We start from the raw sequence: 542,694 nt of genomic DNA, 5'->3' as shown, positions 1-542,694 counted from the left end.
CCTGCTGATGTGTCATGTTTCTTCATCTAAAAGCTGCTGTTCTGTGGTCAGACAGCTGACAACAGCAGCTATTAAAATCAATTATGCTGTTTGTCAAATGTCAGGCAGTCAAGAGAAGTAAGGTAATATTGTTCAGACTTTTGGTACAGCTTCTGCTAACTTCTGTCCAATGCTTTGGTGGGATAATTCTAAAAAGGTGAAGTCAGTGTATTATTATAATGTACCTAAGACCTTTTTGGAACATGACAAACATCTTTTCCAATGACGTGAGCACCACAAAAACAGGAAGTGAGCCATATGTCTGCAACAGTCAGTAGATAGATGAGTCCTCATCTCGCCGTCTGCATGTGCCCACAACACGGAATACGTACTGTATAGTACACAGTCACAGACCGTCTTGGCGAGAGGCAGAAATGTTCATGATCTAAAAAAAGTTTTTAGTCTGTAAAACAATGTGCAGTAGTTGCAGACGTGTCTGAAATGACATGGTCAGTCATTTTACTCACTTTTTTCTCACTGTCTGTCTGTTTGTCTGTTTTTTTTCTTGTTCACTTAGTCAGATAAGGAACAGAAGGCTCTCGGTGACATTTACCCACAATACTGTTCTTCACACCACCACCAACCGGACACCCACTCCTTCAAAGTGAAGAAGGAAGATTGTTTGGACACAGAACACAACCTCCTCAACAACCAGCCACCTGCTGGCTAAAAATGGCCGAATGGTGTTATTTACCAGCACGCAGGATGTGAATGAGAGGCGGCCACAGACAGGAGCAGTTCATCTGGACAACGAGGTGCACCTGCGCCCACTATGATACACAGTCTGTGCTTGGCTGTTAGCTGTGAGGAAGCGGCCACTGCACTACTGGATGACTCCCTAAATTCATATAATTGCTCCACATTTGGGGCTATTTCAGTTCAGGAAATATTATTTTGGCTCTGATAAACAGATTCTGTTATATATATATATATATATATATGTGTGTGTGTGTGTGTGTATATATATATATATATATATATATATATATGTATAATGTAATATATATAACAAACCAATGTAATAATGTAGTATATATAACGGTTTTTACGTAATTTGTGTCCATCTGATGTGCAAACGTGACGCGGCTTCCTGTGATTCCTGTGATCACAACACCACAGATATATGTCAAAGTTAGCTCCGTTGCCAGGAGGGCCACCTGCTGAAGAGCTATTAGAGCCGTGATGTCAGAATTTTCACGCGTAACGGTATTTAAGTTAACACAAACAAAGCATGCAAACAAGCTCTTAAAATGCTCTTTTGCTATTTTAAACTGTTTAATGTAAGCCTGAAAACAAACACACCCTCACAGACATCTGTGAAGATTCTCATCCATAACCTCAGTCACCCATTTATGTGCTTGAAAATGCAGAAAGTAAATATTTACCCATAATATAGTTAAATTGTAAGCACACATAATTATCCACTCCCATGTTCATAAGTGTATTACAAACTAGAAAGATATTTAAAACAGCTGAAAATATAAACAATTAATATGTGGTTAATCAAGAGCTATGGACAATGTAATTAGTCATGGTTAAATATTTTAATCAATTGACAAAAAAAATTTAGCAGCTGGTTCAGCATATGTCAACCTGAGTGTTTATGTAATTACTCCTGCAGCCAGTAGGTGGAGACAAACATGCTGTATTGTTAAATCAATCAATCAATATTTACAGCTCTGCCTGGAAGTTTTTTTGGAGATATTTTACATCTATGGCTCCTTGTGTCAACCAACAGCTTTATATACATATAGATATATATATATACATATATATATATATAGATATGTAGATGTGTGTGTGTGTGTGTATATATATATATATATATATATATATATATATATATATATATATATATATATATATATATATAGATATGTAGATGTGTGTGTGTATATATATATATATATATATATATATATATATATATATATATATATATATATATATGTATATATATATATGTATATGTATATATATTTTTTTTTTATTTAATAATCATGCTGCAGCAGCAGCCCAGCTGGACATATTTCACTTAAGTTTGAATGTTCCTGCAGGCCATGCTGACCAACTTTCTTTTAGCCAGCAAAGCAATTTGTAGTGTGGCACAGCGGGCATTTCCCTCCGTCATCACAACACTGTCCTCTCACTGCAGTGTCTTTAAGACACCACACGCCGTCCCCCTGAAAGGAGACAGCACACACAAAAACCATCAAGTGTACACATAGAAATGCTGGAAAAATCCACACACAGTATGAAGTCAGGCCGATGCTTTGACTTCCTGTCACTCAACATTCTCTTTCTCATAATCCTCAGCATGCCTTAGTGTATGGCAGCTCATCTGCATGCCATTACTGTGGTATTCGACGCTAATGGAGCCATTTCACCAAGCAATAAACTGTGGTGGAACATTAGCACCCAAGATGCAGACTAACAACACACTAAACTGACGGCTGCCGACGTGCTGCACATCACTGCAAACGCCTCTGGGGGGAAAGCAGCGTGAGGCAACGCTACAATCATTCTAAATATTATATTCCACAGTTTCTCTCAGGGAAAAGATGAAAGCATGGAAAGGCAACAGGCCCTGGCTTAATGTACTTTCTCAGTCAATCGTGCTCGGCCCCCCTGTAGTGAATGAACTTTCGTTCAGCAGGAAGATGTGCAAAAATATGAAGGGGAACTGTGTACATACGGCTGTAATATCACACAGAATACAAACCCTGCACAGGTTAGTGCAGCTTCTGATTTTCATCGCATTGTTGCACTTGTTTAGTGAAGAAGTATGAAAGGTCACATGATCCTTATCCTTTCTTCAGCAAATCATATTTAATACTAATAATAATAATAATGCATTGGTCTTATATTGCGCTTTTCTGCTCTGTTGGGCAGGCACTCAAAGCGCTTACATTGAGATGCATTATTCATTCACACCACATTCACACAGTGGCAGTGGTAAGCTACAGATGTAGCCACAGTTCCCCTGGGGGAGACTGACGGAGACATGGCTGCCAAGGTGCGCCTACGGCCTCTCCAACCACCGCCGATTCACTCATACGCATTCATACACCAGTGAGGGCACTAGATACTAGTTGCACACTGTTACACCCAAACAGTCATAGAATGCTGGGTCAGTGGCGTTCAGTTGACACCAGGCATCATTTACATCATCCATTGGATGGTCACATGTATAGCCATACATGGATCGATAAGGCCACCAAACCCAGGAAGCATCAGCGACTTGTTTCCTTCTCAGGGATTCATTGATCCGATTGGTTGAGGTCAACAGTGATGCTCAGAAATGTCATGGAACGCGCTCAATTTACGATGCAATACCACATTTCGTGAGCACAGTGTGTTACATGAAGGTGTCAAAAGTCAAAGGACACACACAGGTTTTCGCAACGTTAACACACCCTGAATGCCCTTGTGGAGAGATTTTCTGAAAACTGAAAATCCGAACATACATGTGATTTTAGGCTCCACCTCGTTCTTCTCAAGCACATAAGTACACAAGTGTTTGTTGATCTGTTTAAAAAGATGCTTCCAACCACCCCCCCCCCCCCCCCCCCCCCCCCCAATGTGTTTATGGCGCGTATGGCCGTGATTGCATGCTTTTAACATGTTGACATTTTAAATTTAATCCATCCTTGTAATTACCACCACCAGGAGCAGAAATAGAGGCAGAGTGATTAAAACAGGGAAATCCAATCAAACATGCTTCTTAAGGCAGTCAGCGTTCACTGATGAGGTGGCGGCTCCTCACATAAAGATGTAATACAGTAACAATTACCCTCTCACATATACTGTCAAACACATGTTCGCTGCACTTATACCCTCTAAACACACACACACATACACATATAAATAGCTGCACAGTCAAACACTCACATGCACTACCACAACAATACTAATTAATCCAGATATCTTTTCCCACACAGAGTATCCTTGGCTTTTATCCTCTCCTCAATTAGAGTGTACTTCCACTATTATGGTGTGTTTGGATTAAGAGGACTTATGGAGGAATGTAAGTGTTTGAAATCCCCCTTTGCCTTTGACTTACTGCATCACTTGCTTGACAGTGTGTGTGTGTGTGTGTGTAGCCTTCCTTATACATGCTAGCACTGCCACAAACTTTCTGTGGCTTCATCCAGCTCATCGTTCCCTCCCCGTGCTGCCCGTCTTTTTGCTTGCTATCTCTGAGCCGAGATAGGTCAAACTGAGAGCAAACGATTCTTTAGATGTGTTCTAAGTGAACTCTGACACGGCCTCTTTTCTCCTTTGGGACAGAGAACAAAGCTTGAGTCTTGAGAATCATCACAAATCTGACATTTTTTCCATTAGCTAAGCAGCCTGAAACTTGTGGTCATCTTTATGTCTTTAGACATATGCTGAATGTGCACAAATATTATATATATATCAGGTAGTAAAAGGAAACAGCTGACATACATAAACACGCATCTATGAATGAAAAATGTATTAATTTGTAGCTCATTTAATTCTTTGATTTTAGATTTGGACTGTAACTGAAAGCAACATGGTTTTAATTGATTGATTTATTCATTATTGTTACTAATGTTGCTATCAATGATCTTACACCTAACTCAGATCATTCATGTGTGTGAGTCACCTGTGCTTGTTGCGTCTCAACGTCCACCCTGAAACTAAAATTAGTGAAAGAAAGAAGACCAGGCTCATTCTGTGTGTGGCCTCCTAATGAGAGGTCTTAATTAGGCGCATGTGAAAACGCATATGTGGGAGTGCCATGAGGCGTAATAGTATCTAATTTAACACTTGTGCACAGATAAAGAAGCCGGAGACTGTAGTAATTAAAGGGACATTTGTACTTTATTTTGAAAAGAGCACTAAGACATTTTTATATTTGACTTTAATATTTCAGGGAAAAAAGAGTTGAAGATAAGTTTAGATCAAAACTGACACATCTTTGCATCTTGACGCACCATCTGTCCAAAAAAAAACTAAGCAGCAGGTCTATGGTATTTAAACTCCAGATGTAGCTGAGGATCCATCGTTCAGCCTCTCCCCAGCAGACCTCTTTATACACCCCTCCTTTCCTTCTGCAGATTTTGGAGCTTCTTTTCTCTCAAGTAGGGATCAAATCAGCCTGTGAGCCGCCTTGATCTGAGCTGCTCTCCTTTAGTTCTCTCTTGTTCTTGCTTGCCTCTCTACCTCTGGTCCAGGAAGTGCAGCATTGCTGTTCGATAACGGGACTCAGATCTGTCAGGATTAGGAGATTATTGGTTTATGGATACAGTAAATTCAACAACATCAAAGGGAAAACATCGATGTCTGTGCTGTGTGAGAGACAAAATGCCACAAACATACAGAGGTTGAAGCTTTCCCCATGATCGCTCATGAGATATGCTAATGGATCCCTCTGCAGAGTGGGAATTTCTCTGTGTAGTCTCACAATCCAGTCTCTCACACACACACACACACATAAACACACTCTCCACTCCAGCCCTTATGTGTGTCTCCGTAGTCACCTCCTGACACCATCATCAAAACATCCAGCCACCCTGAATTATTGATCTAACATGTCCACTTGACAGAGGCAGCAGCTGCAGTTCATCGTCAAATATTACAACAGGAAAAATGTCTCCCATGTCCCTCACTTCCTGTTGTTGTTGTTGTTGTTGTCTATTCCTGTCTGCTCCCTTTCCTCATGTGTGCTGTTCCTCCTTTTTTTTATGAGCAACCGCTGTCATAGTGGTTTGCTAAACTGGATGTGACAGGCAGCACGCCGTGTTCATGCCTCTTATACAAGACATACATTTGCTTCAATAGATTTGTCTCATTTATTTATTTATTTTTTCATTTTTATGTTTCAGAACAGTGAGCAGCTGTGGCTGGAGGCACTGTGCTTTCAGACTGTCGTCCAGTTTTGTGCCATTCTTGTGAGCACAATATCAGATGAAGGAATTGTGGGACCCTCAACTCAACTGATAGAAATTTGGGGGTCAGACCTCACATAATGCATTATTCAAACGAGTAATGGCAGATATTTTAAAGTGTACATGTAACATTTTCGTCTCTCTTCCACAGTGTTTGTGCGCCGCTTAAGGAAGAGACAGATGGAATTTGTGGCCAACGTGGCAAAGAGTGGATGAATACACTGACGGAGGTATACGCTGCAAGAAGACTGGAAGTCAGTGTGTGTGTTCATGTTTACATTTCTGTCCATCAGAGCCGAAGCCACAAATTCCATCTGTCTGTGTTTGGGCGTCGTTCAGTAAACAGGCGGCGCTGTAACAAAGTCACCGGCCTCCGCGGTGATATCTGTCACCTTCTCACATATAGCCTCTTAATGCAAACACCATATTTTTCAAGGAGTGTGTGGACTGACATGGATGCATGCTGCGGCTTGGATGGTGGAGGCTCACATCACCACAAGGTGGTAATTGTGGTTCATTTTTGCTACATTGTGCTTTCCATTGTTTTGTCGCTGATAATATATGCAAATTGCAGCTCTGAAAAAACGTAGGTCTCTCTCTGCTTTTGGTAATCAGCTCCCACCATTACATAAACAAAGAAATTACTTTTGTGTGTGTCATTACAGAGGCTGCTTGACCCAGCTCTGAGTGCCAAAATGCCCCTCACTGTAAAATGTTTGCTGTTAAAATGTTGATTTTATAGTTCCTTCCTGGCGGAGGTGGTAAAAACTGTTTACAGCCTCATTTCTATACATTTGCTTTTTTACTTTAAGTGTATTTTTTTTCAATTTCTTGTATTTTAGTATTGTGACACCCCCAGGCCTCAGATCCACTTTGGGTTTTGCAGTGTGCTGGGACCTGGGAGTGGTCTATCAGGAAGATTGGCTGACACCTGTTCACCTGGTGGTGGCACATTATATTAAAGGTGTCTGAGCTGTCAGACGCTCTCTCTCTCTCCTTTCTTCAGGATTCTGGGTTTTTGTGCGTTTTGTTTTGGTTTTGCTTTGTTTTACCATTATGCAGGTTATGCACACATATAAGTCCACCTACAATTCAAAAAGTAACCTGTAGGCACCCTCTTTCCTCATACCTCAGCTCCTCAATCTGCACGTTGATGATAATCGTCTGCTAGTAAAAGGCTGACCGTGTGCATCAGCCATGCGGGATCGCTGTCTGGCATCAGGACCCTCCAGCTGCCAGTGTCAATCATCCCATCTGTTTCACGCCGCAGCTGATTGTTGTGGTGAAACCGCACCATCCTGTGGTGCAACGAGCATCAGAGCACATCGGTCTGATCAGATCAGAATGCTGTGCAGGCTTAGTCTACACATTAAACTGGATTTAAAGAACAGAGCCTTGATTTTATTGCGATGTAATGGCTTATTGATCTATCTATCTGATATGATATGATGGGTCAGTGACAACTATTCACACTGATAGTGGTATCACCACCCTGTACAATGTCTAGTACAACTTTAAACTAGTACAACAATTGTACAGCCTTGTTGACATTTGTCAGTTTGATATGGCAGCATCATCGTCACTGCAGAGTTTTTTGTCTTTTCTTCCCTTTTTGCTTTAATGGTTCTTGTCTTCATCATCGCCCTCCACCAGCCTACTCTTTCTGATCAGGATGGTCCATGTCATCCATGTCGTTGCCATAAACGTAAGCTTCGTCATCATCTCCAATAATGTTCAATTACGATCATTATCGATATAGTGATAACGATCCACGTGGTGGAGTTTTAGATCTCCTGACCCATCTTTAAACTGTGGCTCCCCTGGTTGTTCTGTGTTTAACCAAGGTACTTCCATGGGTAACCAAGGATCTTCTTGGTTCAACAAAGGTATTTCCATGGGTCACAGAGGTTCTTCAATGGGTAACCCAGGGTGTTCCATATTTAACCAGAATAGTTCCATGTATGGCAGTTGTCCATCACCAAGTACATCGCCTAGTCTATCCATTTTCACAAAACTCTTGAAAACAGACGGATATCCTGACACTGTGATGCACTTGAGCTTGTGAAAGGTGTTAAGATGTTGCCTAGCAACAGAACTTAGCCCTTCAGTGTTGGTGGACTTTTAACCTAAATGCAAAGAATTAAATAAAATAAACACTTACAAATTTAACTCTGATTTTTTTTTTTTAAATTTTCCTAAAAACAAACCAAACAAACAAGCAAAAAACACTTGTGACAGTTTAAGATTCTGGGGCAGATCCGCCCTCAAGTCAGCACCTACCGGTACACTGGACAGTCTCACTATTGTCAGACATGTACATAGAATACGGCCAGCATACAGACTGCGCGCCGTCAGCCAGCGTACCGGCTGCGGGCCCTGAGCGGCTTCTGGACATCTTATTTTATCCTCCAGGCTGCTTTCGATCTCAAGCTGTTCTCCTCTCATTTACAGCAGTAGCCTAATATCAGGATGTGTATCAGCTGCCAAACATACACTTTTACCGCAATCCTTCACATCCATCCATGCTGCACATATATGGATCATTTCATTCAATTTCATGTACCATAAAACTATAATAATAGCTGAAACAATTATGTTGCATTTTTGTTTTCTATGCTGTCAGCCCCGATGGTAAAATGTCACCACTCCATCCTGTGCTTCATGTTTTCATCCTGGCTGCTGATAATATCCTGAAAGAGGCTGATCACACACAAATGTCTGAGGTAGACGCATCCTGTCAGGTCAAACAAAGCTCTCCACTGCTCTCTATAGGTTTATTCATAGAAGTGCATTGCTTTAATTTGTGCTTAAAGCCCAACATGTGTGTACTGTTTTGCTGGAACCTATAAAGTCATATGACAGGACGACATTTAATTGATTAAATGATGATGAGACTTTGTTTTGAGAGATATGCTGTGCAGGTCTTTGTTTAATATCATGTCTGAAAATTAACAACACAAGGAAAATACAGCTTTTAAGCAGGACACAGTGCTATATGTGGCTCTATTATCATGTTTTTAAATCTTTTATCACTTTTGAAGCTGACAGAAACCTCCAAATAATGTCTCTTTTACCCTCATATTTCAGGCAATTGCTTAAAATAAGCCTTTCAATGAGGTAGAGTCACGCTGTTTTTCCTTCTCATGTGTCCCCACACTCTAATCAAAGGCTGCGTTTCTGTTCAAAGCACTGATAAAACCTTCCCGGGAGTGCTAACAGTGTCCAGGTGAGGCAGACCTCAGCTGCTGCCTTCAGGGTCACCTTTGAAGTGTCTCTTGTTTGAAGCGTCTCTTTCTACATCATAACATCTTCTTAGCCTGCAGGAGAATTTAAGAGGCAGCTCCTTTTGATTTATAATTTCATTATTGATTAATCTCCTGATTATTTTCATCATTAAGTGCTTATTTGTAATAGAACTAGAGCTGTGAGATAAATATAGACACGTGTCAAATTTCATGTTGCAAATTATTATTATTATGCATGTTTGTTGTGTTGCTGTGTAGCGTCACTGTCATTAGACTACACCAAAGGTGTATGACACCTTGTATGGCAGTGATGACTGAATAAATCAAAAGTAGAAGTGTTTGCTGTGTAAATAATAATTTGCTCTCTGACAAATTGATGATGATGATTATTATTATAACAATGCACAAGCAGCATGTACGACTGCAGCCTGTGAGGTGGAGCTGATTGAGCTGCTGTAAATAGAAGTGTGTGTATCTAAAATAATTATTGTAGCTTTTGCTGTAAAATTAAGAAAATAATAACAGGAGCCCGACACAAATGTGTGCAGACAGGCGTTTCCATATATATTCTACTTGATAAAACTTAAAACTGCATATTGCTCATTGACAGCAATAATATACTTAATTAGATATGGGAGAGTCGTTGAAAAATGAGTTTTAATTAACACTTAGTAAGTGTCTGCAACAGTCCTTCATCCCTCATTTATTAAAAATCAGGATATTAAAAGAAAGTAGGTTTCCTGATAGACTCGGTCAACACACACACACAGTTTCCTGTGTCATTTCAAAGGTAGATCCAGCTTTGCAGAACAGGACAGAGATGTATTGTCCAGATAATTCGTCATTAGTAGTAGTTACATAATCGTCCTCCTCACAGAGTAAGCACATCAGAGTAGATATATGACAGATACAAACATCAAAGTGGCTAAATTCAAGCCTGAGGTCTCACAGCGTGGTGATGAGTCACGTCTGTCCCCTTCTGAGCATAAGTGTAATGTTTGTGTGTCAGAATTGGCGATGGTGATGGGCTCAGCAGCATCCTGCTCCGGTGTTGTCATTCACGAACGCAGATCCGCTCTGGTCCCCTCAGCTTCCTCTCTAATGGCAGAGAAATGTGGGCTGACTCATCAGAGTTTTACAAAGCCCAGGTGGCAGTATTTTGTTAGGCAAGTACATTGTGGTCTGTGGCTGTCTGTGCCTGTATTACAGTAATAATGCAAAACACTGTTGTGGTGAATGCAGATTTAAATTTTAAGCTTGTGGGAAAATCAAATCTTGCAAAAACATTTGAATATATATATATATATCCTTGTGGATCCTTTGAAACTGCTTTTTCATTCTCATGAAAATATAAGTAAAGAAAGTATATATAAGAAAGTATGTCTGTGTTGGGTGTCCTCCCAGCCACTTGAGGGCGCGCTACGCTTTGAATGTCACAGTTCCTGTCACGTCTTCGTTGGTTTATATCGTCCCCGGAAGTGCAATTTCAAAACACACAGAGACAAGACTCTGTGGTTGTGGTTGTGGCTGGCTTTCGTTACTTTAGTCGCAGGGTTTACGCTGGTAATGAGGTAAAACTTATTGCCTTTTACATTGCGGATTGTCTTGGAGGCTCCAACATGGCGGGGCCGCTGCTGGAGTTTGAGACCGAGATGTTTCTGAATCTCTTCGGCTCTGACGGGTTGCTGGTGGTGGCTGAGGGGATGGGGATAGACCGCATCTTACTGCAGTTCATGCGGGTTTATTCTGAGCAGGGGAGCTTGGTTCTTCTGCTCAACACAACTACACCTGAACAGGTTAGCAGGAGCTAGCTCCAGCTATACTTTGAACGCCTCATAAAGAGCAGTTGCTACGTTGTGCTAGCCGGTTGGCTAATGTTGATATTAATTACGTGACAAAAGTGTGTGCCAGCCCCCCCGTTAGACTATTGTTAGTAATTTCTGTGTCATCCTTCCTTGTCAGGAGTATTTCACAGAGCAGCTACGATTGGAGGGTGTAACCCACCTGCCCAGGACAGTGACCAGCGACGTCCAGAGCACTGAGCGTTACAATGTTTACACCGAGGGGGGAGTGCTGTTTGTCACCAGCAGAATCCTGGTGGTGGACTTCCTCACTGACCGCATCCCTGCTCACCTCATATCAGGTCAGAGGCTGGCTAGTAATGGCTTTTAATAGAGGGAATGTTTACTGTAAATTAAACACAAAAAAGTAATTATGCCCCTGTACTGTCCTCCTTAGGCATCCTGGTGTATCGTGCCCATAAAATAATTGAGTCATGTCAGGAGGCCTTCATCCTCCGTCTGTTCAGGCAGAAGAACAAGACTGGCTTCATCAAGGCCTTCACTGACAAGGCCACATCTTTTTCCTCCGGCTTCTGCCAAGTAGAGCGTGTGATGAGAAACCTATTTGTCAAGAAGCTCCTCCTGTGGCCCAGGTGCCATAACATTTTATTTTATTAGTAAATGCTCATTTTGTTTATCTCTTTGTGCTTATGTCACTGTCTCTTTCGTTTAACAGGTTCCAGGCCTCAGTGAACACAGCACTTGACAGGCACAAGCCAGAGGTGGTGGAGCTCCACGTGTCATTGACACCAGCTATGAGGGCGGTCCAGACATCCATCCTGGACATTATGAGTGCCTGCCTAAAGGAGCTGAAACGCTACAACCCCACTTTAGAAGCTGAGGACCTGTCACTGGAGAATACACTAGGAAATGCTTTTGAAAAGGTGTTCTTGTGCGTTATCAACATGTATGACAGATTGTTTTTCAGGAGACCAAAAAATATATGAAAGTCTTAATTAATAAATTGTAAATAAATGTTGATTACTTCTAGGGGAGTTCTTCCTTCTTAATGTTTTGTTTTCCTTGCTCCTATGTAGACTATCCGTCACTACCTGGACCCCCTGTGGCATCAGCTAGGGGCTAAGACCAAGGCCCTGGTTCAGGACCTGAAGGTGCTGAGAGTTCTTCTGCTCTATCTCACGCAGTATGACTGCGTCACCTTCCTCAATTTGCTCGAGTCACTGCGCTCCAGCCAGAAGATCTTTGGCTCTAATTCAGGTAAATTGGTCTAGTGCCTTATTTGAAGCATTTGGATTCTATTAACCTGTATCACTGCCTGAGTACTGCTGTTGGTTTTAATTGTCAGGTTGGCTGTTTCTGGACTCCAGTACCTCCATGTTTGTGAATGCCAGGAGCAGAGTGTACCGTATTCCCGAGAGCAAAAAGAAACTCAGAGTCGGAGCAGATAAGGAGAAACAAAAGTCTTCCTCTGCCTCAGGTAACTGAACAATAAGAACACGTCAGACACTTTAGAATTTATAGCTATTACATCGTCTGCATGTATGTGTATTTGCGCTGAATTTACTAAAGGCTCAGTTTGGGTGTGGATTTCAGAGGTAAAGCGGGAGCTGGTGCTGGAGAAGAGCCCAAAGTGGGATGCTCTGACAGAGGTGCTGGAGGAGATTGAGAGGGAGAACAAGAGCTCTCAACAAGAACCAGGTTAGAGCTCAGTTCCAATAAACATTATAATATTATAATATATTCCCTCAAATCAACATTTCATTCTATGAATTTACAAATAATTCCCACAGGTCGTGTGCTAATCTGTGCCAGTGATGACCGGACTTGTGCCCAACTGCAGCAGTACATTAAACATGGCTCTGACTGGCTTCTCAATCGACTATATGCCCGCACAATCGGCAAAAGGGACCCAGCTTTAGCTGCTGCCTTTGAGCTGGATCTACATAAAAAGGGAAAAGGCGGTGTCAAAAAAGGCACAAAAGGAAAGGAACCCGCAGTGAAAAAAAACACAAAGACTGCGAAAGGGAAAAGCAGACCGTCCCTCACCCTCACTCAGATGGTGGGTAGAGAGGAGACGGGTGAACCAGGAGGGATGGGCAGCAGCGGAGATGAGGATGAACTAATGGAGGAAGAGGAAGGAGAGGAAGAACAGCTGAAGTTAGATTTGTCATCAGATGCTTATTATGGTGTCCTGAAGGAGCCACTGACAGTCATTCATCCACTGAAAGGCTGCACTGACCCCCACAGCTTGACACGAGTGCTGCATGAAGTGGAGCCCACCTTTGTGGTTCTGTACGATGCTGAACTGAGTTTTGTCCGCCAGCTGGAGATCTACAAAGCTAACAGACCCGGAAAGGCGCTTAGGGTGTATTTCCTCATCTATGGAGGCTCCACAGAAGAGCAGAAGTACCTAACAGCACTGTCTAAGGAAAAGAAGGCTTTTGAACACCTCATCAGGTCAGAGTCCTTTGTGTCTTCTCAAACACAGAAAGGCTATCTGTTGTGTAATTGTAAAGTTAAGTTTGTATTTGACAGTTGATTGTCAATGTATCCTTCTGTAGAGAAAAGGCTACTATGGTCATCCCAGAGGAGAGGGAAGGGCGAGAAGACACCAACCTAGACCTTGCTAGAAACTTAGAGCCTGCCAATGCCACTACCAACACCCGCAAAGCAGGCATGTCCTTATAATTCTGAAAGTCTGTTATTGTTTTCAAGTTCTTTAAAGTTCTCAGTACTTATTTTGTGCTTTTATTTACATTTCCAGGAGGCCAAGAACAGCCTAATGAGCCTTCATCCGTCATTGTGGACATGCGTGAGTTCCGCAGTGAATTACCTTCCTTGCTGCACCGACGTGGGCTGGACATCGAGCCGGTCACTCTTGAAGTGGGTGATTACATTCTGACTCCGGACACATGCGTTGAACGCAAGAGTGTCAGCGATCTGATTGGCTCCTTGCAAAGCGGCCGCCTCTACACCCAGTGCCTTTCCATGACGCGCTACTACAGGAAGCCAGTGCTGCTCATTGAGTTTGACCCAGCTAAACCATTTTCCTTAGTGGCCCGTTCAGAATTCCGCCATGAAATGTCGTCAAATGACATTTCATCAAAACTCACCTTACTTACTTTGCACTTCCCCAGGCTCCGTATACTCTGGTGCCCCTCCCCACACGCTACAGCTGAGCTCTTTCTGGAACTGAAAAAAGGCAGACCTGAACCTGATGCTTCAGCAGCTCAGGCAGTCACAGCTGAGTCAGACACTGTGGCTGAATCAGCAGACCTGTACAACCCTGGACCGTACGACTTCCTGCTCAAAATGCCTGGGGTCAATTCGAAGAACTATAGAGCTCTCATAAGAAATTCCGACAGCCTGGCAGACCTTGCCAAACTCAGCCAAGACAAGCTATCGGAAATACTTGGTAATACTAACAATGCTAAGTTGTTGTATGAGTTTCTGCACAATGTAGCTGATGTCCCTGCTCCTGCACAGAGAGGCAAACACACATGACTGACAGTAAAGCCGGGATGTATGTAAATGATCTGGTATCAGGATTCATTTTGCATTTTAAAGCAGGTTTAAGTGGTGCTAACTAAATTAACCCCTTGTGTTTGTACAAGGTGAATCTTTGTCTTGGTGAACTGTGTATCTTATACATGTGCAGAATGAATTCAAATAATAATGCTTTCTATTAAATTTTGTAGACTATTCTTCAAACATGTGTATACTTGTGTGTGTTTGTTTAAAAAAATAGTTTGGATAAAATAACATTTTCACTATCTGGAATAATAAAATCACATTTTTTATGTGTAACCCCAGTGAGCGCACTGGAGGTAATGCGGGTAAAGTGCCTTGCTTAAGGACACACAACAATGACTAGGGCAGAGCTGGGATCGAACCGCCAACCTTCCGATTATTGGACAACCCTGCTCTACCACTGAGCCACTGCTGCCCAAGGAAAGACATGTTATGGTCTTTCAGGAAATCTGGACGCTGATTATTATGATAAATTAATCTGCAGTTGCACTAGAGGAAGTTATGCAACTCATCATTTATGCAAAACATCACGTGGATCCTCAGGATTTGTTTCCAGTTGTATTGTTGCAGAGCGATATTAGTCCGCTTTATATGTCGTTCAGATCCCTGCTTCACACACACACACACACACACACCGGTCAACAGGGCAGCGGGCACAGACCGTGCGCCGTGCCCTCCGCCACGCCCCCCAACGCTTACTGTCCGGCAGCGTCATTACGTCACCCTGCATCCGAATCTAGACCAGTCGCAGCCATTTTACTCCGCGAAATAAACTTCAATCTCAAAGCTACACGACAAAACTCAATACTTCAGAAAAATTCCGCTGACAGTATGGATATCTCTTTGTGAAGCACAGCACGGGGTGGATTCCGGTTTCAAGTCTTCGCTGTTCGGTAAGATATCACACCCGCTGTGTCTTGTTTTTAGCCTGTGTTAGCCCAGCCGAGCTAACTAGAGAAAATGTGAGGAGGTTGTTGTTGAGGAGGGTTCGTGATATACAGAACAGAAGACGGGGCTTGGCGTGTCTGGGCAGCAAGAAGTGTTCGACTGTTACATATATTGAGGTTTGTTTTTTTTATTCCTACAAACGACTTCACCGGCTTTACCATCTTTTATTGTCGGCACTGTCTGCAACTCACTCACCTGTCAGATTTAAAGTAGCTAGGCAAGGTTAGCTTGTCCCACACCCACCCACCCGCCCGCCTCCACCTTAGTGACAACACTAGCCGCGCTTTAGCAGACACATCACTCAATAATATATCTCGACGTGAAAACATGCGTAATTGTCTTAATGTCATGTGTGTGTGTGCATGGTGTGTTTCTTTCAACCATGAGTCCGGATGCTCTCAGGGCATGACATGCAGTATCACTGTGAGCTGGCAGTCCAATCACTCAAGTAATACTAACCACGCACGCTATGTAATGAGGCTCCTCTCGCTTACACAAACACGATGATGGACCCTCATTGCCTTACAATCCACTGAAGTGAGGAAAGTGAGGCAGTGCTGCAGCAAATCCGAACAGGTCGCGGTCTGTGTGAGTCATGCAGACAGGCAGGATGTGGCCGCTCCATCCAGGCAGTCTGTCACTGAAACGTGTGAATTATTCGTGTTAACCTAAACACCGTGCATATGGTTGGATGGGAAAGCAATCATCCCAAGGTTGTGCTGGTTGTATCCCTGCAGTGCTTTGATTATTTCAACCTCCCAGTGCAGTATTAGTTTGCAGGAAGGCTGACTGCTAGGGTTTCCATGTCCCTCCCTCTCTGTTCTGAATTTAATTAAAGGCATCACCATAAAGGCAGACATATTTACATTTAATAGTGATCAGTGGATTCACATTTGTTTTGCTAATTTTCTTATTTAGGGCTGCCACAACCTTGTTTTGTTTGTGTGTTCGGTCCTTTTGTGCTGTTTTTCTAGAAGATTTTTCTTTTTTAGAAAAGTCCCCCAAAGGCAGCCAGGAAGGAAACTACACCACATGTGTGTCTGTGGGAACAGAGCAGAACACTGAGTCTAGTGAATGAGGCACAGGGATGACATCACTTCTGTCTTATCTCTGGATAAAAGCAGACATTTTAGTTGGACAAGACTTGGTCTAATTAAAGCCCAGAGAAGTGCAGACTTAAAGCTGTAGTTTTGTGGTGTGGTTCTCATGCTGCGTGCGTTTTGAAAGTGAATGCCACTTTTTTTTTTTAACCATGTTTAGCGCAATTAATTGAGAAGTGGTCTTTCTTATTCTGGCTGATTAATAGACCAATACACAATGATTCGTTAAACCTGGCTTAAATGTTGACATAGAATTAAGGATGAACAGATTAGATTTTGGATTTGTCGAAATTGCTGTTGCAACCCTGTAATGAAGCTCTCTATTATGTAGTCTTTCTGTCCTGTCTTTGCAAAAATAATCTCCAAGCGAAGACACCATGTTTGTTATAGAAATATATCTACACTGTGTATTATGCAAAGCAAAGGCAAATAGCTGCAATACAGTAACTCTGGTTCTGCTGGATGTTATTCCTTAAAAAATAGTATTTTATTACTTTTCATTTAAAGTTGTCGCTGGAGTGTTTTGTGCCTTAATAGATACCAGACCTGACTATTAGCTGAGGCTTTCATTTATCTCATGCTGTCAGTTGAGTGAATGTGTATGTGAGTGTTTGTGGATGCTTTATCGCTGGAATTCTTCACTGCCCGGCCTATTTGTAGTAAAGTTGACCCATGACCCCCTTCCTGCCAGCACACACACACACACTTTGTATCTGTTGTCGACACACAGCTCTGCATTTATAACAATTTATATTCCCTGAAATGGTTTGAAGATGAGCGAGCTGAAGTTATGTACTGGTGTATGAGCTTGTGTCTTTCTCATTTAGTCCAATTGCTGTGATGGAAAATCAGAAATATGTTTCCAGTGAATTACAATCTCGCCTACACTGCATCTGCCCAGGTCTTTACAACACTGAGAGAGAAAGAACAGCCCTAAGGGGTCAGGCACGCCCAAATACTCTCATCAGCCTGGAAAAATGTTGAATGTTAAATGTTATTACCTGGCTGAAGTTGTATTACCTTACAAACATAATGCTGAAAGCCAGTGTTTGGTTTCAGTTGATGTTAAAATCCACCCAGTTAATTTTGGCTTTACTGACCTCTTCAATCAGCATTGATAGTGTGGAGAAGTCACACCATCTGTTGGATAATTGGCAGTGATTATGTCCTATAATCAAAACATCTTATTTAGAAAACTACAATGGATGGTGTTTGTATTATCTCTGATCTCAGTCAGAGTGCGTGGGGAACTGAGGATTGCTTTGTCGGTTATCTTGTCGTGATTTTGGGTTGAAGTTTTCACATGCTTATGGCCATTACCCGATGTCTGGTTTCCATTTTTAACTGAGGACTATGGCCTACTGTTGCCTGGTGTCGTGGTGGCTTTGCCTCAGCTAGCACTTTGATGAGTTTTGTGAGTGCACGCCTTTACAACCCCTCTGTTCTACATGTTTTGTCTAATTTAACAACTATCGAGTGACTGATCTCTGCATTTAGTTGTCTCTGTCCTCCTTACTAGCTATACAGATATTGAAACTTAAGGAGCCTCTGTTCCCCCTTTGTCTGTGAGGTGTTGTTGCATACTAGTGTTGTTTTGTTTCAGGCACAATATTCAATGCCAAACTTCAGTGCAGGGCGTTTCTTTTCTGATTGTGTTGATAAGGTTCTATTTATGGGCATGACCTTCGTGTATTTGTTATTCACTCTGTTCCGTGTTGATGATTGACATAAGGGGTGAGCAATGACTGTGGATCGCCTGTGCCTGGTTTCAAAATACCAAACATACCCTGTGGCAGAATAATACAGCCCTCCTGTGACTGGTCATGTGACACTCAGCATCAGTCGGTTGCACAAAACTTTTCATAGACTTTTGTTGTCGAAACCTATGCAGAAAATAAAACTTTATTATAGCAACAGTTCACCCTTTACTGTTGAGCGTTGGTTCTTGAGGTGTGTTTAGTTTTGTGTGTGTGTCACGATCTGCCATTTGATGAAACACATGGTACTTATTGCCCAGTGCCATTAACAGAACAGTTGAGGGCAGAGCAACATGGAGCGCCTGCCATCTGGATCTGCTCTTTGATTCTGCAAGGGCAGAGCCGATGTTTATCCCACAGCGCCTCGTCAGCCATGACAGTTGTTTGTTCCTTCCTCTCTCGTTCACTCCCCCCTTTCTCACACTGACATGTCCCCTTCACTTTCTATCCTAATGTGTGGCCACAGTCAGAATGTAGCTTTGCCTGATGGAATGCTGTCCTTTTTCTCTGCTGTCTAAGGCAATTGCATTTGGTTCTGTGACCAGTGGCAAATATAACAAGGGAAATATAAGATACCTTGCACAAGGCCTATTATCTGCCCTCAATATCAGTAAATTGATACATCAGCATCACCCTAATTGAGATATCTGCCTTGTACACAAAGCACAGGTCTGGAAGAGGCTTGAAAGCAGTTGATTGATTCTTATTCTGCTTGCAGTGTGATGCTACACTACAGAGTTTCCTTTTGTCTCTGTAGATAATCCATTGTAATAGAGACCACTGCAGGTTTTCTTTGTGCTGCCTCAGTGTTCTGACCCTAATGCAGCTTTGAGTGCAGGCTAGTTTCACTCATGCTTCTTGAAGTAGCACTTAACATCTGTTTTATTCTCCACTTATCTTCAAACACACCTAGCAGCTCACCGTCTGATGCAGTCTGCTCTGTGTATGTGTTTATTATTTTTTAATGGGCTTTCATTTTATAAGTCTAGTATCTCATTAGATTCAAGTAGTTGTTCCTTAGTGTGGGTTCTCTTTCCTTTGTTTTACAAAAATCTATTCCCCTGGTAATCTACCTTTACACTGGCGAAGAAGGACAGGCTTTTGCAGTATTTTGTGCACATTTTCTTGCTGCTTAACATGCTTTTACTAATGTGTTTTATTTTAGGTTGTTCAGAGGATAAACCAAGGATCAGGCAGCAGCCAAAATGACTTGATAGCACAAACGTAACACTAATCAACAACGAGAGAATTGCTTCCACATTTACCTAAGCTTAACATTGCTCTACTTGTATTGTACATGAAGGCCATATTGAAATCCAACTGATCGCAAGGGATATGAGGGCCCAATCAATGCTGCTGCTTACTTAATATTTGTTTGTTTCTCTTCTTCCAGGTTTGACCATGGATCAATGGCTTAGCAAGACTCCTAATAGCATCTAGCTCGGATACCTCCTTCCTCCGTCCCTTGCTGTCTTCTGCTACTACAGGTAAGAGTTCAACAATGCTATGCATCACTACAGTTCAGTTCCACTGTCAAACAAGCACAAGATCAGAGTGCACATAGTATGGAGGTTTGGTCTGTCAAACATTCTTTATAGTGCTGGATGTGTGATTTTATTGTAATCAGTGGGAAGCATTTCACAGGGCAAACTCAGCCAACATAGGTTTTAATGTCTTAGATTGAGATCTATTGCTGAAGATCTTTCACAGAAAGCCAACGAGGTTGAACTATTGAACATCAAGGCCTGAATTATGTCCCCTAACATGGTGTTTTAGTGGCACTTAATCATCATTAAGGGGCCAAGAAGTGGTGTTGGATTGGAGGCCAAGTTTTGAAGAGTGGGGGGAATTTTATAGTGGTGACCAGATTTCTCAGATTCAAAGGACGGATATTGATGCTCATTTTAGGACTTAATATACTGCTAATGTTACAAACATAGTACAAATAAAAAAAGCTATTGATAGCTATTGATTAAAGACCTGTTACGTAAGAGAGGAATGGGTTGCATGTCTTGTACTGCTGGGCCATCTAATGCCTTTAACACTTAGGAGCCTATATGTCGTAACGGCAGCCATACCACAAAGTCATTCTCAGCCAAAAGCAACACATCAGGATGGTTGGTAAAGAGTGTTTAACTCCTGGAATGGATACATGTGGGTTCTGCTAGAGCGATAAATAGCTTATATGTTCAGACCAAGCAGACTATTGGGAAGCCATGGATACTAAAGTGTTTGTTTTGCTCCCCGAAATGTTTCCGTTCCCTCTGTTTGAAACCGCCACAGCGACGTCATGCTCCCGATTATGAAGCCTGTCTGAACAGAGAGAACATTCATGCACAAGCTGGCGTTGTTTCTTCTGAGCAGCGGTTTGAAGTGATCATTCAGTATAATAGCCAACATGGCTTGTTTTAATGAATAATTTGGGCTGCGACTGAGCTCTTCCAGATGCCTGAAATAAAATGCCACCCTTAACATTTCAGCAGTTTTGTGAAGTAGCATTACCAACAGGATGATGATGATTATTCTGAATTACTGGTGTTTGGTGATTGGTGCATTCCTCCTGTTGAGAAGTAAAGCAGTCACTCAATTTGTTTTAACTCTTTCTTTCTTTTGCTACACAGGTAGCAGGGAGACATTACATAAAAGGGACCCATACCTCTCTTGGTTGCCTCAGTCCGACTCCTCGATCCCCTCCTGAGGCACGATGGAGCCCCAGGTTTCCCAAGGGCAGCTACGAATAGAGGGGGATTCTGGGATGTCAAATCTCCTGGTGCCCAGTCCCCAGAGTGAGGCGATGACCCACGAGATGGAGGAGCTGTCGCTGCAGCCCACACAGAATCTGCCTCCGCTCAATGAACGCAAGAACGGTGAGGACACGGTCACTGCTCCCAGTCTTTGTTGCATTATCAGTCAGACTTTATTTGTTTACACACTTTGTTACTTAAAAGCTATTCAGATTACTCAACGACTTGCCCAACAAACAAAAATGAGTCAGCACAGATCAGTCACCATCTTGTCATTATTGCAAAACCTTCTGTTGTGTTGTTAAAGGGACTAAGGTACTACTGCAGGAGATGGTGGCTGGCAGGCTCCCAGTTTGGAAAAGCAGACAGGATTACTGGCCACAAAAATCAGTATCAGTTTATGCTAAATTTAGATGATTCCCACCACTCTACCTTGCTGTCAGACAGCCTTTTTCCAACAGAAAAAAAGAAGTTACATTGATTTGTTTTGCCCATTGACAAAAACAGTACATTTACACTGCAGAATATGGACACTTTAGATTTACTGCTGCCTCAATATGTCTGTTATTGTGTGACTTATGTGTGTTAGTGAGGACTGGAATGAATGTGCTTAAACACCAAATCCACATTGTTTTTTTTACAGTGTAACACACCAAGCAATAAAACATCTATACTGTAAAAACTAAGAAGGGAAACGTAGAAAAATTAAACCTTTGTTTTTGTAGGCTGCACGTTAGCTTCCCACCACCGTCATGATGTCACATGTGTCTGACTCTTGACACTGATGGATGGTTACACAATTACCAAGCTTAAAGGGTGGGTTAGACCCACAGATGCCTTTGCCAGCTACTAATCACAGCTTAGGGAGATCAGTTCACTCAGTCCAGTCGCTATGCTATTGATGACAATGTAATTTGTTACAAACAGTCAACACATGGAGTGTGTTAACTCAGAGGTGTTCTAGACGGTTATAAATTGTGCAGGATTCTGTGCATGGTGGCCGCTACTGTCTGCAGGAGAGTGCAGTAAAACGGCGTCAACAGTGGAAAGTTTCTCTGGAATGTCAACAGTAGTAGCACCCACTCATCATCTTGGCTTTTGTCGTTTCCCCTCCAGTGAAATCTCACACCTCATACTTTCCACCCTCAGAGACATCCCTAGTGCTCTGCCAGCCGAGTCCTTTCTCTCACTTTGGTTTTTATCATGCAGGTGTTAATCTGTCTGCTATCATGACAAGTTTGAGTCTTGTGTGGAGATTGTGTTAAGGGAAAGGATGGTGTTTTCTAAAGATGTTGGTGATTTTATAGACAATCAAGCAAACTTAGAGCCACGTTGCTTAATAAAGTCCAGAGTTTCCCTTTGTTAAAAAAAAAGAACAACTGCCTTCTCTGGTACAGGAAATCTATCTCAACCCGGCTGTTGTGTTTGACTTATTTTTGGAACTCAGGCTTTACTCAGACTTTTAGAAAACAGGCCAGAGACTTGGGTGGTTGCACACATTTGGCTGCAACCTAGAAACATGTGTTTATTAGAATGTCATATAACAGGCTGACTCAGTAACTGATATTGTCAGATCATTTATTTCTGTGGTAGAATAATGGTCTTCCTTCCTCCTTCAGATGTATTTAATCAGAATCAGTTGTCATGCTGAGGGATTGATTAAAGAACTGGTCCTGCTCTTATAACATTTATTTCAATATAAAGTTGGAGCTTGGCTTAACTTGTCGGGCAGATGGAAAATTGGCTGCATGACTTACTTAAAATTAGGGAAATTAAAGTTTATAGGTTGTCGTCTGTGGGGGTCTTTCCTCTGTTTGACACCAAATATTTGTTGCACATGAAACAACAAAGAAGTAGCATGTTAATCAGTGAGCCTTAAAAGAGCTGCTGGTTGGAATGTGTTACCTTTGGACCACTGAGAACACTTTGGTTGTGGTTGGGTGGCTTTGCCTCAGAGAGCAATAGACAGTTTCTGTGAAGCTGCTGAACAGTTTTACATTTGCTTTAGCTGGCTTGTCAATAGTATATGACAGTGTCCTGCCTCTTCCTCTCTCAAGCAGATCTTTCCTGTAGTCCATGGATTCTGTACAGGGCCCTCGAAAAAGTATTCATACCTTGAACTTTATCACATTTTGTCACCTTACAATAAAAATCTGAAAAGTGTGGTGTGTCCCCCTGCAATACTTTGTAGAGCTTCTCACTGAAATTACAGCTGCAGGTTTGCACATCTAGAGACTGAAATTTATGCCCATTCTTCTTTGGAAAATAGCTCAAGCTCAGCAAGATTGGATGGGGAGCATCTGTGAACAGCAATTTCTAAGTCTTGCCACAGATGCTCAATGGGATTTAGGTCTGGCATTTGACTGGGGTATTCTAGCATATGAATATTCTGTGATGGAAACCATTCCATTCATTTTTGGGTGATGGATTAAACAGTGCTCCTTGAGATGTTTAAACCTTGGGATATTTTTTTATAACCCTGCTTAAAACTTCTCCACAACTTTATCTCTGACCTGTCTGGTAAGATCCTTGGTCTTCATGATGCTGTTTGTTCTTTATGATGCTGTAGTGTCTCTAACAGACCCCTGAGGCCTTCACAGAACATATGTATTTATACTGAGACTAAATTGCACACATGTGGACTCTATTAACTCATTAGGTGACCTCTGAAGGCAAATGATTGCACTGGATTTCATTTAGGCCTATCAAAGTACAGGGGGCTGAATACAAATGCACGCCAGACTTTTCAGATTGTTATATGCTAAAAATTTTGAAAATCCTGTATCATATAAAAGTTTGTGGTTCATGTGGTATGAATACTTTTTCAAGGCACTGTATATGCAGATATCTGGTTTAAAGTTTACCTTGCTTTGTTTCCTCCCATGTGTGGTTCTGCTTGTGCTGGTCTGTGTGTGTTTATACATAAACTGCTCATTCATGCCATCTACCTCTCCTCTCAAAATGCTGAAGTCACAGGTCAACGTGTGTTTGTCAGTGCTGAGCAGAATTTCCCGGAGGAACTGAGGACAATGCAGCTGACTGGAAGTCTATCTGAATCACCTTAAACAAACATTCCTCTATTGCAGAACTGCAGAACATAGTCACACTGTTTACAAAGCATAGATGGTCCAAATGTTTGATTCCTTTTAGGCATGTAAAATATAAACATTTCTGTAAATGTTTCACCCAGTTTTACTCTGGATTTGCAGTATTCCTATAATAATGTATGGTGCTTTTGTTTGGTCATCTGTTCAGTGCTGTTTGAAGAATTGAATCAGCATTTGTAGTGATAACAAAGGGACAGCGAAGACAGACAAAATATGTGACGTTGACCAGATCAGCCGTTTCCTGTTTGTAATTCTCTGAAAGTTTTTGGTACGTCCTTTCATATGAATGGAGAAGTGTCTGCAAGCATTTAATTTGAGGTATTGTCCTTCTGCTCAATCTGTGACTCACAAAACTTCACTTTTACTTGACTGTCTATTAACAGTTAAGTCCTCTATATCTGGCCATGTTCATGGTGGGATTGCCTACAGTCCGAAACCCATCCCAAAACTGGCTGAGTGAGATGGGGAAGTAAGAGTAGAGAGAGGGAGGGATCTTTAATGCTTTTTTGGATTTTTACTGTATGGCTGATCATATTAAGGTTGAGAGAATGTGACTTAATACAAGTTTATTCACTGAGACTTTTGTGGCCAGGAGTAAAAGACAAAGTCTGTATGGAGGTAGAGACGCTCAGCGACTGCTGCTCTAGGTTCAGAGCAAGGGCAGGTGAGCATTCATCTTCTTCGATGATTTGTCATAAGGATTGCACAATTCATGCTATCTAAAGCTGTTGGTTTCTGAAAGGTGGTGGAATCTCTTTGACCTTTGTTATTATTCCTGTTCACCCACTTTAAAAACATGGGGAAAAAAATAATACATCAAAATTTGTATATTGCTGTTGGATGTCTCTGTTTTCTAAAGGAGCCTTGTTTAACTTAGAGGCAGCAGATGTTCACACAGCAGGTCAGATGAATACAGACATTTTTATAACTTTCTATCCCTCAGCAGTTACTGTCAGGGCTCCTGCAGATGTGTTTGATCAGATTTGATTTGGTCTCCCCTGTAACAGCCTGAAATGCCGGAGCTGGAATACCTGTAATAAAAATGTGGTTGGCTAAAAACATAACCAAACCTTTGATCCACTCATGTGTGCAAAATGCTTAAAAAAACTGTATAAAGAATCAGCCACAGAGGAAGAATTTGTCAGAAGCCTGAGCAGCGCTCTGTGTATCATCATGACGCCACAGTGTAATGTCAGCGTAATGACTAGTGAGGAGGATATGAGTTATACATCAAGCTGGGTGGAGATCTGTATGTGGTCACATCTTGAGTTAGATCTCATTTTACATATACATATATATATATTTAAACCACCTCATCTGTCTCCTTTTCCTTCATGTTTTCTTTTTATTTTTAAATAAACTTCAGTTAAATGATCCTTCTTTATTTTTCTTACAGTGCTTCAGTTAAGGCTTCAACAAAGGCGAACTCGGGAACAGCTGGTGGACCAGGGCATCATGCCACGTGAGTAAAGCCAGTTGTCCATCAGCCACTGAAAAGCGAATGTGTTGTGGGTGGGTAAATGATAACAAAGTGAAATCCTGGATCATTCTGATAATAACTGACATAATAAACATGTTTTCAAAGGGGCGTTGTTTGTGATGCGTCAATTGAAATGTTTTGCATTGCAGCTCTGAAGAGCCCGGCAGCTTTCCATGGGCAGATTCGCAGTTTGGAGAGAGCCAGGGTAAAACACACAGTTTTAAGAATAAATTCATGTATTTCCAGCTATTTTCTTCTCATTTAAAATAGGTCAAATATTATACCAAAAACATTTTGAAGACTTTACAAGTTGATCTCTTCATATATCCTTATTCAGACTGAGAATTTCCTCAAGCACAAGATCCGCAGTCGTCCAGAGAGAGCAGAGCTGGTCAGGATGCACATCCTGCAAGGTACTGTCAATTCTCTAGTTCACAATGCATACATTTTAAGTGTATATAGTGTTTCCTGTGGGCCTTTAAGCAGCTGAATACAAACACTGACTTGAAAGAGGTTACAATTCCCCAGCAGGTGTTCAGTCCTTCGATAAATCTGCCCTCACTGTGAATAATGATTCTATATACTGGAATAATAGCACTCTCTGGGCAAAGACTCGATTCTCCTTGGCTGCAGGGTGTCTCTTCTATTCCTGATAAAGGAGACTTACTATGCAGTGTAAACAGCTTTGAATCTTGTTAGCATAACATTAGCATTCTGGCTCGTAGGTGAGCCTAAAGCAGAGCATATCATAAAAATTACCTGAAGGGTAACATTAGGTGGTGTGAGACTAATTACAGTTGGTCACAAGGAAACAAAGTTGCTTGTGAACATTTTCAGATTTCAGTTAGAGAATGCATTAAAACACAGATGAGGAATGATCATATTTTTTGCCTTGTAAATGACTATGGCATAAGCAGGACAACGGACTTTTAAGGTGTCTATTATAAGGATGAAAATAGCCCAGAACCATGTGACATGGATGGTATACCAACAATACTGAGATGCCTTTGTGTATTTAATCTACCTTGTCCTCCAGAGACTGGAGCAGAACCCTCACTACAAGCCACTCAAATGAAGCTGAAGAGGGCTCGGCTGGCTGACAACCTCAATGAGAAGATCGCCCAGAGGCCAGGCCCCATGGAGCTGGTGGAGAAGAATATCTTGCCTGTGGATTCCAGCCTTAAACAGGCCATCATTGGTTAGGAAAACAGCTGTGATAGAAGAGTTAATATTAGTAGTTTTACTGGATAAATGATAAATGCTGAATGATTGTCTCACAGTGGGCCAGGTGAATTATCCCAAGGTTCTGGATGAAGACAGCGGTGATGCCCTGTCCCCAGAGCAGCCAGCAAGCCAGGAGTCTCAGAGCTCTGTACCCTCACCAGGGGAGAACAAAGTGCCAGAGACGCCCTCTCCAGCCCCTGCACCCATATCAATGCCCAGCACTTTGTTCCAGGTCAGATAGAAGGCTGTGAATTCAAGTTTAACTCACAGTTTTAGTGTTTTGCAGTTCTTAGTGTATTTTTGTTGTGACTCCCCAGCCCCTCCCAACTTTCGATTCCATTAAAATGATCTCCACCAATGAGCACCCTGCCAGCCGGTCAGTTGTCACTCCTGCTCAGCCGGTCACTGCAGCTGTTCCCCCAAAACCAGGCCCAACACTGGTGAAAGTAAGCGCTTTCATACCCCTCTAAATATAAAGTTGCCTCTGTCTTTTTATCTGACTGCTGTTAGACAGAGTGCATGTTAAGAATGTTTTCCATGTGTCCTCCCTACCACAGCAAAGCCAGCAGAAATCTCCTTCAGAGAAGAGTCGCAGCAAGAAAGGCAAGGAGCCAAAGCCAAGGGTGAAAAAGCTCAAGTACCACCAGTATGTTCCCCCGGACCAGAAGCAAGAAGCCAGTGAAGCATGCATGGACTCCTCATATGCACGACTACTGCAGCAGCAGCAGCTGTTTCTGCAGCTGCAGATCCTCAGCCAGCAACAGCAGCACTACAACTACCAGACTATACTACCAGCGCCTCTCAAGTATGTGTACAAAGCATCACAAACAAAAGAAAAACTGTTTGATGGATTTTATTGTGACTGTATCATGTTTTTCCCTCTAAACTGGTTTGGCTTGCTTCCCTGACTCTTTATCTTTAAATGCCTGAAAACAAGCCAAATGTTGTTGTTGTCATTAACCCAGCAGGCCATTAGCTACCTTCCAATAACAAGCCTGTGTCTCTCATCATATGAATAACTAACAGGATGTTGGTTCACAGCTGCTGTTTTGATAAATGTCCTCACAGCAGTGACATGACCACGCTGCCTTTGAACTGTGCTTGTGTGCTGTGGTTTGTTTGACTGGCTTTGTTAGTGAGGGCAAAGGACACAGGATGGATAGTCTGTTCATATTGGGAACAGATTTCCTGTCTCTGTTTCCACTCTTTCACTCCTCCCACTGCAAATATAAGAATACACCTTCTTCATTTTTCTCACACCTCCTCTTCCTCTTTTTCGTATGCTTACGAAACACCGAAGTAGTTTCAGTGGTTTCCTCAAATAGCAATGACCTCAACTCTCTTTGTCGCTTCAGACCAGTGGCCGAAGGTCAGAGCAACAATGCCAACACCCTTCCAACCTCCATCGTGGTGTCTCTGCCCACTGCACCTCCACCTCCCCCTCTGCCCCCAGCTCCAGCCCGGCCTAACAACTCACTGTCCAACCGCAAGCCAGGAGTTCTGCCTGCCAACCTGGAGGAGATGAAGGTATTTGGAAAGTTGGAACATAAAGTGACAGCTGACCTTTTGGCTTTATTTGCCTGCTCAGCAGTAAAATCTGAAGGATATTAAGATACCACACAGCCAGTACTCTTTAGTTTGCCAAATGGCATCCATAAAACATCTTTACTTTTTGACAACTAGCAAGCTATAATGGTGCTCATAGGTGGATATTTTCTTCCATGTTTGCTCTGATACAGTCATATTTATGTTTTTCTAGGTGGCTGAGCTCAAAATGGAGCTTAAGCTGCGTGGCCTCCCCGTTTCAGGAACCAAGACGGATCTCATAGAAAGGCTTAAACCATTCCAGGACAATCCTAGCACCACTGCTCCGACTACCGTTTCTTGTCCTACCACTACCACCCTATCCTCTATCCCCATGGAGGTCACCACAGCAACCACACCTGCTATAGTCCTTCCAGTTCAGCATGTGGCCCCAGAGAGTATAAGCTCCACACCACCAGTGTCACCCATCCCCAGTGATCCCTTCCAGCAAGATGTTGGTATGTCTGAGGCCACACCAGACATGCAAACCGTGAGCTCTAGCTCACTGGGGCCACAGTCCTCTCCCCTCTCATCTTTTCAAGTCCCAGAGGAAAAGGACAGAAGGCTTCATGAGAAGGAGCGGCAGATAGAAGAGCTGATGAGGAAGCTGGAGCAGGAGCAGAAGTTGGTGGAGGAGCTGAAGATGCAGCTAGAGGTGGAGAAGAGAGGACCTAGTCGCTGTTCAACAGACTCTGTCTCTGTATCCTCCAAGCTCACTTCTGTTTCTGCATTGAACCCCATTCCCACGGTCCTCAACTCAAATGTAGTAAAGATGGAAGGTACAGTCCTGACAAACTGCTCATCCACTACTGCAACCATCCCAAACTCAATCCTGGGGTCATCCCCGCTACAAACAGTGGTGAAGTTGGAGGATGTGACTGTTTCTTCTGGCAAGCCGCTGCAGCTCCAAACCCAAACCCAGCTCATCACTCAAATCCAGCCCCAAGCCCACCCCCAAGTCACCACCAGCCCACAGCTCCTCTCGCAATCCCAGAAAAGTCCCAAGCTCCAGGCCCAGCCTCAGTCCCAACCTGCACCCCCCAGTCTGCAGCAGTTCTTCATCAGCCACCCAGGAGGGATGTCCCAGGTTCTAGGTCAGCCTCAGACTTTGCTGACCACCACTGGCCAGGCTGGAACTCAAATCCTGCTTCCAGTGTCCCTACCTAATAATGCTACTGCACTCCAGCTGCCAAGCACCACTGTCAGCCTGCAGGTATGAGCAGATAGAGAGCGTTGAAACTGCATATAAAAATATTTTGAAGTTGCAGAGTTATTGACTTACAAACCCATTTTTTTTCTTCTCATCCTAGCCTGTTCTCCAGGGCACAGTCTCCAATCCTGGCCTGGTCCAGGCTTCAGTTCCTCAGCTGCAGACCACCAAGATGGAGATGTCCCCCAGCCAGCAGCCACTGCTACAGGTTGGTCACATAAGTAGCTGCATTTCAGTGAGAAATTGTTCTCTTTGTGCATTTACGCCACATAGTTTCAGTTCCTCCTTTAAAATGTCTTTGGCAGGGATTATTTTTATAAATAAAGCCGTTTTTGCTGAACTCCCACACTGTTGTCACCAGGTTGTTTGATGTTTGGCTCCATTTTGACAGACTCTGACTATGTGCAATAACACTACTGGCTTGGAGAACCATAGACCAGAGATGAATACCCAGTGTTTCCTGAGAAGCTCCCCAGAAAACAGAGTCTCTCCACAAGCTTCACCCAATCACATCTCCAACGGACCCCTCAACAGGGTATCAGCGAAGAGTTCCTTTTTTTTTTTTTTAAACAACTTTTGGTTGGTAACTCTGCACCTACTTTAATTTTCCCAGTCTTCTTCTCCTCAGCCTGCCTTCATCCTCCAGCCAACCTCCCTGGTTGCTCAGCCTCCCAAGACTAGAGAGCCTCCCCGCTATGAGGAGGCCATCAAACAGAGCCGCAACATGCACATCAACAATGTTTCACAGGTGAGATACACACCAACAGAATGACTGAGCTTCTGTGTGCATCAGAATACAAAGAAGCTGAAAAACATTTGAGCTTATTTTCAGCCTTGAGGAATGTTGTTTCTGGTGAATAAAGCTTGTCCTTGAATCTCTTTTAGGTTTCCACGGCAACCAGTCAGCAAATGGATGACTTGTTTGACATCCTTATAGAAAGTGGAGGTAATTTGGTACACAGTGACAGTAGAACCAACTAAGCTGCTGTGTGGAACAGAGTAATAAATGATCTTTGGGAGCTGAAAAGTTCAATTGTTCCACTTTGGTAGTTGTTCTCATTAGTTGACATGATTCTGATCAATGTTTATTCTTTGTCCCCCTTCTCCAGAAATTACACCATTTATCCAGCAGGACCCTCCAGTTTCTCTCACCAAAACCCTCCCAGTCACGGCAAACATCACCACGCTTCCGGTCAACACTGCTTTTTCCAGGCCGCCTCCACAAATCCAGGTGGCCCCTTCTCCGACTCTGAGCTCTGTCATCAACCCCATACTGCCCAGCCTCTCTTCCCTGGCCACAGACAACCAGCTGGAGGCCTTTCTAGAGGGGACGCTGGCAGAAACACCCCCAGCATCAGATCCACGCACACAAAACCTGATGGAGGAGCTTCAGGCCCAGTTAATGGACCAGCAGCCCTACTCTCCCATGGACACATCAGACCTGTCCTTCTGTGATTCCTCCTCACCCCCTTCTTCACTCAACATGGGTCTGTCTGACCCAGCCCTGGACAATATGGAGTGGCTGGACATCACCATGCCGCCAGGTCCTGCCGGGGCGCTCACCCCATTGGGGATCCCGGCAGACTTCCTAGATACACACGACCTGCAGCTGCACTGGGACTGACAAAGTAAGACGGAGGAGAGGTAGCAGAGCAGCGGAGCTAGGAGGTGGATGGATGAAGAGGTAAAGAGAGAGAGTGATGGCTTTAGAGGCAAGGTTTCACACTTTAAATAAAAAAGCAAAAGGAGGAGAAACTGTGGCTGCTCTGCGCCAAACTACTCTCACCAGTGCATCCATATCATCTGTAATATTATCACTATTATACAGGAAGACACGCTGTACAGGCAGGAGGCAGATTCAAGTGGAACTACATGCAGGGGTTTGCACAGCTTTAGAAGAGGGCCTGAAAATCTCCAGTGTGATAAAGGGATTTTAAACAGAGTAGACTTTTGTGGCGTTCGATGTTATTTTTAGGGATCACTTGCAGAGCCAAGGAGACAGCCAAATGCAGACTGGTGGGGTGGGCAATTTGTAAATACAGTTCAAACCACACTAATTAACGAGCCTGGGTCACACTGATCCCCAGATTATTTCTGCAGGTGTTCACTGACAAAGCCATGTTTGCTGTGTGTGCACAGTAGCTATATGTGTAAAAAAAAAAAAAAAAAAAAAGGTTCCTAAATAATTGTGGAAGTTGTCTAATACAATGACTTTTGTTCCACTGAAGCATACTGTGCCATAAGGTTACAGCATAATAACAGTTACTCAAAATAATAGTCCTGACTAAACATTAAAGGGGCAATCTGTAAAATGATCAGCCGAATGTGAGTAAATCACATCTCAAATGTACGCAACATGACTGAATTGTTGCAAATACCTGCTGAAGTTTGCATGGTAACCTGCTAGCTGTACCCCTTAGTACCACAAGATGGTATAGTGAATCAATGCCTGTGTCTGAAATCACTCCACTACAGAGTGTGTCCAGCCAGATGTGCAGTGGGAATCTGTAAACCCCACTGTATAGCATGGGCTAAAGCTTTTGGTAAGCAACTGTTTGGGAAGGAGATTAATGCAAGCTAGGGTTGACACGCTTCTGCTTCCTCACACACTTCTTGTTACATCTCCTCTTTGGCAACTAGCATCAAGCAATACTGAGGGCTCAGAGGCCTGGTTGGGACCAGCCTGTCCCGGGTGCTGTTTGGATGATTTCATTTTAAAATGTTGTCTTGGTAGATGCTAAAAAAAAAATACCTAGACATGAAAACGGCAATCTATGTAGAGACTGACACTACACCATTAGATTTTATTTACAAATTGCCCCTTTAGAGCTACAGTTAATTCACATAAATGCAGATTTGACTCTCAATATGAAAACCTTTGAGGCTTTCTTATGAGATGTCAGCGCAGCTTCCAGGGCAATGTAATTCCTTTGAGAAGCGTCTGTATCCCTCTGCTCCCTTTTTCATTCGAAGCGTCAGTCAATCAAGCCAAGTTGTAAATAGGAATCCTAAATAGGATGGAGGAGGTCACACCACCATTCACACTAGTCCGATCTACTGGGTAGCGTGGGTGACATGTTTGCTGACGAATCTGATCTGTTGCATCAGATGTGACTGTTTCCTTCTGACTTGTCGAGCTGATCAACCAATGACTCTAAAGAACGAGAGGAGAAGGCTCCTCCATCAATGTGAGAGCTATGCACTAAAGAGGCAGCGAGACCCGACGGCGGCGCCTCACTCACCTCAGAACAAGCAAATGTGAACGCTGCATATCCAAGGTGACCGTATGAAGTGATCACTATGATCATGTTGCCAGTTGTTCCAGAGACATTGCAGTTGTCCAAGTCTTTTATTGTGAATGTACTTTTGAAAATATATAAAAAGGTTGGCAGCTTTTTTTTTCTTCCGATTAGTAAACTGATGTTAAAAAAAAAAAAAAAAAAAAAAAAAGTGGAAAGGGAACAAATATCAGTTTCTGAGACTTGCGGACATCCATTAGAGATGCGCTGCATGTTGTATCAAGGAGTGAAGATGTCTTTGATGAGCTTTATATCTAGCTGTCCTACACTATCCCTGCACTTTGTCTGTGTGTGTCTGTGTCAGAATGGACAATGTACTGCATCACTAGCCAACAAATGTGCTAGTTAAAAACAGCCTGCAGCTGAGGAGTTAGCTTGCTTTACTAGCCTATTATCAAGAGACCAAGCACTGGCTGGTGAAATAGTCTAACCTGCTACCATGGCCTGTAGTTGGGTGTTGGACAGCATGCCACACCCAACTGTATGTGTGTGTGTGTGTGTGTGTGTGAATTTGTCTTCCTGTCTCCTCTTGCATGTACACGTGTGTCTCTGTGTGCATGATTGTTACTAACCTCTGGCTGTTTCAAGCTTCTCAGCTGTCGCCGACGAGAAATCTGTCACATCAAATCCTTCGCTATTACAAACTGTTTTGCTCCTCAGAAAGGCTTCTGACGACTGTTTCTTAATCTGTGATGTTCAGTGTCCCGCAGTGAGAAGCGCACACATACCTGTGAGGCGTGAAGCGCAGAGGGCTGTTTATTATTATTCCACTCGCTGTTTGGTTTTACAATACTGATTTAATGTCAAGTCTGTTTATCCTTTTGGGATTGATACAGTCTAACTGTATGGCACTTTGAAGCGAGACTTTTTCCAGTCATCTTAAAACCACTTTATAACCAGTTTTTATGTCCGTGGGCACCAGAGGGCGCCACCTCTCTTCCATATTGATGCATGTTTCAGTTTAGATGCCTGTATGATGCTGACAGACATAGCATAGAGACGTGATCGGGAGCTCTTTAGCAGAAGAATGACACATGCACAAATCCAGATTGTCTGACCACGCCAAATACTGCACACACCTTCTTCTGGATTTTGTCAGTTGGCATCACTGCTTGGATCACAGTTCTCTTGTATGTGTAGGATAAGAAGTGGAAGCTGATTCACGTATCTTAGAAATGTTAAAACCTCTTTCTTTCCATCCTATGTTGAGATTATGTCGCCAAACAAAAGGCAGTGGAATATGTTTGTTTTTTTCTATTTATCACTTCTATCTTTTTTAGGATTAAACCTAATTGTGGACATTTAATCATGTTTTCGGGCTAAAAGAGGACTTCATGTGGATATTTTTCTGTTTTCATTTTTATATATTTCATATCGTACATGAACTTTTTGGCTACACGAGTATGTGATTATGTGACACCACTCTATGTTCTCACCATTGACCAACTGGCCAAGACAAGGACAGCTTAAAGCAATAATAGCTGCTCTCCTTTTTTTTGATATACGGCACTGTATGTCAAATCCTGCCTTGACTTTATTAATGTAAGAGCCTTTTACTACAGAGTAATACAGTTCAGAAGCACTTCTTCATATCAGAGTGATTCAGTGGTGTGTGTGTGTGTGTATGTTGTGTTGTGGGTGGGGTTTGGAGGCTTCCCCACCTCTCCTGCTTTGTCCTCATTCACCTGTTTTGTCATCGTGACCTTTTTTTTTTCGGGTGGAGGAGGAGCTGTGCGGGACATTTCGTTCAAACACATGTATCTTGGGTGAAGCTGAAGGATTTAGCTCTGTCTCCACCGCTCATGACATGCCTCTTGTTGTTTGTAATGCCATATGTTTTGCACATTGTGTACATATTTATATAGATGTAATGCATATTTTTATACATGTGTAACATCCATGGGCTCTCTATATTTTGTAAATACTCCAAAAAAAGGTGTATATAAGTACTGTATGCTTTTATGTGTCAATAAAATTTGGTGTACTGTGAAACGTGTGCTTCGCCTGCAGACAATGTGAACCAGAAGAATCAAGGAAGCCACAAGATTTGTGTAGTGGCTGGCAGCACGTGGAAAAACAGCTCTTTGTTGGACTTTGTTTGCATAACTGAATTTCCATTTTCCCACAGATCATTGATATTCACAAACATACATAAAGCCACAGGACATACGCTCAGAGAGAATATTAGTATAAGAGAAGCAGCTTTATTACTCCACCTCTTACCTCTCTGAGGGGTGAGGGGTGATTTGAATAGCACTGTTTATTTCTGTATCAGTGGGAGGATGGGTGAGCTGATATCCAGGCAGTGAAACACACTGAGCTGTCACACAAAATATGACAATATTCACAGGAGCGTCCCAAAAATCCTTCCACAGTTTATGTAAAAGTCAAGGTGCAACATCAGGACCAGAACAGTCTTGGATGCTCTTGGATAAAGCCCAAAAAGCTGAGGTTCCCTTTGGTGTTTATATTCCAGTAAAGTTTCCTTACAGTATCTTTCAGAATGGCTGAGAGGTGTGTATGTGTGCCTGACACTTAGGGCAGTGGTGGTGGATGTTCTTCAGGCGCTTTAAGAAAAGCGGGATTAAACAGCAGCCGGCCACACACCTGTTAGGAAATACATGTGATCAGATTGGTAGAGGTATTCTGAATATCTTTAAATTCCCCCAAATATAAAGGGGTTGGTGTTAATAGTTTAGCAGGGCCGTAGCTAAAGAGAGGGTGCCCCAGGCCGGCCCTAGGCACCACCCATGTTTTGTTATGGCACCATAAATTGTTAATGTTAATATTTAATGTTTTTGCTCAGACAGACATACCCTATCATGGAGCACACGCAGCATGCGGTCCAACCTACTTCGCCCACTTTTCTCCTCGTTTCTGTGACGACGACCTCTCCACAGGATGGACACTGGGTGAGTGCTTCTATCCGACCCAGACTCTTCACTATGTCACCAAAAAAAGGAGAGAGAGAGGGAGAAAGCTTGAATGCACTCAGACATGTTTGTGGTGTATAGAGAGCTGGTGGGTTCCACACCTGGAAGGATGGGGCCTGTCGGCGGCTGGGTTTGACCCTCCCTGTGCACCTGCAGAGGAGGCAGCATGTAAACACCTCCATGGGGCGTCTCACATTTGTACAAATCGGAGTGTTCCTGGTGATCTGATTGGGAACATGCATGCATTCAGAGATGTTCTTGTGATAACAGGGAGAAAGGCTGGTGTGTGTGTGTGTGTGTGTGTGGGGCGGACGTGCCTCCGTTTGCTGTGTGGTTGGAGCTCCCTTCTTGTTTCTCCAGCTCCTCCTTTTTAAGCAGCAGCTCCTCCAGCTCTTTCTGAACAGCATCCAGCTCACACAGCTCATCACTGTCCTCACTGGTCTCTGATGAAACTGCACAAATTTACATAATGATCAAGCCTCTTTGTTTACTCTTGCAATTACCGCAGTAGGTAAATTAGGGTCCTCACTGTGAACACTTTGTGTAGACATTCTCGGTTTATTTGACAGAAGTGTCGTACTCACTGCTCTGCCCTGTCTTCTGTATGAAGTTTTGCATTTTGAGCAGGAGGAAGCGCCTGTTTTGGAGCTGCTGTATGCGGAACTCGATGAGCGCCAGTGACTGAGGACATCTCCCCGGCTCAGGCACCTCCTGGTTGGTTTCAGGCTGGACATCTTGCTCCGACTGGTCCTGTTCTGGCTCTGGACCTGGACTCACCTCTGTGTTTAACCCCACAATCGGTAAGTCCCTGACAGCCTGAAGGGTAACCACGTCCTGGTCTGAACTCTCCATACTGGACCCCTGAATCCAGAAGCACACCGAGAGGTGACACATGAACAAAAAAAAAAAAGAGAATCCAATTCAAATGTCCTCTTTTTTTATTTATTTGCCGTCCAGATGAATAAAAAGCTGGCAGATGAAAAACATTTTTGCCGTATTAAAAAATATTCCACTCTTGATAATAAATAAAAAAATAAGGCATCTGTCCAGGTGTGGCTCCCTGACACCGACAGCAGCAGCAGCAGTGCTGGCAGTGGTGTCGGCTCCATTCAAGTAAACAGTGTGCATAAACAAATGCAGTTCCCGGAAGATGGTCAAACATGCAAATGTTGCCTTCCCGGAGTTTCTGTAGGACAATGGTCATCAACTAACACTAATGGAGCTTTTTATGGCAGGGTTATTATTACATTACATTTCTAATACAAATAGGTTTTGCCTTTTCCGTTGGTTGGACAGAATACAGTGTAATAGGAAGCATGTCGACCTCAACAAAACCTGGATCAGTGTCATATTATTTTATTATTCCAATTATTTGGCTTAGGCTGAAAAACGTGCAGTATTTAATATAATTAATCCTAGTGACAACAATATATAGCAGCTTTTTAACACTTCCCTGGAACTTGTGACTTTACTCAAAATATATATTGATGATTCGACATTTATTTAATGCCAGACTCATACAAACAAACAAAATACAAGCAGAGATACATGAGAAGGGCCAACCTGTGTGATTTTAATAAAATTTGTTTAGTATGTTGTTTTCATCACTTTATTAAATGGTCATGGCACACACATGGTGCATTCAAGGACCAATGGGATAATTCTGCCTGTTTTTGCAGTGTGTATGTGACTAAACTCTTTTGCATTTGTTGTCTTTTGATAAAATTTTTAAGTTAAGATTTTATCACAGACAGACAACCATTGAAAATAGAAGTAAACATTCCTAGACTGCCACAAAGTACCACAGCTCACTGTGTGCGTGCAGTTCCGGCTGCTGACCACTAGATGTCAGGCTAATACAATATGGGATCATATTCGAATTGTGGTTCCAAATTCCTAAAGAAACAAATGAAAGGAGCTTCATTGTATCAGTGTGTTATCCCCTGCGTGTGTTGTGAGCTGGATTTAAGTAATTACTTGTGAGTCTTATTATTAATAACCTATTTTGACAGATTTTTGTGTTTAATCACACAGTGTGGGAGTTTTTGTGTGATGTATAGTTATTTTCAAAGTTAAAATTCAAATTGTGAATATTAATGAGTAAAAAAATTAAATAAATATTTTTTTTTATCAAAAAAAAGCACATTTAACAGCATACATATTTTTTAAAATATGCATATGTACTATTTTATCCTAGGTTTTACAAGTATGTTATTTTAATATATATGTATATTATAAATATTTGTTGGCAACAGACATGTAGATATCTATTATGTATACAGTTTTAATATATCTATATTATACAATATAACTAATATGTCACTCTATAGTTAACATGTAGGTAACAGATATATGTGTCATAAATTAGATTTACTGATAACTGACTTGCAGCAAACTGTTGCTGTTTATTGGAAGTTCTGCTTCATTTATCAATATTTCCTCCAGCCTCTGTCTCATACAGTCACACACACTGTACATGATTGCTGCCTAAAAGCTCTGTAGTGGTTAATGGGTTTAGTTTCATGATACCGCTAAGCTTGTGTGTGTGTGTGTGTGTGTGTGTGTGTGTGTGTTTGACTATGCTATGTGTCATACAGAGCTTTTCCTGCTGTGTTTAGCTGAGGTTCAATAGTGCAATATTTAGGAGAGCATTAGACTACAGATTAAGATTAAGATTAAGAATACCTTTATTAGTCCCATAATGGGAAAATTGCGTAATTATAGAGGATTTCATTTAATATTTCAGTGGCCATCAGTCAATGGAAATGCAGTAACTGGGTTTATCTAGCTGTTCTGTCGTCCTTATCTGTCCTCCTCTGTTATGTTGCCCACTCATTTGACCTTGGCGTGACAGGATGGAGAAGCATGAGTAGAGCTGCTGTAGCCCGGCAGATGTAGTGGAAAAGGCTGTGTACACAAATACACCCACAATTGCACACATGAATGGAGGTACACAAGCACACAGCGCTGTTCGATGTTTCATTTCTTTACCCACTAAGAATGATTTATTTCCTCTAAGAAATATAAAAGAAAAAGTGCCAGCTGCCCTCATCCGCTCACAGGGGAGCTTTTCATGCTGCTTTCAAAATTCAAAAAACATCTACCTGAAAAATCACACCCCTGCACTTTGTGAAGTGATGTAAAACAGAATTGCAACCAGGTGCCGATGAATATTCCATCGCCTTATTGCAACAGTGATGAGCATAACTAGACCAACTCAGGCTATTTACATGTCTCTCTGTCAAAAAGGGATATAAAGTCAACTTTCCAGCAGCTTCATATGGCTCATAAATCTCATATCTTTTAAGTAGAAGGTGTAAAAATAATAATAATAATAATAATAATAATAATAATAATAATAATAATAATAATAATAATAATAATAATAATAGCATATTGATTATGGAGCACACAGATCCCTTTAGTCTCTTCAGAGACTTTTGGGAAGACATAGAGATGGTGCCACATACATTTCTGCATGAAACACATCCTCATGAAAGAAAGAAAATAAAAAAACGGCACATGTTTATGCTCATGGTGTCTGGGGTTCAACTCCCCCAGACACCATGAGCTGTTGTGTTTTTACCGGTGGTAAAGTTTCTTTTTTAACTGTGGTTAAACTAGTTAATGTTAGGCATTAAAAACAGGTAAAGTTCATCTTAAAACACACTCATTTATGACATTTTAAAAGGAAAACAGTCATGTTGCTGCTTTCAGCTACTCCCCGGATGAGTCCTCGTCTCCATTAACATAATTTTTAGGGGCTGAAATATCGACCTCATGTCTTTGTGGGTGAAATCTGTCTATTTTCTGAGCACATTGTTTCCAGGTCATTTTTAGACAGTACAGTTTTTGTTTGCCACTTGCTGTTCTAACCCTGTAGCACTCTCACTTCCTCTTTATCTAGCAGCAGTGGGCAGTTTGAAACAGACAATACTCAGTATTCAGCATCCAAAAATAGTCACCTAGAAAAGTAGCAGGTCGCACTCTCAGTCCCGGCTGCTTTCCTGTTTATTTATTGATGGCTCTGTGTTTTCTGAGGCCTGATGAAGCTTGACTGTTGGGGACGTGTGGGAGAAGGAAACTTGATATGTCGATAGCTGTCTGACGGGGCTGTTTGGTGCCGTTTCATGTCATACAAGGATAGCGCTCCTTTACAGAGATTAATGTGACAGGTAAACAACCAGCTCCAACTGAGCGCTTGACGAGTATGTCAGAGCGTGTTGAGGACGGAGCTCGGGCCGTGTGAAAGATATCAGCTGACAGTAGTACGGCTGATTTCCATCCGCCGCAGACCCCCAAAGATAAGATAAAAATAAATAAGGTCACATTCGGAGCCTTCTGAAAAAAAAAATGGATGCAGAGAGATGCCAAACCCTGCGTGTTGTATTGTGATGCAACATTTCCACAGTGTTGTTGTGCAGTTGCCTCATGATACCCCAATGCAGCGACCTAACCCTCCACAGCAGCCCTGCAAAACAGGGTGGCAGTCTTCATCATGTCACAAAGCATCAACCAGCACAGGCGACGCTCTCTGTTTGGAAAAATCTTTCCAAGTTTTAAGTGAATTGACATGACTTCACTGAGTAATCATTTCCTGGGAAAGACTATCCCCATTTACTTGTTGTGGGCGTCAGATGATCGACAGGAAATAGAGCAGAAAGATCATATTGTGAGTACTGATAATGAGATAAACGGATTAAACAGCAGATAGAAGTGCTCATATTTTCTCCCCCCTTTTTTTTTTGATTGTTACAGTTTTGACCATCATATTTTTTTTATATTTATATTTCAGTGTCCACAACATGACCTTTAAGGTGAACACCCCTCCCTGGCTGTCATTGTGAATACGTCTGAGTGACACAATGAAACAGTGAGATTTATTAATCACTTTTAAAGGGCAGTGGAAACCTGTTTCAGCCACCTCTATCCTGTGTTGGCAGACGGCTGCAGAGGCGACTTAACATTTAAGCCGCCATGACGCCACAGCCTCGCCGTAACACACGATATAATACACACATGATGTTTTTTTAACACAGATGATGAATTATGAGCCAGCACAGTTTAGCCACTTGCAGGTGGAGGATAAAAGCCATTCATAATCAGCTTTGGCTGGAGATTCATGACTCCCAGGCATTTTGGTTGAAGTCTTCTTTTTTTTTTAATAAAAAATTTTTACACAGTTCTTTTCATACTGGAGCTCCATTGTTTCCTTAATGTCAATGATATCAGACTTCAAAGACAGGGCTCCTGCATGGGGAAGGGGGGAGGGGATGATGAGGTGAGGTGATCTGTCTGTAAGAAAAAAAAATCCTTTTTGATATACTGCTGCTTTTTTTTTTTCTTTAATTAAAAGACAGGCGAGGAAATAAATAAATAAAACAGTTTAATGTTGTATTCAGGAAGACGAGGCAGGACTTTGATCTCGCTCAGGGGACGAGTTGTAAGCTGGGAGCCTGTGTAGCACAGAAAATTCATTCAGAACTCATTAATATGACTTATTTTCACACACACACACACACAAGGCTGTGGAAACCCTGGGTGCTCACAGGGCCTGCATAGGTTTCGGGGGTTAACACAGAGGGACAGACGAGCCTGAGCTTTGGAACACTCTTGACAGGCTGCTGAGTAAAAACAAAACTTTGATCCACTTGAAAGTAGTCTATCAGAACTAATGCTTGGATTTTAATGCACACAGCGGCCGACGAGCCGCCAACCACAGAGGAGCATTCTGAAGTAATCTGATAAAGCCGAAGAAGAGCTATCAGTGCTCTGTGCTAGTGCACTCTCCTCTGTCGATGAGGAACGTAATCCCATTTTCTGCTGTTTCCCTGTCGTATGATTTTTTTTCCCACCTATCTGATCCTCTTTTAATCGACAAGAGCAGCCTCAAAACCTCCAGGCTGTTAAGAGGGAACGCCATGTTTTATATGACTCTCACGAGGACTGTGAAACACATGCAGCGTTATAGTTTTATAATCAATACGTAAGCAGGAAAAACATAAAACAGACATTTTGAAATATTAAAAGGAGAGGAAAGGAATTAAGTTGTCCTGAAAAAGAAAGAATAAATCAGTTAAATTATACACTGTCACTCTATCCGGCGCTACAGGGCAAGAGTTTGGGTGGAGGATCCAACTTTATTGATTTTAATTCCATTAATACCTTATGACTGGATGCTTGGCAGACTCTTCCAGGCTGTAGTGCTCATACAGGTCTGTTTTTATAGTGGATTTGATTGGGCTTCCTTATCGGCTGGCAGCAGGCAGGAAAAATGGGGACTGGAGACGGGAGGAAAAGATCCACAGTCCTGCATGTTTGAAACAACAAGCTTCAGATCAAACATGATTAGTGTTAGGCTGCCAGCCCAAGCACTGAATGTATGAGGTCATTACTGTGAGGGGGAGAGAGAGGGAGAGAGAGGAAGGGAGGGAGGGGCCCAGCTTTCACTCTACTGGCACCTGATGCATGCACAATCATCCACTTCACATACAGCAATCAACAGCTGCATATGAATGAATGAATGCAATCAGTCGTGCCTTTTACGCATGTGCTCCTTTCCACGGGCTGTCTGTCTGTGCGTAAATGCCCTGCGCGCCATGATGTCCCCGTCATTTTTTACGTTATGTTATTTTTGTCACACACGTGGATCTTGAGTCTCGGTGACAGTCGTGCCCTCTCGCTGCGTCCTCTGTCAGGTCGCGCCGGCGGCTCGGCCAATGTTCCCTCACTTTCTGGTTGCGTGGAAACTAAACGGCTGCACTGAGCGAAGCCTTGAAGCGCAGTGAGCATTTCCAGTGGCGCGTTGTTGTTGTTCTGTTGTGTTGTGTCAGAGCGGCACAAGTTTAACGAGCTGCAAGAAAAGACTTGATGGAAACGAACCAAAATTATCAGTGACCGACTGCGGAGCGCACTGATCTGCTGCGGACGGATATTTATTAATTTATTTGGGCACTCGCTTTGAGACGCATCATGGAAAGGGGAGGAAAAGCGGCAAAGACGTGAGTGTGATGATCAAAACGTATGTTTTCACCGTGTTATACCAACAGCTAGACGTGTTATTATATTTTAAAAAAGAGAGAGAGAGAAGTCGGGACTGACGCTGGAAAGAAGCGCAGGACCCTGCTGACTAAAACAGGATGAAAGACAAACTTAACCACGGTATCAGTTCCCATCAGGCATCGCTGCGTTCATGTTCATGCTTGCATGAGTAAAAATGTGAATTTCATGCACGTTTTGTGATCTTTTAAAGTTTAACGTGGATCTTAAGGATTCAATTGTGGCACTTCATCTGACAGATATACATTAAAAGCCATTTCATCATCAAATGAGAATATAATATTAGTCTTTATACTATTCTGTGGTACATCAAAGTCTGGAGTGTAAATGTGTTTAAAAAAAAAGTTGAAGGAAGTCACAGATGCTTTATGTTTCTTCTGCATGAGACATATTTTTAGGATCATAAATTTCTGTTGCACTAAGAGTTCTGGTCCAAATTATTGCTGGTCATAGTTTGGTGCCAGAGATCCATCAGAGCAGCCCTGACCCAGCAGTGAATTTATGAAGCCAGAGACTGACCGGGGTGCTTTGTAATTTATTGTGCACATTAAAAGCAGAGTAGTTATTAAGCATACAAGAAAATTTGCTGAATAATATCCCAAAAATGTTTCCCCCGTCCTGTTTTTGAGAGGCAGGATATGTCTGCTGCCCCACCCCTGCGTCTCTCCTCTCTTTTCTTTTCTTGCCGTCCTCTGTGACTTACTAACATTTGCCCTTTTCCTCCATATATCACTGGTGTCATGCAGTGTTCCCCGTGCTGTCACTGTAATGTTACCCCTCTGCTTAAATCCTCTTGATATCATTCTTTCTCTGGGCTCATGTGTCCTCAATTTCCCTTCTTGCCCACATGCTTTCTCCTCCTCCTCCTCCTCCAGCCGCCCTTCCTTCCCTTCCACTGCTCTCCCCCATTATCTCCTGACAGAATACCAGGCTGGCATGCAGTGTGATGGGAAAAGTACAGCTTTTACCGGAGCAGAACGTTATCCATGCAAGACCTTTCATTTCCTCGGGTGTTAAGCTGCTTCTGTCATGCTGTTTTTTTTTCTTACACACCCTGCTGACACTGATTGCAGAGAGGAAATCCTCTGAAAGTTGCTTTGCTTGGCCTTGATGGTGATATGCGGATAAATGGCTCAGATCGGAGGGAGAGGGGGTTCATGTGTGCTGTACATCAGACTTCATCTCCCCCAATGGGAGGCAGCACTTAAACCAGCGCTCAGTGAGCATTATTAGCTGTTTCAGTGACAAATCATCTGTCCCCCCCCTCACACACACACACACACACACACACACCACTGGTGCCACTACACACTCTCCTCAACCCCCCGACGTCATGTGATACTTTGAGGTACTTAGAGATCGATTTCATTTTTTAATCTTGGTAAGTGGATCTTGCCCAGTCTCCTGCCATTTTGAAGAAATTAAGAAGTCCGGTTGAATTCTTTTCCTTTCTGTTTTTTTTGTTTCCTCAAACAAGACAGGCCATCTGTTGTCTGTTTTGTTGGCCTTGCTGCTGTTTATAGCGTTAGCATTTACCCCAACAAAAGGATTAGGTGGCCAACGCCGATGCTACACTGACTTAAGGAGTTTTTCCCTAAGAGGATTAGTAATAGGATAGGAGGTAGCCCTGATCAGCTATTAATGAAGTGTGTTAGGGTGGGTGGACCAAAACATAAAGTGAACAAAATATAAAGTGTGATTTACAGGACAGACAGACTTTTTTTACGTCTGTGGACAAGCGACCACACGGAGAGGAGGTTTTAATGATCAAAGCCACAAAAACATCTCGGCTCCATGAAAGTTATGTTTGGTTGAGAACATTTTGCTCCTCGTGGTGTCACATCACTACATTAATGCCAGTCTCTGTGTACGGAAATAGCCCTGCACTGCAGGGATGTCAATTAAAAAGAGGCACAGTGACACTAAAGTATTTTCTTAGCTTGTTTATTGTGCTGGGATGAGGGGAATGTTTGATCCTAGGTCTTTCCTGGAAATACAACAAAGTGTAGTGTCTGGCTGCCAACATGCTGAAATGAGGATACAACAATCATGCTGCGTTCACCCTGCAATTAGACAAGCTACTGTACCCTCCATAAATAACACTACCACCTCTGAAGAACATGGTTAATCACTCTGCGCTTTGTGGAAGAAAATAATTTCACCCTCTAATCTGCTTGTCCTTCAAACAGTCCTGCCTCTGCCTACATGACGTTTTTTGTTGTTTTTATGCCACAGGTTCAACAGTTACTGGGGAGGTTGATGTGGATTTCAGGCCTCAGCCCCTGGTGGTCCTCCCTGGAGCATGCCCGTGCATCACGATGCCACTACTTGCCGACTGGCTGCTGCGCCACTCAGTGGTCATGTGTTTGCTGCTGCACAGTTTGGTGCTGATGACCTGCTGTTTCCATCATGCTGCCACCAGTTGTTCCAAGAGCTGCTACTGCTCAGAGAGCGACACCAGTGGCAAGACGGTGCGCTGCAGCAATATGCAGCTCACGGAGATCCCGCAGGACATCCCAAATGACACACGACGTGTCTACCTGGACTTCAATCTTATCACCTCAGTCCCAACCAACGCTTTTGCAGGTTTACCTCACCTGGTAGAACTAGACCTATCACACAATGATGTAAGCCAGCTTGAAGCAGGTGCGTTCAGAGGCCTGGGCCCCTCTCTGCAGTTTTTAGACCTGTCTTCGAATAAGTTAGTAAACTTTAACGCCGAGGCTTTTGAAGGTCTGCGAGCTCGCGCCAACCTAACAAACAATCCGTGGCACTGTGACTGCAATTTGCAGATGGCCATGCCCCGCGTTGACCTGGAGCCTGTGTCGCTGACAGGCATCGTGTGCCAGACTTCAGATCCTGAGGAAATAGGAGTTCAAGGACTTGCCTTCCTCTTGGCACCAGACATAGACCTATGTGTGGTGATGAAGAGGACTACAGACGTGGCCATGCTGGTTGTCATGTTTGGTTGGTTCACCATGGTCATCTCCTACCTGGTCTACTATGTCAGGGCCAATCAGGAGGACGCCCGCAGACACCTGGAGTATCTCAAGTCGCTGCCTAGCAGACAAGGCAAGTCAGAGGAGTCTTCCACCATTAGTACTGTGGTATAGGGCTGATGGAGCCATGCAGAGGAGCAACCTACACGGCATACATCATCAGTTTCAGTTTTGCCCAGCTGTTGTCACAGAGCCAAGTTGGCCAATAAAACATGTGCCTGCACAAGTAAACCCGGGCAGATGCAACCTAGCCCAGATGAATAATTCATCGCTCAGCCGCCCATTAGGAGTTTCTGTTGGCTGAGCCGATGTTCTGTGTCTGTGCGCTAAGGGAGTAAAAGAAGGGGCATGTTTGGTGTTTTTTTTTTTTTTCTCCAAATATGGGATACAAATGGGATTTATCCAGTGGTGCATGCACCTTGATGCACCTCCATCACAGACAGACAATTGAGGAAGGTGACGTCAAACAGACAACAGGATGTGGGAACATTAGAACTCCATGTACAGAAAGTCCTTACTGTACCCTCCAGTATAACACCAGTAAAATGATGTTTTACATTTAAATGGCTGTTTTTTTTTTTGGCTTGTTTCTCCAACTGAACTGTCTCACAAAAACATGAAAACATTCCTGCAGTATTTTGAGTCCAATCAAATTTGACTGGAGCTCTGCTGAAGTATTAGATCAGTGTATAAATGTTGTACCCACTGATGAGATCACAAGCACGCCAATGAATGTTTGTCAGGACATCTGTACCAGATCATCTCTGATCTATACAACACAAGCTTTGTATAATCACATTAAAAGTGCCTTTAAAGGTATTAAATGTATATATATGTGGTATGACAGCCACAGTTGTTGCCTTAAAGCACAGACGGTTCCATGTTTGATTCTGGCTCAGACCTTCCTGTGTGGGTTTTCTCCAGGTGAACTCGCTTCCTCGTACAAAACCGATGACATGCAGGGTGCGTGACATGGTCTGACTTGTAGACTTGTGACTCAAAAGGTGGTCTCCAGACTGAGACCCTGGTTGTGGATCTTTTGGCTGTAAAGATCATGCAGTCAGACATATCTAACTGTTGCAGCATAGCAGCGTCTCAAGCAACAATTTAATTTAATTGCATTTTAGACAATAAAAAAAAAAGTCTCTAGGGGCTCCACAGAAATTAACAACCTGACAACATGAGATGTGTGTTGTTGTTGTTGAATTTAAGAAAAGATTTAACAAAATCCTGAGTTCACGAAGACACGGATGTCACTGGTTGTAATTACACATAAAAGTCTCTTTTCTTTTAATTACTCTCTTGACATGTTTGTCAGTGTCACCCCGCTGCAACTGAAAACTTTCTGGGAACAAATCAAAACTCTGTGATGGTTTAACCACGGCTTCCTTTTATCTACCCGATAACAAGCAAAGTTTACAAAAGCTGGACATTTAACATTCATCTAATGGAAACACTTTGCAGCTCAGGGACACATAAAACACTAATGAGATGTCAGACATGTCAGGCCATTAACGCTGTACGCCATATCGTGTAATTATTGTCAGAAAAAAAAGAGTGATTTGAGAAGCTCAGAATGTGAGATTACTGCCTGGTGGTTGTCATGATGTAGAGAGGGAGAGAGGGAGAGAGAGAGAGCGAGGGACAGAATCCAAATGAGGAGCTGTTCTTCATATCCTGCAGGAAAATTCCTTCAGCAAACATTCATAACTCTCACCACTGCGCTCAAGAGTAATTAAGGGAACACAGTGAGGACTCCTTCGTGATCACACCTGGTTATCTAGACTGTGCCTCTCTCTCTCTCTCTCTCTCTCTCTCTCTCTCTCTCTCTCGCCTTTAATAAGCGGGCCAAGGTGCCTCTGGGTACCATATTGTCTCATGCAGTCGCTCCTCTGGCTTTTCAAAATAACATTTATGATGCCGTGACCTGCTGGTCTGTTTAAAGAGCTGCCTGGGATGTGAATCTCCTATTTCACCAGAGCATGACGAGGAGGATTAATACGAACTGACCACAAAGTGGTCATTGTCTTTTTGTAGATGGAGAGGAATTGATATCAACATGTTATTTTTATTTTTTTTTAATGGCTGAAAGTTGAGAATCACGTAGTGCTGAATAATGAAATCTGATGTTTAAGATGTAGGAAATGGTTTGTCAACAAGGGCTATCCCTGTGTCAGACACACAAATGCCTCCGGAGCAGAGCAAGACCTATAAATGATTTATGAATGCCATAAAAACACAAGAGCAGAAAGTCTGGGACTGTACCCATCATCTTGTGTGACCCACTTCTTGAGGAGAAATTAACAGAGAATGCCACAAGGGATCATCTGCGCCTCCTGTCTCTGGTACTCGAGTAAAGCACTTTCCAAAAGCACTTGGGCTGCTTGGTGAGGGTCCACAGGGTTCACAGTGGACTCACCTCAACCTCAGCACTTACCAGAACAGTCTGACATATTTGGAGGTCAGTATCTTATTTACTTTCTTGCTTAGAGTTAGTCATCATCATCATCATCATCATCATGGTCATCGGTCATTGTTGTCCAATGAGGAGAGGAGGTACTGCTGCACAGAGAGCAAGTAACAGTGGTCAATAGGATGAAGAGGACTAAGTAAGGTGTGTTTCCAGCCAGCTTCACTTCTCTCAGTGGCCTCCATCAAAATATAAAGCAAATCTTTTGAAAGCTGTAAATACATCAAGTGAATAAACTACACAAGCTTTGTTGAAAGAATGTCAAAAAATGAGGTCATCATGTTGTTCACCATCTGTTTTTCCCCCCTTCTCTTTATAAGAACAGGGACTGTGTTGGTCTCATCTTCAATCCATATTCTGCATTATGGTAAACCTGGAAAGAAGCTGTCAGTGGTAAGTACCATCACATGAGGTCAGTCTTTTCTTCTACTTGTGTCATGTGGTTTTAAAAATGTTGCTTCATCATAATTTGTTTGAAAAATGTGCTTCCAGTCTCACATATTATGCATCAACTATTTTTTTTCCTGCATAAGTCAAAAAACAACCAAAGCAATCAGAAAAAAAACAAAAAACATTTTTTTTTATTTTGGCACTAAACACAATTCCAACTCACATATTAGTCACATATTAGTCCAAAATACTTAAAATTACATTACTATTGCACGGTATGGGAGGAGACAAGAGCGACCCCTTCTTTAAAGGGAGGTACTGCACATTTGTCACACATCGTACCTTTTAGAAAAACACATATCTAGAAATGCTTCTTGTGTAACTGTTTTGTTATCCATCACTTGATTTGACAGAAAACGACTGTTTTCATGTGATGACATGAGTGAGTCTTAAAGAAGCCCAGGTACAGCCTCCTGTGGCGAGCAGGAGGTTCAACAGTACTGAAAAATAGATGGTAAGCCTCTCTCTCTGACATTTCCTGCCTCACACACACACACAGCGCTCTCCTCCCTGCTTTCCACCGATAACAGACTCTCACGGTGGCTTTGAAATCAGCCACTGTTAAAGGAGCCTCGCCACTGGAAGAGATAAACACAAAACTAGTAACAGACTTGTGTGCCAGCAATTCTTTCTGTGAGTGCACACATTCTTTTGTTCACCTGTATGTACGACAGGTGTGTGTGCGTAGCGGGAGTGAGGGCGCCGGTAATGCAACACCTCTGTTCCCCAGTACGCATAAATGTTGCTGAGGTTAATTTAAATTTCAGGCCAGCTCAGCTTGCCCCGCCTGCTACCTTAGACGCGTTACACTGGTGTGAGCATTACAACTGCTGGGTAATGGGACACAAAGTGGGGGATAAGGTGACGCATCCAATCCGACAGAGCGCGGCCCTGTTTGGGATCTGGTTGCAGGTGAAAATGTTTCCAGGCTCTGCGATCACATGGAGTCTCCCAGTGAGGGGCCCCGATCTGGACACCTGTCAATTTTCTCTTTTAGCCAAAAAAGGTAACTGACACCTTAGATGCTGTACCTGAGGAGAGCGACAAGGACATCCTTTGGGTGAGTGTCAACGCTCTGAGATGGTCAGCTTCTTTTTTTTTTTTGTCTTGTCCTCCGGAGAGCAGACCCAGCTTCATTTTGTGTTATACAGCTCCTCACTGTGGTGGAAAGTGTGTCTGTGTGGGGGAAAACAAGAAGATTCTGCTGGCATAAAGCACTTATGACACTAATCTACATGATATAGCAGTGGATGCATGTATGAGAGGGATCCCAGGTCTGCATTTGTTCAAATGGCCAGCAGGGGGAGACTCCAACACAGCAACCTTTGACACACAGGTCACCCAGCAATGCAAAGAACACACACACACACACACATAGAGTCCTTGCTTTATATATATATATATATAAAAAAGAGAACAAAAGGCTTCTAGAGATCTAAGAGATGAAGAGAAAGGTCAAACTTTGTGCTATAGAAACATTTGGCCAATATAAAGCCTCAGTTTGAATACCAGCATGCTGGGGAATCCAAAACAAAAGGAAATCCCGCTGCTCATATCTGTGCACTTGCTGTGATGGAGGATCAATGGTGACACTGTGACACGCTTGTGCGACCCTTCTCTGCTGCTCAGCCAAATGAAGGTCGCCGCATTGTTCTCGTCGCTTCCGACCAGGTCACCGACGAGGCCACAGAGCACGGCCTCAGCACTGAGTGGTGCTCTCCTTTCATGTGCGGGATTGATCGGAGATCAGGCCAGTGTGGATTTCAGGGATCAGATTTGACAGCTTCACTTTGCAGCCTATCAAGCATGGCCACGTGTAACGTAGCTACACAGGCTGATCAAGGGAAACTCATGTCAGAGCAAGAAGCAAGCTGATCTGAGGCAGGGAGGTTGTTACATAACTCGCACTAGAATTGTACTTCATGTTTTAATTCACAGTGGGCCTTCTCACTGCAGACAGTCTGGATTATAGAAGACCTTTTCACACTGAAAAGATGAAGATTTAAGCAATAAAGTAGTGATTACACATGTAATTATGTCGAAAATGCTTATATGGCAAATGAATGAGAAGCAGTTACTCACACATTTAAATGAAAACTTGTCTACATAGCAGCTTATTTGTAGAATAAAGGAAATGACACAGAGCGGTGTGACAGTGATGATAGGAACCCTTTTAAACCGCACTATTTGTTATGCTCATTTATTAAATACTACTAAATGAAAACAACATTTCTCTAAATAAAATTCAGCACCATTTTTCCAAAATGTGAGGATTATATTACATTAAATTGTAACTCCACCAGGGGGCGCCAAGCCCTTTTTTAAAATCTCAACCACACAACACACAGCAAGAAATAGCGGTGCCCTGAAATAGTATTTCAGGGGTCATTTTCATTCAGAAGGTTGAAGCATGTGGACTTGTAGAGTTTGAACTGTTTGGTGGGGAAACATGGTTTATATGTGGTAGAGGACCTCAGTGGGTGAGTCACAAACAATAGATCTGTCTTCATACCTACCGGTGTTGGTCTGACTGACTGTGTCAGGTGTGTCTAACATCTTTGAGACTACAGGAGGGGGACTGGGTGACAGTTCGATGTTCTTTCTGAAAGCTGCATTGTATGTCCACTACTTCTGTTAAGGGAAGGTTTTTCCAGCTTAACATAGATGCTTCCTTGACTCCTCTTTTTGTCCTGTCCTCTCTGTCTAAGATGTAAACAAAGGAGTGTAGTGTCCTTTCTCTTTGAGGTGGAGGTGAACAGCTGAGTCCTGTCCTGTAAAGGTGGCTCTGCTGTTGTTTAGTTTCTCTAATGTACAGATCAGAGCATCCCTCACTGCACTGGACTGCATATACTACATAGCTGTGTTTGTCCGTGGGAGTTTTGTCCTTCAGGTGAACCAGTTTCTGTCTCAGTGTTGTCATGGGTTTAAAATGGACAGGAATGTCATGGTTGTTGAAGATCATGCAGACTTTCTCTGATAGTCCTGGGATGAGTGTGTGTTTGTGTCTCATGCTCCCCCTTTGTCCTTGTCAGTTATTCTGTAAAGCTGCTGCTGTCTTGTCGCTGTGTCCATGCTGTGTTGTCCTGTCGCCCTGTGTCTCTTTACATTACCTGTGCCTTGGGTTGGTTCATTTCAGTTGACCCCTTTGGACTCTTTTTGTTTGCTCTTTGTATTTTTTTGTGTTTATTGGACTTTTAGTGGCTCATTAAAGCTGACCTTCTGTTGAACACCCCGCCTTTAGTGTCTGTGTAGACAGATTTGTTTCCATTCTGCAAATGGAAAAGCCAAAAGCTTTAGACACTCGTGATGCTACAAATACTCAGAAAGGCCACAGACATCACAAGAAAAGTAAAAATCTCTCAAAAGTCCTACATTTCAGAAAACATCAACTTTCAATTTCTTTTTTTGCTCTGACTGTGCAGAGGAAATGTCTGTTTCCTCTACGGAGCTTTTCATATGAATCCGGTAACTTTAAAGTTTTGTGCAACAGGGCAGACTCATACTATGAGTATGAGCTATGTTATTACAACTGACAAAAAACAGTCATGAAGTGATTTCACTTCCTAAAATGAAACTCTGAAACTGTAATATTTTTGAGACTCTGAAACAATTTTTTACACATTTTTCCTTTTCGTTCAGCCTTTGTTTATGTTGTATTACTCTGTCAAGTAATTGTCAAACAGCAAAGCCATCATATATATATATATATATATATATACATATATATGTATATGTGTGTATATATATATATATATATATATATATATATATATATATATATATATGATGGCTTTGCTGTTTGACAATTACTTGACAGAGTAATATATATATATATATATATATATGTATATGTATATGTGTGTATATATATATATATATATATATATATATATATATATATATATATATATATATATATATATATATATATATATATAAAACATATAACCATCGCAGGTTAAACCATTTGGATCCATGTTGCTGAGGTGTTAAAAATGACGTAGCAATTTGTAAATTCCATTAAAATCATTGTGTCATTCACGATGAGGATACTGCAACCTGGCTAATAGGAATTCCCCAAATGGACAGATATATAAATGCCAATACGTGTGCTGTCAATCATGAACCCTCTTCACTTGAGGTCAATACTTTAAACATTCCCCAACAGAGGGCCATGAACATCCTGATTGGTGAGTAAGCACTTCTCCTCTTTGCTGATCCACACAGCTCAGGCTCAGAGAGGAAGACAGAAGTGTCCACCTCTGCACCGCCTGTCAGCTTAGACTGGTACTGGTGTTATATGTGTTGATGAAGTTTACATCTGGTGCTTTTTATACTTCTGTCCAAATGGGAATATCCACTATGTTTAACTGTTGCAGTTACTTAAGGCTTTGGCTTCATGTTACAGCTGGGACTGCTCTGAACTTATGCAGCTATTTAGCCTGAGGGAGGGGGGCATGTCCAGCTCTGCAGCACAGAGAGGAGCTGCTGAGGAAAGAGAGCCAGGCTTTGTTCTGCTTTGTCCTCCCTTACTTAAGCACACACACACACACACACTCATTGTGCTGTGTGAGCTTTTGTTTTTGATGCTTGGATCGACTTTGATTTCTCTCATCTTCCTGCAGTTTTCGCCTTGTCGTGCTACATGGCCACCGTCGCCCGCAGCGCACCTCTGCCGGGGAGGAGCGCACTTGTTGAGGATCCGTCATTTCAGGAGCTTATACAGAGGAGCCGCAGTTTAACAGAGAAGATCCTGCTCTCAATCCCGACCACGCACAGATCCTGTATTCACACTGAGGTGAGAACCCGGCGCACAACAACCCAAAAAAAATATGGGCTATGTGACCTGTTGGCGCATATTTTTTTTGCGCTATGTCTGCAGGGATTTAATGCTGCTGCGTCACTAATGTAGCCGGCGGCAGGCTTTTATTCTGAAAGAATGTCTAAAATGTGAAATAGGGCTGGGATTGGCTGTCGTCGTGCGTCATTCGCCTAGTTGAAAATAGAATAAATCAATTAAAAACACTCACATTGGCTGTTATTGGATCAGTTTAATTAAACCAATGAATTGATAAAATCATTCTGTGGGTACCTGCACTTCCTAATTAATTCTTACAGAGTATATGTAACATTAAATCATAGATTAAACAAAAACAAAGATAGAATAAGTAATTAAATGTGTAATATCATTCTCTTTAACTACCTGGCTTCTATTTATGTGTACTGTCATTACAAAAGGATACACCTACAAAAATGCAGTGTGTTTTTCATACCAAGCTGTCATCTAACCAGAACATCTTTATGCTATTTTAGTCTCTACAACTCAACTCCTCAGAGAATGCAAAGCTTGTAACCATGGCAACCTTCATTGGCATCCCCTCTGCTCCTGTACTCAAAGTTGCGTCAGAAAATGTCACTTTGGTAAGCATCCCTGAACATTAATAACACACACAAACACACACACACACACACGCAGCCATCCTGACACACTCTCTGTTCTTATTTCTCATCAGGAGGACAGCTTGAGTCGGATGTATGAAGGCCTGCAGCTGCACCAGGCCCTGCTCAGCTCTGTGTCTTCAAAACTGGAAAGCAATGATAAGGTGACAGGGCTAATGGCTGACATCAGAGATCTCGCCATTCAGATCAATAAGGTATAGCAGGATGCTCTTTAAAAATAACACACCAGTCCTGACAGTTATTCTGGATTTTTAGCACCTTCATGATATATATATATATATATTTATTAATGTGCTTTGCAGATGCTAAAAATGGCTCAGGCCGAAGCTGCAGTGCAGCCCACCCCGACCCCTGTGGCCTTACATCTGCCAGGAGACTACGAGGTCCAGGTGGCGGCTCATCTGACTCTGGTGCAGCTGCAGTCCTTCAGTCAGGACATGGTCCGCTGCCTCAGGAGTCTGGACCAGGAGGAGACTGAAAGCTGACCAATACTCTTGACATTTTTTTTCTCTGTCATCCAGATTGTGTGCTATGTTTTAGTGTGATATTTATTAATTTGTTAAAAAATTATTTATTTTTTTAGCTATTACTATTTATATATTTATGTAAGCGGTATATGGAATATTTATTTTTGATAAAGCTAGTTTTTGTTGACAGTTGCTAAGACATTTGACCTATATTAACTTTAACCACTCTGCAAGGTTTCAGTTAAACTATTTTTGTGTAAATATTATTGTAAAATACACTGTACATGGTTTTATTTTCTAATCCTATATTAAAACAAACAAAAACTCTTATTTTCCTGAACAGGGATTTGTTCCTTTTTGTCAGTGACACACAAACACATGCTATCTTTTCAGTAATTTTCTAAAATTCCAGTAAAGCCAACAATCCATGTGAGAAATACAACTGAAAGTCAAAAAGAGGCTTTTGGTGTCCACTTTTCTAGAGGAAGTGTTACAAGTGACAGATGACCATCCTCTGTTAGTCAGAAGATGAACCCTCTGCCATGTGGTAGCCCTGCAGGCATGTGATTACACTGACTCAGGGACTGTAATCGTAACTCCTAAAATGTGATGTGATGTGTAACCACACAATAACCATGACTCACTCGGAAATAAGTAGATGACAACATTTAAGGAGGTTTTTTTTTTTATTTGAAACCTTTTCACGCAGAAATGTAGAAAACAATAGAAAAACAGAGACATGGGTACAAACGTATTATTTTGGGATTTTGTTGTAACTTAACCCAGCAACAGTGGAGCGATGTGTCGATGTGGTGCTGAGGTCCATTTAAACGTGGGGGTTTAAAGAGCAGATATGGCTTTGGCAGCTACTCTCCTCCCAAGCGGCAGAGTCAGGTCAGTGATGGCCAGGACAACTCTGGGTTTGGCCAGAGCAGGCAGCTTCACCAGCTCAGAGACCTGCACACACAACAAGACAAATAACTAGCTTTATCTACTGCAGCGTCTGAGCAAATAAGTCATCTGTGTTTTTCCCAGAGGGTGCGTTTGACTTTGACCTAAATTGTTCAGAAACAGAAACAGATGTAAATCCAAACCAGTTTCTTTTCAGTGTTTTATTTTAGTGTTTAGTACTTTCTTCAAACTGCATGTGTGTGACTTTCCCAGAAAGAGTCTCGTGGTTTAAAGGGTTTTAAGAAGTCTCGTGGTAAGCCGCAAGGCAGCTCTGAATCATGACCTTTAGATTCTTTCTCAAACCTAACCTGAGCATATTTCAAAGCAGGACAAATTTAAGGAGGGATCCCAAACCCTTTCTGGTAATGTCTGCTCCTCCACTCCTTTTTTTTTTTTTATCTCCACCTGGCTAGCCTTCTTTCTCAGCTTATAACTCACCATTGTAAAGGGCATGAACTGAAGGATACTCCCACGACTTCCCTGTTCCATGCACTCAACACACTCTTCGATAAAACTCTGAACAAACTGGGTTTGTGGTCCTGCCATCTTGGACCCCAGGATGGAGGAAATGAGGAGGAAAAGGTTGGCTGGGAAGAGTTAAAAAAAAAAAGATGTGCAGTGTCATTGTTGAGTTCTCACAAAAAAATTATATCACAATGATGTCATTTGATTCTCTTTCTTTGCTCAAGAAAAGACATGTCATGACAGTTCAGTTCCATACTTCTTAGTTCACGGTATGTGCCAAGTTGGTTATAGCCTCAATAAAACCTGGACTTTTCATTATTTTAAGACTAATATAAGAAGTTCTTGTTCGTAAAAGTGTGATGACCTTTTTATGTCTCAGTCATGAAGGTGCCTTGTTTGATTTACATCGACACACTCAAATGTACTCTTTGTCCTTTGGCATGGATTCAATAAGTCTCTAAAACTCGACTGGAGGGAAGTAAAACTGATCTTTCACAAGAGATTTGTGTTTTGTCAGCTTGTGTTTCGTCTGTGTTATCTAGCATGGGGGGTACTGAGGTTTCCTCACTTTTACAGCCTTATTCATTCATGCTAGTCATTGTTTCTGTTCAAAAGGATGGTGTGTTTGAATATAAAACAGAGATTGAAGGCTTACCCAGGACTCGGTTGAGAGGGTCCCTCATGTTGACAGTGTGGAGCTGGGAAGCAGACAGGGAACTGCTCATAGAACGGTCTCCTAGGATGTGATATGAAAAAAAAAAAAAAAAAAATCAGAAATCTCATTGAGGAAGTTAACTATGGTATTTCTGACTGGCAGTTAACAAAATGAATTCTTCCCAATTTGTCCAATCAGTTTTAATAATTTAATTCATCGATTCCTCACTAAAGATTTAAAAGACAAACCAATTTAAGCTGTGTGTGTGTGTGCGCACGGGAGACACGCAAAGTGAATTTTTTTTACTTTCAATTTTATTTACACTAAGCACATCAGGGGATTTTTTGATATTAGGTGCAGCTAAAATTGTGAAAATTCCCCAAAGCTGCTTGTTTGAAAGCTCATTACATCCATCGTGTGCAAAGCAGCATGAAAAGCATGGGAACAATACAACACTGCTGTTACTCTCAGTGTTAATCTCAGTCTTGCAAAATGTCACATTAGATTGCAGCGCTCAAGTCAGAACCTGTTGTCGTTCGACAGATAAGTTTATTTATGCCTCGCTGATTTTGGTAAAATGCATACAAGATTTAACATGCTGGCCACAGGTTCTTAGAAAATCTGGGTTAGAAAACTCTCTGGAATTCATATAATCCCCAGCTCAGACTGACAGACAACTGTCTCAAAGGTCACAGGCTTAATATTAAAGTGTGTATAAAAACCCAGACATTAATAGACTGACCTGGACTGGAAAGGGCTACAGGCTCGTCTTCATTCGAGCTGAGCAGCCGCATCAGTTTAGATGGCTGAGTGTCATCCAAGGGAAACAGGCTGTTGTAGTCCTGCAGCCAATATTAAACATATTAAGAGTCTGTCTCATCAACATGCCAGTTTCCTTCAATTAAAACAGCTTTTAATACACAATATATTGGTCTTGTGCAATACCTCTATATCTTCTCTTTGCCTTTTTCGCTGACGAGCTGAGAACAAGCCTTTGTGGTGAGAGGAGTAGGAGCTGAGTGCACACCACACAGACAACCTGAGGCACCATTGGTAGAGTAAAAGTTAACATTGCTAATAACAAAACCACTGTTGCCATAGACATTACATTGTTTATAGCTTCTCTTACTTGGCTAGTGCTTTTCCAGGTGGGTCTGCTAGGCTGTGCCAGTGGGCAGAGTCTGTGAGCAGGTTGGGCAATATGGTACCCAGCAACGTGAGGGTGATCTGCTGAGTGTCCAAGCAGAAGATGCTGTAGAGTAATTCCACCACCCGATTGGCCCACTCCTGTCGAGTCTCCTTCAGTAGTTCCTGAAAAATGACAAATCATGTAATCTACGTGTGATCATACTATTAAGACTTTGTGACCATTACTGATCTGAGGAAATCATTTTTTGATGAGAGATTTTTCCCAGGTACACCTACCTTTACCAAATTGTTAGTGAACCAGAAGACCCCTCCCATGTTGAGAAGACTCTCAAACAGATGCAGGGCTTGGCTGTCCACCCAGCCTTTGCGCAGCACCGCCTGGAACTGTTTGCTGAGGGCTGTATGTATGGGCTCTTTTGGTGGCAGCAGGTTGCGGTAGGGGATTGGCTCCTGGCCTTCCACTGGTGAGCGCAGGGCCGCTCCCGTTTGTTGGAAGACGTCGGCGCACATATGCTCCATGATGGAACTCATAATGGTCACGCTGGTGAGATTGGTGGTGGGAGATGATTGTTAATTCAGGGATAAACGGACTGTGAAATAGATCAGTTAGTAAATCAGTCAGTTAGATTCATAGTCTGGGTGTCATTTTTGTACCGTTCGTTGTAAAACTGCAGCGTGTTCTCCCCATAAAGTGGGGTTACAAGCTGTCGGATCATAGTTTGGGGCTTCTCTCTCTCATCTCTTCCCAGCATCCTGACGTGAGCCACTAGCCATGCCACTGCACAAATTGCCATACTGCATACTTTCCCCTTGATGTTGTCAGTGATCTTCTACTCAAGACAGAAAGAATAGCAGCAAGAAAAAGAGGAAGGATGTGGTTAGAAGGATGCAAAGTAATGACTTCAGAAGGAGGGATTGACTAAAATAGTAATGCTCCACATAGCATGACACAAAAACTTGAATGGAATGGGGAAGAAATGAGAAGTCAGATACATCTAGAGGAGTTTAGGACGTCATATCTGAGGCAAGTTTCCACAGAATACGTCATAGTTGACTAATGAGTTCAATTACAAATGCAGGAAAAAGAACATTCTTTGGAATGCAACTGTTGGGCAGTTACTGTAAAGCCTGAGCCACTGAAACTCAGTGAATATTTTCCTATAACTGAAAGATAAAAGAACATTTGGACAGACCTGTACTGCCTCCACAGAAAGCACACCGTTCTCCCAAGCATTCAAAACTTCCAAAATGGCAGCTGGAGTGCTGAGACAGATTTCATGCCATTTCACCTGACTGTTTCAACAAATAAAGAGCAGAGGGAAAAACAATCAACACTTACAATGTCACCTAAAATCTAAAATGTAGTTCTCTTACACATTTGAATGTGACTTACACTAGTTTCATCTCTGAGGAGTTGTTCAGCAGGGTTACCAGACTCTCCACTTTACCAGGCTCAGGCCTAAAGCAGGGGTGATCTGGGTTTAGAGTCTTGCCCTCTTCAGGCATACAAGTCTGCAGCCATGTTTCAAAGAAGGGCGTTTCCCCTGAAGGACTAGGGTCTGACAGGATGACCTAGAGATAAAAGACACACAGTAGCCATCCACTGTGTAAATTCCTCCAGACATAATTAAGGAAACGATGTAAAGATGCTACACATAATGTTATGTCAGTTATGCACAGCCACATATTGTGGCTATACGCTGAAAGATCAGATTGACTTACTGTCACATTCACAATAATACTATGCACCTGAAAATCTACAAACTTCTTCTTTGACACGCCTGAATTGCAATGAACTAACCTCAGAGCCGTACGTCTGAACCACATGGCAAAGCATGAGGAAGGAGATGTCAAAGAGTAGGGCCCGTATGGATGCAGACTTGGCTAAGAGAGACAGGGGAGACGTCCTCAATGTTAGTGTCAAATTCATTAATAAATAGAGAAAGAAATTCCCACATTGGAACATGTCACTCCTGTGTGTGAACTCACATCCTTCACCACTGATGTGCTTGGGAAACTCATTAAGCCTAGAAAAAAAGAAGAAGAAAAACATCTTGTTCGAATAGGAATTTTTAGACTGTGCAAAAACCATGCTACCACTGCTAGAGGACAATGTGTCCTCTCAAACTGAAAATGTTTTTTAATGTTCACTCACTTAATGAACTTCCTGGCAAAGGATTTGAGCTTCCCTGTTGCTGCTGCTGCAGCCAGGAGAAGATCTAGGCTTTTGCCAGACAACATGTGACCAAGGACCCCTAGAAGGCCCTCAGGGGACTTGGAGTGATCTGCATCAACAGTCTGAAGTAGAAGGAACAAAATATTATGATCATCTGAATGCCAAGTTTTGTTCCGGGCATTTCTTTACACACATATGGTTTATCAGACAAACACTTTTTAAATACATGCCTGTTAATCACCAGCATAATATCTGTAATGTAATATGGTACATGGTGCTCTACCTTAAGTATATTGGTGACAGTGGGCTCAGCTCTGAGGATGAGGCCTGGGTTGGGCTGGATGTTAGCATTTTCTGCTGTCTTTAGCCTCGGGGCGAACTCCCTATCCTCAGTTCTAAATCAAAGGGAGAGAAACAAAGAAGGGCAAAGAAGTGAGAGGGACAGTCTGCATGTGCATTGCTTTGTATCGATTGAGTGCATTAACAGCTCAGACAAAATATAAAATAATGTATAATGAATTGTTTAATTGTTTTCCTGCGACATTATAACCCACCTGTGTTCACTGATACCATACCGTTTTGAAGTGAGACTGGCTGTGTTTGTGTCTGAGAGTAGACCAAGTTTGTTACACTCCTGTAGGAGCATTCCAAGGCAGTCACAACTATGTAAACCAAAAAAAAGAAGCAAAGGGATAATGAGGGCTACATATCATCAAACTGGCTGTGCATGAATTTGTCTGGTCTCATCTACATAATTTTATTGTGAGATTAATATTGTCATCATGAGTTTTTCAAGCACTTACTTGCATCTTTGATCTGCTTTGTCCAACAGTGGTGTGAGCTTAAGCAAATATTCAAATGCAACATTTACATCCTCCATGAAATCCTAGAGAAAAAAAAACATTTATTTTACTACACTTTCAACCATAATTTTCTAAAATAGGAAATGCTCATGAACATGTCATGTCCAAGAAAGCAGTCAGTGAATTGTCTTACCTGTCCTTTGTCACCCTGGGGATATTTCTTAAGACGGAGTAGAACTTGTGGAATCTAAGAAAAAAAAGGAATGTATGTCTTGAATGTCTGAAGACGCCGTATCGCAGTTTAGGACAGCAATGCTACCAGTACTCCCCACAGTCCCATGTATAAGTACTGATGGGGGTACCAACTTAAATATTACTCCTGCAGAACTGGACTGCTTTGTCAATAACACTGCAGACACATTACACAAGAAGAAAACTACAAATCAGAAGAGGCTAGCTCCATGGTATAACTCAAATATCCGATCACTGAAACAGACTACATGAAGGATGGAGAGGAAATGGCAGTCCTCTAAATCAGATGACTCCCAGAGGGCCTGGAGAGACAGTTTGCTGACGTATAAGAAGGCCCTTCGTAAAGCTAGGACAGCCTACTATCATCACTAATAGAAGAAAACAAGAACAACCCGTGCTTTCTCTTTAACGCTGTAGCCAGGCTGACAAACACGAGCCTTGCATTCCTGCAGCTCTTAGTAGTGAAGACTTCATGAGCTTCTTCACCGATAAAATCACCACTATTAAGAGGACTAATCAACCACAATCTCGCTGTGACTGCTGAGGATCTAACCTGATCTAACTCTGGACTGCTTCGTGCCCATCGGTTCCCTGAGCTGACCACCAGCATCAGCAAGTCTAAACCTACTACCTGTCTTTTGGATCCGATCCCATCACGGCTCCTCAAGGATGCTATTCCTCTGATCGGAGACTCTATATTAGGACAAATCAACTTGTCTCTGGAAACAGGATATGTACCACAGGCTTTTAAAACTGCTGTGATCATTCCGATACTTAAAAAACCTTCACTGGACCCGGACATCTTAGGAAACTACAGACCGATCTCCAACCTCACCTTTATTTTCAAAATACTCGAAAGAGCATACTGACCTGCAGTCCGGCCCCTGATCTCTCCTGTGCTCATTGACTTCACTAGCCCCTGCTGCTCATCTTTGCTTTGATTACTATCAAATTACTATTACTACTTATGGACTGACGATATATATAGATATCCATTATAATATAATCACTGTTTCATCTTGCTTGTCATGTTTGCTCTGTACTGCATCATGTTTGCTCCTCTCTCTCTCTCTCTCCTTCATCCTCTCTGTCCTGTCTCCCTCTTCTTCTCCTCCTCTACCCGGCCGACTAGCAGCAGGACTGGTTCCCCCTTAAGTAGACGGGTCCTGCTTAAAGGGAGTTTTTCCTTGCCACAGTGCTCTTAGGGGGGGTTCAGGTTCTGGGTCTCATGCTCTGAGTTTCTGTGAAGCGCTTTAAGACAATTTCTGATTGTAAAATGCGCTATATAAATAAAACTGAATTGAATTGAATGAGGAAGATTTCTGTATTCTGAAATGGTACAAATGTGAGTTTAATTCATTGGCACCTGGGACAAAACTTACAAATCAAACTTAAATACATAAGCATGAGAAAGAGCAAAGTAGCTGACTTCTTTCATTATTTTACAGTCAAAAATACAACCAATACTAACATGACAGACAACAACAAGCAGCTGAAAAGAAGATATAGGGCTAAGTCTGAAATATATCTTACCTTCAGGAAGGTGAAGGCTGTCCATTTAAGCTCTTCTGTGCCCTCTGGTGACTCAATGAGGCCAGTGAAGCAGGCCTTCCATATCTCCAGGACAAAAATAGAAGCAGGGATACGCTACAGGGAACAGGCAGTTTAAGTCATTTTAAACTGCATAAAATGACTGGCAACATAAACTCGTCCATACTGTATGTGACATAAAAGTTGTTAAATAGAATTTAATCTGATTGAGATTTACAGCTTTGGGATTATTACAGTATATATATTCTTCATTGACATTTTTCTAAACCTACAATTAAGCCTGCCATAGGTTAAGCAGATGTACAAAAACCAACCATGTTAAAGGGGGGGTTTCTGACATGGTATAAGAGAGATTTAATGGTCACCTGCATTCTCTTGATCATCATTAACTGCTCCACCAATGGCTGCGTCTCCCCTGTCAAATTCATGGTTCCTTCCAGCATAATGAGGGCGTGGATGGATGGGAAGGAGGCACGTAGTGACGAGTCACAGTACACCGACAGCATCAGAGGAATACTGGAGGAAGTGTCACGAAACAATTAGCACAAGGAAGATGGAATTGTCCTTCAATTCAAGTTCATAAGGTCCGTGTCATAAGAGAAAACTCACCCTTTTACTAGTGACAAGGTCTCCTCTAAGTTAGTCCTTAGTGTCTGATTAGGTACATTGCCAAGAACTTCTGTCACTTTAATTACTCCTTGCTCTACATTGCTCCAGGAACCTGTAGAAAAAGGGCAGCAAAAAAAGGTAAACTTGTGACTATCTTACACCATAATAATAATCCATAATAGACTAAGAAAATATATTCATTTTACATTTCTGTACACAATACCTTGATCTTCCAGCCGGGCAATGTGGACCAGAGCTCTGTTCTTGGTGCTGTTCATCAGACTCTGTAGCCGTTCTTGACAGGCTTTAAGGCTGGCCTCTGTGCTGGCTGATGGACCCAGTTCTCGCAGCTTGTCACAGTACCACGCACAGCCTTGGAGCAGCCACACCACTACTCCCAGCAGAGCACGACACAGCCCAATGCATTCCTCTCCTTTCCCATGACAGCTGAGAGCGTGGGAGGACAGATGTGGTATGATACAGATTTGCAGATACAATTAAGAGTCACTGTATTACAACGTGTAAAAAAAGAGTGCCATGGATAATTTAACACACCTGAGACGATGGCAGAACATGTCCATTATTTCCAACAATGACTTGACACACAGCTCTCGTGAAAAATCATCAAACTACAATAAAAGACACATACCTGTAAAAACACTGCACAGTTTACAGTAAAAACTCTGTTATGAAAGAATACCTTGCTGATAGCTGTGAGCACGCTGGAATAAGATACCATCTAAAGTGAAAGAGAATAACATTCACTACATGGTCATAAGAACAATACTACACAAATTGCTCACTTATATAACACTGTTTTTTCTCTCACCTGAGAACTTATTGCATATTTGAGGTAAGACAAAATAAGTGGATTTGGAGATGGACCAATCATCGCCTGCTCCATCAGGGCCTCTGTAATATGCAAATAACATAGTAACAACAGAATTTATAACAATAAAATAGCTGATGTAAATAATAAAGACGTATCATGAACCTGCAAGGTTAAGGTAGTCCCATGATGCTCCTTTTGGAAAGTTTTTCTTGATGTTGATGGCCCACTGATAGTCACTCCATCTTTCCTTCCATGCCTGCAGAATGGCTTGCTTCAGATTCACCACCTTCATCCTGGTGGGAACGCACATACAGAAAATATCAGCAAAACTATGTAAGGATAACTATATTTAAGACCACTAAGTCTAATTCAGTTTAAAATGTCATTCACTTGCTTATTTTAGCATGTTAGCCGTTAGCTAGCGATGTCATTTATTAGCTAATAGGCTAAAATAAACATCTCGCCGGGTGCAAAAAACACACCATAACCTCGGTAAACAACACCAAATACAAGCAGACACACATATTGTTATCAAATATGACGCCTACCTGACTTTCTGTGAGTTTCAAAGCATTAAAAGGTTTGTTTATAGATCCACAGCTTCACAATGCAAGGGGCGTCATTTTTGTTGTGAAATACGTGCGCGTTGATTGGTTCGTCTCCTGGCCTGTGTGTATTCTTCCTGCTGATTGGATAAAGAGGCTTCATTCGTTCTTCCACATCGTAATGCCGACACAGTGGCACAAGATGGCGCTCTGTACAAAATCAACATTCAAAGCTTGACTCGTTTTGTGAATTCAGGAATGAAGGTAAGTTAAAAACTGTCACTGAACTAAACATTATGATAAATCAAATCAGAAAGGTACTAATACAACGAATAGTTGTCGCCAAGCATTTTGTATTACGAGTTTTGTGCCTCCGCACTTTTGTTTGTTGCTTGGAAAGTTTGCGTAGGTATGTTTGTGTGTCCGAAACTTGTATTTGTATGTATTTTTAGTTTATTTTTATATTGCGTTTTTTTAACTACCTTTCTGTTTCGTTGGAGTTTTTATCCCAGTTATCTTGTCCATGTCAGTGAAACGCTTTAGCTTATGTAACCACCTCATTCAGCTGTGTGATTCACTGCCTCACTGCAGGTTCTTTATGTGTCAGTCTTGTCCTTTTTAGCAGGCTTTGTGTAGTAAGTCACACTTTATAAAAAAGAAAAGCAAAAAAAGTATGTATTTGTTTGCCAAATACTAATATCCTTGCCATATAAGAGACAGGAACAGAATTCAGGGAGTAAAAGGAGCCAATTGCAACACAGAATCTTAGAGTGCATCGTTTATTTGAAAGTTAAAAACTTATTCGTGCAGTAGAAATTCTACACAGGCATAATCTGCTAACTTTTTCTAACTGCTTTCTTTTTACTTCTGCACTCAGTTCTTCTTCATGTTAAAGGCGATACTGTTCTCCATATCAAAACGGCCCACCATCAAGTGAAAATCCTGGATTGAGTCTGCGACAACAAAGACCCTCATTCTGTTTGACACTGGAGACGGTGTCCCGGCTGGAGCGATGTCTGTGTCCTGGGACAGAGCGATGCCAGCCAACAAAAGATGATCCATGCGTCCCGGCATAGTCTAGGTAGGGTAACATTGTGAGATGTGTGTGTGTGTAGGAGTATTTGGGGAGAGGGATCCTGTCCCTTTTTGCCTTCCACTGAGGACTGCATTAGCGAAGGGTGCTGACAGATTTGAGTCTACCCCTGGGGGAGACCAGAGAGACTGTAGTCGCAGCTCTGTGTCTGTTCTCATGACTTCACTGCTGGGGCAGACCCGCTTTTGCTGACTCCTATGTTTCTTTTGTGTGACAGCGTGATTTAAATTTGATGCTACTTACGTATCCCAACATAGTGACGTAGCGCATGGAATTCATACAGTAGTGTGTTAAAGAAGTAGCACTTGTAGTAGTAGATGTTTTTTTTTGGTGCCTTTGTCTTTCTCTCTCTACTTCCCCTAAGATGGACTGAGGGCCTTTGGGCACACACAGATAATTACTAAGACTTGAGAGCCAGGAAATGAAAGTGGCCCCTTCATATCCCCTTAGGTTGTCCAATCATGGTGCTTCATGAATCAGGACAGACTAGAGGCATCTACTGTAACCAAGAGAAGATAAGGTGTCAACTTGTTCAATGCAGCTTATAGCTCTCTTCTCAGGTTAGAGCACCATATCGCTAATATTGCTGTAGCAGCTTAATACTGAAATAATAAATATAAGCAAAGCAAGAGACATTTGATTATTCTTCTTATCATTTACACATGTTTTCCTATTGTGATGCATCAATATTTTTCTTTTAAAGATGCAGAGAGTAGGCTATGACTTGACTGTGAGTGACAGGATGATGCAGCATCAAGCAAGTGTTCTTTGAAATCAAAAAATTCTGTGCATTCGCAGCCTTTTGATGTGTACTCTGGCATTGCTGACAGATAATGGATAACAACAGTGGGCTTTTCTACACAAAACGACAAGCGTGGGTAGAAGTACAGGGCTGTTGTGTCTCAACACATTACAAAACTTCTCTTGGATGAAGTCCTATCACACTTCACATCTTAAATGGATCAGTTTGTACTTTTTGTCAACTCAGCGACACTTTTATTTAGTTTTATTTTTACTTTCTTACTCAACCCCATGTGTTGGCATGCATACTGTTGTGAAGTGTCTGTTTATAAAAAGCCTGCACCTCTTTTAATTTTATACAGTGATATAATTTAGGATTCTAAAGACAACAGTCAGCGTTTGTGCTCGGTACAACTAGACATTAAGTGATTGGACTCAAGTCCATCTCCGAGCTTATATATGAATCTTCATGTTCTTTTCCATGTTCTTCACAGGAATAGTTACAGTAACACAGACACTGCTGAGTATCTTTAATTGAGCGATACTATGCCAGGAACTAACTGACAGTAGCGGTGAAAGTGCTGGCAACAGAGCCACATGTGGTTTGACACTGAAGAGCTTTATATAGCCCCTTCAACACAGTTTCCTCTCATTTTACTGTCATCAACAGTTCAGGCCGCAGGGAGTTTGATCCTGCATTAATTATAACTAGTCTATATGGGCTCGCTGGCTGGCAGAGAGCCTGGACACTTCCTTGCATGCCTTGATATCCTTTAATTGGCTCTAGTAGGTGTATTTTTATTTTTGTATATCATGTGAGCAAATGTGTGAGTCCAGACCACAGCTGGCTTAATCAACTGTTCCCTTGGAGTCACAGAAGGGGCATTCCCAGGAGATCGTGGTTGTCTACTTTGCTGTTGCATAATTTAGACACAATTTCACGATGACGTAAAATCTATCTATCTATCTATCTATCTATCTATCTATCTATCTATCTATCTATCTATCTATCTATCTATCTATCTATCTATCTATCTATCTATCTATCTATCTATCTATCTATCTATCTATCAGTTGTGTCTGGTTTGCGTGCCAGCTGCATGCTGTTTTTTTCTTTTTTCAGCTAGCAGGTTACGTGGCAACAGCCTCCACATGGTAATTAATAGGTTTTATTTGCAGAGAGCCATGAGTGTGAAGAGAGAGGCTGGTGCACCAGTGGCATCATAGCTATGGGATCCAGAAAACTGCTATCAATCCACTTTCTCCCTGAGGGGTAGTGTTGTAAAAAGGTCATTTTCAGGCATTTCTGCTTCACATCTAAGCAGAGTGCACCTGTAGAAGCTTTGAAACTTGGAAACCTGACCTGAAAGTGAAACTGTGACTAACAGGATTCCTAAAACATGAGATTGTGCTTTTACTTAGAGGTAACTGAAGTCTTGCTGTACCAATAGGCTGCACCCGCCCAATCTGTATGCCGTGCGTTTGGGATTACAACGCCACCACCTCACTTGGAGGGCAGTTTATCCTGACATGCACTTAATTATCCAGGACCTCTTGATGTCTAAGCCTTCTATGACAGTACACTAGTTTGACATCCCAGCCATCATAAGACAGCTCATTTTCAGAGACACAACCCATAATAAACTGGAAAAAAAATCTATAATGCTTCCATGCTTTAGGCACTCATTAGCACTGTCCACCACTAATCCTGAAAGCTTCACATATACTCTGTGTGTGATACCAACCTACACAAAGCTTTACATACATAGCCCAGTCTTTGTTACATAATCTAACTTGGCAACAGCTTCCAGCATAGCCTCTGTGATCCCGGTGGCAGTTAGTACTGAGACCCAACGACTGAGCTCAGCACAAGCAGTGGCCAGCATGGTAATCCTACATCTGTCACTGTGGGTGACTTAATAACCCCAACCTGAATTATTTAGAAAGAACTGATGGTCACAGATCTTTTGCAAAGAATTCAGAATTATGCATTACCAGTACAAAAAGGGGCTCAGTGGTGCTAGGCTAGCATACCTGGAAATGTAAAACAGCCTTTTGACAACAGATATGTCGAAATCACCAATTACATTAATGATAGTTCGCCAATGTAAGTTTGACAAATTTGTAAGAGTGTTTGAATTTACCAGTCATTAATCCTGTTTTGCACATTGTAAAATAGGCATGATTTGACACTGAATTTTAATGATCTCTTGTGTTGTCCCTCAATTGATACAACAAAGTCAGCTGCAGGCCACAAGCCCAGTTGGGCCAAAAGGCCCCTGGTACCGCTGGTTGTTTGTGTGTCACAGTGATTAATTGATTAGCCTTCTTGAATAATTGGCCTGAGACCAGGAAATCATCTGATGTGAGGACTTGAAGCTTGATCTCTCATCTTCAACCACCCCTCATGGTGATGTATTACCACAGCTACCACTTTGTCCATTGATTAGCCATACTTGTGGAAATCGTGGGTTTTTCTTACATTTCAATACAGACTGGTGGACCACTCTCGACAAAAAGACATAAAACATTTGTTTTCATTGTTTTTTTTTTAATTGAATAATTTATACGACTTTGAATTAAAATGAAAAGCCCAGTAGACATTTTGCTGGACATAGGAAGACTTCTACAGAGGTCAGAGGTTTTTCCAATCATCCCTTTAAGAGAAATACCTGTTTAATCATGATCTTCTGTGCAGAAAGGATACATTAGAAATTAAATAATCAAAAACTAGGACATTTTTCCCTCTCAGTAGTGATTTTATTATAGTACTCTAAAAACAAATAAATATTGATTGCTGTATTCTATCAAAAAGAACTTTGTATAAAAATAAGCAGGTTTGTTCAGCCTGGCTGCTCCCTATTATAATGTTTATAACATCATTAAGCTTTTTACACCATAAACCTTTCATATTTAGCTAAATCTTTTGTGTCTGCTTCTCTTTAAGGGCTCAGGTGGGCAACATAAAAGCTAAAACAATCTCTGAAAAATAATATTCAGTATAAATGATTGAAAGATGCTTTTCAGTGATGCAACATAGGAGCTGTTGACTCTTCACCTTTTTTTTTAAACCACTGAAATTTGTGAGTAGGTGCAGAGGCTTCACACATCAGTGTACACAACCTTCCCAGAAGGTAATGAGCATAATAAATGTTTAGGGTTGGGTAAAGAATGTGTCACTTATCAGCTCAAAAATCTATTTGGATTTTACTACATACTACAGTTTTCTAAAAAAAAAAAAAGGATAAAAAATAAAAATAAAAAGGGACATATAGCCCACTATCATAGACTTAAACATATTACTAGATTTAAATGAGAATTAGGGAAAAATTAGTCATTGTGACCAAGATCACAACCATTTTACTGGTTCTTTGCTTTGATTTCACCATATTTTTTTTATTCGTGATGGTTGTTGATGGTTTCACAGGAATATGACAGCCACATTTCCAGTGAGGTATTAGGTAAACTGTGACGTAAACATGTTGAGCTTCAAATAATAAATTCTGACTAAGTCATCTAGAATAAGGGGTCATTTTTTAATGCCTATTATCCATGCCAAGAAAAGAAAGAAAATGTCATGCATGCATACTGAATCTTAAACTATACTATAGTAATCACAATTGAATCTGTAATTACAAAGTAAATGTTGCTGGATTTGGTTTTATCTGCTGTTTTAGCATGGACCTACTTTAATAAATGGAATATTTTGTTACTAAAAAAAATGTTTTCCAACTGGTTTTAGTAGATTATCTTGGGAACAATCACTTTAAAACTCAAATCTGAGCTACACTTCATTACTTTGGTATTAAATCTGAGAAATTATATGCATACAAGTACAATAAAACAAAACAAAAGTATGGTCTTACTCCTTGCGCTGACCAACCTTTAACCTATCCGAGAATAACATAAACAGCTATGTTCAGTGTATTACAAGGGAATCATTAAGAATATGATTATTAACATTGATTCAACAGGTGTGCTTTAGTGTTTTATTGCTTCCGTTCAGAGCCTACCGTACTCCAGTGTCATTGTATTAGCATATTGCAAACACGTGTATAGCTGTCTACAGTGTGTGATGTCTGTAGTTCAAGAATCAAGTAATAAAAAGAAGGGGGAGCTATTTTTTCTCGTTGTTTACTGTTGCTTGTCGTTATTATTAAATTAATCAATAGATTGAAACAGACATATAAAAGGCAGTAAATGTACCCATTGCTGATGTGAATTTAATACAAAAGTTTAGGGCAAGTTGTTGTATGTTTGTGAATACATTTGGACTTTTCTTAGCTTATTTCATAACACAAAACGTTGTTGCCATGTGGTGCGTGCTTGTTTACTATTTGAGGGCTGGACACATCACCCAGATCTTGAATTCAACATGACAACAAGATGGGCAAACAGGAAATTACTTTCTTGTGTAGATTTTAAGTATTATAACTATTTGGTAAATGTAACTGTCCTTTTTAATTTAATATTAAATAACTCTGTCTTTACATGCATTAATTTAAACTCACATAGAGCTCAATAGGATGTCGGTCCCCTCATACAGTTAATATGCATAGATTTTTTTAAAGAGAACAAAAACATATTAAGTGTGATCAATTTTTGTCAGCTTGTCTGAATTTTCCTATAGAATGGAATTGGGGGAAGAACATGTTAATGACAGTTAACATACACTTGTTTTAGTTTTACTTGGTTAATTATGAGTTGCTAATGTAAAGGTACACTTTAAAGTGCATTTCAACATGGGTTTGCAGCTTCTTGTTTATTAATTCGATTAAATCCGAAATTGCATTCTGTAGTCTTTAGTTGTGTCCGTTGTGCACCACTTGTGCTTTTAGTAGTTTCATGGTTTTGGTGGCTAGTAAGAGGCATTGAGTGATTATAAATAGAGTGTACATACAGTTTCATATCTGTTCCAACATTTTTCAAGTTCTTTATAGCGCAGTTAAATTTGCCTACTCCCTGTCTAATGAATTTAGACCATGGGAATTGACGAAATACTAACATGAAGTTGTTGAATTACGATGTTCTCAGTGGCTCGTGGCCATGGCTCATTGCATTTCAATGCTGCAGTGCACAAATTTTTCAATTTGTCCCTGAACACAGGTCCAGCAGTTTACAGCAATGCGAGCAGAGAAAAGCCTTGTAATACTTATTTTTTTGTGGCCAAGAACAAGTTGAAATAGCAACCTCTAATTTTTAGAGTTGTTGTTGGAAACTGATACTGCACACAAAACATAACTTATCTAAGAAATGTATTTACACCTTAGATTTGATTATAAAGTTCTGTCAAAGTAGTTTTTGATCATTCAACACTCTAAACTCAAAATGACCATGTGAAAAAAGATTCAAGTTTCCATGAAGGAAGAAGGTCTTTCTCTAGCCTTTTCCTTGATTGTAGACATTCCTTACCGCAATATTTTAAGCTCTGTACTTTTCTCCATTTCGTCCACTTAAGTCCTTTTTAACGTTGTCCTATTTCCTTCCCACTCTTTCACAGTAGTCAGCTTTTCTTATGGCACTTTGCATTGTTCTGCATGTTTACCCTTGGATAAAGTTGAAGTTGACCCTAGGGTCAAAGGTTAGAGGTCATATTTCTGACTCTCTACGATATGACCTTTGATCCAATGCCCTGGTGGCCTGTAAGCGTTCAAATTCATGTCGGCTGTTCCGGTCTGGACTGAGGTTTGCCAGTGCCCTGCTCCCACCACCAACATCGTCCTCCTCCTCCTCATCGCGATTTAGGAAGGCCAGTTCATTTTCATAGCAGAAGGAATTAGAGCTGGGGACTAGAAATTTGTTCTCCACCATGTCCTTGGCACTGCAGCGGGGCGTGGACGGCACCTCATAGGTTTTGTGAAAGTGAGAGTAATCCACCTTGTACAGGTTCTTCTCCTCAAACAAGACCGGCTCAAAGCGGTGACCCCAAAGGATCTCAGAGGCCAAGTAGGAGCTGCGAGCCTGCGTGGTCATGGCAGTTGCTTCAACCATGCCCTCCAAGATGACGACAATCTCAAAGTCTGCTGTCTCCAGGTCCTGCTTGCTGATCCCAAAAAGAGGGCTCTCCTCATCTATCTCATGAAGAATGGTAATGGGTGACACCAAGAAAATCCTGTCCAAACCTTTGTCAAAGCCCACATTAATGTCTATCTGGTCTAGAGGAATATATTCCCCCTCATCAGTTATCCGAGGTTTGATGAGCTGTGCTCTGACATGGGCCTCTACAATGTGGCTCTTGCGAAGATTCCCTACCCTCCACATGAGGCACAGCTTTCCATCACGCATGGCTATGATGGCATTGTGGCTGAACAACAGTGTTTGGGCTCTCTTCTTGGGCCTCGCCATCTTGGCCATGATGGCGCCAATCATAAAGCAGTCAATGATGCAGCCCACGATGGACTGGAAGACCACCATGAAGACAGCCACTGGGCACTCTTCGGTAACACAGCGATAGCCATAACCTATGGTAGACTGTGTTTCAATGGAGAATAAAAAGGCAGCCACAAATCCGTTGACCTGTAGGACACATGGAGTGAAGTTATCATCTCCAGCTGGGTTATCCAGATCTCCATGCAGCAGCGCAATGACCCAAAAGGCTAAGCCAAAAGCCAGCCAAGAGATAACAAACACAAGAGTGAAGACTAACAGCATCCATCGCCAGCGAATATCGACACATGTGGTGAAGATGTCGGCCATGTAGCGCTGTGACTTATCGTCCATATTGGCAAACTGCACATTGCACTGGCCATTCTTTTTGACAAAGCGGTTGCGGCACTTGCGGCGTGTGTGGATCTTGCCATTACCAAAGCCGTTCATACCATGCATGGTAGTGAGGCGGAGGCCCTCTTCCTCGGATGACACAATGCTGTAGCGATTGATTCTTCCTACACTCATGCTCCTGATGGTGCCTCCTGCAGCTGCAGGGTTAGATCTGAAGGGCAGGCCTGGAGTCCCAATGTGTGATCAAGGCCCCTCACAGCTTGATCACTGGCTAAGCTGCGTTTTAGTGAGTCATAGAAAGGAAACTGGGTGGGAGCCTTGTGCATTAATCCAGACCCTGTAGAGAGAGTCAAAAGAGGAGAGCGTGTGTGAGTGCCTTCCTCTGACATAATGGTCAGATCACAATATACATGTGTATTAAACATCCCTGAAGAACTATCCAGAAAAGCTTGTACATATAAATTGTAAATTAATGTTCAATCACAGTTCCCTGTTCTATACAGTAAAAGGTTTGCACTCTTTTCCTCTGCTTTACACTCCCTTCTTCTTGCCATCTTGCTCTCTTTAAACATCACAACTCAAAATCCAGTTGCCCCTCATTGAAGGGTCGTCTTTTGATGTCGGCTTTAAGTGCTCATCCTTTGTGTCACATGGCATTTCCTATGCTTTTCCCTTTAAAGCTAGGGGGGGGGGCAAATTAAATCATCCCCTACCAGATGTTTGTCATTATTTGTTTATATTAGTTTATGGTTTATTTCAAACTATCATGTGAGTCAGTGCCTGTATCTGGTTTGTCATTTTAGGCCTGTCATACTTACGCCTACCAGTGATAGAGAAGGCTATCATATGTTAATTTGCAGCACGTCTTGGTTGTATTTATAGTCTATCAGCAGTATGCCAAACAGTCATCACACATACAGCAGACAAGCTGCACTCTGTTCTTTTGTGGCCTAAGTTTGTCATCGTCCTTTCTGTACAATGCTTTTGTAAGGCACAAAGAGGGTGTGTGTTTTTCAAAGTCCTTTGGGTGCTGTGTTTGTGCCACTTATTCCATGGACATGCAATTCCAGATGCTACATGCAGACATGGAGAGAGAAGGGCTTTATTTATTTGACCCCATTGTGTACAATTTGCAGTGTTATTAATCATGTTGCAGTAGATGCAGTAAAATTACCCCTCTCCCATGCTTCGTACAAGGAGGTAGTAGATATCTCCCTAGTGCATTGCCCTGTATTACTTATTTATTGTAATTACACACTGGAACTCTAGGCTACAACGATATTACAAGATTAGCTACAATACACTTGACAATCTAAGGCACAAACTGATAATCCACGTGTCAAAATATCAGTATGGAATGAAAAGAATCTGGATTATGTCAGAACAACTGTGAAATCATTGTCTTAGCCAGGCAGCAGATAACCTGGCCACTGCACTGGATGTTGAGCCTCAGGGTCAAGGAGTTTTACCCACGGGAGCTGGACTGAGGCCCCTCTGGGTGCAGACAGCTTTTATCGCCTGGCCACATCCAGTGTGTGTCTGCCTGCCTGATTTGGGCCCTGAAGACTTGACAGTTCACTCATGTGCGCTCCAAAATCCCAGGTGTCCTGCCCGTCTGCCACACACTCACGTTAAATCTCACCCATCTCACATTCTTTCAGGTGGAAGTTCTTCTGATCCGAGCCCAGATTACCTCATGCACAGTCTTAAAACGGCCCTCTAGGGTTGAACACATATCTGTATCAGGGAAGCTAAATGTGCTATTTTTATCGTTCCAGCAGCCCTTTTTTGCCTTTTGACAATATGACACTGCAGTCCCAAAAGGGCACATCTGCCAATGCTAAAAATAGTACCTCTCCTCTCAAATATGTAAATCTGTAAAACAAACAGCTTTGTCTTAGCCTTTCTAGTAGACAATTTGACTACACAGACAGCCCCCTAAATGTAGTGATAGATAATCTTGACTATTATGACACAGTAGCCACACTGACTGTGTTAGGTAATGAAGATAAATCTTACATTTCATGTTATGCATATTGGCTTTGACACTACATGCATGACTTGCGCAGCCCTCCAAGTCCCTCAGTCTCCATATCATCGTTGTGCAGTGTCAGGTGTCCAGTGAATTGGTTGAATGAAAGTAAAAACCCTCCCTGCATCCTAGGAGTCATTAGATAAGTACCTCAGAATCTCAAACCATACAGAGAGCCTTTTTAGTGGCTTCAGAGGAAGCTCTTTAAATCAGATTGACCTCCTGGGAGGTTGTGCATGTAAGGTCTTATAGTGCTTAAAGATTAAGCTTAATCTTTGTGACTTATATTATGATAATAGAATAATTCACTGTCTAAAAGACTTGACAACTGAACAGACTTTACAGAAAGTTCTTTATTCATATAAGTTGGCAGCAATTCATAATTCTTTTTGTTTACTGCTGCTGTTAAATGTGTGAAAATGTTGGAAGTGATAACACGTTCCAGGGCAGACACTTTATTGCAGATCTGTTGTTCTAGGAGCAGTGTGACATGACAGCTGAGAACATTTTTCTTTAATAGTGTGTTTTTTTGTGTTCTTAGTTAATCCACTTTTAGTGTAGAATACATAATAACTACAGAACATACATCTTTGAGTCTCTTAAATGATTTGTTGAATAACCTTCTTGACCTAGCTGTGTGTGTGTGTGTGTCTGTGTTATTGGGGGGTTGAGAGGAGCAGCTAGGGGAGATGATAAGCTTGCAGCTGATTAGGATGAATAGAATGAATAATTGGATGTGCAAAACAATGGAAGGGATTGGGAGGAACAATGAAGTGGAGTGAGAGTGGGTACTTCATCTCAAGACAAGCATACAGGAAAACTGAGCTACTGAGGAACTCCGATCCTGACCCACCTCCCAAGGCCATTGTGACGGAAGAGCTGAGGCTCAGGTGTCATTGTGTTTTCCTATAGCTCATCATCTCATCTCAAGTGACCTAAAAGTATTTTCCTATAGAATTTAATACCACTCAGACACGTGGAAATGTTGTTTGATTGCTAGCACAGTACTACACAAACGTGCATCTTTGTTGTTTTCAGTTATAATGTAATAACTTGTGACTGAGCATTGGATGCAGACAGTAATAGTATAAGTAATCCTTCCGGCTAAGTTGTCATCTCAGGCTATTGTTGAAAGAAGTGCTAATATATAGCTGATAAAACTTTAGAGAGCATGAAGAAGTGAGTCACCTTCTCATGCTGTTATAACAGCTGTTGGAATAAAATGGTTTTTTTTTTTTCTTCAGCTGCACCTGTAGTTATTTCACTGTTCAAACACCTGGTCCCCCCATTGATTGATCATTCCCACATGTGAGCTTTTTTGATCTTCATTTTGTTTAATTAGTTGTGCCCTGTCACAAAGGCTGAAGCACACCACATTAAACATGTAACATCCAATTTTAAGTGACACCTGTTGGTTGGAGCACACAAGCTAAGATAATACTGTAATACAGTGCTATTATTTGTCCATAAACTGTAGTCTACGTTTGTCCTTTTGTTCACTTTTAGATAATAAACATGAATCAAACTAAGCTGAGATGAAAAGCAAAATGACATCATTGAACTGTCAGGCAACATTGCATAATTCTCATTCTGTTCATCTGCTGTGTCTTTTGTACCTGCACATTAATATAGACAACGCACCACCTGAAGTGGCATCCATTAGTACCTGCTCCCGTCTGTTTTCTACTGACTGATAAATGTTGGTTACACAGATTTGCCAATTGCACTGTTGTCCACGCATTTCACTAATTGCTCTAATTGATTTTTTAAATGCCTCTTTAAGTGACATTAAAATTGCATATTTGTCTAACCCACAGCTATAAAACAAAGCTTCTGATACGAGACAACAAACCATGCTTTATATTTTAGATTGTCAGCACATATTGTGTTAAGTGAGTGAGTGCTGTTATCGTGCAGCAGAATGCTGTCTTTACATCACTGCTTTTGTTTGCCTTAAAGAACAGCATGTGATATGAATTCAGGTGGTTGGCACGTTGTAGATGAAAATTTCTTTTGTTTGAATGGATCCGTTTCGGTTTTTTTTTTTCTAACCCTTTTATGACTGAAATGATTGTCAATAGCATGGCTGTGATATCAACAAGGAGAAGGCCTTCTTGCTCTGCCAGAAATCTGTCACAAACATTAACCAAATGTTTCTTAGTGGTCACTCAAAATGTTGTATTTGACGATATTCTACAGAAAAAAGCTTCAGTGGAGCTAGCAGAGTGGATTTGAAATGACATAATCAGGCTGCTAGAATTACAGCTTCTGTTTTAGATCAGGTTAATAGTGGACAGATCTCAGCATTTCTTTTTATGTTTTTACAGCAATATGTGACATTTGCGTGGGCATACACATGAATTAAAATCATCAAACTTTAGTGTTGTCTATTTCAAACTGGCATTCATGTTATGTTTACCTATTGTAAAAAATGACTTGTAAATTCATATTACTAGAGGTCTGACTATCAATAGTTGTGCTTTGTGGAGAATGCTGTCACAGCAGTGACAGATCCTGACAAAATATCAATGTGACAATCAGGCTGCAAGTAAAAGTTTTCTGTCCTTGTCTTACCGTTGTGTCTACCTGTCCTATAAGCAGGATGCAGATCTAAAAGGTGGTGTCTTCTCTCCCAGTGTCCCTGTTAACCAAACTGAGGCATTCTCTTCATCTGCCAGTACAGCTGCTCCTTCTTTTACTCTAATAGTGGATAAAACCACTCCATCTTCTTCAGCACAGGGCACAGACCCCTTTTGAATTTCTTCATCCTTGCTGGTTTTCTCGCTCTCTTGTTTTTTATCAGGAGGTCTTTGCAAAGCACAGATGAAATGTAGTTCTGACCAGGCTGAATCACAACGAGAACAATCCAAATGAAAATTCAGTTTTTTGTATCTCCATCTTCTGAGGCAGTTTCTTTAGCTGGTCTTCTGCTAATGCTTTAATATACATTAAGTCTGTCCCTTACGTAAAACTGTTTAATTCTCCCTCACTGCTTATTAACTGAACAGCTCTCTCTATCAATCTTTTGCAATCTGATCTAGTTGGACTGCTGCTCGCTCTCTCTCTCTCTCTCTCTCTCTGTCTCTCTCTCTCTCTCTCTCACTCACTCACTCTCACTCTCTCTCCTCTCACAAACACAGACTCTCACACAGTCTAACCTAACTCCCTCTGACTGTTTCTTGCTCTCTCTCTCTCTCTCTCTGTCTCTCCCTCTCCCTCCCTCCCTCCCTCCCTCCTTCCTGTGCTGTCACAGAAGCTGCCATTTGCAGCCTTGCTCTCTCTCTTTTCTCCTCCCCTCCTCTCTTTCTCTTGTTATCTCCCTCCCTCCCACATCATGGCACTACCAGTTGACAGCAACTTGATGCACAGTTATCATTCAGAAAACACAATCCACCATTACATTCAATCAAATGTAACATTATGAAGAATAAAAAGCTTTTGCATTGACTTTCCCCACAAAGACGAGAATTTACTGCTTCATCCAGCCATATGTTATGATTTAATTCCATTTATCCTACCTTATTAAACATCCTGTATTAGAGAGGTGGAAATGTACCAGTTTTTTTCAGCATTGTGTGGTGAAGTTGACTATGGCCATATTAAGACAATTAAGGGATTGCACAGAAACACATAACTTTCTCTTCTGCATAGTAAATCACTGTTAAGCCGACACACCAGATGGTTTGTTACAAAGGACCATCAGGGAAGTCACTCTTGGAATCTTTCTGGAAATTGGAAAAAAAAAGAATACAGGGCTAACTTCAATCAATCTGATTGCCTCTTGCTGTAGACCGTCCTGATGAGAAAGGACAGGAACCTTAGTCTGTTAACCTTTTTGCTAACTTAAAATTATTTTAAAATATTAATAATTTTTTTAATGACAGTAAACATCATTCATTATTTTTGTATTTTTTAAAAAGCTTATTTGATGACAATATTTTAATATTAAATGCATTAGTATCTTGTCAAAATACGTGCATGTGTATTGATTGCTGTCTAATGGTAGACAGCCATGCTATGACTGGGGCAAATATGTGTCTGTCTGCCCTGTGAAAACCAGTTGCTGTCATGAAAGCCTATATAGGTTCAAAATATCTTGCTGCTGGGTGCTGCCTATTAGTGCAGAGTGATGCCTTTCACACTTGTCACCAACAAATAATCAAGCCCATTTGACCTGAGGATGAATGTGTGTTTGTTGACAATATGTCAGTCTCACCATGCCAGGACTTCCTTGTCAGAGAGAATTATTAGAGTGACGGCAGTCACCATTAGTCAGATATATGAACTCCTCCAGAAAAAGGGTAACTCTTCTTGTCTTGATGTGTCACTATGTCTGCAGCATTCTTCAGTGTCCCTGGTTTTCCCTTTTTGAGACTGTGCTGTAGTTGTTCTCTCAGTCATCACCACTGTTGAGTGCTTCACCGTTACCCTTGACAGCTTCAAAGTGTGACATTATCCGCAGAGCTGAGTGCCTGCTCCCCTTTTCTCACATCTTTTCAGGGAGCCAGTCATCAGTCAAATGCTAAAAGAGATGACAATTAGTAAGGGAGGGGGTTGAAAGAGTGAGAAGTTTCTAAATACAGCCATACTGGCTCAGCCCCAGCTTTATCACTAATGATTCATCAGTGCAGGAACCCTCTCACTCTCTGTGTATGTGTGTGTCTCTGTCTCTCTCTCTCTCTCTCTCTCTCTCACTTTTTCTTCTTTTTCTCTCTCTGCTCCTGCTCTTTCTCCCTCACAGCCTCTGATTTCAGACTTCTGAGGGTGATTTGCAATAGCCTGTGTGTGATCATCACCAGGCTATTGTGTTTGGCCGAGCACGTCAACTAATGGAGCTCAAAGCGTCCTTTCAGGGCGTCTCTGAGTCTGTGTCGGCAACAGGTACTGTACTGGTCCCTGCATATTGTAAGTCTTCATCGTTGTAGCCCTGCAAGCTAGGAGAACAGTAGATCACAAGGTTCACACATCTAGACTGTAAATCTCATTATGTAACTGCACCATAATCACAGGTGGTTGCTCGCATATCCTTTGCATGTCTGTCTAAATGAGAGGGTTTTGACTCCCAGGAAGATGGCTAAGTGGGATTCACTGCCGCTTCCATGGCTACAGGTATAACATGTTTTCACTATTCTCAGACCAGTAAGAACAGGTAGGAATAAAGCAAAATGACACACGTGTAGAAAGTTGCTGCACCCTAATAATTATTAACCTAATAATAATTTGGCTATTTTGTAAGCACTGTAAGTAAAAACTCAAAAACTGATACAGTAGATGATGCCATAGCTCTAGTGTAGTTAATATGGAGCCATCTTTTCACTCCTGCCAGGTGTATGGAGCTAGGTGTAATTTGCATTAATCAAAAGAGGACCTAAGAATAAACTTTTCACAATCTTTCTGGTGATAGTGATTGTGGCATTTAATTTTTTTACAATGACACTCGCCTAAGGCCGACTCTGCACAGGAGCTCTGTTGACTTATTGCTGCTGACAGCTCAATCTCTCTCTATCATAGTCAAGAAATATCATCTAAAAGGTTTTGACAAACTAAGGGGAATACATATGAAATACTTGCCTTGTTTAATTTGATGAAAACCAGTATTTTATTCAATAAAAAGTAATTCAAGGAGCTTTTAAAAGTGATCGATTGGTTCTGACTTTCACTTAATTTCAGTTTTTTTTATTTGAGACAAATTTATATTTGATAGATGAAAACTTGCCCTCTGTTATTTTTATATTTTAAAAGCACGATTACATACATCCTGCACCTCTTTACCTTTCATCTTAACAAGTCATTATTCCCACAGTAATGCATCTATATATTGTGTGGAAGCCTGAAAGAGCTCTGAACTCTCCCCCCCCCCTTCCTCTTTGCTCAGCTTGTCACTAAGCACCCCATTTACATGATTCTCTGAGACTCCTGTCTTGATGCAGCTATTTCAGGCCTTTGAAACCATTTCTGTTCATTTCATTTATGCAACTTCATTTCTTGTCAGCAGGGATTAGGAATGTGATAGTACTGTAACTCACACTGGCTGGAATAGTTGTGAGAAGGCCCAGCTGGCTGTTGTTTAGCACAGCAGTGGTGAAGTGTGTATGGCTATTGGAGGGTTGACGCACATATTTCACATGTGGGAATGAGACAAAATTAAAAATGGACTTACTTTTTCTCTTAGTTAAAACTTTATTGACTTCTCACTCTGCTTATTGTCACCTGGAATCAAACCGCTCTCTCTCATTATGTAATCCCTCCTCATGTTTCTTAGCTAAACCCTCAGGGGTTATTATGCGGGGCTTGTCATTTTTTTTGCTGAAAAAGTACAAATGTATACCAGAAATAAGCATCACAGTAGTGAATTCCACAACACCTACACTAATGCAGTCACAGGAGCCATGGCATGCATGTAAGGACAGACTGTTAATGCTTTTATGTAATGATTCCTACAGCTGCACTTAACATCCCTCTCTCTCTTTCTACGCCTTAGTCTAGGGGACCGGTGCTACTTTAAGTCCAGGAAATAGACAACCACTAAGGCTTGATCTGATGGATGTTTCAAATACCATTAATGATGTTATCCTTGCTCTGTGGATTCATAGTCTACACTGGACCTGGTCTCCAGTATGGTTTGACTACAGAATAACAGGCAAGCTTGTGATTTGCAAGGTGTGCTTATTAATGTAGTATAACAGGACACTACCTGAACAGATTAATGGATGATTTTGAGCTGCACACAATTGTTGCAGCCTTCATTTCTTCTACTTTTATAATTTGTATTAAGTCTTGTAATAATAGCTGTGCACTGGCTTTTAGCTTTATGTTGCTTTAAGCTTTTAGAGGGTGGGTGTTGGACAAGATCAAATGTATTGCAGGATGACTGCACAAAGACAGTTACTGACTTCAAACTTTCTGTATAATCCCTCAAAGAGCTGAACTTTAGATGCCTGAAACTGTGTACCGTAACTTGTCTTCTCCTACCTAATGCCATGCATTGTCTTCAATAGTTTTCTTCACTTCTCTTTTACATTTTACACAAGTTTCAGGCAAGTGAGTAAAAGAAGTATGGCAGTCGGGTAGAAATTTTTTTTTTTTTTATAGGGACTGACATAGTTTTCTTACCCTCTTGCCTGAAACTTGTGTCCACACGTTTCACAAGCGTTTCATTATCTAATGTGATGTGCGCTGAGATGCTGGGGGTGGCAGTTGAGCGTCTATGGTTTACTGTGTCCTCACCTTGACAGCGCGCTGAGAAAAGCTCCTGTCTGCCTTTCCACTGATACCCTGGGGGTGAGAAATTAATCGGCTCAGGATCCAGTGTCCTCACAGCCACCCCTCCCTCTCTGTTGACCCTGGACTCTGCCTCTGCTCAGATGGGAGACCATCCCATGTAGTGATCAAATGCACCCCCCTCCTTTAGTGCAATTATGAGGTTAGTTTTCCCATGTGTTCATCTTGAACAGCAATATTGTGTATTTATCCTACAGCTGTAAACGGAAGTAAATGCTAAAATTAAGCATTTTTCACTGCCACAACTACCTGTGTAGTGGACAACTCGTCAATGATAACTTAAACAGGACATATAGTGTTTTATATTCCTCTGAGTTTTTAAATTCCTCGCTTTTGTTGCAAATTAGCTCATGTAAATGGCAGAACGAGGACAGGTAGTGTAGTTAGGAGTCAGCAGACACTGTGACTTCATCAAGAGCGAATGTGTGTCCCTTCATTTTTCCTTTCCTCTAACCTTGATGGTGGGACTGCAGTGTGATTGGACAGTTCCCGTAGATGCCTTGGAGTCAGTCCCAAGTAAGGGAATGGCCACAGAATTGTGCTTGTGTGACTTTAGACAAAAACCAAGCAAAACCAGGCCAGAAACCAGATCACATGTTGCCATGTGGTACACTCACTGAGATGGCATTGTAATACTGCTCTCATTGTTCATGCTCCTGAGGGTAACTACAGCCTGTTTGTGTTGTTTGTGTTGACTCTTATGATACAGATTATTCAATGCATTTGTTTTTGGATTTAACTCTGTGGGTGGGTGTACATCTGTTCAGACTTGTCTGCTTCTCCTGAGCTTCCTTTATGATTGCATGTACGTGTACACAGGAGAGTGTGTGCACACACAGCTATTTGTAGCAGGTCTGGTTCCCTGGGAACCCATCCTCCATCTGTCGATTCCACACAGCCGAGCCCAGCAAAGCCCTAATTTTACCCTAAATTTACCAGCAGCTGACCCTTTTTTACTCAGTGGTATCAGAGACCCCATTATCACCAATAGCGTCGCTTTAATACATACGCATTCTGAAAGACCTATCTTTACCCTCTGTATTCTGTCTCACACACTTAGACTCACTTTCACACCTACACATGCTCATCTATAATGTCACTAGAATAGACACAAGAAACAGCAGATTTATGCAAAATGGCAAAGCACTTTCAGACATCAGTGGATTACTTATTTGCGATGCAACGCTAGGGGTTTAGCAAATATTCTGATAATATGTTGAGATGTTGAAAAATGGGCCTGTGGCCTTAGAAATGAATTAACCAGTGGGGCATATGGTGGTTTTGGGCAGGCATATGGTGAGATGCCACTTGCCCCTTTAGCTCAGGGCCATTTTGTGGAATGCAACAAGATGCCATTCATAACGCTGGGCTAGCAATATTTACACATTAGAGGACATACCAGGATCACATACTGTATTTTTATTAACTACCATAACTGGGGTTTTAACTGTCACTGAGTACAGTTCAACCTTTTCACAATTTAGATGTATGTGTCTTTTATTAAAATATAGATCGCAGCGAGGGTGTGGTAGTGTTGGTTGTCCCCAACTCCAGAGCTTTAGGGTTAGGGAGCGCTAGGCCACACCAGTGTCGTTGCGTCAGCTTTATTCTCCACTGAGGCTTTACACTAATTCACTGCATCCGATCCCGCAGCAAGGCGGGATCAATGCCCATGCTCACCGGCCCCAAAGGCCAAACATTTCTCCCATTGTTCCCTGGAGAGAGGCCGGATTTAAAGGGATGGCTGTGTGAGGGGATGATGTTCAGCAATTTTTTTTGGACTGCTACTGTTTACATGAGAGTCCCCCAGAACTTTGTCAGTTGTCAGAGGCAATTGGATGGAAAAGGACTATTATGTGTATTTGTATATGTGTGTTGTTGGTGTCACTGACCCAACATAAGATGGTGGGATTCACTTTGGCTCGGTGTGAGATTAAGCTTGTGGAGTTGTCGTCCCTCTTTAACAGCTCTCGATGTGGGCGTGTGGATGAGAAGTGAGAAATAGACTGAGGCTGTGTGAAATTATTAAAGTCAGTCCTCATTTTAGTAGTGGGAATCACAAATTGCTGGGAGAGTTGATAGAAACTCATATATAGGTATATAGATCTAATCTGCATCTTGAACAACAGTACAGTACACAGTACAGCTATGTGTATTAAAAAGTTCCTGTTAGGAATATTGATCATCATTGACCCAAACACCACAAACTTATTATATTCAGTGCAGTTTAAGAGCAAATAATATTTATTATAAAAGACAAGTGAAAAGTCACAATAGCTTTTTTTTTGTTATGGGAACCAGGACGTTGGCAAAATAGAGTCAGTCCTGTAGTACTCTAACAAGCTCATTCACAAAAACATGTGTCATTTGGAAACTGAAATGGTCATTTAATTTTTCCGGAACATTAAGAAGATCATATCTGGAGAAAAAAAATAACCCTTAAGGCATTTCTCTGCATCCATTGAGGTTTCGTGCCTTTTGAGCCTGTTGTTTTCATCACATAACATTTAGCTATTGTGCATCTAATCTTCTGGCATTAAAGCCCGAAGCTGTGTACTCATAATATTATCCAACTCAGGAGACACTGGGATGGGGTGCTCTCATTACAGCAATGAGTGAGCCCTTATGTCACCATTAGGTTCAGACACATAGCACCATGAAAAAAGAGGTGCAAACTGGCCATCACCAGTCTTCTCTGTTACACTGATGGGGAGAGGCTCTTATTAACCTGACAATACACATGTCAGTAAGATTAGGCACAGAGAACACCCCCTGAGGTTTTTGTTTCACCTGTAACTCCATCTCACCCTTTTTTTTTTCTAAACTATAGTTCGGTAATTGTTGTTTTTGTGAATTACTGAGCTGAGGTCAGTCCCTTCGTGCTGCAGAATTTGTCAGTGTACAGTCTTTCTTTCATAAAAGGAATGTTTTCACAATTGCCTCACAATTGCCCCTTATTGTCATTCTCTTTATAGACACAACATGCCTGGTCAGTGTCTGTACCTGATCTACGAGCAGCTTTTAGTCCTAACCTTAGCCTTGACAAATTTAACTGGGTGAGTCTCACTTTGTGTTAGGGTGCTAGTGTGCTGCGGCACAAGTGTCTTACTGCTGTAGAATTATTCACCGTGTTGCATCAGAGCTCAACAAAGCAATAACAGTAGAGGACAGGAAGATCCCAAGTGGTGATGCTTCATGCTCTCATTTTGGAGGACTTACTTTATTTTTGGCTCATTCGCCACACACAAGAGCTCAAGTGGCTGTGCCAACAGCACTGTACATTAACCTTGATGACCTGGCCATTAATGCATGACGGATCGAGCTTGATTTGCTAAGAAGTGTGTGTCATGTTTGTATATTGAAGGAATCAGACATGTTTAGTTATTTTTCACTCACCAGAGACCACTGTTAGAATCATAATACAGTATATACAGTACATTATACATGCTTGAATGTGTTATCTGGTGTTTTGTAACTTTTGCACAAGAATTTCACTTTTCATGCTGAGGCTCAAACATGTCAGGCAGGACTTATCTCAGCAGCCAGGAAATTGAGCGTTTAATCTTTCAGCAACTGGAAACGATCCTCTAATTACTGTAATTGGCTGGTGAGGAAGCGGGTGTGGTGGCATGGAAGAGCCACGGTGGCACCCTGATCACCGGCTCTGACTGTCCTCTGAGCGTCATCAGCTCATCTGCTTTATCACCTATGACCACTCTATCCTCTATGATTGTGTTTCACCAGACCTGCTCTTCACAACCACCCCACCGTGACAACCCCACAGGGAGGGTTCTGTATTTCCACAGGGTAGACGACTTGCAATTTTTACAGTTAACTTACAGCTTTAAAGTTAGTTATTTTGTTAACTGATTATTGATTTTTTTTTCTGTATGTTGTGGTATTTGGAAGCCATCAAATTTCAACCCACTAATCAATAATTTAATCAAGGTAGTCTTCCTGTGAAGTCACATGTATGCTGGTCAATATAAGACTTCACAGGCTCCATGTGCCGACTCTCTCCATGAAGAAAGCAAAATGAAAGCCAAACTGCAGGCAAAAAGTGTCTTCAAACAACATGCCGCTTAAGTCCCTTTGAACCAAAGAGTCCAGTTTCTGAAGTAACTGAGGTTGAGAGGCGACAGCGTATAGTGCTGTCAACCTGGCTTAATGTCAGGGCCTGTACAGTGAGTCTTCAAGGCTGGGTACCAGCAGAGCAGTGACACTCCCAGGACATGCAACCTTTTCCCAACGGTCACCCTGGACTTCTCTAGGCCTCTCAAGAGTAGACTTTTACCTCTAATGGTTTTATGCAATCTCCTAAAGCTGCCATATTATTGTTGTCAAAGTCACTGATCTATTCTCCATTTATCAACCCTGCCTGCCTCATCTTCAGTTATTGTTTTTCTACATTTCCTAGAGTGTCTCAGAAACCTCTGGTGACTGGTTGTGAACTCAGCTGTGGTTTTACATGTGTCCAGCAGGCACAGAGAGCAATTAAATGTACCGAAGTGAGAGATTTTTCACTTGATAAAAGCTGAGGGTAGCACCCACTTGCTGAACACAAAATGCCTTTTTGGTGTTTTGCATCATGGTGTCTTGAGGCTTCTGTTAGTTTTGTAACAGTGATGGATTTCCCTCTGTAGGTCGAAAACGGCTTTTCCAGTCAGCTTGTCTTGCTTATTCATCCTGAGACTGACCTTTTGTGTCAGTGTCTGGATGAAATGGAGTGTGTTCACTAGTGCAATGTCAGGGTGTTTCTGTTTGGCCAGTTAAAAAATAAATCAGATGGATACAGATCAAATACATTTTCCTAAAGTCCTCACTTATCTACATGAATATGGGCAACACTAAACACCTTGTCACTGTGAGCATGTTAGCATGCTGGTGTTGACATTAACACCAAACACACTGTGCCTCAGAATAGCGTCAGTGTTTCACACACTTTCTGAGATATGCTTGCTTTTAAACTGTGTGCTGCGTTCACGAGATTGTGTGAGATCGTCCCGAATAGATGGAAACAAAATCAAGAGACTGCAGCTGTCGGTGTTTGACATCGCCAGGGATTTGTAAGTTCACGATAGTCTGAGGTCTCTGATGTGCCCTCTAGTGGTACCCTTGAGTAACATACAGAACATCGACAAACATCAAGCACCTAATCCTTGTTGTTTCAGACGTAAATATTGCTACTTGCTGATCATTGATAATGTCTAAATGTCACTTTTGAAGTGGGGCACCCATCTGTCAGAGAATTCAAAATAAAGCTCTATTCATCCTGTAAAGCTGTTTGCTCCCATAATAATCTGAGGCACTTTTTTTTGTCTGTCTGGGTCCTCTGTATTCCTCCTGGCCTTTTCTTCAGGGAGCATCTAATCAGCTCCTGTGTAATTGGAGCTGTGTTAAGATGATCTGCAGGAGTGGGACATTGACTCTCTCACACACACACACACACACACACACACACACAATGTGAACTGTCGTGCTCTTGCAAGAGCAATTATTATTTCACCATTGGTACTTTTGGTTACAATAGAGAACAGCATGTCCACAGGGAGATGAGAACTCTAATAAGATGCTGTACATTTTCTCACTTTTTCACCTTATAACCTTTAAGAGAATACATAATTATCCAGACTTTTTGGTCTTTTCATCTGTCCGATGTAAAAGGTTTATTGGTGGATGTGTGTGTTCCCTTCTGTCAGGCCTTTCTTCTGCACAGCAGCGATATAATTAAATTCATGTCACCTTAGTTTGTTTCTTTCTTTGTTTATGTCAGCATACTGATCAGGAGTGAGTTTATAAGAAATGAATTGATGATCTATTGGAGCCAGCCGATTGCATTATTGTACATAATGGTTTTGATTTCAGGCCCTGGTTGTTCCTGTTTGAGTTAAACAGCTTGTCACTGCCACCTGCTCCTGGTTGAATGAAGTCTTTAAGAAGCTTTTACATTTGTTTAGCAGCTGTCAGTGATCTCCAAGCTGTGTGTCCAGCGGGCAGACAGATACATTTTTTTTCCCACTTATTTTTTTTTTCCAAAATGGGGTGTCACTTTGGGTTTGTTCTTGTGTTTTCCCTTGAGGTATTACATAGTGCTGTGGGCTTTTATAGACCTCAGCACTGCTGAGCGTGCGGCTATTCAGCAAAGTAACTGCTGCCCTGTCAAAGAAGTGAGAGTCCCCAAGTACAACAGGACTTTTTTTTTCTTTTTGCAGGGTCATTGTGGTGTTTCTTTAGCCACTGTTGAATCAAAACAGCTGCACCTCTGAATCACAGTTCATTCTTGTGTTTATGACCCATTAATGGCTTGAACTGTGTGTCCCATGAAACACCATAGCAGACAATCCCTTTCAGGAGCTCAGGTACATTCCCAGAGATCTGCCTTTTTTTTTTCTTTTTGATTGACATTGCCAACATTTGCCATCTGCTCCTTTGACGCCTGTTGTCTTTTTATGGATGCCGGTTACCTCAGCCAGTGGCTAAAAACAGTTTCTAGCAGACATCTCATCAGAATACGTGCAAAGCTGTGTACTGCTGCTATAACACTGCAGTTATAAAAATGGCACTTCAACCTGAATCTGACTGCTGATCTAAACGATATGTAAAAACAGATTTAATATCGCTACATCTGCTGTGAGCTGGCATCCTTACCATGGTTCACACATAAACACAACTTTCAGTCATTTAAGAAAAATAAGACTTTTTTGGGAATGAGTGAAAAGTCCATTATTTCCGTATATAGATCTGTGATTAGGCTCACCACTTCTGAGCAGGATTAGTGTTCTTGTACTCTAGCTTCTGTCCATTTCTTTCCAATCAAGCTATCTAATCTTATTACTTCACTAATTAAGTGCCGCCTGTGGTATTTTTAGCATCTAGGTCAGCCTGGTGTCCCTATGACCTGTATGGACTGGCTGGATGTGTGCAGCTAGACACTAACTTGAGGTGATCTGTGACGTTTTGGTGTAAATAAATGGCAATTTTCCCTCGTTCTGTCACTGATTGATACATTTGACTGATTGATTGATTTCCCTCATTTATCAAACACATTAACCTTTACAAAATTACACAGAAAGTGTAGTGTTTTGCCACAATAATTAACAAATAGTCATTGCGTGAACACTTGAAGATTATGTATTATAAAGAAACAGTAAAACAAATGACATGTATTAAAATTTGAATTTTATAAATTGACCTTTAAAAAAAATGCAATATTTATTTGTTATGGACAATATTTCACTGCCATTCAAATACAGCAGTGACCTTGAAGGGGACACGTCTTTCCAAACGGCTAAGAGGCACTCTTAAAGAGCGATGTGAAGTGACAGGAAGGATCACCACTGACCTGCCCACACAGGAAAACATCCAGTCCAAAAACTTTCCTCTGAGAAACTGTAGCAGTCACAATAAAATGAGAAAGGGACTACTTTATATTTTGTCTGCAATAGGTGCGTGTGCATTTATGGCTCTCCCAAAACAAATGTCTTATAAGGAGGTTTTGTGATGTGCTCCAGTTCATCCTGGTGGTTGGTGGCAGGAGAATTTGTGACAAATTGCATATATATAATCAAATGACATGAAATAATAAGCAGACGTTCCTGCTTTTATATGTAGGTATGCAGTATACAGTTTTAATTTAATGACGGAATCATTCAATCTAAACTACATGGTGTTTTAGCTTCTTCTTTAGTTCTGAATGTTAACCTACACATGACAACAAATACTCTGCGAAGATGAATCTGATTTTGATTTAAATGCCGAGCTGTGAATTATTAGTCTTCCTACTCATGGTGAGTGTTTTCTCAACCACGCTCTCTTTGTCTGCTCTCTCAGTACTGTGCAATCACACTCAAAATGAATCATCTGCCACTCTGAGTGCATTGTTTCTGACCAGGTTACCTGCTCCACCGGCACTGGTGCTATGCCAGCATAAACTCTGGCTGAACCTCATCACTGCCACCATCATTCTCTGAGTTTGCACCCTTTAACCACCTCTCTGTTTAAAACACATCAATGCACAGATGACAAACAACAAATGAGAATCCTATTTCTTTCTGAATAGACAGACAAAAAAGCAACAGACTGAAAAGCTTTTGTCTATGTAACACCTAATATGATAAAGCTGGTAAAAAAATGGAAGTGAATAGGCTTCTGTCAAGGAGAATGACTAACGCTTCCTCCACACTTGGATACAGTTAAAAGTATTTGTTAACAAGGTAATAAAAGTCTATAAGTGTCAGTTGATGAATATGTGTTTTCAGCTCAAATCGAGCTTTAACCATCCGCCCAACCCCCTGACATCTTCACACTAACTTCACTCTATAGAAATACTAATGCGACAGATGATTTACCAACAGCTATGAGATACATTCTAAATTTAGAAAACCACATCAGTGCCTTGTCTCTCGTAACAAGGCATATGTAAAGGATGTGCAGAAGATCGCACGTTAAGACCTGTGATTATTAATTTTCACTTCCAGAAGCTCCTTGACACCTTTGGAGAAGGACGCATGGCTGGTTAGGAGGAGCACTGAGCATGGCTGACATTCATTTATTTTTTTCTATGTTTACGGGAATGCATGCATGCACATGGTACGTGCTGTATCAGACAGAACCAGCTATTTAAAAAAAAAAAAAAAAGTATTCTCTAAAGGAGATTCCGGCTCTGGTTACCACACTGACCATGCAAGCCACCTGAAACCTAGCACCTACAGGCAGCTACAAACAGTCAGCTTCATTTGTCACTTTCACCGCACAGCTCTACACACAGATCCATGTTACACACTTGATTGCATATATATCCTCACCCTGAAGGTGTGAAGCCCAAGATGACTTGTCAATAAGGACTGCAAACAGATGCTGTTCATTATTTTTTGCAGTAGCACATTTTTCTTGCAGTGCAGATAAAGCGTAAGATTCAAAAATCAAGTGTGCATTAAACATGCATAATAAGGTGGCCTATCGTATTGCACGATGAATTTCCCACCCAGTTTTTTTTCCACTAGCCACAATGAGGAAGGTTGTGTTTCCTCTCATGGGTGCCTTGCATCCCTGCAGCTTGGTGTCTGGCTGGCTAACCTTTTTCCATTTTTGCCTGATGAGGCTGGTGCTGGCTGCACATTTCAGTGAAGCCGTCTCCTCACTTTCACTGCACACCGTGCATACAGACACTCTGGCTGTCTGCCCTGGCTGCCTCCTCCTTCTCCTCATCCCCCCTTGGTTGCTTTGTGTCTGACCACCCCATCTAGTCCAAACCCACACCCTGACCCCTCCTCCATCAGGGCTCTATCCAGCAAAGATGTAAACTAAGCTAGCACAACACCAACACACCCTCCTCCATTATTCATCTGCCCCCTTTAATGAGTTTTCCATCCACCTTCATGCATCCACCACAATTAAAAGCAACAGTTATTGTGTTTGATCACTTCAGTTGAATTTCATCAAAGTATTATGCATCTGTTCTGCGTTGAGTGCTTTCCTGTGTGTGTAAAGTAGCATGAATGATATAATGGACTACAGAATGCAACATTAGGATTCCGTTTTTCTGCAGACATGCCCTAAAAACAACAGCAGGCAGAACACAATATGTAGCACTGAGACTGATTTATCTTCTCAAAAAATAATATTCTGTGAGGACTTTGCTTATGTTAAAAAAACCGAACTGCGCCTTACAATGGTGCCTGCAGAAGTGTGATATTTCCAGGATAGAATGATCACGTTTTTTCAGAAATTAACTTGAGAATTAATTCCTCCTGTGGGGCTCTCTTCCTTTTACACTAAAGCATTGTCTAGGCTTTCACTGTCGTGTCAGGCCGAAAGATCGCGTGTCAATCACACAGATAATATGTTTGTTTACATACCATGATCATGAAAAGGAGGCCAGCTAAATATTTGATGGCTTCTTCAAGTTACTCAGGAACAGTCACCCTGTGACCCAACACTAGAGTTGGACCTGAGCAAGTCCAGTCATTGTTAAACACCTCTACAGAGCAACGTCTGACATTTGTGGGCACATGACTGAGACTGGCAAATAATATAAAGCACTCTTAGGCTTGTGCTTGCTCTGCTCTCTGTATTGAGGCAACAATGACTCTCAGCAACTAGTGGTCCTCAGTGCAACCCATTCAGTCATACACTAGCTGTTCTACCACAGTGTTGAATTCACATCACATTTGTTGGGTGTCTAATTCATCATAAAGCTACCCCTTGACCTCACCTTGACTCCCTGGTGCACTTACATACCCTTCACACAGTTTCTGTGCAGCGACCCAGTAGACAGAGCTTAGCCAAGCATGCATCAGCACTTGTCTGGCCTCTCCATACTGCGTGCATTCAGGAATACTCGCTACACTACTCGAGTCAACCCACACACACCTCAGTCCTCCTCCTGTGATCACAGAGTAGCTGCTGTATGAGCTGAGACAATGTGAAACGTATAGTCCAAACAAAAGCTAAGAGAAAGACAAAGAGTGAGTGGGACGGGAGTGAGCGGGAGAGCTAGAGATGAGACAAATGTCTGAGGCAACATGAAAGGGCAATTAAGCGCTTAGTCATGAAAGAACATCTCCTCCTTTTATTGCCTATGCTGTGTCACTCCAAATATATCAGCTAATAGAAAAATCATTGTCAGATACATTTAGTTTTCATTGATAATTGGCCTTTATACTTCCTGTCTCCACTGAAACAATTCACCTCAGGAGCGGGAGCTCTGGGAGCTTTGTACACATTTGCCCTCACGCAGGAACAGTCTCTTAAATTTCTCTTATATTTTGTCATCCAACGTCCAAATCTGCTCTTACCCAGGTCTGCTGAATGTCGCTTGTTCGTAAATGGGATGCATGTGGCCGATTGTTTGTAATTAGCATATGTGACTAATCACCTTAAAAGGGTGTTGTGCTGTGGGCCAACTTTGGGTGCACAATTTCAGAGATGCCGCCAAAAAGAGGCAGTAAGAAAAAGAACTTAAAGGTAGGGCAGGAGACTTTATTCTGATGCACTTTTTGTTAAATTAGTGTAACTTCTCTTTACAATCCGATAGCAACCAATTAGTTTGGCAGTTTCAAATTAAAGCGAAGAATATTAATCATCTGTGGAAGCTATAAAACGCTAAAACATCAGCCAATCCTCCGGGTGGACCCTGCACGGAGTATTGGCTGGTTGTCGCTCTCTTCCTGCTCTGCGCGCACCAGAGAGGTACGTGCATGATGGCCGAAGTCACAGACCGCAGCTCGTCTTCAGGTAATGTGCGTCCATGTGATTGGGAGGCGTGACTTCGGGGTGAGCTCCGAGAGAAAGGGGCGTGTGTTTACTTTCGAAATCTGGCTGACTCTCACTGAGTTTTCAAAATCTCCTACCCTACCTTTAAGCATGTTTCAACCACAAATTTAATAATTAATTATAGACGTTCCTCCAAAACATAAAATAATCTGAATTAGATTGTATGTATGTGTTTCTGTGTTCCTAAAATTTAAAACGTGTTTCTGTGCATTGAACAAATACATCCTGAGCTGCAACATTTCCTTAACATCTTGTTAAAGTAGCGGTAGTAGTAGTAAAAATTTGTTTCTATATGGTTTCTTGCATAAGGCCCATTTGTTGGGGAATAAAGGATTACATGTACTTAAATGTTAATCAGCCTCGGTTTTGGACGGCGTTAGCTAGCAGCTAATAACTAGTTCACTCATTCAAGTGACGCTAACAGTGTGCCGGCATCATCAGGAGCATTATAGTGCACAACACGACACCTTCACCCTTCATCCTAATCCTCAGACTCTGTACCTCATCAGTCCGGCTCTTATAAACTTCATTAGTGCCTGATGATGACCTGTCATTACAGCAGAACATTTATTTACCTTATCTTGTGTTTTGATTGCATTGTAAAGTGAAAACAAGCACAATATTTATTTAATGATGGTTCAAGCGTTGTCAGGACAGACGATAATGTGATCTGTATCAAAGCATTAAAGGCAGGTTGACCAGGTAAGACGAGCAGATGGATTTCCCCATTTACAAGCATCTAATTACCTTATCGTGGCTCCTTAAGTACAACATTAGATGTGGAACTCCTGCATTATTCTTCACCCTATCTGTTTTCGTTTTTTTCCTTCTCCCACTGTTTCTTGCACCACATTTCCCCCAGGGTCTCTCTGAAACGCCTAAATAATGCACAGCGAGTGAAGGGGCTATATGATGGATCACCCTCCTCTTTCTAGAGCTGTTGTATTCTTTTCACCCTGAAGCTTATTTATCATTTCCATAATGACACTACTCTCAGGTGAATCTCTAAATATCTATATTTACACCAGACAACCTTTAAAAAGAAGCACATTTTTTTCTATGATCCAGTTTTTACTATGTAGCATCACAGGTAAAATGGGTCATACAACTGCTTTGTGACTTTTATTGTGGAAATTTGCTGACAGAGAAGTTTAGACAGCAACTCTTTCTGTAGATATTCATATCTGTCTTTCACAATTACTATAATTATCTAACATTCTAATGGAAAAATATATTGAACTGTAAATTCTCCTTTTTATCCCTTAGCAGGATTGTTTATCAATCGTTTTCAAAAACCTTTTGTCCCTTTAAAAGGAGGGAATAAATGCCCCTGAAGTTCTCACAATTATGAATAATGCCTGAAACAAACTGTAAAATGAAACTTTAATGATCCCTGTGGGGAAATTAGCTGTCTGTAGCAGTAAAGAACAACATAAAAACACAACTAATAATGAAGATTAAATACACAATTTAGGATATATAAAGAAATCCTAGTTACAGCTAAAGAAACGTCAGTGCCATTTAGCAGGAATTTGTGTATATACTAAGGTATTGTCCAATTAGAACTGTGACATTTTTCATGAATGAATCAATAAAGATCAATAGGGTTAATGCATCTCATACTCTGGGAACCATGAGCAGCATTTAATCAATCCAATTGTTTCATTCTGGATCAAATATAATACTACCTATTGTTGCCATCCCCAAAAGTGTTCAATTACTATGGTTAAAAATATTAAATTGAGAAGATGCTATAATGTTAAATGGAACCTACAACCTACTGTTTTCAAGATCCAGAGCTGTTATAATCAGCTAAAACGGAAAGAGTTCGGTTTTGTCATACCATATTTGATTAATCAATTAACATAATCACAGCAGCCACTCAGGGATAATTCATTTCTCGAGCTGTCTTGTTCGTAGCTTGTTCATGAAATAACACACTGTGTGTACTAGTGTCTGTTCACACATACATGTACCAACCATTGTTTCAATGAATGAACCGTCATCCCAGCAAGAATGATTCAGAGCAGAAGAGGAGTCATTGTTAAACATGAATGCTATATATGAATGCATAGTGAGTGTTACTATTAATGCTCTCCCATCAGTGGTCAATTACACTGAGGACAGTCATTTATCACTGCAGTAATATAGTCCCCTGAGAGAGTGGGAGGGAGGGAGGGAGAAAGAACAGAGAGAGCAGCAGCAAGACTTCTTTTTAAACAAATGGTGAATGAATGGTAGGAATAGATATTTATGTTAGAAGTTGCATTGGTGATAAGATTTGTGTCATATGTCACACCTGCACAGCAACAACTGTGCTTTGCTTACACGGCGCTGATTCAGTCATAATTCTGGGGACAGAACTCACTGAACTACACGAGACTTCTATCCTGAATCTGGTCTGACCCCTGGTGGATTAAGAAGTGTTACAGAGATTGCTCAAGGATTTGAATCTTTGTGTGCCTGGTGTCTGTCCTGTACTTCACTTTATTTAATGAATCTAATCTAATTGAAATATTTAAAGTCCTGATTAAATTCACCTTTTATCGTATTGTGGAGTCTATTCACTACCTGTCTTCGCACAGCTTTCTTGGTCTACTTCGTGTAGACAACCTTGTTCACCTAATTCTGATGTTGTTACAGTCTCACCTTCCCACCATCTCCTCGTCTGACCTCTCGTCATTCAGGAGATTACTTTACAGTCGTCTCCCTTGAGGATTCCTTTACAAACCTTATTTTCTGTGTGCGTCACTTACTAGGTCCTGTAGCAGCCTTGTAGATCTGTGTCTGAAATTTATATCCAACCTTTATCTGTGTCCCTGACAGTGTGAGGACAGACTACAGCTTCTATGTAGGACGTGTTATTTCCATGTTTAAACCAAGGCCGTTCAATTCAACCAGGAATCACTTCTAAAGACCCCACAGTCCACACGCCTGTGGTGCTCCTGTGTCAGCTACTGGTCCTCACAAGCTCATGCAGGCATCTCTTGTTCATTAGGCTCCATCACGTGGCGGCATACACGCTACTATGGCGCTGGAGGACAAAGAAAGTGACCTCAAAAAGTCCTACAAGACAAGAGGCGTTCTTGTCAAGGTGACTCCTCTGTTCAGTGTGTGAAATTAAAATGATCTGATAAAGTGTTAAACCTCAATGATACAAAGCACTGTACTGTATCACAAGAGAACAACACTGCACTGTAAATGCCCCACTGAGATTATCAGAGGTCATGTTTGCTGATCCACATTTTTGATTTTCCACTTGCTGCTGGAAAGTGGAGCAGAACATAAAATGTACTTTAGTCCCCACAGAATACAACAGCTACAGAGGGCTTTTCAAGTACTTTTGGGTTGTAGCCAACTCACTGAAATGGACCGCATGCAACCTGTTTAGATTTTGTACTGTAGCTGGTCCAAAAAATTAACATGATCTCTTGGAAAAATAAAAGCTGTATATTTATGTAGCACCTTTTTCTACCTTAAGATTAAGTTTCTTGCCCAGGGACACATAACAGCATAGAGCCAGGGTGGGATTGAACAACCAACTTTGTGGTTGGTGGACAATTGCTCTAACCACCCTTTGAAAAAAATAATTTAAATAATATTTTTTATTTTAAAGTTTTAAAGTTATTTATTTTTGTTATATCTTGTACGTTCGAGTCCATATTTGGAATACAAGTGCCACTACGTGCAATCCATGAACCCACACATGAGTGAGACAGTGTCCTCTGGTGAAAAATAGATATTCTATTTTAAAAGAAAGCTTAATATATTTAAATAGTGGGGTACATTATCCGTGTTAGATGTTCTGTGCTGGAAAACACACTTAGCTTTCAGTCAGTTTTAAAACAGGTCATATTGAATACAGTGAATCACTGACCCCACCTGCAGGTCACTGTAACCATTATCAGCTTTTGAATGATTTCTTAATAGAACTGAAAGCAATTCAAAACCGAGCTGTTCTGTTACCACATTATTATTATTATTAATATAATAGAAAACTGAGGGAAGCAAAGGAAATATAAAAACTATAAACTACAGTACATTATGTGTCTATTGGTCTGAACAAAATGATGATAACCAATTTATATTGTAAACGTTCTTTAAATGCCCATTTAAAAACTTAAAATACTTCAGAATTAAAAAACAATGACGTTCAAATTAAATTTTCTTAATTACTACTGATTAAAAATAAACAAAATATAGTGGATAGATAATAACAGACATAGACATTTTGTTGCACTCTGTCTGCTGTTCTCTCCTTTTTAACATCCTACCACCATATTTGCATATGCAAATGCATAAATTTTCTGTGCAACCCATATCTCAAAATAAAAAAACAAGTAAAAGTAAAGCAGGTGGATGGTTGCCTCCTATCCTGCACCTCCTAAATGCACCACATGTCCTTTGTTTGACAGTTAAAATAGGACATTTAGATTCAGCATGAAGCACATTTACCCCAGTTTTGAATTCTAGGACAAACTGCCATCTGCTGATATGATCTCTACCACCAGAACAGCCAGTCTTTGTGGTGACATTGTTCTTTTGCTGTATAAAGCAACAGCTGCTCGATGTATGTATTATAACACAAACGCTGATATTGTAAAAGCCTAGCTACTTCAGTGTAGAGTTCAAAGGAAGCACACACTCATACACTGAAATAGTTCACATTTTTGGCACCGTGTGTAAAACCGCTGTCAATACCACTTCTCACCTTTTTGTACAAACTAATTTACATCCATTTTCTAAAGCACTTATTCCTGTATATGGCCATGCTGCCAATCTGTTGCAGTGCTAACAATATATAAAGTCCCCAATTAACTGAATATGCACATCTCTGGAAGGTGGCGTGAAGCCCCAGCTGACTGTCAGGTTTGAACCAGGAAGCTTTTTGCTGAGGCAGCAATGCTAGCCACTGCACCACCATGCCTTAACCAAGTCACAATAAAAATAGAAACACCAGAGAGGATGGTTGACGTTTACTTAAATGTAAAAAAAAACATAAAGTCCTAGAATAACAACACTTATTTCATTTTCCATAAATGTGTCATCACAGAGCACACATAAAAATAAATATAATATAATATATATCTTATATTGAATCCCTCTACAGTAGCAACCTTCCTGAGATAAACAGATTGTAGCACTCTTCACCTACAGTTACAACACAAGTTTATGTTAAAAAAAATACAATGAAAAGTGGCTTTTCTCTGGATGATGAGTGCATCTGTGAGTGCTTGCAACAACTCAACCAACACGATCAGCATGTGACTGCACTCTAGTTTCCTGTCCTTGGTAACTTGAACCTTTGACAAGGATCAAGGATATCAAGCGTCAGGTCTCGTCATGTGACTGTAAATATATTGGCTTGGCCTGCTTCCTCAGGCGCTGCTGTGTTCGCAGCTTCCTCCCCTTTTGAGTTGCGAGCCCCAGCGGTGGCAGGTAGGTCTAGAGGAGTGTTTAGAGAACAGAAAGTGGTTGTTTGAATACAGGGTCTCAATAACCCACACAGGCAGAAAGAATACTATATCTATTCTGCTAAATATATAAATATTACTTACAGCTCGTGGATATGGGTTCCTGTAATGTAGACCTGTAAAAAAAGCAATTGCCACTGTCAACTAATGTAACAAGTCAGATAAGCAAACCAGCTCTCTGATCTTATATGTATGATTACAGCTGGCTCGTGTTTCTCTTAACTGATGTATATACAGCTCTTCCTGGTGGTTCTGCTTTATCTGCACATTTAAAACTTTTACTTGCTTGGTCACCCAAAACACCTCAAAAAAAATCACTGATACATTGAAAAAACATTAAAAAGCACAGAAGAGTAAATGTTAATCTGTTATAACAGGCTCTGATCTGTACAGGATAATACTTAGTACAGTTACACAAGCAAACTGTGCAGCATCTCTCCACTCTTACCTATTTCTATCCTTGCCTCACATTCTTCTATACATCTCTTTATTGATTCTTGATCTGTGAGCTATGAAAAAAAACACAAAAAACAAAGCATTAGTCTTTCAACTTGTAAAAAAAACAGTTTACACTTCTGCAAGCAGAATATTGTTCTTTAGACCTGCTGGTTCTGTCTGAACAGTGTACGGGCCTCTTGAAGTATGTATTTTCTCTCAGTCTCCGTGTCGCTTGCAGCCCCACTCTGTGCCTGCCAGGCTCGGGCGATGCGAAGCACACGCATGTACAGTGACAACACTGCACTGCGAGTTGAGGTCGTCATCAGGACTTAGAATCTGTGAAAACAGCAGGCAACTTTACAGTTAAGAAAGCATACAGACATTGCACAACCCACCAATATATCATCAAACTGTTTTATAGTTACAGACTCAGTTAGTACAGTGCTCTGACACCATTCAGCTCAAAGTCACAGTACTTAACATAAATGTTGATCAGAGAATAGCATCAATCAATCAATCAATCTCTATTATTTGCTGTACTTTTTGCGTTTTAATAGCGCAATTAAAAATATATTTAATTACATTACCAAATGGGACGTTTAAGGGTCCTAATTTTTGTAAACGCTAGATGCCAGTGTAACCTGACTGTACACCACACTGTTACATGACTGACTCTAAGGGTTTACTAACTGTGTGTTCAGACATGTATTGGCATCAAATAATGTCGTAACAATAATACCATTCGCGTTACTGTCAGTGATTTTCCTTTCCCCAAATGAATACTTCAGCACCAGTTGTAAACATGAAGCTAGCTATCTTTGAATCCACTAAATTGGCTCTTGGTGGATAAAATAGAGTATTTAAACCAACAGCGAGATGAATGGCATTCACATTTACACATTTGCACGTACGTTATATCTTATCAAAATATAAATAACATTACTAAACTTGACCTACCGGGTTATGTCTCCAATAGAGGCTAGTTTCCCAGTAGCTTGGTAGGACAGCAGAAACACAGTCGTCGCCTGATGATGACGTTACCTAGGAAGAAATGAATAAACATAATAATGCATAGATAACTGTTATTAGTGCATAAAGATGGCATTTAACTTACTTATTTTAAGTGGTATAAACATTGCTACAGTTATCTGTTTAAATATCAAATATAAATATATATTTTATATGACTTACCGCAAGGTTTGATGTATTAATATGTTTCTCTCAAAACTGTGCTTCAGTAGTAGTTTTTAAAGTAGGACATCTGTGTGGTTTAGAAGCCTACTTTCTTAAAATTAAAGGGTGTATGTTATCGCTGCCGTCGCTGAGATGAAGATCAGCTGTTGGCTGCTTGTAGGCAGAGAGGAAGTGATGCAGGAAAATGTCCATAATGTAGCTACACTCAATGACTAAAAGGGGGAAGCACAAAGAAATTGGCTGCTTTAGTCCGAGATGGTCTTTAAACTCTCTCTAAAGGGTGGACCAATTAATTATAGAACTGACTCTGTTTTCTAGCATTTTGTCTATATTTTCTACAACCGGGATTGTTTTCGACACTGATGTGGAAGTTTTTTTGTCAGCTGCCAGCTAGTTAGCTAGCAATCTGAGTTAACGCGACGAGTTTGCCTCAGTTCGTTTCTGATCGTATATGGTATTTTTTTGCCAACTTGTTTAACAACTTCATTTTTTACTGGCATTCCTGACGTGATGTACATCCACATTACACACAATGGACTTTTTCAAAAAGGTAAGTTTCTTGAAGAGGATACCAGTTGTATTTCTCGTTGTCTTAATCGAAAAAGACCTAGCATAGCCGATAGCTAACTTTTAGTTAACCGAGCTGATGCTAGCTAGCTATGGCGACGTCGCCAGGGCCAGGCAGTTCGGATATAGCTGTTAAATAGCCCGGTGATGTGCTGTGGATAAACAACAGCTTAACAACAAGCCCCGGCATAAGTAAGTGTAGTATTGTTTGAATTGGCAGGTGTACGTAGCTATTTGGACTCTGTTTACGTGTTATTTGGGAGTGTTGCTGTGAAGCTCTCTTGATCCTGTTTGTGTTCGGGACTTCTCAACAAACATAACTTGGTAATTAATATATTATCCTACCGTTCGTTCAGTGTGGTCATCAAACAATAGCGAGCTAATCTTGATGTTCGTGTTGTATTTTAGTGTCGGGCAGTTTTATGTCTAATCTGGTTAAAGTCAAGACAGAATAGTTACTCATTGTTTGCTAAGCTATCCTGGTAGCTTGTTATAGATATAATTTAATTTCTTTAGTTTAAATCTATCGAGTGTTAGTGAGTGTTAATGATCCTCTTCAGACCTGAGAGATATGCCTGTACATGTCCGGTGCAGCGACCAGTGCAGTCTGTTTGCTCCATTTCTGAATAATTGTTATTAGAATGAGACCATGAGTCATGGCTCTACTAGTGATCACAGCACAAACTAAAAGCAGGTTTCTGAAGTATTTCATAGCAGAGTTCAGAGTAAATTCATTTAAGATATGTGAGGTGTTGCACACTGCACACACACACAAGACATGAAGTATCAGAGCCAGGCATGTGAAACATTTGACTGAAGTCCATGCTGTTTAAAGTATTCCCAATACCTTATTCTTTGTGTAATGTAGAAATTGAATAATAAAGCAATAAGGCATCCTGCTTAGCAATGCTCAAATTACATATTTGTAGCATGTTGACAGAAATAGTCCTGCAGGTTTGGGACTGATGAGCTATCGCTTTCTGCTTATGATGACAAGATAATGTGTCTTTTCAGCATTGCAGATGTCAAGGTCACTATGATGGAGCAGAAGAGAAAGACAATGCCATCTGAAGGACTGTCTGTAAGTAACATCTGAGTCAGCTGTTTTATTATCAGACACAATCATCTCATCCTTTTCGGATGTGTTGATGTGGACAGCAGAATGATTCATTTCATTACACATATTGTAGGAGCCATATATCGTGTCAGTGTAGTAGTGAGTCGTTTGTCGTTTTGTAAGGCTGGTTGTTACAGTGATGGGGAATATTTGCGTCACATGAGTGTAGGTGATGACAACTGGGATCTATAAACCGGGCACTCACTCACCAGCACGGGTGTTAGTTAGGAGGAGAGAAGGAAGCTGGGTAGCCACAGTTTTTGGTGACCACAACGCAACTCAGTATCATAACGCAACGTAACGCAGCATATCGCAACATAACGCAACATACCATAGCGTACACCTTTTGCACATTCATCACCGGTTTATTCTTTTGGTTTTCCTTCTCCGCAATGCAGTGTTTTGTTTCATGATCTACCATATAAAATCTCATCAAGAGGAAGACCGCCTCAGCGTCTTTTTATCACACAATACAGCGTGTCAGACCAATAGGTCGGCTCCAACTTTCTTTTCATCTGGCGACTATTGGAGGTTTGAGGAAGTCACCACACATATATATGTGTAGTCCTGCTATCATGAATAATTGAATTTGTAGTAGAGCGATGATAATATTCTATATGTTTGCTGCTGTTGATTCTTTTATTTAGATATATTGTAGTTCCTATCAGTTGTGATCTGCTGCTATGCTTTTGTCATATTAAAGTGTTGTTAATGTTTTGAATAGATCATAAGCTAAAAAAATAATAATCCATGCTAGCTGAAACTCTGACACCAAAGAAAACTTGATGCATCCATATTAAGGGTTAAACCAGCAGTTATCTGTGTGTGGTGACATTTATCTTGGAGTACTGTGTAAGCGTTGTATGAATGCATATAGACTGTTGTTTTCTTTACTTTTCAGGGTTGTTAAATCTTCCAATCAAACACGTGGATTTAGCCAGTATTGGCACAGGTACTGCTTCCTTGAACTTTATTTTGATTTCTCTATGCATATTTTGACTTTTTTTTATTATAAGCAGGACTGATTCAGTCATTGTTGTTCGTTTCAGGCCTGAGGGTATGTTGAGACGTCTCGCCAGACCAGAGCAGAGGCGTCTAGGTGGTTCGGACGGGGACTGACGGCGAGGAGGAAAGACAGACGAGGGACCAGGGTGGAGGAAGACATGGGCCAGTGTGTCACCAAGTGTAAGAATCCAACGTCCTCACTCGGCAGCAAGAGTGGAGACAACGGTTCCAAGTCCCACAAGAAAGGTAGTGCTGGTGGTGGAGGGGGCCATAAAGAAGAGCCTAGTGCCCCATGTAGCAAAGTCACCAGTGAGCTGTCAAATGGCACCAAACCCCCAGAGGTTACAGTTGAGACACCCGTCATTGCTGCAGTGATGGGGGAGCCACGCAAAGATGAGTGCTTGGATAGAGATGGGCTCTCGATGCTTCGCATTGAGGAACTGTTTTGCTGCTACAAGGACGAACTGGAGGATGCCATCTTGGAGGAAGGCATGGAGCGGTTTTGTAATGATCTGTGTGTGGACCCGGCAGAGTTTCGCGTGCTTGTTCTTGCCTGGAAGTTTCAAGCAGCCACTATGTGCAAGTTTACAAGGTAAGATGACGTTTATGAGAATGGAGTGTGCTATTTTGGCTGCTGCACTGTAATATATACAGACACAGTACATAAGGACAAATCTTTAGCACAAATGGTTAAGACCTAGTCCAACTCGTGCTTTTATTCAGGGTGTAGCAACCACAAATACTCACTTAGACAAGCACAGACTACCTAGATTCAGATGTAAAAACATGCACTGTGTTTGATGATAGCAGTGAAGATGCACATCACTGTAATATCAACATCCCTAGTCCGATTTCCTTGTTGAGTTTTCCTGCTGCTCCAGTGACCTTCCCTCACCTTCCTGCTGCTGTTAGTTTTTCACACAAAATTCCACTTTAGCCCAAAAATAGTTTGGCTTTAATGACTCATGTCATTGCAAACTTCTCTTAAAAAGAAAGACTGATGACCCATCTCCACCTGACCAAAAGCACATCCAGTGATTCCTGCTCAGCGACTGAGAACAACACCAAGGCCTCTGCGCCAAATAAGGGAATTTTAGCACAGCAGTATTTGATTTAAATTCAAGAGAAAGGGTAAACATGATGTCCGCACCTTCCTGCTGCCATGTACATGTAGTTACCATTTGTCTTCATGAAGACGCTCATTTACACATAGCTTTTAATGTCGCCTTAGCCTTCACACCTAAATGATCATCTTCCCCAGTCAGTTTTCCCTAAAGGTGTGAAATGCAAACTCGGGCCACACAGGAAGTGGATCCTGCTCAGCACTCTCACTCTACAGTTGCTGTCAGAGATGAATAGGACTGCCTGCTGGCTGGGTCACTTGTCCCGCCTCTCCATCTCTGATCTGTAACTCAGCACTTTTCTATCCAGAGGCGTTGGACAATACCACACTCTGGTAACCAACGTGTTTCATTGTCAACTGATGCTTACTGAAGCGCTTTATATTACATATGACTTTAAATGGGTATGGGTCAAAACACAAACACTAAACTGTTTTGAAAATGGCACTGTTTCGAGTGTAAAGACAAAAATATGTGTCCATGTGCAGCATATAATGTATTTCTGTATTATTTGTGGTGTTATATGCACACAGCTGGTTGCTTCCATCAGTTGGTTTCATAGGATTTTTATTGTACCTTTTTTTTTTTTGTGCAAGTTTAGCTTTAGCCTAGGTCTGGTTTGTCTTTATTATTTCAATGAGAGGTCTTTTGTTCTGGTCCTTGTCTTGACTATAATTGTCCAATCCCATTTTGATATCTACTTCTGTTCTGTTTTTTGTGTCACCAGGAAGGAGTTTGTTGAGGGCTGCAAGGCCATCCAGGCAGACAGCCTTGAGGGTATCTGTTCACGTTTCCCCTTCATGCTGGTGGAGGCTCAGAGTGAGGAGAACTTCAAGGACCTATACCGCTTCACCTTCCAGTTCGGCCTTGATGCTGACGAGGGCCAGCGCTCCCTGCAGCGCGACATCGCCATCGCCCTGTGGCGTCTTGTTTTCACGCAGGACACACCCACAATCCTGGAGCACTGGCTGGACTTCCTGGCAGAGAACCCCTCAGGTATTCGGGGTATATCTAGGGACACATGGAACATGTTTCTGAACTTCACCCAGACTATCGGGCCTGACCTCAGCAACTACAGCGAGGATGAGGCCTGGCCCAGCCTCTTTGACACCTTTGTAGAGTGGGAATTGGAGCACAGGAAAAAAGAGGAGGAACAGGCACTGAAGGCAAAGGAGGAAGAGGGGAGGTGTACTGAGACAGAGTGTTCTCCCACTACAGATAGACTAGAAACAGAGGGAAGCCGCGGCTCACAGACGTGGGGGGGGCACTGACCAGGAAACAGAAGTATTTGCAAGAGAGGGAAGGATATGACCTATAAGTGAACTGTACATCTGTGAATCATTGGATGAACATTAGTATTACATTACAGCTGTTCATTTTGCTTTCTGTTTCTGTTGGGGTGGGATTTCGGCTTTGCAACCTTTTATTTTGGTTTTTGAAAGGGCTCTAAAAACTGTTATGTTTTAAGCACTTCTATTTAAGTTATTGTTTTACTTTTTCTCCTCCCATATGTTTTTAGTAATTGGACATGTGGTCCATTTTAATGTACACCTACCTATAATCCAGCAGAGTTAACTCACAGAAAACACAACAACAGAAAGCCATAACCTATTCCCACAATTGTCCTAGAGACAGTTTGGACCTGGTAACACTGCAGATATGTTTTAATAAAGAAGGGAAACCGGTCGACACAAATTATCTCACAATCAAACTAGAGGTTCACCACAAAGGTCAGGGTCAGAGAAATTATCTTGATTGGGCTAATGTAGTTATATTGTATGTTTTTATCTTGCAGTGCTGTGAGGATGACTTGGTTGCACTTCTTATTGCCTTCACAACTGTCCAGCTGCAATTCTTTGCTGAACAGCATTGGATTACGATTCTGTCACAAGGGCATTTGATTTATTTTTTTTTTTTTTAAAACAAGACAAAAGATGATTACATTTCTACACTTGCTTTATCAGAGTTTAAATATCCATTTTTAAAATCCACACGAACAGACCCACCCTCTCTTCTGTGTTGAGTGTTTTTTTTTTGCGTGTTACTAGTGCAGTGAGCAGCTTAGCTTGTTTGAGCAGCTGCTGTGCTCCCTTTTGACATTAAGCATCTACCGTTTTGACGTCCACCTGTTTCCAAGAAGCAGTTTGCAACATGAAAGATGTTGGGTCTTCTAAGATGCCTCATTGATCCAATTTTTAGGAAATCTGTGTTGCAACAAAACACCTAAAGCTAGGTCTTGGTCATTTCTGGACACATGATATCTAAGCCTGCATTACTTTCATGACCACACTGGGCACCACTAGATCCTACATTTGTTTACCTTCAGGAATTTAGATCTTCACATCCTCGAACTGCTATACAAGTGTGGGTACTTCACACATAATGTTGACTGCTGCTGGTGATGGTTGTATAATGAATTGCACAAAAAAAAAAACCCAATGGCATGCTAAGTTGCTATACTTGGAACCCTTTGCAGAGAGATTGATGTCAACTCCAGTTTCATTTGAAAAATTTTTTCCACATTGTAGATTGATCTGAAGTATAGCTTAGGGTGTTGAGTGAGTGTTAATTAGACATGCTGGTTAAAATTAAGAGTCTGTGATTGGGGTTCAGCGCAAGACGGTGGCCATCTGTTTGGTTTACATCTACAATGGTTTTATTTCAGACCCCCCCCCCCCCCTTTGTCCTTTTTATATAAAATGTATTGATTTATAATAAATAAAAACAGTGTTGAATTTTTGACCATGAAAATTTGTGCGTATTTTTTTTTAATTTCCTTGATGTCTCACAAACATTAAGCGGGCAGAGTGCAGCAGTATCTTAGGGATGGAGGATGGTGTGGGTGCACCAGGCAGAGAGCAGAGACTGGGGGCGGGGCGTCCACAGCTGCTGCTCTCTGATTGGTGGACGGCTATCCTGGTTACCAACCAACCAACCAACACAACACATAGGCACATGAGAAAACAGAAAAGGGTATATTATCTCAGCTAATGACTAACATAGTGCTTTTTTTATACGGACGAACATTTTTCTGGCGTTTACCACCATCAGCGTAAGGTGCGTACGTGACTGTGTATGTAAATATGAGCTTTTGTGTTAACTAGTTACATGCTAACTCGCTAGCCTACCACTTTGTTGTTAGCCGAACTGATGCTAGCGCTAGCCCGTGTCCTAACGCTGTCTCTGCCTCTTATCACAGTTTATGCAACTAACATTTAATCCACAGCTGTGGGAGAAATGGCAAAATACCTTAGTTTGAATGCAATGTTTTGTCAACGAAGCCTAGCACGTTAGCTTGTTAATGCCATACAAATTAGTGACAAAAGCTGCCACGCGTCAGCTCCCTACGCGAACACTTTTAAAATTGATTTTTGCCCAGTAAAATAAATTTGACAACGTTAATGAACACGCAGATATATTATGTGTTTGCTCTTCTGAACCGTTCAGCGGGTGTGGCGTAGACATTTTAAACAAACCGCATCCATGTCATGGGTAACCTTGGGTTTTTTTTCCATCTGTGTCCCTCTGCAGTGATGAACACACACGGCACAGATTTCAAAGATACGTCAAAATGGTGATCGCCTCCTTTTTTAAATGCAATATTGGGATAAGGTGAAGAGCATCATCTGCCATGGACAACGAAGTAAGGCTTCATACCAGTGTCCATCTACTGTGAAGTTAACATCACCTGTCATTTCACTTTGCACGCACAATCAGAAAACCTCTTTAGTTTTCAGGGCATTAATAATACCTTTATTTCACAGCCTTGTCTGAGGTGTTACTGTCTGTTTTACTGTTTTTTTCCAATCTTCCATATTTCTTTACCTCTCTTCTTCTCCTCCCCCTGACACTGGCAGATGCTGCTGTATTCTAGTTGACTTGTAAAACCTGAGTAAGGGCTTTGTGATTTCTTTGCTCGTCCTGCATGATGATGATTTGTGAAAAAAATAGAATGGCATGAGCTGTAGGTGGCTGTGTTGTGAAGGCTGCTGATGATGTCTACTATATTTATGTTTAATTTGCTTAATTTAGGCAGGCAGGCAGACATCTTGTGTGTAAGAGGGTTATTTTCCTGCAAAGTATAAACATAGTTTCAGGACAGTATATATTTTTTTTGCAAATTTGCAGCTCTTGGTTCATCACAGTTCCAAAACATTTTGAGTGACATGTATTATCACTGCTAATTGCAAGGACTAAGCTTTATGTATTATTCAGAGACACATTATTGCAGATGATAGCTCTAGTTCCAGTTTCTTTGCAAGCACTCTTGTGTTTACCCCTGACTGAGCGCACACAGGAGAACCAACTAAAAACACACCTGAATTTAAAAGGACTCCCACTTCATCTGGAATTTTAGACCCAGCTTGCCCTTAGAGATTAAAAATTGTGGTGAATCTTAAACCACCATCAACAGATTGACTAATTTAATATTACAATTCTTTTTGTTTTATTTATTGCCAGTTTTTAATGATGCCTCAATACACACTTTACACACTGACTGAACGCTTTATATCAGAGAGCGATAGAACAGGTGTTTGTGGCAGCCAGAACCCTACAAAAGTTATGAAGCTAAAACATTGCATGCTCTGTATTAAAGCTGCAATTTCAGAAAGACTGTGGTGTGATTGTGAATACCTGTGCAAGAATGAGGTGTTTTATAATTGTTTTCCTTTTAACTGGCTGATGTAGCATTTCCTGACTCGTCACTGTGTGTGCGTTTTATTATGTGTGTGTTCTTGAAGGAGAGGAAGGCGTGCCAAGGAGAGAAGCTTGCCTCTGCTGTAGATGACACTCTGGATGAATATTTAATCAGCCTCCAGCACAAAAACAGGTGAAGTGTGAGCACAGGCTGCTGGGGAGAGACAGATTACATTTCACATAGGAGACACACAACTCCTGCATGACTTTCAGTGCTGCCTAATAGGAGCACTGATTGGTTTAGTTCCTTGTACATTGTACTGCTTGTAATTTTTTTCATTACACTTCTAGTGGTAGTTGACGGATGTTTTTTTTTTCTTCAGGATCGCAAAGCGCCTTAGAGTCAAAGATCCCAGAGAGATTGAGTTGGAACGGCTTGAGCAGGGTTTTTCAATTTATCTTAACGGAGCCAATGCCGAAGCCAGTAGGAAGCAGCCTAGGAAGGGCCCCAAACACAAGCCTGTCGCAGGTATGCTGCTGCTGGACCCCTTTATAAGACCTTGTTTTGCCTTTATTTTGCCTATTCAGTCACATTTAGTCTTGAATCACCCTCTGCTTGTTGGTTCTGTCATCCCTACACCATATGGAACACCAGCTAATAGTCACCACTCCTCAGCTTGTAGTTTGCATGACATGATGCCATGCCCAGTCCCAGTGAATAAATGATAGTGACAGTTGTAGCTGGCAGGCAGTTTTGTGCTCTTCCTCTGTGTGCTGTGGACCATCTGCGTATCAGACAGTGTGTTCCTTCTCCTCTGAGGCAGTAGTCTGCTGCACACTGCTCATGTTCGTTTCTGTGCTGTGACTCATCGGCAGATGTCTGTAGAAGCGCCCACCAGCTAACTGAAGATAGAACTAAACTGGAGCAGACCCACAAGGAAAGGAGCCAAACTGCCCCGGGAAAGGTCCAGAGGAAAGAATGGGTGCAGGTAGAAACCTCTGATTTGTTTGTCTAATATAGTCATAGATCTAGCATCACTGAATTGATTTTCCTATGAAAGTACACATATTAACATTTTCTTCTTTTGTAATGTGACAGAAATCTTTTGAAATGTGTACAGAGGATGGACCAAGTCACACTTCCCCAGAAAAGCGCTACTCTGATGATTTTGAGCCCTATGAAAGTGTAGACATGGAGGTAGAGTGAAGCCATAACAATTCCTACTAAGCTTGTGTGTGGGTGTTTTTTTATATTTTGGGGAGGGGCCATGTGTCAGATGCAGCTGTCTGTACTACTAAGCATCCCTCTATTTCTGCCATTTCTTCATCCAATCACCATGTTCCCCAAAGAGCTCCAGTCCGCGCTCACCTCGTAGTCCCTGCTGCCCGAGAGACAGTTGCAAGGTGTCGTGCAAGTCTGAGAGTCAGGGGAGCCAGACAAACCAGGAGCACAACGCGAAGGTTCTTCTCAACCTTGAAGAAGTGAAGGTAAACAAATTTGTCATCCTGCCATGGTTACATTAGATTTGTATGAATTAGTTTTGTGCTCCTATGTGTTTATTTATGAGAATTCTCAGTGGTAGTCACAGAAATCAAAGGGAATGCTGTCCTTCCAGCAGACTTGTGTGTATGTGTGTGCCTTTGAATGCTCAGGATAATGTCTGTGTGCATGCATGCATACATAAATGCTGACCTTTGTAAACTAAGGTTTTGCGTCGGAGCCTGGAGGTTAGCATGCGACGCAGCAGCCGCGGCTCAGCAGGGGAGGAGTCAGATGAAGAGTGGGTAGAGGAGCAGATTGAGAGGGAGGAGAGTACTGAGAGTCTGGATGAACTGGGGTTACCTCTCTCCTCCTCCAAGTCCTCATCCAGCTCTCGACCCAGCAGCTCCCATAGTCCCTTCGATTCAGCAAACCTCATTGTCTTGGACTTTGGACCCTCACAAGGTAGGCTTGTATGTACATTTCATATTGATTTTTAGGGTCAAGACTGGTTCCATCTCCTCATCCGCGTCATCAGCAGTGACACAAGAAGTACATTAGCTATTACCATATGATAGCCCTGATGTCATGTTTGCCCACAACTGGAATGCAAATATAGAGATGCTTTTATTTCTGGTCAGAAAGGATTTACTTCACTATTTCAGGTCGCAAGATTGAACATTCTCTGTCTGCAAAGAGGAAAGAAAATGTGGACACATTCATACCCACCAAACCAATGTTGGTGAGGAGCAAAACATTGGATAGGCCGCCCTCAAACAACAGCTGGGATGGTCAGAGTAAGTTGAATGCTATAATTTGAAAACCTTCACACAGGTCAAATAAATGTCTGATGCACTTAAAAAATGTCCATCTCTTTCTTTAAGGGCCAAGGAGTCGGGTGGAAAGGTCCCTGTCATCAGCCAGAAAGACCTCTGTTGAGGAGGCAGACTCGGAGGCCATTGTGGGCAGGGTGCGCCAGGCCATACAAAGAGAAAATGACCTTGTGCAGGGTACCGAGCTCTTCAGTCGCAACATGGTAAGCTGTACCCTACTATGTCTCACATCTTTACTTAAAACATTTATTCAGTGTGAGCAGCTGTTTTTTATCTGAGGCTTTAATTTCATTTGCAGGGTAGCAGGGCACACCAGATGATGAATGGCTTAGTCCACCACAACACCCATGTCAAGGATGAGAACAATGTCTCTGTGGCCATGCACAGAATCACGCAAATGGGCCCCAGGTATACAGATATAAAATTACATTCATATTTGTTGAATGGTGCCTGTGGTAATCCTATACATGCTCCAGTGTTACAACACACATAATTGTCTTTGAACCTAGCATTAGAATCGTATAGTGTGTGCACTGTGACCTTGAAGAATTATTTATTGGTGTAGCTACCATGGCACTCAGCCATCGCTCATCACTAATACACTATGAAGGCCAGGGACAATAGACAAAGGAGATGAGCACAGAATCCTCTGTTATTCCCTGTGTTCAGGCAACAACAGAAACTGCTGAAAGCCTTAGAGCATCTTGAAGATGGACCCAGCTACAATATTCCCAGTGTCAAAACAGACTACAGCAAGCAGCCGGTGAGTCCCAGAGCACAGAATGCATAATCCAGATATCACTGGGTGTGACACCTGTAAATGTTTTGTGTTGCAGAGAAGGCAGTCCTCACCAGAGGTCACTCAGGCATTGTATGTTACCATGGAAATCCTGTCAAACTGGGGGAACGCTTTGCAAGCTGGCCTGACTGAACTGCAGTTCTTCTGCCTCAAAAATAAGAAGTTGTATGTGTCGCCTCACGACATAGACATCAGGAACGTTGACTACCCCGGCAATCTGGGGATACTTGTCAATGGAAAGGTGAAGGTGAGTTGCTGCTATATTTGCATCTTATTTAAAGGATAATATTTTTTGTACCATGATCTTTTTGGATGGAATGCTGGTGCAGGGGTTTTGCCTCTTATCCACTGACAGATGGCCTGCTTAGGATAAAGTGGGTAAAGAGAATTGATGGATGCATGAAAAAAATCATTTATCTTCCTCCATATTTGGACATTTGCATAAAAAAGCACAGTAAATCACTTTTTGCGTGACACATTGTGATTCATAGCAGAAAAAGAAAAGGTGTACCTTATAACATCTGTACTAGAAGGTTATGAAAGTAAACTAACATATGTGTCACTCATTATGTTTCATACAGGCTTCACACGGAGCTCTGCATTTGTTGTTGATTTTTTTTCCCCCTATTCTCTTTGACTGACAGACGACAAAAGAGCGCCACATGTGGACATGTCTGTTCCACCCACCCATCCAGCTTTACTTCATCATCAGAAACACAGAGCGCTCCCCAGATTTTGGAATATCTTCTATCAAAATCTGGAACTACAACCGAAGCCTTAGTGTATGTGATATATTTTTTTTTGCATTTCTGTTTTTAGGAATTGTAAAATAATCCTGAGTGCATTCAGTCCTTTGATTCATCCCTGTGTCAGATTCAGCAGATAGATCTGAGAGGGTGTTGTCAGTACAATCAGGGGTGCCTGTATTGACATGGTTACGTCAGGGGTGAGGTTCTCTTTAAGCAGTGGCTGGCTGAGCTGCCAGTCAGTCTGTCCAAATGTGGAACAGTGAGAGATTAGCCCCAGAGGATTACTGTAACGTGGGCGTCTGCCTCTCTGTGTCACTGCTGTTCATGGAGGGGTACAAAGACCCCATCGTATCTTTGTCTTCTTGACTACGGTCAATGTCTGTGTTTGATTCTGACTATGGGCTTGAAACTGTGAGGTAAGGAGCTGTTAGTAAGAAGTTGGTGTAGTTAGTTCTTACCGCTCAGAGGATTGAGCAGACTTTGGCTTGTTGTCTGTGATAGCACTAATTACTGCTAGCTTGGATAGCTTTTGTAAGAAACAGCTATTCTTAGAGGCTTTTCTAGAATAAAAATATCAGTATTCTAAACAATATGAGTACATGTTCTAACACTTAATGTTTGGGTTCACATTTTTTGTGTAAGTCTCTTTTATTAAGGCATTTTTTACATTAATTTGTTTAATTCTTGGCGATTTTCTTTCAGGACCTTGACATAGGTGCACGCCATATAAAGCTGTATCTTAACAGCACACTGGTGTTTGAAGGTGAGCTGGAGAAGGGCTGTGGCAACCACGTCTTCGACTACAGCACCACAATTGATCTCCGGGATTTCCAAGTGCCAGATTCCGTGTTTTCCAGCCCTGTGTCTTCAGGACACAATCTGCGGGGTGCCAGCCCCCATCGCTATGAGGACAGGAAGGGAGGAGACAGCATCAGCAGCAGCCAGCGATACCAGACATCAAATGCACTCTCAGACACAGCAGGCCAGACTGTGATAGACATGCAGGAGAAATCGCATATACCACTACCACCCATCACCCATTCAGCAGGTGTCTCATCTTCCAGTCACCGCTCCTCCACACAAAGAAACTCTTTTGACTTGTCTGCCTCAGAAACGCCCCACTCTCTCAGGCAGCAGGTGGAGCAGCCAGCACCTCTGGAGCAGACTGTCACCACCCAGCCATCGTCCTCACGGGTTGCTCCCCAATGGTTGCAGCCCTTAAGCAGAGGCGCCCCAGAGGGCTCAGAGACCAACAGGGAGAGGCCCCTATGGCTTGTTCCTCAGCACTCTGCAGAGCCCAAACCAACATCAGCCTCATCCACTTCTATGCTCCCAGAGCTGCCATGTAACCCAGGCCGGGTGTGTAGAGGGGTGGAGAGAGCTACGAATGGGGTTCAGTGGAAGGGTGATTCGTTGGATCTGAGCTGCGACCTGCTGGAGGAGCTGGGAGAGCAAAAGCCGGATAAACTCATCAGCGGACGCAGGAGCTCGTTCAGAAACAACATAGTCACTCCCAGGCAGACGGAGGAACTACAGATCAGAGCTACAGCACTGACAAACACCGGTAGGCTCATCAGTAATTCTTGAGGCCTTGCATTTCTGTCTCTGTATAGTAAATCATGTGGTTCATGATAAGTCATGAGAGAAGGCAAATTATCTGTGAGGAGGGAAATTATCAAAACTACAAACAGGGCCGTTTGGAGAATAACACTGAAATCTATCTTTTATTTTGTTTGTTTTGAAACAGTCATCACATGTGCATGTTTGTTTAACGCTGTATGTTTGGTGATAAATATGAAGGTAATGTACAGTTTTATTATATTATCTTATATCATTCGTTTGTTAGTACTAACAAAAAAAAAACATTTTTGTGTATCCTCCAGAGGAGCCGATGTCTTTGGTGACCACTAGCAGGAGGCAGTGCAGCTCCCGGGCCCAGCTTCACAGCCAGCAGGACAACACCCTCATGGAGTCCTGGGACTCTCTCACCAAGTTTAACCAATGCCAGCGTGGGCGCATCTCCAACATGGGTTTTGAAGGTGACGTCTTTGATGAGTTCCTTCAGCGCCAGGGCCGAGGTCCTCCCACACTCCCAGTCACCCCTTCCACAGCACCCAGGAGCCCACTACCCTCCTTGGCCACTCAGGGGCCATTGTGTGAAGGCCCTGATGATGATCCATCCATGGAGCGTGAGGATGAGTTTGAGATCCCTGTGCTGCCACAAGGTCAAAGGCTGGTAATCAACATTCTGTCCACCTGGGGTGATCGCCACTATGTGGGTCTCAATGGCCTGGAGGTGTTCAGCTCTAGCGGAGAGCCTCTTCGACCTGCTCATATCCATGCTGACCCCCCAGACATCAACATTCTGCCAGCATATGGCAAAGATCCACGTGTGATCACCAACTTAATCGATGGCATCAATCGCACTCAGGATGACATGCATCTCTGGCTGGCCCCCTTCACTCCAGGTCGTACACACACCATCTTCTTGGACTTTGGGGCTTCCTACCAGGTGGCCATGATCCGTGTATGGAACTACAACAAATCACGCATCCACTCATTCCGAGGAGTTAAAGAGGTGGAAATGCTTCTGGATGGAAGATGCATCTTCAGGGGGGAGATCGCCAAAGCCTCTGGGACTCTGTCTGGAGGTATGTAACCAGGGTAACGTTACTACTTTACATCCTTCATTCTGTGTAACTTTAAATTAACTTTCCACTTTTTTTCTTCACATCAGGCCTGGACCAGTTTGGGGACACTATCCTGTTCACCACTGATGATGAGATCCTGGAGGCCATGTCTCGTTATGATGAAACCTTCCTTAGTGAAGGTGATGGTGCTGAGAGCTTAGTGTCTGAGGAGGAGCTTCAGAGACCACGCACTGCTGACGGAGAGGGAGAGGAGAGACCTTTCACACAAGCTGGTTTCAGAGAGGAAGACCTCATCGTAAGTGGGTCAAAAAATAACGATAGAAAAATAAAAACAAATGTATTTTCCTTTTAACTTAAAGTGTATCCTGTTAAATAAATGACTATGTGGACCAAGATACAAATTATTTAATCAACCTCATATCACAGTTAAAAGCCTTTAAATGTAGGCATCTTATAGGAACTGTGACAAATCTGACAGTATGCTGTATGCTTTATATCTTTTTCAGTTAAAACTTCAACTCAACCCCCCAGTGAGTCAGTTGGAGAACAATTTGGAACAAGTTCCTGGGATGTACACTGGAAAGTGTGAGTTGATTATTCATATCATGTCATCATGTCTTCCTCTTTTGCTTAGTACTTAGGATACTACAATAGCTGTCCTCCTTTATCTCAGGCCTTAGACTGGACCTGGTGTTGACTTGGGGTGACTCCCATTACATGGGCCTGACGGGGCTCGAGGTGGTGGGGAAGGATGGAGAGAGCTTACCTGTAGACCTTAGTATGATGGCCGCCTCGCCCAGGGACCTCAATGACCTACCAGAGTACGGGCATGACCTACGCACGCTTGACAAGTACGTTTCACACTACATGAAACATCTAAATCCAGCCTAAGGTTAAATGATGTTTGGCACTATTCTCATCATCTGCTTTTATCATCTAGACTTATTGATGGCAACAACATTACAATTGAAGACCAGCACATGTGGCTGATTCCTTTCTCCTATGGAGAGTCCCACATCTTGAACATTACCTTCAACAAGCCGCAGACCATCGCTGGTCTCCGTATCTGGAACTACAACAAGTCCCCTGAAGACTCATACAGAGGGGTGAGACGCTTAACTGTTGAGATTCAGATATCGGTGTTAATGGTTGTTACAAGACGATGACCAGAACCTTCTGCACACACATCAGACTGTGTAAAATAAAGCATGTAAATCTGTTTGTTCAGGTGAAAATGATGCACGTGTTCTTGGACGATGTTGCCATCTCTCCATCGGAGGGATTCCTGATCAGGAAAGGAACTGGCAACTGTCACTTTGACTTCGCCCAGGAGATCCTCTTTGTTGACTTCCTCCAGACGCCCACTGATAACAAGAGTAATGAAGACTTCCACAGGTGGAGTACAAAAAAAAAAACATGATTGTTTTATTTAAAACTATTTCAAATGTTCATTTTGTTAATATATATTCTGTTTCTGATTCAGGAGAAGTACAAAGAAACAAGAACAGGCCAGCATGGACTATGAAGCTCCCATCATGCCTTGTGGATGTATCCTTTTATAAACTGGCCTAATGAGCTCATCAGCTGCCTGTGTTGCTCTTGTCTGCACTGCCGGTTCAAAAATACTTTTTTAATAGTTGCACAAGATCAGATTTGAGTTGAGGGAACATAAATGATCAGCATCAGGGACATGTTTTTTAAACACAAAAGCAAAACAACCAGACCGGAGGAGCAGTTTTTGTTTCATAATTTAAAATGCATACGCAGCAGTGTTTTCACTGACGTCCTTGTCATGCCCCATTTAACTTTCCGGTAAAATATGAAACAATTGCAGGTCAGGCAGGTGAAGTACAGCACAAACTTTTCTTTGCAGATGATTTATGACTGGACTCTGAAAGTCTGCTCTGTTCTGAACCAGGCAAAACTACATCCAGGAAAGAACAGGGTTGGTCTTTCTGTCCCGATGTGATATGAGATGCTCCATATTCCTTAACCTTCACCTGTCAGTCATCTTTCAGCTGCAGCTGTTAACAACCTGGGGAGACCCATACTACATCGGTCTGAACGGGCTTGAGTTTTACAACCAGAACCACGAGAAGATCAGCCTCAGTGACAACAGCATCCTTTCTGTATTTTCTTCATGTGTCATGAGCTTTTATCTTTTTTCTATTTTTATTTGGTCAGTTTTTTTATGATATGTCAGTGCCAATATAAATACTAACATTGCGGTGGAAAGTAGCTATCATTAATATCAATCAGTTGGCAGCAGTCCTGAACATCATGCCCACCAGACATTGCAGCTTTTCCAGACAGTGTGAATGTACTGGATAATGTGAGTGGTGATGTGAGGACTCCAGATAAATTAATAGACGGAGTCAACAGTACCTACGATGGAAGACACATGTGGTTAGCCCCTGTGCTCCCTGGACTGGTGAGGAAATGTGCGAGCGATCACACAGCACGTGGACTCGAATCACAGCTGTACTGAGAGTGTTCACTTGTTCCCGTGTAGGTGAACCACGTGTACGTCATCTTTGATCAGCCGGTGACGGTGTCCATGATCAAGCTGTGGAACTACTCAAAGACACCTCAGAGAGGAGTGAAAGAGTTCGGGGTGAGCCTCTCTGTCCTGCTGTAAGTTTGGCAGTCACTCTTAGATCCCAGGCTTATATGTTTCTGTGTGTTTGCATACAGCTGCTGGTGGATGACCTCCTGGTGTATAACGGCATCTTGGATTGCGTAAACCACGTGGCACGAGGCATTCTGCCCACATGTGATCCGGTGGTACCCTACCACACTATCCTGTTCACCGACAATGTCTACATTGCGCACCGTGAGAGGAATACTGTCATCAGGTAACCTAGTGTTTGGAGATGTGATTGGTTAAATCTTCCTCGCGGCTTGTGTTAACAGGAGCTGACATGTGAATTACTGTATTAGGTTACACCTAATATCCCCGATTGTTTTGAACAGAGCTTTACTTTTTTCCCCACTTCAGCCCTCGTGGCAGCAGACACCACAAACAGTGAGTAACAGAGCCCTGAAAGCCCTGTGTCAGCACCTCCCTGTGGTCAGTCCCTGTATTGAAGGTTCCTCCAGTGCCCTCAAATAGTCCCCGAGCCACCCCACACCCTCCTTTTACCACATGCTTGACTTGTGATGCCTCTTCCTGACCTTTCTAGCTCCATTGTTCAACTTTACAGCCCGGACCTAAAGGCTTCAAGCTTTATCAGCCCTCCATCTCATGTCTTGTTACCCTCCTCCAGTTTCCCCATAAGTGGAGCAAATGTGCTTAAATCTGCTTTCTTGCTGTGTTACAGTAATTATGTTGAGGATCAGGATGTGAAGATGACCAATGAGAATCAGATCGTTCATCACAACAAGAAGAAGCCGACAGCAGATCCAGGTGATACAGAGAAACAGCTGGCCCCGTGTGAATGATCATTACCGTTATTACTACTTTTTGGTGCTGAAAACGTATCCTCTCTCTCACTGTAGCTCTTCGACCAAAAACCTGCATGACTGATGGTGGGAAACATGGAAAGAGGAGGTACTGACCGACAAGCAGGCAGACTTGGTTTCACTGAAAGCAGATCTGGAAGGGGGAGGACCTGGCTGACTTTACCTTAAGTCTCAAAACAGCCACCCAGCCATGATTTTCTTCAGAGGCTCACACTGAAGAGGACAGTACACGGGGTTTGCACACAAGCACACACAATTTCCACTTTATGGTTGGATTTACTCCCCTTTCTTTTTTTTTGCTGTGAAAACACACCCACAGATACACTGTACCTGAACATGTAGTGTACATGTAGTCCCCTCCACAGTGCCAGGAAATAAACCTGTGAGGCTGCAGTTATCAGCCATTTTATTGTGCCTAGTACAAAAACACCATATCTGTGGCTGCTATTTGTGACTTTTGTGCTGCATATTCTAATGCTGCTTGTGGCATGTAAATATCCCTCCCCAAAAAAAACCCAAAAAGCTCCAAGGCCATATGGATACACTATTACATCAGGACAGGAGCCTGGAGGATCAGCTCTTGGCCTAATGAGTTTACACTCCCCTCTGTGCACCAACTAATCATAATGCTATGCAGCCACTTATTTATATCGTAAATATTTATATCTGTTTGCAACTAGTGTCTCAAAGTCTGATCTTCTAGTGAGGTTTTCACCTTTTGGAAGATTTTTATCAATGACTTATTGTACAATTTTAATAAACTATGAACTGAAGCTGTACAAAGATTTACTAAGATCGATTTGGCATCACAAAAATTAGCTCAGTGTAATTTTTTCTGCTTAGCATCAGGTAGAAAAACAAAGCTTGTTTGCAATCCAAGTGACCTTCACTGAAGTTGCTACGTAGAGTTTTGGGAGGCAAACACTACTTGAGCAGATAACAGGTTGAAAAAAAAAAGTTTAGATTTTTTCAGTAGAGCAACTTCTTATATGCAAATACTATAACCTTACCTCAAAGTGAGAAAAGCAGTATTTAAACAAAGGATGTACGTGGTTGTACCTTATCATACTAGGTGTCGTGCTTTTCTGTTATTTGATATTTAACGTACTAACTTGTTGCATGGGAAAGCCTCCTCACATTAGCTGTTGTAATCTTAAAAAGCTTTTTAATTTGGAGGTTTTTTTTTTAATATGCTTCATTGAGCCCAAGTGTAAACCTTTTCACTACTCCTCACAGCTGGGAGTAACTGTATATGAAATGCAGTTTTATGTATTTAATTTGAATATGTCCCAACAGCAGCAACAGTCTCTGCTCTGTGGAGAGCGGCGGCTGTGGTTGTGTATATGTGACGTTTTAGTGTTTTTGAAATATTTAATTATTTTTCTAATCTTGATTAAATATGTATATTTGATGTAGGTTTTATTTGAAAGAATAAAAAAACTGAAAAAAAATACTATCTTTAATCAGTGTTCTTAATAAGACAATAAATATAACCTATTTATATTTTTTGTGTGGGAATGAACAGCAAAACAAAAAAAAACAAAGGGGGACAAGTGATTTCCATAAATATATCCTGAGATATTTTAATGCAGAATCTGCTTTACATTTCATGGTGTTTGTAAGGAATGACCATTCAGTTTCAGTGTGCAGTAAGCACATTAGCACATTAGCAGTTAGAAAGTGGCGACAGAGCCCCCGTCGTGCCCACTTATACAAACATTTAGCTGGAAAGACTGCGTTTCTGCAGACCGACGAAGATTGCAGTCTCAGATCTTTCCTGGAAAGGTCCCGTCTTCCCTCTGGTCATCCCATTTCTGGACCTAAAAGGGTTCAAAGGCAGACATGAATATTTATTCTTTTAAAATTCATTTGTCCAAATTTGGTGTTGATTCCTTAAAATACCACTGGAAATAACACTGCGAGTTCAACTTAAGGCCCTTTTTTGGGAGGGTAAACAGTAATGACTGATGATGTTCAACGTTCAGTGTCTGTGGCTATAAAAAAACTCTTCAGTCCCATGTTTTGATTTTCCAGACTGAGAGGAGACACAGGAATGTGAGGAACGATAAAGTTGTTTGACCCCTGCTAAAAACACTCAGCCCACTGAAGGGCAGAGGAACCCTTAGACAATGCTTAAGTTGAAATACTGTAAGCAAAGTATATAGTTACCCAGGACATGGGGCAGAGGGATTTGTAGACCCTCCTGTACCACTCACAGGGGGTGGTGTCTACGCCTTTAGCATCCAGAGCTTTCTGGCAGCGATGATAGTCTAATAATAGACATAAACAACAATGACAATGAATATCAAAAATAGCCTTTAAAAAAAAAATCTCAAACCAGATCCACACCCACACAGATCAGGCCTTGTATTAAAATGACAACACATTAGGTGTTTGTCTTTCATCAGGGACGACTTGGTGTGACCTTGACATGCTGGTCTTACCTAGGTAGTTGGACCAGCAGTTCCTGGTCTGGTTCTGGTTGGGGAATCTGGCATCAAAGGGAGCTGTGCGATATTTCTCCAGTTTCTCTTTAATGTCCTCAGCCATTTTAACCTCTGTCAAGAGAGCATTATTATCAGCAGCTGGCCTTTGGACACTCACGGCAAACACGCACACCTCCACACATAGATGACAGTAAGCTCTGCAGTGAAAGGATTGACTTTTGGATGCTGCTGCCTCAGCAGAGGATTATTTTGGGGAGATGTTTTTTTAAGGGGTGCTGGATGTCGTCTATAGAAATGTGGCGTTTCCCCTTAAATAAATTGTCTACACACACACAATTTATAAGACTAAACATGCATTCGACTTCAAATCAAGCGAATACTAATCGATATTTTACCCAAAAATGCGATAATGTATCGATTATGACCAGGCCATTCCAACCGCTTCCTCCTGACACAGCTTCGGTTTCTCTTTCTTTTTCATACAAACAGGTGTATTTTCCTTTAATGTTCATTGATTAATGTCGAAAACTAAATCTATAAGCAACGAGTAACGAGTATTCTCTTTTTTTTTGCCCAGACGCCGCAGCGCAGCCCACGTTGTTCATATTCATAAAGATATATTTCCATACACAGCCTGTAAAAAGCGCATGTGTCAGAGCTGAGGGTGCGGAGAAATGTTTAAAGAAATGAAAACATGCAGGTGAAACGTTACCTTTGTCGCAGTTTCTGGCTGGAGCGCAAAGTGACTTTTATACCGGACGGTGAAAGTGTGTGTGTGTGTGTGTCTGTGTGTGTGTGTGTGTGCCCTTCCTCTGATAAGCGATGCGCGCCTCACGCGTGCGCTCCGGTTTTGATACTGCAGCCGTGCAGTTCTATCCTATGGGTATGGCGGACTCAGGTCACATTGAGAGGAGAGGATCGGCTCTTTTAAAAAACGGGTCCCAGCTCAGACCACCTATACACACAGGTCTGCTGTGAGAGAGAGAGAGAGAGGAGCGAGGAGTGGACGTGGAGCCCCGCAGCTGCTGCATTTTGCTGCTTTATTTCACAGTTTTTTGCGCACTCAGTCAAAAGCGGAAGTTTGATGTCCTTCTGCCTGACTGTTAATCATTCATAGATGTTTGGGCTCTAGGTGAAAAAGCCTGTGTTTGGATATTCAGGCGTGCAGCCGGTGACAGTAACATGACCTACTGCTGATGCTCCAGGAAGCCGCTGTCTAGGAATTAGCCCCCCGCTGCCAGGACACATTGCGCGGGGAAGCAGAAGAGCGCCACCCTTATTAGTATTAATGCGGTGCATTATTTGCGTTCCTTTCACCAGATTAAAGAGGTGTTTTAATTCGATTTGTGTTGCGGTGACTTCATACCCTTCAGTATGCACTTTGTAGCCTCATGTGTTAAGGTTGCAGGCAGTACACCCATCTATTCTCCTCATCGTTGGCAGAAAGCAGCGGGCTGCTTGTGCCCCTTCCTGCCTCCTCGCGTCTCCTCCAGCCTCCCCTCCGCGCCTCTATCCCCCCCTTCCTTCCTTCCTTCCATGCACACAGGTTTAGAGAGAAATGATCCCGTTATTTCCGTAAAAGGAGCCACTTTCCATTCCCTGGATTCAGCTCAGGAGGGCAGGAGCCTGCGAGCAGATGTGCGTCATGGTGAATATATGACGTGGTGTAATTATTTCTGGAGTTTAACTGCACGGCACAGCCCCACTGATCGCCTACGTGACTGACTTACAGACATTCATGGACAGTTATAGGCGGCACCATGCGGCAACCTCTGTGCCTGAAGTCAATGTCGAGCTGCAATGCGGCCTCTGGCCGGCAGAGGCCGCCATTTGACTCCCATTCAAAAAGCATCAAATTCTCTCATGAAATAATAATAATAATAATAATAATAATAATAATAATAATAATAATAATAAATCTTCCACTGTTTATTATGGTGTCCCTTCAATGCCCCAGTGATCCATCTGAAAATAATTTGATAATTATCAATAAATATCCAAAGATTATTTAAGTGGTGTGGTTGGATTGACAGGTCTGACACCTCTGCACTGCATGCTGGTAGTTTAGTTGTAATCGTCATTATTTTATACATAGGCGTAGCTACCATTATATCATATTTTCTCCACCTACCGCTGTCTCGATTGCTCGTGAAAAAAAATCCGTTCGACTTGATTCATAAGAGAATAACCTCACCGCTGAAATCAACTCTTAAGTTTTTCTGGTTACCACAGCTACAATACCGTTACCATAGTAACGGACCTAACAAAGCCAGTGGCTTTCATCGAGCGAGCGTAAAACACCGTAAAGAGAACCGTCAGTGCTGGTCGAAGCTGGAGGAGGTGACGTCAGTGTCATCCCACAAAGTCCAGCTCATGCTAAAGCCTTACTGTTTTGTCACATGGCCACAGGTGACGTTAGGTTGATGTTAAATCAACTTAGAAAAGTTGGATATCTTATCTTATCAGCAAGGATAAAATAAATGTAACGGACCGTCAGGACACAGTGGTGCACTGTATTAACACTGATGTAGCAGATAAGGCAGTGCATCATTATAAACACATCCACAAAGTTTGTTGTGAATTAAGCAGTTTTATAAGCATAATATATATATAACCCTACCCCCCCCCCCCCCCCCCCCCCCACACACACACACACACACACACACACACACACACACACACACATTTTAATGCTTCCTACGCCACTGCAGACCCTTAGTGGATAATGTCACCATATTACTTACTTATTCCCTTAGACCTAATTAGTCTTATCCCTTCTGAGCACATCTTTAACAACAGACACACACACACTTTCACTCCGCCTACGCCCTGTCATACAACAATGCCCTTCGCTCCATCGAGACAGGGTCTAGTCGACTTGGTGAAAAGGGCAAGTTCCCTGTTCCAGCTGTGTCTCGCTACTTAGAACAGGAAGACACACTTCTCGGAATCTGTCTCAGCAAACAGGCTTTTATAAGTTGGGCCCTTTGGGTCAATATGAGGTCACACTTTATTACTGTTCCATCAGACATGACACACACTTAACATTTAAGATACAAAATTAAGCTAAAAATATAATTCTAAACAATAACAAAACTATCTAATTTTAGTGAACTTTTTCATATTCAAGCTTGTGATGATTATTCATTTTTTAGTGGTGTGGTTGTTTTTACAGTCAGTGGGGGGCATCGTCTACCCTTACTGCACATGGCATGGCTGCTGCATTGAGGGCTGGCCTACACTAGAGGGCAGTAGAGTGTACGATTGACTATTAATTGATTTTTGTATCGATTTAAAATGAGCAAATGCCATCGAGTCATAGACTTACTTTGACACATTTTAGACTTTAAAAAGTCAGTCACTTTTAGTGTATGATTGTATCATATAAAGACTAAAATTAAACATTTTAAATTGAGTTTAGTGTTGCACAGAATAATTCACCTTCATTTGTGAGAGCTGCACTGACTACAAACATTTTGTATTCCAAGGTTGGAGGATATTTGAAGCTGACCCAGAGCCATTATTTTTTAAATATTTATTCAATTCAAATTCAAACATTTCATGATAAATCAGAAAGAAAAGTTGCTTCACTACAGGCCTGGTCCACAGGTTTAATATATTAAAGTCTACCAAAAATAAGAACTTCATTTCCCCTCATGTTCCTACTATAAATCACTGAGAAAAAAACAGCATACCCACAGCAATAACACAGACTTAAAGTTGAGACCCAGCACTGAGGGAAGGTTTAGTCGGTGTGCAGTAAAGAACATCACAAGTTACAGCATCTTGGATTAATAGACACCTTTTGATTGTCGACTAAAAAAAATCTTCTTAAAATGTCATCACTTCTGTACACCTTTAGGTTGGAGAGGTGTTTACAGTTAAAGCAAATTTACCTAAAACTACGCTAGCTTCATCACCGTATTCCTTTAAGGCCACTGCAGGTACGACTAAACACCATGTGGTAGCACGTCTGCTACCTTTAAAGCGTAGCAAGGTTGCATAGATCTGAACAGCTCTAATCCAGCCTTGCCTGTTTAAAGAGCGTTGCATTGATAAATGAAAGTGCTACAGACAATACAGCAAGGTAGAACTAGTGCATCAGCAGGAGAACAGAAATCTGTGCGAGGTGACTGTCAGTGGACAGCAGCTCTTTGGACACTTTGATAGTATGAAGATAGAAAATTCCCACTTTCATGAAAGAACCAAGGTAACTTCTTTGGTGGTCAGCAGTTAGAAAGTCGTAGTGTATATGCTTTAGGTCAGCAGGGGACAAACTTTGCAGCTGGTCCTTTCTCTAACTGCTGAAGCGGAGTCGGTTGAAGGCCTCTTTGATGTCCTCACTGGTATCCGAACTCCCGCCGGTATCAACGCGGAGCACTTTGCTGTCGGGAACGTCCTGCTTCAGCTTCTGCTTGCGAAGAACCACGGTGCCTTCAGCTCCCTCTTTTACAGGACCTGTCAGCAGGATGTAGGCAGCATGGCGTCCTCGCTCCATCAGTGTGGCTAATGTAACCCAAAAAACAACAACAGTGTCTTATTGTGCTGTAGTTAATCACACTATGTCAAGTAAAAAGAAGAATAAAACACACCTCTGAATGTTACGATGTGGTCTGTGATGTTGGCGGACTCGAGGAGGACTTTAGAATAAAGAGGATGCAGCATGTAGGAGCGGCTCTCGGTCATGAATGGCACCTGAAAGAAAACATCTGAGCGGTCAGAAAACAAGCTGTAAATCTCTTGAGTAGTGCAGTTTCTCATGAAGGCAGTGCACTCACAGATGAGTTGGCCTCTGAGGGCATCAGGCCCCAAAACATGAAGATTGAGAAGGAGTTTGCGGTTAGTATTGAGGCGGGTCTGGGCGAGTTAGGACTGGCAAAGAGGTTCACCTCCCACAACACACCACCAGACTTCCCATCCAGAATTACTATCTGCACACAAGTGGCACAGTTTATGAGGAAAAGTAGATCCGTGAAAGTACATATTAAATTCAACTCACCCTCTTTGTGTAGTTCCCAATGTTTTCCTCAACCACAACATCAAGCAAATTATCTTTGTTAAAGTGGCCAAAGGAGGGTGTGCTGAAAGAAGAACACAAAGATTTGATTATACACAAAACCTGACAATCACACAACTACCATGACTGAAATATACATAAAGGGTACCTGAGGACTGAGCTGCTATTAAATCTCCACAGAGCCTGCATCGTGTCTCTATGCACTAATACCACCTCCTTCTCAGCCACTATCAGCAGATTGGACGAATGATCTGCTGCCTCTGGTCTGACCACATGACTCACTCCTTCAGACCTACAGTGCAGAAAAAATATAAAGGCTCAGTTGTTTTGTTGAAGTGATAATCAAGCGGTTAATATGAACTTCTTCTTACTCATAGATGGGTACAAGGCCCGATGTGTGGCTGGCTTTTTCCTCCCAGTGCTTGTCCTTCTGGAGGCCTGCTTCCATCCCTGCTTTAGCTTTGCCAACAATCCTCCAAAGTGCCAGGCCATACAAGCCAGTGTCTGTGAATGAATGCACACTTACACACCACTGCCACTGTGTACACAATTACAGTCATAACAGAGTACAAACCTTTTTGTAGTAGTACATAGTAAGAACCTTGCGCAGTGCGGTGGAGGAGATGATGGGCTGTCAGTGTGGAATCGAGAACTACTGTAGAACCAATCTGAACACCAGTCTTCCCTGAGAGCAATACCAGCTGAGTCTGCAGATGTGATATTTAAATTCGAAAATGTGAACTCCAAGCACTGAGAATGATGTGATTTAATGATTTGCTGCTATGTGTGTTTACCTGTGTGTGATCAGAAGCCACCAGAGCCACATCACTGACTTTGTCGCCATCCACATCGAGGACACTAAGAACAGGCACAGAGCTGTGCAGACCAGTGGGCTGAGGCTGCTGCCAAACTACTTTACCTGACAACAAACACACCATGTGGGAACAGTGCATCTGAGATTAGATAATGTCCTTAATATTGTAGCTGTCACAATAAATCTGACTTTGTGAGACATGTAATGCATAGTACATAGTACAGAGACTTCCAAGAGTCACTAACCAGTGAGCCTGTCAACAGCTGTGAGTCGGTCAGAGTGGGACAGCAAACAGTCCCAGTTTCTGCCTGTATCTTTTTCCAGACCACACTGAGCCCAGTGGAACTCAGCCTCCAGAGCACATTCCCAAAGAGTCTCTCCACGTGTGCCATCCACTGCTACCATGAATAAACATGGTGAAGACAGACCTAAAAACACACAGAATTTTATCTGAATTATGCTATTAAACAGAATAAAGAGGCAAACTCCTGTTTTTGCACTTCATACCTGTGTCAGCGCATGATTTGTTCTGAGTGCCTTCTGTGCTTTTGACGATAAATAGGACATCCATCACCTTGTCACTGCTTGCATGCTCAATAGCTAAGAAGTTATAGGTTGCTGTGGTGAGGACAAAACAGCAGTTAGCCACACATTTAAGACACTAGCAAGAAGTAAAAAAAAAGGACAGTGATACACACACCTGCCTCAGGGACAGTCTTCTTCCAGGTAACATGGTACTGTGGTCTGACAGGACAGGGGATGATGAAGGAGAAGGCGAACACTATCGTAAGGCAGAGGAACAATGACAGGAAGAAGACTGCTGTTCGCCAGTGGGTCATTTTGGCAAAACCCAGGCCTTCCTTACAACTCTTCTTCTTCTTTAGCTCAGTTGCTGTTCCTGTGTCAGCACCATCCTCCCCCCTCTTCAGAGGATCAGCCTCAGCAGCACGTTCTGTAGACTCCATTGTGGCATCAATGCATCACTGGCTCACAGATCTACTTGACAGGAGGAAATAGAAATTTTAGTCCCATATATCTGTGTCAGTGTTAAATGCTAACCTGACAGAGAGCTAGCTGGCATTCACAGATATATGAGATGAAAAATACTGGAGGCAGCAGTGTCTGACAGTCCAGCTATTTCTGCTGCATCACCCTTTGTCGATCTGTGTCTATTCAGACGTGCCAGCACTGACTCCAGAGATTTCTCAGCACAAAAGCAGAAAGCCCAGGACAGCACACCCTGTGGTTTGTTCTATTCCCAGGGGCGTATTACTCTGGTATGAAACGGACAGAAGATTTGTTTTGTAAACATAGTTAGCTTGACTACAACGAGCATATACGTTTTTGATAATTTCAGGCTGTAATGTTGGTTCGGTAACATTACGCGAACAGTTACCACCGACTAGCTAAATGTATTACCCACGGCTAAGAGATTGACTAAGAAAAGTTTGGTTAGAACAGTTTGCTAACTTGTTGCACAAAGGTCCACCACGCGAAACAAGACTGCAAGTGGCACAAATAGACAAGCATATCTTACTTTTGAGTTTAACATAACAGTTGGCACAGATTGGAGAAAAGTAAGTAAAGACTTACTTTAAAGTCTGCCGTGTCGTCTGCCTTGCGGTCACTGGTATGGCTAACCTATGGTTGCAGGCCTGACAACAAAGCTGCCTGTCAACTGCGTAAACAAACCCCAGACAGCGTGACTGAGATTTTCTCACCCTGAATTTTTTCTTACAGGTAGCCCTAAAACGAAAATGTGTGGATAAATAATGGCACAATCCACAACCACGGCATTAAAACGTTTTATACATATTGTCTAACCTAAACTGAAGAGTCATTTGTATTTAAGGCAACCAGCAGAAGACTGCAGGTTGTGGAACTGCTGCCTGAAAGTCCCAGTTCAGGGCATATATATCACCATTCTTATTGGTCGATGCACTTGCACTGGAACGTTACAATTGGCTAATTTCGGACATATGTCCCGCCCCTTGTTCAAATGACATCTGTCGTCATTTCCTCAACATCGAGCGGAAACTGAGTTCACGAAAAGGGAGAAAAGCTGCGAGGGGAGATGCTTGGATGAATACATATTCAAAAAAATAACAAATAAAATAAGGAACTGTTTTCAGTTGCTTAATTTTTATATAGTGTGATCGACGAAAGACTCCCAGTAATGTCTGCCCAAGCTCAAATGAGAGCTTTGCTCGACCAGCTAATGGGAACAGCGAGGGATGGTGAGTTGCCGTAGTATGCTAGCAGAGCTAGCTAGATAGCCAAGATGGAGCCACTGCTGAGGCTGGCTTGTGTTGGCGTGTGATGGACAGACCTGCATGAATGGATGTACTGCAGAGGGCTGTTTAAAACACGATAACATTAGATTTTAACAGCCTTTTATGGATTCATGCCAAGATTTAATGTTTGTATCCACGGTGGCTAGTTTTTTTAAGTAAAGTTTTGTTTCGTACTTTACACGTTATCTAACGTTTTTAGCTAGTGGCTAAAATAGCTAACGCCAGCTAAATATTTACGGAGCCATAAGGCGCCATGGTACCGTGTGATAAACCATTGATCAACTCATTTGTGAATCCATGGATAACTTTGACGCTACCGCGTTAGTGTATAAAGTTGATAGACTTTCTGCGGTCACGGGGGCTTGAAATAGCACAAAGCATACCAATAGCCGAATCAACATTATAATGCATTATTGGGGTCGTCAAGTGAGATATCGAAAAATGCTGGTAATCTAATTAAAATCCCAAAGGCAAGATGAAAAAAGCATATTTAAAGAGTCAATGGTAGCTGTAATTTTTCATGATGGCCCCAATAGTCACTTTTAAAACTACTTATTGTTATAACAGATCTAATGCATGAGCAGAGTGTTGATTAACACTGTGTGTACTTAATTTTTTACCAGGTACCATTACACAATCATATGTAGTAGCTTTGTTTCGTGTAATTTTTCCTTAGTGGGTATTAATTTGAGCAAGCTGTTTTAGTTTTAGTCCTTGATATTGGTGGACCACTAGTTGTCTGAATTAATGTGTTGTAGCCATCTGGATACAAGCATTAATTGGTAAATTGGCTGTCAAGTCTGATTGGCATGGGCCAGAAAATGGCAGTCATTAACTGCCCTGCCTATTGATAAATCAGTTTCATTCTTACAGTAGTCTGAAAAGCCTGCAGCCACGTGGATCATCTTTTTATCAAGTTGATAATTTGGTTTGTAGAGTAAGAGTGGTTTTGTGTTGTGAGTTTGTGAGTGTATGTGTGATGAGATTGATATCAAATTCTTCCCATACATTTGTTGCATACAAACTGAACAATTGTGGCCCCTTTATTTTATTCATTAAGGTTCAGTGTATCTTTGCCAGCCTACAACAATCTGCAAAGGAGTTGCAGAAAAGCCTCATGTTCATCGAGCCGTGAGTCACACATAATTTTTAAAGCTGTTATGATGAATATCCAAACAATTTGTTTGCCTTCCGGAAGTTATTGTAGCCATTTTTAATCACATAAATGGGTAAATCTTCAGTGGCACCATAAGTACAAATTGGAGTAATATTATACAGCTTGAGCTAAGGTGTCTGGTCGCGTTATATCCAGACGAGCAGTTTTCCATTACACGTCTGTTTTCAGAAGGCAATTTTTAGCACTCCACACAAAACCTTTGCACACATTGACAATCTGACTTTGACTATGACTCCCAACTTCTTACTACAGGTATGGGCAAGAAAACTGTTCCCATTTATACTTTTCTACAGCGGGTTTAAAATTCTGCAGCTGAGGTCTTGAAGATGCAGAAGGGTACAGTATGTGGTGCAGATCGCAGTGTGTATAAACAACATTTTCCTTGGATTTTTTTGTTTTTAATTTTTCAGTATTTTATATTTGTAAAAGGCTTGGCTGGAATATTTGTATGAAATATTCATGTTTCTATTTATAGACTATTACTAGCTGTGTTTCCTGCACAGTAAGTTTGAGTGTAATGAAAAAGTACCAAACTAAAGAAGATCCTTTGACACTAGTTAAGGCAAAAACTTGTGTGCTCCACATTTGTGTATTGAGGCTTTAGCAGTTTCATATTTTTGTTATGGTTATGGCTTGGTTATGGTAAGAATACCAGGAAGTACCGCATGTACAGAGTCATGTTAAACTACAGTCCAGTAGAGCCACTAAAATGTAAATATGGCACACTAGTTAAACAGATTGTTATAGTCAAGCTTTGACAGTCAGCAGTTGTAGCAATTGGGTTTCACTCATTTAGATGGGTACAAATATCTGAATGAAATTATGGTGATACATATTTGAATTGATGTAGTGCAATCAGTAGTGTATGTTAAAGCACTGGATACCTCGCCCCTGCTGTAGTATGTGAGGTCTTTCTCATTGTTCTTCTGTTTGGACTTTTTCAGGCGATGAGACACGGCAGAGGGTCAAGTTCACTGACGAGCGAGTCTGCAAAAGTCATCTTCTCAACTGCTGTCCACATGACATCCTGTCTGGAACTGTAAGTAGGCCACAGTCAAGGACACCTGAAAATGATTGCAGTGTCCTCGAAAACATTTAATCCTCATTTCTTCCTGTGAACTATGTGAAATGAAAAGAATCTGAATGTGTTGAAGTACAGTTAAATTATACAATATGATTTAATTATTTGTCTTTATAACAGCGTATGGACCTGGGGGAGTGCACAAAGATCCATGACCTAGCACTTCGGGCAGATTATGAAATTGCCTCCAAGGAGAGAGATCTTTTCTTTGAGCTAGATGTAAGTGGTGTCCTTCTTCTATAAATGATAACAGATAAACAAGGCATGTTGCATTTGTTATTCGCATTCTCGTGACAGTCACAGCATTTCTAAAAACATTCAAATGAGATCTTTCTTCTTCTTTCCTTTTTTTTTAAACTCCTTTAGGCGGTGGATCACCTGGAGTCGTTCATCGTTGACTGTGACCGAAGGACTGAACTGGCCAAAAAGCGCCTGGCTGAGACCCAAGAAGAAATCAGCGCTGAGGTGGCAGCAAAGGTGAGTTACCAAAGATGTACAGATGTTCTGAACCCCAAATGTTTAACTTTTTATACAGTTTTCAGTCTTCCCTATCTATGATATATATCTCTACTCTAAACTGGTGGTGTGGTTGCTTTGTAGGCAGAGAAGGTGCATGAGCTGAATGAGGAAATTGGAAAGCTCCTGGCCAAGGCTGAACAACTTGGAGCTGAGGGCAATGTGGACGAGGCTCAGAAGGTCTTGCAGGAAGTGGAGAAAGTCCGCACTAGGAAGAAGGATGCAGAGGTGAGGAAGGAGTGTTTTGGTAGTTTGGTGGTGGTGCTTTTTGTAGTTCAGTTCCTCAGTGTCTCTTTGTCTACTTTCTCAGGAAGAATACAGAAACTCCATGCCGGCCTCAAGCTTCCAGCAACAAAAGCTTCGAGTATGTGAAGTGTGCTCTGCTTACCTTGGGCTGCATGACAATGATCGTCGTTTGGCCGACCATTTTGGCGGAAAACTTCACCTGGGTTTCATCCAGATCAGAGAGAAACTGGACCAACTAAAGGTTTGTACCAGACTTTCACATATGTATTGTAATCCTGTAAAAACACCAACAAACTCTTTAGACATGGAGCATTCACTGTTTATTGCCCCCCGGGGGACAAATAAAGTTGTTTGATTTGATTATAAGATTTGTTTTGCTTCAAACTGAGCAGTGTCTTTTATTACGATCAGAAAACTGTGGTTGACAAGCAAGAGAAGAGGAACCAAGAGCGCCTAAAGAGACGAGAAGAGAGGGAGAAAGAGGAACGAATGAAAAGGAGGTGAGTAAAGTCCCATAAAGTTGTGTTCTCTGTCATGTGTACATGTTACTCTTTAACCTTATGTTTGTCATCAATGTATTTTATAGGACCAGATCAAGGAGCAGAGAGCATCGAAGGTAAGGAAATGTCCTCTTATGTCTAATGTAGATTTTCTTTTTCGTGTTAACATTTTTCATGTTGAGTGTCATCTGTTATTTCTGCCAGGTCTCGTTCTCGCGATCGTGATCGCAGGAGGAGACGCTCACGCTCCACGTCTCGAGACAGGCGCCGTACTCGCTCACGCTCCAGGGACAGGAAGAGACGGCATCGCACCCGATCCCGTTCACGCAGCCGCGGACACCGTCACAGCCACGAGCAGAGCTCCAGACACAAGTAAATACACACTTCACATTCTCATGTTGCCACTGTTGGTGAAAAATGTGTTGGATGTAATAAATTATAGACATGGGACAAAATCTCTTTATTGTTATGTCTTTGTAGCTGCGTATTTATTGGTAAGCTTTTGTCACCCAGGTCATCCAGGGACCGAGAGCGCTCATCAAGAGACCGGTCAAGAGAGAGAGACAGGAGGGACGGAATGAATGGCAGGTCAGACTCCCGCAGGGCAGACGACAGGGACATGGGAGACCTCTGAGTTCCAACTCCATCCACCACGACACACAGCCTCCTCTTGTCTCCGTCACCATGTATAATTACCTAATGTTGAACACAGTCCTTGCCTTGACCCCTCTGTTCTCCCGCCTGCCTCCTTTCTTTGCTTTAATTCAGCCAGCCTAGAGGTAACCCAACTGAAGTATTGTATGGAATCACTTTTCAAGCATCCAGATACTTCAGGGTTGCTTTTGAATAACGGGTGGTGGTTATTGAGTAGTGGAGTGTACCATAATACCCACATCTGTAATTTTGACGGCTGTCTGTCTTATGTCTTCTGAAAGCTACCCTACAATGAGTCTGATAGAAAAGGCAAATTGGTCTGCTGGACTGGAGCATACATTGTAACTGGTCCATATTGTTTTATTAACTTTTGATAAATTGTAAATGTGTATTGGGCCTACTGATTGTTATGGTCTGAAATTTATTGTCCTATAATGTAGTTTAATTTCCAGTCTCCCTCTGATTTATTTTCTAATGGTAAAGTCCTCGAATGTCAGTCCACATGTTTGTCTCCACTACTTATTTCTCTTTTGAAATTCAGACATACAGGTTTTAAAGTTGTTAGCATTAGTTTCTGACTTGCATCTCAGTGTTCGTTTCGTTACTCATTTTATGCTTCCAGTAGTGAAGGGAATTGATTTGATTGGTCAGTATCAGTAAATGCTTGTTTTAAGTTGTATTGTTGGCAAGTCTCTTTTTTTATAGTTTACTTCCATCTTGATTTCTTATTTAACAAAATGAAGATAAATGATATTTTCAGAATTATTGTTGGCATGTGAAGCAGTAGGTTCAGAAAAGCTGCAACGACCCTTCAAGTGCAGTCATACATTAAAAGTTTGGCCCACCTTGGACAGATTCTTTTGTGACTAGACTTATAAATAAATGCAAACATTTTAATGGATGCACTGCTTTATACCTGATGTGTGATGTCATATGTTTTGCTGGAAATCTTTCTTTAAAGTCTCACAACAAAATTCACTGTTTGAATTTTTTATTTCCTGCTTGGTCTTTCTGTTAAATCACGTGTCACAAAGATAAATACATTCATGTTAGTCCAACTACAAGCCAGACAGGAGTCAGAAGAACGTAGCATACATATCATCGTTAAATTAGTTAATTAGCTCAGATCTGCTTGCATCTAAAAATGTCTTTTAAACATGGAGTTAGTATGATGCTCATGTGTTTCTTAAAGTCAAGGAAGGATCCTTTCTTGGCGGGAAGTCCCATAACATTTGCAGGTATTGGAATTAAAATGGAAATGGCCATAAGCCAATAACAGTGATATGGGTGATTATATTGTTTATTACTTGCAATATCCCCAGTAAACAGATTGTAAATGGTGTAATTACAGTGGCAAGTGATAAAAGGGACAAGTATGTCTGCAGTGTGGTGGTTTTTATGATGCTGCCATGGCATCTGCATTGGTACTACCATTTATTTACTATAGCCTCGATGTTCTCTGAAATAGGGTAAAAAAATTATATGTACATATTTGATATGTTGATCAATATTAGCACAAAGGATAATTAAAAAGATTCACTCTGGTGCAGCTGTACGTTCTCAGCTGCCACTTCATCAAATCCTGCTGAGGGAGTATTGCCTTCTTTTAACGTCCATCCAGACAATTCTCAAGGATGATTGGTGCGTATCCCATGTGCTGTCAGAGGACCCTTAATCCTCTGCACACACACACAAACATATCACCATCGAAGATGGAACCTTTTCAATGATCAGCCATTACAATTTCTCCAACTTGGATTTCTTCCTCTGATGGATCCAACGTGAAAGGAACCAAGAACACACCCTTGACTTTGAGAAACGGCAGATGTTTGATGGTGACGTGATCGCTGCGTGTTGCCTCTGGTAAATATGAATTCAGTCCTTCCACTAAATCTCTGCATGATGACAAAGATGCTGCTGCTCACAATGTGCTGCTCTCCAGTTTCAGATCCACCTTCATTTTCTGTTTCTCCATGACCGCCTCCAGCTCTGTGGCCCTTCTCGCGTCCTGTAGAAACAGATCGGGATGGATGGTAAGCAAGCTTCGGCATTTCACACACACACATGAACTGAGTAAAAGTTTGCTGTAATTGTGTTTGTTACCTCTAGCAATGCTTTCTGCACAGTGAGCTGACTGTACACTCTGGCTCCCTCATCTGGAATCACAGCACGCAGCTCCTCTTTGTTGAGGGAGAAGAGCTGTGCCCCTGTCAGAACACCCAAACACGACACCGTCCTGTGGAGCACAAAGTACAATAAAACATAAAACATCACTGCTGCAGCTGCACTCATCCACCGGCTGATCTGGTGTGAAGTCACTCACGGTTCGCTGAAGCCCTTCCCTCGGAGCCACTCGGCCACCTCCTCTGGGGGAGAGTGATAGTCCAAAGGGACAGAGGTGCCGGAGGAACGTGGGATGACCAGAGGTTTGTTCAGATTGGCCTTTCCGTTGGTCAGCCTCTGTAGCAGCTCATCATTCACCAACATGACTGAGAAGACACAAGATTTTAAGGTTTGAAACACCAATAAGCAGGGCCGGTCAAAGCCTTTATGGGGCCACTACTATGGGGCTACTCGTTTGTATTAATCAATGTTATTTTTTAAAATATAAAATATATATGTTATCATGGATTTTTGGTGCTCTCTTTGGGGGCCCCAAGCGACCGCATATTTTGCATATGTCTTGGGCTGGCCCTGCCAATAAGTAACTAAAGGACGCTGAAAACCAGTCAGAGTTGAAAGTGCAAAATCTGGTACCTTTGTCTGTGTCCTCAGCAGCTGGCACATGTTGGCTGTATGGCGGTAAGCTACGTGGGCGCTGGGGGGAGTTGGATGGGGCGGCTTGGGGCAGAGCAGGAGGACTGGGAGGCACTGCATGGAAAGTCTTGGCGAGAGGAGGTGGAGCTGGAGCCTGGAGGAAGAGTGAAATCAACACTCAGTAATGTGCAGGTGAGCGCATACTTCTTTGAATTAGTGTGCAAGCCGGTGTGTGTAGTGTCACTTACACTTGGAGGTTTGTTGGTGACAGGGCTGTCTATATGAGCCACCGGTTCCAAGATGTTGAAAGGCACAAAGCCGATCTGGTTGAACCGATTGCGACACTTCCACCAGCGCTTAGATGACTCGACCACCTGAGAGTAAGTTTACTGTATCAACACTATTCACATGATGTCAAACCAAGGGCTCTGCTTACACACACGCTTACACAGCTGCCTACTTTTAGACATACAGATAATAAAAATGCACAAAGACGCCTGTGAATGCAGTGACTTTATTACCTCCAGTGTCTCCCCCTGCTGCACCGACAGCTCACTGCTGTTCCTGGCTATGAAGTCGTAACTGCAGCTGTAGAGTCTCTCCGGCTCTGGCAGGGGTGCATCTCTGCCATGAAAGAGACAGGGGACAGTGTTCCCATGTAAGTTGAGGCAAAAGAGATCAGCTGATTGATTTGCATATTAAAGATGACCTACGTTTCATTTCTGTTGCGGGTGTTTAGAGGGCTGGGATGCTGAGGGGGCTGCTGCTGCTGCTGTAGATACATACACATTTAAATGAGTTGTAGACAAGGATCATATTGAAAGGACATCCACTACACAGACTTTTCAGCACATGACTGATCTCTGCATCCCCACTCTTTATTGTACTTAATGCTTATTATGTGAAAACTCCATGTAGTACTTTTACACGTTCACATGTTGAGCAGTGTGACACAGTGTTTCAGGTTTTAACACATATCCTACTGGTATTCCATACCTCCTGTTTTACTCGGAGAGCTTCATGTTTGTGCTGTGACTCGACCGGATCCTCCCAAACCTGCCCGTCCGCCCTCAAGGCTTCTGGCTTCCAGCCGTCTAAGAACACAGGGGTGTATGGAGCTACAGGTCCTCTGAGCTGAGAGCTGAGTGAGTAGAAACAGTTAGAGCCATTGTCTTTGTTGCACTTACTGAAGTTTATATATAGATGTTTTTAAGCTAATACTGATGGTAGAAAGGCTTCATTTAGTCTCAATAAATTCGATAACTGGCATAGATACATCATAGGATGGATAGATTGTTAGTTATCTCAGGAGCAAACAAGCTAAATTCATTGGTGATGATAATTATTGTGCTGACCGAGGGAGCGTCCAGTTAGGACCCAGAGACGTCCACAGCTGCCTCTCCTCCTCATTCAGGTTTTCTTGCAGCAGGGAAATGGCAGCGTTGGTCATGGCAGGGCTGGACACTGAGGCTCCCAGAGCTGGTCCCCCGGTCGTTTTCACCATCTGCGCACACACACAGACATCAACAGAGGTCAAAGTTAATGCTCCCAGATTAAAAGCCACTGAAGCACAGACACACATAAAGGCCTAATGAACACATGTACACACAGAGATATGAGGCTCTGCGTTTCCACTCAGGTGTGCCTGTATACACAAATCAAAACACACCCCTTTAAGTCTTTCTTTTGATGAGGACTGATTCATGGAGGCGCAGGATATGTCAAACTGAGACACACCTGGAATTCCTGATGCTTCACATTTTATTTGACACGCATGCATTCGTTATTTTGGCTTCAATGAAAGTGGAGCTCTGAGGAGACGACAACGTGGCCTTTCTAGCAGCTCGAATCTAAACCAAATGTTTGCGACCCAGAGCTGGTGCCTGCATACAAATACTGCCAAACCAGATCAAACAAATGCTGCATTTATCGAGTGCTTGGAGTTTCTGTGAGGCTGCGATACAGGGAACTGCCCTCTGTAAACACTGAGAGTACCCAACAACACTGCTGAACTACACTGCTGACTTTCCATTATTATGACATGAAACAGGCTTAATGTTTTTTCTTATGCGTGTCCAATAATCTCTCAGAGATGACCTGTTTACCCTCAGGTTACAAAAGATTAACATCTCCAGAGCAAATATTATTCTACGAATACACAATATTTATTTAAAGATGTTTGTCACAGTTTATTCTCACACATAACAGTATACTCCTGGGAATCATTTTTTTTTGTAAACAGCACATCAGAATAGGCTGATTTCCCACCTATGTTCCACCATTTTCTTTGCTACCATCATGGTTTTCCCACTCAAACACGGCACCATAGGGTGAGAAAACGTGCCAAAAACTGCAGTTCCTTAAATGTTTACAACAATAACAACAGTAGGTGTAACTCACCATATCCAGAGGCTTGAAGACGTGGTGAACGAGCTCCTCTGACGAAGGATTAGAGATGGTTGATTTTAGATGGGCCTGACAAAATAAGCAGAGGAGCTGAATATGCAGCACTGTGCCAAACAAATAGGAATAAATGCAGCTTCCCCGAATACACACCAAGAGGCTGAAGCAGTATTTGAACTTCTGAAACATATCGATAAACTCTTCCTCTGGTGGCGGACGGGCCTTTTCAGTGAGTAAATCCTCTGTTCACGCACAAAATGTGACAGTTATGATGAGATGAAGCTGTGTTGCTGCATATTAAAGGGATTTTTTATTAAATCTTTGTTTTTTTTACCTTCAGCACTCTGTTTTTTGCTTTTTTTGCTCTTTTTCTTCTTCCTCTGGTTCAGGACCGTTGCAGCCTCCGCAGCCTGCTGCAGCTTGGCCATGAAGTGTTCCATGTCGTCAAAACAGTGATTGAGGATACCCTGTGGAAGAACAGAACCAAAGTTGTTCAGATGATGAGAGGTGGGTGAAAAAAAAAAAGATGCAAAGGATGATGAGGAGACGCACCACTTCTCTCTCTGCTCGTAGGAAGGAGACATCTGGCCCGCCGCTCACGCCGTTTGCTGTAGTGAGAAGGTGCAGAGGTTTCAGTGCTTCCATTTTCATTCATGATCCATTTACATTTGGGGTTGGATTCCCGAGCCCCTCTTAGTCCTGAATCCCACCCCTCCCCTTTCACAAACACACAAAGCCATCTCTGTGCTCCCCTTAATACCTATCACAGAGTCTCACTTCTCTCCTTTCCTTCTTCTTAACTTCTCATCTATCAACATAACTGCCTGACAAACAGAAGCTTTTTTTCTTCTTACCTCTGGGTCCGGGGTAAGGTGGAGGATTGGTTGGTGGGGGATTTGGAGCATGTGGAATGGGGGGGCTCGGTATTTCATAGGGGTCAAGCATCTTTCCGTTGCTCTGAGGAACTCTGAAGGACAAGAGGAGGGTGTTAGCGTTTATTAAATTGCACCACAGGTTCAAAAGTCACAGCATTCTTGATGGCGTGGCCGCTCACTCAGCACCGCCACGGGAAGGCAACGCCCTTCAGTGTCAGATTAAGACGTCAAACATTTGCAAACATTCTTCGTCTGAAGGGATTGAAAGTAATATCCCCGACCAGTCGTACTTCTGAAATTCAAGCCTGCTGTGTTCCACTTTAACAACCTGACTGTGCCCTCACGGTTTCACCACACACAGCTACCCAAATCTGCAAACAACAAAGCAGCTGTAAAACTGCTGCATGTTTCACAGCTCCTGCATACAAGTCACTCAAATGAGTTGGCATCACAACAACACAAAACTCCACCATCATCATACCTTTCTTATCGCGTGCGTACGCCCTTCACGCGTCCTTTTAAAGAGAGAAATTTATCAAAGTAATCCCTTTAGCCTGCACACCGCCACCGTCATCCCTCCTCTGCTCTCTCTCACTGCTGTCTGTCACAATGGCCCTGTTATCTCTGTCACACCTTCTTAAGTTATGTAGAAACCAGTAAAACGAGTCTCTGTCTTGCTCTCTCAGCTGTTTACACTGTCCTCCCTGTCTCACCCATGCAGACAGGTGGATTGTGGCACAAGGCGGCTTTTAACTCAGTGGAAAATGAGACGTAAAAGGCAGAAAATCCATTTGTTTAGAGGGAGATTTGTCACTTAACATCTATGTTTGTATCTGTCTGTAATTATGTGGCTGTCCATTGCCTCCAACCATGTAAAAACCAATATGAACAACAACAAAAAACTTACATTATGGCTCAGATTTTTCTCTTCACAAGTTTTTCGCAGGTTTTTTTCACTGTACCTGAGAGCATCAGGGGGCTTCTTGCTGCTGCTGCTGTTGCTGCTGCTGCTGGAGGAACGCGAAACTGCTCGTCTGATGTCGTCACGGATTCGCTCCGCCTGTAAGGAAGTGAGAATCTGAACGTGGCATCACTTGTAAAACCTGAACTAGTCTAGTGACTGTTCAGACTGACTCACAGGGAAGCATGCTCGGGTCTCAGCCTGCTGCTCACCTTCACAGTTTCACAGTTAAAGAAGTGAATGTCTGGTTTCTTCAGGTCTGAAGCAAGACAGACCAAGAGGAGCAGTGATGGGAAATGTTTCTCTGTGTTGATGGCATCGCAGCGGAAGATGTGTTTGAAAGCGTACCTCTCCAGCTGGTCCTGCATGAGAAGACAAAGGTTTAAGATAAATGCAAATGAGAACAAAAATCTAAACTACAAACCCCCACCCCCACCCTCCCATGATGCTTCTGTCCTCACTTGGCTCTGTGTGTCTCTGAGAAGAATGGCCTCTGCTCCAACATCCAGGAGCATCTGCTGACTCCACAGCTTTTTATTCTGAGCCAGATGCGAGAGACGCGCCTGGGCCTCTTCTACATTCTGCACGTCTCCATCCTGGAGTGAGAAGGTCAGAAGGTGCTGCAGGAAGAAGACATGAGTGAGTTTAAATACCTTCAAAGAGTTCATTGAATGTACAGAGTGTAGTAGCTGCAGACCCACGTTAACAAGATGTGTGATGTTTGTCATCCTCAGTCCTATGTGTCAGCTGCTCCGGTGGTGAGAAGATGGTGGAAGTTGAGAGCGGCTACACCCGGAAATAGGGATTTAGTATCACAATTACTCGAATACCACCTTTAATCAAAGTTACATGTAATTCTAAAGATCTATCATGTTCTTAAAAGTATGTATTATTTCACAAATTGTTCATCTGATGTGTTTTAAGGTCTGATTATAATTCAAACCTGGAAGTACCTGGAAAAATCAACATCCTCCATATAATTTGCCCTTCCCCTATTTCCCTATTGCCAGCCTCTCATGTCTCTGTTTCAGTGTCACGCTGTGTGAGTGAATGAGCTGCCCAACCAGTTTATCCACAGTACGGTGGCGTATCACACTGCTTAATCGCCGTGACCGTCACTGCACAGGAATCACTTGTATCAAACACAGTGCACATAAAACAATCACATGTGTGTGTGTTTCATCAGAGCCAGAGTGGACATTCAACTTATTACCTAGTATAGCTGTGTAAGTGAAAGATACGTTCATGGATCAACCACCAAAGTTAGCAGCCAACAGGAAGTTGTTTAATGAACACATGTTTTGATGCCTGTAAATCCACATTTTGGTTCTAAATTCTAAATTAGTGGTGTTCTAGCTTAAAGATAATACACTTGCTGAGACAGTATTTTCAGTCCACCCGTCTAAATGATGAGTCTTACATGTTACTGACATCTACAGAGATGAATGAATCAACTTACCGAGGTAGCTTCCAGTGCTGTGTTCCTGATTTTAACAGCTGTGTGTGTTTGATGGTAAACCTGTCCTCACTCTCAGTGTAACTGGTATCACACACTCCTCTCTTTGGTATTGAAAGCTGTGAGGTGTGCCAGTCCCGCCCCGTCTAACGACCCAACCTTTCAGATAAAAAATATTTATTCTCTCTCCCACACACTCTCCTTCTCATCTGAGCACTAATCAGTAACATGAAAAAAGGACTGTTTTCTAGAAACAGCTGTCTTCCTCTCTGTGAGAGAGTTTACCTGAATTTAGAGTCAGGCACATGCAGTCTGATTCCATACTTTTTTAAAATCAACTAAATATCTTTACACAGTGTGCACACATTGTGGTCTGTGGGTTCAGGTGGGTTTTCCACAGACATTGGAGCGTGTCATATTTCACAACACTTTCCAATGGGTGGTGGACTTGTTTCCATTATCCTCCAATGGGGGAAATGTATGGGCGGAGTCAGGGTGGAGCGCACTCTCACATCAGGTCAGCGCGCTTGACTTTTAGTATAAGGACACTTGGAAAAACCCTTTTTTAAGATCCTCTGTGATTTGATACCCAAAGGTATTTATCGTTATCGTTTTATCGAATTTCTAGTTTCTTCTTTCTTTGCAGTATTTTTTTTATTAGGGAGTGAGAGTGGAGTTTGCTTTATTTACTTTCAAAGCAGGCATACGTGGCAGAGGGAGAGCGCGGATCTGTGTGACCATGTCACTGCTAGGTCAGTGGGCTTTGACAGAATCCCTGATCAAAATACATGTCTTTAAAGAATTTTAAACACTATTGCCTTTAAAACATTCAAAGACCAAAAATAACTTTGTTTAGAATCTCATTTTGTTGCATCAGCTCAGATTTTTTTTATGTTATATTAGGATCAAATGAGGGGAAAATACTTTTTTAAAACTGTAATACAGATTTAAATATGGTCGGATGTTATTTTAACCTCACACCACATGTTTCACATAATTAAATTACGGGTTTTGATGCGTCCAGGGTTTATCCAGGGACATGAGAGCCGTTTAGAATCAATCATTTCAGCCACTTGGATAATAAATGGTTAAAGACTTATTATTACGCGTTAGTATCGTTAGTATTACCCACATATTCAGGTGTTAAAATGAGGAGCGTAATCAAATGTCGATTTAAAATTTAAATGTATAACATTTAACACCTATAACAAACATTGATTAAGTCACCAGTGGAATCATTTATCTTTTAATTTCACTAACAGTCCAATAGTTAAAATAAAAAGAGTTTAACAACACAAGCAGCACGCATACTGTCAGTCTTTATGTGCCGTCTTGCCCATTTCTGCTAAAACTTGGTGTAGTATTGAGTGTAGTATTTTCCGTGCGCCCCTGAACGCAGCACGTACAGTTCTTGTCTTGCATCATCAGGAAGAAACAAGCCCCGAAGAAGAAAAGACAACTAAAAACCGCGAAAACGTGCGGCTTGATACATCAGAGGAATATTTAACGCGCGTATTCTTTTGTTAAAGTTGATCTTTATAGTTCAGTATTAGAATAAAATGATATAGTGTGAGACTTTTATTTTGACAGGAGGCTGAAGAATGAGCTAGCTCGCCGTATTGTTCGCAGCGTCGTCGTGACATTTGAGAAGGAGGCGACACGTGTTCCTCTGTGTGTGTGTAGAGGAAGGATAAAAGATTGTCCTGTTTTCTATCTGTGCCTCTCAGGGAGTTCTTCTATTAACCACCTCTCCGTTCACTACATCTTCAGGTTAGTTTGGTTTATTCACACTGCTTGAATACACGGACAAGACGTTCGAGGATGCGCATGATGTAGCTCAATGTTTACACCATTAAGGTGATGATGTATATATCAGTTATGTGTAAATAATATGTTTTATATGAGGAGATGTGTGTATCGGACCTTCCTCTAATCAGGGATTATTTACTAGGGTAACAAGGTGAATACACTCTTAGTGTAATTCACCACCAGCTGTCAGTGTCTGGCCACTGCTTGTAGCTTCCACTAACTAAAGCATGGTCCCTCTGCAACAAGTCATGCACTTATTGAAATGTATTTTCATCATGAAGCTCAAATATTAGCAGCATCTCCTGTTATCATGACATATGTCAATAAATCACCCTTTTATAGTGAATGTAAGTGGAATTAACTTCTTTTTAAATGCACAAAAAGTTCTTTACAAGTTCAAACTTTAACTTGACCTGAAAAATACTGTAAATCAATTGCATTATCTGTTGTTTAAGCACCATTTCTCTTTGATCTTAGATGGAGAAGCAGCCTTTGCCAGCTGATGATGAAAGGACAGGGATGAGAGAGTCAGGGGCTGATGGTCATGCCGGTGAGGAGGGCCAGCAGGGCTCGTCTGAGCCCACCGCTCGAGCCGGGTGGAACAGTAAAATAGAGTATTTTCTGGCTCAGGTGGGATTCAGCGTCGGCCTGGGAAATGTGTGGAGGTTTCCATATTTGTGCCACCAGAACGGAGGAGGTGAGTATCAGTTTTATCTGTGTTGGATGGATCCTGTGGATCCTGAGGTTTACTGTTTTTACATGGATGGAGGAGTTGGTGTCATCATCATCACATGACAGACATATGAGGACAAACGACACACTTGTTAGTGTTGTGCTTTAACAGCATGTCAATGCATCATCACAGTGACTGTATTTATGAAACGGCATCAGATTAAGTAGTAATATGCTGTCAGTCTAATTGAGTGTTGATCGCCTCTCCTCAGGAGCCTTTCTTCTCCTCTATGTGCTGCTGATGGTGGTTGTGGGAATTCCTCTGTTCTTTCTGGAGCTGGCTGCCGGTCAAGCCATCCGACAGGGCAGCATCGGAGTGTGGAAGTACATCTCTCCCAGGCTCGTAGGCATCGGATACTCCAGCTGTGTGGTAAGATAACAACTTTGAAACAGTGAACCCTCCTTCTAATGACAAACATAAATGTTTATGTGGTGCAGTTAGTTGTGCAGTGTATCACTTTGCCTTATATGTTGTGGTTACAACAAGGTCTTGAGTATCAGTTGCAGCTGTAGACCTGGTCTGTTATTCTGTGAAATAATCTTGTCCTCGAATGTGTCCAGGTTTGTTTTTTTGTGGCGCTCTACTACAATGTGATCCTTGCATGGAGTTTGTTCTATCTTGGGCACTCCTTCCAGCAGCCCTTACCATGGGAGCAGTGTCCAAAACAGGGGAATGTGACAGGTAAGCACCCGGCCCTCCATGCTACTATTCTACTCCATATTCTATACCAGACTGGTGGTTTATCTTATCTTCTTTTTTACAACAGTAAAAGAATGTGAGAAGAGCTCGCCCACTTCATACTTCTGGTACCGCAAAGCTTTGGATATCACAGACTCCATTGATGATACAGGCTCTTTCAACGTTTACATCGTCTGCTGTCTGCTGGCAGCCTGGACTGTGGTGTGCCTGGGGATGTTCAAGGGTATCAAGACTTCTGTGAAGGTACTTTTACAATGTGATTCACAGCATTTACGACCTTGAATGTTACTGTATGATCCAGAACTTTTAGCACCTGCTAATTTATTGCAGCACCTCACTCCTTACATTGATGTATTTAGCCTGGATTCCAAATAGATACATGTATGTTCTCGCCTGTCACAGGCTGTCTGACCTCCCTCTTCACCTTTACACCCTCTCTTTTGACACTGGCCAGTTGTCCATTCCCTTCTCCATGCTGCAGTTTTTAGGTGACAGAACTTTCCTCATGCAGGCTCAGCACTTTGCGTTTCAGTGAGTGAAGTGCTGAATCCATACATCAGTTAAAGTCACATCCTTTTTTAAACATAGCCATGCTAGGTACCATGAAGGGTGCTTTAATGAGACTGCAATGACGACTCATAAAAAAAGAAGCCCTGACTTCTCGACTGAACTACATTCAGTTCCCCTTTGTGTTACTTTCTCTGCTGGGTCAAATCCTAATCATGAGTTAGTCTGAGAGCTCAGGGTCACTCTGAGCGAAGGAATCTGAAGAATGTGTGGCTTTGGTGACGACTCACTGCACAACCACGCTGTGTGATTTTTACATTTTCACTCAGTCCTTGTGGTTTGTTTTCTTACACATTCTCAGTCGGCTAGTCCAGAAAATTACAGTATAATGAGCTGTGAGAGCTCATGAGTTTTTTTATACATTTCTGTGTGAATTTATGAGACAAGCTGCAGTAAACGCATCATGGTCGGAAATAGATTTACTGCACTTTGTGGTGACAGCTCAGAGGAAGTTGAAACACACATGCTGATTACATCAAATTCCCCACTGTAGCACCTGTTTTTGATCATATGGGCCATGTTGTCTTCATTTTGTAGCATCAGACAGCTGTAGGTCTGTTTGCACTTTCTGTTCATGGTAATAACTAATATGATTATCCGTATTCAGTTGTAGCTGTGTGTACCTTACACCACACTCACTTCCTTTGTTTCACATATGCTGTGTTTTATTTGTACATTTACCTATTGCATAATATTATTTTTTAGCTGGATATTTTCAATTTGTGTCCTCTGTGTTCAGTTAATCATTTGTTGCCATTTCCTAGGTGATGTATTTCTCCTCCATCTTCCCTTACGTGGTGCTGTTTTGCTTTCTTGTCCGAGGACTCCTGCTGGATGGAGCCTTTGAAGGAATCGCCTACATGTTCTACCCCAAGGTATTCACGCATGAAATGTCTGATATTAAGTGTAGCGGAAAACGGGCAGATGTGAATGTTCCCATGACACATGCCTGTTTTTCTCACTGTTTATTCACAGTTGGAAATCTGGGCGGATGTGCAGGTGTGGAGACAGGCGGCCACGCAGGTGTTCTTCGCCCTGGGTCTGGGCTTCGGCTCCATTATCGCGTACTCCTCTTACAATCCCAAGAACAACAACTGCCACCGCGACGCCTACACTGTCTCCTTCATAAACTTCCTCACATCTGTGCTGGCCACTCTGGTGGTGTTTGCTGTGCTCGGTTTCCGAGCTAAAGGAAAAGTGATGGAATGTGTTACCAGGTAAAAGGACAACTCTGGGCTGACGTGGCTGCAGACATTCTGCCTTGAGTTATGATTTATGCTTCTTTTTTTTTTTGCTTTGTTTTTTAGAAATGTGGTGGCACTATCACATCAGTTCCACAGCGGTGCTGTGAATCCAGACTTGATGCCAACCTTCAACTACTCTGATCCCAGTTCTGTGCCTCTAGAGGACTACAGGACCTGGTTTAAACAGCATGGCGGGAACATCTCTGGACGTCTGACAGACTGTAATCTGGAACAAGAGATGCAGAAGGTAAAGTCTGGGTTTCTTTGACTAAATTAAGTTTGTATGAAATCGATGGCTGACAGTTGTGCTCCTGTTCAGGGTGTTGAAGGCACAGGTCTAGCGTTCATTGCCTTCACTGAGGCCATGTCACTCCTACCTGGCAGCCCCTTCTGGTCTGCCCTCTTCTTCCTCATGCTGCTCAACCTGGGGCTCAGCACCATGTTCGGCACGATGGAGGGCATCCTCGCCCCCCTCACCGACTCCTTCAAAACTCTGGCCAACAACAAGACCAAATTTACAAGTAAACACCTGTTTCACCCTCCACTCTCTGACTCTGTATGCTCTGTGTTTATCCTCACACATTTGTCCTTTTGTTGCAGTTTTCAGCTGCATCATCGGCTTTGTGATCGGCCTGCTCTTCACACAGCGCTGTGGGAACTACTTTGTGACGATGTTTGACGATTACTCCGCCACTGTTCCCCTCATTATTGTGGTGGTTTTTGAGACCTTCAGTGTATCCTGGCTATATGGAGCTGATAGGTGAGATTGTTGTAATGCAGTTATTTAGTTTTACTTACAAAAATGCAGAAAGTTGAACACATATTTTTTTCTTTTAAGATTCCTTGATGACATCGAGGCCATGCTGGGCTGGCGTCCCACTGTCATCTACAAGTACCTGTGGAAATACATTTGCCTGTTTGCCATGCTGGGGCTGCTGGGAGCCACCACTATACGCATGTTCATCAAACGCCCCACTTATGTGGCATGGGACCAGGAAATGGTATGCAGACACTGAAAATACTGACAGCCATGTGAGATGAGTGTTTGGGAATGCTTTTGTGATTACTTTCTTTCTCTTTTTCAGGCCTCTGAGGTGGTGCGTGAGTACCCTGGCTGGGCTCTGGCTGTTTTGGCCTTATTGATCATATTTGCAATGATGCCCGTCCCACTGGGCTTGATCCGCGCCGTGCTGCTGGACAGGAATAAGCCGAAATCCAGAGACACCAATATTGGTCAGTACAGCATCGTTAACACTGACGAAACTCCTATGACTCCTATGACTGACATCTCAGAACTGGACGAGAGGAACGGGACAGTTGCTTCTGTTTACTAAAAAATGGACTTGTTACACATCTGGACATTAGAATCTAAGTTATCTGAGGCAAGCAAAGAACGAGGACCACAAAGCTGAATAAATGAAATGGGACTAAAAGACGCTTAAACATTTTAATGGGCTATTTTCTAAAGCAACAGTTTCACTGTTTTTAGTGAACATGTTGGATAAAAGTGTCCATATTTTAATATTTAAAAACATTTTTCACTTTTTTTTACTTCAATCAGAATGTACCGAGGATGTTTTTTATTGTTAGTGTTTTTACACACTTTTATGTGTGTAGGAAAGTTATTTATTGTGTACGTGAGCTGATGTTGTAAAATTGAGCAAAACCAGTGTTTCTCAGACTTCAGTACAGCCATAGACTTTGTGTCATGTTCCTCCATTTCATTTTAGGATCAACATTTAACATTCATACCTTTTTATTTGTCCTTTTTTTTTTAAACACTTGTCTGAGAGATGACCTCAACAGTTCTAACAGTGACTGCTCAGTGTTTCACCACTTGTGGTGTGGAGGACTGCTAAAACGTCTCCGTGATTTTATTGTTCTGTGATATCTCTTATCAGTCATTTTTACAGTGCATTAAGTGTAAATGTGTCACACTAGTAGAGACACTTTGGTCACACAGTATGTCAAAACCATGTACAGGTATAAGGTGTCTTCTCTGCACAGACACTCTTCATGTTTACAACTTCAAAAACACCCAAGCTGTGTGAGCCAACAGCTGATAGACACTTATTTTCATAAAAAGGCAGTCCGTTAAAAGGAAAAACACACCAACATATTGAATCTGTGTGACAGACCGCATGATAAAACCACTGATGGAATGTAAATATGTGAGCAGTTCATGTAAAAACTCTGAGAACAAATTGCTGTTTTGTGTGTATGTTTTTAGTAAAGCTTGAATGGAAAGAAGTTTTGTGTTTGTTAAAGAGAATCTTGCTTCTTGGTGAGAACAAAGCTGTATGTTTTTACTTTGGAAACATTGAAGCCTTTGGCTGTTGCATCACTTTCTCTCAGTTGCTGGCTGGCTGTTATCCCCTTTCATTGCCTGCTGTGTGCTGCGTCCCACCTGCACCACTATCTGCCTGGGAAAGTCGAAGCACGTCAGAACTGTGTAGCTGCAGCAGTAATAAGGAAAAACACGTGTGAAAATGTGGTTTTCTTATAATCTGCTTTTGTCGTATTGTGTCTGTCCAAGTCTGACAACTGGTGTGCAGGTGGTTTCAAATGTGAACCTCAAGGCCGTGAAGACGTGTGCACAGGCAGCTGACCTTTTGTAGCGCTTCACTTTCAGAGCGCTGCTGTGATTGTGAGATACGGTGAACGGTCGCTGTGTTTCTTTGTTGTTCTTTGGTATCTGTCAGTCCTTGAACAGTCTGAGGTTGGTAGACACTTGGTACACACTGTGCTGTTACTGAATCACTTCTGAAACTGCTGTTTGTTTCTGTCTGATTTATTGTTAGGTGACTTCTTTGGTTTCTGACATTTCAACACATTTGATGATATTCCATCTACAACAATTTCATTTTTTAACAGCTGTGCAAAAACAGTAAAATAAATAAATAGAGCAGCATATTGTTGTTAAATTCAGAGTGTCTTTGTCTTGATTACCAGAGCATTTCTTAACCACTCTCTAGCTGTGTGTGTGTGGAGGAGTATTCACAGGTGTCCCCATAGGAAAAATAAGGTGTCTGGGGAGTTCAGTTGTCTTGGATGCAGTTTCCCTTCAGTCAACCAGAGAGGCAAAGGGAACAGGACCAACACCCGACACAGAGAACACCGACGTCCTCGCTTCAACCTCAGGTAACCGTTCAACATTTACAGCTTTGTAGTGTTTGTGTATAATAGTCTGTTAAATTGTTTCAATGGTCTTTTTAGAGTGGCAGCGTGCTGTATGTTTTTACTAAGGAAAACAACAGCAGAGGCTTTTTAGCACATTCAAAAATAAGTCAAATATACATTAGTGCATGATTTCAGTTTTCACTGTTTGTGATGTTAGTGTACCAGCGGATGACCCACATGGCAGGCCTGGCAGTTTTGAGCCTGCTGCTCGTGTTTCCTCTGAGCAGCTCCCAGAGCACCCTACAGTCTGAGCAGGAGGTCAGCGGCCATCAGGCCCTACCGGCACCTCCTCCTCCTGCGCAACGGATACAGGACATTCTCAGAAAAGATGAAAACACTCTTTTAAATGCTAAGATGACATGTAAGTCTATGTAAATAACCACCGTTTAATAGAAGGAGCTAACATTTACTTCCAGCCTCTGGTATTTGTGCCCATACAGATGCCCAGGTAGACAAAGATAACGCCAAAGTAGGTCTGTTCATCGCTGCAGCCATGGGGACCTTCGCTCTGATGGCTGCTGTGTACTGTATCTACAACAAGTTCTACACCAAACAACAGTACCTGCACACCCAGCTCAACGAGGACTCAGGTAATTGTTATTGAACCATTTTCAGGCTCACACTGGGGGAAACAGTCGTTTAGAGCACCTGAAGGAATTGTAACATCTGTTTTTTTTTTTTGTCCTCGTCTCCTCTCATGGGTATCATATCATATAATATCAGACTGGCTAAACATGAGAAGTGATGAGTCATGTTTATTTTGGTACTAAAGAACCTCCTGCTCTTGTGGTGCAGCTTTAAAAGGAAACTCTTTTCTCCATCAGTAGCAAAGAAGGCATTATCTTTGTATTGTGCCAAGATTACTTGAGCGCCCCTGGTGGCCATGTGGTGAAGTGCAGGCTGCCATCTCCATTGAGACCAAGGAAACTCAGAAAATGGAGTTGTTGTTTTTTTTATATTAACAAATCGTGGTGTTTTTCTTAATTAAACCCTGTAAAGACAGAAAATAATGGTTAAGTAAAGTTTTGATAGTAAGGAAAAAAAGTGATATGATGAGAAAGAAAGTGAGCATGTTCCTACGTCTCTGCAGATTTAACCTCAGACGCTATGGATCCTCCCTCTGTGTTTTTCCACGCCTCTGTCGGCTCCAGTGCTCGGGACATGCAGAAGGCTGGCTATGGATCTCTCTCAGACACCCCGTCCATCATTTCCGTCCCGCCCTGTCTGTCCCCTCCTCCCTCTGCCATGCCCTTCCCTCCCCGCTACCTCTCTTCACAGTCTCTGAGAACAATATCGGCAAAAGATTTGGAGAAGAGCTACATCTGATTCTGAATGATAGTGTAGTGTGTAGTGAGTGTAGTGTAGGTGACAGGTGATTGAATGTGCATGTTATCAGACTCACTTTTTGTCCCACCCACTGTGCAAAATAGATAAAACAAGTCCCCAGATTAATTGTTTCTGTCCCTTACTGGAGAGATTCAGAAATTAATAATAATTTAAAAAAACTTCTCTGCACTGAAACCTCTCATTGAACAACCACATCTAATCTAAACTCTGTGCATCACAATCTGTGCTGTAGGTTTGTCAGCTAAAGTAGAAAATAAACAATCCAGTAATAAAAACAAATGTCTGATTTCTGATTTTGAATGATTAGCATGTCCAACACATAAAGCTGAGGCTCATCCTTTCTGGAGTTCAAAATGATGACCTGAACCTAACATGGACCTTTAAAACAAATCCCAGGTCTCATACCTGGGTTAACAGAAGAAACTAGACCAATTTCTGATTAATTTTCAAAATAAAAGCCTCGAATTAAAATCTGGAGATTAGTCAGAGAATCCATACATGGACCAAGAAACAAGTCAAAGGAGTCAAACAGGACAGGTCAAAAAGAAGTTCATGTAAGAAAGGTGACCTATGTCAGATTTTCAAAATAAAAGCACCCAATGAAAGACGTGATATGATACACAGATTTACAGATGATCTAATCTGTAGTGACATTTGTGATTTTCTCCTTGTAATTTTTTAAATATTTTTCAAATATTTAACTGTTTTCTACGTTTAAACATTTAAATGAATTAACTTCTAAATGTTTAAGCCCACTATTTCAGCTTTAAACACAGCACAAGGCTTTTATTCATTTTGAGTTTAGTTTAACATTTTTCAAACACATGTTCTTGGGGAAATGCAGATTTAATTATTTTATATTATTCTTTTATTTTTTAATAATTCAAATTTGTTTTTTTTTTTAGTATATAAACGTGCAGTTTAAGTGAATTTCTGCTGCTGGAAGCGTCGCTGCGTCCTGAGAGCTGTCTGCCCACCCCCTCCCACAGATACCTGAACTATACTAATATGCTTCGATCGGACAGTGTTTACTCTCCATTCAAGGCTCGTATGGTCCAAGAATAGCCTGTGCCTGAACAGTAGATGCTTAAAACGCCGGTTTGCGGGGAAAGGAAGTGACATGCTATACCTTCCACTCACTACACACACTTGGAGAGATTAGCGCGCAGGCGGCAGTAATCTGTGTTCAGGACCACGGCCAGAGGCACCGTTCGGCCATGAATCCTGTCGAAAGTTGTCCACAGCGCGCTGGAGACCTTATCGGACACCCAAGGGTGTGAAGAAGTTTGCGTGGGCATTAAGGACTCAGACAAAAGTGGCACAGAAGATGTTTGTTCGGTTAATTTTACATAAAGGCAGCTGAAGTACAGTAAATCTCTGGACAATCTGTGTCGCTGACTGTAGATTCCGCTGCGCAGGAACCTGCAGGTCAAAGGGTCCGATGACCGAGTAAAAATCATTTTTTTATGTGAGAGAGAGAGAAGCGCACGGAGCAAAAGGAGAGGACTTTGCGCTCAGACGGGAGCGCGCAAAGACTGCACATTGGTCCGGTCCTGGAGTCGTGAGGATGGAGATCCGGCCGGACAGGTTTAAGGCCGTAGCAGCCAAGACTCTCGGGAAAATATACGGGTATGTAAAAACAAAAAAATCCATGTAATAAGAAAACATGTGCAGGCTGATCTTTAATGTTCAAAAGAAAGTTTGTCTTTTGTGGTTAATCTGGGCACCTGGAGGCAAATCTGATGCTGCTGTAACATAATCTAAGGGAAGATCAGGATAGTCCAGGGGCCTGGATCACCCCGCACATCTGTCTCTACAGAATGACCACACTTTGGGTGGCATATAATGGCCTCTAATCAAAGGATGAAAGCATTTTCTCTGAGGGTACAGAAATCTAAAATTAATCTCCAAAGTCTCCTTCACTGCACGCAGTGTTAAGTAAATGATCCTCCTTTGCTCCAGAGGAAAAGAATTAAGTTTCATTTATGCCCAAACTGTTCTATCGGTGTAAGATGAAGCGCTGGGTCGATACATGGATCCATTTCTTTCAGGCTGTTTTGCAGTGTTGTCACATTTGTCAAGTTCCAGGAACCTTGTCACACTTATGTGCTGTTTTATGGGAACATTTTGGGCCGTTTAAGTTCCTGCTTTATTAGACCATATTGGTTATTTTGTAAAATAAAAAAATAAATAAAAAAAATACATAATAAAAAAAGGACCATTGCAGGATTAGCTATATAAAATAGCCTAATAGCAGAAACATGTGTTGATGGATTAAGGAAATTCGGGGCGTTCCCCACGCCCGGAGCTTTTTCAGTCCTATTGGCAGGAAGTTACAAAAGTGCGTGACACACCTAAGAAACGGCGTGTGAGGTATAATCAGGAGCCTGTCCAGTGATCTGAAAGCAAGAAGGTATTGATGGACTCCCCTTTCTTTCTCCTGGGATTTGATGCAGCGTCTAAACACTTAAATCCTCTCCAGAAATAGCTTCTCCTCGTCCAAGCTGTCGGCCCACGTAAATCCCTGCAGGCCGTACACCTTGGCCACTTCTCTCTCTCTCTCTCTCTCTCTCTCTCTCTCTCTCTCTCTCGCTCTCTCTCCCCTCTCCCCTAAGTAGTCCGATAGTCATCATCATGTCCCTTACCACCCCCTCCAACCCCACCTCCTCCCCAGGGCCTCTAACAGCCAGGATTAGGCCACTCGACCTGCGACATGAGAGTGCACAGCGGCCTGGATAAGCTTTCATTTCCGCCAGGCGCACGTGCACTCAGGTGCTCCCTATTGTGATGTACCTGCGCGCCAGGGCCCTGTAACCTGGTCCTGGTCTCGGCACGCAAAGTGCTAAGCGTTGGCAGAGGAGAAAGACAAGAGGGCATTGCTGTGTGTTTTATTGTGAAAGGACACTTCTAGTGCAGCAATGTATGATGACAGCCAGGGATTATATCATATGGGATTAAATGTAAATTATTACAGCATTTTAGTGCATATTTTTGTCCAAACTTTGTGCTTGTGAGAAGATATTTTAGACCCTTTTCATGTCATGGAGCTTCACTCTTCACCAGTCCTCTTATACAATAATGCTGTTCACTCACCAAGCTGCTGAACCACCCTGACATTTGTCCTTCATGTCTGAATTAAGAGATTAACCTGGAGAGAGAGAGAGAGAGAGAACTGGGTAAACTCAAAGGTGTTAATGTGACTTCAGCCTTTTGAGACATCACAAGATTCATACATGCTTGTTTCCATTCCAGTTAAATTGCCCCGCAGTAATGCTTCACCCAGACCTTTCCTCGAGGTGCCCAGAGAGCCACTGAAAGAGAAGGTCAGGTAGATTGTGAGGATTACAACGGATTTTCCTTGTCTCAGTGTCAGTCATGAAAAGTCACAGCCACAGATATGACAGAAAATATGTGAGAAAGAAAGAAAGAAAGAAAGAAAGAAAGAAAGAAAGAAAGAAAGAAAGAAAGAAAGAAATCTCCATGTGGACATTTCCTGGAAATAAATTGGTGTTGGAAGAAGAAGGGAAATGTTGTGAATTGTGTGTGAGAGTCTGTGTGAGTCAGGGGAGCTGTCAGTAAAGAAGGCAGGGTTAAAGATGAAGAGACAGCAGGACGAATGAAGACAGAGTGAGAGAGACCCGCCCAGACTAAAATAGTCCAAGAGAGGAAGAGATATCAATAATTTAACAGTCAGAATCATTAATACTTCATCAGTGTTGAATACGGTTTGGACCCCTGCTTACAGTAACCAACAGAGCATGTTGTATTATAAGAGTATTATATAAATGATTCCATCAGTATTGAAGAAAAAAAGAAAAGAAAACGGCAACATTTTCTCTGAATTATCTAATAGCATGGTGCCCAGAAGACATTTAAGGCTTATGATACAACAAATAATTCCACAAATATGTATGTTAATGTGGAATGCAATCTGTGGCGAGTACTCTGAAACTGCAGCTGTGAAGGTGTTGGTTTGAGATTCAATGTAATCATTTTCACCAATGTATAAAGCTTAAATTATACTTTTGCTTTGAGCGTGACTGGTCCCCTTGCTGGCATTGTGTTTCCTTCTGCATGACCTCACGGAAACAGCAGCCAGGGCTGAATTGTCAAGGGGAATAAAATGGTGTTTATGTAGCTGGGGCCCTCCTGTGAATGTGTGAGGAGGTGAGAGTTGTTACCATGGCAGCAAGGAAAATGGCAGAGAAGCTTGGTGCAGATGGAAAAAATAGGTGTAATGTTTTTTTTTTTTGCTCAATTTTTTTGAGATTATCCTATAATGGTTCCCATAATTATCCTATGTGGTTTTGAAGCTCAGCATGATGGTCATGGACAGACTGTAGCTACTGGTTAATCCAAATATGGGCAAAGTTTTTGACACGTCTATATTGGCTTCATTCACAGCCCTGAATGCTGAGCTTGGCACAATAATACCAACATATAGAAACTGCTCTTGTGTGTGAAATTGTGGATATTTCATTCATACAGTTGTAAAAATTGTGTGTATTTTGTCAGTTTTTATACAGGGTTTACTAGGGGTGTAAGAATAAATCGATTCTCTGAAATATCCCGATATTTTATTTGGAGATACTGGTATCGATTTAAGTTGTGGTCAAATCGATTTTTTATTAATTATGAGCAAACATTAATGTCAACATCTTACTTTTGTGGTGCACACTGTCTCTTTCAGCATAAAAACAACTTGAATGTGAGATACAGTTATATTGTGCAATGTTCTTATGATTATAATAATTATAATTAAACATCTTGTTCTTGTAGAGATGTAAGATGTATTACTAGTATTCAGGTGAGGCTTTTCCAAACAAGCTTTTCATACAATCTCAATATATACCGTCTTTGTTACAGTATCAGGATATATCGTATATCGTATTGTATCGTGATATGTATCGTATCGCCAGATTCTTGCCAATACACATCCCTAGGGTCTACATATATTGTGACTCTTCAGTGACTATTCACATGCCTCGCTAATAGAACACCATGGTGATTCTGTCGTTTTACACTGAAATGTCTTTCATGCCATCTCCCTCTGTTCTTCAGACCAAGCTGTTAAATAAAACAGTCCAAGCCCTAATCACACTCTATGCAAGGTAAAAACCATGAGGACAATGTGTTGTGTGCACCTCACATTCACCAGACAGAGACCACTGTGTAATGACACACACGTGTGGAAGCCTCAGTGTGTGTAACGATGTGACCTGCCTGGCTTCAGTCTGATCTGAGAACTCAGCATCGCATGTGTCATGTTTAATAAATAGCTGCTGCTTTTAGATGCATATTTGATGCTTGTTAGACTGGAGGCTGGCAGAGGTCATGATTTCTCAGCCAGAAAAGAGCCTCATCCATGTGTGCAAGTACACTTTCATCCTGTCATTGCTGGGTTTTGTCAGGAGACATAAAAAAAGTTGAGATGTTAAGACCTTGAGAAGACATAATAAGTCAATGCTTTCCCAGGAAGTTGCACAGACAACTGCACTGACTGTCTCTTGTTACGATGCTGGAGATACTGACAGCTGAAAAATGTCTGAACATCTAGATGTGTGCATCTTTTATCAAGCCGAGCTGTCATCCTTCACACATGGATCTGTTTGCAATGTGGCAGCAAGAGTTTGGAAAACCTCAGATACGCTGAGAGACTGATTCCTCTCAAAGAAAGAGTTTAGAAGCTGAACACAGACTCAAAATAAGACTCAGGGGCCTGTTTCAGTGTGTACTGTAAAGATTGTGTATGTGGCAAGCTACAGTGTTGAGGATGGGGACAGCATCAAACTGAACAATGACAATGACCTTTTTCAAAATGCCCAGTCTGCTCTGATTGATTAGTAAGGCCTAGGCAGACCCTGAGAACTACAAGAAAAAGAGGAACATATAAGTGCTTCACTGGGTGCATGTGTTACCTTTTGCATTTCCCTTCATTGCAGTGCTCTTGAGAAGAAACAGGAAAATGGCGAGACCATTGAGCTGTCGGCGGAGGGCCGGCCTGAGTTGGCAGAAGAGAAGGAGATGCCTGTGGTGGACTGCACGTGTTTCGGCCTGCCCAGGCGCTACATCATTGCTATCCTCTCCGGTATTGGCTTCTGCATCTCCTTCGGGATCCGATGTAACTTGGGCGTGGCCATCGTCAGCATGGTCAACAGCCACACCATCTACAGAGACAACAAGGAGGTCATAGTGGTAAGTGGCGGCAGAAGGAGGGGGAGATCTGTTTCACTCATGTACTGCATCCCTATAATGTCAAGTCAAAGTTTAAAGATAAGTCTTGACTGGACACATATGGCAGTAGATGTGTGGACATCTCTGACATAACATGTACTTTCTATTTTCACCAGCTGTCCTAATGAGCCCTGACAGTGAATCAGAGCTCTATAAAGGAACAATTTTCAAGTTTGCAGTGTATAATGTTACATATAAATAGTGGTAAAGATTGAAGAATGTGATGGAATACTGCTGGCTGCTCAGTAGGTGTCAGTGCTGGACCATATATATATTTATATGTATCTTCATATGCATGTCTGTCCTGACAGAAAGCACAGTTTGACTGGGATCCAGAAACAGTGGGAATGATCCATGGTTCATTCTTCTGGGGATACATAGTAACCCAAATCCCTGGAGGCTTCATCTGCCAAAAGTTTGCAGCAAACAGGTGTGTCAGTGCTCCATATCCTCTGTATTATAACCAAAGAATAATGTCATCTGTTCTCATGCAGCATGATTCTTTGTCTTTCAGAGTGTTTGGCTTCGCTGTAGTGGCCACATCTTGCCTGAACATGCTCATCCCATCAGCAGCGCGCCTACATTTCGGCTGTGTTATCATTGTCAGGGTGTTTCAAGGACTAGTGGAGGTGCGTTACGCTCTTCTCATACAAAAAAAGAAGAAGTGGCAATGAGCTAAATTTCTGTTCATGTGCTGTGTTGTTATGATGTAACTTAAACTCACCATCTCACAGGGTGTTTCATATCCGGCCTGTCACGGCATTTGGGCAAAATGGGCACCGCCTCTTGAGAGAAGTCGTTTGGCAACAACAGCCTTTTGTGGTGAGTCTGTAGATGTATCTGTATGATAGGTGTAAAAATAATTTATAGTTGCCACATTAGACCCAGTGTTTTCCTTTCTTTTTCAGGATCTTATGCTGGTGCTGTGATTGCCATGCCCTTAGCAGGAATCTTAGTCCAGTACTCAGGATGGTCATCAGTGTTCTATGTCTATGGTAAGACACCTTTGACCTTTAGTTGTGCAAACCTCCTCCTTAGACGTAGATTAATATTAAGATTATGAAAACCTTCCCACAATGGGGAAATTACATTAACAGCTGATATAAAATGTAATTGTTTCCTTGATAAAACTAATAAACTGGGAGGAAAGAGTTTGTAACGACTGCAAACAGTAGCACAGTAAGACAGTAGAAGCTGACGCAAGCTAAAACAGCACAGGCAGGAAAACCACTACGTTTGTACCATCATGTTGCAGCTAACCAGTAAAGCTCCACAGTGACCTCTGACCTCCAAAAGGAATTATTTAACCCTCAATTTAAAAACATAATATAACTATTTATGTTTCCTCCAGGAACCTTTGGTGTCATGTGGTACTGCTTCTGGATTCTGGTGTCATATGAGAGTCCAGCGGCTCACCCCACCATCACTGAAGAGGAGAGAAAATACATTGAGGAAAGCATTGGCGCGTCTGCTCAGCAATCGGTGACGGTGAGTACAAGCAGCTGATGTCAGGAGTCAAACAGTCATACACAGATCTAAGCAAAGGGCCTAGAGATGGTAAACAGCTACAATCTGAGTCAGAAACGCATATAAAAGTAGGCCACTTCTCTCGGTTCCAGCCTCCTGCAGTCTTCTGGCTGCTAAAGCTTGTTTATTGGTAGTGTAGACAAGTATGCATACATATTCAAAGCACATTTTTTGCCTTACAGAAATTCAACACGCCATGGAGAGCCTTCTTTACATCCATGCCGGTGTATGCCATCATTGTGGCTAATTTCTGCAGAAGCTGGACTTTCTACTTGCTCCTCATCAGCCAGCCTGCGTACTTTGAGGAAGTGTTTGGTTTTGAGATCAGCAAGGTAACAGAAAGCAAAATGTAACTACGGAGCACATGCAATGTGCTGAAAAAAATTTTTTAAATGTTATTTTTCCTCTTGCTGATCTAGGTGGGCATAGTGTCTGCGCTCCCTCATCTGGTTATGACCATCATTGTGCCCATCGGTGGCCAGATTGCCGACTACCTGCGCTCTAACCAAATCATGACCACCACTAATGTCCGAAAACTTATGAACTGTGGAGGTATGAAAAAAGCAAACGGAAGGCCAGAGATGCAGAACTGAAACCCATGCATGCATATAGAGTATTCAGATAACAGTGGAGCTATTGGTTAATTATAATGTGTTACAGTGAGAAAAAAACTGATGCATCAAAACAAAATGATGATGACTCACTGTGAAGCAGAAGCTGCTATTTTTGAGACTAATTTTGAAACTAATGTAAAATGGGGAAGGATGCAGTGCATGTCTCTAAGAAGCTGACCTCAGTTGCCTAAAAAGCTCCAAGACAAACCGCTCAGTTGAATAAGTATCCTGCTTTGAAATATAATATAATAAAGTCCTCTGTGCTCTTGTGCTTCAGGGTTTGGGATGGAGGCCACACTGCTGCTGGTGGTGGGCTTCTCACACACAAAAGGTGTTGCCATCACATTCCTGGTCCTGGCTGTGGGTTTCTCTGGTTTTGCCATTTCAGGTGAAATACAGTTTGTTTCTTAGAACATGATGAAAGTTTAGTGGACGTGTACTTATTTATTTATTTTTTTCAAGGTTTCAATGTCAACCACCTTGACATTGCACCACGATATGCTAGTATCCTGATGGGTATCTCTAACGGTGTGGGCACTCTGTCTGGTATGGTTTGCCCGCTCATAGTTGGTTCCATGACAAAACATAAGGTGAGAGCTGAATATCTGCGATGCATGTTCTCATTACATACTGTTTGATGCATCTTAAATTAGCCGATCTAATAATCTAAGGAGTGCCACTTCCTCACAGAGGCGTCTTTTTATTTTAACCATTTCTCTTAGTCATAAGCAGATCAGATATGTACCGAAACTGTTTTAGTCTGCAGGCCTTCCTCTGCTTCTGCAAGCGAACTCACCCTCCCCCCAGCTCCTTCTTTTCTTCCCTTCTGTGGTGTTTGTAATTTGTTGCTGTTTGCTGCCTCTTCACCCAAGGCGCTCAATGTATGAATGTGGAGATGTTTTTTAACTTTATACTTTCTTTGACAGACACGAGAGGAGTGGCAGGGTGTCTTTCTCATTGCATCACTTGTTCATTATGGAGGTGTTATATTCTATGGTGTGTATTATCTCTTCTCTCCGTCGTAACAATGTTCAATTCTGCAGAATAGCTGTCAGCTCTGTTATCGGTGGAATGGGTCTAACTGTCTCTCTGCCACAGGCCTCTTTGCATCTGGAGAAAAACAACCTTGGGCCGAGCCAGAGCAGCTGAGCGACGAGAAATGTGGAATCCTGGATGAAGACGAGCTCGCAAATGAGACGGAAGAGCTGTATCGCACAAGTGGTGGAGGAGGCTACGGGGCCATGAACCAGGGCTCAGATCCCAACGGAGGAGGAGGCATGGGAGGAGGAGGAGGAGGCTGGGTCTCAGACTGGGAGACAACAGAAGAGTATGTCCAGCCAGCTGGAACCAATAATTATCTTTATGGAGCAGAGGAAGGCCGAGAGTTTACATAAACACGGCTGATCATCTGCACACAGTGAGGAGTGTGGAAGTTTCACCTGAAAAACACTTAAAAGAGCAAAATGAAGAGACCATTTTCAGCAAGTCTGACTGTGTTATCATAACTGAACTGATTTCCAAGAGACTGCATTAGTACATGTAAAAAGTGTGTTGTGCGTGACTGCAGTTGTGTACTTTGTGTGACAGACAACCTAAGTAAGAGTGTTCTAGGAAACATCAGCCTTGATGGAAGTGGGTTGTTCTTTAGGCCTGGCTGATGTGTATACTGTATGTAGATATTTCTGTGTTAACTGACATTACTTGGATTTCATTTGGATGCCTCTCCTTTATATTTAAATGATTCAAGATGACATTTTGTTTTCTTTTTTGACTTTAATTGGTTTTCACAGAAATTTAGAGAGTAGAAACCTGCAGAATTTAAATCAAGAAGCTCAATCAGATCAGAGCTTTTTCCTTACTGAAAACACTGATTATTTTTGTCCTTTATCCGCACATGTTCAACAGACCAGCATGCAGGATTAGTAGATAATATAATATAGGTATACAATATTTATATAATCACCTGTAACTAGACATATGGGGATGTGGGTCCTCTTCCCTGCGACGTTGCTCCACCATGAGGCCCAGAGTAGTCTAAGGCCCTGTGGCACTTTTACACTGAAGCTACCACCATACATTCTTATACGAATATGTAACATTTGTCATTTTTATGTTGCTAAATCTTCCACACTGGTCCTTTAAAAAAAAAAAAGTGCCAATACAACAAAATATTTTGTTCTGTAGTATTGGTTTACTGAGAAAAGCAGCTGAACCCCTGCAAATATCACTGCTTTATGTAAAATGATCTAATATCAACATTAATAGATGCAATTATTATTTCCTCATGTAAAATACAGTTTAATGTACCAGGCCTCTGATCTGTCCGCCTACCAGCACTCTTGGAATTTAAAATGCCTCATATAGCAATAGAATATTTAGTTTAAAAAAAGATTATTCAGTCCCTTTTAATTCAGTTTAGAGCCACTTTCTTTTCACATCTGAAGTTCATTCTGTATGCTTTATATCTAATCTAAAGATTCTTAATGGTTATTTAATTATGCAACAGGTGTCTTCAGGGTTTTATTGATTTCCTTTATTGTTTCATTAACAATTCAATAAAGATTCATTATAATAAGAGGCTGAAATGGGCAATTAAACAAAGGTATTCCCTGTATATTAGGTTAATTTTTGTTTTATACATTGTAATGTATGTCTCTAGTCTAAATATAAAGGTTCAACATGTGTTAGGCTCATTGGATGGTTTCACTGAGTGGAGTTCACTGATAGACTCAATATTAAATATTAGTATTTTTACAGTTTTTGTCATTTTTTTATTATTTTATTGTTTTATTTGTTCTGGATTCTAAACTGAAACTGCAAAAAAACAAGTTCTCCTCTGCTGTATGCAGACACTAACAATGTAGGTCTTTAAGCCTTCTGACATAGGGGGTTTCATGTTACTCCTAATGCTGTGCTCCTCTCCAGACAGCATATTGATCACCAAGCTAAAGTATACAGAGCATGGAAATGAAGGGGGAAAAAAATAGATTGTGATGACACCGGGACGGGAGGATCACCTTGCACAGCCAGTAGATGGACAGAGGATCGGGGATTCACCCTCACTGTGGGATTATCCTGCATCCATCTGCCAGCAAGAGGAAGAGAGGGAGGGGAATGAAGAGGAGCAGGGGAAACATATATCACTTATATCTAATAATACCCTAACATGATTTAGGCTATTTGTGACTTTTTATGTACAGAAGACACAACAAGAAAAAAACAGGAAGAATTGTCAAAGGATTAAATACTGAAATTTGATTTTCCATGGCAATAAAAACATGTAGGTCTATTATGTACTATGCAACCTTAAAATAAAAGAAATATCTTGTTCAAATATGAAAAAGTGTAGAAAGTGGCTGATATAGTTATATCTCTGATATTAAATTATTTTATTAATTAGCAAAGCTGTCTAACTTACAACTGTTTTAAAAAGATGGACTCCTTGACTCCTTAATGGACTAATACAGTAAGAATTCGTTGTTAAACTGTGTTGTATTTTCATCTCACGCTAATCAGCCTCCTATTTACTTCCTGGTTTTCAGCCAATGGAAACCAGCAACTGTTAATTACATTGTTAGACTGTACCAAGTGTCACAGGAAAGAGAGGGGTGTACGCAGAGGGCTGTAACTTTAGTTTAGCCCTTATTAGCTATTATCTTTGTTCATTACACGTTTTATTCGACATGTATTAACTAGTATATCGTTGCGCTTTGTACATAATAAAATATTAACCTTTCGCTGCTAAGTGTTTGGTTCACTGTGTGAGGCATCACTCACCTATCTCTGAATGTGAGTTTGTTCGGGCCTAAAAACATGGCCGCAGTTGCAAATCCTGGGCGGGAGAAATGTGAGGTGTCAGGGGAAGAGCTCAGGTTGTGATTTTGCTCCCGATAAAAAAAAATCTAAGAAACCTGCCATCACCAGTGGATTATACCGCTGGATCATTAATATGTGTGAGGATTCACCACCACTGAGGAATGTGTGCCATTCTGCTACATATAACTTTTAGTTTGGAAGAAGAAGGAGGAGCAGAAGGTCTGAAAGTCACCTGACCTCTGGGCTGAGGTCTGTACCTTTTTAAAATATCTTAAAATACATTTTTATTATACATTAAGCTAACAACAGCTTCATATTTCTATGTGGATAATCTCCAAACTTTCATTTGGCTGTGACTTCAGCATTACTTAACAGTGTGCAGACGCATTTGGACTGAAACAAACAAATAGAGAACTAAACTTTAATCAAAATGCATTTATTGTGTGTACAGTTAAACATAATTACACAAAATGTTGCCAAGGCAAATACTTTTTAGCACACAAAGGTCAAAAAATACATTTGTTTTCTACTATATATATGTATTTAAAAAAAAAAAAGCAAATTGCATTGTAAGACAGTTGGAGCGATTGTATAAAATGCATATTTTGTTATTAAAAGTATGACGGCTGCAGGTAAACACATGAATGTAGCTTAAAACAAGTGTAAAAGCCTGTTAGTATATAGCTGCTGCTTCTTTTGCCTGGTCTATAAAAATGTATGAATGATATATTTAATGAAAATTACAGCTGTTGCTTTAAAATATTCCTTCCTTCCTCATGAGGCATCCATAAGTAACTCTTTTAATATTTTTTACTAATGTTTCTATCACTCTGACACACCTTTTCACTCTATGTCCAAGAATCCAGCTAAGGTGCTTGTACACACTTGCCTGATCACATAATTTGAGCGAGACCTTGCCGGCTGCTAGTTTGTAGAAAATGTCTTGTTCCTCATAAGGTAACAGGTACTGAGACCCACAGTATCCCTGCCTTTGCTTCAAAGTTCCACTATTTCAGATTCCTTCTCATCATCTTTCTTCCCTCCTGCTTTCTGTTCTCCCTTGGCTCCTAAAGTGTGGTACACCCCCTCTTTCATTCCCTCTTTCCTCAGTGCTTCATATCCTCCCTCTCCGCCTCCTCCTGCTGCTCCCTCCATCCCCAAACTGTGGTACACCCCCTCTTTCATTCCCTCTTTCTTCAGTGCTTCATATCCTCCCTCTCCTCCTCCTCCTCCTGCTGCTCCCTCCATCCCCAAACTGTGGTACACCCCCTCTTTCATTCCCTCTTTCTTCAGTGCTTCATAGCCTCCCTCTCCTCCTCCTGCTGCCCCCTCCATCCCCAAAGTGTGGTACACCTCCCCTTTCATTCCCTCTTTCTTCAGTGCTTCATATTCTCCACTCTTCTTCTGAAGTTCATCGTATTCGCCCTCTCTCCTGTTCATCTGCAGCGGCTCATATTTGTCATCACCTTTGCCTCGTGAATGCATCTGCACATCCTCGTAAATGGGCACTAATGGAAAAGAGGATACTTAGCAGCAGCCTTTAGAAATCAGTGCAGAAACAAGTAGTACTCACCAGTGGCGTTCCTCCTCTTATGCTTAACATACAGGAATGTTGCTCCGGCAGCCAGAATAACCAGTAGGATGAAAAAAATCACAGAGCTCACAAGAAGTGGGAATGAAGAGGGCTGATCTGAAATGAAATAATAAATACTTACAATACTTTTGTCCTTCCTTGCAAAGAGTACCTGAAACGGATAGATTGCTACAGAAATATGTATCAAGGTGAGTAAGCTATCTACTAAAATAGTGATGTGTAATTTGTGGCAATATCTCAACGTGAGCAGGTAAAGTTGGTCAATGATCGCTCTCTGGAAGTGTAGGACTGTGACTGCAGACACCAGATGTAAAACGCATAATGTTCCCGACGTTATATGCAAAAGTCTGGAATTATACTTTTAACAGCATTTTTTTAGTATAAAGAGTTTGGAAGACAACAGTAAAATATAGACTCACAAAACATGGCGTTGCTGAGGAGGGTCCTCATGTTTCTTGACACTAATCTGCATCCATATAAACCAGTTTCACTTGGCTTTGTGTTGAGAGGCAGAAATTTCCATGATTCGCCAACTTTCTTGTAAAAGCGATAGGACATACCACCAGTACATTTTTTACAAGAGCATGACATGTCTTCAGAGAGGATTGCAGCTTCAGGTTGTGCTGTAATAGGACAAGAAAGACTTTTAAAGATGGAAAGGGGGGGAAACAGCTGTGAGATGTGCATACCTTGGACGGGCACGTCTTGGGGATCGGACTTCCTGTCGTATGGTGGTCCACTGCTTTTGTCCACAAACATGAATGTGGCTTGACATGAATATATTCCTCGCACAGACGTTGTCACATTATGGATTTCGTGGGTAGGTTCATCACCCTGTTTAAGGATTGTGGTTTCTTTGTAGAATATAGTATGTTTTATTACTTTGGCGCCCCAGACAAGACATCTCAGAGTCAGACTCTCTCCAGCTACGGCAGGCATGGGATACATTTCCAGTGATAGAGGCTTCTCTGGAAATACATAGGTGCTTATAGGTGACATATTCCAGGCTGGGAAAAGCTATTAGAAAAACATTAATGTGAGTCCTACCTGAGGTCCTGACAACGACTTGGTTGCTTCTGCTTTCGTAATTGGTACACCAGAAAATGGTCTCATGGGTGGTCAGTTTTCTGGATTGAAATTCCAGATACACAGGATTGTCCTTCAACCTAAGCTTAATCCAGTTCCTCTTCACTCCCTCATAGACAGAGCAATTCCACCCATCCAGACCATTCTCATGTTCGATCTTCAAGATGATTATACCTCCTTTTTGCATCACCGGTTGGCCTGTCTCCATGGTCAATGAGGCACTGGGAACAAAGTCTGAAAAAACAAAAAATTATATCAGAAATATGCAGTGAATTTTATATATTTGCACTCTAAGACTTACGTTTATGTGGTGAATTTACCTTCAACTTTGAGAACATAATCACCACTTCTCTGCTCATTACTTTTGCAGTAATAATTCCCGGAATCCGTGGGGGAAGCGGCTGCAATCTTTATGGTTTTGCTTGTCTCTGTTTGCCTGGTGTCGTTGAGGTACCATGTCACTTGGCCTCCATCAGTAATGTTGTCACAGTTCAAATACAATAAGTCCCCAGTGAAGATCTGTGGCAGTGGAGGAGACAACAAGACTAAAGAATGATAGAGAGACAGAAAAGAGGACATTCGTTACAGTATTTGTGAAGACGCTTTGACACAAAAAAAAAAATGCACTGTATACAAAGCGAGCATACAGGACTGACATGCTTTCAGTCCAGTGAATACTGATTACCTTGTGGCTGACAGCCTGCCAGGACTGCAAATGCTGTAATGAAAAATTTACATTAAATCCTGTAGTGCATTTATTAATTATATTGTATGTTGTGTATAAACAAATATGCACATCCAAAATGTCCCAAATTATGATTATTATTATTATAGAAAAATTACATTACTACATATTTTCTCTTGTAGTAATAATAATAATTGAAGTAAAAGTGAAAGTAGCAATTATACTGTTATAATATTGGATAAAAACATTCTATAATGTTATATAAAACTAATTAACAAAGATCAGTCTATGACCTGAGGTAAATAAGTTGTAAGGCTCGTTTGGAGACGAAGAGACTAAATTGTAATTTGTGCTGTAGTTTGCACTGCCTTAAAAAAAACGTGTAGTGTAGGTAGCATGTTGTATTATAATATATTATTCTGTTAAAAATATTAAGATATTAAGATGTTAATGTTAATCCCTGACAAAAAATGAGTACAGAATAGTACAGTACAGAAAAATAAATAAAAAACCCTAATGCTACAATATGTGTGAAGATTATAAAAGCTTAAGACAAAAAAATATTTCTCAAAAGTGTGACAGAAGTTATCATAATAACAAAAAAAAAAAAGAACGGCTTACAACCTGCAACCATTCTACTTAAATATGTCCCTCTTACCTGCCAGGAGCAGCAGATGCTTTTCACCCCTCATCACTCACAGTGACACAGACACAAGACAAAAACACACTGAAGGTGGCATTAATGACTGACCAGAGAGTTACAGCTTACTGTTCACTTATTCTCATGTTGAGGAAGTGAGGAAGGGGTGGGGAGTGGGGGAAGTGGGGCGCTTCAGGCTTATACTTCCCTTAGAGAGGAGAGAGAGGAGTTTTTTTTGTGTATATCAAAAAAATAAATAACAAAAATATATTAAAAATATATATTAAAAAATGATTTGCTTATCTGCTGCAGGCCTGCTGCAGCTGTGTTTAGTCAAACAGGACAGGAGCATGACAGGATACTGACTATTGGTCACACCATTAATTACAAAACATTTGATGTATGCAAACTCCCTGCTGCACAAGGACCACTGCTGTGGGCTGCAGAGAGCAAGGGCCTCTGGTAGCCTTGTTGGCTCATTAAAACATGCCACACTTTGTATGCCACACACATTTTGTGTGATTAGACTACAGTGTTTACTGTAACATGGGGAGAAATTATTAGTGATTCAGAGAATTTTTTTTTAGTTTATATGTTGCAATTGTTGCTTAAAGTATGCGCAACTGGCGTGTGTCTGGTTAACATGTAGAAAACAAATTCTGAGAAATTAAAGAAGTAACTAGGACAGCTGCTCACCAGATCAGTTACAAACCCTTTTAAAGATCGAAACCAGAAACCAGAAAAAAAGCTGTTGGTCAAAGCAATGACTCAGTTTATTTTTGTAAAGTGTTAAAACCACTTTTTATCAGATGCTGTGAAGCTGTTTGGTCTCTCATACGAATACTTACTCAGCATTTTTTTGTGGACAGGTTGTTTAAGGGTACTGTTAGTTTTAGTTGTTAAGTGACACAGCTGAATTCTAAAGAAAAAAGGATTCAAGATAAGGGTTCTGGTTTCCAACTTCTGCTTTTTGGCAGTGAGTAAAAAGCCATTAAACTATACGCTGACAAAACAAAATTTCAGGGGTGGGGGGGGATTTTTAGGTTGTTGCTTTTTGTCACAATGAAACCAGCATGCTTGTGAAACTACTTTCTAGTCTATCACAAACGGGGACGGCTTCAATTGCTTGAAATGGCCACCAGGGCCCAGCAGTGCATCACTTTTCTTTGAGTAAATAACACATGAGTGAAGCCTAACAGCAGGTTTGCGCTTGTGTTTCACTCATTTGCAGCAAAAAAAGATAATAAGATATTATAATTTTGGTAACTGTATTTAGGGCTGTGAATTTAAAATTATTATGTGACTGCAGAACACTTCTCAAAGCGCAAACATAATGTTATACTTCACTAATACCTTCTGCTTAAAATTCATAAATCAATACTTTATCTCTCTCTCACTCTGCCTCCTCTCTCTTTTTTTCTCCCTTTGTTTTTCTTCTGAATCTGGCTCAACTTCACCTAAAGCAAAGGAGCTGCACAAATAAATATAAACCTGGCAATCATTGTTTCACTACTGTACTCTCCATCTGCCCATGACCCACTTTTCTCTCCTTTGGTTTGGCATGAGAGGGGTTAACACAGAAAGCAGGAAGAAAGCTAGTTTCTCAGAAAAAAAAGGATATTGGGTAGCAAAGCTGGTAGAAGCACCAAGGAAGGATAAAAGTGTGGTGAATATACAGCGTGGAGTGATGCACCATTAAATGAGAGCACCTACTAGTGCTCTTATCATGGGTTACAATGCAGATGTCACGTCGTCCTTAAGAGGCTGGATAGGGATTCATCTACATCTCCTCTTAGCGGAGTGTGCTGTTGGTCGCATTAGTGTATTTCGGGTATGCTGTACTTCCTCCATTCTTCTCATTGATGGCCTTTAAAAGCAACCATAAAGCAAACATAAGGACGGTTCTCTCACTCAAACACTCCAACTCCATAAATGAGATATTATATAAACCTACAATGTCACACGTTGTCCCTGTCAGAGCTCTAAATGTATCACTTCCTGTGTGTCCATGTGAGTCTGCAGCCACTTTAAAAACTTTGTAGTCTTTTCTCCTCGCTGGATAGTTGTAAAGTTCTGTTCTGTTATTGTGCTTTTTGTTTTGAAGTTTTACCTTCTCCTCTGTGCACAGCCTCCTCACAGCAGTGCGTATCAGTACCTGATGATAGATCCCATTCAGCTTGGGGAAAGGTCAAGGGTCAGAATAATCCTTTATCCAAAAGATATTCTTCACCTATAGTGTGATGATGGGACAATGAATGGGACAATGAATGGGACAATAACACTGATGCTACATTCAGACAACTGGTTTTATTTTAATATATCAGGTTTTATTATGATATATAAGGAAAAATATAATATATTATTGCAATTTAGTTTTGAAGTAAATGTCTCCATGGGTGTCGCCACTGTTGTGTGAAGTCTAGACTAGACTTTGTGTGAAGTTTAGCTGTACTTTTTTTAATCTTCTGTTTTTTATAAAAAAAAATTTTTGGGAAAATTTTATATTATGAGACTTACTAGTATGCAGCTGTAGTCCTGGCTGTGTGGTCATTCAACATGGTCTAAAACCCTTTATCCTATTACATTTCTGTAATGCATCCAAAACAATCTTCACATAGTGGAAATAATAAGTTAGGTAGTTGTTGCACTACTTTAAAATGTAACATTTCTATAATAAAATAACGTTTAAGTTGGGTAAGGGCCAAAAACACAGGCCCTTACACTGTTTTTCATGCCTTACCTAAACACGTTACAATCTCAAGTCAAATCTAGCCACAATTAAAAGCATAATTTATCACATGTGAAAATCAAACTCAACACTGAGTGAAAACAAAACCGCTCGCAGTGTCAAGGGAGTTAAACCTCAGACTCCTGAGCAAAAGTCCACCGTATTAGATACCAGTTCCCCATCCCCCACCTCCTTACTCGGACACGTGACCATTAAAAACCATTACCATTAAAATAATTTGGTCAGGTAAAGGGAAGGTTTGACTGTTTCTCAACAATAAATGGATTTGACAAGGCAACCAACACTACACTAAACTATAGCTAGCTGGGTGTCATTGAATCATTTGTCGATTGTACACTAATTAGAATTGCATAAAAGTGTTTGGTTAATGCTAAAAAAGAAAGGCAAGGACACAGTGAAGCCTGTTTTTTTAATTATATGATTTATGATGTAACACATCTAGCATAATAGCTCCACTGTACTGCTGATAAAGAGGTCCCAGCACACTCAATTCATACGATGAATTTATCAATGGAAAGAGCCCAGACTGATTTATGTTGTCTTTTATGATTACCTCTCAGCATCAAGGAGGCAAGGTGAACTGTAAAGTGACCAAGTCCAGCCTGACTGTATGTTAGGGGACAGATAAGAGTGTGTAACATATCATAGGACGTGGGTAAGTGCATGTGATTGATGGAGTGGTGACGATGTCGAGGTTGAAATGTGGTGGAACAGTGGCAGAGAGAGAGAGAGAGAGAGAGAGTAATGAAGAAAATTGGGGATAATTGAATAGAAGAGCACTTGGGTGCACAAAAAAAGCAGAGAGGGACTGACAGATAGATGGTGAAGAGTCAGTGCGCACAGAGAGAAAGGCGAACGAAGGAGAGGGATCAATCTAGCAGCCAAGTAAGAGAGAGAGAGAGAGAGAGAGAGAGAGAGAGAGAGAGAGAGAGAGAGAGAGAGAGAGTGCCACGCTGCATGAATGTGCGTGCAATTGAGAGCGAGGAGACGAGAGCAGCTATACCAGGGCATAGAGTAGGTGAAAGTGTGTGTGAATGAAAAAGAGAAAGAGAGGCTGCACAATAGAGAGGCTGGCTCACATCGATGCATGTTTAAATCCTAGAAGGCATGAAAATGTGATTTTAAAAGAGAAATCACTTTTTTCTTATGTTTCTTCATCTACATTTTGTCAAATGGATGTTTGGCTCTTTTTTTAAACCCGGTCCCTTTTTTACTCTCTGTGTGGTTTTATCAAGGAGGTCACTGCGGATACAGCAAGAAGACACAACAAGCCTGAACTGCACACTTCCAGGTAATTACTTTTTTTTTTTTCTTTGAAGTGATACGTAAATAAGTTGAAGAAATGTGCTGTGTAAAGTGTTGTAATGAAAACCTTGTGTGAGTGAAGTGAACGTAAAAGAAGGAAGAATTTAGCAGCAAGGTGAAAGTGACAGCAAAAAAGAAGTGGGTGCTCTTGAAATTGTGGCAGAAAAGGGGAGTGGAGGAGGGGGGTAGGGGGGAGCACATGTCCTCTGAGGTCTCGTTCGCATGTTTTATGTAGGTGGGGAGGAAGAGCAAAGTGGGACAGAAGGAAAATGACAAATAACACAAAGCTCTCAAAGAAAACTCTGTAGTATTTGTGCATATGACTGCACAGCAGCTTTACAACTAGTTCTATTAGATGCAGCATCTGCAGTGAAGGATGAGAAAATAGTTCAATCTCTCCATAATAGTCTGACTATAATATTATGCATTTTGCACTTGCATGCTAGAAAAGTAAATTTTCCCTAAGTGGGCCTTTCACATTGAATCCAACTTTTCAGCCATAATGGAACCCCTTGTGACTAGTTAAGACTCGTTACGAACTATAATTGCTGGATATTTTACACATAACTGGTAGGTTATGACCAGAATTTAACATAAATGGAGCTTAGAGAAGAAAAAAAGTATGTGCTTATGTAAAAGCTACATTTATGTAATCCTATATTGGTACCGCCCAGACACTTACAGGATTGAACTGAGTTCAGAGAGAAAAGGTGTTAAAATGGAAAGGTGAACAGATTCAAATAGGAGCTCATCAACACCCACATTTCACACACTTCTTTAGCTGCGACTTGTCAAACTCATTGCTCTCATCACAGCATTTATGGTGTGAGCTGGTACAAAGGTGGAAACCCTCTAAGGACCCCAGAGGAATGACTCTCATGCAGCCACACATACACCAGTTTGTTCCAGGCCTGCTTGGGAAAAAAAAAAAAACGGTGGTGTTTTAGTATTAGCTAAAGCACCAGTGGTGTGTTCCAGCTCTGTGCACTTTCATCCCTGAGATACAACATAATTGACTGTGCACAGCCTCCTAAGACCTGCCCCTCACAACATAATGCACAACAAGCAATACCGGCTTTTAAAAGCATATTTTTCTGTTGGCGAATTGCACCCAGAGGAATTCATTTGGAAAAGAAAGAAAACAAACAAACTGGGCAATTTAGAGCAGACCAGGCACAGTAAGATTAATGGCCTCCTCAAAATACAGAACAATTGATCATAATGGAACAAAGAAAGCTGACATTATCAATGTCAGAATGGGACTGAGTGATTATACGAGTGGGTAATGCCAAACGAGATTATGAAACAATTGAGCAGAAGATGAAAGTAGCCAGACAGCTTCATGTGTCAGTGGAGATGTGTATCTCTCTTTGATTGAGAACCACTGCCTACTTATTTTCCACCGCGTCCTGTCTCATGCTGTTCTCTCCTGCCCGGTCCTGTTCTGTCCTCTGCCATCACTGCAGGAGGAGCTGGAGTCGATAAACAGGCTGGTCAGTGTAGCAGATGTGACAGTGCTATATGGTTCAGTAATCCTCCAGGGTTTGGCATGGAGGACAAAAGACAGACATGTGGAAGGAATATTTCCAGTGATAGCTCACTGCTGTGGAGGAATACAGCTACGCTCTATTAGCTGCAAGCCTCTACTGTATCCACGAAGCAGGAATGTAAAACCCACAAACAATGCTTTCTTAAATCAGTCCCAGGGGGGAATTAAACTAGGGTGCAGCTGCTATGAAAAACAAATATATAAGCCACACACTTGAATGCATTCACACACATACATTAGCTTGGATGGACACTGCAAAAGCTGTGCAGAAAAGTGTCTCACATGTACGTATATCATCACATAAACTTAAACAAAAATCATTATCTGAAATGATTTTTAATGAACTCCTAATTATTATTTGTGGAACTGATAAGAGTCTGATTGTTGTGCTCATTAGGAAGTAACACCAGAGAAGAGCTGTTTCTCCTGACTCTGCAGGCTTTTCATTATTACATACAGGGAGATTTCCCCCAGGGAAAAGATCTGGAGGATTGCCGTAAGCCATGAAAATACAAGCCAGCAAACTGCAACACCTTATGAAGAATATTTCAACAACAACTTCAAATTAATGACTGAAACATTCTGTCTGAGTTTTCTTGCACAGATGGCTCCGAAAGTGACAGCTGGATTTCAGAGGGACTTTTTCAATGTAATTGGCAGTTGTTAAAGCAGAATACACCTTTAAATGATGTAAATCTGCCTTGCAACATAAAAACAGCTAATAAGTCATGTTTCAGCATTTTTTTCACCGGTTCCTGACGTGGTCTAGTTCCTGTTTCATGCCCTTTATCTGTTTTATAATTACAAATTAGACTTATTGGGATTTTGATCATGCTTCCTATCTCATCTAAAAGGATTATTCCCTTCTGACTAAGTGGTAGTGGGTTTAAGGTTTTTTTCTGTATCAGGGTCACCTGTGTGGGTGGTCAAAGGCTTGTTAATCGCAACAAAAAATGTATACCTTATGATAAATGTTGAGCTGAAGAAGCCCTTTTAATGACAGGGGAAACATCTTCAGAAAACTCAAAGCAAGTCCAGTTTCCATGACCAGAATCTTCAGGCCTTTCTGCTCCGTAGAACCAATTACACTCCATTACACGGACGATGGGTGAACTGTAACGAGGCCTGACAGGCATCGACATGGTCCACACTCTGTCAGCCATGTCTAACAACATTTATTAGCATCTTGTTGACTTTTGTCTCTCAGTGTTTCCGTTGTGTCACCGGATGGGCAAGGTAAGTGTAACTGTCACTAGTGGACAGTCTGTTTGTGGCTGTTTAAAATCCACCCTAAAGCCTTAAACTTGCAATCATCTGCCTATGTCATGAGTAGTTTTGTCTGTGGCCTGCTTTCATTGTATTTGAGGCCTGAGGTGTTTTGGCAGGAGCTCTGGGACAAGTGTATAAAAGGAAAAGGATGCCCTTGAAAAAAGTTATGATTCTATAGATGGGTTTGTTTTTTATTAAAAATGTTTTGACCTTCTCTCTTCATCTGTGCTTCCCCTTCCTTCTTCTCTTGCTGTTGTAAAATAGAAGGAAACGTGCTCCAAAGCTGCCTTTGAAGTCTCTTTTTTATGTTGTGTATAGTGAGGAAAAAGGAAGTTTGTTTTATATTGAATTAACTAGTTTATATCGGAGAACAGGAGCCTCCGTTCTAAAATTCAACTTTGTCCTTTATGTCATGATCTGACGTCGTATGAGGAATATGACTTTGTTTCTGCTATTTGGTTATATTTAGGCACAAACATTACTTGGTTAAGTTTAGAAAAAGGCTTTAAACTTTAGATTTTACAGTGTTCAAAAGATATAAAGAAGCATTTGTAACAAGCCTTTCTGCCTTTTTTTTGCTCCTGTGTTCAAAGTCCTGCAGATTTTATATTCACGTGACCCCAGGAGAGCCGATAACATCTCAGTCGATTCATTGTGATATAGTTCAGGTCTCAGAGGTATTGGACATACGCTAGGACTCTGTGCACAGTTTGGATTCATTGCTGCATGGAACTGAGATGTGCTCTCATTTAATTCATTGCTGGAGGAAACCAATAACAACAAATTGATGTCTCATCCACATGTATTAGCTCATTAACAGCCAATATGAGAAAGAAATGTCCATTAAATGTGCCTCATAATTAAGAATACGATTGCAGATTGAAGTAACTTTTGTTGTGCAGAGATCCTCCATCTTCCTTTCATCTAAAGACGGGTCAAAATATATTTCTGCTAATAGATTTTATAGTCTATTTGCAGCCTTGAACTATAATAAAGGCTCTACTAAATTTAGATTCTCATCAGTGTAACGCACAAAAATAAGGTCATGGGCCAGAAAAAGTAAAAACTGAGAGACCCTGATTGAGGGATTTCTGTTGTGTGTTGCGACAAAGGAGCTTTATCTACCGATTCAAACAATGCTATAGGAAGGGGGAAGTCTCAGAAATAGTGCAGGGGATGTTCACTCCTAAATCTGTGCTGCATTGAGGTCTCCCGGCCCATCCAGCCAAGTTTAGCCCATGCGAGGCCCTCTGTGTACGCTCCACCTGACCCAATTATATCCAGTCTGAGGGGAAAGATAGCCCACTTTGATCTACATGAGACCGCCAGCCAAGCTCAGACTGACTGGTCTGGAAGCTAATGCTGCATTCTGCTTGACGTTGTTTCCAGGACAGATGTGTGAGAGTGCTGCTTAAAGACTCTTTGTGTGTGTGTGAGTTGGTTTCATGCTCATGTGGAACATCAGGCGAGTAATGTGACACCTATGAAGCACAACGTGGCCCCCTTTTTCCTAATAGAGCCGGTGCTCAGTGGGGTGGTGTTGGGATGGATCGAGCTGGAACGCTGATCAAAGAAGCCGGATATTAATTGTGAACTGGAGCTGGGGGTAATTATTTTAATCATCCACTTAATTACTGATTAGCAGGGTTATCAGTTTTTGTTTGATTACCATCAAATTGATTAAAAGGCATCTGTTTGTGTTGGATAGGAGGATTTCTTCCTCCCCACTGGGGGGTAATGTAGAATCTGGGGATGCATAGAGAGTAAATCTACTGCTAGTATTGTTATCGGACTGTAAAATTAATCAAGGATGCTATGATTGTCAATTAAGCACTTGCATTTCACACGATTTCATCAAGCACAGATTTAATTACCGCCTGAAAATGGCAACCTGCATCAGTAAACCATACAAACACTGATATTTTCCATTTTCCATTATCCTTTAATGTTAACTTGCTGTATTCAGGAGGGTACCCCTTATCAGACCACAGCTAAGCCCTCACCCGTACGTCAGAGCACCACCCCCAGACCTACACCATTCATATAAAACTACAGTAAGTGCCCTCTTCTCCCCTATGCTAGTGACGCATTCCATCCATCCTCTGTTAGAGTGGATGCGTTTTAACAGTTCCCCATCACCAGCAGTATGAAAGAGGCTGAAGGGTGGAGACCCAGTCAAAGAGAGGGATATAGAGGACAGAACTTGGCCGCTCCACTTTCACAGGACGTAAAAGTGGGACAATCTGTTCCTTGGATGATCTCCAATTCTACTTTCCGGGGACCGATACACTGAAAATATATCTATACACACGCTCTGTCCTACATAGGCAGTGAGTGACTGAGAGAGAGAGAGAGAGAGAGAGAGAGAGATTGACAAGAAAGAAACAACATGAGTGAACTGACTGCCCCTCAGGTTGTTACAGTGTTAAAACCCTGCAGCACACAGGCCACACCAACTAACACAGCAAACTGTACAGTGTACAATGTTCTTATATAGGCACAACACACCCTGTGCGCATTAATGTGTATTGTACATAAGGTTGACTTATCAGAAGAGAGGACAAAGCTATAATTAATAAGAGTGAGAGCTTTTCGTGACCTTTGTGCAGACCCCTTTTCCATCCATTTTAGTTTTCCAGGTGTTCAAGGAAGGCATCCATCTCTGTCCTCATTATCATGATTAATCAGTTCCTGATTCCTCATCTGAGTTTCACTTCATTTCCGTTCTTTCTGTATGGACCTACAGCTGAGTGTTAAAATACTCTACTCTCTTCTTAGACATCTAATAATCAGAGATGAAGCTGCCATGGTGGCTTTCCCACCGGCAGACCAACTCACCAGCTTCTGAAATCTTTTTTTCCTCCTTCTGTTGAAATTTCTTTAAGCAATTGTGTGTTGAACTGTACTAGTAACACAGTCAGCCTTGAAAATAAACACGCAAAATTGAAGCGTTTTTGGTTACTGTAAATATTTCTACTGCTTGTAATGAGATCCCTTACGAGGGTAGAAGACAAAAAGCGGCATTAAAACCTTTATTCTGCCCAGCAATCTAAAATAGGGAACATTTCCTGGTGATGTTAAAAGCAGTCCGGGTACAGGATGCCCTGACTTCAAGAAAAAAAGAGAAAAATACAGAAAAAAATATCAAATAATTCTTGAGCACAGCGAGTGTGAGGGGCTGCACAAAGATGAGACTCAGAGGATGACAGTGACGATGAGTTTTCTGTGGAAAGTCTGTTCTGTCAGGAGGCTGAAATTTCCTTATTCCACCACTCTTCTCCCAGGAGGAAGAAAAGTCAGGACTAGTTGAGAGATGATGGCTAGAACAGGGACAGCAGAGCCAACAGCTGGCAAAGGGAGCTAACTCTGAGCTATTGTTGTTGCAGTGCGTAGGAGTTGAGTGATGTGATGGGGAAGGCAAAGACGAGCCAAGTTCGACATCTACAGTGGCTAAGCAGAGAGTTTCAGGTGGTCTGACAGGAATTACTTCTAATATTGGTACATTTTACCGCCCTTCACTTTTACCCGCACGCTACCGTTTAATGTGACTTTCACTCTCACCCCTTTTTTCCCACCTCTCTCTCTCTCTCTTTTCTCCCAATCTGATTACTCTGCTTTATGCAAACTACAACTCTCCCTGTCTTTCTCTCTTGTGAATTCCCCTTTCGCTTTTACATCCCAATTAGCTGGCTCCTGCCTTCTCCCCAGCCTGTCCTTCTAGTTCCTTATCTTGCCTGGTGCAGACTCGATGTTGTTCAATATTTGATGAGACTTTGTTCATAAATCTGCCTCCTCTATTCCCTCCTCGTGTATTTGAATGATAGTGTTAATCTCCAAGCTTGTGCTCTTAGATTTGATTAGAGAACCCTAAAAAATGTGATCTATTTTTAACGTGTAAATGATGTTAAGGTTAAAACAGTGGCCAGAGCTGGGCCGCTAAATGCATTCTGAACATAGATTCTAGGCCATTGATAATGAACAGCTGAGCTCTCTTACAGCTATTGAATAGGGCTTAACAGATATTGCCAGTAGTAGAAAACTTTATTGGAAAAAGTTTTATATAGTTAGCCAGCCTCACATTTTCTACAAACTTTTATTGTTTTTAATATTTATTCACAAATGAGCCTTGCTGTAAGAGTTTTTCTAAAAAAAAAAACATCAGCTTTCTCCTCTTGTCTTTCACTCTCTGAAAGTCTTGGAGAAATCCTCTCCATCAAGAAATGCCCGACTAGCAGACTTCCTCCTGCCCAGTGAGACATGAAGAGAGCAGGCTCTAATCATTTTGCAGACAGGGCATCCACCTGTCACTCCAAGCAGCATTATGCATACCTTAAAGCCTGAAAACCTGCAGTTTCTTTGTACCATGTTCGTTTCTGATGTAAAGTTGGGCGTTTTAACACAGTGGTCTGTGAGGATTGGCTCAGATATTAAGCCAGGTTTATGTGATTTTTGGGCCACAGTGGCCGCCAAATTGTTTCATCTGTGAGTCCAAGTGAATGTTTGTTAAAGTGTTTTGTATGGGATCACAATGTTTCTGTTGGTTGTCTGACAAGCTTCTTCATTTCTACATTATTATTTATGTCAATTGCAGGCTACTGTAAGCTGTGCCACACACCTGTTGATGTCCTTGGTCCTCGATAGAGGTTGATAAGTCAAAAGTCGTAGATCACTTAATGCCCTAACCCTTCATCAGCACCATGTTTTCTACATATTAATAAGCAGCTGAAGTATCTGCATGTTGGTCAACTACGATTGAATGACTTTAGATTTGTGTCTTAATTTGTGTCTCCATGAGTTCCACCTGTCCATCTGATACCCATTAATTTCAGACTCATATGACACTCAGAGCACTAATCTTTCAATGAGACAGTGGGAGATCCCCTGCGTCATTCACCATCATTGAGGCGGCTGTTGGCAATGGTCCAGATCTGCATGATGGCAAAGCCCCTGTAGCCAGACTTCACCAGAGAAAAACCAGGACAAAGCATATGGAGGCACCAGTATGCCAAATCTGAAGCACAATGAAACACTTTTAAAGCAAAAATCCACCCCGAGATACTTGTTTTAAGAAGAGACCGTCTTCTGGGTCTGTTTTATGGTTTGATTGCCAGATCTTTATGATAAAAAGAAAGGCAGACAAAGCTTCTCAAAGAGTCCTCAATGCCTTTTTTTTTATCTTTTTCTGCTCTATAGAGGTACACAGGTACACACAGACGGAGGTTTCTTCCTCTTAAAAGGGAGTTTTTCCTCTTGTCTCGCCATAGTCTTCTTTTATTTTTTACAAGGGGGCATAACTGTGAAGTTTCTCAGCTAGAATAACTACTGTACTTTTTTGCAGCACAACTGAAGCTCAGTTGAATTTTGGCTTACTCCTAAAACTGTGTCAACAACTGCAAATGTAGTCTGTATACTCAGATGTGGCTTCCCAGAAACTGATTCACAGAGTTATCTGCATATGTTTACTATGTAAAGCCTCCTAAGTCTGTTTAGGTGTTGAGAGAACCAGCTCCCTGCAGCGAGACCCCGTGGTCTGTTTATTTTGCAGTTCTCACACTGACTGGTAAACCTTCCAAGTTGTCTGAGGGCAGGATGCTGTGCAAAAAATCCACCACCTCGTTTGTGCACATACACTGATGTGGAGTATAGTGACTGTTATATGTGCACAAAATGCTATATTTGGTTGTTATGAGGTATTGAAGGGACAAAATCTGATGTAAACACAATAAGGTCAATCATCTGTATGAACAGTGAACACTGTGCAAGTATCTATGGGTGGACTTTTCCTTTAAGAAGCTCACATTTAGCTGTGTTAGCCCTGGGCTGTGCCTCAAACTGTAGGTCTATGCCATTATCACAAAGTAGCAATGATCTTGACCTCATGTGATGCTAAATTGCATGTCCAACTCACTTTCTCCTGCAAAGAACCTGTGATGCAAATTCACAGGGTTTATATTTAGCCTGTCTTTCATCAGCCTGCTATTCCCCGATGCATTCCCAGTGGCTAAATGGAAAATGTGGACCAGCTCTGTGCTAATTCACACATGTGGACTTATTAGCATTGCCAGTGGCTAGTTTTTCTATTATTGCACGTGTCTTTTGCATACTTGAATTACACACATATTAAGTTGACTCTCTCAATGATATAAGAGTTAGGTGACTAAAGTTTACTCCCTTCTCTGCCTGTTTCCCACAGCATGTTTCTAAGGATGAAGCCAGTCTCATGGGATAGCCATGTTTTGTCTCCATGACAGCTATATCACTCAGCCCTCTCTGCAGTGACCCCTGCACAGCAAAGGATGCTGGGAAATAATGAGCACTTTTATCCCAGTCAGGATGACAAAGATGGGGAGGATGAGGAGGAGGAAGAGGAGCAGGGAAGAGAAAACAGAAAAGAGGAAGGTGGACGTGACACGGAGAATGGAGGACTAGAGGCTCTGGAGGAGAAGGATATGACGGGAGGTCGACAATCCTGGGAGGGGAAAGGCGGAGAGGTGATGAAACCAGCAGCCATTGTGGTCGGTAGACAGAGAGTAGACCGGCCAATGAGGCCGGGCAACCTGGGCTACCGGGGTGTCCCGTACATGTCCAACCAAGCTCTGTTACATCATCAGGCTGCCAATAAGCAGCAGCAGCAGCACTTAATCGCAGCAAAGAGACGAGCTCTCATGGAGCGCAGCATGACCACAGTGGCTCCAATGGAGGAAAACTTCCCAACAATGATGGTGTTCCGCATTGGAATTCCTGACATCAAACAAACAGTAGGTGCATCAAATGTACTGATCAAGCAGTATGTGTGACAGTCATGAGCAACCCTGGGACATTCTTATGCTTAATTTAACTTAAACTGATAAAAACAGTCACGCTCAATCAGAACTGTTTAAAAGTGGAGTTATGTATGGAAAAAAAAAGTCTCCCTCACAAACAGGGCACTGACTGGAGGTCTTTCCAAATGAGGAAGTAGTTCAAGCCATGTCTCTCTGGTATTGCTGCCTCAGAGAGAGACGGCTTTAATTCGACAAACAGAATTTAAAATATTTACAGGCAGTCCTGCCTGTCCTGACGTGACAAAATTAGGGTTATTTGCATATACTATTAAAACGACCTTGATGTGGTTCAGCTCTGCTTTATTCCCTGTCCTTTTAAGCATGCATTGAGTAAATCCAGCTGTACCGGATCTCATTCAAAATGAAACATATTCTAAGTCACTTGGTGCAGTGGTGACTCAACGTCTGTTTTAAATTAGTCACTGAGAAGAACTCAGTGCTTTATGCATTAAATTTTTTATATTGACCAAATAGTGTGCACAACTGCATAAGCACATCTCAAAACATTTTCATTCCAGTTATCCTCCAGGCCCAGGGACGAGTCCCAAAAGGAGGCAGAAAGATATTACAGAGCTTGACTTGTGTTGAGCATCCTCCAAGGGGAGATGTATTCAGTGAACAGTGTAAGCATGTGCCTTGGGTCAGGTATGGTCATAATTAGTTTCCAAAACTGAGGGTAGTATCATTTCACACATGCAGCAGCTCTCAGCGTCACTGTGGCAGCAGGTGAGAATTGGCCGGCCCACACACACACCATATCCAGGTGAGAATGGGGGCCCCGCTGTAATCCCTCCCCCGTCTTTCGTTTCTCCATTTTCAACTCCCAGAACATGCCGACTGTTCTACATGTCAGCTAATCTGCCCTCAATATAACGGTAATTGCTAATTATCTAATAGGTTTTTAATGAGTTTGGGGAGAGCGGAGGAAGTGAGTGACTCTGGAATGGAAGGAATATATGGAAGGCATTTGTTTTGTTCTGAGATCTCTATCATGTTTAAACACAGCAACCCCAAACCTTGCAGCTGAAACATTATTAAAGAGAGGGAGTGAATATTAGGTTCTAGCAGCTGAATGTGAATAAAAAGGGAATGAAATAAATATGTATTCTCATAAAACATTATACTGTTGGTTGAGGATTTAAATAATTCTCCAGCGTGAGGACAAATATTGCCAGAAAGAGCTCATCATTTAGGTTTATACAATCAATATTTTTCTGAGAAGTGCCAGTGTAATATACAGTGTACATTACATTAGACTTCCCTCCCAGGGTTTAGCTGCTACTCTTTCCCGCATACACTGGAGAAATATATACACTACTGCACAACTACACTAACACAAGACTGCACTGACACATACACTTTACAACGTGCGCATAAACACACACACACACACAAACACATACGCTCATCCACATCATGTGGTTTACCTACCAGGGACCACCAAGACATTGCTACGGCAACGGGTTCCTGCCTCCACTAATGAACCGGTTGCCATGCCAATAGGGTTGGCTACACTATCACACAGTGCAACCTGGGGGGTGCTGGAGGGGGGGCAGAGGGGACATGAAATTGTGCTGAGCTGTACAATTTTACAGTTCTCTGGAATGCAACAATAGTATGCATGCATACATTTCATTCAGACCTCTCAGTGGGGTTGTTCACGCCCCGCTCTCCTCTAGCTTCAGTAAGAAAAAGACAAAAATGATTGTTCCTATGGAAATGGAATAATATTAGGAAATGGACATTGCACAAATCACAGTGAAATCTATTTAGGCGTAACCACTCATACACACACACACACACACAATACAACTGAGGTAAGTGGCTAAGGAGATTTTCTCTCCAAAGTAGTTTCCTTTGTTCAGGATTGTGGCACATATTTGACTCTTTCCACACAGAAATAACAAAAGGCAAAAATGCATAGGTATACGATGTATACATATGAATGCAGGGAGAAACTAATACAGTGTTACAGTAAATGTGAGCTTGATCTATTTAACCTGATGCCACAGAATAAAAGGAGAGCATATGTCATCTTATTTCCATGGATGTGGCAGGTGATTAATTATTTAAAGGCAATGCATTCATATTCTGCACACAGCCTATTCTCATGCATTCACCAACTGATGTGAAAACCTGCCAGGCTACATTATTGATCCATAATTATAGGCTGGAGTTTGCAGGACTACAATATTGGAAAAGAACACTAAATTTAAGTGCTTTTCACTTAAAACAACTTTTTCAGAGTTGAGAAGGTCAGGGGATTTATTATAATGGGTAATATCACAAAGATAATGATGAAAGTGAGCACTGCATTTTAAACGCAACCATTACAAGCAGAGGTCTTGCTTTCAAAGTGTAGTACATGAGTATTATTAGCAATGTATATGTAAATTATCATCAATATTATACTCATTATGCAGACAGTCAGTTATTTATACATCTGTGTTAATTTTATTCGTTCATTATCATATACAGCAGCTTTTTAATGTTGCAGTGGAGTGTGTAGTTTAAGCCTAAAATATTAGTAGGCTGCTGTATGTCATGTTTTGCAGCAGAAGTTCTTTGTAAAACTTTAGCCTAACAAATTTTATTTCTGCCTCCAGTTCTGCACCTCTCACCTTCCTGTCCTGTGCTGTCTGTCTGTCAGAGATGTCTCCAATTTGACCAGGACTGTACCGTGTGGAACGCCAAGCAGCAGATCATCTGCTCCCTCAGCGAGTCCCTGTGGGACGCCTACAACTACGGCCTCTTCCAGCCGGCTGGAGACGGCCGGGACGCCAAGTTCCTGGAGGAGGAGAGGCTCCTGCATCACTACGCACAGTCCTTTGAGAAAGGGGTGCCTTACCTGGAGGTATGCTGAGCCCATAACAGGGGTCTTGTAGTATATATGTCTGAAGCACCAACACTCCAGCAAAGTCTCAGCAGATAGGCTTGATGGTAAAAAAAAAAACTACTTCCAAATCTTAATGTACATTTTATAGTGACATTGTGTCGTACTTTATTACTCACTTAAGAAACTCGAAATTTCGTTTTCTTTAGTACTATTCACATGACCAATACTCGAATGAAATCTTTACAAATATGGATGGATTTAATTGAGTTCTGCACCTTATGTAACCTGCAAATCACATTATATGTCTCCACTCTCTGGTAAGTGGCCTGTGAGCTCAATCTCATAAGTTTTCATGCGGTAACACAATTATCTCAGGGCGCCCTCTGGTGGTTCAGCTGTTGCAAAGCAGATCCTGCACTCAAGAGTTTGGCTTCAAATCAGGGTGTTTACAGGAACACAATGCAGTACTGTGTAAATGTTTCAGGCTTAATTTTAAACTATTAGACACCAAATCAAATGAATTGAAATTTATAAGCATCTAAATATTTGAAATGCCTTAAACTTTTGCCTAATGACAAGTTTTCTGCATGTTCACTAGTACATTTTGCTTCTGGATAGTTTTGGTTCTGTTGAGCACATTGTACTTATTTATATGAAGTGTGTTTTGCTTGATTTATCCTGGCTGCCATTTCTTTTGCTAGAAAAGAAAAGCTGCTTCAGCTCGGCTGTCAGCTACTAGATAGGATCTTTAGACTCCTCACCTCCTCACTTCTCAGCTGGTATAATTGGTTTGCCATCACAATATTATACTGATATGAAGATTACACATCCAGTCAGGCTCACAGGGCTTCCCATTCAAATAGGAAGACTAAGGTGTGTGGGGACTTCCTGGTGTTTTGGCCTAATTGTTATAACATTATACGAATGGACTATGGGACACATTAAAGCTGTAGCCCATACATAATTCACATTACAACATTGACAGTAAAAAGTATGCTCTATTAAACTTTTATTTTAAAATTCTTGTCAGTTCCCATGAGGCATACGACCTTGTAAAGTCCAGATAGGTGCTGTACAAAAAGCCTTGAATATATTTTTTCAATTCAGCCTCAAATCTGACCAAGCCAACAATTAAAGCAAATCTTAAGGAAATAAATATTTTGAGTGGCCAAGCAGATTTCTGGAAACAGTGAGAGAAGAGAGCTACAGATTTACAGCACAGATAGTAATCTTTTTATTTCCCCTATGTAGGCTGTCACTGATAGACTGAACAGTGAGATGATTCACATTTTCTCACACGCACATCTTTTTCTGGTCTTCAGTTTAGGTACAAAACCAGAGTGTATAAACAGACCAATCTGGATGAAAAGGCCCTCGCTAAACTCAGCACAAAGGTATTTTTTCCCTCTGTCTGACGCTGTTCATTGCTGTACGGTATTTGGTTCCCCTCACTGACGTGCTTTTTTCATCCATCTTCTGATGCACTCAGGCCAGTCTGAAGAAGTTTCTGGATTACGTTCAGACTGGAGCAATAGATAAAATGGCAAAAGTCCTTGACAAAGGCCTTGATCCAAATTTTCATGACCCTGACAGTGGAGGTAAGTTTTTCACCACATTGGATTCTGATTTTGAATAATAATATAAAAACGCTGTGGGTAACTTTGACCTTTTTACCTGCCATGCCTTCCTGCCACCACCCACTCCCTGCTCTTTGGGTCAGAGACCCCGCTCTCTGTGGCCATGCAGTCTGGCCTGACAGTGGAGGGCATCCGGGTGCTGGTTCAGAGCGGCACTCACTTGGACTTCAGGAGCAGAGATGGCTTAACAGCAGTGCACAAAGCTGTGAGGGCTCACAATCATGCTGGGCTGTTGGTAAGGACTTAAAGTCACCCACATGCTGGCTGTGGACAAAATAAATGGAAGCATTAAAAGCAAAGTATAAGCACTTTACAGTAACATAGTTTAATTATATGTATTAGCTTTGCCATAAATGATAGCTTTCCTTTGCCCCCTGTGTCGACTTCCTAGACTATTTTGTCCCTTGGAGCATCTCCAGACTACAAAGACCGCTGTGGCCTGACCCCGCTGTACCACACTGTGCTGACAGGGGGTGACACTTCCTGCTGTGAGACCTTGCTCTACTACAGGGCAAAGCTGGGGACCAGGGATGAGAATGGCTGGGATGAGACCCATCAGGTACTTTCATATCAGACACAAGCCCACAGCATTTGATTCCCATGTGGTTTCCGCTCATATTTTTATGTGTCTGGTTTTTGTCTAGTATAAAGCAATGCACCAACATTTTCCTGTGTTTTCTCCATGGTTGCTGTCATGTACCATCACCCTCAGTCTGTCTCTCAGCATTTTCTCACACCTCTCTGCCTTCCTTACTCGTCTCCATTCTCTCTCCTTCCTCCCCTCCTTCTCTCTTTCCATAGCACAGGGATGAAGAGGAGTTTGGAATGGAAGAAATACATAAGGTACCCTTCATCCCACCATCTCATCATCTATTCCAGCCTTTCAGAGGCAAAGGCAATGACAGTCATATAATGTAATGTAATGTAAAGTGACCATGTTGTTTCCTTAAAGCAGTAATAATCTGAGTCATCCTTGGATGAGTCCAGTTCAGAAAGAGCACTGGATATTCTCTTTCTCTTACTGTAGATACGGGTGCATTGCCTGCATAATGTCTCTGTGACATTCTTGTTAATTTGCGTTTGTGCTGCGAGCCGGTTGTCATGGTATTTTATTTTGGTTTTGCCGTGCTCTGTGTTTTCTTTCTTTACTTTGTGCGTATCTTGTGATATTTTAGTCCCTGCAGAAAAATATGAGGAAACCTCTGAGGCTGCTGAAGGCTCATTTCTGTTGTTTTGTGGGGTTTTGTTTTCTTTCTTTTCTACCATTTTGCATTGAAATTGGCTCCAATTGTGCACATAATGTGAATGTAAGACAAACTGTTTCCCTTTCCTGCCCTTTCTCTCTTTTTCTGCTTAATTCTTTTGCATTATGCTATCAGTAAGAACCCATCCTCTTTAGTTCAGCTCATCTCCTTCCATATTTAATAATACTGACAATTTGTGGATATTTCTATTATACTCTTGACATTCTAAGGCTTGCCAGAACGGCTTTGCACAGCACTTGGAGCATCTGCTGTTTTATGGCGCAGACACCACTTCTCAAAATGCCTCAGGGAACACTGCACTTCATATTTCTGCCCTGTACAACAAGGCAAGTATGGAGGAGTTGACTTATATTTAGCTATTATTACTGTAATAATTACCGCCATGTTCCCCAAAGGTGTTAATCAATCAGTTCGCTTTCTCTCAATGATTAGGAGAGCTGTGTCCGAGTTCTTCTGTACAGGGGAGCAAATAGGGAGGCAAAAAACAAGCATGGTCAGACCCCTTTTCAGGTAAAAAAGTTTTTTATTTGTTCTTTGATTTGATTGAAACTGAATGTCACACCTGAAAGGAGCTAACAAAGTAATATATCATATACCATGTTTGTTTGCAGCTAGCAGTAATGTCTGGTCACTTTGAAGTTGGGGAAATCATCAAAAACCACAAAGATTCTGACATAGGTAAGCTTTCCTGTAAACCTTCTGAGGTACCCCAATCAGTTCCCAGCACCAGTCTGCCTTGTATTTCCTTAAATATACACTATATTTACTCCAGTTCCCTTCTTTTCTTTTTTTTTTACACAAACAATCAACCTATTTTTCTTTCCTTTTCATCCTGTCACTCTTCACCAACAACCTCACCATCAGTTCCCTTTTTGGAATCGCCAAAGTTTGTTCCCAAGCGAAGGGAGAGTGCCTACACGCTGCCTCTCCCTTCCCTTCATTCCCACCCACTACTGCGCGCTAACAGTGATAACACCATGACCCAGTCTGACCCTCTGGCCCTGCCCAACAAAGCTGCAACCAATCCCAACCCAGGACAGGTACTGAGGACCATCGACTGCAGATCTTTGTGATATTTGTTGCAGTCTCTGTCTTTCATGTATAAAATATAACAGGATAAGCTTTGATGCTCTGTCTGCAGGGCCAGCGTAGGGCCTCCATAGGCATGAGAAGCTCCAGCAGCCCCAGGACTCGTACTCGCTCTCCCTCCAGAGGGAGGGGAGGCCAAAGTGACACAGAGGAGAGGCACCGGCAGCCACGAGGCAGACAAGGGTAAAGAGCCCATTGAGGGAAGAATTACTGTATACACTGGAGAAGGGGACAAGGTTCTGTGGCAGGGACTTACTCATCTCCAGTTACCATGCAAAGAAATTACTATTTTGGTCTCGGTTGCATGCTGTGTACTATATTTAATTCCAAAGAATGTCGCATGCTGGCTAATTAGCACTGCATGCAAAGTGTAACTAGATTCAATTAGTTCTGTGGTACTGTGTAAATTAACTATAGGTAAGATAGCATTCTAACATGCAGCTAAATTGGCATTTACCTCCGTGTGCCTTACGATCTAACACACTTCTAATTAACATTAATGTCTATTTTATTTTCTGGTATCTCTGTACTTTCCATGTTCTTGACATACAAAATGCTAGATGCTGTTTGTAAATACAAGATTTCAGTCTTCTTACTGTTGCTATGACTGATTAGTATGACTCACATACCGACTGCCTCTGATGTAGCCTGACAATCTGTATGTTGTCTCACTTGTTTTCCACAGTGAGCAACTTATCTCAGGGGCTTTATAAAAGATTCACTCTCTCTCTCTCTCCCTTTGTAGTGCAACCTCAGCAGGCAGTGGTGGAGGTCAGATGAAGCGTATGTACAGTGCAGTGCCAGGGCGGGTGTATGTGGCCACTCGTGGCCATTCTGCCAGTGGAGACAGAGAGCTGTCACTTAACAAAGGAGACAAAGTTAAAGGTGAGAAGAGATGGTTTTTTTTTTTACCACCAAAAATGCTGTGGTCTGTCACTGTCGTTTAATTGTGCTGTCTTTCAGATTGTGAAATAATGAGGTGTAATGTTGATGCAGCTGCAACACAGTTTTAGGCAAAAGAATGTAAGCTTTAACTTCAACAGTCAGGAAGAGTCGCACATGTGGGAAAACAGAACTGTAAACAGAAGAAATGAGAAGCATCAGCAGACACACAGTTTACCACAAAGCAGTACATGTTCCCAGCTATTCTCAGTGGATTGTTGTGATAAAAAAGGTAGCTAGAGGTAAACAAGAAAGTATGTGAAAGCCACCCAGCTAAACTTTTCCCATCTGTCTGTGTCTGTGTCTGTCAGTGTTGAGTGTAGGAGAGGGGGGATACTGGGAGGGAACAGTGAAAGGACGCACTGGCTGGTTTCCCTCAGACTGTGTGCAAGAGGTGGCAGCACCCAGCAAAGACAATCGATCAGGTGAGAAGACTAAAGCAAGTGGGGATTTTACTGCAACACACTCTAAAACGAAGTGAGAATGACCTCATATTGTGAAGTTAACAATGTCCAAAAGGTGGTGGGTTAATAGCACATACATGGATAGGAGAAGGGTCATGCTGGAAAATGGGTTGCATGTTTCCTCAGGCTGGAATTATCCTTTAAATCACTCCAGCACGTCACACTCATGTTCACCAGCAGGTCTATCTGCGGCGGCACTGTATTCACATACCAAGCAAACCACATAATGCTGTGGACACAACACTTCTAGAAAAAGAATGATAGGGTGTCATGACGGGAGCTGGACCTTTAATGTGGACATATGTTACGTTACGTTAACATATGTTGTTGTATGTGCCCTGCAGAGACACGCAGTGAGAAGGCAAAGAGGAAGCTTTTTCGTAACGTCACAGTCGGTGCCTATGACGGCACAGATGGTCCCAGGTAAGACAGGTTAAGACTTTGCTCATTTCGTGTGTGAGTTGAGTGATACTTGCTGTCCTTCAAATTGTCTTCTCATGTCTGGAAAAAGTTGCTGCTTTGAACTTTTTCAACTTCTCTCTTAGTGCATGCTGTGTACAAAATACATTGATTAATTTACTGAATCGGATTGGCTGCAGCCTCTGATGCAGTTAGTCACATTAGAATGATCTCTGTGTGAAAAGAGGGCAGTGATCTGAGCACTGTTTAGGATGTTAACGTGCAGTGTGTGTGTGGGTGTGTGTGTTTCAGCTACAGTGTCCTTTATTCTGTCTGTTTTTTTCTGCTGATACTGAACAGCAATTGCTTTTCATTGCTGTGCTGTGTGAACATGTCAGCGTTAAAAGAACAAAGAGCAGCCATGTCATTTCCAGCTCTGCCCCTTTTGACATCCACCAGACAAATGTCTGTTTAATAGTTCTGTCCTCGTGCCCCCTCTCCTCTCTTGTTGTTAGTGTATGCTGAACACAATAAGGCTGTAATGGAAGGGAGTTCCTCCTGCTTTTCTGTGGCCCAGGCCTGGGCAGCTGTGGTTGGTTGTGTGTTATGAAGCAGTTTAGAATTAGTGTGCATGTGAATGTGAAAATGCTTGTGTACATACATCACTCTGCTGATGAGTCATGAGGAGGCAGAAGCGCTGGTTAAGTCCCCGGGCTACTGAGAAGGACTTGCCAGTTGCCATCCTTGGGGTTTTATAGCCTCTTACGCATTATAGCTGACATTGCCCTTGTTCTGAGCAGCTTTTACTGCCATCCACTTTAATGCAGCTGTGTTCCACATAGCTGGTGTTATATTATCTGTGCTAAGTTGGTTAAGTGTAATCTCAGTGCTGTGGTGAAGTGATGCTCATTTAAGAGCAAGCTGATCCAGAGCGTGTTCCGTCACTGCAGCTAGGCATTTAGGAGAATGTCAATTACTATTTCACAGAGAGATGGGGAGTGTTTATCCTGTGCTGCGATGACAACCCTGTTTTTAGAGGAGTGGAGAGAAAAGTTGGCAAATATGCATGTGTGTGAGTAAATCCAGGGTGGGAATCAGCTGTTAGCATATCTGTGATATAGCAGTCAGTGGATGTGCAAATAAAAGCACTGTCTCTCCCATCCCCCGCATCTCCACCCTGCAAATACAGCCCTGCGTCTCCCCCTCTTTTGCCACCAAACCCTCTTCCTGTCATCCACCAGCACTCACACACACACCATTCTCTCCCTGTTGAGATAATCGCTGGTATTCTCTTCACATCCCTGTTTTTCTTTCACATTGTCTTTCCCTTGTCTAAAGTGTGTGGGGTTGCAGACCATCACACTCTTTCTCTCTCTCTCTCTCTCTCTCCTCCTCACTCTCCTCCACTCTCGCGGCTCTCTCCGGCTGAGCTCTCGCTGGAAGATCAGGAGGAGGAGGAGGGAGGAGGAGGTGGTGGTGGTGGTGGTGGTGGAGGAGAGCACGCGCGAAAAAGAGGAGGGGGGGACATGGCAATGGGGGGATGCGGAGAGAGAGATTTCTCTCTCTCCCTCTCTTCTTCGTGGCCGTCACTGGGCCCCAGAAACAGGAGCGTGTGGTTCATTTACAGGTAGCGGCTGTTTCCTCATTCATTGGCTGGCTATGGATGTGAGGAGAGGACAATGGAGAGAGGGGAGAGGTAGATGATGCTATTGAGAGGCCGTGCCTTTTCAAAGACAGACTAATAAGCTATGTATTCTATGTGTGTGTGTGTGTGCGTGTCTTTGAGTGTGTGTGTGTCTTAAATCTGTATTTTTCCTTTGCATGTACATATCTGTGGGACAGAAGTGGCTATTGAATGGAGACTCTGCAGCATGTTTATTTCTGTGTCTTTCTCCCGTGTGTTTTTGAATGCCGTGTGTGTGTCAGTGCATGAAAGAGAGCACATATTGATGCGTTTCAGTCAGACAGTGTGGGTGTATTTCATTCTTTTGAGTCATGATTTAGTGGATATTTTTGAATCACCAGTGCACTTCCCATATATATGTCTATATATTTAGATATATATATATATTTCTGTTCCTTTAAAATGCTATTGTCACAACCCATTTTTTTCATGTATGTGTGTACAGAAGGATGAAAGTAAATGAAGTCAGTTCTTTCCTTTGAGATGCCGGTCCTTTCTGTGCATGTTTGTGTGTCTGCATGTGTTTGTCTTGCTGTGCATGCGACTGTACAATACACACTGAATAATATATATGTGTGTGTTCACATATAAGTGTGTATGTCATAACACTGGCAGTGGGAGTGTCTCTCCTGTACTATATATATATATATATATATTTATATATGAGCTGTTCATCCATCTACAACGTCTCCATCCTCAGTCACTGACATCAGTCAAGTGCTTCACTTGTGCTGTGTGGGTAATGTCCCCACTGTCCCCTGTCTATCTGCATATACATTCAGCAGGTGAATAGTTAAAAAGCAGCCTTTTTCCTCTGTGATTGTGAATAGAAGAGAGGATGACTCAGGAGGGTACATAATAACTCTAGTAGGCTTACAGCCTCATTGCAGCCAGTTCAGAGAGAGTGTGTCCTACCAGCCAACAGCAATTAACCAGGGATGTTTGCGCTTTTTATGGTTCTTCTTGGCTGCTCCATGGTGGGCACTGTAGTGACAGACAAGTGGAATAGCTCTATGTTAAAGAAATCCGGTATGTTACTGTAACTTAGGAGCACCCTGAGGACCAACTGTGACCATGCCCCACCGCCATGTACAAGGGGATGGATGAAGAGCCCGATGGATCTGTCCACCCACTCTGTGTTACTTTGATCCTCAGAGAGGGAAAGCATGATGGAGGACAGGGTGAGAGAAAAAGGAATGAGGTGTGAGGAGCAGATGGCTGGAAGGCGGCTGTGCGTTGGCGAAACAGTAACATTGATGGAGAACACACAAGGGATGGACCTCAGTAGGGGAAGCGATCGTCTGTTCAGTGCTAAAGTTACGGCTTGATGTCGAAGTCTGGATCTTCAGGCCTGCGGGCTGACGCTCATGACTCTGATGTACCTCTGAGAGTCCACGGCCATGCACTCTGCCACACTGAACACACAAGAACTTGCTGTGTCTGTATAAGAAAGTGTGGAATATAATATTGCTCTGTTATTATTTCAATACCAGTGGGTGTTTCAGATGACATTGAAGCAGATTGTTAGAGTGAAGGTTTTCTTTCCCCAGACATAAAAAAAACATTCCAACAATTTACTTTTCCTTTTTTTAGTTTATGAGGGCCTGGCTGCAGAGTTTCGATCTAGGCGGCCAATCAAAAAGTTGTGTTTAGGTTTAGGTGGTAGTTTATGTTGGACTTAGAGTCACTGTTTAGGTTTTCGGTCTGCTGATTCGAGCAATGCCAGATTTAATTCAGGTCCACATACATTCACAGTTTCTCATAAAGGTTCTGGTATGAATGCACTCATTACATCCAAACGTCACATTTAAAAGAGGACCAAGAAAAAAATACTATCTTTCATCAAGACTAGATGACTGCATCATATTGGCATATCGAGCTCTCACAATAAATAAGGACCATTCTTCAACCAGGCTACTCGTCCTGTTCATTCACAGTTCAGCCCTTCCAGGAAATCAGATCTTTTAATTCGATTTCGGTTGGACTGTCGTTTTGAGTTAACATGAGGAGCGCAAACTAACACAGAAGTGAGCTGCCTGTGAAACAAATATCTGGAATTCCTCTTAAATCATACATCTCTGCACGGGCCCCAGGCTCTCTAAGAGTCAGGCTGAATTGACATTGTTATAAAGTCAAGTCCAGAAATGAGTCATGAGATATGGCTGCATGGAGTCCATTTAACTAGTCCAACATTAGAGAAAAGGTTGTAAGGCAGCTCAGCCAAAAGTCCCAGACACCGTAATAGAATAATGAAGGAGCTCACTGAGACACAACTCCAACTGTCTCATAATAAGATTGCATCACCAACGTCTGTGATGACTGTTTCTGTCCTCTCAGGATGTTGTCTTTGAGCAGGAGGAGCTGTTTGTGGGGAGGGGGGATTAGAGGCCTGTCCAACTTGTACATAATTTGAAGTGTCATGTATGACCAGTAGTGGTGCGCAGGAGTCTGTGCAGCAGTATCCTTTCAAACGCTGCCAGAGGCACTGAAAGCTAATGCAGCGATTTAGGTGCATTTGGAAGTTTCCATTATCAGGATATGTGCACATTTTTCTAATGTGCTGTTGGCCCCCCGGCCCCAGTGCTTGTCAGCTCAGGCTGGATTAGTCCGTAGTATGGAATGTCATCTCATATACAGTTCCTCCCATTGTGACACTAACTGTATCCCTGCCATCAACCCCTTTGTGCTCCACTGCTTTTTGTGTGACATTCTCAAGCCAACCAAGCCAATCTTTTGCTGCAGTGTGAATTCATAATGTGATGCAGTATAGCTGTTTTCCACGCTGAGAAAATGCATTATTTGCATGACAATAAGACTTGTTTTTGTCGCTGTATAAGTCATATCGTTCTCTTTTTCTCCAATTCTCTACATCCCCATTCCCCCCTCTTCACTGCTCCCCCTGTATTCTCTCTAAGTGACTACATCATTAAGGAGAAGACAGTGCTCCTACAGAAGAAAGACAATGAGGGCTTTGGGTTTGTGCTTAGGGGAGCTAAAGGTGAGCTACTTCTCCAAAGTTCACTACAACCTTTTTTTTTTTTTCATTTGTTCATTATCAAATCTACAGTTACGTAATCTTGGTCCACTCACAGTCATTTCCCTTTTATCCGATCCCCTGCAGCTCAGACTCCCATAGAGGAGTTCACTCCAACGCCAGCCTTTCCCGCGCTGCAGTACCTGGAGTCTGTTGATGAGGGGGGCGTGGCGTGGAGAGCCGGCCTGAGGATGGGGGATTTCCTCATCGAGGTACAATACATAATATACACAAGGAAGTGACTCTTTTTTTTACCTCACAGCAAACAAAATTCGGACTTTAATTCACTCATTGTTTGGTTTGGTCCTGGCATCAGAACTATTTAGTTGGGTTTAGAAAATATTAAAGGACTAAAGTTTTGTTTTTTAAGTCGAGGTAGACTGAAATGGATAGAAATGAGCACCACAATACAAATTTAAACAATAGGTGCAAACAACACCAAATGTAAATAATGGTCCTATGTTCTTTTGTGCTCTAGACCAACGCAGCAATTATACATTTTGATGTGAGAATGGATTGCCATTTTGTGCCTTTTAAAGGTTCTGCCTCAGTTCTGAATAAGGGGATTGTCAAACCTCTGTAGAAGCTGACACATACTCTTAATTGGTATTCAACCTTATATGAGTCACTTATGTAGCTGCCTAAGTTTTATAACTATGACTGACTTCAGTGCTGGTGCACATATCCAACACCCAACAAAATAATGGAAGATTAAAGAATAATCTCTACAAAACCAAAAAAAACTGATGAAAGCAGATTTAAAGTGTCTCTTTGATGTTCTTCAGTCCTTGAAATAAACACATAGCCCCATTCTGTATCTTTGTGTCTGTCAGGTCAACGGCCAAAATGTGGTGAAGGTTGGTCATCGGCAGGTGGTCAACATGATCCGACAGGGCGGCAACAGTCTCATGGTGAAAGTCGTCATGGTGGCTCGAAACCCTGAGCTGGAGGACACCGCTCGGAAGAGAGGTAGGACTCACATTTTCCTTCTATGTCATCTCCACTTTATGTTTCCTATGTTTACGATGTGACGATAAAGCTGATTACATGTTTACTTCAGACTAAAAGCCTGTTGTAATGTGGTTGCTATTGGCATGTTTATATAAGAATCCTAAACATTAAATCTGTATTTGGCTGGCTTTCCTTGGCAGCTCCGCAGCAGACTAAAAGACTCACTCCTCCTGCTATTGCCCTGCGCTCCAAGTCAATGACATCAGAGCTGGAAGACATGGGTAAGATGATAGAGGGGACTAGAGTACTGAAAATATTCAACTGGAGTCTCAAACAGCCTTTTTGTTGGGGGGGAGGTTCACATTAAAAAGGCTCCTTTTTGGTGTGTTTGCAGCTGCAGAAGCGTAGTAAAGCACCATGGTACTATCAGCATTAAATATTAAATTGATACAGAAGGCCAAGAAAATTATCCAGTAAGGTGCAATAACTTGATGGGGAAGGTGTTTTGATACATTTTCCTTTTTGATTTTACCTGTGATGAAGAAAAGTGATAATTAAACAGTGAGGCTGACACATGCAGAAGTTGTTAAATGATAAATATTATCACTGACCGTGTGCTCTGCTCCCCCTCCCCCTCCTCTGAATGTGCTGCATATAGTGGACAAAGGTGGGACAATCATGGATATGTGTGCTCTCATGATCATTTCTGTCCCTCATCACCATCCCTCCCATCACACCAGCATTCACACCATCACATGTGTCTGAGTATGTATTCCATCCTCTCATCTGCTTTTTTCACATGACTACATTGCACTTCCAGTCACACTTTAATTTCTGTTCTCCAAAATTATGCATGCAACAGCTGCCTCTCCATGGAAAAAGAAACCAGGTGAATATCAGCCTTTATCATCACCCCCATCAGCCCCTGAGCTTTTAATTAAAAGTCAGCCTGTTTGATGCTCTCTTTTTTTCTCCTCCTCCAGAATACGAGTCCTCTCAGGGTCCTGATAAGAAGAGGACAGTCTATCAGATGGCGTTAAGTAAGAAATCACTCCTACTGTATGTTGTGAAACAGAAGATGGTTTCTTCATATCACATCCTTTTGTTTCAGATAAACTGGATGAGATCTTGGCTGCTGCTCAACATACTATTACATCAGATAACCAGGGCCAGAGAGGTCATGGAGGCAAGAGGGACCGGAGCAAGAGCATTGTTCCTAACGTCTCCAGTGAGGTACTGTAGGGAATTGGTGGGAAACGACCTGGGTTTTGGTTGTCACAGCAAAAACAGATACAGACAAATACAACAGAGCTTTTCCACTGCTTTAGGATGTAGCACACATTTAGTCATGGAAGTGACTAATGCTAGAAAAAATGTTGCCTCTCTATAAAGCAACTTGGTCCTGCTCTACGTGTTCCTCTGCCCTCACTGCACTTTAGAGAGAATGATTGACAATGGACCACCCACACTATAACATTTGTATAAGCGTGAGTCAGGTTGTGTCCATTCATCTATGCTCTGTTGGCTGATACACTTATACTCACACTGCCTGCATTATACTGTATATCTACACTGTATCAGCTAAACAGTCAACATAGTTTTATTTGAATTACATCATTTAGTCCCTTTTTTACTCCTTCATTCATCTTAAATCCCTTTTTCCCTCTTTTTGAAAATGTGCTTGGACACACGAAGCAACCCTATGAGCAGCAGTCGGCAGTAAACATGGTGCAGTCTGCACCAGGTTTTGGCTACAACCAAGCTCATTTTCAACCGGGCCATGGTCCTCAGCATGCAGTCATGATGCGTCAGAAATCTATCGGTAACAACAACTGTTATAGAAAGATTGCTGCCAGCTCATTGATTCTTTTTTTAAGTTAATTTGTGTTCTTGTGCTCAGGTGTTACAGAGGAGGAAAGGCAGTACCTTCACCCACCTGCTATGAAGCTATCTCGCAGTCTGTCAGTGCCTGGACCAGAAGAAATCCCCCCACCTCCCAACACATCTGCTCCCGAGCCGCCTTTATCTGCAGGCCCTCATCCTGTGAGAGGGCCTGCTATGCCCATACCCCCTGTGTCTCAAGCCCACTACCAGTTCCACTCCCAGCCAGGGCATCCTGCTCAAGTTGGATGGGAGAGAGGAGGACCTGGTGGGATGAACCAGCAGGTCATGGTTCCCACCCTCCGGAGACAATCGGAAGGGGTGTGCATTAGGGAGCCGGATGTATCCAGGAGAGGTGGTGGCAAGATGGGAGGATTAAGGAGAGGCTACAGCAGTGCTACACCACCAACCAGTGCTAAGCCTAAGGCCCAACAGCCACAGCAACATCACCCACACATGGCCAACCGGGAGCAAGCTGGAGGTGTTGGCAGGGGGGCAGCAAGGAGAGGAGGTCGGGGAGCTTTGATGAAGCAGTCAAAAGTGGAAGACGGTCTGAGACAGCATCGAGGAAAAGGGGGTGCAACCAAAGAGAAAAGCTCCATCCCCATCCCCACCATCATTGTCAAAGCACCCTCCACCAGCAGCAGTGGTCGAAGCAGCCAGGGTAGCAGCATGGAGGCTGAGCCGTCCCAGGATGTGGAAGAAAACACCTCTGGAGACGCAACCCCTGACAGCCCCAATGCCAGCCTACCCTCTCCACTCACACCCTTGCCACCTCAGCCCCTTACGCCCACTTCCTTGCCTTCATCAACTGTTGCCCCTTCAGTTTCTTCACAGCAAAACCTGGAAAACTTGGATTACACCTCAACATTTGGTACTGCATATGGAGGAGGCGGAGGAGGAGGAGCACGCAGGGAAAGAGAGCGTTTCAGAGATATGAGAAGAAAGAGTGCTTCATTCTTCCTCTCATCAGAGGAGGATATTCAAGGGGAGGCAGGAGGTGGAGCAGGAGAAGGAGGAGGATCAGTTGGGACACGCATTCAGCCTTTGCAGAGCTCACAAATGGAAGTGCCCACACCTCGACTTCGGCCTTCCAAGTCTATAGATGAAGGCATGTTTTCTGGAGACAACAGTTTTAACTATTCCAGCAGCATGCCCCCAGCATTTGGCCTGCCTGAGTACTCTTCCCCTGTCCTTGGCCAGGATGGCCAGCCTAAGTCAGCTCCCTCAATGTATGGAACCCAACCTGCTACTACCTTCATACACCCTCTTACAGGGAAGGTTCTGGACCCTTCGTCCCCACTTGGCCTGGCCCTTGCTGCAAGAGAGCGGGCACTAAAGGACGACCGCAGGACTCGCCGTGAGGAGAGACATTTTGGTCGGCAGCTGTCCACAGTCGGAGCTTTCCCTACACCTGTTCAGACCCCAACACCGTCCCTTTTTGCAACCCCAACACAATCAGCCTACACTTCCCCTGTGTCCCTCCACCTCACCTCCCCCACAACCACCACCTCACCTGCGTCTTTGAGCCGTCCACAGTCACCAAGGATATTACGTTTGGGAGGAGGAGGTGGAGAGAGGATGGAGAGGGAAAAGGAGGGGGGGCCCAGGGAGGGTCTTAGAGTGCGCTTCTCTGAGGACAGAACCAGCCAGTTTACGACCCAGTATTACCCACAGAGTCCCAGGGAGAGAGAAAAGGACACATATGACAGCAGACCCGCTGCACCCATACAGCCTCCTCCCCCACCAGCTCAACCTGCACCCCGCAGACCTTCCTTTCTGCAGATGGAAAGCACTCCCAACACCAGCTATATTCCTCAGTACACTGTCCCCTCAGCCCCAGCTCAGGCACATGAGGCTATGGAAGAAGCAAGAGCTGGGGCAGGTGGAGGCGGAAGTCTAGGAATGATGGTTCTACCTCCGCCAGCTCCCTCAATAGACGCAGATGATGAATTTGTCTTTGCCGATCCCTTGCCTCCTCCGTTACAGTTTGCTAATGGTAAAAATGGGAGAGGCCAGGAGTTTCCTTATCAACAGCAGAATCAACGCTCTGATTCTGTTGCTCCACCTCCTCCACCGCCTCTTCCATCAACCAAGTCCTCTAATGCTCCTCAACCCTCTTCGCAGGGTGGTGACTCTGCTGCCTCCAGCCTTACTTCTTATGACAGCGAGGTGGCCAACCTCACACAGTCAGCGCTCTCTCCATCATATCCGTCCCCACAGATATTTACCCCTTCATCCACCACCACCAACACCAACACCTCTGCTGCTGCTCTGCCTGGCGCATCGCTACACAGACCCCAACCTATGTCCCATTCTCACCCTTACTATAGCTCTAATGACCCTTCACTAGGTGTTCATACACCAGCCCAGGACAGAGGCACAGCCGCCCTCACCACCACTATGACTTATGCTACCACTACAATGACCGCAACTGCTGCCGCCGTCACCACCACAACTTCTCCAGCATCCTCTGACTATAGCATAACGATGGCTGGGCCGAAGACCGGACTCAGCTCAGGGGGGAGAGCTGCTGACCACACACATCCCACCACTATTATGCCTAAGAGTGGAGACTGGCAAGATGCTGTGGTGGACTCTGGAATTGAGGAGCTGGACAGTCATAGCAGCAGTGACCATCATTTAGAAATGCTGGGACTGAGTGGGTTGAGAGGAGAGAGAGAGAAAGGTGGTGAACATCAGGATCCTTGCACAACCTACTCAGGTGGGCAAACATTTGAAGTGCACAGTGCCAAACTGGCAAACCCTGTGTTTCCAAAGATGACTCATTACAAGGAAGGAGGAGGGAGGGGCCTGTCTGTAGCACTACGTAGGCAGAACAGCACCAACCCTGCTCCTTTGCAGTTACACAGACACAGCAACCTAGAAGACGCCAGTTTAGATGGATCTCTTTTAGACGAAAGGAAGCACAAACACAGTCGATCCAAAATGGAGGATGGTTTTAGCTCCACTCTGGCTGCTTGCTTAGAGAGACCCATGGACACTCGGTCAGTAGGCTGGGCTGAAATTGGTGAGCATGAGCAACTCCAGAGAGGTGGAATCATTTTGGATGGCCGCAGACTTCACTCGCCTCTTTCAGGTGTGAAAGCCAGCATCATCAATGAACTAAGTTCCAAGCTGCAACAAATGAGTAGTATGAAGAGCATGGATGACTGGAGCCACACTCCAAGGTCCCCCACCATGCACAGGTAGGCTTTCATGAGCACCAGTCCATAAAAAACAAGTTTATGGTATTCATGTACATTTCGCATTTCTTTGTGTGCTTTTCAGGTATTCTGCAGATTTCACTGATGCATTTCACAGCCCCCCCACTGGCCGCTCCACCTCACCACTGCCCACTTCATCCCCACAGCATCGTCAGATCCTGACTCCCAACCTCTCTGCCTCCCCTTCTGTGTCACCCACCCCTCAAGTCCCAGTTCAGCGCAACTGGACACGTTCCCCTTCCCCACAGATGCCCTCCTCCCCGGTCCATTCTCATCCTCCCCATTCTCCAACCTACTGCCCATACCCAACATCACCTAAGCATAGGTCTAAGTTCCGCAGGCAGACGTTTGACTTTCAGTGCAGTCCCACTAAGGAGAAGAGGTCCTCAGTCTCTCGGCGCCGGGCTCCAAGCCCTCTTATCTATAACACAGAACAGCCAAACCCCACCCCTCCCAGACCCTCCTCTCTTCCTATCCTTCCCAGCACACCTGTCTACAACAATCCCTTTGAGTTTCCTTGTCCCCTCACTCCTCCCTCTCCTGGCCTCCCTCTTGGGGACGCTTACAGGGCTTCAACTCCTCCTTTGTTTTCTCCATCTGGTGTGCCAAGTCCAAACCCAATGCTCGTCTCCCGCTCTCTTTCCCCCACTCATTTTCTCTCTGGCGCCTCTTCACCCATGCATTTACCACCTAGCCCTTCCTGTCTCAACTATCCCCACCTCACTGCTCCCCCACCAGCCAAACCATTCGCCATCAAACCCCTGCCCTACTGGACCAAGTACGACGTGGCCGACTGGCTGACTTATCTAAACTTGGGTGAACACAGAGAGCGTTTTATAGACAATGAGATTGATGGCTCGCATCTGCCTTCGCTCACCAAGGACGACTTCTTGGACCTGGGAGTGACACGTGTGGGACATCGAATGAACATCGAGAGGGCGCTGAAGAAACTCACTGACAGGTGAGGGAGGACTAATAGACTGCGGAACACATAGAGGCAACGGGGTCAAAAGGTCAAAAAGGAAGCACTGGATGCTGAAGGAAAGTGTCTCATTACTTCCTTCCTCTTCTCCCCATCCCCTTTTTTCCCTTAGTAGATGCATATAATTTGATAAGTTCCCATCTTCTCTCCATCAGTTTATCTTTATTAACCCGTGTTTTATCAACCCTATTTAGTTTGCTTCGTCTTTATTTAATTTACACCCATTCTTATTTTTTGATTTGGCCTCCTTTCTCCCCAGGCGGCTCTCCTCTCCTTTGCATGTCAGTACTTCTCCCCAAGACACAGACTGAGTGATTCAATGGTGAAAGAAAGGGAGAGAGAAACTAATTGATGAACAATAACAAGAAGATTTGCAAGAGAAGAACAGTGGACATCAACAGGTTGTGTTGAGTATATGAGACTACGTTGTCTTGCAGATTTGCTTTACGTTTATAGAGAACACTGTAATGAATTTTGTGGATGGTGGAAGATTTCTAAAGATGGCGCTCTTTAAGTGAAAATATACTTTAAAACTTTGATGGACAGGCATTTAATTAACACACCATTTTGTGCTGTAAAAGACACACACACATACACTTGCACACACACATGTGACAGATGGATCCTCACTCCATCTGCTGCTGCAACAGCAACAAGAAACATCATGTCTCGAGAGTTTGAAGAAAAGTTGCTGCTTAAAGGCTAAGGCCCAATTAAATGTTATTGATTGTGGCCAAGCCAGACACACGCGGAACACATCCTAACATCAGTTTTGTAGCTTTAAGCAGGAAAGAGTATCACATGGCTGTGAATATTGGAGCCAAAGTCAGAACATGAGAGCAAGAGTTTTGTTTGTAAATGATGATGAAAGAAATGATAGACAACAATAGTATTGTTTTTATATTTGCCATATTCCCTCAAAGGATGCCCCAGTAAGCTTTGTATGTATGTACTTTGCGAGCGCTAAATATATCTTACATGTTAAACGGGATTCACTATTAGTAGAGCCATTTGTTTTGTACTAAGTGCAATCATTCATCACAGACTGGTCAGGGTATTTGTAAATGTTGAAGTCAAGTTGTGAATAATGAGGACATACAAGTATTGAGAAATATTGTTGTGAAATGAACATTTTTTTTAATTATTTTTCTGACTTTTTGCAGAAAGGAGGGGAGATATTGGAATAAGGGTTAGCATGTCAAAACAGTTCATCATTTATTAGACTTTATTGATGTTTATGGACATAGCCCAGGTCAAGGGATGGATCCATCCTCTTCGATGCCATAATGTTGAGCGCGCTCTTCTCACACAGCAGGTGCAGTGATCAAAAAGGGCTTTTTACTGCTTCTCTGTCTGCCTGACTTCCTCAGCCTTCAGCCTCTGTGAGTGTCTGATTTTGTGAGTGTGTGCGAGTGTGTGTGTGTGTTTGTCGGCCTGTGTTGGTAGCCAGATGCTTCACCTGACCTACACCGTTCTCTTTCTACGGCCTTTTCCAAAACATATTTATAATGCACAGTTTATCTCTCCCCCACCCCTCCCCCTTTGACAATCCCAATGTTTCCCTCCTCCATGAGAAGAAAGTTTTTTTCCTTGATAAACTGCTGTATGTGTTACATAGAGATGGCCGCGAAGGTCCTGGATTTTTATTACATGCCCATCTCCTGCAGTCAATCAAACTGTAAGGCAAAACATCATTTATAGCTCTGTATGTAATGATGATGACGACAATGATAACATCAAAATATAGTATAATAAAGATTATAATATTAAGTATGTAAACATTTTTAAGAATCTCCGTCTTCCAAATAGTGTGGGCAAATTCTTTGAGGCTTTTGTTTGTTTGTTTGTTTCCCTTTTGGGTTTTCTCTAAATGCTTTCTATACTGCTCGCCCTGTGGTGACCCCAGTGAAGCTGACACTTTACTTACTGCATACTTTCTCCACGTGAGTTTAAAATTATGACTCTGTATTCTCCTGCTGAGTGGCCTCAAAGCTGAGAAGTAGAAAGGACTGAGCAGTAGTGTAGAAAGCATTTCATACTATGATTTAAAAGAGTATTTTAGGTCTAGTGAAATGCATAATGAATATGACTACATACAATATGAGCATAAGTTTTCAGAGATTAAAAGGTATATATATATATATATATAAAGAAAGAAAGAAATATATATATATAAATTTTGTTTTAAATAAAATACAGTATATACTGAACATGATAGAGGTACAACTAAGGTGTTGAAATAAATGCTAAAATACACATGCTGCTGTCGTGGTTCTCTTTTCTCCTTGGATTCTGACATACTCACATAATGAGCCAATTTAAAGTCCTTCATTTGAATTGAGTCATTTGGCAGCAGCTCTTCGTCACCGCCTCGCGGTGGTTGAAAACAACATTGTTTTCAGGTCCAGGATTGTTTTCTCATGAGGCTCGGTGAGGTAATAAGACAGCAGTGTTGAGCTTACGGGTGTGTAGAGGATAAAAACTAAAAAAGCGCCTGTAAGTCATGAACAGTGATAAAGACCTGGGAAGAGGAAACTAAGAATGATGGCTTCTGTCGGACAACAGTGCAGTGGCCCTCATAATACAGCTAAAAGTCTATTGATGGTCGATGTCCTCTCCTGCTATCAAGTGAAAATGGCCGCCATCTCTAGATGCATTGCATGTCACCCTTACTGTGAGGAGACTACAGATGCCTGTATGGAGGAATGTTTTTTGTATTATTTAAATTTATCTGACCTTTGAGGGGACTTTTTTATCAGAACTCATGGGTGTAGTGTCAACAGGCTTTTGGGGCTTAAAAGGACGCACCATCTTTTGCACTGCTGGTTTGAGTGGAGGCTGTTTCAAGTGAAGAACATGTGTGGCAGTGATTCAGAAAGCTACTGTTAGTCTTTAAATATTAAAATGTCATTTTCCAGTGCTGTGAACACCACTAATGCACTTCCATGTGCTTTCATTGTTCTGGTGGGTTGGCAGCAGACATTTTAAACACACACATTTCTAAACCTAGGTGCAGAGTAATGAAACTATCTGCATGACCAGATACAGCCACTAAGCGAGAAAATGATTGCTCCTGCAATTTGGATAAAATGTCACCGGGACGTATTTGTAACATAATATTTAACTCTTGCTGTGAGATTGCCAGAAGGGAGTCATTAAATAATGCCACAGCAAAATGTCAGGGAGGCCCAATTAAAGCAACAATCAGTCCTAGCGAAAAGATGGCAGACATCTTTTTTTTTCATTAAAATTACATGAAAATTAACATAAATGTCTTCTGATTGTGAACAACCGCTCTGTTATTAAATTCTATGTCAGCAAAAAGCTTAAATTCTGGTTATGGTTAACATTGTGGCGCTCAATCTCCTTTAGGGAATGGTAGAGACCAAAATAGAGATTACAAATATAATAGTAGAGTTGTAATTTTGTTCTACAGCTGTCAATACTGTGTTTAGTGTGTGTCTTCCAAGTGTTCAGTGAGAGCAGTAAATAGACTGTAACCCTGGATGGCACTGGCATTCTCCTTTAACTGCTGGCTTGTATCCAGAAGAGTACAGCACAGGATAAGTAAACAGTGTGTGTGTGTGTGTAGTGGGTGGGGTGTGTGTAGAGTGGCTTGGGGGGTGTGTGTAGAGTGGCTTGGGGGGTGTGGGGGTGGGGTCAACATGCTGCATACTGTACTGTCTTTCTAGGCCTGACCACCAGAGAGGACAGGAGGTCACAGAGGAGCACAGGTCTAATGTGGCAGTTAACAAGACCCCACCCGGGCTGTACTGTCACACACGCACACTAATAAGCTCACATGAAGGTGTGCAACACTGACATGATTCTGTGACAGTCAAAATGAAAGTTCAGCATCTCATTAGCACCATATTGAGAGAGACAGAGGGAGGGACGGAGCAGGGAGAGAGAAAGGAGGGGGATTCTTCCAGCTGTTTTTCTAATAACAGAGTGAGGAGAAAGTGAGAGGGGGATAGTCATAGAGAGCTAGAAGAGCTAACCAGAGAGTTAAACCAGCAAATGAGGATGGGGTTAAAGTAAAGGAAGAGAAAGAAAAAAAGAGGAAGAAGAGTTCATCCTGGTATGACGGCAAACTAGAATTACAGCTGACGTGGGAGGAGAGCACGAAAGGTAAGTTTCCTCCTCCTTTTTTTTGCCCTGAAGCCAATTAGCATCAGAGTATGATTACCATGCAAATGCTCTGATTTGTTTAATATTTTCCCTCTCCTGGATTGTGTCTCACACCCACTTTGAGATGTGTGTGTGTGTGTAACTTTAAATGCCAAGGGAAAATTGGGTCAGTGAGGGAGGAGAGGGAGAGACGCATGTGTTAGACTAGGAGAGGCACACTGGGAGAGGGGAGACAGACATGGAGACAAATCCTCAGCAGCCCTTGAACTACAGTAACAAGTGGTCACTTGAGTAATCATTGGTGATTCAGAGAGAAATGTAAGTGCGGGTTGCTTCCAGGCATGACTGCTCTGCTGCCACTTTTGTTTTTTGTTTTTTGCTTGAGAATGAAGCTCTAAGAGTTAAAACACCCTATGAATGTGTGAAAAAATGAAAGGCTGAGCTGCTTCAATGTAATCGTGCTAGCTTGTTTTTGTTTTTAACCAAAAAAGTAACTATAATAACTTCAGCCTGTTAAAGCTGGTTAGCTGAGACAAACATCCACGTCCTACATGAGTCTGACTCTCGGTCATGCTCAGTCTTGTGATGAGGTGTGGTTACTCACTGTCATATTACTAAGCCAGCGATGTGTCAACAAGTTACCCAGACAGAAATAGGCCTGAATGCAACCGTGCTTTTGCATGTGTGTGCATGCATCTGCCTCATGCTGTGCAACACTTTATTCTATTGCAATCTTATATTTGCAGCCAGATTAGCAATCTGAGAATATGGTCTTGATCTCTGGACTGAATGAACAGAAGGAGTCGGAGTGGGGAGACGGTTGGTTCTGATAGGCCTAGTATTAGTCAGAGCAAAGGGAAAGATGACCTTTCCCTGCTGTTTATTTTGGGAAGGCAACAGGAAGAATGCTAGAGCAGCTGTTCTATTCCTGCTGTCAGATCCCACCCCTGTGAATTCCAGTCTGCCACTGGAGCGACACTCCCCTTACTCATGCAGAAGAGTTGGGGGGGGGAATGAGGGGATATGTGTGTATTGTACAGTGTAAATAACACCTCATCTAAGTTGTGATGTCTGTATGCTCAGCGACACACGCAGTGCAAGGTTTCAACCGCCAATTACTTGCTGTCAGACACGTCTGCCGTACAGGAGGGACGGAACTGTTTATGAGAAAGTCTCTGTCTTCACATTACACGCTGTAGACGTCCAACCCTTTGCATGGTAATGAATGTCATTTGCCTGCCAAACAGAAACACTGTCTTATGCTTGTTGTGTATCATAACCAGTTTAGCAACTATAACACAAGCACATCTCTTTTGCTTTCTGAGACAGACCCAATGATGGCAAGTCTTCCCAAAGAGCCACCGGAGGATCCCAGGAAACAGAGCTTCTGGATGGTGAGGATTCTATTTATAATCAACACCCACTATTAATCCATCACATCAGCTGCATGTGCGTGTGTGGTTTTTTTTTTTTTTTTTTTTTTTGCATATCATCACCATCTTTCCTCCTCTCAGCCAGGGAATTATGTACGTACAGTGCACCGAACTGAACAGTCCTTCCAGGCCTGTAATGACATTGTGGCCTGCTTCGTGGAGAGAGCCAAGGTAGAGAAGCAGTACGCCCAGCAGCTCAGCCAGTGGAGCAGCAAGTGGAAGTCTATAGTTGATTCACGTGAGTGTGAGAAGCTGAAAAATGAGGAACAACCCTGAGCTCACAGACCGTTTTCAACATTTCAGCACTCATCAAGTTCTTGATTTTTAATAAATGATAGCATCTGTGTTTGTTTGAAATTTCCAATGGACAAATGGAGGTCATTACTTCTTTATTGGTTTCATGACTCACCCCCTCGCTCTGTGTTATTTCATTCCTCTGTCTCTGTTTTTTTCTCCCCCCCCCACTGCATCCCCAGGGCCACTTTATGGCTCCCTTATGAAGGCGTGGCAGTGTTTCTTCACCTCCACAGAACGCTTGTCTGCCCTCCATTCCTCCATCTCCCAGTCGCTCATTACAGAGGAAGGGGAGCGGGTTAAGACCTGGCAGAAGGAGATCTTTCCAAAGAAACTCTTCTGTGGGTTCAGGGAGAGCCACGAAAACAAGACAAGTTTTTCACGTGCTCAGAAGCCATGGTCCAAAAAGCTAGTGAAGGTCCAGTCAACTTACTCACCTTACACCATGTTTCTTGTCTAGTTAAACAAAACTAAACAGCCTGTTTACTGGACATACATGAAAGTGGTTTCAATCTCCTCCACTAACGCTCTGCAAACATGTGGACAAGCTTTTTCCAACAACATTTTTTGTATGTTTGTTCTGCACAGCTGGAGAAGGTCCGAGCTTCGTTCCATAAGTCCTGTCAAACGGAGCAAGCAGCTCTGGACAAGGAGAAGCAAGCAAACGAAAACACCGAGATGAGTCCAGAGAAAAAGCAAAAGATCGCAGAGGTCAGAGAGAAGGCCACAGAGGAGAAGGAAAAGGTTAGGAGACACGTCTGAGGGATGCATCACCAGTTAAACATGCCACATTGCAACAAAGTTTGGTTGGGCTTCTACATGTGGTGATATTTATTCAGTTGAGGAAACTATGGGCTCTAAACATGAGTCCCAGCATCAAGTTTCTGTTCCAAGTCTTTCCCTTGTATGGGGATGTGTTATTGTTAGCCTGCTCTGTGTTTATGGAGCCCAGCATGGGAACAGCGGAGAGCGCCGGATGATTTATACATATTAGATTGTGCATTAAAGAAACACAGCGGAGGTTCTTTCGGGGGAGAGGATACACAACCTTTCATCATGAAATGGTTTCTCTGCAGGCTAGAGATCGGTATGAGAAAATGCTGGAGGATGTGTCTTCCTACACGCCACGCTACATGGAGGAGATGGAAGCCATCTTTGAGCAGTCGCAGGAGGAGGAGAGGAAGAGGATCAGCTTTCTGAAGCAAGCCTTCCTCTCCATCCACAGACACCTGGATGTCACCAACAACGAGAGGTGAGCCATCACCTCGGGCGCCACTGTGTACAAAGTCCAAATTACTGGGTTAACACGAGCCATGTGTTGTGTATTGTTGCATCAGTGTGAAGGCGGTTTACAGTGAACTTCACAACACTCTGATGTCAATCAATGATCAAGATGACCTCAAATGGTGGAAACACAATCACGGTCCCGGCATGCCAACTGATTGGCCAAAGATCGAGGTATGATGTTCCTTAAAAAGACACTTAAAAGCATTTGTGAATATTTATTCACGTATTTCCTCGTTCCTTTAGGAGTGGGTCCCTCCAGTAAAGAAGCTAAAGAGAAAGAAGAGAGACAAAAAAGGACAGGAAAGCCGGCCGTAAGTACAGTGTTGTGTTGTTGTTATGTAATGATATGTTAAATAAATATATAAAGGGACAAAACTAAGGGAGAAGTGAACAATAAGTGTCTATGCTGTTTTTGCATGTCTCCTCTTAGTGTGATGATCGGAGGTGTGAAGGTGCGAGCTCTGTACGACTACGCAGGAGAGGAGGGTGACGAGCTGTCCTTTAAAGCAGGTGACATAGAAAGTGTGAAGTGGTGACGTCACTTTGTTCTCAGCGTTAAAGCGAGATTTTCATATGACATTACAACCGACAGAAAACATCAACAGAAGGAGTGCCAAGGGAGGACAGAAATACAGCCAGTGCCTCTGAAGTGATGACAAACTAGACATAAGCAGAATATGGTCGCTTTAATGTCGGCTACACTGTGACTGTTGTTTTCAGGCGAGGTGTTCCTGAAGGTTGAAGAGGAGGACGACCAAGGCTGGTGTCGAGGAGTGCTGAGCGGAGGGAAGGAGGGCTTCTACCCGGCCAACTATGCAGAAGTTGTGGAGTGATGTCACACTGTCTGTTATGACCTGAACTCATTCCTCACAAAGAGTTCAGCGAGTTCTGAGGATAACAGTTATTAACATTGAGCGTCACACTGATTCTGAGCGTCAGACATGACCTGTTCGCCGCCATTTTTTGAAACATGTTGAGGCCTTAATATTCTAACCTACTTGTTCTGAGTACTCCTGCAATATGAATTAACTTATCAAAGACTAGAATGTACTGTTTGTGCTGAACGTGGATGTGTGTGTTTGCATGCAGGTGTGTGTGTGTGTGTTAGGACGAAACAAGGAGGAGATATTTATTTACAGCCATCATGTCTGAGTCATTAGGTCACTGATAATATTAGGCGACGTTTACCCAAGCACAGGTTTACAATGGTGTGTGCACGCAAGGTTAATGTTTACTTTAATGAAAATAATGGATTTTCAAAATAAAAGTACAATTTTTTTTGCTCTAATCCATCGTGTTGCCACATTTAAAACTCAATTAATAACATATGCAGATATTTATTCCAAGCACTGTTGTTTTGTTTGTATTGATTATTGATCACATCATCACCAACATGATTGCTGTGGACCAAAAAATTACAAAAAAAAATGTCATAAATCTGAGTTATAGATCTGAAACCTGCATGTTAATATGTACCGTATATATAATTTAATGTAAAATAAAATGTAAACTAATAGAACATATTCAAACAAATAATCTTTAAAGGCACATACATACATCATGTATTATGTATTTCAGTTGCCTGAAGACTTTTACTTTGAAGTGCTATCATCTCTATCAATCGATCAGGCGACCTTTGACATTTTACAGCCCCCATTCACCTGTTAGGCTCTGTTTCATCCACCCTTTGTATTTACATTCATGAAATGTTTAACCAGAGTTGGGCAATCTGTGACAAATATCTGACTGTAACCACCTGACCTCACACACACACACACACACACACTGGTATGACAGAGAGTACTTGAAGAAAGGAACCAGTTATTCAAGATGTCTCATACACAACTAGTGAGTGACAGGACGCACAGGCGCTGTTTGTAGCATCGAGGAGGATTGCGCGGTTATTCTGCGCCTTCAGAGGACTGTACATATGTGAGTACTGTGTATTTAAATTGTGCGTCTGTTTTCATGTTAGCTGCAGTATGTTGATTAAGTTTCCTTTACTAACAAACTAGTGTTGTGATCTGTTAAAGTGTTGCGTCTCTGTTGCTGGCAGGAAGACTCACAATGGAATTTGCTTGTGGGTTTGTTTATGTTCCGCCATCATCAAGTCAGAAGGACGCCCAGCGACCCAAAGCCAACAACATTAAACGCTCAGGTGTGATTTCACCCTCATCAACAACATCAAAAGTCATATGATGTGTTTTTTTTCCCCCCGATTCCACTAAAATAATAATATTAATTCAGCTGTTAATAAGAACGAGAGTTCTTAGCACTGTGATGTCTCTGATGAGTCACTGGTTAGAAAATAATCCATGAAAGCTGTTACTTTCTGCTGCGTCTCTCACCTCCTGACATTCTCCACGCTTAGGAAATTATGGAAAATATAGGAAACCATGAAAGTGACAATTAATTTGGAAGATTTAAACCACAAAAGAAAAGCCACCTAAATGCTTTAAACAACAAAGGACTGGAGATGTATGTAGGTGGATGCTTCCCATTCATCAAAGCTTTCTGGGTGACTGATTGGTTAAGTACCATTATGTATTATGCAATCAGTGACACACACGACAACCTCTCCTGTCTATCTTAGAGGAATACTTACATTCACATGTTTCTCTGTAAAACACATCTGCCACCTGAGTCACAGCAGAAAGGTCACGCTGCACCAGTTGTTTTTATTGCTGAAAACCGGTTTCTAGTTAAAAGCCTCTGTGTTTACTTTATTTTTATTTTTATTTCCCTGCTTTTTAGCTCTCCTTCCTCCCATTAACTGGATCCGACCTCGCACCCCTCCTCCTCCTCCTCCTCCAACAAACTCTGCACAAACCATTCAAACAATATCTCCTCCAAAGATCATTGAGGAGTTGGAAAAGAGCAGGGAGGTGAAGAAGGTAACAAAGCTCATCCCCCTCTATGAAAATGCAGAGTTTCACAATAAAGCTTCTTCCAGAACTCTAACTCTACCGACAATGCCCCCTCGAAAGACAGGTACAGTTAATAATTAACATTATATATGTCAATGACATTGTATATGAACTATGACTCACTGTATATCCCTTATACTGCCGTCTCTGGCCCGATAATGATAAAAACATATTCATATTTGATGCATCTTGCACCCTTGGACGTGTGTTTGGCATCCAGTTGAATGTTTTCTTATGATCCCATGTACCTCAGCATTTGAAAAAATGACTTCCCCTGTCTTTACCCAGCTCTTCTCCCACCACACATAAGATCTGCAGGCGCTGGCCAGTCCTCTTCTCACAAACAGCCCCTCCCTTTACCAGACACCAACAGTGAGAACTTCACCTATGACCTGCCCAAAGATGAACCAGATTTAAACCAACATCCCTGGGACCCAAACTACTCTTACAGTACACCAGAAGGCACCGGAGGGGAGGTGAAGCTGCCCACTGTTACTGGTGCTGTGCCAGCTCAGGGTAAAAGACTTATCTTTTATGATTTGACACACCTGTTTGTGTTAATAAAATCAAGTAGTTGCTCACAGATCCTTATGCACTCATCGTTATCCACAGCTCCACCCCTCCCTCCAAGGCCTGAGTTCATGAAATTAATCCCAGAGTACATTGTGGTCTTACCCCAATCCCACTCATCTCCGTCATCCTCTGAGAAAGCTTCCTCAGTTCCAACACCAGCCCCGTCTCCTGCTACTGAAGGTAATTATGACCGTTAATCACCAATAAAACTGTTTCTAGTTAATGTTCATGTTCTTTTCCCACACTCAGCAGATAAGGACCATCTCCCAGGGAACCCTAATGTGGTTCTTGTCAGTTTAGGAAAATTACTCTCAGAGGAAGGAGGTCAGAAACTTTTCTTTCTTATGATTACCATAAATGTCTGTTGACTGATGATCCATGTGGTCATTATGACGTCATCTGTTTCTTTGCAGTGCAACACGTGCATGGAGAACCCACCTGCTGCTCCCAGTGTGGCTCTGTGCTGGACACCTGCTATGACAATGTGGTAATTACATCATTAATGACGAATGTAAACTAACCACTAATGATACAGCATGCTTAATAAAGTCCTGGAGACAGTCCCACATGATGAAACAAATGGTGACTGGATTGTTTGGATTGATGCTGACTTGTTTGTTCTGCAGGTTAAAGTGTGTTACTTCTGTCAGTCTGGGGATTTGAAGGAGTCAGCCAGTTTACTGGAGCCTCCCCTCAGCGGTTACCAGGATGGCCTCTTTTGGCTCAATCCTGAAGAAAAGCCCCTGTGTGATGCTGATGCGTTGCTGCTCTTCTGCATCGACATCTCAGGCTCTATGAGCATCACATCCATGGTGCGTGGAACACACACGGACACCCTTAGTGTCAAGAGGCCTTGTTGTTGTATCATCAATACAAACTGCAGTTTCTCTTTTGTTTCAAGGTGTCAGAGGGGGAGTATTTTATCCACAGATCTCGTCTCCAGGTAATTTTTTTTTTATGTTGCAATTGTGTGCAGAGGATAATAGTAACATGGAACATCGCAGCAACGACCGATGCTATCAAGGAGCGGCTGGTGATAACAGTTACTGTATTCAAACCAGTTTGTCCAGGAAGCTGTGCTACAGTGTGTCCAGAGACTGAGTGAGCAGCAGCCTCACACACGAGTGGGCCTCATCACGTTCAACCATCAGGTACATCACACGATTGCAGAGATGCACACCCCACACCCCTCTCTTTTTTTAAATCCTTCTCACTTGATTGTAATCATCATCACCAGGTGACCATGCATGGATATGACAGTTTCACATCACGGCTTCTGAGTGGTGCTGAGCTGATTGAAAGCAACTACCTGAAAGAGGTTGCAGCAGGTTTGGCCCGCCCACCTCCACTTTCACAGACCAAGGAGCACTTACAGAGACAAGTTATGGGGTAAGAAAAAAACAGCAATTAGTGTCTGCTCAATTATTTTAATAAAAGAGACACAGGTATGCACACATGCATTATTATATGTTTATGTACGCTGTTGTTTTTGTTGGAAGTTTATCTGCGAGTGGAACCACAGCTCTCGGTCCGGCTGCTCTCCTTGCAATCGCAATGGCTTCCAGACAGCCAGGCTCAGAGGTATTCAAAACATAATAAATATGCAAATGCTTTGTATAGTTACCACTTATATTTTAGTTCTTCCTAAACAATCCTGATTTGCTATCCCTGCTGATCTTTAAGGTGATTATCTGTACAGATGGGAAGGCCAACACAGAGCTGGGGAATTTAGAAGTGGAGGATAACGATGCTCGGACCCTCCTCTCATCCACCATTTTCTACCAGGAGCTGGGGGAGTATGCTGCTCATCAGGGGTCAGTACTTACCTCCAAATCAGATTCAACAAGTAGTGTAGGAGTATATATATTAAATTGATATGCAGACAGTAATTTAACTCACAGACACAGAGGTTTAAATATTTGAAGCACCATTCATGAAAGGTGGAGGACTGTGATGTGCTGTGATGGAGGTCACTCTGAAATCTCCCTCTTTAATTAGTGTGACAGTGTCTGTGCTGTCCATAGAAGGAACAGACTGCAGGCTGGAGGAGCTGGGACGACTCGCTGATCGCACTGGAGGGAAAGTAAGAACCAGTGTGACACTATTTATTGGAGTCAGATATTTTTTTAACCAGTTCCCCCCTCAGATTTTTTCATTCCTCATATTTGTCCTCTTTGTTTCTAGGTGGTAATATCCAGTCCCAAAAGACTACACCCAGAGTTTGAGCAGATTATTGAAAACAGGACCATAGCTACACACTGTGCTGTAACACTATTGCTGCCCAAATCACTGTAAGTTCTGTTCTGCACATTTGCTTCATCTCTTGGCACATATAAAGGACTCAGCACTGACTCATGTTCGTTGCTGCAGGCAAATGAGGGGAGAGAGGGAGGCCGGACACAAAGGGACCCGAGAGGTGGGGAACGTAAACCCAGACACAGAGATCACCTTCCAGTTTGGACCTAACGAGCAAGACACAGAAGGTGAGGAAAAGACTCTGGCTCATTTATCTTCCCAGCTTCAGTTTGTAGTTGTAGCCCACAACATTTCTTTCGAAATATCACAAGTGGCAAATGCTGCCAGCGTCTTGAGAACATTGCAAGATGTGGCGATTTCTGTTGTTGCCCAACCAAGAAGAACCTTACGTCTTGATTTGAGATCACTGCAAGAGAAGCAACATTGTGAAGTGAGTCATCACATCTGAAAACAGCATCTAACAAAGGAAATGTAACAAAAAGGACCCTGTAAAAAAGCTGCTAGTCCATGTTTTTCCACTTTCATATTCTTGGACAGGAATGTGTCCATCTGGATATGTCACACTACAACTGAACCTGCCAAGAAGTATTATTGGTCTGCAAGTTAGAAAATGAAAGGGGGAGAAAATACAAGGTTTTGTACTGATGTCCATTCAGTGTTGATGGTAATTAAAGCTGTAAATTCTCCCAGTGAATGCTAGTGAATGATGCAAAGCCTACACATTGGGCAGCAGTGGTTCAGTGGTAAAGCAGGGTTGTCCAATAACCGGAAGGTTGGTGGTTCGATCCCAACTCCTCCCTAGTCATTGTTATGTGGAGGTAATGTGGGGTAATGTGGGTAAAGTGCCTTGCCCAAGGACAAGGCACTTTACCCACATTACCTCCAGTGCACTCACTGGTGTGTGGCGCTCTGGGGAGCTTAAGCAATTATTAAAGTATTTCAAAATAATAATAAATATATATATATATATATATATATACCAGGACCTTGAAATGCTCCAAAAACCATGTGTCCTCTGTTTACATACAGTTAAAAAAAAAAGAAATATGAGAGTGATTTTCTTTCTGTTGTATTTTCAGTGTCAGCACCGGTTCCTGGCAGCCGTGTGTCTATCCAGCTGCAGATCAGATACAGGCACAGGAACGGGCAATTGATGCTCAGAGTGTTAACCGCAGATCGAGATGTAACTGACGACAGGTGATACTGATGTCTCTGTAATCACAGCCCCTCATTTACTCTTCAGTTGTCCTCATGTACACCACCGCTGCTCTGAGCTATTTGCATCCCTATGGACGCCTCATCAGCTTAAACAAGTCATTATCTTCAATCAACAAAGCACTCTCACCCTCAGGACAGCCATTGATTAGAAGTATTATTTCATGCCATCTCATTGAAGCTTTAGGCAGAGTGGCTTTGAAAAGCAGACTGGTTGCTGTGATACTGGAGCTTTGGTGCAGAAATGATAGCACCATATAAAGAAGTTTTTTTTATTCACAGCAAACCGATCACTCAACCCAGTCTGCCTGCTTCATATACTGAATGAAGGTCATGCATTTAATTGTCGGAGCAGATACAAAGCAGCCCCTGTGCTGTAATATAATGGCAAGGCTGAAGCTGTAAATGTTGAGAAGCACTCCTATGACAGCGGTCTGACCCTTCTTCTCAGCTCGGCGGCCCTGTCCTCTCTGTCGCTGGCCATAATTCAGCTCAACTCGTCACAGGCAAGCGCTGCTCTGGCTGTCAGAGGACGCTTCCTCGAAGCCAGCAGGGAAGGAGAGCAGCAGAGGATGCTGATTGAGAGAGCAATGTGAGTATGGACAGCGGAATAATACGCTGTGCTACGGCCTTGGATGATGCTTATGGAATAAAGATGGATGGAGTCCACCAGAGGTCATATTAGCTGCAGTTGTGGGGCACTCTTGGTTAATTAGCAATGCAATGTAAGTGGAATTAATGAGCTGTAACCACTTTACTGTTGTTCTGTTTGCAGAGAGCATGATTGCAGTGTGGAAGATCAACAGACATACCAGGAATGGGTTAAAACCATGGAGCCAATATACAACAACATTCATAACTTCACACGGGTGAGTTTTGTCTGTGTTTTTATTGGATGTGTTGCCTTGTGTTAAATCCCCCCGCACTTATAATATTTTTTTTTCCAGAGAAAATCTGTTATTTCAGACTCACAGGTAATCCATTTTAAAATATATTGCTTTTTGCTAAACTCTGCTGCACATTTGGCTGAGCTTCTTTCTTTAATTGTCCTCCTCCCACCAGTCTCTGACTGACGCCGGTGCAGCACTGCTCTACACCATGAAGCACAGCAACAGGAAGTCCATCTCACTGAAGAACACACATCAACCTTAGTCCCTTTTTATCCTGTTATTGGAAGTTAATTAAGTCACAAAGGCTAAATTTCCCCGTGTAAATAATGTAATATAGGACGTCCCACTGAACTTACTCCTCACTGTTTGTGTTATTTTTAGTGGAACATAAAAACTGCTGTATACAGTGACACTGACAGTATACAGTAAATATGGGTGTATATTTCACATTGTTTGTGTGGCAGAGTTTGTGTTCGTGCACTAACCAAAACACACAAGAAAAACCTGATTCAGGAACACCATCATGCAGCTAACACCCAGTGCTTCTGGTGTCAGCAAAATACAGCTCAAAGAATAAGTATCATTACAAAACAAAGGCTCATGTAAAAGGCTTGGAAGCATAAAATAATAATAATAATACATATTTAATGCACAATAACACAATAATAAGTATATGTTTAAAGGTTTCAAAGGTAGTGAACAATGGAGTAGATGCAAAACAAAATAGAAAATACAATAATTATGCCAGAGACAGAGCACAAAGCATAAATAGACATGCGCTTCTCTGGGGCAGCCCTCACAACACACACATGTAACTCTGAGCAGATGTTTGTGGAGCATTCATATGGACCACTATTCAGGGCTGGCAGGTTCCAACAAAGCAGAACATACACAAACCAGCCTTCGATCAGAATGCGCAGAAAAACGCTGAGCAGGTAGAAGCCCACGGCGCCTCTGTCTTTGTGGAGATCAATGCTCACTCTGCCCATGTAGTCGCTGGCTGCAGCCTGATCCTGCAGCTCCACATCTGGGTTCGCCTTGGCGCTCCTTTTCTGAGCCGCTGACCGGAGGTAGGAGGTGAACAGCTCCATGAGGAGGACGGAGACGATAGCCAGGACAAAGATGAAGTTCCAGGCCGCCAACATGGGCTTATGGAAGTGTCTGTTAAAACAGTCTCTGGTGCAGAGGCTGTCTCTGGTGCCGTTGCAGAAGAAGTCGGCATCCAGTTTGGTGAAGGGCAGCTCAGCAAGGAAGAGGATCACAAGGCGGATGCAGAGGAAGCCAAACCACAGGGAGCGGCACTTGTAGGTGGTGGTGGCATCCACTGCTGTCCTCAGAATGGGGATCAGGCCTGTTACTAAGGCTGCCATCGTCACTTTAGGGAACAGAACAGTGGGGGAGCTGCAAAGGAAGAATGCTATTACACATTAGAAATCTGGATCATATAATGACAAAATTATAAAAATCAACTGTATCGACTGTATGTCACATACTATTCTATTTAAGGTAAAATTGCCATTAACTGAGTCAAGTGATAGGAGAGCTTACCTTTAAGGGCTGCAGTACACTAATGGAACAATCACTCTCACTTTGGACTTAGTCTTTTATAGGTTTAAGAACTGGCACCGTCATCAGCATATGTGTTACAGTTTCTCACCAAATGATGTGCTGACATCCAACTCCACCCCACCACCAACACCAACACCAACACCAACAAGTACAAAACATGATTACTTTATTTCTACACATATTACATTTATTGGTATAAAAACCCTTAAATATTTTACTTACATTTTTTAACATGACCTTTTTTTTAATAATAAATGAGAATTAGAAGAGAAGAGGAGTTAAAAACAAGTTACACGTTTCCACAAAATGCAAAGAACACAACAATTTTAAGACCAGCTGTAGTTCAAAACATATAATAAACACATTTACCTTGAGTTAATTTTATTGATGATTCTACAGTAATCACTTAATACTGTATGATTGTAACACCAGATAAAACTATTCATTAAGTACTTTTGGTACAGCATCTTGTTTAAAACATACACATCATATGTACTGTTTTTATGGAAATACAACACCGACGGCTAACAATTTACCAGGACACTTATTTTGAAAAATAACACTTTCAGACCCATTATCTAAAAAAGATTTAAGGCCATTGGCTACATACAGTTTATGTGAAAATTTGAAACTGTAAATATACTCATAGTCCCTCTTCTTTGACTAAGTACTCTGGAAGAGTCTGGAAGGCAGTCACAGGTACAGTCACTGGAACTGTCAGAGCTATGGCGCTGGGCTCAACAGTGGAGGGAGAAACCTCACTGGGGGGTGGAGGCGAGGGGAGTGGGTCTGTGTGAATAATGTTCATGTCACTGAGCACTGGGGCAGCAGGGGCAACATCTGCATGAGTCCGTAAGTGCTTGCGAAGGTAGGCGGCAAACAGAAAAGCTTTTCCACAGTGGGGGCAGCTGTGTGGTTTGCTGGTGGAGTGGATCTTCTGGTGTTTACGCAGTCCAGATTTGTTAAGGAAGCCTTTGCCGCAGCTGTTGCAGACGTATGGTCTGGGCTTAGGATGTTGCTTTTCATGCTCCTGCAGGTCGGGCAGCTGTGCAAACTCTGCATGGCAGGTTTTGCAGATGTGTGAAGCCAGTGATACAATTTTTGTAACAGAAGAAGTAGTAGAGTCAATGGAGTGAAGATTTTCATGGGCCTGAACTTCATCCCAGGTACCAAACGTAGCATCACAGTGAGTACAGGAGAACTGAGGGAGTGTGGTGTTCGAGGTAAAGCCTGAGGCTGACCCAGCCTCTGTCTCTGTCTCTTGCTGCTGCTGCTGCTGCTGTTGTTGCTGCTGCTGCTGCTCAGCCTGCTCAGCCAAGTGAGTTCTTTCATGTTTTCGCAGGCTTGAGGACACCACAAATGACTTTAAACACTCCTCACATTTGAAAGGCCTCTCTCCAGAGTGCACACGCCGGTGCTTGTTGAGGCTGGAGCGCTCAGCAAATGACTTATCACACTCCGTACATGAGAAGGGCCTGAGTCCTGTGTGGACAAGCATGTGGCGCCGCAAATCCCAGGATGCTACAAAGGCTTTGTCACAGCTCTGGCATTTGTAAGGTCGCTCTCCAGAGTGGACACGTTCGTGCACAGCCAGATCGGCCGGTTGCCGGAACCTCTTGGAACACTTATCGCAGGGATAAGGCTTGAAACCCAGGTGGGCTCGCTGGTGGCGCCGGAAACTGGAAGGGTCTGAAAACATTTTGCCACACTGTGGACAAAGGAACGGCTTCTCACCAGAGTGAGTGCGGAGATGAGACTGGTAAGAGGACAGCTGAGTGAAGCCTTTACCGCACTGCTCACATTGATAAGGTTTATTCTGTGAGTGGATGCGTTGATGGCAAGCCAGGGAGGAAGAGCGGGAGAAGGCTTTGCCACAGTCTGAGCACAGGAACGGCTTTTCGCCAGTGTGGGAGCGCTCATGGTTCTTCAGGTCTTTTAACTCTGTGTAAGTTTTTCCACACTCATCGCAGACATATGGCCGATGGCCCTGGTGATTTCGTCTGTGTTTACGGAACACTGAAGGATCAGCAAAACTCTTACCACACTCAGCACAGAAGTATGGCTTTTCTCCAGTGTGAGAGCGCATATGCACCTTCAGTTTGGACAGGGTGGGGTAGCTCTTAGAGCACTGACGGCAGGAGTAAGGACGCTCTCCACTGTGCTGTGTCATATGGATCCTCAAGCAAATAGCTTGCATGAAGGCCTTCCCACACTCTGTGCATACAAAAGGTTTCTCCCCGGTGTGTGAGCGGCTGTGGTTGCGTAGCTCGGTGGGTGTCTTGTAAGCCTTGTGACAGTTGGGACACTGAAAGGGGCGCTGAGCAGAGTGGGTGCGCTCATGCTTTGAGAGTTGAGCCTTGCTGGAGAATGTTTTAGCACACTCAGAACATGTGTGTTGCTGCTGATGCTCCTTTACATGTGTCGAGAGCTTGTGGCTCCGCAGAGCTGAGAGACTCTTGAAAGCCTTTGTGCATTCAGAGCAGTTAAAGAGGGGTTTGGCTTTTGGAGGCCTGCCTCTGCCGCGCTTTTTCGCAGGCTGATCACTCACTACCTCTTCTTCTTGTTGGTTCTCTTCATCCTGCTCAGGAGGGGTGTATTGCTCTGCAAGAGGTGGGCTGCCAGGCTGAGGAGAGGCCATCTTTATGCCTGAAAAGATAGAATATTAAAGAACACATCTGTAATAACTATGTAAATGCAGAAATCAAAATAACATGAGATACAGCTGTGCCACATACATGAGTCCTATGACAGTCATTACTGTGGAAAGCAGTGACATTAGCTGATGATGCCCCCCCAAAACAAATCACTTTAGACCAGTCACATAACAGAAATATGTGGGTGTGCATTTAATCACAAAATGGCTGGCATTAGGACCTCAGGGACAATAAGCTAACCGCTTTGATGCCAGGGGAAGTTAGCGATGCAATGTCAGAGATCACGATGCCTGAATGACTGACATGTGCCCTCAGCGGAAACTACGCTAATAGATTACTAAATCAGCGTGATCGTCTGTCGAACGACTGGACACGACATGTACGTATACCTTTTCGCTAGCTTGCTTGCTAATCATTTTTAACGAACTCAAAATGGCTGGCTTTAGGACCGGCTGCAGCGATCCAGTCGACAGTGCCATCATCATCTTGACTGTAAATATGCTGCATGTATTTTTTGCTATTGTTGGCTGCCTTTGCATCCTGTGTGCATAAGAAAAACAAAGGTCGTTCTTACCGGAATCAGGACATTAATAATTAGTCGAAAATGTCTCAGTACACGACTGCATTTACTGTGAGACACGGGGATTGCTGTTGACTGGCTGCGGGACGGGGGGGACGGCTCTAGGACCATGATGACGACAGCCTCTCGGCGAGCCAACTGTGCAACAATTTAAAGCGTTTAACGTCAAATATGTCAAAGTAAGACACACAGCGATGTGTGATAAACTCGTTTTGTTAAACATGGCACCCACGATTAGGTTTGTTGTCATAATGTCATATGTAAAAGCGGTGATAGTTTACGATGCTTATAACTCGGTAGTAGAGCTAGCTACAGCAGCTAGCTAAAAAGCTAAAGCAGCTAACTTGAATAACTTTTCGCGAATGGTGGAAAACAGCTGCAAAGTGGTAACATGAACGCCGTAGTTCATAGGTTTTATTTGCCTCCAGTGCTCCGTGATTACTTTGGCGCTTAATTCGTTGAGTATAAGTGAACCTCTAGTATACTCAGTTATTTTTTAGAGGGAAGTATTTCTCTGCTGCACATTTCCTGTTTCCTAGCAACAAGCGCAATGTGGAAATGGGGATGGACGAAATAAGACAATTGGTAGAAAGGGGTTTGCCCTTTATATAAAAAGAACATTTATTAAAATAATGAATGAAGATATACGCTTGGGGCTTGCGTTTAAGCAGTACTGTTGCAGGTATTTAATTTTACGCATTTAACTACGCTGTGATTCTGCTTTCCAAACGACTTCCTAGCTATTTGGTGCAATGTTTGTTTAGCTAGCTATGATGTTGCTAGCATGTAGCTCGCTACGGTCAGCTTACTTTTTACTCTTAAAATAAATCTTTAACTTGTTTTCTCTTCCTAAAAACCTAACCAGGACAACCACGTACATCCCGCGTTTGTATAGAATGACTATATAAGTATTCACAGTGGCAGTGTAGTATAGAGAATGTCGATACTCCCGGTTTATTGACATAGCTAGTTGAGTTAGCCGGCTGCTGCAGAGATGTAGCATACATATCACAGGAGATGTTTACTGATTTTAGTCGGCTACATTCAACCCAGTGAGCCTGTCCTTAATGCGGGTTGTAAGAATACGCATTTAAATGTACATATCATGACAAAGTATTCCAGAATTGTGCCCGCTGTGATAGAAAGCAGGTTAAGTAAAACATTAGGTTTCTTTTAGTACTGCCAGAAGTGTTTTTTTCTACAGGGTAAGCTGGAGATCGTTACAATATACTTTATTAATCCCTTTGGGAAGGTCCCTCAGGGAAATTGTTGTGGCATCGTTTGCATTCTTTCAAATATAAGATAGATGACTCACTGCACAAAACCACTGATTGTTTTATTCCTTAAAAGCATTCCTTACAGTTAACCGACATTCATCTCTTTTTGTCTTCAACAGCTCAATCTGCCTGCTTTGTACATAAACAAGCAAAGCTCCTAATCGTGTGGAACCACATCTCAACATCTTTCCTACCCTGGACATGCCCTGGACCTGGACCATTTTATTTTAATTGGACAAGAAAGACACCTAATGCATTTCTCGATTGCATTTTTACTCACTTTGTGTCCGGTGCACCTTATTCAATGATTATTTTGTGATGGCAGTGCAGGATCCAGGCAGGACAACAGGTTTTCCTTGTAAACAATGTGGGATGGTGTGCTCCAATATGCCCAGTCTGCTGGAGCACATGGATAATCATCATCAACAAGAGGAGGACCGCAAGTTTAAATGTGATGAATGTGGACGAGGTTACAGGCACGCTGGAAGCCTGGCGAACCACAAAAAGACTCACGAAGTGGGTTCTTTTCAATGTAATATATGTGGTAAAGAAAACTCTAACGCCTTGGCCTTGAAGAGCCACCTCAGAAGCCACACTTCACTAAAAAAGTACTCCTGTGCCGAATGTGGAAAAGCTTTTCGTCTTGCAACACAGCTGGCTACACATGAGAAGGTCCATCTTTCTAGGCGAGCAAAGGAGCAAACATATAGGAAGGTAGACACACATGAAGACAGACGTGCAATTGAAAATGACCACCCACACCATCTGAGTGAGCACCCAGCCAGTGCAGTCAATTCTGCAGAAAATAGCCCAACGGATGACAAGGAAGAGGTTATGTTTAATGCACAATCAGAAACCTCGGATGATGCAGTAAATCGACCATTCAGGTGTGATTTATGTGACAAATCATACATACACCTTCGAAGCTTGACCAATCATAAAAAGACTCACCAAGTGGGGATGTTTGAGTGCACTGTGTGTTTCAAACTATTTAATAACATGGCTGCCCTCTACAGCCACCAGAGAACACACAAAGCAAGAGGGGAATCAGACCTCACCCCACGCAGTGGGTCATACACAGACGTGCCCACGGACCAGTTTTCACCTCAGAGCCAAGATGCTCCATCAAATTTTTGTCATCTGTGTCAGGTACTTTTCCCCAACAATGAGGAGTTCCAGGAACACATCCAAATGCACAACTCTTCATCGCTGTCATTTGGGCCTCAAGATACATTGTCAGAGAACCATAATGTATCATATGACAACAGTATTGCTTCACCAGAGTCTAGTTTTTATGTATCACCTGTAAACAATGTTCCCTCAGTATCATCAATAGATAGTCATGGAGGATTTGATGAGCCACAGGAGAAGATCAGAAGAAATGGCCATGTGTACTCAGACTGCTCCAACAATCAAACCCCTTCTTCCAATACCACAGCTCAGGGAGAACCCCCAATCGTTGATACAGATGCTCTCAATTCTGCCCTAAATCCTATACAAAATACTGGCACTGAAACTGAGGAGCCTTCTGCTATAGATTCTGATGAACGTCCCTTCAAGTGTCAACTCTGCGGTAAAAGCTACCGTCATTCTGGGAGCCTCATCAACCACAAAAGATCACATCAGGTCGGGATATACCAGTGCTCCATCTGTAGGAAAAATTATCCTCACCTGGCTGCCCTCAAAAGTCATCTTCGTCTCCACAAAGGTCAGTCGTCATCTTTTAACTTCAGCGCTGAAGAAGACTGGCTGTCCTCAGAGCCTCTGACTCTGGAAAACCAGCAGGGATGCTTCTCCTCTGCTCACGATGAGGAAGACAGCGCTCATCCTATGCTTGGTATGGATCAGGAGAATGGATCTGACCACAGTAACGGTGCCATGTACAGTGAACAGTTTAATCAGGACTTTTCCCAGGATATGACTGTGCATCTACCTCACAATGAACACCTGATGCAGAGGCACATGTGTGCAGACTGTGGTGAGACATTTGCAGATATTGCAGGGATCAAGTCTCACAGTTGCCCACTGCTACAGCAGCAGCATGACAATACTAGTGGAGACTACGATGACAGTTTAAACTTCCAGGCCAGCAATGGTCACTGTGCAGAAAGTAATGCCGAGTTTGATGATCTGAATGGTAGCCACGACCAAAGTTACTTTGAAGAGAATTTTCACGAAAGTGTGAGCAGTGATCAGCTGAATGATGGAGAAGGAGATGATGATGGAGATGATAACGCAGACGAGGAAGATGACGATGGAGACCTTTATCAGTGCTCTATATGTGGCAACAGCTACACCAGCATGAGGGCTCTCAGGAGCCACCTCCGAGGGCACACACAGTCCCATGGCACCCCGAGCTCAGGGCCTTCTTCCATGTCGTCCCATGAAGAAGTGAAAGACGAAGAGCTAGGAGAGATGATGATCTGTAGTACATGTGGAGAAAGTTTTGCCAACCAGCAGGACTTGATTGCTCATCAACTTATACACAATGAGGACCAGGAGGAAACGGTTAACAATTTGCATGTGAATAACAATGTTTCAGAAAGCAGAGAAGAAGCACAGAATATCATCTGCGGCAGCTGTGGCATCTTCTGTTCAGGCTACCATCACCTCCAGAACCATGGCTGCACAGCTGTGAATAAAGACGAGTTGATGCACAGTAAAGAGGAAACGCAAGTAAATGATGTTGCCCAACAGGAAGATACAAGCCTCGTCAGAGAAGGTTTTGATGCACAGGATCGTCAATACAAGTGCGAACAGTGTGGGCGCTCATACAGACACGCAGGCTCTCTCCTTAACCACAAAAAGTCCCACAAAACAGGGGTATTCAGATGTCTCGTATGCCAGAAACGATTCTACAACCTGTTGGCCCTTAAAAACCATCAGAGGTCCCACTTTGATATTAAAAGGTCAGTTCCAGCATGAATGAGCAATAGTGATATGCAAATTGTTGCCTTACATGTCACAGATGTGTTTTGTTGTCATTCCTTTTTCCCTCTGTGTAGGCTGTTCCCTGTTTAGCAAGCACAGCTTTAACTACATGTTCTGTCTCTTTCCCCAGACATACTTGCCATGAGTGTGGGAAAGCCTTCAAAATTCAAAAGCAGCTGTTAAGCCACCTGAGAAGGCACAAAGAGAACCAAGCAAAAATCCTGGAGCTCAACAACCAGATCCAGGCCCTCATGCAGATGAATGGATCCAGGCTGGACAACGGAATGCAGCCGCTAACTTCAAATGCCACTCAGGCTTTCACCTTTTCTCAGCGCTGCAAACAGCTGCCTGAAGGAAAGGCAGAGAAGAAAAAGACAGAGGCCTCGGTTAAATTGGAGGACACAGGCGACCAGCGACCTTTTGCCTGTGACCAGTGTGGGCGTACATATCGGCATGCGGGAAGTTTGGTCAACCACAGAAACTCTCATAAAACAGGTGAATATTACTGTTCTGTTTGCAACAACACTTACTCAAATCAGCTGGCAATGAAGAACCACATGCGCACACACTTTGCATATAAGAAGCATGCCTGCCAAAACTGTGGAAAAGGCTTTAGAGGAAAGAAGCAGCTATTAGCTCATGTCTGTGCAGGCTTCAGAAAGGATGGGGCTGGAAGCAGGAGGGGGTTCAAGCCAAGAGCCTTTAAGTGTAAGGAGTGTAAGCAGGCATTTTTCTCTGCTGACCAACTGGCAGCCCATACCTGTGACAGCCCCACAGACGCCCACTCTGACACATCTCTACAGAAGGAGGAGCGGCCGTTCACCTGCAACATATGTAATCGCAGCTACCGGCATGCAGGCTCACTTCTGAACCACAAAAACACCCACAAGACGGGACACTTCAGCTGCACATTCTGTTCTAAGCCCTTCACTAACCCCATGGCTTTACGCAATCACACTCGCATCCACACGCAGAAGAAAAAGTATGTGTGTCTCACTTGTGGAAAGGCCTTTCGCCTTGCCAGCATCCTGCACAACCACCAGAGGGTCCACAATCGGGCGTTGAGTCACTTCAGCTGTCATGTGTGTGGGAAGCGCTTCCAGGGCAGGTCTGGCTTGAAGAGGCACCGCTGCCGCAGAGGTCAGGAGGACAGCACACGATCGGGAGTGCAGCAGGTGGAGAGGGCGGACAAGTGCTTTACGTGAGTAACTTCTTATTGTGAAGAGGGTGCAGCTTTAATTTTATTAGTAGTCTTAATAGTATTAGTCTTTGTCCTCTTTATTTTCTATGTTTAACAATTTCTTTTCATCAACTTGACTTCAGCTTAACCACTAATAACATCTTTATTATGCCGTCCGCTAAGGAGTGCTGGCTAGATTTTACTTCATTATGTACACTTAGTTCTAGTGTCATATTATGCTGAATGTGACTATATCCCTTCTGTAGGTGTGATCTGTGTGGGCGCTCCTACCGCCATGCTGGTTCCCTCCTCAACCATAAAAAGACACACTCTGAAAATCTCCACCACTGTACTTTGTGTCTCCAGACATTCCCCGATCCTCTCACCCTCCAGATACACTCCCAGATGAGGCGTCACTGTTGCCCCGAGTGCGGCAAGACCTTCTGTCTGGTGGCACACCTGCAGAGCCACATGGAGGTGCACTCAAAGGAACGGGCTATAGTCTGCAGCATCTGCCAGCAGAGCTTTCCCAATGCAGCCAGCTACCAGGAGCACCATGACATGCATCACATGGCTCAGGGCCCTTATCAACAAAATGTAGATGAACCGATCGATAACAACCTCTGCTGGGACTCAGGAATAAATCAACCCATGGGCACAGGTGGGATGCACAACCAAGATCCACCACCTTTGTCCCATATTCCAGGAAGTATCAGTGATTCTCAGAAGAGCAATGACGCTTCTGGCAGTGAGGAGAAGAGCCACGTCTGCGAGCACTGTGGCCGTACTTACCGCCATGCCGGTTCGCTCCTCAACCACAAAAACAGCCACAAGACAGGCTCCTTCTTCTGCTCGATCTGTCAGAAAGAGTTCACCAACCTGATGGCTCTGAAGAACCACAAACGCATTCATACAGAGCCCAAGCGCTACCAGTGCCTGGAGTGCGGAAAGGCGTTTCGTGTGTCCACGCAGCTCATATGTCACCGGAGGATACACACCAAAGAGAAGCCCTTTGCCTGCCTGCTGTGCGACAAGAGCTTTTCCAGCAAGTCCAACCTGCGGCACCATCAGAAGATGCACCAGAACAACCAAACCTATGACTCCTCTTTTAGCATGGATGCTAACACATTTATGGACCTGGACATGGGTTCTTTCCTTTAAAGCAGTACTCCAGAACATACAAGAGAAGAGGATGGCAGCTCCTCTGATTTTTCAGTTATTAATCCCTCTATCTAATAATTGTAAAACAGTATTTTATCCTCCGTCATGACAGAGAAGAGATGCACATCTCATTACTGACTTCCAGTCTTACCTCTGCAACAGACAGGCGATCACTGAAGGATCCACCTTTTAAAAAAGACCTGAATGTTTTTCACTAAACACACAGGATCCAACACACAGAGTGATCCCTCCATGACATCCAACCAACCAAAGCGAACAGAAAAGCGCAGCCCAGGTCCATGTACATTAACACATTTTTGTAAAGCAGTACTGTTCTAACTGTGTATAATTGTGTTCAGTGCCTCAGTAAGATCCTTAGGAATCAAAATATACAAACTATATTTAACTCTGAATCCTTTTGTTTGCTTTGCCGTCAGTGTTTAAAAGACTGCTCCCCTTCCTTTGGGATTTCACATGCTGTAGGCCAAGCCTGTTATTTTTATGTCAAAATACCTCTGGGTGTGTCTGAAGGTCAGTGGCAAAGTGATTTACTGAATTCACATTATCAAGTAAATAGTTGTAATGCTAATAATATTCAAGTTCACATTGAGTGACAGTGTATGCTAAAGTGGATGTATTTATTAATTTATTTCCCTGCATATTTTATTAGAATAACCTTTTATGAATGTTGTTAAGGCTGTCTTCTAAAACTCATGTAGCCTTTAAGGAACTTCTCATCAGTAACTCATTTAGGTTCTCAGTTAAGAACAGGCAGGAATGAATGAGCCAAGGATGGTGTACTATAGGCAACACTCAGGGGAAACCTTCAAAAGGAAAATACCTGACGTGTAAAACTTTGTAGATAATCAGAACACTTCTTTTTTTTTTCCACTTGTGCCATTTTGAGACTAGTTTAGCTCGTGTAAGGGTCACTCCCAACATTTAGTTGCAGCTCCACTTGCTGTGCATGTCGAAACCTTCGAGATGCACCAGTTACGCTGAAGTGCCAGTGCCTAAAATGTAAGTGGGATTGTAGCAATTTAATGTGAACAAACCTCATTTCACTGAACCTCTTATACTGTAAACAGCAATGTTGATTTAATATTGTCATTTTAATCTTTGTCCCTGTGCATTATCTTAGTCCCAAATCATATAAATGAAAGCGGTTATTTTTTTTCCATGTCTCTTTATATAAATTAAAAAACATATGGGTGGTCAGAATGCCTCCTTTCCTAGTAAGCACAAGTATTAGGATAGATTTAACGAAGCTTTATTTACATAAACCAACCGGTTACATCTTCACAGTACCTGTTAATGAACCACTAAGTGTTCCATAAAAAAAAATGTGCAATTACCCATTTTTTTGTTGTTATTTATTGTTTTTCCAGCTTATCTCATGTGCCTGTTGATGCTTCAGTGCTTTCTTTTCACAAATTAGAAGTCACACTGCCTTTTTAAAGAATTTTTTTTTTCACGCCTTATGCATCACATTTCACATACAGATATGTTTGGCACTGGTCAGAAGTAAGAAATACCTCGAAAGCTCTGCCTACCTAACAACTGCTACTAAACGCCTCATGCAACTTAACTATAGAGAAGACACTGTAGTGATATAGACAATATAAAGCATTTAGGGTTGTTGTTTTTTCTCGGTAGGTTACGGAAGCAGTTTCTGCAACATGGTGGTTCTCTCTGCAGTTTGTTGTTTTCAGATTTATATTTGCACATGTGTAGAAGACATTTGTAGCCTAAGGAGGATGATGGTGGGGGGGAGGGGTCTAGAATAATTGAATCAGCTGCTGGGAAATTCACCTCGGCTAGTTTTGCGGGTTGTAATATTTTAAGCAATATTGCTTTCAGTGCATGGAGCGCATCTCATTTGTTTTGTATTGATTACACTGGCATCACCTTCAGTATACTGACATTTATAATGGCATCCAACCTTGCAGTGCGCCACTTTTTGTTGTTTTATGTAAAAATCTGGATTAACTGTAACAATTTAATGACCTCACTGTAACATATTTTCGTATGCCATGGTAGCCTGTAAAGTTTAAAACACATGCACATTTGAGTGACTTATTTTTGTACAATGTTCCCATCTGTTGTGGCACTTAAGGTTGTCATTCCTGTGTGTCATTGCTCACCTTTTATTACAGCACGTGTTTGATCTCAGAGCTCTGTAAATATTAGGGCTGGACAGTCGGTCGAATCTCTGTACATTTTGGCAGCAAGGAGAAAACTGCTAGATTAGCTGTTGTGTAATTAAAAAAAAACATACCACACATTCTGATTTATTGGATTTTCAGTGCTCAAAACTATCTGCTTAGTATTTAATTCATATTTATATAACTATTTTGTCACTCTGAAGCGTAGATTTTTACCTCTTTGTTAGATCTTAGTCTAGAATACAAGAATTATTTAAAAATAGTTTAAAATCATTAAAAGACTTGGAAAATACGGTGTGTTTTCTCATTTGTTTTTGAGATGCAAAAACACTTGAATTATTTAAGAACGTTGTCAGTTTTATTGTGAAAATACATTTGGTACACAAAGCAGTTACTAATGAGATTGCATAAAGTAAAAGAAGCCAGTGCATGTACAGTATTTACAACAGTAACTACAAGCCAATAGGAGGGGGGGGGGGGGAGGCAGAAAGTTAGTTATTGCTCAGTAACATCAACGGCTGGCCTGGTGGAAGTTTTAACAAAGAAATCTTCACTGGAGTCCCTTTTTAAAAAAAAAAAAAAAAAAAAAACATGTGCTTGTCCCTCAGTTGATGCATTACAACACTGCAAGATACTTAAAAATAAATAATATAAACATATAAAAAAAAAAAAAAAGTATCCATGTGTTAAATGATTCCCTAACTTTGAAATCGGTTTACTCATAAGCAGACAGATCTGAAGCATGACCTGAAACATTGTCAGTGACATCAAAACAATCCTCAGGCACTGTGTGTGATGGTCGGATAACAAAACAAAAAAATACATATATATATCTATAAAAAAGTGTCCAATAGAGTCCGACTGACAGCCAACATTACAGACGTGTTAGTATATTTGATGATATGCACCGATATGAAACGTCTGTCTGTGTAAACAGTGTGTGTAGCATGATGATGCTCTCACACATGAGGATGCATCACTGAAGAAGGAGAGCGCTGACCTCTTGTTTTTCCTTTTACAATACAGCTGCTGTATTTGTATGCTAGGTTAGTGAGGTAGCTGGCCACCTTCAGCTAGTCATGTGTGTCTGTACATATGTGAGAATTTTTTTCCTCTGTAATTGGCTTATGAAGCTCCACTATCAGTCTGGCTCTACTGTCCACTGTGTTTCTTGCTGTTTTCACTGACAACACAATTACAAACATCTTTCGTGTGTGTGTGTGTTGCAGATCTGCAGATATTTTTCAGGTCAGGGTTTGCACTGTGTTGTGAAGCTCCACCTTAAACACTGTAGGTAATTTCCCCTCACTACAGTACATTCCTCGCAGCATTCCCACATGTTAGCAGTTTGGGATTGCATGTCTAGTGTTTCAGGCATCCTGTCCTCCCCGAGTGCTGGGACAGTGATGTGAATTCAGGGGGTGTAAAAGACAAAACTCCATCTAAAATTCTGCTAAATCCTAAGTAACAATAGTAACAGACTAAATAATATTGTTATGACCTGCAATGAAACGTCTGCATTGGTCTCTGGAGACCCAGTAACAGTGCATGAGTACAGTTTGCTCCCTTAATCAACAGCTTTCATCACTGGATCAGGCTACTATTAGAACAGGTACACGGGAGGTACTGGCAGGGACAAAGGCATAGGTACATTTCATTAAAAGTAGCTACATTCAAATGGCCTTAATGTGCTGAACAATGTGTCTCACTCACATGTGATTTATCTGAGAGAAGCTGTTGTGGTAACTGACAAACAGAGACCCCGTCTAACCACACAGGGGACCAAACTGCAGCCCAGCTGGCAGCCATGGCTGTGTTACATTCACTGGAGCCCTGCTGCTAAACAGCACAACACAATGCAGGAGCACAGACTGTAAGTCTTATCCCAGTCACACATCTGCAGAGCTCGTCCAGATCTTAATTAATTAAGTGTAATATTTAAAAAAAAAAAAAAAACAAGGCACATCAGTTCTAAAGGTGATAGTATAATGCTGTTACTAATCCTACAGGATGTCCTGTGGTCACTGGTGGGCGAGCATCAGAGCATCTCTTCACCGAACAGTCTAATAACTTAATAAATGGTCCGATTTCAGGCCGAGGTGTACCCTGCAGTTAAGAGTTTCCTCCCCGCCCGGCTGCTAACCAGTCGCTCCGTGGTTCTGTCACATCCAGAGGAAGACGAGGCTGTGGAGGCCACGACAGTGATTTAGATCTCTTTATGTCAAATATATGAACATATTTTCAGTCACATGTTTTGTTAGAACAAAGTGAGAATGATACTTACTGAACTGTTTAAGCTTGATAAAGTGGCCCTGCAGTTTCTTCAATGGGTTCTGCAAATAATAATAATAATAATAATCATAGTAAATATTTTCAAGAGCATGACAACAAGACCTCAGCAGCATGCAGCTACATTAAATTCAGTCATCAATAATTTAAGTTTGTTTACACCTGTGAATGCCTCAGCCCTCCCACAGTTTACTGCTGACTGAGGTGGCTTGATTTACTGTGTTTTATTTATGTTGTTAAATAAAATGTACAAATACTCAGGTTTACAGAGATGCTAAGAATTTTTAGAGAAGCCATTAATAAGGTATCTGTGGTATAACCTTGAATGCAGCACACAAATCGGGTTCCTGTCATCTTACCACGTAGAGGCCGTTTGTGAGATTTGCGTCGATGCACCATGACCCCGATAATCAACGCAGCACCCACCAGCACGACAGCCAGCACTGAGAAGCTTGTGATGGCTGCCAGCTTCCACACGTCGGACGTCTCGTTCACAGATTTACCTGTCACAAAATACGAGAAAAAAATCATTTAAAGGGACATTTTTTCAAAAACGTGTGATAACATATGTTCCATAGATGGTCTCATAAAGTTGTTTATCCAACTTATATTAAAGGTAGGGTAGGAGATTTTGAAAACTCAGTGAGAGTCAGCCAGATTTCGAAAGTAAACACACGCCCCCTTTCTCTCGGAGCTCACCCCGAAGCCACGCCTCCCAACCAGTCTGTGACTTCGGCCATCATGCACGTACCTCTCTGGTGCGCGCAGAGCAGGAAGAGAGTGACAACCAGCCAATACTCTGTGCAGGGTCCACCCGGAGGATTGGCTGATGTTTTTAGCTTTTTATAGCTTCCACAGATGATTAATATTCTTCGTTTTAATTTGAAACTGCTGAACTAAATGGTTGCTATCGGATTGTAAAGAGAAGTTACACTAATTTAACAAAAAGTGCATCAGAATGAAATCTCCTACCCTACCTTTAAGTTTGAAAACAGCATGAAAGAGTTTACACATGTTTATAGGTTTAAAAACAAAGCAAGCAGCTCAGGGCAGACATGAGGGTTCATATCACATATTTTTATACAGATTATATTGTTAGCAGAATAGAGGGGATTAAGATTATGTCAGTCATGTTTCTGCATATATAATGCTGGCGAACTTTCCGTGTTGTTGTTCCATTCTGGGGACTAACTAGAAGTAAGACGTGGCTCTTACACGTGTTGCATGATGGGGTCTTGGGGTACTGCTTGCACGATGCACAGGGCACACAAACGTCCAAGTCTGAGTTCCAAAACTCTGAGCTGCCACACTGACCTGCACACAGAGAACAGATTGACAACCTTTAAAATACAATGTGGTGGAAAATAAACACAAAAGCAGGAAGTAAAACAAGCATGGACATGATAAGGATTTTCAAAATAAAACTCTTAACAAAACAAGAACAGGCAAATGAGGAGTATTTTGGATGTATAGAATCAGAACACAGTGGAATTTCCTGAAAAGAGAGCAGGTGACCTACAGGAGAAATGAACAGTAACTCTTTCTTCTCATAAAACGAAACTGGGAAATTCCTCAGGGTGAGACGGCGGTGTGACGGTGAGTTAGTCAGCCGGGGTGCATGAACGGGCAGGCTGTGCGTGTAGAGCAGGATGTGTTTTAAGTGCTTCGCGTGAACTGCGCTACTGGGGTGCACACATGTGCGACTTCCAGAGAACAAACTAATGACGACACTGGTGGTTTGTCCTAAGACAAACAGTGTCTACCTCCGGCTAAACAACTAAAGCAAGAGTGAGTAACAAAAGTTAACACCCACAAGTGAAGTATGTGTATGTGTATGTGTGTGTGTGTTTCTGCAGGTTTAACTTTACAGGAATAAAGAACATACATCCTACAAAACAATATATCAACACAAAGATGAAATAGAGCAGACAAACAGATCATGTAGGGAGGAAACAGTTGAGAGAAGCCTGACTGAGAGATAAAGTGATGACAATCGTTCTTCCTCCTCAGAGTCTATTTGCATGGACTGAGCCCAAACCGACTCATCTTTCATGTTCAAACCAGCGACATTACTCATCACTGAGAGCAATATAGCAAAAAAGTATCAGAGGTCAGTTTGACGTAAAGCAAAGTATTTAAATGAATATGTGAGAAACTGTGGCTACTTGAGAACAACAACACGGAGCGGAGCAGCTGATGACTTCAAAAAGGGGCACAGAGAAATGAAAGCTGAGATACAGGAAACCTTCCTGTTGCCTTTTGTATCTGATTGTGTGTGTGTGCGTGTGTGAGGCTGGGCTACAGTGACATACAGTGGTGGTTAGGATATTCAGTACTGCAGTGTAAAAGCTCTCAGCTCTCTATTCCACAGATCTTTCAGGTGATGTCAGAAAGAAATAGCAGGCGAGTTATCCAAAATAAGGTTTACGGCCCTTTGGTGGGTCACAAAATAAATCTGATCTCATTTACAAGGAAAAAGAAAGTATATTACAACAGTAATACATTTCCTGCATAATCAGCCTCAAATTGATCCCCTGATTAATCAAGTGAGCATTTATTGGTTATTTAGTGTCGATTAATCTGATGTTAAAGGGACTGTTAAGGATTGTCATCCTGAGTCGTCCGTCATTGGCCATCAGTCATTCCAAATGAAATCATCCACGGATGTCGGATGACCCCCTCAGATATTAAATAAATCACTGATGTACATATATATCAATATTATAGAGAAATCCAGAGTTTCAGGTCTGTAAGTGTAACTATTTTAAACATACAGCCTTTTTATTTTAGTTTTTTTTTTAGTTTTTGGTCTATTTGCTTGTTTAAAGTTTGCTGCATAGGGCTAACTTTTCAATCAGAAAATGTAATCAAATTGTAAACATGGTCAAATATGGCTTTGAAAACAGTACATTTTTGTAAAACTTGTAAAAGACGACTTATGAAAATTGTACCTGTGGCATTTCTTGTCAAGATATAAATATACTGACCACTATAACTACCAAATATCAACTCTCCGTCTTGCATATTTACAGACCAGTGATGCAGAGAAGCTGGACTATTTTTTTTTTTTGCGTTTATTGGTTTTCGGCCATTTTTAGGCATTTAGGTTTCTCCATAATATTGACAGATGTACATCAATGATTTTGTTTTTAATATCTGAGGGGGTCATCCAGCCGATGTGCCTGAAGCCTGAACTGTGTATATATATATATATATATATATATATATATATATATATATATTAAAAAAGTCAAAATTTTTGACTTCCATAGGAAATTTGTTGTGTTGTACCCACATTTCTGTCCATCTGTCCATTTTTTTTTTTACCAGAGGTCATTTTGAGTTGATGAACCATCACAGTGATTTTGGAAGTAAGGGTTAAACTAGGGTTAGGGCTGCATCAAACATTGAACCACAACTCTGCGACCTTCCTAACCCTAACCCCTAACCTTAACCCTAACCCTTCTGAGCCAATTGTCCAATTACTTTTGGTCCCCTAAAAGAGGCAGCCACGTATTAAAGAGCTGTAATTCCTAAACTGTTGCTCCAATTTGGATGTGAATACTCACAAACTACAGCTGAGAGTCTGCACTTTAAGCCCATATTGATTATATAATTGTATCCTAGATATGTTTTTGTAAACATAAGGTCCCTGCTCCATCTGTCTATCAGGTTTGGGAGTCCTTGGCCTGAAAAACATTGAAGACCCCTGTTTGCTAACGGTTGCTAACAACAAAGATAATACACTGGAACCTGTGATAAATGAAACACAGCATTAAAGTCCATTGATCTTTTATTGATGCTACAATTGAACCACACATAGGAAATATTTTAGGTTTCCCTGATTTTTCACATTCTTTCACATCCCACAGACATCCAGAACAGATTGAATGCGATCTCCTCAGGTCATTATTAAACCAGCTGCAGCCAAAAGCCACCTGCTCAGAAAGTCATGTTTGAGGCATTCTGACCCTCAACTCTCTGGTTATATTACAGCCACATGTTTTCAGGCCCTTTAGAGACTCTCTCTCTCTCTCTCTCTCTCTCTCCTTCCTCCACAGCCAGCCTGCCTGCAGAGCTGCGCTGACTCATTTTATAGCCGTGGTCATAGTAACAATGTGTCACAGTCCTTGATGAGTTCAGCTCTGCGTCACCCAGCTGGACTCCAGCAGCTCTGGGGTTCAAAAAGTGACGGGAAGGAGGAACTGAACCTTGACTGTGGGTTGACCTCTTTTCTTTGTTGCCTTGACAAGAACCTGAAACTGCTGATGTGACTGATAATACAACTGTGCTTCTTCACTGAATGTTTGATTATTCCAAAGGTTGTGTGTGTGTGTGTGTGCTGTAAAATGTGAGAAAGCCATTTTTCAGCTCTTGACAAGAAGACCTTGGCATGTCTAAGAGTCTGCTCTGACTAAAGGGTGTTTTTGGGTGTGGGGGTGCTCTGTTTTGTCATGAACTGGAAAGGGGGTGGGTGGATCAACAGCTGATGTCCAGATGTGTTTCACGCAGATACGATCTACATCAAACATGTTTTGAGTTAAGTTCGTTCAAATACATTTAATGCCTGAGGAAATGGCTTTAACCCACTTCATTATTCAAGACTTTATGTTCCGAGTCTGGTGCTCTGCAGTAGGATTAAGTCCAAACTTCAGAGGGGCTGTGAAAACAAACTCAACAGTTCTCTTTTTTGTTGTTGCTTTTTTTTTTTTTTCTTGTGAAACTCTAAAAAAATGTGTCTTTGTGCAAAATGGACACAGGCTGTGCACCCTCACCATGTGGCCTGTCCCTTCTCTCCAAGGGGCACGGACGGATGGAGTGAAATAAGGCGATCGGAATGCGGAACCGGTGAGAAATGCAGCTGGTAAAGGAAGCGGCTTTGTAAGTAAACCCACTATCTAACTCTATAATAGGGGGGAGTCCAGACCACCAGAGTCTCATCCATGTTCACACAAAAAACAACCGAACACACATAAGAAGTCATTTCATTAAATAAAAAAAAACAACAACAACACGTGAAGGTGTTTATAAAATAAAAGTTCTTAGACTTACTTTTCTGTGCGCTCACGCCGTGGAGACTGGTCACAGCCGCTATAATAAGTCCGCAGAGCGCGCAAAGAGCGTGTGAAGCCATCATGTCTGCGGGTGGAAAGCTGCTCGCTGTCGGCTACACAATTCCCGAAAGTTCATCTGATTAACAATCCGTGCTGGTTTTCAGCATGGAAAAGCGAGCATCAGTGTGAGTCATCCGGAGGAGTCTGCGCCTTGTTTTAATAGCGCACACACCCACGCTAACAGTTCAACTCCTATGAGTCATTTCCTATGTACTGTAGTGCTCGGATTCTCTGCGCGCACTCCCCGACTCACAGGAAACCCCACCACCACCACCACCACCACCACCACAGAGAGTGCAGCTTTATTTGTTTCACTTCTAGTGAAAGTGACAAATATGCCACCTTAGACTCTGTGGATACATACATTTCATTTTTTTATGGACACACCCTGCTGTTTTTGTGTGTGTGTGTGTGTGTGTGTGTTAGCAGAGAGCCTGTGTAGTCTGGACTTAATAGTGTTCTCATTGTTATTACCACGCCTGTCGACGTCATCCCTGCTCCCTGCCAAAAAACACAACTCTCTCTCTCGCATGAGTGTGGGTCCCTCATACTCAGAACCAGAGGAACAGCAGATGAGGCAAAAACAGATGACTTTCACTACAACTACAGATTTTACCTTTGGGAAAATCTGCTTAAACTAAAGTGTGACATAACCTTTATCTTTGTCTGCTTCAATGCACAGGCACACAAAATGTGATTTTTTTTTGTAAACTGACATTTGAATATAGTGAGCGTCCCTAACGCAGGGTGGTGTTATTAATGTCTGCAGCTGGGTGTAGCCTGCTGCTGCAGCACAAATATGCAATAACAAAGCCAGTGGACGCATGCCTGGAGAACTATCAGGCTGGCCCCTGTCACAGCATTGTCTCATAGTGTAGTTCATACAACATCTGTACACACACACAAAGTGGAATCTACTCATTTATTTCTGTCAGGTTAGGCACATTCATGAGCACAGACACTGCCCAGTTTTTACTGCCTATCAAATTATTCCTGCAACATTACAGCCAGTCCTTGAGGAAGTTTCGACTAACAGTTCCCAAATGCCCGATAAACTCTTTTTTTCTTCACATATCCTCTCCTCTTCTGCACAGCCTGGAACTTTTTATGTGTGCGTTACATGGTGTGAACTGCCTTTCCCACAAGAGCTAACGTCAAACAGACGCTCACCAACCTCCCAGTAAATACTTCACGTCATCGGATCAGAGAGAAAAAGGGGTTTCATTGGCTCAATTAGGTCAGAAGCATGTTGTTACACAGATGTTTTTGTACTCGACTGTCACGGCTAACCTTTAGGAAAGCAGTCTAAGAGGACCTGGAGCAGCACAGCACAGCACACTAAGGACACCCATATGAGCTGACTTTCCACTGGAGTGATTTCATCAGTAATGAGGCACTATATGCTGCAGATGTTGTGTCAAACTCTCCAACAGAAACCATGGCAACCGGATGAACACACACACAGAGGACCTTGCCCAAGGTGATCCAAACATTCCTGTATGTGCTGACTGGGTGCCAAACTAGCTGATGTCTCTCAGGCATTGTTAATTCTATAGCCTAACCAAAGACGTAAGACAAATCTGTGTGTTGTACTTTACATATTAGAAACATATTTACCATAAACATTCTGCAAAGGATGGCTTCTTTTAATTTTGACGTTGAAGTTTAAGCTTCAGTGATTTTATGGGATTTCTAAAAGCAACAGGACAAAAAAAAAACAGTTCAAAGAAACACTCCAGGATGATCAACCACATCTCACTGCACTTCTAAGCTGTTCAAAGCAAATCTTTAAAAGTTGGCCCGGTTTGTTAGAAAAGACACGAACACTGACACAAACAGGAAAGAAAGGAAAACGGTGCAACGTGTAAGAACGTCACTGTGTGCACAAACATCTGTGTTTATTAACTACAGCACAACACACTCAGTCACTATCTGTTTGGTCACCAAATAGTAATGATGTGATAAAACAAGTCTTTTCCAAAGAGATTAAAACGGGGACACACACTCCCCAAAGTGTCTGCCTCTTTGAAATCATCTTCAGATATTTCCATCCTTTGGTTCCTTCTACCGTTTTTCTCTCATTTTGCTCCTCTGCTTCTATTGTTACTTAGGTGATGTAGATGCGGTGGAAGTCGTTGGCTCCGAAGGCGCAGTTGCACTTGGGGCACTTCCTCTGCCGGGTGTCGTAACGCATCTTCAGGCATTCGTAGCAGAAAACGTGAAAACACTTGGTGAGCACCGTCTCCTTGTCTCGTGTGTTGCAGCAGGGGCAACGCAGTTTGGCCTGGAGACAGACAAACACACAAACATATTGATTACACCTCACACTTACTAACTCTATAAGTTATAGTAACACAGCTAAATCTTGAAAGTGTAGCAAGATGTTTCATGTCTCCAATGCACAAAATAGCCATAATATCCTTGAGGTTCAGCTCACTTTATGGCCCATGCTTACAAATAAAAAAACTGCCGCTGCCAGCCAAGCGTGCAAATTAGATGTAGCATTACGACATATCATGTTTCCTGCTGCAGACTTTTGTAGTTCCCTTGTCACTAACAAGTTAATTAAAGTCGCAAATCTCTGCACATAACAGTGTTGTTGCTTTCCTCACCTTGTACTGATTGATTTCCTCCTGCAGGATCTCATCTGCATCAGAGTACATCTCCACCTTCTTCTGCTTCTCCAGCTTCCGTCTCAGCCTGGACAGATCCTCCTAGAAGGCATGAGAACAGAACTGTCAGAGCTCCGGCTTCAAAAATGCAATCATCCTGTCAGTAACCTTTAGGGGTTTATCGAGTGCTATTCCTTGCACTGCGCTCCAACCATACCTGTGCTCGCTTCAGGTTGCTGCTCTCCCTCTCCCGGGCGGTGCGGTTCTCAGCCACAGAGACCTGGATCTCCTTCAGCTTGGCCTGCGTATGCTCCAGCTGCACCTTCAGGTCCTCTGCCAGCTGTGCAGCCTCCACCGCCTGCAGCCAGGAAGGAAGCAGACACACTCAATAAAATAGCACTAGATTCCTGTGCTGTAATGGTCTGGCTAAAACAGCATCTTGAGTCCATTCTTTAAAAGTTGTCTATATTTTTTATTCTACAAATTATATGCATTTGACATCTCTGATTGATGCAGCATATTTCTCTGCATAGCAGATGCTTTTAGAGTCTTTCCTAGCTGCAAGCTACATAGAATTAAGCAGCATTTTCACAGTAAGTGTCTGCAAGTGTTTTGTAAGGTCAACGTAATCTTTGCCCTTTGGCATCCAAAATCTGGTCAGTTCACAGAGTCCAAGTGGAGCTTGTGCCAAATTAAAAAAAATCCTCAGGACATTCCTGAGATATTGTGTTTAGGAAGGGGACACACATGAGGTCACTGTGACCTGTGACCAGCAAATTATAATCAGTTCATCCTTGAGTCCAAGTGGATGATTGTGCCAAATTTGAAGAAATTCCCTTAAGGCCTGAGGTATTGTATTCACGAGAACAGGACACAAAACGTGAACACAGCTGTTTGTGCACTCCTACACACGTATGCAGTACCTGACCGATGCTGCAACCTTTCACTTTCATATGCACATCTACACACCAACATGACAGTAAGTACCAGTACATGGTTTTTTTTTCTGACTGCAATGTTCCAGGTTTAGATTTTAAACCATGGACATGTGGCTTGGCACTGAAATCCTCAGTGATCAGCAAGTATGAAGTGTGAGAGCCGACAGTATGATGGATGACATTCCTCACCTTCCTCTTGTTGAGTTCTAGTGCCTGTGTTCTGACAGCCAGTTCCTTTTCCAGAGTTGCTAACGTGCTCTGCAGGACTCCCTCTTTTTCTTCTAGCTTTTGTACGACTAGCAGCTGGGCATCCACCTGGAAGAAGCAGGAATGGTCACCAGCTATTGCTTCACTGCTTCATTGCTGACACAATGAAAGCCATCAGTTCTGCAGTTTCAGGTTAAGAACTGACACCTCACCTGTGTTTTGAAGGTAAGAACTTGGTCGGCCAGTTCCTCTTTCTCCTCTTTCAGCAGCTTGTAGATCTGGTTTGATTTGATCCGCTCACTCATCAGCTTGAAATTGGCATCATCCTTTTCCCGTAGCTGCTGCAGCAGCCTGCTGTTCTGCTCCTGCATGTCTTCAAAGGCCTGGCCAGTTACGTCCATCTCACTCAACAGGGCTTCCTCCTCCTCCAAACACATATGTCAGAGATTAAAAACAAAGAAAAGCCAGTGACGGCCAGATACAGGATTCTGGACTCCAGTGCATAAAACAAGTGGGGCCTTATTTCAACAGCCTGTTCAGCCACTCAAATAAGTACGTGTTTGGGGGTGGGAAGCTTCAGACGTTTTAGTTCCCTGATGGTTTAAACTCTGTGGTAACAACTTACCCAATGTAAAAAAAATATTTGTATTTGTAACAAGAACATTTATTTCCCCCATTTACAACAAATGATGCCATTATTAACACTAAAAAAAATTATATTCTTACATCTCTGGGCAATACCATAAATCATGCATATAATGCATACTGTCCCATTCTCTTTATAATGAGTCAAGAATTGCTCTGATGAATTCTGAGTCAAACTAAGAAGACCACCGCCGACATAAATGAGCAACGGACCTGCAGAAAACACACCTGGCTTGTTTCCTGCACTGCAAACATGGTTAAAAGTTCTCTGTATTTGTGCGTTTTGCTTCAAGCAGCCCATTTACGAACCAACCGGGCCTTATAAACACAAGTCCGATGAACACACAAGTAGCTTGTTTATGGGAGTTCTGTGGAACGCTGTGGAACCGAGGGGAAGAAATTAAATACATCTGACTAAATGGAGTTGCTGTGCTTAAACTTTATACCAGATATAAAGGCATAAAAAACGAATTCATTATCAGACCAGCTGATGTTTTACCCTCTATTAATTATGTTCTGCACGACCTCCCAAGCATGAGGAGCTACAGAGTATCCGATAAAACATCTGTTGCAACCCAAACTGAAAGCTCATCTCAGGGTGGCAGATAACACCCAGGCGGACAACAGAATAAATATTATGGTGACAAGAAGAGGCCATTACAATATCCAATGGTGGGTGTGTCCATAATCTATGCAACTTCAGTTTTACAGTTCCAGTGACATTACTTCACTTACATTTGACCCAGGAGAGATAATGTTTTAATTTTCTATCCCAGGAGTGTCTAATATTTTTTTTAATAATAACATTCCATAAACGCCTCAACACTTATGTTTGGAAGACTCAGCCGTGCGGGTGAGCTCAGATCAGAGTGCTATGCATGCTTAGGATTTATCAGGTTGGCTCACACTACAGGAATTCTCATCCCGTGACTTATGTTTCAGCCATAAATCGTCAGCATCATCTTTTTTAGTTTCGCTCATAGCAGGTCAGACAAGAGTGTGAAATCACTAAACTAACCGTACTGCACAGTACAGAGGAAAGTAGCTGCTAGGCTAAAAAGTGACACACATGATTTTAGGATCTTTATATCTATATATCCGTTTCTGATTTTCCAGTATTAATAAAAGCAGACATAATCTAGAAACTTAAAATAAACAATCCAAATAGGCATAAATGACAAAAAGAGACCCAAATTAGTGCTCAAAACATTACCCAATATATATATATATAATACATATTCAGCTGATCAGACTCGCTTAGTGTCAGCTTTCCAGTTCCCTTTTTTACTCATCTAAGATTAGAAGAACTTCTTTCTCAGGCAAATGTGAAATTCATTGCACTAGTTTCATTCTTACCACAGCTGATTGTGAAATAATATCTGGTGCAGTCCCACAGGCCTTACAATGACATTTAGACTGATGTCAAGAGGTATATTCGCATCTCATTATATATATGGAGTCAAAAGAGCTTTGAATTTGATCTGCTACTTTATCTTTAGCAGTTTGCCAACACTTGTAATAACTACATGTGTGTAGGACATATACTTAAGGTGTTTTATGTTTGTACACTGTTGGACAAACATCACTCCTGTATGAGATAATAATGATGCACTCATCCTCCTGTCCTATACCTGCTCTCCTCATATGTTACAGTACACTACACGTCCATACCTGTTTCGTGGCAGCTAGTTTCTTCTGCAGATGCTCAATGGTTTCTTCTGCCACCCTTATCTTCCTCAGAGCATCTTCATCAGCCAGCTTCTTGCTCTCCTTCCTCTCCCTCTCCTCGAGCTCTCGCACTCGCATCCTCAGCTCTTCCACCTGGGCAGTTTGAAAAAGTGATTGATGATTTAATTTCTGTTACAGTCAGCCACAAACAAAGAGGATTTATTACATGCAAAAAAACGGGACAAACCTCAGCTTTAGATTTGCGCTCAGCTGCCATAAGCTGCACTTTGTCTCTTTGCTCCTTCGGTGCAGATTTGTACATGTCCAGCAGAAGCTTCATCTCTTTCTGGGACTCCTGAGCTTTCCTGACAGGACACAGAGATCACATTAAATCAAACACATTATTTTACATATACATCAATTGACTTGAGTCAAGCATGTAAATAAAAATAAAGTGTTACTTGAGTTCTACTCTGAGCATCTTCAGGGTGTCCGAGTCCTTCCTCTTCAGCTCGTCACTGCGCTGCTTCTCTCTTTCCCGCTCCCTCTCTCGTTCACGTTCAGCCTCCCTTTCCCTCTCTCTCTCGCGGGCTCGCTGTCTCTCCTGTTCTTTCCTCCTTTCTTCCTCTTCTTCCTGGTCTTCATCATCCTCTTTCTTCACATCCATGCTATCACTTGTCTCCTCAAGAATCAGAACCCCCGCATCACCACTTTGACAACGCAGCTGTCAACAAGCGAAACCAAAAAGTAAAGATTTTTTATATCAAGCATCATTTACTTTAAAGAGACCTTCCATTTAATTACCACAAGCGTTTTGTACCTTGTTGATCTCCATCTGTGTTTCTCGCAACTTCCTTTTGTATCGCTGCACGTCACCTTTCAACTGTAAGTTGTGGTTTTGAAGACTGCTGATTAAATGCCGCATCTCCCTGTTGATTGGTCCTGAGTGAGCCGAGAACAGATGAAAACACACATACGTGGTTTTGTTTTCTGTCATTCAACATTATGAAACTGCATGGTGAAGCTTTAAATGATGAACTCAATGACAGGGTGCAGGGAAATGACATCATGACACAAAGTGAAGCACACTAAGAGATAATAGAAAGCAACACTGCTGATCAGTATGAATGTCAACCCCAGATTATAATAAACAATACAGTGTTCTTTCATTGGCAGCTTTAAACTTTTACACTGTTACATTCCGAAGTCTTTGAGGACTGATGTGAGGGTGTGTTTCAATGGGTACCTGCTTGCTCGTTGGCTGCCAGGTTCTGCTCAAACTCAATGCGCAGCATCTCATACTCTTTGCGCACCTGGGCCAGAGTGTCCTCCAGCTGAATGACATCCGTTCGCAGCTTCTTCTGCACAGACAGCTCATCACTCTGCATGGTTGAAAACAGGGGGTAATGTTTGTTATGTTGCTAAGCAATTGTAATGATACACACAATCTGATGTGAAGAATCACGAGCTTTCAATGAACTGCAAAGTTTGTTTTCATTCATTATAAACATCGTTTAATTGCACCAATAAACTCTGTCAGAATCACCTCCATGTGCTCGATCTGTCGGAGATGGGCATTCTTTGCAGTGAGCAGGAGAGCCCGCGCCTCATCCAGCTGGGTTTTAACTCCGAGAGATTCATTGTACAGCAGAGAGAACTGAGACTGCAGGCATTTGTATTCTAAGGTTTCCTTCACAACCTCTTCTGGAATATTACGCAAGTCCATCTGAAAAATGGGATAAATAGTGAGATGAAAATGAAGGTCAATCTGTTACCACTAAATTCACCAACACGTCACTCACGGATTTCAAAGTGACTAGAGTCTAAAATATGAAATTGGTTTCTGAATGTAGTGACAAAGATTCTTTATTTTTACCTTGAGCTTCTCGCTCTCCCTCACAGCCTCTTGGAGCTCAACCTGAAGTTTCTCCAACTCTGCCATCCGGCTGTTAGCCAGCTCTTGGAAATGCTCCAACTCTGTGTTGAGACTCTCAAACTAAGATATAAAGAAAACACAAAACTTTATTCTGACAGTCTGCATTCTAAATTTAGATATGGAAGAATCAGATATGTTTAGGACATAATCAGCTTTTGTCACCATTTGCCTTTGTGCTCACCTTCTGAATGTTTAATGTAATCTGGCCTCCTGGCAGCCCACCTGAGCTGCCAGTGCTGCTGTATCCAGACTTCAACTGCAGAAAGAAAACAGTATGTATCAAAAAGATGAACAAACAACTACAGCAGTAAGAAAATGTGAGATCATCTAACATACACTTTGTAGAGTTGTGCTTGTCCTAAGCAAAAAATAGATCACACTAACTGATGACAGACAGAAAAAAGCTAATCCCTTACATTATTGTGTCCCAGCACATATAGCATGTCTTTTCTATTTCCATGCTTACATTGCTGACCCAGGTAAAACTGAGATGTGCATTAATAAGACAGCTGGCTTGACATGCCTCGATGCTTAAAACCAGAATGAACTCATGAATGAGACATGAACAAAAGAATGGGCTGACACCTTGTGGACAGAAAAAAATAATACAAACACACCTGCTCCATGGCCTCAGCTAGGTGTTTGTTGAGTTTTTGTTCTCTGTTGCGGAGTTTCTCAATGTCCCACTGCAGGTCCTCCACCGTCGTCTCCATCTCAGACACCTTAGTCTCTGCACTGGTCACCTTGTCCACCAACTCATTGTACTACAAGACAAAAACGAAAAAATAACAGTTGCATCAATGCTAATAAGAGTTCAGTATTGGCTGTGTACCTGCACGACTACAGTTTTACACATTCACATACTCTTGACATGTCATTCACATTACAAATATTCAACACAAACAGTGCCCAGAACTCTGTACCTCCATAGACATCTTGTGGTGTCGTCCCTGCAGGAGAGTAGCGCGGTCTCGCAGTAGACTGTTCTCCTCCAGCAGATTGTGATTCATATTGATGATTTCAGACTGGTTTTCATCTTCATATGCTAACAATGATCAACAAAATTGTACCAAATCAGAGTTGAAGCAACTATATACTGTATCAAAGCCCTGCTCATATTGACAGCATTTACACATAATATATATAATGACGTATGATGAAAATGAAGTAGTGAGCAGCTTTTACGTGGGGTATAATGAACCAAAGTTTGACCTACATAAATGTGTAATTTGCTATAGTTACCTGCACTCATGGCCACTTTGCTCATATCATTGATGCAACTGTGGAGTCTGTCAAAGGAACACACCAAGCAGGCAATGACATCTTTGCTGAACTGCATGCGGTCCTGGAGTTGCAGAGTTAATTCCTCCTCACTGCTCTGCTCCAGTGTGGCCAGGAAGCCCTTAGCACTTTCACTTAATGGAGGAGGAGGTGGTGACCCATCTGCACATATGTGCAAACAAAGAACTGGTCAGAAGAGACGGCACTAATACGACATCAAGAACTAATCAAGGAACATGAAAAATATCTTGCAACACACAAAACAACGTCAGGATATTTCCAACAAAAAAAGGCACAATGAAACTTCTAAAGACTGACAGAAGAGTTAATACTGTACTCTTGAATATAAAGTCTATGACTGTTTTTAAAGGAGTATGCCAATATATGTAAAAGAACATGTAACAGTAGTCTTCCACAGAACTGCAGCATTTGATAAAACTAATAAAAAAACACCAGAGTGAAGCTACTTCTCCTTTATATAGCCGTAAAGTAATGAGCTTACTATGCAACTGCTTTTGCTGCACAAAGCTTGTCACAAGGACAACAGCTCTACAACACAGCCAGTAATGTCAACAGAAAAAGTCAACAGTAAGCGTGCCTTTCAAAAGTTCAGGTTTGTCACAACAATCGGTGCTTACCTGTTTTAGAATCAGGGGGTGGTTCTGTTGGCGTCATTAGCTCATCTGTCCCAGCAGGAGGAGGGGGTTGTGGCTGCTGCTCCTCCTGATGCTCTTCTTGGTGATCGTCTTGCTGTTGCTGCTCTGGCTGTTCACCTTCATTATGAGTCTCTGGTAAAGGAGGGTGAGGCACAGCAGGTGGAGAAGACAACCTGACACCATCTTCCTCCATTGGTGTGTCAGGGAGGGGTGCTGATGGTGGAGCTGGGATAGATGATGCTGATGCTTCTGGCTCAATACGTTTACGCATAACTTGTACATTATCTTCCAACTGCAAATTAGAGATATAAGGATTGAAAGAAGTGTTAATCTTCTGGAAACAACATCCATGTTGTACTCGTACAGTGATTTCACAGATGCTTTGACCACCAATGTTTACTCCTTCACAAACTGAGAAAAATGTAGAACCTCTAATATGTTAAATGCACACAAACAAAAAGGAAAATCAGATTCAGGGTTTACAGACAACACAACATGCTGAACACACTTCTTAGAACAACATAATAAAAAGTGCAAAATTACCTGAGACCAGTAGCGATTGACAATCAGCAGGGTGGTGTCATCAGTGGCCTGTCTCTTCTCCAGTTTTTCAATTTTCTCTCGTAACTCATCCTCCATTGCCTGTCGCTGTTCCAAGCGCTCACACAGCTTCTTGTTCTTGAACTGTAGCACCTTCATGTCCATTTCCTCCTATATAGATCAGCCGTAAACAAGAAAGTCCGAAATTTTAGAGCTTGGAAATGTTGCTAAAAAATATACTGAGAGGTCAAAAATGGACTCTAGATGTAATGAGTGACAATCACTGACCGTTGAAGAGACTCCAGCTATGCGTATTGGTTCAATAAGGGTGGTTGTGGTCTTCTCCTCCTTTTTGCTTTTCTTCTCAGGTGGGCCAGGGGGGCTGTCGCCCCCTGAGGGACGTTTTCCTCCCCCAGCACCTGACATCTTTGCTTTACCTGCATGAGATGAATCATGACATAAAAACGTTACCCAACGACGAATCTTTAAGAAACTACAGAGTGATTAACAACTGATTACTCTGCGGCAACTCATTCATTTAATGATAGCTAGAAAAGTTTGCATTAAAAGTCCCAGTATTAAATACTCCTCGATGCTCTTCTATTGTGTGTTATGTTGACTAATGTTATAAGCGGCTTTCCAAAAGCTACCGCCGTTTTTACATTTTTGCAAAAAAAATGCAGCAAGCTTGCTAACGGTCGTTTGGCTAATGCTACACCAGCTAATGCACTGGTTAGCTAAACGGCGCTCTTTGTCTGGCGTATTTAATGTCTGGGGGTCGGATTTTGTTCATCTCTGACCATTATGTAACATATACGATATTCTGAAATCAAACTGTAAATACAAAAAAAATGTACGCGGAGTTTAACTAGAGAATATCAACGTTACAGACCGTCACAAGAAGCGGTTGAGACGTAAACTCAGGGCATCCAGAGAAGTAACAGGAAGTAGCGGCAATGCATTTCTTCTTCGTCGTCTCTAATACGAGTGGCAAGCAGACAGAGCGTTATCGCCATCTACTGTACATTATGCTTAAAACATATTTTTATTTTTTACTCGAGATGATTAAACAACAGAACAGTCATTCCATTGTGATATGTTACATAATAATGCAACTACATAAGTAGTACAGTTTTTTATATTGTCGCTGCAAAACCCCCCGAATACGTGAAAAACATGTTGCAATTTCCACTCCGGCCTCAAGGGGGCAGCGCTGACCTACACTGTAACAACAAGCTACAGGCGTTTTCATCGAACGTGACCAGAATGTAAACAGAGCCCAGGTGCTAGCTAACTGTAACATTAACTCTTGCTTAATTTAGCACTGTCGCCGCTGAATCTCACACAATTATGGCTTCGCGGTAGATTCTTCGAGCTGATATGGCACGATTATAGCGATTCCTTCTTCGTTTGATTGCATAAATGGTGAGTAGCTTCCTGTTCGGTCAGTGAACCTACCGCTGCAGCAAGGCCAAATCTACAGCATATGATCTAGCTCTTATGATATATAGAAAGGGCACATTTTTGCATGTGGCAAATAAATCACAGATATAATCTGTTAACTAGAATTAAACTAAAGCAAAAAAACAAAAACAAAACAATACTTCCTCAACTAGAGTCAGCACACTGTAGTTCCTGGAATTGAAGCAGCAGTGTTACAAAATAACACGTGTGTACCGAATGTTTGTTGTTATTACAGATTGATATACTGTTACCATGACCAAAGACATTGTTGTTGGAGATGAATTACCAGACTGGGTGGGAGCCAAGGAGTTCTACCAGAAGTATGATCCTAAAGAAGTGATTGGGAGGTGAGTCTAACAGCAAATATCCCGAAATAATGTTCCTGTTGTGTCCTAGTTGATTGTGATAAAATCATTTGTACTGAATGCCAATTGTCTTAGGGGTGTGAGCAGTGTTGTGCGCAGGTGTGTGCACAGACACACTGGTCAGGAGCTGGCAGTGAAGATCATCGAGATCACGGCAGAGAAGATGACACCCGTGCAGCTGGAGGAGGTGAAAACCTCCACACTGAAAGAAATCCAAGTACTCAACATGGTGAAGGGACACTCCTCCATCAGTATGTTGCAATTTTACTCTTTGAGACTTGTAAGATACTTTGATCTTCTGTTTTTTTTTTGTAAATTCACAAGTGTTGAAACTGTTTTCTGTTTTCTCTTCAGTCACTCTCATTGATTCCTACGAGTCCACTACCTTCATATTTTTGGTGTTTGACCTGTGAGTGTGAAACAAACAGCTCAAATACAATATTTTGTGACATTTAAATATAAATTTTGCATGGTATGAATCTGTTTTTTCTTTTAACAGCATGAGACGAGGAGAACTGTTTGACTACCTCACAGAAAAAGTTACATTAAGCGAGAAGGAAACCAGGTGAGCTCCAGCATAAAAACTATCAGTATTACCAGAAATTAGACCTCAATTTAATTTTCTAACAATAGATTTGCAAAAAAAGAAACACAACAAAAACTGACTTGAAAGGACTCACTGTGTTTTCTTGACCCACATCCATTTAATACAGGAGTATGATGCGTGCCCTGCTGGAGGCTGTGCAGTACCTCCACTCCCTCAACATTGTGCACCGGGATCTAAAACCTGAGAACATTCTCCTGGATGATCATGGCCACATCAAACTGTCTGACTTTGGCTTCTCAGTGCAGCTACAACCTGGCGAGAAGCTTAGAGGTATGACTGCAGCTCACGGTACAGCAGTAGCTGTGGGAATACTTTTCATTTGTGTAAACTTTGGTCTGTTATAATTAGAGCTCTGTGGAACACCTGGTTATTTGGCCCCAGAAATACTGAAATGTTCCATGGATGAAATGCACCCAGGCTATGGCAAGGAGGTGGATCTGTAAGTCCTTATCGGAGTTTTATAATTCACACTCGCACGTGCTTTTCCCTCGCTTCTGATTCTATATTTTGTTTTATTGTTTGTAAGCTGGGCGTGTGGAGTCATCCTCTTCACCTTACTGGCTGGCTCACCACCTTTCTGGCACCGCAAACAGATGCTGATGCTGAGGATGATCATGGAGGGGCGCTACCAGTTTACCTCACCTGAGTGGGATGACCGGTCTGACACTGTAAAAGATCTGGTAAGCTGATGTCTTAATTAACCTCTGATGGGAGTACAACAACTGCACAGAGTATGTTCTAATATCTGTGTCCATCTGTAACGCAGATATCCAGGCTGCTGGTGGTGGAGCCAACTGCCCGTCTGACTGCTGAACAAGCCCTGGCACATCCTTTCTTCAGACAGTACCAGAAGGACGATGTGCGACTCTTCAGTCCCAGAAAGACATTTAGGGTGAGACTCAATGTGTTGTAATGAAAAACAGCATATTTTAAGCACAAATTCTAATCTGCTCTTCTATCTTGAATTGTGCAGGTACTGATAGTCAGTGTGCTCGCTTGTATCCGGATGTACAGCCGTTACCGCAGGGTAAGGCCACTCACACGGGAGGTGCTGGTCAGAGATCCTTACTCCGTGCGCGGTATCCGTAAACTCATCGACGGCTGCGCCTTCCGCATTTATGGGCACTGGGTGAAGAAAGGGGAGCAACAGAACCGAGCTGCCCTCTTTCAGAACACAGCTAAGACCATGCTGCTGGGTCTGGAGGACTTTGAAACATAAAAAGGTCAATCCTAAACACGATTTTTATTTAAACATTCGCATGTGCTGTCATGACAGTGTTTGTCTCGTCAATTAACTGTTTAATTTTAAGATGAGCGGATCAGGATGTTTATATGCCTTAATGTGCACCGTGACTCTGCCCGTTTAAGATAAGCACGCACAACTTAGTATTCTTTATCTGTGGTTTGATCCAAGGATATGACTATTCTAAACCCTCTTGTCAGACTCATCCTGTTTTCAGCACACTTTGCAGTAGAAGAAACGTTGCACAAATAATAATTGATAAAATTGATCATTTAGGGACATTGTGTATTCTAAGATTTTACCTGTTTATGGTCCATTATAACTGCAGATGGGATCTGTTTTTAAGTACTGTGTGAAGTGGAAATTAATGCACTGTGATTAATTACTAATAGAAACCTAATATTGTTTTAAGTTTAGATTTACATATAGAAATATTCCAGTGTTGTAAATCAGTGCTTCAAGACATGAGTAAGATATAATTGTTAAAGGGTTAGCCCACAAAACATCTGACCTCTCTCCTCAATGCGAGACTGCATAGAGGAGTCTGCTTTAATTAACCTCCAAGATGGCTGTCGTGTGTCTTGTTGCTGATTGGTTGCTCATTTGGAGTTTTTGTTTGAGAATGCTGTAGCTGCCGTGCACGTGATGAACATTCCTCAACAGGAAACTCACTCATACTAAGTGTGAAGACTGTATTTTTATTCAAACTAAATAACACCATTCCCTACTAGGTCCATTCTTCAGCCTAATAAGAAGCACTTTTCCTGAAAAGTGCCTGCTTGAAAAATGTACAGTAAATGTACAAATGCAGATAAACATTGTACTGTATATGCATAAAAAAAGTTTCATTTAAAATAAAAAGAAATACTCAAAAATGTCCTGATTTGCGCGAGCACTCATTATCTGAGCATCCTTTGCTGTTCTTCTAGTGAAGTGATTCTACTGTGAGGCTTCCTCCTGCTCTGTAATGGATGCTTCTTGTGTTTCAGGGGAGCAGTTGTTCTTTGCTTCAGCTTCTTTCTCCATAACATCTGGGTAATTAAGTGTTAAAAATATTAAGAAATATGGTTAAAGGACGTCTAAATATATTCTGAATTTTCACTCTCAATGCAACACAGCACAAAAGCAGTGATAAAGGTGGATAGGCCATAAGAACATCTTAAATAATATAAGACATACAAACCTGGCTCAGAAGAGTCCTCCGTGGTCGGTGGTCCATTGTCCGTCATTCCAGAGTATGTCAAAGACAAATCAAGCTTTACCTGTTGATAACAGGCAGAACAAGATGAACAAAAATGAACACATCTGCTTGTATGAAGTGGAATATGTCTCACCTGTGTGGTAAAGATGTATTTGTAGAGTTTGTAGTGTCTCAGGTAGCTGCTGAGGATGTATTTTAGGATGCAGTTTGCTTCCTCAAAGCCAAAGAGGTTGACACTAAAAGGAGGCCGCTGTTTAACACAGAGACAGATGAGCCAGCATTCATATTGAGAGAAAATAAAAGGAACCTGTGTTAAAAGCTTCACACACCCTGACTGAGTGACAGAGCAGAAGCTCCCTGCAGTATTCCAGACACTCGTCTTTGTTGTCAAGAGGAGTTTCTGCAAGAAATATAAATGAAACAGTGGCTGTATTCAGTAGAAATATATTCTCACCTTAATAATAATAATAATGAGACTCACCAATGTTGGCCTCATGGATAGACTTGATGATGGACAGGAGAGCAGATGTTTGTTCTTTTCTAAAGCTGTGCTCTCTGCAAAAGAGGACCGTCTGGACGTACAGCTCCAGCAGAACTCCTCTTTTTGGTTCAGGCAGTTCAATGCTAAACACACTGCCTAAAGCACTGTGCCAGACGACAGGAAAAAGAAAGTCAGTACTGCATGTTTGCTCACAAATCAATGCATGTTATACACATGGGCAGAAACCTCTCGAGCTCAGGAATGGACTGCAGCTTGTCGATCTCCTCCATGTCATGGTAGCTTACATCTGTCCTGGAAACACACAGAGAAGGAGTTAGGAAGAAGTGTTTAACTAAAGCTGCGTGGAATTAAAAGGATGTGGATTACAGGTTCTCACCATAGCATCAATGTAGCTTTCAGGGCCCGTGGCAGCTGCAGCAGAAAACCATCTGTGTTTTACATGCAGTGTATTACAGACAATGGTATACAGTGTAGATCAGCAGAGACAGCTTACCTTTATTTTAACATCCATTATTTTTCTTCTATTGCAGATATAACGCAACTATAAATTGGACAAACTGTCATTAGGCAACATACACGCACACCATACTTGTCGGTCAAAAAGCATTTAGCACTTAAAAGTGATGTAAAAGTATCGGAATGGCGTAAAGCAGGCCGATTTCCTGTTTACCTCCTTGTATCCTAGCAACGTCCGGTATTTTCTATTTCCGGTTGTTTACGTCTCTAACAAAAAATAAAATCCTACCTATTTAAGTGTTTTACAGTATTAAGAGAGCGTAAATTAATAATAATAAATCACAATAAATCGTTTTATTAACTATTTGAAATACAAAGTACAGAACGCAGAAAACCTTTAAAATACATAAAATACACTTAAATGAAATGGAATTGTAACGAATTAAGCATAGGTGGTTATAACTAAATAAAAAAAATATAACACATAAATTAATTCTGATTATTTTCACGTTAAACTGAAGCTTCAAGGCTGCTATCAGCAGGGTTACGTCACTCTTCGTATCCAGGGGTAACGAATAAACTTAATGTAGTGGCGGGCTAGCATCTTGTGTTTTTTTATGGCGGTGTATTATTGTTCGGTGGGCTTTAACGCCCAAGAAACGGACACGACAGCGCAGTACAAAGAATTAGGGACAGATTGTGATGCCAGCAATTACATCCCTGTTTACCCCGAAGGTAAGTGATGTTAAACAGACAGGCAGAAGAGGAGCAGGACGCCACCGTCATGTTTCTTTTATGCCTCAGTTCTTCATAAAAAAAGCGAGCAGGCTGTCGGTACTGACTGAGCTGTGAGCAGTGTGCTTTAAGAACATTATCCCCTTGTAATCTACTTTGCCTTCTGCTACATGCAGGTGGACAGACAGGCAGATGGAGCTAAGGGACACTATCAAAAACACCCGTTGATATGCTTTGATTGATTTAGTTTTTGGATATTTTTAAGTGTTTTTACACACTGAAGATTGGTGGTGGATCATCGACTGTTTTCAGATATTCTTATTTAGCCACTGATAACTTTATCATTTGCAGTTGATACAGACATGGAAGATCCGGATATACGACAACAGAAGCTGGACAACCAGGTAAACATAGAATCTGATGTTTAATGCACATTATAAAGTAGTAGAAAAAATTTTACATCATAACTCACATAGCGATGTTACTTTTTTAAGTGCCTTTAAACTGTGATGCTTCAGCACAAACAATACAATGATTATTGTGGGGTTTGATTAGAGCTGGAAAAGTCTCATGAGGTCATGGCTGCCTGTGTCAGAACCACCTGCTGTTTGGAACATGGGCCTATTGCCACCACAGCACACTACATGTCTGAAACAACAGAAAGACAGCAGAGAATGAGGACTGACAGTAGCTTACAGTGGCAATTAATCCTAAATGAATATTACTAATACAAGTGATTGCAATGGCAATTAGTAAGTGAAGAATGTAATTCAAACTAGAAAAGGGCATTTCCTGAAGAAAATGCAAGTTTGATTGCTGCAGCTGAAGCATTGCTTTGAATGCTGATGCGAAGGATTGCTCTGAATTGCTGGAGAATCAGAGCAATTAAAAACCACTCCAACTTTGAGAGCCTGGCGTGCGGAAACGATTTGGAATTAGAAAGTTCTGAATACAGGTTTGATAGAGCAGCATCTACTGAGCATTTTAAGACTAAAATGGAGTCTGTAGCTTGAAATTTGTAGGAGGAGATACATTTGGCAGATGACACCGAAATTGCTTAATATTTGAAAAACTATAGTTTTTTGAAAAAAAAAGCCAGATTATATAGAGAGCTCCACACTGTGGATAATAATAATAGAACTAAATTTTAAAAGGGATATGAGACATTCCTCTAAAGAGAGTTTGAATGAATACACTCTTGTCACCACAGAGAGCCCTCCTGATGAAAAAGCAGCAAAAGAAGAGGGCTGACACTCAAATGGTGGTGACCAATCGAGATTCTCGCCAGAAGAATCGGAAGCACAAAGCTGGCCAATCAGATGAAACACCTCTGTTGATCAGCCAATCCATGAGCAGCGCCTCTCTGAGTGGTTAGTACATTATAATGCAGAAGATGTATAATGTAGTTTAAAGTCAAATAAAGTAAATACGACCATTTATTTTTTTTGTTCCTGTAGATCAAGTTGAACATGCTCATGATAACCCACTGGATGAGATCTCACTGGGTGAATGTGACGTCATCGCGAGTGTGGAGGTGCATGAGGTTCAGTCAGAGAAGCACGTTACACCTAAGAAAATGAACTTAGACATCGACAAGGAGGCTGAGATAAAGTGTGAAGAGGAGGATGAGGTTCAAGTGGATGTAAAAAAGACCAAGAAGAAAAAAGAAAAATCCAAACGTGAGATATGTGCACTAAACTCTCAGACCATTTACGTGGTGCATGTTTTCAAGAGACACTTAAAAAAGCCTTAATAAAAAGTATTAATGAGCAACTACCGTCTTTTTTAGAGGTGGAACAGACAGAAGATGAGAAAGAAAAGGAGACGAAGGAGAAAAAACCAAAGAAAAAGGACAAAATAAAAGAAACAAGCAAGAAGACCAAGCAAGATCGAAAAAGTAACAACATCACTGTGCTTGTGTCTTGTCATTGAAGTGCTTGCAGTATTTCAACATGTCCTCTTTTGTAGAAAAACATTTACAGGAAGCTTCGACTCCAGAGATCGAGTCGGCAGTGGAGGTGTCGAGCCCGAAGAAGAACAAGCATGATGAAAGTGACGATGAAGAGGAGAACGAGACTCATAAGCCATCACCTAAGAGGAAGGATCAACTGGACACATGTGAGTGACAATCTGGGCCAGAGCACTACACGATCAACTGGTGTTAGGTTAAAGATTTTTTTTGTGTGTGTCTCAATTTTCACAGCCAGGTGCCAAATAAGTGACGAGAGCAAAGATGACGAAGTCCAGGAAAAGGAGAAAAAAGAAAAGAAGTCAAGGAAAGCTGACAAATCTACGCCGAGTCTAGCTTCTCTTAACTCCAACTACAGGGAGTCTTCGTCTTCAGACAGTGAATCCAGTGAAAGAGTGAGTGAAAACATTCATATCTCAAATATCGTCAAAGAACGTATATATATTAAGAAAAACAAAAAACAATCTCAAAACAAACAAATTCTCACTCTTCTTCACCTCAGCCATCCTCTCCACTGTCTGTGGAGGATCTGGAAAAGTTTGCTTTGCGTCCCGCTCCCAGAGACGTCACCATCCAGTGTCGTGTCACCCGGGACAAGAGAGGCATGGAGAAGGGCTTTTACCCGACCTACTACCTCCACATGGAGAAGGAGGACGGCAAGAGGGTTAGCACCTCTGCACAGTTTAGACGGAATCATCGTGCATGTTGACCTCTAATAATCTGATGACCTCTCCTTTGATCTTCTTAGGTGTTTCTAATGGCAGGCAGAAAAAGGAAGAAGTGCAAAACATCCAACTATCTCATCTCCACAGACCCAACAAATCTGTCCAGAGATACTAACTGCTACATAGGAAAGCTAAGGTAGGCTAAATCAGGTCACCTGTTACCATCGCACAGCCTAAAAGCATCATTTAAACATAATAAAAGCAGCTGGTTTATTTCAGGTCGAATGTTCTGGGTACAAAGTTCACAGTCTATGATGGAGGTGAAAACCCAGAGAAGAAACCCTTCATCAAGGAGTGTGAATCAGTGCGGCAGGAACTGGCAGCAATTTGCTATGTGAGTATAAACGACACTTATCACAATATACAAATAAACTGTAACACAATCACTCATCCTGTTCCAGGAGACCAACGTGCTGGGTTTCAAAGGGCCGAGGAAAATGACAGTTGTCATCCCCGGGATGCTGGAGAACGATGAACGAGTGGCCATCCATCCAAAAAATGTACGTGTATAAATTGTCCATAAATTCTGGCAATGCCGTTTCAGGTGGACTGATACATTTAGCACCGTTTCAGGATATCGAAACGCTGCTGGCTCGTCATGCAAGCGGCAACACGGACAAACTGGTCACGCTGGTGAACAAATCCCCGAGCTGGAATGAACAGACGCAGTCATACGTGCTCAACTTCCACGGACGTGTCACCCAAGCCTCGGTGAAAAACTTCCAGATAATCCACCCAGACAACGGTGAGATGACTTAAGGATTGTTCTTAAACCAGTGGAAGTCAATCAATAATAACTTCAATGCCCTTCTTTATAGATGATTACATAGTGATGCAGTTTGGCCGTGTAGCAGAGGACGTCTTCTCCATGGACTACAGCTTCCCCATGTGTGCCCTGCAGGCCTTCGCCATCACTCTCTCATCTTTTGATGGCAAACTGGCCTGTGAGTGACCCACACTGGTGTGCCTGGAGTACTCCACTAGGTCCTGGAATATATACGTATTCATTTTTAAACTACACACACCAGCTTGTCATGTTTTGGGTCCTGGCAGAAACTTTGTTGTAACGTCCCCAGCTCGTCTAGGGGTTGAGGAAGGACGTAAACATCAAATAAAGGTAAAAAAATAAACCAACAGAAGGCCAAACTCAAATGTCTATTTCTATACGTGAAGACGATTGTTACAAATTACAAATAATAAATGCAGGATTTCAACAAAACTAACAACTGTTAAAGGTAGGGTAGGAGATTTTGATTTTGAAAGTAAACACAGGCCCCTTTCTCTCGGAGCTCACCCCAAACCCACGCCTCCCAACCAGTCTGTGACTTCGGCCATCATGCACGTACCTCTCTGGTGCGTGCAGAGCAGGAAGAGAGTGACAACCAGCCAACACTCCGCGCAGGGGTGCTTCATAGGATTGGCTGATGTTTTTAGTGTTTTATAGCTTCCACAGATGATTAATATTCTTCGTTTTAAAGCGAGACTGCCAAACTAATTGGTTGCTATCGGATTGTAAAGAGAAGTTACACTAATTTAACAAAAAGTGCATCAGAAGGATATCTCCTACCCAACCTTTAAACAAAACATTTGTAACATCTGTAAACATAAAATTCTGAGAAAAATCTTGCATTGATTTTATATGGTAGAGGCACAGTTTGTATCAGTTTGTATTAATTTAAGGGGTTTCTTCTTATGCTTTTTAAATGTGCAATCAAAATATTAAGGATACCTGAATTAAAATATTAAATGGTAATATTATGTTTGTATGCGTGTTTGTTAAAACTGAAATTTCCCGTCAGACCTTCGTCACCTTGATAACATGTTTAAGTCAGAGCTCTATCACAAAAAGGGAAACTTTTTTAATCAAAATATGGTAAAAAAACAAAAAAAACAAACATCATATCTGATTCAGAAAGCTGCAACAGATACAGCCGTATCTCAGGATTTTTTGGTGTTGCACAACATTAAGACTTGAAAATTCATCTCACACTGCTCTCAAGAGCTCGTCTCAAGCACGTTCTCAAGATGGGTTCACACGGGGGGGACAGCAGCGTTATAGGTTTCAGCAAATAAAGATAGGCCTTTATTTTACTCTGTGGTGAAGCCAGATGATCATCTGCTAGCTGAAACCTCTGTTATCACTTATTGACATGACTGTGAGTGATGGGTGGGTGGGTTTCCTGTTCGGGTTCTATTACAGTAGAGGCCTGTGTGAACATTGCTATTTTAACCTTTGCTGCTACTAATGATGCTAACACACAATCGATATTGTTTTATGTATTACTGTGGGACTCAGCTTGCAACTTAGTGTGTATATAAGACATGTTTCAGTCCAATCACACACACAGTGCACCCCAACCTCACAGTCAGCTCTTATCTCTTTCAGGATCACGACAACAGCTTTCTGCTGATCTCCTGTCGGCACACTACATGTTGCACAACTGTCTGTATGGGTTGCACAACATTTAATGTGCAATCCCATGTGGCACTAAGTACTTATATACAATACACAAATCAATCAGTGAAGCCAATAGTCACTCATGTAAAGATGGAGTGTGCCATTCTGAAAGACCTCCTGGACCACTGGGTCATGATTTAAGAATGTTTCTCTGTGAAAAACTGCACAATATGATTACATAATGTTATTAAAATATTAAGATTGGTTTAATATGGCCTGTCTGCAGCCCAGGCTGTTAAAATATTTGATGCAATATGGGATAGAAAATACAACAAATGAGTCCGTGAAGTGAAATCCCACATTGAGCAAGAATGAGACAACGATCCACCTCAAAAAGTACAATCAGATAGATCACAAACAGCAACTGAAATGTTTGCATGTGTCTGCTTATCAGCTCAACAATCAATCAAAATGACTCACTGCAGTGCTGATATGACATGCAGCTTTGTGTCATTTATTAGGGTTATAAATAAAGAAATCTTATAAATACTTAAAGGATGCATTCACTGTGGAGCAACAAATAACTATGTAGAGGATAGTGTTTTATAGTTTATAGGTTTAAACTGCAGCAGTCGTCTCACACTTTCACTTACAGCTTAAAAACAGCACGTCCTCTCCCACCAATGACATGCGGGTGACTTGTACCTCCTCTCTCTGAGCCCACCCTAAAAAGTTTAGCAAGCATTTCACTGCAGCATGACAAGAATCTGAAGGCTGAGGTGAAGTCGACGCTGGCTGGTGTGATGGATCAATATCCTGCACTCAAGCTGGTGCTGCTGATCACATTTCTACTCAAGTCTACCAACGTCGTCTGGCTGCACGGGAATCCGATCACAGGTTATAACTCTAAAATGCATTTTAAGGATGTCTGGGAGTTCAGATTCTTCACTGATAACTGAATGATTCTTTAGTTACCGCAGAGAAGACGTTTGGCACAGATCAGCTTCTGTTACCAGTACTGAACTGGGTGCTGTACTTTAAATACAGTCCTTCCTGTGTTTTATAGAAGTGGATCATCATCTTCACTGTGTGACAAACTACCTAATGACCATCAACTGCTCCCTGAGCATCACTCCAGCAGAAAACTCGTCCTACTGGCTCACTTTCACAACATTTTTCTCGTGAGGCACTCACACTTGAGTTTCATGGTAATATGTGGGGTGTGTTTATTGATGCTTCTCTTCTCCTCACAGAGACGTGTATAAGTGTGTGCTAATGAGGACCAACAAGGGTTATTTCTGCTCCGTTTGGGCATCAGATGATCCGGATGGTGATCACTGCTCAGAAACATTTACAGACACAGATTCCTTTGATATCTCACTTTGCCACAACCAAAATGATGGGTCTGAAAACTGCCAGCATTTGGATGAAAAATATGAACCTTCAAAAAACAGTAAGCGACACAATGATTCTCTGTGTGCAGGGATGTGTGTGTGTATGTTCATGGCTTTTTTTTCTCTCCTCCATCAGTTACACCAAACCCACCATGCTGCCTCGCAGTCAGCCACAGCTCAGGTCAACAGCACTTCACCTGGAACAGCACGTACGAGTTATGCAGACATTTCAGCCGTATGCCTCACAACCTGCAGTATCAGCTCCATTTCTACAGAAGAGGAGATGAACAGAAGGTGAGTGTTTCAGCTCATGAATGGAAAACACTGGATGTGAAAAGGTTGAGACATTTATGATTGAATCATCTATATAGGAACAATAAATAGTTCCATCAGTGGTCATTGCGGCTGTCAGATCAGTGTGTGGTGACGATTTGAGGAAGATGAGAAACACCTGATTGGGTTTGTTGTGCAATTATATACTCAACAACACTCAAGAGTGTTTTTATTAAATGATCCATAATCAAGCGACATTGAAAAAGGGCTTTTAGGACTCTAACAAAACACAGATGTGCTGAAAATGTCAACCACAGCCAGGGTTAGAGAAAGACATGAGGGGCTGTGTAACAATAACCTGTTAAATGTACAATACCAGGGTGGCCCTGTCTGTTTTGCAGAACTAAATAAATATAATCCTACTGTATGTTTCCTGCAGGCAATGATAAAGAAAATTACCACAGACAGTAAGAACTACTCAGTGGATGATGAAATGTTTAAGCCCAACGGCGAATATGCAGCAAAAGTACGGTCCAGTCCTAACGGGGTTTCTTACAAAGGGGAGTGGAGCGCCTGGTCCCCTGAGATTCACTGGAGGACTCAGCCAACCATGAGTGGTGAGTGAGCCATAAAAGTGAAGAAGAGTGTCATCCTTTGCATCTCCTATTTTCAATATTTGCAACTGTGTCTGTTGTGTCCTCACGTAGAAGTCAGAAAAAAGCCATTCATTTCTGAACTGGGTAAGAAAGTGTTCATCCCTTTAATTGTGATATTGCTGCTCATCTCACTCCTCTGCTATGCTCCTATTAAAAGGTAAGCCTCCTCCAAGCCTACATTGTCAAATCCCTAAACACAAACACACACAAAAAAGGTGTTTACATTTCTTATACACACACACACAGGTGGAAACAAAGCGCCTTTATCCCAACTCCAGCTCCATATTTCCACACTCTGTACACCGACTGCCAAGGAGATTTCAAGGTAAGTTTAGCCTGTCAAATCCAACACCATTGTTATTATCATCTCATGTGCCATGACTGTGATTACAGAGCTGGGTTGTTACACAAGAAAACACGGCAGACATACTGAAAGCAGAGGAAACCCTCCAAATTGACACCCTGACAGAATGTGCTGAGGTCCAAGAGGAGGACCGTCCACCCCAGCTACACCCACAGCTGATGGAGGGCAGCGCATACAACAACGTGTTAACACCAGCGTGCAGCACGGCTCTCCTGGGCATCCCATACGCTGTGAGCACCATGGTTCAAGGAGGCTCAATGAAAAGTCTGAGCCTGAGCTGTCCGTCACTGAGCCCTACCGGAGACTCAGGGTGTTGGCTCTGCAGCGACACGTCCTTGGAGAAGGACACTCCCTGGTACTGCAACGAGTACTGCACCCTCAGCTCCTTCCAACAGGCTGCCTCGCTCCAAGCAGAGCAGCAGGGCAAGTCAACAACAGCATAAAATGACAATATTGTGTGAAGCGCATTTCACAACAACGCTCCAAAGGCTTTACTTTAAAGAAATTAGTTTTACAAGAGCTGTATAACTAATGTATAGCATTACACCTGCATATTTACTGTAGAAACTTACGCTTAAACTGTGTGAGACAAGTACTCTCCTATCGTGCCTGGTTTGCTTGAAGATGAACGTCATGTACGTTTAAGTCATAATAAAGAAAAAGCAGCATTTTGTAGAAAGTTTTATTATTAAGCCAACACATACATGAACAAAGCACCATATAACCTTGTAGTCTGATACAGAAGTAAGCCTACCTGCCTCAGTCACTGTGGCCATTTTTATTTATTCCATAGCAAACACTCTGAATAACAAAAAGACAGCCAAGGCAGCAGATTCTATCGTATATTACAGCATGCTGAATAGAAAACCTGGGAAAGAGAATTAGACAGAGCCATCTAGAGACACTAGTGAAATACAACAGTATAAAAGTGCCATTCATTATACAGCAGTTGAAATACTGACAATGAAATAAGCTAATTTTACATTAAATTTATGGAAAATAAAGAGGGCAAAAAAGGAACAGACCCTGTGAAAGAGCAAAATAAAACAAAGACATTTTCTTCCTTGAACATTGATGACAGCCAGCTTGCATGGAGTTGACGAAACTGGTACCGAGCTGTGTCCCTTGCACCACATAAGACAATTAATGTTTAAAAAGAAATAACTGGGGTGCTGAAACACCCATCCCCTCCCAGCATTATGCGCCAACCAGCGATTAAGAGCAAAAAAAAACAAAACAAAAAAAGATAGGTCATAGGAGAACGGATGGCACAGAATGTGTGGAGTTTAAATAGAGTCTTTAAGCAAGTCCCGATGTGAGAGGAGCACATTCATTGAGAGACTGAGCGGGGAGGTGATTCTTGTTAAACCCATTCCTTCTGCTGCTGTGGAGTCTTCACCCTTACGAGGGGGAGAATTTTTTGGCTTGTGCTCGAACTCTTTTTTCATATTCTACTCTGTTTTGGCTGGAAAAGCGTGAAAAAGAGTTATTTTTGAGGTACTAAGACCTATAATTAAAAGGTATTCATAAAATCAAATTATTTTTTGCAACAAATTCAAATTCAGGAATCCTTTTCTGGATTGTACAACCGAATACCGGTAAGACGATTTCAAACTTGTCTACCCAACTTATTTTTCAGGGACCACTATATATTCATCAATCAATAATATAGAATTCATAATTCTCATGTAGTAGCTAGAAACTACAAGCTTTGTAGAAGTCCGGACATTTTTGCAGTCCCCAGAAGAAAATCCATTATTTCACTAACCATGTCTGCTCAGTCACTTTCAATGAGGAAGTCACACCTAAAACCGGATCTTTTGATGGTGACGTACGTGAGCTGATTGTACACATCAAAGTGGACTAATGACATGTTTCGCTCTGTACCTCACGTCCCCAAACCAGGTTAGCTTTAGCTCTCACCCGCAGGATGTGTCATGCACATTCTAGGTGTTACAGTGCATTCTGTGACCAATGAAAGGCGAGTTCACCTTTGTGCATACGTCTGACGCATGTGTGGACAGTGTTTGTGTCATTACTCACTGCCAGAAGAGGGAGACAAAAGTATTAAAGCTTTTTAGGGTGGCCCAGTATGCAACTTTACAATCTGAAAGGTATTATGACAAGAGAAAGGATTCCTGAATTTTCCAGTCCACACACACACAAAACACTGACAGTAAATGTGAATTCATGAGTTCATGTTCTATAACTACCCATATCTCACACCCAAACACACTGAAAACAAGATCATCTGAACAGCCTGATGTCTCTGTGCACACCATGAATATATGATCATGCCAGGGAGGAAGGACTGTTTACAAATGACATGTACCATAAACAACCCTGCATGAGTTTATCTAAACCCGTTGCATTCAAGGTAACTGAAGTTTGTCTGGTTTTAGGACAACACTGTCTATAGCTGCTTGTGACTTCTAATGTTGGTTTTTTAAAAACAGGACATTTAAGAAGAGGTCACTGTAACTAATTATGAAAGATATAAAGAGCAGCCACTAAGTGTGAAACAACGCCTTATACTGTATAAGGGTGTCACATATCTTCATCAACTTTATATCAGTTTCATGTTTGTCAAAACAAAGTGATAGAATTAAACGTTACTCACCAGTAGATTGTGTAAGCCTCTGCTTGGGCTGGATCCTGGATATTTGGCTCATTTAGGAGTTCCTGGATACCTAATAGGATCTAAAAGGACGAATAAACCAACAAATCCAATTTATTTTTGGAAAATCAAATAGTTCGTTTATTATTGTTATTATTAATACACTTAAGAGATTATGTGGATGGTATTCAAACCTGCTTTATTGTGATGGCTGGTCTCCAGTCCTTGTCCTCCTCTAGAATAGATAGGCATACTGTGCCTGATGGATACACATTTGGATGGAAGAGTGGAGGCTCAAATTTACCTGAAACAAAATTAAAATGTGCACTTGTGTCACAGATCCATTAGAAATGCATACAAAATGAACAAAATCTACCAATGTCACCGGGCTTTCCCTAACAGTATATACTGACTAAAATGTTCCCTTGAAGGCAGCAGCTTGTGTTGTTCACACCACTTTAATGTCACATTCAGGCATCTCCACCAACTGTGTTGTTAGATTAGGCATCACAGTGCCCTGGGCCTGTGTGCGGACAACAGTGCATGGAATAAGAACTGCACCCTCGCCTTAATGTAGTTTAGTTATCACACTCAGGATAAAATGAAGTTGGGTTGTCAGCCTGTCATCTGCAGTGCATTTTAATTTAGGAAGATTCAATTGCTGAGGAAAGCCCTCTTCATACAGCTTGTCCAGTATTTCATTGGCCCTTTCATAATGAAATGCTACTGTTACTTACATTTTGGAGGTGAAGAAGGATAGTCATCCTTGAACAACATGCGCAGTTTGAACAGGCCTCCTTCCCATGGAGTCTGAAAAGACACCATCATTAGAACAAGAAGTTATGCAGATGTTTTTTAATGACTCTAAAAGCATATTATTCTACTTGATATTAATATTACAGCCCTAAAACTGGCTTAGGAATAATTACATCACCCACCAAATACACAGACAAACTTGGAAATCAAAGCTCAAAGCACATAAACAACTTTGTGAATCCGTTGTAGAAATGTTATGTCGTCTTATGAGCTGTAAAAATATGCACACAGATGAGGAAACACATTACCCCTTTCTTGCCAGGAATGGCACATTCCCAGTTCATGAGATTCATGGTTCCATCTGGATTTTTTGTTGGTACAGCAACAAATCCCTGGTTTGAAAAGGAGAATGAAACAACTAAGATTTCAGAGATCTGGACACAATACAATGAAAACCTCAAAGAGACATATCGTGAAACCATAACGAGTCAATTTCCTGAGACACTACTTACAAAAGGATGGTCCTTTCGCCATGCCTTGCGCTCCTGGGCAAGCCGGCTCAACGCAATGCCAGACATGATTTGCAGACTCCTGCAATCAAAGAGACTGACAATATTTTTCCTATTACCAAGGAAAACATCCTCTAGTCTCTGGTACTTTGACTCTGTTCATTTCATCATATAATAAACCTCTGAACAGCTCTACTAACAAACCCATTCAGACTTATTTACACCATTGGCATTAAATATACATTCCTCAAGTTTTCAAACAATCCTGAGTTGTGAAGAGTTTAATACACTTTATTGTGATTTGGACAAAGTCAAAGAGCCAATCTTCAGTACCAGATGCTGAAAACATTACAAACATGTGTACACAGTACAACAACACACACTGTTGTTGCTACTCCGCTTCGGTGCTAATTAGGACCTCCAATTAAGACGCTCCATTGGAATGCCTTAAGATCTCTATAGCAACGACGCAACTAGACATTAGCAATATCTTCTAACTCCCACTGCAGTGCCCAGCAACTTCATAGCAATACATTGCGTGTCCCAATGAAATGCTTAATGCGAATCGGGTTTCAACAGCCTTTAAAGTTAACGTTCATGAGTAGTGTTTATTCCGAATGTCTGAAATGCTAAAAGGGCTAGCTAAGTTAGCTGGCGATGATAACAGAAAATACGTTTGTTATCCTATAAACGTACGCGTTTTAAACAAGATAAACGACTATCATGAAACTAGTATTGACCCCCTATTTAGTTTAACGTCATTTAGCCTAACTGTACACTTGCTGTCAACGCAAATGTCAAACAACTGGCTATTTGATTAGCAAGCTAGCCGGTTAGCTTGATAAGCTAACTCATGTGCGCCAGAATCGTGCTATATCCCAACAGGCGCTGGCGCTGTTACCGTTTGACACGGCCTGATGCAGCACAAAAATGCGCAAATGCACTTGATTTGAAGACAATTTTCGGATGAGAGAAAAATCAACATTGCTTATCTTTAAACGGTTAATATTGCCCATTATGGAATAGGAAGCAGGAATATGTAATATCCTGCGGGAATAAACCATACCATAACCAACTAAAGAACAGAGACAAAGAACGCCAGAGCTAAAAGGCGCACATTTATGCATTGCCAAACTAGCGAAAATGGCGCAAACTGAAGCGGGTAAAATATCAGAATACACGACAAAATAAACATTTCAGTAATCAGGGTATACTCCTACCTTTCAGTATGGCTGCACTGGCTCTGGTAATTAGGCGAAATGAATTAATCGTGCTCAAATCCCGTTAAACCTTGTAAAGTTTCCCTCCTGAAAAACCACCCGCTCTGACTCAAGCCAGACACAGCGAGGTGAAACGGTCATCTGTCGATTACTTCCGTCTTTGCTTAAATACCCATAGGAAGAAGCGACTGCGGATTTATCTGTTAGCTGTATATGTCTCCACGAATATAGATGTAAACTATCCTAAATCAACGTACAATAGATCAGAGTTACTTTTTTATTGACTTTCAGCAGATGAGGAACGTGTTTAATACGTGACAAGCGGATTTTATGCTGTTGGTGAGGACGAGTGTTGTCGTTTTGTCCGCTATGGCTTGCTGTATACGATACCTGTTCAACAAACAAATGTCAGTTTTAAAAAGTGCTTGTACACGCACAATTAGGATGTTGGTATTTGTTTACAATTACTAAAATATCTAAAATAAAATAAATTAATGTTTGCGCATGTGCATCAGGAAGACGAGGGGTGCCCCATTCAAACAAGCACAGGCGGATTTCTATCTTGCCATATTAACTCTTTGGACAGACTACAGACCATTAAACCAAACGAGCGAACGCACAACTCAAAAGCACGCTAAAAGGTATGATTTAAAAAAAAGAATCGCGGTAAACCTGGCAAGATTATTGTATTTAACTAACATATTATCCAACACCGTTTGTCATAAGGGGTAAAAATAATTATTTTAAAAATAATCTCGTCCACTTTTAAACAGGCATCTTTCCAGGCTACTCAGCCACAGAAACGAGTTTTGAGGAAAGACCACCAGAGGTCGCTCTTTAACATAAATTATTATTTGTTGTCATTCCTCGTGCATTTATTGTTCATCACAGGTATCTGAGCTTTACAGTTATATTGATAATTCAATAACATATTTATACTGTAAAAATAGACTGAAAAACACACACACACAGATATAAATGACAACATTTTTATTGGGTTTACCATAAGCAAGGCCATATAGATCTATCCCCTTAACCCTCATACTTATGTTTGTACAGTTTTTTTTAAACATTGCATAAGATCATATAGAAGTGACCCATGTCGTGATATGAGAACCTTATTCGTTAATGTAATTGTTAGATTGAGGAAAAATGACACATTCATTCCCTCGGATTACAAGTTGTGATCAATCATGCATTACAGTGGTCTGTGGTTTATGACTTGAATGCAAAAAACAAACCGGGCACTTAAAGTATTTAGGCTACAGATTAAGATAAGTTTGTCCATCACATGAAAGATTATCAATGACAGATACTCAACCAGACAACCTGTTTATGAAGGGCATTAAATGTAACATAGCTGCTAAAGTAGAGGGATTTAACACCTCAGACCAGAGTTATCAAATGAGGTTACATTAGAACCAAGCAAATCAAAACACCACAACACTTTAAATTGCAGAAAAAGTCTTAAAAAAAAAAAAAAAAAAAAAAAAAAAAAGACTTAAAAATAAATCTTAGCTCTGAGCCAACGCAGGCAAGTTTCATTCTGTTAAAAAGTGGAGAGAGCTCTAAAGATTGTCTGCAACGCCAAGCACTGGCTGTTAGAAATGGATGGAGTGTCTTTAACATCAGTCAGCATGTCAGGAGTGATTATCAGCTAGTTGCCATTGGTGCTATCACACAAGTCTGACATAAGTTATCATGTGTGAGGGAGTGCAAGACAGTACACAACTGGAAGGCTTCAGAATACTATAGCAAATGTAAACATAGCCTAGCTCTGGCAGGAAATCCAGTCTACTTTGATTAAACCTCTTTGCAGATTTCAAATTTTGCACTTTAAAAGCCCTTGTGTGTGTGTTTCATATATGTGTGTATATTTCAAAAACATGCATCCATACTTGTTTTCCCCGACAATATAAAAACTGTTGTGTATACGTGTGAGTATATGGAGGTTTGGTGTCGTTAACAAGTCTATATGTACAAAGTGTGCCAGCATTAAGAAAAGTTTACTCATCCCTGACACTAAGATCGATGTGTAAAATACACATAAGACATTGGATTTTGGTCACTGGGAAAAAGGCAACACTAAATGATTATTTGTGAATGAAATATCCATCCTATCAAAACCACACATCAGACCTGAAAACAACTTTCTATTTAAAAAAAAAGAAAAAGAAAAAAGAAGTGTCTAAAATGCAGTATTTACATGAACATTACAGGCTGTAAGCAATGTGCACAGTGATTTCCACTGTAGTGCTTGTAATGCCGTGTACGAAATCTACACAATTCAAAATGCTAAGAATCTATCACACTGCAAGAAAAAGAAAGTTTTTAAATGTAACAGTCAACTTCATAGCCAGCCAGGTATATAGCTTTGTTATTGGTTATTTAAACATGTTCCAGGCATGTTCTCAGTGAAAGACACCGTGTTCAGCATCAGCTGTTACAACCCTAAGTCAGAAATCTCTTGAATCCTGTACAAACAATGCAAAACAAAAGTCAACATTGTCAAGATTTTCTTATTTTTTTTATAGATCCAGTATAAACCACTTTCATGTGAAGTCGTTCTCTATACAGTGTACAAAACGTGCAGTTTTCTTAAGAGTTAAATATTAATATTGAATTTGGGATTATTTACATGAAAACAAACAAACAAACAAAAATCCTCTTGATATGAACATAAAGTCCTTCACCACCGCCTTCAAACAGTTCCAGTCCCACGAACACCACAAATACTTCCCCCTCAAAGAAAAGATCCGAAACAAGATGTTCCCTCAAACGTACAAAATAAACCAGTTAACGATAACTCGGATGTCTGTGGCAGGAAAAAAACTTTTTTTTTTCCAGATATGAAAGAAGACATTGTCTGACACTGATGTTTAAAAACTGTTATCAATTTGATGTGTAACGAGTCTTTTTAAACACTTGATGTTTTCGTTAACAGTTAACTTCAGATTTATGAACATGAGGATGTCTCAAGCTAAATTATTAATTCAGAAAAATGTATGAGGGATTAAGTTTAACTTTAGAGATCTATTCCTAATCTCTGTATTACTCTATATATTACTTAATCCCAATGACCAAATCTGTGGATAGTTGGATTACCAAGGGTACACACACCATATTTTAATTCTTAAAAACAAATTTTTTGTTAAAATATATTGACTTAGTGTTAAAATTGAACTTTCATACGTCTGTTCATTACCAATAAAAGCCCTCTTAAATGCCCCTTCACCTACACAGTGTTTTTTCCCCCTCATACTCTGTCAATAGACATTTGATAAAATGTTTTTTGAAGTTGGATCCTCATGATCACAAATCTCAGTAAAACTGACATATTGGTTTTTGGGTGAATTTTATATTTAATAGTGTGACTCCTAAACATACACTAAATAAATACACCATTCCCTTCTTAACATCTCTAAATGATGATTTTATGTTTGATACTTTGTGTTATAAAGACCATACTGATCCCTTACCAGACCCTTGAGTTGTAAGATATAAGAATTAACTCAATAGATGACCCTGAGTGAATCATTGGCCTTATATGATCACGGCCACATTTTATAGCATGAAACATTTGTAGATTACAATTCCTTACTTTCAGTTAGAAAAAAACCCCAAAACATTTGCCGCTAATTTAAAAAGGTCCAGTTCAAATGTAGAGGCACAAATTGTCAGTAAACAGACTTATTTACATCAAGAAATAAAACCTAAAGTGGAGGGAAAACACAAAATAAAGCCCCCCCCCCCCTTTTTTTAATTTTTATTTTTTTTTTTTAAATCTCCATTGTGCCATACGTTCTTCCACAAAGATGATATGTTTGCATCATAACACCTGGAGCTCATAATACTGAGTCCGTTTCACATCCGAGAGCCCCTCTCCTGAAGAATCTGCAGAGAAAAGCGGGAAAAAAAGGTTTCAACGTTTTTTTTTTTGTAGATGAGACTTTACAGAAAGAAACTTTAGAGAACACTTTGTTAGCAGACACCTACTGGTTTGTATTTTTAGTCCAAGAAGTGTTGATGTTTGAGTGGCCTTTGGTCGCATGCAAGTAAACAGTCAATATAAAGCACGAAAAAACCCGAACATTTTTTGCTAGCAAGCGAGCTAACGGGTAGCATCTGACAAGCAAATACCTTCGCACAAAGCTGTTTTCGTGGTCCTAAAATGTTACATTGCGTTTTACGCAGCATAAAAAGTACCCACGCACAGTAAAGTCTGAAAATTCTCTGACTCTAATCAATATTACATATAGGAGATGATGAAGTCATTCTGATAGAATTTTCCCCCGATCCCGATTATCTTACTGACTGATTGACAGTTAACATCGCAGTGTTTGAAGTTCTATTTTAGGGGAAAAAAATAAGCATCCAAGCTCTACTACATCCTACTACATTTGACACTGAAATGTCAAAGGGAGTATGTTAACCCACTCTTCTATTTCAATGTCATTCTTGGGGGGAATGAGTCACAACCTAGCAGCTGATGATTCAGCATGCCCTGCATTAACCAAGCCTATGAGCATGTCAGTAATTACAAGGGTCTCTACCAAATGGCACTCTTTTCATCTGCTTTCAAAGAGAGCTTCATGTGCAACTAGGCATCCAGTCTCAGCACAGGAGCCATCTGGCTTTTGATTTAACCTTGGCTTGCAGACTTCACGAGTCCAAAGCCGATTTTCAACCTGGGTTCTATCGTGTTAATTTGGTTCAAGTATGTCACATTAGCTGTTGCCGTCTTTGAAAACAAATGTGAGGGGAAAAAAAAAAAAGAGCAGAAAGCGTTAATGGAAATGTATTAGGAGGAAGGACAAACCAAAGGGGTGTGGTGGGTGACTACGAGCAGTTGAGCGCTCACCAGTGAGTCATAAGTGCTCAACCCTAATCAGAGTCATTCATTTCATAATCCGTCTCTTCGTCCTCGCTCTGAGCAACATGCAGCATGCAGACAGCACAGAAGAAGACAAGAAAGGCATGTCGTAAAATAATGGAAATGAATGAAGGTGTAAAAAGTGGGAAGGGAAAAACAATGAGAAAAATAAAACTAATGGATTATGTTCACATGGGATTAACATTAGTAACTAAATAAAGGACTATGAACCAAACATTTATTATCCAAGGACCCCTCTCCCTTTCAAGCTCTGTTCTGTTGTTACACATGTTTGTATTTCAAATCCTTTCACTGCAGGATTCTGCCCCTCAGTTTGAACAGAAATCACACGGGTTCGGATTTAGGGTCCTTGGAAAGAATCACAATTAAAGCTCTATCCACATTTGCTTCACAGATGCAGGGGACGTGTGTAACTGATTTATAAATAAGCAAAATTAAATCATAATAATGTGCTTCTTCACACAAGTTAATTGGAATTTACCTCCTCAGGGTGTACCGTATCACTCAGAAAATGTTAGACCTCACCAATCTGCAGACCTGTGCTCTCTTAATGCTCCCAGCATGGACTACACTGTTTAGACTTTAGGTCGAATCTAAGATGATAGAAACTTTAACAGTGGGTCGATTCAGCTGGAAACATGTTTGTGTGGTGTAAAGGTAAACAAAGGTCTGTTTATGCCTGAATCTAAACAGCAGAGCATTGCAGCGGTTATTAAAGTGTCAAATTCCATTGCTTTAGACTGATTACGGTCTTTTCTCTGCCTGCTCTCGGTTATTCGATGCACTCTCTTTTCACTGAAGGTCTAAATATTCACAATGTGCTCCTTCATAGGGTTTTCTCATCAATAAACTAGAGGCACTTTCAGTCTCCTGGTGACATGTTCATAAATGCAACACATTTGAAACATCCAGCACAGGCCATCTTTCACCCATGTTTGCAGTGGATAGACTTTCAACAAGCCTTTCCACACACTCGTACACTTACCTTAGCCTTCTCACTGGGCTCACTGTTTGTCCCGTATGATTGATTGTGCAGTTCCTTGGAGACTACACACAGGAACTCGGCTTGGTCTTCGTTTCCGTAGTTGTAAGAGGAGCCAATGCTGACCAGCTACAGAGACATGAAAGCAGTGTACAGAGCAAGAATTAGCATTAGACTGATGAATGAGCCTTAAAAACTGGGTCACATTTGATGCAAAAACAAAAGTAAGGGTATCTTAATGTAAAACTACACCATATACCTGGAGACTACGAGGTCCTGCAACTTAAATTTAAGCCATATCTGTTTCTTATGAAGAGCACTTTGAACAAAACATGCCAAGTAGTTCTCACTTTTGAGATTAGTTACCTTGTATTAATTGCCTGCATTAGACACATAGTGTAGCAGAAAGCAATAAAATGTGAGGCTGGGTGGGGGTGAGACAACAAATCTCTGGTTAGATTAGAACCTACGATTCTTTGGTTGCGCAATTATATGGTACACAAAACACAGGGTGTGCTATATTAAAAGTTAAATTAGAAAGGTAGACAGAGCTTCTAAAAATCATAGGCTGCATTGAAATGTGTAAGTAACTACATTTATAAAAACTGTATCATCAGGACCTACAGACATGGAAGCAAAAATAAAAATTAACGGAGTGTAAACAAAAAACTGAGGTAAAGAAGCAGTTCCACAAAAACAAAATAATCAGTGGTCCACATAAATAAAGAACTGAGGAGTCAAAGAAAAGGATGATCAGCAGATAGTGAAGTGCAGGGAATTGACCACAGGAAGCAAACATGCTGGTTGAAAAAAATCAATGAGGAAGGGTGGATCTAACTTGACCAGGTTTGTTTAAACTTAGGCGTTAGAAACTAAAGTACTTCCTAAAAAGCAAACGGAGCAAAAGCAAACACTCAGATTCATATCAACTTTTACACCTGTTCACTCAATATTTCATTGTTTTTAACCTAATGTAGAGAGCATATGTCAAACTAATAATATCAGGAAGGCTTCCATTGAGCTACGTACATTCTTTAGTGTTTCGAGTCAGCTACAATGGTTTATTAAGGATTTAACCATGAAACTGGGTCAATTCAGCCAAATGAAAACTGACGCTCCTTCCAGCAAAAGCAGGTTACCTTTCAAAATTTAACAAGTGTCGTGAAAAAGAAATCTATAAATGACACCAAATATATCTGAAAAACAAAAGGCAGTAATTTCTGTTTCCTGTTTTCATAAGTCTTACAAAAAGGACACAAGAGGACAAATAAAGGGACGACGTTAACGAAAAACAGCATGTAAATATTGACAATGATGAGAATCCTGAATAACTGCTATTGAATATTGTGTGTGTGTTTGTACTGCAGGCTACATGTATGCGGCCTGTACCCAGGTGTGCATGTTCAGACATGCATCGCCTCATTAGTCACTGCTGCCAGAGACATGTTGTTGTTAAGCTCTAACAGGAAGCATCAACGCAGCAAAAGCTACCAAATCATCTTAACTAGCTACACTTGACTGCACTTAAAGACTCAACATGCACCACATCCTTTGACTTCCAGTGTAAAATATAGTTTCTTATCATCTTTAAGACAGTTGTCCGTAAGTAAAGCTCTTCTAAATGACTCTCCTGGGTTGATGTGTGAGCTTTACACTCCACATCAGGAGTGTTTCTAGGAGTTTCCCCATCTGACCTGTGTAAGGAGATTAGTGGGATTTCAGCTCTGATGGGAGATCTAGTGATCCCACATTGCAGAGATTCAATCACACATAATACACACACCCAGCGCCCAAACGTACAAATACTCTCGCAGTTTCTGCTGAACACAGTGTTCATCTATTTCTCTTACAATGTACATTACCTGCTGAGAAGAAAAGCAACATTTCACCTCTAAACAACCAGCACCCCAGAAAACAGTGACAACATTAAAGCGAACAGAGAAAGCTGCTTGACAGGCTTACAAACTGTGAATGCAGTATGAACAGAAAATAATAAATAAAAAAATCACAGACAAAAACAAGATGGCAGGTTGTCTAAGCCTCACTGGTGAGCAAGCAGTACAAATGAACACTGAAAGGAATCAACTCAAAAAAAATAACCAACAGCTATGTGTCTACTTGGGACAAACATAGACCAACGGGGTGTGTGTATGGACAACATGGGGACCATGCAGTGACCAGCCCGTGGACAGAAATTTGTGGGACACACCTCTCCGCTGTTGTTTGGCAAAGCAGACTCCTCTCCCTTCACCTCCCTTGACACAATCAGCAGAAACTCTGACTGGTGGGCCCGCCCGTAACCTATACTGACAAGCTGCAACAACCAATCAGAGCACAGAAGGGATGCCCGGATCATGTATGCGGATATTGAGAAAGATGTGATTTGCTGTTTGGCTTTTTAGCCATTTCCAATATTGAGAATTGGACTTTCTGGGTCAACGTGAGCATAGCGGGGTGGGTGAAGCACATGAAAGGAGGATTGCTGCTGTGATCCTGTGGGAGGAGATTTACCTGTTCAAACTTCCAGCCGTCAGACATGGTAGACACCATTTGAGTGAGCTCCTCTTCCTGGCACTGCAGCACCCTGTACACATGCTTGACTGGAACCTGAAAAAAAATGGCACATTAATTAAACTTTGATTTATTTAGTCAATAGGAATGCCAGATTTAGTTTTTTTTTCTTTTAAGATCTGAACGTCCCAGAACAACATATGCTGTGATACCTGTGATATTTTGCAGTCGCGTTCCCTGATCTTGTCCTTGATGAGCTTTATTAAGGATGTGATGTTGTAGAATTCAGCTTCTTCTAACACACCTAAATCAGGGAATAAAAGCAGTTTTGTCAGGCAATGTTGTACGTATCTAACGCAAAGTCTATTTAACTCATCTTCATATATTTCTGTTACATTTGTTTTGTTAGCAGTGCTTTAATGCTACATGCACCTTTCCATAAGATGAAAGAAGAAGCAGGTGCTGGCATATTGTGGCTACTAAAATCCTTAAGCACATTTGTTTACAATGAGCTTATTACCTTCCTCTGCCAGGTCCCTGTTGAGCACCAGTTTGCCATGCCTCAAGTAGTTCAGCACTGGCCCAAAGTATGTGGGGTCTCTGTCTATGAGATAGGCACCAGTTTCATCCTAAAAAGCAAAAAGTAGGTTGAGATTAATAGACATGTACAGTATTGAACCCGCACCAAGAAAACACATCCCAAAATGGCACTGCCCACCGTATCAATGAGCAGGCATATACTTTAATCGAAACATAATCTGGGTGTAAAATAAAGCCCACAGCGCCTCAGTAACCAAAACTTAAGGAATGAGAATGACGAGGTCGGCTCCTATGCTGATCATCCCTACATGTTTCAGGATGTGCACAGAGAGTCACACATAACTGCTTTGGGATATCACTTCTCTATTCCCATAGGCCTTGGGTTTGATCCTGATTCTTTCACAACCGCTGGGTATTCCCCTATTTCTGTAAGTACTGTGATTAGACCGCTTTTGTCTCATGAGGGAAGAGAAGGCTAAAACAATTAGAGCAGAACAGAAAAAGATTTGGAACAGGCGACTGAATCCACCGAGGGACCAAGAGAAAGCACCTTGGCTTACAACCAACAATTAGCCTAGTGTATTTCTGTGTGTTAATGGCCAGTTAACACACAGAAAATACAGAGTCAATTCATCCAGCTGACCAACACCAGTTTACATCCAAGTTGCTTAACACAGTGTGACATTTAGTGAGTCAAACGTGCATGACATTTAGTAAGATACTCTGTGCAGAGGAAAGGCCTCGAGTAAATTTCGTACTAATCCTCATATGCTACAGGATGTTTGACTTTGCTTCAGTATGGCTTCAGGAGCAATCTTGGCAAATTAGCGACATTGGCTGTTGCTGCAACTTGTGTCATGATTTGCCCAAGAACACAGGAAAACTGTCATGCACTTCAGGCCATGATCAAAACCACACACAGCCAAGCCTTCACCAAGAGACACACGTACGTTCTTAGTTGGCTTCATTGTCCAGAGATGGATTCAGCTCAAAACCCATTAATCTTTCCAATAATGAGAAAGTGTCCCTGTGCATTTTCCTTTGTAATGAATCTCTGAGCCCTCCTGGTTGGCTGACCTCTTTTCTTTGGCAAAAATATATCCAGAGCCCAGTAGAGCTCTATTCTGGTCTCAATGCCCTGTGTCATTTTCTTACACTTTCATAGTTTTAAGGAGTTCAAACACAAGTACGGGTGGGCCTGTGTGGTGGATACAGGCATGGCCAAACTATGCAAGTCAACCTTGTACATGACAGACCACATTACATAGAAAGTAAAACATCTTATTTATATTATTTATTCCTCTGCACAGCCTGCAGCCACAAAGGTTGTTTGTTTTTGTAAAAGCACTCCCTGTCTGGAACAACAAAATTTTAATTGGATGTGACACACTATAAGATATGCCCAGTATTGTTTCTCAGAAGACAACTGGGCATTTCTTAGTAAGAAACATATGAGAGAACACAAAATAAATTACAGCTGAATTCCATTTAGTGCTTTGGTTCCAGGTTTCCTGGTATCTCTGTTACTTTAGTAAACCTGAGTGACATCATGTTGGCAACACCTGTGTTCATCCTACTGAGCAACTTAAAACCTCTGACATGACACCTCTGTAAACTTTCTGTATTATGAAGTTTGTTGCATGTAACCCCTCTAGCTCTGGTTTGGGGGTCTCCTTTGGGTGAACATGTACTTGGGGAAACAATGACCCAGTTGGGGGCCCCTGATGCATGTACACAAAGATGACAGTGTATTTAATTAAAAACAAAAGGCTGTGTCTCTGGGGGCCCAGGCTGGGGAGCACTGGGCAACAAACAGTAGGGTGGGGACAGTGAGGGAGCAAAAGGATGGCTGCTGATGAGATATACTGTAGGCTGGCAGGAGCAGAGGTGCAGAGACGATGGTGCAAAAATATTAATTTATAAAGAAGACAAACTTGCTTTTAATTACTATTTTTTTAAAACCTGTACAAAAAAAAAACAAGATTCCGAATTTAAAAGAAAAAAAACAGCAAAACTCGATCATATCTTGTATTTTTTTTTAATTAAAACACTTAATCTACATGGGAATGTCCGCTTAGACCAAAGAGATAATAAATACACTCACAAGTGTCATCCCCGCCTACAACAACCGCCAGAAATAAGTCTACTTCAAGGTCTATGTCAGGCCAGCTATGTGGTGTTTTGGCCTTGCAAAAACATTAATATTGCAAACTTCTTTATACAGCAACCAGATCCAGGCGAAAGCAGGCTATAGAAGATTCAAACTACAGACATGTTTAAATATAAGTAAACACAAACCAATTTAGAAGGGTGGGCTTCTTATCACAGGACAAATGTAGTGCATGAACCTTATCATTCTACACACACACAGACACACAATACATATCCTCCCACAGGAAATACCACAATGACCCACCCTTTAAGCACACGACGTCCAATATGGCTGTCTGCAGACACATTTACACTTACAGAAAGACAATCCATCAACAACAACAACAGACTATTTTTGTCTCTCGGTTGCTAACTTTAAAGTGTTATTCAAGACATTATTAAACACTGCCCTGCTTTTGTACGTCAAAAGCAAAACACAGCTTAAAGTCGTTGCAGTAGATCAATCTTCTCAATCACATGACTGGAGCTACTTATCCAAGTGGAAGTCTGATAGTTGTAGAGTAGGAGCCTGGAGTCCCTCTGGAGTACAAGCAGTAATGGCATCAACTAGGCTTCCATCTTTTAAATAATACACACATCACACTGAGGCTATATTACGTGGATCTCTCTCCTATTTTCAAAATATTTAACACTTTAAAGTTATAACCTTTCACCAAGGCTATGGATGAACTGCTTGCCTTTTGAACATTTTGAATTCTGCAAGGCAACACTGTTAGTGGATATTTGCAGAACAATATATGGGCTGAGGTGTGTGTCAGCACTAAATGAGCAGCTCCTTTTAAGTCCCCTAAAAGCTTTGCTGCCATGATGAGAGGCACTTAAGTAAGCTTCGCATTCATGATGGCAAACTATGAAATCATTGCAACCTGGAGATTTTCCGGGGCAGGCCAAAAATATGCATGAGAAGTGAGCAAATCTAAAATCTTACTAATAAACAGGGCAATGTTGAATTGTAGGTACCCTTTACTTTGGGATTTAATTTGCATTTGACTGAGAAAAGGTGATAAATCTGACTTGAGCCAAACCTACGTAATGTGTCAATAGTGCTATGCAGTGTCCTGTTGTGCACTTACTGCAAGAAGACAGTGCAGGAGGAGACGATGGGGCCGTTAAATATTTAAGTCGCCTCCCACAGTGTGCTCAAGCATGATGTACAATCCGAAACTGGCATTAAATACGACCACATTTCTCTCACACATGCTGCAGAGAGAACTTCTCGAGGCAGCAAATGGATATGAATATGAAAAGAATAAGATCTCAAAGGAACAAGAATCCTTTGTGATGGGCTGCTTGAAAAATTGATGCAGCTCTCAAAGCAAGAAAACTACTTGAGTGGTCCTGAGCTGAGTAGTTTGAGAGCAGGAGTCGGAGATGCCTGTGAAGTGCATCTCTCAGCTCAGCTTGACAGGAATACCTGCTTGCAAACGAGCAGAAAGGGTTAGCTAGTAACATAACAATGATTTGTCAATGTGGCATAAACTATTTCAAACAAAGATTTATGAATACAAGCCTGTCAGCTGGGATGACCGTGCATGTGACAGCACTTCCTCCACTTTCTCTCTGGTCTACCCCAATGTGCAAAACAAGCTCCAGTCAACAACATGAATAATGCAGTTCTCCTCAAGAGTCCTGCTGAAGCACGTCAGCCTGCGTGACTGAGAACTGAACCACTCATTTCCTTGGCTGGGGAACACAATACTGCATTCGTCCAAAAACAGAGCTCCTTACTGATCTGTCCATTTGTGTCACAAGCTTGGTTGTGTGCGATACAAACCAACCCCCCCCCCCTCCCCCAAAAAATGTCCTCCTTGACTCAGTTGCACATAGTTTACAACATCAGTTAGAAGAATCTCCAGTAATAACCTGCCCATGGGTGGAGTTTTCCTAAACCAGATAGCATGGAGGAGAACTGCAGCTATGGCTTGAGAGTGTGATACACACTTAAGACATGGGATTGAAGTGGACTGATCCGTTGCTCATGGAGGATAAACTGACAAAAAAGCAAGCTGATTATTCAGAGATTAAGATATTTGCATGAAAATACGAGATGAGCCACAGACTCAGCTTAGCATAAAGGGGGGGGCAGGGTGAAGATTAAAACGTTGAAGTAGATGAAAACAATGAATAATGGGGCAGAAAAATGAACAGAAAAACAAGAGCACAATACACTGTGGATACAGACAGTAATACATTGTGCTTGACAGTGCTGGAAGGCCTCTAAGCACATGCACTCCGCTGTTAAAATGGGCAGATGGACAAACAGAGAGAAGCCTACTTCTGGAGCAATGGGGTCATTCAGGGAAATGAGTGACTTTATCCTAAGCTCTCAGTTGTCAGCAGTACCTCACCCTACCTGGCAATGCCTTATATACTCATGGGATTCTCACCAAGAGCAAACAACTTACTGGACAAGCCTCAGAATGACTGGAGAGGGAGGGACAACAAATATTTGATGCACATATTCTTATATTTGCACGCACATTAGAACACAAACAAGACAATCTTAAACATTACAGTCACTAGGGAAGTGAGAACTGGAACAAAATTGTACTATTGGTTATAATTTAGTTTGAGATTTGCATATATATCACTAAGCAAAACTATTTTAATGGCAAATTTAAGAAGTTTGTTTAATGCGTTCTACAAAATGAGGGCGTAATCGATCCCAAAGATTAGAATAACTGTTTACTACCATGCCTAAAATGAAACACATCACCTCACACTGAGATCAATACAAAAATCTGTTTTTCAAAACAACCAGTTCCAAGGGAAGAAACTAGGTTTTTGTAAAGTGTTACTATTTGACACCTCGATAAGTGCAACGCAATGCATCGGCCTCAGATGGGGGAAAGTTTCCAACTACTGTGGCGACTTGATATTTTCAAAGGAAAAGCTGAAAACTGAAAAAAAACATTCCCCATTTTAACGATAAATAATTTAAATGGCATGCTTTATAAATACAGAAGCAGGGTAGCAGTGAGATCGTAAGTCATGTGGTGACTGTCGGAATCTAGCTAGCTTAGCGGGCTAATGCTAGCTAGCTTCAAAAATTCGAGTTAGCACCAACTATTAGAATAAAGACAGATTTTCACAGCGCTGGTGGTCACGGGAAACAACCATATAAGTAGTCACCCAAAATTCCTTTATAATGCCGTATGTAAAAATAAGCATATTTGGTGAAAAATGAATGAACCAATTGAGCTCATAACTACACTGCGATCTAGTTCAACTAGCATTAGCATTTACCTTGTCGGAGTCGAGCTCGGGGTCAGCTTGGCTCAGTCTGTACAGAAATGATTTTGGATCTCGACAGAGCGTCTGTCTCGTTGTTAAAAAATACGTCCCGCCAACATTTAGTCGAATCCATTTCGATGCCCCGACGCCGGCTGAAGCGTTTCTTTCCGCCGGAGAATGGCTCAAACATCTCCGATGAACGGAGCCGCTTGTCTCGGTGCTGTTCTCTGCCATCCCTCTCCTCGCCTCCTCCGCCCTCGCCTCGGCTCTGACTGTGCGGTTGACAGGAAATATCGAAGCTGCAGCCACTAACTTGGGGAGTCCACGATTTATGCAAAGCGGAGCTGCCAGCTCCTCAGCCACTCCTACCAAACCTCTCCACCAACAGTGAGAGACACTTGCATAAATTATTCCAGAGAGGAAGCCCTTCCCAGTTTCAACTACTGACGCTCCAATATGGAGACCTCCTGATAAATGACTCTTGAAACTGCACATATAACACAACTGTATTCTCCTGTAATGCTTGCAACAAATTAATTGTCACCACACCAAACACTGACATTGGGCCGGAACTTTATTTACATGCTGCAAAACGTGAGATGCCATTGTCACTGAACGCTGCTGCTTTTGACTGTTTCCACCAGTGAGAAGGTTTAACAGAAGACAGGACACATGGCTTTATTTGTATGCCTAAATCCCTACATGCTTTAATTACTGGACTACCAAGCATTAAGTGGAAAATTCATCATTCAACATCTACTGACCTAGCGCACAAATAATCAGAGAGAGAATGAACAGATTCATTAAATTATCAGAATATGATTAAATCACTGAGCAAATAGAAAATGTATGATATAGTAAGAAAAAAGCTGTAAAATATTATAGTTTACAATAATTATTCACATTCAAAGGCTTTACATCTCAATACATACACAACATGGCCCCTGAACATGACTTCAATCCAAATATGATTCATATATTAGAATTTAAATAACACAGAATGAACTATAGGCTAAACAATAGCCATCAAATAACCTTATACAAGAATAAAAATACAAAAACTGTATCCTAATATCATTGCATTACTTGCTTCAGATTTTAATAATACATCATCTGTACATCACAGTTCTAGTCAGTTACAAGTCAGGTAGAGTTTTCCATACACCGTGTAACCGACTGCCATCCACTTGATTCAAACAAATTTTTTCCGAACTAAAGAAAAACACTTCTCTAGCGTTTCCTCGACTTTATAGACAGATACAGCAATTTCATCGGTTATTTGGATCAGATAGATATCCTTTAACTGACATCCAACCACATCGAGCCCTTGGCCCCAGGGCCAGAGGATCCTATCACCTATACCTCAGTCACACACTGCACACACAGACTTAGCTGAAGGAAGAGGACCTCAGAAAAGGACCTTAAGGTACTATGTCAAAAATTAAAAGCATTATGATAATACATATTGCTAAAACAAGAGCACAAGTTAAATCAATCGCTTTAATTTCTATTGGGCCAAACATCTGAATGAAAAAAAAAAGCCCGATGAGGCAGTTCTGCCATCTTTGTCCGGGGACAACAGCTTTACTGTGATTGCTTCTGAGAATGATAGTATGTGTATGGATTTCTCTTGATAAAGGTTTTCTGTTCAGCATGGGGTGGTCAGCACATAAGATTTTGTTTTAAATAGGACGTACTGAAGATGAGCCAACTATTCCAAAAAAAAAAAAGAAATTATAGAACTCACACCACAAAGAAATAGCCAGTGAATGGTACAGAACAACCAAACCATCCAATAATAAATCGCTATGGTTGCCAATGCAGTCAAAAATACCCACCTTTAAACTTGATAAACTATATCTCCAGTGCCCTAAGGAGAGAGAGAAGCGGACAAGGCTGAGCTACAAAACTGGCCATGCAGGAAATATAAGCAAGTTATGATTAGGAAGAACAAGCTAGTGGCATGTTTACCCACCCCGTTAGCAAAACATCCTCAGTAACGGCTATGGAAGGCTCACGCTTACAGAGACTGGCTCAAACCGATGTCTCACTGCAGACTGGCGCTCTGCTTTATTACATAGAGACCTACCTTAACTTGACTGCAATAAGCAAGTACCAAGAGACTTAAAAAACAAATCAAAAATTGTGGGAAATTTTGGGCTCTGACAAATATATATATATATATATATATATATATATATATATATATATATATATATATATATATATATATATATATATATATATAGGATCTGTGTTTGGTAAACATGTGAGACTGAATCAGTTTACAGTATCTGTTACAACTATAGAGTATATGCACTAAAGGTGGGGCTCGACTACAGCTTGTACGTACAATGCAGGATTAGGATATGGTTTAAGTAAGATATCATGACAGGTTCTGTTTCACAAAAGCTAGAGTTTGTATTATCATTGAAGCAGGAAACCAGTCCTTGCATTTGAGATAGTCCTAGCGGTACCCAAGCTTGTGTCACTCTACAAGACAAGCTTCACCCCCCTCCCCCTCCCCGCAGAATGTACAAAAAGCAGATGTGCATGGTGGAAGTCTTATCATCCATACATGGAAAAAATGCAATAGAAGCCTCACAGAGAGCACAAAGAACAAGCAAAGCAAACCCTGAATCCAAAGTTGTATTTTCCCAATGGTTCTACTCAGGAAAACAAACAAGGTCTAGATGCCAGCACTCTAAGAGTTTGTTTACATTGCGGTGATGAAGGGCACTAAAGAGGGTGTTACTCTGCTCAGTGATTGGCCTCAGAGCTAAAGAGGAGTGGGCACGGGGTGAACTGTGCTCCTATAGGCCAGGGTTTTGGTGCCTTTGATAGATCTTTCTCCACACTTCCTGAATCTTCTTGCACCATCTGTCTGCATTTCCACTGGGGTCCATCAAATAGTATGTCCGGTTAGGCTGCAAACATCACAGGGGAAAAAACAAAACATTAGCAGAGTGAAAAACCTGGTAACAAATTCCAGACAGTGGGCAGGTATCAGCGTGCAAATAAAGATATATGTGCTGGACAGGCATCAGGAATAAATGATTATGTACCGTATGAACAAAGAAGGTTTTGAAGTTCTTGGCCTCGGGCCGTAGCTCTAAAGACCATGGAATCTCTCCTTTGAGGACCCTGTTGACAGGATCCACGTAGTACAGGTGTGGTCCTTCTGTGAGAAGCAGCTGTCTCCGTCGAGCAAACAGACCCTGCAATGGAATGCACAGATACTGAGAGCTCTCCAACAGGGGGGGCTATGAGGCCATGAAGGCTTTCCACAGTCCAACGGGGGATTCCCCTTAACTTCCAGTACGTTACAGCAATGTGAAGTGACTTTAAAAACCATCATACAGTGTAACAGACAAAGTACCTGTGCACTACTTGAGTAAAGTTAAGACTGACAATGCACAGAGTAATATAGAAGTGCTTCTGTTCACACACCTTTCGCTTATCCACGGGGCCCATTTTCAGGATCAGGTTATTCTCCACAAACTGGTGCCTGTGTAAACAAGCAACAGATTATGATTGACACCTCTTCCCTGACAGATTCTTTTTATTTTATATATATATATATCAGCCACAACCCTTAGCTACAAAATAATATAACTCAACAACAACAAGTTTAGAGTGAAACATTTGAGGCTGCTGTACCAGGGGTTCCCAGTGGTCTGCTTGTCCAGCAGCAATTGCTTTTCCTCATCAGTGAACTGCAGATCCAGCTCAAAGGAGTTGTTGTCCAGGTCGTGGATATACTGCTCAATATTGCTGCTGGACCTCTGTGGGGGTGTGGAATCATATGGCGACAGGGAGTGTGACGAGCTGGACTGGGCCACTTGCATGTTACTGAACTGGCTCAGGAGGTCATCATACTGAGAACGATAAAAATGCAAGACGTGTAAGAAAAGTGGGAGTTTTGAGTCTAAAAACACAATACAATAATAAAACATTACATTTCCATAGCAGTCCTCATCATCTTCAGACATAGCTGGCAGGTACGGCGTGAGCTTGGGGGGTGTCTGGAGGTGTAGGTCTCTCCAGGAGATGGTGTCGAAGAAGGGATGCTGCCTCAGCGGTTCGTACCCTCCCATCTCCTCACACCCAAGTCGCTTGGAAGGGTCCAACGACTGAAGGAAAAAAATAGGTACGCCATGTTTTTTATTTGGCAGAAAAAGAAAAAGTTATCTAATACAGTAAACACATTCCACCCGCAGATATTACATCCTTCATATACACACCAGAATCTGATGACCTACCAAAAGCAGTTCAACGAGATCCTTGGCTTTGGGGAAGAATTTCTCTGGGAATTCATACTCCAGCTTTATTATCTTCTGGAATATCAGGTACTCATTCCTGCAAAGAAATGGAAGAAGAACAGACACAAAAAGAAGAAACTTTTAGGGAAGTGTGTCACAAGATGAAATGACCCTAAACAGCAAAATGGCAAAACAACCCATCTGATCAGTCGTTAGATAAATCACACATACCCAGCTCTGAATGGTGGTAAACCAGCCACCAGCTGATAAATAATACATCCCAAGGCCCACAGGTCAGAGCTACAAGAAAGGAACAACAGAAAAGCTTTAGAAGATTACAGAAATGATGGGTAATCTTTATCTGAACATGAAACAAAGTCTTTACCTCTTGCAGGCTGATTTCTCTGTTAGCAGCTCTGGAGACACATACTGTGCTGTTCCAACAAAGGAGTTTGCTCTTGCTGTAAAACGACACAAAAAACTATTTAACAAAAAAAAAGGTCTTTAAAGTGCTTTAAACTGAATTCATGTTGTCTCCTTGTTATACCTAACCTTTACAATGATAAATAAGTATTGAGACTCTGGACATACCTTGTTTACTGTCTGACGATAACTGTTTTGCCGTCCCAAAATCTGTTATCTGGATGTGCATCTCTTCATTCAGAAGAATATTTTCTGGTTTCAGATCTCTGTAATGACAGAAATGCATCGTAAACTAAAAGGAAAACATGCCTAAAAATAACATAAGGATGATAGAGCAACACCGTACCTGTGTATTATCCCCTTATTGTGTAAGTATTCTAGAGCACAAACTATTTCAGCTGAGTAGAATCTAGTACAGGTCTCATCAAATGAACCAATTTTGCGAATGTATTTCAGCAGCTCGCCATTCTTAGCATAGCTGAGACCAAAATCTAAGAAAAGCTAGTTAAGGAAGACTTTTTTATAAAACAAGGCAAGACATGGTAAGTTAGTGACATACACATTATTCTCTTGACAAACTTTATCAAATTTATCAAAAGGATACACAACTTCTCATCATCTTGAAATGTGAAGTAGAGCTTGACAAAGAACGGGTGATCTAGACTTGACATCAAATCCCTTTCTCTTTTCACGTATTGGGTTTTGTTCTCCTTCACAATATGGCGCTTCTCTAAAATCTTAACTGGAAGAGAGAAAAAAAACTGTGTCAGTGAAAGTGTAGCAGGTTTTCTTTTTGATTACAAAGAGTTATTTACTGCATATATCAGAAGCTCTTCTATTATTACATACTTGCATATTCTTTCCCCGTTGCCTGCTCTCTTGCCAGGACCACCTTAGGTAAAAAAATAGGAAACATGACATGTTACAAGTTTGTTAGGCTAAGGAGAAAACCAAAGAATTCTCTAGACTCTCCAACAATTCTTCTTGGATGAGTCATCTACTGCACATATAAGAACATAAATTGAAAGAATGCTAACATGTAACAACATCTACCCAGGTAGAACTCAAAAGTTACATACTGTCGAGAAGGAGCCCTCTCCCAGTATTTTGCCAAATTTGAAGTCCTCCGGCTTCTTCTTGCGTGGCTGAGGGGCCTGGACGGCTTGCTGTGTGCGGATGTCTGAGCCCTGGCTGCTGGCTGACGCTCCTACAGCACATGCCTCTGAGGCTGAGCCCTCCATGCTTGGGCAGTGGCTGCTGCTTGCGCCTGGGATAGCAAGTGGCGAGCAGGAGTCAGGGTGGTTTCTTACCATTGAGGGATGCGAGCAGGAACAGATGACAACGCTGGGCTGAATGGGCACAACATCATACTAGCACGAGAGAGAAAGCATTAAGAATATATTAGCCACTCGTGTAATGCAGTTGTGACTTTTTTTTTTTCTTCTATAGCAATTTCTGGGTTATCATGCATCAACAAAATTCACATAAAAAAGAAAAGCTGATTTTATATATATAATAGGGTTTATTTTACAAACTTTGTATTTCACACTAGAAAGGTGAGGACTTGTCATACAGACAAGAGTCACTTTCCATTGCCATTGTATTTAAAATTTACTTTAAGCTCTCATAACTTTCTGGTGGGACCACTTGAAGAGCAAAGTCTAGCATTGATAAAGACAAACAACTACTGAGGAAGCTGCCTAATAGCCTTGTAGCCCCACCCTCCACTGTTCAAGTTGTAAAAACTTTGTTAAAAGTTACAGCTTTCATGTGACAGCGGTGCTTTATTTCAACAACTACACTGAACTCCTTCCATTTGTATGGACATAATCTAATTGTCATGGCAGCTAGCGCACACACAGAAAGCGACCAACTGCCTGTTGAAGCCAGAAAGATAGCACACAGCGTCAGGTTATGCTTCCCAACAATCTATTTTGGTGCTCGTACCAAAGTCAGTCATTTCTAATGTACTACCTAGTACAACAATCAAGTGTGTAGTTTAGATCACAACTCAGTTAACATTAGATAGTTCAGTTGTCCTAGCTTCTTCTCATTCAATACCAAGGTGTGGCCATTTAGCTGCCTATTCCGGCCTTGACTATATGTTTGCCAACAAGCCATTTAACTATATACTGATCCAGTACTACTGGTAAACCATGTAATGGTTGATAGAAGGCGTCAGCTAACGTGTTTCAAGCCGTGATGACTCGGGTAACTACGGGCCTGTATGAACTTTCTTTGCTAACTAACGCCTGCTAGCGGGCTAATGTTAGCCACTGCTGCCTTGTCAAATAATGCCGGCCATCACTGACAGCGATTTACAAACTTAACGCTAACAGCCAGCCAATTAGCTAACGCTAGCAAACGTTAGCACACCAGGTAACATAAGTTACTTCAAGGCCTTTTTTGTATTTTTACATAATACCACCTGATCTTATTCAAACGTGGTGTGCTGACGTTAGTAGTGAAATGTAAAAGTTCAGGAATTGACAATCGAACAGCACATTGCTATCTTTATAAAACTACCTTGTAACGAAAGGTAGAACGCGACAAAGCTAATGTTAGCTCTTGCTAGCAAACATCGTTTGAAAGCGCGAACCTGTTAAGCTAACATTAGCCAACAGTTACCGACTAGCGGAAAATTGCCACACATCCTCCAAAACTAATAACAACCGCTGATAAATGTTTCACAATGCCCGAATAGGTCCAAAAACCTACTATCGTGGCGCAAGTCACATGCCGGACGACACGTTTTATCATAGCAAACGCTAGGTGTTGTGGTAGCCAACATTAGCAAGCTAACGTTGCTAGTGAGTCGTTACGCTAAACGTATTTTGCGGCTAGCACCGCTCTTCAAATGAAGGCCCGACATAACTATTTACTGCCACACGCCACTACACTGTGCAATTGAAGCACAGGCTTCGAACCGTTATTCACAGTAAAGTTGCAACGCTTACCAGCTGACTTGTAGCTCTTGCCATGGGAGTTTTCCGCGAGTATTTATTTGGAATAAAATAATTAGAGAAGCTCCAGTAATGGCTGCCTCTGCGCCTTCATTTTCGAGCTGTGACGTCGTTCCACAACAATGTTACCGCAGGACAGCAGAGGAGAGTCCCGCTGTGTCCGCCCCCTCGCCACATTAACAACCTACTGAACTTCATCTTACTGATAGGGCTGGATCAGACGGCAGCAAACACCGCAGTAGACGTGGCTAACAAGGCTTTTTCCTGCTCTTTTTTACATTGGCGAATAATACAACGCAGCGGAGCTCATCTACAGGTCCTTTATTCGAGTTTACCTCAACTTAGAAGCAGTTTGAATTCACTCCACCATGTACAGCCTACATTATGACAACATCATATATTATAATTATGCCCCTTATGTTTGTGTTTAGTCTATATTCACATAAATTAACACAATTTATTGCAGAATTTCTATATTTATATTTAATAAAAAACCATAAAAAATACAGTTTTGCCAGTCCTTATTTTACAAAAACTCCACAGTTGAAGTTTACTTTATTGATTTAGTCTTCTTCTTCATCATGTTGATCTGTAACTGTGCGCTCCTCTTCACTGCTTTCAGCTTCTTCATCTTCCTCACAGGTGTCCGAATCCTCGCTGGTATCATCTTCAGGTTCACTAAATGCAACATTGAAATTTAATGACTACGACAAGAACAATATAGAAAACAAAGTGGGAAGAGAGGCTACATATTTAATTCTTCCATGAGAAATATTAAATGCTTACCATGGACGTCTGTTAAGATTCATACATTCTACACCGGAGTTGACATCAAAAGGATCTGTGAACAGGACAGACCACATGAGGATTAACACAGTTAAAAAAATATTTGTCCAGATTTTTTTTTTTTTAAACTTAAATCACCTAACCCCAAAGATCTTCTTTAATTTTTGTTTCTAAAGAGAAATATGTGACCAGTGTCTCTCAGTAATAACTCACCCCAGAAAATCACTGGAGCAGATAGGAAGCTGGATAGAACCTTTACGTATCAAAGCTTAAATCTGACCATTTTAGGCCGAAAAGTAGTACATAAAATCGAAAAAATAATAAGTAATCCAAACAGCCATCAACCTTCACACCCCCCCTAAATTTTACCGAACTCCTCCTCCTCTGGTTTAGCTGTGAGAAAGTCCTTCTCTACAGACAGCAGCTCTTCCTCTGACTGACATGCAGCATAGCGTTCAAGAAGAGTTTGATTGAGGTCCAGGAACACTGTCCCCCACTTGAATTTCTTCAACAAGAGCACTGCCAGTTCCTTAAAACCTGAAATATCAGATATATACAAGTTACTGTTGTAATCATCAACAAAGTTCAAGAGGCAGACAGTTCAGCATCTGTGTCTTAGCTGAAGCCTTACCTACAATGCAGAACGTGGCAGCAAAAGCCTCAACACAAGACAACTTGCAAGGCTTGCCATAGTTGACAGGGTTTGCAGCTACGAGGTATGGCAGTAACCTGGGATGAGAGCCGACCATCTTACTGAAGGGCGTCTCATCCAGTTTGGCCCAGGAACAATCGATCACTGCCAGCCCATTCTGAGCCACGATCTCTCTGTGAATAAAAGATCACATCTGTTAGAACACTTACAGTTTAGCATTGATTTAAATGGTAACAACATAGAGGAAAACAACCAACAAACCTGTCTGCTGGGGTCACATACTTTGTGCCCATTGGACTCAGTATGAGACCGTTAAATCTTTGATTAAGGCGCAGGTTACGCACAAAGCCCTTACGCACCAGCTTCCGGCCGGTACAACGTTTGGGATCACAGTGACCCAACTCCCACATGGCAAGTGGACACGGCAGTTTGACCTGGGAAGCCTCTGCACCTTCTTCTATTTGAAGACTTGCTGTAAAATAGTGATAAAGCACAGAAAGTAGAGATTATGGTTTGAGCGCAAACACTTTACTAAGTGTAAAATATTATGGCATGCGTTAGTTCCTTTTTACATTTTCAATAAATAATATTTTATTGCATTTTTACAGCAATTGAAATGTTTTCACGCTAAACAAATAGTAAAATGTAAGAGCTGATGTGGACAGGAACATTGGTTAAAGTTATTTAATGTCAGGTGAGTGAAACACACATATATTGAGATATTTGTGGATTATAAATAATCACAGTTACCTTCAAAGGCAGTGTGCATTTCTTCTGTAAAGGCCTCTAAAGATTTTCCTTTAATTTTATGCCGTTTGTCTTTGCCTTTGTTGTCAGCACGGGCAAACTTGCCCTGTTTCTTTCGTCCCATCTTTCAAATATCAGTATCAGTACTTAGCCTCCGTCCGATTATAAATATCCAGTATTTGTTTATGTGCTTAAACCTGATATTAGCTAGCTAGCTAGCTAGCTAGCTAGAGAGCTATCCTAATGACACCTGTTTGTCTACACAATATCAAAAAAAGTTCATGTTTCAAATTGCATCTAGTTTAAAGACACTACCACTATACTAGCAGTAGCCTCCAGCACTGCTTTCTAGCATTTTAAAATCCAGTTTTGTTAGCTTTAGTTAAATGTGTCGTGGAAAGCGTGTCGTAGTCCCATATGTCATTTGCGCATGCTCATAATTTATTTTGGTCACGTGACGTGGTCACCTGACGAGGAACAGCAAAGCAGAGAATGTAGCTAGAACAAGTAAAAACAACACATTACGCAGTTTAACCTTAAAAAAATCAACCATGTACAGTTTATATAACAGAATATATTTTATACTAAGCGTGTGGGTGGTCGTTGCATCTATTTTCAGTAAGTACTTCATATTTCCGAGAACGCAGTAATACTAAACATGTGCCATTCGTGTGTGTTAATGTGTCGACTTGTTTTTAACAGTTAATTATGGATTCGCTGGTAAAATGAAGATAGTCGAGGAGCCGAACACATTTGGGTAAGTTTACAAAAAAACATGCGTGTTTCACAGTGTGCATCATGTTGTAATCCTTCCTGCCTGTTTTAGGTTGAACAATCCTTTTTTGGCTCAGGGAAGCAGATTACAGCCAAAAGTGACTCCATCACCTGTATCAGGTAGAAAATATTTTGTTATTAATGAAAGTATATATGTATTTGGGTGTGCATTAAAGGGTTTTTGATGCTCACTGAAAGTTTTTGAGGATGGTCACAACATGTATGTCATCTTCAAGGTCCAGTCCATCTTCATCAGCTTGCTGGAAAGTGCTTCAGTTTCACTGAGTCAACGTAAGTATCATATAAGATATAATGAGAGCACTGGTTTGTATATATTATGTTTTTCCATCAGCTTTCTACAGCATAGTTTCATTTTTTTAGGTATAAATATGAATTCTGCCCATTTCACAACATCACACAACATGAGCAGTCCTTCAGGTGGAATGCCTACAGTGGGATACTGGGGTAAGAACCAGTGAAAATGTTTTATTGCAGGTTTACAGTAAGCGTCAGGTTTGTTTTAAGAGATCTTTTTGTGTGTTTACTGAACAGGATCTGGCAGGAGTGGGAAATAGCAAACAACACTTTCACAGGGATGTGGATGAGAGACGGTGATGTCTGTGGGAGCAGGAACAGAGAAACAAAGGTGTGTAAAGGTTTTAACACAATCTGGTCATGTAACCTGTTTATAGGGGCTCAGTTGGTTTCATTCATCTTAATTGCAATCTCAGTTTAATATCTTGTTTCTTGTCATGACTGTAGGTGCTTCTGGTCTGCAGCAGAGCCACCAAGCTTGCTCAGGTTTCAGAGCCCAGTACTTGTGTGTATTCACTAACCTTTGAGACCCCACTTGTTTGCCATCCGCATTCTCTTTTAGGTAAGGCAAAAGAAATATATCAGCCTGCATGCCTTTATCAATAATGCTAAAGATTACTTATCACTTATGTTTTAAGTGTACCCAACACTGACTGAGAAACTACAAGGGGAATGGGATGAAGCAGAGCAGGCTCGCTATGAGGGTCTTATTACTGAGCAGGTGAGAAGCAGTTTGAGAAGTACTGTACTCTTTACTCTGTATGTTATAAAACATGTTAACACATGCAGTTTTTAATGGTTTATCAAAGATTATTTTCACGGTGTACATGTGTTGCAGGGATACAACAATCTCTTGAGAGATATTTTTGAAGAGGCTGGACTCCTGAAAAGCCAGAAACTGAATATCAAATTGCCAGAGGCTGAAGTGCATCCAGAAACACACAACTCTTTACAGAAATGCACTGAGGTATGTGAATTAATTAACAAAGAAGAATAAAATCCTTGCTGTATCGAATTCGACTCGACTTTAATTCTCTTTTTAAAAACTTTACAACAGGACTACCAAAAGCAGAGAGAAGAGATTGAAAGACTGCGCGCTCTCCTCACTCAACACAATATTCCTTTTGAGTCAAAGCCAAGTAAGTGAATTGATCCAGGCAGTCTTCACTCACTACATCTTACAGGTTCTAATATATTTTTGTGCAACACTGTTTGCTGTATGTGACAGGTGAAGCAAAAACTACAGTGACTGCAACAGTCAAGGATCAACACTTGAGAGGAGACAATGGACTTATTGATCTGCAGTGAAGAACGCATGTAAATGACAGACTGGAAAGTCTTGCTGTAAACCGAGGCTGATGGGACTACTTCATCAAATCAGAAACTGTGACTGAGAAAATAGAAGAAACAAAGTGACCTCATCTTTGAATCACAAACTTTTTTTTTTAAAGGCTGTAGAACGTTTAACAGCAAGAACCATACAACAAATTCACTAACCATGATCTTGGCTCAAAGAAATTAAAAGTTAAGTATTGTGTTAGTCTCCGTGGAAAAAAAAACTTCCTGTGCGAGATAGGAAGCACAAAACATACAAGGCTGCATTTGTAGATGGGATTAATTTACAGTTTATGGTGCTATGATTGGAACATGTGAAGTGTACTGCATTTGAGTGCATTTATCCAGGAAGTGAGGCCATTAGACTTGTGCTACATATAGACTCCGTTTCCTTCCTGTGTGTATGTGACTTGAATTAAGACTAAACACTATTCTCTGATATGGCCCTCAGAAATGTAGCTTTCACTGTAATTCTGAATCTAACTGTAAATCTAAAACGGATATAGGACTAGTTACACACATTCCATGTTTCTAAATTCCACATACCTGTTTTTGTCACAACTGAGTTCTCATAATCTCATGCTTATTGTGAATACAACTGGAGTGGTTAAGAAGAGTTATTCACATCAGTAACTTCACAGATTATGGGCCTTGACACGCACAAACATGTCGTGGCTACACACATTCCTGAGAATTTTACCTTCAGAGGTCTCTGAGGCTTTCTGTTTATACTTAAAGGATGCACCTCTCTCCTAAATCGTTCATGTAAAACTTCAGATGGTGTAACTTTGCATAGAAATGGAAGATTTTAATAAATCTTTACTACTACAAAGCCCACAGTGTCTGGAAAGTATAAATTTTATTAAAACAAGTGAGATATTGGTGACTTAAATGGAAGAACAGGACTGACAAAAATATATAAAACTTTTTTTTTTTTTTTTTAAGTCTAAGCCTCAGATCAGGGCTGTCATTCAGTTCTCTGATCATGAAACAGTTGTGTCTGTTGTTTCATATCCTGCAATAGTGAATAGGGGTCAGGACAACAGCTGGATAACTTCTCTGGCTCTGTGCGCCCTCTTCTGGACATCTATGTTCTCTGGTTCTTGTCCTGATTCTTCAACCAGGGATAAGGCCTTCTGGACTGTGGTGTCCTTCGCTCCTCCCTGAAGCCCCTCTAGGTACTGAAGCAGCACAGAGAACTTCTCATCTGGAATCTAGAGAAAGTAATACTTAATTCTTTTAACATGTGGTCTGTCAATTAGTTTAAATGTTATCACTGCTGGCTAAAAATGAGAAGCTTTCAATGAAATACTGATGGTGCAAAGGCGAGATTTAGAAACGCCACGAACAACTCATCAATTTCACAGTCACAGAGTGTGATGAAAGGAAATTACAGTGAGGGTGTAACTCAACAATAGAACAGGAAGAAAGTGTAATTCTGAGGTCAAAACATCCCAGTGTGTTCTTTGTAGTTCTAATACAGCATAGCTACATTATTATGTTTAATAGGTTGTAAAGTCAAAAATCTTTCTTATAATCAGATAATGTGACTTCCAACTAAAACACCTTTAGCAAAGACAACATTAAAGCTAAACTTCGAACTTTATACAAGTGTTTGTGGTGGCAGCAATTTCCTCTCTGGGGTGGTGCATCATGGCTATATGAATAGAGGAAGCACTGCCTCGAGCACACTTGAGCTCAGCTGAAAAAAAAAAAAAGCACCATCAGGCGATAATGCTAAAGGTTAGTTGTACCTTTTCAGAGTCGAACACATGTTGCAGTAACCACGTCTGTCTGGTCTTCTGGAACTTCCAAGCTGAATGGTTTTCAGCCCAGCTGCAGAAACAAAAAAGCAGTGTGGGTTGTTGGTGTGGGCTGCAGTGTGTTACTGCAAAAAGCAGGGGTGGAAGCAACATCATGCACAAACAATTCTGCATTGTGGGTTTTCAACAAATATGACATTTCTGTACCCTCTAATGCTCAACTTCTGTTTAAGTTCTTTTGTTCGTGTTACATTGTCCTCCCAAAAGACAGGAAAAAAAGCCCTGGATGGGGTTGAACTTTCAGTAATGCACAAGAAAAAGAAAACAAAACAGGATATCCTGACATTTAGTCTGTCTGAAAAATATTACACAAATGTTATATTTCTTTTCAGGCATACCACGTGAGGTAATCTAAGGCCTGCTGAGATGCACTGGGTCCTGATGCTTCAGTTTTCTTTAAAGTGACTCCCTCGGCTTTAAGCCTCTTCTTTTCTTCCTTTTTCAGAATCTTCTTCATCTTCCTCTCCAGGACCCGCCTCTCCTCCGGGCTCAGGTCCTCCTCTCCTTCCATCACATGTGGCCCATCAAGACGACTGGGTGGATCTGGAATCTGTCACACCAAAGCAAAGCAAAGCCTCAACAGGGTTATCAATCCCAACAGGCTTTACCTAAACATGTCTAATTAACTCGCACTGACGCCATGACAAAAACAATCTGAATACAAACATCAGTTTATATATATATATACACATTGATAAACAGGAGATGAGGAGGAGAGGTGTGCTGATGCAGAAAGATGCACCAAAGTTGAATGCAGTTTTTAGGTTTAGATCATTTCCTGTTTCTTTGCAGTTCAGAGGGACGTTTCCTGCTGCAAAAGCCATATGAGATCACCAACACGTTTTTTTTTCCTGAGAAGTAAAGTTTACTGCAGTGGCCAACAAACTTCAATCAGCAGTTTGAGAGGAAGATTTTCACAGCAGAAATGACACTTAATGACACAATAATTGATTCTTTGCCTCTTGAACTTATTAAAACCTGCCCTACGGAGAGCTACTGAATGAAATTAAAGTCATTTCCCTGCTGGAGACTGTAACCACAGCCCAACCGAAAGACTGACTTCTCTCTCAGGGACTCTGGGGGAAGTTAAACAAGGGACACAGTATGCTCTCTGATTTAACAGACCTCAGTTACGATGATGAAAAAAAAAAAAAGAAAAAAAAGGAGGGAGGGCAGGAAAAAGATTTTGATCACATGGCCACGAAGTCATTCTGAAACTATGCTGCCGGGGTATTGCCCACAGATATATATACGCTAGCTGTACTGAGTGGTCGTGTTCATGCGACAAGCATCATTTTCAGAGCTTTGAGTCCATCGGCTGTGTGGATACAAAACAGACGAGTGAGTGACGACAGCAAAAATGGTAAGTGGAAACATGTGTTTCTACTGGGCGGGCAGTTCCTCAAATGGGAGCAGACAATAACTCGCCATCAGGGACGTGGTCAGAGAAAATATTTTTAAAAGTAAACATTTTGTTTCAAACGTAGTAACGCCACATTTTAGCACTGTTCTGACTTCATATGTTGACAGAGTGTGTTCCCCTGGAACCTCCATTTACTGGGCAGTAGTAAACAGTGGTTAAACTACATCACTGCAGATGATAAAGGAGGATTTAAAGAGTATTTTTGTTGAGCATTGAGGAAGAGAACTTATTTGTATTTGACTGATGGAAGGAAAAAGCTTCAGAGTGGAGGTTGATGCTGAAAAAAATGAACCATTCATCAGTGTTGTGTGTGTGTGTGTGTGTGTTTCCATTCCCAGTCTAATGAAAGCACAGCTCCCACTCTATGGAGCACTACACCTCAATATTCTGACAACTCCTCAATCGTGGATGCTTCCACACCTTCAGAGACGTCCCCTACATCTGTGTTAGACAAGATTGCAGCTAATGATATCATCTCCAGAGCAAACTATGTCTACAGTTTCTTTGCTGGCCTGGGCTTCCTTGCAGGGTGCTTCCTGCTCTACAGCTTCATCCAGACCTACAGGGCCCACAGGCGTCTGGCGTGGCTCGACTGCCTCCTCTGGGTGTTCTGTGGCTTCCAGGTGCTTCTCTTGCTTCTCTCTCTCCACATTGTGGCCTATAGGCCGGACTACCTGAGGACCACAGCTCTGGGCTGTGCTGCTCTCTCCTTCATCATCAATGCAGCCTCTCTGTGCAGCCTGTTTGTTTTAGTGCTTATGGCATACGTCCTCACCCTTGACCCTCCATCCCACGCGCTGCTGAGGAAGCCTGGGGTCTGTGCGACGATTGTGATCCTGACGTCTGTTCTGATTTCTCTGCTGCTGGCTGGCCTTCGTGGACCCAGCAAAGGTCTTCAGGAGGAGAGCAAATGTTTGATGGCCAATGCTGGCATCTCATATGCAGCTGCTCGACTGTGCATGGCTTTTCTGACTCCCTACATGCTCCAAGCAGGACTTTTGATAGGTGGCTGTGTCCGTCAGTGGAAATCCAAAGGACGCTTCCTGTCCGGCTCTGAGGAGGGTCCTGTCTTCCTGACAATTACAAGTGTTATGTTTTTCTGCCTGCTCTTCTACAGCGTGGCACTCCTGAGAGCAGCTCAGCTTGAGAAGGAGGAGGAAGCAGGGCTGAGCCATCATGAGCGAGCTTTTCTGAGCGTGGCTGAGTTAGTACTGTTCTCAGGAAGCAGCATCAGCCTGCTGCTAGTTCTACTCATGCACAGGCCCTCGAGAGAGAGTCTCCACGGAGTGATCAGGCAGCTGAGGGACTGCTGCCGAAACCCAGGGCGAACACAGCCCAACAGAAACATCATTGCTCCACACATTGAGATCACAGACACTCTGCAGGACATAGAGTCATAGGAGATGAAGACTTATTGACTTCTGACAGCTCACACAGCAGAAATGTTCTTTAATGGACTGTAATGGACTATCTAAATGTTGTTAGAGCCCTGCTGGATATGTGTTAGTTTGTTTTTACTGAACATACTCTTTGAAACTGCTTGTAAAATTCTCTAAACTTAATTTTTTGTACATTTTTATTTTAGAAAAATTTAATAATTTCTGTGCAAACTCATAAATGTACATGAATCCATAAAAACCCTGTAGTATGCAAGTTTTTTTTGTTTGTTTTTTTTTTTGTTTGTGTAAACCTGATTTGCACAAAAGCCCATTTAACACAGAAAGCTTCTTGGAAAAAACTCTTAAACTCCCTGAATGTCACATTGGAAATATTTTGTGGTGGAAAATAAAATAAAAAACATCAGGCCAACAGTGGCAATAGTCTTCATGCGATTACTTTTTTAAAGGCTGCAAAAGGACCCAAACTTTCCGACTGTTTTTAAGAAACTGAAAGCACAAGTTCTAGGAATAAATGACCTGCATGCATCACACTCTGCATCAGTGGCAACACAGAGTGGCATTAAACCATGGAAACCAGGAAACAAATGAACGCATGTTTGATGATGGTGTCATGTTATATAGTATCTATAAATTATATATTATTAGACGTCATTTAATTATTTTGTCCTCACTGGCAGTGATGTTAGTCCCCAAAAGCCAATAATCATTACATGCGAAATGTGATGCATTACAGCATGAATATAATCTGTGGGCTTATATATATGTTGTGTGCAGTGACACCCAGTTCAAATCCTAAGTGGATGGGTTAATAGGTTTGACTGTTCACACTGTCTTCTCTCACTTTCATCTTGTATAAATGAAATTCTCTAAACTTTCTCTGAGTTTTTCTGTCCTTCATCTTGTTTTGTGTAAATATGCTGTTAGTCTGTTTCTACGCCAACTCCCATATTTACATATTTTAACATTAGACAGCCACAGTGCGTCAATGCAAGTGCTCACAAGTAGGCATGACATGCTAACCTGAAGTAATTAAACAAGCAATAAAATATACAATACATAAAATATACAACACATATATATGTAGGAGGTTTGATATGACCAGATTCTGAATTGGTAATCAAGACTTAATAGAAACCTTTGCTACCTGGATGCTCTTTATGTTTATACCTGCATAATGTGTTTGTGTGTCTTGATGTAACTGGGAGTGGCACAACAGCTCTGATTTCAGAGTCACCACCAAAGGAGGAGAAAGATTAAAAAGAGTGCACACAGTCCAAGGAAACACAGGTAAGCACAGTGTATTTTATATTGTGTCTTCATTACTTGTAATAATATTAATGTTTCTACACAAAACTATCCAGCTGTCCTACATAGTCAGGAATGGCTGACCTAAGACACATATTTGTGTATTATGTGTCATATTTGACTAATACAATATATGACAGTCACCCATATATATATAAATACATATTATACTGTGTAACTTTTTCCACCAACAGGTATTCTTTCTGCTGCACTGTAAACAAGCTGTTGAATTTTCACTTGCTCTCTCAAGAATAAAAACAGTGACATCATCTCTTCCATCTCTACAAGAAGCTAATGCTCAGAAAAGGCCAACTGATGGCAGCAAGGACTCTTGGGAAACTAAGAACTATGGCAACATGCTGATTTGTAATATGGACATGTCCCTGTTTGAGGACAACAATGGCACCTCTGAGAATAACTTCACTGTACACCCAAATGACATGCAGGCTGTCATCTCTGATATTCAGCAGGCTGAAGAGAGTCATCAGCAGTACATCATCAGCCTCTTCCTCTCCAGCCTCTACACTGTGTTATTATTTCCTGTTGGCTTAATTGGGAATATTGTTATCTTAGTGGTCAATCTAGACCACAAAGGCCACTTGACAGCCCCAGACTTCTACTTTGTAAACCTGGCCGTGGCCGACCTCGCTCTGGTGGCAGACTCTCTGATTGAGGTGTTCAATCTGAAGAAAGGCTACTATGACAAGGCCAGCCTCTGCACCTTCATGAACCTTTTCCAGCAGGTCAACATGTACAGCAGTGTCTTCTTCCTGACTTGGATGAGCTTTGACCGGTTTGTCGCACTGACCAGCTCCATCGGGCGCAGCGTACGACATGCACGCCTCTGCTGCTGCCTCATCTGGGTGTCCTCCTCATTGCTTACTCTGCTGCCTTTCGCTGTAGCTCAGGTGCAGCACGCTGGAGAACTCCACTTCTGCTTTGCCAATGTGACCCAGATTCTGTGGCTGGAGGTGATGCTGGGTTTCCTGCTGCCTTTTTGCATCCTGGGCGTGTGTTACTGGAGAATAGCACAAGTGCTTCGACACAGCCAGGAGGTGCAAGACAGCCTACAGCGGAGGCCTCGCAGGCAGAAAGCACTGCGTATGATCTCTGCGGCTGTTTTAGTTTTCTTCCTATGCTGGCTCCCAGAGAATGTTTTTATAAGTGTCCACCTCCTGAAAGGGGACAGAGACAGTGGCACACTGTGGCAGGAATACCCGTTAACAGGTCACACTGTACGGCTGGCGGCTTTCTCCAACAGCTGCCTGAACCCACTCATCTACGGCTTTCTAGGGGAGACCTTTCGAGAGAAACTGAGGATTTTTCTTCACAAGAAGATCAGATGGTCCAAGCTGCACAGATCTACCTCAAACAAATCCATCTATGTACCATCAGCAAGGACATGCCGCCATGCAACATGCAACAGATCAAGCCAGTCCTCGCAATTGCCACACATTCTCTCACAAACTGTTGGAGAATGTTCATAAACAGCAAACAGAAGCTAACACTTGACTGGGACAAGTTGTTTTTCAAATGAAAGTTCACATTTCTAATGTAAAACCAGACTGATTATTGTCCTGTAGATGAATGAAAGGTAATATGCTCACCTCAGCTTGCTCTGTTTCCTGCTTCTTTTTGTGCTTTTTGTCCTTTTTCTGTTTTTTATCCTCTGCTGTGTTTATTGCAACGGGAACCTCCACTGGAGCCTGCTGGTTGATGATATGACAAAGTTGAATTATTGAATGATAAAAGGTAGAATCATTAACAACAGATATAAGGAAGAGTTTTACCATGCGTCTCACCTCCACTTCCATCTTTTTCCTCTTTTTTATTTTAGTGTGCATAATTTCCTCAGCAGGAACTTTGCTGTCATCTGGATCCAATTTCTTTCTTTTAGGAAGTTTTGGTTGTGATTTCAGAGATTTGTCCTTAGCCATGAGATCTAAAATTCTAGGAACAAAAACAAACATGTGTTACATAACAATAATACAGAGATACGTTCTGGTGTCTGTGCGGAGACGGATTCTTCTCGCTTAAGTTCTATTTTACATAAGATCAACCCTGAAAAACACAAATGTTGGTACCGGTAGCCTAATTGTGTTTGTATAGCTAAGCTGAAATGCATGTATAAATACATTAAAAACGGTCTGTTATACTACAGCTGCCAATGGTTCAGTGTATAGTCGAAGGACTAAACATCACATTTAATTCATTGTGTTTAAACAAAAATTGCAAACCTACTTCAACACCGAGGAAAACGTGCAGGATCTTACACAAACTCAAGCATGGGACCTCTACCCGGAAGTTGTGCCACCAACGTGAAGCGTGATTGGACAAGTATCCGTACGCGTTTTCGGATTGGTCGACGGGTATAAAGGCTTTAAAGATTATCGCAGAAAAAATTACACTACTGAATTCTGAAAAATGACAATGATCCAAACGTGAACTAAATATCTTTAAGCTAAAAAAAGATGATAAAATAAATAAGCAAAAAAAATAGTAAATTAAAAATGTGGTGCCGTCAACCCGTAAAAGTGTAATAAACACATTACAAGTCCAAATGTGATATAATATTACAGTAAATAATTTATGATATTATTTAAATAATGAAATAATTACATACAATATGACGAGAACGTCATACATTTACAAGTGGAACGTTCCAAACCTGTGTCCCTTAGTGGCACCGGAAGGAATTGATAGGTGCACAATGCGTTACATGACCTATCGTTTGGTAAGAAACCTTCGGCTTCATTAGCTTTTTATTGTGTGAAGTAATATGACCAGTAGTTCGACATGTCTACAACAACGGGACGAGTTTTCACCGGTCTGACCCGACTAGCTTTCAGTCGAAGAATATTTATTCATAACAGCACAGTGTTCGCAAGGTAAGCGTGTATCTTAGGTGAAAGCATGTTGACTCTGTAATGATGGATGTGGCTCAATGACAGGGCAACACTAAACAAATATTAGTTTCTAAAAACAGGGTTAGTAACTGGGCTAAGGTCTTCCATGGCTATTTGTGGTGATGCTAACATTTCTATTCCTGGCTAATTTTACCAAATGCTGACTCTTTGGGTTTTAGGGGGTATCATGACTTTATGACTTAATGGGTAAGTTGTGTATTGCCACTGACTGTCAAGCAGCCTCACATTTGATCTGTAGATGGTATCCTCACCTGCCTGTATGGATTCACTGTATCTTATTATAACAAAAGTAGTGTTTTAACTATAAAATATCTCTGCTGATGCCTGTTCTGTTCTTCAGACTCAACAGTGTACATTCCCTTGACCTGAGCGCTCAGATGTCAGCCAAGTCTAAGGGTGAGGAAGAAGAGACAGTAAACAACGAACCCATCAAGTTCTCCACCAGTAAAGCCAGTCACAGGGTATGGAAAGTGGACCGGTCCATGGGGAGTGAGCACGCTCGGCCCTGGTGGAAAGTCTTCCCCATCAGCCTTTTTGGAGCTGGCTTTTTACTGTGGTGTGCATTAAGAAATGACACAGACATTGATTCACAGCTGGAGAAGCAGCTGTATGAGCATTTACCTAACTTACTTTCAGAAGAAGAGCAGGAGGAAGTCCAAAAAAAACCTACTTAAATGTGGTGTTGGAGATATGTTTAAAGGTTATGGCTATTGTGATGTATATATAATTTGTTTGTGGATTTTGGGCTTCACTTATTGTATTTGCAAGATGGAAAGTGGTAATGAAGTTATCCATTACTACAACAAATCATAAGATTATTCAGAAAATCATCAGTCTGTATATATACCTCCTGTTATAATACATGTGGATTAAAGCTGCATTTGAAATGTTTTTTTTTGCTGTAATATATGTATTATTTACAGAAAAGGACTTTTGAACCTGCAAGTTTTGAGGGGTGTAGTTACACAATATTACAAAATGTCAGTGACCACATTAAACACAAGTCAGATTGAGGTAGCGGGAAGTTTATTTACAGCACAATAAATCCTATGACATGCACACACAGGATTAAAAAGGTACAGGTTCTAACATATTTGCAAACCTGAGAAAGGAAATGGATTATTCAGTTTTGTGAGCAGACACGAAGCTTTAATCTACAGTGAAGACAGTTTAAGAAGTGGCGTGAAATGGCAAAGTACAAAAACATGCCTGAAACTACAAATGACAATTCAGGTAGCACACATGCTGGTAATAGTTCAAGATTTACAAAACAAAACCCCAGTCAGACACCCACCCCCACCCCCCCACGCTAAAAAGACAAATCTAGCAACTTATGCACGCTCCCCTCTAATTCGTCTGGCCAGCTGAATGTCCTTGGGCATGATGGTGACCCTCTTGGCGTGAATAGCGCACAAGTTGGTGTCCTCAAACAGTCCAACCAAGTATGCCTCACTGGCTTCCTACAAAGAAAGGAGATACACAACATGAGCCACCAGGAGGAGAGGGGCAAGACACTTACAATACAAGAGAAAAGAATCAACTAACCTGAAGAGCACCGATTGCTGCACTCTGGAAACGCAGGTCTGTCTTGAAATCCTGGGCGATTTCCCTGACAAGGCGCTGGAAAGGCAGCTTCCTGATGAGCAGCTCGGTGGACTTCTGGTACCGACGGATCTCACGCAAAGCAACAGTACCAGGCCTACAAAGAGACATTAAAAAATGTTATAAAAAGATAACAGCATTACAGAGAAGGAACAAGTGTACACAACTAGTGGAATCCAGCAAAACTCCATAACCTATGCTTGCATCAATAGATAACTCCGATCACTCTTGTACCTGTATCTGTGGGGCTTCTTCACTCCGCCGGTGGATGGCGCACTTTTCCTGGCCGCCTTGGTAGCCAGCTGCTTTCTGGGCGCCTTTCCTCCGGTGGATTTACGAGCAGTCTGCTTGGTACGAGCCATTTCTTACTTCTCTCTAAAAAAAAAAACAAAACACACAATTTAAAATAAGCATTATTATCCCTTTACAATCACGACCGTGCGCCCTCCTTTATACACCGCCACTGGAAAGTACACAGTCGCTATGCAGCTCGACCAATGACACCGATGAGTCACATCCTCTTTGTGAAAAAAAAACCCCAGCTGCCACACAATCTTCACCCATTGTAGATATAAACAAAACTGTATGTCATCTGGAGCAGAAGCCGGCATTCCAATCACCAAGACACTTTTCAATGAGCAAATAAAAGCATTTCGTCTAAAATGTTTCGACTAAACTAAATATCATCCGTGTACGAACCTACTGAGAGCTCTGCCACCATTAAGCTAAGAGAGACACACACGTTTCTGAGCTCCTCTAGCGAGCAAATTTAAAGCTAGCATGGACGGTTGCAAAATGGCGCCAGCTAGCTACCGCCGAGGCTAATACAAACATAATACAAGACACCCTGCCACAAAACTTACTTAATAATTGGTCGCATGAGAGAATTAAACACCACTCATACACTTTACCGAGCTATTTGATAAGTTTATTTTATACAGACCACCTGAAACGTTGGTTAGTTGGTTAGCCGTTTGTGGTCAATCGGTTACTAACATATTTCCAACGATCAATCAAAGACACTGCAACTGTTAAAAATGATCTACGCAGTTAATAAACAACAACTTCATATGTATAAATACACACAATGGAAAGTTATCTGTCCGGTTTACCGTTTGTGTATAATTTCCGGAAAGGCAGTCGCTCCTCCTTGCGTGCTGTTTCGGTGTATAATCCGAGGACTAGCAGGAGGTGGTATTTATAGTTGAAAGGAGCGGAACGGTAAACCCCGCCCACGGAACTGCATGATTGGTCCGGACTCAAATCCGTGACGGAATGTAATTAGTGCAGGAAAAAGGGAGGATGTGCTCCAGTATTTGAAGCAGAATGCATCAAAAAAACAAAACACACAAAAAAACATAAAAATAAAAAAACCGCTTCATTATTTTTAAACATTTTTTAAAAAATAAATATCCATAAAAGTATGGATGTGACTTGCACAAACATCTGTCACTTTTAAATAAAATGAGAGGGAACAATAGTGAATACCAGACCCATCTCATAAGCTTTGTGTGGAAGAAGCGCGAAAATACGGCAAAAAGTACAATTTTTATACCTGTCCTTTTTCGAGACCTCTCTGACCACAACACCGTTATCATTCATGGCCTTGCTTGTTTAGATGACTAGAAACAAAAAAATTCAAGTATAACAGGTGGACCCAGTGTGTCTTGTTATGTATAAAATAACATTTCATGACATATATTGTCGCTTACGGCCATACCACCCTGAACACGCCCGATCTCGTCTGATCTCGGAAGCTAAGCAGGGTCGGGCCTGGTCAGTACTTGGATGGGAGACCGCCTGGGAATACCAGGTGCTGTAAGCTTTTCTTTTACTTTCCCAATGTGGCTGATTCTTTGTCGTTAAACAAGATAAAAGCAGAGAGAAGGAGCAGACACTTCCATCCTAATTTTCTCGTATTTTATTGTTGATGAGTAAAGACAAAGTTGTTTCAAACGGAACTATTGTATGTTCAGGAAATCTTACTAGACGGACATATTATCGCGTGACGCCCGTGGTGAGTTTCTGCCTCGGACGTGTTTTTATAAAAAACCGATGACATTTTCTTGAAAAGGCTGTATTTTCAAAGCAGGAATATAAAACTCGTCTGTGCTGGTAAATGTCTTTGAGTTCAAGATATGTGGACATAAATAGTTGAGTCGGTCCGGCGTCTTTCAGCTGTAGACCTGCATCGCTGGAGAAATCAGCATGACCCAGCAAAGGCTGCTGTTCATAGGTGCATTTTAACGAAAGTGTTTTTATAATATGAGCTAAATACATAGATTCTGCTGTTGTTATACATATGGCACTGTCTGGTGATAATGTTAATTAACTGTATTTGTTCGCTCATTCAACAGATATCGATGCTAAAGCGTCTAATTCTACACTCTGGAACCGCAGTGACAACAGCTTCAGATTTAACTTCCTGACTGATAATCCTCCACCAGCCCCTCAGGTGGAGTCTCCTCCATCAGGGGCTGAGGCCGGAGCGAGCCAGAGGATTGCTTTTACAGGACAGGGATCTGATTTTGCTTTTAACTTTCAAATCCCTCCTGCCACAACCATAGAAGACATGGAGACTGCAGAGACAGCACACAGCCAGCAGAGCGTCCAAGTTGAGAACCCTTCTGTTTTGCAGGAGGCTAACTCAGAATCAAAGGTGAAGAAGAAAAAGAAGAAATCTGGAAAGAAAAACATGTCACATGTCTCTGAGCCGCAGCAGCAGCAAACTGAGGGAAGTCAAGCGGGAAAAGACATAGAGCTGGTCAGTGTCATGTTTGTTAGACATGCTGGGTACCAGTTCATTAGTTTGACAGTTTGGCTTCATGTTTGTCTTTTCAGAGTGCAGAAGAGCAGCTGAATAGGCAGCTGGACTGGTGCATCGAGCATCTGGAACTGGGACTGAGGACCCAAAAGGGCACACCTAAGCAGAGTTTGTGTGGTTTTTACCTTTTTATTTAGCAATATAGTGCAAAAATATAAAATATGAAAACAACCCTCTCAATAAATGTTTCCTCTGCAGAGGAGGAGGCCTCTCGTGCTCTAAAGACTCTGCGTAGTTCCAAAGCTCCTTTAGCTAAGAAGAGGCAGCTGATGAGAACCATGGCCGGAGACTACAGGAAAAAAATGGAAGAAGAGAAGAGCAAGCAGTTTAAACTTATTCAGAGTGGTGAGTGAACTGTGATTTGAATCCTAAAAATGCTGGGAAATAAGCAGTGAAAGTTTGTGTTTGAAGCTTTGCTAATCGATGAGGTTTCTCTGCTCTTAACAGAAATTGCATCAGCTCATGTCAAAGTTGTAGCAGAGTCACCAAAGAAGTCTGTTTTCCACCGGAGAGCTGAAGTCAAAGCCAAGATGCCCGCTGCAGAGGAGATCCAGCAGCAAAGTGAAAGCCAGGACACAGAGCCTGCGCCTCAGACTCAGGACGAGATGTCAACTTTTGTCTTTACTCCATCAAAAGAGGAGTTTCACTTCAATTTTCTCTGACTTTCAAAGAGCAGGATGTTTGGAAAAGGACCACATGGTGGACTTTTTTTATGAATTTTTTTTTTTTTTTTTTTTAAAAAGCCATGATCAGGATTGAAGATATGTTGAATACTAGAATCCAAACTTTCATTACTATGTAAATAATAAAGTTTTTTTGTGAAGCCAAAAATAAACAAGTAAAAAAATCTTCTGAGAACTAAGAAATCATTCGGTAACATTTAGTGGAGCGCACACTTCCACTTAACGATCCACTATCCAACCGGAAAAGGCGGGGTATGATTCAACACGAGCCCAATTGAGTGTGGCACTGAAAACAAAAAGTTTCGGCAGCTGAGAAAACAAACTACCTGCTGACAGTAAGCTTTAACTCGCCATTTTAGCCCACGTTATGAATTATTAGTTGATCATTTCTGTTGCCTTTTGTTGCTTTTTACGAGTTTAGTGTTGTCATGGTTCATTGTGTAGTTTTAGGGCGGAGAAAAGTTTGTACCGTTATCTCGCTAAGCTAAACTAGCTAAAAGTTGGCAGGAGCAAGTTGGAGACAACAAAGCAGCAGTAGCTTTAAAGTCATCGAAGCCTAAAAGTTTGTATTTAGTTAATATTTTCATTTATTAACTCAAGTCGACAACATACTCTGGCTCTAGTTGTCCGATGTTCAACTAACATTAGAGTGTGACTTCGGGGCTTTGTAATCATTTTATGGTAAAAGCAGCTCTGTTTTCAGGTGTGAGGAGGAGGGACGAGTGAGAATGTCTGAGTTAAGTGATGAAGCCAGTGAATCGGAGCAGCTGGGGGCCAGCCTCTCTCTGTGGCTGGGTGACTCTGTGGTGCGTCCGGAGGAGCTGGATGTCCCTCTGGACCTCCATACCGCCTGCTCCATTGGCCAGTACGACGTGGTGGCTGAATGCATTAAAAAGTGTGTGAACATTCACAGAGTTGTTAATTATCTGTATGCATTCATGTATAATTATCTTAATACTATTTGTATTCAGGCACGAGGTGGACCTAAATGGCAAAAACATTGGAGGATGGACCCCTCTTATGTATGCCTCATACATTGGTCATGACAACATTGCAAACCTTCTGCTGGAAGCTGGGGTGAATGTAAATGCTGCCACTGCCAAAGGACTGACGCCTCTGATGCTGGCAGCAAGCTGTGGGAATGAAAGCATTGCATACTTCCTCCTTCAGGTACAGTATTACTATTAACACACACATCAGGTTGCACACTTAAACTAATTTCTCTGGATTTACGGGCTATAATTACAGAACTTTGTCTTTCTTACCCAAAAGCAAGGTGCGGAATTGGAGCTGAAGGACTCACGAGGCTGGACGGCTCTGTTCCACTGTACGAGCACAGGCCACCAACAGATGGTGAAGTTCCTGCTGGATAACAATGCTGACGCCAATGTCAAGTGTGTGTCTTTATTAAAATTAAAGTGAGATAATCTGTTCTGATTAAAAAAAATATATATTTCTTCCATCCACAGAGAGCCTGGGTCTGGCTTCACTCCACTGATGGAGGCTGCTGCTTCTGGACATGAAATCATAGTTCAGTACCTGCTTGATCATGTGAGTAAATTACTGTCTGCAAATGCTCTTTGCTGTCATTTTTTTTATAAATAAAACGTTGCTTGCTCAATAAAGGTTCTCATACTATGTGACGACAGTATAGAAGGAATCAGGTTTATCCTCTTGATAAAAACCTTTTTTTCGTTAAATTTGCAGAAAGTTAAAGTGGATGAGCGCAATGCAAAAGGAGAGAATGCCCGTGCCCTTGCCATGATGTACGGCTACACCAAAATAGCCAGCCTCATTGACTCCCGTTCTCCAAGAATAAAACCAGGTACTCGGCGTAACATATCTTAAAAAGTTGCTTTCTTTTTCGATTGTATTTTCCATTGAATTTTTTAATGCATGTTTCATCTTTTCAGGACACTTTGAAGACCTGAGCTCGTCCGAGGACGACAGTGCACCACCGAGGATAAGGCCAAGTCGCAACAGAGTTAAAGGTGTTAGCATCCACGATGGACCTCAGGCCATTGCCAAGTTCAGAGTAGGAGGCACCAGCAAACCGCGTGGTAGTGACACATTGAACTTCCTGTCTTCCAGCGTGTGTCTGTGTTGTACCACTAAACAACATTAATGTTACCTATCTACTTACAGAGCCCCCTGCAGTGCTGCCCGGCTACATGACATTCCGTGATATTGGTGAACAAAGTGACAGAATCTGTTACCGTGATGTGACCTCACCCATCAATGAGCTAGATGGGCAGAGCAGTAGCAGCAGAGGTAAGATAACAAATATTAGTGTCATGTGAAATCTGAAATATAAAAGGGAAATGTTTACATTTGTTTTTACGGTACTGCCACAGATGACAGTCCATTTTTTGACAATGACATGCCCACCATGAGGAGCAGCAGCAGCAGTAGTGAAGGCCTACCCCATGCGATGGGCCTTAACTGGGAAGGCTCTGTGGAGAGCAATGAGGTGAACACAAAGCCTGCAGTTCAGGAGAGCAGCTGCAGAATTTTGATAACATGTTGTGACAGACAATTGTACCTTTCTTCACCAGGACTCTGACCAGTGCAAAAAGAGCAGCTCTCGCAGAGCAAATAAGGGTCATTACTCTAAAGGCAAGACTCGCCATGGAAACAATGATGCTGCTCACTCTAGTTGGGCAGGAAACTGTGGGACATGCGCACATCCCCCACCATCATACTCCGGTCCAAAGGCATGTCTTACTTGCATGACCAGTTCTTTTCTGATTTTATGTACTTCCTCACTCAACCTTTGATCTTTGATTTTTCTGTAGGACCTGGCAGAGTTCTTGGAGCAAATTGGCTTTTCTAAATATCTGCCACTGCTGGAAGAGCAGGACATAGATCTGCGGATATTTCTCACTCTGACAGAGAATGATCTCAAAGAAATAGGCATCACGTAAGCAACTTCAGATCAATCTTTGGTATTTACCTGCACACACAGTGTGTGTTTCTCATTGTGTGAAATGCTGGTTCTCCAGATTATTTGGACCCAAGCGTAAGATGACTTCAGCCATTGCAAGGTGGCACAGTAACGCTCGACCACCAAGCGGTGCTCTGGAACAGGCCTATGCTGACCAGCTTGAGGCTGAGATGCAAGAAATGGCCATTCAGCTACACAAGGTAACAGTGAAGCAAACAGTTACTGCAAAGCTACATCAACTGAGATCACACAGATTTGTCTGTCCCTTTGTAGCGCTGTGAGGAGGTAGAGAATCTGCAGAGCCAGGTGTCGCAGGAGAAGGAGCTACGAACAGTGATGGAGGGATGTCTGATGGAGGACAAAATGGCATGGAAGGGGGTCCACGCTGAGCTGGTGGAGAACCATAGGCTAGCTCAGGACATGAGCGCCACTCTGGCAAAGGCAAAGGCCTGTCGTGCTGAGCTGCTGTCCTGCCTTAGTATAGATGGGAACAGCAGGTCTTACATTGGCGTGGAAGATAAAGCAAAAAGTGACACTGGTGTTAAAGGTGAGTTTAAGATAAACTGCCGTGGATTATAAAATCTAAATTGTAATTTGTGAAATTGAGCATTTTGCATCTTTGTGTAGGAGAGGGACGGGCTGCTGAAGCAGACCTGATGAAGAAGCTGGATTCCTATGAAGACGAACTAGGTAGGAAGTTATAATGTTCAGTGCATACAGTGGCTTTGTGTGGCAACTGAAGTCTTAATGTTTTGTTATTACAGCTGGGGCTCTGCAAACAGTGCTTCAGAGTCTGAGGCGCCTAAGTGCCCCTGAAAAAGTTTCAGATACCTGGGAACGGCCTTGAGCTCTCAGGTAACCCCATCGTCACTAGATTTACAAATTGAGACATTTACATCTTTAAGGAGCTCTTAACCATTTTCTTTTCTAACATTTTAAAGGGGCTTCTGCCAGTGCTTTGACGGAGGGTGATTTAACCACCCTGAACAATCTCAGAGAAATGGGATAAGGCCAAAGACGAGCCCAGCCCATCCTGACCAGAGCGGCGGCTCAGGGAGTGTAGCAGACCAGCTGCTCACATGGGACTGGCTGTTTGACCAGAGCTCGCCAGATATGGACAAGGCCAGGGGCAACACAGTCGCTGCATGAAAAACAACAAGCAGGCAGAAAGGGTGGCCAATCCCTCACACGCTTGTGCTGATTTTTATGCTGGACTCCTGCAGTTGGGCCGTGCAGATGCACAGAGAGAGGAGGTACACGCTGATAGGGGATCAGAGGTGGTAATACTGTGATGCGTTTCCATAAGACAGATTTGTTTACAAATTGCCAAACACACAAGAGTGTCTGTCGCTCAGTATTTATGCTAGTAGAGCCAGATGAAAACTGAGTGGCATACATGGACAAAAAGATGAAAACATTAAATTGCTGAAGCTGAAAACTGTCATGATGTATTAAACAGAAATTTTTAAAGTTTAAAACATAAATTAAAAAAATTAGAGTTTTTGAGTTTTGATCTTTGTTTGATTTTCCGAATTGTATGTTTCAGATTAAGTTCATAATTTTTGACTATCAGTATTTAACTCTACACTACAGGGGAGTTTTCTCTGCACATCGAGCTGTGAGGTAGGTCAGGGAATCCCTTTCTGACTGTCAGGATCAGGATGTCCTCGTTATGGAGTACATTTGAAAATCCTCTATTGTGCCCGGGGGCCTTGGCAGTAAATCAATGTGATGACAGTTACTGCTCGGTAACAATCTTGGCACGATGTGGATGTTGGCTGAGTTTAGCTTTAGTAGCTGATCCAGATACCCCAGTCTGATGCCTGCAGGTTTTTATAGTAAGCACACACTCCACTCAGCTCATACATCTCTACTCTACTCTCATGACAGGACAACAGATTTATTACTGAAAATGACACATCAACTATGTTTAGTGTTTTACGGACTAATTAAAGAAACTCTGTACAACTATGTCCTGATCTGTCCTGTTTGAGCAATAACTTAATATTGGGTTACGATGCTGTAATGTTCAGTTGGTGTGTCTGCAATCTGTGAAGTGTTTGAGCATTAACCATCCAGGATGCTCCTAATGTTACTCAACATTTAATAAATAGCATCAGTGGGCACAGGGATATCTGAGTAGAGGACAAACCCACTGGAGTGGGTTCAAATGTAAATGCGCCCTAATTTCACATAATTTGAGCGTGGAATGTCAACATTTTCTCCATTTTCTTTAATAATGAAACCTCTAATTAGTCAAGATGCACAATATAACATTTAAAATTAATCCCAGACAAAGTCGTATTTAGGTTTATCCGCCAGATGTTGCCTATGTCGGCTACTACACATGTCTGTTGTGGTGCGACATGCACACTTTGACAAGCAAACATCATGTAACAGCCGATGCTTGAGGTGCTGGCAGGTTGCCAAGCTTGGATTTTGTGGGTCGAAGAGAGTGCCCTAGATTGTGGCAAATAAATAAGTGGTGCTCGTTCTCCAAGCTGCCCCTGAGCGGCTCACACTGATCCACAAACACGGTGTGCACTGCAAGGAAGTGACAGCTGGTGAATGTTGAAGCCAAACCGGTATACTGATCCTGGACACGTGTAAATTATGCACTGCTTTATTTTATTGCTTGAGAAGAGAGTCGTTTGTCTCTCTAATATAAATGAATGCAACATTATTTGCAGCCCTTGAAAATAGATTTTAGTATAATGTACAAACATAAACAGTGCACTTACATTAGTCAACAATTCCTCCTGTACAGCATTCAGTTTAAAAACATTGTAAAATGCTGCATAAATTCACACTTCTGTTTTTCTTCAGATGGTTCAGTAATGCAAACATACATTTACATGTGATTGTGTTTGCTCCTGAGTGACTGTCCAGAAGAGTACATAAAAACTGTTCCTCCTTCAGACCACCGGTTGAATCTCACTTTAAAGCAGCAGAGACAAAATGCTCCAGGCCCATGCAGAGGGATGAAGACATCTCATCTGTCCATAGTGTGTGTGTGTGTGTGTGTGTGTGTGTGTGTGTGTGTGTGTGAGAGATTCAGGCAGGTGTGAGGACTGTCTCCTGCTCCCACAGAGGACCAGCTGTATTTACAGTGGTTGTGAGTGGCTCAGGTGTACTCACACAGGTGACCACAGCCGGCAGGGCAGTGAGCGCTGCTCTTGAGCCAGTTCATCATGTGCTCCAGATGTCCGCCGTGGCTGCAGCCCTGACACCAGACAAACAGTCCCTTTACCACATGGTGACACACTGCGCACACACTGGCACACTGGTGGCACCTGCAGGAAAGACACATGGTGCTTGTTAGAGCTGCCAGGCAACCAGCACTACAAACACTCCAGAGGTTTTTATAGCTTCATTTTTCTATGTAATAAAGAAGTTACAACGTGGAAATGACTTTCGAAAATTAAAAAGTGACTCAGACCTGTCACAAATCCAGCCCTTGTTGCTCATTGGTCGTTTGCAGTTGCTGCAGTTGATGTGCAGCGTTGTAGACGTCTGGTTCAGGCAGGTGATGGCGCTGCATGTACTCAGCTTGATAACCTCATTGGACACGTTCCACAACTCAAATCTCTGCAGCAGGTCTATGTAGGACATGTACCAGTGCTCCTGAAATGGAAAGGCCAGGTCGCCTGTTTAGAGTAACATAACTGCAACACAACTTAACTGCTTGACCATCTACGCCATGAAGGCATTATTAACGTTTCTCTATATAAAGAATGGAAATTTTCATTAATGCTTTTGCAAACAGAAGCTTATAACACTAAAAAAATTACATTTTTATTCCTATCTGACCTGGGTGAGGTCATCAATCGCTTTACGGATCCGGTCCCCCAAGACGATAAGCACCGACACAGCCATCTGCACGTCACCCTGCTCGGCGTAGTAGCTCAGCATCTCACGCACAATGGGGCAAAAGAAGCTGGCGGGCAGATGTGGGCTAAACAGTGGCTGAGATATGGATATAAGAGAAAAAGACTCGATTGGCGTCAGACAAGTGACTTCTGCCTCGTTGCCACTGACGTGAGGGGAGTCAGCCTTGTCCTGCTGAAGGTGCTCTGGGGCAGATGGGTTGTCCATGATCTCATGGCGCAGTTGAAAGGCCTCCTGGGGCAGCGTGTACTCCGGCTCTTCTGTAACAACAAAAGAATCAGAGATAATATCAGACAAAAGAACGCTGAGGACGGGGGTGGTTATATTTAGTAGCTACTGACGTAGGCAACTTTGTTCCTCGCTGATGAAACTGTGACTGACCTGTTTGGTTGTCATGCTCCATAGAATAGAGGTCATCGTCATCTAACTCAGCATCACCAAACATGTACTCAGCCTGCCCCTCACTGCCTTCTGTCTCCTCATTTTCTGGATGGAAATTGAACAAATGTTTTTTAATATAATATATATATATAATATATATATAATTTTAATATAAATTAGAAAACCAACATGCAGGTGCTCTGGCTGCAGACTGGCCTCTAAGAGTGTAAAGAGCACTCTCACCTTCATTATTGTTGCTGATGTGTGAGTTTCCAGGCTCCAGGTGGCTGTTATCCTGTCTGCTGTCGCCTTTGCTGCGCTCCAGTCTGCTCTCCGTGCCTATCCCTGAACCCATTTCCTTCATACTGAAACTTGACACATAACAGAATTTCAACTTAAAGTCTGACAGTTTCTTTTGTAAATGGTAGAATAAGAAGACCTTTACCTGCTCATTAAAGGCAAGGTACCAGGTTTAATGAGGTTGTGGTTAAGACCAGGTGCCGGGAGGTTTGCGGGGTCAGAGAACATTATTCTTAGCATAGTCCATGTAGTGGAAACCTGTGTGTAGAATAAGGCAGTTTATTTACAGCACAGAAATAATCAAATTAATTTTAATAATGACATTGGCCTATCATGGTTGTGTGCACAAAATAAAATAAAATAATTCTACTAAGGTTTTTGACTGCTGGCCACATTATAGAAAATGAAGTCAACATGTCCAACAGGTTCAGACAACTTAGTTTTAAAAAAATGTCCAATGCAGCTATAGTTAAATTAAAAATTCTGTCTTCAGACCTGAGGTCTTTTGAGCTCCTGGGCCACCTTGGCATTGTGATCACACAGCTCAGCAAATGGCTTCCCACTAAGGAGGTAGAGTTGTGCTGTCTTAACAAACCAGTCCATGCGGTTACTGTCCAAATCCGTCTCAAAGACACTAAGTGCGCTGGACACATGGGCAAACTGTTCTGTCTGGTCTGGCTTCTTAAAGAAAAAGATGGGATAGCGGCGGTCGCCTCCAGGGTATGGCTTCCTGTTGGCATCACTGCTGATCAGACTCTCCTTCGCTGCAAAGGCCAAGTCACCCAATAATCCGAAACACAAACCCTCGGGGTTCGCCTTGTCTACGGGACGAGTGGCGTCCTTGAACATATGCTGGTAGAGTGTGCTGTCTTTAGAGCCGGAAAGCAGGAAATCAGGGTCATGCTGGTGGCGCCACACAATGCCAGTGGTGACATCTTTGTGTTCTTCAAAGGTGGCAAAGGGAATGAAAGGTCTGCGGATGTCCCACACATAGATGTTGTGGTCCACCATCATGGAACAGGTAGCTAAATGAAACTTTCTCTCAGGCCTCCATTTAACTCGTGCCACTGAGGCAATGGTCTGGACGCAGTAGATCTCCTTGGCCCTGTTCGTGGTCATGTCCCAAACTTTCACCATCTTGTCTCTGCCTCCTGTGGCCAGCCAACCCCTGAAGCAGAAACAAGCGCAAATGTCAAAACTGTAATAAACCTATCCTTTAGATATGCATGCTTGGTATAAACCTACTGTGTCGATTCCAAAACATACACCTATGTCGTGTTCAAGTGACCCAACAAAACTTGTAGAGAGTAAAGGTGTTTTACCTGTCATCTGGGTGCCAGTCACAGCAGAAGACGGGGCCAGTATGGGCAGTGAACATTCTCTCATAACGGTCCGGTCGTCTGATATCCCAAAGCTGAACATTGCCATTTTCAAAAGATGCAGCAAATGTAAAATAATCCTTCATGCTAAACTGGACATCCCTAACACTCTCTGACTGACCTAGAAGAAAGAGCACATATACAGTAAACATGAAAATTAGACAACATGAGATAATGTATTTTTCCAAAAACACATCACACTACCTGAGAAAGTGCTGACAGACTCCTTCTTGCGCAGATCAAAGCACTTCATAAAGCCATCCTGTGACCCACTGAGCAGCATGTAAACCTCTGTGGGGTGGAAACACACCTTATTAACTGTACGTTTGTGCTCAGTAAACAGCTGGTCCTGCTTGTTTCTGGAGGGTTTTCCCAGATTCCAGGTGACCACCGCTCCGTTAGTGGCAGCCGTGGCCAGCAGGTTCTCCTCCATCTGGTGCCACATCACATCAGCGCAGCTGAAGTTCAGAGAGGGTTTACGACCGACACGTAGATTCAACTTCTCCACAAACTGCTCCTCCTCAAGCGAGTAGATCTTGAAGATGTTACGTCCAGCGACGACCACCTGCGTGGCGTCACGACACACACTGATGGCATTGGCAGGAGCGTCCAAGTGGCAGAACATAGTTCGGCCACTGATGGTATTGCTGCTGAGGGCTGTAGTAACCCGTGACATTTTCTCCATGTTCCTAGAGCACATAAAAGGGTATAAAGCTTAGAGACCAGGGACATCAAGTAGTGCAATTTTATAAAGCAATGTAACTTTCTACCAGCAGGTGGCACTCAAACAAAATACAATCACACACAGTATTGCATGTAGGGGGCAGGTGAGATGGGAGCTGTAACAAACCAACTAATGAACATCATTATATTGTCAATCAACGGTTGCAGTACCAAATTGGCGAGGAACTGACGGACTCTTCAATGTCTGCAGCTGCACAGAGTTCTCTTCATGTGCTCCCATGAAGGCCAGTCTGCTAGGGGAGATTAGCATATGAGCCTCACAAGACATGATAATATCTGCATTAAAGGTTAATATCTTTCACAAAAAGCACATAATTACACCATTATATAAATGCTGCCAGGCATATTTCTGCCTTAGAAACCTCAAAATCAACAAATGCAGCAAGTTTTACAGCTATTCATCAACTCTGTATTATCATAGTGTTGTATTCACCTTCGCATAGATAGCAGGAACTTGTTACTAACGATAATATGTGATGTATAGGAGCAACATGTGCATACACACACACCAGAGTTTCAGGTAAGAGTTTTAACTATTCGCCCATGATTTCACACGTTTCCAGTGTTATATCTTACTTAATACTTTTATTAAATACACCCCTGTGTTAGGTTCCGCTTGATATTCACTGTGAGTTGGCTACACATTCGTAAACTACATGCATAGTGCACCATAAACATGACTGAAAGGTGAAGCTAATGCTACCTAGCTAACTTAACTACAAAACAGTTTCGCTAAGACGAAACTCGCACGACAAAAGCTCATTCCTTCAGAAGTGAGCTACACAATTACACGAATACTAATAATATGTCATGTAAAGTAAACGCGTTAATGCAAAGTTTAAAAAAAACGATTTTTAAAGGAAACAAACCTTCTGTTTTGAAGCTGTTGCTAACTGCTTGCGGTACCGGAAGTAGAAATCTGCTACGATCTCGCGAGAAGTGCGTAAAAACGGAAGCACCATTCACGGAGAATCTCACTCGTACTTTGGGGAATTGTCTTTGTTTTGGGTGTGTTTTTTAGATAGAAGTATTCGCAGTATTAAAGCCACACAGTCTGGGATGGATGTCTGATGTGCTGTAGTATATTTGTGCAAAATAAAGTTTTAATTAATAGTTCTTATTTCTGCACTTAAAGGGGATGCAGTGAGCTCTCTACTGCCATGAGTGCTCTGTTCGCCTGTGAGGATCCAGACACATGGAGGAGGGTGTATGTGAAGTACTGGGATGTGGTGGAGGCCAAAGCCAAAGGCAAGAAACCTGGAAAGCTGCTGAACCTTGACAAGTGGTAACCCCTGCAAAAATCATACTGAACCCTAACTTACTAAAGCTCTATTCATTTGAGGTGAAATTAGTTAGTTTGCATGTCTGTTTCAGTGCTTATCTGTGATCAGGTACCAAGAGGAGCTGCCCACACTGATCTCAAGTCGTCCTGATAAACACGTCACCCTGGCTGAGCTTGTGAAACTGATGGAGTGGAAGCTCACTGTAAGTTTTTGTCTAGATATTAGATCCAGTAATAAATCATGTAGCACTGCAAGCTATGAAAGAGTCTTTTGCACCACTCTGTGCATTAACTGTGTCCTTGACTGAGCCCTGTGGACTTTACCGCAGAGAGGGAAGTTCAGGCCAAGGCTGCAGCAGCTGGTGGCGTCCAACAGTGAGGACACGGTGGAGAAATGTTCCAGAAAGTCCTTCAGCCTCCTGCCTGATGTGCAGGCAGCAATCACAGAGCTCAGCTCCCTGAAAGGAGTCGGTCCAGCCACTGCTTCAGGTCAGCACGCCTGCGGTCTTTTTATTAACACAACTGTATCAAACCTGCTTTCAGCAAACAGATAATGTCAATAATGCACCCTTATAAAATGTCTCTGTGATGCTCTTAAAGAACTGAGTGATAGAGTAGTGCTCACACTGACGGACTGAGCTGCTGGGACTCCCCGCTTTCTGTTTACATAGTTTGTATGCACCTCGTGGCTCCAGTTAGCCTTGCTTGTGAGCTGACTGTCCATTTTGTTCCAGCTGTGTTGGCGGCAGGAGCCCCAGAACAGACTGCATTCATGTCTGATGAAGCCATGGAGAGCATACCGGGACTGAAGCCCATCCAGTACACAGCCAAGCACTACAAGCTGTACCTGAACAGAATGACTGAGCGGGCAAAAGCACTCAACAAAGGTGAGGTCATTATACAAAAAAAAAATCTAACAATTGTCACCTGTTCTAAACTATTGAAGGTGCCATGCTTTTGAAAGGTGCAAAATAAGTTTGTATTCCCTGTTGTCCTCAGTGGATCCACAGCAGGACTGGACGCCCCACAGACTGGAGCTGTGTTTGTGGGCAATGACGGTGGCCACACAGCAGCAGCTCCAGCTTCTGAAGGACGTCGATATGAAGAGCAGCGGCGTGCGTGATGCGTGCTCGGACCCTGACCCTGACCACAGACCAACAAAGAAACTCAAAACTGTATAAAATGAAAAACATCTTATATGAAAGCTGCTTAACGTTTGTATATTTTTTCATAATAAAAAAAGCAATTTATAGGAAGAGCAACTGAGCATTTGGTCTACATTAATAATGACTTTTGAAAAAATTTTATGTGTGAATGGAACTGAAAACACAGTGAGGATGTCGCCACAGTATTGTTCTTTATTTATATTGTTTCTAAATTAAAGCAAAGTACAATGAACAGTACAAAATAAAACAAAATATATTCATATATATACAATATAAAATGGTTCCGTTCAGAACATTTAAAAAGTACAATAGATTGTGAAATAATTTATGAGGACTTTGATATAAATTATCCACACTTAAATTTAGTTTTCCTTCCTCTTGACCGAGAGAAAAAAATAGCTTCTTCTGCTTTTTTTCTTTTTGTAAACGCTGTGTAGGTTAAACCTCTGGTCTGGTCTGAGAGGTTGAACCTCATAAGCTTGGCACCATTTTATCAATACAAGTAAGCAGCTCATGAGAAACTAGCACAGCAGCACAGATGTGATGTTGGGAGGGAAACGACTCTCATTTGAAGAAACCAGCCGTGATGTCTGTGATCAGGTAGCAAAGCCAGAAAGCATCAGTGTTGGAATACACCAGAAAACCATCTCACCTGCGCTCTATTAACGACTTAATGCACGTTCAGTGTGTTCAATTTCTAACACTAATTTAAAACTGTAGCCTACCCCCTTCTATACATTTTAGTAATTTGCAAACTGGAGCTAACTGTACTTTTGGGGTAAATGTTTAAGAACTTGTCCTGCTCAGCATCCAATGACTCTTGTTTGTAGATACTGGTCCATCTAAGGAGCTACAGCAGCTTGCTTTATCAGCACAGCACTGCGCTGGGTTACCTGAAATGAAAGGCAACATGGCACACAGCAGCTACTGATACACAGATGTTTGCACTGCAGCTTATGTCTCTTATGGATTCTGTGCATGAATGCAGGCAACAGCAAAGCAGCCTTTCTGCCCGGTGCTTAGTCTTACACATATATTTATATATATATATATGACAAGGCATTGGGCATAACAGCAATCGAAGAATGATCATGGCAGTAGAGAATATGGCACACAACAACATCATTAGAAGAAGTGCAAAAAAAAAGCTCACTTGTGACAAAAATACATTAACAGGTAATCAGAAACAGCCTGAAGAGAAATGTCAAGTATGTGGCTGTAAAGTTCTGCTGCACTTCCAAATGAGATGTTTGCTACAGTCCCAGCGCTCAATGGCAAAAACAAGAACTCTGTTGGCACTAACATTTTGACATTAAAGCTACAGTGCGGATGTTTTGTCTCCCCCTTCTGGCAGTGAGAGTAATAACAAGCGTGCAGGCAAACTTGCCTCTGATGGGTCAGAAAACCTTGGGACTGGTACAGTAGAGTTCCATAGCGTTCATCCTCACAGTTTCTTTTTTTAAAAATACTTTCTTGTAATTTAGTGCATCAGAAACTATACGTCTAGTTTCTGTAGCCTCCTCAATCTCTGTTGCTACAGTTGCTTCAGCTCTAAAACACGCCTGCTTAACATAAAACTACTGGCACGCCAGGACAGAGAATGACAGACATCAGATTTACACCTGGCACCAACAAGCGTAATCAGCACTGCATAAGCTGGCAGCAGCCAACAGGCATTTTGCAGTATAGCTTTTAGACATATGACCATATCAAACCCGCTGGATGAGGATGACTGGGATCCTCAGCTCATGCCACCCCTCACCAACACTTCCGTCTACTGTTAAAAACAAATATGTCACTTAATGACAGCAATTAAATAAACATCATGCCGCCTGTCAGATCCACTTATTAAAGGAAGATATCCTGTTTACGCTGTAGCTTTGGGTTCTGGTGGATCCTCACAACAGCCATGCATCATCCTGACACCGGTGGGTGTGTGACATGAGTGCGACAGGATGGGGAAAGCAGCACGTTTTGCTGTGGAGGTTTTCTGAAGAGTGCTGGCACGTCGCATGCTGTCAGAGCCACAGAGGATGAGACCTGGGGCTTCCACTTTAAGATGAGCCAGAGGGTGCGCAGGTTTTTTTGGTTTTTTTAAATCACAGAGGAGATGAAGGTGTGTTGGTGCCGTGGCTGGCTCAGGCTCAGGGCCAGGAGATTTGGCTTATACAGAAAAGTAATAAACTACTCCTGAAACCCCTCCCCCAATCTGGGTGTCCCTCTTCTGCTGCCAATACTATCCTCTGCATTCACTGAAGAGACTTCTATAAATAATAAATTCAGCACTTTGTGTGCAGAGAACTCCATTTTTTCCTGTTTTTCGGGGCAACAAGTATCCACAGCCCTTCAATTTGAGTCCTACTTCCAGGAGGGGGTTATATTCACAGTTAATGTGTTCTACAAAAACAGCCATTTCTAGCCCTTTTTACAACCCTTCTGGGTTCCTATGAATCTTAAGTTTAAGAGGCACATTAACCTCCTCTCAGGCCTCCTCTTTATCTTCATTATAGGCTAACAGGGTATGTATGCATTATTCATCAACATCTTCACTATGCCGAGTAATAATATTATGTAGTATACAACAGGAGTTTCCATCCAGGATACATCACCAGCACAGATTGGCTGATCCTTACTCGTTTAAATGTATCTGAAAATGGCTTATTATGGCTATTTCATACTCATTAAACACAGAGCCTTCTTTCTCTGCTGACACTTTCATGTGGAAGCAAATGCTGAGGACTGCCAACTGTCAAGACTCGCAAAAAAAAAAAAATGCTCTCCTCCAGGCAGCCAGTGGACATTCGAATGAATTATTGATTGAAAGACTGAAAAATGTAATGTAGCATTGAGTAAATGTAATTGCTATCCTCGCCTCAGCTTTCCCAAAAGCTTGAATCACTTTGGAAATAATATACGACAGAAGGCCTGTCCGTAATTTGTTATTTGCAGAAGAAGAAGAAAATGCAGAGAGAGGCGTCTGCACACTGCAGGGGGAGAGTTTGGATACATGGGCACTTAAACTGCATTCAACTAACTTTTTAAAAATTGAGTCTAGCTACATGAAAACATTGCAAAACAGTCCAGGGGGGTTTTACAGGCCTATACCCACACATGTTTGTCTTCTTTTTCTCTTCACCTGCTGAATATTCACAGGAAAGAAATTTGGATCGCACACACACACAGAGAGAAAATAAACTGAAACTACCTGTTAGCGACACCTCTTTCTCTGCTTCTGCCATCTCCAGTTAGTTCTTTCTATGGCTTATTTTGTAAAGCACTGAAGATTTATAAAATCAGGTGAGCTTGTTGGAGGTCGCCTAACAAACCGGGGATTTTGCCTCAGAGGTTCAAAAAGCCATAAAGGAGTTATCAGACAGACAACAATCATAGCATTAAATTTTGCACCATTTGAAACTTTTCTCATTTCCCCCTTTAAAGAGGGAAAAAAATACAAATAAATATGCTCTTGGTTATGAACATACAATATACACATCCACTATCAAATGAAAAACAGGGACAACTTAATAACACCTTTTTTTCTTTATAGGTACATTCCTTTACAAATGTATACAGTCCCTAAGAATGAGAAACTGAGGTATTGACCGGGCCTGACAGAGACCCCAATGCCCTCTGGGACACGAGGGTCAGAGGTCAGGTGATGACACATCCGCGCCCTCCCCAGTTCAGTCCGACAGAGCGAGAACAGGCAGAGGCCAGTGTGTAAGTGTGTGTGTGTGTGTGTCAGTGTGTGTTCTTCTCTTCAGTTTGTCTACATTGACCTACAGAATCAGGCAGCAGCTACTCTCAAAGACAAAGAGGAGAAGTGTGTGTCCTTGTCTCGCTGAGAGCCACAGAGCATGATATGGCATATTTTACATGGTGCGCCTTGAGCAAGTCGTGTGTTTGAGAGTTCACTTGCTGATGTGATGACCATCCAGGAGACATTTTATCCCATGAACGTCTTGGTTTCTTTTTCACTCCCGCTCCACGGTCACTTGAATTTCTCGTCTTCAGGCGTTGATTTTGTTGTGTGAACTACGTTTCTGTATCCACAGTGTAGGTATAGTAACAACAACACAGAATGTCCTGCTGTTCTTACAGAATCCATGAAGTGAAAATAACTAAGCTGCATGTATAACATGGCAGAAGATGAAATTTGCCTGAAATTGTGAACTAGATTTTAGGATTTTTAAATCAGGTTTGTTCAGATTTTCATGATTTCTGAGTTCAGACATCACCAGGTGTCATCTTGCAGAAGGATCCTTCCTGCCATTTATTCCAGTCTCCATCCCTTGTTGTCTTTTATATGTGCTCTGCTAGTTGCAGCTTGGACTCAGCACTTCTGTCACTTTGGTTTATATGTTATTGACGTGACTCAAAAGACAATTTGAAATCCATCCGGACACATCTGTAGAAACCTCCAGCTGTGTTTGTTTCACATTTTATGTGCCACCCAGACTTTCTAGAATTTAATTTGGGAGATATAAAAAAAAACGAATCCTTTAACTGGCGGCAGGAGATCCTGTTCAGCAGCTCAGTCCTGTTAGTGACTGTTCTTCACAGATAACGTGCCTGTAATTTTGCCTAAATCCATACCAAATAAAAACAACATTAACACTTAAGTTTCATTCTTTTGTTCAAAGGGTTAAAGCGAGGAAACTGGACTGCTGACCAGCGAAAATGTCTTCAGGACAACTCTACAAGTCCAGTTACCTCGCTTCAACCCTTTGACCAAAATTAGGGATGACCTGGATGACTGAGAACCTTCATCAGCATCGGTGCTTTTGCATTTTTTTTATTGCTGCCTTGAGAAATAAACATGCTCTTTAAATCGCCTTGTGATGACTTGCAACATGGATTCATCCTTCTCCTCTACCTTTTAGTAAATCACTGACACTCTGCTGGCTTAAGGAGCATTGCTGCAGCTGATCTCTCACCTCTCATCCCTTCGATTCATTTTTCTTTTCACCAGAGCCGCATTTCATGAAGTCAGGCTCTTCTAATTTGAGATGAATGACAGATGCACTCAAAGGAACGACAGATGGAACCACGTTTCAAAAAGCTGCTGAAAAGAAAAAAGGGCAGAGCGGCTAGATGCTCGCTCAAAGGTTAGCGTGCGCTGGTAATGTGGATGATATTCAACGTATATAAAAAGATATACTAATGGCTCCTCAACATGGATCAGAGGAACTCTCACCTGTACTTGTTGCTACTGTAATCCCTCTTTAATAAAAGAGACATATTTCTTTGATTTGCAAAGTATCTGTAAAAAAGGATTCTTGGTTGAATTTTAGTTTGAATGATCTCGTATCCTTTCATCTGGGTCTAACTTGAGAGCAAATCGAAAGATAACTATGGTCAAAGGGGAACCTTTGTTTGGAGTCTGTGTATATGAGGGTGCCTGCAGGGGTGGGGTGGGGTGGGGTGGGACGTGGGGGCCATCATCAGGGGGGAGGTGGTATCTGTACCCCCAGAAGCTCATACGCGAAGATGTTCCAAAAGATGGCAAAGAGGAGGAAGGTGATGAAGGAGAAGACGATGACCCACCAGGAGCACTGTTTCTGCAGACTCTCCTCGTAACTACGCAGGATCAGCAGCCCCATGCTGATGCCGACCACGGCCCCTGAAAGGTGTGCCATGAAGCTGGGCTGTGGACCCGAGGAGGGCAGCGGCGGGGAGAAGCGGAGCCAGACTGCACGACCAACCTCTGAACTCACTATGGGGGAGAAAGACAAAATCAGATTATAACCATGGCTGGGGTGAGGAAATCAGCCAAGACACAGAGTCTATACTTTAAAGCTGTAGTGTAAAGAAGATAGAAATTTAAAACTGCAAATATTGTGGACATTCTGATGAACACAATGGTTATAATAGCAAAGGTTTTAGTCATAAAAGTTCCAGTTGGAACTGAGGCTCATCAGCACAGCATGCACTGTTTAAGGACCAGAAAAGTGCCGCAGTCAGAGTGTGTGTTAGTGACTGCTGAAGATTTTCAGCACAAACAGCTCTGGGCCTCACGGTAATTGCCTGGTACAGACTAAATACAGTTGTATTTTCGATTCTGCTTCTGCTTGGGTTAAAACGACTCTAACCCTCTCTGTGGCGACAAAGCTAATGTCAGCTCATTAAGTAGCAAAGTGTGGAAAGATTCAGTTCAGACCACTGCAAACAAAATCTATGAGAATATTAAATTCCATCTTCCATCTCTTCCATGCATTTAATTTTGGAATAGTGATTTGTGTCTGCAGCGTGAAATATTAATGTTATTTCTTGTATTATTTTATGCAGACTGAAAGATATTTTCATGACAGATAGCACAACATTGCTCCTAATGCAGACTCTTGCAACTTTATACTGTGTCATAGTTAATATAATGGGATGAGACTGTGCTGATGACTGTCATGTGTTCTGTTTAATTGGTCCGTCAGTGTTAGTGTTAGTTTGTTTGGCCATGCATAACTCTTTGTATAACTCTCTGTATAAAGAGCCAGTGCATGAAATGAGCTGACTCCCTGCCTAAAGATGATCTATATGGTGTATTGTGGGGAAGTGTTTTATCAAAGTCTGCTTCTGCAGGGAACAAAAAGTCACAGGGGTATTTAAATGGATCGCTATCTAAAAACAGCATGAAATGCTATTTGCGGTTGTTTGGTTCTGCTCTTCCAAAGTCTCTTTAGCTGAATAAGTACTCCATTTGGATAGTTTAAACCCAGAGTAAATGATAACTCTGATTTCTCAGCAGTACACACACACAATAAAATGTGTCAGATTTTATTCTGAAGTATCTGTCCCCTATTTGTCAAACACACTGAGGAGACATGTAACGTTCCAGCAGAGACTCGCTGCTCTCTCAGTTCGGGGGCGGCAGGTTCGGGACAGATGGAGGGAACATATTGCTCACTAATGAAAGTCACAGTGTATTGGCCCTCGTGTGGAGAAAAAGAACAAGTCGCATGACTCAAATGCTTTGGAAACAAAGCAACATGTCCAATCAGGGAGCGTCCACTCTGAGGCCATTATTGATGATAGCTTAAGTAGTGTGTCTGTGGCTCAGCTTTAACAGGTTTCTAAACACCGCTCCGCTTATTGTGCTGCACTGTGAACAGGTGTGTACACATAACATGACACTGGTAATAGCAGCCTGGAAATATAGAGAACTTACTGCATACTAGTGCCAGGATCATGCGGAGCAGCTTGTAAGGACAGCGCATCCCGGCCCAGTTCTGCAACACAGCAAAAAATGTCTCATCAGCACAAACACAATCACGACATAAGCATGTTAACCTGCTGCACCTCAGCTTCTGTCCTCAGGACATATTTAGACCACTGAGAAAGACAATCCATATCCATATGAGAGAGGCCAGCAGCTCTTACACAAGACACGATTATACACCTGGCTGCTCTCCACTTACTGGTTCCAATCCAGTGGCACTCTATTAATTAAGGCTAAGACAATCTAAGCGAATGGGAGAATGGGCCAAAGAATAGCCCCATGTGATTCTCCAGGGGAGAGAAAAGAACAATGGCATCCTGACTTAAAATAACACATTTACTCTCCAGGATGAATAATTGCAGCAATCCCAGCACCGGCATTTCTCATCTCCTCTCACAGCAGAACAAGTGAAGTGTCATGTAAAATTTAAGAGAAATGTATAAATAAAACCTGCTGTGACGTGTGAGCGTGGAGCAGCAGCGCAGGTAATGTCACAATATTTTTACAAATAAATGATTAATATCAGGAGCTGTGGGAACGATTGGAGACTCTGGTCTGAGAATAGAAGGACAAAGTGAAGGTAAAGCTAAAAAAAACAATGACTCCTTATCATTCTTAGGACACTGACCCGCTGAAGCAACAGACTCCGACTCCCACGATGCACCACTGAGAAACACGGGAAGTAATTCCTGCCTGTCTCAATCAAACTACTGAACTCTGAACTGTAACAGTCACTCAGACACTGTACATTCATACTGGTACATTCATGTCATGCTCTTTACTATGTAAAGGTTTTTATACAGTAGTAAATATGTTTCTTCTTCTTTAGACACAACTCAGGGATTTAAATGCTATCCAGGTATTTAGATATTTATTATATATTTCAATTTATCTATGATGTCTTTGTCTGCAACAAAAAATAATTTCCCCTCGGGAATAAATAAAGTAATTCTGATTCTGATTCTGAAGAAATGAATTTAAACCATGCAGGTGAAAGTTCAACAAATTACTAACTATAAAAATGTTAAGGAGTGATGTTTAAAGTTTGTGCACTATGAGATGTGTTCTAACAGAGCTGCATGAGTTGCAGGGAGTTAGGTGTGTCTGAAACTGTCTGAGCAAACCAGAGGATGATTGTTGGTGGCAGACGGCTTGAACTGTGCTGGGACAGGACCAGCGATTCAAGATAAAAAAAAAAATCTCAACAAGAAGTCAGCAAAGCAGAACTAAGACGTGCCTTAAAGCCCCCCCAACCCCCAAACTACAAAAATGCATCAAGCATAAAAGATAAACTGTTAGCTGCTATGAGCACACAGTTACAGCCTCTGAGCCTGTCGCTGCACTTTGATTTCCACTCCTGCTGGCATCTCTGCTGCCCACAGTGATTGATTTGTCAGATGTATTAGAGGAGGGCTTTTCACATATAAAAAAACCTTGTGACTAAAACATACATGAATAAATGCTGGACAAGAAAAGGGGGCTCTCAAACAGCATCAGGGGAATTTACTTTCTGTTTCATCTTCAGTCTTAATTATTGATATAGGATTGATATAGGACTCTGAAATCACTTCACTTGAGATTCATTGATACGGTTGACAGAAAGGTCTGATCGGTAATGAGTTAAAAAAAAACACAGCGAGACATATTTGTGGCGTCTTTTTAAAAAAGGCATTTATGATTTTAAAAAATCTGCTAGATAACAGCAAAGTAACAGTGAAACCCAGGAAGCTGGTTGGTGGCTCTGACATTTTGTCCCTATTGAAAACCATTTTTCGATGTAACAATGGCGCCAGTGACGATGAAGATGATGATGATGATGATGAGGACGGCAGTTACCATGACAACGTTGGCCAGATGCGCTGAACACAGAGCGTAGACCCCTCCGGAGCCCCCCACCACTGGAGCACGCATGTCGGTGATGGACACTGTCAGCGAGCCTGCAGGGACAGAAGAAGAGGGGAGAGAGACACACACATGTGTTAGGGGCACACAATGTAGGGAGTGTGTGTGTGTGTGTTCTGTGTGTGTTAGGAAAGGAGCAAAGGACAGCATTTTAGAGCAGAGGGAAAAAAAAACAAAGATTACTCATCACGCAGCAGAACACAAGTCACCTTCCTCGCAGCGTTTTTATAAAAATCTTTCACATGGGCTGTGCTACATCAGCTGACCTTCACGTGCCCTTTTATATTACAGCCAGAATGCATGGTGCACACACACACGGCAGACGAGAGAGTCTGCAGCTGACTAATTATATTAAAGTGGTAAAAAGAATATTTCCTAATTGGATTTTGATTCAGGACGCTGCAATTAAAAAAAGTCAATTCAAAAAAGATCTCAGATCAAAGTCAGGGCAGCACTGCTGAACAAAACATTAGTGTGATATTATTATATGATGCAATATTACAGGTATAAAACACAGACTCTGACATGTCCCAGCAGGTAAATAATAAAGCTAATTATGGCTGAATTACATTTAGCTTTAGCTTCCATATGTCGGCTCACTGTCATGGCTTTACCCTGGGACGCTGCAGCAGAGCAGCCATCATTAATGTGATTAGTAACACCTGTACCTCTGCTACTACGACAAGCCGAAGCGTCTCCTGTGCCTACGAGCCGGGTTTCTAGATAGAAAACCCACCAGCAGCTGCTCTTAGTTACTACCTGAAGTTCTGGTGTAGCTACAGTACGTCACCACACTCTGCAGCCTAATGATGCTGAACTATGATCAAGCTCAGTCTGAGCTGAGTATCGGTCTAATCAAGCTGCATAATCAAAGCACATGGGTGTGGGTGAAGTACAGGAGCTTCAACCCTCGTCGTGTCCTACAGTCATGGACTAATTAAAAGCTGTGCTCACATAACACACAGCATGCAGTAGGATTACATAATGTCTATAAACATGTTACCAATTATAAAACAATTATAGCAACAAAGATCATTAAAAATATAAAACCATCAATTTGAATTTAAAAATAATAATAATACAGTAATGTAGATGTTGAGGTGAAGAAGCTTTAATGTACATGAATTTTAAAGGACCAGTGTGTTTGGTTTCAGTGGAACAGAAAGTGGCTGTCATGTGCTTATTTACAACATTTCGTGTTTAGTTTGTCCCTTCTGGGCCACTGTAGAAATACAGCAGGATCTGTGGAAGAGTGTCTGTCATTAAACAGATATAAAAGGACCATAATCAATGATTAATGTGACGCTAAGTAATTATGTCTAGTCTATTATATTTGATTTGTGCTTATTGACCTGCTAAAAATGGTCCTTTAAATGTGTGACGTGAACGCAGAAAGGAAGTTTTGCTTTCAGTGTGAAATAAATATCTTTGTCCTGGTATTAAGAGGGATTAAAAGGAACACTGTTGTGTACACCTGTTGTTGAATAAAAAGCGTTGCTCTGACACTGTGAAGTAGGACAGAACTCCATGTTGGATAAATCAATGTGGCAGTCATTCGCGAGGACGGCGTCAGCCTCTGTTAATTATGCAAATGAGCTGATAAGGGAAGCGGCCAGGACTGATAAAACAAAACAGCCTCTTTTTAATCACAGCTGGGGTTTGCTGGAGTGTTGATCTCAGATCTATAATGTATGTTGTAACATTCATATTCTGTGTGTGTGTGTGTGTGCTCTCAAAGTAAACATCGTCTGAAAGAACGCCGTGTCAGCTCGTGGTTGCTCGATGATCATCACAGAAAGACAGATGGTAATCAGAGCGCGCCTCGGACTCATTCATCTCCCCTTCTTCTGACACTTGAGGGGTAGTTTGTGTGGATTTATGGGGCACATGAAGGTTGGCGCTTCTCTCTTTTTTTTTGTAGTTCCACCAAATTGCAATTACACAGTGCAGCATACAGTATGTGGTCTGTGATCTCTTCAAAGTGAAGGACATCAACATCTGAGTCTCTCTGTTAGGCTGTTCTGGGGCTTCCTAATGTTTTTTCAGTTAATTTATTACTTCCATGCATCAGAGCTGATGTACTGATACAACAGATATCATCTGGGGTTTTAGTTATGGAAATATTATGATTGAGGTCTTTTACTGGTCTTAAAGATTCAACACAGTTAAGTGATAAAGCTTAAGGCCATTTCTTTAATGATGTATAAGTTTTTCTTTCCGTAATTCGAATTAAATGTGTGTTAATATAATTAATAGTGATTAAAAACTAGAGCCAGTTAAGGTGATTGACTCACTTTCAGGGGCCGGCCCCTAGAGGCTGCAGGATGAACTGCAATTTTTAACACTTCCTTTTGGGCTGCAGGTTGCTGCTTGGTTTATATTGTTTGGGTCATGTTGTGGACATTGTTGAGACAAACTACTACCCCGTTGTCTCCCCAAGTTGGTTGGTGAGCAGAAGAGGAATCAATAGTAGGTCTCAAATTATATAGTAATATAATAACTATTTATTGAATGAACATCAAGTAAAAGATCAGATCTGGAGATGTGTCTGCTCAGGACCTTGGCACACACACATCTGCCTTTGTTCCTTCAAAACACATCATTATGTACACCAGGGGCAGTCCCTGAGTGCTCACATACATTTTATGACCCTTATCAGGGGGTCAACTTAGGGGAAAGGGTTCAACTTAGAGTGAGTGCCTTTAGGTGAAATCTTAATTCCTTAAAAGTAGTTGTTTACCTCTGCTAAATTGACATTTTCATTTCCTGACAATTTCTTGAGCCAGCACTGCCAGCTTCCTCTAATCAGCCCTATAAAACACAAACCAAACAGTATGTTTGGTATGTGTTTGGTATGAGTATGTAAAATTAGATCTATTCTACTACAGATTATATTCAAACTAATCAAGTTTACTAACATGAATACAAATAAAAAACCTAAAATAATATCCCTGCAGCACATACACCCAACAACATATGACAAATGTAAAGTACAATATTCCCTCTTTCATCTCTTACTGTCTTGCCATGTTGTTCACCTACTGTTTACCTACTGAAATCGAAAGTTTGGCTGCTGAATGTGTAGGGCAGATGGTATATAGTGAATATTTTTCTACCCACAAGCATGTGGGCGGTAAAGGATTAAAAAAGTAAGTTTGAAACATGCAGAAAGTTACATCTCAGAGAAGAGAGAGAAGACCTCTTTCTAAATGAATTTAACCGAGTCGATTTTATGTAAAAAAATGATTGATTGAATGATTATGACAGCTTTAAGTAATGTTGCTGATTACTAGCATCCTAACCACCTCTTTGTAAGAGACACTTGACACCTCCATCTGTAGGTGCGGAAGAGGAGGCGCCCTGCAGACCTCCGACTCAGAGGAAGAGACGCACTCCGCAGGGAGAATACGAACAGTTCTCTCCTCCTGCTTCGCTCTGCTCTGCCAAGAGGCCCCCCCTCCAATACAGTATGAATACTAAACAGGCCTATCATGTGGGCTCTCCTGCTCGGAGGGGGATTTAAGATTTAGGATTCTCGCACTCAGCAGGAGCTGAGACGTGAGGTGCGCAATTATTTCAGCAGTGAGCTGACACATTTCTTGCACATATTATTCATTGTTGCCACCCAGAAGTCATCATCAACATCCTCAAATCTCTTTGTGAGGAGTGCGGTGCAGCGTAAACAGTAAAAAAAAATGATGCACTTATGTGAACAACTGCAGCACTGTGACCAGCGCTGATAACTGTCAGAGCAAAACCAGCTACACCATTACTGTTACTCCAGGCTGCCCTCAAGCTATGGGTCAAATTGGTATTCTCAGTCTCTCTGGGACAAGGTGTAGACAAGAGATGGAGCTGATCCCAGGCCAGAGTCTGATGGAGCCCGAGGCTGAGCCGCTCTGTAGCTTCTCCAGTGGAGCACATTAACCGCTCTGATCCAGGGAAAATCACGCCAACAGGCTTCTCACTGTCCGCTTTCTACAATTTGTTTTGCTGCAGTCATACCGCAAACATTTTATTCATCCAGCACACACAAAGAAACACTAGACATAACCGCCAGTCTTCAAGCTACCCAATAAATAAGCCTAATATTCTCTGTCCTTTTATCTGCGTTTGGTTTTCACCAGCTCTTCAGGGAAATATCTGGCTTCTCTTCCAATAGCAGCTAATCATTGTGTTTGCTCTCTGCGGCTCTGCTCGTACGATGAGCTTCAGCACTTTTTTCCCACTAAAACAGCTGCCTGCTGCATCTGGAAACAACGATGAGGGCGAACAAAAAAAAACACACACTCGCTGCACTGTGTGCAAACTATTGATTACTGCAGCCCTAAAGCACACATAAAACGCCTAGTTCCACAAACATAGGATTCAAAATCACTCTTTAATTTCCAGTGATGTTTTTTCTTTTTCGAAATGCACAGGATGGCTGCGGACATTAATATGCATTAGGCTGCAATTCTTGGTTGGTCAGCCAATAAATTACTTAGAAGAGGACAATTAAAGGACAATGAGTGTTTATTTATTCAGGTGATTAAGTCAGTATTGGGCACAGAGAAATCTGGCAGCTAGTTTTATGCTTTGTAAAACGATAAGGAAACACCACCCCGGGCCCATAAATTTGTTTTATGTTTCATTGTGAGACATAAAAGAATAAGTGAACTGTCAACACTCATAAAAATGCAAATATTTTTCAATAGAAAAGCACTTCTCTGCCTCAGCTCACAGAACAGCACCAGGAAAAGGGGAAACCTCACTGATACTGTGGGAGCGTTGCCTTTGCTGTTTCGCCTCAGACATCCTGTATGCATTCAATCTTCAGGCCCTCCACAGAGATGTGCTGCGGTCAGCACTCTGTGCAGTCAAAGTCACAGGGCTGCCTGGCTAATAAACTGAGGAAATGCCAGATCAGATTTATTTACTAAGCACAAATAAGAAGAGTGGGAGACTGATGGAATGGGTAGGAGACTCGGGGCATATGACGAACAGCAACACACCAAGGCTGCAATCAGGCAATCATCACAGGTTTTTATCTCTGTGTGTTTGTGAGGTAAAAAAAGAAGAAGATCTGGAACCTAATTAGAATAATGTCTTTTAAATTAGCTAATCATGATAAATATGTGTGTGCCTGCTGCTTTAATTATTCTCTAAATTCAGCTAAAATGATATTAAGTAACAGTAAAGATGCACACGCTGGTTTGTGATTCATTCAGCCGGGTCTCTTTGGGTGAAGACATAGATATGGCAATAATTTAGGGTTTCTGTAGCTGAAGGAACAGTTTGAGTCTGGACAACATTATTTTTACCCATCTCACTGAGCGAAAGAAGAAAAACGTTACATAACCGCTGCACATGCACAGCCCTGTATATATATGTAGTCATTCTGCTCTGCATGTCATATGAATAAACTAATCATTCGGTCTGTTAACTGGGAGAAAACAGGTCAACCATTGTACACACTAATCTGCCCGCAAAGAGCTAATTTAGGCGCAGCCATTACACAACTAAGACAACAACACAACACTCTGTCTATTGACTGACCAAGAGAAGAATTTCCCAAAGTTTCAAGTTACACTAAAAGTCACTGTGTCTGTCACTGTGTTTCACTTAATCAGCTTCAGATAAAATGAAAAACCTAAAAGGGGGGTGTCAAGTTTGAAGTTATTGAGATGAGTGGTCTGTATGTTTTGCCCTCAGTGGTTCAGTTACTGTATTTCCTCGCATTAAGCTGAAATCAGGCTGATATGATTCTAAATAACAGGCACAAAAGCAGGAAATATTCACAACTGAGCAAACACAACTAATCAATTCAATTCATTTTGTTGACCATTCTGCATTAGACACTGGGAACACCACATTTTTTGTCATATGTTCTTTTGTGTTCCAGTCCATATAAAAAGCTCATAGCTTCAAATGTCATTTGCCAGAGCAGTGTCCCTTTCAAAGCCTCATTTCAACCATAATAGCGCTGTCAGTGCGGAGGAGCTCTATTAAAGCTATTTTCCACCTGGGGATGAGATGGACACTCCTGTGTCATCCAGACAGAAAGAGATAAGGAAAATATCACCTGCGTCACCCAAGCTTTCCAGCAGCATGGCTCGCAATCAGTCCTCACACAACCTAACATTTTCAACCCCCCCTCATGCCCCTGCTGGAGCGTGAAGGGAAGAAACACCTAGGAGGATGTGAAGGTAAAGATGGAGTCTGTAAAGTTTTACTTATCTGCAATGTCAAGCTGTGAGTATCCTCAAAGTGACAGAACACACACACACACACCTGAGCTCCTGCGACTCATTAAAGGGACAATACAGACATGGATCCCAGCTAAAAACATAAACACGGACCTCTCTTGTCTATATACAAAAAGGGAAAAAAAGGCAGCATGAAAACAATCTGACTCAATGTTGTCGGTGCCTGCAGGCACAGATAGGATTCACAGAGAGCTAACACGGTCACTGTAAACACACCTTGCCTTTGGTTTCCTTTGAGAATTTTCAGCTTCCTACCCCATCCAAAATGTCCACATGGGGAGGGGGATTTGATAATATTTATGCTACCACTGAGCCCAGGGGGCATCAGAAAAAAAAAATCAATACTCTCCAGCAGAAACATCCTGAGAGCTGCTGAGAGGAGACTGCACAGCACAGCATCAGGAAAAAAAGTACAATCATATCTGATCTTGGTGGGTGAGCATGAGCAGAAAATAAGAAATTAGTGAGCGTACGTACAATAGGTGCAATATAGAAAACAAAGAAGATAATTCTTCACATCACGACCAATGATGATTATAACACACAACTTCGAAAACGAGCACAAAGGATGACCTTGGATAGAAATCACTCAGATTCGTCCAACATCCCGGAGAAAAAGGAGCACAAAATCACTTCAAGTGCTCAAGGTTATTAAACAGCAGCGATGGCTGCAGCACAGGAAGCGTGATGTGCTTCTTCATTGGAAAACCTTGAAATTAATGGCTGAAGTAAATGGAATATAAACTGAAGAGAGAAATCGCCTCCACTCTAACTCCAACAGAGTGCCTGACAAATATTGCTGTCCTGGATTGGCTTCACATGGCAGAAGCAAATAGACAGCAATAAACACAGTGGGCCGGCTCCATACAAATAAGCTATACCTCCAATGATGCTGTGCTGCAGCAGAAATATTCATCAGCCTCAGTGTTGTTATCAGCGGGGCTGCAGGGGACGGCTGTAGAGGAAGTAAGCTTGGTGTCACCTAGGAAGAGTTGACTGTGGGGTGGGATGGGAGGATCTGGAATTACCATAATCACGCCGGCAGGCTCTGCAACACGCCAAGGTCACCCTGCTTCCTCAGTTCACTTCAGTGCCGGGGAGTACATCAGAAACACAGGACCAGACGCTTCGCTTTGTGCACATATAGCAACAACAACCGTTTGAAGCATCATCATCAGCAACATTACACCGCTAACACCAACAGGGCCTTCAAAGTAAGAGCGATCAGGAAGCGATTGGTATTCAGTCTGCACATGCAGCCCAACAAAAAAAAACACACCACAGCACTCAGAGTCCTGAAAAAGACTCCCGCCATTAACAAAACGTCACAGATTCACCTCCAGCCAATCAAATCAGAGCGTTGTCAAATATCTCCACACCAGTGCTTGATGTGAATCAGCAGGGCCGGCCCAAGCCTTTATGGGGCCCTAAGCAAAGTTTCATACCACCACCTCAGCATCAAATGCTTCATCATCCTATAGGCTGCACTGTGTGTGTAACATACCCACTAGCATTACCATACCATCTGGTTTGTATTAATCAATGTTATTTTTAAAAATATCTATTTTATCATGGAGTTTTAGTGCTCTAGGGGGCCCTAAGCGACCGCATATTTCGCATATGCCCTGGGCCGGCCCTGTGAATCAGAGCCTCATCCCTCTGAGCTCTGAGTGTGATTACTTCAGCCCTGGGTTTTCTAAAGCTTCTTCTCTCGTGTTCAGCCTCCTCTTGTCTTTTTTTTTTGTTTGGTTTTGTTTTGTTTTTATCTTCATCTTCTCCTCATTAACTGTGTGGCTGATGCTGCTGATACCGTGTGAAGGTGTAGCAGCGTTGGTTTGTCAAAAAAAAATACATCCAATTTCCCACCAAATCCCACTATTGTCTGCTCATAGTACATTTATTTATTTATTTTCAACACACATTTCAGTTGTACTTCCAATATAACTGTCAGTGTTAATATACATTATAGTCACTGCATCTGTTTGGATTAGAATACAATGAACATGGAATAGAATCAAGTGAATACAATTTTTACTTTCTGTTTTGCAATTAAATTGATTGATTTTAATCTTATAAATTCCATCCATGATATTCAGTCTTACTGGGGTTTTGAAGCATTTGCAATTTGTGTATCTGGCCCAAACATCAAACATCAGCAAAACAGATGATGGACAAACCCTCTCTTGGCCAAGCACCAAGGGCCTCTTATTTACTAGTGGCAGATATAATCAATTTACCCTGCCTAAATATGTGCAGTGTTCTCTTAAAAAGCATCAATCGTTTATGCAAGAGGAAAGTGAACACAGTCAGGCAAAAAACAACCTTCAGTCAATGAGAGAGCGAACAGGCTTTTATTAGCCTGAACGCCGAACGATCATCAGGCTAAATTAAGAACGACAATAGAGCAGGTCTGACGACGGCAGCGGGAATCTGACACTGCTGCAGTCCTGCCTGATAGCAGAACAACATTAATCAAATGCTGAAGGATTAAACATTACATGTAACTTGGCGTGGCGCTTTTAAGTAATGGCAACATTAACAATGAGCGTTGTAGCCACACTGAGTCATTTATCACATTTTCATTACATTTTCCCATCAGGCAATAAGTCACTTCCTTCCTTTTGTCAGTGGTGGAGGAAGTACTGAAGCCTGGTACTTAAGTAAAAGTACAATTACCCAGCAAAATATATACTTAAGTAAAAGTAGAAGTGCTACATCCACAATCCTACTTAAGTAAAAGTCTTAAGTACTATTAAATGTACTTAAAGTATTAAAAGTAGAAGTAGTCACACAAATACATATTATTGATTTCCATTACAAAGAATATCTGAGCAGGTTAAAATAATCAAAGAAATCATCTTAAAATTAAAATGGACAATGTGTAGTCAATTTACATTTTCAGTACAGACATCTTTGAAATGTACCCAGAAGCAGCTATGGACAGGTCTGTATGTCATGAGGCAGGCTGTGGGCATCAAGTGAAAAGAGAGGCTGCTAATAAAAAACAGGCATTCAGCATTTTTACTGGATGGATTTGTGTTAGCAGACAGTAGCTAACTAGTTAGCTAACTGAGCCAGAGCACTGGCATCATGACAGCGTGACACCACCTCCATGCAGAGTCTGACCTCACATCAGTCCAGCAATGTGTTCATCAAATGTAACATGTAACAACAAACACTGCAAAAATGTAGTGGAGTAGAAAGTACAGATAACAGCTGCAAAATGTAGAGTAAAAGTATAAAGTATGCACTATTATTTTTACTTAAGTAAAGTAGAAATACATAAAAAATAACTTAAGTACAGTAGCAAAGTACAAATACTTAGTTACTTTCCACCACTGCTTTTGACTAAGGACACATTTGAGTAGTGTGAACACTTTGCCCGTCCAGCAGACTGCAGAGCACACATGCTGTTTGGGGAGTTGTATACGTCTGTCAATGTGTTGAAACTAACAACAAAATCATCACCAAACCCTCGTCTGATATCGAAGCTGGGCAGCATTCACTGACAGCAGCCTCTTTAAGAAGCTCCTGGATGATTTTGGATTGTCTGAAATGTAAGGTGCTACAGGAGGCAGACACCCTGAGGCTCACACTGGGCTACAAGGAAAAAAAACAAGGTGTTCTGGCACCTGCTGATGTCCTGAAGCAAAACAACAAGGAGGAAAGGAGTCGTCGACCTGAGGGAGGAAGAGTGGTAAAAACGAAGATGAACAAAAAGGAACCGCGGTGGCTTTCGCCAACATTCATCAAAGTGGTTTCGAAATTTTGACCAACATGTGCAGCAGAGTGGATCGACGTACAAGGACGCCACAATAATTACAGAATGTTTTCTATTGTCAGAAAATATGTACACTGTCACGCCGCAGGTGCAGCGGTGTCAAAGTTTAACACAATCTTTAATTCCAAGAAAACCTGTACGTATTTAATACTTTATAAAGTATCTGGATCTTTCTTTTGACTTTGAAAGCAAGCCCCCGCAGTGCAGAAATCCTTCGTGCACAGGGCATAAAGGCATAAACACCTGCAGCACATCGCTCCGTAAACGCACCCACTGAATGCAGCTATAGCCCGAAACCTGGGCTGCCCTACAAAAACAGCAAGCAACATGCAAAGACAGACGACTTGATTGAACTCATGTGGTAGAATAAAAGTGTATGAATATAAACATGAGACAGCCATGGGCAAACAAAAAAAAAACACACTAAAGAGAAGGAAAAATCAAGAGGTTTCACAGAGCAATCTGACATGCTGGGTAACATCTAACAACAACAAGCAGTCGGAAGTTTTTAAAAATTAATGCAGGAAAACAACAGAAAATAGAGACAGGAAACGTGCATAACTAAAGTTTGCACATATATACTCTCCTGTACTTTGACCAAACATGCACAGAATGGCTTCTACTTGAACGTGATGCTGTTTAGCTGGTTAAAGTCCCTGTATCTCGTATCGTCTCGTCTCGTTCTTTCTTTCCTTTTTGTCTCGCTCTTGTTTTTCTTTCTTCAGCCCTTTTTTGTGCCTTTTTTCGCATTTGCAGCTCACAACGTTTTTATTTTAGGAACCTTCTCTCCTCTTTAACATCATTGAAGAGCTGCTGCATTGTCTGGAGGCATTTTTCCTTAACTGTACGCTGCTCTTCCAGAGCGAGCAGTTTGATTTTTGTTTTCTCCTTGCTTTTCATTATCTGGCTGTCCTTATGTTTGAGCCTCTCCGCGCTCTCCTTCATTTGTTCATTGAGAGCCTCTTTTCCAGTGGTCAGAGTGTTGATGGCTTCTTTCTGTGTAGACATTTCAGAACAAAGCTCACTGTTGTTGTCTTTCATGAGTTTTATCTGTTCCTCAAGTGTTCCAGTGAGTAACGGCACTTCCTCCTGTCTTTCTACCTTGGCAGCCTTTTCCTCGATGTTTCAAAATCAGACTCCCCATTACCAGAGTCCTGCTTCTGCTTCTTGCAGAGTGCAAATTTCAGAGTCCAAATCCTCACACCTTCTCTCCAAGTCCTCGAACTGTTTCAAAGATGATGATTTGAAGGCCTCCAGTTCTTCCACAGTCTCTCTGAGGTGCTGATTTTTATAACAGTGGCCTCTTTGAGCACGACATCCAGAGACTGTTGAAGGAAGAACATGTCCGCTTCCTTCTCTGCCAATGAACCCTCCCATTTTTTCTCCTGAATGGCCATCTTCTCTTTCAGATTGGCCACTTTAGAGTGGAGTTTGGCCTTTTCCCTCTGCACCTGAAGTTCCTTCATCTGTTTGTGCTGAAGGTTCAGACACTGTTGAAGGTAAATCCTATAGTTTTCCTTGTTTCCAAGATTTTCATGCCATGCAGTGTTTATCCTTATCGGCCACAATCTGTTTCAGCATGGCCACTTCCCTGTGGAGTCCCTCTGAACTGAGTACTTTTACTTTTCTATTCTTTAAGTAAATTTTAAAGTAAGTACTGAAGACTTTCACTTAAGTAGGATCGTTGCACTTCTACTTTTACTTAAGCATATGTTTTGCTGGGTAATTGTACTTTTACTTAACTTGATGTAGCACGAGTACAGAAATCAAAGAGCATTTGACTCCGAGCTCTAGGGGTACAAGTGTCACTGTGTACGACCTCCTCGCTGCTTTATCCTTCTGTCTGCTTCCTGCTGCAGCTTAAATCTCCAAACAGCATCTCAAACTGCATTTAGGCTAATTCTCCAGAGAGAACCCTGCATTACTCTCCCATTTTTCCTCCTCTTAAGTCCCACGCTTGCTTGCTTGCTCTCTTCTCTGTCATCATTGCTAAAATAAATCAAAGCTACAATAATTCATGAGTGCCAAGTTTGTGTGTGTGTGTGTAGAGGAGTGGGGGTCTTTCTGCAGAGATTTTAACTCTTTCCGCGGAAAGAGTCGAATAATCAGGTTACTGAAAATAAATGAATATCGCTAAATATGAATTAAACAATTGCTCTCAACAATAATGAAATAATGGTTAGCAAAAGATTTATGAGATCCTGGACACAAACTGTTCCACAGAAAATGAAAGGAACAGTTTTATGCAAGCAAATAACTGTAGTGAGAATCAATTTCTGACAATCAGTGTGGATTTTAAATTTCCAATCTCCAAGCTGGAGGATGAAAGTTAATGAGGTTTCTTGTCTTGAGTGCTGCAGTCTGAGCTCTGGGCTCTGCATCTGGTGTGAGCTGGTTTTGATGCTACCGGGAGAGGTTTATCGATATAATCAAACCAGGAAATCAGTGTGTGTGTGTCAGTGTAAACAAATTTAGTCTCATGCATGTAAGTGACATGTAACTTTATGAATAAGAAACCACCAACAAAGCATTTTTGAGTCTGTACAAACAGTCATCAAAAAAGTAGGTCACTACGACTGGCAAACACACAAACACACACACACACACACAGCAGAGCACACACCACCTCTTTCTGTTTATGCTACAGTTTTAAGGGAATCACAGTCCATATTGTGCGGCACATGATCGAAACGTGTCTCCGTTTATCTCAGCTATGTGCCACATCACTGCGCAATTTATACTCCTTTAAAAAAAAATGGCACCCATGTGCTATTATTGTCACTACTCCTCTAAAAGGGCGATCGATTACCTGTGCACATTTACAGATAAACACTAAAAATCAATAGTGTTTGGATATTTATCTAAATGTAGAAAAATTAAAAAAACAAGAAATCTTGCAGGATCTTTTACACTACAGCGCTATGTGAATTAATTTGCATTAAAAAAAAATATATATATATATATATATACAAAAATAGACTCACCGGCCACCACTCCTGCCATGTAAAGCAGACTTATTCGTAAGATGCCGTGGACCATCTCTAAAGGAACGCCGATCATCAGCTGCAGTAAAGCATTGAACCCCAACTGCTCTAAACTGAAGCAAGAATGAAAAACAATATTAAAAAAAAAAATCACGGCAAACGACACCAGTGTGACAGACGTAACTGGAGGTGTGTGGACGTACCCAACGTGCATGAACATGTAGCTGAAGAAACGCCACACTTGTGCACGGTGACCCGGATGGTAGACCAGGGGGCTCTTCATGAAGTCAGGCTGATAGGTCTGCAGCACCCACTTGTTTAGCATGATGCCGTAGCACATGAACACAATAATCTGCAGAAATGACACCAAACTGTCAGTTTCTGGTGACCTGTTTGTTGCACAGACTGCTGTCACAAACCGCACTGTAAAACAGAACGTGTTGTGCTCTGTGAGAGACACACAAGGTCTTCTTGCGGAGACAATTACTGACTGAAAAAAAAGGGCACATCTGGTTGAGTTCCATTAATTTCTTTTCATAGAATAATGACTCACAGATTGTCTCTGTGAATTAAAATGAATGTGAACAGTTATTATCATATTCTTATTGTCATTTCAGGCCATTCAGTGCTATTTGCAGACATTATAAGAACACTTGGCTTTCTTTCCAAAGAATTATGATGATTTCAGGGGGAGATGATGAAGTTTTGTTAAGCTGTTGGTTATTTTCACAGCTTAATCTCTTAGCATTCAGCTGTGATCTGCGAGGGCTTCCATGCTACTGGTTTCCTTTTTCTTTTTTCTAATGAACATAATAGGTCAATTAATGCCACGGTGGTGGCCGAGGCGCTTGCTGACCTGAATTCCCAGTTCCAAAAATCCCTACATGCAGGGAGACTTGAGGGGTTCAGCTCGGAGGAATGGCATTAAGCGCACCCACTAAGCCCCTGACTCCCAAATGGGTTACAAGCTTGTACCGGGCTCACAGTAAAAGCATGTGATCAAAGGCTGAAAATCTTTTCAGTGGGTCTAAGAAGAACAACTGAGCCAGCACTCAGGTTTAGAGGTTTGTAGGTCTAAGTGTGTGGGATTTAAGAAACATATCACAAGCCAAAAGTGTTTTAGGACCACTTGGATCACTGTAGGCTGATAATGGCATCTCCACACCTGGACGATGGTGACGATGGCGATGAAAACAGGCGGGGGACACAGGCGGTTTTGGTGGAAGTACCAACGCCGGTCCGTCTCGCAGGGAAGGATCTCGTAGGCCACATAACGAACAAAACGTTTGTACAGACCCAGCCCCGTCTCGTCCAGCAGGATTTCCCTCTGCAGCGTGCGGCGGCCATTGGCGATAGCTCGACGGAAACTGCTGGAGCGTTTACTGGTCATCTGAAGAAAATAGGGGGAAAAAAAACATTGTTGGCAAGTGAATAAGGAATATAAAGACTTTAACAGTGCACACACAGAACATGCTGTTTAATCGTGATGCTAAGCTAAGTGAGACTGGCCAGACGTGATCTTCTATCACCTCTTCTCATCTATTTTCCAGCAGGACAAAAAATGTTGTCCATCATGATTAATTGATTTGATCATTTCTCAAAAAGTCCCACAGCCAGATAAGAAAGATTTTTTTCCTCCATCTGATAAACTGGCTTATTGCAGCTTAAAGGAAGTTACTATGTTTGTTTTAATGCTAGATGATGACTTAATGTCTTTTTTTTAGTGTCACGACTCATTTTCTGATCAGCCGCCGAAGGACACCAAGATAAACTCATCTGATTGTTGTCTGCCGCTGAATTTTTCATTATACCTTTCTTCACACTAAGCAGATCAAAACATCTGTGGGGGAGGACAGTTTATTCTCATATAATCTGAGGGAAACTCATCAGCGTGACTGATCATCCTGGATAGAAAATGAACATTCATAAAGTTGTGATTGCATAAGAGATACCGAAGGTAATGACACCGAGATCTGAGGCTTCCATGTAGCTGCTATAAAAATTCTCATGTGGTACAAAATGAAGGTAAAAATGTCCAGGTTTGTTGCACGTAATGAATAATCAACATCCTCAAACAACCCATTTTCTTTAACACTCTTTAACACTCACTTTGACAGTCTCTTCTTCAGCGTGACACACCGATAAAGAATAGTTTGGAGTGCATCTTCACGGCTGTCAGCCAAAGATTTTATCCTAATTAAAGCAGACATTAGGACGTAAAACAGTCCTTAGTGTTTAATACATCTGCAATTACTGTGTTTTTAGTGTTAGTTCTTTTAACTGGAGTCATAAATATTGTTTTTCCTCACTTTCTCAGGAGCTACCCAAACATGAATATCAAAGCTTAGTCATATGTTTACACAGTCAGTGATCCTTTTTTTTGCCACAAGAGAGATGACAGAACTGCAGCTGAATATTTATGCAGATAAAAAAGTTAAATAATGTATAAGTGTTTTTTGATTTGGATAAAATGTGAGCATGGTTGCCTGCAGGGTTGATTGCTGCTCAGGCGTCATTACAAATAGACTGCAGAAGTGATTCTACCCCTGAAAAACAAATCTTTGTTAATAGGAACTGTTCTGTGGAAAAGAAGAAAGTGAGTGTGTGTGTGTGTGTGAGTGTGTGTGTGTGTGTGTGTGTGTGTGCATCCTTGTTATCACAGACTCCAGGTTTGCTTAGTGAGCCGGGGCACTGCAGCAGCCTGCAGGCCAACAGGACCAGCTCTTGATAAGTACTTTAATAGAGGCTTAGGATGAAAACTATCCTAATGCCACTATTTTGACAGGCGAGGCAGAGAGCTGTCAGGATAACAACATGGAGAGTTCTTTTTTTCCGCCAGCGTTACCACTGAAAATACTGCCTGACCGGCAACCCACAGCAGGAATCCATTAGAGTCAATGTCTGCATTTCCTTACAGACAAAAAGCACGCATGAATCACAGGTGAGACTTACTTAATGGCTGAAAGGCAGCGCCAGATGCTCGAAATCTCCGGTGTAGCTGAAACAATGCGGCACACAGGAGGCCAACTGACTGACTAAGCTATTAGCTTTAAATCAGACTGTACGTTTGGATGTGATGTGAAAGTTTATGAAAACACCTTTCTAGGAAAAACAGTGGAGCAAGCGGAGGAGGGCATGTGGCAGCAGCTGCTACCATTACCCTAATAAACCGACATGTTTCTTATATAAGTGAATATGGCAGCTTCGTGTGGAGTGTAATGAAACCTCTGGAGGAGGACGTCTATAGGAAGTACTACCCACCATTAGAGTACACCTAATTCATTAGCCAGGTCCTGCTGCTTGTAGACTCATTATACTGTATATAGACACAGCAAGGGGCACAGTGAAAGGCATTGTGGGTCAATATCTAAAAAAACTAATGAGATAAATATATGGAAAAGCTGTAAATAAATGAGTGAAATAAAGATTGAAGAACCATGAATGGAAGCCATTTTTTTAAATCAGAAAAAACTGGAAAAAAAGTGTTAATCCCTTTTGGAAGTTAGCAGAGCAGAACGGGGTAACTACCCTAACTGTGGGTAATTATGACACTGGTGGGTGTAGGGTGTGAGGGCCTGTTGCATGGTGATAACCAGAACGATGTCGAGCTGGGCTGCTGGCTCTCCCACAGACGGAGTGGTTGCATATTTAGTATGGAAATCAGGCCCGGAAAATGCAATTATACTATACTTGAGGCAGGAAGTGAAGGCAGGAGAAGAGGAGTAGAGGGACATTAGAAGGCAGAGAGGAAGATTTAAGAAGGCAAGATTAGATGCCTGCCCGAGCGCGCCTGATTCGCAGATTCAGGAGGCCACTGTTGCACTGATTGTGAGACTCCCCCTTTTCTCCTCTTGTGTTTATGTGTTTTCGTCCTCTGTGAGCTTTACTTCTCAAAATAAAGTCTCTGTTTCTGAGTTTATTTAATCTGTGTTTGGCTCGTTGACAACACCTCCTGCAATGTATTCTCTCTCCCATTCATACAGCCTCTGTTAAAACTTTGTTCCCCGAAGACACAGCTGAGCGTAGCTGTCACTCTTCCTCACCTTCACTGACGTGCACGACTGCCACCTCTAAAGTGAGCATTAGCAGTCTTTTGATGTGACGACATAAGGGGAGACGGCGAACAGACAATAAGGCGAGCACGAGCTGCCAAAAGTTGTGATGACGAGGAGCGACAAAGTGAAAAATCACATAACATCAATGAAATGTTGGGAGAGAGGAAAAACCTCTGACTTCAGTCGCTGTGGAGGTTCCATGATGAGACTACGTCTGCCAGGGAATAACTGATGGTGAAGCTACAAAGATAAAGATAGCCCTCCCTGTTAGGGATGACTGAATGGGTGTGTGTGTGTGTGTGTGTGTGTGTGTGTGTGTCAAACAGCATGGGTCCATCCTCCTCCTCTTGGCAGCTGCATGTTGCCTACTGTACATGCTGCTCTCAGCTATAGTCAATTGTCCTTGATGGATTAATTAGCCACGCCACATGGTCAATACTTCACAGTGCAATACTAATTAGTAATAACAATTGAAAAAAAGTGGTCTTACAGGACATTCAGATATCTGCAGTACAGGTATAAAGGTATAAATTATTTTGATTGTGACCATCTTTGAATTACTCCCTTTGAAACACAATAAATTCTAAAACCTTATTAGCCTGCGCTAATTATCCCGGCTTACATATGATTCACCACCACCACCAGGCTAACTAGTGTCACAGTTTCTATTTACTGTCTAATTTGTGAGTCATTCAGAAGACCAACATCCGCCTCTCCCTCTCTGCTCTGCTCCCTCTTCCCTTTTTGACTCCTGCACTCTCACAGCAGAATCTAAATCACTGCGGATCTCAGCCTCACTGATTCTACCCTGACCCAGATACTCGGGTTCTCTCGCTCAAATCCTTTTAAAATGAGAGTCCACCTTACTTTTTTATTTATTTATTTATTTATTTATTTATTTATTTGTTCCCCTCAGCAGTTTGCGACCACAACTTTCCCCTTCATGGTTTAATCATTGCAGTGCTAAAAAAAAAAAAAAAAAAAAAAAAAAAAAAAAAAAACCTTCACTCCAGGACACTTAGGCAAAGTGCATCACTTTTAGTCTGCAATCCATTTAAAACAGACAACCTTGAATGGAGTTTGGTGTGGAGATGTGATGTTGATAAGTAGATAGGTAGTGTCCCTGCAGAGAGATGCACTGTGAACACTTAATATTACTTAAGATAAAAACTTTAAAATCCTGCATCTTCCACACTGAAGTGACTCTTCTGAATGAATGCACATTGTGTGTCTCTAACTATATAGAAAATGAAGCACAAAAACAAAGCCTTAAAAAGAGGACCCCCTAATATTGTCTAAAACACAAAATTAACCATGGCAGCCATTTTGGATCTCTGTTAAACATCAGCCACTTCTTCAGCTACACAGCTGGATCATGATAGCATCCAATCACTCTCTTTAAAGAAATCAATATGTGCAATTATACAATAAGGAATAGAGAATGTCAGACTATAGAATGACCCTGTTTTACCTACAACAGATGCCCCCCCCCCCCCCCCCCCCCAAAAAAAGCACAAGTGCGTGAACACTGACACCTGTGGTGTCTCTCAGCTTCCTGCATTGTGTCTTGTTATGCAGTTATGTGCTTGTAAAATGCAGGATGAGACATTTGTGCAGAAGCATTCTGATTAATAGTCAGATACAGTCCAACCGTCACTGTGTGTGAGAGTAAGTGTGTGAGTGTGAGTGTGAGTGTATGCACAGTTCTCCCAGGAGAGGTTTTAGCAGAGCGTTACTTATTCACCCCTCTGGCTGAACTGATGGAGTTCTCCGGCTAAGATCGCCCTGCATGAAAGATGGGTTGAATGTAAAAGATGTGAAGAGGCAGTCTCTCTCTCTCTCTCACACACACACGCACACAGTGCAGACAACAAGAAAAGCTGTTGCCTAACGGTGCGATTCAAACACATTTACACCCACTGAGGTCGAGAGAAGCCGTGTGGATTCACGGCTGTAAAACTCACTGACTGAATGTAGAACAACAAATCGGAAGAATGTTACACACAACCATCAGAGACCCAGCTGAGAGAAATCTCACCAGCTTGTGAGCTGAAAGCAGTGAAAACGCACGGACCGGGCATGCATACACACACACACCCATTCTGCATGATGCCATGTCCATTTTAATAACATGAAGGGGTGCTCCATCTTCCACTGAGGACAGACCAGAGATCAATACACAAACCAGACTTGGTATGGCAGCAGTGAACTTTCAGTAAACTGTGGAGTGTTACTTATGAATATGTCTGAGATGTGATTAGGAGCAAGAGCAGCAAATGTGTTCAAATGATGAAAGTCAGAAAAACAGCAGTATATGCTGTGACCTGTTTAAAACAGTCCTGCTCACTCCACAGAACACAGACCTGCTGGGCCCAGGCGGGCATCACATGCTGCGTGACGGGAGGCCAGATTCACATCAACATTCGAATATCCTCTAAATTACTCAGCAAATCTGCCCTGGCGGTGCTCATGTGTATGAATGAGAGTCTGTCTGCGCTTCAGACAGGCGCGTGCATATGGAGGAGGAGGTAGGGGTGGGCTGCTGCATTAATTAATAATAAACTTCTCAAAGTGTTTGAATGTATGCAAACTGTATGCACAGCGGTGTATGTTCGCTATGTGTTCTAATGTGTCGATCAGACAAATCTTTACAAATCAGACCTGGAGGTCGATATCTGCGCGAGGCTGGGCCTTCTCAAATTACCTCCGATTACTGCCTGCTACTACCAATGCTGGGCTAATCGAAGGCAATTTGCATTTGGCTGATGGGCAATTTTAAAAGTGTCTTCTGATGCTCTTGGAGGCGAGGCAGGTTTTTTATTTCTTTCTTTTATTTCTTAACGGCTGAACATATGCTCACAAGGAAAAGAGAAGGAAATAAGATTTGAAGGTTCAAGAAGGGAAGTTCAAACTGTAAGAAGGGTGATATTGCATAGCTTCAGGAGGGGGGAGGAGGATTGAGATTGAGACAAAAAACACTTGAGGAATGGAGGAGGAAGAGATCTGTACACTTCTAACACTTCTAAGGAGAGGGGCGATGCAAAGGAGAGTAGCACAGTGTTAATTTTGGCAGCAATTTCTGATTTAGTTTTTATTTTAGTCTTGTGACTAAAATGTCATTTGATTTTAGTCACATTTTAGTCATCAACATTTTTTAACTTTTAGTCTAGTTTTAGTCGACTAAATATCAAAGAATTTTAGTCGACTAAATCTGCTGTGGATTTAGTCGACTAAAATTCTATGATATATATTTTTTCATGAAATAATTAAGGTTTGATTGTGCAATAAAACAGGCACAGCTTTAACGTTATTTGAAACAAACACCTCTTTATTTAATTGCTATTACCATTTCACAAAAGAACAGTAAACAGTGAGCTGCTCTCCCTGAATACACTGTTCAGTCATGACCTTCTTCATGAATACTCCATAACTACAGCAAAATACTTCAGTGACAACTTAGAAACAGGTCGCATGCTGTAAAACCATCAGCAGCGGTGTCTTCATTTATAGATTTTGTCACGTGTATCTTTGAGCGGAAGTTAAGATGACTCGTCTGCAAACGTCGCTTCAGGTTTGTTGTGTTTTTACCGCTGATAGTCGCTCCACACGGTTTGCAAACCGCCTTGTTTGTCTTGACATCAAACGTGTCCGTGTGTGTGTTCTTCTCCTGTGTTGTGTTACCATGCATGAGTACGCCTTCTCCCAGCATCGCGGGGTAACGTCCTTATGCAGAGAGATCACTTCTGATTGGCTCTCTGCCGCCGTCTCCTGATTCGTCCCTCCCTTCCACAAACAAAATTTGCTCTGATTGGATCTCGTCTCAATCAATAATTTCGTCTCGTTTTTATTCGTTGACGAAAGTGTCAATACATTTCGTCTTCGTTTTTGGCACCGTGTGTTAGTTTTTATTTAGTTATCGTCTCATTTTTATCAGCAAAAAAAGGTCGTTAACGAAAACTATGACGAAAATGATTCGTCAACAAAATTAACACTGGAGTAGCACATCTACCGTTCCTTCACTGTAGTGGCAGGGACACCCGAAACAGGGCTCCAATGTGAGTGTTCTCATGTGGCCTTCATTACAAACCACAACACAGAAAGAGACTGATAAATACAGAGAACGAGAGAGAGCAAGCAGAAGAGGGGAATAAGCTTAGGAAAGAGAAAATATGCCAGGAATTGCATTGCGTTAAATTAATCACGGTGCTTACAACCGTATGATGCCAGAAGCCAAAGGCAGGTGCTCATCTTTGTGCTGGGAGAATCAGCCTATAAGCTCTTACATGAATTCCTAATGGGAGCACAATGGTGAAGAAGAAGAGAGGAGGCAGAGAGCGAAGAGGTGGAGTCCTTATCCAAAGCAAAAGCAAACAACATAACCGGCGTGGAGGGACCGTAACAGTGCCTGGACTGTTTGCACATCAGAGTATAAAACATATGCTTGCACAGTATCAGTCCATCAGGCATCGGAAAGTAAAAGAGATTCAAATTCAACCAGTGAGGTGAATTACACAGCAGCTCTGTGCAGACACATCATATTTAAGACATTCATTTCTTCAGGATATAGCTGCATTTGAATATATGAGTTGTAATAAATAAAATCTATTGCTTCAATACTGCGTTCTGTCAGCTTACTTTGGGTGTTTTTTAGTATGTGCTGCATGGCTTGTGAGGTTAAGTGTCTGGATTTACCGACACATTAACTAGAAAGATTGATCCTCCCTTTGCAGGACAACAGCCTGAACGGTCCAGTCAATTTTCGCCTGCTGGCTCCGTCTGAATCAATTCTGTAACCTTTCTGAAATCCAACAAAAAAAAAAAAAAATGTGCGACGTGTGGACATTTGTGTCTGTGTCTGCAGAATGGCAAAAAAATCTCACGCAACTCTGTTTGTGCTTCACTCACCAGCTCAATGAGCTCCTGGTAGCACACCTGTCCCTCTTCATTGCTCTGGACGAGGGCTAACAACATGTCCAGTTTGGATGGATCCAGCTGCAGCTCATGGTGCTCCACCAAACTGGTGAAGTTCTCCACTGCGATGAAACCGGTGTTCTCTGGGTCCAGCTGGAAAAAAAAAAACACAAAACACAAAACACCACCATTAGAATGACGCATGACAACAAAAGTGATGAATCCTGTTGTTTTTCTTTTCTAATAAGCAGCACTGCAGAGATGAAGTGTCACTTTGCCCTGAGGGAGAGCGGCGACGTATCAGCCAGTGTTAATTTTGGCAGCAATTTCTGATTTAGTTTTTATTTTAGTCTTGTGACTAAAATGTCATTTGATTTTAGTCACATTTTAGTCATCAACATTTTTTAACTTTTAGTCTAGTTTTAGTCGACTAAATATCAAAGAATTTTAGTCGACTAAATCTGCTGTGGATTTAGTCGACTAAAATTCTATGATATATATTTTTTCATGAAATAATTAAGGTTTGATTGTGCAATAAAACAGGCACAGCTTTAACGTTATTTGAAACAAACACCTCTTTATTTAATTGCTATTACCATTTCACAAAAGAACAGTAAACAGTGAGCTGCTCTCCCTGAATACACTGTTCAGTCATGACCTTCTTCATGAATACTCCATAACTACAGCAAAATACTTCAGTGACAACTTAGAAACAGGTCGCATGCTGTAAAACCATCAGCAGCGGTGTCTTCATTTATAGATTTTGTCACGTGTATCTTTGAGCGGAAGTTAAGATGACTCGTCTGCAAACGTCGCTTCAGGTTTGTTGTGTTTTTACCGCTGATAGTCGCTCCACACGGTTTGCAAACCGTCTTGTTTGTCTTGACATCAAACGTGTCCGTGTGTGTGTTCTTCTCCTGTGTTGTGTTACCATGCATGAGTACGCCTTCTTCCAGCATCGCGGGGTAACGTCCTTATGCAGAGAGATCACTTCTGATTGGCTCTCTGCCGCCGTCTCCTGATTCGTCCCTCCCTTCCACAAACAAAATTTGCTCTGATTGGATCTCGTCTCAATCAATAATTTCGTCTCGTTTTTATTCGTTGACGAAAGTGTCAATACATTTCGTCTTCGTTTTTGGCACCGTGTGTTAGTTTTTATTTAGTTATCGTCTCATTTTTATCAGCAAAAAAAGGTCGTTAACGAAAACTATGACGAAAATGATTCGTCAACAAAATTAACACTGGTATCAGCACACACAATAGATAATCATAAAGACAAATGAGAGCTGCAGAGCTTATGGCGAAAGCTCAGATGGTGACACCAGAAATAATAACAACCACTAATGATGCCTTTGAACACACCATACCTGCCCTAAGAAAAAAAAAGCCCCATTCAACCCCATAAAAAGGGGCAACACAGCAGGATGCTTGTTCATCATAGTGGGAGTGGCGGCAGAAAACAAGCAAGCATGTTTTTCTAATGACCTGCAGCTTCCCTGCCAGAAAAAGAAAAAAAAAATCCAGATTGACTTTTAAGTCTTTTGAATGGATGCTTCATTTGACTGTGTGAGTCCATCTTTGGTCACATTTGCAGCTCAGAGTAGTTTTTATAATCACCACTCACTCACTGGGACCCACAGCCCCATGGGTTATTACTGCTGATGCCAGTGCTGCTCCTCGTAAGTGATTTAAGCAGGAGAGTGTCATAAAAACGACTGAGTGCAGTTGTCTAAAATAGCACCAGGTTATAAATGGCTTGTAAAGTATAGGGTGTGTATCTACACATGGTTTATGTAAAGTGTTTTTTTTTTTTTTTTGGACCGGCAGCTTCATGTACTTATTACTTGATTTTCTTCCCTACCTTCTTCTCTTAAATGCAATTCAATTGCTCTCCAATGAAGCGTTAATTTCTCATGCCAGCTCTCCTCAGTGCATCTGTGTTTGTTAAAATGCGCCCGAGGACACACTGAAGCAGTACAAAGAGACCACATGGGAAGAGTCCTTGCTGCTTCCCATTTTACTGCTTCCTGCATGCTAACACAGCCTCATTAGGTTCTGGATAGTAAACCAACAGCCCCTCGTTACCTCAGGGGAAAAGCGAGCTTTCAGACGTTGCATCAGTGTGTAGTCAGTCATGCTGGATCATCGCTGCCCATGTCATGAGTCCACAAGAAGAATCATGCCTGGGCTCTGCCTTAGTCTGGACGTGATCTTCTCTGATACGGTTAGACGAATGCGTATAACACCGGCTGCATGAGGAGGACGGCATTAAACTCTGCAGTTCCGTGTCTTACTGTACTGCAGAAGGCTCAAAGCTTAAAGCTTTACTGCTCAACGAAGGAGCAAAGAAGATCAGTCAGAGAGTGTGTGTGTTTCATCTGTCTGAACATGTTTACTGTGTGTGCTTTGCTTCTCCCTACACGGTTTCCTTCAGTGTTTATAGTCATTTTGTTATACAAATGCATTCCAATAATTCCATTTAATCTGCTTTTTCACGTTCCTGAACACTTATGTCTTTACTCACATGGGAGAGTGTGGTGGAGGCAGGAACTAATGGCTTAGTTTTGATGATGCTTGACTGAATCAGTGTCTTACCACTGATGGTAAATGCATTGAAGCGATTTTGTTACATGATACTTTCACAACACTCTATGTACATTGGCTCAAGAGACACAAATGTTACGCTCAATTGAACACACACACACACACACAGCCGGACTGAGATTTTTACACACAGCAAAAAAATCCATAGAATATCTCCTCCTTGTCTCTCTCTGTAATCTCATCACTCAGCACGAAATCTTAAGGCAGCCTGAGATGCATGTAAAAACCAAATTTATGGAAGAAAATGAACCAAGATTTGAAAGAAAGCAGGCCCATGTCTATTTTTAGATAATCCCCTTAACTCTGTGTGCCATGGATGTTTGTTAAAACACGGCCCCATTCTTCCCTTGAGGAAAACGGAGCAAAATGGTGCAGATAACTCCAGTGTCTGTAATGTGTACTGTAGCAGAATGACATGAGGACATAAGACAGTTGAGAGGTAAGAGGTGGAAATAGAGACAAAGGTGAAAGAAATGGAAAATGATGAAATTAAAGAGGAAGGAAGCGATGGTTTAAAAGAGAGACAGCCGGAGAGGGGGAAACTGAGACGCACAAAGAATAAAAATGCCGCCACCGCTGTCTGTTATATGTGTGTCTGCCTAACTCAGCGGTCTGGCAGTAAGTCCTCTTCTTCTCTTTCCTATAAGAGAGCTGTGACACACTCCAGTGCTCTGCATCCACTTGCCACAGAGGAGAGATAGATCAGATTCTAATGTGCTCCTGGCTCAGCCCGGGCTGACAGGAGGAACAGAGAGCCACACTGGGGACGTCTGATTACTGTCAGCCTCCATATGTCAGCACATCACTACACTACACATACGGCAGCACCACAAACTACAGCACAGGCGCACTGTATAAGGTTGTGCACATTTTTTTTTATACAAACCAAGTGTTGATGCTGAGCTGTCATACTGCACAGATACTACTCGCTTCACAGCCTGACCTTATTCAGGAAGAACGTTCCACAGGGGAGACCGTCTGCCGAAGATGCAAGGAGGTGGGGGACTGGATCTTGTAGCCAATTAGGGTTATCAATTGCTGAGATGAGGTACAGTAAGATGAATGAATGTTGGCAAGAAGAGCCTTTTTTTTCCCCTTGGACAATGACATGCATGGACAGGGGAGGTGGCAGACAAACAGAGAGCAGAAAGGGTTGAAAGAAAGAAAGAAAAAAAAAGCACTGAGAGGAAAGCAGTTATTGAAGCGATCCAACACTGGTGAGGGCGACACTTTGACAAGCTGCATGCGTTGCCATGGTTACCAGCCGCCTGTGTGTCATGCCTTTCTTACATTTCCCCCTTTTTTTTCCCACCCCGACATATTGGCATTCGAGAGGCAAAGGAAAGACACAAAAGCAGGCGAGAGAAACAGACGATGGATGGAGAGAAATGAAACAGATGCCCAAGAGAGAAAATAAATATAAAATGCAGACGGCTGGAAAGAGACAGAAGAGATATGAACGGGGCGGTATTAAGACAAAGTCGGGGGGGGGTTTAGATGTTAATAGAGGCAGTGTGGGAGATTATGGATGGAGGGTGGGGGAGCCACCAAACTTGGCGGGCTCAAGAGCAAGTGGGAGGAGATGGACAAGACACGGGGTACAAAATGTATATACATGAGCATAAGGAGGTGGAAGTGGAGGAGGAGGAGGAGGAGGGGGGGTGACAAAGAGGATTGGAATGCTGACTGCAGGTGAATGATCTCAGTGTTAACCCCAAGGAACCTCTATTACCTAGAGCACAGTGGCTCTGACTGACCCCAGCTAACAGCTGACTTATCAGTCTGCTCCACAGGCAGCTCAAGAGTGAACACAAGAGCCAAGAAACCCCAGCCATGATAGAAATACTTCCAGTGGGCTAAACACTGCTAGATGCAGCACACTGAATGCATGAAACAGAAGACGACAACTGCCTCAGCACTATTCAATGCAGACACATGGTGAAGGGGCCGAAAGGAGGTGAAATAGATGGAAGAACACAGACAATAGGAAGAGTTCCTAATTTTCTTCCATGATATTCAATCAAATTTTTATAAACTACTAAACTACTGAACTATATTAAACAAAAATGCCACATTAAATCACAGGGAACAGTATTTTCAAGAGGAACAGAAGCCCTAAATATCATTACATTATGATCACTGTATTTGTCACACTTTCTGTAATCCCAGTATCTGGGATCTTGGTCTGTAGCTATTAAATTAACAGAGACATTCTAGGCAGAAGCACTATTTTAATTCACCTCTTCACTACACTAATTATCTAATCAAATGTATATTCTAGTTACACCACTCTAGTTGAACCATAGAGGACGGCAAGAGCAGCACTGGTGTGGTTTCCAGGGCCAGTCACACAGTGACAAGGTGGCACAGAGCCAGCAGCACCATGGACTACTTTGGTCTCTGTCAAGCTTGAACAGGGCTGTGCGTCTGCGGAGGGCAGTGGCATTTACAGGGCAGAGCATATTTGCATGGCATCAGATAAAAAACCCTTTGAATTGTCTCGGCTGCCCTCAGGACGCATTGGTGTGCACCAACAAATGGGCCAGTGACTCAGTAATTATCACCCTGCATGCTCCACTGTGCTGTTACTATCAAACTTTTTTTTGTTCCACTGTGATGTGATAGCCCTGAGATCCAAACCACTCTTTCCACTCAAGTGGACACTACTGAAGAGAGACAGCCAAAGAATTTTCCTTGATGCAAACAATCATGTAGCTACATTTGCTGCTATTTAAACCAGCCAGAGGCTTTTTCAAATATGCCCCTGTGCAAATTAGCATCAGAAAGTGATGAAAGGGTGGAGTGCATACGAGCTTTAACTCTCTCTACTTGACATAAATATGTCAGAATACCCCAAGTCCTTATGGGCGGGATATAAATAAACCAGGAGATATTCACCGACTAATGATAACACACATTAGTGGGTGACTGTTGCCAATCATCAAGTAGCCTTATCAGCAAGAGAAGTGTTCCAGAGTTTTTGTGGGTGTGCTCAGATGGTGAGCATATGTGTGAGCCTGCATAGGCCAGAAATAGCCTGAGCTCAGCATTGCAACCTCCTGCAGACAAAGACTAATAAACTCACTCATGTTGCCACTGTTGCCTTCTCTTTTCTCCCCTTGCAGCACTTTAATGTGGTTCAGTGAGACTATAGTCTTCCTTTTGGCCTGCAGTGCTCTCATACACTGTCTAGAAGTCTGCTCTGGATGCCAATTTGGGAACACTTCGGTGAAACTCAAAAGTAGTGGAATTAAAGGGCAAATGTTTGTTTCACTGTAGGAAACATTAGGAAAGGAATGCCTCAGTGGTTAAATGATAGTAAACACTGGTCACAGCAATGTCCATGGTTTGGATCCAGCATGTTACTCCTCACTTGAGTGCCCCCCCCAAAAAAGGCAAAATGTATCATTTAAAGTGCAGGATTGCATATTCCAAATGGAAAACTATGCAGTGACGACTACTGGAACATCATTTCCTACACTTCACATGCCCTTAAAGCAAAGCACTTGACCTCCAGGTGCTCTTGTGGATTTGCTCAGAGGCTGTGGTTGTTGCTGGAAGCCTCCAGTGAACGTGGCAATATGAAATCTGGAGGGCAGAGCTGCAACAACACAAGGCATGCTCTGCAAAATATTTTCCTGGATGAAGATGAGAAAAAAAAAGTGGCCAATGTTTAGGCAGGCAGCAGGCTTTGTTAAAAAACAAGCTTGGCTGTTCACCGTCCAAAAGCTTTTGGCAGATTTCACTTCATTCTAGTTTAATTAGAGAGACCTTTTCCAAATCAAAGGCCGCCACACCGGAGTCCCAAAGGTGGAAAAAGCCTGTCGTCAGCCAGTGTGAGTGATCTGGTCCACACTTAAGCTTAATAGGACTGCGGCCTGCTCAACTGTGGCTTTACAAACCGTCTATATGAACATACTGGCACAAGCAAAATAAACCCCGCAATCAATAAACAACTAGCCGTTTACAGTCTGGAAATATCGGCTTCATCTCCAGCCTGGGGGCTTGCTATGCTGAAAAAGGATATTGACACAGATGAGTCAGCCTCTTTGATACATGTCCAAATGTATATAAAGGAAAACTGTATGTATGGTACTTACTGCTGTTCATACAGTATATGATTCAGCGGTGCTACCACAGACCATCTTCTCACTCAGCCCACACACACAGGGTTCCTCCACACACATTCATAAAAATGCACATGATCACACACGCACATCTCCCACAGTCTCTTGAGTCTGTTGATCAATGTGTTGCTGATAGGCCACTTGTGACCCCTAAACCCTGAAGCAGGCAATCAATTTCCACCCCTTGCACAAAAATGATTGCCCAATCTATTTGTCAATCAGACCCAAACCCCAAAGGGCCAGTTCATCATCAGACCAGACAACAAACAGACGTCAACCAGAGCCGCAAATAGACACAAATTCACCTCCGTCCTCATGAAGCACACCACCAAAAGACACACGCATAAGTCTTATGTAGCTTCTGCCCTCAAATCCATCTTGGTTTGTTAATTTTGGAGTTGGCACACCACAGCTAAAGATGACTTGAGAGTAAAAAAAAAAGGCACTCCAAGAAACCAGATGTCAGGAGGAACATTTCTCACTGGCCTAAATATGGTCACCAACACTGTGGTCCGACTTGGCAAGCATCATCGACAACAAGGCTGAAAAAAAAGAAAGTTTCAAGCCAAATAACAGCTTCTGTTTTAACAGAAGAACCACAAACACAGTAAGAAGCAGAATGCATTTGTAATCTCTGATAAGATGATCAGATCGGGGGTACGATAAAAACATGTGGGACAGACAAACATGCACACACAGCTGCAGTTATAATGTCCAATAACATTCTACACATCTCTCCATTCATCCGTTCATACAGAAGATTCATCCATTTACACACCCTTCCATTATCCCATGACATGATGGTTACCCCCCCACCCCCACCCCCCCACACACACACTGTGGCTCATGCTCTGACCTCACATTCTGGGGGCCAACGTGCCTCCATGATGCTCACATCTGTCGCGTCGTCTCATTCTCTCATCCTGTCCATGCAGACGGTCCCTGCTATCAGCCCTAACATCAGCTCTTACCATAGCCTCCGTGGCTCAGTCTCTGGATAGACGGTGAGGTGGCCAGGAGCCTGTAACCATAGAAACCTCTGCCGCTGCTTACTCCCTTGCTTACCTGCTCTTGTATGAGCTGAAACAGGGAGCTTCTATCCATATACTGGCCAGGGAGGTGAGAGGAGCCGCCGAGGACAAGGACATAGGGAGGAGCAAAAGAGGAGTGGTGGTGGTGGTGGCGGTGTTGGTAAGGATGGGGTAAAGTGGAGAGGGGATACGGTTAGGTAGCAGCTGGTGCCTAAATCGTAGCGTCAGGCCGTTTCTTTGCTGCTGTGTCCCCCCCCCTGCTGCTGATGGAGAAAACCTGGTGAGGTCGGTCCCTGGTTTTTCCTTTGCTGGTGGTGTCGCTGGAGTAATTACCAGTGCTGAGTGTGCATTGGGTGGTGCGGGCGCGCTGTGACTCTGCTCTGTGTCAGTGCAGCGTGGCGCGGTGGTAAACCCAGCTTCAGCAGACGACAGGCAGGCACGAAGGCAAGGCAGATCCAGCAGCTCTCATTCACTCTCCTCCTCCTCCTCCTCGCTCTCCTCTATCCCATTGCACTGGCTGCTACCTCTCTCTCTCTTCCCTCTCTCCTCATACACACACTGCACTGCCTGCATACCAATGAGGCAGGGGAGGGAGGTGGCCTCTCTCTTCCAATTGTAGAAAGGGAAGGAGTGGCCAGTGGCTGCGGCTCCTCTCCTCCTCACTACTAAAGGCGTCTGAGGGAGGCAGCAGTGGATGGGTTCCACTGCGGATTTGCGCTTACTATTGGCACAGACACACACACATGTCTAGTCTGTCACTGACACACAAACCCACACACTGTAAACAACACAAAGGCTACTCATACATATGGTGCAATCTTTGCTGTGTTTTCATTGTGTTATTTTTAGCAATGCACCAGATGAATGGTGCAAAAGACAACCTAAAACTACTAATGATAATATTACTACCACTGTTGGTCTCCAAAGAAAACCACCATGCCACCCTTTACATTTCTGTGCTAATTATAAGCCCTGGCATTAGCACGCCGGATGGACTGCTGCAAACATCAAACACACACCCGCCTCCAGCACACATCCACGAAATTGAATTAGACAGTTTGGATGGCTCACTGATCTTCCAATGAGCTCAAATGAAAACCACCACAACACTAACACAAGGACTACAGTCCTCAATACATGATTCATTAAACGTAATACCAGAACAAAGCATCATTTTATGCTAACCTGATGCATTATAAAGAGCCCGCATGCAGGAAGCTGAGCAGAAAACGATGTGTTTTATTTTGGCACAAAGCTGCAGTGCCGCCCGCCTCTCTAGGACTATTGTGATCAGGAGGGAGGAAGCGGGACATAAATCTCGACTTGACACTGCATTGAATGCTCTTGCAGCTCAGACTGCAAAAGGTTGTGACCTGGCTAACAGATCACAGCTAACAATGTCATCTGAATGTTTTTACTTCCAGTTGTGCTACTCAGCGTAAGTGTTCAAACATCAAAACTGCCCTGGATGTTTGGACTGTCAACAGGCAATAAATCCTCAGCCCTGTAAGAGAAGGAAAAATTCCTCTTCCTCGCACGTTATTGAATCAGGTGGAGGGTGCTGACTGAAGCCAGAAGGAACTGCTGTATTTAAAGAATTGGGCCTCAGCCACCTTTAACATGGCAGAGATCCCAGACATCCCCTCTGTCAACTTCCATTAAACACACTCTTTATTTAAACAAAACCTTTATAATGACTCTATAGAAACATCAGGATGGACAGACTGGAGACACTACATGGGATTATTTGTTCAACTTCTGATCAATGTTGAGAAGCAACTTGTTTCCGATGCTGAGTGGTTGCGAGCGTGAATAAGAACCTTATTATGAGGTCACTGCTGGAAGAACTGCAAACTGCAGCCTGAAAGAACTGCTAAAATGAAACTGGATTCAACAGTTGCCTTGGTAACCCCAAAGGACTTTTATCAAACAATAACACAGAAGTACCACAAACTAAAAAAAAAATCCAGCACAAAAGGAGAGCAGCAAACACTGAGATACTTAGAGCCACATATATGTTAAGTCTACAGGATCAATGCTTTCTAACAGAATGTGCTGTGCAGCTCTATTCAATCACTAAGCAATATAGCACTAAACCAGGTATACAACATTTCTAAATGTATGAATAAGATGCCAGCGAGGCTCAGAGCCACAACCACGGGTCATGCCAATATCATTGTTTCCATTACACTGCCACCAAGTGACATTACACAGATGACTGACAGAGCGAGATAACCCTCCCACGAAACATCGTCTCTGCTGCCTGAAGCATCCCCCAGCTGAATAGTCTCTCTTGAGCCTGACTAAATCCTTCATGTTCTATTCACCTCTGGAGGATGGTTGCAGACGGCAGGACAAACCCAGGCAGCCTGCCCTTCTTTAACAAGGCCTGGGAGCAGCAGACAAAACACCAGTCTAGCCTCTGTGTGAGAGCAGAGAGAGAATAACAAGGCCTTTCAGAGGAGCACATTAATTAGACTGTCAGCCTGCACTCTTCCTCTCTGGCTTAATGACCAGGAGGTCCATAAGGCAGGCGTTTGTGAGAGTGGATGTCCGTCAGTCAGGAAAACTGCAGTGAGAGGAAGCTATAAATGAACTAAAAGCATTCAGTGTGGCCTAATTAAACACAGGGTTTAAATACTAAGATGTCAATTTATACAGTGGAGCTCCACTGAGCAGAGGGAACAACTTCGGCAATGAACTGACTCTTGTTTACCTTATGCAAACGTAATTAACACGGTTGTTGATGTTGACCAAGGAAGAAAGGAGCCACACAAGGGTGTTTGTATGTGGACATCCAAGGGCGGTGGATTTCTCAGTGTATGCTGGGAAACATTCCTGCCATTCACCACCATGTAAAACACTGCGTGTTAAGGTCTGAAACAGAACAAAAACAAAATCAAGATAAGACAGAGGTTTCAACCACAAATTTAAATGGATGGTGCTTCACACTTGAAGTCAGCCACTGCTTGTCAAGCAGTAGTGATTGTGCAATAGAGGGAATCACCCGCATGATGAAAACCGACAAAAAAAATGAATCAGGTCACTGAATGACACACTTTTAAGCCAAACTGCTCCACTTAGAAGATCTCTGGGGGGAACAAAAAATGAAGGAGTCAAGGAAGAAGAAAGAGAGGAGGTGAGGATTAAGAATCAGTTCAGAGGGCTGTATTATTACAAACGTACATGAATTGCCATCCATGCATTTTTGGTGAGGTAAGGTGAGGTTTGAGGGGAGTAGCAGTAAGGTTAAAGCGCAGAGAGACCTCTGGTGTTTAAGGATGCAGTTACACTGGAGGAATAAAAGCTCATCACCCATGTTCTTTCATTAACCGCCATCTTTTCACAACAGCTTCTTTGGTCTAATCACTTTTTCACCTTGCATTAACTTACCGGGTACTCTGCATAAAGCTGAATGACTTTTGTAAAGCTTTTTGTAAATTTTTGTACCTTCATAAACACTTTGCTTACCCTCTTACAAAACAAAAACATCTTTACTTTGTGTGGCAGTCAAAGACTATGTGGATGGTAAATGACACAATTAAGTGCAGCACTTGTGTTTAGGATGCTGCTGCCCCCTGCTGGTGAGCTCCACTCACATTCGTTATCACCTGCAGTGCTCCTCAGCAGCCCTTCTCCCTGAGCTCTTTAAAAACCTGGAAGCACAGGAAATATAAAAACAGTTGTTACAAGCTGTGTGTGTTGTTTAAAGACAATAACAACAGAATAAGCAGAAGAGAAGAGAGAGAAAAATCACATGACGTTTGTAGTTCAAGGAATTAAGGGTGGTTTTGTTTGTACCTATAAAAAAGAAAAACACAATTGAAATTATGTTTACACACAAAACATGACTCTGATCACTCCGGCAACAGCTTCTGCTACTGATGTCCTCTGACTAAGTCCCAATGTATTAAAGGGGCAAGGGTTAAAGTCAGGATTAGGGCTAAATGTAGCATTCTTGGAGAGCAAAGTACAAAATGATGTAAGTAAGAGTTCACAGCTAATATGTGACTGCAGAGTGCTCCTTTTTGTTTCATTAGTGTCAGGACATGTATGCTAACAACGACTTTATTATCTTTGTTTGAAATGTCAGCTGACAATACCCGACAACAGCTTCTGTCCGAGTCATCTCTGCTGGTCTGACTGACAGCTCACAGGTGCTCTGACAGGCTGTGTCCAGCGAACAGGCCCGTCATGTGAGCGGTGGTTTGACAGCTGACATTGTGGAAATAGTTACCTGCTCTACATGCTAAGATGAGACAGCACATGTGTGAGCGAGACTCATAAAGAACTCCTTGATATGAAGGCAAACTGATGGGCCTCCATGTGTGTCGGTTTGCAGCAGTCAGCTGCCGACACCTGCTAAGACATCCAAGTGTGGAAACAACTGTTGGAAACTGAACACACAGTGTCCACCCGTACACCAACTGGGCTGTGGACGACTGAATTAAAACCACCAGGAAGTCAAAAAACTAAGACATAAACAGATTTGTCGGCTGCTCATACACAACCTGAACATGAACACTACATTAAATTATCATTAAATTGGTTTACATCATCACAAAACAAACTGTAGTGGAGACAGAAGCCCATTAACACACACTTATAAGTTTCAAAACACCTACAATGACATGACACTGAGTTTTGCTTTACAGACTGTTCCTCTGTTACCTGTGCTGCCTCCAGTGAAAGTCAATAAATGTCAACGTGTCAGTTACATGCTGGAGCCATAACAGAGGCACCACCATGGTTGATAGATCAGAGAGGTGGTGCTTCAGGTCCTAAGCTGACCCCTTTTTACTCTACATTTTTTATAGCTAAGTATCCAATTCATGGACTCTGATAAGCACCAGGTATGGACATCTACCTGAACCAGAGCTCATTTGAATGCTGTATCTATTATTTTATGTCAAATTACAGGTGATTAACAACAAAAACAAACATTTACATAATTATATAATGTTTATTTTATGTAAAATATTTGCATATTTAGTGTGTAAATAAAGAAAAAAGAAATGATCTAACTAAAAACTGGATGTTGTCCGAGTAAATAAAAAAAAGGATTGATTTAATTATCTTATCTGACCTTTAAAAGCTGCAGCACTCTTTAAAACAAAGCCACTCAGAAATAATGCGTTCAACGTCACACAGCGTGATCATGGATAGGCTTGGACCTCTTTGACAACCGATCCACAGCACTGATAGGCCTTCAGAAGTGAAATGGTAGATGGGGTTTTACCCATAATGCTTCTGGAACCGGGACCAGACAAGACTGGAGAGGGTTTTTTGGCAACCGGCTAAAATTACAAACTGGCATCAGATAAATTTAGAGACGCAATACTAAAACCCACCTGACATGATGATCACACGTAGCTGTCTTCTGTAAATACATCTGTAATGTAACTCCTACTTGACTCCCTCCAACTTCTGACAAATAACCCAGCAGTGGGTCAGGCATTATGTAAGCACTGACATGACTGTAAAGCCAGTGAAGGACTTGTTTTGCAGTAATCATTCCACAGTCACAGCTAATACATGTCCAGAGGATAATCAATGTTTACAATATTTTATACCATCTTATACATCTATGAATAAATGCAAATCCTCATTTAATGGATATTTCTTTGGACAATAGAGCGTCCAATTAATTTAATCACCACAAAGACACCAGTGCTCCAACAACAACAAACACACAATACAAATATTCTGCTGGAAATTATGAGACATGATTTTTTTTTTTTTTTTTTTTTTGTCCACAAATTGATAATTACTTTGATATTGTGGCTCGGGAGGTCCAGTCCAAATGTGAAGGACGTCCCTCTGTCGGTGGATGAAGGGAGTGGTCTAACCCGGGGGGCTTTCAGCACCGCTTCCTTAAACGGGGCACAGACAATAACACGTCACTGAGGACCATCGGTGAGAAAAACAACGGACCCTCAACCACACAGCGCCACAACTACACCCAAACAAACAAGCCTGCGACCGCGCGGAGGCTGCTCCTGCGACACATGGCCCGCCGCAAACAAAAGGCATGTTCAGATCCTCCTAGAGCCATCACTGACTGTTTCCAGGCAAAGCATCACTCTGCAATTACCTATATCCTCCCCTCCATCAGTGCGCCATGTAAACAATTGTGTTCACTCAGTCACTCCGATTAATTTATTCACTCTTTCATCTGTTTATCCCCCTCCCTCCCCTATGTGCACTTGTGATATAGTTTAAAATGGACCCTCCCACACACACACACACACTCATCCATTCACCAACTCATCCTTTCATCCAGTCCGTTCCCTCCCTCTTTACCTCTGCTGTGAACGAGAAGCACTCACCCATTCACTCCCCTCCCTCCCTCCCTCCTCGTTTTCACTCATTCACTCTAAAACTCAGACACACACACACACACACACACAACTCACTGTGAAGACACAGGTGGAGGCAGAGAGGAGGGGAACACGTGTCCAAACGAAATGTTGCTTCACTATTGTTTATACTATAGAATATGACAACATGAGAGAGAAAATAGAAATGTGTTTTAGGGTGGTGTTTGTTAAAATGTGCAGCTGACTGCCTCACAGTGTCCTGGGCAGGAAAGAGAGACAGTCTCATTGTCCGGCATTGTTTGGCACCGTGATGCGGAGGGTTACATAAATTAGGTTATTATCCCCAAAAAAATAGTCCAAAATAAGTCAAATACTCACACCTGCAGAACTCGGGGTGAAAGCAGTACTTCAGTGCCAGTGACTTTCATATAAGAATCAAAATGGCGTTGCAGGGAGGGACATCTGAGCTAATATTGAAATAAGAAATAATGCAGCAGAATTATTGTAAAGTTTGTTAAATGGGGTGTTTCTGTTGCTGTGAAGCGGCACCTCACACTCTTCTAATGATGAAGGTAAGCAAATGTCAGACCTGTTATTGACTGAGAGTGTGATGCGCCAGTTCCTGAACAAAAGAAAGCCATCACTGCGCCCTGTATTGGAAGGACTTTGGTTCCGACTGCAGTCCCCAACCTTGCATCTGGACTCACAGCTGGTCACACCAGCAGCCTCCCAAGCTTTGACCCCTGTCAGAAATATTGTGATCAGTTTTATGAGCCGTTTTCACAAACCCAGATCTTTGGAGGTGCTGGCAACTTTCCTGACAATGGAGCTCAAGTGGCGACTGCCATAGTGACAGTTATAAGCAATTCTGCTCCAAAACCGGCAAACACAGCGAACCCAGCCGCCGAATTACAACCCGAATAAACCCACACCACCGTCCCAAGTGTCACCTGTAACTTAAATAACGTGACATTTAATTTATAGGAGGTTTAACAGTAAATAATCTCGACCACGTCACTCAAAGTCAATGGCCGGACTGTGTTAGTTGGGAAAATGTATCGATGTATTAAAAGGAAAAACGGACTCCTTCACTAATCGAACAGCTTGCATCGGTTTCAGTAAAGATACAATTTCGATGTGCATTGGATGATTTTGACCCAGGTTCCGTCTGTTTGGGTTAATTTAATGCGAATTGTGCAAAATTGTTCACAGCACGCGTTACTTCCAGCGGGTTTTCCTGGAATAAAAGTTGTTCCCCGGCGCAGGCGAGGGAGGACAAACGTGTCAGCGTGAAGCCCAATGTCTCTGCTATCAGCCCATAACGTTTTACGGATCAATACTCATCCGTAGTTTTAATATTTGTCGGGAGTTGGAGGATGAAGAAACACAAACGGGACGGCGCCAGTTCCATGGAGTCCGCTAGATCAGCTGCTGGCAGTTGGTGTTCTCAATCACGTCCGCAGATAGGCTTCATAGGCTCACTGGAGCGCCTGTGGAATAAGACACTTAAGTGATCCGGTGCGCTGTGGTTCGTTACTTTGTGTGGACACTTTTAATAACATTTTTTATTCAAAACCAGCCTCTTATTATTTAAATTCTACGACTTCGTTTCGGACGCGCACGTTTTTTCTCTCTCTCTCGCTCTTGCTGCGTTTCAGTGAGTGAACAGAGCCGGCTGAAATTACACCTCCTGGACTTGTTTGTCAACTTAGTCAAAAGAAAGTCACCATGGCAGAGACGTCGGCAGCTCCGGCCAAAGCCAAAAAGGCAGCAAAACCCAAGAAACCTGCTTCTCATCCCAAATACTCAGAGATGATTAAAGCGGCCATCGTTCACGACGCCAGCCGGAGCGGAGCGTCCCGTCAGTCCATTCAGAAGTACGTGAGGAAGAACTACAAGGTGGGCGACAACGCCGATGTGCAGATTAAAATGGCCCTGAAGAGGCTGGTGGCATCTGGGATGCTGCGCCACACCAAAGGCATCGGTGCGTCCGGATCCTTCAGACTGACCAAACCAGAGGACTCCAAAAAGACCGTCAAACCGGCAGCACCTGCCAAACCAAAGAAGGTGGCGAAGCCCAAACCCAAGAAGGCTGCCAAACCCAAGAAGGTGACCAAGACGCCGGAAAAACCCAAGAAGGCACCAGCAAAGAAAGTGAAGAAGGTCGCGAAGAAGGCGACACCAGTGAAAGCCAAAAAGGCACCAGCGAAGAAGCCCAAGGCAGCCAAGCCTAAGGCTAAACCAGCAAAGAAAGCAGCCAAGCCTAAGGCGAAAACACCCAAGAAGGCAGCCAAGACGTCAAAAAAGAAGTGAACGGACAATATCAAAAGGGACAGTCACTGTAAATACTCAAGGACATGTTTTCGTATATGTATTATTTTTGTAAGGTCTCATGCAAACTTGTTCTGTTTTTACTAGTTTTCCCTCCATTGCACTATAGCCTCACGAAGCTGTAGAAATAGTTGTGAGCATTTTTATTGCGTTAATAATACTGTTTCTGTCTTGATCCTCGCATACATAATATATAGACTAGAGTGGGATCTTGCTGAGAAGGAAGACGTGTAAATACAGACTAATGAATAGCTGGTGTTAGTGCACGGGTCATACTGAAAATACAAATGTGTCAATGGTGAGCATTGTTGAGCCTTTACAATGTGTGCAGACCGCGGGCAGTGGACGTCAGCAGGATTTTCCTAAAGGCTCTATAGATGTCATTCAGACTCCATTCTGTATATTTTTTTCCCACATGCGCAGACATCGTATACAAACATCTCACTGTGTACAGTCACTTTTAAAGACTGTTCAATAAACCTTTGTCATCTAACAAAAAACAACTGTTTGTCAACTTATTACGCGCATTTTACGCGTGCGTAAAGTGGATGGAGGAGTGTTGGCGCACGTCAGATAAACAGGCTCAAGCGCATTATTATTAGTTTGATTGCCGTTGCTAGGCAATCAAACTATTGTTCTTCACCCTCTTTCTTCTTTTTTATTCTTGCGTAAGTTTTTTTTTTTGCGCAGCGTATCTTCAGCATACATTGACCGATTTCAGCCATTCAGCTATCAAAATGTTCATCTCACAGAGGACATTCCGGGTCAATGAAAAAATATATAATTTCTCAAATATGAAGCAATTTCGATGTCATTTATAACATGGGAGTCTATGAGAGAGCCCTTCAACGAGGGTCATCTGCCAAATGTATCTCCTACAAATTTCAAGCTACAGACTCCATTTTAGTCTTAAAACGCTCATTAGATGCTGCTCTATCAAACTTGTATTCAGAATTTTCTAATATTACATACGATGTCTCCTTCACATACAGATAAACATATGAATTATAGACGTGTAAACCTGTTTATCCAGGTTCATAAAATAACAACAGACCTAAACTGAAGATGAACAGCTCTTCATACAGATGACCATATATAGTAACACTCAGGACTGTATAGTATCATCATGCACTTTAAACTGACTCATTTACTATGCAGAGGCAAGCACATGTGTTATATTTTAGAGATTATGATGTATATAAATAAACGATAATTATACTTAAAAGAAAGATTATTTGACATTTATTTTTTTTAAATCAACATAAAACGAACATAAAAAGAACTTATAAAAGTTCTTTAAGGTTATTTATTATTGGAGGACGTTAACTTTGCCTTTGTAAACTCCCAGTGCTATCTCACGAAGTCAAATTCAAAATCCTACCATCTACTCGTCTGAGTGGCTGCAGCTCACCGAGGAGGTGCCATGGCAGACACACCCATCCCCTCACTACTGCCCTGCTCCTCACCTGACAGACAACACTGCCATCTTGTGGTCACTCGACGGAACAGGCGCGAATTCCCCAGTCAGCAGCAAGACTCAGGTAACAGTATAAACAAATTACCCTCCATACACTGTTAACCCTCATCCTATATCTTTGCAGAAACGTATAAAATAATCAAACAAACCTTGCTCAATCACTGAAAGACGATCAAAGAGGGGCTCAGACATATAGGCTATAAGTGAAAGAGTAATTACTCAGTCCATATGTACACATATACTAAACAACAAAGTCTGCCCGTGGTTAAAAACCTACTGAGGATTTATACTTACATGTAAATGCAAAGACAAAGGGCACCATCACTGCAATCGCAGCACATCTTTCATCCCAGCAGTCAACACTCCTTTGGGTAAAAGTCTCCACCCATAGTGGTCTGGTCTTTTATTAAAGCAACTACATCAGTTCACTTTCAGTAAGAAAACAAGCATTTCAAAAATCACTGAAATGTTTCCTGCAAGAAGAAGAAGCAGGTCTCCCAACTAAACCAAGCAACAGACATGGTTACCATGATTGACTCATGATTGGAAAACAAAACAATGGCAGATTGTAGAGCGCACAGTGTCCGGCGTGTCTGATCGGAAAAAGCAAAAAGAAAAACAACAAAAATGACCCACCTGTTTCAGTCTAAAAATTAATTCCACGATCATTTTGACCACAATTTTAAAGGCCTCATTTAAGAGGACATAATGTTTCTTCATTTCTTGCAATGTTTTTCATATAAAAGCATTTTCTCTATCATGCACAAAGAGAAATCTCTCCCCGTTACAGCATTTCAATGGATGTCTTACTGCTAAAACAGGCTAAATACAATTATTCTCCAGGAAAGTGGTACGCCTAATAACATGCGATGACTACTCATTGCTGCTGGAGTTATTTGGCAAGTCAGATATGACCATATTGTATCTGTGGTGTCCAGGTCAATTCAAGAGGAGTTACAGATGCACGCAATTAAGTGTCTTCATTGCTAAAAATGCTTCAAGCGCTCCCTTTGGTTCTTCAGTTTGGCATGTTCCTATTACAATCAAGAAACACTGCTTCTATGTAAAACCTGTGTTTTTTAATACTTAACTGATAACTGTGGAGAAAGCAGTGGACACTACTACCACCCTGCACTTCTTTCCTGCTGATAAAGCACCTTTTTTATACATTAACAGCAGGAGTTCTTTAAGTATCAAGAGGAGACAGGCTAACCAACACTAAGCCTGGTTAGAAAATATAAGGCAAAAAAGCTGGGCACAGCATCTCGGGGATAATTCAATCAACAGCTTCCGTTTGCCGCTGCACTGCTGCGACACTGAGAATGGCAGAGGTGTGGAACGTTTCCTTAAGGGTACACAGTCAAGGAGTGTGGTGGTTCTGGTCTTAAGAGGTTTGGTCTTGATGGATGGAGCATCTGGCTAAATAAAAATAAAAACATCACCCAGCTAGTTGTAGGTCATTTCAGTCTGGCGACAGCTCTGTAGATAGCAAAACCCAGAACTGCAACCACAGCCGAGCCCAACGCCACTCTCAGCCAGAAGGATGTGTGGCTCATGTCTGAACCATTCAGGTGTCTGGGAAAATAAGGGAAAAAATAAATCACACTACAGAATACAAAGACAGAAACATTACAATATAAATGTCAAAATTCGTTTACAGATAGAAGCTTTTTTTCATTTGATATTAAGAACATTATTATTGCAGGAGGTTGTCTGACAGGAACATACGGATACATCGCTGCCCAGGCAAGCCTGGTGTAGATGTTCTTGCTGGTTGAGTCGAGGAACGTGCTGGAGAAGGGCAGCGGTGGAGGCAGGCGGTGTTTATAACAGAACTCTGCTGGAGTCATCCCATGAAACTGCTTGACTTCTGGAAGGTCCACTTTGGATGCTACCAGCACACATGGGATGTTGCTCTCCATATAGTGTTGCTGAAAAAGAAGATTTCATTGAGAGAAGTGACATTTCCCCTTAAAAAACACTTTTCTCTGATCAAAAATCATTTCAATGGCACAAAATAGACACATTAATGGGACATTACGTAATGTAAAAGCTGACCTTGTATATGCTGGCACAGTAGTCAAAGGAATGAGGGTCACTGGCGTCATACATGAGACAAGCAACATCACAGGATGCATCTGACGCCTTCAGGAACTCCGTCTCCACATCTACCTCATTAAGCTGCAGCGGACAGGACAAGAGAGCAGGAGCTCAGGCTTTCGTTAAGTGTCACAGGTTAAGGGTAAAGCATTATGATCAGCTACTTACGATGAGGTACTTCTCCTGGCTGCTCACTTGCACAGTATTTATAACATATGGGGAGAAGGCACTGCTTGAATTTTCTTTGATCTATGGTGGTAAAACAAAGAAGCTGTGCATCAGTATCACAACAATCGATAAAATGAACAATAAAACATTTAAATCTTAACTGGTTGATGATGACGTACCACAATGTTGCGGCCCATGAAGGCCTGGAGAAAGGCCGTCTTGCCCGTCCCTCGCGGACCAATCACCTTGCAGAGAAACACTGAGCGCTGGGTCTGTCGCTTCTCCAGGTCTACTTCCTTCTCTCTTGTGACTGCACATATAAAAATGTACACACACAAATTATAAACACTGACAGACTAGCTCTAAAATCAGCACAAGACAGACAATTTTCCAGCTAATACACACATTTGGTATGTTTCTATTATGCTCCTAAAACACTGCATTTTAGCAGGAAATCAATACTGGCTTCAGAAAGGCCTCAGCAGAGTGTGTTATTCATGTACAAGTTCAGAAGGAAACAGAAATAAAAACCTGAAAACAGAGTCGGTTCATTTAGATTTTATCGCTAAACACACTCACAAAACAGGGCCTTAAGACCCAGGCTGTGAAACTGTTATTTGCTTCTTAATAATTCACTTTATTTGAGTTACAGTTAGTCATTAAATTAGTACTAATTATACAAGGAGGCTACATAATGTTATAAAACCTACACTGCACTGCACAGGTAAAATAAGTCTGTATCTTGATTGAATTAAACATCAGATGAAAGTGACCTCTACTGGCCATCAACATGCAATTGATCATTTTAAGGTATTCATTCTTTCTCATACATGTGTTGGACATATGCACATGTATGTGGTCTACAGTGGACAGGATTAAGACTAGTAATCCTCCTATAGTGCTTAACTGTGCAACTTGTGTTTTAAGTAGAATGTGTGCCTCCTATAGTTGTCTCTGTGTCTGCCTCGTTAATATACATTATCCTGCATCTAAAGGACAAAGTGAACCACACACCTGTGATTGCAGCGGTTTGTGACTCCTGTTCTGTGAGGATAGGGTAGCCTAGGTATCCTAGGTGCTCCAGGCAACGGTGGATGTCAAGGTATGCAGAAAGCCTGCATGTGAAGGGCATATATGTGAGCTTTGACCAGTGCAGACTAAAAACTGCCTGTAAGTGCAACAAAGTGTAAAACTAGAGCATGCACATGGAGAAAGCAGCACAACACGTACGTCCACTGACAGAGGTAGCCGTGATTAGAGATGTTGCCTTCGTCTGTGGTCGGGACAGTCAGGTACACCTCTGGTCCCCATGGCATGTAAGGACATACACAGAACAGGTTCCGGAGCTCAGTCGGTGACAGAGCGGAGTCCTTATCCTAGGAGGGAAATCAGACAGCATGTCTTTAAAACAAGGCACAGGATAACTACACGAAGCTAAAATTTAATGGAGACTGCTACTCACTTCATCATACTTGTCAAACAGCCGCTGCAGAAACTGGTGACCAACATGATTAAGCTCAGTGGTGCAGCCTACAGGAACCCGTAGTCTGACAACACAGAAAACACAACTAGACCTTTAGATTCCTGACAATACAGACAAGTGAAAACACAGGACTGACACCACAGACGTTACACATACTCAGGGTAAAGATAATCATCTGTCAGCTCTAGGTTGTCATCATAACCAAACTTCCTGAGGATAGTCCACGTGGTCTCATGCCGGCCCCTCTGGATAAATAATGTATTGAGGAACAAGAAACCTAAAAAAGGAACAGATGTGATACATGGTTGTTAGTTGAATGTGGTCTCTGAAACACTGGGTTTACACATGATCATGATTGTTTTTTTTGTTTTTTTACCATTCAGGGTCAGGCCATTGTCCTGCACCCCATCACTGGTGTTTTTCCAGACTACAGTCTTCACATCGTCTAAGGCTTGAGGTGCCAGAGGATTCCCAAAACAGGATTTCTATGTAAAACAATAAATGTCTTAAATTAAAATGCTTTGTTTATTACAAGCTGATAGAGCATGTTTAGTGTTTTTAACTGGCACCTGAAAGCTGTTGAGTTCAGCATCACTGAGGATTCGGTCGTTGTCCTGGTCTGAAATGTAGAATATTCTGCTGAGGGCTCGGACACACAATGGCTTTAGCTGGAGATAACATGGCATATTTAATCATAGTTAGTGATTTGATGTGCACACAGATGTAAACAAGTGGTGCAGGACACAAATCTATTCCTAAACATGGCTGACCTGTTTGTCTTCAGGGTCGTAAAGAGGGGCAGTCGGGTGGAGGACTGCCTTCTGTGCATAGTAGAACAGCTCGGAAATGTTTTTTAGGTTTTTCGCAGAACACTAAAAGAAGGGAAAAAAACCAGGGCAGAGATTTTTTTAGAAACATTTATCAATGCTATCTGAAAGCCTGATAATGTTGCACATGTAAATATTTGAATGAAACCAGGCGCCCATGTGTGCCTCAGTGATAAAATTGTATCAGACTGCCGACAGAGTGGAGCTTTACCTCAACGCACGTCTCAATCTCCGAGAACTGGTTCATAATGGGAAGAATGGTTTCCATTGAACTCCCGGAGCGCAGATCTGATTTGTTTCCCACAAGGATGATAGGAATTCTGACGGAACAAACAAAGAAGGCTCACTGTAAATATCACATAATGCATCCCACCCACACATGTTGGGGCTTCAGCTGATACATACTTGTTCCCCTTCTCTGCGTCTCCATTTACTAAAGGTATCCATTTGGTTTTTATCTGAAAAGCAAGAAGCAGGCAATGACGCAGGTGTAATCTGTTTGGACTCAAAGCATCCAGTAAAAGTAATGCACAGTATGAGTGATGGCGAATATTAGGTGACAACCTTGTCTATTGTGTCCTCGTTGGTGACGTCGTACACTACACACACCACGTTAGCCTGTGCGGGTTGGACAAAGTAAACAGACAAGAACTTTATACCCCAAACAGACAAAAGCAGTCTCTAACAAACCATGTTAAAAATACACTTTTAATATGTGTTTAATTTAGCTTTAGTGTGCCGATTTGTGTTCTATGATAAATTTACCTTTACGATCTCATCTCTAAGGACTTCATCACTCTGCTCCTTTTCTAGTGGAAGCAACAAAAAAACCACAACATTTAGACCCACATCTATGATTTGATTTTGATATGATGTCACACATTTGCTTTGTCTGACTTCTTGTCATGTTACCTGAATAGTCCACTATGTGTGTGGGCACCTTCTCAGGGGTCACATCAGCAGGGATGGTGATATCTTCAGCTCTGGGGGGAACCTGTTATAGGTTACAGACAGATATTTAGCCTATTTTGAATTTAAGCAACAATGAGAAGATCTGGTCACACTCACCTCTTCTGGGAACTCCTCGCCAACAAGAGACATGATGAGTGATGTCTTCCCCACCTTGGCTGTTGGAGGAGACAGTATGAAGAGGAAGAAAGATGCAAATGAACGGAAGAAACATGAAAATTTCCGCCTACATGCTGCTACTTTAATGGAACAAAATGTACTCGGTGACAATAAGTGCTAATTTAACTCATAATTTTAATTAGCTTGTTATCTTTAATGTTTTGCCGTGGCATCTACCTGACTGCACAACCCGCATAGTGTATGTATGATGTACTGCTTTAACTGATAAACACATAAAAACACAAACATAAAGCACCCTGATAAATGTATGCAGGGTTAGCTAACGTCAATTAGCTATTAGCGAGTTGGCTCAACTTTACTGCAGAATTATTCCTGCCTTGAAAGGTGGTAATTAACATTTAGTAAAGAGGAGCTTTACACGAAACATGTAGTTTTATCTACACCGACAAAATAACTGCAGAGACACAACAGAAAAAAGTTCACACTACAAGAACTAACCAAGTTAAATTCAGCTACAAGTTAAAGAGTTAGTTAGCTTCATAAGCTAATGTTTGCTAGCCGTTTAGCTGTCAGTGTGAATGACTTACGTTCCCCCAACAAAAGTATCCTGACGTCCTGTTTCATGTTTCCTCTCTCTCTGAAGAACAGCCAGACGTGTCACTATGCTACTGTGACATTTATCTCTCATTTAAATGTAAATTTTCTAGCTAGAATCAAACGTGCAGCCCTCCACTGCGATCTGCACCCAAGGTGAAACCATATCTTTCCGGTTCACAACATTAGACTGAGGAAACACGCCCCCTTCTGGACAAGCCGGTACACTGCAGGACAGACACACACCAGACAGACATGTGGTGTGTAGTAAAAATATTTATTTCAGAAATACCATTAAATGTGATCTCATATGCACATTAATGTACAGAAAAATAAAAAATACACACCTTGAAAAAAAAAATACATTTTTAAATGTCTCATCTTGAGGCATAGTGTATTGTGCTAATGATCAAAACTAAATTAAACTTAATAACTGTATTTGTATGAACAAAGTGTATAAGTAAAAGATTCATGGACAAAAATGTTTTACTATTCTTTCAGAACAAAACAAAACAAATGTGTTATTGTATGCATGTGCATCAGCTTAGTACTGTTGTAGTTATCAAACGTTGGATTGGATTTAACATGCTGCTTTAAAAAACACAAACAACATTGTTCATACCACTGACAAATAGTTCACAGACTGTTCTAATAATAATAACTTCGGAAATAACTATTCAAACATATCAAGTGACTGGACAAGAAAAACAGTCTTTGTACATTTTAAAATCACACGTGTAAAAAAATCATTAATAAAACAAAATGTCAACAACAAATATAAACAAATGTTTCTCCATAAAATAGCCCTATTTGCCTTAAATATAAAGAAATAAAAAAGGCCAAGTACTGACAAAATTACATGAAGTAACAATACAACCTAAGCATACAAAGGTAAACCTAAGATGTTTAGAACAGAGGCCTTAGAGGCCCTTCACCTCCCACAACAGGATCTCATTATACGCCACAGAGAAGAGAAGCGACCCAGAGGGAGAGAACTGGCATGTCTGCAGTGAGTCACTGTGCTGTGAGTAGTCCTGAAACCTGCCGCTTGTTGACTTGATCAGCTTCAGCACTCGTTCTGATATAAGGAGGCACATAGTGAGAAATGTGTTAGACACATGCCACAAACTTGCTTCAGTAATTTATTTACTAGAAGCTTAGACGGATCTATAATAAATCCAAGGTTAGAGTTTACCTTTTGATCCCACAGCGATCAGTTGGCCCTTAGAGGAAAGGCTAATGCATGTGGCCCAATGGGGCAGGGCAACCTTTTTTACTATCTGTAGGAAGGGAAACATACTAAATGAGACTCTACACAGATTTGTTGACTTCAAAAGCAATGCAACAGGAAGTTAAACCGTTACCTGTTTTTTCACCAGGCTGTAAAAGGAGAGCTCTTTCTCTACTCCGTAGCCAGTATAGACCACCAGGGAAGGGTCTGCAGGGCAGAAGGCAGCCATGCTGGGCGGCAGGCTGTCACCCTGTAACACACCGACAGCATGGAAAATATTAAAAACTTAATCATCAATCATTTTTATATAATAGAGATATTCAAAACGGGCTACAATACACGTTCTTTCCAGTAATTGCAAGACTTTGCATCATAAAGAGCAGTAAGAAAAGACAAACCCCTTACTTGTACAATGAGCTATTTCATTGAAGGGAAAGAACCGTCTCCTTTCACAATGAATCCTGATAATAATTTCCTGTCTGTTAAATTACCCAAGCAACCATTAATACATTTTACAGTATTGTGGCTTTGTCTCCTTGGCACTTATTTCTATTCAAGAAACCCTCTCGGAGCAGCTGTTCATTTCATTATTAGCCTTGTATGTGCAAATGATTGTGATGTGACAGACAGCAGTGTCAGAACAAAGGGGTAATGTTCATTGCGTAGCACACACAAAAGCCATTAAGGATGTTTTTAGCTCCTATATATTAGACTGCTAAAATCTGAGCAGTTATGTATTAGCCTCAGTGTATAGGTTACACTTTGAAAGGGCTGCAGTGTGTCTTTACAAAAGAGACTCAGTATGTGGGAGCCCTAAAAAAAAGAGAAAAACAGCACTGCTCAAAAAAAACAAACATAAAAACATGTGATTGACATTTCTAGTCATTAGTTTGTACTGTTACTTAAAATATAGCTGGTACCTCATAATATGCTGGAGCAGGAAATGACAGCCAGTCAAGCAGATCACACTTTTCCGTCCACCAATCAGCAGCCCACACACTGACACGTCTGTCACCACTAGCAGCCAACCACAGCTCGTTTCCTTCCAATCCAAATTTTTTGCACTAGGGATTAGATTAGAGGACAGGACGGCATCAGATATATACTCATAAAATAAAGTGGCAGAAAATACCACACGGAGAAAAAAATATGAAGTTTGATTTTTAATAGCACACCAGCCACAAACCTGGAAAGCTTGTTTACATGTGCCATTTATGTCAGTTTAAAATAGGCACAGATGCATGAGTTATACTAAAAAAACAAAAATGTGATACCCTACAGAAAAAGTGTGTTATATTGAGAAGATATTAGCAAAAAAGAACATATTTCTTGTCCAATGTGTGTTTCCAACCCCTCTCTTCTGTGTTAAGCGCTGGTTAAGCTTCTATTCTGTGTCTCGTTTTGGTGAACTGACCTGTTCATATACACAATGAATTGTGGTAATTGTTGCTCCTTTGTGGTCCCTGATGACACGAATAGTTGCTCCATTTACTGGACTGCTGACAGCTATCAGACCATTCTTCCCAGCTGAAAAGATCACATGACCTGTAAGGGGCCAAAAATGTTTAAAAAGACAAAAAAAGCAAAAAGAAAATAGCACCATTTAGCTAAAGTGGAAGTTTATGACCCTTATTTACACAGAGATACAAAGAATGAATAAATCACTAAAAAATTGGACACAAAGAATGCTTAATCAAAGTAAGGTGGCCGCAACATGACGTGCATTTTTGGCATTACGTCTGTCCTCTCTCACCATTAGCAGAGTAATGGATGGCAGTGACAGACACACGATGGGGATGCAGCTTCATCTCCATCTCTGTCGAGGCAAGTCGGAAGATCCTCAAGGTTCCATCATTGTATCCTGCAGCCACACATGATTTTTCCTCCTCAGAAGATGGGCTCCAGCACACACAGCCACAGGGCTGACCAAGAGAGTAACACAGACAGCATTTTAGACTTTTTAGATGTATTTTATTTTTCAAGCAAAATAAATATTTTTTGGGGAAATGCATAGATTTCTGCTTAATAAATCCATTATAGTGCATGGATCTTCAAAGAGCCCAATCACACTAAGGACAAACCCTGACAAGTGTAATCTTCATTGATTCCCTCACCTGGTTGAGCACCTGGAACTGCACCACCAGTTCATAGCTGGAGGTTGACCACACTCTCACACTGCCATCCTCACTGCAGGTGGCAAAGTGGCACTCATCAGAGCTGAAGACAACAGTGTTCACCTGGACAAGAAGGAAAAACACATTTTCCTTGTCTCACAGAATGTATATAGCTAGTTTAGAAAAAAGAAATAACATTGTGTCCAAACAGTAGCAACAGCCCCATTTTCTAAAAATATAGCCCCTCCTCCATCTGTAGCTGGAGGGCAAAAGTAATTTTCCCCATTAAGTGAACAGAGTTAATTACATCAATCAGGAGGGGTCAAGGTGTGGGCGTTCTTCTAAAGCCAGAATTTCATGGTTTTATTTCCATTTTGTTTTTTACTTGCAGCCATGGTGATCTTTTAAAAGGTAGGCATCAATTCTGCAGGAGTCCCTTGGATGTTCACAAAGAACAATAACGTAAAGCAAGGTCAGGCTGAGAAATCTCTAAGGTTAAGGTTAATGTGGGGGCAAAGCCAAAAAATATGTCGGCCAAGGATAATCCACAACCCCTTCAGCACAGATGTTGGATCCTGCTTACTTTTGACTTCTGGTAATAATAGACTGTCACATACACGGAATAATAATTAGCAGGTGTTTGCACAGTCTGCAGGCCCTTTGAAAAGATGGACCTGTTTGATCTGAGGCTCTTTGAGTAGGAAACAGAGCCTAATTAACAGGTGAATGCTAGCCAGATATTCTTGGCACACTCTAAGGGAAGTCTTTCGTTCTTTATCCAAGAAATGTAAAAAAAAATAAATTAATTCCTAATAAACAGTGTTAAATGTGTTAATGCAACTTCAAGGTTCAAATAGTCTGCTTCTTCCCACATAAACAGCTAAATATGGATGCAGTTATATTTCATTTTCCACAGCTCACACTGGTACAGTACCATGGTCCTGTGCCCGCTGACCAGCCGGATGTTGCTGTTATCTGACCAGTTGATGTACCAGAGGGTTCCTGCTGTGGTGCCAACGATACCCATTTCCATTGTGTTATCAAATGCTGCACTGACAGTCGACCCATCCAGCATTATCTCTCGCTCCAACACCACCACAGTCCCACTGTGGGACAGACACAGATGACCACAAACAATGATCTCATTATTACAGAGGAGGGTATTAATGGGCAGCAATCTCGATTTCTTATGTGATCGACCATGCATGCTTGTTTGAGCGCTTAAAATGAAAAACCACCTGGAACATAGCATTTATCCATAAGTACACACTGTATAAAAATACATATAATTAGGGAAGCTGTTAACTCCTACATCACGTACATAGTATTTTATAGCTACTATTATACAACTGCATGCTGTATTTAAGTAGCTGTAGTTACTGCATGTGGTGTATTACTTTATATATTTAGTTATTCTATTATCTCACATGGTGTTTTAACTTTTCCAGGATGGCAGGAGTCAGGATGGCAGGTGGGTATACAAATAAGACATTTAAGGAAAAATGATATTGTCTTAATAAGGCACAGGAAAGGCCATTACAAAATGAGCTACAGACCTGTCTTTCTTCGTGCCCTGTACAGGCTCTACCTCCCACAGTCGTAACCAGCGGGAGTTGCTGCCTGTCAACACACGGTTCCCTTGACACAGCAGCACTCCTGCACCAACAAACCATATCAATCCAATTACTATTTGTAGAAGCCCTGGACCAAAATAGATCTGAGCCACATGACTAAAAGAAAACTGCTGCTATGTATTTATCTGTGTGAGTACAGCAAATAGCTAAAAATATACTCATCCTAACAACAATATGAGTGTGTATTTGTACCAATCTCTCCCTCATCAGCCTTCCAGGTCATGAAGCAGCACTGCGTGTTAACCTCCCAGGCGCAAATATGTCCCCGATTTGTGCTGGTTAACAGAAAGGAGTCCATGCTGTAGCACAGAGCTGTTAGCTCCACATCACCCATCTCTGCAGGCGCTTTGACCCTGTCGACCTACATGGGGGAAGGAATGGTTACTCATCACGTACTGTATCAATGTTCAAAAAGTAGATGCGGTTTTTAACAATTTAAATGTATGCATAATATATTTTGACAAGTCCTAAAGGGAGAAACTTTTTAGTTTTTGACCAAATGAGAGAATTCTTCTATCTGCTAATTAAGTGTCTTGTGTCCACTGGTCCAGAGCAGATGGGTAAATTTAGCCTGTCACCAGACGGTTTGTTACAGTGAAGCAACAGGGAAGTTGTCTTTGAAAACTGTTCAAGCTCTTCCAAATCCTTATCGGCAGGTGACTGAATGACACATTCATCTATCACAGCTAACTGCTACCAATCACTTTGCTTCTCCCTGTTTTCACTAGACCCAAAACACATCAGTAACAGCCAGTGGTTCCTAGCTGTATGCCAGCTGGTCTCGAACACTGTCCAGACAACAAAAGCGCAGCAGTAACCATAAAAAATGTATCAGTGATAATGACATATCCTGCTGCTCAGCAGAGTAGGGGGTAGATCATAATCAGTGACTATGTGGGTTCCTCATTTACCTTCAGGTCTACATCCAGGCCCTCTGTGTGGATGAGGATGAAGTAAACCCCTTCGCTGCCCACACAAGCCATACGACAGGCTGCTGTGGGGCTAAAAGCTGCATCATGGATCGGTCCAGACATACGTACATTAGAGAGCAGCTGGAAGTTCTTGGTGCTCCAAAGAGCCACCACAGGGTCATAGAAGTCTCCTAAAGGTCAATAAGAGAGATATTTGCTCAGGAACACATGACTCAAACATGTAACCTTCATCCCAGATAGACAAATAATGTATTACTCAGTGATGCTGTCTACTGACCGACAGAAAGAAAGTAGAGGTCATCACGAGAAAAAGCAAGACTCTGCACCGCCCCCTGGTGGTAGGAAAGGGTGTTATGACAAGTCCCAGTTTTGACGTCCCATATGCAGATGCGGCTTCTGCTGCCAAAACTGCCTCCAGCAGCTGATGCGACTGTCTGTAGAAGAGATAAGATAGAAACAGTCAATAATACCAATTATATTTTATAAAACAGAGTAGTAACTGTTTGAAGTGCACATATTGGCTGACAGACGTCTTCCTTTTACCTGCAAGTGACAAAGATAGCAAACTGCCTAGCAAACTAGTTCCCAATTAGAAAGCTAACCTACAGCAAGAATTACACCTTGTCTTTTGTGCACTTGCAAAAACATACCTGTGCATCATTTGTGACGGCAAGACAAGAGATTTCCTCGCTGTGACCCTGCAAGTGTCTCTGACCTCCAGTATGAAGATACTCGACCACCACCAAACAGCCACAAGAGTATGCAAATAAACCTGCAACACATATTCACTGTTTTCAGTACATTTTGTGTATTTTAATTATTTTAGTATTTCTGTTTATATTACACTTATTATAACCTTGTTCTGGGTTCCACACCATGTTGCCACGGCCATTGCCATTGTAGCCAATCACTGCTTTCAGCTTTAGGCCCGCTTCTTGTGGTTGTGGAGCTACAACAACCTGAACCAGAGAAATCAGTTAAGACCTGAAGTTAACCAAGTAACGACAGTCTATCCACAGCAGCAGTTGTTTTTACCTGATCTCCAACAGAGGAGCTCTTGAAACGTGGGATAAAGTGCCTGTAACAATCTGGACGTATAGGATTCCTTTGCTTCAACTCCACTAATTAAGAAATATCAGAAATTAAGATTCAATTTTGAGAATTAAATTTTAATGATAAAACAAAAACAGGTCAGCTAACTGGTAAGGTCAGAACTAAATTAACCGAGCACGTACAGGTGTCCGCATGACTGGAATTCATGGGGGATCTGGTGTCCATATCTGTGACTCTGAGGAAGGAAACAGCATGTCTGGGATCAATGGATGGACATGAACCAGCGTCTTTGTCTGGAATGGTTGGGACTGCTGGGGTGTCATCACAAAGAGACAATGAACCCAAACCTGAGCAAGGCATGAGAGATAAGATTAGTGAGAAAAGATACAACTTCAGTGTTTACTCCAGTCAGTATGAGGCTATCTTCCAATGATGAGGGAGCAGAAATAAATAAATGCATAAATACATATGGATATTCCTTCCTTGCACGGTCAAATAACAGTCTTGCCAACTTGTTCAGTATTTTGTTTGGTCGAGCAAGTAGTGCAAATACATGTTTTTCTTTTCTCAGAACCAAGCAAGACATCAATTACTCATATAAATAAAAGATCTATTTAGCTGCAAGTGACAGTAGACATTACCTCCCAGGTTAACTTGGTCAATAGTGCTGATGTCCAGCCGTGGTGGAGATGAGGACGGCAGGGGTGCCTTCTGGCGTGGCATCCCATTGGACAGCTGTATACCTCTAATTTCAGCATCTTACACAAAAACCAAATAGTTATTTGAAAAAAATAAGATCCATTATTTGATGTACATTTTATATTAGTTGAGCAAAATCTATAAATGATTCACCTGCTTTTAAAGCTGAAGTGTAGCTCACTTTAGGTGGTGAACTGTGGGTGGACATAGAGAGAATTGAACATTACCAACAATAGGCTAAAAAGTACATTAATAACAATAATAATTTTGTACATTAATCATATTTATTTAGTTTTATTTAGTTATTACCAACTGTCAGTCAAAGATTCAACAGGATTTGCTAGGAAGTCCCAGAGAAATATGGCGTCTCCAACTGAGAGCACACCAAGCTGGTCAGGGGTAAAGCTGACCTGGCGAATGGGCTCACTGTGACCTATGAACATCTGGTACAGGGAAATACATTTCAGTTACTAATGCACATCATTAACAGCCCTTGCTTATTAAAAAACCAACATATATACGTCAGTGATGATCATAGGTGCCACATAATGGAACAATTAGAATCACTGTTACAACCGGCCCACTATGGCATGGTACACATATAAAATGTATAACTTTATAGTAACATATAATCAATTTATTAGACAGAATGAAATGTTTGTGCGAATGCTTGAAGATGCTGATTGACTGATAATAACAGCCAATTAATGTAAATTTTAAAAAGACATGAGCTATTTATAATGTGGACTACCTGTGAGTTAATCCCAAACTGCATGTTATAATCCCACACTTTTACAGCATTGTGTCCAGCTGTTAGAAGGAATCTACTATCCTCGCTCACAGCCAGGGACGAGCACTGGTGTTTGTGCACCTTAGACACCTGTCAGAAGGACAGAAAGGCAGTCAGAAAAAAAACCCTCTCTGTTGTTGCATGAAAACAAACCATATCAAAACTCTCACTCTCCTGTTACTGTTTCTATTTACAGACATATTTTTGACATTCAAGATTCAAACCATGTCAGCTGCATATAGCACCAAATGACTTCCAGTAACTCAACCGAGTCCACTGTTTCAACACATAGCTTGAAGGCTTGCAATCAGTTTGCGATCTCACAAAATCTCACAAGACTCCAGCTGGCTTGCAAATTCATTTAGAGTCACAGTTAAAGTATGTGCTCAGTCTTGAACCCTGTCAATAAATCCTGTATTGCTTTTAAGATTTGAGGTCAATGGCTTTACCTCTCGCAGCAGACGGCCTGACTTCGTGCTAAGCCAGAGGATCTTGTTAGCGGATGTGGCAACCAACATGTGTTCAGTGGTGGCCGGAGAGAAGCAGACCTTCAGCGCAGAATCCAGACGAGGGCTCTCTATATCTAAAATACTCACATCTACATACAGCATCTAGACAGAGAAGGCACAGTTTAGTGTAGACACATGAAACAAGAAAGACATAAGAACAGACATAAGTAACAGTGTTCAAAATACCTCATCCAAAGACCGCGCATCTACAATGGTGACAACGTACTCTGCTGGACCAACAAACGCCAGACAGCGGCTGTCACTGCTCACTTTCAGGGCGTCCGGGGCTTGTTCTGTGCCACGAGCCACCATATTACCTAACCATTTAAAAAAGAAAAACAACAAGCAATCAATCAAACAACAGCCAACAACAACAGCCTAATGTATCTCAGAACTGTAAGTGAGAAAAGAAATATTCTAACCAAAGTGTCGAAAAGGCTTTTAACATTTTATATGGGTCATTTTGGATACAATATGCATGCAGCCAGGTTTGAACAGTTACAGTATATAGCAGTTATTTGTATTATAAGTGTGACCTTGTGTTTGTATACATACATGCAACTCTGATCACATTGTGCTCTTCCTCTGAGGCATTATAAAGTGCCAGAGAACCCTGGGAGTCACAACTGTACATGAACTCTCCATCTGGAGAGAAGGTCAGGCCCACCACTTGACCTCTGTGCTGCCTATTTATACAAGAACAAGAAACAAAAATCATTATCTCTCCTCAAAATTACAGACACTTTTATTAAGTAGTTGTGCCCATGCCCCTAACATTCAAAAACTAAAAAAGTTGCTGCTCTGGGGGATGCTTTTAGGTTACATACTTGTGTTCAGCCAGCAGTTTGGCACTGGGGATGTCAAACACTCTGATAACGCCAGAGGTGAAACCACAAGAGAAGATCTGCTCACTCGGGTGGAAGGCCACAGAACAGGGGCTGTCCTCTGACACAAAATCATACAGCTAAACACAGGAAAAATGACAGTGAAGAAACATTTATTCTAAAAGAAAACTCAAACTGTCAGTTTTTGAAATGAGTACTTAGTAGCTGGAGGGACTAAAAAACATAAAAGGTGGAACAGGAAAATGGTTTGCTCTGTGTATAAAGAGTTTGCATTTAAATCTTCTAGTTTTTGTTGTTATTCTGAAAAAAATATTTATTCATAATGCATCCTTTAGCTACCTTTGGGAACAGATTGGCATTGCAATACTTGTGAATATCATAAAACCTTTTAGAAGTAAAAAAAAAAAATCTTCCTGGTTCTCCAGCTTTGCAAACAACTGGTCACAGCTTGAGACATGCTTGTAGCTGGCAGAACACAAAACCAAAAATCAAAATCAAAAAATCAAAATCATTCATTTTGTTCAGCCACAGATTTTAAATGGTGTGCACTCATACAGCACTTTTCTACCTTCTTAAAGGTACTCAAAGTGCTTTACACTGCCTTACAGTCAGCCTTTCACTGAGCACTGGGACAACCTTGAGTTGCTCCCAGTGATCAAGGACACATCAGCATGCAGCCAGAGATCAAATCACCAACCTTATGGTTTGTTGGCATCACCTGAACTACAGCTGTCCATTGTGTGTGTACACAGACTAGATTATTTTCTGGTTCAATAAATTTAAGGACAAAACTTGCAGGGCATTGAAAAAAACTTGAAAACTTGCGAATGAGGTTTACCTGATGCAAGGAATCCATATTCCAAATGCGCACGGTGCCATCAGAAGAGGCCGTTGTAAGATGACGATGAAGGCCATCTACACTAAAGCCAAGCACAGTGTCTGTATGTGACCTCATCAATGTGTTATAACCACGGCTGGTCACATTAAGGTAACCAAGGTTGCCTGTTGAGGTGGCTCCCAGGACCTGAAGGCTGTCAAAGGAGGCCAACACCAAACTCACTGGGCCTTCATGCTCTGAAGAAATAACACATTGTTATAAAAACGTCTTGTCATGTTTGTGTGAGGACGATGAGTTCATATACATACTCATATAACTACTACTACTACTACTAATTACTGTGCACTCTGTGAAGTTGATTTTGTTACTCTTCCTTCTAATATATTTTACAGCCAAGCGTACACTTTCAGAAATTAGAAGGATATGTCAAGGAAAGCCCAGATGTCACAACAACAACAACAGCAAATAATGGACTGAGGAGTTCAGCCGGAAATCCGGAGGAGATTCACAGCCACTGCCAAATTCATAACTTCCATTCCATTCATTTGTTGTTTAACAAAACGAACAATGTGATCACAACATGCATGAGTTGCATATTAAAGCACTGCCTGTGGAGTGTGAACTGTCGGCTGCTGTTTGTTTGCTGCAAGTGAATGTGATGCTGTGACATGCTGTGCCTACCAGCCTCCAGGAAGACGGCAGAAAAATCAAGGGGCCAGAGCCGCAGGAAGCCATCTTCAGAGCCTGTGGCACAGAATGATGAGGACACGCTGATGCTATTGATAGCAATGCCTGGACCTGGGGATAAGATACACACACACACACATTTGTACTACTATTATTTTGTGAGGACATAAATCTGCCACATTTTGGGGATTTAACTCAACTGAGTCAAGTCCCTATAATGTAAATCAAGGTTTCAAGAGCAAATCTGACGCACAAATAATAAAAATACATACAATTAGGATTTTCCTTCTACTCCATCTATGACTTAAACTAACAAACACTGAATGTCTAAATTTAAACACACCTGTGTTAAAAGTCAGTTTCTCTCTGCGATCTGCATGCTGTCGCTGGGCAGGCAACAGCCTCCTCACATTTCTAATGACAACTCTGCTGTAGTCAATCTCAAAGATATGACCGCTACGGCTGCTTACAAATCTGTGGAAAAACAGGCACAGAAATCATTTTCACACTAATAGTAGTAGTAGTAGACCCTGATCGTTTCATTGACTGATTTGTTCACTTACAGTGTTCTCTCGTCAAGATGCTGGTCGGGAGAGTGTCCTTCCTCAAAGGCCACATCAGTGAAGTCCTGTGAGTGGTATTCTCCCAGGTTTACTGGACAGGAGCGCAGTGTTCCATTCCGCACTCGCCACAGACGAATGTTGCCACAACCACATGACACCATCCTGTCATCGACATACCCAGATCGAATTTACTAATAAGCCTCTATGGTGCCCGATTCTTTTCTTGCGACTTCAGATAAAACAATAAACTAGTTTTCTCACTAATGATTTTGCTTGACAAAACGCTTGTATGGTACCTTGTATCGTCAAAGAATGTGATCTTCATGGTGTAAATGTCCACATCTGTGTGCGCTTTGGCTAAGACTGTAACCTCTCCACCTTTACTGACTTTCACAGTGTTCCACACCACCACCATCTATGAAAGGTTCGATCAGAATAGGAGGACAAAGAGAGAAAAATCAAGCAAAAAACAAGCAGCTTTGCAGAGTCACAGACTCTAATAGGGGAAGCATGTCATAGCATAGCATGTCATTAAAATTATGTAGATGAATCAGACTGGGTATTACCATAAGTTGGTGCTTAGCTTTTTTTAAATCTTGATCAAATTATACCCATTGCTCTCTCTACAACCTTTTAGAGCAGCATGTGGTAATTACCTTAACACATTTGGAAAAATAACCCTTGAAGTGTCATGTGGGATAATTTCTATTAGTGGCACTTACAGTTTTATTGTGGCTATCTTTACCCACTCCGCAAAGAATACCACCGCCATAGGAGAAGCTTCAAAATGGAAAGAGATGAATAAGAAAGTCAAACAAAGGCTTAAACTTTGCTGTTCATGTAACTATTTATATATGAATTATTGAGGATATGTTACCTAAGACAGGATAAGGAATGAGCATGAATCCTAACCATGGCCAGACAATTTCCGTTGTGGTAGTTCCACACTCGAACAACACTATTGCTGCCGGTTTGTGCTGAAGCTAGCAGGGTTGTGTTGCCATTAAAAGCCAGTGCAGACACCTACAATGGAAACATTGGAAGATGTTGCAAAAATTTAATTTTCCCAAATATTTAGTGAATTAGCAGAGGATAATACTTGTGAGAGATTCTGCTGTGATCCGTTATAGCTGGACATCACAGCCTATTTACCTTATCAGTGTGGCCAATGAAGAATCTCTGCTGGTTAGAGGATAGCTTCATAGAGACGATAATTGCATGACACGGATATACCACTGCATCACCAGATTTGGTCCACAGTGCCTAAAGTACAAAGGAAGTGAATGTCTCTAACCTCTTTCAATATTTCATTAGTGACATTAATAATCACGCTTTATGTGAAGCGAGACAAATTAGCATACACATCTTGAAGTGGCTCCTCCAAAGCCGATGATTCGACTAAGCCTGAGAATTGGGTCTGGAAGCAGCTTCTAATTAGGAGAGCAGAAAAACAGCTGATATAATAACATGCTTCTAAACAAATTTATTTTATTTTTTTTAAATTCTGCACTACCCTCATCACTTACCTGTCGTTTGGATTCTTTGGACGATGGCAGAGAGACAGGACGTGGAACCGGAGTGCACACAAGCTTGAATAAAAAAAAAAAAGAAATATAAGTGGAATAGTATTAATTTTCATTTACTTTTACATTTGACCTGAATGGACAACATAGTCAATATGAAGCATGAAGCATCACCTCTTCTTCACTGTCTTCCCCATGTTTGCTAAAACCAGCCTCAGCATCCACATCCACATGAATTTCATCATCAACTGTATCACAGCGTGTCCTGGATGGGAGCAGGTGTGAACTGGAATATGATGACTCCTGCTGTTGGTCATCATTTTTGTAAAGCCACTCTTTTTGGTGATTGGAGATGAAACCAAGCTCAGGTACACTGGCTACTACAGGGTTAGAATTTCTTTGGAACTGAAAAAAGAGAAAGATAAAGTTAAACAAATGCCCCCAAGACAACTATATTTACAACACAAATGCTTAAGTTTACCTGCTATAACAAGTCAAGCTGATACAAATTTGAGAGGCTCAACATCAGGTAATTGACATTATCTTACTGATTTTGGGGTGGTGATCTGCTGAATGAGGGACACACGGTCTTGAACCACTTTGCTGAGGTTGACACAGTGAGACTGTGCTCTCACAGGACTTCTTTGGTTCGGAACACATTCTAGAAAAAACAGAGATAAGAAATCACCTCATCACCAATACGTTATTATTAGGATCGCTATGTATTGTGATGGTTAGATTAAAGAAAATGTATTTTTCACCTTATAGCACACGTGTATCCTGTAATAGTGCCTTACAAAGCTCCAGTTGCTATGTTTTATTTTAATTAATAAGATAAGCTGAGGTGAGAGCTCATCTGTGAAATCTCACTCCTTACTGAATATACTTAAGTACTAATTTTGCAGTTCTATTTGACTGTATCACACACAACGCTGGGCTATTATCGATATATAATTCATGTGCAATTCTGTTAGATGTTATTGTTTTGAGAAAATATTTTAAAAATACCTTAGGAGTATTACATACAAAAAGTTGTGTATTTTTATATACATAACTTACTATGTTCTGGATGTGGATCGCCTTTCTGAATAGAGTCGAAGGGCAACTTTGTTCCTTCTGATGGAAACCTGTTGAAGCAAAGCTCAAGCAATAAACAATTTGATATAGCAAATGAGTTAAATAGCCACTTATTTTATGTATGCAAATTAATTTAGAGTTGATGTACTTGATGTTATCGTAGTGGTCATGCCAACAGCCTCCCTTAGGCACTGGAAATGCCATCTCTCTGGGTATGGGACCTGTTCCCTGAGAAGAAGCCAGACCCATTTGTTTGGCTTCTCTGAAAGTAACTCCTGTTGGAAAAGAAAGGGAACACTTTTGAGGAAGGGTTCTCTTTGAAATTAGAGTAATATGCCTGAGAAATAAATGTCCTAATACTAAACAAGTCAATATTCAGTTGTATTTTGCACAAGGGTTGTAAACTGATTGATAATTTAAAAGTTCTATTATTAAGTCACAGTTTTCTATTGTGTGGCTCTATTTTTTTATTGCATATAGTAAAAAGCTTTTAAAATGAGACTCTTTGTTGATTCCTACCTGGATCTAGCAGTAGATCACTGGTAAACATGTTTTTCACTGTCATGTTGGCGCACAGCTTAATGCTCTTCAGGTGATTGTAGCAGTGGTTGAGGTAGACAGAGAGTATGCCTTGCAGATCCAACATAAGACAGGTCCAACGCACTGAAACAGGGGCTGGACCCACCAACCCTGCATCACACCAACATGAATACAATGCAACATTACTCACACATGTATATAAGCATAAAGATGACTGTATATGTGTGTGTGCTTTTGACCATGTTTTGCAGATTGTGAAGTGCTTTCATAGACTGAATCCTTTGCAGCTCCACACAGAAAGGGAAACTGTAGCCATATAGGCGTTGACTTTAATTCTTTGAACATGTTGGAAAAGGAAATACGAACCACCTGGCCCTCCTATACATCACAACACAGGAAGACAAAGAAGTAGCATTTTTAGAGGATAAAATTTATGGAATCTGTTAATTTCATCTTTCAAAAACATCAGTTCAGATACCTCGGCAGTGACATCCAGGTGGACTACAAAGTATTTTCCAGGTGTTGGCCTGAATAGAAGGTAAAAGAAGCGCCCTGTCAGCCCCAAAGACTGGTCGCTGTTTTTGGGTATCAGGATGTAGCTGTTGGCAGGAACCGGACCGCTGATCCGGAACACTGGACACTTTAATGTCTTATTCTGGGGGGAAGTGAAGATGTTCGGTGTTTAATAGAGCTTAGCTGTGAATATCACATGTGTAATATGCAGGCTGACAACTTACCGTGTGTGTTAATACATCTCCCTCTTTTGTCGCCCTCTTCCACTCTTCAATTCTGACATGTTTGAAGATGTTGACGTAAGGATGCTGCCAACCTGTGAAATCAAAACATTGTTCAGGAACAGGTGAGGCAGACTTCAGAGTAGCATGTTAATTTAGCTGTCACGACAGTTGTATTTAACATATCAATACGTGGCGACTTTAATTCAAAACTTTTTCTTACCTTTAGAAGCCATTGATAGCTATGGGAAATGGGAAAAAATCCACCTGTTGATGCTTCGATGTTAGCTAGCAAAGAGACAGTTATCTACATTACCGGAAACTCTCCTTCTCGGTTCCCCTAGAGACAATAACTACAAAATACGTTTGTTTCACATCATTATTAGATTCGAGGGCTTTTCCAGTTGTCCCGAGTACCGAGTAAACAACAGACAGTAGTAGTACAGTTGCAGCAGTTATTTCCTTCCCGCTCCAGCCTCCGCCGTTGCGCAGATGCTTCTGACGTCATGACGTACACCCGGTCCTTGGACTTCTGGGCAATGAAGTTCTTTAGGCGGAAATAAACGCCGTAGTAAATAACAAAAATCAAGGTTCACAAGGTATTTTACGGCATACATATATATATATATATATATATATATATATATATATATATACATATTATTGTTACACAAGAAACTACATGCTATAATGCTTCCATTACACATTAAAAAGAATCAATATGAACAAATATCCTTTTATTTTTGTTATACTTAATATTTATATAAACAAATCACAAACTTAAACTGTCGCAGTTATTAACCAAATTTTACTATGTACATTATACTTATTCACAAATATATATATTTAAAACAAACTACCACAACAACATGAAACATGTGATGATTACAAAGCAGTTTTCAGTCTGAGTCTGTATTTACAACATGTGGTATGTGTTCCACAGGATCTTTGAGATGAATGACGAAGGACACCTGCATTGCCACAGCCGATTGTCCGGGCTCATCCTGATGCCCACACTGTTGAGTTTGGTTTCTATTTACCACAGAAGGAGAATTCAGCAAAGAAGCATCAGGCTGTGGTGAAGCTGGCAGAACTTGGTGTGTAAATATCTGTGAACTGTTTGGAGTAGGTAAAGCATCAGGTATCGCTCTGGTCGGTGAGACAGAGGATCTGTTGCGGTCTGGCACTGTGGCAATTGAGAAAGTGTCTCCTCGAGAGTCATCTAGTCACTGCCCACAGCATACAATCTCTGTCTCTGTCCTCCAGCTACGCAACTTCCTCTTCAGCTCTGTCTGCACCTGCACCAAGAGTGGAGGTTAGTCATCAGTGTACACCTAATTAGGCATTGTAACAAGTATACAAACATTATAAGAAACCCAACAAACCTCTTTATTGGCATAGCAATAGATCACAGCCACCAGAAAGCCCTGCAGAGAGATCAATTGCACTGAAATAGGTTAAGCAGGCTGTGCTGCATTTGGTGTCTGTGTCAGAAAGTATCTAAACAAAAGTCCAATTAAACCTATTAAACCTACCTGAAATGAACTGATAAAAAGCGAGAAGAACACCTTAATGTAGCGCAGGATGCCTGTCATCTGTTCATCTGTAGCAAAGATGAAAATCACCTCATGAATCCCAAAAAGAGGAATGAGGGTAAGAGTAGCCTTGGCAAGCCTAAAAGGACAAATCAAACAGCATAGTCATTTATCGCAACATCATACAAGCTGCTTTTTATCAACATTTATGTATCTGTTCATGCTTTTATTTATCCTCCTGCCAAAATCCATCATGACTCTGCTGTGAAAGCACTGGCTGCAGAGACAGAGCTCTGAAGGCATCTCATATCCTCACTGAAAAGATGCTCAGACAACTTGCCGAAGTTTGTAATCAGGGTGCCGACTCTGGTTGTTGGCTCGTAATTTGGAAAATATTACCTTCAGGATCTTCATGAAAATCAGAAAATTGATCTGTTTAATGAAAAAAAAATAATGATGTATATATTTCATACAAAGGAGTCCAAAATGTCATATGTTTTGTGACATATGTTATGACATATGTTTTGTACATAAATCAACAGTGAGTACAATAAAGGGATTTGCCTGGGACTTTCTTACTAGTGAAGCAAAAACAACCGGGAAACGAATGATCCACCAGTAGTTCATGTTCTCATTTGCAGCCCAACACCTGACAAGACAAGGCAGATGTAATATATAAGACCTCAAGACCTGCAACGTGGGTAAAACTACACACACACACACACTCACTTACTCTTTGTTTTCTTTCAATATCTTCACCACAACCCAGGGTACCACAAAGAGAAGTGGTGTTCCTATAGGAAAAAATCATCAAGGTTCAGTAGCTGTTGTTTAAATGTTTCTGTTGCTGTTATGGCGTTCATGTTCTTTAACTTTTGCCTTTAAAACAGGGCTCCGCTTCCTTGACTCACACACGTTCCAGAAATGACAAACTGAAGCTCGGCTCAATCCATTGTTTTATTTGGCTTCAATTTGATTCCACAAAATTAAATAAAATTTACGTGAGGTCAAAAACCGTGTCGATGCCCCATCCTCCACAATGTCTTTCCCCGAGCAAACAAAGGATCTGTTCCACCCTCCTCACCTGGTGATAAAACAGCTGATCCTAATTTGACGTCACTTTGCCAATTACTAGACTTCATTTTATCGATATGGAAAACGTAAATAAAGAACATAAAGAAATGGCTCTAACACTCCAGCCCCTAATTGCTTAGTCTATGGCAATTACAATATCAAAAAATAAATAGAGCCAATGCTAATACCTAAAACAATATTTCATTTTCATGATACCAAAATATAAGTCCATAAATCAAAGTCCATTTTTGTCATATCTCTATTCTTCGGCCTCCAGAAGCAGGCATACTTTGTTGATAGGTCTTTGCAGCACGCTTGTTTTTGTTTTCACTAAGACACTGCGGACTAGTCCTTTACGTCCAGGTTGGGTCTTAAGAATTCGTCCGAGCACCCAGGAATTCCTGGGAGCCATCTCATCCACAATGATGACAAGGTCTCCAGGTAGGAAGTTTCTTTTGGTATTATTCCACTTGTTTCGCTGTTGCATGATTGGGAGGTATTCTCTAACCCACCTTCTCCAAAATAGGTCTGCTATATACTGTACTTGTCTCCATCTTCTTCTAGAGTATATGTCCTCCCTCTTGAACAGTCCCGGTGGCATGACAGGATTAGTTTTTAGTAAAAGTAGATGGTTTGGTGTCAGAGGTTCCAAGTCATTTAAATCATTGGTTACTGTGGTGATTGGTCTGTCATTTAATATTGCTTCTACTTCGCATAATGCAGTTTGCAGGGCTTCATCATCCAGAACCTGTTCTTTTACCACAGAGCACAAAATCTTTTTGAGTGACTTAATAAGTCTTTCCCATACTCCTCCATGGTGAGCACCTGCCGCAGGATTAAATGTCCATTCAATTCCTTCTTGAAGCAATTTTTTTTGTATTATGTCATGATTCAGTTCTTTTAGAGATTGTTTAAGCTCCTTTTGTGCACTGATGAAGTTTGTACCTTGGTCAGATCTAATCATCTTTACAGAGCCTCTGCGGCACATGAAACGACGTACAGCATTAATGCAGGAATTGGTGTCCAAACTACTCGCCACTTCAAGATGGACTGCCCGACTAGTCAGACAAGTAAAGATTACTCCCCACCGTTTCACAGTTGTTCTGCCTCGTTTTATTTCAAAAGGGCCGAAATAGTCCATGCCAACTGAAGTGAAAGGTGGCAAATCTGGAGTCACACGATCCTGGGGGAGATCAGCCATTTTTTGCTCTCCCACCTTAGATTGCATTCTTCTGCGAAAAATGCAGTTTCTGATTACCTTACGTGCTGTGGAATTAGCAGAAGGCATCCAAAATTTTTGTCCTAATTTGGAAAGCATGTAGTTTCTTCCAGAATGACCTACTTCCTTATGTATGTGTCTTAGAATGATATTTGATATGTGGGATTTTTTCGACAATATCATAGGATTCTTAATGCTTGATGGCATAGCTGATTTGTTAATCCTTCCCCCAACTCTCAATATCCCGTGATCTAGGATTGGATCCATCTTCATAATGGGGCTGTCCTTTCGGCAGGGTTTACCCCTTTCCAGGAGGGCGATATCCAGTGGGAAGTATCGCTGCTGCTCATGTGCCACTATGGCTTTTTCAGCCTTTTCTATGTCATCCAAAGTCAGATTTTTACTGAGTGTCACATTTAGCTTTGCAACCCGTTCCTTTAGTGCCTTTCCATTGCACTGCCGTGCATCAAAGGGTGTCATCTTTTGTCTTCCAGCAATTTCCAAGAGAAGCTGTTTTAGCTTCAGCATCCATGCTACAGTCCGTTTGAGGCTGTTCCAATCCGAGTAATGCTCAATCAGTTTGCTAGTTGGATCCTTTTCTTCAATATTAATCATGTTTACAGTTACATCCTTTCTCACTTCAGGATCATCCGGAGACAGAAGACTTTGTGATGTTTGGTCTGGGTTCTGTGGCCACTGAGATACTTCCTCTTTTAGAAATTCTGGTCCGTGGAGCCATCTTTTTGACTTTAGGAAGGCCTCAATGTTTAATCCACGAGAAGCATCATCTGCTGGGTTTTGTTTCGAGTTAACATACCTCCACTGGGTCACATTTGATAGATCATGGATTACAGCGAGTCTGTTAGCTACAAAGGTGTGGAATCTTCTGGTTTGATTAGCAATGTATTTAAGTACAGACTGGCTGTCAGTCCAAAAAATGGATGGTTGAAGTTGCACCTGTAATTCTGATTGTAACATCCTATCAATTCGCACTGCCAAGGTAGCTGCTGTCAGTTCAAGACGGGGAATAGTCATCCTTTTAAGGGGTGTAACCCTGGACTTTCCCATCACCAGAGCAGCATGAACTGTTCCGCAACCATTTACCAATCTAAGATAGCTGGCAGTGCCATAACCTTGCTCACTGGCATCACAGAAGTGATGCAACTGGGCTTCTTCTACTTGGCCAAAATCCACTGGTTTCCAACATCTTTTGATTTGCAGGTTTTTTAACAGATTGAGTTCAGACAGCCATCTTTCATATGGTTTGGAAAATTCACTGGGAATTATTTTATCCCATCCACATTTAGCCTGACAGAGAGCTTGGAGGATCTGTTTAGCTTTCAATATAAAGGGAGCAACAAACCCTAGTGGATCATATACTGAGCTAACAGTTGAAAGTACAGCTCGTCTGGTGAGAGATCTAGTCTTGATTGCAATCTGGAATCCAAATGAATCATTTTCAATGTTCCAGTGCATCCCAAGAGCTCTTTCTACAGGCAGTTTTTCTCTGTCGAGGTCAAGTTCTTTGATCTGCTTGGCCTTGTGTTCATCTGGAATGGCAGCCAAAACAGCACGGTTATTGCTAACCCATTTCGTTAGCTTGAAGCCTCCTTTGGCACACAATGCACTGAGATTTTTAACAAGATTGATAGCTTGTTCTTCGGTTGAGATTGATTTAAGACAGTCATCAACATAAAAGTTTGAGATGATAGTGCTGACTGTCAGTGCATCAAATTTGTCCTTATTGTCATTTGCTGTCTTTTGCAGAGCAAGGTTAGCACAGCTTGGAGAGGAGATGGCTCCGAACAGATGAACTGTCATTCTGTATTGCTCTAACCTTTGGCTTGTGTCCCCTTCAGGCCACCACAGAAATCGGAGAAGGTTTGAGTCCTCTTCATTTACACGAACTTGGTGGAACATACCTTCAATGTCTGCCATAATAGCAATGTATTCCTGGCGGAATCTTAGCAGTACACCCAGCAGTGAGTTGGAAAGGTCAGGCCCTTGAAGGAGCTGATTGTTGAGTGATGTTCCTTTATATGAAGCTGTGCAATCAAACACCACTCTGATTGTTTTTTTGCGTTTGTGGTAAACCCCATGGTGGGGTATGTACCACACCTTGCCATTATTTTGGTGGAGATCCTTCAATGGCACCTTCTCAGCATAGCCCTTAGCAATTACGTCATTCATGAAGGTCTTGTATTCCTCTGCATAAGCAGCATCTTTCTTGAATTTCTTAGCAAGGTAATGTGCTCGTTGCTCAGCCACTTGGTAGTTGTTTGGCATAGTAACATCTCTATTACGAAGTGGCAGTGGTAAGTAATAGTGATCATTTTTGAGCGTGGCTGCACTTGATACTAGCTGCATGAATTTGCGGTCTTCGGCTGACATTTGGGGTTTTTCCTCATACTCCTTCTCTGGGAAGTCATGGTGATACTGAGTTACAAGAAGGCTCTCTAGTTTTTCCAGTCCAATGCGATTTACTGATGCCACCGGCCTACCATATTTATCCACAGCTGAAGATGCAGTGAGTGGTCCATTTACCACCCATCCTAAAAGAGTTCTCACAGCATAGGGACCATTGCCTTGACTATTTATAATTTGCCAGGGCTCCATTGCCTTGGGAACATCTACTCCAATTAGGAGTTCCACGTCTGCATCAATTTCTTGTAGCTGTATCTCCTTCAGATAAGGCCACCTGCTGAGATCCTTTTGTGAAAGAATGTTTTCCTTTGTCACTGGTATCCTTATTTGAGTGTACGTTTTAGGTAAATCAATAAACTTGTTTCCATCCAAATTGCCAACCTGTAGCCCAGTTATTTCAAAACTATTGACTGGTTTATTTTGACCCATTGTTTGCAGGATAACTTTGGTCTTTCTGCCTGTGGAATTTAGTTGCCTCATAAGATTCTCCGTACAAAACGTTGCTGTGCTACCTGGGTCAAGAAAAGCATAGGTTAGGATTGTTTTGTTGCCTTTAGCCATTTTCACCTGTACAGGAACTATTGATAATTTACAATCTTTACCAGCCCCAATATCTTCTTCCTTTCCCATGGCTACACAGCTTCTGCTGACAGTTTGCTTATCTTCAGCAGGTTTTTCGATGTGTAGTATGCTGGGGTGTTTTCCTTGGCAATGCTGGCATGTCATCCTCCTTTTACAGGTTTTGCTCATGTGACCTCTGTTTAGACAGCCAAAGCAGATCCCATTTTTCCTCAGCAATTCCACCTTAGCATCATGTGGCTGAGTCTTCAACATTTCACATTCATCCATCTGGTGACTGCCTGTATTGCAAATGCAACAGTTGTTATTATGTGCTTTGGTTAACTGTTTGTTGGGGTGCTGGTTCATTTCTTGACTTAAAACGTTACCATTCTTCATTCCGATTGCTATGGCAAAGCTGCTACTTTTACCTTTGAATTTAGCTTGTTGTTTGAACTCTGTTGTTTGTTGCTGCTGGTTACCCTTTGCAGTGGTTCTTTTAGGCCCAGAATCTTGAATGTCGCCAAAAATGGGGTCTTGTAGAATATGGGCTTGCCTTTCAATGAAGGTGACAAGGTCAGAGAATGTAGCCCTTTGTTGATTTTTCTCCAAGAGTTCGTAGGCTGTAGTCCTCCACCTTTCCTTTAATTTGTATGGCAGCTTTGATATAATAAGCTTTAGATTTGATGCGAGGTTCAGTTCTTCCATACTTTTCAATTCTTTCATAACATTACAACATCCTCTGAGGTAAAGTGCATAGGCATGTAGTGCATGTCCATCATCAGATTTAATAGTGTTCCAGCCAAGAGCTTTCTCTATGTAGGCATTTGCAATTTTTGCTCCATCTCCAAAATGCATTTTCAATAGTTTCTGTGCTTCAGCATATCCTTCATTTGTTTTCATATGGAAACAGCTCCTCACTAATTCTCTAGGATAGCCACTAGTATATTGCTCAAGATAATAAAGTCTGTCTTCATTGTTACTGGTTTTATTTTCAATGCCGTGTTTAAATGCCCGCATAAAAGTCTGAAAGCTTAAGGGATCACCATCAAATACTGGAACTTGTCTGGAGGGGAGAGAGGAATGTTTATGCTGTAACATCAATAAATCAGCAATATCATTTTGTTTCTGGATCACCGTCAATAGCTCTTTGGAATGAGTAGTCGAGTCAGTGTCTTCAGAACTGACACTCCTTGAAGGATCCGGTCCTCTCAGTTCCTGTGCTGGAGCTGAATCAGAGCCACTTGGTTTGGTTGGCTGAATCAGTAACCTCTGAAGAGGTGTTTTAGGTATAGCTCCTAATTCTTGGTATTGTACAGGGGATTCAGCTTCCTCTGAAGCACCTACTGGTTTCATGTAGGAATCCATATATTTATTCATGCCATCCTGTCCTGTCGGTTGAATTCCAGAACTTCCACAAAAACTATCCAAAACTTTTAATTTGGCATCAGATGCAGCTATGTCTGTTTCTAATTCCATTCTTTCCAATTTGGCTTGTAGCATATTTTTTTCCATTTCCACTGCTTGTCTCTGTTTTAAAGCAGACATTCGGGCTTGTAATGCAGCTTTCTCTGCAGCTATCTTTAAACGAGCTGAAGATATTGATGAAGATGCTGACTGTTTTGAACATTTGGACTGTTTAGAGTTTTCAGACACATTGGATATACTATCTTGAGGTGCCACAAGCATCTGAGGATCTAATGTATCAGCTTTCCATGTATCCACTTCCTGCAGAAATTTCTCAAATATTTCCATTTTGGGCTGATACCAGTCTATTTTTTCATTATCTTTTATGTCAGCAGGCAGAAGTGCCTGGACAGCAGCATGCGCTTCTTTAAATTCATTGAGTGACATTTTAAATTGTTCCACACAACTCAAAATCCTCCCAGTGTCTCCACCTTCAGCAATCAGCGCTCTGGCTTCATTCATTTTGCGCGTGCATGCGCCCAACTTCCCTCTGCGGGATGCGCTCAGTGTCTTTAGCTCATTGTCCATTTCAACTCTCTCGTGTTCAGCCGTCATTCTGTATCTTCACGATTACAGTTCATAACTCATCATGCCTTAATTATCTTCTCTTTTGTTTACTCACTGCCCTCTGCGGCTGGCTCCTCCCGTCTGCTGGTTGCGTTCCTACGTTCAAAGCGCGCGGCCGTTTCCAAACTTTCATTCATAAAATCCAGGCGTAGATTCATCCATGCGTTGTCGCTCCACAGTTCATCCATTACCAGTACCAATTCCAGCGATCATCTCAGCGGATCGAAGGTTTTTGACGATGTTATGGCGTTCATGTTCTTTAACTTTTGCCTTTAAAACAGGGCTCCGCTTCCTTGACTCACACACGTTCCAGAAATGACAAACTGAAGCTCGGCTCAATCCATTGTTTTATTTGGCTTCAATTTGATTCCACAAAATTAAATAAAATTTACGTGAGGTCAAAAACCGTGTCGATGCCCCATCCTCCACAATGTCTTTCCCCGAGCAAACAAAGGATCTGTTCCACCCTCCTCACCTGGTGATAAAACAGCTGATCCTAATTTGACGTCACTTTGCCAATTACTAGACTTCATTTTATCGATATGGAAAACGTAAATAAAGAACATAAAGAAATGGCTCTAACAGTTGCTTCATGATCTCTTTCCTGCAAATGATGAATGCATCATCATTTGAATATAAAGTGATAGAACATACCCCATCCAAGACAGATGTATGGTAGGTATTTGTTGTTGTCAATGAACACTGAGGCAATGAGCACAGAGTACAAATAGACTGCCTCTCCGAAGAACCAGTAGTGATTGGCCAGGACACAGTATTGCATCATCACCTGCGCTACCCTGCAGCCAATAGCTGCCTACAAGACACATAAAAATAAACAACCATTTCAAAAGACAGTTTAAACATCCCTCAACCAGCTATCTGAAAGAGCAGGACCTACCTCATGACTGAGCATCTCACTCACATCTGACTGTTTCATGATCTCTCTTCCCCAGTGTCGTTCCAGCATTGTGTCCTTAACAATGATGGCTACAGCTCGCAAGATGAAGGACAGGAAGAGGTTAGCATGAATGTAGTTTCTGGTGCAATGCAGTTTCCTGTCAGGGGGACATTAGAAAAAAACAAGTTTTTAATGTGTGTGTGTGAATAGAATCACCATCTGTATTGTTTTTGAAGTGTAATTATGTGACTGCCTGTTTTCTGATGCTCTGTTTACACACATACAAAATACTGTACATCTTTCAGGTAGCTTACCTTAAGCTCAGGAGAATGATAAGAGCTGTTACCAGTGTGAAAAGGGACAAGGAATATCCGACCGTGTACAACATCCTGAATCTCACCAACAACTGTTTGAACCACAGCTGTAACGACAAAATTATATTATTCAAATCACATTTAATTTGTTATTTCTCCATGACATGAGTTACTTTGAATTACCTCAACTGTCAAACAAACAATCCTTCACACAGCAATACAAATGTTGGATCATCTCCCAGCTGAAACAAGGAGTCATACATGTTGTCATACCTCCTTTGATGCGACCTCGTTTTCCTCCTGACACTGGGTCATGTCCCTCCACACCTGCCCACTCTTCTCCCTCTCCCACTGGCCGTCAGACCCACATTTCCTTCGCACAACCCCATGGGACACTGGGTGAGAAACAGTCAGTCCTTTTGGTCATTATCTGTCTGTACCCTAGTTAGAGTCACATAGAAGCATCTGCAGGGGAGAGGGCAGCTACTTTAAATAGCCTGGATAGCTGCACCCGGTCCAACAGCAAAGATATTGGAGACTATCCTTACACACATTGATCACACAGTAAAAACATGTCAAATTATTCTTTTTATTCTTCTTTTTTAGCATCAGAGGTTTGTTGTCAATGGATAATTGTCTTTTTAATACAGATGTTGCCAGATATACGATATATATTTCAGTTTGTTTGTTACCTTTGTCATACCAGGGCAGATAGAGCGGGCATGAGATGTTGACCATGAGGCCAGCAGGGGTGTCAGGCCAGCAGGCATATCTGTCAAATGTCCTGTTACAGTACAAGCCTGCTAGAGTGGTGAAACCAAAGATTTTCAGTTAAAATCAATGGATGATCATTTTTAATATATGGAATCTCTCCATACCTTGTGGCAGTGGTTCATTTTCAATGATTTTGAAACAGTCTTCTCTATACTGGACCCACTTTCGATAAGTCTCCTCTAACACTTTCCCGCTGACCATTTCAAACTGTGAAAATTCATATAATTCATACAATTCATTCATAAAACATACTTTAAGACCGGAAAGACTTTCCTTTCCTCAAACTAACCTTTGTCACAAACAGCAGGCAGATCACAGCTAGTGTGCTGCGTGTTTTATCCATCACTGCAGACTTTAGGGCTTGAAGACTGGAAGGTGAAAAAACAGCAGAAGAAAAAAATCCTGCCATAAGTGCAGAGTCCAGTAAGTGCTACTGTAATACATAGTTCAAATATATTTTTACATCAGTTGATCTATAATGCTCATAATTGACAGCAGGGATTTCAAAACGGATGTGAGCCATTGCCTAGTCCAGTCTATCCATCAGATTTTTCAAGAGAAATTGTTCCCTTTTGTCCTGCAGTCATTCATGTTCAAAAGAAAAAAAAACATTTTCTGCCATTTTCTTTCTTTCACACTGAGCCACAAAAGCTTTCACCGAACCCATTTTCATGAGCGGATGTGAACTGCTGGGCTCAGACATGGTAGATCTATATCCAGTGTCTGTGCCCTAATGGACAATTCTCAACAGTTGGCACACTATTAATCATTGCACTTAAAAACAGGAAATCAACCTATAAGAAATAAATATGTGTGCTGACAGAAACTGCTTCCACATTAATAGAAACAACCTGCCAGTTAAACTGCAAAATGTGGTCTCATTCAGCTCTGCCATGTTATCACACAATAAGTATATATTTAGTCAAACATGTCAAACATTTAGGCCTACACAATTATCCAATAGGAAATGTCAGCAAAAATTTGAAGGTATGTTAGCAAGCCAGAAAATTAACCATATGCTTAGATTTTTTAAAGGGTAATATAAATTAAAATGAAAAAAATATGTGTAATTTTAAATGATATATGATTGATATGGGCAGATAATGATTGACAGTGCTTGGTTTCCCCTTGCTTTGAGGGAAAAATCCCACAAAAACACATTTGGAAAGCAAACATTTGAGATATTAGTGAGGATGTGCGTCCCAGACACAGAGAAGTGACAAATAATCTCTGTTATGGAAGCAAACAAAGCTGAAGAACAATACAATTAAGTCATACAGCTGGGGAATGGAGGAGTTCTCCACGGTGTTCCTGAGCAGTCCCCCCCACAGTGTGGAGCTGTCCGCGGTGCTGGTGTTTCTTTGTTTGGCTGTATAGTATACAGTAATTGCACTTAATGATCTTTAATCACTAACCAGGCATCTGCAGAAAGAAAATGGTATAGAAGGTGCAGCTGTGCTGCAACCCGATGCCCTGCATCCTGCAAGGGAACCACATTTATAAGCTAAGTGGACTCAGGGGGCATCATGTCCCCACCATCTGCAGGGAGCCAACCCCAGGCTCCGCACAGACCTGCCACTGTGCATCAATAGGCTGCCAAAACACTGATTTAATGTGTCTCCCCAGGTAGGTGGTTACTTGACAATTACTGCCTGTGGCAGCTTGAAAAATGACAGCAGATTCAGAAACTGTCCAGGGTGGTGCTTTCATATGATGCTTGGAAAGAGAACAGCACAACTGAAACCCAGAACTTTTTACACACAACCTTCACATCAGCATGTCGCAATCAGAGTGTGAAACCTCTCTAGTTTTACAAAACACGTGGTGATCTGATCTGCAGCTGCTGCAGAGATTTGAGCGCTCAACAGAGATCCTCTAGAGATCACACATAACGTCACAGAAACACCCCAGACCTGGTCTGAGATTCCTCCAGGTTTTTAACATTTCTGAAGCTTTAGAGTTATTAATTATTTATCAGTAAATGGATTATTCTGCTATTTTCTTTCCCGAGTTTAAAACGTGGCTCATGTGGCAGCCCACATGCTTTCTCACTGTATACATTACAGCATTATACATACTATACATATTATACATACTATGTTTTACGTTAAACATTAATAAAAATGTTTGGAAAATACATATATTTAAACGTTTTACTTTACATTAAATCAGGATGTACTTCAGTCACATAAGGTAGACTGCCTATATTCTTATTTTACTTAGCATAAAATAAGTTAAATATCCACTTCCGTTTTTACATAAAATACATTAAATAATAAGTCGTATGTTTGTCGGAGCTGGCTTAGTTAGATGCATGCATTTTCAAATGGCTAAATTAAGTTTATTTTTCTGACTTACTGAATGTTGAGGCTGTGAAACGTCCCTTTAAGATGCGTTTTTTTTCTTTTTTTTAAAGAATTCCGTCCAAAACAGTTGTAGCAGCTCACAAAAAAGTAAAAAAAAAAAACAAAAAAATTCAGTCACGTACAGCTTCAGACACGAGACAGCAGCTGCACAGACGAGGTGTTAAGTCCTGCGCGTCGCTGTGTGTCAGACTGACTGCACCTCAGCCTGCAGCCTGCCTGCGATGCTCTGCCCATCAGCCCGCGCCGATTTAATATTCCTGGTACATTTTAGTATAAATATTATTTAACCCCTCTTTCCTCCGTGTATTAATTGTCTAGTCTATCGCGACAGATCGATATTGTGTGTACAACAGAAGAAGATTAGTTATGGTTTCTTAATGGTCACTGAAGTCATTTATTAGGTAATTACCATCTTTTGGTGCAATTATGAATTCATTTACACAACTGCAGAAAAGAAAGAAAGAAAGAAAGAAAGAAAGAAAGAAAGAAAGAAAGAGTCAAACAACTTTCCTCATTGAGCACACAATGCCTTTGATTAAGTAGGTGGTAAGGTGTGAAAGGCAGTGCCCCCTGTGCCCTGTAAGAATGCTTTTAAGCTTTTATATGAGGGTTTTAGTTGGTGTTGGAATCACTATATTTGTTTGAAAACTTCTGCTTTCATTTTGGGGTGAATCACAGCAAACCCAGAACTTTCTTGCAAATGGTTCTCGGGATTTTCTTTGGCATGATCCCACTTCTTCTTCTTCTTCTTCTTCGCCTAAGGTAAGGAGTCGACATCATGCCCACGCACACACATACACATACACACACACTGTTGCTGAGCAGATTGGCCCTCAATGAGGTGGTACGACTTGGTCAAATGAGGTTACACAAACAATTTCAGTACATCAGGTACAAAACTCAATTTCTAACAAGCTACACTCTAATAATCAGCTCTTCATGCTAGGGAGAGTTTTATCTAGTGTACTTGAAGATAGGTGCTCATTAAAACTCACACACACACAGTGGAAGCATCATTTTTACCATCACATTCCCCTTTAGATCATTAAAAGATCGCAAAAACACAAAAGTAGGATCAAACTTCAAAACACGATTGTTTCTTGAAATATTAAAAACACCCCAAAATATAATCAGACACTCTGGAAACTTCAGGAACTATAACCCTTGTAACAGTTTAAGATACTAGAATAAGCCAGTGCTGTTCAGTTGGGGTGGTGAGGCAATCAGGGGCCACTTGAGGTTGTGGTTGGGTGAACTCAACGCCGCCTGATCTCAGCTGTGTGTCTGAGTCAGTGGAAGTGTTCGCTGCTGGTTGTATCTACTGGTGCAGGCACAAGTTTGGAGTGGCTGGCATGGATCCAGGTGGCTGTCTCTGCAACCTTCACCGCTGTGTGGGTCGTCAGGAGCACTTGCCAACTGTGCTGCTTCCAATGCTTCTGTCTGTGTTCCTTCGCCACCATGCGTCGTCTAGCTGGATGCAGCGCAATGGGCTCTTCGCTGGTTTTGGTAGTGCTGCCTAAATTGATCTATAGTCAATTGGTCTTTTGTACCATCCTCTTCTTCACAGAGAGGTGTAGTAGTGAAACGTAGGCAGGAAGGCATAATTGCTATTTAGTGCAGCACTTTTTATCCTCAACATAGAAATAAAACTACTATGTGTCCTTTTTTATCCATTTTATTTCTATACATGAGATATGTAAAAAAGCCTATTTACAGTCTCTTCAATAGCATAAATATTATATTATAACAATGTAAATGCATCATCTGTATTTTACACATGTGACAGTGACATTCAGTTTCTTGATTACATAATAAATAATATTAGATTTATCTAAATATAAAATGACAGTATAGTCATATAGTGACATTCAGTACTATGGCACAGCTATTTACACCTGATCTGTTTGATCCCCTTCCTGAGTTAGATGTCCACCACACAGACTGGTGCACTGGCTCTGATAGCATCAGAAATGACCTTTGCTCCAGATTCTCCAATTCCATTTCCCTGCAAACTGCAGATAAAAAAAAACAGATGGATATAGTTACTCATGACTCTTCCACCAGGCAGTAAGGTGTTACCGTTCCTTGTAATGGAAAGGAGTAGGGATTCACCTTCATTGTGTGCCAGGAGGAAGATGGGAAAGGTGCATGTTACTAAACTACCTCATTAGTCTTTTCACTGTTCTCTATGTAGGACACATAGGTGCAATGGTGGGACCTTTTGTTTTGCTGGCTAATGTCAGGGAGGCATGGTCTTTGAGTGCTCCCAATTAGGTGCTCCGATGCACTAATGTTCTGGGTTACCATGGCTACAAGTACCCCCAGAAAGCACTTAATCAGACGAGCAGAGATCACCTACATAATTCCATATGCATCAAAATATTAACTCTAGTTGAAAGCTGTTGTATTTATAGATGAAGACAATGAAGCAGAAAGGAGAACTCACTTGATGTATGTCAGCTGGTGGTTTCCCTTCAGGGCAGTTGCAATGAATATGGCTCCATCCATACCTAGAGAGTTCTCCTGCAAACTAATGAAGCTCAAAGTCAAAACATATGCCCACAGAATTCAAATGCAGCACTTCAGCATTCCAAAAATATGTCAAAATAACATGACAGGTCATGACAGTTTTATTCCCTCTGAGTCGGGGGAGAAGATGCAAAGTACTTACTTCAGTGACTTGAGGCTTCTGTTGCTCTTCAGGGAGTTGGCCAGTGCCTTTGCTCCTTCCATCCCCACAGTGTTCCCACGTAGACTGAAAAACATATAGTTAAAAAATAAACCATTAAAAGGTCAAGGACACAAGTGAATACAGAGTGCAGCAAAGCACAGGTATAACAGGCACAAGTTATTATAGATAGCAGAATGTTAAAGAACAAAGGAACAGTATGTGTGGAGAGCTCAGACTCACTCTAATGTTTGCAGGGTTTGATTGGTCATGAGAGCCTCTGCCATTGCAATAGCACCGCTGGTGCCTGCTGAGACTCCCTGGAGACTATAAACCCACAGCAATGAGCATATGGGGGAGAGGTTAGATGTAGAAGGACTTTTGTCTGTTGTACATATGTCTATATTTACTACATATAACCCATGTTTGCTGGTTATAAGAATCCTAACCATAATGTACGCAGAGATGTGTTGGTTTTCAGAGCTTCAGCAAGAAAGATGACGCCTTCATTCCCAATTGCATTTTCCTGTAGACTGCAGGGAAAAAACACAAGAAGACAGACATGAAGACAACACACAGTAAAATGTATAAATGACAATACGACATAACTCTTTATGGGTTGACAAAACCACGATCAGTCAATAAAACTCTGTGGGATGGCATTTTGTTCCTCAAAGAAATACTGTTTTGAAATTCTGGGTCATAAAAATCAATATAATTACAGAGAAGAGCATGTGTGCAGGAAAGGAGCAAAGATTTATAATGGGGTGAGGAGGCCAGCAATAACAAACAGTCTTATAGCAATAGTCTTATTGGCCTTACTCTAAGAGCTGCATTGTGGTGTTGGAGAGGAGTGACTGGGCCAGAGCCTTGGTGGCTGTGGACTTGATGAAATTCCACTGGAGACTGTAAGAAAATCAAAGACAGACACCCAACAATAAGACAAATGAATGCATGAAAATGCAAATTAATTTATAACTTTTGGAACCATTTGGATGTGGCATTCTGTGTTGAATGGTCTTGCATAAAGCTAGATCAGTAAAGCTGCTTAGCTGCATTTCACAGTGTGTGCATGATGCCTGAAAAGCATCTAAATGTGCAAAAAGTACAGTGTGTGTGTGTGGTTAGATTTGTATAAAAAGCTCTACTTACTGCAACGAGGTAAGGCCTTGATTATACTTGATTGCGCTTGCTATAGCTTGGACGCCTTCATCGTGTAACAGGTTGGCTGTGAGACTGGGATAATGAACACACAGATTCACACACCTATATATATGAATAAGTGGTTCAGGGACTGAATGGTCCCTCAAACACACCAGGAGCTGTGAGGTTTGAAAGCCTTTAATTGGGAAAAGGTGACAAAATGTGAAAAAAAAGGCAGCTCACAAAACCTGTCAGCATTTTGTGAGCATCTTCATTAATCTAACCTGGATTGCTCTATCATACAATAGGACTACATAACATGTCAAAAGCCCGGAGGACTGACATTTTCTCAGCAGATGGATATTTCAGTGTATCAGAGAGGTTTGTACTGCACTTGTGTTAATGAGGTGACTCACTCAAGGTCCTGTAGAGACTGGTTCTCCTGGAGGGCGTGGGCCATATTTTTTGCTCCCTCCACTCCAATTGAATTTTCTCTCAAACTAGAACCGGAAAAAAAAGACATTCAAGCGGATTATATTTTCCAATAACTAGACTATATGCCATAAGGTGCTCATTGAAACCTTGTGTTACAGAAGCTGACACAAGGAACAGATGCATCTAGCTGCTGAAAGACAAGAATTGACTGAACACTGATCCTCCCATTAACTATGACTCCTTTCATGAACTAATAACAATTAAGAACTGAGACTCTGTTGTAACATCAAGTCCTGTCAACATAATGTTAGGTTATTGCAGAAAAGCCTCTCAATAGAGCATGTGTTGAGGATATGTTATATGCTCACTTCAAGGAGAGAAGGCCATGGTTCAGCCTGAGAGCTTTGGTCAATGCTGTCATTCCCCGGTTGCTGATTGAGTTGCTTTGAAGTCTGCAAAACAGTTTAATGAACACATCAGTAAAGTGTAATATTACACAATGTGAAAGCGCATTAGCTGTAGACTATTCGACAGAAGTCAGATTTGGAGGCTGAACTGCATTACAGAGTAGAAGGTACTGACTGGAGGAAGAGCAGTGTGTGGTTGAGTGTCAAAGCCTCTGCCAGAGCAACTGTTCCTTTGTCCCCGAGCTGGTTACTACACAGACTGCAGGTAAGAACACAATTAGGGCACACTGAGAAAAAGCAAAATCATTCACCTCGAAGTATGTCACCATAGAACACAAAAAAATAGCAAATGTGAATAAATACATGAAATCCTGATTACATTAGCTTTGTGAGAGTCCTGTTTGTCTTCAATGCATCTGCAATCCTTTTGGCTCCACCAGCTCCGATCGTATTCTTTCGTATGCTAAAACAATAAATGCTTGTAATGAATACGCAGCATAAATGAACATGTGCCATGTCTGACAAGTGGAATAATGACTAAAAAACATACTTCAGAGACACCAGTTTGCGGTTGCATTGCAGCACTTCAGCGAGGGCCTGAGCACCTTCCTCCTCAATCGAATTGTTCTGGAAGCTGGTGAGTGAAATTGAACACATATATTAACATTCGTCATCGTGTTGGTTCATTGTGTATAGAAAACATAGTACTCACTTGACGGATATGAGGGCTTGGTTCATTTTTAGGGCCTCTGCCAGGAACTTTGCACCTTTAGAGCCGATGTTGTTGTTCCGGAGACTAAAATATAAGCAGGTGGTTACGTAATAACCAAACACATATATATATATATATATATATATATATATATATATATATATATATATATATATATATATATATATATATATATATATATATATATATATATATTTTTTTTTTTTTTTCAGACAGAAAAAAGGGACCTCACTTGAGAGAAGTAAGCGTGCGGTTCACCAAGAGGGCTCGACTCAGGGATTTGGCACCCTTGTTGCTGATGGAATTCTCAGCCAGGCTGAAGGAAGGAGAGCACAAGTTGTAATTACATAAATGAAAATACATCCATTGTAGAGGTAAAATTTATATTTTCAAAATGTATATGACATATCATCCCATTACTCGTTTTTATTTCACCCAGCACTTCAACTGGCACTTGACTGGGTGACCTGGTTACATAAACAACAGCAGAACAGCCTCTGAATGCACCCCCCCAGGTTCATTTACAGGTCAGTTCTGATAACTATCACACTTGGCAGTCCCTACTCACCCAAGTCACTAATACACACACATTACTCTGGTTATACTCATCCATCCCCATAAACATAGACTGAAAAATGCTTACCTACTGTGTGAATGCGATCTCACCTTATTTTCTTGATGTGGCAGTCTTTGGCACTCAGAAGGCTTCCAAGCAGTTCCATGACATCGTCTTTGAAGTGATTATTCTCTAACCTGTTGATCAGATAAAAATACAAGTTTTCCCTCCAGTCTTTGTCCTGAGGTTATCTTCATTTGTCTTTGAGGTGCTCACCTGAGATGACTACAGTACAGCAGCTGTGGGAGCAAACATTTCACGGTGGTGTAATTCAGAGAGCCTGTTAGATTAGTCTGTTCGCTGCACTCTGGAGAAACATGCAGCAGGTACCCCAGCACTACACAGTGAGGCCGTGTTAACTTTCCTGCCAGGTTTCCAAGCCTCAAATCCTCCTCCACAGTCCGCAGTAGCTCTGTGTGTTGGAGCTCCTGTAAACAGTAAGCCAGATTGACCGCACGCAGGGACACCACGGCACCCCCACTTACTAACAGACCTTGTAAGAATCCTGCAGCCCACACCTTTTGACTGCCATCATCCTTGGCTAAAAGCCCAGCTAGAGGTCTGAGTGCCAATGGGCACAGCAGGCCCGTCAGGAAGCGGACAAACACATCCAAATGACCATCTTCAGCTTGTTGTGAGTGCTGAAAGGCACTTCTGAAGTGATTCTGGAAACCAATTTTAGGCCAGGACATGGTGCTCTCTGAGAACAAGTCAAAGATGGCCCGCTTGGAGGATACATGGTAGAAAGTAGCTGCGAGAAACTCCTGCAGACTCAAATGTGTGAAGTGGTATGTGGTGTGTATGGCTGACTCCTCCCGGACAAGGATTCCAGCTCCAAAACTGCTTTGAGTTAACAGCAGATCTATCCCATAGGCCCTGAGGTCCTGCTCACTGAAGGTGTACTTGTGTTTGAGGAGTCCATAGAAAGCCAGGCGTCCAAGATTCCCAAGGAGTTTGCGGTTGTTCCCATGAAGCTGCTCGATCTTCACAGGCTCCCTGCCTCTTGGTTCTCCTGCTTCAGCCTTCATGGAACAGAAATGTGCATACAGCTCAGTGCAGGTTCTTGGAAGGCTCTCCTGTGTTCCACTCTGCATGATGTACAACAAAGTATCAGCTACGATCCAGCAAACACAGGGTATGTAGCACATCACCATCAAGATCTTATGTGACTCCAAGTGTGCCCATATTTTACTGGCAAAATCTTTCTCTGAGAAGTGGTGGTTGAGGAAGATGTGGATGTCCTTTGGGCTGAATCCTGGGATCTCTGTCACCCTGTCAACCAGTCCTCCAGGAACCAGTGAAGCCACTCCAGGTCTGGAAGTCACCCACACAGAGATGTCAGGGAGCAGATTTCCTCGGATGATGTTAGTAATTAAATCATCAATGGAGACTTCTTTCTTAGAATCGTTGCATGGTGCAGCGTCGGAAAAATTTAAAGTGCTGCGAAATTCATCCAAACCATCTAGTATGAGCAGAGTCCTGCAGGAGCTGTTCAGGATCAGGCTGGGGTCTGTTAGATGAGGAAAAGACATTTTCACCAGCTTTTCAGCAGAAATCTTCTCCAGGGAGTTCAGCTCACAAAAGGTAAAAGGTAAGACAAGGTGTACGTCTGTGCAGAGGGCCCCTTGGCACCACTGTCGGACAAAGTGTCGCACCCAGGTTGTCTTGCCGATACCAGCCACCCCAACTGTGAGGGAGAACCTGGGAGGCAAACTGACCCGGGTCAGAGGCTCGAACAGTTTGGATAGCCCCAGCTGCCTTAGATGATTTCTTTTTCCTCCTCGAGTCACTCCCACCTGCATCAGGTCATGCTCCTTTTGTTGCAGATCAGAGAGTCCGTCGACCATTAGCAGGGTTCTTGAGGAGATGTTAAGTTTGGGGCAGCTGACCGAATCTCTGTCTCTGTACTGTTCATATCGCCTCAAGAGCACATCTTTGTGCTCCCTCACTATGGTATCTACAAAAAAGAAGTGACTTAGTTTACTCTAAGCAGGACTACCACATTAAAATGTATTAATTGAAACATGTAAAGGATTGCATTTGTAGAGCTTTTATAAAAAAGTTCAAAGATTAAGGAATTCAACCACCACCTGCTACAATTACCAGATCGTTCTGCCTCTAGGTGCCTCAATTACTTGCTGAAATCACATTTTTCATCACCCAGAATGACCAACAGTGGAAGCAAATCTCTCTTCAATCTACTCACCGTGGTTTATGATAAGCTGAGCAATTTGTGAATCCGAGCTTTCTATAAAGCCCTGAAGGGCATCAGAGCCTTGACTCTCCTTCCCAGTCACAACAGTTATGAGCATGTTAATCTGGTCCAGTAACTGGCCTGCTTCCTTTATCTGGGTCTCTTCAGCTGAACTTAATATATCTATATTTCTCAGGTGAGTTACAATGTCCTCCAGGAAGGAGGGTGTGGTGAAGCTTTGCAGCTGGCCTTGATGTTTTTGGATCCATAGGAGATCTAAACCAAAACAGAAATGACAACCATTATCTAAGCCAGAGGCCAAATCACTCATGAAGCAGGGGAGGCAACAAAAACATATGATCTAGTATGCTTCCTACAGATTTTAGAGATCCTCTGGCTTTTATTCTTGTCTCAGTGTTCACATTTTTTATAGGATGCACTGATCAGGTAGGTGATATTGGGGCTGAGAGCCAGCTGAGTGGAGGCATTTTTGTGAATGACCATGTGACATTTGCAAGCAGGATCTGCTGATATCAGGTCTTGCTTCTCTGTGAAATATTTCCTGTTGCTACACAACCCCAGCAAATGTTTCCACCCCAGCTGTAAAGCTGTTCTTTTTTTGTTTTGTAGACATAGCTCATCACGTTGATGGTGATGATGAATAATGACCAAAATATCTATTTAAGTCATATCAAGAATGGTTCTGCAGCATCACTCCTGGGCTTCATTTTCCCAGTCTCCCAGAACATGTCTTGACTTGACTTTCACACATCTCTTTTAGCTGCCATTTTTTGTGACACCTATGCAGTGGAAAATTGTGAAGGCAAATTGATCTTCTTATAGCCTTTCCCTGCTTCATAGGTATCAATTATCATCATTTTCAGATCTTCTGATGGTTGTGTAGAGGAGGACAAGGCTGATGAGCGTCACCACTAGGCTTGGAGAGTCAGCTGTGGGGTCGTGATTATTCCTGATTACAATCTGTGACCTGCCTTACAAGTCATAATGAGTCAGTAAAGGTTAACGAAGCTCTGCCAAACTTAAGTACTACACATATAATTGCTATTTTAATTAAATTAAATCAGGAAGTAAATCATAGCAGTGCATTGCATAAAATCATACAGGAGTCATAGTTTATATGTAGGCTACTGCTGTTTTTCAAGTACAGAGCTTTCTGTGAGGTTTAATGCTCTGTGATGTCACCCATAGGTTTCCTGAGGTAAGTGTGGTGGCTCTTGGCCACCTGTCAATCAAGCTAAACTTGAAGTTTTAGGCATGAACAGTGAGCTGAACCTGTGATATCAATTTTTTTCTCACCACAACATTTGCAAGACTTAAGATTAGGATTGTGGTTCCTAATTGTTTCAGAATATTGTGGTGAGACAAGTTTGTAGGTTGAAGCTTGTCTTATCTGTTCCTTTTTTAAAAAATCATCCAGTCATTGTTGGTGTGCTGATTAGATTCTAATCTATACACCTTATAAATCTTGATAAGAACAGAATATGGGTGAAAATCATGATGATGATTTAAATGATTTTACTCTTATATAGAGTGTATATTTTATTTTGATCGGCTCAACAATTGAGACAACTTGGATCCGTTTGGAGCTGTTTACATGAAGAAAGGCCACAAAAGGCTGCTGGTATTAAAGCCAACATGGGAGACATGTTTAAATTTTACCTTCTGCGGCTGCTTGTGATGAGGCAGAGCAAGGCGTAGACTGGAGATCCATGTAGCAGTCGTCCTGCCACATAATGCGTTTGCTTCGGTCCATAATGGAGTCATAGTGAGTTTTTCTTTCCATTGTTACCATCTACATCAAATGCTTCTGCTGCTTGTGTCTACATAATACAAACAAAAATACTTGCATTATTTAAATGAAACTTGAATAAATCTGTCTTTTTCAAACTCTTTCTTGTATTATTGTGCACATTTAATTTATGCACTTGTGATTCAATGAAAAGGAACACATCTAAATGAGACTGCACAGAACAGAACTTTTTTAATTTTTATGGAAATCTATTTTCATGCTCCTAACCAGAGAAGCTGGCGTCTCTGTTCAGCGCTTTGTCCAAGTGACTGAAGACATTTGAGGTACAGTTAAGCCTCTATTCTTCCTGGTTAAAAGGAGAAGATGCAGCATTAAGATCAGGGCACTTTAAAGGCAAAATTTAGTATAAATAGATGATTAAAAACACTTCACAAACTCAGAGTTACTGCACATAATACTGCCATCTCTGACAGGTTAAAAGTGTCGACTTCCTGGCTCAACTTCCTTTGTCCTCATGGTGAATGCATTTTGTGATAACTGCTGCCTCTTGGCTGTTCCTTAAGAAACCTATCCTGTCAGTCCATCATTCATTCTGGATTCTGCACAGTCTTTCTCTTCCTCCACAGCTCCACCTTAGTGAGCAGTGAAGTACCTTCATCAGAGTCTAAGGACAAAAATCATTTTAATTAGCCTATTTTTGTACATGTGTACATCAATACTGACACCTCACTTTCATGGTGTAAAAAACATTGTAACCAGGAACACACACAAATGAGATCTTATATCACACCAGCAAATCCCTTTAGAATCACAGAGGCTCTACACGTATTCAAGTGTTTGCTGTTTCAAGGGAGAGGGACAATTAAAGGAAAATTAAATTGAAAGACTGAATGTAAAGTGACCGTGCCCACTGAATTCTTTAGGCAAATCAAGCAGTGAGTGAAAATTGGGGGTGTGCAGGCCTTTTGAAGTGCTTCTCACTGTTTTCAAATGACTTCCCTTCTTGATTAAAATTACATAATGCTCTCTGCATATCTCACACTTTCATTATGAGAAGTTTTGACGGAAAAAGTTGGTTAAATGTTAAAGCCTCCGGTGAGGCTGCATTTCACACTTATTTATGAGAACACCACAAGGTGCTGCTTATCTACCCATTGAGTGACACATTTTTTTTAAGTTAATTTTTTTGGAAAGTGGTGCAAATAAAAATTCAATTATGTTTGAGGTTTTGCACAAACTGGAAATGGCAAATCACTTCCTGTGTGGTTTTTTTTTCTGCTGATCAAACCTCTCACAGGAAGCCATGTCAAGATGTCATACCCCAAACAAACTCAGTACAACATCAACTCGTCCTTCTCAACGAGCAAAAATATTTCATTACATCCATATATTATGGTAAAGAAATGTCTAAAAGCACCCACACAACAAAAAGAAACAATATGTCAGCTACTTTAGAAGCATTTGTTGTTATTACAGTTATAATATTCCATTTTCAATGGATGTTCACGGCCAACAGATCTCTGTGTCGTGTCACAAAGAATGAAAAAGATCCACAGAATGCAGCATAGAGTAACTCACCATTGGTTGTCTGTAGGTGGAAACGCCGCCTTACATGGTAACACCATACACCTCAAAAAAGCAGTCAAGTGAATCCGAAGAGCAGAATCTAACAGTGAGCACAAGCGCACAAATGAAACACACATCGAGAACACACATTATAAAGTCAGTACGGTTGCTACAGATACTGTGTCTCCTTCCTGTCTATCTAACATGCCTTCCTGTGTTGTGGTTAGCAGGTTGAGGAGTGAAAAGACTTCTGCATGCAATGTAATGTTATTCAAGTGCTGAGGGCTTAGCCACGCTTCAGTCTGCACTTGCAAAGGCGGATATGCTCGACCACAGGCAGCTTAAAACCACAGCTGAAGACCGACATGACAGCCACTCTATAATTACAGGTGTAAAGTGTTCACCAGAGAGGCTGAGCAGCAGACAGATGATAAACAAATCATGTAGTCAGGGGAAACATTGTTACATTGTTACACAGCTTATGTGTATGACCCAGCTGTGCTCTCACACCAACCTCATCTGAAGCACAAAATTAAGATAGACGAAGAAGATATGAAGCAGTGGGGGTGGCAGGAGGTATAATAACAGTCACTATATAAGGAATGAAAATGATCTCACACTGAGAGCAGGGTCAAAGCAGGAGGCGAAGGACTGATGTATAATTACACACCTGTTGAAGTAGTTTACCTCATAACCTTGTAACATTTGCACAAAAATAAACAAAACAGATGTGCTCTCAGCAGAAGTGCTCGCCTTCAGCCATCAAGTAGCTCTTTTCAGGATGGAGAAACATTTTATTCGAGCATCAAAACATTTGTATGTTGATACAGATTGTGTATTCTTGAGGTGCAATTACCTTATCCTACTTTACTACAAACCTACAGCCTAAAAGTTTACAATAAAATACATTTTATAAACATTACATACGTACATTGTAAGGGGAAAAAACACATCAGTGTGAATGCCCAAAAAGCCTGAAACTGCCCAGGATCTTAAATCTCTTCTTAAATCTCATATTACAGGAACATAAAGGAGTATTAAAGGTAGGGTAGGAGATTTTGAGAACTCAGTCAGAGTCAGCCAGATTTTGAAAGTCTGGAGAAGAAGACACACGCCCTTTTCTCTCGGAGCTCACCCCGAAGCCACGCCTCCCAACCAGTCTGTGACTTTGGCCATCATGCACGTACCCCTCTGGTGCGCGCAGAGCGGGAAGAGAGTGACAACCAGCCAACTAAATGCACAACGGCGCCTCGCAGGATTGGCTGATGTTTTTAGCGTTTTATAGCTTCCACAGATGATTAATATTCTTCGTTTTAAAGCGAAACTGACAAACTAATTGGTTGCTATCGGAATGAGAATTTAATTTAACAAAAAGTGCATCAGAATGAAATCTCCTACCCTACCTTTAAGGAATATCAATATTGTGGGATTTGAACTGAGGAGTGGGTATTCAGAGAGGTCTCCTTACAGATGGCACATTGACATGATCGAACACAGCAATATTCAAACTTATGGCACTCTATCTGGCAACTGTAATTGTATGACTAAACTCTGAAACCATAAAAGGACCAGTGTGTATGATTTAGTGGCATCTTGTGGCGAGTTTGTAGATTGCAGCCGCAAAGCGGTGAAGCATGAGCAGAGATGTGGTGGCGGCACACACAGGAAAAGGGCCTTATCATTCAGAGCTAATGGTTGCTCCCTTTCAGAAACATCCACAGGAGCTCAGCTGCAATGACCTTTTACACTAATGCAATAAGCCCGCCGTAATCTAGAAATATAGTAAGACTGGAACTAAATGAACCCATTAATTACACACTGGCCCTTTAAAAATCAAACTAACTTCATCAAAATTGTCTGCATTTTTACAATAATTTACTCTTTTAGATTGCTCATACATGGCCCAGCCCCTCCCCTGAAAATATAGACATTAAATCTACAGTATTGATATTTATGGCTGCAGCAGAGATGGCAGTAATGCCCCTCTAATAAGTGAGGAATTCACTGATCAAATAAACACTAAGGTCAAAGGCACAGAGGAGGCATCTGAGACTTTAAAAAAGAAAACACATAATAGCTCTGAACACCAGGTAATCTCTTCATTCAACAAATCATTTCATCACAATCACACAGGCTTTCCTTGTAATTTTCAATTAAGGAAATGTAAACAGTTTGCTTGAAGCAAGCGTACAAAAGTGGTTACAGACACTCATCACAAGTTAAGAGACGTTCACATTTAAAGAGCGATCAAGCTCTCTGACTGACTGAAGTCTGAGACGGGCTATTATACAGCATGTAGCAAGGAATCAAAGCAGGAAGCTGAGCCAATTTTAGGAATACATAAGAGAGTGTAACAAATATTATCTCATTATAAAAGCCTGATGTTAAAACACTGTGTGCGTCCTGCATATACAGTATTTAAAAACACTCCTTCCCTTTAAATCTTCCTTTCCCTTAAAAGTAGTAACCAGCACTTTTCACAGGCAAAGGTTGTATCATTAATCCTTAGAAAAATATGTCATTATCTCAATTTTTAAAAGTAAGCTCATGAGTTGTCTAATTTGATGTCAGTGGTGCCGTGAAATGTTTCATCACGCACTGCACACACAGGATGCAAGAGGCATTGTTAACAATTACACGTACATTTCATCAGTGACACAGAGAAGGACACTTGAGGTGGCATTCCTCTCAGAACGGACACACAACCAGCTACGTATACGTCAAATGAGCCTCTGATTACCCCCGTCTCTCTCTGCTGAAGTCCTCACACACACACACACACACACACACAAGCACTTCCAGATGCAAACACATTGATTCAAAGCCTGGATTATAGATCTGACAGTCCCTCTGCGTGTTCATTCAGCTCCATGGTGTAGTAGTCCAGAGGACGCCTGAGAATACACACATTAACATTAAAAATTATTAGAAAGGGGCAGTAAGAGAGAAAAGTCTCTTTTTAAAAATGTTCAGACTGAAAATGTGGAGGAAAAAAACGTTGTACATGTTTAAACCTCAGCTTCAAATTGATGCGACTTTCAAGTCAAGAGAATCTAATCCAAAAAATTAAACCACTGATCAGCCGTCTACAAACCAAAACATTTCTTCTGTAGCGCGACTTGGTGCTCTGTCTTAACATTAAATATTTCCTGAATAAATTAATTACTAAGTAATATTTATGTCTGAATTGTTGGACATGGTTCTTTTTTCAGTTTCTGGCAGATCTGTCGGATAAAACCCCCAATTTTTAGGGCTGTACCCGGCCGGACCCTGTGGCTACCAGGTGCTCACATACGAGCCCCGACCCCGGGCCTGGCTCCAGGGTGGGGCCCAGGCTGTGCCATACCGGGCGACGCAATAGGCCTCGATGCCTCTTTCTTCATAAGGGGGTTTTGAACCACTCTTAGTCCCTCGGTATCCAGTGAGTGGGAAAAGTGGGTGTCTCTGCTTAGACTGCTGCACCCGCAAACGGGTTTGAATATAGATGGATTGGTTCTTTTTGTCTACTTTAAAGATCAGTGTGAAAACGTGCTTGTTTTGTATCATTTATGCCAAAATATATAAGATTATACATCTATTCAGACATGTATTGATCGCTGCAGAGGTAATATCACCTTTGATAAGTCAAGCTGTCTGTTTCTGATGTAGTGCAGCCGTTTATATGCTTTGAAATAAAACAGACTTTCGCTGAGCTCTCTCCATCCAATAAGAGTTCTGGGCTAACGACACACTGCATGAGATTAATGTTTTGTTTATCCCGTTTCACAGCCAATCAATCATGCTCCTGATAACAAACTCTCCTCTCAATTGGTTTATTTATCTGCAGCCTTCACCAAAAACTAAAACTCATGCACACATACTTCAAAATCCAACCCCAGAGGATGTAACACCGGTGGTGTTTTTCATGGTTAGACGTCACTATGCTTTTTTTTTTTTTTTTTTTTTTTTTTCCATAAGTGACTTGAAAGCAGCCATCAGTTCAATATGTTTGGTTGGGATAAAATGCAGGAATCCTCACCTCCTCCTGTAGAAATATGTGACAAGAGCAGCTCCCAGGCCCAGCAGCAGGAGGACTGCTACTATCAGCCCTATCTGTAAGCCCAGGGCAGATGCTAGGAGGGATTAAAAAAAAAGAGAGAGAGTGAGAAAGAGAGAGAAAGCTGTTACTGTTTACAGCACAATTCTTAAAAAAAGATAATGGACCAGTTCGAATATTGTGATGTGAAACTTTAAAATTGACATCAATGCATACATTTCTTGTCAAAAAAAGGTTTTGATGGGATGCAGAAAATTAAAGTTTTTGATTTCATAGTATGATATACAGCCTGATGTGTGTGTGTGTGTGTGTGTGTGTGTGAGTTTAAATGTTATAAACATATCTTTAATTTACTTGAAAACTCAAGCATGAATAAAACATGATTTTATAATCCTTCAGTGTTTGATTTGACCACTCTTAACACAACACTTAAATGAAAAAGACTATCAGCAATCAGCACCTGCACCGTGTAATTTTTCTCTTACACAAGAGTGCCTCAAGTGTTGCAAAGCTCTCAATTTATTCTTAATACTTCTAAGTTAGAAAAGTTTAGGTGAATGCTGTGTCAATGTTTTCATATATATAGAGAGAGACTGAACTTCTCTTTTCTTATGACCATGCATCAACAGACTGTTCTTTTACTGGGAAAATTAATGTTTTTTTCCACACTATAATAAGAGGCATAGTGGTTGTAGCTACTTGTTAGTTTTAATAAAAATCCATGTTGTTTCCAGCAGCTGGTGCCTTGATTGCACTCTCACAACATGATTCCTCAGACGGCAGCAGAGAGCGCGTGTTGTGTCTTTTCCAGTGGGATGTTGGCTTCAGTATCATTATTCTGTTACCTTATTTGAAGGTACATGAAGACAACAACACACACTGAAGCTGGCCTGTTTGTGGAGGTTTTAATAGGTAGTTCAAAAGGGTTAAATGTTTATACGGAAGGACATTTACTAGATCATCCATCAACACATGTAACAGGAGAGTCGGTATCCTGTGTCTCTGTGTAATACATGCATGGAGTAGTGATGGGTCTGACTATTAAAAAACAGCTAGTGCGGTATTTCTTGTGCAATACACCATATAAGCCACACGGTTGGGAGTAAGGTTAACACATTTGTTTCCAATCAGGATGTGTCTAGACACAGATTAAATTTTATGTGGGATTTTATGAACTAGTTTTTCTTTATTCAGTGTGTCTTAGCCCCCCAGAGTCCATTCTGACATCATGTATTTTCACAGCAGAGTACAGACTGTTAATTCATTGATTTAGCTGATTAGAATTAGATTCATTTTTCAGAGATACTCAAATCAGAAGGCTCTAACCTGTGCTCGTGTAGCGATCGGTGGTGGGAGAAGAACAGGCGTCTCCCTGCACAGATGAAGGATTCATGTGTGACGTCTGGATGATGAGGGCCTTCTGATGGTTTGACAGCGCCTGGATGTTCCCCCACACTCGCAGCCACCCAGACACGCAGGAAAAGTTAGCTCCTTAACCACAAAAGACAGATGAGTCACTACAGTGCTCAAGATGTCATTTTCAGCCCATTCTGCAAACCTACCAACCAGAACTGGCATATTTCACAAACATTACTAGATACATATGTGATGAATGATGTGGCAATTAAAGGGACAAAGCCACAGCTGAGCCTTCGGAGAACCTGCTGGCTTGCTATAGCAGTAATCTTTTGCTTCATATTACACTGGTAGAACTCATTGATTATTAGAAAACCACATTTTCCCTCTCAGTATGAGGCTGTCATTTCATGCAATACAACTGAAAAGGTGTGTAGAAGTGCCTTACCTTGAAGATACAATGCAGAAATGCCACAGTGGCACCTCTGCTCCAAATAGTCAGCCACCTCAGCGACCCTCTTCCCTTGGATTAGACCACTGCAGCCTACGGCAAATGGAGAAGTTGTTGTGTTATGATCATCTAACAAACTAATATAAACTATAAACTAAATTTTATCAGTGATTATATTAATGTCTCTACTTATAAACAGTTATAAAATAATGCAAGTAATCCCTTTGGTTGTTACGTCAGGGTCTGGAAAACTGAAACACACCATATTCTGTGTCAAAATTAGTCGGTTTGTAAATTGTGCCTAGTTTTAGCTGTGTAAACATTAGGATCCTGCACCTCCTGATGGCTCCTGCCAGTCACTGGACAGCGGTCCAAGGCAGAGGTCAATCTGACTCGAGAAGGCGGAGCTCGGACAGAGGTTGCCGCTGTGGGGGGTCGGAGAGGAGCTCGTCCACGAGGAAGGACTCCTCACCTCGCAGCATGAACACCTGCTGAGTGAGACAGGGCCGTCCTCCACTGACCTGCACGTAGTGTGTTTTAGGTTAAAATATATAAGGAACAAAAAGTCAGTGAGTAGAAAAATAATAATCCCCTTTAACTGATATGCACGTGTGATCGAGCATGAATATCTGACAGGTCGTGAGTCATAAAATGTGGCGTTTGTTGTGCGATTTGCACATTTTTTCCCCGAATTTTTAAGGAGGGATTGCGTCTAAACTGTTTTTAATGTAATGTAATAAAACCATATCCACAGAAAATGTGTCTAAAGAAATAATTTTTACTAAATGTACTTTTAAATGTCACAGTAGGAAAAAAAACACAGGTTTAAATAATTACACCTGTGCCTTAACTGCCACTTAAAGTCCATATATCCACTGTGGAAAAAGCCTGCTGGCATAATTATGGTCACGGTTTTGTCATGATATTCTCCTAGAAGGCCTGAAAGTGATTTAAGGTGTTCGAACATCTCAACAAAGCTGTAGCCTGGTTATCTATCAGTTAGAACAGAGAAGCTATGATTGAATCCTAAACCCAGCCTGTCACCATTGATGTGGAACATGCATGTCTATGTATGCTGTTTGGGTTCAGTGTGTGTTCACCTGAGAGCTGGTATCACTTGTCTCCCTCTAGTGGTGGACAGAGAGGCAAGCAGCTGTTGGCTTTCACTGAACACCAGCACATCTCTGAGGCTGGAGTTGGTCAGAGCAGTGCCAGCTCTGCAGACGCTGAACAGGTCATAGCACAGGACCACCGCTCCTCGTACTGGCACGGTGGAGCCCTCTGGGAAGGTCTGATCTATGCAGGTGGAGAGAGGAGCTGATGGTGTGAAAGGTTGTTCAAAGCAAGAGTTTTAGTTGAAGCCACTGCCCTCACCTGCGCCAGTGACATTTCCAACGACGTAAAATCCATCCTGGTCGAGAGATCCAGTCAAAGGGAGCGCAATGACGGTCCCAGTACGCCCCTGCTGAAACACCGAGAGCACCAGGCCCCGCAGGTCTGTCATGGGTGGCCCGTGCAGCTCCACAAAGGCCCTTTGCTGGCTGTGATTGGTCCAGTGGCCACTAGCCACCTCACTGATGACCACACCCTCGGGGGCTGGAGGAGGGCGGGGGCAGCTGTTTTCCCTCAGAGGGGTGGGTGGAGCCACCTAGAATAATTGGCCACATTGTGCCATATTAAACCTTTAAACATGATATGACATGCTTTTAATGAGACAGTTTGTCAGCTGTATCCTCAGTTTCTGGTCTAACAGGCTCAGTTGGTACAGATGCTAATTGGCAAGAAGCTGGACCCTGTGTCATTACCTGTTTAGTTTAAATGTAAATGTACTGTAAAATCCTTTCCCTTTTATACTCACTGAAAAAGCAGACAGGTCATAGGGGTAAAGTCCTCGACAGCGGCTGAGGGCCTCATCTCCAGGCAGAACATCTGGATCCTCCAGCAGTGGCAGCTGTCCAGGTGTCAGAGCTTTGCTCAGCTCCTGTGCCTCCCTATCTGATCCTCTCTGTCGATACACCACTGCATCCAGCAGGCCTTTAGTGGGGATGCCCCTCTGTGTTGCTGACGGTGGACCGAATGGGCTGCGGTAGAGTGCCACCGCATCCGGTCCATTCTGGATGGTGTTAGGGGGCAGTCGAAGCGATGGAGCCGGCACCAGCCTGTCACTGCCGAGCAGAAAGTATCCTTTGGCAGTGGTGAAGTGTCCACTTAGGCTGATTTCCCTATAGGGTTTGTTGTTGTGTGCGCTGAACAGCAGTATCCAAATGCCCTGCAAGGAGACTCTGCGTCCTGATGGGTGCCACAATTCGATGTACTCGCCGTCCTCGGCTGCGCCAGGTGTGTCGGTGTTCAGCTCGTTGATGAGGAAGTCGCTGTTGCCCCAAGGAGGGAGGTGAGGTGGTGAATCTGTCCCTCCAGGAATCACTAAAGCACAAAGGAAGGTGCTTCATAAATCATTTATTTTGGTTTAGAGTGCTATTAACTTGTCATGGAAAGCTGATAACTGAAGCTATAACATGGCAGTTGTTTGACTATTATCAAGGGAGGATATTACTCAACAATGCATTAATATTTCACACTAAGCATGCCCACATGGTGTCAGGCCAGCAACCCCTTTACTGAATGTCACTACAAGTTATTGTATGGGTGCCTCTCACTTTAAAGCCCAGACAGCCGAAGAGAGCAGCAAGGTCAAGCTTCAGGCTCTCCACTCAGCTGCTGTCAACATCTTACACAAGCATCACTGAGAGCCTGTTGGATTGTACACTGTAACAGGACAGTAAGATCAGCCAGAGGCACCAATCATTCAGATCATGGCCTGTTTTCAGTGCTTTGGTCAGGAAAACGTTACTGTGGCCAACATGGAGAGGCTCAGGAGGAGCTTCTTCCCACAGGCCATCCGGGTGCTCAATGGGAACACTGCTTGGGGGTACATCCTCTCTCCCTTCAAATAAAAAACAAAGGACTGCCGTACTCCATAAAACCAACTCGTGTTGTTTTTTTTAAACATACGTTTCTGTGGGGACCAAAAATGTCAGCTCCTATTAATACAGCAATTATCACCATTAGCAGTGTGACTGTACTGCATAATAACAAAATCTATCTTACACTGATCTTTGCTAAAAGGCTTTATATTTGACATCCTTCTGCTGCAGATAAATAAATAGACACATTATTATAATCGTATTATCACTCCACATTGTGAGCCATGGGGCTGATTGGCTCCTGAAAAGCTGATTTCTTTCAATAAAAAGACGATAACTTTCCATTTCTCCTAATAATGGTTCCTTTTTTCTGCTACTCTCGGTTCTAAAAATTGAAGTACTTGTTACAGGGATGTAGCTATTTCTCTCCCTTGCTGATGAATGACGAAATCTGAAAACTTCCCCAAGGTCAGGGCTGTGTTGCAAAGTGTATCTGTATTTATATAAGTAAACTTAAAATGTGTCTTATGATGAGATGACGAATATTAAAAATATTCTTTGAACTATTCGAGCAGCTAGATACACTGTATTATCCTGAAGTGGTAGCTCACTCACCACCAGACATATGGACTGTCTAAACAGTCCAAGAATCTATACATATACGTCTTAAATAATGCATGAAGCATATTGAAACGCTTACCGATACTGTGAGGACAGATTTTTGGCCAGGGGCATTGGTTGGGCAGCCCAGGAGTTTGTGGGGCCTCCCAGAAGATGCCAGGATCTCTGGACCAGGTCGCCACACCACACCGACTGAGATAGAAGCCGCCCTCTCTCAAACTGGCAGAGAAATTATGAAGAAATGCTGACATTTAGCTTGAAGATGACGTCTTAAAACATGCTCAGTATTTAAGAGAGATGTCAATTAAATGTGATGGATGAAACATGTGTGTGAAGAGGTGACCCTCAGCCAAACAAGGTCAACCAGTTGCACAACATCAGTGAAGTAACAGCTCAGCATTACTCACTCCAGTGACACATTGTGAAACGAAACCTTTGGAGTTAAAGGAAAATCTGAGAATGTCTTGCCTGTTGCTGAGCTGGTACGGCTGCCTGCCGGGGATGAGAGTCTCTGTGAGGTTGGCACTTGGCTTGTTTCCTGGTCCGGCAAACACAAATGCATCTAGAGGCTGTATTTGGCTCAAAGCACTGCCCACGGGGAAGTCTGTGGTTCTGCCACTGTAAACGGCCACTGCCCCAGACTCATCTCCTGAGAACAAGAAGAGGGACAAGTTTAAAGAAACAAATGTATGCATGAAGGAAATCACACATAAACCTCCAACGTGCACCAGGATGGTGAAACACTGACCTTTCATGTAGTTTTTTGCTATGGTCACAGAGATCAGCCCATTCCTGGCACTGTCCGAATCCACGTCCACTCCAACACTAACCCTGTCTGTCTTCCCATCCCACACTACCAGCACCAGAGGGCCTGCACCCGGCGCCTCAGTGAGTTCAACAAACCCGTCCACCTGCCCCCCGCCCAGCTTCAGCTCTGTGATCAACGGAGCGGTCGGTGCAGCGGCAGGTGGGGTGCAGTTGTTCCGCTGACCTGGGGAGGGCGAGGACACCTGAAAGCCCCACTGATCTTCAGACATCAGGCACCTCTCGATGGACTCATCCCCCTCCAGTGTTGTTTCATCCTCAACGAAGGCCGGCTCCCCTGGTGTCAGGATTTCAGCCAGGAACTCTGCACCCCCAGTTCGGCGAGTCATGTAGACCACGGCGTCCACCAGCCCAACAGATGTGACGTTCATCTTCTCGCTGTAGCGAGCAGCAGGTGTGTGGTAAAGGACGATGGCGTCTGGGCCGTTCTGGACCGTGTTAGGCGGCAGGAGGATGGCGGGTTTGGGAAGCATGTCCACCGAACCCACCAAGAAGAACCCCCGGTCATCTGTGCTGTGGCCTTTGAGGTCCAACACCTTGTAGGCTATATTTCCATTTCCATTGTAAAACACAAGGGTGTAGCCATCCAGTGACGCCCGCTGGCCGCTGGTGTGGTACAGCTCCACGAACTCCGTGGTGTCCAGTCTGGGGTTGTCGGCGTTGATCTCACTGATGATGAGGCAGGGGTCACCGCTGACTAAGACCAGCAGCAGGCAGAGACAGGTGACGCAGGCCAAACTGACCACCATGATGACTTCCAGCTTCCACAGCAGGGCCACTTCTGCAAAAACACAACACCACCAGCAGCAGCATTCCTCAGTGAAAACACACACACACAAAGAGGATGGATAAACAGCTTGCAGATAGCAATCTAATTTTATGTTTCCAGCTCGTATGATAGACCTTTGAGGGAAAAAAAACTCATAATATCATGAATGAGTCTATTTATTGTTCATGGTGACATTGGGAATGCACGTCTTCTGCATGAGTCATGAATTGTTGCGAAACACACTGGCAGCAGATGGGAACTTTGCATGAAATGGTGAAATGCTTCTGGGCTGAGCAGCTGAATGGACAGCTAGACTAAAATAACACTTTTTTTTAAAGCGTTTAGTTGAAACACATGATGCAACTTTCATCCCCGAAAAACCCTTCATAAAATCTTAGGTGTAAAAACGAGGCAGCGACTAAAACTTAACGCAGACGTCTTAAAGAAATGGTCGGAATGATCTCCCACATCTCGGGGCATTTATTCCGGTCACGGCCGTTCGGCTGTGCATGCATCTTTCCGTCGAAACAAAAAAAGCCTGTCAATCTGCTTCCTATCACCGCCACACAGAGTGCTAAAATGCGCAGAGACTTACCAAAAATATGTCGCTCCTCTTCGGCCAGGTATCGCTCGCCGGGCTCTGCAAACTTCTCAGCTGAGAGTGAAATCGTTAACCGACCGGAAATAATGCCACTAAAGTTTGTTTTCTGTCCTTCCCTCCGCCGCTCCCGTCATTGACAAAGCAGCACTTTCTCCCCCCGGACTGTGGGCGGTCAGACTGACTGAAGGGGGATGATGCCTGCCAGGGAAGCTCTCTCCCTCTCTCTCCCTCTCTCTCTCTCTCTGAGCCTCAGTGCACCATTCACACATCCACAGCTGAAGACTAACAGCAGCTAAAGTATGCAACTATAAAAATGTCTTCAACATTTGTGCATTTAAACTTAAAACCTCGAGTTCATCCAAAGGCTCCTTTAAAGACCTGAAGGGGGGGCCCCTGACCCCACTTTGAGATCCGGAGGAGTTCAAGTCCCGCCCAACATTAAGGTCTACAGCCTCTGTTCCAGGAGCTGTTAGCACACTGTATTTTATTGTTTTCCTTTAAACTTAATAAATAATAAATCTACACACATGTGCAGTAAATGATATTAAATAAAAAAAAGTTTCTGTTTTGCTTCTTTATATTTACTTTTGAATGGATTCTCCCATTTATAAACTATTCACTTCTATTTATCAGTAACTTTATGTCTCTATTTTTACATCCCCCTCATCCCTTCTCTACTTTTTTCTTTTGTTCTTCTTCACACTCCTCTTTTCATTCCTGTTTTAATTTCCACATGTTTGGAACAGATCAATCAATAAAGTTTTGAGAGGATATACATTCTGTCTATCAAGAAAAAATCACATTGTCACAACCATTTCATAAGAAGAAGTAAAAAAAAAAAAAAGATTATAATTCCAACTTTATGGGCATCAGTGTGTATATACACTACCGTTCAAAGGTTTGGGGTCACCGGGCCAGTTCTATAGCTTCTCTGATCAGCATAACAGTTCAGCTGTGCTAACATAATTTCACAGGAGTTTTCTAATCATCAATCAGCCTTTTTAACACGATTAGCTAACACAATGTATCATTAGAACACAGGAGTGATGGTTGCTGGAAAAGGGCCTCTGTATACCTTTGTATATATTCCATTAAAAATCAACCTTTTCTAAGTAGAATAGTAATTTACCACATGAACAATGTCTAGACTGTATGTCTGATTACTTTAATGTTATCTTCATTGAAAAATGTTTTTTATTTTTTTTTTATATAAAGACATTTTCAAGTGTTTCCAAACTTTTGAACGGTAGTGTATGTGTCATTGTCTTCTATTGGTTGAAACTTTAAAACTTCATGAGAAGTGAAGGCTGATTATGTAGATGGGGCATTTCATAACTTACACATATAAGCAAAACAAATATGTTCACAATAAATATAGTCCATTAAAATAATAAATAAATTAATTTCTTAGCCTCCTATAAAAGCAGAATTAAATTTTGCCACTTTTTTTTATTTCTCCTCTTTCTCTCAGAGCTCCTGTTAAATTTCCTCAGCTGAGGGCTGATATCCTGCGCGGCCTGATTAATGCGTGCCATGAGAATTAAAAGAATGTGTGCGAATTCATCGGTGTGTTACCTCACTGGTTTCAGCTCCACATTAATTACACACATTTTTTTTTGTTGCTTTCGAGCTTCCAGTGGAATCATTCGATGTCCAATTGACCACAGAAACTGGTTCCTTGGACACTATTATCGCATGAGACTTAGTTTCCAGGCTGAAAGTTTCACTTCTGTTTCCTGTGGCCAGGGAATTTATAATGTGACGTAAGATGTTCTTTTTGTTGTAGCTTGCATGTCTTCTGTGTAATATTTGTAAGTATGATAAAAATAGACATCCTTTAATCTTTAACTCACACCCACATACAGTTGTTGAGCCACACAGATGAGCCACTAACATGCAGGAAATGTGAAAAGGAAGGAGTTATAGTGTGAAATATAATAATGTGTATCACACATTTTGTCACCATAGTGTAAATTTTTTGTTGTTTCATCCTCACTAATTGAGTCTTTTTTTAACTGAATCACTCTGTTATTGACTTCCATGCACCACAAGATGGCCCCATAAGCACAGGGGTGTGTTTGAAGTAACCACATGTGTTCAGAATGAATGTGTCAGCTGAGGAAAATCAGCTAAAACTGCCTCTAATGACTGCGACTCCCTGAAGAAGAGCTGTTTATGTGAGTTTCTAATTCTTGTCTGATATTTTTGGTGCCTCTGGGTGTGTTCTGACAAATTAAAAGGTCAGTTCAAATGTTAACGATGTGTACATTTTGCTTATGGAGTGAGCATGTTATTGACAACACAGTGTTGGCCATTGAATTTCTGTCAAAACACTGCTCGCTTTAGAGGAGTCAATAACAAGCTGACAAGGTGCATCTAATTCATCGGGCTGCTTTGCTTTGATGACTCACTGCTTAGATGTCATCTGAGTCATCAGTGGTGGGAAATGCTCTTCCCCACAGATAATATGGAAAGATGCTATGTTATTACAGGAGAGGAATTTAATTAACATGAAAATTTAGAGCAGTTACATAAATGTGTTATATACATCATTTGTATGCTTGCTGTGTAAAAAAATACTCAGCAGAAAACACATTTTGATCTGGGATGAATGTGCTGTCATGTAACTGTTTTGATGGCGGTGAAGAGTGTGACAGCGATTGGATGTGATTGTTGAGTCATTTTGTCAGAGGAGAAGCGCGGCCAGAAACGTCCCAGACTCAATCATCAGACGCGTTTCAGAAGCAGCAGCAGCAGCAGCAGTAGAGGGATGCCTGAGAGGATATTTTCACCCACTGGGAGCCACTTCTAGACAGATTAAACGGCAGAGCACGCGCCGTCAAACAAAACCACAGAACATCCTGGCCCCCACGCTCCACATGGAAGACCACCTACTGCTGAAAGCAAGCTTTGCAGGCAGTGCAATATGAGTTTCCGCTCACATTAAAGTTCTGCATGAATGCAGATTAATTAACCTGAGGGACATTCAGACATTTCCATGTGTTGGATGCAAATACAGAATATAAACTACTGTTGTCTTTTTACTTTTGTTGTTTCGTTTTTTTTTTCTTCCTCTAGAAAACTTTCTTATAAAATCCTCTCAGCACATGAATGATTAGTATCTGAGTAAGAGGCAGGGATTTTCTGTTTGAAGCTCAAGGGCACTATTAGAATTGAATTGTGGAGAGTGCACTCACATGAAGGCTTCAGGAATTAAAGGATAAAACATGCTTTATTCTCCATTTCTCTTAATGGCAACTGACAGTATTTGTCCACTAAAAAACATGATGTTCCAAAATAAGTTCCCTCATTTGAGTATTAACATCAGTTTATATAGTTAACAGTGTGAATTAGTTTGAGTTCTGATGCTGCTTAAAGATGAATTTTTAGGGACTACTTTCAGCTGAGGATTGATACATATATTTGGTGGTTATGCATTAGGTGAATAAAATGCAATGAGTTGACGTATTTATGTGATGCCAGTTAAACCAATGATGTAGTTTTAGTGCACCTTACTCATTGATCATTTCATCAAAATAATAATAATAATGTACAGCCTGCAGCCTCAATAGTTTCTTGTCCAATCACCTTGATATTCACCTGTCCTGACTTGACCTCTCTATAATACAATACAATAAGGTGTAAGAGCCTTACTGTATATTAACACAGTGTCTCATCTGCTCAGACCAAAAACTGCTTTGCATGCTGCTGACCCTAAAAGCTTCCCTGGTGTGCCTCAAGCTAATTTTTCACCTCATTAGCCTGGACAGACATAAAAACTGGGACACTGGGAGGACAAAGCAGGCTTGTGTATATACCCACAGCAGGAAGACATGGGACAATGCACCAGAGACAGAGGCCATATTAACTAGAGTGTTTGTGCGTTACAGTTCTCAGAGGCATAATGAGTTAATGTGATAATAAAAAGGGCACCCATGTGTCCCAAAGACTCACGTGTGAAGAAGTGTTTCCACGTTTATGCATCGATATGTGATTCCACACACATGTAAGGGGTTAACCAGGAGGTGAGGGCAGGGTCTGGCATTGATGAATAATGTGGGCAGGTCTGTATTCTCTCCCCCTCCCCTTTCATTCTCACTCACTCTCTCTCCTTTCCTTCCTCCCTGTCTTGCAGGCACAGAGGAAGCTTTCTACAGCTTCTCTTCTTTTTCAAGAGAGCACCCAAAGACCCTCATCAGCATTCAGCATGCATCACCAGCTCACTGCATCCAATCACGTGCTCTTACCATACAGTGCACATTTGTGTGTGTGTGTGTGTGTGTGCATGGATAAAATCAGTGTAATGATGGGAGACAGGCAGAGACAGGCAGGGAGAATCCCTTTGTGTTGCCTGTGAATCCCCAAGGTCATGTACAGGCAGTAGTGAACACATCTGAGACAGGCACCAAGTGTGAGGCGCAGATGATATTCCAGGTCAGAGAGTGGGATCAGGTTTATTTTCTAGGTTAATGACAGCAATGGCAAGACCAATATGCTCCTCGCTGACCAGATGTGTGTTGGATTATTGATCTAAAGTGATGCTTCATCTCCCACCGCCAGTGAGAAAACCCTGGCAGTGCTCCATCTGAGCTTATTTTGACATGGTTAACTTTCTCCAGCGATATACATTCCCACATAATCTGCCGGATAATCCGAAAGAGTTAACTGCTTAGAGGGGATGAGAGGTGCCAGAGCAGGAGCTCGGCCCCAAGTTGATTTCTCAAAAAGATTGCGCTCATGTTTGATACCCAGTTCCCATGGCAACCGGCGACTGTGGCGTACCTGACCTACATATGTGACTGTATGTACACAAACACGTGCTAACCATCTGTTACCGGAGCTTTGTACAGCGGCTCGCAGGCACTTGGAGCGGCTGCTGAATGAGTCTATTGGTGATCAGAGCTTGTACAAACAGAGGAGCGATGAGATGCTGTCACCAGTTTTCAAGAGGCTGTCAATGAGTTGTGTCAACAATGGCTGCCAGTCACATTGAGGCAAGCAGCCCATCTGTGTTTACAATAGGAACTGTAAACACACAAGGCTATCATTATCAATATGTTGACATATCATTTCTGACAAGATGGACACACTTGTAAGTGAGTGGATGTGCTTTCATCTTTACAGAAGCCAAACTCCCTCTGTGTGTATAAACACACAGGTGACAAAATGATCATTCAAATTCATGTATTGATTTTTTTATTACATTCTTCATATGTATGAAATAACTTGAATTAAAAACAAAAAAAAAGTGGCACCATCCTCTCAGTAGTGTGGTCATGTACACGAGCTCCTTCGTTTGATGTATTTTTATAACCCCCGTCTGTAAAATTGCTTTTGTGCCACCATCCATCAGTCCACTTCACTGCACTGCAAAGTGGAGCTGGCTGATAGATAGTCAATAGCTGACGAATGAGAGGATGAAGATCGAACTGAACACAAGTGTCAGAAGTTACGACCAACACAGACCTGTGACACAGCTGACGTGCTTAGTCTTTATCCTGACACTTAATGACTGATAACATGTAGGACATCACATCTCTCATCCCAAACTAGAGAAAAAGAAAAAAAGTAGTTTTTAAAATCAAAACACCAACAATATCACTTGTGAACTGCATCAATAAGCCTTAAATTAACAGTTTTCTTCACCACCAACACAATGTAGGGCAGCAGGGTTGTCCAATAACCGGAAGGTCGGCGGTTCGACCCCAGCTCCTCCCTAGTCATTGTTGTGTGTCCTTGGGCAAGGCACTTTACCCGCATTGCCTCCAGTGCACTCACTGGTGTGTGAATGCTTATGAATGAATCGGCAGTGGTGTGGCTTACCACTGCCACTATGTGAATGTGGTGTGAATGAATAATGCATCTCAATGTAAGTGCTTTGAGTGCCTGCCCAACAGAGCAGAAAAGCGCAATATAAGACCAATGAATTATTATTATTAATATTATTATTATAATTTTTATTTTATTTTTTATTATTTACCAACATGGCCAAAAAAACGAAAACACTGAGCTTAAAAATGTCAATTTGGGTCAAAATAAGCTCTTTCAGACAGTCATGTGATCGTGCCTGCTTTAAAAATAAAGTGAGTTGGGGATGTGTGAGTATCACTTCGCATTTGAGGGCTAAAAAGTCAAAACAGCTGTGATCCACTTGTGTGATCCTTTCTCTTTATCTGTGCGTATTCTTCTCAGGATGCTTTGGCCCTGTCTTCTCTGACGTGCGTTGTAATCCAAAATAGCTTCTTCCATAGTTCTTCTCCTCTTCATCTCTTCTCCTCCGTGCTTCATCGATTCTGTGTGTAGAGAGGGCATGGGACAGTGTTCCCCTGTGGGGCATTCTGGGTAATAAATCTAATTTCTGTCTACATGTGGAAGCTCATGGGATGGTTCTGTCCCACTTTTTCACCCAGACAAATTTATCCACAGAATGGTAGGAAAGTGGGCCAAAAAAAAGTAGCAGAGAGGTGCACCAAATTAAGTATGCTTTGCAAAAACCAGCTCTGAACCTTAAAACAGCAGTGACTTCAATTATTAATAAACCAACATCCACTTCAAGACTAATTCTGAGTAATAAATTCATGATTCAACTGCAGGATACAGCTCCTAAAATTATGATTACATTCTGTGTAATGGCATTAGCATTCAGCACCTGCATGTAGTAAAGGAGGAACATTAGGCTGCTTACAATGATCTATAATGTGTGTTTTTTCTGTGTAATATCTTCACATAGACGTAAGGTAAAACAGATTTCTGAGAGGCATAATCATACTTTGCAAAGCTGGTATGGCTTTGTGTTGCTTCATAACAATATGTAAGTGTCGTGGTTACATCTTCACTTTCTTCTCCTGGAGCTTGTTTCACATCTTGTGCTGTTTAGCAGCCTGCTCTCGTGGGAACCCTCCTGCCTGAATGCGTCACAATAATAATTAAATATGGAATTTATAGTCCGGGGAGCGACCGTTTCTGAGGGTTCATTAAGTTTTAATGGTTTTCCAGAATGGGAAAGAGAAATTATGTAAGGAAAGTACATCACACCATGCACAGTACGTCACACACAGAGTAGCACAAACAGTGTTAGGTGACCTGCTAAAGTCTCTGCACTCTGACCTCGACACCTCATGACAGGAATGCACCAACAGAGTCGGAGGTGTCTTCATGTCTCTTCTAAAAGAAATTCTCTCATGTTTTCATTTTAGACGCTGCTCCTTTCCTCACAGTTGCCCATATAAGATACAGACCCTGCACCCTGCGTGCTGATACACTATGTATGAGAAGCTACCACAATTAGCTTGGAAAGCCTTCTCTTTCTCCCCAAAGAGCCTTTTTTTCACCCTTTCATCTCTCCATTCGTAACATGAGCAAGCTATTTTCTGACTGAATACCTCCGGAAAAACAACAAAGACAACCTTCTTTTGTCAGGAGTCTTTTGTGGTGCTGAGGATGAGCTGGTTGACTTGGCACTTGGATTAATCTCACTAAAATATCTTCTAACATTTCCAAGCATTTCCAGCATGCCATGTGATGTTATTTATCCTCCCACAGTTGTCACCTTTTTCATCCAGAGTGGTAGTCTTGACACGTCGAGACCATGTCACTTAAAAGCCCACTGTGATCAATAGGTGTCTGTGGATGTCTGCATGAACAAATATAGCCCTTCTTTAGAGAAGCATGTTTGCAAAATGTTGCCACAGCCTGGAGAGAATGTATCAGGGGTGATTTGTAGTCATTTTTAGTCTGTTATATGTTGGAGCCTTCTCGCCTCCTGCTCATGATTATTTCGTGAACATGAAGAGGAAGCGCACAATTCTTTAAAAAAAAATCTGTGAGCAGTATGGAGGCATCCATCCATTGTGTTTTTCTCATCAATGATGAAAAGAATTTTGATATAAATAACTGATTTACTATTGAACAGTTGAAGGGAGAAAGTATTTATTCTGCACTGTGTTATCATGCAGTGTGTGTTCACATATATAGAAGTGTGTCCCTAACATGAAGTCTTCATTTTCAGTGTTTATTACTTAATAATGTGATTTTCACAAGTGTTTATGTGTTAGGAAGTTTTATAGAAAATCAAAGTAATTCGAGGATACTTAATGTATTAAGAAGTAATTTCATTGTGGCAGATGAGATCAGTTGTTTTTCTGCTCTCTGGAGACAGCTCCGGTTGGTACGAGATGGTCATAAACTCAGACTAAGGACAGCAGCACCTTTGACATGATAAAAGCCAGATTCTAAAGGAATGTGTTTTTCTCCTGAGTGCTTCATAGAGCCCAGTTTATGACTGACCCCTGACCAGATCTGTCTCACAAGTATGACAGACCTGGGCAAAGCACGGCCCATGGACTGTGCAGACAATATTAAACAAAGGCAGCAAAAGTCAGCTGTTGAGCACGGCATTACCGGTAACGTCTTCCCAACCCTCCTTGTCTCGTCCACGCTGCTGTACTGCGTAATCCCATCTAATCTCTGGAGAGACACGCATGTGCGACTATGCTGAAATGTACGGTAACGCACACAGAAACTCTACGCATTCAGATGTTACCGCGGTGCATCCAGCCGACATATTTCATCGTCATCTGCTCTTAAAGAGCTCAGATCTTGCCCGACTTTCAGAACTCTGGGATTTGCTACTTTAACTTTGACTTTAACTCTAATGGTTTTCTTCTGTAAACATATCTTTACATCATCTGTGCTGCTCTGCACTGTGTGCGTGTGTTTCAACATACAACCAGCACACACTCAGATTAGACATGGACACACACAGAGAGGACAGAGGAGTAACCAGTAAATGACAGCAAAAGATTCTTACAATGATGAAAATGTAACAGGAGCATATTTATAAAGGTAGATACTAGAAATAAAGGTAGATGCCCCCTGTGGGCCGACAGGCAGGAACGCCCCTAGGGTATATCAATGTGTGAATTCCATGTCTAGTTGTTGTTGCTGTGTGGTTGTTGGTTGTTGTTGGTTCTGTTCTTGTGTTGTTCTTGTTTGGTTCTTTGTGTTGCAACAACCCAGAGCTCTGTTAGTGCGACTCAGAACTTGCCTCATTGTTTGATAAACTGTAATGTGAGACCAGAAATTATCTGCTTCTTCCTCATCAAAAAACTCGGGGAGGTGATCAGATGAAACAAGGAAATTTCCCCTCAACACAGTACAGTAAAATATTCCACTCCAATCACCACCAAGGTATTAAACCCTGAAGGTTAAACTGCTTTACCAGACTCCGGCCCCAGGCTTCAGGCTGTCAGCAGAAATGAATCGATTGTTAAGTCTGACTCCACTGCTCTGATGACAAGCGTCCTGATTGGCCGTCACCCCGGGAATATTGTTCACAGCTGCAGCTGTGATTGGACGCCGCCACCCCCTGCGCTGAAAGTGATCACAGCAGGTTTAAGAATATTGAAGGCTGCTCAGTCCTCAGTGCCTACAAGGTCACAGGCTCCTGAGCCTCGCCGTTTGCGTGGCTGCATATTCAATCACTGCTGCCTAATGAGTTGTACAAATGTAATCATGTAGAAGGTTATTTAGTTCACCACAGGTCCTCATTAGAGTGTGAGGAGGAGAGAGTGTACTCCATCAATTCACAACAGCTAAACACACACCAGCTACAAAATCAGCCTGTCAATCACTTCCACATGGGCTCACTGGTGTGTGTGTGTGGTCTTATGTTGTTGGTTATTGTAGTCACAGTGATCTATTTTTACTTTATTCACATTCTTTAAGTCCAGTTCTAATGCAGATGTGTCATATCACTTTGTGTGTTTGTTGTGTTGCCTACAATGAAAGTTGCCTCTGCATATTCATGTTGTTCATATTTTGTTAAACAAATCTGTCATCTCTGAACCTTTTCGCATGTCTTGCTGCACGGTGCTGCTGTTTATTTATTTAAAGGTTTTGCTAAAAAGGCTAATTTCCCAAGTGAAAACAGGCAGCTTGCATTGTGTGTGTTTGTGTGTGTCTGCTTGTACGTGCTTATGTGGATGATTACCATTGTCCCAGGAAAGGCCATGTGTAATATGGTTTGACAAATATGTACTTACAAATGCAAAGGCCCACAGTTATTCTCACATTCAGTTTTTTTAGAAGTCAGTGTTTTTGTGGAATTGTTGTTTTGTTGGAACTTTAGCCCCTTTAGTTCTATTTTGAAAAGTGTTCTTGGGCTCAATGAACACCACTTATCTGGTGCTAGGTTGCCATGGCAACTGGGCAATCAGAGTCCCTCAGGCATCTTCTTTTTCCAGAGTCAATCAGATCTTCCTCGGTGATCCCTAAATGTTCCAGGCCACCGGGAAAATGTGGCCTCACAGCACGGCTAAGATGTTCCCTGAACCAAAGGAAGATGCTCTGTGCGAGGGGGGACACACACCCCAGTCAGCTACCATCCACCCCAGTCTGCAGACCTGAGTCTTATAATAAACAATCAGATATGTCAATTTGAGCTGTTCCTTCCCTGTTTACATGCAGTTTCTTTGCTGTCCCAGTGGACCCTGAGAGACACAGCTGGCTTCAGACTTCTGTTCCAACATACAAATACAGGCGCACACTGCTGCACTGAGGGACGAGGCTGCTCATTGCATCAGGGAAATCAATTGTCCAGAAGAATAACACTGTGCTGCAGATGAAAATCCTGAGGGTGTGTTGGGGGAATGAACACACACACCTTTGGGGATTATTCCTCGATCATCATCCTCATCCTCATCCTCATCTTTCTGTCACTTAACCTAAAAATCAATTCAAAACCTGAACACTAGAATGGATCCTAAAATATGCAGTCAATATTGACATTACCACATTTGCAATGATACACATCAGTTACGTCATCATGTTTGGTCTCTACAGACGTATGTGTTTCCATCACATATGTCTTTGACATATTTATAGTAGCTCATCAGAATTGAAGCTATGAGCCTGCCAAGGACAGATGGCAGGTCCTCTGTAAGCCACAGCTTTTCAATAACCAGCATGACATAAAGAGCACAGACTGAGGGGGGGAGAAAAAAGAACATGACTGGAAATAATAGGTAAAAGATAAAGCACGCACATTCAGCATATGGAGCATTGTGAAGCTGGAAAGAGAAACAGGTTTGATTCACACATCTAAAGCTCAGAGGGTCACGTATTCACCTCGCTGAGTCCCTTTTTTTAAACCCTACTTAAGTGAATTTCCGACTCCCTGTTTAGATTTCCTGGCTGGGAGTATTTCTGGTCTTCTTTTAATAACTGCCAGTTTAGATGTGATCCATCTTTAGCAATCCAGACTGGAGCATCTGTGATGCTGCTGATGATGTAAGAGCTTCAGTGGGCTATGAACCAGCCTCTTGGCATTTTCTCACTGACAGGAAGGCAAATATCACACTTCATATGAATTGTCAATAAAAAACTTTCGCAGCCTTGTTACTATTTGTCTTTTCATAACAGGAATAAAATGTAATTCAAAAGGAGCAGTGCCAGCTTTTCATCTGTGCATTTTAGAGGCTACAGCTTCCCCGCTTTCTCCCCTGCCTCCATTGTCATTTGAAGATAAGAGAGAGGCAATTAATGAGAGGTAAGTCTCAGACTGGTAATAACAGACCGGCCTTCAGTGTCAGAGCTCATCTCCCCCCCCTGCTGCAACTCCAAACGGCTGCTTGTTTGATGTCCTTCTAATGTCATCGAGGATTTGTGTAACATTTGGCTGCCTATTCAGCTTCGGTATGCTTATTCTTATGATGAGGATGTGAGAAATATGGAGTATTATAATAGTATTTCTTCATTCCAATCATGACTTTTGTTTTGTTTTTGAAAATCTCACAAAACAAATACCTACATGGAGAATCCTTTCTCTCCTGACAGAGCTACCTCCACATGCTCAGCTTTGTTCCACTCCTTCTTGCTTGCCTGCATCCAATTCACTGATCAGGGCAGAACTTAATATTGTACTTTTTCCCAGAGCAGAACAGATGCATGCAGGCGATTGATGTTATGCACCCAAAGAGACACATGAAACAGCAGCAAAGCCTTCCCCTAACACCCCATTTTCTGTCCCCTTTTATTCATCCCTCCTCACTTCACATAACAACCCCCCCCCCCTTCCCAATTCCAGGATCTTTAAGTAGGTCTGACGTAGTTGTATGGGAAGAATGACGCAGATGCATTCATGGGAGTAGGTGGTGTAGTCCTCAGGAGAGAAATTAGATGGAGAAGGGGGGAAGTGGCAAAAGGGGGACCGAGCAAGAAGGCAGAGAGAAGAACAAGAAAATGAAAGGAGAGAAGGAAATGGGAGTGGAAAGGAGGGGGTGACAGATGAAGAGGGGAATGTGAGATGGGACAGATTGATGAATGAATGTTTGTTCGTGCCATGGCGAGGCAAATGCCAATTTACTACACCAAGAGAGTGTTTCAAATTAAAGTGATGTTTAAAAAGTGGCTGGAGGGGGGGTTCCACTCAATTCAAAGCTCGATTCAAAGCTCCCCCTTGTTCTCTGCTTCAAGTCCTGCCTGAGTGGAGCCTGAAAAACACCTAAATTAACTCAACAAATTAAGTAACCATTAATCTGAGAGTGATTATGTGCAGGTTGCCAAAATACTGTGCATTATACTGTAACCAAACAACAGTTTTAAGCTTGTTTTGGAACAACATTAAGCAGGTTTTTAGGCTTTGAAGGTATCCAGAGAGCAGTGACCTCACAAATATTTCAATTTTGAAGAGCTGAAAAATTAAAAGATATACTAACACCACATCCAGACATTAACCTATTAACTACACCACTGCCTGTAATATATTATATGTATAGACAAGATCATTGTGTGTTTAGAGGGTGTTTATCTCCTGCTGACAGAAGTGTAACCACCATATTTAAAAGATTTAACTGATGATGATGATGATGATGAGGAGGAGGAGGAGGATTGCAACAAAGCGCAGCAGTGCTTCATTCCCTCCACAACATGAGCGTGCAGAGTCTCATCAGGACAGCATGAAAACACAATTATCCCATTTTGCAAAGTGTTCCAACTGTCCTGTGCTAATCAGTGAAGTATGAAATGACAGAAAAGGCTTTAAATAAGCTATGTTGCACATTACTCACATCACTAAGCTGTACACTGCATGTTATGGAATTTCAGATGGACAGCTGTGAAGAAAACCTGATGCATGCAACAGAAAGAAACACTTATGAAGAAAAGGAGGAAGCCACCATAGTGCGCCCCAGCGAACTCCACCCTCAGGTCTAGTCTGTCTAGGCAAAGTACAATGCCCTTTTTCCATTGGTGATATTTCATGGATTGTATTCACTCGATCCTCCACGTCCCTGTCCTCACCTGTAGTCACATAATAGGTAATGACTGAAAGAATGAGATCATAAATACAAGCAGAAAAATGGAGTTTCTCTCTTTTAGGATGGCTGGCCTTATTCCATGAGATTGGATTAAAAATTTGGAAATCCAGGAGGGGCTGGATCCACACAGAGAGGAGCCAGATCAGGTAGTTTAGAGACTTAGAGGCCTATTCTATGAACCACTTAAAAGAGGGAGCAGAACCTCCCATACCTCCTCGTCTTTCCTCCAGCTCTTCTTAATGGGATCGTAGGTGAGACAGGAGGAATGGGAGGTTTTATGACATTGAAACACAGAACTAAATACTCACTTTTCCATCTTGTGGCAGAAAGTGGAATTACAACATGGCTAGCTGGTTAAACTAAAACATGTTAAAGGTAGGGTAGGACATTTTGAAAACTCAGTGAGAGTCAGCCAGATTTTGAAAGTAAACACACGCCCCTTTCTCTCGGAGCTTACCCCGAAGCCACGCCTCCAATCACATGGACGCGCATTACCTGAAGACGAGCTGTGGTCTGTGACTTCGGCCATCATGCAAGTACTTCTCTGGTGTGCGCAGAGCAGGAAGAGAGTGACAACCAGCCAACTCTCTATGCAGGGGAGCCTCGCAGGATTGGCTGATGTTTTTAGCATTTATGATTAATATTCTTCGTTTTAATGAGAAACTGCCGAACTAATTGGTTGCTATCGGATTGTAAAGAGAAGTTACACTAATTTAACAAAAAGTGCATCAGAAGGAAATCTCCTACCCGACCTTCCATTTTAATACACTGGATTGCATTGTCCAGCTCCTCTAATAGTACATGGATGTTTTTATGCATAAAGAAAAGAGTTAATGAAGCACACACTGAAACTATTATACATAGTGTAAAAGGCCACATTAGCTTTCAAAGGGACTATGATGCTTTGTACTGTCAGTACCTTGGAAGAAAATGTTCTGTGGATTATTATCACAACAGTGATATGAGTAGGTTTGCACAGGACAAAATGAATATGCTCTCAGCAGACAATACTTCTGATTCCATTCATCATACTCATTTAACAATGCAGCAGAACACAGAGTGTGCCGAGGAGAGAGGAGAGGAGGCTTGGAGGGAACCTTTTATACACTGCTAGGCAACCTCAACTTTAAATCTGTTGATTGACAGTGTGTGTGTGTGTGTGTGTGTGTTTTACTCCGACACTTTCTGTGGTGGACTTTCGTAACGTCCAACACGCTCTTAATGCTTGCTCGAAATGCACCACCTGTAGTGTTATGAATGAGAAATGGCTTCAAATGTTTACAACCAGACATGCTTTTAACTTCTAAATTGCTCCCCTGCATTGCTCCATCTGTTCCGATTTGGGCCAGCTTCAACCAAGGCAAAGCCAGTGCAGTCAAACAGGCCAAAGTACTTTAAGAACGATTAAAATTTAAACTCTTTTTCCTGTTGCCTGCCATTGTACAAACATCCCGGCTTTCAAGAAATGCTTACGCAATGTGACAAAATTTAATCAAGCTCTGAGTGTGTTGTGTAACAAGGATAAAACAGAACTTCAGGACATATTGTAATTATATCGGAGGGACGTCATCCTGACATAGAGGGCATAATGGGTCATTTGATACTTAATCAGGTGCTGTTAATGCTTTTATTATATTATATTGACTGAGGGCATTCTCTGATTACAGACAGCTCTGGTCTGATTGCTGTAGGAGGAGCAGTGAGAAATGTTCATGTGAAACTTATGTAATCAATAGGTGAAGGCTAAGGTTCTCAACACTGGAAAACAATAGCAGAAGAGTATATAAGACAGTGAGAAATATGATAACATATCATAGTTTGGCAGGATAAACTTGCTATTTGCACTATTTATGTATTTATGAATGGGGAAGCCCATCATATTGAACAGCAAGTTATGTTATATATGGATATTTGAGCTGACCACAGTGAATGTGTACAATCTGACATCCTGGGATACCTTCCTGTAAATATCTCACATCTTTACAGTAAAAGGCAATAAAATGCCTGACAACAAAACAAGAAGGAGCCAGGCATAATCCGGATTTAGATCACTGGCGCATCCTTGGTGTTTAAATAGTTAAAACACCCACCCTTCATGGAAGAAGTCTATTAATATCTCCTCCTCTTCTTCACTTTCTCATGTGCTCGATCTTAGAGAGCTGAATCTTAGAGAGAAAGCTGTCGCAGATATATTTGTTATTATAATAGACACTTGACTGGATTCTTGCTTTCTCAGACTTTCAGTGCAAACGTGTGCAACACACCTAATTTCACTGCTCGATTTTAAACCCAGCCTTGTGCTCCCTTCACACTCTGCATCTTTAGTTTCTCTCTTTGTGTTTTGACAAATGTTTTTTTAATGTTTCCTGCTCTGAATTTGTACACAGTGGTGTTGCTTTTTAATTGTTTGGCGACCTCATGCAGACGCCAATCAGTTCACATTAATGATGTATTCAAATTAAAAAGCAAGCAGGGCCGCGTTAACTACATTATATACAACTAGATAATTAATGAGGCAGGTCCTCTCTGTTTTTTTTAATTCATCTCCTGATTCGACCAGTGAGTCACCAGGTTTTCTCTGTAACCACAGAAAGTACTGGGTTTCTCTGTTTTTTCATGACACATTATCTTGGGCTGGGAGCGGACGCCTCTCTCAGTAGGCTTCTTGTTTGGCTCATAAAAAAAAGAAGCTGTTCCTCTCCTCAAACAACATGCATCCAGTCATATCCTGGTTATCTTGTTACTAACCGTGCTGATTAATTGAGATTACCCTGGCAACACAGGCCTGTGTGTTCACATGAGATGCAAAACAACCACTTCAGGCTGCATGGGACTTATTTTATTCACGGTGTATTGTCACCACTCCGATCAAAGAAACGACACCGAGCTATACAGGTTGTGACAAGTGAAACTAGAGCGGTGTGAAGCTGTCGGTAGTGAAATCTGCAGCTGTGATTCACTCCTTCGTTTCATTCACAGGGGTGTGCAGTGCAGTATGACTCACTCGGGTCCCGACCTGGAGAATGTGTCTAACTTTTTTCAATTCATTTCTATTTTCAGCCACATGAGCATCAGAAAAACTGCATCTCCACTCTATCAATGCAACCTCCACCACTGTGATGGAGCAGATTATTATAATATTATGTTATCTTTTTATGAGTGTAATTGATGCCTGAAGTCAGTACAATTTGGTGTCTGTCAGATAACCTGTATGCAGTTAAAACACAGAAATATAATTTTACTCTAAAACTAATTAAAGGGATAAAATCTGTCATTAATGATCATTCTGTGTTTAACTGGATGCTTGTTTATAGCAGCTGTGATCACAATTAATTGGAAGTAATTATGTTTCTTTCCTGGGACATCCAAAACAAGAGAAGAAGAGGAATGAAATGAGAGCATTTTAAATAAATTAGAAGAAGAAGAAGACAGCGGAACCTGCATTTTAAAATCTGTGCTTTTATAGCCTAAGTTTAGTTGAGTTTAATTTTCTTCTCAACATGAGAGTGGTGATGTGAAATGTATGAAATTCCAGCTCCATCTCTCCTGGCTCTAATCTTCTTCCATAAGTGTGTCACACTGTAACTGAAATAGATTCATTCTTTCACTGGCGGGGGGCCGCATGCTGCGTCGGGTCACTGCTGGCTGACTATCTGTTACAGACAGGAGGGCGAATATTCCCACTGCGTCCCTGGAGCACGCTCGCCCGTGGCTGCTGAGGTGAGTAAGTCTGGCATGTGACGTCAAAAGCTGAAGCTTCTTCATTTGCCGTCAGTGCAGCAGGGCGCCAAGCTTCATCACACAGCCACTAATGTTACCAAAAAAAAAACCTGCAGGATATACTGTAGCAGCCCGGTTCTATGATGCAGGTTGAGAGAAAGAGGCCAGCTAGATAAATGTGCTCACACCAAGATGCCTGACTTCCTTTAAGCTTCTGGTTCAGCTGCAGCTTCTTTCTTTAAATTTACTGCAGCTTCAGATGGACGCAGCCTGTTTTGCACAACAGGCTCAAAAATATGGAGCATTCTTTCAAAATGGAGTCACTATCAGTAGAAAAAAAAAACGATTAAGTAATGCCAATCATGTGTTTTATGAAATCATAGTGCAGGATGATTATAGGTGAAGCTGATTATAGCACAAATTAAAACTGTAAGAGGACTGGACACAGAGTGAAAACAGTGTTTAACTTTTATAAGATCTGAGTGCTGCTCTCTGGCGACACCTGTGGCAATAAGGTGTAAGTGCAGTGTGTTTGTGGATAAATACAGAAGCAATAAGGCTAATAAATATTGTTGTGCCATAATACTAAAGCTTTAACAGTAAGAGGTTTGTGACAGGTTAAAAATAAGCGATTTCCCAGCAGGGGTCTTTATATTTACCTCTTACACTGACTGGACAGCAGCCACTGAACAGGGTTGCAAATGAAAGCATTGATGGAAAGTGCTTCCTACCACATAGTGAGCTCCTAAATGTCACAGCTAATAAGGTGGGCAATGGAAAGAAAATCTTGCAGAGAAATGTTAGGTTAAATCTCAGCATGTCTCATATGAAACCATTTAAATGATGCAATCTAGACAATGCAGGAAATTGTCTCCTGTGTCCGTCCGGAGATGGAGGTTTTTACTGTCAGCGGTGGAGCCCCTCGCTGTAATTCTTCTGTCACAGCTGCACCTCTTTTTTCCCCACTTGTTACAGAAACTCATTAGCAGATAATTGAAAGTAACGACACTGATTATGAGAAGCGCTTGAGCAGCATCCCAGGGGTCTTTGCAATTTACAAGCTGGCAATGACATGTGGATGATGCTATTGTGTATACCGCAATCCTAAGGGGAGCAGTGCTGTTTACAGGCAGAGGGGAAAAATAGTTTTTGGTTATGATTAATTATGATGTTGTGTTTCAGCATGTCTGTGTCCATTACACGGACGCTGACCTCCAACTATGAGCTGAGTGTTGGTAAAAGTGTCAGGGTTCGTCTAAGGAGGAGGACACAGTTGTAGAGGCACAGAGCGGTTTAAAAGCAAAAAAAAAAAGTCTTTAGAAGTCTTCTGAGCCAGGAGGGCAAAAACTAAAAATCTAGTGGAAGCGTGGAAAAAGTACAAGGAGCAGAGTTTTTAGAAAGATTCGTTTTCAGAGGCGAAAACTCAGTTTGCGTGTAAATGAAAGGCACAAACAAAGGGAAAAGTCTCAGTTTTTCAAAATCCCCACGTATGTGTAAACAGGGTCTAAATACCCGAGGACCAGGGAACACAACGAGACACAGGTGACACGCATTAGGGAGGAGCAGGTAATCACACAAAGCGGGAAATCACAGGAAGTAAAATGCAAGACAAAACACAAGAAGGACAGGACTATTAATGTAAAACAGGAAGCACAAGACAAGATCACAAGGACAACAAGACACAAGAACTAAACAAAAATCTGGAGACAAAACACCAGCCCTAGAACTACAGGAAAACAACAATAACTAATCACAGATTAAACTAAAAACAAGGAAAACAAAACCAAAAAGAAGCACAGGGTCATGACAAAAAGTGGGAATTTAAAAATATGTATATATTTAAGCTTAGCATAAAGGTTAGCTTAGCATACTCCCTGGATGTATGTTAAAGAGGAGCTGGTGCACAACGTTCAGATTGGTATTACAAATCATGTCATGCCTTAATCATAATTCATCTATACACATAAATTATTATAATCACTGCATCTCAAATGCTCAATAAATCACAAAATATCCTTAAGTATCACAGCATCACAGGCAAAATATAACAAAATGGTAAATTTGTTCATTAGACTACAGGCTGGATGCAGAGAAGATGGATGATGTTTGTAGGTGGCACGCGCAGGTGTCTTGGCACCTGACAAGGACCCTGTGTGATGATGGTGTAAATATGAATAAAAAAATAGACAGCTTAGGCAAAACTGGAATGAATTCAATTCAAGCAGAATAACATGATGACTTGGTTAAAGATACCTGCCTCTTAGAATTGTGCTTCCATCTCACCATGTTCTGTCTCTTGGCTCACAGACCCACCAGCTGTTCAGAAACTTTCAGCACTTTGATTTGCAGGTGCGTTTATTTAAAGACCCATTCAATTACTTCGCAGTGAGCTCCCACTGTGCAATTTAAAAGAAGTTAAAGGTAAAATGTGTATTTTTTTTAAATGTGTTGTATCATCTTCTGATATGGTGGGGTTCTGTTGTTTCTGTCCAGAAGCTTGTTGTATATATACACGATGAAAACCAGCACTATAGCAGGCACCCTCCAGCTTAATGAGCCATCCATGCCTGAGACAATACATACACTCCAACACAAGGAACGAAATGTTTCAGGATTATAGACCAAAACGAAGACACACTCTGAAATACTGCACGTACCTCAAGAGTAAGAAGTGTGCTGCTGCTTTTTAAAACAAGAAGAACATTTCCGGGCTCTTCTAAACTGGGAATCGTCTCAGTTGCTATAGCAATGGTGGCAGACGACCACACGCTGTCTGACAGTTTATGTTTGGCACTGACAGAATTTAATAGCATACCTCAAGCAATGCATATACAGTTAAATGGTGACCTAAAAACAGTAGACATACATTTAGGATGGTTGCATTATCATATATATATAATTTGTCACCCTCTCACTTGGTTATCCCTATGTGACATTTGTCCCACTTGACACATTTCTTCTCTCTCACTCTCTCTCTCTGCTCTCACATCGTTCTTGTCCTTCCTCCTCCTGCTGTGATCAGACACCATTTCACATGATGCTGGAGTCTATGAGTGGGGAGCATCCCTTCATAGTTAACCCCTGCTGAGACTGCTATCACAATCCCAGTTACAAATATTCTATGCCTGTGGCTGTTTTTTTTTTTGCAAAAATGCATCAGGGGACAGGAGAATAGTTCACGGTGCAATCGACGGCTTGAGAGTGATTCATCTGTAGGTGCAGAGGGAGGAAGCTGAGGTGACGCAGGAGGTTTTAAGACTGTACAGTTTGTTCCCTGTGGTGTAGAAAATTATATTAGTGTGCAGTCTGCAAGTTAGAATACTTCTTCTCCTCAGTGTTTACTATGTGTGTTACCTCCCAGAATATGCTTGTTTGCACACTGGTGAGTGGTTTGTGTTAAAACACAACAGCTGCATCTTTTTGTTGTTCACCAGGAAGACAGAAATGTTCTGTAATTATATGGCTGCTAAAATCTGTCCTTGTCCCTGTCTGTGACAGCTGAATGCCTGAGCTGAACTCTCTCTGCCTCTGGTTATAAGCCAGATCTATACAAGGTTTAGGATCAGTTGTGTCACAGCTTTTTCTAATGTTAAACCATTCATCTACACTTTGCCGTGCATTCTGCAAGAGCATCTGTATTATTTATTTTGCTTCATGTTCGCTTTGATTCATCCACCCCGGCGTAACTTCAAGGATTCTGCAGCTTTTTTTCTTCCTGCCAAACTTTTCATGCTGTGATATTAGGTTGTGAATACGAGTAGTTCTTTTTTTTTTCTTCTTTTGCAGCTGTTCATTTAAAATGCTGCAAACCTGGGCGTTAACAAATTGGTAGAGTGGTTCCTGGTCCAGTCACCTCATGTTACCGACATTAGCCCCTGCTGAGAGAGCATGGCTGAGGAGGATTTAACACTTGATCTCAGGGAGACAGCTGCCTCCAGAGAGATCACTTTCCTATCTGTCCTCAGTCCTGGAACACATAGTGAGGGCTTACCACCCAGATTGCTCCTGTCCTGGGAATCAATAGCTGGAAACCTTTTTTAAAAGCTACACCTGCAGTTTAGCCAATATAACATATTCCCTACGTTGTATGATTTATGCAATTAAAACAGACCATCAAAAGAATGTGAAGTGATCAAAGAAGTCTAATTCTGTGCCAGACCTACCTGCTGACATTAGCATGCATTAGCATGTAAGCCAGTCTATTCTCCGCTTATCATATGGCTAGCATAGAAATATTTCAAAAACCAACCTGCATGATGAGCCGCTGAAATCTTAGCTTGCTGTGGCAAACAGGCCCCTAGTCCTCAGTGATGTCCGATGGCAGTAGCCAGAGGTGGGTGTGGAAGTGAGCCAATAGGCTGGGGTCAATTCTAGGTTGGAAGTAAACTGTAACCAGCTAGCTTCCCCTGTTCATTCTCATTCTTGCTACACCAACATGAGACGAAAACCATCATCCATAAACAACAACGTTTTCCATATGGGGCCAGAGCACAATGCCTATTAACCCTGGTGATTTCACAGATATGAGATCAAACAGAAACAGAGGATGATCGACATTTTCACCTGGGGAGGGGAACGCGCTCCAGTTAAAAAATGTGCCCTAGCAGAGCACATTATGATGAAAGTGACCTCAGGTCTTTTTAACAAAACACGGCACAGACAACCTTTTACAAATTGCTCTTTTAACCCTACTGGTTCAACCTTGCACATGGAGGTCATGGTAGAGCGACGGTAAATTGTCCTGACACCGTGAGGTCACTGTTAGGTCAAAATGTCCTGCTGAAGTAAAATCCCTCCAACTCCTGGCTGCAGCTAACACATTAGAGTCCTCATACTGCCACCAGGCTGCTGTAGCCCTTTAAGGGCAGAGAATAGGCTATCACAAAGGACAAGCTTCCACTCACTAAACAAGCCTGGTGTGTCATGGTTGACCTTTCCTTTCCCTTGCACTGTCTGAACTGATTAGCTTTTCTCGGTGGCAGATACACCACCGCTTTCTGCCACTGTCCAAACTCGGCCTGATAACAACTCCTCTGCTCTGACACAACAGCATGAGATGCAGTATGAAAGGCCTGGTGGGCTGATAACCGTTCTCATCTTCAGTGCCACATTCTCACCGTCCTTGAACCCACTTGCACTTTGAGGGCAGGAGATAACTCCTATCTACAGATGTGTTAATTGGGCTTTTCAGAGGAAAGTCGGCATAATAAAGTAGTCTGGAGGCTCGCTGGCGAAGCAGACGAAAGCCGAAGCCTTGGGAAATCACATGTGATTCAAGCTGACCTTCATCTAATGGTCCGGGGACCGTTACAAAGATGGGGCTGAATTAGCTGGCAGGAAAAAGAATACCACAGTATTTTTTTAAAAGTGACGTCAGAAACACCCAGGAGCCATGGAATGTGGTGCATAAATTTTATTTCAACATATATTAACATTATTCTTTTCTCACCTCGCTAAAGACACAATACATACAGTATTTACATTCTACAATGAGATTTGCTGGCAGAACAGTTTTATCATTGGATCAGGATGAACTGGGTAAGAGGAAGGCTACTCCCTCTAGAGCTCAAATAAAACATGTCGTCTACATAAACGTCAACAGTTCACATTTTAACTGATGATGCTAATGGCTCCCATGTATAACAAAGAAACAGCTGCTCACATGTAATTTCTGTAATCTTGCATCAGATCAATGCAACTTCATGTAATGTGAAATTACATAATGCTCTACAGTACATCTTAGGTTAGAATCAGATGATCTTATTATCACCATACAGACACCGTCTGCAGGTTTAATGTTTTTCTTTTATCCTATATGTATTACACTGGCAGGACAGTAAGTTGTAAGGCAGGGTTCATTCGCATCCCAATACAATCTATGAGGCAGCCAGCATTTCAGCACACAATACATCCCTTTGAAAAGCCTTCAGCCTCAATCAAGTCACCTCTGGAGAATCAGGAGTGAGCATGGAAAGAGACAAGGGCATTGATAAGGACCATCAACAGCTCTGATTGTGTGATGATGCCAAATGCACTCATAGAAAGTAGGAAAATGTGTACATGTAAACGTGCACCAGTATGTGTGTGTGTGTGTGGGAGGTGGGGGTTCGGTTGGTGACCAGTTGTTTCATTTGAGCTCAATTATGTTCAAAAAGAGGAGAGAAGCTGAACCTCGAGGAGGTACTGGTACTGTCACTATAGCGACAGAGGTGATGAGCTGTCACAGAAGGAGCGGGGAGGAATAAAAAAAAAAAGTGAAGACAGTCGCACCCACAGATACACACACACACACACACACACACGCACACCTGACTGACTTAACATTAATGTAATTCAAGCAAGAAAAATAACAGTAATGAGAGCTCAGTGAAGCATTCAGTGTGAACATACTGTGTCAGAATTCTTTTATAATTAGCAGCGTCTCGATTGGAAGCCGAGGAGCTGCGGATTGATCATCCAGCTCGAACAATGTCAGGGGGATGACATGGAGGTCATCCCTCCAGACGATCAACACCTGGGCTCTGCTGTTCAAGTGAGACGTTTAGGTGAATTCCCAGAGAAACATTAAATCCAAAGTGCGCACCTAGATTGTAAGCGGATTGTAAGCGTGTGTCCTGCAAAGCAGCCCTCATTAGCTTTAACTGAGTGGATGAAGACGCTTCTATGTACTAATACACAACCAGAAAATGGATGTTGATGACAATAAAGTCATGGTGATGGGTGAATAAACCTAATACAGTTCACATAAAAACAGAAAAATAAAATAAAATGGAGAACAGCAGCTGCTACAACCGTATACAATGTGATAGATCATATTTCTATATATTAAATTTGTTGTGATAGACTGTACATTCTGTCATATTCTGTTGCTACATACATTGCATTGCCCCGACAGTAACTGTAAAAGCCCCTTTCCTGTAGAAAATTTGTACAGCTACATAGTTTGAACTACCTGATATTATGGTGCACTTCTAGAAATATCAAACTATTTACAATACAGAGTCATAGTTTTCTTTAAGAGAATTTCTCCTTTACAAAAAAACCCACTTGTGCTTTAGCATTTGAAACACACACACAAGTCTGAAACACACACAGCAGGTTAAAAAAAGAAAAAAAAAACATAAAAAGATCATCCCATCTTCTTTGTTCCTCGCCATGGTTACTCAGAAAGTGTACAATACCAGCAATCAGCTGTGTTTCATTGGAAATGTATCCCATCAGAAGTGGCAGGTGTGTCTACCAGCCACTGGGTGGATTTCTATTAATAATAAAACAGGAAGTGACCCACCGAAGTGTCCTGAGTTGATGCCTATCGCCAAGTCTCTCAATCTAGACACCTGCATGAAAAGATGTCTCATACAAAGTGCTACATTTTCTTTCCATCCTTCTTAATATGTGTAGTTTGTATGCATTGGAAGTTGGCAGGAAGTGAGGGATGACAGTTGAATGTACAGTAGATTGCTCTCTGATCATTGTCTGATCAGATGAAAGTTTGGATTTCCTGGAGCTTATACTCTGAGATAAATAAAGACTAAAATAAAAGAGGAGACACAGAGTGAATCTAACTCTAGAATCATTAGCACCACCACAGTGTATGGGAACACAGATGTCAGGATGGCGGCTGCTTAGACTCTTAAGCGCTGCCTGCAGAATGGCTTCTCAGCTCGGGAAGCAGTCTTTGGTCACAAATCAAAACCTAAACGGCATTGAATGTCAGTGATAAGCTGTCCGAGTGTGCAACACTGATTGATGATGTCCATTTCCACATCTTGCTATGGAATCCTGAGCTTCGCTTACGTGATTTCGTGGTCTCTTTTCAATGGGTTCTCTGTGGTAGTCGCTAACACCTCCTACCTTATTACTGTGAAAAGCCATTTACTCTCCAGTGCTAACATTAGTGTGGTCACACACAGATCTCGATGGCTGTTGCCATCACCATCTGGCTTTTGTTTTTGTCTCGGCCTGGAGACTGGTGCTGACCAGACTCTTCTCTGGGTGACAGTGGGTCGGAGAGGACACTCCGTTTGAGAGGTGCTGGGCGCAAGCAGGAAGTTCCTGGAGGAGTGGAGGGCTCCGGGTGTCTGTGGGAGGAACGTGTAGCAGTGGATGTTGAGGAGGAAGTGCAGCTGCCGGTGCACACTCCCGAGCTTGACCTCTCACCTCTCTTGGCTCTGCAAGATGCTCTGCGCCTGAGCTCGCTGACCAGCTCATACTTGACAAAGCAGAAGACGTCCTTGACTCCGCAGCGCTTCTCTGGCTCGGATGCGAGCAGCCTCTGAAACATACGCAGAGCATCATCTGTGAAGCGGCGCCACTGAGATGGATACGTTCCCACAGGGCACCCTGCTTTCTGCCAGCGGCGAAACTCCTCATAGAAGGCATCGGCTGGCAACGCTGCCTCCCAGGGGAAATTGCCTGTCAGCATGCAGAAGATCAGCACGCCAAATGCCCACACATCCAGACTGGTGGTCACAAGAAAACCCTCAGCACGGCTAGCACGACACACCTCTGGCGCCGTGTAGGGGATGGTTCCACTCACCCTTTTCACACGGCAGCCAACACGTCGGGTCATGCCAAAGTCAGCCAGCTTGATGCGACGGCACTCGCGGTCAAACAAGAGCACATTCTCGGGTTTGACATCTCGATGGACCAGGTTTTTACTGTGCATAAAGTCCAAGGCCAGGCCCAGCTGTTGCATGCAACGTTTCACCATGTCCTCTGGCAGTCCCACCTGAGACAACAAGACACAGAGAAAAAAACAGATGATCTTAACTCGACATTACAAGGTGAGAGTATGACACAGTACTGTTACACATAGTGATGTTTGAAGTCGCAGTGTGAAAAGTGATCTGCTGCGAAAAAGGAAAACTAAAACAAAAGAGTCTCAGCACCGAGTTTCGCTGCAACCATTTTTAATGAGTCTTCAGACGAACCTTGAAGTCAAGCACTCCTAGCACATCAACTGGCACAGTACTAAAGCAAAGTGAGAGAAAACCAGGACGAAGACACGGCTCCGATCCCAGGAGAGCTTGTTAAAACCTCTGTGTCTGAACACAGTGACTGATTGGAGCAGCTCAGGCTAAGGGAAGATGCTGATTGGTGGATGGGAGAATGACGGCGTTACCTGTGGGGGTATGATGTCAAAAAGGTCTCCAGCAGGGGCATATTCTTGTCCAAACACATAGCTGTCCTCCGTCTCAAAGAGCACATCCAGGACTTTGATGATGAAAGGGCTGCAGCTAAGTGAGCCTGTAAGGCTGTATTCTCGTAAGAAGCTTTTGAGCTTCGTCTTGTTCTTGGTGACAAACTTCAATGCCATTTTGGTGCCTACAAAAACACACAGAAGAATAAATTCAGTCAAGCTTTGGCATTATAAATCTGCGTACCAGATAAGTACTACACTTTGTGACTACTCAAAAGTGGGTGTAGGCTAGACTCTCATGACTACCAAACCCATTTATATGACAGCTGTTACGTTCATTCATACAACCATTCACGGTGAATGAATCTCACCTCCAAACCACACACACGCAGCTGTTCACAATCACAGTTGGAGACGTTCTTTAGCACTAACACTCTGATGCCCTCTTTTTTTCTTCACTTAATACCGCACTCAGACTGTCAAAACGTCAAATCTATTTTTGGGATTATAGCTGATTTGAACCCGACTCACCCTGCGTCCTGTGTGCCACCAGGTCCACCTTGCCATACGTGCCCTTCCCCAGCTCACGTATGTGCTCGTACTGTTTGGCTACATCGGCTGCTGATAGAGAGGTGATGGCCAGGGCCTGCATGTCCTCCACTGGAACCCCTCCACAGTAGCCCATCTTGGAGGTAGGCGAGCCCCCACTGCTTCCCACTCGACCCGGCCCAGACGGAGAAAGAGACAGGCTCGCCTTGACGCTGTGGGGCAGACTGATAGGAAAGGAGATCACTGTTACTATTACGGCTTGTTGTACACCATGTCCCAAAGGACGGTTAAATCAGGAACCTTCATTTTCATGCAATCAATTCAGAGAATGCATCAACAGGGGAAGAACTTTCCGTAAATGTATTGGACTTCCTGCTGTCCCTCTGCATCACTCTGGCCAGCTTTCAGATACGGCTGCTCTTAGACAGCACTTACTGGCAGACAGCTATGGGGAAATCAATAATAGCAGGTAGAAAGACTAACAAACTGAGAGAGCTGACAGCTTCAAGGTGTACACCTGCTGGTAAGACAAGGCATGGATAATATGAACTGATCATACATTTTCTATATGGTGAAAAATAGAAAATAGGTTGTTTCATTTTCAGCATTTCAGTGAAATTGCTGAAAGCTTAAAAACACAACACTACAACAGAAAAGTTATTGCTGATTTTCAGACGTGCCAAGTTTGAAATAGGTCAGACTGATCCTGTGAGGGTAGAAATATAGCAGTTTTAATTGCAAGCTCAGATGGAGTCAGACGCACAACACAGACACGCACTGGATGACTGACAAGCCTGTGTTAGTCAATGGTAAAAACAATATAAATGTATAAAAAACAGACCCTTTGATGCAACGAAGCAGATCACACTAATGATCTTGATTGTTGTATTTGTCTCTCAATCAAATCCAGTCATCCAATCATGCATAGCATGCACGCACACACAATACTAATAGGCAGCAAATCAGCGCTAACAATTTTGCTGATGGCCTTTTTCATCTATCTGTCAGTGGCAGCTCCTTTGTTCTTCTTTTTCTGCAGCTATTTTTTTTAACACCACCAGTTCAGAAGACCTAAACAGCATCATCAGAAATGTATCTGTGTCAACATTGCTGAATTACTGCATAGTACCAAATGTACAGTTGGTTTGAAAAAATGGCACGGGAGGTTTTGTTCAAACATCTAGAAGGTGGTCTTGTGGGAAGAGTGTGATAAATATAGCCTTTAGACATGAAACTAAAATAAGATGCAGCCTTGTGTTCTTTTACAAGAAAAAAAAAACAGGACTGCAAATAGAAAGAGTGCCCTCTGCACCGTATGTATCTCTGTAGATAACACTTGCTTCTTGATTTTATCCTAAGTGTGGAGATGATTATATAAGACTCTATGAATGTTGTGGCCAACTCATGCTGAGCGCGCTCGCTGTATATAGCCTTCAGCAAGTCAACACAAAAGTTAATCGTCGCCCAGATCGGACTGTGGTCCAGGTTTGGTGATTAAACATTTAAACAAGGACAGACAGTGGAAGCCCATTTCCACTGACCGCCCACCCTGCATGGCCCCAAAGCCTCCATCAGTGGGAACGGTGCAGAGCAAAGGGAGCACTTGTTTACTGGTTTCCAGTCAGCTCCACCAGCAGAATGTGCAGCACTACAGCATGGATCCTAATCACATTACTCAGCTCCCACAAAGACAACTCCCCCTCCTCCATTTCCTTTGCAGAAACGGATTAGGAGCCCTAAAATGTGATGAGTGGTTTAGAAGACGGTCCTCGGTGCAGCTGCAGTGACGTTGTGAATGTGAACTAGAAAGCGCAGAGTGATGCCTCGGAGGTGTTGGGATGGATGAAGTTATGTGATTTCTGGGGGTGATGATTGTGTGTGAATGTTGGGGAGGAGATGCAGGGGTGGTCTGGTCTATCAGTCTCACTGTGACACTTTATCAAAGCTCCTTTGTGTTTCCCACCTCTGAGCGGGAGCAGCTGTGAGCCTCAGCACGACTCAGCATTCACGCTCGACCACTGCCACATGCCCCACTGATCTGCCATGCTGCCCTCTGCTCCTCTCCTGTCCTCTCAGGCAGCTAAAGACAAGGTAACATGCACACGTTCCACATACAGATGAGAATTTGGCTTTAGACACGTTTTAATGTCTCAGCGGGGTTTAAGCCAGTCTTACTCATCTGCACAGATCCTTAGGCTGGCTGACTTGCTCCAGTTGTTGTAGGTAACTACAATAACAGCAATTTTCCTGTTTTATTTTTTTATGAAAAAAGCTGCTGCCATTTCAGAGTCTCAAAACAAGCCTGTTTTCCTAATTCATAAAAAGGGCCTTTTGTTTTCCAGTCACTAATTTTCACAGAAATAGTGATTGACAATCATGCTCCATTTAGCAATTATTCAAACAGAGATGAGTGCATCTGCAGTAAAACCTGCCTAAAAACCAGCCTGTTCCCAGCAAATAAAAGTAGTTACTTCCCGGAAGTCGTCTGTGTGTTGTGACTCCACGCAGTCCTCAGATAGGATTAAACCACAGGAGCGGCTGACCTTTTGTTTAGTTGGAGATAATAATAGAGATGATGTGATGGACAGGTGTATCTATTGTCAAAGCTGCTGAATGAGCTGTCAACAAGTGCAGTGTCCAGATGTGTTCCCATGCAGCCACTACAACACTTGGATAGTCGATTCCAAAGTCAGTGAGAACCTTCACTTTTAAACCTACTATGACATCTGATGTATTCATTTTATGTGACAGGGATAGTCCTTACAGGCTGTAACTTGTAAACAAACCTGAAATACATGGCTCTAGGGTTTGCAGTGCCAAAAACATCATTACCAGTGTCACAGTGATGCTTTGTATCAGCATGTTAGCATTGTTTTTGTGTCCATGTTAGCTTTTATATCACACACCGTAAGCTTCACAGAGAACTTAGCGTGGCTGGAGGCTCTAACCAGAGCTCTCCAAAGACAATAACATCAACAATTTACTATCACAAGAAAAGTAGACACATTGCACCTGTACTGACTCATCAGGGACAATAATTGTGTATTCAGTGAGCTACTGGTAGTGAATGATACAGCTGCAGTCGACGGTGACACGACATTGATTACCACACTTCAATCATTCAAGCATAACTACAGACGCATATCTCAGAGATTAGTTTAGCAAAAGATGGATATTTAGCTTTAAGAGTGTATTTTTAAAAGCACAGACATACATCACTAAGAATAGGTTCTTAGCAGCTTTACACACACACACACACACACTGTGTCTCCCTGCCTTCCTCGTCTCTTCTTCCGCCTTTGTCAGCTCCCTGAAAATGTAAACAAGGGACTAATGAAAGAAATAAATAGACTGCAGAGCCTGGCTCACGTCTCTACCTCTCTCCATTACTAATGGACTAGTTGCTTTGCTCTCGGCAGAAGAGTCATTATGGGTGAGGACTGATCTCTTGTGTCCAATTTGCTGTCAAAATGCCCAACATGCCTTGCGTGTAGGTCAAAGTGAGACCAGTGAGTGAAATACAATGTGACCGATGTGCTTTCTCTCACTGTCTGTATGAAACTGCACACTCTGAAATCATATAAAATGTGTCTTCTTCTTGTCTCGGCATGGATGTGTGGAAAAAAAAACCTACACCTATATCATTCCATCAAAACAAAATGAGCTTCCTCATGACAGTCAGTGGCGATTAGGACAATCTGTTCCAGGCTTAAAGGACTGAATCACCTTCTTCAGCAATACAAAAACAGCAGCGAGTTGGTGGGTTTATTGCCTGTGTCAACACACGGACGAAGTAACCTCCTGCGGTGCTGTGATAGGTGAACCAGCAGCTCAGGCCACAGACACTCACTTTGACAAATCACCTGCTCTCAGCTCAGCCCAGCGGCCCATATGGAGGCTCCCTGCTGGGACTGAGTGCTGTGAAACGTGCTCCTAGCTTACCTCCCTTCTCCTCCTCTCCCTCACCCTTCTACACTATGTTACAAACACCACTGAGTGACTGCCTGCTGCTGAAATGTTGGCCGTCTCCTGCTGGGATGACCTATAAACCAGGAAGCGACAAACCAAGGTTAAATGTTCCCCTCCAAAAAAAAAGGACATTGGGCTTAACAACAGCTATGAATACAAAGAATGGGTGCCACTGACCATCATTGCTGTAGCGTAGGATTAATGCAGCACACCCTGCTAGGGATCTGATTATAAATGCCAATCACAATCAGTGTCACCCTCATTATGAAGTCATTCAGCAGTGAAATATCACTACTATAAGCTACCCCTATGGAACATACTGTACCTCACATACAATCCATTACAATCTCACAATCCAGTAACCTCAATTATAATATGAAGGCTCCCAGAGAGACAGAAATCCAGAGAGACAGAACTGAAGCATCCGTCCCTCAGCACCACATAGACTGCACCCCTTTTGATGTGGGAAATGTGACTGTAATAAAATGGGGTCTAAATGGGGGTGTAGCTTAAATGATGTAACAGCATTGCTAAGGAGGACATTGCTTTTTTTTCAGGCCACTTCAAGGCGAACTAACAGTGCATGGTGATTCGTTATCCTGCTCGTACACAATAGCCTCTAACCACAATCAATGCTCTAATGTTAATTGCTGAGGCTGCATTCACTCTCTCCGTCTCTCAGTCAGCTTTAATTGCATGAGTATTAGCTGCCACTGCCTTATATACAAAGCTGGTAAGTAAAAAAAAAGCATAAAGAACCAACATCAACCAACCAATTAAGAAAACAATTATTATTAACCACATGGTTCCAAATGGAAAAACATATTATTCACATGAGCGTGTGTAGAAGAAGAAGACATATGACTGCACACCATCCACAACACAAACAGAAAACACAATGTGCACACTGATTGACAGGTCTGTCATTTAACAGCTGTTCTGGCTGAGATAATGGCAGGTTATAGGATGTAACCTGCAGATTAGTTTTTCATTGCTGCTTCTTTATTTTCCAGACTTTTCAACAAGAGGGTATGATTATCCTCTGTAGGTTCTAATTGACAACATTTGCATCTCTTGTGTCCTCTGTGGGCAGCCATATTTTCCCATAGCAACCAGACCTTGCTCACCAGACCAGCTCCATCACCCCCCCCCTCACCCTGACAGACACCTCCATCTCCACAGTGGACTCTTTACGCTTCCTGGGTACCACCATCACCCAGGACCTCAAGTGGGAGCTCACCATCAGCTCCCTCATCAAAAAGGCCCAGCAGAGGATGTACTTCCTGCGGCAGCTGAGGAAACTCAAGGTGCCAGCCAGGATGATGGTTCAGTTCTACACGGCCATCATTGAGTCCATCCTCACCTCCTCCATCACAGTGTGGTACGCTGGGGCCACTGCCAGGGACAAGCACAGACTGCAGCGTGTGGTGCGCTCTGCTGAGAAGGTGATTGGCTGCAGCCTGCCATCTATCGAGGACCTGTACGTCTCCAGGACTCTGAGGCGTGCAGGTCGGATCACAGCTGACCCTTCTCACCCTGGACACGGACTCTTTGAGCCACTCCCCTCAGGCAGGAGGTTACGGTCCATTCGGACCAGAACCTCACGCCACAAGAACAGCTTCTTCCCCTCTGCTGTTGGACTGTTAAACTGTAAATAATGCACTGCTCTGCACTGTCTTCAGAAGGTCACTTTAGTATAGTCACTGCACAATGACGACTATTTGCACTGTTTACTCCATCTTGCACTACTTGCACACGAGTACCACCTCACCGATCCATGTGGTACCTGTTACATTATTACATTATTACACTGTTCCATTCGATCATATAAGGGTCTATGTTTACCATTTCATCTGCACAGTATTTTATGTTCTGTTCATTGTATGTCTGTTACGCCATGTCTGTCATGTAAATTTAGCCTTACTTTAGTTTATTTACTTAATTTTATCTTAGTTTTTATCTTATTGCATGTTAATTGTTATATGTTCTTTGTATGCACCAATCACTAAGGCAAATTCCTAGTAATGTGAACCCCCTTCACAATAAACATGATTCTGATTCTGATTCTGATTCTAAAGTCCTCAGTTTGCCAGTTTTAGGCTTTAGTTGGTGATTGTCGAGCTGGAGTGGGTCTTTGTCTGCATCTGTTGTCAGATATTAAAAAAATCAAAAACCTTATATTGCAGCTGTCCTGTTTGTTTGCAGCAGGGTGTAGCTTATTGAGGATGTTTTTGTGGACTCCCGCAGTGTTTTTGTTAAATTCATTGTGGAGAATGTCAGCCAAGATGTGAGTGTTTTTGAAGATCACATGCTGATGCTGTTGTTGATCTCCACAGTGAGGTGATTATTTTTTACCAATATCAGTGTGAAGAATTGATCTTATTTCTGTCATCCCACAAACTGCACGTCACGTTTTGTTACATTTTTTTTTTCCAACAGTCATTACTGCTGCTGCACCTCCACAACAATGTGTGTGTGTGTGTGTGTGTTGGCTGCTGTTTCTTTTAGAGTCCATTACCAGCCTACAGGTTTGGCTTTTACGGGATTTGCTCTATCAAGTCAGCATGCACATTTAAATGCATTAGAGGACATTAAGTACGAGATAGGCTATCACCTGTCTGCCCTGGACAAACTATAAATGGGCCATTAAAAGTAGTACCCTGGATGGCCTTGCATCCATTTATGCACAGACTGAATAACACAAGTAGAGTGGTGAAGAAATCAGCCCCACTGATGTGGGTGAAAACACAACCAAGGTCCATCCTTGACACTATAGAATTAATCAGTCTACTAATTTGAAAAACAAAAGCACTTCTGTCCGATAATTAGTGACAATGGTACAGGTGAATTACTGTGGGATTGTCAATGGATCAAAGTTCTGTACGAACCTGGTTAATTAGAACCAACATTTATGAAATTCTGCGTCAACATAAGGCAATAAATCTAAACTGTGTTAGTGGTGTATGAAACATTGTCCCTTCATTCTTCGCAGGGCTCTGTCTCACGCAGACTGACCCGGTTTCAGGCACCTCAGGGTGCATATAGGTGTTACACACTCACCTGCTGGCGACCTGTCTCTCTCCTCCATGGTCCTGCATCCGCTCGGTGAGCAGAGCTGCTGCTGCGCTCCGCTCCGCACTGATCGGCTTGGAAGCTGATGGACTGCTCTCCTGTTTGTTATCGATCAGTTATCGGCGCTCTGGAAGCCGCACAGGTTTCTTCAGCAATGCCTTGCAGTTCCACGCCACAGCTAAAAACAAAGCTTTAAAACAGACCCGTGCTTTGTTTGCTGCCTGTCCAAACAGCCTGCGATGCTCGTCCTGTTCCTGGAAGATGCTCTTCACACTTTCTTTGGAGGCGGATGAAATGAAAGCAACATCTGATGCTTGGTGCTGAGATGAGGAGGACACAGGCTGGGATCCCTCCTCTGAGCGCCCACCATCTCAACCTGCCAAACAGAGGGAGGAGGAGGGTGCGTGTTTATCTTTCGCTCCACCAGTGGTCCGCATGACCCAGTTCAGCACCACACACACACACACTTAAACGAACCCATTCATTCACATCCAGGCAAAGAGGGGGCTCAGCAAAGCTCTGCTCTCTGCATGTCCACACTCCCTCTGAGCTCCGCTCTGCGTCCTGCTGTCACTGTCTGTCTGTTCTGTCCGTCGGTCCAGCGGGACTCTGGAGTTGGGGAGTGGGGTGGGGGATGAGGGTGGAGGTGGGGGGGATCTCAGATGTTGCTCCTCTGCTGGTCCTACCAGTCAGCTTCTTCATTGTTCCCTCGTCTCCACCCTCTGGCAAACTAATACGCTCACGTGTCCCGGGTCCTAGCGCCTGGACGCACACACCCAAACCATCAGCATCCAACCTGAATGTGTCCACGAGCTTTTTCCCTTTGATTCATGCTTTGAAGGAACAAGCTGCTCCACTCTTGCATAATTCAACAGCTTATGGTCTCAAGTACGTTTACTTAACGCGATGACTTTGCCAACTGTCCTTATTAGGTAACAGCAAGGCAAGACTTTCAATTAATTCACTGCCCTGGCAGCAGCTCACATTTACAGTACATGTTTAATAACAGGGCTCCTGCCAGGCATGTTTGCCAACCAGAACAGATTGGACTGAGACAGGATGCTCGACATAACCTCAGAGAGCATCATCATCACCAAAGAGCATCACATGGGTTAATGTGTGTATGCATAGGAGACATAAAAATTGTGTGAGGAAAACAATAATGAAGCTTTTATTAAAGGTTGTACATCTGGAATCTACTCTCTTACTTCCCTGAAACAAAATAATTTGACTTTTTTTAATCCTTGTTGGTGGATATTGAATACGTGCATCTTCAAGTGTCTCACAGAGTTAGGGGAAAAGGCAGCGCGGCGAAGCTTTTCCTCCAGGTTATCGTGGGAACAGGGCTGTCATAAATCATAGTGAAGGTCAAGCACTGTGGGCTGACAGCAGAGAGCACGAGGGGTCAAACACACCAGGGGGGACACACCTCTGAGCTGTTAACAAATAGAGCAGGTCTGATGCTGCTCCTCCTCTTCCTCTCTCCTTTTTCAGACACCACACTCATGTCCTAGTTTTTACTTTTTTTGTGTGTCACCTAAAGTTTTTCCACCTCTTGTTGCAAAGCGGGCGGCCTTGTTCTCAATTTTAGTCTTTGCCTTGTCCCAGCTGCACCAAAAAAACTGCACTGTCACTGAGAAAACTTGCACATACTATGTAGAGAGAAAGGGGTTAAAACTTCATATTTGTCACAGATTAACAGCAGACCAGGAGATGTCCTTTCACAGCCTAGAAAACCACCTTGTTTGTCCCAGGTGTTTTATCTGACACTTTTTTTTAATTTCTTGTTGAAAATGATGGATCCCCGTGATGATTATGCAAAAATGTAAGGAGTTGAGACAACACTTTCATCATGTGCCATTCTTCAATCTGTCAATATCATATTATGGACCATGTCAATAGTGTCTTGTGGGGTGACATCAACCAGCCTTAGGGGTCAGGGGTCATCTTTGAATTAATCCAGCATCTAGCATCTTTATGTGCTGCCACCACAACATGCATGTGAATGTGATAATGTGCATATATATAATATAATAATTTTATGTTTATTTATATAACCTGACATATTTTGATGATATTTAATGATGGACATAATAGTATATCTTAAAATAAAATACTTTTCAACTTGAGTGGAATATTGTTTGACAGAATTTCAAAATAGAAACTACATTTCCCATAATGCCCCTGTTCGGTTCATTGCGGTTGCCGTGTCGATGACGCTAAATCCATGCGCAGGTAACCTTGTGCTTCTCTGCACAGGAGTGGTATTAAATCAGATGTGTTTATAAGTCTTTAAATATTAGATTTTCTGTTTTTAGCTCTTTTACTGAGTCATGAGCAAATATATTGTGCCACTGTCGTTTTTTGGAACAGTCATTGGATCCGCTGTTTTGATAAGGTGAGTAACTAACTTATCATAACATGGCTATTTAAGCTGATTTAACTCTGTATGTGTCACATTTGCTCCTGCACACAAAGTGTAGGTTCAGCTAAGGACTTTGCAGACAGTTGCTGTGGTCCACTGGGTGCACTATTTTGTCAGGTTGCCCAGTTATGTCACGATGGGTCTTTCCGCTGCTGCTGAATCCTGTACAACAGCCCCCTTTACTCAGCTGTGTGAGATGGTGTGTTTCAGCCAGGTTTTCTATCAGATAAATAATAGACTGTGAAAGAATTTATGAGACAGAGCTTTGATGAGGCACCTATTGGTTCTTTAGTTAAGTTCCGGATAGAATAAACCAAAAATGACCTCAGCCTCATTTTGTGTCTCGAAATCTCCTCCCTCCCTCCTCCTGCCTGTGACCTGAAATTTAATCTCAGAGCTTTGTCCTGAAGATTGATTCAAGGCTCTGTAATGCATCTCAAGGAGGGGCAAGAGACAGGATTCTTTCCATAGCAGCTCTGAATGAGGTGTACATCCAAATCCGAGTTCATTCTGGCACCTGTGATGTGTAAAAGAGAGGGACACACAACTGGATTGTTAATACTTGTTGTGAATTCAATTAAAACACTGCTTAAAGCAGCATATTAAATTGTCATCATTGAGGATTTTGCTGCAGCTCTTTCCTCTGTCGCCTACCATAACACACAGCTGACATCCTCCAGAACAAGTGCTGCACAGTGATTTAAGCTGTGAACCCAGAGCTGTTACATGACATTCACAGGTTTGATGAAAATTCAGTTGTCGACATGTGGAAAAGGTATAGAGACAGAGAGAGAGGGAGAGGTCTGATTCATTTACTGCATTTGAATGTGTGGAATCAATGATACCAAGTTTGTCGCTGAACTCAGAGGTGTTACGATCTCACACTGTTTTATTTCTTCTCATAGAAACCATGTGAGTGGAGGCCGGTGTCCTAGTACGGCCACAATTAAAGGGAAGACTGTGGTTATAACAGGAGCTAACACAGGCATTGGGAAAGAGACGGCCCGGGAATTAGCCAAGAGAGGTGTGGAGAAACTTTTGAGTGCACAAAGACACAGAGCATGTTAGAAAAAGTTCCATTTCAAGGTTGAAAGACTTGTGTTATACCCTTTACACCATCAGGGGGTCGGATCATTATGGGATGTCGTGACATGCAGAAGTGCGAGGCAACTGCAAAGGAAATACGAGGGAACACCCTGAATCCTCATGTTTATGCATGTCACCTTGACCTGGCTTCTATGAAGTCCATACAAGAGTTTGCAGAAAAAATCAACCAAGGTGATGGATATAGACTAATGTTCCTTTTATCAGGTTTATCTGTAGAAACAAACAAATGTTTTTTTTTTTTTATGTTGTTTTCTCTCTTGTAGAGGAGAAGCGTGTGGACATCCTGATAAACAATGCAGGAGTCATGAGGTGTCCTGCATGGAAGACTGAAGATGGCTTTGACATGCAGTTTGGCATTAATCACTTAGGTACAATATACAAAGTGTCTTTACATTGCAGTAAAATATTCCTTACTTCATCATCAACTGAGTCTGAGTTTCTGTCTTCCTCCAGGACACTTCTTGTTGACAAATCTTCTGCTGGATAAGTTGAAAGAGTCCGCCCCCAGTAGAGTGATCAACCTGGCCTCGCTCGCCCACATTGTTGGAAAAATGGACTTTGAGGACTTGAACTGGGAGAAGAAGAAGTTTGATACCAAGCAGGCGTACTGTCAGAGCAAGCTTGCCAATGTTCTGTTCACCAGAGAACTCGCCAAGCGATTACAAGGCAAGTCTACTGGCTGCTGCATATGTGGGCATGTGTGGGAGGGAGTACGGCCTGTGTTCTTATTTGTAATTGGCCATTGGATATGTATTTTTAAACAATACTGTGTGTGTGTAACAGGCACAGGAGTTGCAGTGAATGCGGTACACCCAGGAGTTGTTGCCACGGAGCTTGGGAGGCACACCGGCCTGCACCAATCAGTGTTCTCGAGCTCTGTGCTCAGTGAGTATCCTGCTTCCTTATTGGATCCTTAGATCCAGAAAAATCAAGAAATGCTCACTTAATGCATATGCATCTGTTAACTGTGGCATTGTGGATCCTATTTCTGAACTTGTTCTGTGTAAATAAGCAAAAAATCAACACTAATTGGCCACATTTCCTTCTTAATTTCTACAAAGTCCAACAAATGTTGAGTTTTGTGACTGACATTTCATATGTTCTGATATTTTTCCTATATTTTCTATCCTATTTCAAATTGTACTTAATTTTACTTAACTGAACTATTTTTCCACATTCTAGTGAAACACCAGTATTGTTGTCATAGGGGTTACAATGTTCAGCCTCATTCCAAACCTGCTCTATAACAATTATTTAACAGTTCAAATAAAAGCTCTGAACTCTAACTGCACCTCTGTGACCACTGTTGTTGCTGCTTCAGCTCCTCAGTCCTCATTCTGGGAATTGGTGGATTGATTTTTCTTTTTTTTTTCACTGCAATCATTATTTTTTAATAACATACACTCTGGGGTTGTCTCGCTTAGCCAGACCTATTTCTAAGCCACCATGTAAGCACTGGAGAGTGGTCTGACCGTATTATTATTATTTTGGGGATTAAAAATGCTTGTCACATATGTCTTGGGCAGTGCTAACACTAACCCTGAATGAAGAGACCCTGAAAATGAGGACGATGTACAATATGTCCACTGTGTGATATAACCTTTACTAGTTTGTTTTTGAAAACAATAACACAGTTTGCAGAAGATCAGAAGACTATAGGTGGTAAACATGTTGAGTTTAAACCAGCCTATCCTCCACAGGTCCATTTTTTTCCCTGTTGGTGAAGAGCCCTGAGCTGGGTGCCCAACCCAGCATCTACCTGGCTGTTTCTGAGGAGATGGAAGGGGTGACAGGGCGGTACTATGATGTGATGACTGAAAAGGAACCAGCGCCTCAGGCTCTGGATGAGGAGACAGCTCGCAGGCTGTGGGAGGTCAGCAGCAAGCTGGTTGGTCTTGAGGAGGAAGCCAAGTCTGTCACGTCAAAGACTGTAGCAGAAGGCCAGAACAAAGCTGCACAGACAGACCCAGCGCAGACACTCTGACAGACCTCAGGACCAGCTGTCTGTACTGCTGGACTGTAGGTCTGCTCAGGCCTCTGGGGCCGCAGTAAATAATGGACCTTGATGAGCTGAGCCAGACTCGTTATAAAAAAATCCCCTTTTTTGTATTATGACTCTTGTATGTGCCTTTAAGTCAGGAGTGTCCACACATACAATAAAACTGCAGCTTCAATGTTCTCGGGGATTCAGCTGTCACTTGAAAGTAGATGAACCAAAACACTGATTAAAATAAACCACAGAAGCATGTCATATATTAAACCCTTATGTGTTTATGCCTGTTCACAATGTGCACAATAACAGAGGCTCACCCTCTCATCCATTAGCAGCATGAAGGTGAGTGAATTAACTGCTGTAGGTTAACATTCTGCAAATGGTTTTTATCTTTGTTGACATATAGCGCCACCTGCCTGCCAAATAACATAAGTGGTTTAACAGATTTATGTGTTTCTTCAGAAGCATAATTGTGTATGAAAATCCAGTGTTTTTACAATCTTAATAATCATTGTTTTTGGCCTCATTGTTAATCCACTGAAATCACTGAATGTTAATCTTACTCGGACTATATCTCAAACTTCACTGCCAGCTGCTTCACCATAAAATGACGCTGTAACCTTGCTCCTTCCTTTAAAAGACAGTGAAAATTGATTTTCAATATTTTCCATATAGTATTACATTTTATGGAGACAATTTAAAAGCCTTTAAAAACCACCTAAGAGTTCAAACCATCCATTATCATTTATGTGCACTCCTGCATTTGCTTGTTTTCTCATGTCTCTGAAAAACAAAATGAAGTTACCAAAGCACTTAGCTCACATTTCTGATCCTCTCAGACATGCATCCTAAAGTGCAATGAAAAATATCCATCCCAAAGGTATTTAACGGATCCATTGCATAGGACTTTTTCCCCAACAGTAATTCCCAAAGTAGAGATCAATACAGGCTACCCTCCACTAATGTGCACTGATCAGCATCGACCCTGAAACTGTAAACCCTGAATCCTGGTTTTATACAGGATCGGCTGGTGCCATACTTGGCAACTGGGTTTTCCTCAAGAGCATGATAACTGTCTGATAGAGTTTCTCCGTCTGACATCAAGCATATACAAATCTGACCTCTAAAGTTTAATGTTCAGAGTTTTATTGGTGTATTCATGGATGCAGGAAGTTGGGTGTAGCACCCACATTATTATTAGTTATCCCTTTTTGGTTAGAAATGCCTTGAGAATGGAGGCATTTGTGATCTTGAACGCTCCCCGTGCGGACTACATTACCCATAATGCAGCGCTGAAGGACGGCGAAAAAGTAAATGTCCAAGGTACAAGTCGTTCCTACTCGAAAAAAAGCTAATAAGAGCACAATAAGTGTAGAAGTGCCTGGTCACGTTTAGATAATAGCTTCTTGTGCGGGTTGTGCTTCAGCAGAGAAGCTGCGTGTTCTTACAGCGTTGCAGAGAATAGCTCGTTTTCTTCAACAGGTAGGCTAACAGCTAAATGACAACAGAGCTCCAGTGAGATGTGAAGAGTTTGGAAGTTTAAAGCTATAAATGCACGATGTAGACAGCAGTGGACTTACTTCAGAGTCCTCGTTTGTGTTACCAGACTAATAACTTACTTCATTTCATGTGTTGTGGTTATATTGTGTTTGCATCTATTTTGACGTGCATCAGCATGGCAGAGCAACACAGAAAAGGAGAGCTGGTGCCTGAAGATGAAGACACAGATGACTGCCTGACTTCATACACACACATCTTCAGTCCAGACTTACTGAAGTAAGCATGCTAATATGTTTCCAGATATGTTATGATTATAATGAATGAGTCACAAAACCCATGTGTTTTGTACATTTTATTTTTCAGAGATCAGGTGGCTTTTATCACAGGTGGTGGATCTGGAATTGGCCTCCGTATAGCTGAAATCTTAATGAGGTGAGGAGGATTGCCTGTAAGACTTAAATATTGGTACTAAATAGCAATATTTAGTCAGACTTGAACCCTTTTCAGTGAATATTATCATTGATGCATGAATAGTGCTGGGAATAAATCAGTAATGTGCACTGACAATGCACCAGTCTGTGGTCTGTCCTTCCTTTTTGACGTGAAGTTACACTCTCTGTCTCCCTATTAGCCCTTTTTTATTGAACATTTTCCTGTTCTAATCAACACAGTCCAGCTTGTGGTCTCTCTGGTTGTTTCTTTGTCCCCCCCTACAGTGCTCTATTTTTGTTCTTTCTTTCAGGCACGGCTGTGACACAGTGATTGCCAGCAGGAATTTAGACAAACTCAAAGAGGTTCTTGTAATTCTTTCAAGAATTCCTATAAAATAATAACTAAATGTCAATGTTTTGGCCCACACATAATATCAGTGTTTCTCCATAGGCAGCTAAAAAACTCTCGGCTGCATCTGGCCGCCACTGTCTTCCTTTGTGTGTTGATGTGAGGCAGCCTGAGAACATCACTGCTGCTGTGGATGAGGCGCTAAAAGAGTTCGGCCGTATAGACATCCTTATTAACAGTATGTAACATTTTATGCACATACGTATATCACAAAAAGCAACCTGATCTGTTCTGTGATAAGTTTATAGAGTGAGTGAGTGAACTGGGCTGCTCGAAGCCTGCACAATTACATTTTAAAGAGTTAGTTTAGTTACTTTGGAGTGCTGTTTATATGACAGTGGAGATAGCAAGGCAGCATGTTTTTTCAGATGTGGCACTAAAGCAGCTATAAAGCCACCATACTCCATTGTCAATAACAGCAATTTTACATTGTAAAAGGATTGGTTAGTTTAGTTTATTAGGTTTAGTTCATGTTACTGTATCATATGAATTTGGAAGGTTAATGTATTTGTTTGGCTCTAAATCGATGGAGGTGAAGGTGTCTGTTGGTTTAATACATGCAAATGGACTTTGATCAAAGGTCAAGTGTAAAACAATTTTGGTTTAATCATCAACATTTCTGACTTTGCATCTATCCTTATCTTTAATCTTTACATCTATGTCCCCTCTATGAGCCGTTTCATCACCACAAGTTGGTTACTTATGAAACTATGACGTTGTCTTTGCAAAGTGATCTGTTTCTCATCAGTGAATCTCAGAATTAATGCATTTTTAGCTTAAGTATTTGTAAAGTACTTATCGCCTGGATGTTTGTGTTCAGCCTTGTGTGTGTCTCTGCTTCACTGTTTTGGACAGATGCTGCAGGAAACTTCCTCTGCCCTGCTACCTCACTCTCCTTCAACGCCTTCAAGACAGTCATGGAGATTGACACCATGGGGACATTCAATACCAGCAAAGTGGTTTATGAGAAGTGGTTCAAGGTACAGTGCTTTTATCTGTGTGACTCAATATTTCTAATTTCCAGGTGATAATTAGTGATGTTACAGGGACACGAATAGCTTATAGATCAACAACTTTCAACATTTATTACTTGCAATTAGTGCAGGTCACCACAAGATGGCAGTAAAGACAACAGGTGGTTCAATGTCTTGACATCTTGAAATGGGAAACTTCTTCCTCTTTGCCACAAATGTACCTATAAGTATTTCATCATCTTTTTTTGGTCAAGGATCATGGTGGAAACATAGTCAACATCTCTGCCACTCTTGGATACAAGGGACAGGCTCTTCAGGTGCATGCCGGCTCTGCCAAGGCAGCAAATGGTAGAGTTGTTTTTATGTCACATAATTCTTTTCAAATGAGAATCTAGTGACTCCATGTTTCCTGTCTTTTACCCAGATGCCATGACAAAGCACCTGGCTGTGGAGTGGGGGCCCAGTGGGGTTAGGGTCAATGCTGTGGCTCCGGGGCCCATCTCTGGCACAGAGGGCTTTCGCAGACTGGGTAAAAATTCAACACAATAACTGGGTGATTGTAAATGTTGTATTTATTACATTGGGTAGATGTACCTGTTTTTCAACCCTCAGGTGGTCCTCGAGGGGAGGCTGCTGGTGCCTTTCAGTCTATCCCGTTGCAGCGAGCCGGCAACAAGACAGAAATGGCACACTGCACGCTTTTCTTGGCTAGCCGAGCGTCTTCCTATGTGACGGGAGCCATCCTGGTGGCGGATGGTGGGTCGTGGCTGACCTCAGCTAATGACGTCTCCATGCTGTTGGGTATAGCCTCCTCTAAATCTGCTAAACTGTGAACAGGGGCTGTCATGTCCTCCTCCTGACACAGGTGTGTAGGAGGAGGTGCAGCTTCAAATCCACATGAGTGTTAAAGTTGTTTAATTATGATATATCCAGTGTTAATGTAATTGTTTCTCTTATTTATTTCAGGTTATTGGTCCTCTGAAAAGAAAAGAGAGAAATAAATTCTGAATGAAAAGCGAAATGTAGCTTCCATCTGTACAGATGTGCTACACAAGTAACATTTGACAGATGCTAACACAAGACTGAGGCTAAACTTGTTTAATTCTACATTTCAGGAGTTTTTTTCTCCATTCCAATGCTGTGAGTTGTCATTATTCATGTAAAGTACATTCCTGGTTTTCACATACTATTGTATCCATTTATCCTCACCTTGAATAATAAAACTTTTAGAATTTCTTTTAACTGTATTTGTTTTTTTTTGCCTTTTATTTTACTTGTAAATGCTGTAGATTCAACAACATGCAGACCCACTGTGTGCAAATAAAGATTCAGAAGTAAAACATTACCATTTTTAGTCAGTTGGGGGTGCCAAAACACTACTATTTCACCTGTTAGCAATTTCTGTTTACATTAGAAATCTCCATCCTCCACATGAGATGTGAAAACTACATGTTGGTGTAGTTGGTATGTCAAGTGGGTTTGAAAGGGAAATTGTGAATTAATCAGTAGTTGGCTCACAGTGTACCTGTAGGACACCTCAAATCCCTGCTAGGTAAGGGCACCTCCACCAGACCCTGACCTTTGACCTCCTCCTGTGTGGACGGAAGTTCCCCACAAACACCTCCAGTCTCTGAAACATTTTTGACAAGCTACTGATTTGAGATTCAAGCGTGGGATTTGCGCACAAACGGAAATAATTAAAACCCAATTGATGTGTGCTGTACAGGCAGCGCTACTGCGGGCTGTTTTGTACGCTTGCGTGAAACGTCATTGGTGTGTGTATGCGGCTGGAGGAGGAGAGGAGGAGGAGGAGAGGAGGAGGCGGCGGATGGGACACTGCTGATGCTGATGCGAGAGCGTTCGGTGTCTGTAATCAACATCGATGGACCGATTGTCAAATGAGTGAGCTCATTGGCCTTGTTTGCCTCCCTCTTCGTTTTCGTTGTGGTTTTCGACGAGGGACGTTGAGGCAGATGTGTTTTGGAGACGCGGACGATAAAGGAATTTGAGGAGGAAAGGACGGGTTTCGTCTCGGCACTCGTCTGGCCTGTCTTCTGACTGACACAGGTGGATTGCCGCTGGAAAACGGCATCGAAATGGAGAAAAAGACCGCAGCGAAGACGACAGATTCCGTAATCGCATTTTAGACAAAGGAAGTCCTGGAGATAACGTTTGGATTCATTTAGCTGAGCGGAGGCAGAGACAGCGGGCTGTTTAGCGAGATTGCTAGCTAATAGGCTAATTTGCTAGCTAGTCAGTTAGCAGCTCCCCCTGACCAATGGCACGAAAGAAGTGGGATGCTCGAAGGAGGAGTTAGCATTAGTTCTGGCATGAATTGATCAGAGGAAAAGAAGGTCGGGGTTTGCCACATGTGGTAACTTATCCTATAATGACATATTTAAGGTTAAAACTGGAGATTTGTATCACATCGTTTCCACCTCGGTAAACTAGCTTGCGATGGATGAGATTAGATAATCGGCTAAGGAAGCTAATGTTGACAAACACTCGCGACTTAACGTGTTATTTCGTGACTGAGGAGTCTCAAACGTGCTCGCTAGTGGAGTAATGTCGTCATCTTTGTGTGTTTGGTTATTTTTGAAACGCTGTTTAACAGCTTTAAGCCCGAAATGAAGTATGTTGACGTCGGATGTGCCGACGCTGAAACGTTTGTTAACAACCAGCAGTGGACAAGCCATGGCAGGACGGGACATAGTGAGTCAAAATGCATTTTAAGTCAGACGTATAATGAAGCCTAGAAATTAACATGATTTCTGTTTTCTTCTTTTCAACTTAAACGTTATCAGTTTGTTTGACTGCTGGTGTTTCTAATCTACTTATCATCTCAAACTGCTATTCAGTACTCTGTACACCTGTCAACATATTTCAATGTTGGATAAGGACAATAGACTTCTTCTATGATTTTATTGGATATTTAAGTGCCATATAAAAGCATGGCATTAAAACTAAAGAGCTGGATCTTAACAACAACAGTGAGATAAAACCTCGCCAGCTTTATCAAGTTTGCTGAAGCCAGTGTAAATGGAACCAACAGTTCTGTCGGGCCCTTTGGGGCACACGCAGTGGGAGTCAGAACAACCATTTCCTCTTGGATTTCAAACACTGGACTCAGACAATGAAGGCGTGCTCTGTCAAAACAAGAGTGACCAGACAGGTTTGGATTTCAGAAACCAGGATCAAACGACCCAACAAAGCAAAGATGAGGAGAAGGATTTTATGGACCAGCCAGTAGAGCTGGACAACCTCATAAATGTCTCTAATTTTTCTTGTGGAGATTTGCAGTTAAAAGGAGATCACTCCACTCTGTCCCAGCCTTCTCTCCACAGTAATCACATAGAGGATTTCACGGAAAAAGTCGAGGGACTTGATGAAATCAATGACACTTTGTCGTGGCTATTTTCTTCCAACCTGACTGATGTGATAAGGAAAAACTCTCCCTGTAAGGACCTGACTCTGACACAGGATTTCCCTCTTGAAGGCTCAAATATCCTCAGTAGTGAGGCTGAGCTCATAAGCCTTAGTATGCCATCTTCCCCAGTGAAGTCTTGTAATGGAAATTCTGAAACCGACACAGGTGATCCAGTTTTGTTAGTAGATCTCCTGTCAAATGAAAACTCATATCTCACCCCGGAGTCTCCAGGTGACTTCAACCCACAGGGTGTCAGTGAGGAGCTGGTCAACCTGTCACGAGAGGAGGAGCAGGCGGATCTCTCTCCCTTACAGGCCAGGGGGACTTTGTCACCTGAAACCGGAGACAAAGGTTTATTCCCTGATCAAGTGACTGATCTGCCAGTAACCAGTAGCGCTGCTCTGCAAGCTTTACCTGAGAACTGCCTCCCACATAACCATATCAATACATCACTGGAGTGTTTTGAAGGATCTGTGCCTTTGTTGGATTTGGAGGTTCCAGATACTGACAGCAGCCTGAGTCTGTGCCCTGCCAGCCCTGCCAGTCCTGTCTCTGATGTACCGACAGAGCAGTCAGAGGGGGCACATGAAGAAGCTGCTGTAGTAAGAAATCAGCAAGGTGAGAATGACTCACAAACTCTGTGTTTCTCAGATGAACCTTCGTCGGTGACGCTGCCTTTGGCTGAAGATGGCCTCATCCAGGGTGATTTCACCAGTGAGAGTTACTCATTGGAAAGTGTGTCTAAGGATTTGATGGAAGACAAAATTTGCTCTGAAGCCAACAATCAGGGGAATACAGCCATGGCTTTGGACCTGTGCTTGACTGTTGAGGAGATACATGATGAGGAGTCTTGGAACTTGAAACAGAATGGACGCATTATTGATTCACCAGCTGAGCAGAGGGAAGAGGAGAGGCTGACACATACTGACCAGCTCGAGGGTTTAGTTTGTCATGAACTGGCTTCTTTAGATTTCTCAGTTCAGGACTTAAACACTTCCTCTCCTGAAGCTGGATGGACTAGTGAGCAAGCTGTGGAGAAAATTTCCCTCTCTAACATGGTGGTAGATGACTCACTGCCAATGGTCTCAGCTGTGGATTCGAGTGAGGAAGATGTCTCCCCACTAAAAGCTGTCTTTGACGCTTTAGACCAAGATGGAGATGGCTTTGTTCGTATTGAGGAGTTCATGGAATTTGCTGCAGCCTACGGGGCCGATCAGGTGAGACGTCTTGTTTTTCTTTGCAGTATTAGGAAGCTGTCCAGTGTGTGTTGAGTGAAATTTCATGTAACAGTATACATTTATGAAAATGTTTTATTATTGATTTCCTGAAGCACTTTAGAGGGCCTCCGGCAAAAAGCCTGTGTAATCCAATCATTAGAAATCCATTCACTGATGTTATTTCCCTCTAAGTATTTAAGTTGTTAAGGAACCAGATATGTTTACCACTAATTTTTAGGAGATATGTTAGTAAATCTGCCAATTGAAGTAATTTCTATTATTAGATTTTGTGTGGATATCTTAATAAAGATATACAGAATTCTGTACATTTCTGCAGTGTTAAACATAAGTGTGTCAGGTTCATGTTGTCCTGGCACATGATGCAGTAACATTTTAACCCCTGCTTGGACACAGCAGCAGGACACAGCAGCACCCAACATTTACTGTGATAAATTGTTTAAATAGTGTGTTGTATCATTTAAACCATGCTAGGATTAGTTTGTCATCTTTGGTGAGTGTTTATCTGGGATTAAGGTTATCATAGTTATCCTATGATGATGTGAAGCATATTGTTTGTGTCAGGCTTGAAGCTAGTCCATATGTCAAGTGACAAAATAGGCATCATATAATAGAGCATAATCTCTTGTGGTTTGACTCATAATTGTCACTCCACCCATGACCCTGACCCATGTTGGGTGTTGTTGTATCTTTCCTTTTGCAGGAGATCTTCAGCTTCATTTTATTTGCAAGGCATCAGACAGGAAACAGTTGGCCTAGTACGTTTAGGTGTTGACCTTGCCTTCAACCGAAAGCGACGATTTGAGTAAACATTTGACATGCCGTAGATGAACTATGGCTCAGTTTATTTTCCTGCCTTGCAGGCTTGTTTGTGTACCTGCCTTAATGTGTACAAGTTGCAGGGCACCAGGAAGCGCTCACACCTTTGCACATAAGAGTATAAGGACAGTGGGGCTAAAATAAAGTTGCTTTTGGTACAGTAATCCTTTTCTGTGTAATGTATCATAGTTGACAATATTGGATGGCATATGATGTCCTGACAAAGGGTAGACTGTCAGTTTCTTTCTTTTTGCCAGGCACCTCCCACAATATGCCTGCATATTTAATGTAGGCAAATAGTTTATTTACAGTATACAGTAATACATTTGGGCTAAATATAAACCCTTCCAGTCTCTTTTAGACTTTGCACAGGGGCTTTGGGTGAACATGGGTGCTCACTGCAACCGTACACACACTCACACACAAAGTGTGATGCTCGCTCACTAATGCTTTTTAATCCCTTCTCCCCCTGGTTCAAAGCGCCTCTTTCGGCCCTGATTTGTCCCATGTCTAGCCATAGGTATCTGCAGCTCCCCAGGCAGGGAATTGGGAAGGATTAGGAGTAAAATGTATTTTCCTGAGTCAGAGGGACTTCATGGTTTGGTGTGCTCTCCACTAACTGCCCATGACCTTGTTTTGAAGGGACCGGGGGGGAACAGAGCTTTTGTAAATCAGCTCCACCTGTTGATTTGCTTGGGAGTGCTAAAATGTGAGACATGTACTTGACACTGGGAGCTGATTTTATTTCAGGTGTGGTCTGTTTTAATGTCATTCTATATTGTTTGGTTTCTGGTGGAATTTTCCTCTGCACATCAGTTTCAGCAGTTTCATTTGGACTTCAACATCTGAAAGGTTTTCCTTGGACAGCTAACCAGATTGTGCAGATTGATTAGGTGGCTTCTTTCTTTGTGTTAGCTATCGGGTGTCTGGTTTCCAAGAGCTTCATGAGCTAATCTGTACCCTTACAGGAATCTCCTCTCACATTGCTGTTGTTTTCACGATCTGGGAAAGGCACACAGCCTTTTCATTTACAGTAAGTAAGCAGACAGTAGACAGACTTATCTTCAGTATTTGTGGAATGTTGTATTATGCATGTAGCCTTTCAGTGGATTTAGCTGTTCACAAGGATCACTAAGAAAGGTCTGATATAACAAAGCTAATACAAACACATTATGTTTTTTTTTTGCTGAAGTATGCTTCACTCTGCTCACATGATATGATGTACTTTTCATATTTGCATAAGCTTGCCCTGTTATGTGCTTGTTATTCAGTCATTTGGAGATAACGGCAGTTTGAATAACCTCCACAGCTGAATGACACCGATTAGCACATTTATACCACACTCTGTGGTGGTAAGTGCTTTAGCATACCTCAGTAAGAAAAAAATATATAAAAAATAGGTTTTGTTCACAACATAAATATTAATGGTAAAATAAAGTTCAATTTATTTATATGGATGTAAGCCAATTGCAATTATTATTATTGGAATATTTGGTGATTCTTCCTCAAGAAAATCTCTTTGTAGTCAAAGCAGAGCACAGACTTGTGTGTATATATATATATATATGTATTAGTTAAAGACTAGAAATGGGAACTTACATAAAGTGTATGTACTATCTTTGCAAATTTCCCATGCAGCGGCCTGTCAAAAACGGCAGGAAGGTATTCATGTGGCATTTGCATAAATGTTCAGCTTGTGCTTGTATGCTTAACATGCAAATACTTCTGCCAGAATTATTCCAGGATGTAATGGGGATTGGGGAAAGTGTTCATACACACTCGTAATGTATTGTGTATGAGGTTTGAATGTAGTAACATATAATGCAGAATGTTTGGTAGAAGACAAAGTACAGTTGTAATGTTAAGCACAAACACACATTGGTGTGTTAACTTAGATGTTCCTCCATGAATTTAGACAACTTGCCTTTTTAAATATGTTAAGTTCCAAGGTTTTCTGAATGTGAGACATTTCTAAGGCGATCGGTAGAGATACACTATGCTTAATTCCTCCACTGTCGTTTGTAGGCACTGTAAATGCTGACCTACTGTTATCCATTCATAGCATTTACTCTGAAAAAAGGTGACATGTCCTGCAGACATGTGCCTAATCGGGGAATACAGCTATTGAAAAGATCTTTGCAACCACCACTCAGTTTCTGGTTGTGACCCTGATTCTGCACAAAAGCCACACTGAATTGCATTGTAGTGCTGTCTCTCTTGTGAGTCGACTCTACCTAAACCTTTGGCCAGCCTCCCCCCCCTGCACCCGCTGCTTTTATGTACTGCCCTTCTAATCCACAATGGAATGTCCCATGCCCTGAAACATCCCCTCTCTTAAGTTGGCTTTTGTTTTTTAAGATTGTTCTCTCATTTTTTTTGTACATCGTCCTTCGCCAACCCACTGGGCTTGTGATCGTGGCTATCAGAGTTTTGTTTAGAAACTTTTGTGAAATCCCCTTCAGCAAAGACTCTCACCGAAGGGGTATTCTCCTCCATGGGGTTATGCACAACAGTGGTCTGTGTGGAGGCGGTCAGGCGTGCCCCGGCACTGATTAGACACAAATAGAGGAAACAGAAAAACCACAGCCCCTTTGCTGCTCTTTGGAGCAGTCCAGCCGACACTTGCGTTTCAGTGTAGTTTTTCACTTCTGTCTTACTATTACTATAGTACACTATAGTAAATTACTACTATATCACTCACAGCTGTAACATGCTTATTGTTGCAAATACTTTGAAGTATCTTGTCAAAATAAATGTAAAAAAACCCCCCAAAAAAACAAGGAGTATTAAAAAAATCTGTTGTATGAAGATTTTACTTTAGTTCCAGTCAGTTCCATTAATTTAGAGGGCTTTGCAAGACCAATAGAGAACAACAGAGGCTGGTCTTAATTAAAATACACAGTAACAGTCATAACAAATACATAAACTGTTAGTCTGTGGAAGGCACAGTGGTACCAGCCATTTATTCAATAAATAGGCAGGTCTAGACTCAGTTATTTAAATTGGGACTGTTTGCAGATTTCAACAGCTGTCAAACGGCTTTTCAAGGTGGTTGCTGAGCTGAAACATTTGCCTTTTAGTTGTTATGTTAGACCTAGGGATAGCTAGCAGGCACTGCTCACAAGACCTAAGGGTGCACCTAACAGTGCTGTAAGGACTCTACAACCCAGATGTAGGCCAGTACTTTAAAAGGCACAGTGGCACCAATTTCCTGCCTATTATAACAGATAGGCAAACATGTCATACGAACCAGAGACAATCACACCTCAGTTTTCTCACCTCACCAAGACGAATAGCTGCATGGAACCAAATGATTTCCTGTTAACTGTGATGTTCCATTGTGAAGCACTGGAAAGCTTAAGCACTACATTCAAACGCCTACAACAGACCTCAGCCACAGATTTCTGTGCACAAGTTTAATACTTAAAAAAACCCTCTTCTTTCACCACTGCTTTTTTTTTGAAGCTGGGAATATAACAAATCTCATGTAAGAAGAGGTATTACCATAGCAGAAATGAGAGCTGGGTGAGCCTTTAAAACTTAACATCACAGAATTTCAGTAACCAGCATTCAGTGAGATCAGTCACTCCCCTTCTCACACCAAGTACAGCTGGGTTTAATTCACCAAACCCAGATCATAATCCACAGGGGTTGTCAGAGTGGGTTTATTAGGAGTTTCAGCCTTCTCAGCCTCTGGAGTCAGAGCTCAGCGTTCCTAAGCAGATCAGCTTGTTTTTATGTGTAACTGATATAAAAAGTGTACAAGAGAGAAGCCACACACATAACGAAAGCCTCTGTAAAAGGCCCCTGTTCACATTGTGTGCTTACTTTCTCAAGGAATAAGTGAAGTGAAACCACAGAAACCTCACACAACATACTCTCAGGCTCACTCCCATTTACAGTAATTGTGTCAGTGATATGTGCCTGAAAATATACTGTAATGATGGGTTAGTGTCATCATGTGATGGATGACTTGGTTTATTATTTGTGTGAATACATTTTGATTGCCTGGTGCCATGGATGATTTTGCACGACAAGTTCTCATGTTAAGCAAAGATGATTAGATGGTAACGATGCAGTGCCTAAAAAAAAAAAAACCCTCTCATACATAAACCCGTAAAGATAGAGGTGATCCTGGGTGCACTGCCGTCTTTATGCTCTGAGCACCCGTGTTTACTGAAGCACACATCCTCAGGTTGCCAGGTTACCGGCCATAGGAATATACAGTATGTAGGTGCAGTTATATAAGTCATTTAACACTGAGAGTTTCACAGAGTTTCTGTTCATAGACCATAGCTTCATCATAAATGTGCTACTAAACCAAAACACAATCAAAATATTTTCTGTTTTTTGCAAATGTGTATGTCTGGAGACTGTATTGTCAGCTACAGCTAAAACATTTACCCACTTTTTCCATATGCTATACGTTCAACACAGCAGCCTTTGTACATTTTAAAGCCTGTATAAGCTTAGTATTGCCCTCAATCCAATAAAGCAAAACATCTGCAAAAGTGTCCTCTGGAAGACAGAAGAGTTTTATTGGTGAATTTTTGTGCTTCTGTAGTCAAAATATCCTTATTGATCACATTTTCTACAGTGAAAGTGTCATGTGAGTGAAGTGAGCTTTGGAATGACTCCTTCATTGTTTTATGTGGTTTGTGTGCAAATACTGGGCTCTTCTGCAGACTGTACTGTCCTTTTTTATTGAAGCCTCTATGCATACATTGCAGCTAAGTCATTTGTGGAAAGCTTCCCCTTACATCATTTATTACATCATCCTGAAGCATCTCAGCAGAACAAAAAGCCTAACGGGGGAAGGGTTTTTTTCCCCCCATGATGAAATAAGTTTTAAAGCTTGTGTTGTTTATTTCTTTCAGGTGAAGAATCTGACTAAGTTTTTGGACCCCAGTGGCCTCGGAGTCATCAGCTTTGAAGACTTCCACCGTGGAATCTCTGCAATTAGCAATGGAGGCAAGTCAACACTGAAATGTTTTTATTGCCTTCCTTGTAAACTGTTCCTTGTGTGCTGTTTTGTGGACTCAGATGGCCTGCTGTCTAAGACAAGGGGCCAGTGAATTGTGAACATGCGGTATGCAGATATTGAGTTCATTCATTGTGGATTACCGTATATTCCGGACTATAGGTCGCACCGGAGTGTACCTCGCACCAGCCAAAAAATGCATAATAAAGAAGAAAAAACCATCGATAAGTCGCACCGGACTATTAGTCGCACCGGGCCAGCGTAAATCACTACGTTTTTAACGTAAAGTTGCCTCTTGAATTCCTCTTAACTTAAGTGGTGCGGCTGCAGGGCATTGAGAGTGAGACGCACGCATTTCAACAAGTTCTCACGCAGAGAAATGATTAGCTTCAACGCACAGAAATTCCTATAAATATCCTGTAAATGAGTCAAAGGCAGACTACTGTGCGCTATAGCTGTCTGGAATTGGGCTCAGCTGCAAGCACACGTTCCATGAACGTGCGCGTCACCTATTCTCGGAATGCAAAGTGTGGATAAGCTGGAGGTGGAAGAGAACCATCAAGAGAGGGACGGAACAGCTACCATTATATTTGTAATGGGATGTCAGGACACAAGGCTAACTAATTGTATGTTTTTTCATATATAAGTCGCATCTGAGTATAAGTCGCATACCCAGCCAAAGGATGAAACAAAGTGCGACTTATAGTCTGGAATATACGGTACCTTTGCTTGTACTATTGTGAACATATTATTTGCCTCTGTGCTTACTGCTGCAATTAAGTATGTGGTACGCTACATTTGTATGGGCTTGTACATGGTCAGCTTTCATTTCTTGCATCTGGCTACATCTTTCTGCATTACCCATGGGTCCAAATGCCGTTGTCAACACAGTATGTTCACATTTATCTCTTAGATGAGGTAAGGGATTTCAAAGGGAAAGAAAGGAGACTGACCTAAATTCTCTGTCACTGAACTCAAAGTAATGCTATTTTTGTTAACCATTTTCATACCCTACTGTTCCACTTTTAAAAACTGTTAGAGTATATTTTTTCCACATTGTATCTGACAGCTCTGTTAGGTCTTTGACATACTGTATTGGGTGTGTGGTGATGTCAGTGTGACTGATGCCTCAATCCACCCATCCTATTGATTTGTAGAAGTCTTTCCCAAGGCTTTCTGGGTTGCACAGCTCTGGTTACTCAGACCATTAATAAGTCATGCACTTGAAAGCATGAGATGCACAGACACATAGGCTGATTGGCGAGGTCTCAAAGCAAGAGTGGCATACTGAGAGATGAGGTTTGGGCAGAGAGTCCTATTCACCTTAATTATTTACCATCCTCTCGCTCTCTGCACTGTCCTCCCCCCTTGTTTTTCTCTGTTTATCCTCTATTGCCGTTTGAATGTAAGCAAAAACATGCCTGTATCAGCATATCATATATATTTTTAAAAACAAAAGAGGATTAACATTCAACTTGTTTATTCAGCTCCCATCACAGTGTTATTTTTGGCAAAAAATGTGAATCTTCTCTTTGTAACAAACCATGTGATGAATGAATCACAAATTTCCTATTGGAAGGCAGTTTCCCATTAGTGTGTGAAGATCCAGCCTGGGACGTCCCAGGTCACTCACACACTGCTGTCACTTCTCAGCAAAACAATAGATTTTTTTAGGGCTATGCCATGTTCTTTAGCCCTTTTACCACTACGTCTGTGTAAGAAAAACCTGTTCTTCCTGCTCCCAGCCTGTGCTCTAGTTTCACTATAATACTCTCTGCACCCCACCTTCTAGTTTTATTTGATTTCTGTCCCAGTTGTCACTGAAAAATGCACCTTTTAATAAAAACATACCTGCAGGCTATGGAAATGCCTTGCACCCTGTAGTGGCTATGGCATGTCTGGAACAGCAAAACAAACTGGTCTTAGAGAAAAGGTAGCCTCTGACATTTTGTTATGATGCCAAGAGACTGCAGGTGCGTTTCTCAACAGAAGCCAGCTTGTCCCTTACAGCGTCAACTCCTTTTACTTCAGTACCCTGCTATGTGTGTTTGAGCCTTGAAGACTAAAGGGTTACATAAGATCCAGAGGCACAAAACCCCTCGGGTCCTCTGGCAGAACACTGTTTGTGTTCTGTTCTCCCAGCAGGGTGCTATTCACAGCTTTGTTTACTAGATATAGGAGCCACAGTGGCTGATGGGACTCTTGTTGGTCCGTCTCGGGTTACACTGCTGATCTGCAGGTTCTTTTAGTGGAGAACTTTATTGACAAATGCGACTTGGATATTGGTTGCCTCTTGCCCTTTTTATTGTTTTATTTTGCCCATATTCCTATTGCTTGACATATTATAGCCCTTGAAATGTGAGTGTAAAAATTACATAATGGGTACTGACTGTCACATTGTGCTTAGATTGCTGACTGTAAATATGCCCAAGTAGGGCAGCTGTGGCACAGACTCTGAAATATGCTGATGGCACACTTAGGGAGTATTTCCCATTAGATGGTAAAACGTCATTGGACAACATGGATTATTTACGTGATATTTGTTCATGTTTTGTGTCATTTCAACTATCTTTTTGAATATTCTGTATAATTTACAGTGCAAAAATATAACCCATATACAAAAATGCATATGCATTTTCAAATTAACCTTTAATTATTGGTTCTTAAATATCTGACTGCAGAATAAATAGAAAGGGACACTGAAAATTATCCCTCCAGACTGCATGTAAACTGTCCTCATTTGACTTATGTTGCTTCATTGACTTAACAAAACCTCTTCCCTTTGTTTTTTTTGTATAATGGCTGTCTGTTTGCATGTAGGTGCTGATAGTATACACACCAGTCCTGTGTTTGTGGAGCCTCCTTTGCTGTTTGACTTGGTTTACTGTGCACACATTAAACCTGTCTTCTCCCTCTCATATCTACAGGCCCAGAGCCACAGCTCTACAATGTAAACTACAGTCCTGGGGATGGAGCTGTGGGCTGTCCGGAGGAGTATGACGAGGTGAGGCTACCACCAAGAGGCTTAGCCTCTTTCTAGTTGTGTGTGTCGTTTAGTTCCCACTGTTGTATGCAGCAGCAGAGTGTTAAGGCCACAGGCTGAACTCCATGTGCACTGTCTTCCCACTGTAATTCACCGAGTGGCTTGCAGAGCTATCATTACCACTCTGTGAATGTTCCACAAACTGAACACCCTGGTTTGGCTGACACTAAATTGGCATTTGGCAGGCAAGGCTTTTGAGTATTCCTTGACAAATATTGAATTAGCTGGAATTTGAGTTTTTACATGTGTGTGTGTGTAGACTTGTGTTTTTACAGTTGTGGTCGGCATATCTGGAATTCTTGTCTTCTCTTGTGCAGGAAAAATGTATATTTAAACATCATTTTTGCTGGCCTCTGCAAAAGTGAAATGCTTCTTCTATTGTGTGCCCTTCAAGCACTGCTGGATGATAGTTGTGGTTTTAGTAGCTTCACATTGAATAGTATCAGCGCCCCCTTTTGTTATACTTTAGAAGTGAAGGCCTATGTACAGTCTATGTGAATAGATATTTGAACAATTAACTCAGGCGTACTTTTAAATTACTTTGGTTAAAAAAGCATTTCTGTGCACAGTGAACACCTTTTTTATTTTAAGTTTTTGGCATAAAAATCAGTTATGTGAATGATAAAGAACTGCCAAATCGTGAGAATTAAATTAAGGTAATTGAACGGTGTGTAAGAAAGTAAGTAAATACATTTTTAATTAAATTGCATGTGTCCAAATAATAAAAAATACCAATGGAAAATCAGATTCAAGTCTCAACTAACAGCTATTTTAAAGCATTTTCTACATAAAATATTCCAACCCCCCTGGCCGCTGTTTACTGGAACCCATACGCAGAGTTTTTGGGGAAGTTTGTGCATGTTTGAAGTAGACACCACACCTGCGTCCATGGCCTTGTTTTTTCCTCGACTTTCTGGCAGAAAAGAGTTCCCCTCTCTCAATGGCTCTGCTGTTCTGTCCCTGTTTGCTTTCAAAACAGGCAAGGTGAGGCTGTCGAGCTGAGGTCTGGCATTACATAAATGCAAAGCTCCATCCACCACATTTTTTCCTTTATTAAATATTTTCTGCCATTTCTAACCTTCCCATTTCCATCTTAGATTTTAGTTCTTAGCAGCAGTCTGCTAAAACTATGCTCACTTTCACAGTAGCATGTTAGTTTTATAGTTAGTACAAGGTTAGACAGGTTGCCATGATGTATAATCCTCATTCACTGTTGACCTGTGAGTATGTACGCCATGGTTTAATGATTTATACTGTCACACCAGGGCATCAAGTCAAGCACCCAGGAGGCAGGAAAGATTAAACAATTATTCATGTGATCGTGCATTCACTCATTCACAAAAGCTGGTAGTCGTTGACTGAGCATTACGGATTGCTGGTGTTAGTCATTGGACTTTGTCTCTGTCTCCACCCCTCTGACCACCCAGTGGAAGTGAACAAAGTGTAACAGTATTTTCCATTTTTTTTCCACTCTCTGAGAGTGAAGGTGAATGAAGCATTTGGAGGAGTTATTAGTGGGCTCTCATGGCAGGCCAGCTTTTCTATCAGAGAGACTGGGTGTAGAAAATGGTTTTAATGGTGGATACCCCTCTGCGCCCTGCTTCTGCTGACACTTCACGTATACTGGTACGTTATGCTGCCCAACGTTTCTCGGCTGTCTTTCCTTCATTGTGGCTTCTCAGCTCTGGTACCTGATAATGCGTCTCTAACTGCTGGTAGCTTCAGATGTTATTTTTTTGGCACGTGTTATGCAGCGTTTGGTATTTGTTGCTTAGAAAGCTGTGAGCTTGCTCATTTGGTACAGACTTGTTGCCTGGAGGTGTTGATGCAGCAGGTTTTGCTTGGAACTGCCATCTGAAACACAGCAGACTGTCTCTGAAGTCTGTTTATGTTCTCAGATGTGTTTGCTTGTTGTTGTAATTGGTGTCTGTAGCTACTGGCAAGACTTGAAGATTCAAGAGACCATTTCTGAAAGGGAAGCCTTTTTTCACATTTTTATAATTATAATATATGTTATTTTCTGTCACAATATAAAAAGAAAACATGTTTTTAGATACACCTGGTGTGTATTTATGTACACACTGATATATGACCCTCAGCTTTTTTCTTGTGGAACCTTACTGTATTTTGTTGTTCTAAATTCAGTGTATGTGCTTTTTAGACCCATGCTAATATTTTAATAACATCAATAAATGATTATAGTCAGGTTACCACCCACAAATATGCCAGATTGCTACCTTTTGTAAATTGTTCCGATTATTATATCATTGAATGTTGTCTGATCAGTGGAAATACTAATAATAATATTGTTTTTATTCTTTGTTTGTCTCTGTAGCAAAATGAGGTGACAGACAGTGCATACCTGGGCTCTGAGAGCACATACAGTGAGTGTGAAACCTTCACTGATGAGGACACAGGGGCTCTTGTACCCCCAGAGATGCATGAGGATGTGGAGACGGACAGTGGCATCGAGGCAACTCTGCATGACCCAGAAGATGGCGGAAATAGGTCAGTATAAATACATCGTGCCATGTATGTTATACAGTATATTTATATTTCCTGAATATTGTTATTGTACATCCCCTGCTGAGGTGATTGGCTGTGACCCTGAATGACTTAATACATCATCATTTGTAATCCACTTACTATGAGAGCCATATCAACTTAATAATGCTGCAAGTAATCACCGCTGGCTAGAGAATTGAGCAAAACTGTGTTAATTCTATAGCCAAGGGTTAGCCCTACAGCTGCCCTACACTGATCCTTCACACAGATCAGGTGGTTCATGAGTTATGCGTGCCCAACAGTGGATCACTTGGACTCTATTTGGGTCACCAGACAGGCAGATTAAACTGAGGGATAGACTGCCACCACTTTATTGACCTAATGTTTTCATTTCCCATGGATACTCCATACATTCCAGATCTGTTACAAACCAGCTAGAGTAATAAGTCCTTCATGCTGACACACAGCTATCAATCCATTTGTTAAACAGTGGTTAAGCCACTAATCAAGTTGTTTCTTTCTTTTCTTCTCTGACTTGTTGATCAGTTGGAATTGACCTCTGTATAGATTTAAACACAGGTTAAAACACATAGATTTGTATGTCTGCATGTGAGTGTAGATGTTATGAGAGTGTTTAGGGCAAACACAGAGAGGAAGTGCAGAGCGCTGTGGCTTTATCTGCTGACTGTGTGACCTGTCTGCCTGCCTTGATGACGGATTGGAGTGGTCTGCCTGACATGGATGTGTTTGGACTTCCCATTCCATGAGTGAGCCTTGAATTCCAGGAAGTGTTGAGTTAGCAGTTTTTCTTGTTGTTTTTGCCCTTCTCTTTCTTTTTGCAAGGGCTAATCTGACTATTCTGGCTGGAAGTTAACTCTTCAACTTTATAACTCTTGCCTTCATAATTCAGAATGTTGATCTAAAAATTGCCAGCTTAAATTAAAGAAGAAGTACTCTCTTCTAATGCTTAAGTGACTTAATTAATGTAACTTTTTGAAGCTACTAAAACTGAGGTTTCAACATACCTCACAACATACCTAACAGCCTCGTTAGCTAAGCTAACTGGAGCTAGAAACTGCAGCCACTGAGGTATTAAGGATCGTAGTATATGCACTAGACCAGGGGATTAACAATCTAACAGGATTAGCCACCCCCTCCCTTCTCTGTCCCGCTCCTGTGTCCCCACACACATTTGGCCCTTGGACAGTCAGCAGGACTGTCTGTTGGTTGTTGCTTAGCCTCAAATCTGATTAAGCCACTTGGTCAGCCTCAAGTCTTTTGGGCAGCACAGACGATGCAACAATTCGTCATGTGGCATGACTGTATATTGGCAGCTCATCAGTAACAGACACTTGGTGATTTTTAGGGGCCAGATCTCTTAGTTTTCTCTCAATTGGTGTCACCTGTGAAACTTCAGGATTCCACTCTGGTTGTCAGGGGTTTTGACTCCAGTTGCTCCAAGGCTTTCACGCCAGGGCAGCGGAGGGCGAACAAAGATGCGTTCTCTCTCCTCACCGTCCCTCTGTGTGAGGGGCCTTAATAAGGGGCCTGGTACTAAGAGCCTGAATAAAGGGTAAGTGACTGTAAAATTGGTTGTTCTACCATGTAACCAGTGGTTATTGTTGCAGCTTGTGCATTGTTAAAAGACACCAGGGAGTGTATAGAGTGGCATTTTCTGGGCATGTTTTGATGTTTGGATTGTAAGCAATTTCCCCCTGGGATTAATAAAGTATTCCTATTTCTGATTATCTCCTATTTTTAAGTTAAGGTGATGAATAAGACAACTGGAGGGCATTACTCTTGCAAACAAGCAAATGAGGTGTCATGAGATATGCTGAGAAAGCAAATTTTTCTGCTGCTTTAGACATCCTCGTCCTGTGTGTTTTTTAAGATATCTAACATATCCTGTTAGACAGCAGGAAAGGCTACCTTCCAGCTTTCCTGTCAAGTAAGGAGTGTCTTTACTGAAATGTATTACCCTCGCTTCCCTAACAGACCCTATCCAATAGTTGTGTTTAGTTGTGTGATAATGGCAAGCCAGTCTCAGCCCTTACTATATGCTTGACCCCCTGGTTTTGCAGTGCCAGTAGGGCACAAGACATGTTGTTTCTACCAAAGCAGCCTTTAGGATTAATGTGAATTAACAGATTACCTTTGAAGGCAGGAGATTGAACTTGCCTAGTTTGCTGCTGTTCCAGGGGAAAGATTAATTGCACTTGTTTGGGATTTACAAAAAAATCTGGTCCGTTCCTGGCTTCTGGGCCTTGTTTTGTTTTTGTTATAGCTAATTTCTGATAATGCTGTATGCATTGCACTAATGTCTAAACCTGGTACAGTTACCCTTCCTGACTTAGACTAAATGCTGATGTTAAGAGAGCACACTTAGTAACACAGTCATGCATTTTTGTGTGTCTCACAGGTTTTCCCTGAACTCTGAGCTCCATAACCACTCCCTAGTGACGGTTATTGGTGGAGAGGAGGAACACTTTGAGGACTTTGGGGAAAGTAATACCTCAGAGCTGCTGCTGGAGAGCAGTGTGGAGGGTCCTGAGGATGTGGGCGACTGCTCACTCACACAGCCCACTGAGCAGGTCAATGGCTCGTCACTGCTCTTGCCCAGGTAAAGCCTGACTGCTAGAATGTTAAGGTCAATTTTAACAAAAACATATCAACACTTTGTACATTTTGTTCCACAGTGCTGTTGCTATTTTTAAATGCAGCCAGCATACCGGTCTTTAACTGACTTGAATATTACTGATTCACCATCCTATGAAATCACAATTTTCTTTTTATCAGCCCTTCCTGATAAGAGGTGTCAAACTATCACATTCTCAGCTGTATGCCCGTGGCCTAAATGTGCACGTCTTTACAAAAAAATGTTTCTCTTTCAACAAAGATACTGAGCTCAGGCGTTGATAAGAGCTATCAGGCGTCCTTCCTGACTCCGTCTTATTTTTTGGCCAAGGGTGAGATAAAAATGGAGTGAAGACTAGGTGAATTCTTCTCTGTTTACTCTCACTGTGGCAAAGACATCCAGATTGTGCATCTATGACTACTTTGCTCATGTGTGCTTTCCTGGATCCATAGTATTCAGTCTACTTTTAAGTGGATATCAAATGCCAAGTGATTCTTGGGACAGACACAAGTGGATGTTGTGTCGCCTTCTGTTTAGAAGATACAGGTTGCATCTGCTGTGTGACGTGTCCATTGTGAACAAAAATACACTTTCACACTCTCCAATTTATGGCTCTATTCATTTTGAATGTTGAGCTCCTGTTCACACTCATTTTTGCCCTCCCCCTTCTCATTTTCCATCAGAGACTCTAAGCCGGATAATGCGTAATTCCCACTTGGGTGATATTTCCGTTATTTGCCTTGCCAGGAAGCTCTTAACTGCTAACTGCTCAGTTTTTGAAACCCATTCACAATGCAAATAAGGTGGTATAACTGGATTGGCACTAATGGTACTCTGTCAGTCATAACTTATATAGACCTGAGGTACAGTTAATTCCTAATTGTAATCAATAGAAGAGGGTTGATGCAGTTAGAGCCCCTTCATTGATTTGTAAATGGTGTCTTAGTTGTACTAAGGAAAATAATGAAGATTATTGTTATACATACTCTATCAAGACTGTAAAATTAAGTCCCTAGTTAGAAAAAAGTATTTAGAACTTTAATATTTTCCTTAAAAGATGTCAGAAGTCTGCTTGCTGGTTATCATACAGAGGAAAAAAAATAACTGCATCCCACAAACTTCACCCACTCAGTGAGAATGCGTCATCATGTTTCGAGCCAATCGCACTCATGCAGCAGTGCTGCCTACACACGCCTCCACATTTATCTATCTACATATTATAACACTGACTACATGTGCACACATTGTTGGGTTACTTCTGTTCATGTAACAAAGTGTTCCTTCACACCGACGGGAGAGCATTGCTCAGTGCGGCATATAGTCATCGAGTAAATCTCAGGTTGTCATGTGAGGCAGCCTCTCTGCCTACATAAACAGGATCATGTGCCGGTTTGTTTTGTTATTTTAGACATGAGTGTAGCAAACTTATTAGCACTGAAGAGAGGTCAACCCATTATTTATCTGAGAGCTATTCTTCCACAATCCGGAAAACAACCCACAGTCACACTGCACTGTCTGTTTCACGTCCCTGTCACACTCTACTCTAACTCTGCAGCCCCAGAGGTGACCTTAACCCACCTGAAACCCACCAAATCCGTCACTCACCTCTTCCTCCCCCTCTTCCTCCCTGTTTCCTCTTTCCAGTGCACCTGCTTCTCTCCCTGACTGCTTTCAGAGCTTCCTCAGGGAGGAGGCGCTGGACTTTTTCTGTAGCCAGTGTCACAAACAAATAAGTCGTCTCGAGGACCTCTCCACTCGCCTCAATTTCCTAGAGATGACTAGGTAACACATTGTTCACAGCCCTGACTGACTGTAAGCTGTGCGTGTGTGTTTGCAGTGCTGATTAGACACAGATCATGCATGTCCCCATAATGTGTGCATGCTGTGTTGGACTTGCAACAAGAAGTGTGTTTTGTTGGAATGTCCACACATCATGGAAATACAGTGTATAGTGACAAGCCCATCTCGCCTCACACTGTACCCAAGCTTTCGTCACCCTCTGCACCCTGATATGTGTTTAGATGCAGTGTTAGTGCATAGCATCTATTGAGGGTGGGGGAAATCCTTTCAGTGGCTACATTTTGATTTAGTCCATTCCCATTTTCACTCAAAAAAATGGATCATCTGAACATAAGCTTCATAGCTGTTTTTGAGTGTACGTGTACATTTATTTGAAAGGGGTTATAGAACACAATAACATCATGCATCACAGGTAAGTGGTGATTTGAGTGTTTTTTTGTGCTTGTTATTTGCTTCATGCTTCATTTGAGCTTTGTTGCAAAATGCCCTGTGGTAGTCAACTTGCAAAGAACCCAGGATTAGAGACCGTTTGCTGTATAGCAGGAACTTAGAAACTCCCAAAGCCCACTTCATTGTCCTATAATATAGCATTCTGAATGCTATATTTGGATTTTAAAAGTTCTGTAATTCTATAAATTTGTCAAGCAAAGCTGATGCTATATTGCTTTTATTTATAAGGTTGCTGTGTTGTGTGAATTCCACGTAGCTTTAGTTAGAATTAAAACAATACTAGCAAAGAAATTGGGCTCCTTTACTCATGGGAGAGAGGGGGACTGATGGGAGAAATGGTGTCTCTTTCCTCTATCCCCTTCCTGAACATTTTCCTGTTGTTCTGTTTCCCTGTCCAGTGCTGGGAAGAGGCTGTCCAGCAAGAAAGTAGCAAGGTAAGCAAAATGTGTCCTCTGATGTCAGCAGGAACATGCTCATGTTGCGACTATGGTTGTAGTAGATAGCTGTGTTTGGAAACAGCAGTATATCAAATTTAAACAGGCTCTTGGGAGTTAAGTGTGTTTTTTTTTCCTTTCTTCATGTGCAGACACCTCCTGCAGAACAGCTCGATGACTCTGGACACCATGAGTGACTTAACACGAGACATCCTGGAGCATGCTGACAACGACATCACAGACAAGGTGACGGAGTTAACTGAGTTTTCACCTTTCAGCAGAAGCTGTTAATGGAAGAAAAACATTTATTATTTATTTATTTATTATACCAAACATTTTCATATTTTTTAGAACTATAAAACTTTTACTCTTTCCAGGTGCTCCTACTTGAGCGCAGAGTTGCTGAACTGGAGAAGGAGTCGGAGGCGTCAGGGGAGCAGCATGCACGGCTTCGCCAGGAGAACCTTCAGCTGGTGCACAGAGCCAACGCTTTGGAGGAGCAGCTGAAAGAGCAGGAGCTCCAAGATGATGAGCTATTACAACAAGAAACACGGCGTCACAAGGAGGCCGTGAGCAAGCTGGAGAGAGAGAGGGGACTGGAGCTTGAAAACGTGCAGGCCAGGTGAGGGGATCAGGAAAAAAGGGGCAAAATTCCAACAATCTTAATTGTTTTGACTCATTGGAAACAAATGTGTTAATCTGATGTCAGGCATAGACATCATGTTGGAGGAATCGTGGCGCCACACTGCCACCCTCTGGCAATAATTTTCCACTGCATGTGGTGTTTTACTGTGGTTAATAAACAGGGCTGTAACAGTCCTTTGTGGTGTAAGCTTCGTATGTATAAGAGATGTATGATTGTTTCTCAGACTGCAGCAGCTGGACGAGGAGAACAGTGAGCTGAGGTCCTGTGTTCCCTGTCTTCGGGCAAACATCGAGAGACTGGAAGAGGTGTGTTTATATCCCCTTCCTCCTTTTCTCAATTGTTACCAACACTTATTTTCATCTTAACCATCTTGTTGTTTTTTGTTTTCAGGAGAAGACGAAGCTTCAGGATGAGGTAGAAACTATGTCAGACAGGCTTCAGGATGAAACAGAGTCTCGCAGAAAGCTGGCTGACAAGCTGAGCCACGAGCGCCACCAGAGCCAGAAAGAGAAGGAGTGCACCCAGGAGGTGGGACTGATTTGATCTGTGCACATAATATGTAACTTTCTGCTGTGTGTCAAGTCTTTTTCCCGTGTACTTGTCTAATGCCCCCTTAAACTCTTTGTATTCAGCTAATTGAAGACCTGCGTAAACAGCTTGAGCACCTACAGCTGTACAAGCTGGAGGCTGAAGCAAAGAGAGGACGCACACCCGGTGCAGGACTGCAGGAGTATCAGACCCGAACTCGGGAAGCTGAGTTAGAGCAGGAGATCAAACGACTCAAACAGGTAGCAAGCACATTCTAAGCAAGGCCTGCTTAATTGACTGGTTATTTGGATATTTTTGGCAGTGTTCAGGTTTTTTTTTAAACAGAAATATGTGATATGATACATGATATTTTGCATTAAACCTCTTCAGGACAACCGCTCTCTAAAGGAGCAGAATGACGAGTTAAATGGTCAGATCATCAACCTGAGCATCCAGGGAGCCAAGAACCTGATGTCAGCCTCCTTCTCTGACTCCTTGGCAGCAGAGATTAGCTCCGTGTCTCGTGTAGAGGTTGGTCTTTAAAAAACAAAAAACAAAACAAAACAAAAAAGGACTAATCTCTAGTTAACTTGTGTTTTCCTGTGTCTCCGCTCATCTCTGTTTCTCTGTTTCCAGTTGATGGAGGCTGTTCACAAACAGGAGGAGATCAACTACAGACTCCAGGACTACATTGACAAAATCATTGTGGCCATCATGGAGTGCAACCCCTCCATTCTTGAGGTCAAATAGACACCAGACAGCCAGGAGGACGACCACTTGCTGTGACTGTAAAACACCCTGTAAAAAATGATGGAGACACAATGAGAAAAGCTTCTAGGAGAGGATGTAATCAATTATTTGGATTTCTAACCTGGCTGTCAGTTCAAAATAAGCAGTTGGATATCCCTTAAATCTGTGATTATGTGTGCGTGTAAGTCAGCCCTCCTAAAAAAAAAAAAACTTGGGTTCTGGTGACTTCCATGTATTTGGCCAGAGGGACCCAAGTCTCCCCTGTTGAGTGAGTGAATGTGTACAAGAGGTCAATATGAAAAGAGATTCTTCGATACCCTTTCCCAAAACAAAGTGTCAATGTGTGAGCGTTACAAAAAACAATGATACCTGCAGGCCTTAAATGAAAGGTGATAAAAGTATTCATCAGTTATACATACCACACATGCCTCAGTTCAGTCTTACTGGGACCATGGTGGTAATATGCATTCATTGGCTGAAAGCTCCTGAACCACGCCGAGTCGTGTTTTAATGACAAACCGTATGAAGCGCTGGTCTGGAGGTTTGGTCTTTTTAAAGCTTGCTGTGCTGCTTACCAAGTGTGTGGTCAGCTGTCCTTTCCTTTAAACCCAGGTGAGGGACGTTTCCACTGGGTTACAGTTGAGAAATGCCTGGAGGGGTTTGTGTGTGTGTGTGTGTGTGTGTGTGTGTGTGTGTTACTTCAGGGTTTTGAACAAGCTTAGTGACAATAGAAGGAGTGGAAGTCATTCTTCTAAGCTTCAAAGTCCCAAATGAAGGAGAACCGTGTGCATTATAATTTGCTTCATCATGTATTTTTACAATGAAACAGGGTCCTGGAGTTCAGGCGGGCTGTAAAGTGGAAGAGCACTACATTTCCCATCATTCCTTGGCACAAACACAGATCAATCCAACTCCAGAATTCCAACCTCATAGTGACTTTTTAATCCCCAGCCCTTTCAAGCTTGAAGGGAAACAGCCCACCTGACTCCAGCGTTCTCTCGCTGAGTGAAAGTGATAGGGAAGCTCACCAAACTTTTGTTGTCTGCACAGGTGATTTATATTCAGTAAAAAAAAGCTGACATTGTATGTGAAGAATCACATGGTTGTATTTTGCACTATGTTTTTTTGTTTTGTTGTAAAAGGGATCAAACCGTATATGAAGATTAGATGTGTGTGTGTGTGTGTGGGGGGGGGGGGGGGGGGTGTATCCCACATACTTAAAAAGACAAAAAGCATCAAACTAAATATGCCATATTTAATTGGACACAGAAACAAAAGCCACACAATAACACTGCAGCCATGACTGAGCTTAATTTTCATGTACACGCTGTATTTTTTTCAGCTATCAGGAGTCCAGATGAGCTTTTTGTCGGCTGTCAGCCAGTTGTATCTTGATCTGCAAATAGCATTGAGGAGGCGGGCACACCTTGGTAGCAATAATGTTCGGCAAGAAAGTGGACATTGATGGACGCTAAATTAAACAAGCCTGCTCTGTATTTTTCCTCCGCTGAAGCAGTTACTGCAAGAAGATGTATGGACTGATTCTTCACTTATCGGTACTGAGCAACCATCCCTCACTGCTTGTGGACGTTCCTGGAAAAAAAAAAAGGACATTTGTGTTGGGTTTACATATGGCCATCCTGATGGATTTTAATAGATGTTGAAGTTGGGAGGAAGTTATTTTTGTCCAAAACAGCATGGCGTTCTGCACCAGTATGCTAAGAAGAAATCCTATTTTTCACCCTCTTTATCTCACTGCTCTTCTTCACCTGCCACTCCACAGGGAAAATGGCCTTGGATGTAAATGACTTGTAAAGTTTTTTCTACACTCATTCTAGATTCTAGGTATTTTTATAATCCAAACAGAAAGGAGCATTTTTTGTTTTCTTGTCTTATTGCTGAGAGACAACTGCCTGTATTCTTCTCTAGCATGTAGCGTGTACAGTATCTGGTGGGGTTTTTTTTTTCTTCCACGTGCAAATATTTATTCAATGACAACTCACACTCTGTGATCTGTTCTGCTGAAAATACATTTGTACATTTCTGAATTCACAAGGAAAGGGATTAATTCAGAAAGAACGGATCTGCGGGAGACTTTATCGAATGAAGTTATGGTCTAAAGTGAAGCTATATTGTTGTTGAGTTGATGAGTCGGCATCATGTGCAAAAAGCTTGAATGTGACCTGCTCAGCAGGGTCATCTGTTGAGGTTTGCACACTTACATAATGCTGATGTTGTTTTGACCTCTTCAGGGTTATGACTTAGATTTGTCGGCAGTTTCTACTGTTGTCTTCCCAGATGGAGTCAGTCAGGTACTGCATGGAAACACAGATTTATTCGTGTATATTTCTTATTCACTCGTTTTGACAGATGAATCACGTTGCTACATGATTGTGCGACCTCATAATGTCAACATGACACCTAAAAAACCTCATATCCGGGCTTGCTGAGTTCAGCTTTCTGCCTTTTTAGTGTGACTGGAAGTTTCCTCATCTGATTAAAACCTGTTTAGTTATAATAATCAATCATTTATTCTCTAAAGTGGAAACATCATACTACACCTTATTCCCTCTTTGATTTTATTGTCTGATTCTGACAGATAGTTTGATGACTGGCTACAGTGATGATTAGACGGTGAGACCAGAGCTGAAGGTGATTGCACTTTAACCAGGTTTAATTTCTCCAGTTTAACTCCTGCTCAAAATGACCAAAGATAGATGCTTGAACTTAAACGGATCACCTCTATCAGGGTCTGTGATCACGCTTTTGTTCTTCTAAATCATAAATCAACAAACTCTCAGCCTAAAAAAAACTGTCCTGTTAGTCTAAACACTGTGCCTCTGCGTCTCAAACTTTGCCTCTAAACTAACCTGTTAATGAGCCCTGGGGAAAGCACTGACCATTTGACTGTCAGTTTGTTAAATTATAATGATGAAACTTTAATATGTAAATATGAATTGTCATTTTTGTGGACTTTCTTTTTCTTTTTTTTTCCTCACGCTCACTTCCAGTGTCCAAAGAAAGTTTTGCTCAAGGCACAAACATCACTACTGGAGTAGTGCATGGCTTGCCATCATGTGACATAGGGAAGAGAAAAAGAGAATATTGTAGAAAAGAAAAACTGTAAAACTTAAATTTATTCCTATTTTCAAATATAAATGTATAAATTATACCAGTATTGGTTACAGCTGTATATTATTTTTGAAGATCCCCCAAATGATCTAATCCTAATTGTTACTGGGGAGGTATAATTTCAGTCATTGTAAAAAGAGAAAATTTAAAGGTAAGCAGTGAAAGTAAGATTAGAAAAATAAATGGAATAAAATGACTTGTGTGTGGTTGTCTTGTTTTTTTTTTATTTTGCTTTAAGATAAAATATTGGTTCTGTCAACAGGATGGTGAGTCATTAAAGTTAATGCTGTATATGTAATATTACAAAAACACACTTCTTTTGTGTGTTTATTATATAGTTTAGGGTGCAGAAGTAATACACCACTTAATTACTTACCTGGACATATTAACTCTATTGAGTGTTTTTTGGTCCACTACTCCATTTTTTCATCACGTGTTCAGTCAGGTCAATATTGACCATGTAGAAGGTGCAAATGTGGACTATTACTTTGGAAGTGGAGGTTATCTTGATATATACTTATCTACTATAAGACTGAGGACCAGGTGACAGCAGTGGTTAAATTGAGTAATTTACTTTAATTACCCCTTAAAATTGAGTAATTCACCGTTTATTTCATTTGGTAATTCTACTTGATACACATGTACAATAAAGTGTTACAAAATCGTAGATTTCTTGAATGCCACACCAGATAAGAGTTTTTCCGGTGTTGTGCCAAAAAGTGATCCTCCGTCAAAAACCCATTTCCGTCGCGGGAGCGCGCACGGCGCCTTAAAGTTGCGTCGCCGCGCGTCTGTAACTTGGGCTATGGCTACGGCTTTAAGGCGCCGTGCGCGCTCCCACGACGGAAATCACTTTTTGGCAGACGATCACTTTTTGGCACAACACCGGAACCCATCGCGAAGGTCTTGCACAACACGGACGTATTTTGGTGGAACACATAAAGAACCGAGCGGCATCTTCGCTTTTAGCTGCTGTCAAACGATGAGCTGACAGAAAAAACAGCCACTTATACATCGAAAAGAAATGTTTAACCTCATTCTGACGGTAAATTATGTTGAAATGAATCCTTGGTGTTTTAATTCAGAAATGTGCAAGCATACATTTTGACGGGCTAACAGTTGTAGCTAAATGGAACTATGAATATTTATTATTCTTAGTAGCTTGAATTGCTTTCTTTCTGGAGTATTATTGCGTCGTAAACAGTTATTTCTTCTACGTGGAGCTACATTCTGGTTATACCTCAGCACCAATTGTTTTTGGGACAAACTGCCTGTTTACTTGGTGTTGTGTAGGACGTAACATCAGTTGCTGTTTACGTTTTTTTTTTCCAAAAATGGAGGCACTCACGACACATACTGAAGTGCGACTAACAGTGGGCCACTGTTTCCGGACACTTTCTTCATCTCCGGATAGCCAAGACATTCTCACCGCTCTTCAGACTCTCTGTTCTTATTTGGATGATGGTCCAGAGAGTAGACCCACCACAGATCAGCAGGCAGAGTTCAAGAGAGCTCACTACACTCGTACTCTTCAGTTCATTGTCAGTAACGTCCAGGCTGACTGGGTGCACAGCCTCACAGCAGGACAGCGTACAGAGCTGTGGGACAGCCTCTTTCTCAAAGGCCCACCAGAGCAGGCGCTGCTGGTGTTGATGGACGCAATAGGAGAGCTCAGGTGAGTTTGGAATGGATATGAAAGGCATGTAAATTATTATTAATTATGTCTATTAATGTTGATTATTTGTCTTTCACCCAGACCCAGCACGGGTTTGGACCACTTGGTCCGCATCACTGAGAAGTTCCTTCAGAGCAGGCGTCTCAGTGACATGCTGTGGTCCTACTGTCTGCAGACAGCTCCCTCCGACTCGCCCCAACTCAGGGAGACTCTGCTGGGTCGTATAAGTGCGCTGCCAGATCTCACTGCCAACAGGTTACATCCCAACAACAGACCACTGTTTCTTCCTCAGCAATACTATCCACTCCTGGCCACAGAAATGCTTTCTGCTCTGGAGAGGACCTGCCAGGCACTCAGAGGTAAACAACTTAAAATGTACTACTGTATACTCAACTCAACTTACAATAACACATTAAAAGCCAACATCTCAAATTGAGTTAAAAGCCAAAGAGAAAATATGGGTTTTTAGAGAGCAGGTTTTCATTCTGTCTTTTTGTGTGTAACTTTCATTTTGTACTTTATAGGTGGCACAGATTGCTCTTTGACTTTTGTGGCACAAACACTTGGAAAAGTGTGTATCCAGGGACACAGTGGTGAGTTTTTTTGAAAGCTTTAACAAAAGGTCATGGTAAGGGGCTCATTAATCTCTAACCCCTATATTAATAAGGTAATATTAGTGGTCAGCTTTAAGAGTTATAGCAACACTGAATATTTCCTCCTCCTCTGGCACATTTGTTGTCCTACAGGTTTGGTTCTGGGAGAGCTGGCTCCTCGGTTGTCTGTCTGCACACGTTCAGACATGGTGTGGCAGAGGGTCTGCTGGAAGCTGCTGGAGAACATCCCACAGCGATGGATGGAGAGTGTGCTGACTGGACTTGTGCAGGCTGTCAGTGGGTATGGTGGCTGAGAATCCAGATTTTATCATTTGTCATTTTATTTATTATATATTAGTTTTCTGTTGGCTTCTAATGAGACTCTGTGCTTTCTCAGGCCTGAAGCCTTGGGCAGGATCATTGGGAATCTAGTGTTAACAAATAAAAAGGCTGAGTTTGTCATGACTCATAAACTGCTGCTACTACAATACAAATACGAGGTAATTATAATACAATGCAAATACAGTAATTAACATCCTAGCAGTAGGTCTTGTGTGTTGTAAATGTCATATAAAGCATGTATATTGTGTTTTTTCCAGACAAAAATATTGAGAGTAGTTCTGGGATACCTTGCAGCAGACAGAGAGCGAAGACCACTTCTCATCCAAGTGAGTGAAAGGAAAATTGAGCATCCTTCTAATGTGTATTATCTTCTACATATTTATGATTTTGATATGCATGTGTTTTTTAGGTTTTAATGTCTGTTTCCCAGGCCTGGGCTAACCCCAGTGCAGTGAAACACACGCCTTTAGAGCAGCAGTTGTATGTCAGCAAGGCTTTACTGCTCGGTGTGAGCCTGCTGAAAGACTCTGAGCTGCAGGAGCTACGCTCAGGTAAAAGAAAGACAATTCTCTGATCCACAGACACTTGCAATATGAGTGTTTTAAGGATGTGGAAAGAGTGCTGATACTTTTGTTATTGATGTGACTGTTTTCAGCTCTTTTCTCTATGTTTGTTGTGTCTGTCTTAGACTTACTGCAGTGTATGCTGGGTGGCATGCAGAGCCACCTGGACAGCAGTGTGGTGCGTATCAGGCATATGGGCATGGTGGTTGGAGAGTATCTGAGCTCACGCATGGATATCAATGGGACCAAGCTTAAATTTGAGGTAATGTCATTATGAATGTGTTTATGTGTTGTGATGTGTTTTAATCACTAAAATGTAATTGTGAGTCTTTTTTTGTAGTATGATCATGATGAAGAAACCCGTGAGCTGCTTTCTGTCATCACTCCCATCACATGTGATGAGTCTGAGCCTGTAAATGGGTGCGTGTTAAACAGTTCAACAAACCTTTAACAGACCCCAGACACAAGTGACAAAAAAAAATGTAATATATATAATATAATAATAAAATCTGCAGAACTGATTCTCGTCAAACCAGTGGAACCGTTTCACCTACTGAGAACGCATCTTCACCAAAGAAATCCGCACCACAGCCACTGAAAACTGATCCAGACTCTGACCTTGATAGGTAATTATTTGCTCTGTTATGCAGCCTGTAAGGCTTACATCCTTTAAAGTTTTGGTCAGCCTGTTGCAGAGGTCATTAGAGTTTATTGCTAACCTCATACGTGTTATTGATCTAGTGACGATGAGCTCACACCATACGACATGTCTGGAGATCAGGAAATCAGTCAGGCATCTCCGCCTCGCTACCTTCGAGACTGCTTGGAAAGTATGGTTGCATGGATGTTCTCTCTTTGTTATGACTATGAAACACCTTTTCTGTGTGTATTGGCGCTAACATGCTCTTATTTTGTCAACCACTCTAGTTCTAACATCCTCTGAGGATGCAGTGCGTGTGGAGCTCAGTTTGAGAGTTGCTGAGAGTTTGGTGCGGAGGAACATCTTTGCAACCAGAGAGGTATGAGGGGAATAACTGAACTGATGGAAGGCTAAAGGGACAGAGATTTGATTTTGTCTTAATTTACATACCTCTCTTGACATTACAGTTAATAATTTTTTTTCAGGTCAGTATCCAGATGGCTAAAGTGCTTCTTCACATGGAGGATAAATACAGTATTATTGGCTTTCTGAATCTCAGACAGACAACAATGGTTGCGCTCATAGTCACTGACTGCATTCCTGTACGTTTGCTCTCATCATCATTCATCATATTTCAACCATTCAAACATCCATATTTTTGCAAAATCAAACTGTATCTGTATTTGACAGGTGACTCAGTATTTGACTACAGAGTTTTACTCCTTGAACTACAGTCTTCGTCAGCGGCTTGATATCTTGGAGGTGACATGTTTTTTTTTATATTTACTCTCTGCCTCCTATTCGATCTTTGCCCCACACCATGTAATCATGTTTCGGTATTGTAGGTCCTTGCCACAGCAGCTCAGGAGCTCTCTAAGCCACTCAGTACTAAGAAAGATCCATCCGCAGATGCTACTACCACCACTGAGTTGACTCCATACCCAGGTGACAACCCTGTTCACTGGCGACAAGTAGTAGAAAAGCGAATACAAAGCAAGACAAAGCACCTCAGCAAGGTACGTAAAGAGGAGAAACATCTCTGTCTGTCTTCTTAATATTTAAAGCCAAGCTCTGCAGTGATTTGTTCTTGTTTTACTAAAGGGTGCTACACAACCTGTCAGTAAGGCAATCCCCAACCGTTATGCCCCTGTTGCTGGATACTTCTTTTTTCCTTTACTCAGAAATTATGACAAGTAAGTGACTACTTTTCTACACATATATATATATATATATATATATATATATATGATTAAGTATAAACTGTAATATCTTTCTGCCAGGCCTCAGGTGACCTTTGACCTGCTGGGCAGCGACCACCTGATCCTGGGCAGGTTGATCCACACTTTGGGCCTCTTAATGCATCTGGCGGTCAATGCACCGGTACTTTCACCCCTCTGTCTTAATGCCTGCATATTCTTTATAGGGAGTTTAATATGATGTATGTTATATATGTATATTATTACACAAAAAACAGATATGAGGTTTAGAATTGTCTTTTTTTCCCAGATAGCTGCACAGATGGGTCATGCTTTACTGGACTTTGTTTGGGCATTGCGGTATCATGTTGACCAGTAAGAACATGTTTGTGTTTGTGGAATAATGATGATTTTTGTTATCTGATTAATTTATTCTGTGCTCTAATCTGATTTGTGTCTGTTACAGGATGGTGAGACGAGGCGTTCTCTTCGCTGTCTGCTCTGTGTTTCTGAGCATTCCCAGTCAAAACCTGCTGGGGGACCTTGGTGATCAGCTGTTTGAGACCAGAACCTGGCTGGCAGGTGAAAAAAAAAAAACATCTTTTGATAAATGTTAAATATAAAAATGTTAAGATTTTGCAGATAAGGATATATTTAAATGGCATTCATGTGAATGCATAAAAATAGATTGACCTTGTTAAACTGCACCTGCAAATCCCACTAATATCCCTTCCGTAACACACGTACATTCATACTGGCATGGACACATGCACAGCTGGGCTGGATATTTCTGGGAAATGGATGTGGAATCAGGATGTCCTGTTGTACTACATGGCTCTTTGTGACGTCACTGGCTTAATGAACACAACATTATTTTTCTTCCTGAGTTGAACTGAGAACTTTTATTGCAGCCTGTTGAGGCTAGTGCTTAAAGCTGCTCATGCTCCTTTTGTTTGTGTCACACAGATGTGGCTGAAGGAGACCCCGATGCAGATTGCCGCGGTCTGGCTGTGCAGAGTTTGGTGTTGCTGGATAAGAGCCTGAAGAAGCAGCTACAAGATTCACAAGCACAAGAGTCTTGAGTCTTTATCACAGTATCAGAAGCAGACAATGAAATCCTGAATGTGAGGATAATCACACATAAAGAGGGATTATTGTACTTTTTTCTATTGGCCCTCATAAAGACTGGAGTATGGGACCGGATATATTTGCTGGCACCCGAGGCTGGAAATGGTTGATTCCAGTGATCCAGTGAAGGATGTCCTTTTAGCTCAAGAGCTACTTACTGCAGGTGTTTTGCAGTTCTTTCATATCCTGAAAAATAAAACCAACAGGGGGAAATGAAGGGCACATGTCAACTTGCACGTTTGTAATGGGCATTAGCTCTCTCTCACACACAATAAATGCGCTTTTGATTTTTCATCACCAGTGGTTTTGACTAAATTTAAGTAGTCCAAAATACATTAAAGAAAAAACATTTGTGTAAACCGCATCAGGAAAAAGATTAAGATTAAGATTCAGAATACCGTTATTAGGCCCACAATGGGGAAATTGTGTTTTTGTAACAGCAGATACAGACAGCAAAGGATAAGTTAGAAAATACATATATACATGATAAAATAAACTACCAATAAAACATAGAATAGAATAGAATCAAACAAGAAACAGTATACATATTAACAGTTATTGCACAGGTGAGTGGAGGTAGAAGTGGTCTGTAAAAAAATAATAATAAATAATTTATTGTACACTGTGGTGTGTGAATATTGCACCTATCAGAAGTGTTTATTATACAGTCTGACAGCAGCAGGAAGGAAAGGCCTTCTGAATCTCTCCTTCACACACCGAGGGTGGAGCAGTCTCCTACTGAAGCTGTTCTGCAGTGCTGCAGTGGTGTCCTGCTTGGGGTGGGACTCATTGTCCAGCATGGATGTCAGTTTTGTCAGGACCCTCCTGTCACCCACCTCCTGCTCTGAGTCCAGAGAGCAGCCCAGGACAGAGCTGGACTTCCTGATGACTCTGTCCAGCTTCTTTCTCTCAGTGATGCTGCTGTTCCAGCAGACCACACCGTACAGAATGACTGATGCCACCATAGAGTCATAAAAGTTCTTCAGGAGTGCCCCTTTCACTCCAAAAAAACAGCACCGATGTCTCCTCAGCAGGTAGAGCCTTCTCTGGCCCTTCTTGTACAAGGCATTTCTTACATAAATATATATTATATCATTTTTATATTTCATAATATTTTATGTTGAGCGCTGTCTTCGACAAGTTGTCAGCATTGCTCGGTATTTTCTGTAAGTACAATATTCGACAATCACTCGGGGATGCTCGTTGTTTTCCGTCGCCCCGCCTCCTGTCCAATGACGAGGTTGTCAGGGGCAACTGGGAGAGACGCTAAATGCTTACACAGGAGGCTACACGGCAGCAGTGGTAGAAAGAGTCGATGTCGTTAAGCTTTTCAAGTTGGAATCATTGCTTAGCGTTTAGCTGAAGAAAAGGTAATTCTACAGTAACTCAAGAAAACAGTCAACTTCACTCTGCGTTTGTGAGCGCCAGTTATGAATGCTTACGCTTACAAGCTATCTTTAGCTTAGCTAATGCTAGCAGCTAGTTAACGCTAATTTATGTCTCTTGTTTTCCCACTTAACGCCGCCAGAATAAATGTCAGCTGATTGTACGGACGTTTTACAGAGGATACATATATTCCTCTAAGCCTTCTTTGTTTATTCGTATAAAATAGTAACTAAATGAACTACTTAGCAAGTACTGTCATTAGTCCCAGTAGCCTAGTTTGTGAATCACTGGTTGCTGTTGGTTGCTGCTATTTGGCGTTTCATTTAATACATTTTTACAGTGTGAATGAGATAACTGACACACGTACGAACAACTAACTGAAAATGTGAATACTTGTGGTTTCAGACAGCTCCCATTTTTCTAATTTAGAGGGATACCCTGGGGTCATGGCGGTGTATTTTGATCACCGTATCGAAGCCCCTGAGAGCAGTAATGTGCCCTTTCAGTTAGCCTGGCACTCGGCTCTTCCTGTATTGGCAGTTGCCTCAAGCAACCCTGCCACAGGAGGCAACGTTGACCTCTACCTGCAGCAGGTAAGCACTAAGAATTCAAAATGCACTGTGTGTTTTGTCATTATTGCACATGAATATTATCAGTGGTATACATATTTATCATATCAACTCTACTTTAAACTGCTTATGTCCATTTACAGGGAGAGTATGTCGAGAGCTGCCATGTACAACGACCACATCAGCCTGAAGTACTGCGCTGGCATCCCACAAAACCAGTGTTGGCGCTGGGCTGGGAGAATGGAGAGGTAGTGCTGCTGACACACCCCTCTGGAGATCAAACAGTCCTGCCCAGCATACATACAGTCTGCATCACACTGCTGGAGTGGAGTAGCTCTGGTAGCCGTTTGGTCACTGGTGATCAGGTGAGTGTGTTACAGATAAAGTGTATATGTCATCTAAAACAGATTCATTTATAGCCTGAGCCAGGTTATAGAAATATCAGGGTACCGATGTATAGCCTGAACTATTGTCATTATTCATTGACAGACTGGAGTTCTGGCAGTATGGAAGGTGGATGCCAGAGGGAGACTTCAAGGAAACCATCTTGTAAAGCATGAATACAATAAACCTTTAACTTGCTGCATCTTCAGACCAGCTTCTCCGGGGGAGTAAGTAGTTGACTGCTTCTTTTTAGGTCACTAAATCTGGATCAGAAACATTGTGATATCACTAGACTTTCTTGACTTGAATTTCTTGTTTGCTGATACTTGCACCTTTTACAGTGATGTGGCTAAACTGGCTCGAGCATCAGTGAGTGGAGATGAGAATGCTCTGGACATGTTCAGTTGGAAGGGAGCACCCTTAAAGATGGGACCACAAGAGGGACTTGCATTCTATGTCAGCACTGCAGATGGTAATAGTCCTTCTTTGGGTCATTTGGGTTGTAAAAAGTCTTGATTTTAAATACAGTCATTACCAACAATAGCAGAGTTCTGTGTGAAGGAATCTCTCCTTTGTCCTATGTACACAGGTAAAGTCCATAGTGTGGATGAGCATTGTAAGACGACCCCACTCCTCAGTGTGGAGGGCTCCATCAAGAAACTTATTTATATTGAAATGAGAGAAACTCTCGCAGTGATCACAGAGAACCTCATGTTGTCACAGTACACTTTTGGACCTGAGGGTGGAGCACAGGAGTTTATGAAGGTATTCTTATCTTTGTATCTATTTCAACATAAAGATAAAGGATTTGGAATCAGTAATGCTGTATTAGGAATAGCGTAATGGGGACAACCTTTTTAGATGTATTTAATTGTGCTTATTTATTATGCAATTAGCCTGTAAATCATGTGCGTTTTGACAGGTTAAGTTGAGTAGCAGGTCCGGGCAGAATGTAGACATTGTATGGACAGAGAACAGCCTCCTCATCACAGCGACTGGAGAACATATGGTCAGGTCAGTGTACATACACAGTTTGTATACGCAACCATTCCTTATTGGAAACTTGAGTAATAATCCTCCCCTTGAATTATTTAGGCTCTGGGACCTGGAAAGAGATGACAACTATGTTTTGTCTCTTGATGAGACTCTGGGGTTTGAGAAGGGAGAGCTGATCAACTGTGTTTCACATTGTCCTGGAAAAGGTAACTGTGTTTTTTGCTTTCCCTTGTTATCATGCTTTATATCATATATGTAAAAACCCCAACCTTGTATGTACAGTAACATAACATAACATAACATAACATAACATAACATTGTTTAATCCCTAGAAATCCTAGCAGCTGGTACCACCCATGGACGCATAGCAATGTGGAGGATGGTGGTGCAGCCAGGCAGCAGCAGAAGCAACACAAAGGCCCAGTGGAAACTGCAGACACCTACTGAAATAGAGGGAAATGTCACTCAGCTACAGGTAATCTCTGGTTCTGTGTTCACTTAACAGCTATATATGTACAGTATATAGCAATGATATGCACAGTATTCTGTGGTTTAGGAGGTTTACTCAAACCTTTGATTTCAGTGGGGCTCCAGCCTGAATCTGCTGGCAGCCAACAACTCCAACACAGTGCTGATCCTGTGTGAGCATGTGATGTCAGCCCACTTCAGCCAGCAGGTGGCAGCAGTGCAGCTCACGCCAACACAGCTCAGCATCTCTCAGTTCACCACAGGAGTGCACCTTGCTCTGCAGTCTGATATGCACATAAAGGGAGTGTGTGTAACCAAGGTAAAACTGTAAATAGTGAATTATGAATTTTGGTTATTCATAAATTTTAATCGTGATGTTAAAGTAACTCTTTTATGTCGAAAAACAGGACTCAGTGACTGTCTGGAATGGCAAGCAGGTGACTGTGTATGAGCTTTCTGGCATAGTTCTACGCAGCACAGGTACAATTCTGAACAAAAAATTATGGCACAGTCCAAACAGCATATGATACAGATGTGGTTATTTTACCACCTTCTTTCTGATTTCCTAGGCTCCTTTCCTTGTGATTCCCATGTGGTAGCTGTACACGGTGAGAACCTGTACACCGTGGAACCCAACAGGGTACAAATTCGCACGCCACAGGTCTGTTTACTCACTTTGATAGCAATGCGCTATTTTCTGTTCTTATTCACACATGGATGAGTAATCTTAACGTTACACTTGCCTGCAAGTGATTGTCCTAATGGAACCATGATTTTTTTCTCTCTCTTCCCTCTAGGGCACTGTGAAGCAACTCTTAACCTTCTCCAAGGCAGAGGGAAACCCTGTGCTGCTTAATGTGTGCCAGTCTTACCTGGTGGTAGGCACAGACACAGCATACATCAGAGTTTTTGACCTCTCCAGAAGGTATGTGGTCGCTTTCCAAAGTTAGAAAATAACTCCCTACAGTTTATTGCATTTTTCTGTACATGTTTCTTTTTGCATGTTTGTAGAGATGCCAAAGCTCACAGCAGTTCTAAGAACCTAGCTGACCAGATTTCCAATCTGGGAGCCCTGAGGTCAGTCAAGTGTAATGCCAATGGCAGCCAAGTCAGCATCTTAATTTCTCAGGTGAACATACAGTCTCACTCTTATTGTTGAAATCATGATGACAATGCTGCTTTTTATGGAAGATTAAATATATTCATTGAGATGAATGTACATCCTTTTCTCTCAGGTTAATGGGCGGCCAGATCACAAAGTGTACTTTTATGATGTTGAGATGGACACTGTGACACACTTTGACTTCTTCACTGGCAGACCATCCAGCGGTATCTCACAACCAGAAGAAAGTGAAAAGTAATTGCACTTGTTTTCATCAATATAAATGATCTTCTCGATCTTTATCCTTACGCACACTATATTCTTTTTGGTTCTTTTTTTCCTTTTTCAGGCAGGAGTCACAGGGGACAGACCTAAGCGGTCGTTGTCCTGTGTCTCACTTCTGGGATGAGAGTGAACCTCGTCTTTTTGTTTGTGAGACAGTGCCAATCAGCTCTGAATCCTCATCAAATGGTTACCTGGATATGGTAAAGACAATTCCTTTACAAGTATATTGGCTTATGTGTCTTTGTGGACAAAACAAGTTATGTAAAACATTTTGGTAGATTTTAGACCTGGCGTGACTATGTCTATGTTGCACTATAACTATGTCCTCTTTTCCCGTTCCCGTAGGTGGATGTGTTTGTGGTGACACTCTTCTGTACACAGGAGCACGGGCTCCTCTTGCAGGACTGCTACCCCAAACCTTCAGGCCTGCAGACCCTTCTTGCTCTTGATGTGCCCTACTACTATTTTACCTGCAAGGTGAGAGGAGAGAACACACACATTATGCATTTGTGTTGTCTTCGCAGCAAAGATGATAAGGCTTTTTCATTGCACATCTTGAAAATTCATATATTTACATATTCATTGTGTGTCTGTTTACTTTTATTGTTATTTGTATGTGAAACTCACACCCCAGCTAGTATATCGGAGCGGTGGTGTTTTTCGATCGGAAGTAAGTGTCCCCTGTAGATGGTTCAGCAAGCGTTGATGTTTGTGACTCCCAAATAACAGTGATTGTGTATGCCTTGTGCCGCATTTAAGAAGAAAATTAAAATACTGACTCTGCACGAGCAGTAGCACAAATGCATCCATGGATGTCTAGAATTCACTGACCTGTGTCCAGTAGTTATGAATAGATGTGGTGGGTGATCCCTTGTTGTTTGGTTTGCTCTGCCTCTAACCCCCAACGTCTGTCCCCATGAAATTGTTTCAGTATTATTATGGCTTTTAGTCATATGGTTGCTAATTGTAACACCATCTTCCTGACACTCCTCAGCCTGGGGAGCCGGATTCATGTGTAACACAGGTTTCATCAGCCTCACAGCAGACCCAACTGACAAAAAAAGCACCAGCCCCATTCCCCCATATGGTGTCCAGACGAGCACTCAGAGACTTTGTGGGTCTGGAGAACTGTGAGAAGGCCACCCGTGATGCTATGCTCAACTTCAGCTTCTACCTGACTATTGGTGACATGGATGAAGCCTTTAAGTCCATCAAGCTCATCAAGAGGTAGGACGTGAATATGTGCACATCATGCATGCATTTGTCAGCACAGAGAAAAGACATGCAGGATATTGTACCGGCTGGGGACACATCCCTCTGTTTGATCACTGTCATCACATCCCCGCTAGTCTTTTCCACATGGGCCTTAGTTCAAAGGCTAAGCAAAGCACACATTGTTACCACAGCCTTGACTCTTCTCGGAATGCTCCACAATGGTTTACAGTGGGCGAGCTGTTCACAAATTGCTTTTGACATATGTAGAAAAGGAGGCATTGTTGCCACTTGCCTTTCTCCCCTTCTTGTGTCACTCATCACCTCAGACACTTAAGGGCAAACTAGCACAGTACATCTGTAATCATTAATGGTATCCTCAAGTCTGATCAATTCACGCAGCCTTTATTTAGAATCAGATATTTGATCAACTTTGACAGTCTGGCAAATTGTTATTCCCATAAATACATTATGCATAAACAAATCGATCACACCATAATTGTTTGACCAAATTACATCCACCAAAACCAAACTTTATTTGTACTTATGTAGGTACATGAAACAGATTGTATACAGGACATGATTAAGCACTTTTTTGTGTCTCTGCTGAGGGAAGGAACTCTTCGTGTGTATATATGTAACAGCTTCTGTTAGTGTGCGGGTGTGTTCTAAAGGGATGTACTTTTCTAAACACACACACACACACAAGGTCTTCATGCCAGTGTGGCCCAAAAGGAGTGCCCTTCCCATTCTCCCAAACATTAAATTAGCTCACAAAAAGGATGTGTGTGTTCAGTCCTGCATACAGAAATGCATACGCAACTTTGCCAGTGATCTGATATTATCTTTTGGTGAATACGTGATTCATGGCACTTACTCTGCCGTGTGTTGCTCTTGCACGTACAAACATTACGCAACATTAAGGGAAAAAAAGCATAAAAACAAACAAATGGGAAAACAGCATATTCCACTGGCCGGATATTCCAATGAGTTTAATAGGCCTGATGACAGCTTTACTAAGTTCCTCATTGATGGCTATTTTTACTAGTGCTTTTTTTTTAAGATTGGTATTGTATTGTTCAATTCCTGCATTTCTCCACCCACGAGAATATGCACTTCCTGCGGCAGTAACCTGTATCTTCTGGGACATGACTGTGATTTAGACCCTATAATCAACAAAGGTTCTCATATTCAAGTCTGAGTTTGGCTTGTGAGCACAGCTTGTACATCTATGTAAAGTCTCATAATATAATTTGTTGGAGATGCTAGACAAGGTCAAGTACCCAAGTCACAGTTGTGTGGGTGAGCTGCATACTATACATAATTATCTCAGAAAATAGGACTTGACTCAACTTCGTCCCTGGATGTTCTGAAAAGATATAATAGACTTTATTCAAACCAAATATTCTCAGTATGAAAGTCCCCCCCCGCTGTTAAAATCAGTAGAGCAGATACAGGTTGGAATGTCTTACTCAGGCCAGACTGTGGTACTTCCTCTCATTCATGTTGTCCTTGACTTTTAGGTGACATGCTACAGGGCTATCTACCGATATTAATGCAAGCCTTGTCTCGCTGTCTTTTGTATTGCTATGTCTATTTAAAAAGAAAAACTCCCCCTTTTCATCCGGAAGAACCTGAGGAAGTGTTCCCACTGATACTGATATGATGCTATAGTCATAACTGGCTGCATTATGTTACAGTCATTTCATAAAATCATCAAACTGCGAAGAGAGAGAGAGAGAAACAAAGACAACAACAGGCACTGAGTTTGAATATTTATCAATAAATTTATTTATTACATGATATATTATTATTTTAGTGTGCTGTTATGTGGAAGACCCACAGATAGCCTGGAACTATTTGCAGAAGAGTGATATGGTCACAATAATACTGCTACTATTGATAGCACTGTTCTATTTTTCTATATTATATTATATTAATTTACATATACAGTATGTACCACAAGCGAGCAGAGTTTCATATGAAAAGCTTCTTGAAAAGTGAAAAAGATGCAAAGATATATCTGTCAGTTCAAACTGCAGCTTTAGTTGTAACCATATATTTAACAACAAATGCTCCAAAAAGACAACATCAATTCAAAAAATATTCATTTTCAGTTCATTTGCCTTCTTATTTTCCTTGTTTCAAGAGTAAAAAGGACTCACAGAGTGAATGTCTTTTAGCAATTTGATCAAACTGCGATCTTTCAGTATCTATTTTAAACTAGTAAATGTATTTTGAAGCAGCACAATGAAAAAGTTAAAGCTAAAGTTGACACACTCTGCTTTTGCCTTGTTAGTTTACCAACCTATTTGCAACATATATCACTAATATTAATATGTATTAAAACTAATGTTTTTTTAAAAGATGTAGACAAATATGAGGTATTCTGGTATTAGAATTTCAATATATGTCATATATATTTCCAATTAATTAATTATGCAGGAGACCATTTAACAAGTGCACCTTTAACAAAGCAGGTCAAGTTCCAGCTTGATCTTTTCATAATCCAAATTAGTTATCAAACAGCTCACCCATGTGTAAATACCTTAAACGTCACTCAGGGGAGTGACTCACTTATATAGATGCCTGGAACTTTAGGACTGCTTTATTTATTTGCTTTAGTATAATATGTGTTTTCAGTGCACTAAGCAGCAAAATAATTCTGATATCCTTATTGTGGGAGGAGGATTGAATATGAGTGCAGGTACATGTTGGTCCAGCTGTTACGCAGAAATGTCTTCCTCTGGTGAGAGTCATGTCACTGGAGTTAAACCTGAACAATGGAGAGCACAGTCTTGTCGCTGTAGCCTGTTAGTTCTGATGATCGCCTTGTTTTTAAAGGTCTCGCGGCTCAACAAGGTGACTCCACATAGTCATTGTCTAGGCGTGGGTGAAAGGGTGATGCTAGTGAGCGACTGATGATTATAACTCGAGGTGCAAGGCAGTCGTCACGCCGATGTAAAATGTTCCAGATGAGCATGGCTGCAGCCAATGTGGCCAGCAGGCAAGCAGCTATGTCCAAGTAGCAGGAGTAGGACAGGTGCGTGTAAGGCCCGATCCTGTAGAAGGTCACAAGTCCAATCACCAGCACAAAACCTGAGTGGGAGCAAAGACAGAACAGATTGAGCTTACTGAAAATACATTGATCTTTGCCTACACCTCAATCTAAAAGGAAGATGTATGTTCATATATTATGAGAGCTGCAGTGTGCAAATACTGAGGAATAATTATGAGGAATGGTCAGTTATGAAGAAATGACTTCCTAGCAGTTCTCTTGAGGCATAGTGGTTACTTAGCATAGCTAAAGAAAATGGTTTATGACACTCTCCGTCATTCAGCTCAGCACATTAGCGTACTAATACTTACTAAAAACCCATGGCTTACATAGTCACAACAATAAGTATGATGAGCCTGCAGACAGTAACAATGCACTCTAGAGTAGGGCTGTGTATTGGCAAGAATCTGGCGATACGATACATGTCACGATACAATACGATATATCCCGATACTGTAACAAACGATATAACGATATATATTGCGATTTTATATATATATATATATATATATATATATATATATATATATATATATATATATATATATATATATATATATATATATATATATATATATATATATATATTTAAGAGTATGGAAAGATTGTTTGGAAAGCCTCATCTGAATACTACTAATACATCTTTCACTCAGAACAAAATGTTTAACTATAATTATTTTAATTATAAGAACAATGCACAATGCACTGTATCTCACATTCAAATTGTTTTTAACTGAAAGAGACAGTGTGCACCCCAAAAGTAAGATGTTGGAATTAATGTTTGTTCTTAAATAATAATAAAAAATCAATTTGGCCACAACTTAAATCGATACCAGTATCTGCAAATAAAATATCGCGATATTTCATAGAATCGATTTTTTCTTACACCCCTACTCTAGAGTCAACTCTTTTCTAAATTTCTGTAAAAGTATGGCCCAAAGAAAAATCAGCAGATGTATAATATTGTTTTATTTGTTGTGGCTTGTCTGTCTGCTTTTATGACTTGTGTGAAAATCTGGTGTTTTGGCTCACATTTATAAAGAAATAGAGAAAATTCTAGCAGCACTTCTTGGATATTCTGAAGTAAGTGAATGCCTTGGTGCAATCCCTCATGTTCACTATTCTTCACAGATCAGCTGGAGCTCTGTGTGGGGCCTTTGAATTAGGAAATCTGTTTCCTCCTAGGAAGAACTTCTGAGATCTCCAGATTAAAGTTCTCAGTAGCATAGAAATATCAGAGGATGACTATATGCTCGGAAATGCCTTTGAAATATCTTCTGATTTCTTTGAGTCGCACAGTTTAACTCACGCAATGAGGAACTGCTGCTTGCATGCAAGAGTAGAGAGCCACAGCCTTTGCTTCCATGTTGTTTCTTTGATCTTAACATTGTTTTCAGGACATTATTGAGTGCCTTTAGAGCCCACACCTTTCCTCATTCTTTACCATTAAAGATACATATAAAGGGAATGGTATTCAAGTGTACTTCAGTCTGTTTTATGGTCTGGAGCCATACTGTAGTTCAACAATAATAAACATCTGAAAACGTGCTCCATCCACAGTGGCATAAATACAAGGACCAAAAATAATCACTGGAAACAGGGATGTTAGTGCTTTAGGATATGAATCAGTCAGTTTCCTGGAGCAGGCAGCGGCACCAAAGGAGGGAGTTCATTTATACTTCTTTCTCTACCTCTACAGTATGATGGCTCTCATTGTTTTAAGTAAGGATGTGAATAATTGTGTCTGTGTATCATTGCGTGTCTACCACTGTGTGTACGCCTAAGAATGCAACTGTTTGCTCAATCCGCTCGTGTTTAACCTGTCTGGCTCCTTATCCAAGAAAATGAATAATCTCCTGTCCTGTTTCCAGCCAGGGTGGGCTGTGTGAACTTCTTTTTTGGCACAGACTTATCTCTCAGATTTCCTTCCCCTTCCTCCTTTTTCCATCCTTCCTTCCTTTCCTCCTCACCACACCCTAAGCTTTGTGGTTAATGTATTTGCTGGATATTTGACACAATCTGTCACAGAGAAAAATAAGTGTCATATTAAGGCTGAGTTCTTGGAAATATGTTTGGCTCCTTTGCCCTTATTCCAGTTAGTCGTGTCTTGGAATATTCTTAAAGGCCACTGATCACTGCTGGAACCTGCTTAGCCTGATTATTCTTTTAAGCACAGTTACACATTAATATGAACTAAGCCACAGAGTTCCTCAAAATCAAAAGAAATTATATCTCAGAGGGAGTGTTGACATTTGACATGTTGGAGCTGCGTCCATTCAGAAAACACATTCCAGAGCTGTCTCCAGGGGTGAAGTGGCCAGTGTCGTGCTTTCATCGTGCACAAGCCAACGCTGTTGCTGAGATATCGCTCTGTGGAGCTTAATATTGTTTTTCCAGCCTCTCACACTTTGCTTACAATTGTGGAGGCTTTTGGCACATGTGAAAATGAAAACATTCCAGAGAAAAGAGAGCGATGGGTAAAAATATCTCCATTCATTCAGAACCGAAGCCCATTCACAGGCTCGGTGGGGGGGAGGGCTAAAGGAGTAGAAGCCTACTGACAGCTGTCAGTACTCGGACGATCAGACTTTCTATTATTTTTTTGTATTAAACTGTCTAGAAGGTCAAATATTATACAGTACTGTGGAAAACACACTTCAATACAGCAAACCATTATTGTTAAGGCAAAGAAGAAACTTTACTTTTTTTAATACATTGTCCTGGAACATGCAAGTAGTTTTAAATTAGAAGTGTTTCTACAAACTCTTGAACTCCCACTGAGATCCAACGTTTAACAATTCTGGCTGTGGACATGTCATCTGGTTACTCATCAGATTTTGTGACCATACATGGTAAGAGAACAAAATTGGAAGATGACATTTTTTTCCATGATTATTTTTAGCTCTCAGGGAAGTTGAGGTTTTGTTCGTCCCTTGTCTATATTGCCACTGTGTTCCTTAGTCATGCCTTGTCTTTTCTTTGACTTCTTGGTCATGTACGTTTGGCTGGTGGTGTTGGAAAACACTGTAACATTGGGTGGATCTCAGTCCTCTAACCAAGGTCCCCAGATAAAAGCCGACCTATCTGCTGCATAGCGTGCTGAATATACAATAAAAAGGAGATTCTTTATTTGCTGCTGCTCTTGACATCTTGTAAACACAGACATAAAAGCGAGGCCAGCTTATCTAGACAGAGGCAAATCCCACCCTGTTGTCATGTGTCTCTACTAAAGCGCACTATAAACACACAATCACAACACACACAAACATGTATGCACAAACTCCCTACTGCCAGTGCACACAAATACACAGTCCCTGTCGAAAACTGTCTTTCCCGTCCATTCTCCCTCCCCTCTTTTTCCTTCTTCAGCTCAGGGGTTTGCATAACAGGTAGTCACAGACATTTCCTCGTCCTGAGCAGGGATATCCTGGCGCCCGACAGTCGCTCTCTGGCTAGCTGCAGCTCAGGCCCATGGATTCTGGACTAGAACTAAAATTAGACCCAGTGCAGACCCCCTTTTTTTGCTACTCTGATACCAAGCAGCTGAGTGACCACAGCACACAACACAGCACACTTCCTCAACAGGGGCACTGGGACAAGCCATGCCAGCCAAGTCTGCATAGTGGGATTGATGGGTGCTAGTTGAAGAGAAGGAGTTGTGTCTCAGTGCCTGCACTAATGTTAATTAATCCTGAGCAGGGCCCGCTTTGTTTTTTCCTAGTCTCTCTTCTATCTTCACTTTTCTTGGTCTATTGTTTTGTCTTGGTTGCTCTGTGCTAAAATTGGAAACACTAGCTTTTTTCCCTCTACCAGTGTGGATTATTTGACACATTTTTATTGTTATAGTTGTTAAAAATACATTCAAAACATCATCATTTCATTTTTAATGCCTAAATGTGAAGAGAGAGGTCTGCTTTCTTTTGTAGAAGAGTAGTTTTCATAGTATCAGTCAGGCAGATTTGCTCTCTCAGTCTGTAGCCCCATTTTTATGGTCTGCCAATGACCATGTAACTTTGTTGTGCAGCATCTGAACTTCAATATTTCAGCATCAGAATAGTATACGCACAGTCCTACATATGCAAGGCTTTTTATGCAAACAAGGTATAGGAAAGGCTGTTACTCACTGGCTAGTTGGAAGAGTGCAGCAATGGCCTCCTCCCACCACTGGGATTCCTGTGTGATGAAGGGCAGCTCCATTAGGCCTAGGAGGAAGATCAACTGACCAGCAGTCAGAGCCACAGTTGCCATCAGGTTGCATGCTCGCATCATGTTAAACTGCACTTGAGGGACCAAAGGAGAATTTGTGTCAGATTTGTTGTGGTTTGAACATGTTAATAACATACACAAGACAAGATGGTGTTGATCTTTAAAAAATAATTGAATTCATTGAAGTCATGAATGGTGATGCACCTCTCTTTGTTTAACCTTAGTAAACAGTGCTGCCCATTGTGCTCAGTACTGCTGGCAAGTGGAAGCATTTCCTAGACTTGTTCTTGAATAGTGATTTCTCAATGGTGCTTACATCAGTAAAGCACATAAATCCATCATAGCTCTGACTTTGTCTGAATATTTTTATAGATATTCAAATCCATTTGGCAGCCAACACAAAGAACTGGGTTTTTAAATGTAGTACTGGCTGACGGGGCAATGTTTACATCAGCGTGTCAGATGACAGTGATACTCATAGTATCTGTCTGGAGCCAGTCCATCTGGCAATCAATCAACATGTCTACTATCTGCTCAGAGTTAAATGCAAAGGTGAAGTAAACACTTACATTTGACGGTGCTGCGGGATTCTTGATAGCCTGCATACTCTGAGCCCCATCCAATGCCTTCACATTGCCTCTGTGACCCTTGCACCCTTCTACCAGCCTGGAGGTCGTCACGGCCCTTTTCCCCACCAGTGGGGCACATTTTCCATAGTCCTACACTCCGCTTACGCCCGTCGTCCAGAGCCTGTAGGACCCAGCTGGGTGTGAAGGCTGCAACATTGTTTAGGACCAGGGACAGCAGGGCTACTGCCACCGCTGCAGCTACCAGCCGCTGCACGGCCATGCGACGCCTGATGCCCGCCACCTCTCCCCCTCCGTTCTGTCCCTCTTCTGGCTCCGGTTCCTCTTGAGCGTGCTGCCTGCTCTCTTGCCTCTCCTCTGGGCCAGTAGCACTTGCAGTGCTCTGGGTCCCCTGACTCCCCTCCACCTCCTCCACCAGTCTCTTCTTCCAGCTGCTAAATTCTGTCGCTCCAGCTGCACAGAGGTGGAATTGGCAAGAGTGTTTTTTTTTTTTTTAAAGTTTAGCTAAAGAACATCTCCATTCATCCTCATTCAGGAGTTGGTTGTCTTTGCAGCAGGTCCTCAGCCCTCCTCCTCAGACAGCACTGTGGGGACGTGAGTATTAATCCAATTGGCACCTAGGTCCATTCCACTGGCTCCGGCTGGCTGCAGCTTGGCTTTTGGATTTCAGTCTTTGTGAGATTTTTTTCCCAGTTTTTTCTTCTGTTTTTCCTCTCCTCGGGGCTTTGCCTGTTGCACTCGTCTGGCTTCTGTGTGTGCAGCTGGTGTTTATATGTAGTAGTTTTTCTTCTGTTTTTTTTGTCAGCAATGCCTCTTTGCTTTAGAGGCATAAAACTGAAAAATCCTTCAGATAGTGTTGCTAGGAGCTTGCTCGAAAGTTACTTTGCTTACTTTACTCAAGACTGTTTCTCGACATGCAGAGCCCCTGCTGCCTGTTTGGAACAAAAAGTCCGCTAGCCCACCTCCCTCTGGCTCTTTCTGCCTTTCCCCCTCTTTCTCTCTCTTTCTCACGCACAGTTTCTCTGCAGATCGTCCAGGTCAGAGTTGAAATGTGGGGGAGTTGCTGTTCATCATAGTCCGAGACATCGGTCCTCAACTGTAGCAAGCTTTAAACACATGGCGCACTCCTTCATGACCATTAAATATGTGTGTGTGTGTGTGTGTCAGTGTATTTGTGAGAGGGAATGCCAAAAAAGACCCCCTCTTAGACGTCACTGCTTGGTGTATTCTTTTGTCTGGAGACCAGGGGGTGTTCGCTAAAGTCCTCTCTCCCCTTTGCAACACATTGGTCGTCACGGTCAGCCAGCAACAGGATGTGTTTCCTGAGAGGAAAAGAGGATGGGAAGAGGGGCCAAATGTAGACCCGTTTCTTCTCTTGTCTTTCCTTTTCTGGCTCTCTAGATCTTACCGCCATCTCGACTTTTCTCAGCATTTTTTAAATATCTCCCTTTTTGTTTTGGAGGTTCGTATTATGTGACCATATAGAGTTGGATTTTGGCTCACACTTACTACTTTCTTTTAATTCACTTGGCCTCCTTGTTATAGTTGGGCCCCCAAAGATTTGGGGTATTTCCTGTTGCCTGACTTTAATAAACAGCCCACATCTGTATCAGCTAAAGCATGGAGGTGGGAGTGGATGCAAATAGAGACCAGATGGCTGTGGAATCTTAAATTTGGAATTGAAGCTAAAGCAGCAGGGAGGGGGGGGGATTGACGTCAGCAAAAGAAAAAGAAAAAAAAATAGAAAGAGCACTTCTTGCTTTAAGTTTAAAAATTCTGCACTTATCTAATCTAATCTAATCTGGTAATCTAATATATGAATGCAAATTTGTGAATTGTGTAGGAGGTCTTTGTTTTACTTAGGATTAATATTGAAGATATAACAGATTAGTAGAGGAAGATTTAAACACTGGTTCTAAACTGAACTAGAAATATCTGGAAAATAATTTAAGCATATATGAACAGGGTATTTGTCCAAACAGGAAATCTGTTAACGGATGTACACATGTACACAACAGTTGTTCTGTAGCTGAATAATAAAATGCCAGTGCTGTGAGCCACACATTACCCTTTCAATTTCTCTCTTTTCTTCCTGTAGTAAAGCAGTATGGGAAAACATGGCACGGATGTGTGTGAAAACCCGCCGGATGGATGTGGCACGCGTGTGCCTTGGGAATATGGGAAATGCCAGGGCAGCAAAAGCACTGAAGGAGGCGGAGGCTGAGGCCGAGCCAGAAGCCCAAGTGGCGATGCTGGCCATTCAGCTCGGCATGCTGGTAAGACTCAAGTGTAAATGACTGGATCGCTCATACTCAAGTTGGTGCACATGTGTCTCTGCTGTAAATTAGTATAATAAAATAAGTAGAAAAGCCTATCATTACACTTCAGTTTACAAAATCAATGTTGAGATTTCTTTTAACAAATAATCCGCAGCCAACACATACAGTAATGCCACATCCTTTGGCTACAAATAACACATCCTCTTTTTAGGTCACAGTATTTCACCGCACACAGACCGCGGGACTTCCCGGACCAAAAGCATTTATCTTTCCATCATCTTTTCCTGTCTTCAAACAGGAAGATGCAGAGAAGTTGTACAAGAGTTGTCAACGCTATGACCTGCTGAACATTTTCTACCAGGCGTCCGGCCAATGGCAGCAAGCTTTGGAAATCGCTGAAAGTCATGATCGCATCCATCTGCGCACCACCTACTACAACTATGCCAAATACCAGGAGTCTATGGGAGACAAGATACTGGCCCTGGCTTAGTATGATACTCTCTGTGGTTTTAAGCCAGTGATACAAGAGTTTGTGACAATGAAACAAAGTCTATTTTCTTCTTCTCCTTTTTGCAGTTATGAGAAATCAGACACACACAGAGTGGAGGTGCCCAGAATGCTCCAGGATGACATATCATCTCTAGAGATTTATGTTAACAAAATGAAAGACAAGTAAGTCCAGGCTTACCTATCATCTGAGACATCATCACATCATGCTATCATACTATACACTGTACTATCAATACAGGAGTATCTATAAGTGGTGGGCCCAGTACCTGGAGAGCCAGTCAGACATGGATTCAGCACTGCATTTCTATGAGTGTGCTCAAGATTACCTGTCCCTCGTTCGAGTCCACTGCTACATGGGAAACATTCAAAAGGTGATTTAAAGTAGAAAGAAATATTTAATTTGCATTTCAAGCACTCAGATTTCTAATGTTTTGTAATGGGTCTATAAATGCACGTTAGTTGTACATTTTCTATAATTAAACAGGATGCATTTATTTATTTACCAGGCCTCTGAGATTGCCAATAACACAGGTGACAGAGCAGCATCATACCACCTGGCCAGACATTATGAGGGCCATGATGACATCAAACAAGCAGTTCACTTCTACACACGAGCCCAGGCCTACAACAATGCCATACGACTCTGTAAGGTAAAGTGCTCCACTGTGTACCTTTCTGTTTACCAGCAGCCTCAGTGCGAAATGTCTTTGAATCACAACTCATCAAGCGGTTTGTTTACTTGTAGGAGAATGGTTTGGATGACCAGCTGATGAACTTGGCTCTGCTCAGTAACCCGGAGGATATGATGGAGGCTGCCTGCTATTATGAAGAGAAAGGAGCCCAAATGGACAGGGCGGTTGCTCTCTACCAAAAGGTCTGTGTGTTCAGTGTTCTCATTGTGTTTGCTCCCTGTGATGATTCTCAGAAATTCATGTTGTGCTGTATTAAAGGTAGGGTAGGAGATTTTGAAAACTCAGTGAGAGTCAGCCAGATTTCGAAAGTAAACCCACACCCCGTTCTCTTGGAGCTCACCCCGAAGCCACGCCTCCCAATCACATGGACGTGCATTACCTGAAGACGAGCTGCGGTCTGTGACTTCGGCCATCATGCACGTACCTCTCTGGTGGGCACAGAGGAGGAAGAGAGTGACAACCAGCCAATACTCCGTGCAGGGTCCACCTGGAGGATTGGCTGATGTTTTTAGCGTTTTATAGCTTCCACAGATGATTAATATTCTTCGTTTTAATGCAAACTGTCTAACTAATCGGTTGCTATCGGATTGTAAAGAGAAGTTACACTAATTTAACAAAAAGTGCATCAGAATGAAATCTCCTACCCTACCTTTAAAGACACAAAAAGCAACATGTGTTTTACATCATTCCACAAGAGGGCAGTAGTGTAACATGTATTAATTCTGATGAGGAAGGGAGGAATGGAGGACAGCAAGCATTGTCATTTTAAAAGTAGTAGTATTATAGCGGCTATATGTTTTTAATCCATGTCTTTCTTGTAGGCCGGTTATGTTTCAAAAGCTCTAGAGCTGGCTTTTGCCACCCAGCAGTTCTCTGCACTCCAGGTGATTGCAGAGGACCTGAATGAGAACTCTGACCCGGCACTCCTAGCACGCTGTTCTGAGTTCTTCATCACACATTCCCAGTATGAGAAGGCCGTGGACTTACTGGTAGCAGCCAAGAAGGTATCTGTGTGACACAGTATTGGCTCTACATCCACAGAGCTGTTCATGTCTGCTCACCGTATGTTTGTCTTCACATGTGTGTGCGTTCCCAGTACCAACAAGCCCTGGAGCTGTGTGTGAATCAGAACCTGACTATCACAGAGGAACTGGCTGACAGAATGACTCCTGCTGATGCGTCTGAAGAGGCCAGCAGAGGGCTGGCAGAGAAGATTGCTGACTGCTGCATGCGTCAAGGCAACTATCACCTGGCCACCAAGAAATACATACTGGCATCTAACAAACACAAGGTAATAATGCAGCTTTCATAAACACTATATTTATACATGTAACTGTAAAAGCTTTAAAAAATTGTTGTTGAAAATGTGTTTTTTTTTTCTTATAGGCAATGAGGGCGCTCCTTAAGTCAGGTGACACTGAGAAAATAGTTTACTTTGCTGGAATGAGTCGTCAGAAAGAGCTTTTCATCATGGCTGCCAACTACCTGCAGTCTCTTGACTGGCGTAAAAATCCAGACATCTTAAAGACTATCATTACTTTCTACACAAAAGCCCGGGCACTGGATCTGCTTGCTGGCTTCTATGAAGCCTGTGCTCAGGTAGGTTAATTTTCCTCCATTGTCAAGTTAATAAGTGTACTAGCTATTTTTCATTTTCAAAAATACTGATTCAGTAATATTAGATCCATTGTCTACCTGTCTATGTTTCAAAAGAAAAGCCAGTCTATTAAAGTACTTAATTTTTGTCGGGGTTAAGGTGGAGATTGATGATTATCAGAACTATGAAAAGGCTCTGGATGCTCTGATGGAGGCTTTCAAGTGTTTCTCCAAATCAAAGGACGCTTCATCTGGTCAGCAGGAGGTTAGACTGGCTGACCTGCAGCATAAAATCACCTTAATCAAGAAGTTTGTGCACATACGAAGGTAAGAATGTAAAGTTGTGAGGAGGGATAGATTCATTCTATGATTTTTATATAAATATATATATATATATATATATATATATATATATATATATATATATATATATATATATATATATATATCCATGTTTTCACCTCAATGTAGGCTGTATGATGAGAATCCTGGTGAGGCAGCTCGGTTGTGTGAAGCCCTGCTGGAGGAGCCAGAGCTGGACCCAGCCGTTAGAATTGGAGATGCATTTGGTTTCCTGGTCGATCATCATTGTCATCAAGGCAATCTCCAAGCGGTGACTATTGTCTTTTTGTTACATCTGAAATGATGTTACTCCTAAAATTAAGTTCCATTTTATTTGAATGAACCCTGAGCACTTTGTGTTCTTGAATTCTTCTTCAGGCCTACCACAAACTGGAGGAGCTTCAGAAGCTGTTGCCATCACAGAACTTGAGGCATTTCATCAGCCAGTCCAGCCTGGAGGCCCTTCAGAAAGAGATGGGTATATCCATCAGTCGTGGTGACCACCGAAATAGTGTAAAGGAGGAGGATGAAGTAGAGGAGGACCTGAACGTGTCTTAACTGCATCTCAATGATCAATGATCTCAACTTCAATCATGTTGTCAAATTACATATGAACATATCTGCACTTTTCTTCACACCAGAAATGACGGCTGATGGTTTAGCAACATAACAGCTGTCACAGCTGCCAAAACTGCACAGGTACAATGAGCACAGCAACTGGTTGCAATAAAAAAAGCACTTGACTATCACACAGAGGGAGAGGACTTTGTAGCAAAGACAAAAAAAATAAAGGGGGGAAACTACATACTACTTTATAACAGCATAAACCGTTCTGGCCTGACACTAGACTCATTTAATGGACACAATGGACATGCTCTACTTCACACTGTTTTCCAAAATAATAAAGTTTCCCAAACATGTATAATCTGTAAAAAGGGGATCAGGATCATGAAGCAGGTTTTTAATCTTGTTACAGCAGATTTCTTTGTATAATGGTTCATATGATTACGGACTATTGCCTTTGAGCTAATTTTGGCTCTAAATCTTGGTATATATTCTTTCCCTAGTGTGATTATGTGGTTTTCATGCATTTATTACAGTGTATTTTTTTTTATTCATTCTATGTATTACATGTTGCATATCCTGTGTAGAGTATTTTGTAGCTATTTTTGATAAACTTATATCAGTAAAGCTGTAAAGTTCTTATAATAAAAATGTTTTTAATCCTTTTTATTTGAACATGGAAAAGATGAGATCGTTTAGCATACAGTGACCATGTCAGCTGTACTAAGGACAGCTGCAAGAGGGCGCTGTTGTCAAAGAAATCTAAAAATCAGGGCCCCTTAGTTCATTTTACAGATAGAAGATGACAGAAGTCCCATGGTAAAGAGTAGGCACGGGTCCCCATAGAGTCTACATTTAATGACAATGAAGAAACATGAAAAATAGGTAAACCCGTGACCATAAGCTAAGAGTTATTATTGACCAGAGACACATTTACAAAGATATCTGTGGTAGATTTAACTCATGTTTGGAGTATGAAACATGAAAAAGGACACCAGTATCATTTGTGTTGTGTTGCCATGGCAACAGCCTGTTGGTGGATACAAGCAGCTGTTAACTCTCTGCTGTGAATAAAGATGGACGCTCATGACCACCAGCCAAATTCCAATCAACTACAGGAGCAAGTCCGAGTTCTAACAGAAGAAAATGTGAGTAAATCTATTTTTACTGCAGAACCTCTATAGGTAGAGGTTCAACATTTGTGTATCTGTCCATTAAAGCTGCAGCTGCGTGACAGAAATGAACGACTTTTCACTAAAGTGAGCTACCTGGAGAGCAGAATGGGCCACCTGGCCAGCTCCAACACGGACCTGTCCTTCAGGCTGGTTCAGAGTGAAGAGGAAAGACTGAAAGTAAATTGACTCCATCATCATCTCTAAGCGATTACTTAAATGTGTCTCTAGAATCTGGAATCAAATGTTTGATTCAATGTTGAATTTTTCAGATCTCTAAAGAGCTTGTGGAAGAGAAAATTCAGACAAACAAGATGAGAGAGCAATATGAGGAAGAGATGTTTGAGCTTAAAAACAAGGTGAGAATTCAGTGGAAGTAATGTAGTGGTAAATAAAACACTCAACAATATGTGTTTCTTCTTTTCTTGGTTAGATATTGAACCAGGACAGTGTAATAACAGAACTTGAAAATGAGCGAGACAACGTAGTCAGGGAGCTCCAGTCAGCTCAGGCCTGTCTAAAAGCAAAAGACACGAGCGGGCAAGACATGATGGAGGAGTACTCCACTCTGAAGAAGAACTACCAGGTTCTGGCTGAGGCCCATGATAAAGAAGTGAACCAGAGTGAGGAGCTGAGCACAGAGCTGCTGGCACTGGCCCAGGCCCAGGACGCCCTCCGCAGGCAGGTGGAGGAACAACAGCATAGTGTGACAGCTACCACCAAAGGCCTTCATGGGGAGCTGGACAGGGTGCGGGCTTTGATCGGTCGCATGTCACACAACAAAGTCAAGGTGAGGAATTTGTTATCTTAATGGCCTAGTCACTTTGATATCTTAAGTGTTTTCATATGATGTAAGGGGTGAATGATAACTTCTTGGCCTACAGAGAGACAACAGAGAGACCATCCTTCTCCAGTGTCCTGTTTTGACAGGAAACACATAACTATGTGGTGAAGGAGCACTTAGCTAGCCTGTGTATGGGAAGGTTTAGTCCTAAAACTGTCAAATTGTGTTTGAAAACTAAACACTGAGCTGATCTCACCTGAGACACACGAAAGAGAAACGATATACAGTAAAGGTCCAAACTAAGCAGAACATGATGCTTAAGTTTCTCCAATCTATTCCCTCTAAGTGCGTTCCTGCAGGACTTGAAAACTAATGGCTGAATGCATCTAGACACAATCTTCTATGACTCTCATTGTGTTCTTAAAGAAGTTTAGTCTATGATAATAATATACCATATAATATGACAGGCTGAAGATCTTGCAGCACTTGACCAGGAGCAAAAAACTATGGAAAGAACTGTAAGTATATCAGTATTTTTGTAAATGGCTGTAACACATCTTCGTGCAGTGTAAGTTCCTCATGTGACTTCTCATTCATCTCCTCTCACATAGCTGCTTGGAAACCAGGATGAGATCAGAGACCTGCTGGAGAAGATGAAGAACAGCTACGAGGAGCAGCAGAAGAAACTGGAAGAAAAAGTGTAAGTTGGTGTCTTCTGTTTGTGTGCAGGCTTAATTAAGAAGAAACATCATTATCTTTTCATTTCCAGTCATGAAACAACCAATCCCATCTCAGGATGTTCATCCCACACACATCTGCTGTGTGGTTGCCTCTGATTTTTGTTAAAAGCTCTGGCTCTCTTTGCTGTTTCTGTGTGTGTGTGATGTGGTCTCTTTGCTTCTTCCTGTGATGTGGGTGTCGGTGAATGTGATCCCCGCTCTCTCTTGTGGTCGGGCCTGTGTTTGGTCATCAGGGCGGCAATGGGTAAAGAGCACCAGGAAAACAACAGAGCGATCCGCGTTAATCAGCAGAAATTGTCTGAGCAGAGCGCGGTGAGCATGAGCAGACCAAAAATATTCTTTAAAGTATTGTTCACATTAAAATAATGTCTGTGTTGTTTGCTTTTGAGGCCTTGATGTGCTCCGAGAGCCAAATGAAGGAGGTAGAAGAAGAGAACTCCAAGCTGCAGCTGCAGGTTAAAGAACTCACAAAGGAGTTTCGTGCAAGGCTGGTTTGTTATTTACAGGATTTAGCTGTGAGTAAAGCACTTTTTAAATAAGACACAATCACCTTCATAAATCCTACAGCCCAATATTCTTTGTGTAATCCAGGACTACATTGATGGAGGAGGTAATGTTCCATCAGAGGGGAGTAAGATGAGGGCGTTTGTGGACAGCATGCTGCAGGACGTTCGCTCATCCTACAGGGTCAGGGAGGAGCAGCTCGCCTCCGCTGCTCGCTCCTATAAGAAGAGACTACAAAGGATCACCAAAACTCATCAGGCACTCCTTAGTGCATACAGGTGACGCACTTTTGCTGTATATTCCTGTGCCTGCAATATTGATAGATAAATAAAAAATAAAAAAAGATAATTTTGTTAAGCAGAGTTTAGTTTTTTTAGATTATCTTGATGATCTTTAGGATTCAGAGGGATCAGATCTTTGCTAAACCAGAGTGCGATCTGGACCCCGGGCCTCCAGAGGCCCACTTTAACCAAGAGCCCTCTGAAGTGAAAGATGAAACTGAAAAGGAGCTCCATCACCTTCGCCAGGACAAGGCAAGGCTGGAAGGTCAGCTGCAGGCGGCCCGGGAGCAGGTAGCACACAAAAAAGATGGCTACTTTGAAGTGGATTGATCTGCTTTTGTTTTGTCTGGTGAATGGGAGTATTTGGTCTGTAGGGAATTCCTCTTTGTGTGTACTGTTCCTGTGGAAAAGTGCTTTGTATTGAGAATGGTGATCTGGGTAAAAAAAAAAAGACTTCAAAGTTTGGCAACAAATAAGCAGAGGTGGAGTGTAACTGTACTCATGTACTTATTGATATATATATTAATCTATGTGGTTGATGGTGGAGCAGTGTTTATATGAGTTTTAATTCATTGTTGTTGTGCTATTTTACATTCAATTTGTAGTAATTTCTGTTTCAGATTTCCAAACTTCCTGATCAAAATCCAAACAGTCAGATGTGAGTGGCATTTTTTTAATATTTTACAAAATGATGAATGTGGTCAGCTGTGCATTGTGCCAAAGAAAAGTTTTAAAAATGTAACTTTATCAGGGCGGCAAGACTCGATCAGATATGTGAGGAATCCTGGCTGGACATAAGGAAACAGCTGAGGGAGATGACAGACTCTACACTGGTAAACAAATCCCTGTTTAATATTTTAAACTGTATATTGCTAAAATGATTTAATGTGGGTTTTTTTACCATCAGGTGGACTTGGAGAAGGAGAGAGCTCTTCTCATCACCAGGGCAGCTGTTGCAGAGGCTCAGGTGTTGGAGTTGCAGGAGTATATTGACAACCACCTGGGCAGGTCAGGAAGCTGCTGAGAGTTATATAATGTACATCTCACAGGAGTGTTAGATTAAGCTTTAACACTATCTGCAGGTATAAAGAGGAGATCACACATCTACGCAGACTGCACGGAAGAGAGGAGGCGGGCCGCTCCCAAAGCGCTCGTTCAGCTCTTCGTTAAAGGGAACCAATTAGATCAGAGCACATAGTAACATAGTATAAAAAAAAAATAACAACGTTAAGATGGTGTTGAGGAATCTAGTGCCTTCACCCCATCAGTAGGTGGCGCTCCTCATACTGACGGTCTCCCTCCATGAATGGCACCCCAAAGAAATCTGGCCTTGAGAAAAAAATGCCTGGAATGTTTGTAAAGCTTATGTCAATTTCACGAGCTCGGGAGAAGAAAGCGCTGTGACAATGAGGGGTCACCCTGGTGAGAATAATGTCATTACATGTTACCCAGACACGTCCGCGCCCGTGAATGCTTTCCCTCAGTGCTGGGCTGAGAACTGTGGGCCAAACAAGCCAGGCTTTTTCCAGGAGGAGGGTTCATATTTAGTGTCACAGTGTGAATAGTCAACTATTCCCTTTAAATCCCTTTAACAGTGAAAGCATTTTTTTTCATGTGAGTTTTTTTAATGCAACAGTTAAATATAAGAAAGTTATTTAAAAAAAATGCAAAATTGAACTTTATGTTGGGAAAAGATAGAATTGAGGCTGATGTAAAGACACTCAGGAGAGTGATGGGAAAAGTATGGAAAGAATCATACGCATGTCACCCCAATTCCCTTTTCAGGGGGCATGCCAGCCATGGGAAGGAGGGTTTGGGGGGTTGGGTGCAGGGGGTTAGGGGTGCAGGGGGGGGTGTGAAAGTTTGAGAGGAATGGGAAGTGGGATTTTGTTAGTAATGTATTACACTCCCAGGGCCCTGGGAAAAGGGGTGGGAGGGGGTGTTCAGCTTGGGTCTGTGCCAACATAGTCACTGTGCCAAAACGCTGGGTACTGCATGGAGACCACTCCTCTCACCAGCAGATCTGTGGGAAAATCAAAACCAGGTTGTTCATTGCAAAGACAGAGAGGTGGTCCGAGTGTGCAGCGGCCTCTGCAAACATGCACAAATGAAATGTGTAAATAAATAACGGTAGAGATTGTAAGATTACACATGTATTAGTAGTGTGGTGCACCACAGCTGGTCCCAGAGGCCAAGTGCCATTTTTTTCCCCCCCAAGTTGGAGCATTTAAGAGACGTCAGCTTGTTGGCATTAGAACAGCAATTTATCCCTCACTTGTGTGGCCACTATTATGATTTAAATACTGATAAGAATTATTAGATTAGATGCAGCTGATACATGTGGCAACCTAATACAGTTCAACCATGCTATACTTTATAATGATCAGTTTTTAACATGAAACAGATGTTCAACTGCAGAAAAGACATTATCAATTAACAGCAAAATGTATTTTAATGTTTTTAGTGACTTCACAGTGACTTTTATTCACCAAAACAGATAACTGCTTTTTAAAATAAAATATATAAGTTTAAAAGATATAAAAAATAAAGAGCATGTCTTTGTAGAAAATAAGTAGATAGGTCAATGAGAGAAGAAAAAAATATATGACTTTTGCTCTTTTGGCTGTAAATGTGATTATTTCTGCTTTTCTAACTTGGAGTTCCATCACTTTTGGAGAACAAATTAGTACTAGAAAAGGGCATTTCCTGAAGAAAATGCAAGTTTGATTGCTGCAGCAGAAGCATTGCTTTGAATGCTGATGTGAAGGATTGCTCTGAATTGCTGGAGAATCAGAGCAATCCAGAGCTTTGTATGCCTCTGTGTGTCAGCCTGTCACCATGGTAACAGCAGAGGAGACCTCAAAAACCACTCCAACTTTGAGAACCTGGCGTGCGGAAATGATTCGGAATTAGAAAATTCTGAATACAGGTTTGATAGAGCAGCATCTAATGAGCGTTTTAAGACTAAAATGGAGTCTGTAGCTTGAAATTTGTATGAGGTGATACATTTGGCAGATGACCCTTGTTGAAGGGCTCTTTCATAGACTTCAATGTTAAAAATGACACCGAAATTGCTTAATATATGAAAAACTATATTTTTTTTGAGAAAAACCTTTGTTGAGCCCGAATGTCCTCTGTGAGATGAACATTTTGATAGTTGAATGGCTGAAATCGGCCAATGTATGCTGAAGATACCCTGCGCCAAAAAACTTACGGAAGAAGAAGAAGAAGAAGAAGAAGAAAGAGGGTGAAGAACAAGAGTTTGATTGCCTAGCAACAGCAATCAAACTAAATCTTATATATAAATATCAATCCCTTCATGTGAAGCAGGGTAAGTGTTGGATGTTTGGGTGATTTTGCATTCTGCCATGTGTGAAGTCATTGTCCTGCAGGACCCAGTACAAACATGTGATGCTATGTCCCTTCTCCTGCCCTTCTGTTTTGTTGATGTTACTGTGTACACACAGTTGTTTTGGCAGTGGGAAAGTAGTGAAAAAAGGTTGCACGATTGTGTCGTCCTGAGGATGGGAAGCAGGGTGTAGCCATGCAGAGGAAGTACCTCACATGGCTTGTGATGGGGTGCTCGTCAAGAGGTCCTTTGTTTTTAGGAGTTTAATGCCTAATTGATACAGGCTTAATGAGAACAGGCTGTGTGCGCAGAGTGTGTGTGAGCTGGGGGGGGGGGGGGGGGGGGCAGGACGGCCCTGTCGTAATTGGAACGGACAAGCCTTGTGTGGAGGAGTGCACAGGGAAGAGATTTATGGGAACACAAGGAAAGGAGACACAGAGTGGGAACGAGGAAGAAGAGGTGACAATGAGTACGAGGAATGTGGAGGCAGTGGGAGAAGAATCTGCTCTGTGATAGTGAGAGTGTTGCAGGATCATGAGAAAGAAATGCATGACAATAGAAAACCGAGCAACAGCAAGGACGTTCTCATGGATGTACAGTTAGTTCTCACTTGTTGTGAATATTTGGGCTTCCTGTAGATTGCAGGGTTGAAATAATGCACGCCGTGACTGTCTGCTTTCTGAGACACCTGTCTTTTCTGATGAGCTGTCTTTCTACCCCCTCTTTCAATCTGACAAGTCTGAGACTATTCATGCCAGAGTCCTCAGCTTCCCTCCAGACAAGCTTTCAGTATGAAGGCTGGAGAGGCATTAAGAGGGAGGAGGGACATGGAGCACAGAGGAGCCGTGCACTTCAGAAAACCTTGAAGAATTAGGACTGAAAGCTGTGGAGATTGTGGGTGGCTACAGTGCAGGAATAAAAATGAACATGCATAATTATAAAAGATGAGAGAGGAAACAATAAAAGATGTTTTTTTAAATAAAATTTGAGCAGGGTAAATAAGAAAAGAGTCATGAAAAACTAAAAAAAAAAGGTGACAAAAGAGTGGAGGAACAGTTACAGTAGGGGTGAGAAAGATGGGAGGGAGGCAGCTTGATGAGCAGGAGCGAGTGAGAATGAGGCTGAGTGTCAGAGAGGGAAGGAGAGAGAGGGACAGACTCTCCGCTTTCCCACACTCGGGCCGGTTCCCACAGTGTACCCAGCTAATCCCTGTCTTAATTGGGGGAGAATTCCAGCGCACATGTTCCCCTGGAACAGAGCGAATGGAGAGGAAAAAGCTCGGGAGCCTTCTGACACATCAGACAGGCTGTGGCGGCTGGGCTGATGCACAATGTGTGAGTGCACTTTGTCGAAATATAAACACGCCGACTGGCTGTCAGCACATCTGATGCATAAATGGCCTCACAAGTCACTCTTGTTTCTTTTTCTTTTCGCTACATCTAACATTAGAAGTGCACTCAGTAGCCATTTAGCACCATGTAGTCACATTCCACCATGTGAGAATTATGTAAGTTAAACGTTTCTTGTAATGAATGTTAAAAGGATAAATCTCTGAATGAATAGTTTCGGTCTTACGTGCCAAAGTGTTGAGATATGTGTTTTCTGGTGAGTATTGGACAATAGAATCCTTAAAGAGTCATTTATTCTAAAAAAAAAATGGCTATAAGAATGTTGAATGATATCCCTGACTGGAACTATCATTATTCCTCCAGGTGTAGAAGCAATTTTTTGTGTCTCTTTGTAAGTTTCATAATGACTGTTATTAAATCCTATCACGTTTTCATGTATGTCACAAGCCTCTGCACCATGCAGGCATACAGTATCTGTTGACAAATGTTGCCCCGAAGCTGTGTATTTGCAGGAGAGAAGTGCAAGTAGATACTAGTAACACCACAAAACCACGGTGAGAGGCAGTTTCGTTCCTGCCTACCTCTTCCCTCCATAAACAATTCGAACAATAGGTGCAGTGCAATACATCTCTGAGGAGGTAACCCAAGACAGCTTCTCTGAGAGAAGGAAGATAACAGGTGAAAAAAAAGGTGCAAAACAGGAGGCAGGCATTGCTGCAGTCTACAGGATTGGATGAGCGAAACAGAGAGTGAGAACTCAGCTAATCTGGCAGGGAAGTTTCTCTCTCTTTTGTATGGATAATCAGACAGGTTTTGTCAGAAAACTATAATCCTGGTGATTAATCGCCAGGGTTTGAGGGCCCAGGAAAAAAACAGGTGTGTTTCCTTATAAGAGGTAGACTCTCAGTCTGTGGTTTAGTGATGACGTCAGTCACACGAGGAAGCAAAACAGAGTATTTAAGTGTCACTGTGCATCAGATAATTCTGCTTAGAAATGAGGACTTGAACCCAGGACCCACTCTGGGAAATAGAGACAGATAAGCTATGATCAATATTTCATTTTGGTGTTATTATGTGTTTTCATGGAGATTTCCAGAGGAGGAATCCCATTGACTTCAATGACTTGTTGGATGTTTGTCACATACCGGACAGCAGCAACTCCATATGAGTCTCTAAATTGAGATGTACTCATAAAACATCCTCATCATCGTCCTGCAGATGTTGAAGGACCTCAGCTGCCTCAGAGTCGCCTCTACTTTCTGAGGCAGCTGAGGTCCTTCAACATCTGCAGGACGATGATGAGGATGTTTTATGAGTCTGTGGTGGCCAGTGCCATCGTGTATGCTGTTGTCTGCTGGGGCAGCAGTCTGAGGGTGAGGGACATAAACAGACTCAACAGAATCATCAGGAAGGCCGGCCATGTTGTGGGAGAGGACCTGGACTCTCTGACAGAGGTGTGTCAGAGGAGGATGTTGTCCAAAATAAAGACCATACTGGACTGTCCCTCTCACCCGCTCCACACTGTGCTGACCAGCTACAGGAGCTCGTTCAGCAACAGACTTCGACTCCCACGATGCACCACTGAGAGACACAGGAAGTCATTCCTGCCTGTCTCAATCAAACTACTGAACTCTGAACTGTAACAGTCACTCAGACACAGTCATACTGGTACATTCATGTCATGCTCTTTACAATGTAAAGGTTTTTATACAGTAGTAAATATGTTTCTTCTTCTTTAAAAAAAAACTCAGGGATTTAAATGCTATCTAGGTATTTATTATATATTTCTATTTCATATTTCAATTTATCTTTGGCTTCTATTTGTCTGTAACAAACAAGAATTTCCCCTCAGGGAAAAATAAAGTAATTCTGATTCTGATTCTGATGTCACAGGTGAGACGTCACTGCTGTCTAATTCATGAAAAGTTTATTGGCTGCCCTCACAGGTCATATGACGTAGTAATTATTGGATCTTGTATTGCTTAAAAATGGATCTAAGCTAGTCCTTCCCCTCATCCTGCAGTAGTGAATGTCTCTAAGTAGCATTATTAGAGTCTGATGTCAGTGTTTGGAGGTTTTTGTGCATGTACCCCCTGCGGGCGATGTCAGCCCCAGGATACGGTGAGGAGGTGGCAGCTGTGTTCAGCTCGAACTGAGGGTTAGCAAGCGGGCCTTCACTAGAGGGGGTTCAATTCATTCCCTCCGTCGTTCCTTTACAATACTTTTTTTTGGCGGGAAAGCACCAAAGACGCTTGTTTGACCCAACTTGTGTTTCTTTTGCGGGACCCCCTCCCTGAGGAAAGTGTCGCCCGCCTCCCCCATGTCCACCCCTGTCTTGATTGATTTTCAGTGTGCATTTTGGAAGGGATTACAGCCATCTGCAGGCTCTTGAAGAACAAAGGGGGCTCCTCGCTCTCCTCCCTTCACTACTTCAGAGGGATAACATGGTCAGATAAACATGCTCTTGCACCGCTCTGCACTTGTTCTCTATTCTGCCTTGACCTCTCAACCCACCCAAACTGCCCACTCTACTTTAAAGCTGACCACCTTACTCTTTCCCAGCATCTCCCAGCTCTGTGAACAGAGGCCACTCTGTACTCACCTGTTTCTGACTTGACACCAATATGACTCAATACTTTTCAGAATGTATTCTTCCATCAGAGTATAATAAAGTATAATAAATGCTGTGTTTCTGGCCTAAGGAGAAGAACCAATGCAGACCTAAAGGCTCACAGTTTCCTATTGGAAATCACCACCTCCAGCTGTTAGAGGGTGTTGTGGGAATAGGAAACAGTCAGCTGAGGATCTGTGATGCCAAAGTGTGGTCATGGACGCCAGGCTGACTCTCAGCTGGTGGTGAGCTGATGGAGAGGCAGCAGGATGCACAGCCACTGAGTCAGACATGGAGAGACCACTTGGCCAAATGTCCCATGATTCATTTACCAGTATGGAAAAACCCATTTACGTGAAACACACAAAAAACTAATAAGAATACATTTTCACTGGTAATTAAAATCTTAATGATGTGGAAATGTTATTGATGGGTAGGGTAATGATTAATCAATCAGTGTATTCTGATTATTATTTGATCTTATAAATGTTGCTGCCAGTCCAAACCTTTAATTTCTAGACTATTTGTCGCAGCTACAGAGCATGCATGAGTGTTTAGATAATACTTCTGTGTCTTTGTTGGCATTTGGTTTAAACATTAAACACTGTTTGGTTTGGAAACACTTCCCATCTCGATCTCAAGGTTGCAACACCTGACCTCATCACCTTTCCAGCCCATCCCGCCTAACCCTAAACAGTAGTTTTTCTTATGCTGAATCACCGGGTGAAAACAAAACAGCACACGGTGTCAGGGGGCTCAAACCTTTGACTGTTGAGTGAAAGCTGACCGCATTGCAAGTACCTCCCCTATCCCCAGCCTTACCACCTTACTATCTTTTGCAGCTGATTCGGATCCACGAGCAGATGATGTTAGGCAATACGTCCATATGCTTCTTAACCATGTTCCATATCTGGTGGATGTATCATTAAGGACATGTTGCACCCTTCATCTGACTTTGCAAATGCAGAATAGGAGGCCAGAAAACAAATATGGTGTCTGAGTGTCCACATACTAATACTACTTACTGTGGAAGCAAAAGCCAGTTTGAATGTGATGACCTACAGCTTCATGCATGATGAATTGTTATGTCTCCTCTGGCGGTGCTGAAAGACAGTTGGAATGAAAATTGTCAGAATACAGCCACAGCCTTTCTCTCTCACCTTCCACTGAGTGAATCACTGGAAAAAGAGAGCAGCAGAGATTCAGTCATTTCTCAGGATCAAGTGTTGTCTGGCACAAAGGGAGAGATTTGAGATTAGTGTGTCAGAGCGTTACAACCACTGTTTTGGATCCACAGCAGCACAACAACCAGCAGCTGTGGACCAAGTTGTGGGAAGGATTAGACCATGAAGACACAATTCCAGTGCAGACACATAAAGATGACAGCTAAGTGTGAGAAGCTGTGTGTATTAGTTTACATTTAATTTGCAGCTCTGACTCGATCTGGACCAACAGGAATCACACACAGGGTGGGGGCTCACACCTTTCCTCTGTCTGTAGGCCTACTCTCATCTCTGGAGCTTTGTCTCTGGCCACTTCCCTCAAACTCCCCCAGGGACTGTCCACGCCCAGCAACTCTCTCCCACCGCTTTGGATTCTCCTTTCCTGAGTGCTTCCTGCTTTACCTCGCCTCTGCCTCACAGCAGGACTGAATAAAGAGAGGACAGGAGTGGGTGAGGGGAGGAGGCTTTATTAGTTTCTCTCCATAGTTTGTTTACAAAAAGCATCATTAATATTCCTAAAGTGATATCTGGATTGTTTGTGCATACATTGTAATCAACATTTACACAAAACTAAACTGTGCCATTATGGCATTGTGTCATTAATGCTCTTCTTTAGGGGTTTACATTGGGGCCACAGAGAAGTGATAACAATGCAGGAAGCTGAGCTTTGTCAAAATGTCACATGATGTATTAGGTGAGGGAGTATAATTTGAGGGCTCTTTGTTTTGGCTTATCAGCCCTGCAGCAGCAACTTCAGATGGACTGAAAGGGAGGAGGCAGAGAGGGTATATGTGTGTTTGTGTGCAGCTCGGAGCCCGACACCCCCCCTCTCAGCCACAGGATGTTTTAAAGACGCACTGAGGCAGTAAATGGCTGAGGAGGTTGTGGGTTCACACACTCTTGATGCAGCAGCAAACCTCTCTGTGTGGGAGATAGCTGGCTGAGAGGCGGGAAGCACGTCGGGCTTTTGTGATTCTTTTTCCATTAAACCTGAACACCATGTTAATTCTGCAGCTGCTCTTTTTCAAACGCATTTACTGCACGCAGTAAATCCAAGATTTTACTGAGGTGTGTGCAAAATTTTACAAGGATGAAAAACAGGTGGTGGATTTATCATAGCGTCTTGTGTGCAGCTTTAGCAATACAGGTAACACATATGAAGCTGTACACCCAGCTGATAGCAAAGAAAGATTTGGTTTAATGATTGTGTCCTTGTGCACACGTGGTCAGGATAAGGCGAGCGACTGTGTGGCACCTCAGCTCAGCCGAGTCTGCCGTGCCGCTCCCTTAATGGCAATTTATTGCTTCCTGAATCCTAAAAATGGGAGGCTGTGGACAACAGAATTCCAACTGCTGTTTTCTACCTCAGTCCCTCATCCAAACGTCCAAACAGTCCCTAAATCTCTCTGCCTTTAAAGACCCTCTCACTCTGTCAGGCATGCCATTTGTTCTGTGCATTCAGGAGTCTGATTCATGAGTACTTGAAGTGACTTATGTCTGAGAAGTTTCACCACAGAAGAAAACCTTTGGACTCGCATGCTTTAGGGTAGGTTTTGATGCATTAAGTTAGAGGATTATGGAGCATGATTAAAGTAAAACAGGCCAAAAGAAGAATAGAAAACTTTTTTTTTCCTTTTTCACAGAATATTTTAATAGCACAGACAAACATAAAAATAATCCACAATACTGACACAGGTTTTTTTTTTCATTCCTTTGATCCTAGAATTTCTTATTCACATATTTACATTTATATTGACATTAATACAAATTCACAAAGAACAGCAAAATGGCAGTGTACGCATTTAAGACAAGAATGATTTGGTTTGAACCCCTTCTCCTTGTTGATATATAGTGCACATTTAAATCACTTTACAGACCAGAATCTTACATTAAATGCATATTTAGTGTTTTCTCTTGAGCTACACTTGACAGTTTGTTTTTTCTCCCCCACCAAATGCAGGTTTTATGTCCTATAACCCAAATGGGGACTTTAAAAGGCTGTTGTCTAAGAATGTATTCTCATGAATATTGAACATAAAATGGCTCAAAAAATAACCAAAACTGCTTTGGCATTACTCCTGCAACCATTCTAAACATTTTTTTAAATTTAGATTTGAATAATTTTAGATAAATTGCATGCTACAGAATGATATTTTTGAGATATTTTTGAGAATTCTAAAAGCCTGTGTCTCCTCACAGAAGCAAAATCTCAGACTGGCTAGAATATGAAAGTGCTCTTAGCACTACATGGAGCTGTGACACCTGCTCAGGTAGCCTTTGCTTTGTGTTAGTACTGTATGTGCTCAAATTATCTGTACATATATTAACTTTGCTCCACTATGCTACATATAGTTGCTTTTTTTTTATTTGGTTTTCAGTGCTTGCAGCATCACACTTTCCAGATAATTCCCTTTCCTCAATCAGTGCAAATATTTATTTTTCCTTTAACGAGGATTTGTATATAATCTCCTTGATAACAGTAACACTGAGGACAACCCCAGCTCAGGGGAAGCCAGCTGTCCCATGGCACGATATTATTTGTATACACAAGTAGCCATCTTGGAATCTTAAGACCACAGAAACACAGGCCAGAAGTGTACCCTAACTTTCCTGAGTTTTGCTGCAGTGACAGCTTAATGGCTTCACTTAATGTATTCCAAAAGCTCATTTTACCAGCTTGTTGGCATCACTGTTTGTAAAACTGTCCAGTGCCAATCATCCCCCTTCAAGTCGTGACTCCACTGGGTCTGTTGGACCAGGTGACTGCATATTGCACTGAAATGGTGCTGGAAGAGTCCATTTCACTCCTCAGTCCTCTGAGAAGACAAAGTGGTTCTGAGGCTTCACCGGCCATCACGTCTTCTCCCTGAACAAGGCCGGCCTGGTTTTCAAGCACAGCTTCGGTTCTGCACGGTAGACAAGCTGCTGCAGAGTTTATATTTCAATCTACAGGCAGTTCACAGGGAATCTGCTGCGCCGCTTTGGCTGCAATGTAAGCCCTCTGGAAGTCCTTGTAGCGGGGAGCACAACCCAGCCAGGCCTCACCGAAGTGGACCCGACCAGTGAAGAGGAAGCTCCCGGGTCCTGGTTTGACGCCGCACTGAATCAGAGTCCTGATTTCACCTCGGCTGGCCAGGCGACTGTTGCCGGTAAAGAGGGCGTACTTCTGACGGAACACACGGGTGGCGCTGACCTTGATCACCGCCGCCCGCAGGTTCTCATCTTCGTCCACCGACCTGATGTTACCTCGCACCACTGAAAGAACAGGACATTCAGGTTAACACACATTCATTTAAAAGCTTTGCTGCATTTTTGTTGTGCTATATGCGTCTTTGTGGGCTGCTGTAATACGTTCCTGGCCTGCCCCACTAATCCTTCTAACTTTTGTTGCCAGCTGAACTCCTCCTCCATGGTGTTACAGCTCAATCAGAGGCCTTAAGATTAGGCCACTGCTCTCCTCTAAGGAAGGAGGGGGGTGATGTTAGGATTAGTTCACTACTGTGCCTCCAGTAGGGTTTTCTTTGGGTGTGTGTTGGGGCTGCAGAGTTCTGCTGTTTCACCCTTTAACCTTTGCACTTCTGAGAGGAGCGGATTTGGAAGCACAGGGGTGTCCTGACTTTTAATCAATTCCACACAAGCGATTTGTAGACCCTGACCCAAAATCATTATAGTCTGCAGGTTTACACCAAGGACATTCAAGGTCAGGTTTAATTTAACTTCTAATTAGATTCTTTTTTAGGTTTGCTGGGCTTTATTTTTGTTTTTTTTAAATAAGGACCTTGTATCTCTGGCCACTTACCAAAATCACTGGTGCAAACAGCCATGAGGATCTCTGTGTTGTTGCAGGGTCTACAGGCATCTGAGGAAAAAGAAAAGCAAGAGAGAGTCAGTTGGTGACCTCACACAAAACTCTAAATGGCTGAAAAAAAAAAGAAAAACACCTATATGCTAATACCCAGGAAATTAAAGACCGCATTTCCAGATCACATGCACAGGAATGTGAGTCTGGCCCTTAAACTCCGTGCAAAAACAAGCAACAAAAGAGAGACCAACCACTGCGTCCTAACAGACAGCTGCTACTTTTACAGTTTTGCAGAGGAGGACCAGAGGAACTTGAAGGTGTGAGGCTCGTCCACCCCCAGACAATTTTAAAGGCCAAATGAAACCCCCTGCCCTGCCATGCTCTAAAGCCTTCCAGGGTGTCTGCAGTCACACCTCATCAAAGCCAAGACATGGAGCAGAAGAGAGGGAACGGGGGAGGACTTCAAACAAGGAACCCACTTCTTAAAGCTCTCCATTTTTGCTTGGCACCCTCTCTTTAAAAAATAAAACAAAACAAAAAACTGCCCACCTTACTACCTAACAGGATTTGCTAATGAACATTTACCAAACCATAAAAGCTCTGGCTGTCTGAACTGACTGAAAAAAAGTTCCCTGGCATTTTTTAAAGCTCTCCTTGTGGTTCTTTGGAGGCCCCCTTGCCCACCCCACACATTCTCCTCTTCACTAAAACCTCTTGATAAATGAGATTCCTTCCTCTCTAGTCCACAGCAAACCCCCTTCCAAACTTAATCAGTGTGTGTGTGTATGGGGGAGAGAGAGAGTGAGAGAGAGGCAGAGAGATGTAGGGTAGGGGTGGGGGTATACTTCTACAGACAAGTCTCCCCACAGAGAGGCAGCTCAACAAAAGAGGGGAGCATCTCAGCTGGGCAGAGGCCTCCCTGTCGCCTAGGCGACGGCAGTAATCCCAGAATACTCATGCGGCACCCATTCAAAGGGCTGCGGACTCTGGAGAAAGCCCCACATACTGTGCTTTTGTGCCCCTCCTCCCCACTCCACAGCTCTCCTTCTCTTACTCCAAACCAGCACGCCTCTAGGGAAAGTTTGGCCACTTCCTCCACTCTGCACTCTGCAAGGGCCATGGAAAGTCCAACCAGCCCACAGAGGCCTGTTCTGAATTATGAATCATCTACAGAGAAGGGGGTTTTATGTAGTGGTGGGTGAAAACCTTGCATCTTCCAAAGAAGGGATGGGAAAAAAGTTTAACCACCAAGTTAGAGAGACATGCGGCAGCTAATTAAGCAGCCTAACTCAAACCAAGATGGTGGATGAGGTAACTCACCTTCATTGTTAATGGGGTTGGAGTCCAGTGACAGGCGCGCTGTCCAGTCTCCTCTCAGCTCATAGCGAAAGGAGGCAGTCCTCCTGCTGATGTCCTGATGAGGTGTTGCTTGCAGGAAAAGGGCCACCCGCTCCCCAGGGAGGCGGCTGAAGCAGCGCACCCTTGGTGGTGGGGACGTCTCGAGCCGGTCCCCTACCAGGAGCTCCAGGACCCCGTCTCTCTCGAGGTAAAGCTGGGCACCGTGGAACTGCTCTGAAGGCTTGACGCAGGCTGTGATGAGGCCTGAGCTGCTGCCACTGGGGCCCACTGCCACAGAGGGCAGCCGGGGTGACAGGGTGAGGCGCAGGGCTCCTTTGGGATACAACCAGTCCAATGTGCCCTCAGAGCAGTGGAGGGAGATCTGCTCCACGCTGCCCTGCTGCTGAGACAAACCACTGTGAGAGGGGAAGAAGAGGAGAGGGAACAAGGTTAAATAAAGGTTTCAGTATTATTTACCCAGCCAAGAGTCTGAACCAAAAACCCTCAACTTTTCAGAAACAACTGCATTTTAGTGCAAATCAAGTTTACAACAAAACTCAACATTGTCGTCAGGAAGTAGTAAAACAAGATGACAAGAAATGATAGTTTAAAAAAAAAACTGCTTCAGTGGAATTCCAGTGACTTTAGGCGCCGCCTACTGGCAGATCTGTGGTACTAAGGGCCCTTAATTGCATCTTTAGGGCCAAATTTTAAATTAAAAGCTAAAAATGTTCTAAAATTATTGGCAACTTAACTAGAATATTAAGCAATTACATCCCCAGCATGCATTTTCTCCATGTATCTGAATTAATCCTTCAGTCTCCTGTCTGTCTGGACCATCCATGCCTCCTGCAGACAGCCCAGGGGCACAATCCCAGCAGTGCATCGCAAACATCGTAATTGCGCCCTAATGGCATGTCTCAACATGTTGCATTCACATTGTCTCCGCTTGCCTTTTAAAAAAAAAACACACAGTGTCACCTGTAGCGTCACTTTTTTTGCACCAATTTTTACGCACAAACACCAAAGACATAATCTGGAGTACTTGCCTGCCTCTCCAGCTGCATTGGTCTTCAGAGTAGTTGGAAAAAGACACATCAAAAATGGCAAAAAGTAAAATCCAAGTTGCGTTAATCCAAAGCAAAAAATTAGACATTTTCAACGGTGTGGGATACAAAGTTTTAAAAAAGTACTCCTTAAAAGCGGCGATGTAATCTTTGATGAATAAACCTCTAAAATAAAACGAATAAGTTTCTATTGCTCATAACCTCCATAACTTTGTATCCTCTTACCCTGATGCGAACGATAAGAGAATACAGCTGAGCTCGCTCTCCGGGCTGCTGTGCGTAAAAGAGACGCGGAGCTCCGAAGTTATTCCCCCACAGAAAAACTTCACGGACCAATCAGAAGCCAGCAACGGAAACTTTAAACCACTCACACTCAGAGGGAGGGGGAGGGACGTCTGACCTGCAGAATGAGTAACTGTATGCAGGGATAAACCAATTCACTATTATGCTGGACAAATGAACTTAGATGCTGAGTGAGTTTACACAAACTGCTGCAGTTTACAGGGACCCCTGCAGACATGTTTATCATAAATAAAAAATACAGTGAGGACACGGTGATGCCTCAAATAAAGTTATACAAACTTTAAAATGTATTTTCTCCTTATGGGAGACCAGGGCTTGTTGTCACACTTGCAATAACTTGACCACAAAGGGGGTCTACTCAGTAGTGGAATACTAGTTTTGTGCTTAAACATAATGTGATGTCACATACTGTCTGG

The 542,694-nt window shown here is 41.9% G+C and overlaps 57 protein-coding genes, 3 long non-coding RNA genes and 1 other non-coding gene across 111 annotated transcripts; 31 read left to right on the top strand and 30 right to left on the bottom strand.

The window, feature by feature from the left end:
• Window positions 1-9,838: 9,838 nt before the first annotated feature.
• On the bottom strand, window positions 9,839-21,134 carry LOC114437616 (uncharacterized). Its single transcript, XR_003670918.1, has 3 exons — window positions 20,994-21,134; window positions 20,840-20,897; window positions 9,839-10,297 (listed from the first exon to the last, which is right to left on the bottom strand). It is a non-coding gene; the product is annotated as an uncharacterized LOC114437616 (long non-coding RNA).
• ercc4 (excision repair cross-complementation group 4) lies at window positions 10,670-14,712 on the top strand. Its single transcript, XM_028408417.1, has 10 exons — window positions 10,670-10,995; window positions 11,162-11,342; window positions 11,438-11,633; window positions 11,717-11,924; window positions 12,078-12,258; window positions 12,347-12,478; window positions 12,595-12,699; window positions 12,792-13,458; window positions 13,563-13,675; window positions 13,766-14,712. The coding sequence occupies exons 1-10, from the start codon at window positions 10,819-10,821 to the stop codon at window positions 14,503-14,505; spliced, it is 2,700 nt and encodes an 899-aa protein (XP_028264218.1). The 5' UTR covers window positions 10,670-10,818; the 3' UTR covers window positions 14,506-14,712.
• mrtfba (myocardin related transcription factor Ba) lies at window positions 15,241-31,885 on the top strand. Of its 4 annotated transcripts, none has more exons than XM_028408413.1 (18): window positions 15,241-15,425; window positions 19,731-19,824; window positions 20,959-21,204; window positions 24,781-24,852; window positions 25,585-25,650; window positions 25,818-25,873; window positions 26,006-26,081; window positions 26,705-26,866; window positions 26,949-27,124; window positions 27,210-27,338; window positions 27,450-27,697; window positions 28,248-28,419; window positions 28,652-29,689; window positions 29,787-29,894; window positions 30,078-30,221; window positions 30,315-30,434; window positions 30,572-30,632; window positions 30,796-31,885. In XM_028408413.1, exons 3-18 carry the CDS (start codon window positions 21,042-21,044, stop codon window positions 31,308-31,310), a joined length of 3,306 nt encoding a protein of 1,101 aa, XP_028264214.1. In that variant the 5' UTR covers window positions 15,241-15,425; window positions 19,731-19,824; window positions 20,959-21,041; the 3' UTR covers window positions 31,311-31,885. The 4 variants fall into 4 exon arrangements, with proteins under 4 accessions (XP_028264214.1, XP_028264213.1, XP_028264216.1 ...); XM_028408412.1 differs by having other exon boundaries at window positions 30,300-30,434; XM_028408415.1 differs by lacking the exon at window positions 24,781-24,852.
• A 3,007-nt stretch (window positions 31,886-34,892) lies between these two features.
• Window positions 34,893-36,849, bottom strand: LOC114437615 (uncharacterized). 2 transcript variants are annotated; one of them, XM_028408419.1, is made up of 4 exons: window positions 36,503-36,849; window positions 36,236-36,370; window positions 35,802-36,142; window positions 34,893-35,592 (listed from the first exon to the last, which is right to left on the bottom strand). In XM_028408419.1, exons 1-3 carry the CDS (start codon window positions 36,810-36,812, stop codon window positions 35,934-35,936), a joined length of 654 nt encoding a protein of 217 aa, XP_028264220.1. In that variant the 5' UTR covers window positions 36,813-36,849; the 3' UTR covers window positions 34,893-35,592; window positions 35,802-35,933. The 2 variants fall into 2 exon arrangements, with proteins under 2 accessions (XP_028264220.1, XP_028264219.1); XM_028408418.1 differs by having other exon boundaries at window positions 35,840-36,142.
• A 5,568-nt stretch (window positions 36,850-42,417) lies between these two features.
• lrrc3ca (leucine rich repeat containing 3Ca) lies at window positions 42,418-46,318 on the top strand. Its single transcript, XM_028408135.1, has 2 exons — window positions 42,418-42,919; window positions 45,213-46,318. Exon 2 carries the CDS (start codon window positions 45,296-45,298, stop codon window positions 46,088-46,090), a length of 795 nt encoding a protein of 264 aa, XP_028263936.1. The 5' UTR covers window positions 42,418-42,919; window positions 45,213-45,295; the 3' UTR covers window positions 46,091-46,318.
• A 6,712-nt stretch (window positions 46,319-53,030) lies between these two features.
• LOC114437585 (uncharacterized) lies at window positions 53,031-55,153 on the top strand. Of its 3 annotated transcripts, none has more exons than XM_028408377.1 (5): window positions 53,031-53,086; window positions 53,522-53,694; window positions 54,210-54,317; window positions 54,410-54,550; window positions 54,659-55,153. In XM_028408377.1, exons 1-5 carry the CDS (start codon window positions 53,071-53,073, stop codon window positions 54,839-54,841), a joined length of 621 nt encoding a protein of 206 aa, XP_028264178.1. In that variant the 5' UTR covers window positions 53,031-53,070; the 3' UTR covers window positions 54,842-55,153. The 3 variants fall into 3 exon arrangements, with proteins under 3 accessions (XP_028264178.1, XP_028264180.1, XP_028264179.1); XM_028408379.1 differs by lacking the exon at window positions 53,031-53,086 and adding an exon at window positions 53,088-53,183; XM_028408378.1 differs by lacking the exon at window positions 53,031-53,086 and adding an exon at window positions 53,162-53,183 and having other exon boundaries at window positions 53,305-53,694.
• A 341-nt stretch (window positions 55,154-55,494) lies between these two features.
• med24 (mediator complex subunit 24) lies at window positions 55,495-64,903 on the bottom strand. Of its 2 annotated transcripts, none has more exons than XM_028408564.1 (26): window positions 64,815-64,903; window positions 64,429-64,559; window positions 64,264-64,346; window positions 64,135-64,173; window positions 63,990-64,063; window positions 63,658-63,881; window positions 63,435-63,546; window positions 63,191-63,341; window positions 62,808-62,921; window positions 61,216-61,269; window positions 61,023-61,105; window positions 60,774-60,881; window positions 60,503-60,614; window positions 60,199-60,341; window positions 60,033-60,070; window positions 59,845-59,927; window positions 59,437-59,615; window positions 59,237-59,336; window positions 58,698-58,873; window positions 58,320-58,584; window positions 58,024-58,205; window positions 57,840-57,933; window positions 57,637-57,736; window positions 56,895-56,975; window positions 56,213-56,361; window positions 55,495-55,780 (listed from the first exon to the last, which is right to left on the bottom strand). In XM_028408564.1, the coding sequence occupies exons 2-26, from the start codon at window positions 64,556-64,558 to the stop codon at window positions 55,664-55,666; spliced, it is 2,991 nt and encodes a 996-aa protein (XP_028264365.1). In that variant the 5' UTR covers window position 64,559; window positions 64,815-64,903; the 3' UTR covers window positions 55,495-55,663. The 2 variants fall into 2 exon arrangements, with proteins under 2 accessions (XP_028264365.1, XP_028264367.1); XM_028408566.1 differs by having other exon boundaries at window positions 60,795-60,881.
• Window positions 64,904-72,234: 7,331 nt separating this feature from the next.
• Window positions 72,235-73,539, bottom strand: kcnj12a (potassium inwardly rectifying channel subfamily J member 12a). The gene has a single exon (XM_028407889.1). The coding sequence runs from the start codon at window positions 73,537-73,539 to the stop codon at window positions 72,235-72,237; it is 1,305 nt and encodes a 434-aa protein (XP_028263690.1).
• A 24,949-nt stretch (window positions 73,540-98,488) lies between these two features.
• On the bottom strand, window positions 98,489-101,195 carry lyrm1 (LYR motif containing 1). The gene is made up of 6 exons (XM_028408445.1): window positions 101,056-101,195; window positions 100,822-100,905; window positions 100,029-100,200; window positions 99,875-99,935; window positions 99,511-99,542; window positions 98,489-99,397 (listed from the first exon to the last, which is right to left on the bottom strand). The coding sequence occupies exons 3-6, from the start codon at window positions 100,185-100,187 to the stop codon at window positions 99,284-99,286; spliced, it is 366 nt and encodes a 121-aa protein (XP_028264246.1). The 5' UTR covers window positions 100,188-100,200; window positions 100,822-100,905; window positions 101,056-101,195; the 3' UTR covers window positions 98,489-99,283.
• Window positions 101,196-101,238: 43 nt separating this feature from the next.
• dcun1d3 (defective in cullin neddylation 1 domain containing 3) lies at window positions 101,239-106,784 on the top strand. The gene is made up of 5 exons (XM_028408444.1): window positions 101,239-101,608; window positions 102,640-102,706; window positions 103,644-103,694; window positions 103,792-104,339; window positions 105,596-106,784. Exons 4-5 carry the CDS (start codon window positions 103,906-103,908, stop codon window positions 106,137-106,139), a joined length of 978 nt encoding a protein of 325 aa, XP_028264245.1. The 5' UTR covers window positions 101,239-101,608; window positions 102,640-102,706; window positions 103,644-103,694; window positions 103,792-103,905; the 3' UTR covers window positions 106,140-106,784.
• Window positions 106,785-107,795: 1,011 nt separating this feature from the next.
• Window positions 107,796-120,764, top strand: katnip (katanin interacting protein). Of its 2 annotated transcripts, XM_028408645.1 has the most exons (28): window positions 107,796-107,925; window positions 108,400-108,511; window positions 109,611-109,699; window positions 109,890-110,035; window positions 110,383-110,495; window positions 110,606-110,704; window positions 110,857-110,994; window positions 111,214-111,451; window positions 111,652-111,783; window positions 111,871-112,022; window positions 112,118-112,227; window positions 112,489-112,582; window positions 112,656-112,865; window positions 113,263-113,400; window positions 114,070-114,931; window positions 115,251-116,018; window positions 116,105-116,313; window positions 116,525-116,603; window positions 116,692-116,869; window positions 116,959-117,124; window positions 117,247-117,413; window positions 117,502-117,566; window positions 118,026-118,136; window positions 118,310-118,449; window positions 118,531-118,632; window positions 118,713-118,873; window positions 119,339-119,424; window positions 119,517-120,764. In XM_028408645.1, exons 2-28 carry the CDS (start codon window positions 108,500-108,502, stop codon window positions 119,573-119,575), a joined length of 4,824 nt encoding a protein of 1,607 aa, XP_028264446.1. In that variant the 5' UTR covers window positions 107,796-107,925; window positions 108,400-108,499; the 3' UTR covers window positions 119,576-120,764. The 2 variants fall into 2 exon arrangements, with proteins under 2 accessions (XP_028264446.1, XP_028264447.1); XM_028408646.1 differs by lacking the exon at window positions 109,890-110,035.
• A 273-nt stretch (window positions 120,765-121,037) lies between these two features.
• Window positions 121,038-122,884, bottom strand: cox6b1 (cytochrome c oxidase subunit 6B1). Its single transcript, XM_028407982.1, has 4 exons — window positions 122,640-122,884; window positions 121,925-122,038; window positions 121,650-121,750; window positions 121,038-121,300 (listed from the first exon to the last, which is right to left on the bottom strand). The coding sequence occupies exons 2-4, from the start codon at window positions 122,028-122,030 to the stop codon at window positions 121,247-121,249; spliced, it is 261 nt and encodes an 86-aa protein (XP_028263783.1). The 5' UTR covers window positions 122,031-122,038; window positions 122,640-122,884; the 3' UTR covers window positions 121,038-121,246.
• Window positions 122,885-125,447: 2,563 nt separating this feature from the next.
• On the bottom strand, window positions 125,448-129,617 carry fam234a (family with sequence similarity 234 member A). 2 transcript variants are annotated; one of them, XM_028408799.1, is made up of 12 exons: window positions 129,352-129,617; window positions 128,459-128,757; window positions 128,266-128,376; window positions 128,004-128,186; window positions 127,739-127,863; window positions 127,519-127,651; window positions 127,316-127,448; window positions 127,093-127,236; window positions 126,927-127,008; window positions 126,706-126,858; window positions 126,520-126,622; window positions 125,448-126,433 (listed from the first exon to the last, which is right to left on the bottom strand). In XM_028408799.1, exons 2-12 carry the CDS (start codon window positions 128,721-128,723, stop codon window positions 126,225-126,227), a joined length of 1,641 nt encoding a protein of 546 aa, XP_028264600.1. In that variant the 5' UTR covers window positions 128,724-128,757; window positions 129,352-129,617; the 3' UTR covers window positions 125,448-126,224. The 2 variants fall into 2 exon arrangements, with proteins under 2 accessions (XP_028264600.1, XP_028264598.1); XM_028408797.1 differs by having other exon boundaries at window positions 128,459-128,754.
• A 161-nt stretch (window positions 129,618-129,778) lies between these two features.
• Window positions 129,779-135,127, top strand: luc7l (LUC7-like (S. cerevisiae)). Of its 3 annotated transcripts, XM_028407579.1 has the most exons (12): window positions 129,792-129,995; window positions 131,113-131,183; window positions 131,482-131,565; window positions 132,174-132,268; window positions 132,431-132,529; window positions 132,677-132,787; window positions 132,911-133,054; window positions 133,137-133,313; window positions 133,484-133,572; window positions 133,659-133,688; window positions 133,777-133,944; window positions 134,086-135,127. In XM_028407579.1, exons 3-12 carry the CDS (start codon window positions 131,556-131,558, stop codon window positions 134,204-134,206), a joined length of 1,044 nt encoding a protein of 347 aa, XP_028263380.1. In that variant the 5' UTR covers window positions 129,792-129,995; window positions 131,113-131,183; window positions 131,482-131,555; the 3' UTR covers window positions 134,207-135,127. The 3 variants fall into 3 exon arrangements, with proteins under 3 accessions (XP_028263379.1, XP_028263380.1, XP_028263381.1); XM_028407578.1 differs by lacking the exons at window positions 131,113-131,183; window positions 131,482-131,565 and having other exon boundaries at window positions 129,779-129,995; XM_028407580.1 differs by lacking the exons at window positions 129,792-129,995; window positions 131,482-131,565 and having other exon boundaries at window positions 131,134-131,183.
• A 506-nt stretch (window positions 135,128-135,633) lies between these two features.
• On the bottom strand, window positions 135,634-142,810 carry LOC114437129 (epidermal growth factor receptor kinase substrate 8-like protein 1). 2 transcript variants are annotated; one of them, XM_028407576.1, is made up of 19 exons: window positions 142,682-142,810; window positions 141,924-142,008; window positions 141,684-141,842; window positions 141,435-141,584; window positions 141,224-141,321; window positions 140,241-140,353; window positions 139,939-139,994; window positions 139,721-139,853; window positions 139,540-139,628; window positions 139,384-139,458; window positions 138,339-138,487; window positions 137,980-138,124; window positions 137,697-137,755; window positions 137,505-137,607; window positions 137,232-137,357; window positions 136,984-137,137; window positions 136,550-136,715; window positions 136,330-136,462; window positions 135,634-136,234 (listed from the first exon to the last, which is right to left on the bottom strand). In XM_028407576.1, the coding sequence occupies exons 2-19, from the start codon at window positions 141,948-141,950 to the stop codon at window positions 136,148-136,150; spliced, it is 2,022 nt and encodes a 673-aa protein (XP_028263377.1). In that variant the 5' UTR covers window positions 141,951-142,008; window positions 142,682-142,810; the 3' UTR covers window positions 135,634-136,147. The 2 variants fall into 2 exon arrangements, with proteins under 2 accessions (XP_028263377.1, XP_028263378.1); XM_028407577.1 differs by having other exon boundaries at window positions 137,697-137,752.
• A 361-nt stretch (window positions 142,811-143,171) lies between these two features.
• On the top strand, window positions 143,172-149,980 carry LOC114437627 (sodium-dependent neutral amino acid transporter B(0)AT2-like). 5 transcript variants are annotated; one of them, XM_028408436.1, is made up of 13 exons: window positions 143,186-143,273; window positions 143,377-143,430; window positions 144,965-145,184; window positions 145,432-145,589; window positions 145,781-145,901; window positions 145,987-146,162; window positions 147,251-147,361; window positions 147,462-147,703; window positions 147,794-147,977; window positions 148,050-148,251; window positions 148,331-148,490; window positions 148,569-148,731; window positions 148,816-149,980. In XM_028408436.1, exons 3-13 carry the CDS (start codon window positions 144,965-144,967, stop codon window positions 149,062-149,064), a joined length of 1,986 nt encoding a protein of 661 aa, XP_028264237.1. In that variant the 5' UTR covers window positions 143,186-143,273; window positions 143,377-143,430; the 3' UTR covers window positions 149,065-149,980. The 5 variants fall into 5 exon arrangements, with proteins under 5 accessions (XP_028264236.1, XP_028264237.1, XP_028264235.1 ...); XM_028408434.1 differs by having other exon boundaries at window positions 143,194-143,273; window positions 143,377-144,448; XM_028408435.1 differs by lacking the exon at window positions 143,377-143,430 and having other exon boundaries at window positions 143,172-143,273.
• A 3,844-nt stretch (window positions 149,981-153,824) lies between these two features.
• On the top strand, window positions 153,825-162,426 carry LOC114437344 (vesicular glutamate transporter 1-like). Of its 2 annotated transcripts, none has more exons than XM_028407980.1 (13): window positions 153,825-153,886; window positions 158,200-158,452; window positions 158,803-158,921; window positions 159,006-159,120; window positions 159,226-159,313; window positions 159,400-159,486; window positions 159,843-159,966; window positions 160,182-160,350; window positions 160,438-160,570; window positions 160,910-161,020; window positions 161,095-161,222; window positions 161,559-161,628; window positions 161,731-162,426. In XM_028407980.1, exons 1-13 carry the CDS (start codon window positions 153,825-153,827, stop codon window positions 162,024-162,026), a joined length of 1,755 nt encoding a protein of 584 aa, XP_028263781.1. In that variant the 3' UTR covers window positions 162,027-162,426. The 2 variants fall into 2 exon arrangements, with proteins under 2 accessions (XP_028263781.1, XP_028263782.1); XM_028407981.1 differs by having other exon boundaries at window positions 159,843-159,979; window positions 160,201-160,350.
• A 2,605-nt stretch (window positions 162,427-165,031) lies between these two features.
• On the bottom strand, window positions 165,032-168,582 carry LOC114437347 (uncharacterized). Of its 3 annotated transcripts, none has more exons than XM_028407989.1 (9): window positions 168,472-168,582; window positions 167,814-167,846; window positions 167,449-167,673; window positions 167,090-167,362; window positions 166,732-167,010; window positions 166,462-166,665; window positions 166,022-166,138; window positions 165,622-165,956; window positions 165,032-165,531 (listed from the first exon to the last, which is right to left on the bottom strand). In XM_028407989.1, exons 1-9 carry the CDS (start codon window positions 168,503-168,505, stop codon window positions 165,445-165,447), a joined length of 1,587 nt encoding a protein of 528 aa, XP_028263790.1. In that variant the 5' UTR covers window positions 168,506-168,582; the 3' UTR covers window positions 165,032-165,444. The 3 variants fall into 3 exon arrangements, with proteins under 3 accessions (XP_028263790.1, XP_028263789.1, XP_028263788.1); XM_028407988.1 differs by having other exon boundaries at window positions 165,032-165,674; window positions 165,753-165,956; XM_028407987.1 differs by having other exon boundaries at window positions 165,032-165,956.
• Window positions 168,583-181,621: 13,039 nt separating this feature from the next.
• Window positions 181,622-204,364, top strand: LOC114437600 (SH3 and multiple ankyrin repeat domains protein 1-like). Its single transcript, XM_028408398.1, has 27 exons — window positions 181,622-182,083; window positions 184,800-185,003; window positions 186,308-186,379; window positions 186,475-186,583; window positions 186,706-186,857; window positions 187,014-187,181; window positions 187,424-187,465; window positions 188,097-188,213; window positions 188,320-188,397; window positions 188,499-188,565; window positions 188,752-188,927; window positions 189,029-189,159; window positions 189,722-189,861; window positions 190,230-190,343; window positions 190,727-190,805; window positions 195,381-195,463; window positions 195,587-195,711; window positions 196,333-196,468; window positions 196,651-196,731; window positions 197,109-197,117; window positions 197,313-197,339; window positions 197,434-197,490; window positions 197,562-197,683; window positions 198,146-198,272; window positions 198,351-201,540; window positions 201,623-202,519; window positions 202,800-204,364. Exons 1-27 carry the CDS (start codon window positions 181,622-181,624, stop codon window positions 202,849-202,851), a joined length of 7,017 nt encoding a protein of 2,338 aa, XP_028264199.1. The 3' UTR covers window positions 202,852-204,364.
• A 2,108-nt stretch (window positions 204,365-206,472) lies between these two features.
• On the top strand, window positions 206,473-210,973 carry LOC114437419 (protein kinase C and casein kinase substrate in neurons protein 2-like). Of its 4 annotated transcripts, none has more exons than XM_028408089.1 (11): window positions 206,473-206,671; window positions 207,755-207,889; window positions 208,001-208,065; window positions 208,186-208,342; window positions 208,581-208,816; window positions 208,987-209,142; window positions 209,475-209,650; window positions 209,736-209,856; window positions 209,929-209,996; window positions 210,116-210,195; window positions 210,406-210,973. In XM_028408089.1, the coding sequence occupies exons 3-11, from the start codon at window positions 208,006-208,008 to the stop codon at window positions 210,516-210,518; spliced, it is 1,167 nt and encodes a 388-aa protein (XP_028263890.1). In that variant the 5' UTR covers window positions 206,473-206,671; window positions 207,755-207,889; window positions 208,001-208,005; the 3' UTR covers window positions 210,519-210,973. The 4 variants fall into 4 exon arrangements, with proteins under 4 accessions (XP_028263890.1, XP_028263892.1, XP_028263889.1 ...); XM_028408090.1 differs by lacking the exon at window positions 206,473-206,671 and adding an exon at window positions 206,840-206,989; XM_028408091.1 differs by lacking the exon at window positions 207,755-207,889.
• A 194-nt stretch (window positions 210,974-211,167) lies between these two features.
• Window positions 211,168-217,993, top strand: LOC114437418 (circularly permutated Ras protein 1-like). 4 transcript variants are annotated; one of them, XM_028408085.1, is made up of 21 exons: window positions 211,168-211,617; window positions 211,746-211,843; window positions 212,440-212,676; window positions 212,901-213,128; window positions 213,225-213,365; window positions 213,435-213,509; window positions 213,599-213,672; window positions 213,812-213,997; window positions 214,087-214,128; window positions 214,247-214,336; window positions 214,423-214,574; window positions 214,685-214,766; window positions 214,869-214,999; window positions 215,184-215,268; window positions 215,370-215,476; window positions 215,556-215,668; window positions 216,521-216,638; window positions 217,108-217,248; window positions 217,432-217,525; window positions 217,604-217,630; window positions 217,719-217,993. In XM_028408085.1, exons 2-21 carry the CDS (start codon window positions 211,753-211,755, stop codon window positions 217,806-217,808), a joined length of 2,304 nt encoding a protein of 767 aa, XP_028263886.1. In that variant the 5' UTR covers window positions 211,168-211,617; window positions 211,746-211,752; the 3' UTR covers window positions 217,809-217,993. The 4 variants fall into 4 exon arrangements, with proteins under 4 accessions (XP_028263886.1, XP_028263888.1, XP_028263884.1 ...); XM_028408087.1 differs by having other exon boundaries at window positions 211,742-211,843; window positions 213,438-213,509; XM_028408083.1 differs by having other exon boundaries at window positions 211,742-211,843.
• A 239-nt stretch (window positions 217,994-218,232) lies between these two features.
• Window positions 218,233-218,916, bottom strand: gjz1 (gap junction protein zeta 1). The gene has a single exon (XM_028408690.1). The coding sequence runs from the start codon at window positions 218,914-218,916 to the stop codon at window positions 218,233-218,235; it is 684 nt and encodes a 227-aa protein (XP_028264491.1).
• Window positions 218,917-219,490: 574 nt separating this feature from the next.
• znf668 (zinc finger protein 668) lies at window positions 219,491-222,491 on the bottom strand. 2 transcript variants are annotated; one of them, XM_028407941.1, is made up of 2 exons: window positions 222,344-222,491; window positions 219,491-221,761 (listed from the first exon to the last, which is right to left on the bottom strand). In XM_028407941.1, the coding sequence occupies exon 2, from the start codon at window positions 221,751-221,753 to the stop codon at window positions 219,759-219,761; it is 1,995 nt and encodes a 664-aa protein (XP_028263742.1). In that variant the 5' UTR covers window positions 221,754-221,761; window positions 222,344-222,491; the 3' UTR covers window positions 219,491-219,758. The 2 variants fall into 2 exon arrangements, with proteins under 2 accessions (XP_028263742.1, XP_028263743.1); XM_028407942.1 differs by lacking the exon at window positions 222,344-222,491 and adding an exon at window positions 221,851-222,002.
• znf646 (zinc finger protein 646) lies at window positions 222,022-231,355 on the top strand. 4 transcript variants are annotated; one of them, XM_028407937.1, is made up of 4 exons: window positions 222,022-222,148; window positions 223,746-226,535; window positions 226,688-227,758; window positions 228,004-231,355. In XM_028407937.1, the coding sequence occupies exons 2-4, from the start codon at window positions 223,945-223,947 to the stop codon at window positions 228,896-228,898; spliced, it is 4,557 nt and encodes a 1,518-aa protein (XP_028263738.1). In that variant the 5' UTR covers window positions 222,022-222,148; window positions 223,746-223,944; the 3' UTR covers window positions 228,899-231,355. The 4 variants fall into 4 exon arrangements, with proteins under 4 accessions (XP_028263738.1, XP_028263739.1, XP_028263736.1 ...); XM_028407938.1 differs by lacking the exon at window positions 222,022-222,148 and adding an exon at window positions 222,179-222,261; XM_028407935.1 differs by lacking the exon at window positions 222,022-222,148 and adding an exon at window positions 222,449-222,528.
• A 44-nt stretch (window positions 231,356-231,399) lies between these two features.
• Window positions 231,400-238,638, bottom strand: LOC114437315 (uncharacterized). Its single transcript, XR_003670901.1, has 5 exons — window positions 238,405-238,638; window positions 234,568-234,666; window positions 233,712-233,855; window positions 233,348-233,396; window positions 231,400-233,247 (listed from the first exon to the last, which is right to left on the bottom strand). It is a non-coding gene; the product is annotated as an uncharacterized LOC114437315 (long non-coding RNA).
• Window positions 237,469-239,910, top strand: LOC114437316 (uncharacterized). The gene is made up of 3 exons (XR_003670902.1): window positions 237,469-237,540; window positions 238,113-238,237; window positions 239,763-239,910. It is a non-coding gene; the product is annotated as an uncharacterized LOC114437316 (long non-coding RNA).
• A 421-nt stretch (window positions 239,911-240,331) lies between these two features.
• On the bottom strand, window positions 240,332-249,945 carry rnf40 (ring finger protein 40). Of its 2 annotated transcripts, none has more exons than XM_028407939.1 (20): window positions 249,842-249,945; window positions 249,238-249,386; window positions 248,953-249,120; window positions 248,392-248,701; window positions 247,715-247,915; window positions 247,396-247,517; window positions 247,090-247,236; window positions 246,654-246,728; window positions 246,413-246,532; window positions 246,083-246,262; window positions 245,783-245,918; window positions 245,357-245,478; window positions 244,998-245,260; window positions 244,784-244,901; window positions 244,540-244,689; window positions 242,436-242,648; window positions 242,206-242,331; window positions 241,296-241,436; window positions 241,079-241,180; window positions 240,332-240,750 (listed from the first exon to the last, which is right to left on the bottom strand). In XM_028407939.1, the coding sequence occupies exons 2-20, from the start codon at window positions 249,373-249,375 to the stop codon at window positions 240,574-240,576; spliced, it is 3,009 nt and encodes a 1,002-aa protein (XP_028263740.1). In that variant the 5' UTR covers window positions 249,376-249,386; window positions 249,842-249,945; the 3' UTR covers window positions 240,332-240,573. The 2 variants fall into 2 exon arrangements, with proteins under 2 accessions (XP_028263740.1, XP_028263741.1); XM_028407940.1 differs by having other exon boundaries at window positions 242,436-242,645.
• A 239-nt stretch (window positions 249,946-250,184) lies between these two features.
• Window positions 250,185-253,505, top strand: phkg2 (phosphorylase kinase, gamma 2 (testis)). Its single transcript, XM_028407943.1, has 10 exons — window positions 250,185-250,374; window positions 250,649-250,760; window positions 250,854-251,029; window positions 251,133-251,187; window positions 251,278-251,343; window positions 251,492-251,655; window positions 251,734-251,824; window positions 251,912-252,065; window positions 252,152-252,277; window positions 252,359-253,505. Exons 2-10 carry the CDS (start codon window positions 250,666-250,668, stop codon window positions 252,602-252,604), a joined length of 1,173 nt encoding a protein of 390 aa, XP_028263744.1. The 5' UTR covers window positions 250,185-250,374; window positions 250,649-250,665; the 3' UTR covers window positions 252,605-253,505.
• Window positions 253,506-253,550: 45 nt separating this feature from the next.
• On the bottom strand, window positions 253,551-254,956 carry cfap119 (cilia and flagella associated protein 119). Its single transcript, XM_028407944.1, has 8 exons — window positions 254,825-254,956; window positions 254,708-254,742; window positions 254,557-254,622; window positions 254,311-254,474; window positions 254,159-254,229; window positions 253,963-254,079; window positions 253,812-253,890; window positions 253,551-253,659 (listed from the first exon to the last, which is right to left on the bottom strand). Exons 1-8 carry the CDS (start codon window positions 254,840-254,842, stop codon window positions 253,568-253,570), a joined length of 642 nt encoding a protein of 213 aa, XP_028263745.1. The 5' UTR covers window positions 254,843-254,956; the 3' UTR covers window positions 253,551-253,567.
• A 441-nt stretch (window positions 254,957-255,397) lies between these two features.
• On the top strand, window positions 255,398-259,168 carry LOC114437580 (tubby protein). The gene is made up of 13 exons (XM_028408369.1): window positions 255,398-255,522; window positions 255,874-255,926; window positions 256,733-256,892; window positions 256,980-257,201; window positions 257,312-257,419; window positions 257,491-257,640; window positions 257,726-257,886; window positions 257,994-258,155; window positions 258,240-258,352; window positions 258,436-258,550; window positions 258,618-258,716; window positions 258,790-258,961; window positions 259,035-259,168. The coding sequence occupies exons 1-13, from the start codon at window positions 255,405-255,407 to the stop codon at window positions 259,166-259,168; spliced, it is 1,767 nt and encodes a 588-aa protein (XP_028264170.1). The 5' UTR covers window positions 255,398-255,404.
• Window positions 259,169-261,378: 2,210 nt separating this feature from the next.
• LOC114437506 (interleukin-21 receptor) lies at window positions 261,379-263,963 on the top strand. The gene is made up of 8 exons (XM_028408254.1): window positions 261,379-261,511; window positions 261,681-261,795; window positions 261,868-262,067; window positions 262,145-262,302; window positions 262,721-262,898; window positions 262,989-263,094; window positions 263,184-263,262; window positions 263,331-263,963. Exons 1-8 carry the CDS (start codon window positions 261,418-261,420, stop codon window positions 263,742-263,744), a joined length of 1,344 nt encoding a protein of 447 aa, XP_028264055.1. The 5' UTR covers window positions 261,379-261,417; the 3' UTR covers window positions 263,745-263,963.
• Window positions 263,964-263,969: 6 nt separating this feature from the next.
• Window positions 263,970-268,559, bottom strand: ube2ib (ubiquitin-conjugating enzyme E2Ib). 2 transcript variants are annotated; one of them, XM_028408255.1, is made up of 7 exons: window positions 268,404-268,559; window positions 267,187-267,265; window positions 266,983-267,066; window positions 266,656-266,728; window positions 266,113-266,222; window positions 265,922-266,001; window positions 263,970-264,766 (listed from the first exon to the last, which is right to left on the bottom strand). In XM_028408255.1, the coding sequence occupies exons 2-7, from the start codon at window positions 267,250-267,252 to the stop codon at window positions 264,703-264,705; spliced, it is 477 nt and encodes a 158-aa protein (XP_028264056.1). In that variant the 5' UTR covers window positions 267,253-267,265; window positions 268,404-268,559; the 3' UTR covers window positions 263,970-264,702. The 2 variants fall into 2 exon arrangements, with proteins under 2 accessions (XP_028264056.1, XP_028264057.1); XM_028408256.1 differs by having other exon boundaries at window positions 267,187-267,280; window positions 268,404-268,553.
• Window positions 268,560-270,926: 2,367 nt separating this feature from the next.
• kctd5b (potassium channel tetramerization domain containing 5b) lies at window positions 270,927-283,112 on the bottom strand. 2 transcript variants are annotated; one of them, XM_028407849.1, is made up of 7 exons: window positions 282,749-283,112; window positions 277,311-277,419; window positions 277,003-277,094; window positions 276,791-276,886; window positions 276,489-276,593; window positions 274,283-274,408; window positions 270,927-272,297 (listed from the first exon to the last, which is right to left on the bottom strand). In XM_028407849.1, exons 1-7 carry the CDS (start codon window positions 282,968-282,970, stop codon window positions 272,268-272,270), a joined length of 780 nt encoding a protein of 259 aa, XP_028263650.1. In that variant the 5' UTR covers window positions 282,971-283,112; the 3' UTR covers window positions 270,927-272,267. The 2 variants fall into 2 exon arrangements, with proteins under 2 accessions (XP_028263650.1, XP_028263651.1); XM_028407850.1 differs by lacking the exon at window positions 276,489-276,593 and having other exon boundaries at window positions 282,749-283,103.
• Window positions 283,113-285,367: 2,255 nt separating this feature from the next.
• Window positions 285,368-290,552, bottom strand: pdpk1b (3-phosphoinositide dependent protein kinase 1b). Its single transcript, XM_028407468.1, has 14 exons — window positions 290,379-290,552; window positions 288,501-288,791; window positions 288,271-288,313; window positions 288,026-288,163; window positions 287,768-287,912; window positions 287,590-287,687; window positions 287,384-287,459; window positions 287,230-287,298; window positions 286,999-287,095; window positions 286,696-286,869; window positions 286,397-286,614; window positions 286,187-286,244; window positions 285,802-285,954; window positions 285,368-285,663 (listed from the first exon to the last, which is right to left on the bottom strand). Exons 1-14 carry the CDS (start codon window positions 290,400-290,402, stop codon window positions 285,550-285,552), a joined length of 1,698 nt encoding a protein of 565 aa, XP_028263269.1. The 5' UTR covers window positions 290,403-290,552; the 3' UTR covers window positions 285,368-285,549.
• A 353-nt stretch (window positions 290,553-290,905) lies between these two features.
• Window positions 290,906-292,998, bottom strand: tsr3 (TSR3 ribosome maturation factor). Its single transcript, XM_028407469.1, has 6 exons — window positions 292,573-292,998; window positions 292,084-292,294; window positions 291,802-291,995; window positions 291,540-291,707; window positions 291,171-291,225; window positions 290,906-291,062 (listed from the first exon to the last, which is right to left on the bottom strand). Exons 1-6 carry the CDS (start codon window positions 292,691-292,693, stop codon window positions 290,948-290,950), a joined length of 864 nt encoding a protein of 287 aa, XP_028263270.1. The 5' UTR covers window positions 292,694-292,998; the 3' UTR covers window positions 290,906-290,947.
• Window positions 292,999-293,029: 31 nt separating this feature from the next.
• On the top strand, window positions 293,030-295,825 carry gnptg (N-acetylglucosamine-1-phosphate transferase subunit gamma). Its single transcript, XM_028407462.1, has 11 exons — window positions 293,030-293,187; window positions 293,272-293,326; window positions 293,396-293,463; window positions 293,580-293,634; window positions 293,725-293,808; window positions 293,896-293,989; window positions 294,106-294,220; window positions 294,297-294,379; window positions 294,497-294,625; window positions 294,716-294,797; window positions 294,887-295,825. Exons 1-11 carry the CDS (start codon window positions 293,121-293,123, stop codon window positions 294,964-294,966), a joined length of 912 nt encoding a protein of 303 aa, XP_028263263.1. The 5' UTR covers window positions 293,030-293,120; the 3' UTR covers window positions 294,967-295,825.
• Window positions 295,826-295,835: 10 nt separating this feature from the next.
• Window positions 295,836-303,287, bottom strand: chlsn (cholesin). 4 transcript variants are annotated; one of them, XM_028407463.1, is made up of 6 exons: window positions 303,186-303,287; window positions 302,735-302,894; window positions 302,552-302,653; window positions 297,155-297,366; window positions 296,748-296,829; window positions 295,836-296,207 (listed from the first exon to the last, which is right to left on the bottom strand). In XM_028407463.1, exons 2-6 carry the CDS (start codon window positions 302,879-302,881, stop codon window positions 296,028-296,030), a joined length of 723 nt encoding a protein of 240 aa, XP_028263264.1. In that variant the 5' UTR covers window positions 302,882-302,894; window positions 303,186-303,287; the 3' UTR covers window positions 295,836-296,027. The 4 variants fall into 4 exon arrangements, with proteins under 4 accessions (XP_028263264.1, XP_028263265.1, XP_028263267.1 ...); XM_028407464.1 differs by having other exon boundaries at window positions 302,552-302,650; XM_028407466.1 differs by having other exon boundaries at window positions 302,747-302,894.
• On the top strand, window positions 298,005-299,876 carry LOC114437070 (uncharacterized). The gene is made up of 2 exons (XM_028407461.1): window positions 298,005-298,179; window positions 298,578-299,876. The coding sequence occupies exons 1-2, from the start codon at window positions 298,177-298,179 to the stop codon at window positions 299,637-299,639; spliced, it is 1,065 nt and encodes a 354-aa protein (XP_028263262.1). The 5' UTR covers window positions 298,005-298,176; the 3' UTR covers window positions 299,640-299,876.
• Window positions 300,893-302,431, top strand: LOC114437262 (G-protein coupled estrogen receptor 1-like). Its single transcript, XM_028407856.1, has 2 exons — window positions 300,893-300,926; window positions 301,195-302,431. The coding sequence occupies exon 2, from the start codon at window positions 301,301-301,303 to the stop codon at window positions 302,429-302,431; it is 1,131 nt and encodes a 376-aa protein (XP_028263657.1). The 5' UTR covers window positions 300,893-300,926; window positions 301,195-301,300.
• A 1,588-nt stretch (window positions 303,288-304,875) lies between the features above and the next one.
• Window positions 304,876-306,700, bottom strand: h3f3d (H3 histone, family 3D). Of its 2 annotated transcripts, none has more exons than XM_028407762.1 (4): window positions 306,586-306,700; window positions 305,708-305,848; window positions 305,417-305,570; window positions 304,876-305,331 (listed from the first exon to the last, which is right to left on the bottom strand). In XM_028407762.1, exons 2-4 carry the CDS (start codon window positions 305,833-305,835, stop codon window positions 305,203-305,205), a joined length of 411 nt encoding a protein of 136 aa, XP_028263563.1. In that variant the 5' UTR covers window positions 305,836-305,848; window positions 306,586-306,700; the 3' UTR covers window positions 304,876-305,202. The 2 variants fall into 2 exon arrangements, with proteins under 2 accessions (XP_028263563.1, XP_028263564.1); XM_028407763.1 differs by lacking the exon at window positions 306,586-306,700 and adding an exon at window positions 306,173-306,233.
• Window positions 306,701-307,179: 479 nt separating this feature from the next.
• Window positions 307,180-307,298, top strand: LOC114437888 (5S ribosomal RNA). Its single transcript, XR_003670941.1, has one exon. It is a non-coding gene; the product is annotated as a 5S ribosomal RNA (ribosomal RNA).
• Window positions 307,299-307,478: 180 nt separating this feature from the next.
• On the top strand, window positions 307,479-309,032 carry c6h8orf33 (chromosome 6 C8orf33 homolog). The gene is made up of 5 exons (XM_028408346.1): window positions 307,479-307,709; window positions 307,831-308,237; window positions 308,315-308,405; window positions 308,496-308,642; window positions 308,745-309,032. Exons 1-5 carry the CDS (start codon window positions 307,682-307,684, stop codon window positions 308,957-308,959), a joined length of 888 nt encoding a protein of 295 aa, XP_028264147.1. The 5' UTR covers window positions 307,479-307,681; the 3' UTR covers window positions 308,960-309,032.
• A 207-nt stretch (window positions 309,033-309,239) lies between these two features.
• Window positions 309,240-313,811, top strand: anks3 (ankyrin repeat and sterile alpha motif domain containing 3). The gene is made up of 16 exons (XM_028407954.1): window positions 309,240-309,315; window positions 309,684-309,875; window positions 309,952-310,150; window positions 310,253-310,374; window positions 310,450-310,531; window positions 310,688-310,805; window positions 310,894-311,040; window positions 311,126-311,251; window positions 311,335-311,450; window positions 311,536-311,694; window positions 311,776-311,900; window positions 311,983-312,124; window positions 312,198-312,471; window positions 312,552-312,614; window positions 312,689-312,779; window positions 312,866-313,811. Exons 2-15 carry the CDS (start codon window positions 309,709-309,711, stop codon window positions 312,769-312,771), a joined length of 1,923 nt encoding a protein of 640 aa, XP_028263755.1. The 5' UTR covers window positions 309,240-309,315; window positions 309,684-309,708; the 3' UTR covers window positions 312,772-312,779; window positions 312,866-313,811.
• Window positions 313,812-314,607: 796 nt separating this feature from the next.
• Window positions 314,608-319,534, bottom strand: wdr24 (WD repeat domain 24). Of its 4 annotated transcripts, none has more exons than XM_028408744.1 (11): window positions 319,486-319,534; window positions 318,767-318,846; window positions 318,077-318,561; window positions 317,816-317,993; window positions 316,989-317,661; window positions 316,639-316,751; window positions 316,437-316,564; window positions 316,194-316,298; window positions 315,735-316,072; window positions 315,364-315,548; window positions 314,608-315,217 (listed from the first exon to the last, which is right to left on the bottom strand). In XM_028408744.1, exons 3-11 carry the CDS (start codon window positions 318,555-318,557, stop codon window positions 315,049-315,051), a joined length of 2,370 nt encoding a protein of 789 aa, XP_028264545.1. In that variant the 5' UTR covers window positions 318,558-318,561; window positions 318,767-318,846; window positions 319,486-319,534; the 3' UTR covers window positions 314,608-315,048. The 4 variants fall into 4 exon arrangements, with proteins under 4 accessions (XP_028264545.1, XP_028264547.1, XP_028264546.1 ...); XM_028408746.1 differs by having other exon boundaries at window positions 316,437-316,558; XM_028408745.1 differs by having other exon boundaries at window positions 318,767-318,849; window positions 319,486-319,527.
• LOC114437838 (uncharacterized) lies at window positions 319,096-321,079 on the top strand. Its single transcript, XM_028408771.1, has 6 exons — window positions 319,096-319,136; window positions 319,752-319,901; window positions 320,008-320,101; window positions 320,228-320,387; window positions 320,633-320,785; window positions 320,898-321,079. Exons 1-6 carry the CDS (start codon window positions 319,108-319,110, stop codon window positions 321,077-321,079), a joined length of 768 nt encoding a protein of 255 aa, XP_028264572.1. The 5' UTR covers window positions 319,096-319,107.
• Window positions 321,080-325,783: 4,704 nt separating this feature from the next.
• rhbdl1 (rhomboid, veinlet-like 1 (Drosophila)) lies at window positions 325,784-362,768 on the bottom strand. Of its 3 annotated transcripts, none has more exons than XM_028408156.1 (8): window positions 362,637-362,768; window positions 352,153-352,311; window positions 344,358-344,582; window positions 343,396-343,544; window positions 343,193-343,305; window positions 330,114-330,214; window positions 328,227-328,287; window positions 325,784-326,780 (listed from the first exon to the last, which is right to left on the bottom strand). In XM_028408156.1, the coding sequence occupies exons 2-8, from the start codon at window positions 352,216-352,218 to the stop codon at window positions 326,509-326,511; spliced, it is 987 nt and encodes a 328-aa protein (XP_028263957.1). In that variant the 5' UTR covers window positions 352,219-352,311; window positions 362,637-362,768; the 3' UTR covers window positions 325,784-326,508. The 3 variants fall into 3 exon arrangements, with proteins under 3 accessions (XP_028263957.1, XP_028263954.1, XP_028263955.1); XM_028408153.1 differs by lacking the exon at window positions 362,637-362,768 and adding an exon at window positions 359,955-360,446; XM_028408154.1 differs by lacking the exon at window positions 362,637-362,768 and adding an exon at window positions 359,861-359,993.
• Window positions 362,769-367,728: 4,960 nt separating this feature from the next.
• Window positions 367,729-369,062, top strand: h1-0 (H1.0 linker histone). The gene has a single exon (XM_028408688.1). It carries the CDS (start codon window positions 367,969-367,971, stop codon window positions 368,551-368,553), a length of 585 nt encoding a protein of 194 aa, XP_028264489.1. The 5' UTR covers window positions 367,729-367,968; the 3' UTR covers window positions 368,554-369,062.
• A 1,358-nt stretch (window positions 369,063-370,420) lies between these two features.
• rhot2 (ras homolog family member T2) lies at window positions 370,421-376,478 on the bottom strand. The gene is made up of 19 exons (XM_028408263.1): window positions 376,303-376,478; window positions 375,695-375,753; window positions 375,539-375,620; window positions 375,392-375,435; window positions 375,191-375,244; window positions 375,032-375,084; window positions 374,838-374,946; window positions 374,570-374,671; window positions 374,369-374,467; window positions 374,176-374,284; window positions 373,956-374,076; window positions 373,779-373,863; window positions 373,547-373,692; window positions 373,331-373,431; window positions 372,496-372,626; window positions 372,317-372,397; window positions 372,107-372,229; window positions 371,777-371,979; window positions 370,421-371,623 (listed from the first exon to the last, which is right to left on the bottom strand). The coding sequence occupies exons 1-19, from the start codon at window positions 376,337-376,339 to the stop codon at window positions 371,506-371,508; spliced, it is 1,857 nt and encodes a 618-aa protein (XP_028264064.1). The 5' UTR covers window positions 376,340-376,478; the 3' UTR covers window positions 370,421-371,505.
• A 184-nt stretch (window positions 376,479-376,662) lies between these two features.
• wdr90 (WD repeat domain 90) lies at window positions 376,663-392,555 on the bottom strand. 3 transcript variants are annotated; one of them, XM_028408691.1, is made up of 43 exons: window positions 392,302-392,555; window positions 392,082-392,173; window positions 391,823-391,999; window positions 391,584-391,722; window positions 391,324-391,494; window positions 390,953-391,079; window positions 390,787-390,854; window positions 390,276-390,388; window positions 389,902-390,132; window positions 389,731-389,793; window positions 389,566-389,634; window positions 389,357-389,467; window positions 389,082-389,227; window positions 388,927-388,984; window positions 388,501-388,619; window positions 388,205-388,366; window positions 387,985-388,115; window positions 387,636-387,752; window positions 386,955-387,190; window positions 386,099-386,235; window positions 385,827-385,957; window positions 385,458-385,588; window positions 385,212-385,373; window positions 384,724-384,852; window positions 384,282-384,415; window positions 384,126-384,166; window positions 383,915-384,031; window positions 383,456-383,620; window positions 383,256-383,341; window positions 383,077-383,179; window positions 382,871-382,992; window positions 382,498-382,654; window positions 382,200-382,390; window positions 381,481-381,649; window positions 381,211-381,310; window positions 380,589-380,760; window positions 379,655-379,777; window positions 379,294-379,462; window positions 378,955-379,085; window positions 378,461-378,604; window positions 377,674-377,790; window positions 377,505-377,589; window positions 376,663-377,387 (listed from the first exon to the last, which is right to left on the bottom strand). In XM_028408691.1, exons 1-43 carry the CDS (start codon window positions 392,312-392,314, stop codon window positions 377,230-377,232), a joined length of 5,517 nt encoding a protein of 1,838 aa, XP_028264492.1. In that variant the 5' UTR covers window positions 392,315-392,555; the 3' UTR covers window positions 376,663-377,229. The 3 variants fall into 3 exon arrangements, 2 of the variants coding, with proteins under 2 accessions (XP_028264492.1, XP_028264493.1); XM_028408692.1 differs by having other exon boundaries at window positions 378,955-379,067; XR_003670936.1 differs by lacking the exons at window positions 376,663-377,387; window positions 377,505-377,589; window positions 377,674-377,790; window positions 378,461-378,604; window positions 378,955-379,085 and having other exon boundaries at window positions 379,325-379,462; window positions 380,576-380,760.
• Window positions 392,556-393,195: 640 nt separating this feature from the next.
• Window positions 393,196-403,109, bottom strand: LOC114437837 (glucagon receptor-like). Its single transcript, XM_028408770.1, has 12 exons — window positions 403,013-403,109; window positions 402,827-402,934; window positions 402,408-402,529; window positions 402,135-402,241; window positions 401,821-401,977; window positions 401,577-401,736; window positions 394,347-394,407; window positions 394,193-394,262; window positions 393,954-394,045; window positions 393,614-393,752; window positions 393,464-393,505; window positions 393,196-393,376 (listed from the first exon to the last, which is right to left on the bottom strand). The coding sequence occupies exons 1-12, from the start codon at window positions 403,107-403,109 to the stop codon at window positions 393,305-393,307; spliced, it is 1,227 nt and encodes a 408-aa protein (XP_028264571.1). The 3' UTR covers window positions 393,196-393,304.
• Window positions 403,110-407,132: 4,023 nt separating this feature from the next.
• On the bottom strand, window positions 407,133-417,020 carry nlrc3 (NLR family, CARD domain containing 3). 3 transcript variants are annotated; one of them, XM_028408468.1, is made up of 20 exons: window positions 416,820-417,020; window positions 415,509-415,587; window positions 415,151-415,311; window positions 413,483-413,746; window positions 411,493-413,233; window positions 411,327-411,413; window positions 410,893-410,976; window positions 410,640-410,723; window positions 410,478-410,561; window positions 410,307-410,390; window positions 410,103-410,186; window positions 409,889-409,972; window positions 409,502-409,585; window positions 409,095-409,178; window positions 408,765-408,848; window positions 408,392-408,475; window positions 408,186-408,269; window positions 407,946-408,029; window positions 407,721-407,804; window positions 407,133-407,286 (listed from the first exon to the last, which is right to left on the bottom strand). In XM_028408468.1, exons 3-20 carry the CDS (start codon window positions 415,281-415,283, stop codon window positions 407,196-407,198), a joined length of 3,408 nt encoding a protein of 1,135 aa, XP_028264269.1. In that variant the 5' UTR covers window positions 415,284-415,311; window positions 415,509-415,587; window positions 416,820-417,020; the 3' UTR covers window positions 407,133-407,195. The 3 variants fall into 3 exon arrangements, with proteins under 3 accessions (XP_028264269.1, XP_028264268.1, XP_028264270.1); XM_028408467.1 differs by lacking the exon at window positions 415,509-415,587; XM_028408469.1 differs by lacking the exons at window positions 413,483-413,746; window positions 415,509-415,587.
• Window positions 417,021-418,099: 1,079 nt separating this feature from the next.
• LOC114437712 (uncharacterized) lies at window positions 418,100-428,721 on the bottom strand. The gene is made up of 12 exons (XM_028408567.1): window positions 428,385-428,721; window positions 426,944-427,801; window positions 426,664-426,844; window positions 426,275-426,414; window positions 424,509-425,074; window positions 424,025-424,298; window positions 423,751-423,946; window positions 422,987-423,171; window positions 422,648-422,743; window positions 422,170-422,334; window positions 420,826-420,919; window positions 418,100-419,701 (listed from the first exon to the last, which is right to left on the bottom strand). Exons 2-12 carry the CDS (start codon window positions 427,767-427,769, stop codon window positions 419,638-419,640), a joined length of 2,787 nt encoding a protein of 928 aa, XP_028264368.1. The 5' UTR covers window positions 427,770-427,801; window positions 428,385-428,721; the 3' UTR covers window positions 418,100-419,637.
• Window positions 428,722-453,329: 24,608 nt separating this feature from the next.
• On the bottom strand, window positions 453,330-462,504 carry sbk1 (SH3 domain binding kinase 1). The gene is made up of 4 exons (XM_028408402.1): window positions 462,147-462,504; window positions 455,100-455,341; window positions 454,551-454,753; window positions 453,330-454,157 (listed from the first exon to the last, which is right to left on the bottom strand). The coding sequence occupies exons 1-4, from the start codon at window positions 462,182-462,184 to the stop codon at window positions 453,330-453,332; spliced, it is 1,311 nt and encodes a 436-aa protein (XP_028264203.1). The 5' UTR covers window positions 462,185-462,504.
• Window positions 462,505-464,364: 1,860 nt separating this feature from the next.
• LOC114437209 (retinol dehydrogenase 13-like) lies at window positions 464,365-467,769 on the top strand. Its single transcript, XM_028407744.1, has 8 exons — window positions 464,365-464,393; window positions 464,477-464,556; window positions 465,489-465,607; window positions 465,706-465,861; window positions 465,954-466,058; window positions 466,144-466,356; window positions 466,474-466,575; window positions 467,391-467,769. Exons 2-8 carry the CDS (start codon window positions 464,492-464,494, stop codon window positions 467,672-467,674), a joined length of 1,044 nt encoding a protein of 347 aa, XP_028263545.1. The 5' UTR covers window positions 464,365-464,393; window positions 464,477-464,491; the 3' UTR covers window positions 467,675-467,769.
• Window positions 467,770-468,956: 1,187 nt separating this feature from the next.
• Window positions 468,957-472,239, top strand: decr2 (2,4-dienoyl CoA reductase 2, peroxisomal). 3 transcript variants are annotated; one of them, XM_028408236.1, is made up of 10 exons: window positions 468,957-469,006; window positions 469,358-469,459; window positions 469,547-469,615; window positions 469,926-469,977; window positions 470,066-470,201; window positions 470,879-471,003; window positions 471,252-471,345; window positions 471,422-471,526; window positions 471,610-471,798; window positions 471,964-472,239. In XM_028408236.1, the coding sequence occupies exons 2-10, from the start codon at window positions 469,359-469,361 to the stop codon at window positions 471,996-471,998; spliced, it is 906 nt and encodes a 301-aa protein (XP_028264037.1). In that variant the 5' UTR covers window positions 468,957-469,006; window position 469,358; the 3' UTR covers window positions 471,999-472,239. The 3 variants fall into 3 exon arrangements, with proteins under 3 accessions (XP_028264037.1, XP_028264036.1, XP_028264038.1); XM_028408235.1 differs by having other exon boundaries at window positions 468,978-469,165; XM_028408237.1 differs by having other exon boundaries at window positions 468,978-469,165; window positions 471,610-471,862.
• A 577-nt stretch (window positions 472,240-472,816) lies between these two features.
• rab11fip3 (RAB11 family interacting protein 3 (class II)) lies at window positions 472,817-494,495 on the top strand. 3 transcript variants are annotated; one of them, XM_028407985.1, is made up of 14 exons: window positions 472,817-473,709; window positions 475,571-475,641; window positions 481,356-481,449; window positions 484,387-484,463; window positions 486,838-487,010; window positions 489,427-489,627; window positions 492,291-492,326; window positions 492,479-492,572; window positions 492,704-492,948; window positions 493,196-493,277; window positions 493,363-493,500; window positions 493,605-493,760; window positions 493,891-494,031; window positions 494,137-494,495. In XM_028407985.1, the coding sequence occupies exons 1-14, from the start codon at window positions 473,625-473,627 to the stop codon at window positions 494,248-494,250; spliced, it is 1,707 nt and encodes a 568-aa protein (XP_028263786.1). In that variant the 5' UTR covers window positions 472,817-473,624; the 3' UTR covers window positions 494,251-494,495. The 3 variants fall into 3 exon arrangements, with proteins under 3 accessions (XP_028263786.1, XP_028263784.1, XP_028263787.1); XM_028407983.1 differs by having other exon boundaries at window positions 472,817-475,641; XM_028407986.1 differs by lacking the exons at window positions 472,817-473,709; window positions 475,571-475,641; window positions 481,356-481,449; window positions 484,387-484,463 and adding an exon at window positions 485,936-486,128.
• Window positions 494,496-498,311: 3,816 nt separating this feature from the next.
• telo2 (TEL2, telomere maintenance 2, homolog (S. cerevisiae)) lies at window positions 498,312-503,816 on the top strand. Its single transcript, XM_028407920.1, has 20 exons — window positions 498,312-499,057; window positions 499,139-499,416; window positions 499,582-499,650; window positions 499,804-499,951; window positions 500,048-500,150; window positions 500,250-500,318; window positions 500,402-500,543; window positions 500,681-500,817; window positions 500,896-500,975; window positions 501,071-501,181; window positions 501,297-501,385; window positions 501,483-501,574; window positions 501,681-501,797; window positions 501,886-501,957; window positions 502,041-502,211; window positions 502,297-502,388; window positions 502,476-502,575; window positions 502,702-502,766; window positions 502,858-502,973; window positions 503,358-503,816. The coding sequence occupies exons 1-20, from the start codon at window positions 498,717-498,719 to the stop codon at window positions 503,471-503,473; spliced, it is 2,508 nt and encodes an 835-aa protein (XP_028263721.1). The 5' UTR covers window positions 498,312-498,716; the 3' UTR covers window positions 503,474-503,816.
• Window positions 503,817-504,768: 952 nt separating this feature from the next.
• Window positions 504,769-524,196, top strand: ift140 (intraflagellar transport 140 homolog (Chlamydomonas)). Of its 2 annotated transcripts, none has more exons than XM_028408013.1 (30): window positions 504,769-504,889; window positions 505,311-505,498; window positions 505,618-505,839; window positions 505,964-506,085; window positions 506,200-506,330; window positions 506,448-506,623; window positions 506,781-506,872; window positions 506,954-507,060; window positions 507,187-507,329; window positions 507,438-507,641; window positions 507,730-507,802; window positions 507,892-507,983; window positions 508,120-508,247; window positions 508,334-508,451; window positions 508,558-508,679; window positions 508,774-508,909; window positions 509,055-509,186; window positions 509,704-509,936; window positions 519,871-520,048; window positions 520,350-520,540; window positions 520,628-520,723; window positions 520,800-520,932; window positions 521,068-521,211; window positions 521,307-521,435; window positions 522,075-522,257; window positions 522,350-522,544; window positions 522,640-522,852; window positions 523,010-523,176; window positions 523,321-523,462; window positions 523,570-524,196. In XM_028408013.1, exons 2-30 carry the CDS (start codon window positions 505,352-505,354, stop codon window positions 523,747-523,749), a joined length of 4,329 nt encoding a protein of 1,442 aa, XP_028263814.1. In that variant the 5' UTR covers window positions 504,769-504,889; window positions 505,311-505,351; the 3' UTR covers window positions 523,750-524,196. The 2 variants fall into 2 exon arrangements, with proteins under 2 accessions (XP_028263814.1, XP_028263815.1); XM_028408014.1 differs by having other exon boundaries at window positions 504,799-504,889; window positions 505,335-505,498.
• On the bottom strand, window positions 511,689-518,034 carry tmem204 (transmembrane protein 204). The gene is made up of 3 exons (XM_028408015.1): window positions 517,755-518,034; window positions 517,104-517,259; window positions 511,689-513,020 (listed from the first exon to the last, which is right to left on the bottom strand). The coding sequence occupies exons 1-3, from the start codon at window positions 518,032-518,034 to the stop codon at window positions 512,776-512,778; spliced, it is 681 nt and encodes a 226-aa protein (XP_028263816.1). The 3' UTR covers window positions 511,689-512,775.
• A 522-nt stretch (window positions 524,197-524,718) lies between the features above and the next one.
• On the top strand, window positions 524,719-528,406 carry ccdc78 (coiled-coil domain containing 78). Its single transcript, XM_028408769.1, is given in 14 exon segments — window positions 524,719-524,727; window positions 524,832-524,903; window positions 524,976-525,107; window positions 525,200-525,286; window positions 525,361-525,717; window positions 526,179-526,229; window positions 526,323-526,411; window positions 526,685-526,763; window positions 526,841-526,966; window positions 527,043-527,233; window positions 527,353-527,527; window positions 527,965-528,069; window positions 528,144-528,244; window positions 528,319-528,406. Coding segments are annotated over 14 exon segments (1,662 nt in total).
• A 9,087-nt stretch (window positions 528,407-537,493) lies between these two features.
• metrn (meteorin, glial cell differentiation regulator) lies at window positions 537,494-542,237 on the bottom strand. The gene is made up of 4 exons (XM_028408242.1): window positions 541,958-542,237; window positions 540,891-541,324; window positions 539,568-539,627; window positions 537,494-539,023 (listed from the first exon to the last, which is right to left on the bottom strand). Exons 1-4 carry the CDS (start codon window positions 542,062-542,064, stop codon window positions 538,710-538,712), a joined length of 915 nt encoding a protein of 304 aa, XP_028264043.1. The 5' UTR covers window positions 542,065-542,237; the 3' UTR covers window positions 537,494-538,709.
• Window positions 542,238-542,694: the final 457 nt, after the last annotated feature.

This window comes from Parambassis ranga, chromosome 6 (genome assembly GCF_900634625.1).
Source record: "Parambassis ranga chromosome 6, fParRan2.1, whole genome shotgun sequence".
In the NCBI taxonomy this organism is placed as follows: domain Eukaryota; kingdom Metazoa; phylum Chordata; class Actinopteri; family Ambassidae; genus Parambassis; species Parambassis ranga.
The sequence above is the reverse complement of the archived record's forward strand: the minus strand, read 5'-3'. Positions and strand labels throughout refer to the sequence as shown.

What these genes read in the sequence shown, in the direction of transcription:
- ercc4 (XM_028408417.1), top strand. Translation starts at nt 10,819, where the DNA reads ATGGCGGGGCCGCTGCTGGAGTTTGAGACCGAGATGTTTCTGAATCTC. An exon ending in ACACAACTACACCTGAACAG is followed by an intron (nt 10,996 to 11,161) that starts GTTAGCAGGAGC and finishes CTTCCTTGTCAG; the next exon opens with GAGTATTTCACAGAGCAGCT. An exon ending in AAGCTCCTCCTGTGGCCCAG is followed by an intron (nt 11,634 to 11,716) that starts GTGCCATAACAT and finishes TTCGTTTAACAG; the next exon opens with GTTCCAGGCCTCAGTGAACA.
- mrtfba (XM_028408412.1), top strand. Translation starts at nt 21,042, where the DNA reads ATGGAGCCCCAGGTTTCCCAAGGGCAGCTACGAATAGAGGGGGATTCT. An exon ending in TAGGTTCAGAGCAAGGGCAG is followed by an intron (nt 24,853 to 25,584) that starts GTGAGCATTCAT and finishes TTTTTCTTACAG; the next exon opens with TGCTTCAGTTAAGGCTTCAA. An exon ending in ACATCAACAATGTTTCACAG is followed by an intron (nt 30,435 to 30,571) that starts GTGAGATACACA and finishes AATCTCTTTTAG; the next exon opens with GTTTCCACGGCAACCAGTCA.
- LOC114437615 (XM_028408418.1), bottom strand. Translation starts at nt 36,652, where the DNA reads ATGTCCAGCCTGAAACCAACCAGGAGGTGCCTGAGCCGGGGAGATGTC. An exon ending in CAACCACACAGCAAACGGAG is followed by an intron (nt 36,143 to 36,235) that starts GCACGTCCGCCC and finishes GTTCCCAATCAG; the next exon opens with ATCACCAGGAACACTCCGAT. An exon ending in CGAGGAGAAAAGTGGGCGAA is followed by an intron (nt 35,593 to 35,839) that starts GTAGGTTGGACC and finishes ATTTCCTAACAG; the next exon opens with GTGTGTGGCCGGCTGCTGTT.
- lrrc3ca (XM_028408135.1), top strand. Translation starts at nt 45,296, where the DNA reads ATGCCACTACTTGCCGACTGGCTGCTGCGCCACTCAGTGGTCATGTGT.
- LOC114437585 (XM_028408377.1), top strand. An exon ending in GATCCTGTATTCACACTGAG is followed by an intron (nt 53,695 to 54,209) that starts GTGAGAACCCGG and finishes ATGCTATTTTAG; the next exon opens with TCTCTACAACTCAACTCCTC. An exon ending in TCGCCATTCAGATCAATAAG is followed by an intron (nt 54,551 to 54,658) that starts GTATAGCAGGAT and finishes TGTGCTTTGCAG; the next exon opens with ATGCTAAAAATGGCTCAGGC.
- med24 (XM_028408564.1), bottom strand. Translation starts at nt 64,558, where the DNA reads ATGAAGGTGGTGAATCTGAAGCAAGCCATTCTGCAGGCATGGAAGGAA. An exon ending in CCCAGGGTGACAAAGGACAG is followed by an intron (nt 61,106 to 61,215) that starts GTAAGACAATTC and finishes TTTTTTCTCTAG; the next exon opens with GATTTCATGGAGGATGTAAA. An exon ending in GCACATCAGTGGTGAAGGAT is followed by an intron (nt 59,928 to 60,032) that starts GTGAGTTCACAC and finishes TGTCTCTCTTAG; the next exon opens with CCAAGTCTGCATCCATACGG.
- kcnj12a (XM_028407889.1), bottom strand. Translation starts at nt 73,539, where the DNA reads ATGAGTGTAGGAAGAATCAATCGCTACAGCATTGTGTCATCCGAGGAA.
- lyrm1 (XM_028408445.1), bottom strand. Translation starts at nt 100,187, where the DNA reads ATGACGACCTCAACTCGCAGTGCAGTGTTGTCACTGTACATGCGTGTG. An exon ending in TGTTCAGACAGAACCAGCAG is followed by an intron (nt 99,936 to 100,028) that starts GTCTAAAGAACA and finishes TTTTTTTCATAG; the next exon opens with CTCACAGATCAAGAATCAAT. An exon ending in TGAGGCAAGGATAGAAATAG is followed by an intron (nt 99,543 to 99,874) that starts GTAAGAGTGGAG and finishes CTTTTTTTACAG; the next exon opens with GTCTACATTACAGGAACCCA.
- dcun1d3 (XM_028408444.1), top strand. Translation starts at nt 103,906, where the DNA reads ATGGGCCAGTGTGTCACCAAGTGTAAGAATCCAACGTCCTCACTCGGC. An exon ending in ACTATGTGCAAGTTTACAAG is followed by an intron (nt 104,340 to 105,595) that starts GTAAGATGACGT and finishes TTGTGTCACCAG; the next exon opens with GAAGGAGTTTGTTGAGGGCT.
- katnip (XM_028408645.1), top strand. An exon ending in ATCACGCAAATGGGCCCCAG is followed by an intron (nt 112,228 to 112,488) that starts GTATACAGATAT and finishes CCCTGTGTTCAG; the next exon opens with GCAACAACAGAAACTGCTGA. An exon ending in TCAGAGAGGAAGACCTCATC is followed by an intron (nt 116,314 to 116,524) that starts GTAAGTGGGTCA and finishes TATCTTTTTCAG; the next exon opens with TTAAAACTTCAACTCAACCC.
- cox6b1 (XM_028407982.1), bottom strand. Translation starts at nt 122,030, where the DNA reads ATGGCTGAGGACATTAAAGAGAAACTGGAGAAATATCGCACAGCTCCC. An exon ending in CTGCTGGTCCAACTACCTAG is followed by an intron (nt 121,751 to 121,924) that starts GTAAGACCAGCA and finishes GTCTATTATTAG; the next exon opens with ACTATCATCGCTGCCAGAAA. An exon ending in CCCTCTGCCCCATGTCCTGG is followed by an intron (nt 121,301 to 121,649) that starts GTAACTATATAC and finishes GAACCCTTTTAG; the next exon opens with GTCCAGAAATGGGATGACCA.
- fam234a (XM_028408799.1), bottom strand. Translation starts at nt 128,723, where the DNA reads ATGGAGTCTACAGAACGTGCTGCTGAGGCTGATCCTCTGAAGAGGGGG. An exon ending in AGCTGTTGACAGGCTCACTG is followed by an intron (nt 127,864 to 128,003) that starts GTTAGTGACTCT and finishes GTTTGTTGTCAG; the next exon opens with GTAAAGTAGTTTGGCAGCAG. An exon ending in TGGCTTCTGATCACACACAG is followed by an intron (nt 127,652 to 127,738) that starts GTAAACACACAT and finishes TCACATCTGCAG; the next exon opens with ACTCAGCTGGTATTGCTCTC.
- luc7l (XM_028407578.1), top strand. Translation starts at nt 129,935, where the DNA reads ATGTCTGCCCAAGCTCAAATGAGAGCTTTGCTCGACCAGCTAATGGGA. An exon ending in ATGACATCCTGTCTGGAACT is followed by an intron (nt 132,269 to 132,430) that starts GTAAGTAGGCCA and finishes TCTTTATAACAG; the next exon opens with CGTATGGACCTGGGGGAGTG. An exon ending in ATCTTTTCTTTGAGCTAGAT is followed by an intron (nt 132,530 to 132,676) that starts GTAAGTGGTGTC and finishes AAACTCCTTTAG; the next exon opens with GCGGTGGATCACCTGGAGTC.
- LOC114437129 (XM_028407576.1), bottom strand. Translation starts at nt 141,950, where the DNA reads ATGACAAACATCACACATCTTGTTAAC. An exon ending in AGCAGGGGGAGACACTGGAG is followed by an intron (nt 137,358 to 137,504) that starts GTAATAAAGTCA and finishes ACTTACTCTCAG; the next exon opens with GTGGTCGAGTCATCTAAGCG. An exon ending in GGGAAGGGCTTCAGCGAACC is followed by an intron (nt 136,463 to 136,549) that starts GTGAGTGACTTC and finishes TGTGCTCCACAG; the next exon opens with GACGGTGTCGTGTTTGGGTG.
- LOC114437627 (XM_028408435.1), top strand. Translation starts at nt 144,965, where the DNA reads ATGGAGAAGCAGCCTTTGCCAGCTGATGATGAAAGGACAGGGATGAGA. An exon ending in TGGAACAAGAGATGCAGAAG is followed by an intron (nt 147,978 to 148,049) that starts GTAAAGTCTGGG and finishes GCTCCTGTTCAG; the next exon opens with GGTGTTGAAGGCACAGGTCT. An exon ending in TGGCTATATGGAGCTGATAG is followed by an intron (nt 148,491 to 148,568) that starts GTGAGATTGTTG and finishes TTTTCTTTTAAG; the next exon opens with ATTCCTTGATGACATCGAGG.
- LOC114437344 (XM_028407980.1), top strand. Translation starts at nt 153,825, where the DNA reads ATGGAGATCCGGCCGGACAGGTTTAAGGCCGTAGCAGCCAAGACTCTC. An exon ending in ACTCTCGGGAAAATATACGG is followed by an intron (nt 153,887 to 158,199) that starts GTATGTAAAAAC and finishes CCTTCATTGCAG; the next exon opens with TGCTCTTGAGAAGAAACAGG. An exon ending in GTTCCATGACAAAACATAAG is followed by an intron (nt 161,223 to 161,558) that starts GTGAGAGCTGAA and finishes TTTCTTTGACAG; the next exon opens with ACACGAGAGGAGTGGCAGGG.
- LOC114437347 (XM_028407987.1), bottom strand. Translation starts at nt 168,505, where the DNA reads ATGAGGGGTGAAAAGCATCTGCTGCTCCTGGCAG. An exon ending in CCTCAGCAACGCCATGTTTT is followed by an intron (nt 166,139 to 166,461) that starts GTGAGTCTATAT and finishes ATTTCATTTCAG; the next exon opens with ATCAGCCCTCTTCATTCCCA. An exon ending in TAAGAGGAGGAACGCCACTG is followed by an intron (nt 165,957 to 166,021) that starts GTGAGTACTACT and finishes CTTTTCCATTAG; the next exon opens with TGCCCATTTACGAGGATGTG.
- LOC114437600 (XM_028408398.1), top strand. Translation starts at nt 181,622, where the DNA reads ATGCTGGGAAATAATGAGCACTTTTATCCCAGTCAGGATGACAAAGAT. An exon ending in TCATGACCCTGACAGTGGAG is followed by an intron (nt 186,584 to 186,705) that starts GTAAGTTTTTCA and finishes TCTTTGGGTCAG; the next exon opens with AGACCCCGCTCTCTGTGGCC. An exon ending in AGTCTATCAGATGGCGTTAA is followed by an intron (nt 197,491 to 197,561) that starts GTAAGAAATCAC and finishes CTTTTGTTTCAG; the next exon opens with ATAAACTGGATGAGATCTTG.
- LOC114437419 (XM_028408091.1), top strand. Translation starts at nt 208,006, where the DNA reads ATGATGGCAAGTCTTCCCAAAGAGCCACCGGAGGATCCCAGGAAACAG. An exon ending in GAAGTCTATAGTTGATTCAC is followed by an intron (nt 208,343 to 208,580) that starts GTGAGTGTGAGA and finishes CTGCATCCCCAG; the next exon opens with GGCCACTTTATGGCTCCCTT. An exon ending in CTGATTGGCCAAAGATCGAG is followed by an intron (nt 209,857 to 209,928) that starts GTATGATGTTCC and finishes TCGTTCCTTTAG; the next exon opens with GAGTGGGTCCCTCCAGTAAA.
- LOC114437418 (XM_028408085.1), top strand. Translation starts at nt 211,753, where the DNA reads ATGGAATTTGCTTGTGGGTTTGTTTATGTTCCGCCATCATCAAGTCAG. An exon ending in CAACAACATTAAACGCTCAG is followed by an intron (nt 211,844 to 212,439) that starts GTGTGATTTCAC and finishes CCTGCTTTTTAG; the next exon opens with CTCTCCTTCCTCCCATTAAC. An exon ending in GAGTATGCTGCTCATCAGGG is followed by an intron (nt 215,000 to 215,183) that starts GTCAGTACTTAC and finishes CTCTTTAATTAG; the next exon opens with TGTGACAGTGTCTGTGCTGT.
- gjz1 (XM_028408690.1), bottom strand. Translation starts at nt 218,916, where the DNA reads ATGGCAGCCTTAGTAACAGGCCTGATCCCCATTCTGAGGACAGCAGTG.
- znf668 (XM_028407941.1), bottom strand. Translation starts at nt 221,753, where the DNA reads ATGGCCTCTCCTCAGCCTGGCAGCCCACCTCTTGCAGAGCAATACACC.
- znf646 (XM_028407937.1), top strand. Translation starts at nt 223,945, where the DNA reads ATGGCAGTGCAGGATCCAGGCAGGACAACAGGTTTTCCTTGTAAACAA. An exon ending in TCCCACTTTGATATTAAAAG is followed by an intron (nt 226,536 to 226,687) that starts GTCAGTTCCAGC and finishes CTCTTTCCCCAG; the next exon opens with ACATACTTGCCATGAGTGTG. An exon ending in AGGGCGGACAAGTGCTTTAC is followed by an intron (nt 227,759 to 228,003) that starts GTGAGTAACTTC and finishes TCCCTTCTGTAG; the next exon opens with GTGTGATCTGTGTGGGCGCT.
- rnf40 (XM_028407939.1), bottom strand. Translation starts at nt 249,375, where the DNA reads ATGTCAGGTGCTGGGGGAGGAAAACGTCCCTCAGGGGGCGACAGCCCC. An exon ending in ACCCCCTGATTCTAAAACAG is followed by an intron (nt 247,916 to 248,391) that starts GTAAGCACCGAT and finishes ACATATGTGCAG; the next exon opens with ATGGGTCACCACCTCCTCCT. An exon ending in ATGCTCAGAGTAGAACTCAA is followed by an intron (nt 244,902 to 244,997) that starts GTAACACTTTAT and finishes GTGTCCTGTCAG; the next exon opens with GAAAGCTCAGGAGTCCCAGA.
- phkg2 (XM_028407943.1), top strand. Translation starts at nt 250,666, where the DNA reads ATGACCAAAGACATTGTTGTTGGAGATGAATTACCAGACTGGGTGGGA. An exon ending in CCTAAAGAAGTGATTGGGAG is followed by an intron (nt 250,761 to 250,853) that starts GTGAGTCTAACA and finishes CAATTGTCTTAG; the next exon opens with GGGTGTGAGCAGTGTTGTGC. An exon ending in ATATTTTTGGTGTTTGACCT is followed by an intron (nt 251,188 to 251,277) that starts GTGAGTGTGAAA and finishes TTCTTTTAACAG; the next exon opens with CATGAGACGAGGAGAACTGT.
- cfap119 (XM_028407944.1), bottom strand. An exon ending in AAAGCTACATTGATGCTATG is followed by an intron (nt 254,623 to 254,707) that starts GTGAGAACCTGT and finishes GTGTGTTTCCAG; the next exon opens with GACAGATGTAAGCTACCATG. An exon ending in AATACATCTTTACCACACAG is followed by an intron (nt 253,891 to 253,962) that starts GTGAGACATATT and finishes TGTTATCAACAG; the next exon opens with GTAAAGCTTGATTTGTCTTT.
- LOC114437580 (XM_028408369.1), top strand. Translation starts at nt 255,405, where the DNA reads ATGGCGGTGTATTATTGTTCGGTGGGCTTTAACGCCCAAGAAACGGAC. An exon ending in CATCCCTGTTTACCCCGAAG is followed by an intron (nt 255,523 to 255,873) that starts GTAAGTGATGTT and finishes TATCATTTGCAG; the next exon opens with TTGATACAGACATGGAAGAT. An exon ending in GAAGGATCAACTGGACACAT is followed by an intron (nt 257,641 to 257,725) that starts GTGAGTGACAAT and finishes CAATTTTCACAG; the next exon opens with CCAGGTGCCAAATAAGTGAC.
- LOC114437506 (XM_028408254.1), top strand. Translation starts at nt 261,418, where the DNA reads ATGGATCAATATCCTGCACTCAAGCTGGTGCTGCTGATCACATTTCTA. An exon ending in GCACGGGAATCCGATCACAG is followed by an intron (nt 261,512 to 261,680) that starts GTTATAACTCTA and finishes TGTGTTTTATAG; the next exon opens with AAGTGGATCATCATCTTCAC. An exon ending in ACTGCCAAGGAGATTTCAAG is followed by an intron (nt 263,263 to 263,330) that starts GTAAGTTTAGCC and finishes CTGTGATTACAG; the next exon opens with AGCTGGGTTGTTACACAAGA.
- ube2ib (XM_028408255.1), bottom strand. Translation starts at nt 267,252, where the DNA reads ATGTCTGGCATTGCGTTGAGCCGGCTTGCCCAGGAGCGCAAGGCATGG. An exon ending in GGCGAAAGGACCATCCTTTT is followed by an intron (nt 267,067 to 267,186) that starts GTAAGTAGTGTC and finishes TTTTCAAACCAG; the next exon opens with GGATTTGTTGCTGTACCAAC. An exon ending in TCCTTCTTCACCTCCAAAAT is followed by an intron (nt 266,223 to 266,655) that starts GTAAGTAACAGT and finishes ATTTTGTTTCAG; the next exon opens with GTAAATTTGAGCCTCCACTC.
- kctd5b (XM_028407849.1), bottom strand. Translation starts at nt 282,970, where the DNA reads ATGGCAGAGAACAGCACCGAGACAAGCGGCTCCGTTCATCGGAGATGT. An exon ending in CCGAGCTCGACTCCGACAAG is followed by an intron (nt 277,420 to 282,748) that starts GTAAATGCTAAT and finishes TTTGCTTTTTAG; the next exon opens with GATGAAACTGGTGCCTATCT. An exon ending in ACGGCTGGAAGTTTGAACAG is followed by an intron (nt 276,594 to 276,790) that starts GTAAATCTCCTC and finishes TGGTTGTTGCAG; the next exon opens with CTTGTCAGTATAGGTTACGG.
- pdpk1b (XM_028407468.1), bottom strand. Translation starts at nt 290,402, where the DNA reads ATGGCAAGAGCTACAAGTCAGCTG. An exon ending in CAAGAGCTACAAGTCAGCTG is followed by an intron (nt 288,792 to 290,378) that starts GTAAGCGTTGCA and finishes CTCTCGTGCTAG; the next exon opens with TATGATGTTGTGCCCATTCA. An exon ending in GAGAAATCAGCCTGCAAGAG is followed by an intron (nt 287,299 to 287,383) that starts GTAAAGACTTTG and finishes CCTTTCTTGTAG; the next exon opens with CTCTGACCTGTGGGCCTTGG.
- tsr3 (XM_028407469.1), bottom strand. Translation starts at nt 292,693, where the DNA reads ATGGGACGAAAGAAACAGGGCAAGTTTGCCCGTGCTGACAACAAAGGC. An exon ending in ACCAGAGGAGGAGGAGTTCG is followed by an intron (nt 291,226 to 291,539) that starts GTAAAATTTAGG and finishes TCCTGTTCACAG; the next exon opens with ATCCTTTTGATGTCAACTCC. An exon ending in AATCTTAACAGACGTCCATG is followed by an intron (nt 291,063 to 291,170) that starts GTAAGCATTTAA and finishes TGTTGCATTTAG; the next exon opens with TGAACCTGAAGATGATACCA.
- gnptg (XM_028407462.1), top strand. Translation starts at nt 293,121, where the DNA reads ATGTACAGTTTATATAACAGAATATATTTTATACTAAGCGTGTGGGTG. An exon ending in GCCTACAGTGGGATACTGGG is followed by an intron (nt 293,809 to 293,895) that starts GTAAGAACCAGT and finishes TTTACTGAACAG; the next exon opens with GATCTGGCAGGAGTGGGAAA. An exon ending in TCCTTTTGAGTCAAAGCCAA is followed by an intron (nt 294,798 to 294,886) that starts GTAAGTGAATTG and finishes TGTATGTGACAG; the next exon opens with GTGAAGCAAAAACTACAGTG.
- LOC114437262 (XM_028407856.1), top strand. Translation starts at nt 301,301, where the DNA reads ATGCTGATTTGTAATATGGACATGTCCCTGTTTGAGGACAACAATGGC.
- chlsn (XM_028407463.1), bottom strand. Translation starts at nt 302,881, where the DNA reads ATGGCTAAGGACAAATCTCTGAAATCACAACCAAAACTTCCTAAAAGA. An exon ending in AAGTGGAGGTGAGACGCATG is followed by an intron (nt 302,654 to 302,734) that starts GTAAAACTCTTC and finishes ATCATCAACCAG; the next exon opens with CAGGCTCCAGTGGAGGTTCC. An exon ending in GCCTTAGATTACCTCACGTG is followed by an intron (nt 296,830 to 297,154) that starts GTATGCCTGAAA and finishes TTGTTTCTGCAG; the next exon opens with CTGGGCTGAAAACCATTCAG.
- h3f3d (XM_028407762.1), bottom strand. Translation starts at nt 305,835, where the DNA reads ATGGCTCGTACCAAGCAGACTGCTCGTAAATCCACCGGAGGAAAGGCG. An exon ending in AAGAAGCCCCACAGATACAG is followed by an intron (nt 305,571 to 305,707) that starts GTACAAGAGTGA and finishes GTCTCTTTGTAG; the next exon opens with GCCTGGTACTGTTGCTTTGC. An exon ending in CAGCAATCGGTGCTCTTCAG is followed by an intron (nt 305,332 to 305,416) that starts GTTAGTTGATTC and finishes CTTTCTTTGTAG; the next exon opens with GAAGCCAGTGAGGCATACTT.
- c6h8orf33 (XM_028408346.1), top strand. Translation starts at nt 307,682, where the DNA reads ATGACCCAGCAAAGGCTGCTGTTCATAG. An exon ending in GCAAAGGCTGCTGTTCATAG is followed by an intron (nt 307,710 to 307,830) that starts GTGCATTTTAAC and finishes CTCATTCAACAG; the next exon opens with ATATCGATGCTAAAGCGTCT. An exon ending in GTTTAAACTTATTCAGAGTG is followed by an intron (nt 308,643 to 308,744) that starts GTGAGTGAACTG and finishes TGCTCTTAACAG; the next exon opens with AAATTGCATCAGCTCATGTC.
- anks3 (XM_028407954.1), top strand. Translation starts at nt 309,709, where the DNA reads ATGTCTGAGTTAAGTGATGAAGCCAGTGAATCGGAGCAGCTGGGGGCC. An exon ending in AGGCACCAGCAAACCGCGTG is followed by an intron (nt 311,041 to 311,125) that starts GTAGTGACACAT and finishes ATCTACTTACAG; the next exon opens with AGCCCCCTGCAGTGCTGCCC. An exon ending in CATCATACTCCGGTCCAAAG is followed by an intron (nt 311,695 to 311,775) that starts GCATGTCTTACT and finishes ATTTTTCTGTAG; the next exon opens with GACCTGGCAGAGTTCTTGGA.
- wdr24 (XM_028408744.1), bottom strand. Translation starts at nt 318,557, where the DNA reads ATGGAGAAAATGTCACGGGTTACTACAGCCCTCAGCAGCAATACCATC. An exon ending in ACCTTGCCTTTAATGAGCAG is followed by an intron (nt 316,565 to 316,638) that starts GTAAAGGTCTTC and finishes TTATGTGTCAAG; the next exon opens with TTTCAGTATGAAGGAAATGG. An exon ending in CGATTGATGACCTCACCCAG is followed by an intron (nt 315,549 to 315,734) that starts GTCAGATAGGAA and finishes TTTCCATTTCAG; the next exon opens with GAGCACTGGTACATGTCCTA.
- LOC114437838 (XM_028408771.1), top strand. Translation starts at nt 319,108, where the DNA reads ATGTGCATACACACACACCAGAGTTTCAG. An exon ending in TGATGGAGTGGAAGCTCACT is followed by an intron (nt 320,102 to 320,227) that starts GTAAGTTTTTGT and finishes ACTTTACCGCAG; the next exon opens with AGAGGGAAGTTCAGGCCAAG. An exon ending in GGCAAAAGCACTCAACAAAG is followed by an intron (nt 320,786 to 320,897) that starts GTGAGGTCATTA and finishes TGTTGTCCTCAG; the next exon opens with TGGATCCACAGCAGGACTGG.
- rhbdl1 (XM_028408153.1), bottom strand. Translation starts at nt 359,993, where the DNA reads ATGGATAGAAGCTCCCTGTTTCAGCTCATACAAGAGCAG. An exon ending in TTCAGCTCATACAAGAGCAG is followed by an intron (nt 352,312 to 359,954) that starts GTAAGCAAGGGA and finishes TTTTTTTTCCAG; the next exon opens with CTGGACCCAGAGAACACCGG. An exon ending in GATCCTGGCACTAGTATGCA is followed by an intron (nt 326,781 to 328,226) that starts GTAAGTTCTCTA and finishes TCTCCCCCATAG; the next exon opens with TGAGTTCAGAGGTTGGTCGT.
- h1-0 (XM_028408688.1), top strand. Translation starts at nt 367,969, where the DNA reads ATGGCAGAGACGTCGGCAGCTCCGGCCAAAGCCAAAAAGGCAGCAAAA.
- rhot2 (XM_028408263.1), bottom strand. Translation starts at nt 376,339, where the DNA reads ATGAAACAGGACGTCAGGATACTTTTGTTGGGGGAAC. An exon ending in GCGAGGAGTTCCCAGAAGAG is followed by an intron (nt 375,621 to 375,694) that starts GTGAGTGTGACC and finishes AACCTATAACAG; the next exon opens with GTTCCCCCCAGAGCTGAAGA. An exon ending in AGATTGAGACGTGCGTTGAG is followed by an intron (nt 374,672 to 374,837) that starts GTAAAGCTCCAC and finishes CCCTTCTTTTAG; the next exon opens with TGTTCTGCGAAAAACCTAAA.
- wdr90 (XM_028408691.1), bottom strand. An exon ending in ATGCGCGGTCTTTGGATGAG is followed by an intron (nt 385,374 to 385,457) that starts GTATTTTGAACA and finishes TTCTCTGTCTAG; the next exon opens with ATGCTGTATGTAGATGTGAG. An exon ending in TGACCAAGTTAACCTGGGAG is followed by an intron (nt 383,621 to 383,914) that starts GTAATGTCTACT and finishes TGCCTTGCTCAG; the next exon opens with GTTTGGGTTCATTGTCTCTT.
- LOC114437837 (XM_028408770.1), bottom strand. Translation starts at nt 403,109, where the DNA reads ATGGTCAGCGGGAAAGTGTTAGAGGAGACTTATCGAAAGTGGGTCCAG. An exon ending in AAATGAACCACTGCCACAAG is followed by an intron (nt 402,935 to 403,012) that starts GTATGGAGAGAT and finishes CCACTCTAGCAG; the next exon opens with GCTTGTACTGTAACAGGACA. An exon ending in TTTTTATCAGTTCATTTCAG is followed by an intron (nt 393,506 to 393,613) that starts GTAGGTTTAATA and finishes ATCTCTCTGCAG; the next exon opens with GGCTTTCTGGTGGCTGTGAT.
- nlrc3 (XM_028408468.1), bottom strand. Translation starts at nt 415,283, where the DNA reads ATGGTAACAATGGAAAGAAAAACTCACTATGACTCCATTATGGACCGA. An exon ending in CTGTACTGTAGTCATCTCAG is followed by an intron (nt 411,414 to 411,492) that starts GTGAGCACCTCA and finishes TCTGATCAACAG; the next exon opens with GTTAGAGAATAATCACTTCA. An exon ending in CAAACCCTGCAAACATTAGA is followed by an intron (nt 408,030 to 408,185) that starts GTGAGTCTGAGC and finishes TATGTTTTTCAG; the next exon opens with TCTACGTGGGAACACTGTGG.
- LOC114437712 (XM_028408567.1), bottom strand. Translation starts at nt 427,769, where the DNA reads ATGGTGGTCAGTTTGGCCTGCGTCACCTGTCTCTGCCTGCTGCTGGTC. An exon ending in CCGTACCAGCTCAGCAACAG is followed by an intron (nt 426,415 to 426,663) that starts GCAAGACATTCT and finishes TTTCTCTGCCAG; the next exon opens with TTTGAGAGAGGGCGGCTTCT. An exon ending in CGATCGCTACACGAGCACAG is followed by an intron (nt 420,920 to 422,169) that starts GTTAGAGCCTTC and finishes AATCCCTCCTAG; the next exon opens with CATCTGCCCTGGGCTTACAG.
- sbk1 (XM_028408402.1), bottom strand. Translation starts at nt 462,184, where the DNA reads ATGCAGGACCATGGAGGAGAGAGACAGGTCGCCAGCAG. An exon ending in GAGAGACAGGTCGCCAGCAG is followed by an intron (nt 455,342 to 462,146) that starts GTGAGTGTGTAA and finishes CTTTCCTATCAG; the next exon opens with TCTGCCCCACAGCGTCAAGG. An exon ending in GGTGGCACACAGGACGCAGG is followed by an intron (nt 454,754 to 455,099) that starts GTGAGTCGGGTT and finishes GTGTTTTTGTAG; the next exon opens with GCACCAAAATGGCATTGAAG.
- LOC114437209 (XM_028407744.1), top strand. Translation starts at nt 464,492, where the DNA reads ATGAGCAAATATATTGTGCCACTGTCGTTTTTTGGAACAGTCATTGGA. An exon ending in CCGGGAATTAGCCAAGAGAG is followed by an intron (nt 465,608 to 465,705) that starts GTGTGGAGAAAC and finishes TTACACCATCAG; the next exon opens with GGGGTCGGATCATTATGGGA. An exon ending in GTTCTCGAGCTCTGTGCTCA is followed by an intron (nt 466,576 to 467,390) that starts GTGAGTATCCTG and finishes TATCCTCCACAG; the next exon opens with GTCCATTTTTTTCCCTGTTG.
- decr2 (XM_028408236.1), top strand. Translation starts at nt 469,359, where the DNA reads ATGGCAGAGCAACACAGAAAAGGAGAGCTGGTGCCTGAAGATGAAGAC. An exon ending in ATAGCTGAAATCTTAATGAG is followed by an intron (nt 469,616 to 469,925) that starts GTGAGGAGGATT and finishes TCTTTCTTTCAG; the next exon opens with GCACGGCTGTGACACAGTGA. An exon ending in ATTTAGACAAACTCAAAGAG is followed by an intron (nt 469,978 to 470,065) that starts GTTCTTGTAATT and finishes GTTTCTCCATAG; the next exon opens with GCAGCTAAAAAACTCTCGGC.
- rab11fip3 (XM_028407983.1), top strand. Translation starts at nt 474,037, where the DNA reads ATGGAACCAACAGTTCTGTCGGGCCCTTTGGGGCACACGCAGTGGGAG. An exon ending in CTCTGCAATTAGCAATGGAG is followed by an intron (nt 481,450 to 484,386) that starts GCAAGTCAACAC and finishes TCATATCTACAG; the next exon opens with GCCCAGAGCCACAGCTCTAC. An exon ending in AGATCAAACGACTCAAACAG is followed by an intron (nt 493,761 to 493,890) that starts GTAGCAAGCACA and finishes AAACCTCTTCAG; the next exon opens with GACAACCGCTCTCTAAAGGA.
- telo2 (XM_028407920.1), top strand. Translation starts at nt 498,717, where the DNA reads ATGGAGGCACTCACGACACATACTGAAGTGCGACTAACAGTGGGCCAC. An exon ending in AGACAAAGCACCTCAGCAAG is followed by an intron (nt 502,212 to 502,296) that starts GTACGTAAAGAG and finishes GTTTTACTAAAG; the next exon opens with GGTGCTACACAACCTGTCAG. An exon ending in ATCTGGCGGTCAATGCACCG is followed by an intron (nt 502,576 to 502,701) that starts GTACTTTCACCC and finishes TTTTTTTCCCAG; the next exon opens with ATAGCTGCACAGATGGGTCA.
- ift140 (XM_028408013.1), top strand. Translation starts at nt 505,352, where the DNA reads ATGGCGGTGTATTTTGATCACCGTATCGAAGCCCCTGAGAGCAGTAAT. An exon ending in GTTTTTGACCTCTCCAGAAG is followed by an intron (nt 508,248 to 508,333) that starts GTATGTGGTCGC and finishes GCATGTTTGTAG; the next exon opens with AGATGCCAAAGCTCACAGCA. An exon ending in ATGCCATACGACTCTGTAAG is followed by an intron (nt 521,212 to 521,306) that starts GTAAAGTGCTCC and finishes GTTTACTTGTAG; the next exon opens with GAGAATGGTTTGGATGACCA.
- tmem204 (XM_028408015.1), bottom strand. Translation starts at nt 518,034, where the DNA reads ATGGCCGTGCAGCGGCTGGTAGCTGCAGCGGTGGCAGTAGCCCTGCTG. An exon ending in ATCCCGCAGCACCGTCAAAT is followed by an intron (nt 517,260 to 517,754) that starts GTAAGTGTTTAC and finishes TGGTCCCTCAAG; the next exon opens with TGCAGTTTAACATGATGCGA. An exon ending in TGCACTCTTCCAACTAGCCA is followed by an intron (nt 513,021 to 517,103) that starts GTGAGTAACAGC and finishes GCTCCCACTCAG; the next exon opens with GTTTTGTGCTGGTGATTGGA.
- metrn (XM_028408242.1), bottom strand. Translation starts at nt 542,064, where the DNA reads ATGTCTAATTTTTTGCTTTGGATTAACGCAACTTGGATTTTACTTTTT. An exon ending in CAATGCAGCTGGAGAGGCAG is followed by an intron (nt 541,325 to 541,957) that starts GCAAGTACTCCA and finishes CCCCTCTCACAG; the next exon opens with TGGTTTGTCTCAGCAGCAGG. An exon ending in TGTTTGCACCAGTGATTTTG is followed by an intron (nt 539,024 to 539,567) that starts GTAAGTGGCCAG and finishes CTGTTCTTTCAG; the next exon opens with TGGTGCGAGGTAACATCAGG.